Source organism: Halichoerus grypus, chromosome 2 (assembly GCF_964656455.1).
Source record: "Halichoerus grypus chromosome 2, mHalGry1.hap1.1, whole genome shotgun sequence".
NCBI classification, from domain to species: Eukaryota; Metazoa; Chordata; class Mammalia; order Carnivora; family Phocidae; genus Halichoerus; species Halichoerus grypus.
The window spans coordinates 207,341,762-207,770,308 of record NC_135713.1 but is presented as its reverse complement, the minus strand read 5'-3'; the positions used below and the strand labels follow the sequence as shown (position 1 = coordinate 207,770,308).

At 53.7% G+C, this 428,547-nt stretch overlaps 3 protein-coding genes across 12 annotated transcripts in view; 1 reads left to right on the top strand and 2 right to left on the bottom strand.

Annotated features, from left to right (window-relative positions):
• Positions 1-7,030: 7,030 nt before the first annotated feature.
• Positions 7,031-342,600, bottom strand: RPTOR (regulatory associated protein of MTOR complex 1). 6 transcript variants are annotated; one of them, XM_078066235.1, is made up of 34 exons: positions 341,611-342,599; positions 271,120-271,222; positions 259,705-259,787; positions 207,162-207,320; positions 195,382-195,528; positions 181,149-181,324; positions 152,633-152,692; positions 122,882-122,982; positions 122,184-122,328; positions 109,475-109,550; positions 102,995-103,096; positions 97,076-97,159; positions 94,783-94,893; positions 73,281-73,355; positions 70,097-70,162; positions 69,594-69,785; positions 69,200-69,340; positions 63,708-63,825; positions 62,666-62,806; positions 62,257-62,415; positions 53,150-53,268; positions 46,964-47,067; positions 46,319-46,502; positions 44,969-45,079; positions 36,416-36,521; positions 33,573-33,687; positions 31,774-31,898; positions 29,530-29,634; positions 18,418-18,524; positions 16,887-17,014; positions 15,452-15,538; positions 14,456-14,572; positions 13,986-14,115; positions 11,607-13,388 (listed from the first exon to the last, which is right to left on the bottom strand). In XM_078066235.1, exons 1-34 carry the CDS (start codon positions 341,770-341,772, stop codon positions 13,320-13,322), a joined length of 4,008 nt encoding a protein of 1,335 aa, XP_077922361.1. In that variant the 5' UTR covers positions 341,773-342,599; the 3' UTR covers positions 11,607-13,319. The 6 variants fall into 6 exon arrangements, with proteins under 6 accessions (XP_077922365.1, XP_077922361.1, XP_077922362.1 ...); XM_078066236.1 differs by lacking the exon at positions 152,633-152,692; XM_078066238.1 differs by lacking the exons at positions 259,705-259,787; positions 271,120-271,222; positions 341,611-342,599 and adding an exon at positions 253,889-254,031.
• A 45,154-nt stretch (positions 342,601-387,754) lies between these two features.
• NPTX1 (neuronal pentraxin 1) lies at positions 387,755-397,438 on the top strand. The gene is made up of 5 exons (XM_036067403.2): positions 387,755-388,343; positions 388,627-388,834; positions 390,915-391,159; positions 392,348-392,527; positions 393,283-397,438. Exons 1-5 carry the CDS (start codon positions 387,900-387,902, stop codon positions 393,502-393,504), a joined length of 1,299 nt encoding a protein of 432 aa, XP_035923296.1. The 5' UTR covers positions 387,755-387,899; the 3' UTR covers positions 393,505-397,438.
• Positions 397,439-426,577: 29,139 nt separating this feature from the next.
• ENDOV (endonuclease V) overlaps positions 426,578-428,547 on the bottom strand; it is a 12,429-nt gene continuing 10,459 nt past the window's right edge. For 3 of the 5 annotated variants that reach the window (XM_036067401.2, XM_036067400.2, XM_078066234.1), the window contains 2 exons: positions 427,849-427,922; positions 426,578-427,086 (listed from right to left, as the gene is read on the bottom strand). In XM_036067401.2, coding sequence (XP_035923294.1) covers positions 426,996-427,086; positions 427,849-427,922 — 165 coding nt within the window. In that variant the 3' untranslated portion in view covers positions 426,578-426,995. The remainder of the gene's footprint in view (positions 427,087-427,848; positions 427,923-428,547) is intronic. The other 2 variants (XR_013445271.1, XR_004909334.2) reach the window with 1 other exon arrangement.

The following is a 428,547-nucleotide window of genomic DNA, read 5'->3' as shown; positions in this document are numbered from 1 at the left end:
TATCCGTAGGCGGTCAGAAATCCCGTACCCGAGCCCCTGCCCCGTGGCTGGTGCTGACCACAAAATGCTGCGTTTAGTGATGTGATAGTCAACCTGCGGGCTTCCAGGTGTCTCCTGAGAGCTATGGGCCGCCCACCCAGCCCTGCGCCCCCGTGACTCTGGATCCGCCTGGCCTGCGGCTCAGTGCCCGGACCTGCTCAGCATGGCCCATCTCCACTTCTGGTTCCGTGTGCCCTGGCAGAAGCCTCCAGCCCTGGGGGATGAGAGCCTGCACGGGGCTTTCGGGTGGGGAGCCACTCACACCTGCCGCCCTGGTTCCCACTGTGTGTCCTGGCCCTGAGTCCCTGGTTTGGAGGGCACACTGCCTCTCACAGGACAGCACCCAGCCCTGTTCGGTCACCCCAGCTGATCCTGTAACGGAGTCTGCAATGGGCCGGGCCACCGTCCTGACAGCCCAGTGGCTCGTGGGCAATACGTGCCCGAGATGAGCAATCCCGGGGAATGAGCCCCTTGCCTCACCTCCTTCTGCAAAATGACCTCCTTGGTCAGAAGCGGTGTTGTGTGGGCACCGTGTGGCCAGCCTCCAGTGCACACCGGTGCTGCTCTGGCAGAAAGCCTCGTAGGCGGGAAGGGAAATCCGTATCCAGAGGAAGTGTCTATGCAGGGAGGACAAGTCACTGCCTCATGATGGAAACATCCTATTAGCCAGCCTGCTGTCAGGTGGCTGGCTGGTCCCCCCAGGGAGCGGGGCTATTCTGGGGGCTCAGTGCTGTTGAGCGGCTGGGCACTCTGCAGTTGTTGGGGGCAGGCGGGCCTTGGTTAGGGGAAGTCTGTGTTGCTGAGCCCATAGCCTCTATCCCAGCTGCCATGGCCACTTCGTGAGCACTGGGAGGCAGGGGAAAGCTGTTCAGGGTGGTGACTCACGTCAGGTTTTGGCCATAAGGCCTAGAGCTCCATTTCTGTTCCACGAGGCGGGCACTAGTCTAGGTGGCTGCCCATGTATTTCATTCTGGACACCCCGATTAGCCAGAGTCCCTGTGAGAGAGCACTCCGCGCAGCAGTGTGTCCCAGCCTCCTATTAGGGTAAGGTCCAGCCTTGGTTGGAGACAGCGTGGCCACTGGGGACCGTGCAGCCTGCCTGGGGCAAAGAAAGGTTCCAGCGGCTGAGAGCCAGAGCTGGTCTGCAGGAGAGCCCACCCTTTGGCCAGGAAACTCACTAGGGGGTATGTGGGGGCCACGGAAACTGCCCACCAGGGCTGAGAATCTTGCTGGGCACGGGACAGGCTGGAGGAGGTCCGCCAGAAGCAGCCACAGGTGGAGGAGAAACTCACTGAAGAGCCTTCCCCTTGCTGGCCCACTGGCAGCGCGCCGTAGGAAGAGAGAAGCAGCCTGAGACAGAAAGGGAGCCCCTCGTTCTCCCTGGCAGCCGCGTTGCTCCCGCACTCTGGCGAGGAAGCCCCATCAAGCTAGCTGGCGAAGGAGAAATGTCTGTGGGTCTGGCTCCCCCACCACGAGCGGCCAAAGAGAGAGCGAGTCCCCGGTCAGCCTTCACATACCGCAGTCCCGATGCTCCGGGACTCCCGGGACCGGGTCATAAAAGGTGACACCAGTGGAACTCACTTGGAACTCAGCCACCTAGTCGGCGGAGCCTGGCGGCCCGGAGCGCAGCCTGCGTGGAGAGGAACTGGCAGGCAGCAGCCCGTGCCAGCCACGCGGCCACCGGCTTGGACAGGGAGGTTTCTGTCCCCCGCTGATGGGGCCATGCCAGCTGACGTCGCAGGGAGCAGGGATGCGCCTTTCCCGCGGACTCGGCCTAAACGGCAGATTCCTGAACTCGGCCCACGGTGGTGGCTGGTTCCACAGCAACAGTGGCCCGGAACGCTGGAGTAGGCAGGCGGGGGATTTGCAGCGTGTACTTCTTGGAATCCTGCACGGCGGGGCCCATTCTGCCCTCTGTTTCGGGCCCCCAGTCCTGGAACCAGCTCGGGCTGGGGGCAGGTGAGAGGTCGGACTCTGTTAGGTGCTTGGCGTCAGATCTCTCCTCACCCGATCTGGATTATTTTCTCAGTGATCAGTGCGAGCTTTCCTACAACGTACATCTTGTTCAGGCCTAGGGGCACCTGACCAGCTGCAAGTCCAAGACCAATGCCGAAGAGTCCGGCACTGTCCCTCGTGACCACTGCTCCCACAACCCCGCTCTCCTGACCCCTGGGCCTGCCCCCTCGGGTGCCCAGGGGAAATCAGCACCTCCACCGTCATTCCTGGCCCACAGAGGGCTTTTCAAGAACGTGAGGTCCTCACCATGGGCTTCCTCAGGGCCCCTGTCAAGGTGCTTTGGGGACACAGCAAGGGACCCAGTGATTGGGCTGCACCTGACACATTCACAGCGCGTCCTTATCTCCGTAAGCCCCTGGAGTCTCCCCTATGTGTTACACCAAGGGATTTCTGGCAGCTCAGCTGTGCTGCGTTAAGTCCAAGTTTCCAGCAACAAAGGGGCAAAGTTTGGAGGAGGTCAAGGAAAGGCCCTCGCAGGTGAAAGCAAGAGGTGGGGCCCCGAGTGTCTGGAGAGAGCACCCGTGCGGGCCCGCTGTGGCTCTCTGCTGTGAGTCAGCAAAATCTTGGTATTCTTGGGCTGGGGTCTGGAGGAGAATCGCCTCCCCGAGGCAAGTGACTGCCTCAGTGTGGTCCCCACGGGAGGGGCTGTCTCAGGGAGGAGGGTCCCCTGTGCTGGTGGGCCAGGCTTTATGGGCTTAGCCCTGCGGGCGGGGCAAGGTCCTTCCACCCCAGGGTCTCCGTCCTCACTCCTCTCCGCGCTCCAATCTGGACCTGGCGGGGTGGAGAACCCGCTGTGTGTGGGAATCCTGCCAGCCCCAGGATGAAGCTGGGGGAGTGGTTTCCAGATACAACGGTCCTGCCACAAGAAACCAGATCTTCTTTCATAGTAGTCCTACAGATTTTCCGGTTCTACCCTGGAACTGAGAACTTAAAGCTTGTCGTCTTAAAAACGTCATATTCTCCGGGGAAGTCAGAAATCGCCAGCCCGCCCCACCGTTTCCCCAGAACGCTGCTTTGCAGCTGCTTCTCGGGCTCCCAGAACCGGGCTTTCAGGAAACACTTGCTGCCAGCGAGTCATAGACATGTGTTTTGACATAGCTCGCCGCGGCTACCCATCCCCTGTTCTTCACAGGCTGCGTTAGTCTGCTCGGGCTGCCGTGAGAGATCGGCACAGACCGGGCGGCTGAAACAACAGAATCTCATTGTCTCTCAGTCTGGAGGCTGGAAGTCGAGGTGTGGGCAGGGAGAGTTCCTGTTGAGGCTCTGAGGGGGCCCCTGCTCCGGGCCTCTCCCAGCCGCTGGGTTAGGGTTAGGGTCAGGGTTAGGGGCAGCCTTTGCATCTGCACCTGCCCCCTTGTGTGCGTGTCTGTGTCCAGATTTTCCCTTTCCATAAGGTACCAGTCCTATTGCATCAGGGCCCATCCCAGTGACCTCATTTTATCTTAATTACCTCCGTAGAGACCCTACTTCCAAATTACATCACATTCAGAGGAACCAGGGGTTAGGACCCACCACGCAATAATGAGATCACTTCCTGTAACCTATTGTGGATTTCTGCCTCTGAAGCTCTCTCCTGGAATGACCTGTGATACGAAGCACTGCATCACCCACCTTTGCTCGGGACACCTCTCTGGGCATTTCAAGCCCAGAGTGTTTAATACAGAGAGTCAGTACTTCTAAACCACTGACAGGGTGGCAGGAATGAAGGTGGAGGGTCCCATCACTGGATCTTGGGGGCACAGAGACTCTGCGGCTTGCGTGAAGTGCGTGCTCAGTGACCGCGGCCTCCAGCCCGGGGTGTGCTGCACCATCTCACCTGCCAAAGCCCCCCAGCTGGCCTGTGGCTGACGGGGGTGGGGGTGGGGGCTCAGGAGAATCCTCCTGTGGGTGGAAAGTAGCCCAGAATCCCGATGTGGCTTCCGGGGAAGGTGTCAATGGGGAGGTGGTGTTGGGGCTGGCCATTCCGCGACGCGCAGACCCAGGGGACGTTGGTATGAAAACATGGCCCTTGTGGGGGGCCACCATCAACAGGGCTGCTGGAGGCCTGGTAGGGTGCTGGCGGCCCCTATGGAGTGACCCCGGGCCTTCTGGTGCAGATGACATAAGCTGCACTTGAGACAACTGGGGAGCTGGCTGCGTGGGACCAGCGCGGGAAGCCATCTGCGACTTCTTCTCTGTCCACCTGCTCTCCATCCTCAGGTCCTGGCTCCCCGACAAGAGCTCTGATTGGCTTCCCTTCCGGGGCCAATCGGCCGTGGCCGTGGGGGGGAAAGGGAGGCTGATTGGCTGAGCCTGGTGTCATGCCCGCAGCTGAGCCAATCCGCAGACGGGAGGGCGGGGCCCACGGGAGGCGGGCGCTCCCACGCACGTGCACTGAGCGGAGGGAATTTTCCTTCTCCGGATCCCCGACGCCGGCTGTCCCGCGACGGGCCTGCGTGGGGGCTGTGGGTCCGGCTCACCCCCGGCTCGGGCCAGGACACCCCGGCGGAGGCGGAGCTGGGGGCTGGCTGGTGGGGTACAGGTGCACTTCGGACACGGGGCCATGCGGTGTGTTAAGAGTTTTCAGGGGTCCTGGGGGTCAGACTAAGGAGGCACTGACAGAAACAGTGGCCGAGCCAAAGAACATTCCGGAAGAAGTCAGAAGAATCCGGGCAAATTTCCAGGGATTGGGTGTGAGCTCAGGGAATGTGTTGAAGACACAGGTGGGGGTGTTGGCCCTACCCATTGCGTGGACGCTACAGTGGACACTGGAGCAGCCCGGGGGTGGCCTGTGGGAGCCCCCAGGGCAGGCATCCTTGGGAGGGCTGGGGAAGGGAGGCAGCTCTGAGAGTTTGGGGCTGCAGGGGGTAGGCCCAGGAGAGACTGCAGGGAGGAGGCCCGAAAGGGACTGCAGGGGGAGGGCCAGGAGGGACGGCAGGGAGGCTGGGGAGAGGCTGCAGGGGGGAGGCCCAGGAGGGGCTGCAGGGGGGAGGGTCAGGGGAGGCTGCAGGGGGAGGGCCCCGGGAGGCTGCAGCGGGGAGGCTGGGGAGAGGCTGCGGAGGGAGGCCCAGTGCAGGCTGCAGGGGGGAGGGCCAGGAGGGGCTGCAGGGGTGAGGCCCAGCAGAGGTTTGGTGACGGGAGTGGAGACACCGAACCGCAGCAGGTCAAGTGTGGAGACACATCCTTTCGGGCCTTGAGAGAGGAAGAGATGCGGGGCCGCAGGGGCATCCACTTCCTTCCTGGAGGCCTCGCGCGGCTGTGCCGGCTGTGGTCGGGCAGCGGCGAGCCCCGCGGCGGCCACGCGGTGGCGCTGCAGGACAGCCTGGCGGCCACGCGGCACGGCCGGCTCCCCGCGGAGGCCCCGTCCTGGGCACCTGCACCCAGCATCCCTGCGCCCCCCACCCCAGCACGTCAGCACGCGGCCCCTCACACCCCTGGGGGTCCTCGCAGGAAGGATAGAGAGCTTCCCGGACCGGGACGCTGCGCTGAGTCCGCCCGCCCGGGGGATGTCATCGTCTGTCCGCGCATCACCGGTTCATGTACTCGTTCAATCATCCATCTATCCGTCCACTCATTCGGTGCCCACCGCGTGCAGGCCTTGCTCTGGCTGCTGCCGTGGGTTTGCATCAGGCATGGGGTCTCGGGATGGCAGGCTGTTCCGATGGGGGTGTGGCATCTGGTCTCAGGAGCACAGACACTGGGACAGTGAGGGGGCAGCGTGGGAGCGGGGACAGGGCCCCGGGCTCCTCTGATTCTGATCCTCTGCTCGTCGGAGCCTCCTGGCCCTACCTGGGGAAGGGCTGATCTCACCTGGATTCGTAAAGGTGGCTCAGCTGCTCCCCCGAGGGGGACGGGGTGGCAGTGGGAAATGGCCCTGGAGACCACGAGGGGCCGCCCTGGTGAGAGCAGGTGGGGGGTGGAGGTGCTCATGAGAGAGGCGTCCCAGACCAGCAGCTGGGGGGTAATCACGGCAGACACACACCGGTCTACACCAGTCCCTGTGAGGGGACACGGGGAAACAGCACAGAGGGACTGGTCGCCTGCCTGATGCGGAGCTGGACTCTGAGCCCCTGGCCTCAGTGGGGGAGGGGTGGGGGGGTGACGGTGGCCTGGCCGGGGGCGTGGGGAGCAGACGGACATGTGCCTAGCAGCTGCTGCCTGGGGGGTGGCCCCAGGGGCTGGGTGCCGAGCTGCTCTGCTCAGGCAGCACCCACGTGCCGTGGTCTCAGGCCCAGGAAGGGCGTCTGGGAGTGGGGGAGTAGAGAGGGGGCCTGCAGGGCGGGGGGTGAGGGCTGGGCGGGGCTGACCCTCAGCTGGGCCGCCGCAGGGGCTGCAAGGGCCAACAGGGCCAGAAGCGCCCTTGGGTGTCCCCTCCACACGGTGCCAGCGCCGCCCTGAGTGCCCAGGGAATGCCCGGCACGTCTGAGACCAGGTCATAGAACCCGGGGGCCGTGTCCTGACGGCTGACGGCAGCCCCACAGAGGGGGCTCGGAGCCAGCAGCACCCGGTGGCCGCTCAGCGTCCTGACCCTCACAGCTGGGGCGCCGATGGGCTTGCGGTTAGTGGCTGGGCCGGGCTCTGGTCCGCGGCCGGGGGTAGCAGCTGCCCTGCCACGACCCGCTCCCGGACTCGGCGCTCAGAGGCCGCCTAGCTGCCCGCCAGGGCTCTTAGGGCCCCTCGCAAGCTGGCCTCGCGGCTGTCGGTGGGAGGGCTCCCCACTGGGCTGCCCGATCGCCGTGCCGCTTCTTCTAGAGCCGGTGATCCGAGGGCCTGGTGCCAGGGCTGCCGGCTTCGTGCCCCCAGCGGTCGCAGGGCCCTGAGATGCCTCCAGGTCCTTCGTGTCCCCAGGTCCCAGGCCTATCAGCCCCACGAGTCCCTGCAGCCCCGCCCTCCCTCTTGACGTGCGCGGACCTAGGGGAGTTTCCGTTTCCCGCAAGCACAGCCCGGATTCCAACCCAGACCAGCCCAAAGCCCCGCTCCGGAGCCACGCTGTCCGGCCTCTCTTTGGGCATTTTATTGGGGTGACATTCACGTCACATACAACTCACTATTTTAAAGTGAACAATTCAGTGCATTTCGTGCCTTCACAACGTTGTGCAACTACCTCTATGTAGTTCCAGAACATTCTCATCACCCCAGGAAAGCACTCCATGCCCCTTAAGTAATCACTCCCACCCCCCTCCCCCAGCCCCTAGTAACCACTGGTCTTTCCGTTCCTGTGGATTTGCCGACCCCCGGATATTTCATAAAAGAAGAAGTATACAATATGTGGCCTTCTGTGCCTGTCCTCTTTCCACGTCCGTCCACGTCGTGGCAGGTGTCAGTACTTGCTTTTTAGAGCTGAGGAATAAATACTCCATTGTGTGGTGAGACCACATTTTGTTAATTCGTCCATCAGTGGACGCCTGGGTTGTGTCCACCTTCAGCTGTGAATAGCGCGGCCAAGAGCACGCGCGCACCGTATGGCCTGTGCGCTCCTCTGGGTACGTGTCTCGGAGGGGAGCCGCCGAGGAACGCGCGAACGGTAGGCTTAGCGCCGCGCTGCACCGAGCATGAGGACCCCCTCCACCTCCCGGCCACACTAGCCACGTGCCGTCTTCGGGATTCTGGCCGATTCGTGTCCATTCCCGGGCTCTCCATCCTGCTCCCCCGGCCGGGCCGCCCACTCTCACCCCAGCACCGCCGTCTGGATCACCGTAGCTTTGTAGTTAAGTTTTGAAACACGGAAATACAAATCCTCCAAGTTTTTCATTACTGTTCTGGCTATTTCGGGGGTCCTTGCAATTTCATATGCCTTTGAGGGTTGGCCTTCCCACTTCTGCAAAAAGGTGATGGGGGTTTTGGTAAGGATGAGATCGCCGTGGAGTGTGCCACTGATGTCCACTGGGCCTTCGTGCCCCTGTGTGCTGGGGCCAGCTCTGCCTTCCGCGACGTGTGTGGTCCTCGGCGTGTAAGTCTCCACCTCCTTTGTTAAATCTGTTCCAAGGTATTCTGCTCGTTTTGTAAATGGAATTGGCGTCTTCATTTCCTTTTCGGGCTGCTCCTTGTTGGGGCGCCATTTGCTTTCCCCCCAGTCCAGAAAGTTCTGGTACATAGCAAAAAAGAAAACCGCACACGGTGTGCGCTCTGTCCTCGGCTGTGGCTGTTGCTAGCCTCCGCCCCCCTTCCCTGGGGAGCCCGGGGTCCTGTGCGTGGCTGGGGCCCCCTCAGAGCCAGCTGGGTCGCTGGAAGGGCTTGGTCTGGGCCCTCCAGTTAGGAGAAAGCCGGGCTCAGAGCGTGTGTTGGGGGGTGGGCTGTCATGGTCCCCGGGGCCCCTCTCCTGCAGGGCAGGACCACGGCACAGTGCTGGGGACAAGCTCCGGGCCTGGCTCCTACTGGTCTCCCCCCAGCCCCTTCCCACCATGGTCGGGGTCCACTCTGGGAGGCCCCAGTCTTGACTCCCACGTGGAGGGGTACAGCACCGGCCGGCTCTGCTGCCCACCCAGATCAGTGCTCCATTCTGGGGTGGTGGCTTGTCCCCCTTAATGCTCCTCTTTCGAAACTCCTTCTACACAGCGGGCAGCGCCTGGGTTGGTTCATCTGCATCCTTGGCCGCCTGTCCTGTTAGGTCTGGTGCTGCCGACCAGCTGGACAGTCCTCCCTGGAGGCCCCTTGGGCTGAGGCTCTTGGGTGAAGCCTCCTCACCCCCTGCCTCTCCCAGCACTGGGGTGGGGGGGGAGAGATGGCGATGGGCCTCTGCCTCCCGACCCCTTGTGCCCCGCTCCATGTGCCACGCCGTGTGGCCAAGCAGTCTGCTCACTGGTGGGTGGCTGCGGCGACCCTGGCTCCCTCCGTGGCTTCGTTCCAGTGGGGGCCTGGCAGGCGGGGGCCGCGGGGGCTGCCCTAACCCAGGATGTTCCGGCTGGACAGGTGGGTGGGGAGCGCAGCGCTCGCCCTTGGTCCTGTCTCGGAGACGTGAAGCCCACCCCTCACGAGTGGGTGAAGGCCCCGTCCGTCCAGGTGGAACGAAGGGGCTGTAATTGATTTCCTCTTCTAGCCGCTGCTGCTGAGGAGGAGAAATTGAGAGAAACTGAGAGAAGGCCGCAAGTATCGCCCGGAAACCAGCTAGCTGAGGGCCTGACAACAGACAGTCGCTGAAGCTCTCTCCGCAGCTCCCTCCTAAACCCTGAGGCCGGGCCACCCGCCAGGCAGGGGCAGGGCTGGCGAGGGGTCTCCCGCCCCCTCCAGGAGAAGGAGCTGATGGCCCCAGTTCCTAGTAAAGCCCTGAGGTCAAGCCCCTGGTTAAAAACTCGGAGAAGAATGGGTCCATGGAGGCTGCCCCCCTGCTCGCTGGGAATCGTAGGCGGGACGGGCTGCCCCCGCCCAGTAATTAATCCCCAAACCAGCTCTTCCCACACTCTCTCTGCCGGGCCTTCCGTCCTGAGACTGAAGGACCAGTGCACGCACACGTAGGCACCCCGTGTCCCCGCGGTCACCCGGTGAGCGCGGGCCTGCTGTAGGGGCCTCTGCACCTCCCTTAAGATGAGGACAGCCTAGGGGATGCTCCCCAGAAATCTGACCCAGGACAGACCTTTGGGCCACAGCTGCCCCGCGCGGTGGCTCCAGGTGGCCCAGCAGGACGACCCCACGAGATGCCACTCCCGGAGGAGGCTGCCGTCCCCTCCCTCAGGGCGCCGCGGCGCAGCGGGCCTGGGCCTGGGGGTGGGTGGGGGGGGAACGAGTCGCCTGGCAGGCCCCTGGTGCCCCCCCGTGGCCAACTCCCGCCGCGCATCCATCTTTCATTCTTAGGAGCATCGGGTTTGCACTCAAGTCCTGGCGACGGAAAAACCGATGTTGACAGGAAAATATTACTTTCTCTGCGGAAGCAGAAAACAAACGTGGCCCGGTCAGGAGCTGCAGCGCTCAGAGCCCCAGGTTTCCATGGCGACGGCGGCCCTCCCCACCTGCGAGCGGAGCGGAACAGGTGCTGCGCTCGGGGTTCGGCCTCTGCCCCGCGCGGCCACTCCGGGGCTGATGCCCCCCACCCCTTTCCCCCACCGAGGGCAGGACAGACGCTGTCCTTCCCATTCCGGCCGCCACCCACCTCCTCTTGGCAGAGGGTCCCCTGCATTTGGGGGCTTTGCTTGATGGGGGGTCTTTGACCCGAGGCTTGCAGACAGAGGGAGTGGTCGGCGGACTAAAGCCCCTGAAGGATGTCCGCGTCCTACCCTGGGGGCCGTGACTCCGGGGAACAGGGGCTAAGGGGATGTTGCAGGTGGCCCTGAGGCCAGGCCGAGGCTGCCTGTGACGTCGGGAGACTGTCCCCCAGGGTCCTTAAAAGCGGAAGAGGGGGCAGAGAGCGTCAGAATCATGGGACCCGAGAAGCTCCTGGGGCCGGGGATGCGGCAGATCCTGGAAGCTGGGAAAGGCGGGAAAATGGAATGCCCCCTGGGCCTCTCGGGAACCCAGGAGTGTTTGCGGCCGTGGGGGTCTGCTGCAGCAGCCACGGGGGGCTCGCACAGAGGTGTCCTCAATCTGGGGGACCCTCAGTGCTGTTCCCAAGGCCTGGACGCGTTCTTTCCCAACTGCCCCTTGCTGCGGCCCCCGAGGACCCTGTCCGGAGCCCCCGAGCCCACTCCTGTCGTCGCTGCGGCCCAGGTGCCCGTGCGGCTGGGGTGTGAGCATTCCCTCTAGAACGAGGACCCACACGGGGCCCCCAGAACCTCTCACCCCGGCAGAACCAACCAGCGCTTACTGGGCAGTGATTTCTCCAGGAAGCCGGCCAGCCCCTCCCAGGGAGGCCCACAGCGGGCAGCGATGGTGACCTTGCGTCCTGGGAGACACGTGGCCCCTGTCTGCGATGGCCGCCGCGTGACCTGAGTGCACCGGCGCCTCCTCTCGCTGCACCCCGGTGCGCCCAAACCGCCCCATCGCCCCCCGCCCCCCGCCTGGAGCTGGTGTGCATAACTCACCGGACCTGGGGTGCACCCCTGCCCCACGCAGCACCCCCACCCTTGGTGGAGAGAAGGTCTCAAAGGGGCCTCAGTGTGAGGATGTCTGAGTCGCGACCCCAGTTGTGCCACCACCCAATGGACGTGGCTTTGGGCGAGTTACTTAATTCCCGGCCCCCACTTCCTGTCACGGGGTGACAAGAGCCTGTCCGCAAGCGGCGTCCAGGAAGCCACCCCCATGGAAGGATCGGGGACCCTTCATGACCCACTCGCGCTGCAGCCCGCCGACTCGCGTCTTCACAGGCCGGAGAGCGTCGGGTGGGCGGTGGGGCTTCGCGGGGGTGACGCCCCCACGTGGAAGGCAACCCCGGGCCGCCGGGTGGGCCGCGTCATCATGGGGTAGGCCGGCCGGGGTCCGAGAGGGCGGGGAGGCGGACTTGGCCCCGGAGCCTCCGGAAGGAACCGGGGCGGCAGCCCACGCCCTTTGCGAGGAGAGGCCCCGCCCCGCCCACACCCACCAGCCCCGCCCCGCCCCACAAATGTCCCGCCCCCGCCCACACCCCAGCCCCGCCCCATCAAAGGCCCCGCCCTCGACCCCGCCCCCGCCCCGGGCCCCCCAAAGCTACCAGGCTGCAGACAGACCACCTCTGCACTTGTTTATTGTCATGAACAGTTGTCGTGTGCTCTCACTTTCACTCCGCAATTCTCATTTGGTAAAATAAATAGAGATAAACGAACTTCAGGGCGTGCTCTGTGAAGCCCCGGTTAACTCCATGATTGGATTTTCGCGTCGGACCCGGGAAGACCTCGCCGGCCGCCGCGTGCGTGGTCCCGTGTCCGCACAGACGGCCCAGCTCCGCGGCCTGCAGTCCGCTGCTCCCGACCCACCCGGTGGGCCAACTGCGGGGCGCGGACAGGTGCCAGGTGTCGGCAGCCCGGGAGCCCGTGCGGACCCCGTCCCGGAGCCGGCTCCCGGGGCGCACGGGCGTCCCCCCGGCCGCAGAGCCCGGTGCTGCCCGGTCCCCGGGGACACGGCCCTGGCGGAGGCAGAGCGCCGGCCGCAGCACGAGGGGACTCACATTCCCACTATTATGGCCTCGTAGTGGCAGAATTAGTTAAGCCAGCTCACTCCTCTATCTGAATAATCTTGATTCCCAAGGAAAATGGAAAAAATGCTTTTCAGAATATCATCATTGTGGTTTTGTTTTACAAGCGCTGTTTGTAATTGCTTAGCACGTTCTCTGCTGTCCGTCCTGGGGCTACACCGTCCCCGTGGCTCCGAGGTCGTGCACGTACACGTGAAGACACACGCACACCCGTGTGCAGACATGCAGACGCCCTGACCCATGCCAAAGCAATCACCAAGAAACTCCCGCGTTACTCGCTGCAAGACACAAACTTCTGCCGAGCCAGCGAGCGGCGGGAAGAATGGGCCGCCGCTGACCCACAGACGCCCGCCGTGCTCCAGCCGCCCTGCACTGTGCGTGTGTGTGATGCCTGTGCCGGCCAGGAGGCCGCGGGCCCTGCACCGCGTGTACACCCGTGTGGGAGGCCACAGGCCTCGTGGCTGTCACTGCACCTGCCTGGGAACAGCAGCACTTGAGAGAAACAGGCCCTGTGGCCCAAGGTGGTGGCAGAATGGCCAAGGACCTGCCTCACCTGTCCAAAGCCGCAGGCCCCTCCTGCTAGCGGGTCTGTGATGAGAGGGGCCTGTGCCGGGAAGGTGGGCTGCGTGGTGGAGGGGCACTGCCAGTCCTCGCACCCTCTGGCCACGAAGGCCCCTAGTGGGCAAGGACTGGTGGTTGGCGAGGGGGCTTGGGCTGTCTCCTTCTACATGTGTCGGCTCTGTCTCTTGAACTCCCCCCGCCCCCAGCCTGGAAATGCCCCCAGGAGCACGTGCGCAGAAAACGGCCTGGGCTAGCTTGCAGCCAGGGGGATGCAGCCCAGGCTGGCTCATGGCCAGGCAGTGGCCCAGAGACCCACGTTGAGCCCTAGCGCTCCCCTGTCCGCCAGGGTGGCTGAGCCCTGGGGAGATGGCTTCTGTCTCAGAGCTTTTGTGGAGCCAATGCTCGGGTCCCTCGCAAAATAGAACGAGTGTGTTTCCCCCTTTAAAAATCTCAGAAGCAAAACAGGACGGGAAGGGTGCTGGGATGTCTGCGACTGTCCTTGGGCTGTCACACGGCAGGACTCCACCAGAGGCCCCTTCCCTGGGCTCCTGGGCGTGACAGCGACCACAGACGGACAGACAGACAGCGAGGGGCCTCCTGGAGCCCTCGGCAGCAGGTCAGGACCAGTGTTGAGGGTGTCGCGGTGGATCCACTATGTACATGGAGGCCTGGCGGGGAGGGGCGCCCGCTATCTGGCGCGCTTCTCCACCGAGTACACAGAGATGTAGTAGTCGTTGCTGCCCACGGCCAGGTGAGGCTGCAGAGGAGAGCAGGGCAGGTGAGCGGGCAGGAGGGTGGGGAGGGCGCCCTGCGGCTTCCTCATCCCCACTCTGCTATGGCTCTCAGCAGAGGCCCCACAGCCCGCCACGGGGACACGGGGGCTCCCACAGCTCCCTGCAGGGATGGTCTGGGACCCCAGTGCCACGTGTCCGGGCTGAGAGCCCCGTGCTGCATGGGGGCCTCTGGCGGAGCCCACAGACTCGTGGAGCGGCCGTAAGGGACGGCTGCCCCTCCCCGGGGAGCAGAGGCTGGACGAGGACACCTCAGCACCCTCTTCACTGCACGGCTTCTCCAGGGGCGGCAGCAGGACAGCGGCCAGGGGTGATAGGAAAAGGGGGGCTGTCTCATGTCTGTGCAGCCCACGACTCCCTGCCTGATGGGGGAATCTGGTGCTGTTTTTGGAGGTAGCTTGGGGGCCGTGACCCTTGGAGACCCTAGGACCTGACAAGATCTTGTTTCATGCCATTCTTGGACATGGGGAGGGAGAAGCCCAGGGCGGCCTGGCTATAGTCCCCCCCACCCCTCTGAGTCCCCCTGCATCCCCCCTGCGCCCCAGGGGTGGGGAGACACAGACCCAGTGCGGGTGGAAGGCCAGGCAGCTGATGGCCCCGACGCGCTGGCCCATAAACCCGTCATAGTACTTGATGTGGTTGATGAGCTCCCCGTTCCCGCTGTAGATGGCCGTGAACTGGTTCATGGAGCCGCTGCACATAGAAGGTCTGGCGTGAGCCTTCCCGCTGGGGTGGAAGAGTGCCAGCCCAGGGGTGAAGCATGGGGGGGGGTGGGGGGTGGCAGGTGCGTCCACAGGGAGAGGTGGCCCCCCTTTCCTCTCACACAGGCACCGTCCCAGACACGGGGCTGACCTGCCCGTCCATCACCCAGGCACAAGGGGCCCCACAATTACGTGGCTCCAAAGAGCTCTCCTTCCCAGGCCATGGGGGGATAGCGCCTGTTGTTTACACGGAGACCCGAGGCTGACTCTGGGTGCTCTGAGATGGTCGGGTCAGGAAAGGCCCCTCCTTTTCTCTTAGGGTTGGCACCTACCAGGCGATCAGGTTTGCCTGGGGGTGGATGTCAAGGGCCGTGAGCCCCTTCACGATCTGGAGGACATTCACGGACTCTGGCATCCGAGGGTCGAAGAAGCGTACGTCCCCGTTGACACTGCCGGGAAAGGGTCACTGCTGGTGAGGCTGGGGCGTGCCGGCCGCGTGCAGTCTGGGGCCCACGTGCACATGCGCCGCTCAAGGCCAAGGCCGGCTGGCCCAAGTGCCCAGTAAGGCCCCCGAGGCATGGCAGGCGCCCCCCCACTGGCCCCAGCAACCAGGACCAGCACCAACCCCCCTGGACTCCTCCCCAGAGCCAGAAAAGGCCCTGCCTCCAAGGAGTGAAGCAGCAGTGAGCAAAGACACAGGGGGAGGGTGTGAGTGACTGGTTTCATTCCCCGTTCTGGAGATTAGGTTCTGTACAGCCAGGGATGCAATTACAGGACGGTAGGGAGGGGAGGCGCGGAGGCCAGGGGGCCCGATGTCACCCCTGGAGGCCACCTTTCCTGCCCTTGGTCTCTAGCGGGTGTCGTTCTAAGAGCTATGTTCTGTTTTTATACTACAAATAGGGGAGAGAGCATCTCTTTGAAGAAATGGTGGCTTTGTGACAGTAAATTACATTTTGCTGTCCCTTTAACGGGCAAATAAATATTCGCTGCTCTCAGCACGGGATTTACTGGGCAGCAGAAATGGATTTATGGGCAGACGATTACTCCATGCAGTGATCCGACAGCAAAGGGCCGGAAGATGCCCACCCCCTTCCCGTGTACACCCTGCCGGCCGCCACCGAGCCAGCCTCCTGCTGCCCTCGGGCGAGGCTCTCCAGAGGGAGGCCCGATGTGTCCCTGCCCTCCCACCGGCCCTGACCTTTCTGGCCAGTCCCAGAGCGGAGATTAATTACAGCCCGGAAATGCTATCCTTTCCCGGCCGTTTAAATACCAAGGAGAAAATAATGTTTTTACAGCAAAATGTCTCATAAATATTCCGTGCTCATTACCTCACGCTCATGATGTGGCCCTCAGGGTGCTTCTGGAGGTAGGCCTTCACCACCCAGGCTGTGTGCTCCCGGTAGGTCATGACGCGGCTGCGGGGGGCGGGGGGAGGATGGGGTCAGAGCCCGGAGGGCCGGCTGCTGCGGGGGAGGGGACAGCAGGCTGGCCGCGGTGCACACAGCACGGGAGCAGGAGCTAAGAAGCCGACGGTGTGACTTCATTTTGAGCGTTCACTTAAAGCCGTCAGGGTCTGCTCTGTCTGGGGGTCAGCGGCCTCCACGCACTGTTCGCCATGATGTTGGGATGCGGTCAGGGCCCCTGGGAGCCCCCCAGACGGGGCTTCACCCCGTGCAGCTCCCATCCCACGACTCTGAGGGTCAGGAATGAGAACCCCAACCGAGGAGCTGCTGAAGCGGAGGCCCCCGGCACGGAGGACACACGCCACACACAGCAAGCCACGAGTCACCCCTGGGGAGCACGGGTGCCCAGTGTCACTGCCCTCAGTGCCAGGAAGAGACCCCAGCAGTACCCTCAGGCCGCCCCATGACCCTTGGCTCTCTCGGAGCCGATCTGCGACTTGACTGCCTGCTCAGGGTAGCTTTTTAAAACGACGGCTTGATGGAGGTTCATCTCACCCTTTCAGAGCGCGTCGTGAGTGGGTTTCAGTGTGCTCACCGCCGTGTGAGGGTATTTCCGCCAGCCCAGAAAGAAACCCCACTCCCCACCCTCACAGTGGCGGCTTTCTGAGGGTGCTGCCCGTTCTCTGTGCGGATCCTTCTGCAGAGAAGCTGCAGGGCGAGTGCGGGCCCACCTGGCACCGGTGCAGCCTCGGGTCTGTACTGGGAGACCCCACCCGACGTGGCCCGGCACCGGGGCCTGGGCAGCAAACAGCCCGTCCAGCGGCTCGTCCCATGGGGTTCCTTCAGCCCCACAGTCACATACCTGCCCACCTGCCCCCCCCAGCCCTGAAGGCCAGGCTTGATTTTCCGGGACAAGGCAGGTGTTAATAAGCACATCGCTCCAGGGGCCCCGGGAGACTGTGCTGTCATCTACCAGCTGTGGGGCTCAGGTGAGTGACCACCAGCTGGACCTCAGCTCCTCACCTGCCCACAGGTAACAGCACTTGCCCCCTAGTGCCTGGCCCCGCCTGGCCCCTGGCCGAGGACTTGCCCCCCAGAGCCTGGGACAGCCATGACACGCACGTCGCTCAGCGCTGCGTGAAGCCCATGCGGGCACTCCCCGACACCGTCTCCTTGGCTGTCCTGCGTGCTCAGGAGGGAAAAGGAGCTCAGGGAGGGCAGTACTTTGCCAGCCCCCTGCCCTGCTGGCTTTCCCTTCCACGTGCCGTGGGAATGTGGCCTCGGTGGGGGGTGCCCAGTGGGCTTTGGGAGGCTCCCTCTGTCTGGAGGGTGCTGGTGCTGGGGGGAAGGTGTGGATTACCATTCACTGAGCGCCATCCTCCGGTCGTAGACGCGGATGGAGCCGTCCCCGAGGCCAGCCACGATGAGGGAGCGGTGGGAGTCACAGGACAGGCTTGTCACACAGCTGTCAGCGCCCGTGGGGATGTCCTGGGGCCGGGCACAGGGACTGTGGTGAGGCTCCCCCACAGCTTCCGGGCACGCCATCACCCCTGGCCCGGGACCCCTGCCTTCTCCACCAAGGGAGGCATTGAAGGCCCAGGGAGCCCGAGGGACCCGCAGGGGACCCGAGTGAGTCAGGCCCACACCCGCCCGAGAGCTGGTCCCCTGTCCCTAGGGCCGCAGCCAGCACACAACTCTGGGAACCGGCTTTTGGTGCCAATTAAACTTTCCAGTGTCTCCCTCTTTCCTAAAAAGGAAGACGAAGCACATTTTGGTAGGGACGGATCCTCCTAATTAGTTCAGGAAAGGGTCTAGGGAGTTCTGCCTCCCTAAGCCGCCGCCTCACCGCTCGTCCTGGCGGCCGTAAATGCCGTGGAAGGGCAGGGGTGACGAATGCCTGGCAGGAAAGAGCAGGAGACCAAAGGGGCCACAAGAGGGAAAGTGCTTTCCCCTTGTCAGGGGTTTGCTGCTATTGGGTTCACAGGGAAGAAATCCAACACGAATGGAATCCAATCCGTGTAAGAGGCAACAAGATGAGGGGCCGCAGCTGCACCTCTGGGACTCCCCACCTGCTCAGAGGACTTGCAGGCGGGAGGGGGCCGGGGACAAGCCCCTGGTGGCTGAGCTGAAGACAAGTTCTGGGGGCACGGACTCCCGAGTAAGGGCTGCGAGCACTGGGTGTCCACGCTGCACTGGAGGGCTGCAGGGAATGGCTAGTCCCGGGCCCCAGAAAGGATGTGTGACGGAAGCTGCCTGTACCATCGCAGGGCCTGAGCACAGGGCAGAGGGAGGTCACTTCTGCCCGGGGGCGGCAGCTCGGACACCCGTGCCCCGGCCTCACTTCGGCTCCCCGTCCCCAGCCCTTCTAGTTCGACCCAGAGCCCGCTCTCCTCTGCTGGGCGCCCGTGTGACTGAGGGCTTGGCGGGAGGCCCAGGGCCGGGCTGGGGAGCTCCCGGGCCTCCAGCCACAGGCAGCACCACCACCCAAAATCTCCGAGGTCCCGAGCTGTCTGCAGCCTACTGCCCCTTCCAGGGTGCCTCTGTCAAAACCAATTCCCTCCTCGTTCTGTCGATTAAAACTGGAAATAAGAGATGCTTTAAGAAGCATGCAGTCAAATAATTCACCATTCCAATTTAAGATGTTTTCACCCTGCTGCTTTTTATGTGGATAAAATAATTTTGGGAAATAATTAGGGTTAGCATCGGCTTAATCACGTTGCGATGCAGGGTCAAAGTGTCACGATAAATGGGCATCTAGAGGTAATGAGCTTCCGACGGTGTGGAGGCCGCACACTCCCTCCCTGGTGTGACCCTGACTCTTGCTTCTCTCTGACAAGGCCTGTTTGGTGGGGGGAGCAGAGCTGGGGGGCCTGGTGGGGTGTTGCAGTTACCTGCACTTTCATCTCACGGTCTGTGTCCCAGATCCGGACGATCCGCACGTCCCCTGAGCTCATGAGGAGGCCGGTCTCCTGCTCCCAGTCCACCACCATCCCGGCTCCTGGAGAGACATAGACCGCTCCGGCGTCACCGCGGGAGCCTGTCCCGGGCAGCCACTGAGCACCAAGCAGCGCCACACCACCCACAGCCACGGCCGGGTGCCCCACCCCACAGGAGCTCCAGGTTCCCAGTCTGGGTCAGGGCAGCAATCTGGAGTCTTCCCCGGATCCCTGCTCTGCCCAGACATCTGCTGGCGGGCAGCACCATCCCAGGACTGTTCAACATGCCCGTTTGCTAAAACATCTGGGCACAGCGGGCAGCCCTGCAACTTCAGAGTGGGCATGGCGATGCTTCTCTTGGCCACATCAAAGCTCGAGCATGCGGTTTCTCGGGGCTGAGCAGGAGCTCTGCAGAGGCCGAGCAGACTGCGCCGGGCGTGAGGCCCATGCTGGGACTGCATGGGGAGGCCAGTGACTGCAGCATTCCTAAAGGTGGCATTAAAACCTCACGGGAGGGACTCTGCTTAAAACAACGTTACGTTTTAAACATACAGGAGAGATCCCGTACCCACCACCCGGATCTAACAGTGGCTGGCATTTCCCCCTTTTCGTTCTTTTGAAAAGAAGCAAGATTTTAGACCAGCAAAAGCCTCACTTGCCCACTCTGATCCTGGCCGAACTGTCCCCAGGCCTCGGGCATCTTCCCAAGCTGGGCCGTGCGCATCCCCCATCCAGGTGCACCTGTCCACACACCAGGACGGCTTCCGCTAATGCCACCAATTTCACATGGGGCATATTTCCTAGGAACCCGCGTTCCCCTTCCAGGTCACGTTGTGTGGACTTATCCTGCCCAGTAGGTTGGGGTCTGCTTGACCCATTTATTCATGTGTTCCCTGACTCCGCAAACCGTAGCTGCAGCAGCAACATGTGCACTTAGGAGGAGGCTCCCGGCGGGAGGGGCCACATCTGCAGCCGTGGCAGAGACCCACGCAGTGGTCCCACCAGACCCCGTGGTCATTGGCGTTCATGATATTCTTCCTCCACCAGATGCATGCGCTGCGACCTGCATCGTGACACCAGGATCTCTTTCTGTTCTGTCACTTACGTGATGACCTCGTTTGTGTGTTTCTTCAGTCACACTTGTCAAACTCATTTCTGCTGCTCCACGCTGCGGCCCTGCAGCCCCCACGTCCCTGGGCACCCTGTTCCGGAGCCCGTAATGCCTCGTTCTCTTCCACTGTGTCCTTTTAGGGCGGTGGACCTCCCTCCAGGCCCCAATCTCCCTTCTGACCCTGGGCTACCTGCCAGGTACCCCCACCAGCAGTGCTGGGGGCGCGAGCCGGGCCCAGACCCTGGACAGACTTCTAAGCACAGACAACTCGGCTCAGCCGTGGAAGTCTTCTGAGCACCACTCTCTGCAGGGAGACACTGAATTAGTGGGCACAGGGTTTCCTTCTGGCAGATGAGAATGTTCTGGAACTAGCTGGGTGGGGGTCGCACATTATGACTGCACTAAATGCCACTGAATTGAACACTTTACAATGGTTAATTTTATGTTATGTGAAGTTTACCTCAATAATAACCCCCCCAAAAAGAAAGGAAGAGAATAAAAGAAAGACCAGCACGAAGCCTCTATCCAACTCAGGTGTTTGCTCTTCTTGACCAGTCACCTGCCTGGATGCAGAGGCAGGGCCCCCGGGTCGGTCCCTACTGGCCACTCTGTGCCAGGACATGACCCCCCAGGCCAGAGGGACGTACTGAGGGTCCGGGCATGGCCAGCGGTTGGGGGAGGGGGATGTTCACGATATGGGGGGGTGACTGTGCAGGAAGCTCTCTGACCCAGGAGGGGGGTGGTGGGTGGGTGCCAAGGGCCCCCATCCCGGGGGAAGGAGTGTCTGAAGCCCTATTGTTTCAGACCCCATGTTTACTGGACTTGATGTATTTGGTAACAATGAGGATGGAGAGCGTGACTTCTGACCCGGGCCCTTTGGTGGCTCATGTCAGTCATGTGCCACCTCTGGAATCAAAACCCAAAGCAGTGCCAGGGGGGTGGTCCACACGCATCACTCAAAACCGGCTGCAACCCTTCAGGAACCAGTTGAGAGACCCTGAGAGTGGCCCTGGGCCAGCACCCGCTGGGATGCCCAGGCGGCCTGCCCCAGCCAGTGTCCCAGGGAGGGAAATGGACCCCTGTCCGTCTGTGAGCCTTCTGTCTGGAGCCCCTCACATCATGGGGACCGGACGCCCTCACGCACATGATGAAGGATGGATGGCCTGGCATCATGGGGCAGGGACGGCCCATAGAGCTGGGCACTGCACAGCCTCGTATGGTGGGGGAGGGACAGCCTTCTATGATGGGGAACGGACAGGACTCAAAGGGAAGCTTGTTCAAGGCCCCGAAGACCCACATCTACATGGGGGTGGAAGGTCGGGTGGGACCTGGGAGAATGACGAAGCTGGACAGGCACGAGTTGGTTACACGGGGCGGGTAGTTATGTCCATCTGTGTCCAACTGGCCTCAGGCAAACCTACACGCTCTCAGGCCCCCAAGTCAAGGTGGGGCCTGGCATCCTGCAACGGCTCCAGCTACAAGAAGCATTCTTTGTAAAATTGGTAAAACTGAGTCATTTGCTTTGTAAAATTGGTAAAACTGAAAGTCATTTGCTTTGTATAGACTCTGTGAGGGTTTTTAAAGAATACGCAAATTCCCAACTCTGAAAGCGCTGTGGTCGGACCACGGGCCCCGGATGTCAGCCTGTGGGCCGTGGCCTCGGGGGAGCACGGCGGGTTGGTGCCAGGCTGCGTCTGCACCCACCTGACGGTGGCGCTCCCAGCCTGTCCCAGTGGCAGAGCTCGGAGAGGCTGCTGACACGGCCGCAGAGCGCACAGGCCCCCGAGGCGTGGACGTGCGGGGTGGCCGTCGCCACAGAGCGCGCACCGCCTGCGTGCTCAGACGTCCTCGGCTGTCCCCCTGGTGCTCGGCGGCAGCCCCGCGGGGCACTTAGGAGGCGTGTACTCATTGAGCGTGTAGGCCAGATGGCATCTGGACCAGTGCCAATGTCTCAGCACCACAGTCTGGGGTCACGGGGACAAGCGGAGAGGGTCCGGGGTGGGCTGGGGGACCCAAGGACGTGACGCAGGAGTCGCAGCTGTGCCCTGCGCCGGGGGTGAGCGAAGCGGGTCTGCTCTGTTTTGTTCTGGACGGCCGACCCAGGCCCGAGCCAAGGGGTGGAGGGCAGCTTCCTTCCTGGTGGATTCAATGAGGTGCTTCGGAGCCAGAGGGAGCCCGCCCGGGTCAGGGCCCACTCTAACGCTCTTGTTCCGACTTAATCGCCTCTCTGAAGGCCCTCTCAGGTCAGCGAGCTGGGTGCTGACATGCCAGGCCTCGGCATCTCCATCTGGCGCAGCGGCTCTGGGAGCGTGCGCGGAGGCAGTGGATGGCATGCAAACTCTAGCCTGGGATGCCAAGCTGGTTCTGCTTGGAAGTAGCGGGGAGCAAGCGCTGCAGTCAGTGGACTAGAAAGCTGTCTGCGTGCTGCAGACGGCTGGGTTCTCCTGAGTCCTGTGTACTGGGTCGGGGAGGCAGATGCCTGGCACGCGCAGACGAGTCTGACCCCAGATAGGACATACAAGTGCCCGAAAGGTGGTGAAAGCGCTATTCTCTGACCCTGTGACCCTGACACACAGGGACAGCCCCGGACGTGGAGCCCCACAGGCACGTGGCGGTCCTATCCCAGAGGAGGGCCACAGAGTACGGACGGGATAGCTATGAGCCCCAGAGTCTCCTGCATGGGATGCTTCCTATACGGGGGTCCAAGGACCCTCAACCAGCAGGCGGAGGTCATCCCCTTGGGGCCCAGGAACCCTTGGCCAGCCTGCAGGGTGCTTGCCCTCGGGGCCCAGGGACCCTCGGCCAGGCCTGAGGGCGCGTCCCCTCGGGGCCCAGGGACCCTCGGCCAGCCTGCAGGGCACATCTTTCCACCAACCCCATTGCAGTCGAGCACCTAAACTCAGACTGATTTGGTAACTTTCACAAAAGCAAATGAGAGGAACGTGAGGTGGAGTCAGGACCCCAAATGAGGCCCACCCTGTATTACAGCCTGGTTCTTTTTGTGGGGCCACACCACCTCTGACGGACATCATGGACACATACAAGAACTCATGTAACAGCTCGGTTGTTTGCGCTCTTCTAAATGAACAGAGTGTCCTCGAAATCGGCCTCTGAGACGTGCAGGACGGCCCGTGAACGGCCAGAGCCCCGCTGCTGGGAGCCCTGCAGAGCCCTGGCCCGGCGGCCCTGGACCCCAGGCGTGGCACAGCCCAGGGGAGGCAGGGGAGGCCCCAAGATGACGGGATGCCTCCCCTGCGTGGGCGGGGGCACAGCCCAGGGCTGGAGTACGAGAAACCCGTGCTGCCGGGAAGCAGCCGGCGCGTTGGCTCGCACGGTCAGAGCAACCTCCGCGGGAGGTGTCGGTTGAAGACAAACCCCCGAAGGAGCCGGAATGTGGTTTGGAGGCCTTGGAGCCTATCCGCTCAGCTGTGTTTGACTGTTTGCGGGCGCCCTCACCTAAGACAGCGAGGCTCCGGTCTGGAAGATAATCTCAGAGCAATGGGAGATCGCGGGGAGGAACGCAGGGCTCTGCTCTACACCCCGACGCACCTCCAGAGAAGGTCCTCCTGCTCCCACCTGGTCGCCCTCTCGTTTCCCACGGGTCCGGAGTCTCAGCCACGTCCCGCTGCCCAGAGATGGAGTGTGGCCACTGGTTCTCCCCGACACCTTTTCCAGCCAGCCCCGCGTCTCGACTTCCAGACATGACAGGAGGAGAGGTTATTTGATCTGTCCCAAGTTAAAGATGATAAAAGGGTTTCATGTTCTTCCCAGATGGGACGACCAGAAGGAACAAAGGTGATGGCTGTGTTTTAAGTAACACTCCTAAGATTCGAACATCTTGCCCTTGAACGAGGTGGACTTCATAGGTCACTATGGGTGCAGGGTGCCCCCTCCTTCCTCTGTGCACCCCTACCTCTCCTGTCATTGTCCTCCTGGGCTGGCGTGGCTTTCTGGGTTTCTGGGAGCGAGCGGGCTGCTCTGAGCTCCCCCTGCAAAGGGCTGCCCACTGGCTCACTCCCTCTCTAGGCTCACACCTTCAGGATGCCGGCACCCTGCTCCCTGTCCCCGGGGTGGGTGTGTGAGGCGCAGGCTGGCCGGGGCAGGCTCCGTGGGTGGCCGGGACCCTGCTCCCTGCCCCTGGGGGGGTGTGAGCTGCAGCTGGCCGGGGCAGGCTCCGTGGGTGGCCGGGACCCTGCTCCCTGCCCCTGGGGGGGTGTGAGCTGCAGGCTGGCCGGTGCAGGCTCCGTGGGTGGCCGGGACCCTGCTCCCTGTCCCCGGGGTGGGTGTGAGCTGCAGGCTGGCCGGTGCAGGCTCCGTGGGTGGCCGGGACCCTGCTCCCTGTCCCTGGGGGTGTGAGCTGCAGGCTGGCCGGTGCAGGCTCCGTGGGTGGCCGGGACCCTGCTCCCTGCCCCTGGGGGGTGTGAGCTGCAGCTGGCCGGGGCAGGCCGTACAGCTGCATGGAGGTTTTTAAAAAGCTGAGGAGTCACACCAGCCCAGTAAACTACAATATCCCTGAGAACACGTGACCACATTCCATGTTCCTGGGATGGCTGACCTCCCTACCCATGGTGGGGTGCGGTGGGAGCTCTCCCAAGATGCAGACTCCTAATCTTGCCTGACTTTATTCTGGGTACAGGCCCTGGACGCACCACCCAATCTGAGACCTGGCCAAAGAGGGAACTTCTTCCCTACAATGTAGATCTGGGGCGCAGAGATGGGTTAGGATGACTGGAATGTGTAGTTCTAAGACCCAAGAGCATCCAGGCCCAGCAGACAGTGGAAACGGACAAGCACATGCTAGGGTCTGGATCTCTGTAACACCGCGGTCAGCCCTCCAGAGCCAGTAGCCAGTCCAGATTGCCCTCCGAGGACCCTGTCATGTGGGGCTGACCCCTGGGGGCCCGTCAACCCCAACTGGAGGCGGACCCAGGGGAGGTGTGGTTCTAGAACTCTGAGGAGGAGGGGCCTGTCCCCGGGCACTGGTGAGAACTGCAGGCCTGTGGCCAGGCGGTCCCCACTCTCTCCTGCAGAACGTTCATGCAGAGTCTCCCTATGGCGTCAGGCCCCGTGAACACCTGCACTGAGGGGGCTGCCCTTCCACGTCCTGCTCGTTCTAGATTTCTAGATCGGCTGGGGTGGCTGGAGGAACAGGACCACCATCAGCTCCCACTCCGGTGCACGGCACACACAGGCCGGCCAGCAGCTCCGGAAGCACCCGGCTCAAGGCCACTCTGCCTGGGCCATCACGCTCTTCCATGGTCCTCAGCCTGCCTGCTTCCGAGCTGTTTCTGGTTGATGAATATTAACAATTAACCAAAGGCCCAAGGCTGATGTCGTTGTTCACACGCACCAGGCGGGATGATATGTTCTTGGCTCTCTGGGGCTGCCGAGGTGCAGAAGAGCCCGGGCCCTGTCCTGTCCCAGGCTCCGTCCCACAGCACCGACCCCGACGAACCACCAAGCCGCTGAAACGACTAAACCAGGTGCCGTCCGGCCTCTCACCTTCCCCAGGCCCCATCCATGGAAGGTGGTCCTCTGGCTTTTCCTAGGTTTTCAGAGACAGTGACCCTGTCGTTTCTCTGAGAAGCTCAAGTGAGCTCTTTCCGGAAGAGCAGAAGCCCATCTCCTGTCCTGTTTGGTTTTTCCTCTCTGGAGCTTACACGCAGAGAATGAGCTACCGGAAGCGTTCTTCACAAAACACTGAACTATGAGTCCTTGAGGTCTGAAGGGACTTCTCGTTCTCGGCCCCTCGTTGTGGTGGCTCAGGGGCCCCCAGACCCACGGCCTCGTCTGCCCTCCTGTGGAGAATGCCACCAGCTCTTGCAAAGGGCTGCCAGGCACAGGCCAGGATGAAGGCTCGCCGCACTCTAAACCTGACCCCGTAAATCACAGGTCAGGATCCGCGAGCCCCATCTCTTCATGAGGTACCCACACGTGGAAATTACGAGAAAAAAATGACACGTTTGGATCGTTCCAGGTTTTATGTTTGCTAACCCAGTTCTACAGTTGTGTATCCAAGGGCATCTGCCTGTGGGTGTTCTGGTGACTATTAAGCTTATATATGGATTTTTCAGATGGAGACAGATGCTATAAGAAACTTTGGATTAAATTCTGAAAAAGATTATTTTTCAAAAGTTTAGGTGGAAGAATCAATCTTGATCTGAAACGACTTCTCTGCTCTAATGAAACGGGAACACCCCTCCTGGGGTCTGGCCTGCAGAGCTGGGCCATCCAATTTGTCTGCAGGTCTGTGAAGTGGTAGTGGCCATAACCTCCCCCGAGGGGGCGTCATCTGGGTCATCTTCCATCCCTAACTGAGGCTGGCATGAGCGCAGTTTGCAGAGGAGTCTCCTCGAAGGCAACGCAGCAGAGGGGAGGGACAAGGTCCCAAGCCCGCAGGATGTGAGTCCCCATCTTTGGGATAAGGGGGCCCAGGAGGTGCAATCACGAGGCCTCAGACCCCAGGGAGATTCCTCTCAACGGCTTTCCTTCAGATTTCTTCCCAGAGCCTTACAGCGACCTGACTTGTCCCGTAACATCTGAGTGCCCGTTGGCTGATGATCTTTTGTATGGGAGTGTGGACAGGACAGTGTGGACAGGACAGAGATGCAAAGTCACAGCCCTAACCCTCTGCTGGCCCCAAAGAGCGCCATGGGCATGAGAACAAATGGGGCCAGGAGAGGAGAGGGACCAGCCTCCTGCCCCACCTCCAGGGTGGTCCCAGGGAAGAGAAGAGACACTCCTGTCCCTGCTTACTGCAGTCGAGACAGACTGAGGCCTTCCGGGCCGGACCTCCGCGGACACAGGGATCATGGGTTTCACGTGGGGCTTAGTTGGCCAGAGCAGTTAGCAAAGTCAAACAATCCCAAAGGGCTGGAAGAACACTCAAGTAGAAAGAAGCAGGAGATGGTGGCAGGTGGGGCGGCCAAGGCCACAGCGTGCCACAGTCCAGACCGAAGGGGCTGACCTCGCCAAAAATGGACCTGACAGATGTGGAAACTCAGTTACCAGGGTTTTTGGTCCAAACATCAAGTCTCTCTCTAGGTGGGAAATCGGAAGGGGCTGTGGCACATCGCGAAACCCAACCAAACGTGCCATCAGAACTTCCAAGTGCCCGAGCGCTCGTCAATGCTGCCGCAAAGTCCACCGTGGCTGGTCCAGACACGCCTCCGCGTGTGGAGAAGGTCCAGCTGCAGGGCGGCTTCCCCGGCGGCTACGCCACGGCAGAGGCGGGGGGGCCCATCTGTGGTTCCACCTCAGGACCTGTGCACACGTGTGAGTGCCCGGGTGCGTGTGCACAAGTGTGTGTGCGCGCACACGTCAGCCAGAGGTGACGTGCGCACGGACCCGGCCTGCAGTTCACAAGACTCCCTGTGAGAAACGGCCTCTCCTCCGTCACGGACCGCGGGTTCAGACCTCCTCAAACGAGCTGCCAGACAGCGGCCTGGTGAGCGGATTCGGCTGCGGAGAGCGGAGTGAGGGGTTCCCCAGCCAGCGGTGCTCTGGCCGCCTGGTCACCCCAAGTCCCCTGGGTGTGCTCCGCGGCTGACGGGGACGGTAGGCCAGCACATCTCCTGCCGTGCAGACAGCCTGCAGGCCGGCTGGGGCACCGCACGGGGCGCAGCTTCGAGCACCTGTGTGGGTGACCTGGACCACAGCCAGAACTCAGAAGGGTCCTGCCTTGCGCTGCAGGGGTGCCCCAGACGCTGAAAAGTAACGGCCACGGGAGCAGCTCTCGGTGTCCTCACTCCGTGTCTCTCCAGGTGTCTCCCTGGGGTTGCAGCCCAGTCCGCTGCTGGCTGTCATGTCAGAGGCCAGGATTGGTTCCGGGCTGGGCAGGGGGAAAGAAGCCGGGAGCTGATGGGCAGGAGGCGGAATTCCACCAGACCTGACCCTCTGGCTACAGAGCTTTAGATCTGAGACGGGAGTTACAATCGGGGCGGCTGCGGCCCTACTGCGCCTGGGCCCGTCCTGTCCCGACCTGTCCAGCAGCTGGTCCCCCAGGCTCCCTGCCCCTTCCCTCCTTCCAGCTCTCGGGAAGAACAAGGAAATAACCATTGGCTAAGCCCATGGCTGCCGGGCTACAAAGCAGAGGAGGACAGGACCAAACTGTGGCTCAGCAGCCAAGGAGAATCAGAGCGCCCCAGGCCCCTCACCCCCCTGTGATAAAGACTGGGAGGCGAGACCCTCACCTGCTGCTCCTGGCCCCTCCCCAACTCCGCCTCTCCTGGGGAGATTTCTGAAAACCGGGGCGAGGGGAGGGGGCCAGTAGGAAACGCACGTGTACACCCGTGGAATCCACGCTCAAGTTAGGCTCGTGGTGGACAACTGGGGCCAGGAGTGGCTCTCTGCACCCCAAGTGACATGTGGGGTCCTCTGATGGGCAGGAGACAAGTGCAGGGGTGCCTGGGACCCAGGTCGGACCCCTCAGCCCTGCTTCCTCTGCTCCCAGCTAGACCTCCCGCCACACTTGCAAGCCACGCTCCCCGGGCCTCCCTCACCTTGGCTGAAGCAAAGGGAATGGCATCATGGCTGAGACCGTTCTCGGTGTCTCGAAACCACACACACACATTTGGGGGGCAGGCGGAGAGGCGGGCAGTTGCAAAATGAATAAACAACCAGTGTATCCCGAGCCGTGGGTGGGCTCCCAGCTCTCCCGTCCTCTGGCCTGGCCCCGAGCCCCTGCTGTGCCCGCACGGGGCCTCTGGCCCCGCATGCAGGGGTTGGCGGGGTGGCTGGGGCATGGGGTGTGTCACCTGCTGGACGGCAGCAGGAAGTGAAGGACCAAAAGCCTCGTCTTCAGGGCCACCCCCTGCAGCATGGGCTGCGAGCACGAGCGCCCGGGTCAGCATGGGGCATCGTGGGGTAGCAGAGCTGCGGCATGGCTGGGGGCGGTGAGGTCTGCGGGGGAGACAAGCCTTGGCTCCAACCCGGGAAAACCGAGACAGAGGTGGAAGGACACGGCGACTGTGGCTTTGTCATCGCCGTCAGCACGTGCCCCAGCCTGAAGGGGCCCAGGCAACACAGAGGTGGCCGTGTTGGGGCCTCAGTGCCGTGGGGGGTAGATACGGATGACCGTTTTATCCCTAAGACAACTAAAAAACACAGCGACGTTCTCAGGCACCTGCCCGGAGCCGCGCGTGCTGGGGCTGGGCGGTCTCTCCTGCACAAGGCCACCTCCCGGGGTCAGCGACTCCCCAGAACGGGCGCTCGCACAGAGGGAGAGAAGGAGCCACAGAGACAGCTGGCCGTGAAAAGCACAGCCACGCAATGACGGGACACAGACGAGGCCACGTGGGAAGTCATGAAGTCACAGCAAGGCCAGGCCGGCAGGAAGACTGTGCCGCTTTCCCTGTCCGTTTGGTGGCAAGACCATGACCCCCACAGCCGGTGTCTCGGGAACCCAGACCTGACAGACTGTCCATGTGCGGCGGCAACACAGCGGGCCCTCGAGAGAAGAGCCCGCCGCCAGCCCAGCTCCCGCCCAGGCCCTGGAAGGACTGGCCTGCGGGGCGGCGGCTGTGCCCACCCCACGGGCAGCAGGCAGAGCGGGCCAGCCGCACCAGCTCAGCTCCGAGAGCGCTTCTGTCGGCCCTGCGCGGGCTGGGCAAGCATCCTCAGCCTTCACCATCCAGATGCACCTGCGTGCCGTGGCGCTCCCCTCGCCCACAGGGACTTAGTCTGGGCACAAAGAGCACAGAATGCAGGTCCCCACCAGCGGCAGGTCCTTTCCCAGCCACACAGGCTGAAAGCCAAGGGTGAGGGTGGGGCAGGTGCGTGTCTCAGGCGGGCCGTGGCCCCTGACGTGGAAGCGCTTCATGGCAACTGGGGGAAGGAAGTCGGCTGGCTTACGGTTTGGGGACTCTGAAGGCGGCCTGGCGGGAGCCACCCACAAGGGGAACGCGAGTGGCTGGGCCCGGCAGCCTGGGGCTGCACCGCTCCCAGGGAGGACCCACCTCTGGTTGTTGGCAGCATGTCCGAGAGCCCCTGCCAAGCAGTCACCATCTCTGGGTTCTTTTCCAAATCTGCGAAGTTCTTCCAGACTCTGATGGCGCCATCATCTTGGGGAGAGAGGGAAGGAGGTGAGAACGTGGGCCTGGCTGCTGGGGCCCACGGAAGAAGCCCCCTCCGTGACAGGTGACGGGGCCACGAGACAGAGGACTATGCGGGTCTCCCGCGAGGGCCCAATGTAAGAGCAGTGGGGCCGGTTCCTGGGAGGCCCGTCTCTACTGGGCATCCTCAGACTCCCGTCTGGGCCGCCGGGGAAGCCGCAGTGGGGGCGCAGTGGGACCCGCCACCATCCTCGACCTCTGACCCCAGGTGGCCCCTTCCTGCCTCTGCTGCACACAGCTGGGCCTTCAGCTGGTGGCCCCACGGCCCCTCACATCAGGAGGCGGGCTGGCCGCCCCTCCCTGCCTGACACTCAGCACAGGGTCCTTGCGCTTTTCCACGAGCCTGCGTGGCATGAGCATGCAGCTCCACCCCGTGCCCTTCCTCCTGGCGCTGCTCACACCCCACCCCAGACCCCGCGCTCCGACTCACTAGCCCCTCACCTGTGGCCCTCAGAGGTGATTCCCGCCTGGGGGATGACCACTCGCCTCATAGCAGAGGGAGGACGAGGTCCCTCGGACGTCCGCTGGGCTGCGTCCCCGCCTACACCCGTCCTGCCCCTGGTCTCTGTGACCGTGAATTTCCTTGCTCTGGAACCCAAGCCCTTGTGCTCCTCCCCCAGGACCCCCTGGGGACCCACTCCTGTGCCTGCTTTACCGGGAAATCACCCTCTCCCACCTCCTTGGTGCTCAGAGGTGCTCAGTGTGACCTGTCCTACAACCTCCGCTGAGCCACCCTGGCTCCCCGGCCACCGCCCCGGGTGCTTGTCTGCTCCTTCACCCTCATGCCCGCAGCAGAAGGAACTGCTGTGGCCTGACTTCATCTGGTCCTGAAGTGGCGCTGCCTGGGAGAGAGGCTGCCAGCAGGACCTTTCCCCACGGGCCCACCCTTCACAGCGGGGCCTAGGAACACTCTGAACGAAGGGGGAGGCAGCGTTCCCAGTCCAGTCAGCTCAACTGTGTCGATGGCTCAGAAGCTCAGGCCTAACGCAGGCCGGGCCAGGGACATGCCCAGCATAGGACAGGGACAGGGCAGGCCCAGGACAGGACAGGGACAGGACAGGACAGGGACAGGGCAGGCCCAGGATAGGACAAGACAGGCAGGCCCAGGATAGGACAGGACAGGACAGGACAGGGACAGGGCAGGCCCAGGATAGGACAGGACAGGACAGGGACAGGGCAGGCCCAGGATAGGACAGGACAGGACAGGGACAGGGCAGGCCCAGGACAGGATAGGACAGGACAAGGCAGGCCGAGGATAGGACAAGACAGGGCAGGCCAAGATGGGAACATGCCCAGGACAGGACAGGGACAGACCCAGAACAGGATGGGGACAGGACTGGGGTAATGTGGGGAGCCAGCCTGCAGTCTACCTTGGTCTTCCTCTGCCTCTTGCCTCGTGCGCCCCCTTCTCCCTGCCTGCCGATCCTACCCCTGGCCTGTCATCCCTGAAGGAGGTGCAGTCAGACCAACGGTGACTTCTCATCACCCACAAACAGTGAGGTCGTGTCTTCAAACAGCTAAAGGAGACGGCGGTCACCTGGGGTGGCTCACTGGGAAGCCTACTGCAGGGAGGGGTGAAGTGGCGACATTTCAGACCCAGAAAGCAAGCATGAAGCCCAGCACTGGCAGCGGCCCACCCGGAGGCAGGAGCCTGGCCTGAAGAGGAGCCGGACACACGATGGCACAGCTATAGCAGTGAGGGCTGGAGACCCTGCGGGAGCCGAGGCGGGGCCTCCTCCCTCTTCCTCCGCGCTCCGGGAGCCCCCACCCCCACCCCGGCCTCGCCTCTAAGGGCATCACAGGGGCCACAAGGGCAGAGGCTGACAAGGCCTTTCCTGGTCAGGGGAGGGCCGGGCCCCAGAGGAGGGACCGGTCCCTGGACACCGACGGGCACTGGTCACCTGTTGGCCCCGCTGTCTGTGGGTGAAGCCCGTTCCCTCGGAAACCTCCCACCTCTTCGGTGACGGCGGCCTTCGCCACGAGCAGTGTCCTCCGCCAGAGGAACAATCAGGGCTGTGCATGAAGATACGCCGGGGTCTCCGCACTGGGTTTGGGGCCCGGGGCCCCAGCCCCGCAAACCCCACTCACCTGTGGCCGTGAGCAGCAGCGAGCAGTCCTGGCCATTCAGGTACTCCATGGCGGTGACCCTGGTGTACCGAGGGTTTCCGTTGTGGAAGTAATCCAGCTTCTCCCCTTTCTCCCAGTCCCAAAAACTTCGGGGAAGGAGAGAGGAAGGTCACTTGTCAGGGAAATGCAAACAAAAGCCACAGGGCGATCCCCCCTCACACCTGCCAGGGTGGCCACTCCCAAACCCACGGAGAGCCACGAGCTCCAGCAGGTTGTGGACAAACAGCCCGCGTGCATGGCTGCTGGGCATCAGCACGGGGCTCCCCAGGCGGTCAGTCCGAGGGTGCCATGGGGCCCAAGGTCCCACTGCCGGGTGTGCTGAGACATCCGTCTGCCCACGTTCATTGCAGCCTGGCTCACAGCTGCCAACGGGGGGACGGCCGTGATCATGACATGGGCACAAAGCGACAGAGGACGTAGCGCTGTGTCTGGGAGATGCTGAGCAAACGAACAATACTGTGTATCACTGTTATAATTTTAATTAAAAATCATGACTGTCTACGAATCTTTAATAAAAATTTGTTTCTACTTTAAAGGGAGCTGTTAAAAATATAAACAGATGGGTGGCACGGAGTAAATTAGAATCTGAGAAAAAATTTAGCTCCTTTGGTATCGAACAGAAGCTACTTGAGGGCAGATCTCAAAGACTCTGTTCTCTGTTGTGATTTACTTTGTTGCTTCCTTTTCTAACAAAATCAAACCCAATAAATCATCAAGGTAGGGCGCCTGGGTGGCTCAGTTGGTTAAGCGACTGCCTTCGGCTCAGGTCATGATCCTGGAGTCCCTGGATCGAGTCCCGCATCAGGCTCCCTGCTCGGCAGGGAGTCTGCTTTGCCCTCTGACCCTATCCCCTCTCATGTGCTCGCTCTCATTCTCTCTCTCTCAAATAAATAAATAAAATCTTTAAAAAAAAAAAAAAAAAAAAAAAAAATCATCAAGGTAGACTTTATTCTATTTTATGTTTTGCCTTCCTCTAAGTTGAGTTAAAAGGAGACATATGTTTTAAAAAAATAAAAAATAAAGCCTGACCATATGAAGATATCGAAAAAACAAACGTGGAAGTGACCCACGTGTCCATCGCTGCTTGGATGTGGAGCGTGGACGCACGGGACTGTCACCTGGCCTGCACAGGGGACGTTCTGACACCTGCCACAACAGGGACAGACAGATGGCACTGTGCTCAATGGGAGGGGCCAGACACACAAGGGGAGTTGAGGTCCCTGGGGTCTCCGTCCAGGGACAGACGGTGGATGGTGGGCGTGGGGGCCGGGGGAGCAGAAGGCGGGGTTTGTGCCTAATGGGGACAGAGTTTCAGTTTTACAAGACGGAATCAGCTCTGGAGGTGGGTGGTGGTGGAGTCTGCACGGCAGCGTGAATGCGCCTGGTGCCGAGCTGTGCACTTAGGTTATGGCGCGAAATTTTATGTGCATTTTGCCAGAATAAAGAAAAGAGGAATAACCGAAGTAAGAACACCCCTGAGCTCCTCCCCCATGAAGTGGGTATGTTCTCCATGGCAAAAGGGCAACGCTTGCTATAAATTAAACTTGGTGTCTTATTGTTATGTTTCTTCACAGGTGGTTAACAAGAGTGAAGCCCTCGTGGGTGCGTCTCCATCGCGGTGCGGTTTGGAGGAGCCCACCACGTGCGCCGTCGCCACCCTGCCCGTTTCTCCGCGGGTTCCCGAGCCCTGCCCCCTGGAGCACCCCAAAGGGCTCACGGCGAGCGGCTGTTACCAGCTGAGACATAAGCGCCCAGCGTACCAGATGCTGTCTTTATCAGCCACGGCCACACATGGTGTAAAGGGGTGGAACTTGACCACGGAGGGGACGCCGGGATTCCTGTTCAGAAATATCTGGTCATCCAGTTTTGCGATACCTGCCCAAAGAGACACACAGTGGGCCTCAACGTATGGCACCCGGGACGATGTCGCACTACCAGGACCGAAGCTGCACCTCCTGTCTGGGGACCTGGGAGGGCACCAGGGACACAGGCCAAGCAGGGGTGGGACGAGGGCCTGGTTCCCCAACCACAGGGTCCCCCCCACAGCTCCCAGCACGAGGCGGACACGCGGCAGGTTTTCAGTCAGTGCTTATCAACTCCTACGCGCAACGATGCATGAGCGGGCTCAGAGAAGCGCAATGGGGTGGGAGCTTATGAAGAAAGCGGAAGGGCCGCCATTTCTAACTGAGCTCCAGGTGGCAGCATCGGGCACGCACGCAGCCAAACTCCTGGTGGGCCCCTCAGGAGGGCGGTCCCTAATCGCCACAGATCACAGGGCAGCTGAATGGGGATTTACACACTGGGCCCCAAATGCCAGCAGCAGGAAAGAAGCCCCTCGGGGCTCTGAAGGAGGTTGTTTTAGAAAAACAATTAAAAGAGGCTAAAAAGGCCAAGAGGCCAAGATAGCGTTAGATGTGTTTTTGGTGACTAATACGTGGCTGATCCAGAGCAGCAGGGGTGCGGGGCCCCTGCAGCATCTTGGCCTCGGGCACAGGCCTGGCCCTTGGGCCTCCTGGGGGGTGCTGGCGCTGGCCTCATGATGATTTCAGTCCTTCACGCCTGCCCCATCCCCGTTAAAACAGTGAACACTGAAAACCACCTGGTAACAAGGTCGAGGGCAGTGTAACAGCGGCAAAAAGGCCCCAGACGCTGTGTCCGCGGTGGCGGCACGCTCTTACCGGAGAGCCCCTCACCCTTGGCCGCGGGTTTCTGGGGAGGAGCCCAGACCGCGGGCCGCTGGGAGACACTGGGGACACCTGGCTCCCAAGTCAGGGTGCACCGTGCGTATGTCACAACACGGTTCTGCTGGCCGAGGTGGCGGGGGCGAGGCTGGGCGCAGGTCGCCTGGCTAATCTACGGCACCGCTCCCCTTCCTCATCGGTGCACAGTGGCTCTCAGAAAGAACAGTGCACACCGACAGGGTGCAGGTGACTGAGCGGGACAGTGGTGTCGCCAGGGTCCCCTTCTCTGGGGGCCGCGTCCACCACACGGACCTCTCCATCTCCCAGTCCCACTGGCTGACGTCTCCAGCGGCTGCGTCCAGGAGTTCCCCTGTGTTCTAATGAGGAGGCGTCTTTTTCCCACAAAGACTGGAAAAGAGAACCTCTGATCCTGGTTCACAAAGATAGTTATTTGTTTTTGTCCAGAGAACCCAGCTGTTTCTCGAGAACCCCCAGCTCCGGTCAGGCCCCCAGCTCTGAGTGTGGCTTCCCCATCGGGGCCAGTCGGTCTCCAGAGGCCTAACCGTGGGCGGCAGATTCGGCTCCCCTGGGGCGCAGAGAACCAGGGTCCTGAGGAACAGCAGACCCTGGAGAAGACAGCCTCCCGATGCCCCAATTCCCAGAGCACCAGGCAGGCTCTGGCGGCTCTGTTCTCTCCTGGAGAGAAGAACGTCATGGGGCGCGGCAGGCCCTGGCTGTGCATATGCGCGTGGTGACTGCCGGGTCGGCAGGTGCCGAGTTCCGAACACTAGAGTGCTTCAAATCTAGCTGCCGACAGCCCCTTCACGGAGGCCCGGAGTTATGAATGGCCAAGATTAGTTTCCAGAAGAAGTGACTGTCCATGCTAAGGACACACGGCCCCAAGGCAATTCACAGGAGAGCGTGGGACACGGGCGGCGGAAGCGGCCCCTAGCGCAGCCCCCTGTGTGCGGAGGGCCACGGGGTGTGGCTGTGCAGCGAAGCGTGTCTGAGGGACAGCCTGTCTCATGGGCCCGCACCCCCGAGTTGAAAAAGGAGCCCGTCACAATCACCACAATGTTAGAGGACAGAAAGGCAAGGTCAAAACAGTCAATCAATAGAATGGCCGAGAGCCCGTGACTTCCCGCTCTGTGTGGGGCCCGGGCAGCTTCGTCCACTCTCTGGTCGGCCCAGTGACCAGGGCCACGCTGGCTCCCCAGAAGATGTAAGCGCACCCCACGTCTCTGTGCATCCAGAACCGCAGGACCGGGTCAGCCACAGGGGCGGGAGCCGGGCCTTTATGGCTGCCCATCCCCCAGAGAGGGAGAGGCTGCCTGGCGTGCCGTCGCTGTCCCCGTCCCTGTCCCAATCACACGATGGAGGCCTGAGACCACTCCGCGCCCCCCCCCCCCCACCGCCGCCTCATGCCCAGCGGGGCAGCCCAGCCCTGCTGGCAGCCCCTCCGTGGCCGCTTCAGTGCAGGTGAGGCTGGGGGCATGCAGCAGGGGCCGTTTAGCATCCTTGGCAAATCTGGTAAAAGGTTTCGTAAAATGTGACTCAAATACAGCTTTGGTTGACAGAGAGTGTTTATCCTGGGGACAGGTGGGGGCCAGCTGGACACAGCAGGGTGTCTTTGTCCCCAGAGAGAGCGCAGGCCCAGAGAGGAGGGGGGTTTGCTCCTTCCGCTCTGAAAATGGCAAAATGCACAACCCATGGGCCTGTGGGAGGCTGCCAGCCAGCCGGGGCTTCCCTTGGGAGGGAATAGCAGAGGGCTTTGGGGGGCTCCTGCAGCCCAGGGCGGGCCCCCAGCCTCAGGACTCCTGCCCCCCTGCCACTCCTCGACGCACCCCGCACCATGGTTGGCGGGCGCCTGCCCCACCGAGGGCCCTCGGAGGCTCTCTCCCTCGCGAATCGGGGCGGCTTACCCTTCTGGATGAGCTGTCGCGCCTGCTGTCTGACCCGCGTGTTGCGAAGAAATCGCCACTCCCGTTCCTTGCGGATCTGACTCTCCAGGTCGTGTTCTTCCGGGATCTTCAACAATAAAAACACTGCATGAGCTTCGGCGGGGACCAGGGACAGCCACCATGTTTCACCGCGCCTCACAAACGCGGCGTTTCTCCCCAATGGGAGGTCTGCGGCCGCCCTGCACCTGGTGTGCCCGTGGGCACATCTTCCCAGCAGCGCCTGCTCACTTCGGGTCTCTGGTCACGTTTCAGTAACTCTCCCAGCATCTCACACTGTTCGTTATCAGTACATTTGTTACGGTGACCTGGGGTCAGCGAATACGACTCTGAAAGCCCACATGAGGACTAGCATTTTTTAGCCACGAAGCGTCTGTTAATTACGGTCTACACGTCGTTTTCTCAACCACGGGGCTATTGCATGCTCGGCGGACTACAGTGAAGGGTGAACGTGACCTTCACGTGCACCCGGAAACCAAAGCACGTGCCGACTCATTTACTGTGGTTCTCTGGACCCAAACCTGCAGCGTCTCCAAGTACTGACCCTGTTCCCGAAAGACAAGTCTGGGTTCCCGGGTCTGGCCGGAGCGCCTGCTGCCCTCCGGCAGGTACGACCGGCAGGGGCCTCCACGCTGTCAGAGAGGAGCGCCGGGCCTCCCTCCCGTGGTGGGGGCCGCTGGGTCTGGAGGCTGAGAGCGCCACCAGGGAGGGCGGGCTGCACGACGGCACGATGGCAGCAGAGACTCAGGGACACCCCAACCCTGGAGGCCCGTGCGCCGTCCTGCTCCTAGGAGCCCAGTGCCCTGACAGGGGCAGCAGGGCGGCCACTTCCAAAGCAGACAAGGAGCTTTAGGAAGGCAGGCTTCAGGGAGAAGGAGCCGGTGGGATGCTGCAGGAGGCCTGGAAAGCAGGTGGGCGTGCTCAGGGACTTCTGCCTTTATTCTTTCTCTGATGCCAGGAAGGAGCTGAACTGCTCAGCTTCGCACGAGCTCCTGAGAACCCAGCACTCTCTCCGCCGAGCGACAGCTTCAGAGACTGAGCTCATGTCCCCGGAAATAAGCAGACGCTACGCAAACCAGCCCGCTCTCTGTTCCTTGAGCAGAAAGGCCCATGTGCGTGCACGTGGTGTACGAGAGGCCTGCCCCTGGCCAAGAAGAAGCCAGGACTGAAGTCTCCTTGTGCAATAAAGGTGTATTTCCTTAATCCTCACACGTCATCAAGTTAACTTGATGGACTCAGACTCCCTGCTCGAAAACCCAGGGCTGTGAAGTCCCAAAAAATGAGAGAAATGAAACAAACAAGAAACAGCCCTACTTGCTCTTGGCTGAGCCGACCTTGACCAGCTTGACCCTCTCCTGGTGGTCGGCGAGAAAACAGTGCCCGGGCAGACAGCCCACACTCGGTATTTACACACAGTTTCCTCTGCTGGAGAAAGCACCGGATGGCGGACGGCGAGCGTGGCCACACGCAGATTCTCCTGCACAGGCATGGCCACGAACGGCAGGTCCGCACGCAGACAGGAGCTGGGGCCCGCTCCGGGCGGCTGAGGCATGAACACAGGTGCAGCACAGTTCTCAGTCTGAGCCCGGATGCTCTGCACCATCCAATTACAAAACAAACACAAACCGCCCGGCCTCACTTCTGCGGCCTGCGGGTCTCTCTTGTCAGCATTTCCTTGCTCTGCTCCTTCTTTTTTTCCTTAAAAACCAGAACCCCACACCTAACAAAATAGCAAGAGCTGTAACAAGGACATCCAAATGTGGAGATGACACGAAAAGATGGCGTCAGCCTCCACAGAATGTTTGGTGGTCTGGAAATAACCCCCCAGGGGCAGACAGGGTAGATCGCGGGTTTCTAACAGCTAGTTGGTTTTGTTTGTGACAACTTGGAGCTTTTATTAGAAAAGAAATGACAATAATGTCGAGTGATAAGAACAGCCCAGACAAACAGAAGACACCTGCAGCGCCGAGACATCGCCCTCTGATGGAGTCTGGTTTCCATGGGAACGTGCCAGAGGAAGCGTGGAAGGTGCTCTGAGCAGGAGGGGCAGGAGGGGCACGGAGTTCCTGGATGCACGTGCCCCAGGGCCCAGGCAAAGGACCCGGGGCCCAGGGACAGACCTGGGGCTGTAAGGACAAGTAAAGCATGGTGTTCCCAGGGCAGCGTCCACTGGCGTCCACTGTGTCTGCCCCCACGGGCATGCTGAGCTCATCCAAGGACGGTCACGGCTGACCTGCACACGGCTCTGCGGCCGTGGCGGGCACCTGTCTGGGGACAGTGCGCTAAGAACCCCCGGGATGAAGCAGCAGGGGGGGAGAGCGGCAGGTACAGCGTGGGCATGGAGCAGTGCTGCATGATGAGGGTTGTGACACCACGGTCCCAGCAGCTCCTGGCTTCTACATAGAAGCCAATTCCCACCCTGAAGCTTCCCGGGGATGTGGAGGCTGGGCCTCAGGCCTGGCTTGTCCCTGGAACAACTGGGGGCAAGGATCAGTGGGTCCCCCAAAGGCAAAAGGGGGACAGACCCTGGGAAAGGCTCTTTAACTTGATGCTAAATGCTCAGACCCCGAGCATCCTGTTTCTACCCACCAACAGGGCCTGTTCTGACGACACATCCCAGTGCCTCGGACCTGCTTTTCACCTCGACACTTTCTATGATTTTTCCGGTTGTGTGACAACAAGTCCCCCTCCCCGGCCACAAACAAGGAAGGGGGCTCTGGTGCACAGAGAGGTGGTGGGTGCTGGCGACATGGCGCTCCTTGGATTCGGCCAGGCCTGCTCTGGGCTGGCGCCCTGGGCCACTGGTGGGAGAAGCTCCGAGGTGAGGCTCGGGGTGCCCTGCGTGCAATGGGGCCCAGACGTGGGCACCTTCGCCATCTGACTACACTTCCTGTGGAGCATCAGGCCGATGGAGGTGGAGTCCACGTGCAGGATACCCACCCTCTCCTGGTGGAGAACAGAGCCCGGCCCTGCTCCGTGGCCCTCTATGGTTGGCCTCCCCCAGCCCCAGGCCTCGCACCTCCCTGCTGTTCTGGTTTGCCTTTTCTGGAATGTTAGGTAAATGGTGTGTGTGCAGTCTTTGTATCTGGTTTCTTTCTTTCTTTTTTTAAAGATTTCATTCATTTATGTGGCAGAGAGAGACACGGTGAGAGCAGGAACGCAAGCAGGGGGTAGTGGGAGAGGGAGAACCAGGCTTCCCGCCGAGCAGGGAGCCCGATGCGGGGCTCGATCCCAGGACCCTGGAACCATGACCTGAGCCGAAGGCAGACGCTCAACGACTGAGCCACCCAGGCGCCCCTGTATCTGGTTTCTTTCAATGATGCTTGAGGTTCACCTGTGTTGTGCGTGTATCCGTCTGGAGAACCTTCTCAGGTGACTGGTATTTCTATGATCGCATCACAGATCATGCACCAGGTGAAGGACATCCGGCTTCTGTCTAGTTTTTGGTGATTATGAATAAAACCACTATAAAGACACACACACAGGTTTTCCTTCCTCCCGGGGGAACGTCCATCCAGCAGGGTGCTGGGTTGTATGGTAAGTGTACGTTCAATTTTATAGGAAACGGCCACACGTCTCCAGAGCATCTGTGATACTCGTCCTCTGCACACGGATGACAGTCAGCTGCTCTGCGCCCTTTGTCCGCACTTGGGGTCGACGGATCTGAGATGTTGGCCATTGTATGGAGCGTGCTGGTGTCCCCTGCGGCAGCTCGCGCCCCCAGTGACCACCTGCCTTAACGTCACGCCTTCTCTGTGCTCCTTTGCTGTCCGCACACTTTCTGGTAAAGGGTCTCTGCCAACCTTTTGTCCGTTGTTTGTAATTGTGTTGTGTTCTTCTGTATGGAATTCTGGGAGTTCTTTCTGTATACCAGATGCAAGATTTTTATCAGATATGTGTTTTACAGTATTTTTTTCCAGGCTGTGGCTTATGTTTTCATGTTCTTAACAGAGACACTCACAAAGCAGTTAATATGACGAAACCCACTTACCATTTTTAACTTGTGTGGCTTGTGCTTTTTCTGCTTCCCAAAGATCCATTGCCTAATAGGCCAGAAGGGGCTTCTAGAAGTTTCCTGGCTGTAGGTTTCACAGCAGGACGAGATGCTCTTGGAGTTAGTTTCTGAATATGGTGTGGGAGATGGAGTGATGTTCTTTTTCTGGGCAAATGGATGTCCAGTCACTGCAACTCCACTTGCTGAAAGACGGTCCTCCGTCTGTAGCTCTGTGGAAGATTGGTGGGACGGGCCATGCTCCGTCTCGGGATCTGTTCTGCCCCCGCCTGGTCCCTGCATCTGCCCTCCCCATTCCACTCCTGACTGACGTCACGGTGACTCTTGAGATCACAGTGCGAGTCTTCTGATTGCGCTGTGACAAAACTTCTTTGGCTATTTTAGTTTCTTTGCTTTTTCCCATAAATTTTAGAAAAGGCTTGTCGATGGAAACAAAACCTGCTGGGGTGGCATCGATGTGTGCGCCACGTTAGGGAGACCTAATACCTTCACGTCACCAAGCGCTCCGGCCCACGAGCACATCTCCACTGGTCAGGTCTCTGCGAATTCTTTCATCGGTGTTTTGTATTTTTCAGCATTTGGGTCTCTCGTGTATTTTTTAAAAAAGATTTATAGTTAAGTATTTAATGTTTTGGGGGTGCTATTATAAGTGGTTTAATTTCAATTTCCAGTGGTTCACATAGAAATACAATCGCTTTTGATATAATGACTGTGTATCCTGCAATCTTACTGAACTCCTCTATTCTAGCAACATTATGCAGATTATTCAGGATTTCCTGCGTACACAATAGCGCTGTGTGAGCAGGGAGAGTTTTATTTCACCTTTCCACCTGCATGTCTCGGTCCTCCAGTAGGATGATGAATAGGAGCAGTGAGATCAGAGAGCCTCGCCTTAGTCCTGGTTTTAGAGACAGCACATCCCGTCTTTGGCCAGTGAGAACGGTAGCTGTGGGTTTTGTAGGTGTCCTGTACGAGGTAAGGAAGCTTACTTCTGGTCCTCGTTTATGGAGAGTTTTATTGTGAATAGTTGTTGAATTCTGTCAAACCCTTTTTCTGTAGCTACTGGGATGATGAGAGTGTTTCTTTAGTCTGCTGATACATTCAATTACATGAGTAATTTAACAGTGATTCAACTTTGCGTTCTTGAGCTATAATCCACCTGGTCAGCAGTGTCTTTTGTCCATTTTATATATTGCTGCATTTGGCCTGTTAACATTACGTTGGGGGTTTTGAGGTCACGTTCATGAAGGACATTGGTTTGTGTTTTTTTATTCTTGTAAAGTCTTTGACTGGTTTTGGTATCAGAGTAATGCTGCCCTCATACAATGAACTGGGAAGTATTCGCTCCTTTTATTTTCTGCAACAGACTGTGTAGAACTGGTATAATTTTTTCCTTAAATTTTGGTGGAATTTCCAGTGAAACTCTTCTGGGCCTGGAGCGGTCTTTTCTTTGTGGGATGACTTTACAAACTCATTTCCCTTCACGGATGTAGGATTATCTGGGTTCTCTACCTCGTGTGGAGTGAGTTCTGGTAGTTGGTGTCTGTCACGGAGTCTGTCTATTTCAGCTAAGCCATTGAGTCTGTGGCTATGACGTCTCGAGGCCACTCTGTCTGTCCTTAAGCCGGCACCACACTGTCCCCCCTTCCTGCAACTATGCAGCAGGATTTGAAATCAGGAAGCTTGGGTTTTTTGTTTTGTTTGTCCTTTACAACATTATTTTTCTTCAGCGCTATTCTGGGCCTCCTGCATTTCCATCTGAATTTTAGTCTTAGCTTGTCAGTTTCTGCACAAAAATGGCAGCTGGGTTCCTTCATGTCATGGGACAGCCTGCTCCAGAACACAGTTTTTTCTGGCCACGCAGACCATACAAAATCGGACGGTGAAGTGACAAGAAGCCAAAACTGTCCTGGCCGCCACGTGGTGGGGTACCTGGTCCCCCAAGCACAAGCTGCACTATGGTGTGCGCGGTCACGTTGGGGATAGTTCTGTTCTCTGGTGAGTATCTCAGTTTCTTACACTGACCTGTGACGCGGTTTAGGGCTCTCACTTCTGAGGTACAGTCCTAGCTTCGAGCTAGTCTTAGTTTACGTGTGAAACAGACTATTAAAAAAGCTCCTAACGCGTTTATTGCATGCGCGTCATTAGATGATGAATTAAATTAATAAAAGAACACCCTTGTGAATAGCACCTGGAGAAAGTAGAACAGTTTTTTAAAAATTACAATGAGATAAAAACGCATCCCCTTCTAACATTTAGAAAGGGTCTCTAATGAATGTAAGAGAAGGTGCTTACTTACTCGGTGACCTCCTGACTGCCTCCCGTGGGCTACGCGGGAAAAACCCGGAGTGACAGCTGCGAGGACCCTCCGTCCCCAGGACATGGCAGCGTCCACGCTCCGGGTGCTGCCACGATCCCTGCTGGTGATGTGTGGGACCCTCCCCAGCGGACACTCCCAGACACACTGCGGCCTCACAGAGAGGGCACGAAGGCCGCGGGTCTGCAGCTAACGGGAAGCGGGGGAAGCTGACTGCAGCCGTGCATGCGGGCGGCACGGGACCAAAGCCCCAGGCCTGCGCTCAGGAAGCGGCTCTGCGTGTGCCGACCGTGCTCCTGGGAGGCGCCCCGTTTTAGCACTGGCCGCAGTCCCCGCGCTGATGAGAGGAAACCAGACCCCGGGAGGACACACTCGTTTTCAGGCTTAGAGGAAGGAGCTTGGTGACCTGTGCCCCTTCTCCCTGCCGTCAATGCGGACGGCTGGAACGGCGTTTTTCAGATGTCAAGAAAAGCCACTTATCACCGCACCGAGAAAGCCCTGTAACTTACAGGCGCTGCCACTTCAGCGACAGGCGTAGCAGCCCCCCCAGGGCTCTCAGCTGCTTGGCCTCGCTCGCAGGAGACCGAGCTTCTGCAGAGCCCCTCAAAGCGGACTGTACCGAGTTCTAAGGGTTGGCTCGCTACCCACAGCAGCAGGGCCCCCGCGTCCTGGTGCAAATCCCAGCACTCGCTCACTCGTTCCTGTCTTAGCGAGGGCCCGGGTGGCGGCCCAGGTGCCCCCCTGGTGGCAGCGGCCAGCGTGACAAAAGCCCTGAAGGTAGCACCCGCCGCTGCCTCCTGCGTTTGCCTCTTTCGTACTTTTGTCCTGATTGTAAAGGTACCTGGTGCTTAGTGTGAGAAACACGGGAGGAGACAGAAAGGGATAAACACGCTCGGTGCCACGCTGATGCATCCCCCGAGACCCGCCATCAGCCTGTTGCTTCAGTGCGTGTTCTGTGTGCAGATGCGTGTGCACCGCGTTTCCAGTGAGGACCACTCTGTAGCCGACGTACGTCCTGCTTTTTTCCCTTTCTGAAAGCTTTAGCATGAGCATTTCCTTAAGAAACTAATTTTCAAGCTTAATTCTTTAATAACAATAAACATCATATCAAATATTCTGTCATTGCTAAGCCTTTCTCCCCACGTTGGGTGGATCCTAGTTTTCTCTACGGTAAGTAACACGCGGATCATCCGTGACTCTGATTCTCTCCTTGAGTCGATTATCTCAGCAAGTGAATTACCGTGTGGAAGGGAGCAGCTGCTCACGGCTTCTGATGCTTCCTGCCAAACCGCTTTCTGGGAGTCGGGTTCAGTTAAAAAATGGAAGGAGGATCTCCCCCCATCAGCAGTGGGGCTCAGTAAACTACAACTCTGTCGTCTGCCTCAGGTCCCGACAATGACCGTCTCGTGTTTCTACTGACAAAAATCAGGGTCATGGGGAACGAGGAAAGCAGGACAAAAGCTGTCAGAAAGGGTCCAAGCACTCCTCAAGTAACTTGCTCAGACGTGTAGCTTGCCACATGATTAAGAACAGACTGCAGTTTCCAATGCTCTTTACGAGGAAGAAGGCTTTCTAAGAAGGTGCTTCACGGGAAACTATGCACCGCCCCCCGGACGCGCGGCTCGAATCTGCGGCGACAGGACACGTCTCCTGCGGGGCCGCGGTGGAATGACGCACTAGAACCGGGCCCGGCGGACGGGTCTTCGAGACAAGCCTGCTCCTCAGCGCAGCAGCCCAGAGCCTGAGCCGCGGGCTGCCCTCCCCAGCAAGCGGCCTTGCCGAGCAGGACACCGTGACGCACCTGTCTGGGCGGCTCAGAGAGGCCGCGCTGGTGTGGCTTTTCTGACAAGACAGGAAGGTAAATGAAATCTGTTCCTTTTGCTGTTTTGACTGTTCACCATGACGGCCGTTGGGGGTCGCCCTTCAGCAGCTGTAAATGTGACGGGATGGGAGCCCCAGAGGGTCAGCGGCTGGGCCATCGGGTGGCCAGCTGGGGCAGTGAGCGGACCTGGCAGGGTCAGCCATCGGCTCGGAGCAGAGGGCTCAGACCGCTGAGGCCAGAGGCTGGGGCTCTTGGGGAAGGAAGGAGGGCAAGAAGGGAGCCGCGCAGCGCTCTGTGGACCCCGGCGTCTGCGTGAGGAAACAGACGGCAGGCCCACTTTGCACCCGGGGCGGATGTGCACGCTACCTTCATGACAGGCTGGGCGAAGTACCGGGCACTCCAGTCACAGAAGCCGGTCTGCGTCGTGGCCGAGACGAAACTTCTGTGTCCAGCAGCGTCATCTGCATCGTCGGTGGTCTTCAGGGGCGTTTTGGGAAAGGGGGAGAGAAAATAGAAAGAATAGTCTGATACTCCACACACCTCTTTGTGCGTTCGAGAGGATTGGAAAGGAGACAAAAATCAGTGGTCTGGCTGCTAAGAACGCTTCTCTGCTGGCCTCACATCTGCGTCCTGGTGGCAAGGGACCTTGACTGTGTGGTCGGGGCTCTGGGAACCCATGTTAGGGAGGGCCATGGAGTCTGCGCTCAGGGGACCGTGTCCCCCCAGGGCTGGCACGGTGGCCTGGGCTGCAGAGCCTGTCACTCTTGAATTGGATGCACAGGCCAGGCGCTGTGAGGTCAGCAGGCCCCCAAGGCCTCCGTGGTCTGGCAGGGCAGGGACTGCCGGCACTCTGGCACCCAGCTGTGTGAAGTGGCCCCCGGCCCGGGAAGGACACGCGACTATCAAGACTTAAAGTGCTCGGTGCTGCTTTACTGGACGACACGTGTGCTTCCCACGGCAGGGCCTACGGTGGCTGGGGTGGTGGGACCGAAGGTGCTCCTCAGAGAGGGGCCCCCATTACCCAGGGGAGCCTCACCTGGGGGAAAGTCCCACGCCTGGGACACGGTGATAGGGTCTCATCGCCTGCCTGCAGTGGGAGCCTGCACCGCTCGGCTGGACCAGGGCCCTGGGCTCGCAGCCTCAAGGACAGTGAGCGCCCCCTGGGCCCAGCTGCTCCGGTCAGGCTGACCCATGTCAGGGTCCAGCCAGGAGGATGAACCTCCCACTGGGCGCTCATGGCCGTATTTGCTCCACAGAGTACAGCAGGAGGCCTTGAAAGCCAGGGTGGGCGCGGGGCCTGCTCCTGCAATCTCAGCTGAGAGACCGAGACCATGGCTCCTTATGTCATAACGGACCGCTTACGGAGAAAGCGGACACCCCACTCAGAACAGGCATTTCGCTTCTGGGGGGCAGCTGCCCCGTCCAGTGGAGGAAAATGGTACTCACCCACAAAGGGAGAAAGCAAATTAGCTCATGAGCTTATCTGGCTACAAGGAAGGTGCCGGAACAGTGAGCCAACAACAAAAGGCCACAGGAGCGAGGACCCCGCGACTCCTGCAAAGCTGTGATGACGGTCCAAACCGAGAGCCACAGCTGGCGGCGGAGGGTGTGGCAGCCCCCGCGTCCTGGGCTCAAGAGTCTTGGCTCACACCGAGGCGCGCGGCGCTCAGCACCTACGCTCACCAGCATGAGCGCCAGGGAACGGTCCGAGCGTACCTGGTCCGGGCCCTTGTCGAACATCTTCCGTGTGCGGGGGAACTGCTGGGAGTGGGGCGTGTACTGCACCCCTGCGGGGCCAGGGGCACCAGGGCGGCCCGCGGGCAGGTCTCGGCCGACTGGCTGCTTGGCCACGTCGTTGGTCAGGCTGGAGCTGCTGGTGCTGGACGTCGGCGGGGAGCCCCTGTCGTTGCGGGAAGAAGAAACAATGCTTTTTACCCAAACACGAAATACCCTGTCCTCACACTGCCCACCTAGACACTGACAACAGACCTGGGGTCAGGAGCCCAAAACATCCCCACTCGCCCGACACATCCCATGCCTGCCGAAGCTGATGACCCTTCCAGGCCCTGCCTGCAGGTTCTAGGAGTTGTTTCCCCAGAAAGCTGGGGGAGCCCCAGGCAAGCCGCACCCAGCTAAGCAAACCAGCTGGGGCCCTAGGAAGGCGCGGCGGCACGCACCTGCTTGCGGCTTCCTGCCTGTGGACACTGGTGTAAGAGGGGGCTCTGCCTGCTGGGGGCTGACCAGCAGGGTACAGACCCTCGCTTACAAACTTCTGAGTGGGGGCAGAAGTCAGGCTCAGGTCAGAGGAAGGCAGTGAAGAGTTGTAGCCGGGGGCCCCCACGAGAGACACAGGCCACGTACCCTGCCTGGTGGATGTGGATGCCCTTGTTGGTGGGGCTGGCCGGCGCCGACTGCGTGAGCGAGGATGTGGTGAGGATGCGCTGGGGCCGGGCATTCACTGTGGCCTGTAAGAGCAAAGGGACAAGCGATATGCACGGTCAGCTGCTGGTCACCTCTGAGGCCGCGGGCAGCAGCAGGAACGCTGGCTTCATGACCCGAGAAGAGGCCTCTTGGCCAAGGAGATGGTGCACGCCGATGGGAAGGCCCTGCAGGTAAAACTGTGTTCTTCCGCTTTTCTAGAAGTCACCTGCCTCAGCCACGAGACCACGCCAGGGTCAACGGCGAGTCGGAGCCCTGGCACCGCACCCCGGGACGGCTGAGACCACCCCAGGCTTCACTTTCTGTCTTCCCACTGTAGGGGCTCACACCGTGTCCCTGGATGCGGCACTTCGTGGATGGAGATGAGGTAGCAGGTTCCGGAAACTTCCTCCACAAACATGTGCAGTATTTGACATTTCACTGAAGAAAAGGATTTGTGCCAGCCTAAGATGAGCATCTGGGGGGGAAGTCGTTTAGTTTTGATTTTCTGAAGTAGGGTTTGTGTGGATTGGGAAACCAGACGTCTGCTGGAGGAACACGTGATTAGGCAGCGTAAGCAAACAAGGGTGTTTACGGCTCGCCTGATGGCAGACCCACCATCTGCCAAGTTCTCTCCTGGACGTTTTGCTCTGGGTGCCCAGGGTGGCTGGGTAGGCCCTGCTGGTTCTGGACACCCCAGGTGAGGGGGCTCTGAGGGTGGACGCTGCCGCCCAGGTGACACTCGGGACAGGTGGCGGTTGAGGCGACCATCTGGGCTCCCTGAGTGCGGCCGGTGCCAGACTCGGTCACAAAGCTGGCTGCCGCCGCCCGGCGAAACAGAACCTCAACCTTCGTGGGTGATGACGTAGGGCCACCCTACTGGGGGACCCTCGTGTACTCTGACCCCTCCCTCAGCAGTCGGGATGCTGTACCTCCCGCGTTCGGACAACAGACAGAAAACTGCAGAAAACAGAACCACCATAAGACTGTTCACTTACAGAACATCAATGTTTCCCTGAAAACCCACCACTCTGAAGTAAGAACAGCAAGAAAACTGAACCATAATCAACCTTTAAAAATCATTAAAAATTTTTTTTGAATTACAAGAGTTATATTTTTGTGAACTTGCTTTGTATTTAAATTATCTGGCCACCTCCCTTCCCCCCAAAACCCAAGAGCCAAGCGACCCCCTAAATGGTCTAAGGAGAGTGCAGAATCTAAGAAGCTGTCAACTTCCATGTGTCTCCCCAAAGTTCCAGAGATGGGGGTGGTGGCAGGGGAGACAGAAAACCTCTGTGCCTAGATGCAGACCTTAGCAGAACCCACCCCCTCTCTGTCGGCCCCCAGACTCAGTGGAACCCACCCCCTCTCCCTGTGGCCCCCGAGACCCTCCCACCTGCCTCTCCCAGGCCTGTCGCCAGCTCTCTGCCCCTCAGGAGGCCCTGCAGACTAACTGGGCCCTGGTCCCTCTGCCGGGGCGTCCGGGAAGGGGCACCCACAGCCCCGTGTCCACGCCGTCCACACCCACGGCTGCCACATAACTCTCCTTCCGTGTCTGTGTTAGAAATCCTGAGCGGTGGGCATGCCAGCAGCCTTCACACTGGCGATCACAAGGCTTCAGGCTTCAAGGAAGTTGTTTTTTAGCCCAACGGCTCTATCTTTGACTTTGACTCGGCCTTGATCAGGTGTGCGGTGTAGGCGTGTAGGGGTGAGCGTGAGTGGACCCGCCTGTCTGCAAACCGGGTTTGGGGACACAGGGTACGAGGGGCAGGTGGAGAGCCGGGGAGCCGCAGAGGCTGTCCGGAGTGGCTCCTTCCAGCGCTGGTCCCAGCTGTCGCCTCACACAGAGAGCACGCCGCCAGAGAAGGTCGGCTTCAGAAGGGTAACAACACTTAGGCTCCGAACTGGGGACTGGGCCTGGCCGTGAGCCCCCGTCCGCCCTGCACACACTCCACCTTTGCTCGTCCTTCTCATGGTGAAGACTTCCTGTTATCCTCTGCCCCAGGACGCAGCCCTGAAGCCACTGGAGGGGCAGGTGCGCCCTGACAGGTGGCAAAACCACATGAGCAAAGGCCGCAGGGAGGGGATGGTCATGGCTACGGGTCAAGCTCTCAGAGGCGGCAACCGTCACTTTGTTACAAGCCAAATTCTCAGGTCAGATGTATTCTCTGGGCCCAGTGCAAACACAGAAACGGTTCACAGGGACACATGCAGGTGCACACACACACACACACGTGTGACACACGAGCCCACCTTTGCTCCCTGCCCTGTGCAGCTAACGGGGGGTTGGGGCAGGAGCCTGGGGCTGCGCGGGCCCCTCTGTCCCCAGCTCTGTTACTCTCTGGTTCTTCCACCGAAACACGTCACCTCACAAGGGCACACAAAGTCTGACCCAGTGCGGAGAAAAAGGCCCTAAAGCAGTGTGGTGACTGGACAGCGGATTTCCCGACTGGGCCGGACAGTCGGGTTCAGGCCGCCGGTGCAGGCTTCTGATGCCCTTTCCTGGGGGGAGTGTGGTACCTGCAGGAACTGTGCTGTCAACTTCAGGGCAAGGATCTGGACTCATGTGAGAAGGTGCTTCCCACAAGGATCATCCGGAGGTAATCTGGGGCTAGGCAGGATGCAGAGCCCACTGGCTGCTTGGTCACGGAGAAGACACCTATAAAAGCACGAGTCTACTGATCCAAGAAATAATTTTTCTGTAAGCTGTAGTTCCTAGATAAACAACATAAGTCTCCCTCTGGAAGGCTGAGTCCTAGGGAGTGTTCGGTGGCAACAGCGATGGTGACCAGGAGGCATTGCCCCACGGTCACTGACAAGCATCAGAAAAGCCTCAGTCTTTGGCTCCCCAGGAAGAGAAGCCGGCAGGGCTGAGGCCGGGGGGTCTCACCAGCCCCCTTTCCAGGACCAGTGCACCTCGGAGAAGCAGCATGTGCACAGAGTAAGGAGGACAAAGAAGAAGGAAGGAGACACTAGTATTTCGCTTTGCTTCACAGGATTATTGCATTTACCATCACGCACGGCCTACAACGAGCCCAACTCTGCAGACAGGCTGGGGGATGTGAGTAACGGGCTGAAGGCTGATGGAGCTAGAATGGGACCCATGGGCCTGGACAGCCACCCAGTACCTTGCGGCCGCGAGTCCCTGTGCAGTACATGCAAGAGGGCCCAGAGCAGAGTCTCTGAAACAGATTCCCAGAGGCCACCCCAGAGCCACTGGGTCTGAATCCCCGAGGGGACCAGCTCTCCTGGGGCTGTTCCTGCACCCGGCCTGGCAGGGCCCACGGGCCAGTGACTCTCAGATAGGGGCAGCACCTACTTCTGTAAGCTAAGCTAGTCTGAGTGATGACACCGTCACCCCTGGGTCTGCAGGGAGGCGGGAACAGGCAGGTGCATGAGAAGGTTCAAACTATACACGCAGATGCCTCTCAGTCACAAACGGTTCGCCAGGACTGCTGTGATTTCCTGCTCCCAGGACCTGCACTGGCCTGACGGTTCTCGGAGTCCCTCCTGGTGGAGGCGGCGGGAAGCAGTGGGGCAGGGGAGGCCGGGGGCACGCGGGGCGGAGGCCTGGGACAGGCGCAGACTGCACTGGCGCCTCTGAGTCGTGGGGGAGGCGGGGGGGGGGGGCAGCGGAGGGCCTTCCGGGGAGGAGGTGCTGAGCTGGGGAGCCTGCGGCCTTCCAACAGCAGAGGGATGGTTCTAGGGGGAAAATGCCGACACAGAACCTCCACCTCTGGAAGCTGAAAGCTGTTGGACTTGTGTGAAGGCAGGACGTTTACACACAGACACGGAGCCCACGGAAAGACGGATGCAGAGGTGCCTGTGCGGGGTCCCCGCATCAGGCGCTCTGCGTGTCGCTGGCCTGGAAGCTCACTGCAAGCCCGCTGGGTGAAGTCGGATTCGGGGTGAGCACAGCGGCTTCACAGGTGTTAGCCGAGGCTGCTACCCGGAGGGGGAGGGAGTCCCTGCACCAGGAGAATTTTAAAAGACACGTCAAGAAGCTGCTGCTACAAACTTACGAGCTGTGTTTTAGTCGCAGTTTTCGTGGGTACCTTAGAAGGCGCTGTTTTGGGGACGATCTCAACCTTGGCTGTGTTTCTTGGTCGCTTAGGCCTTCGGTCTGTAAGAAAGGCATTCAGCCTCCAACCACGCAGGCCGACCTCTGATCTCCGTCGCACCGGCTGCGCGCGTCCCACAGCAGGTCCAGCGACCGCATGCTCGTTCCCTGGGTGTGGAGTCACTGGCGGACTATTTTTAGGTGAGTTTATGTGCTTATAAATTTTCTCATAAATATTAAAAGTAGTGATTATTATTGCATGTGACCCTGACATTTGAACCCCTGTAGCTTGAAATTTCCTTCCGGGTGTTCTCCTCAAACCACAGATGACAGGGGTGGCGCCAGGGAGGTTGCTGGGGCCGACGCGGTTCCCGGGGGTCTTCACGCTCTTCTTTGTACTTATATGTGGTTTGAAATTTTCCGTAATAAAAACTACAGGCAAAATGCAAACCCCCAGCCTGTGTGGAAAGGGGATGTAAATACTTGAAATTAGGCCATAGCTCTTGAGCTGTGTGGGTTCTTGAGCTGGTAGCAATTTCTATATTTGAATACAGAATTCTATGGGGTATTCCAGAGTAATAAGACTGTTTTGACTGTGATGAACAAAAATCTGCCTTCAGAGCTGAATATCAAAAATAGGTCCATTTCTCTGTAAACTGAAATGTAATCCCCTCGTTAGCTACTAGAGTAGAGAGTAAGACATTTTTGAAATTAAATTGAGGACAAGAAAATGTTTCCTTCATGTTTGCGCTTCCAAATCTTTCAGTAGCAGTGTTTCCTCTTAAAAATGAACACACACAGACACACACACGGATGCACTCAGACTCTCACGCAGATGCGTTGTGGCCGAGCACGGCTTCCGGGAAGCACGGACTCGAGCGGAGGCCCACTCTGATCTCTGTCCTTCCGCTTGGGCGCGCCCGTGGGTGTGCCAGCCACGTGCCCTGGGACGCGTGTGTCAGTCTAGATCAGCACAGCAGGCAGAGAGCCACCGGCCACTTTTAAGCATCCATTAGAGAGTGCTGTTCCGAAGGCACGAAAGGCTATGTTTCTGGTTCCTGCAACCTGCTAGTGTGGCTTTGCCTGGTCGGAGCGGTTACACATACGGCGTTTAATTACCGTAAAGGGGGGTGAGGGGAGTCTGTGGCTCATGGCTACACACTTGACACATAATCGAAAAAGACATGGCGATGTGGCTTCTATGCTTTATGTGCTAGAGAGAGATTCCTAAGAGGAATGCATTTGACTTCCTAACATCAGGTCTACTGCGATGAATTTACAGTCGTTAAATTTTAAGATTAGGCACTGAAATTATATTTTTAAATAATTCAGGTTGATTTTCTGTAAGGTTAAATACATAAAAGCCACTGAAAAATAAACTTATAGAAGCTGAATACTGGTTTCATCGTGACCAGAATAACCAAGGGTGGGGGGAGGATGACTGGAGCACCTGATGAACAAGTGCCGGCCACGGCTGGGCTGGCCACGGCCAGGAGGCTGTCCTACGCCTCAGAGGGAAAACAAGGTCTCGAGGCACCTCTGTGTGTCACATGCTTTTAGGCAAAGGTAATGACCTCAGCTTCCATCTGAAAAGACTGGAATCAGAAGAGCAAGTTACACTCAGAATAAACAAAAGGAAGGGGGTAATGAAGATAAAAAGAGGTATTAATAAAATGGAATGTAAAAAGCAACAAGGAAATAGTAACGAAACCAAAAGCTGGTTCTTTAAGGTTTCCTTTAGCCAGAACGGTTGTGAGTGAGAGGAGCCATAAATCACTGGTATTGGGAACCAAAGGGGACATCGCTACAGACCACACAGACCCTGACAAGATCATGAGGGTAACGGTAGCCCTTACCTAACGTCCTGGCACCCCAATACCGCTAAGTTGAAGCAGGATGGCGCCCCAACTGAAGCTACCCGTAAACAGAGGTCAGGGTACACTGTGAAGCGCTTGTTGGAAGTCTCTAAACCATGGTGTAGACCTGACTGCGCCTGGGGTTCCCCACGTGAATATCCGTAACTAAGACCAGGAACTCGCGAGCTTTGCCGGGAACGCCGTCACACATACCTTGTAGGCGATGCTGTTGAGCACTTTCATGGCCAAGTCAGATACATCGGGATAGGGGTCTGCAGCCAGATGCAGTAAGACTCTCCAAATCTGAGTGTAAACACTGTTAAAGGAAACTCCTAGGAGAGAGAAATGGGACGTTTCAGTATTAAATAGCTGCCCGTGTGTGCTTGGCTGGCTTCTGAAGACCTAGCTGCTGCTGGGAACAGACACTTTAAAGAGCTGGGGCTATGGGAAGCTCGTATTTTGTTGTCTGGTCAGGGGCCCAGAAATTCAGGAGTCCCAGCTGGCAAATAGGCTTGATGACTTCATCTTCTGAGACTGGATCTTTCTAGAAGGAAAAGTGAGTTAGAAAAGGCTGGCCTTCCTTGAAGCTCTGGCTGGCTGGACAGCAGTACCTAGATCCTGAGGACCACTCGATTTCACGCCTAGGTTTCTAGGAGCCATCATGGCCTACGTGAGCTACGAGTGTTGGAGAGGAGTCCCATGTACACCCTTCTCGCACTCAGGGCGTGCTCTGGGCCGTGACTCACTGAGTCTCGTCCACACACCACACGCGGTACTGTCCTGAGTTCCCAGGAAATCGCAAAGGGGGTATATGATGTGACCCAAGCCCTCCAGGTCCCCACCAGGCTACACAAGGTCCTGTCTGCAGAGCTGGATGCCACGGCAGAGGAGACAGGATGTAAACCCGGACAGGGTGCGTCACAGACGTGAAGGAAGGAATGTCACCGAGGGCCTTCCCCGGGGGGCGTTCAGCCCTATCTGACCCTCATGACCTCCGCCACTGGCACTATCCTGGGCATAGCAGAGGGACAGTGAGGCCCAGGGTCCAAAGGATGAAGGACTCAAATGGCCCCCGTCTGACATTCAGCCAACGCCGCGTCTACAACATTGCTGCCGTGGCGGCTCCAGGAAGGTGATTCCTTCTGTCAGGAGCCAGGACGGCTTTATGGAAGAGGACACAGGGGCTTTGGAGGCAAACAGGACTGTCCTCCTGGCACAGACTTTCCTAAAGGGAAGTCAGCAGAGCAGACAACGGACTGACACGGAGGTGACAGGAATGCACGGAGCGTTTGGAGAAGCGGCACGACCACGACCTGGGTGTGCAAGTCAGAACGGCGGGGCAGCTCAGAGACCAAGGGGACAGAGCAGGTGGGGCCAGGTGCAGGCCTCTGGGAGGAGGGGCCGTGGAACAGGGTCTGCACAGGCAAGAAGGGGAAGGGCAGCCCGGGGAGTGGCGGGGTGAGCCGGGGCCAGGAGTGGGGAGCGCAGTGTGGACGCCGCACCCTGGCTCACTGCTGAGGGGAAGCTGGGGGCCAGACGCAGGGAGGGCCCTGCTCTCACGGATGGCGTGACGAGCTGGAGACAGCAGCATGTAACTGCATCCTCTTTATCTGGGGGAGCCGGACGGTTTGTCGACAAGGGCTTGTTCAGCCGCAGAAAGCGACGAAGAGAGCATGATCTGAATCAGCCAAGACCCCAGGTCATCGGGCTGGCCAGCTCAGCCCCTCTCCCCTGGGTGAAGGACGGCGTAGGGGACCGAGGATGTCTGTCGGAGGACGGAGCGTCTCTTCATAAACACGGCTGTTCACACGGAACGGGCTGCACCCGACCAAATCAAAGGCAGACTGGACGAGGCGTAGGAGCAGGCTCCTTCGCTCACCTCAGCCCACAGCCTCTCCTCCGGAGGTGGAGGCGGCACCGCTTCACGTCCGCACAGCCGCACCCCTGCTGCCGCAGGGGTGGAGGAAGCCCCGTCTCTCTCGAGTTGGCCTCGCGGTGACCGTGCGGAAAGGCACGGTGGCGCTGCCCGGGACGGGAGGTGCCATCAGCAGCCTGCTCCGGTGCCCGCGTGTGTGCAGACGGCGGCTCACGTGGGCTTCGTGGCCCTGGGGGTCGGACAGGGTTCCCCTCCGGGGACCAGGACTCCGTACGAATCTGGACTTTGGTTGGTGGGAGGTCTCACTTGGAGGGGAGCCCGCGTCAGGGTGAGCGACCATGCGGAAATGTGCGCTGTTTCCCCGCACGCTCTAACTTACAGACAGGACCAGATGAACACCTTCGACCCTGACTCCACGGCTGTAGGACAGCCGTCCAGATTTATGACCAAAGTCTGAGGAACTCTGGGAGCATTTGCTAAAACCCACTTCTGTACTGTGGCAGAGTGCCCGCTGGCAGGAACTGCACCCCGCATGACGTAAGCACCGTTTCCACGAAGCTGTGGCCCCCACGTCACCTGCACGAGGGCCGTGGGATCATGGCCTACGGGGACCGGGCGGTCACTCTCAGGGAGGCAGTGCGCTCAGAAGGGAAAGGAGAACCAGCCCCCGTGTGGGGTGGGGGGTCTTCTTCATCACCACTGACCCAGAGGCTCTGGGAAGGCCCCTCAATCTCATCACAGCCACTGTGTGGAAGTCCACCCCCTCCATTAGTTTTGGGCTCAGCTTCCCCGAAGCGTGGCCACCATGGGACAGAGCGCGGCAAGGGGGTGCGCTGCAGATGACAGACCCCCGCCACATCGCCAAAGCACCCGGGGTGGGGAGGACGGGGGCGCGGCACTAAGGAGCCTGTTACCCGTGTGCCAGTCAGAGAGTAGCCGCCCGACCAACCAGACCCTCGCTCAGCAGTGCCTCTGGCGTAAACGCGAGGAGGGGTACAGGGCATGCCACGCACCGAGGAAGCGTGGGACACGGTGGCCGTTACCATCTGTCCCGTCACAGAATTTTGATTTTTATTACTGTTGTGGCCTTTTTTTGCAGAAGATTTTGATTTTGATATAACAGTTGTGATTCAACAAAGAATGAAAAGGCTCTAATTTTTGCCAGGGTCTTCGGCCACAGTGAATGGTGTATTTGCTGGTGAAAACATGAAACTGGCACAGAGCAGTGGTCTGTGCATTTTACCGCGTCCCTCAGTCCGGCCACCGCGCCTTCGGCCGCCCTGCTCGTAAAGCGGCTGCCAGCCCAACGCAAGGTTGTGAAGGAGTGCGGCGGCGGCTGGAGCCCCCGGGGGTGCCGCAGGATGCCTGAGTCAGCCCTCCGGGGGCCAGGGAGGCTTCTAGGTTGTTAAATGCTCGGGAAGGGCGCCTGCGTCTGGCACTCACTCAACTCCTTCCTCATGAGCGCGGAGAACCTATTTCCACGTCTAGACCAAAAGTAATAAAAGATCATAACTAATGGCTTTACATTTATTTTTCAGAGCAACGGCTACAACTTTCTAAACAGCATAAGATGTAGGAAAATTTGCTCGGTGCTCTGTGGCCAACTCTGGATCTCAGAAGCCCCTGGGCTGGCTGGAGCCACTCAGAAAAAGGAGAAGCTGGAGCTTGCCACTCGTTCCCCGGGTCTCATGGGTCCCTGACGCTGACGCTCTAAGAGCTGATGTGGGCCGAGACCCTCTGCCCTGTCCAGCAACCAGCGCCCAAAGCCTGGGGCCACTGCCCTCGCCCCTCTCTGTGACACGACCCCATCGCTGGGCTGTCCCTGGTGATGGAGCCCCTTCAGGAGCCCCTCGCTTCCTCCCTCTGCCCACGGGAGGCGTGAGCAGTCCTGGCCCCAAGGCCCCGAGGCCAGAGCATCGTCTAGACCGGGCAGCCACCCTGTGTGCATAATCCTGTCTGCCATGTTCCTCAGAGTCCCTACAAGACACACGTAATAATGGCCTTTAATCAAGCGTTGTGGCCATAAAAATATAACTGATGTTGTGGCGACAGAAAACAACACCGTTCGCTCTCTCACCGCCGTTCCCCGGCAGCGAGAAATCAAACTAATGGGCCGTAAAACCTTCCCGGGGATCGTGCGCAGCTCCTCTGGAGACAACCACGCTCCCCTCCTCCTGGTTGATGGGGCCCTGCACTCTCCTGGCCCCTCTGCTCTTCGTGCTCAGAGCTCGCGGCTCTGGGGTCCCCAGGGCTGCTGGGGGCTCACAAAGGCCTCCTCTGTTAGGACTTCTCGAGGTCGTGGGGAGACGGAGCGAGAGAGAGAAGATGCTTCTTCCTGGCCAGTCACAATGCAACAGGGACAAGTGGCCTCCAGCTGAGCAGGGCCCCCAGGGGCCGATGGGAAGGTGGCTCTGCTTGCCAGGCCTCCTTCTCCAGTGGTGTGGGCAGTGCCCGTGGCTCCGACTCCGTCCCTCTGCTCCTCTCTGTGCCCCGAGGGCAGTGGCTCTGACCCCCAGGTTCTGAGCAGGAACTTGGGCCCAGCTCTGGGCGCATAGCCGGGTGGGGGCAGGCTCCAGGCTGGCGAGAGCTTGACTCCTCGCTCTCCCCTCCCCAGCCCAGCTCCAGCTTGGATTCGTCACTATGGGAAGACACTTCAGGTGGTATCAACAGTCACAAAACTTCGCAGGGGGGTGATCGTCCCACCTTGGCCAGGCCACTGACTGTGGCTAGCAAGTGCTTTGGGGGTGAGAGTGCCCACGGCCGCCGCAGTCTGCTCCCGAATCCCCAGAACAGAAATGACCCCACCTCACTCCCTCCAGGCTGTGACTCACTCCTGTGAAGAAGCAGAGTGGCCGTCCCTGCCCCCCAGGACCTGGGGCGTGGAGCAGGTGACTGAAAGCCTGGGGCGGGAGGGTGGCCCAGGGGCAGGCAGGAGGGGTGCGTCATGTGGGCCCCGATGTCAGCACAGGCACGGGCCGTGTCTCCCCACCCTTCCCACTCCCACCTCTGGGCGCTCTGATGGGGTGAGGCTCAGAGCGGGAGGGGCCCGCGGGGCTGCCTGCAGCACAGGGGAGCAAGAAATGGCAGCTTCACCAAAACCGAGTAATAAAGATGGCGAGGTCACATCACGGTGGGTCAGGGACCCTCCTCCTCCCTTCCCACCATGGGAATGCAGAATGTCACTGGCAGTGAGGACCAGGCGCTGCTGGTTTGGAGAGGCCATGTGGTAAGGTCAGAGAGGTCGTCCGTGCCTCACTCAGGGGCCAGCATCCAGCCTGAGGGAGGAGGACAGCAGTGGGTGCAGTGGGAGGGCTGATGATGAAGGTGAGGGCTGTTTGCAGGAGCAAGGCCTTGAGTCTGGAGCTGACAGCAAGTGCGGTTTTCACGGAGGCTTCTGTGCTTGGCTGCCATCGCACAAGCCTGGCAGTCTGTAGGCACGTGGGCAAGATCTGAGGGGAGTCCTGGCATGCAGTGTGCTGAGACCCGTCCTAGGGTGCGGGGCCCAGAGATGGGGAGGACCGACTGGGGGCCCACGTGGGAGTCAGGCCAGATGGCTGGTGAGTCAGAGACATGTGGGGTTCCAGAGGTGAGGGGCTACGGAGACTGGGTCCCAGCACAGCCCTACGGACACCAGGCTGGCACGCTTCAGGTGCTGGGGATCCAGATGGGGTCAAGGGAAGCCCAGGTCCCTTCCGGGGAATTCGTTCCTGGACATGCGGAGAGCAGGTGAGACCATGGGGAGCGCCTGCAGCGACAGAGCAGGGAGGGGGCTGGGAGGGGAGCTGGAGGGCCTGGCATTTCGGGAAAAGGTGGGAATAAATGGACGTCCCTAGGTTGCCATGGTTTTGAAAACCTCTTTTGCAATATTCAGTGAGAGGCTAGAGAGATTGCCGTCCTTTGCTTGAAATGAGACAAAAAATTGTCTTCAAGCAGGTGAGAGCTGCAAGCGACAGGACTCGGTGTGTGACGCATTTTAAGCGCGTGCGGTGGATGGGAACGCTAACTCATGGAATATGCATGAGGCGGCTCTGTCAGCTCCAGCTCATTTTAGAACTTTTTCACTCAAGTTTTCAAAGATTTGACTGATACACAGATAACACTCAGCTTTCTCCGGAGTCAGATTTGTGAGCAAGAAGGTAGGGGTGATGGGGCTGCCGGCTCTCTGGAGGAAGACCGCAGGCAGGGCAGCAGCGGGAGGGGCTGCGCCGTGTGGCCTGGAGACGGACAGTACCTGCCTCTTCCCGGGCAGCTGCTGTGCTCTTGGCCTGATGTGGCCTCCGGTGACATTCTTCATCCTTGCACCGCCAAGACCCGCTTCCCCCGCCAGCACCCCGGACAGGGTGTCCGCTCACGAGAGAGCGGCGCTGCGTCCCAGGCAGGAGTCCCGCCTCAGGTGCACAGCACAACTCCACACGTGCCCTGGGACGCGGCCCGGGCACCGCGGCCTGAACCTGCTGTTGCCTCGGCCAGCACACGCGGTCTTTAGACCCCGGAGAAGGCGACGAGCCACAGACAGTGGGGACCTTCTGACGAAAGTTCTCAATGGTCCCTTGACGACACATGACTTCAATCCCTCTCGCACCGGTTCCATCTGACATGTGACAGAAGCCGTGTTTCTGTGAGTTCGGAAGCTGGTGTGACCGTTTTAACAATTTCTTCTCTTGACGGCCAGCCATGCGTGTGAACAGGGGCCGCAGAGCGGACGCGCACCCTTGGTTGCAGGCGGTGCTGGAAGGCAGGACTCTAAGGCACCTGGACGTGTGCCATGTGGCAGGACGCGGGTCAGGACGAGGCCCCGAGGAAGGCAACGGGGAGACCACTCAGGAGAATCCTGTAGGAGCCAGTGCAGGGGGATGCTGGCCTGGGTAGCGAGGCCGGGATGCAGGGGTGAGGGGACAGAGAGGAGTCACGGACGACAGCTGGCTCTGGGCCGAGGCCCCGGGTCCACTCTGGACCTTCAGTGAAGGTGGGGTGGGACTGGAGATGCCCGGTGCGGCAACCGGCTTCAAGGTCTGCAGCGTTTCTGTGCTTCTTCCATGGCGGCGTGTTCTGGAAGCTGGGCACGCTGGCGGCACTTAGAACACGGTTCAGTGAATGAATGAGCCTGCACATCCTGAGAAAGAGCAGCAGGGGACGTTGCCGACCCCGCAGGGCAGGAAGATCGTGTCCTACACGCGGGCTCTGGCGGGCCTGAGGGCAAACGACGGACCGCCTGCTTGTTTTTATATGGCTTGCAAAGTAAGAATAGTTTTTACACTTTTTAAGTGGTTCGAAAAAAAACCGTTGTGTGACTTGTGACTATTTTGTGAAATTTGCGGTCTAGTTCCTAAGTAAAGGCTGGCTGGAACGTGGCCCGATTCATTTGTCCACCTGCCCCCTCGTGGCTATTTCTGTGCTACCTGCAAGGCTGAAGATGTGCGCTATCTGGCCTTCTGCAGAGGACGCCTGCCGAGCCCTGCTCTGGCGAGAGGGTGGGAGGTGCGGGTCGCCCTGACTCTGGGCCGGGGAGGGTGGGGAAGGGGGTGCAGCGGCCGAGCTCCCCTGGCTGGTGGGTCAGAGCCACAACATGGCGCATTTCTGTTTCGCTGAGTTTCTCCTGTTACTTCATGTTTTCTCATTGTTGATACATACACAGAAGTACTAATTCAGATTCATATCAACCTGGGTTTTAAAAGACTCCTGTGGGGCCAGCCTGGGAACTTAGCCACTATACACAATGTTGAGTACGTTAAAAGAACATGTTCTAGTTCAAAACAAAACACCTTGCAAGTGACACTCAGAATGTATTTTACTGGTGAGTTAGCAGAACCCGTGTTCATGCCGAGCATCAGCCCTATGCCTTCTGGGCACTTGGGATATTTTAGCAAACAACCAAACGCACAAATCTGTGACGTTATTTCTATTTAGATGGACAATTCACATTGGTATTTTTGAGCTAAGTTCTTGGTGGGTGGGCATGTTTGGTGAGCAAAGATCCCTTTCCGGTTCCTGCCACCCTGGGGGGCACGCACAGTGGCCACGTCTGGAACCCATAGCCCATCCAGGCCCTGATGGGACACCACATGGACTCGACCTGCAGGGATCATGGCAGACGTCCTGAGCCTTGCTCCAGCAGAGGGGCAGACTGGTGTGGTTCACGCAGGGACCACGGCCCTGCCCCCTCCAGATCACCGCCGGAAGTCAGAAATACCACCATCACCACGCGGTGGGGAGAGTGTACCGCTAGGGCACAGGGCTCGCCACAGAAATAAGCCGACGACTTAGAACGGGGGCATCAGGGGGCATCAGCAGACAGGGAGATCACAGATGTGAATGCTGACGTCGGAACACAGGAAAGAGCGCCAGTGCATGAGCTATTTCCATTCTCAACTCCAGAAATGAAAACGGACAACGGAGAGAAGTGAAAGAAAAGAGAAGGAATAATGAAACAAAGTTACCAGAACAAACATACAGATCTAATGAAGAAATCGACAAAGCAGAAGTTGGGACTTGGAGACACCAGGGAAACGAACAAATGTCTTGTGGGGTTAATCGGGAATAAGGAGCAGAAGTACACAAACAGCAACAGGAGTACAGGGGCCCGTGTCCGGAGACAACAGAGGCTACAAAGTCAGGAGAACACTGCACAGTTCCATGGAGTGAGAACATTCGACTGAAACGGGCATCTTAGAACAACGTAAGGTGCCAAAGCTAACCTAGGAAGAAACGGTGCGAACAATCCTGTGATGGTTGGAGGGAGGACTCAGGGTTAGGCCCTCAGCCCACAGAACAGGTAAGTCAACCCTGGCAGACGAGGAGGGGCTGGTGGAGCAGCAGAACAGCGCCCGGCACAGACAGAAAGCAGCGGGAAGGAGCCACCCCGCGGGATGCGAGCCGTAGGACAGGGTTCCCGTGAAGTCTGCGGCCTGTAAGGGGCACCGTGCTTTGGGGGCTCGCAGACAGTAAATGAGCACGGACACCGTGGACAAGCTCTGGGGATTCGGCTCTGTTTGTGATTCCTTAAATCAGGAACAAAACACACGCATGGAGGGGCGTTACGTTAGTGTCCCTATGTTTTTACATGTAGAGCGTTTCTCAACATTAACTAAAACTCCAGCTGAGGCCTGGGAAGCCACACTGGGCGGTCGAGCGGGAGAGGCCCGCCGGGCTGGGTCAGACGAGGGCTCTCCTGGGGCAGATGATTGCAGGGACAGCCACCGGGCTACGGCAGACGGAAGCTTCTGGCAGCCTTCCCGCACACACCCAGAACGGCCCGTACATCTCATCAGAGCAAAATTAAAGGGACTGGAACTTGCGGTTGCCTGCAGCACACATTCCTCGCACCTCCACACTACAGTTAACGCTTGGTGCCCGACTAGGACGGTCCCCGCGTCCCACGACCTGGCGCGCATGGTGGGCGAGCCCTGGGTACCACGGGCGGGCGGGAACCGGGCGCGGCACTCACCGATGAGGGAGTTGAGGGCGGAGTAGGAGCTGACGCGGCGCATCTTGTCGATGGTCTCGAAGGACAGGATGTACTCCTCGTTCTCGGGGCTGCCCAGGGTGCTGCTAGCACTGCTGCTCGTGCTGAGGTTTCCGGGGGAGAAGGCCACCGAGCTGCCCGCTGGCCCGGATAGCACGGAGGGGGGCACGTCAGCACGGGCGCCCGGACGAGACGTGCGCCTCCCACGTGGTCCCCCCACCCCGGCCTCCTCTGCGGCCGCGCCTGCGCCACAGCGAGACCCCAGGGCCAGCAGATGGCACAGTGGGACATGCGGTCAGGGCAGGGAAAGGGTGGGGCCCCGGTGTATGTAGTTTCAGAAAATCACACCCATGACTGTCCCGACCCGAGGACCCGATTTCCAACATCTTACATTCTTCTGTCAAGCTCAGATTCTGCAAGGATTTGTTCAAGCTTCTGGCGGTGGTGACAGCACGAATGTTTCCATAGGAACTCACGGAGCGGAGTCTGGGGGTGCACGGGCTGTCCCGCACTGGGGTCAAACTCCCACCCTCTGGGAAAAGAAGAAAGAGTTAATGGCGGCCTTGAGGGGGCTGCAACAGCAGGTGACAGGAGCTCCCACCCGGACCAGCGTGAACGCCACCGGCAGGCCCATCACTCAGTGAGGGCCTCTGACGCACGCATGTCGGGTCAGCCGGACAAAGCTGGACACGGGCAGGCCGGGCGGGAAGGGGAGGTGTACGGAGCAGACGACCAGAGCCCATGCTTGCTGTTGTGCAGGACGCCGTTACAACAGACCTTTCAGAGCAGGACTGGCGACCGGGGCCGCCCTGAGGGCAGCGCCAGGCGCTCTGTGGCTCGGCCGCGGGCAGCTGCCCTACAGACGACAGCAGAGTAGTGGCCGGTCGGGGCCACAGGCCCCCCCCTGCTGCCCCTGCCCTCCTCCAGCACACCAGCTGTCTCCACTGAGCAAGTTCATTTTCATTTCCCTTCCCTAATGTCCTAAAAACAGTAATGCTTTTGTTATTGATCGTGAGCCCTCCTTCCTGCAGAGAAGCTGCGCTCTGGGGGAGGGGGCAGCCCAACACGAAGAAACAGAAATCCAGCAAAAAGGACAAATGGGAGAAAAGGAGCTGCCTAACGTGACTCATGAACAGGAAACCGGCAACAGCTCATCACAGGAAGAGCTGACCTACGTTTCTGTGAGCCCCCACGGCACACGTTCTGTTCTCCTTCAATATCTCCATGAATTTGATTTCCAAAAATGGTAAAAAGGAAGGAAAAGAGTCAGAGAATTAGTGTGGCTCCTCTTGCTACCCTTTCTATTCTGCTGTCAGGACAGGAGTCACAGGGGCCACTCGGAGCGGGCAGCGAGCTCAGGCCCCAGCACAGGGGAGGGCAGCTGTGGTCCTGACCCGGGGTCCCCGCAGGCTCCCTGAGCTTCGACGCCGTACCTGTGGTTGCCGGAGAAGGCAGAGGGTAGTTCTTTTCCTCCTCCATGAACTGCAAGGCCACCGTGCAGAAATTGCTTTCGTACTGAACGACGAGATGACTCAGAGCCACCACCAGTTCCTGCCGAGAGGGACAAAGACAATAACACTTACTGGCGGCTGGCAGAGGACTGCGGAAAAGCAGCGAGGCTGAGAGTTCATGCCGAGTGCTCGAGTCACCATAGAAAAAAGAAAGGTTAAGACAAACTCTGCACAGTGTTGGCAGCAGGGACTGGCCCTTCCAGGAATGCACTTGGGAGCATCCAGAAGGAGTAGGAGCTTCCGGACAAGCCATGTGGGCGGGATCGCTAGACATGAGCAGCACAGAGCAGGTGTCCTCGGGACACAGGTGTGAATGATACCCTCCAAGGGGAAGGGCGGATCGATCCTGGGACCCAGGTTGAGATATGTGTTGATTGGATCCTGCCACTGGGTTAGCCATTCGATCCGGGCGTATTAAAGCAGAACATATCTGACAAGCCAGGGCATGCTCTTTTTATTAAATACAAAACTTGCAAAGATAAATTAGTTTCCAGTCCCTAAAAGGCAAGGAAGTTCTACATGATCCTCAGACCTGACTGCCCGAGGAGATGAGCGCAGTAGGCTTGTTGCATGACTGCCTGGGGACCCCTGGCTTGCACATGAATCCTTGCAGCCCCATACTGGGGGGGGGGGTCTGCCCAGGTGCCCAGCTCTGCCCCCTCCTCTCATGCGTGGGTCTCTCCTGCCTTAACCCCACACAGCCCTTCACCTCCTTTTGTCATGTCTGCGCACGGCACTGCTCCCAAACCCACCCCCTGCATCTCCCCTCTCTTTGAGCTCCAAGCTGGCCCTTCCAGCACCGGCAGAGCATCTCTGCCTCAGCGCTCCCGCAACCCCAAACTCAGTGTTGCCTGCTGGCACCACCCCTCCCCTTCGGCCCCCACTAGGGACTCCTCGGCTCATGCCCACAGAACTGTGAACCCCCAACCCACCTCCCACCCAATCTGCCCAGAGTCTGACGGCACTGACCTCCTGTGAGCCTGCTCATGCCCACTGCAGACACCCCATCTGGTCCTCACTGCGGCGCCTACATGCCTGCCCACTCCCCCTGCAAACCAGAGCACATGCCCCGCGGGGCTGCCCGCTGCCCCCTCCCAGCAAACAAGCAGCCTGTATTGTCTTCTAACAGCACTGACTCTCCCCTTCACTCTGATGTGGGGCGAGAAAAGCCCGTGCCGGGCCCTGGAACATTAACTCGCACCCAGGTCCCGGACCCTCTGATGCAGGGAACGCCATCAAAGGTCAAACACTGAATGCACTGCCCACACCCAGTGGCTCTGGACCAAGCACATCCTGCTGGGGTGGCGGCCACCCAAGGTGGCTGCTGCTGGCCATGGGCTCCTAGAGTGCGTCTGACCACAAAACGCAAATGTGGGGGTAATTCTGGCAAGGATGCGCAGACTGGGGCAGAGGCCAGGTGCATTCTCAGCTTTGGGAAGCAGTTCAACATGGGCACCCTGGCACCCCAAGACACGTGGCCCAGCCCCCCTGGCGCCGAGGCACGTGGCCCAGCCCCCCGGCACCCCCGAGGCACGTGGCCCAGCCCCCCGGCACCCCCGAGGCACGTGGCCCAGCCCTCCGGCACCCCGAGGCACGTGGCCCAGCCCCCCTGGCCAGCACCTCTCAGCCTCATACGGCAGGGTCAGTCCCACCTTCTTCCCAACCTCCTGCCTTCTGCTCACATGCAGAAAACAAGGCCTTGCCCGCCTGGGTCCCGGCTGCTCCCTGCCCCTTGTGCCCACCACCCTCGATCTAGCACAGACCCTTGAAGGAGCCACGGCTCCTGCTCCAGGCCTGAGTACTTGCTGTTCCCTTGGCCTGAAAAGGCCTCCCCAAGTGTCCCCAGCCCACCCTGTGTTTCCTTCAGGCCTCTGCTCAGACGTCTCCCTGAGTGCCCCACGTTCATCCAGGGCTCCCCCCACAGAGACACTCTACCTTCATCCTGTTTACCTGCCTCAGAGCACGGTCACCCCCTGCCACATCACACGTGGGTCTGTTCAGTCTTCAGCCTGCACCACCTGCAAGTGCAAGCTCTCGGGAGAAGAGCCAGGTTCAGTTCCTGGCTGGGTCGTCACAGCCTGGTGACCCAGGGCCCAGCACACAGGTGCCTAACAAGTAGGCGCCAAATGAAGAGAGTCTCTCCCTTCAATCTTTGCCATTCTAATCTCTAGCACGGGGTTCACTTCACCAAGTTGTCATAGGATTCAGGACATCCCGCCTGGGCACACGCACTGCCCCAAGGGGAGTCCGGCTAATGCTCATTTGGTTGTGTGGAAGGTCGGACCATGCGTCTTCCCAGGGTCCTCCCTGCAGCCTCTGTGCGCTGGCTGCCTCCTCCTTGCTTCCTCCCCCAAGGGCTGTCCCTGCTGCATGTTTTCAACAACAAATTACTGCCTGACATCTGGTGGTCACAGAGTCTCAGACTCGGCCTTATAACTATGGCAAGACGGAGCAGTGTTCAGGGGAGCACATTGGCTCCAATGTGTGCACCCTCCAGGCTCGCCTCCGGGCGAAGGTGCTCTGGCCCGGGCAGCTTGTCCCCCTTCATCTGCACCAGGGACCCGGGTCCTGGGGCGCCGATGGGGAAAGAGCCTCTGATACTTTCCGTCAGTCTCGCTCTGGGTCACACGTGCGGGTAAGGGAGGTGGACGCCGGGGGCTGGTCCTCTGCGGGGCTGTGGTTACTAACCACAAACAAAACTAAAAGCACAGGGCTGCTAAGGCGGATGGTGGCAAGGAAGCTGGGAGCGCAGATGCAGGGTTGGACGGGTGACATACTTGCACCCCCTGCCTGGCCCTCCTGAGGAGGTGGACGCTGCAGACTGGGCACGCTGCACTTTGTCCTTCACGGACAGGTTCACCTCCAGAGGGATCTGGGAGTCTGGCGTCCACATGCGGACTTTGATTTTATCAAGTAAGCTCATGAAACGTGGCCACGCTCTGCTATCTTATCGCCTCATCAACGATACGCACCGTATAAGTGGAGGTCATCTCTCCCATATCGAATACATGGGAATTTACGAAAACCCCGCCACATAGCCCTGTTTCTCTCCTGCGCCGCAAGCTGGAACATAGAAGCGGCTGGCTGCCCATGTGACCAGTGCCCTCGCTGCAGTCACAGCCGGCGACCCTCACCGGGGCCTCGGAGCGGGGTCTCCTGGACCAGCAGGCTGGGCCCCGCTCCCTCAGGGTGCTACGCGCCATACCAGTCCCACCACGTGGCTCTGGACAAGGAGAAAACCAAGCTGCCATGGGTGCTGGGGTCCTGCAGATGGCGAAGGGTCCCTGTCTCGGAGCAGACTCCACCTCCTCCCCAAGGCCTTCCCCGCCCACCCCACTCAGATGGCATCGTTTCTGCAACTGCTACCCTCCTCCCCTAAACCTCTGTGCCCCCATGTTCCCATAGCAAACATCACCTCACTGACTTATTTAATTGGCATGCTGGGGCGGTCTGTCACCCTGAAAGCAGGGCAGGGTCCCACGGCCTCCCCCAGCACCTGGAGCACAGCACTCAAGCATTTGCTGAAAGAATGAAATACTTTGGCGCTGTGAGGGGAGTCCGGATAATACCCTCACAGCAGGGCCCTTCACCATGTGCAGAACCCCACGATGATAAGCCACTGCCCTCCCCCTCATCCCCTTGCTGCCCCTCCTGCTGCTCGCTGCCACAGCCACTCAAATGGCGGGCAGCCCCCGGGCACACCATGGGCCTTCATACCCCTGGACCTTTGCACATGCTCTGCCTAGCCTACCTGCTCTCCCTGTCCCTCACCTCCCTGGCTCCTGGCTGCTCAGGAACGAGCTCCCACCTGTGGAAGCCTTCCTGACCCCTCTTCCCCAACGAGGCAGGGTAGGTGCCACTCTGACCTGTTCCGGAAAGCTCTGTGCCCACCTCTGAGGTCCTGCATATTTATGGGCGCTTTGGCACCATTGCTGGTTCCCGTGTCTGCCCCTTGAAGGCAGGCTCATCTTCCACTCTATGCTCCAGGGCCTGGGATGCAAGAGCTTGCATGCCGAGCCCAGGATGGAGGAGCACGTGGGAAGAGCTGTTCTCGGCCTCCAGATGGGGCACACCCCTCACCGCGGGACGGGCTCAGACGTGCGGCCGCGCCCCTGGGATGCAGCTCCAGCACGCAGCCCCCCAGGCAAGGCAGACAGCAATGTGCCCTCAGGAGAGACCTGGCTACACCTGGGACAGCGAGTGGCGTTCAGCCAGGACCAGGACGCCAGGGGCCTTATCAAGGCACTCGGGGATGTGCTCGAGAGCACAGCAGGCCCAGGCGTCCCCACGGCTTCGCTGGCCACCGTCCAGACACTGGAAACTGAGAGGGACAGTTTTCCAATTTTTATTAACGTTCTTTGTTATTTTTAGGATCTTCTGGAAAGAAGGAGTAAAGCTTTCCTTCTTTAAAAGGGATTTTAATGGACAATTAAAGGAACCACTACTGTGCTGCTATGATCAGTGGCTCTGAGTAGAAGCACTCTGCTGGTGGGCGGCAGGAAAGGAGCCTGCGATCGAGAAAGTGCAGGCCAGTAAAACGGGCCTGACGCCAGGGTCTCGTGTCACAGTCCTGATGGGGCGCTAGCTAATCGGGCATATGAGCAACGGGCTCAGCAGCCCCTGAAGGGAACATGAGATAGAAGGAGTCCTCCCATGTGTCAAGTCTGGCTGACATGAACGTGCCCAGATTGCGTCCCTCCCAGGAAAACCAGTGGGGTCCAAACGAGCCAACGGCCCCAGGCCACGCCCGGCCTCCCTCTCCCCCATGCGGTGGTCTCGGCCCGGCAGCTGCTCGGTGCCATGTGAACGCGTGCCACCCTCGGGAAAACCGCCTCTGCTGCACGGGCAGCCTTCCAAGTTCACCAGTAAACCACGCGGGTCCCCGGTGGTGCCTCTGCCTGGGGGGGGCGGGCATCTAGCTGTGCCGGGCCAACTTCCCACAGAGGTGTGAGGCCTTGGACGGAAATCCGTGATATTTCTACATCTAAACAGACAAGTACAAGTTTTCAACTTTAGAAAAGTGTTCCGTTGAGCCGCTGACAAACACGGGGGCGGGGAGGGGAGTACACTACACAAACCTTTCCGTCTGTCTGTGGGTGTCTACTGCTCTTTTGAGTCTCCGGGATTTGTGTATGTGTTGCTCCCAGGCAGGAAGGAGCCTATTCTACAAGCTGCCAGGAGGCGCAGCCCTGTTAAATGCCTTTAAATGAAGCAAACACACGAGTATCTGGTGAAGAAACGCATTTTGTAGAGAGTTAAACAAACATTTCAAGGTCTGCTCTCTAAAGGGTGCGCGCCAGTGAGAGATGAGGGCTCGCGGCTGCGGGCAGGGATGCTGGTGCAGACCCCAGGGCGCCGTGCAAGACCGGCCGCCAGGCGCTCTGCTGCTGCCTGCGGACCTGGGGGCCACGCACCTTGCGGACCACGGGGCTCCCGTCGTTGATCAGCTGGGCCAGCATCATGGCCACGTTGTGGTCGATGGTGGTCGAGTGGTCGGTCCTCTCTGCAGAGTTGCCCACAAACGTGCCAAGGGCGAAGACCGCCGCGCAGCGCACCTGCAAGACGGGCCAGGTCGCGGTCAGGCCACAGGGGTTGGCTGGGGTCCGACCCTGCATGGTACCACCTGTCCTGATAGGGCAGCAGGGCGTGGGGAGGCAGCAAAGCACCAAACCGGGCACCGTGTGAGCCACCAGGGAGTGAGGGACCCGGAGGCTAGGCGATGTGGCGGCATGGTCTCTGGCCCTCTCCAGATTGCCGTGGGCGGGCCGGCGGGCCCTGGCCTCAACATACTGGCAGTGGCGGGCTCACCTCAGGGATGGGGTCAGAGAGGAGGCTGCAGAGTTTCTCGTGCGCGCTGTCCCTCACGCCACACCACCTGGCCGAGTCAAAGTTCTGCCAGATGCGTCCCAGGCAGATGGCCACCCACTGGCGCAGCAGCGGGTGGGGATCATTGAGCTGCTCCAGGCAGATGGCGATCAAGTTTCCCTGGAGGCAGGCTTCCTGCGAGAAGGCAGACAACAGCCAGCGGTCACCCCCAAGCTGGAGCAGGGGTGGGGTGCCGGCGGGGGTCACAGCCCTATTGCTTGTTGCTCGGGGAAATGCCCACATTGCAACTTTACGTTCAGTTTTCCTCATTCCAGATCCCACCAATTTCAACTTACCTGCAAACGGCGGGCTACACGAAGGCCCCCGCCCCGTGCCCCAGGGAGCCCCCTTCTGAGGGAGACTGTTTCACAGACATTTAGCCAGAACAGGGCAGCTGGGGCCAGGCCTCTGCAGTGGAGGGGGGGAGGGGCGGCCGTGGCACTCACCTGTCCGGTGTTGTAGCTGTTCACAATCACGGCGAGGATGAAGGCCGTCATGGTCCGGTGTTCAGCCTGGAAAACAGAAGTCAGCCTGGTTTTGCTCTCTCCCCGTGGTGGAAACCCAAACTTCCCCAAGCACAGCACAGCTATCCTTTCTGAACCTTTGCAATGAGCCTGGTGTGCGGACACGAGAGTCAGCTCTGCTGTCTCTGGACTGGAGCCTACAGACAAGAAAAGCCCTTTGAAGAGGGTCTGGTGGCTTTGGGCTTGGAGCCTCCGGGCACAGGCTGTTCCCCGAGCTGCGAATGCCGCAGGAGGGGACACGTCTGCTGCGGCCCCGCGTGAGCAGGGGGCCATCCCGCCGGTGGGAAGCACCCGACTGCTCACCCCTCACCCCTGCCCAAGACTGTGGAAGCACGCTGCCCTCGCCGAGCGCGCTGGCGGGAAATGCGTGGATGCTGCATCCTCAGTTCCCAGCTTTCTCCTTCCCGGTCTTCCGTCGCGTGGGTCGGTCTTCATCCTGCCCTTCCCTCTGTGGCCCTCCTGAGGGGGGAACCAGTCAGCCTATTTTAATGGTTCCGTGGGGCCTGATGTTTTTAATGTGCACCTTGAGTGGAGTCTGAAACGGATCCTTCTCGCCCTCACCCTCGGATTTGTCAAGGCCACTACAGTGCCGATCCCAGCCTTCCTCCTCCCGCCTTAACCCCTGAAGTTCATGCCGGCTGTTTGTTTCCACAGCCAGGGCGTACTTAGCCAAGCCGACACGTCTGCCGACTCCTTAGTCTTGTGCTGCTGCCTGCGTCCCTGTGGGCTCAATCTCCGAGCGAAGCACGGTCTTTGTAAGGGTCAGTGCTGGGGGTCCGAATGTGGCGGGCTCTGAGTCTCTTGCCACTTGTCCCGAACAGTACAGGAGCGGGTGGAGGGTGCTGGGGTGACAGTCCGTTTCCTCTAGTGCCAGTGTCCGTCACCCGCTGAAGCCGTCCACTCCTGTGCAAAGGCCCTCTTCTCGTTCTGGCTACTTCTAAGGTTTTCCCTTTTGCTCTGAGATGTTCTACTTCCATCAGGATGCGTCTTTGTGTGGATCTGTTTGTATTCAGCCTTTGCAAGATTCACTGTGCTTTTTAAAACTGAAACTCGTTCCTTTCTTCCTATCGGGAAAATTCTCAGCTATGGGTGCGCTCACGTCCTCCTTCTCCCCACTGTCCCGATGGAGCACTCTGGCCTGGGGCTGGGAGCAGTGGGAGCCCTCCTCACAGGCCTCTGAGCCCCCTTCACGCCTTTGTTTGCTCCATCCTGGGTGACTTCTCCACGAATTCTCTCACTCACTGTGCTGGTCTGTGGTTCACTTCATCCACGCAGCACTGAACGGCAGTGGCTACGTCTTCTGTTACAGGTTCTCCCCCCTCAAATCTGCCTATTTACCAAAAGAATCCAGTTGGTTGTCTGTTTTTTTTTTTTTAAAGATTTGACAGAGAGAGACAGAGCATAAGAGGGAACACAAGCAGGGGGAGCAGGAGAGGGAGAAGCAGGCTTCCTGTGGAGCAGGGAGCCTGATGCAGGGCTCGGTCCCAGGACCCTGGATCATGACCTGAGCCGAAGGCAGACGCCCAACGACTAAGCCACCCAGGCGTCCCTGTAGTTGGTCATTTCTGAGGATGAGTAAAAAGGAAAGAACAGATCATTTTCTTCTAACAGGGACAAAAGTACTTCTGAGGAAACAACACAATGGTGTATCTCTGGACGTAACTAAATTGTTTCATTCAATCGTCTTACACACACTTACCCATATGGATTTTACAGTCTTTTTCAGAGAGCTCTATTACTTTTAGTTCTCGGGGCTCATTTCCTATTTGCCGACTCTGCTGGCTCTCCTCCCCGCTGGTTCGCCCGCTTATGGCTGAGGCTCTCAGGCTCTGGGCTGTGCAAGCGTGCGGCGGGAGGTTCTGCCTTTGCTTCCAGGCCCCTGCGGAGCAGGGCTAGGGTCCTGGCCGGGACGTGGACACCCAGGAGCCGCGTTCCTGAGTCCTTCCCGCAGGTGGGGTGGGGCGCGCCTCACAGGCTCCTGGCTTTCAGCAGGGGTCTGTTCTTGTGCTGCCGCCGCTCAGGCACCATCCTGGGCGTGGATGTGGGTCTGCTGGGCAGGGGACCCCAGGGTCAGCATTCCCTTCCCACTGTGGCTCTCCTCAGACTTCTTGCTTCAGCTTTTGGCATTTGGCAAACTTCTCTTTCGAATTTCACTATGGGCTCAAACATCAATGTGTTTGCAGCCGAAGCAGGGCCCACCCCGGCCGGCTTGGCTCGCTACTGAGCCACGATCACCCGTGCAGGGTCCTTTTCCATTTGGTCGACGGTATTCTTGCTCACCAGAAAAGTGGGGAAGAAACTGTCTCCAAGCCTCTTGGGAAGTGTCAACTTTCGCTGCCTAGGATGACACTCCCTTATCACACTTAGGTTAAAACATGTGGGTACTCCTTGCCTTTTATGTAACAATCCTGTTTTTAATGTCTTCTGGTTTTTCTTCAGTAATCACCATTTAGTTTAGAACACCAGGACTGTGAAAATGAGCTCTTACGCTTTAAATATGCTGGCAAAACTCAGTTATATCAAGGAGCGACTCGGGATGTCTGTTCTGTTCTCTCTGCCATGCTAGGAGCTGCAGGGAGGGAACCTAGGGATTAATTACAACACATTTGTAGGAGTCGCTGTAAACGCTGTTCATAAATTACTATTGTTGAAGCATTTTAATAAAAGAAAAAAATTTGAAACTTAAACGTTCACTCTCTGCTTTCCTCCCCTCCCTCCCTTCCTTCCTGATTCGTAAGGCACGTCAGCAACTTGTCATGTTCCAGAACCTTCACTAGGCATGTGAGCTGTCATATCATAGACGTGCAAGCACTCATTAATCTAATTCCATTGACAGGATGTGAGAGAGAGTGGATTCTACTCTACTGCAAACACATGCCAGGGAGACAGACGAATGTAAACAACCAAACTAACCTGCTCAGACACAGAAAGGAAACAGCTCTGAAATCAGGTGCTCTTAAGCAAAGGCACACCGCTTGCCCACACCCTGACGTGGCCCTCCGCCCGCAGGGAGCCCCTCGCCACAGGAACCCCAGAGCGTGACATGTAAGCAGAGACAAGCGACACAGATCTGAGACTGTCCAAGGAGAAGTGAGGGTCCTCTTACTGGCATGTAAGGGTCTGCCAAGACCGACAGGAAGTATTTGTGACCGTTGTCCTTCACCAGGTCAGCTTGGCACGACTGGGGAGAGAAAGAGACAGGGAGAAACCGTGAGTGCAGCTACCTGGAAGGGCTCCCTGCTTCCTGGGATGTGTGAATAGTGAAGGTGCAGTGAATGTCTCATGCCTCCCTCAAGTCCAATGTTCGTTTGGAAGAACAGCTAGAATGGCTGCTTGCAGACACACCCTCCTCGGCTGTGGGAGAGGGGCTGGCACCTCACACGTGCTTAGGAGTGCGGCAGCTCCAAGACATTCCCTGAACACCTCCGGGTACCTGCCGGGAGGGGGCCCCCTTTCACCTCTGCGGCCCAAGCCCAGACCCTCCCTTCCCATGTTCCCTTCCTCCTGCCCTCCGAGGCGGGATGCACCCAACACTCGAAACCCTCCCTGGTTTCTGCAGACCCCAGCCCCTGCCGAAGCTTTCCTGAGGATTTTGCTTAGACTTATAAAAGACTGGAAAAGGATAATCAGTGTGAGTAAAATCGTGTGAACCATTTGTGCTACACGTTTCAACAGTGCTTCCCGGAGTAGAGGCCCGACTCCTGACCCCAGAGCAGAGCCCTGAGGTGGGAAGCGTAAGTGAAGTGTCAGCTGTGCAGCTCTTCCCAACTCCCCAGGCTGCGCTGCACCTGCATGCATCTGGACACGCCCACACGCACGCACCTGCACGGCTCTGGGTTCATGAGCTCAGCACACGTTCAAGGACCCGCTGGTGCCTGGCACCGGCTCAGTTCTGGACACAGAGACATGACCCACACCCTGCTCACGGTCTCTGGAGGAGACAACTGTGTGCATGTGATGGCATGGCCAGGAGACCCTGGGGATGTGGGGGCTCAGGGAAGGGAGGGGGGTGCCTGCTCTGAGGGACAGCTGGGATTTTCTGCAGAGTCGGGATGGAGGGGAAGGCAAGCCTATCCTGTGGGATGTGGGATGCAGATGGCACAAGGCTTCAGATGCTGCATGGAGACCCCGAGGAGGCCTGCAGGGGCTGGAACCTGGGAGGGTCAAGGCAGTGGGTCTGCGGGACTGCAGCGGAGGATGAGCCGGACCGGAAGGGGGCGGCACATGCAGTAAGGGCAGAGGGAATGGGGATGACCCCGGAGACAGGAGGTGGAGACTGTTCTCGCAGGATCTGGGGGGCGGGAGTGGCACAACTGCTTGGCAAGATCACTGAAGAGCTGGGGTGCCGGTCACAGGCCCTCAGAGAAGGAGGCGTTCTTTTTGGGGGCCAGTGTGTTTGAGGCACCTGAGACACAAGCAGAGCCACCAGGAGGAAGGGTGCACGTACACACTCCAACAAGCAAAGCGGGATCCAAGACGACCTTCTAGATCGGAAGTCACACTCATGTTGGGCGGGAACCCAACGGCACAGAGCGGGAGGAGGGTAATCTGGACCACGGAGGACGGGGCCCTGGAGGACACGGGAAACAGGTGCCCAGGGCTGAGGAGTGGGAACCTGGCTCGGAGGCGGTGGCCGTGTTACCAGAAGCCCTGATGTCACACCAGGCTGGCGGGTTTGGGGGCATTTTGGAAGTGCTGGTTCTTCAAGGGGCCCAGATCATCATGCCCTGGACACTCAGGGTTCAGGTGCATAGCGCCGAGAGAAAGGTTTCTGTTTGCACAGAGGATAGGAAAAGGCAGAACTGGAAGCAAGGAGCTAGGTCTCGTGCCAGGCTGCCCCTCTTGCTAGCTGTCGGGACCCCAGTGTAGAGCTCTGTGCTCAACTCGTGGGGTCGAAGGTAAACACACAGTATACGCAAGAGCATCTGAGAGTGACCTGCGCGTCCTGGACGCTCTTCTTCTTGGAGGGAGTGACCCTTGGAACACGGGCATGATGTTACACGGACTCCTGGACTAACGTCCAGAAAATCTGGTTAGTGATATTTGGGGTAACATGTCCATGGAGACGATGAATTTCCCCTGCTCCCACCAGAGGACAAAGGCCATTGAAGAAGTGCGCATCCGACAGCAAAGGGAGAAGGGCTGCATGCTCCCCTCCACGGGCGGGGGGCTGTCTCCTGCATGCAGCCCCCTCCCAGCTCTGCAGACAGAGCCTCCCCCCCACCTCCTCCACATGGCCGGCTTCTCGGGGGCTCTGATAATTCGGTGTTTCTTCCTCGCACCAGTAAACCGATAGGGCGGCCACCGGCCCTGCCGTGTAAGTGGGACCTAAGCAGGGTGGGGCGCAGGTGGCTGGTCAGGAAGCATGGGCGCCGGGGACTCAGGTGAGCAGGCTGATTCCCGAAGAGCCAGGAAGCCAATTAAGCACGAGTTTCCAAGTAATCCCGCGGGGACGCCCTGCTCTGAACTCAGGTGGTGACAGAAGATCTAAGAAGGTATCAACACGATGTCCTCTCTGTAGAGACGCCGTCCAGAGGGGACCGGGAGGGAGCAGCGCCGACGCCCCTGGGAACCGCGGCCCGGTGCCTGATTCTGAGAACAAAGGCCCCTTCTTCTTAAACCAGAGGTTTGACAAGTCAGATCAAGGCCTACACATTTACAGTGAAGCCCTCCAGTGCGCCTCATCAGAGTGACTCGGTGCCGCTAATTCACGCCCCACTCATTCTGACCCGAGGTGCGTGCGTCAGGGGCCTTTGGTGTGGAGCCTGCTCTGATGAGGGGGTCACGCGCCATCTCTTCGCGGGTCTGCCTGCCCTTTCAGGCCTCAGCCAGAGTTGCTTACCAACTGGCTTAGAGCTTGCTCAGACTTTCACCAACTCGGCTGTCCCACCCCTGCCCTCTGTCCACGCCGCATGCAGGGACCTGGGACACACGTACCCTGGCCAAGTGCCTCATCAGAAGGAGGGAAACACCAGGCCTTTCGACTACAAAGGCACAGAAATGTAATGCACAGACACACACTTGTCACGGGCTCGGTGGAAAGCCTCGCCTGGAGTCTGGGGGGCTCTGGCAGCCGAGGACCCTCCGAAGCAGCTGCGCCCCCAGATCCAGCCGCGGGTATGACATATTAAGGCTGGAGGAGAAGCAAGGGCATGAACACAAAGTGGTTTTTGTAAACACACCACTGTCCGACCACATGCAAAACCACCTCTGACGTGCTTTCAGTTCTTGCTACAGCTTTGGTTCTTCTCTCTCGGGATTTCAGGGAATTGTGCTTTCAGAACGAGGGACAGGGAGGTGAGGAAGAGAAGCAGAGCAAGCAGGGGAGGAAGGGAGCACACGTTTCACTGTGGCACCAACCGAAGACGCGGTGCAGATACCAGGACGGAGCAGAGAGCAGGAGGAATGGTTTCCTCAAGGCTGATTTACGAGGCCAGGCAGGTGGCAATAATCTGGAAAAGCACACTTCCTTCTCCTGCACGCACACGACAGTCTGTTACGGGGGGCGGGGGGGGCGGAGGAGGGCGCGGGACGTCGGCAGGACCGTCCTGAGCACCAGTGGGCACCGCCGCTCATGACCTGCCGTGAACTCGGAAAAACTCACACACAGAAAGTCAACTTCCCATCCATGTGGGTCCCAGAGTTCAGTCCTCAATGAGAGAAAAGGAAGACCCAGAGCGGGCTGCAGGGTGGCTGTTGCCAGAGCGACGGGTGCCCTCAGAGACGGCGGGACGGTGTCGGGATGCGCACACACCGTTTTAGCAACGGTGCGAGGTCATGAAACCAGCGGTGCCTGAGAAAACGAGACTAGGGCAGGATTTCTGCTTACTGGTCACAAGAGCTCACAGCCCCTCACGAATTCCACAGCACGTTCACTAGCGCGTTCACGTCGCTCCGCACGCCTGAGGCCCTGGCGCGACGGACTAAGAAGATACTTAAATATACAGGGCGCCTGGCCAGCGAAGTCGGAGAAGCCCGTGACCCTTGATCTTGGGGTCATGAGTTCAAGCCCCACGTTGGATGCAGAGATGACTTAAAACAATAAATGAACATAAAAAAATATTCTCCAATCAGATGCTCTTGTGTCAAAGGTAAACTTCGGAATGAAAACACACCATCAATGTTGTAAATAACCAGGATCAATGGGAAAATCACTGGCACATATGGATGCTCTTATGCCTTCAAACTACTTTTTCACACGTTCCAAAATTTGTAAATATATTTAAAAGTTCAAAAATCAAAATGCTACAGAAAGGCATAGACGGAGAAGGCGGCTTCCCCCTCTGTCCCCGCAGGGGCTGCAGAGTCGGCGTGATTATACCTGAATGGGGAAAAGTGACATCTGGATATAAAATGAAAATAAATGTTAAATAAAAGGCAAGTGAAGCTCTCCCTTCACCACTACTGTAAGTGCTTTGTTAGCTTCTTACTGATTCTCCCGATGTTTCTTTATGCAAACCTATGAAATAGGAACACAGACACTGAGCCATCCGTTTCTTAAATGAGAGGAATGCTCCCTCTGTGTGAGGCAACCTTGCCACGTGGAGCGCGGCCTCTCTTCACGGCGAGCGTGCAGCAGTCCGTCAGGAGGAGAGTAGGGCTTGTGCAGACCCACGCGGGCAAAGCTGTAAATCCCTGCAAGCAACACGGCCCCGTCACAGGGCAAGTGCATCTGCAGTCTTGACACTTTGTGCCCCGCAGCACAGCCTGCTGGAAGACACCTGAGTGCTCGCCCGTCTGAGAACGGAAATCCGTGTTCAGTGACGCCCTGCTGCGCACGTCCCTCATCGTGGAAAGGACTGAGCATCTCCCCTACGTGTAAATAAGGGCCATTTGTATTTCTCTTTCTGGGAACTGATAGTTCATGTTCATCTTCTGGCCATTTCTCTGCTGGACTGTCAGTGTTGTTTTTGATTTCTTGGAGCTCCTTACATATTATGAAGGCTGGTCTTTCACCCGGGAGAGGAGTTTTAAATACCACCTCCCCAATTCTTTGACTTTGCTCATGTTTTTTTTAACCCCCCGTGCAAATGTTTTATTGCTATGCAGCCAAATCTATTAATTTTCAAAGACATCTAGACTTTAAGTTATGGTTAAAAAGGCTTTCATCACTCTAAGGCTAAAACAGAATTTACCTGGGGAGCGCCTGGGTGGCTCAGTCGTTAAACGTCTGCCTTCGGCTCAGGTCATGATCCCAGGGTCCTGGGATCGAGCCCCGCATCGGGCTCCCTGCTCCGCGGGAAGCCTGCTTCTCCCTCTCCCACTCCCCCTGCTTGTGTTCCCTCCCTCTGTCTGTTAAGATAAATAAATAGAATCTTAAAAAATAGAATTTACCTGGGTTTTCTTTTAGTGCTTTCATGGTTTCATTCTTTATATTTAAATAATCTTCTTAAAGTCAATTCTGGGGGCGCCTGGGTGGCTCCATCGGTTAAGTGTCTGCCTTCAGCTCGGGTCATGATTCTGGGGTCCTGGGATTGAGCCCTCCATCGGGCTCCCTGCTCCTGGAATTGAGTCCTGCATCAGGATCCCTGCTCCATAGAGAGCCTGTTTCTCTCTTTCCCTCTGCTGCTCCCCCTGCTTGTGCTCTCTCCCCGCCGCCCCCCGTAACAGACTGTCAAATAAATACAATCTTTAAAAAAATAAAAAAGAAAGTCAATTCTGGTGTTTGGGATGCGCAGGTGGACAGCTAGCTACCCTAACACCAGAAATTCAGGAGCCCGTCATCCTTACTGAGTGGATCTGAGCTGCTGACTCGACCCTGCACAACGCCCTGTGTACACTGAGGTCCATCTCTGTTGTGCCCGTTTGTCAGCCTGTCTGTTCATGATCCAGCCCCACAATGCTCTTTAGTACCAACGCTTTGTCTTAAGTTTTGATATCTGGTAGGGTTAGTTCCTTGCCATTTTCCTTCCTATTCAGTCTCCCTGGTGATTCCTATTTATTTCTCCGTGGGAAGTATACAGCATGTCTGTCTAGTTCCAGAAAAGAGGGAGGGAAAGAGCCTGCTGGTAGTTTTATTGGGATTGTATTAAAGTTTAAATTAATTTAGGGAACACTGACATACTGCCGATGACAAATCCTTCTGTAAATAAACGGCGTATGTTTTTATTTGTTCGGGTGGATTTCTGGAATGCTTTAGTTTTCTTCTCAGAGGGTTTTCATGTCTCAGGTCAGGTTTATGCCCAGATTTAGGGTTCTCCTGTAAACGGGTGCATGTATCTTCACTGGCTGTTCCTGTGATTTCTGTATCTGAATCTTGAATCCCCCTTCCTTGTAACACCTCTCATTAGCAGCCTGGTACTGACTCCACTGGGATTTCCAGGCGTATCAAGTGCCAACCGTAGTGGTTTGCTTCTACCTTTCTAGTTTTTGTGCCTTTTATTTCGGCCTCTGACTGTGTTAGCGAGGGTGATGGTGGCTTCTCATTCTGCTTGCGTGCTGCTCTTAGTGTCTCCCTGCTAAGTCCAATGCTGGCTTCTGGGCTTAAATGTTAAGAGGAGTAGCTAATGACATGCTCATATTGTGCGGTTTTCTTCCTTCATGAGAAGATCAATGTCGGCCTTCTTCTACTGATCAATATTATTACCATAACGGCTCGGCTTCTCAGGGGCTGACGTGGAACCAACCCCCCACACCGGGGGGAACCCGTTGGGCAGTGCGGTGCTGTCCCATGTTTCCATGTTCTTCTGGGTTATTTCCAAACACAAGTATGGATGTAATGTGGTTTGCTTTTTGTGTATGATCTTTTTCCGTTTTCTTTGTGTGTGGTGACCTATATACAACATAAAATTTACCATTTTATCGATACGTAAAGCATATGGCTTGGTGGCATTAAGTACGTTCATGCAGTTGTGCATTTTAGGTTCTCACATTGTTACAGTAGTTCCATACACAGAACAGTGATGTTCACCTTCAGTTCACTGCTCCGGAGGGGTGCGACGCTGCTGGGGCTCTGCGCCCCAGCGGGCCACCGGACATGGCGGGTTCTTCCCAACGCCTTTCCCTGTTCCTTCTAGGGAAACTGGTGTGTTTGAGCCTTCTACTTCTTCTGGAGTCCATTTGGTAAGTTGTATTTTCCTGGAAATACAAGTTTGCTATATTCAAGTTATTACTGCATTTTCAGAGATGTGCGAGTCAACACGTTCTCCTTCCCATAGTTCTTCCCACCTTGTCCGTTCTTGGTTGTGCTTTGCCCCCTTCATCAGGTGAGCTGATTCCCCCCCCCCCCCCCCCGCCCCGCAAAGAAACAGCTTTTTATTTACTGTTGAGTTTTTGTATTTTTGTTTGCGAACTCAGAGAAAGTCCTCCTTGGATCTTCACTGAACAGCTCTTCTCTGCATACCTATGGCTCCTTTGGCTGTCGTCCTGGTTGGTGGCTTACTCTACTCTGCTTCTCCGTCAGGGTGACACAGGGACTGAAGGTTGCCAAGTTTCTCTGAATGTGGCTTTAGCTATATTCCATGGGTTTGATGTGCATTATTTTTACTGTCTTTTGGAAACTATAAACGTGTTTTGTATTCTTCCTCTGACCGAAGATTGAAGGCAATCGCTTAAAAAAAAAATTTCTAGTCGGAAGGCCCATTTTGTTTTCTGATATTGTTATTCACCTCTGGTCCTACTATGCACATTGTCTATACTAGTTCTACTTTTTGGAAATTCTTAAGGTTTCTTTTGTGGCCTAATATATGGTCAGATCTTGTACACAGAAACCGTGTTTATACTCAGCACACGGCGTTCCGTGCATGTGGCCTGCCTTACTTGTAAGCCTGTGTTATTCTTAACAAAAGCAGCAACAAGAGTTTTTACGTGCCTGGGCTGTAGGACGTGCTCTGTGGCCACGGAGACGGAGCCCACCACTGGCTCTTCATCACCACCTCGAGGAAGTTGTTGGAACTCCCATTTTTATGCAAGGAGGCAAAGGTCCCGAGGTCCGCTGGTGGCGGGGCTGGAGCCCCAAACCAAGGCTGGTCCAAACCACGGGCACCTTTACCACTTCACTTACTGCAAAGACTTTTAAAGTTCACCCTCCTCATTCTGTGGGGGGGACAGGGGGCACACAGGCTCCACGACGGCTGTGGAAAGACCCACCCCGGCACAGCTACGCGGCTCGGACGCTCTTACCGGGAGGCAGAGGTTCGGCTCGTCTCGCTTTGTGTGAAAGGCTGGGAACTTCTTCCCACCATGTGTCTTGTGGTTTCTCTACTGGTAGAGGTTCTTTTATACACAGATTAGCTTCCATTTTTATCAAATGAATACAGGGAGGGAGGAAGAGCAGCGGAACAGCACTAGACGGCCTATTCCTCCCACCCCGAGTCCAGCTCCCATTTTGAAATAATAGCTATGTCTTTATTTAGCAATCTCAGACATCTACTACTCCATCATAGAAGGTGAGGGTTTCGCTCTTTTCCACTTCCGACTTTGTGTGGCCTCATCAGAGCCTCTGGTGAACTCAACACTCACTAATACCCACTAACATCACACACAGGCAAATCTGTCTCACTAGGGACTCCAGCTGCCTTCTTTGGTGACATTTTCTCACTGTAAACCTTTTGTTTCACTTGCTTATTTTTCTAATGCTTCTCCAGCCATTGGACAAGGCCCCTCAATTTTGCACCTGCTCAGCCTATCAGATAACCATCAGCTCCTGTGTCTCTGTCCACCTGGCCCAGGGGAACTCTGCTCTGCTCTGGGTGGATTCTGGTCTCGGCCTGAGAACGGCCTTCACCCCAGAGCCAGCCCTTCTGCTGGACTGGCCCCCATGTTTCTGGAGCTCACCTGAGATTCCTGGATTCGTCTGAACTGTCTGATTTGTTTCTGTGGCACAGCTCTGCTAGTGTCCCAGCCAGGCCCTAAAACTGTCCCTGAGGGTCACGCTCAGCCGTGCCACAGGGGGTCCTCCACCATGTGGGGCCAATGACCCAGCTGCAGGACAGGCAGCAGCCCGGAGAAATGCTTCTGGACAAAGAAACCCAGCCTCTTAGCCTCCTCCCCCTCTCACGTGGGGCGCTCGCACGCGGACTTTGTTTTCACCACCACTCACCTCCGTGCGTCTGCGTCTTGGCTCCTGGCCCTGTCGTCCCCATCAGAGGCATCCGAGCACCCTCCAGGCATGGCCTCTCAAGCTGGCCCAGCCACCCTCGGGATCTCCTTTTAGCTTCCACTTTGAATGAACTTCCCGAATCACAGCCTTTGGGTTAGCTCTTTCCACTCGCCCCGGCTTTGCTACACTCTCAGTTCTTTGAGGCCAAGAACCCTATATTATTACTCTTTACGGTCCCCGAATGGAGCACAGCCTGGTTCCTATCGGAGGCCCACTAAGCATTTGCTGATCAAATAAAAAAGCCGATGTGTGCACAGAGAAGCATTATGATTCCTAACCATGGGTGCTAATCACACCCAGTAACCGCTTCCAGTGTGGACAATTCTGTCCAGCTACCTGTGAAAGGAGGAGGGAATGAGCAGCAGAGCCAGGATGCCGAGGCCCAGCCTCTCCCCGCTGTGCCCTGTGGGCTTCTACCCAGACCCTGGAGCCCAGGTCACTGCCAGGTGCAGCCTCGCGGTCCTGGGTGGCAAAGGTGTCTAAGCTGGCGCTTCTGGGACCGTGCAGCAACCCAGCCTTGACTTCAGGCTCCACACATCACAACTGTGGTTGCCCTTTTCCTAAAACACGCAAGACTGGAGTCCTGTGGGCTGTGCTCTCGGGCTGACCAGCATCCCCATCCTCATCCTCGCTCTGATCAGCTCTGCAGAGCCAGCGAGTCAGCCCACCCTGACAATGAATCACGGGCCCCTGAGTCATCACCCAGGAAAACGGCCTCTCTTAATTGCCCTTGGCGTCGGCTGTCGGGCTGATGCTTCACCTCCTCTCACCAGGAAGTGCCCTGCAGCCTGAGTCACCAAGCCCATTCATGCCGCAAAAGGGTGATCTGTACCTCCCCGCCTGCACCCAGTCCTATCCGCCCGCAGCGGGGCCTGACGGCCCGATGGTGAGCAGCAGTGACAGCCTCCTGCCTCCTCCTTCTGCTGTTCATTTCACTCCTGGAAATCCAGAGCCATCTGAGAACAACTGTCTCCCTCCTGCCAGAGACAGACAGACAGGCACACTCAGTGGCCTCGTCCCAGGCAGGCGGCCTCCAGGGCCTGAACCAGTGCTGGAAGGGGCAGACCCCAGCTCTGGTGACGTGAGGGGTGGGGGCTCTGCTGTTTGGGTCCACAGTTCTCCAAAGGCCCCTCGAGGGTGGACCTGAATCTCCCCCAGAGTAAAGCCCACTCTGAGGGCCTCCGAAACAGCCTCATTAACCAGGATGGCGGCAAGGAAGAGGCCATTCTGCAGGACAATAAAAACAGCACCTCGAATCCACTCAGACAGCACCTCCTTGCTGACTACAGCTTCCCCGTGAGACGTGCAAACTTGTGCTCCCCGATGCCGAGATTTAGTTTATTTTCTGCACTTTAAAACATATAGTTTGGAAATTAAATGGACCATCGAAGCAATTCAATTATTGATATCAAAATGAGCAGGCAGGAAGGATAAGTGACATCATCAAGCACCTACAGCAAGCTCAGATGTGGGGCTGGGCTCTCCCGTGGACCCGGGCCTTCGCTGCCCGAGCACCTGCCGCACAGCAAAGCCGCCTGCTCCGTGTGCCTGCAGGGGCCGGGCCGCAGGGCAGGTGTGGGTGCAGCAGGGAAACGGAGAGACAGAGGACACAGATTCCCGGGAATGCAAAAACAAAACCACTCCAACACCAAACCTTATCAAATAACCTAAACCAGTAATAAGGGAGAGAAATTAATGAAAGTGAGTAAAGGAATTGTGGTTGACCTGGGACACAAAGCAGGTCATGTAACACAAATCCCAGTGAAGCACAGTGAGCTCCATGTGGGGGGAACAGGGTGGAAGTGGGGTAACATGTGGACACACCGACAAACACACCCCAGTCAGGGGGTCGGGGTCCCGTCCTCGGTGACCCGTCAACGTTGAGTGTGGGGACCCCTGCCGTGAGGTGATGTGGAGACCCTTCAGCTCTGTGGTCTTCCTCCCCAAACCCATCACCCAATATTAGACACATCCCGACGGAGGGAACGCCCCAGAACCCCCCCGAACTGCCAGGCCCCCCGAAACCGGGACGTGAGAGACGGCTCAGCCCAGAGGCGCCTGAGGAGACACGAGGACCTGACAGAGAGGAGAACCAAGGAAAGTTGAACAGAGTGTGGACTTTGGCCAACAATGACGGTGTGTCAACACGGATTCCTTATGATACTAACAACAGGGGAAGTGGGTGCGGGCTGATGGGAACTTTACTTACTGTCTTAGGTTTCCTGTAAATATAACCTGTTCTAAAAGCGGTTTCTTAAGACAAAACCTGTAGGAACAAGGCATCAGGGAGACAGACAGACAGGCTGCCGGTGCAGGACTGATGTCTGCCCCGGGCCTGAGCGCGCCAGCCCCTCGCAGGCACTAGGCCGTCAAGACAGCAGGCTCGGGACTGCAAGCTCTCTGGCCGTCCTGGTCACGCTCAGATCCCGGCGACACGAGTCATCAGAGGACGGAAGAGAAAGCCAAACCCGCTCATTTCGTCAACTGAGTTTTCTGTGTGAGCCTAGAGGGGGCGGTGGGAAAGGGGGGTGCAGGTGCCGGAGGGAGGCTGGTGGCGTCAGAGCCGAGAAGTGCGCACGCGCTCCGGACCGGGAGGGGACTACCACAGGGACGGGGCTCCTCTCTAATCCGCCTTCACTCAGAGTGTGCTCTCTCCTGGCCCCAGAACAGCTGCACACATGCTGAAGCCCTCGTACCCCCAGATGGGGACTGACTTCATGACTACATGGCACAGATCGTTGTTCCAAATTCGCAGACACTGTGCCCTCGGCCCCCGGCGGCCGTGTAAATCAAACTGTGTTAACTGTAACTTGAACTGCAACTGAGTGTCTGTGAAGAAACCCCAATCAGCGGCCACCTAGCTTACAGCTTACAGGAATCTTTCAGTGACCGTCTCCGCCGCACCCCCCTCAACATCTGGTTAATCAGCAGAAAGACAAAGCATAAGGAGGGGTCTGAGGGATTGACTAAAGCCACCAGCACCCTCCCGCAGAGGTCACAGGTTTGGCCATTCTATATGCTTTCTCATCCTCTCTTGATGTGTGACCCCCCCCCCCCGACCTGAAGGACGATTTAAATGAATATTCTGCAACGTTTGCTTTCTCCCTCTCCCTTCCCCTGTGCTTGTCTGCACTTTCTGAAAGTTGCAGATGGCATGATGCTTTGCCTGGAAACTTTCCTAAGAAAAAGGACATTCTCTTATATTAACTACAAAACCATGATCGCTCTCAAGAAATTGAGCTTCGATACCATGCTATTATCTGATACTCAGTCCATATTCAAATTTCTCCCAATTGTCCCAACAAGGTCCTTTACAGCTTTTGGTTTGGGGTCTGGGATCCAGACCTGTACTTTCTGGTCATGCATCTTGAGTCTCATCTAGAACAATCTTCCCACATTTTGTTGTCTTTCTTGGGTTGAAGATCTAGAAGGGACAGTACAGTTGCCCAAAGACTGTTCCACAACTTGAAATTTTTAACAGCTCTACTGAGGTCAAAGTGATATACGACAACTCTGCACATTTACAAGCACAGATTTTGATAACTGTGGACATACGTACACACCCGTGAAGCCATGCCTACAATCAACGTAAGGGATCTCTGTGCTCAAAAGTTTCCTTGTGCCCCTTGGGAGTCCCCCTCCCCAGGCAGCAACTAACCTGCTTTCTGTGACTATAGTTTGCACTTCCTAGAATTTTATGTAAATGGAGTCGTATGGTATAATACCCTTCTTTTCCTGGCTTCTTTCATTCAGCACAACCATCTTGGGCTGGTGTATTCCTTCTCCTTGCAGTGGGCATAGATCACTGTTGGCTTACTCACGAGCTGATGGCCACTTGGGCTGTTCCCGGCGTTTGGCTATTACAGATAAAGCCGCTGTAAACACTGTGTACAATTTTTAGCGGACACATGCCTTCAAGAGACCAGAACCGCTTCCCAGGCCGGGCGTGACACCTGCGTTCCTCTGCGTCTGTGCCCACACGGGACGTAGTCTTCTTGTTTTGGACATTCTAACGGCCGTGTGCTGGTGCAGGACGATGTGCGGCAGCTTTTCGGGTACTTCTTCGCCAGCAAACGACTTCCTTAGCGAAGTGTCTGTTCAAACCCGTTGCCCATTTTTTGGTCTGTGTGTTTGTTTTCATATTGAGTTTTGAGAGTTCTCTATACGATCTCACTATGAGTTTTTATCAGATAAATGATTTACAAATATTTTCCCGTTTTGAGTTAACTTTTTAATGTGCTGCCAGGTGTAGACCTCAGTTCACTTTTTTGCATGTGGATGTCCGAGTGTCCCAGCATCGTGGGGTGAAAAGACGCTCCGTTCTCCATCGAGCTGAACTGTCTGCATCTTTGTTGAAAATCAGTTGACCATGTGTGGGTCTACCTCCTGACTTCTCATTGGGTTCCACGGGTTTGATGCCGCGTTCAGTCCTGACGACTATAGACGTAGATAAGTCTTGAAATCAGGTGGTACTAGTCCTTTGAACTTTGTTGTTGTTCTTTTTTCTTTTTAAAGAAAGGTGTTTTGGCTATTCTAGGTCCTTTGCATTTCCTCATGGATTTTAGAGTCAGGACCCAGGATGATGGGATCTCTCCGTTGATCCAGATTTCCTGTAATTTCTCTTGCCAGTGGTTTGTGGCGTCAAGTACACAAGTCTTGTGTCTCTTTTGAGGGGATTCATCCCTAAGTATTTCATATTTTCGATACTGCTGTAAATGTTTTTTACTTTAATCTCAACTTTTCATGGTTAATATTAAATATAAATAAAATAGTTTTGTGTGTTGACCTTGTAACCTGCAACCTTACTAAGCTCACTCACTAGTGGTACTAGGTTTGAAAAGAAAGACAGTTATGCTCTTTCCTTTATTTCTCTTGTACTGTGTGCGGCTTCCATGTGTGCCAGGGAGAGGTGATGAGGGTGGCACCTAGTCCTGCTCCTGACCATGGTGTTCAGACTCGTACCATGACGTGTGACTTTGGCCCAGCAGTTTCGGTAGATGCTGCTCGTCATGCTGAGGAAGTTCCCTCTGTGACTGGTTTGCTGAGAGTGTTCTTAAAAAGTCTGAAACAGATTTTAGGTTTTGTCAAATGCTTTCTTTGTGGCATCTTTGAGAATGAGAATATGGCTTTTGTTGTTACTGTTGTTAATGTGGTAAATTACAGTGATTTTTCCAGTCGTTCAACTGCCTTACATTCCTGAAATAAATCCCGCTAGGTCATGAGTTGTCAGCCTTTCTAGATGTGGCTGAATTTGATTTACTGAAGTTTTGTTTGGAATGTCTGCGTCGGTCCTCAGGAGGGACACTGTCTGGATGTGGCGTCAGCGTGCTCTCTGCTGGTCTCACACGACGACATGGGACGGTGCTTCTCTGCCAGCCATTTCCTCAGTGACGTGCTAGAATCCACCAGTGAAGCCACCTGCACCTGGAGCTTCTCTGTAGGAAAGTTTTAAACTACAGATCCAATTTCTTCAACAGATATGGTGCTATTCAGACTCACTTCCTAAGTGAGAAGCTCTTGTCATTCAAGGAATGTCTATTTCTTCAGAGTTCTTGAATGTCCTGGCATCGAGTCATTCATAATATTCGCTTACTGTTCCCTTAATGCCTCTAGAACCTTCCGGGATGCCACCTCTCATTCCTGATTTGGGAAGTGGTGTCTGTTTCTCTTTCTGTGCAGCCACTCGGGGAACAGGATGGAGGTACCTCAAAAAATTAAAAGCAGAATGGCCTCCGATCCAGCAATCGCACAAATGGGTGTATAACCGAGGAAATGAAGTCTGTATCTGGGTGGTGGTTTGTTCATTTTATTGATCTGCTCTAAGAACCAGCTTTTGGTGGAACAGATTTTCTGTTTTTCTGTTTTCTTTTGCATTGATCTCCACTGTGATTTTTATTTCTTTTCTCCTACTTCCTTCGGGTTTAATCTGCTTTTCTTTTACTAACAGCTCAAGGTTGAAGCTGAGGCCAATGATTTAAAATCTTCCCTCTTTGCTAATGGATGCACGTAGAACTGTAAAAGTTTCCCTCTTACACTGCTTAGCTGTCCCCACAAATCCTGATATACTGTGTTTTCAGTTCCCCTCAGTTCAAGGTATTTTTTATTTCCCTTCAGACCCTTCTGAAAAATATTTATTAAACGAATTTTATTTCACTGATTTTTTTCATATAATTGTTTACATAATAAATTGTAATAAAGTATATCAGGAAAATTACATTTTGTATTACAAGCACATATTTTTTCTAGCTTTGACTTATAATTGACAAGCAAAAATATGTACAATTTTTGTATATTCAACGTACTAGTGTGATATACACACATGCTGTGAAATGATCACCACAATCAAGTTCATTAACACATCCATTTACTCAGATAGTTAACTATTGGTTTTGTTTTTTGGTGTGGTAAGAACACTAAAGGTCTACTCTCAGTATCTCTCAAGTGCACAACACAGCACTGTTACTACAGTACTCCCCAGACTGACAGAGACCTGCAAGCCTGTACTCTTCAGCCTGCGTCTCCCCATCGCCGTCACTTGCAGCCCTGGAAACCACTGTCTCGCTCTCTGGTTCTGTCAATTCGACTGTTTTAGATTCCACAAATGAATAAGGTCAGGCGGTATTTGTCTTCCTCTGTCTGGCTTATGTCACTTGGCACGGTGCCCTTCAGGTTCAACAAATGGCAAGATTTTCTTCATCTTTAGGGCTGAGCAATATTCCAGTGCATGTATTTTCTTTATCCATCACCTGTTGACGGACACTCGGGTTGTTTCCATGCTTGGCGACCATGAATGATGCTGCCGTGAACATGGGGGTGCAGGTCTCTCTTCGAGGTAGGATTGCATTGCCTCTGGTTCAACGCCCAGCAGTGGGAATGCCGGACCGATCAGCAGTTCCATTCTTAGTTTTCTGAGGAACCTCCACACTTTTCCACGGTGGCTGCACCAGTTCACGCTCCCACCAACAGTACTTGTCTTGTTCCCTTTTCTCCACGTTCTTGCCAACTCGCTAACTCTTGTCAGTGTGAGGTGGTGTCTCACTGTGGTTTCGATTTGCATGTCCCTGGTGATGAGTGACGTTGGGTATCTTTCATGTGCCTGTTGGCCGTCTGGATTCTTCTTTGGAAAAATGTCTATTCAGGTCTTCTGCCCATTTTTTAACTGGATAGTTTGGGTTTTTGCAATTAAGTTGATTGAGTTCCTTATATATTTTGGATATTAACCCCTGTCAAATAGATGGTTTGAAAATATTTTTTTCCATTTCACAGGTTGCCTTTTTAGGGAATTGTTTCTTGTGCTGTGAAGAAGCTTTTTAGTTTGATGTAGTCCCATTTGTGTATTTTATAAATATTTATAACTATGCATGTTATCTTACATAAATATTTATGCTATTTCTATACTTTATATAACACTCATATTTCAATATTAAATATTCTATATATTTTATACTTATATTACTTATTAAAATTTTATTTTATAATGTAATCATTAAATGATTTATTTAAAAGTGTGCTGCTTAGTCTCCAAGTGTTTGGAAGTTTTCCTATTACCCATTTGATTGTTTCACTCCACTGTGGTTGCAGAACACGCTGTACGATTTCAACTCCTCTAACTCCAGCTGGTGCGCAGACCTCATCCTCCTCACGCCCTCCTCTGCATGGCAGCACTTCACATGAAGTCTCAGAAGCTGACACCCACCCGTTTTGCTACTGTGACCACACACGTTGCTGACCCCACCAGCGATTACTGGTGGTGCGTCCCTTCAGTGTCGCATGCCTTAAAGTCCTCTGCCTCCACTTAGAGATGCTCTCACCGGGCACAGCAGGCCAGGCCGGCGGCTTCTCTTCAGGGACATTAGGGAGCCAGCTGCCGTCCCCTCCTGGTGTCGTTCCCGACCAGTAACCTGCTGTCTTCCTTCTCCTCGCTCCTCTGTTCTCCTTTATCAGCTGCTTCTCAGTTCATAAATTTATCCTGTTTTTAAGCAATTAGATTATGACTTGGGGTGGTTTTCTTCATATTCCTCGTGCGTGGGGTTCACGGAGCTTCCTGGGTCTGTGGGTTTATTGTTTTCATCAAACTGGAAAATTTGGACATTTCTTAGCCACCATTTCTTCAAGTATTTTTTCCCGCTGGCCACTGTAGGGGCTCTGAACGCACTTCGGTCACGTCACTTGCAGTGGTTCCACGACTCAATGATGCCCCTTAGTCTGGTAAGAATCCTCTGTCCTCGCTGTGCTGCGTTTGGGCAGCTGTGATTGCTTTCTTCTGCGATGTTTAGTGGGTTGTCGATCCCGTCCAGCATGTCTTCCAGGTTACGCTGTGGCTTCCCTCTGCAGAAGGTTCAGCAGGCTCCTTGTTGCCTTCCATGTCTCAGTGGAAATTTTATGTGGAGCAGACTTCCAGCAACCATTTCCATGTCCTTGTCGGCTAATTCTAATATCCGTGAGGGCTCAGAGTGGGTTCTGGTGGGTTTTTTCTCATTGTGGGTCACGTCTTCCTGCTTCTTCACACACCTGGTTGGTAGCGGCGGGTGAAGGGTAACATGGCGCATGCGTGGTCTGGGAAGAGACCCTTCTGGGACCAGATTCCTTGGAGAACAACAGGAAGGGCCCTCCTTGTCCCAAGTCGTGCCTTCTGTCCCACCACTGTCCCCACAACGTGCGCCACCCTCGGTCAAATGGCATAGACCCATCTGACCCTGTTCCCCTTCCTGAAATCACCCTCCTTCCTTCTTCCCAGACACAGCCTGCCTTCTTTAAGGCCAGAGTGAGTCCTGCCTCTCCCCGAGTCCTGCAGGGGCCCCTCTCAGGATAGCACATAGTGTGTACTCAACACATGCCTGTGGCTCAAGAGGGGGCCCCGGACTCGCCCCCAGCTGGGGTCCAGCCTGAGAGGGCCACCATGCTCAACCCCTGGGGAAGTGCCCTGATGGCGAGGTGGGGCCCAGCGTGGGCACAGGACATGGGGCACTGCAGACCTCAGTCTGTGCTCCGCGCAGGCTTTGATCCTAAGCGTGGGCTCCCTGTGCGCAAACACCATGCGCTCTGACCCCCGTGGGGGTGGCACCAGTGACTCAGGGGGCTCTGCACACAGCACGAGAGCCCACGGAGCCTGGCAGTGACCAAGCGGGACTTCCGACCGCATGTGAAGGAGGGAGGGGAACAGCTCCCCAAAAGCATACGGGACTTTAATCTCTGGAAAACTACCTGAGTGATCATAAAAGGAAGGAGGAGGTAAACGGCCCTCAGTCTCAACAGGAAATATGTCAAAACGTCTCTCCGTGGGATGACTGCCTTTAAATAAATAGGTGCAACAAACTGGCTATGAAATGAGTTCACTGGAAGGTCCCTGGCGCCTGCAGGCATGGAAAAGAACATTGCAGGCGAGGGCATTTCCAGCTGGCTGCAGGAACAGCTCCTCAAGCACTCTCAAATGTGTAATTCCTTCAGCGCTGCGCAAACAGGAAGCGCGTGGCCCTGAGAGGTTCGTTCAGTCGGGTAACGAGGGAGCGGCAGCAGGTTTGCTGGCATCCGGGCACTGGAGACAAGCAGGCCCCTGGAGGCAGATGGGCCCGGGAGGCGGTTTCTAGCGGATTCCTCATACCCAAGTATGATGACCACTGTAGGTCCCACGAGAACACGGCAGCGAGGTGCAGCTCAGAAGGGCTGTTCACGTACAGAACACTGAAGCAGGAACAGATACTCCTAAGACTAGAACTAAACGTAGTCTGGTTCCGGGTACTGACAGGTCCTAAAGATCCTGTACGGACAAGAATGTGGTGGCTTACCCACGCTCCGGCAGCGCTGGTGGCCCACGGGCGGGGAGATGGGCTCGGGGGGGGCATTCCCTTCGATGGGCTTTGGTCTGAGCTGGGCCCTCCGTGCACCCAGGAACCGAGTAACGGCACCGATCCACCTCCAAGCGTTCCATACAGAAGACACAGCATTGAAGGAGAGAAAGTTTCCGAGTAACCCCCCGGGAGAGCCCTTCTGTTCACATCGCTTGGCTCTTCAGCGAAACGTGAGGGGCAAAACAGAAACGACCAAAAGGAACAGCCTCCTCGCCCACAACAACAAGCTTTCGGATCAGCAAGAAAAGGTTTCCGTGTCCGACACCAGCCGGGCAGATGCGAGACTTATGCTTTTATTCCTTTTATTCTAAGATTTCCAGGACAGCTTTCCAGGTCACGGCCCTCATCTCCATCCCGGCTGCTGGAAGCACGACGGCAACGGTTTACAGAGGGCCGGCGTCGGGAAGTGAAAGCTCGCCCAAGTAAACGTGGGCAGCGGGGCTCAGACTCAAGTTCTTAAGTCTGAAATCTAGGGTTTTGGTCAATCTTTCAGAGAGGTCGTTTATCTGAAGTTAGTTCAATGCACGGAAAGGTAAACATTCTGTCGGAACATACAATGTTCTGAACATCACTGTGAAGCTGACAAGCAACAGAACATTCTGTGGACACAGCCGTGTGCGGGGCACTGGGCCCAAGAAGGCTCAGGGCTGGATGGAGGTCAAGCTTAGCCCGGGAGGCACTGACAGGGAGGGAGAGCGTTCACAGCACCGAGAAGACCACGGAGACCGAGCACGACCAAGATGAGCGGATCACTGCGTCTGATCAACAGCGTGCGCGAGTTCTGGTCGGTACCACTAGACCAAAATGTCCCCGACAGACGGGGACAGAGCCACCTCACTGGCCTGGTTTGCGTGACCGCCTGTGCAGAAAGGCCAAGAGAACCTACCGTCCACGGCCAGAACTACAAGATTCAACAAGGCTGCCACTCGAGATCAATACATAAAAACAGTAATAACCGAGTTCAGCGTGACTGGGGTCCGCGGCCACCTGGAAGCGCCTGTGCTGTGAGACGTTCACTGGGAACGCCTGCAACCCTCGCATCCTCGTGCAGCTATCACCCCAGGTTTGGGCCTCACGGCAAAGCTCGGCTGCCTGGAGGCTGTGCGGGGGGCCGCAGCACCCAGGCGAGGGAGGACCCGGTCCCGCGGCAGCCTGAGCTGCAGGGGCTCGTTTGCAGGACAGCAAAGGGTGTAGTGAGCAGAGAGCAGCATGCAGGACCGAGGGTGAGCGCTCAAGAAGGCCAGCCTGGCCGCGCCCAGACGCAGTCACCCAATGGGGTGTGGCCGGGGAGGGGGCCGGCCAGGTGAGGCTGTGGTGACCGGCAGGAGGGGTGGCAGGGTAGGCGCCCACTCCCCCCCCCCCTTAACCCCTTAAGCAAGCGACCATCTGGCCATTGGCACTTCCTCCCCATCTCCGCATCCACGGTTTTTCTGAAGCTGACTGCCCTGTGTGATGGCCTCTTCTGGGGTCTCTGTTTCCCACCCAGCACACACCCTCACTCTGGAACCCCCTTTGTGTTCTGAGTCAGACCTCCAGCGTTGGGAACCCTCCTTCACTCTCCTTTTGTGGCTCTTTGTTCTCCATTCCCCCCAGGGGGGCTCACCGGCAAGGTCACCGAGCACCAGAGTTCCCTGCCTCCAGGCCTAAGGCGCGGGTCCTCCTCACCTGGACCTCCCGAACAGTCACCCCATCACATCCACCCCTCCTGCCCAGCGGGCCCCTCCTCAGCTGACCTACAATCTCCTCTAGACCGAGGCCAGACACTTAAAAACCACAGCTTGGATCTTGCTGTGTCTCTGTTCCCAAATCTTTAATGGTCCTCTCGGTGGGCTAAAGGAAGTGGGACGCCCTCCACTTTGAGGGCTCCTTGCATGTGCCTCCAGCACCTCAGCCCAGTGGGGCCATCTGCCCTCTATCCCTCTCAAAAGCTGTCCCCTCCCACGGCTACACCCATCAATGCCCCCTGTGCTAAGAATGCTCAGGTCCCCCACCCTCACGGCACAGCCCCCCGCGGCGTGGCGACTTTCCGCTTGCAGCAGGGGCTTTGCCCCACTGGAAGTGACCTGTCCAGGGCAGAGACCACTGCCTTCTGCGTCCCCTACAGCCTTCAGCATGGTCCTGTCCAGCCCCTGATGGAGTAGAGGCGTGACTGCCGCCCCGTAGGCATGAGGACGGGGAGGGGGTGGCTGCTGACAGCAGAGCTGCAGGAGACTGTCCCTGAGCTCAGGGCAGGGGAGGGAAAAGCACAGGCTGGAGACAGAGGGCCCGGTGGGTGTCCAGGCGAGGCAGGGCCGAGTTTCAAGAAGGAAGTGGTCGGGGTCATTTCCTGCTGGAGGACTGGAGGGGACGGGGGTGGGGTGGGGTGGGAGGCAGCGTGCAGCTCAGGTGACCAGGACTGGGCCCCAGGGGGACGCACCTCCCGTGTTCTGGAAGGAGGGGGGGCTCAGCAGTGCCTGGAGAAGGGGTGGGGGAAGGCAAGGGCACCAAAGGCAGAGGCTTGGGTGAAGGTAGGACAAGAAATGTGGGGTCTTCGTGGACAGAGAGAGGACACAGCCGCGCTTGGCACCTCCGCGAGCCCCTGCTCTGCACCCGCTGCCCAGGCCAGGCCGGCTAACACGCAGAGACCACCCGGCGCCAGCGGGAGGACGCGGACTACTCACGCTGTCCACGGCAAGGATCTTGGCCCAGATGAACACCAGAAGGGGCCGCAGCTCTCTGGCTGAGCTCTGGAGCAGCTTCAGCACGTAGGGGAAGATGCCCACAGACAAGGCCTGGGGGAGAGAAAAGAGCGTGAGCGCGCCAGCTCCTGGGGGGCGAGGGGCACAGGCTCGGGACACAGTGTGGCGCTGTCTTCAGCGCGTGTGGGAACGTGAGCAAAGGGGGCTCTTCGGGATCTCCTCATCTCTGTTCTCCGAGACACTGCAGTATTTTTCCAGCCCTGCCTGGTCTAGAGGCCACAGTTCATCTCGTGAAGAACCCGCGGCTTCCCGTCCGGGGACCCCACCCCCTGCGGCCTCACCCTCACACGGCCTTGTTTGCTCTGAGCAGCAAAGCAGAGGGCCCCTTAATTGTGAGTCTCACATTTCAAACCACAACCCTCCTGCCCTATTGGCTCCAACCTTCACATCTGCCCCTGAGATCGACCTTCAGAGAAGGACTTGAGCCTTGGGATGGGCCAGTTTCCTGGTTAAGACGGGGAGCAGCTGTGGGTGTCCCTGCTGCCCAGATTTTGGTGGTGCACCATCCTAGGGGGGGCTCTCTGCTCTCAGGCAGGGCAGTCAGAGAGAAGGTGGCCATCTCACAAGGACAACTGGGCAGAGCCCGTTATGTCAGTCATCTCAGCACAGGTGCTCTGTCCTTATCTCCAATTTGCTGGAATTTCAGAGATATGGCAAAGGTGTCCCCCTCCCAGACGGATGGAGGGGTGTGACCCAGGCCAGAGGCCACTGGCGGGGCCTGTGTCCTTTTCTTGTTAAAGGCCATGTTTAATGAGGGACAAGCATCCTGTCTCTGGTTTGGGCAGGTGAGTCCTCCTGGAAGGCCCAACCCATACCTGTTGCAACACCTCATCTGTCAAGTACCTGTTATACTGTCAAAATTTCCAATTAGCATAAGCTTAACTCTTTAAAGGGCCAACATCCATTTTTTAAAAATGTACCACATAATAAAAATCTCTCTTAAGTGTTATTAATATAAGTTTCCCTGTCTTCAAGTTTCCCATGGTGGATGGGAAAAGGGGGTAGAGAGCAAACCCCGGAACGCTGCAGGGACGGAGGCTGCACGGCGCGTGTTTCTCGAGCATAAAGGATACACTGCGAGTTCTTCCCCGGTGACTGAGCAACATCGATTCGCACAAGCAGATGAGCAGGCCACGCGGCTCGAGAGTCACCCGAGACCCTCCCTGGTGATCGACACGCTCTAAGTAATTTGCGGCCCACGTGCCCTGAACTGTCCAACGGTGGGTGAACTGTTCTTCCTAATTCTTTGACTTTTCCTTTCCTCCTTCAACCGTGGACTATCGATTCTCACTCTCTAGTTGACATTATACAATGAAAAAACTTAAATATACACAAATGGAGCTGTAATAATACGCTGCCCTCCCACACGCTCGTCACTCAGCTTCGGTGACATGAACCCGACGGCAGGGTGCTGGCGTGCCCGCCCATGTGTCCTCCCGGACTATCTGCATGTCACACACATTTCATGTGTAAATACAGTCTTTACCTCTAAAAAATAAGGTCTTTTATAAAAGAACCACCTCATGCCATTACACCTAAAAAAATGAACAATTACCCTTTAATAACAAAGTATTCAGTTCATGTAAAATTTCTAATTGTTTCATGAATGTTAATTTTTCAAACTTTAACTTTCAAATGTTTATTTGCACATATGACCAAAAAGATCCATATATTGCAGCTGATGGCAAGTCTCTCGAACCTCCTGTCATCTGTCGGTTCCCTATCGATACCTCTTTTCTTGTGATGTAGTTGTTGGAAATGGGTCACTGTTTGATCTTATTTCTGTCAGTGTTTTCCGTTTTAAATGGCCGTTTCCACTCTTTTGCAGAATGAGTCAGCAGAGAAGTTTCCAGATTGTGCTGAGCACCAGAGTGTAAAGTTGGTGCATGGGTGTGTGCCTGGCATTCGGCCAGCTCAGGGGGACCCTGCTTCTTGGCTCAGGCAGGGGCAACACTTTCTGCCTGCAGAGGTGAAGCCTCATGGCGGATGGGAAAAGAGGGTAGAGTGAGAGCAAACCCCGGAACGCTACAGGGACGGAGGCCACACGGCACGTGTTTCTTGAGGGCCCCGGGGGCTGCCTGGCCCGCCCCACACACAGTCCCCCTCAATGGCCGGTGACGGTCCCTTCCGGGTTGTGAGGCACGTCCTCAGCCTACATCTGGGAGTCTTGCCGCGCGGCCCCCTCCCCCCCGAAGTCTGTGCAGGACGCACGTACCAGGCTCACCGCCCAGGGGCCCAGGTCCAGGAATCGTCCAAGCAAGTCCAGGGCTCTCAGCCGGTGCACCTGGCTCAGCAGCACCTGAGGAAGAAGAACAGGACGGTGTCACTGCAGAGCCACACATCATGCCATGGGGCCGGCCGGGCAAGCTCACCCCTGCCCCTGGCTTCGCGCCTTCATTCACCTGCGGCAGGTGCTCCTTTCTGTGCAGTTCTAATTTTTCATTAACAGCTAAAATACGTGCCCTGCTGAAAGTATTAGAACAAATACTTTTTAACTGCATTTAAACTAGATTATTATCTATCATTGCATTTCTCATCTCTTTTTAAAACTAAATAAAACACCGTGGCTTTGATTCTGTATCACCCCCCAATGCACACCTCCCCACGGCTCGCTTTTTCAATTCTTATCCAGTTTTTGCTATTATAAACAGTGCTGTGATAAATGTCCTAAGAGGCATATTTCTGCACATTTACATGGTTTTTCCCTAGGACAAACCCAAGGGTCAGAGCTATATACTTTTATTACCAAATTATCCCCTAGTTGAACTAGCTTGCACTTCTAATGACGCAGGTGGGTGCTCTCTCCCCAGGCCTTTGCTGACCACAGGGCACAGGATGAGGGCTTGCTGTGTGTGCTCTGGTTATGTGACCTTGGGCAAATTACTTGACTTCTCTGAACCTTAATTTCTTAATTTGTAAGAAAGGACAACACAGAATGGAACCCCGGAGGTTTTATTAGATATCAGATTAAGAGCTCCTGGGCACCAGAAGCCCATGCCAATATGACATGTAAAAATAGCCTTTGAATCTGAATTTCCTTGACTACAAGTGAGGTTGATTATCTTCTGTCACGGGTTAAGTGGCTATTTCTCCAGTAAACTGGCCACACGTGCCTTGACTTTCCTACTTAAATTTTTGGCCTTTCCTTAATGATGTGAAAGAGTTCTTTATAAAGAGCAACCTTTGCCACATCTTTTTCTCTTGTTTTCTTTGTTATGTCAGAGTCTAAAATTCCTGATGGGGTCACTTATATTGATTTCTCCCTCATGGTCTTTACACTCAAGATCACGGAGACCCCTGAAGGGATTCTTCTGTCCGCTGCTGCTCCAGCCACCCAGTGTGTGTTCGTGGGGCACGACGGGATGGCGAGGAGCCCCCTCCCACCATCAATCAGCTGCAGAGACAGATAAGACAGCCACACTGCAACAATCCTCTGTGATGGTGGGCAGGGCTGTGAATCATGTGAGTCCCCACTCTACCTGGGGTGCAGCCAGATCCCAGGGGGGAGGCGGTGTGTGGGGTTCCTGGGCAGCAGGCAGAGGGGAGGGGAAAGCTTGCGGTGTCTGAAGATGGGTCCTAGGCTGGGGGTTTCCTGAGAGGAGCAGCAGTGAGTTGTCCAATGTGGTCGCTGGGGGGATGGACTGGCCGGAGGCTGGATGGGGGGCGGAACGGGGTGGACATGACCCTGACCAATGGGGAGGAAGAGACCCAAGAGGGCCGGGGACGTGCCCACGGAACCTGATGGCCGATAGAGAAGGTGAGTCGGGGAGGGAGACTCCGGAAGAGAAGGTTTGGAGTGAGGCCAGAGAAGGGATGGGCAGATAGGCCAGTGAGGCCAGGCCAGGCATCACAGGGCGGTGCTCCTGGCGGAGGAGAAGCTGGGTAGCGGGATCGGTGAGGGAGGGAAGGCTCCGGTGGTGTCACCTGCTCCTGCAGGTCGGCAGCAGGACCCGGGAAGACAACCTGTGGGTACAGGTGTGGATCATGTTGGTGTCGGGGAGGACGCAGAACGGAGCTGAGTGGAATGGAATGGGGGTGAGGAAATGGGGCAGCCAGGGCTCCCATGAGGGGCAAACATGAACTGGAGGGACAGGCGGGGAGGGGTCTTGACAGCACCAGGTCCAGAGAAGGACAGGCAGCCCAGGGGCCGGGCAGTGCAGGAGGAGAAGTGGCTGCTGGCTGTGGCCCCTGGAATACCATCTTCCCTCAGCCAGTACCTGCTCCAGACCCACATCCACACCTCTGCCTCCAGACGGGCGCAGGTGTTTGGGGGTGCTGAGTTTCTGACTAGGAACCGGGAGGTCATGGGGGGCCCGATCCCTCTCCCACTGGACTCGTGGCTAGCATGCCCCACTGCTGCCTGAGGTCAGGAGGTCAGGAGGGCAGTCGGCGGGAAGGTGCGGGCTTCGGGGCCGCGCAGGCCTGGTTTCCGTCCTGTCATTTCCTGACGGTGCAGCTTAGAGCTCGTGACCTCTGGAGACTTCCGTGTCCTCAGCCAGAGAGGTGCAGGCGATGACCTATGACTTGGGCTCATTTTCAAAGCTGAATGAGACGAGGTCCGTGGAAGCACCTGGCACATGCCGTCCACTGCGAGGGCGCGTCCTGGACACTGACCTCCCGGCGTGGGCACGCAGCTCAGGATGCCTCCTCTTTCACAAACCACTCACTGACTGTCTTTGTTCTAAAGGAAACAAAGCTGCCCGAGGTGCCAGTTTCCGGGTGACCCAGGCAGAGCCGGGCCTGGGACCAGGTTGGTGAGCGCAGCTGCAGTCTGTCAGAAATCAAAGGCGGCAGCCGCTAACGCTGGTGGAGCCCAGGAGCTGATTCCCTTTGTCATTTAAACTGCTAAGCACGGATACGGCTGTTTTCTAGGGCAAACGCTAGAGCGATGTGCGGTGGAAGGACGGGCAGCCCAGGCCCAGAACCCTGGCCGTGCACAGGGATGGTCCGTCTCGTGCGTGCGCTGGCCGCTGGCGGGGCGAGGCCCCATGGCGGCGTCTTCCTGGCAAATCCACCAGCGAGCTGGGAGCCCCGTTCACAAGGCCGGCGGCGACACGACCTGCTGACACGCACCAGACGGCCTTCAGCAAGGTGGGACTTTGCATCGTGGCGATTCATGTTTCATGGAAAAATAAACATGGTCAGGGGCGCCTGGGTGGCTCAGTCGTTAAGCGTCTGCCTTCGGCCCAGGTCATGGTCCCAGGGTCCTGGGATCGAGCCCCGCATCGGGCTCCCTGCTCAGCAGGAAGCCTGCTTCTCCCTCTCCCACTCCCCCTGCTTGTGTCCCCTCTCTCCCTGTGTCTCTCTCTGTCAAATAAATAAATAAAATCTTAAAAAAAAAAAAAAAAGGTCAATAAAGACTCCCGGGGAAAATGTCATGTGTTACATCGTCTTTCTGATTCCTTCTGTTCATTTATATTAAAAAAAATTGAAGGCTACCATAAACTAAGATTTATGTTAAAATAAGGACTGGCTTTTGTTTGTACTTTTTATGACCATTATTCCTGTTTGAGATGGGCCGGGATCTGGGGACACGAGAGACAAGTGGTGAACGGAATGTTCCCGTCTGTGGCGGCGTGAACGCCCACGTAACACGTGAACGCCCACGCTACACTTTGTGCGCCTCGAGCACAGACGGCGCTTGGGCTCCGGGCTGAGGCTTCTTGGTGGGGCCGATTCTTATGAAAACAAGACTCTGAAGCTCCAGCCCTGGCGGACCGTGGGGGACCCTGCGGGCCAGGCGCCCGGGAACCTGCCGACTAGCTTCCAGAGCTACCGATGTCTATAATACGTGTAACGATGACACCCCAGTTGCTTTCCTGCTGTTGCCTGAGAATGACCCTGCGCTTTCAGACCAAAAATCCTATTTGTAAATAAAAGGAGGCAGTGAAAGCAAACAGGCTTCCTGATGAAGTGCCCGGATGGACTCTCGAGGTCTGGAGGTACTAATGCTGTCCTGCAAAACCCCTTCTCTCCCTCCTACAACATGCCGGTCCTTCCCTCCCGGTCTGGGGCTTCTTTGTGCCCCGGCCACCTGAGGGGGCGCAGACAGCGATGTCATGTCCACTGAGAGACCGTGAGCACCTGCCCCTGCGGTGCTGCGGGGATCGAGAGACTTCCTTCCTATCCCTTCTTCTAGAGGCAAGAAAAGACCCCGGGGCTGGTCAGGGAAAGTTATTTCCAAGCTTCCATTCACAGGAGGGACTGCAAATCAGCTGGCCTGGGAAGACATCTCGTTTGACCCTGAAGGTTATCAGCTAAAGCCTCTGAGTCTTCAGGCACAGAAAATTCTCCCTGGCTCGTGGGAAAAGTAGCAGGGATTGGAAAAGCCACAAAGTCTGCATTAAAATTCTTCTTTCCTTAAGCAATTCTTTCTGACTTGCTAAGGCCCTGGAGAATAATTTATGGGTAACGGGGTCCAGGCTTTGGCAAAAATAAACTTCCTTAAGAGAAAGCAAGATGAAGTTAACTGAACTAATGAGAAAGAGGCCGACCCCGTGGGCTACAGTACATGAAGCTGGTGCGCGTCTGCACTCCGTCCTTCCCTTCTTGTTAAGTAAAGGTTCCCGCATTGATCCAGGTTGGGCATAGCCCAGGAGACTGCCCGCCAGGATGATGAAGAGCCTGCTGCTTACGGCTGAGAGAGCACACACACAATGTCTCCCCTCCGTCCTCTCAGAGCGCTGCCCCTCACTTCGGCACCAGAAAGTTGGCTCTATTAGGGCCTCCCCTTCCCTGAGGGAGTGTGGATTGTAAATGGAACGTTAAAGAGAAACGTGGGTAGCAGGCCTGTCTGCCCAACCCAGAAGACCTGATTCCATGTGCTTGGCATCTGGCCCCCCGCTTTGGAAAGGACGGATGTCACTCAGTCACGCTGTCGAAATCACGGGAAGGTCAGCGGTACCCTCACAGGTGAACATGCTGGTGACCCAGAAGGCGCTGGAGCCCAGCACGTCCCACCTGCGCCCCAGCCGTCCCTGCAAATCTGCCCGTTCACCCCCAGCACCGCGAGCACGCGCTGAGGGAGGGAGCGCTGGTGGCTCTGCCACATGGTCAGCTGTGTTTCGTCCTTATTACTGACTCTCTTTTTATTTGTTTTGGCTTCAAAAATGTGCTTGTTTACAGCTCACCCTGCGAACTCGGGATCGTCCTAATCTGGAAGCTAACAATCTCTATGCTCCATTCGTAACCTCAGTCATTGTACACAAGGCGCCAAGACAGGTCCGGGGAGATGCTGCAGCCTGTGGCTACTCCGGGCCCCCGATCGTCTCTGCAGCACGTCGCCCACATTTCCAGCACCCGTCCTCCCCGGCCCCCTCTGCCGTCTGAGGGTCCCAGCACACAGGCCTGAACCAGGTGAAACCTCCGGTTCTGGGGCCTGCAAATGGTCTTCAAGGCCTGCTGAGCAGCAGACTCCGAGGCAGTCGACCACGCCTTTTCCACAAATACACCTTCACCGACACAAAAGTTCTGTGAAAACTTTCTCATCTTCCCACCTGTGAGGAACTCTGGTATTCTGCCATTCTCCCCCATCTGAACCGTTAGCCAAATAAATTAGCAGAACAAGACCCACAACACTGAGCTTCCAACCCACTAGGGGGGCACAGTCTTTGTGTGAGCACTGACACAGGCCACGTGAGGGGCTGGCGCACGCCCTCCTTGGAAGGGAAGGCAGGGCTTCGGGTCCGGCTGCCCGCCACCCAGTCAATGACCCGCAGTCCACGGGCACCTGGCGAGGAGGCACGAGGGCCGTCTGCGACGTGCACACGGCTCCTGCCCTTTCCTCCTGGGCAGATTGGCAGCTCATGTCCTTCCAAATAGAAGGGCCTGATGCCACTGAGCACATTCGCTGCAGAGTTCTGTGGATCCCCCGGAAAGGGCCGCTGACTACAACCCAAATTAGTATTGAAATGAGAATGGGGAAGGGAACTCTGACATCCCCAGGAAAGCCCTCCCCAGAATAAGTCTGCGGTGGGACTCAGTGACCTCTGAGGGATCTGACTGATGTCCCCGAGAGCCACCTGGCTGAGGACACAGCCACGCACACACATCCGCACACCCACACACACATCTCTGGCTCCGGTTCCTTCCCTGCAACGCGCTCAGCCAATCCAGCGGATCTGAAGAAACTCACCTGCAGAACAATGGGAAGTTGCTCGGGTGGGTTCCTGTTCTCCACGCCCATTGTGAGCCACACCTGGAATGCAGTCAGCTGCTCGGCAAAGAAGGGGCTGTGCTGTGGGACAGGGAGGGAGCATTAGTTAGGGACCCCCGTTCCTTATCAGCTCTGCCCTGACGCACCCACCCGCCCCATCAACGCAGCCCCTGCGCCTGACCAAGTCCGCAACGGTCCAGGCGAGGGAGGTCAGGGCAGGACCGCAGCAGGGGAGCTGGCGAGGGTGACAAGGGCAGAGCAGGGGGCATGTGTGAGCAGACCACACAGGGGCAGGACGACACGGTTGAGATCCCAGATAACTCTTGGCCAGAGCCCCAGGAAGGGGGTCCCTGGGCTGAGGTGCGAAAGGAGCTGAGAGAGGAGTGTTTGGGGGAGAATGTGGGGAATTCTGCCCTGGGCATGTTGAGTTCGAGATGCCTACTGGACACCCTGTGGGCACGGGGCTGAGCCCACAGGGCAGGAGAGAGGTCTGCATGGGAGGCGCAAATTCTGAGAGAAGCGAGGAGGAGCAGGGGCCCGGGCTGAGCCCGGATGCCAAGGGCGGTAAGTGCGGAAGGAACATGGGGTGGCGGGCAGGCGGACAGAGCCTGGTTCTGCCTGGTTCTGCGGTGACTGGCTGAGCAGTGTGGAGGTGCAGCCTCGGGCACAGTGGAGTGCACTGGGAAGGGAAGATAATCTGGAGAGTCCAGTGTAGACGGTTCTGGGAAGGGGAAGGACAGAAATGGAGTGGGCTGGGGGGGACAGGGGCCACCTGGTCAGGAACTCCGGTTTAACGGTGGGAGGGTGAGGCACGTATGTACGTGGGTGAAGCAGTACGGGCGGGCAGGGCGGCTGCCGCACCACGAGCTGGGGAGGGCTCTCCGCGGGCGGGAGACGGGGAGGCACACGGGCCTGGATGCAGGGACGTGGGCACACGTGGCAGGGCTCGCAGGGGTCTCTCCATCACTTCTACTTCTCAGTGAGACAGGAGGGGAGGATGTGGTCGAGCAAAGTGGCATGGGAAGGAACTGTGTGTGGTGATCTCAGCGGGGACACAGGGGTTCTGAGTCCTGCCTGTATGTGGGCACAGGCGGAGGGAACGGGCACCAAGTCACCCAGAGTTGCTATTTACGCAGGAGCCCTGGGGTCAGTGGAGGGAGGGGCCAGCAGGCGGCAGGGCTGCCGGACCACGCACTGGGGTCAGAGTCAGAGTGATGGGGGTGCAGGGACAAGCTGGACAGCCAGCAGTGGGGGCATGGAAGTGGTCTGTCCTTACTGGCCCAGCGGGGGGGACGCCTTTACCCGCAGTGACAGGGACCGGGTAAAGCACAGGAGCGGCTCAGGCTGAGGGAAGGTCTGGGAACCGAGAAGCCGGGCAGCAGCAGGATGGCTGGGTTTTTCACTCTGACACAATCATTTTCACCTAACACACAGTTCTGCTGTCCCTGAGCCCCAAACAAGAAGAATCCCAAGTTATAAATCTCTGCCTCCCATCCCTATCCTCCCTGTCCCACGGGGGAAGGTGAGGCTGTGTTTCAGAGGTGTGTCTGTGAGTAAGGAAGGGGGGCAGGAAGGTGGGAATGTGGCTGTGGCCTGGGGTTCTGGTATGTGTGGACCTGTGTGGACACGTGTGCTTACACAACTCTAAGCCGTGGGCAGACCCAGGCCTGCTCACTCCACGCCGTCCACGGAGGAGCCTGGTGGTCAGAGCCACAGTGCTCCCTTAGAAAAGTCTGTCACGTGAGAAGCCAGCGGAGGACACGCACCACCCAGGAATCCATGTTCCTGCAAAGTCAGCTTGCATCACGTGAACCAAATCTGGAGGGCAACCTGTGAATTGGGATGGAGCCCCCAAACCGGCTTTCCTGTTTTTAAGTGTGAATTATTCATCAATTGATTAAAAACAGCAGCCTCGTTAAGCTCTCCCTCCCCACAGGGAGGGAGGAGGGGAGCTCAGGTAATTCACATCATTCCAGCTCTTTTCCCTTCCTTCCAAGTTAGTTTTTGAATTACGGATGTTCGCATGTAGCTCATTGCTGAGAAAACCGTTCTGCACAGAGAGAAGCACAAGCATTCCTCATCTCTTCACCCAAAACTGTCCAAAGGGAAAGCGCCTGCCATCGGAACACGCAGTGAGGTTTGGTGTGCTCCTCATTGTGGGGAAGCTCAGCGTTCTAAAGGACACTCCACGGAACACCTTGAGAGCTGCCCCACGTGTGTCTGACGATGACTAAGAGCTGGGGCCTGGGCCAGACCTCCAAGATTACCTCCATCATGTTAAAGCTGCTGTGCAGATTGTGGGGAGACCGGAGACCAGGAGGGGCGTCCGGAGGACAGCTCATGCAGGCCTGGACAGAGGCTCTGAGTCATGGGGCCATGTGTCCAGGGCCTCCCAGGACAATTCTGAGGCCAGGTGGGCCACTCCGTGGTCAGCCCACGGGTCAGATGGCCTGGGCCTGAAAACAGGCGCAAGGGGAAAGGACAAAAAGCGGGGGGCCAGATGGGCACAAAGAGCCGCACTTGACCACTGGGGAACCCAGAAAGCCTTTTGCTGTCATTGTTGTGAGAGAGGAAACGGTTAATCTCAACACCCTTCCTCCTCATCCCCCTTGGCGTCCCTGGTCCAGACACACTGACACTGGCTGGTGCCGTCCTGACCGTGCAGTGACATACTCGCTCCTCATGATGACCTCACCACTTAGAAGAGGAGATAAAACCGCAGTGGCCAGGAGTGTTTGGATTCCAGCCCTGTGTCAGAACTCAGCCTGCAGAGGGCTCTCTTTAAGCCCCTCAAGAAAGTCCATTATCCATGCTTCCCACCATGTGCAAATGCTCCTCCCCTCCCCTATGTCAGCAAATGCTGATTCTCATCGGGCTCCTTTCCATTGTTGACTAAAATCTGTCTTCCCAACTACTGACCTTGGAAGAGTGACATACATGCTGGGCTTTGTTTTGGGGTATCTAACAATAAGGTTTTAAGATGAAGCCAGTAATTTATAGGAAAATTATTAGAACAAAGTAGTGAATTTAGTAAAGCTGCTGCACAAAATCACCTATAAGCCCTATGTATACAAAGAAAAACAGTAAATGGCATTTAGGAATATACTACTTATAGTCATGTTGACGGATGGGAAGACTCAACATTGTAGAGACGCCCCCAAATCCATCTATGGATCCGTGTAATCTCTACCAAAATTGCTTTCATAATCAAGCGTGCTCAGTACCCGTGCAAGGACAAAGTGACCAACGCGGCAGAGCAGAGAACCCAGAAGCGGCCCCACAAAGATGGTCGCCTGATTCGCTGTAAAATAGCACTGGGCGAACTGAACATCCATGTGTGGAAAAGCGTATCGTGAGCCCTACTTCACACCATCCATATAATTAATCCCAGACAGACTGCAGTTCTAAGGGTAAAAGTAAAACAATCGAGCTTTCAGAAAAAAAAGAGAACACCTTCTCAGGGGTGTGCATCTCAAAGTAAACATTTCTTAAGCAGGATACCAAAAGTCTTAAGCATGAGAAAAAAATTGGCAAATTGGATTATGTTAAAACAAACTTCTGTTCAAGAAAAAAAAAATACTGAAAAAATGAAAATAAAGTCCAGAGCAAAAGAGAGAGAAAGAGAAAAAAAGATATTCACAATGAGTGACAAAGGATTTGTATTCAGAAGATATAAACGATCACTACAAATCCATAGGAAACACATAACATGAAAGAAAAATCAAAAGACTTAATCAGGCAGTTTACAAAAGAGGATATTCAAATGGCCAATGAAAATACAGAACAGTGCTCAACACTATTGACCATCAGGGAGATACAAGATAAAATTTCAGTGAAATACCTCTCACACTGAACCAGAATAGCCAAATAAGGGGAAAAAAGGGTAGAAAGTATCAAGTATTTATGAGGATATAGGGCAACTGAAACACTCATAAGGTGTGGGTAGGAGTGTAAACTGATTCGGTCACTTTGGAAAACTGCCTGGCAGCATCTACTAAAACTGACCATATGAATGCTGGTGACCAGAAATTTCACTCCCAATGTGTATCCCTGACATAAATGCACCAAAGGCAAGTAAGAAATTAGCAGCACCCAGGGTGGGCTGGGACCAGCTTGCAGTAAGAGAGGCATTCACCTTAGGAACAAAATTTAAGGGTACAACAAAAAGCTCAGTAATTGAGATTAAAAAATACTTTAATGCAATATTAAAAAAAATGCGAAAATCCACAATGAACAAAATATCAAAATTTCAAGTAAAGACAGCCTCAGAATTACTGATTTCTCCTTTGCCTCAGGCTCCAATGACTCGGCCTGGCACTGGCCAGCATTATTTGTGGGGGCTGCAACCTGGAAACTCAAAATGCCTACTGGCCAGAGGAGGAGTACATGGCCCTTGGAGAACCCTACGCTGTGATGAGAGCTGCAACTACGGGAGCAGACGTCATGTTGAATGAAAGCAGTCAGATGCAAAGGCTACATCCTGTAGGATTCTATTTACCCAAGTGCACAAAACCAGGCAAGAAAGTAGTTACCCTAGGGGAAAGCAGGTAGAAGGTGGCAGGAAGGGCCTTCTGGGAGCTTCTAACATGTAGCTGCTTGATTTGGGTGCTGGTTACTTGAGTGTGTTCATATTATAAAAACTCCTCAAGCCACACGTTTATGGCGTGCAATTTTCTCTATGTACATTCCACTCCCAAAAAAGTGAAAACAAAATAAAAAAGCTAGCATGTGGTCTACATCAGTTACCCCTCCCTGTCACAATTTGGGGGAAATGATTCCCACATGTAGAATACTGATTCCAGCAGATTAGAAATGAAGCACTGAGATCCTTGGAAACATACCTGGCACTGGAGCGGAAGGATAATAATACAGAGACTGTGTTATTTTACATGCGACTATATAGTTCTGATTCTCTAAGGGTACAAAGTAAAACATTGCACCATACAAAAAGCCAAAATCGTGTTAGGTTTTCCAAACACATGCTTATGGCGACAGGCCCTGGCCTCCTTTGGCGAGCTGAGGCACTGGGGGGGGCTACCCCACTGCGGTGGAGGGGAGGCCAGGGCTGTCCCCACGGAGTCCTGTCACTGTGCTCAAGCCCGGTCCCTGCCTCAGAGCTTAGGTCCAACGGGAAGGGGACCCTCGGCTGATGCCAAGCACACTGGTGAGAGCCGAGTGAAGGCTCTGCCAGCTTCCTCTTCAGGGTTTAAAAATGCAAGGCAGTCTGCAACGTAACTTGTGAGTGTGTTAAAGGAAAAAAAAAGGGCAGCTGGAGAGAGGGATGGATATGCTCCAGCAAGTGCGGCAAATGTTGATGGCAGGACTAAGTGGTGGGCACACAGGTGCTCACTGTACAATCCTCTCAACAGTGCTGCAGGTTTGGAAGTTTTCAAAATAAAATGTGAAAAATGTCAAGTAATAAAGAAGAAGGAAATAGGAGATAAGAGAGGGAGGCCTCTTAGCTCATCACCCCCACCAGGGACATCAAGATCATCTGAGGAGTTACACGTACACACACACACCACAGATATGCACACATGTACACACGCACACACACGAGCACATGTACAGACACCCCACAGAGGTACACACACGCACACACATACGTGTACCCCCCACACCCCATGCCTGACCTGAGCACTCAGCCTGTATGAACTCCTTTAGTTCTCCTATGCCCCTTTAATTGCAAACCACCCTGATTCCCCTGTAAAACGAGGAAACTGAGGCACTGGGGAGCGAGCCTGCCCCTGTAGTCTTGGGTGGGGTCAGAGATGAAGGTGTGGGTAGAGAAAGCCAGTGGCTCTGACCCTCCAGCCCCACCCTCCATGGCCTAGAGCACTCACTTTGCTCTGCTGCCCTGGACCTCCCAGACCTGGAAGCCTCCCTGACCCTTGGGGTCAGAAGGTGCATGTGCGCAGACGTGAGTGACCCTCCTCCTTCCTCAGGGCCCTTGAGGGAGGGGCTGGGTCTGGTGCACATGCACTCAGACTCGATACATGAATCCTGAATGAAAACACAGAGGCCGGGAAGCAGATGAAGCAAGGGTGACTCTTGGTGAGGGGCTGTGCGACCCTTGGTGAGTCAGTCCCCTGAGAGGCCTGGGGACCAGATGTTCCCTCAGTGCTGAGCTTTACACCCTCAGGTTCTAGTCAGGAGTTTTGGGAAACCCATAATCCATTCCAGTTAAAAGGCAGAGCCTGGAACATGGGGTCAGGGAGCGTGCATTAAGAAAAGCAGATTGACAAGAACATCACTTTAAGAGAGAACATTTCTTGAGAGCTCACCATTTCAAAATCTTGAACCCCTGGTTGATGCAATCTTTCAAACTTCCGCTAACGGCACCTTTCCCCCGGCGGGTAAAGGAAATCTGACAACCCAGCACCCTGGGGGCTCTGCAGACCAGGGGCCCAGGGACAGAGCCCCCCTGGTGGACCACACGGATGCCCTTCTCGGACTCACCCGAAATGCAGTGCCTTCCTCGATGATGGTTGGCAGCTGAGAGAGGCAAATGTCGACGGCAAGGTCCCAGGCTTGCCTGCGGAGAGAACAGAGGCCTTACTGACCGCTTCTCCGGGAGAGGCCCTGGTTGCGTCTGGGCGGAGCGCCATGGCCGCGGGTCCTCAGGAGAAGCAGGAAGACATCTGGAAGCCCGCTAGAGCCATTTGTTTATTTAACATTGGTTCTCTTCAAATTTACATGAGAAGAGCTTGGGAAAACTAAAGGGACTCGCCTCACTTTCACTGTAGCTTCAGCCCCGCACTTGATGGCCACAGGCTGCCCACGCCCACGGAGCAGCCATGGCCCCGCGGTGGCTGGACAGTGGCAGGGGCACAAATACCCCACGCTGCTTCATCAGGAACGGCCAGTGTGGTGCCAGAAGGAGGCGGGTCCGTCTGTGGACCCCCCGTCCTGAGCGTCCCCCCGCCCAGAGTCAGGACTGGCCCTGCACCACCACCCTGCCCAGCGCAGGGCCTGGACCTGTGCCCACGCGAGCCTCTCGGGGACGAGGCCGGCAGTGCTTATTTGAGGGGATAGCAAGTCTCTCCCCTGTGTGACCCTGGCCACCTCTCCACCGGTTTCTCAAGGCTCAAAACACGTACATGGCGAGAGCACCTGCTGGCCTGGCTCCGGCGCATGTGGCCCCAGCTCCCCGGGTCCTTGGGAGACCTGGGGTAGCAGGCGCCCTGGTGGGGCCCCGATCAACAAGGGATGCTCATAGCGTTCAGTGTTAGTTCTAAACTGATGCAGATGATCACCTCCCTCTCTCTACAGCCACGGATGGAAGCATGGACACTGGGGACACAGGGGTTCCTTCGCCCCTGCTCTGCCCCTTCCCTTCCTCATGGAGACAAAGTGGGGATCAGCACGCGGATCTGGTTTTCAGCACAGCCGCCTCTCCTCCCAGGGAAGTTCCGGAGAGGTGGGATTCCACCTACTGTTTATGAGACTGGCGGCCCCGTTTCTCCACATCCCCAGAGACGACCACACTGGGAATGAAAAATGTAAACAACCAGAAACACAGGAAATGTGTAAGACAAACAAAAGCCTAGAGGGCTCTCCGTCATTATTGAAATACATGGAATATATTCCAGTTTTCCCGACCGGCCCCTCTGAACAAGCACGCCCTTCCCCCACCAATCTAATTAAGAGGCAATCAGCGCGTAATCAAAAGTGCCTCAAAGAACAGGCAATAAATAGTTCCCAGATGCTCAATAAGTGCCCAGGCTGCAGGCGAAATGGTTCTTCAGCAGCGTTGAGGGAGATATCTGCTCTTTGTTAGACAGAAGCAGAGTCAATTACTGCAATTAAACCCTATAAAAATTCCTTGACTTTAATCAAATAAAAACTTTAAACTTCAGGAGTTGGAAGAAAGTGTGTACAAGCTGGGGGCAGGGGAAGTGTGAAGTGGGCGCAGGGGGGTGTCCAGGGCGCTGGCTGCGAAGCCTGGCTCTGGGCCCCAGCAGTCAGCTACAGCGCTATGGGCATGCCTGGGAACTGTGCCTAGATAGCCAGCGCCCTGCCCTCTCTCAGCCCCAGCTCACCAAGATCACGAGGCAGGAAGAATCCTACCCCGAAAAGGCCCCCACCCCCGGCAGCTGTCCATGGTCCTGGCTGGGTGTTCTGGACAGAGTATTGGGGGAACCAGGCTGCACTGGGAGAGGCCGCCAGGCGGTCTCCTGATGCCGGCTCCCTCCCTCCAGAGAGTGAAAGCCCCGTGGAGCCCCATCAGGGCCGGGGGGGGGGGGGGGGGGGGGGGGGCCGCGAGGGCTGACAGTCCTTCCGAGAGTGTGCTCTGCGACAGCACTGGCCAGCCTGACAGCTCCCGGAAGTGAGTCCTCAAGCACCCAGGATGTTTCATTTGTGCACAGGGACCCTGGGGGCTGCGAACATGGCAGGGAGCCCCGGAGCCGAGAGCGAGGCAGAGAAGCCGCTCAGGGCCGTGGAGAGAGGGACACAGCTGTGTGAGTGAGAGAGAAAAGGGACTTGGCCCATGGTGCTGAAGATGGCAGCACTCGGGAGAACATCGAAGACCTACGGAAACCGGACAGTCAAATGTGATGACCAGTGCACGTGGAGCTGCAGCAGGCCGGTGACCCTCTCCAGGCCTCTGGCTGTTGGTGCTTACGAGGGGAAAGGTCCACTCAGGGGACCTGAGCTCCCACGAAAGCCCAGCAGCACAGTGGCGCTCTCTGCCAGTGTCCTATCAGTTGGCTAAAGCCGGCTGCATTTTCTAGGGTAAGATCAAAATGAATGTGGAGTCTTAATTCGGGTTCTCACTCAGGGAGAGTGGGAACGTGAGTCCTGGGAAGCCTGAGGCCGTGGCGGTGGGCTGCCAGGCTCCGTGCGCTCTGGCGCCCCGGCAAGCGCCAACCCGGGAGGGTGTCTGCATTCACACTTCCCACTGCCCACGAAGCGGCCACACTGGCACGGCGGGGGGGGGGGGGGGGCGCGCGGCGACAGCCTGACCAGCTGATCCGATCCCGGCAGTGTGGAGCAGTGGCTCCCTGCGCTGTGGGCTGCTCGATGAGTCACTGCCCGGAAAACGTGCCGTGCAGGCAAGAGCTCGGGTTTTCAGGAAACGGGCCTCTGATGGCAGCCGCCCAAGGAGTGGGCTGGCAGAAGAGCCTTCCAAGATTGCGCGGCCTCCATCTGCAGCCATCGCTCAGCGGGAGAGGCGCCCTCGACGGGAACGGAAAGCACAGGTTATTACTGTGGAGAGAGGCGAGGTTTCGGGACCTGCAGAAATCGAAAGTGAAGGAGAACGAGTCCCTGATGGCTTCACATCAAAAATTCAACAGGAGCCCACGCCGAGCGCTTCATCATTAGCGCCCCGCCTGAAGTAAAGTGCAAATGTAGATTACTTTGTGTCTTAACCTCAATTTCTGCTCGGCTTTGTTCCCTTCTTTCCCCTGCTCAAAATTCAACCTCTCCATCACCACCCAAGGACTGTATAACTGGACGGCACGTTATTTATTGCAGGCACTCTCTCCAATAGCCTTGGCTGTGGGCTCCCTGGGAACGCACAGCTCTGGCCTATTTACAAGGAGGGGGAGAAGGAGCAAGGGGCACTGTTTTCATGTGTTTTGTCACCAAACCAGCTCTGCTGTAAGCCCACGCAAGCAGCGAGCACCCAGTTGCCTCGGCAGAACCTGAGCACAGCTGAGCACGACCTTCTTGGTGTCTGGGCCTCATGTTCTCCCACCTCTGCACCTGATCCCACCGCCTGTTCCCTCACTTCCTGTATGGACAGGAGTGTGAGCCAGACACCTGCCACCCGGGGCGTTCCCCGCCTCCCTGGCTGAGGTGCATGAGAAACAGCCACCAGGCGACAGCAGAAACGAGCTCTGCCCACGGGGAGCCACTGCGGGGCAGCCGGAAGCCCGGGTCCTGGCAGCTCACACTCAGGCTACGTGGAAAGAGACTCTCCCTCACGAAGCCACTGGATTCTGCATTGCCAACTAACCTGTATTTCAACCACTAGCTCTGTCCTCCGGCAGGGGAGGGGGAGGAGGCTTCCCACTGCAGCCGAGTCAGTGTGTCAGCAGGGGTGAGGCTGCAGGCCCCACATCATTGCCTGACCTGGTATTTATACCCCGTATTTCTGACCACTGACTTTGATTTTATAAAGAAATAAAGATTATCACCATCTCAGGTGGTTTCCTACCCCCTAGATCTACACTGTGGTAGCATGGCTGAACTCGAAGCCTTCCTGCTAAATTCATCTGGAACACCGGGACCGTCCAGAAAGCACGCCTGTGCTCATCTACTTAGAAACCATCTTAGCACACGCAGGAACCGGAGCCAAAGCAGGGCTGACACCCCATGTCTGGGAAATGCAAGTGCAGACAAACACTTCCCCCAAGCCCCGGAAAGAGAGAGGAAACACGCAAGCCTGACCTTCATGCTCTCTTCCCACCTTTATGCGCGTCGGTTTTTTAGTGTGTGGGCGAGTTGTGTATGGGATCAAGACTTTGTCACCATGGACACTCCCCTGGGAAGCAAAGACTGTCTGTGTGGGTGTTCTAGCTGCCCCTGGTGTGAACGGAGAGCAAGGCTCGTCCAAAATGGCCCCATGGGAAAGCCACAGGTGGACATTAAAGCCAGTCAATACAAGGGGACTAGGACTTGGGTCACTTTTGACAGAGAACTTGGGAAAACCATTTTAAAAACTGGCATCACTCCTAACGTGGGGGGTGGTGGGGTCTATTTACCACTCAGTGAATCCCCTTGAATTCTGTGTGTGCTCAAGGAATTTGCCCCGGCCAGAAACCCGTGTCTCCACGTGCTTTGGTGGCAGTGACGGGAGGGAGCGCCAGCGTGGTGGGTCCCATGGCAGGCCAGCTGCTCATCCAGGAACCCAGGACCACGGTGCTGCCTCGGCACAGACGCGGGAGCCAGGAGGGCCTGCACTGGGAGAGGCCGCCAGGCGCCGAGGGCAACTGATCCACCAGACGACCTTTCTGGCCATTACTGCTTCATTGTGTTCCTACAAGCATCTCCTTCTTGAAATCTACAGCCTGATTTCACATTCAGCTCCTTATCAAAGCCGGTTAATGGTATAATTTTCAGCATTTAATGGGATTGACTAATGTTTACTCTTTGGCCACAGACTCATGCTGGCACTGTCGTTAGGAAAACCCCATCTGGAGGAAACGTGTGTCGTACGCACATGACTCTCCTCCTTGGAAATCTCATCACCACTGATTTCTGTAAGAGAACCCTGTAGTTTTACTTACACGGCATTTCTCAGCATATCAGGATAGGAAGCCATGGTCTCAAGCCTTTCAAAAAAAGATTCCAATTGGAGAGGACCCTTGGATGCGCACAGTGAAGCAGGATGGGCTCATGGAAGGAGAGTGCAGGCCGTCATGCCAAGACGTGGGCCGGCGGCACCACCATGGATGCTTCCCCACCACATGGCTACCAGGCTTCAAGGGCCCGGGGGCACCAAGGTGCTGAATTCCCACTTCTACCCCAAGGGAATCCATGGTCGTGGTCTCCCGAAGTGTCCCTAGCGGGCTGCAATGGGTCCCCCGTGGGTTTGGTCTGGTCCTCAAACAGTTTTTTCAAAGTACTGTACTGGCTATGGACATACGTACCTACGTATGTATGTGTTTAGATTTACTTATTTATGTGAGAGAAATAGAGAACACATGTGCACGTGTGCAGGGGGCAGGCAGGGGAGAGGGAGAGAAAATCCCAAGCACACTCCCCGCTGAGCGCAGAGCTCCCCACGGGGCTCGATCTCACGACCCTGAGATCCTGACCTGAGCCAAAATCAAGAGTTAGATGCTTAACCAGCGGAGCCACCCAGGCGCCCCTGGCTATCTACATTTTAAAATAAGGAAGTTGTAAGTGAAAATATGAATTTATGGCTACTCTTTAAAAAGTTACTGTGGGCTCAAACTGCCATCAGGAGCAGCACTGGGGCTGAGTGCCAACGATGCAGCCCTGCCGTCAGCACCCGGCGAGACCAATGGCCCTCCCGCCCCTCATCGCTGTCCCACAGGACCGACAGACACCCTTCAGGGTCGGCCACCGGAGCAGACCGGGCACAAGGACACTCCTGCTGCCTGAAGCCCTTCAAGGCTCACTGCCCCCGAATTCTGCCCCAACAGAGAATGCACTCTCGGGAGTCGGGCCACTCTGTGCCCCGCTGCATGTTTCCTGCAAAGCCATCCTTCTATGGTCCACGCCCCTGACGAGGTTCTCCTCCCACAGGCAGCAGCTGGCACACCAGGGCCCTTCCGACCGGAGTCTGCGTGTGCTGCTGGTGCGAGGGGCCCTGTGCAGGGGACGGACACGAACCCGGGCAGTCCACGTCCCCTCTCTCGACACGGCCTGATGGGTCACTCACCCACAGTCCCCTCCGGCCTGTCCAGCACCGCCCACGCTGCGGCTTCCTGTCCCACCACACGCCCTCACGGAGGAGCCCCCCGCTTTGGAGATGCCAAGTCGTCCCTCTTGGCCAGGAAGGGACAGTGGCTCCGGACACGCCACACCTGCCTCCCGAGCCCGTTCCCTCGCGCACTAAGCTGAGAAAAGGAGCTCTGTTGCCAGACTGTCAAGGATTAGTAAGATAATGCGCGCTAAACACCCGGCGAAGGGCCTGGCACTTAGTCGGTGCTCAACAAACGTCAACCACTCACACTGTCACCTGCACGTGAACTGCCCTGAACCTTCGCACTTCCGGGGTCTGCTGGACGCACGCCCAGCAGGCTCACCGCGGAGCTCGCTCCAGCACCTCCCGCCGCCCGTGGGCCTGCTCTCGGGGTTGGTCACGGGCAGCACTTTCCAGGCAGAGCCCTGGAGAGGTCCCACTGTCCAGCCTGTCCTTCATACCCTGGATGTAATCGGTCACCAAGCCCTGTCCAACTCAGCAGATAAAACACTCTGAAATCCGGCTCCTCACATCAAGCCACACCGCCACGGCCAGGACCCCAGCGCAACATGCTGCTCAATCCCAGCCGCTTCTGACGCCATTCCTCCCGCATCATCGGCCGGGGTCCTGGCTCCTGGCCCGCCCCGCTCGCCACAAGCACATGAGGCTCATTCTCTGCAGCTCCGGCCACAGCCATACCCCTGCCCCCTGCTCCAGGGGCGTTCCACTTCTCGGCTCTCCCAACCACACCCCTCCTCTCGCCTGCAGGATGTGGCCCAGCATTCCACCGTCTGCGTGTCCTCCTGCTTCTGTGAGCCGTGGGCGCTCTTCCTTGCAGCACACGCACTGTGTAACAACCCCCTTCTCTAGGCTGCAATCCCCTTTGGGGCGAGACTGCATTTTTGATGTTTGGGTGTCTCCACATCTAAACCCAGTGCACCATGGGGCTTTGCCCACCTCCATCTCCTCGGGCTCAGACAGGACACTCGCACTTGCACTGGACACGGGCTGCTCGACCAGGCCAGGACGTCTACAGGTACGGGGAGGTGAGTCAGGACTCAGAGCTCCCAGGCAGGGCTGGTGCGGGCAGACTGGAAGCTTTGTGGGGAAGCTGCCCACCAGGCTGTCTTGCTCTGGTACCAGGAGCCTCTTGGGTTCTGCTGAGGGCACAGGGCCAAGGAGCCCCCAGCCTCCTTCTGACCAGGGCCCATCCCTCCACAGAAAGGCTTTTCTTTACAAGTGCTCCTCAGCTGTGTTCAAGCTCCATGACGACAAAGGCTGTGCTGGTCTTTCCCAGGCTGGGTCCCCAGGACCTGACAGTCAATAGACATTCGGGCATTATTTCATACTTTTCTAGAATGGCTTTTTAAAACCTTTATGAGGCCCACCTAGTGCCCTGTGCTTGGCAGGGGTGCAAGCTATCCACACAATGGGCTGTTTCAAGGAAAATCCTATTTGCCGTACAAACTCGGGACTGAGTCTAATGTGTGTGAATGATTTCCAACTTGGAATTTTAATCAGCTCTTGTCACAACATTTGAAACATATCAAGTGAGACCAAGTCCCAGCACCAAACCTTAAGGGATTCTACTAGTCACACATGTTTTCTGCAAAGAAGTACTCAACAATTTCTTCTACCTCCAGTTTTGTATTTTGACAAATAATGCCTTAATCATAATGACTCACTTGTTAAAAAAACAGCTTTTGGTGTCTCAAAAGCTTAAAAGAAATCTACATGCAGACTTTAAATTACAAAAGCAATTATCTGCCGACCTTTAAAATGGAGAGCCTGCCCTCGGCTCCAAGGCCCAGGCGCCCCACCGCTCGCCCGGCCCCAGGTCGCCACTCTGTTCTTTTTCTCTGAGCACGATATATATCATAACGGGGATGGGATGCTGTTGTTGCTACAGCTTGGGGTCTGCTCTTGTCACCTAACACGTTTTGCCTACTAGTAAATAATTTCCACAAACATAATTTTAAGATTGCTTACGCTCTTTCAAGTACACGTACCTTAATTACACACCTGCTCTGTTAGGTACCAGGGTTAGTCCCATTTCTCCCTTTTACAGCTAAAATTCTGACAAATGGATTTGTCAAAATCTTTCAGAATGTCTCATGTTCCTTGGTTTTTCCTCAGCACCTGCCGAATCACCCTCCTGAGCTGGGACAGGAGGATGCAAAGTGGATGGCACAGGTAGGGGCAGGGACCAGGGAGCCTGAGGCCAGCAAGGCCACGACCGAGGGCAGAGGTGCAGGGTCGGGTGGTTCCAAGGCATTCATGGGTAGGACACGGCAAGACAAATCAGATTCCAGAATGGTTGCTGATGCCGGGCCACTTCCAATGTCCAGCTGAAGGAAGAGGCCCAGAGCTCTGTCCATGCAGGTGAGGCTGGCTGAACCCCGGCACGGGAGGGGACTGAGCTGAACGTGAACTACAGTAGGGATTTGGGCAGCAAGGTCCTTCTGGTGGAATCCAGCCGCCCTGCCTCACCCAGCAGGGCCCAGGGCCACTCCTCCACCATGACAGCTTCCTGCCAGATGACGGAGACACTGTGACTACCCGGTGTCTACCCACGTCCCTGTCACACATCTAGAAGCCTGCGTGCATGTACACATACGTACTGACGAGTCCGCGCACAGCCATCTGGGCCTGCACTGCCCGTCGGTCGTGGCCGGGCCCACCGTGTGGCTACTTGCTCACCTCCCTGCGTCTCACGTGCTCACCTGCAAAATGGGGCTGTTGGCAATAACATGTCTGTCGTGAGGGGCATGACTTAGTACATGGAAAGCATTTACAACATATGACCCACAGGACGTCACTGGTGTGATTATTTTTATATCCAGCACCTTTTGATCTTCTGCTGTGACTTGTCTGTGTCTCTGCCTCAGTAAAGACCACGGCACACCATCCTGTCACCCGCCCACACCCTGCCTTCTGCGCATAATTCCCACTGACTCTCCGGCTGTCTGCCTGCAGTAAAATGCTGCTCATGTTGCAGACTCTGACAGTGGCCGCCAGGATGCCTGCCTCCCGGGCGCCCCTCGGACGGGCCTGGGACTGACTTCCAACAAAATTCAGCAAAGGGGACGCTGTCCCCAATGCTATGTCACAGCGTGTAAGACTGCCGTGCCCTTGCTGGCTGAGGAGGCTCGAGGCACACAGGGGACTCCACGTGGCAGGGACTGTGGGTCCTTGCAGCCTGGTGAGACCCCCAGCAGACCAGCCCCCTGCCCCACAGAAACATCATAACGATGTGTGCTTTAAGCCACACAACGTGCAGGAGTGTGGCTGTTCAGCAACAGGTAATGAATATACTCCGTGACTCTTCTTCAGACTGCAGGATTTCTATTTCTAAATAGAAGAATGCATCCGTTGGAGAAACAGCCAACAGGCTTTCTCACAACATGCATTTAGTTTGTCGGCTGGTTCCTGTGTTCCCTTTCATTTTGGCACAGGGGCTCTGGCTTTCAGTCACCCTTCCTGTGCTAAGCCTGAGTTCAGTGGGAGCCACGGACGCCTCACCTGTCCCTTCCCAGCAGGTGGAGAGCGGACAAAATGGCTTCTTCCTTTCACGTGAAACACCAGAAGGGTACACAAGATACATACTTAAGGTTCGGGTTCAAAGAGAAAAGGAAAAAAAATCCAAAGCACCTAAGTTCCCTTGGCCATGAAGGGAAAACCAAACCCACCAGCCGCAGCCGGTCCACAGGGTCCTCCATACTGGGGCCCAGAGCTGCTGGAGACAGTGAGGCCCACCGTCGGCAGCCACCAAGGAGTGCTTACGCTTCTCCTCCCTGGCTTGCTTTTACCTTAAATCTTTCCTCCAAAAATGTCTACTGAACTACGTTATGGAAAGACCATAACGCACAGCAAAACAGGCTGGAGAGTAAGGAGGAGGGAGGGCGAGAGAGGAGGTGTATCGCTATCCCCTCCCTTTTTTCCCGCTGGAGGGACTCCTTCCATGGGACGATCACAAGGCGGCAGGGCGGCGTCTGTCCTCAGCTTGGGAGCACTGGGATGGCACTGTCACAATCTGACTTCTAAGGACACGCTCATGTGAACAAAATTCACTCCCAGCAGCTGGTGGGAGCTGGACCATCCTGTGGTCCCTGTGACAGACCTCGTAGGTTCTGGTGACAAGCGCCATAGAACCAACTGGAAAGAGGCTCATTTTTCTGGATGAGGAAAGAGCATGTGCTTTAAGGAAACAGGCTGGACAGGAGACAGGAAGTTGGAGGCCTCGTGGAGACCCAATTCCACTTCACGCTTCCGCCTCTCAGAAAGGACCCATAAGATAGCGGGAGCCCAGCACAGCGGCATGGCCCTCTGTTGGCCGAGAACTGTTCTGAAGGGTCACCCCACCCTCCGAGTGGCACAGGGTCAAGGGTCGGCTCAGTGGGGCCGCCGAGACCGTGCTGCTGGTTGACTTTCCTCTCCGCCCAACCCTGCCGCCTCCCATGCCAGGTCTGGTCTGGGAGCACTCCCCAACAGCACCTGGTGCCAAGCACCAGCTCTGGTACGAGTCCAACCTGCCACAGCTGGAATCCACCTGACAGGGAGCAGGAGGGCAGCAGGCCAGACGGCGCTCCGCACGATGGGGGACTGTGAAGGCTGAGTGAGCTTCGAGACCCCAGGCTTCAGGGTATGTTCTAGCCGCACAGGGGCCTGAAGTGCTCAGGGAGGCCAGACCAAGAGAGGGGGACAGCGCGGGTGTACAGAGATGGCTGCTAGCATGCCACCTGCCTCAGAATACCGCGAGGCTCTCCCCACCTTCACCTGGGCCTCTGTGGATCGCTGTATCATTCACGTTTCTGTGCACAACACATAAATACACATGCTTTATGAGATTCACAGGAGCTAACTTCGCAGGAGAAAGGGCCATATTCCCAGCCTTTGGCGCCAGCAAGAAAAGGTATCCTTAACAGTGATGGCGGGATCACGATCACGTCTAAATTCTGGACCTTAAGCAGTTCTTACACAAGCTCCCAAGTTCAGAAACATGCTAAGAGGCCAATCCTGGGGAAAGGTACCAGTGAAGATGAGTGGAGGCTGGCCGTCTGCACCTGCCTCCTTCCCCGGCCACCCTCACTCCGGCTCCGTCCATGCGGTCTGCTCACTGCTCTGGTCCTGGTCTTTGCCATCTTCTCTAGCACGACGGGGTTTTTACTCCATGCCACTGAGCCTATCTTACAGGAGGCGCTTCTACGGCCAGAGACGCGTGCGCTAACAGGAACACACTGGGGAGCTGTGCTAGGGCTCGGGTAGAAGGGGACAGGAGGACGCAGGCCACTTCCCTCTGACAGTCGGTGCCTTGCGCCCACTCACATCTCCATCTCACAAGGAACCCGCTCGGCCCACGGGGCCCTGTGGCCTGGAGGGCATGTCACTGGGCAGCTGGTTTGGTGCCCATTTCCTATGGCTTCCCCAGTTTTCCTCCCAAGACCACACGTGGCACTGACCCCATGTGGTTTTTTTTCCCTTTTCTTCCCTTTTTTAAATAATAAATGTTTTATAAAAACCTGGTTCAGAAGAAGGAGACAGGATTCAAGACATCACTTTTCTTAAGGGAGAAGGCTGTTTTGAGGATCCAATCTTCCAGAAACGTCGGTCTTTACTCTAATGATTCACTCTACGTACCAGGAAGGGCTTCGAGCACCCTCCCAATTCCGGCCCGTGGAGCAGCGGGAGCAGAACTGCGCTCCACCATTCTGTGCGCACACGACATCCTTAACGCACAGTGATTCTGTCCTGGCCTGTGCCTCCCACGGCCGCGCTGCTTTACTCTATAAACTCTGGAAGCAGGTGCGGATGATGCATGTTCCAATTCTCTGTGTATAGTCTGCTGCTCTGCCCAGCACAGCACGCCCCAATTTACCTCACAGAGGAGAATATTCCTTCCCGATTTCCCTTCAGTGGAGGAGGGCAGTGAGTCCACAAACCTGTCGTTAGTTCTCCAGGTTTTCAGTGTCGGGGGAAAGCGGTCATGCACATATTAAAAAAAAAAAATCACTAGCGGAAATAAGCCTGGCCATGAAAATACACCATGAGTGATATGCTGTTTTTAAAATATCTGCATTAGGGTTTCTCCCATGGACGGACACAACTCAGACTCACTTCTCCTCTGCTATCACCCCGTTTTCGTACTGCTCCAAACTGCTCGTGGTACAAAAACGAGGAAACAGGAAGGAACCGACGCCTTCCGATACAATACACGAATTAAAGACGATTCACAGTCGTACCCTTGTTACCACTCTTACTAGGAGCATAAGCAGCAACAGTCCCATTTGGGGGAACTATGGTCAATGGTCATGAAGACCTCACCCGTGTGCGGTGTGTGCACGTGTGTGTGCTTCTGTGACGTAAGCATACACGTTAGCTGGTCACGAATCCAACAGTCTTAATCAGGTGGAGAAATCTGACATACTTCATAACCCCGCCGGCAGTTTCTCCTCTCAGTACTGGTCCCTGCAGGGTTAGAAGCTCACGTACGAGCCTCTCCTGCCCCGAGTTACAGGATCGGTTACATCTGGGCGTGCTTGTCCAGCTCCATCTTCAAAGACCCTCCAAGGCACCTGCGCCCCGAAGGAGACACGTTTCCCATTTGCTGAAAGCTTTAAAGAGGACTTTACCTACTTGTTAACACCACTTGGGTCACCAAGTTGGTGGCAAGTCTTCCTATTTTGTTTCACGTAATTCCATTAAACTTGTCCTACCGTAGAGATGGACAGAAACCAAGCCATTTAGAGAACGTCGCATCGTTGGGTACGGCCTGGCCAGGACACTTACCACATTGCGTGCATGTAAGTGGGGGGCAGGCGTGGGCTGCTGACGGGGGTGCAGTTATAGGACCTCATGATCCTTTCTGCCAGGAGAAAATTTCGAAACAGACTAGCCACCAACAGGTCCTGTCTGAAGAGCTTTTGGAAGAGATCTGAGGGTAGATAAAACAGAAAAAGGTATCTTCAGTGACTCACGTCTAGCGTTTAAAGCCAAATACACAAATTTACCTCCATCAGAATTTTTTACAAGCAGGTTGGCCTAATAGGCACTTTTCCCATTGGTGATACACACACATTCACATGCATTAAGTACAAACACCAAACCCCAGCCAGTCATTAATGAAAAAAATACAACAAGTCTCATAATAGCTGGTTTTAAGAAATCTGGTTTTAAAAAATCTGGATCGTCATGCCAATTTTTATGAAGAAAAGTGAGTCCTGAGTCCACCTAGAAAAGAATACACGAATGTCGGAGTGAAAGCTCAGGTGGGGCTTAGTGTCCACACTGTTCGTGGTGCCTGACCCGTGGTGACTCACGGAAACCTCCAGAGGCTCTTGCCTCCTCCTCCTCCTCCTGCCCCCTCAGCTTTCCTCACTGACAAGACCTCCTTGCTTCCGTTTCGCCTCCCTCATTCCAAGGGCCAGCATCTCCCAACTGCAAGGCAGCAGCCCTCCCCTGCCCCTGCCCGGCCCGGGGAACCTCACCCCGAGGGAGCACATTCCACGCGATGGTGTCTGTGATTGCCGTGAAGATCCAGTTCAGTTCTCCCAGAGGGGTCCTCCGGTCATTCAGCCGGCCGGGAATCCTAGGAGACACGGTGTGCTTTCATTAGTGACCATCCAGAGAGTCCCGGCTACTGCAGACGGGTGGAGAGAGGAGATGGTGGAAAGAAAAGAGGCGAGGGAGACAAAAAGCTCGGAGCAGAGGCAGGGGAGGCTTGCCGCTGGGAGAACAGCCCCACCTCTTAGAGCGCATTCTCCATCCTCACCTCCCTCCCCTCGGGTACCCCAGATGTATGGAACAGACCCTGTGGCTCCACACACCACTCTTGTGGTTTTTGCGTACAAGAGATGGGTGTGGAAGGGCCCAAAGGGCAGCCCCTGGCATCTGCTACAGAGGAACCCGGGCCATTCTTCCATTCCACATCCCGCCCGGCCCCGTGGCTCCAGGCTGCACTTTCAACCGGACTGCTGTGGAAGGAGAGCTCGTCCTCTGAGGTCAACTTACCTTCTGTTCACTCATCAAATCTCTGAGCACCTACTCTAGGGCCAAGTGCTTTTCTAGCGCTGGCATGTAGTGGGTGGGGCTCACGGTCCACTGGGGAGGACAGACAAGAAGCCGGTAACCAAGCACAGCTGGAAGGGCACAGAGACAAAGCCCACAGAGAGCGCGGTGGGAGGGGCGGGGTCCAGGCGGCGTGCGACAGGCGGAGGTGAGGGGGGGCCTCGCTGAGAAGGTGACACCGCAGCACGGCCGCACCCGAGGAGGTGAGGGAGTGGGCCGAGTCCACACCCAGAGGGAGACCAAGTCCGGCAGAGCCCGGAGGTGTGCTTGTGCGGGCCGTGCAGCGGCCTCGGCTCTGCATGTAACACAATTAGATCTGACAGGAAACTCTTGTTTTTATCTCCCAAAAGGAAAATGTTCACAGTAATTTGGCTCAGAGACTAAAGTGTGATTCCTGCTCTTTGTAAGAGTTAACAGATTAATAATTTCCAGCATAGTAGCCCATTTCATGGCACCATCTTTGCATGAATGAGGCTCAAGCGGCCTGCCTCCGTAACAGGCACCGCTGAGCGGCGCAAGCTTCCTCATATGATGGCAACATGTGTGCTCCTTCCTTCCACCAAATGCCTTTTCCTTCAGGAATAAAAAAATTCTTCTTATTTCCTCAAGTAGGCTTAGTGATAGGACACGAAAAAAAAAAGAGGGATCAGCAAAATATTTGAAAACAGCATTATTGTTCAAATAGTCCGAAGTCTTGAAAAAAATTTCCCAAACAAAAAAAAATTGTATGTCAACAGGAAGACTCCAGTTTGTTTAAACTGAAAGGCTGTTGCAAACACAGTCAAGCTACTGGCCCTGGCATGGCTGACTTAGAAAGTAGGGTTTATTTAGGGAGAGAGTGTGAGCGGGGGCAGAGGGAGAGAATGTTTTCTTTAAATTAGATTTTATTTATTTTAGAGAGAGAGGGGAGGGGTGGGGGGGGGAAGAGAGAGAGAAAGAATCTCAAGCAGACATGGGGCTCGATCCCAGGACCCTGAGATCATGACCTGAGCCGAAACCAAGAGTCGGACACTCAACCGGCTGAGCCATCCAAGGGTCCCAATAGTTTTTACTGGCTCTGTGTGTTGGGCATCTCTAAGGATTCCCACCACTTAAGAGAAGTCAAGGTCTCCAGGCAAACACTTGGCACAAGGACAACAGGACTGTCTCCCTTTCTCATCCTGCAGGGCTGTTCCTTTCTCCACCCCACGCTCTTGCAAAAGGAGAGCACATGCCAGGTGGCCAGGTGGACTGCCCTCGGCCCTGGACCAGGAAGGCAAGATCTGTGAGCAGCAAAGCACAGCACAGCAAACACCCCAACCCTCAACAAGCAGCAGCGAGGCGAGCACGGCGTGCACCTCCCGAGAGAAAATATTGATGAAATCCAAGCAAACAGTGCAGGAAGGCATGTGACCAGCGTCCTCCTTCTCGGCCCACAAGTGCCAGTGCAGACACCTGGGTCACTGCCCCAGAAGGAACATGGCACTATGGGATGACGGGGGGGGGAGGGGGCTTTGTGAGGGCCAGAGGGTGGGCATGGAGCCCAGACAGATTAGCTCATGGCTTGGGTCCTGCATCTGGGAAGGAACACATGCACCGAAACCTTTTTATTTATTTATTTATTTTTTATTTTTTTTTAAGATATTATTTATTTATTTGAGAGAGAGAGAAAGAGCATGAGGTGGGGAGGGTCAGAGGGAGAAGCAGACTTCCCGCTGAGCAGGGAGCCCGATGCGGGGCTCGATCCCGGGACTCCAGGATCATGACCTGAGCCGAAGGCAGTCGCTTAACCAACTGAGCCACCCAGGCGCCCCCGAAACCTTTTTAAATAAGATTATTCACAAGCTCACCAGCAGCAACATTCAGCAGTAACACTGCACCTTTCACTCTTGCTGAAGGCACCGCCTGCCCTCTCCACGGGGTGGTTCGGGGACAGAACGCAGCGCACCTGAAGGGCCGCATTCAGAGGCTGAGGCCCTGCTGTCTAGGACCAGCAGACACACAACAGCTGAAGTGTGCAAGGAGCAAGCACTTGAGAAAACGGTGATCTATGGTGTCGCGTCACGGGTTCTCTGTTAATGTATTCAGAGTTCGCCAAACCACAAGGTGGAGGGCATGTCCTCAACTCTGACACCAACTTCCACGGGTTCCCAAAACCACGAAGGACTCTCAGAGCTCAGTGAAAGCTGTTACACTTGTGATTATGGTTTATTAGAGAGAAATACAGAGAGACATTTGAGCCAGTCCAGAAAGGGACGCGCGGGGTAGAGTCCAGGAAAAGTACCGAAGGTGGGGCTTTCATGTCCCCTCCCAGCATCCACATGTGACAACATGCATGGCGCTCTGCCAACCAGGGGGCAGGGTGGGGGGCTGGGGCCTTGGTGTCCACCTCGGAGCCCTGGTTGGCCGCCTGGCTGCCCACGAGCTGGATCTGCCTCAAGGTAGACGGACACCACACTCAAGCCCCCAGCTGAAGTCACCTGTTCCCCTCTCTAGTGGTGTGGGCCCCCATCCTGAGATGACCGCATGTGGCCAGCCCCCACCCCGAACAATGATGCTCCTGTCAGGAACAGTACAGGCCTTCCCTCTGTGCCGGCCAAGTTCTTGACTACACAAACATTAATCTGTTCAACATCAAAAACAAACCTATTCAGAACTAGATTTCAGATTTTGGACTCACATGCCATCCTGGGTGCAGCATCTTCACTGGACTAAAACCCCAGAGGTGCATCCACCAGAGGCTGGGCCATGTCGCACAACAGGCCTTCCAGCAAGGTGGCCTAAGGGAAGCGTTGCTTGCCTTCACCCCCCCTTTGGACGACAAGTCAGCACATGAGAAGAAAAAGCCCAACCTGACCACTGGACAGCACAAGTCAGGGATGCGCCAGCCCCCGACAATGCTCTGGGCGCGGAGCCGGGACCACCTGTCTGGAAAGGACAGACTTCTGAAGGCCACCTCAGCAAGTCTGCTTCCAGAAATCAACCCTAAACTGGACACAAGGAACGGGGACACAAGACATGCAGTGTTTTATTTACAGGGGTGAAAAGTCAGAAACTAGCAATGTTACCAAAATGAGAGAAATGAGTAAGTAAATTACAAAACCACATGAAATTACTAGAAGCTAGCAGACTGTAGCTTATGAATATTTCAACAATATGGGAAAATGTGTACTTCATAACATTAAGTAAGGAAGCAAGCCAAACACCATACAGTCATCACCACACAGGCCATGCAGGAAGGGAGACAGAAGACAAAGCCTCGAGATACGACCGTGGGGGGCTCTTCGTGTCTCATGTGCACACGCAGTCACACCCGCCGGAGCAACAGGGAGCAAGCCAAACCCCCATTCCCTCGCCTCCCCACCCCGAGCCCCCGGTGCTCACGCCGGGGGAGTAGGCAGCTGGTGGGCGAAAGGACTGCGCTCTCGGATGAGTCTGACCAAGGTCTATTTCCAAACCCGGACCAAGTGCATCACTGACATGAGCCAGTACGTCTTGAATTAAGACGAGGTGGCTCAAGCTGGTTCCTCGGGGTCTGATCCCTTGGGTAAAGGAACGATGCGTTCCCAGCAGCACTGAGCTTGGTGGGTGGGCGGCCAAGCCACTGGGACAGAGACCAATCCTTGTCAGACTAGGGTCAATGCGTATTTAGGTATTTAAAAAAATCTGCAGCTTCTGACAACCACCAGCAGATGAGTGCAAAAGTAGGCTCCCACTACCGTCACCTGGATCCCACTGATCTCTTTTCACTAAGCTCATTGTGAAACCAGAGGCAAAGCTGTCTGCAGACGGATCTCAGACCGACCTAGGGATCTTTCAAACCGACCCGTCCACCCATGAATCCAAGAAGCATCTTCTCCACGCAGAAGACGGGTGTGCATACTTGGGATGGCAGAATGGGGCTGAGTCAACTTCCCTCACTTGTCATGTCACCGAGAATTAAATCACTTCAGAAACTTTTCGTTTCTGTTTTCCTTTCCGTATCAGAGCGTAGTAAAGAATGTCAAAACCCAAGACCACATTTCATTACAGAGTTCCTTCAAACCCCCAAAGAGCTGCATTAATAATCAAGGTGGTTCTTTTAAAATTTAAATCCACAGTGTTAATCAAGGACTAACTTTTGTGAGAAAAGCATAAAAGCTATAGTTTAGGAACAGATCACTGAACTGGGAGATGAGAAAAGCCAGCCTCTAGTCCCAGTCGTGCTGTGTCCGGGAAACTTCTAGCATCGGTTTCCCTGCTCCAGGTCACGGAGCCTGACCTTACGTGCAAAATAGGGACTAAAATAAGATGGGCCACACTTCAGAAGGGGACACAGCAGCCAGCAGCTACATCCCTGAAGAATGCACGCCCCCCCCCAGCCCTGCGTCTCCGCTGACACGAGCCACTGCATGTCCCCCAACACCTGGGCTCCCCTACAGCTTTCCGATTCTTGCCAGAAATGACGCTCCGGGGTTTGCATACCCAGGTCATCACCAGCAAACTCCAGCCCCCAGCCTCGTATACGGTGACTGCACTTCAGTATACACACCCCGATTTTTAGGAGGCCTGGAAGTACCAGACCAGCTCTGGAATGCCAGACTATGCCCTTCCCCTTGGACCACGTTCTCCCTCCCTGACACCTGTCTTCCTACCCTCCGCCATCTTGGCAATCAGTACCATGGTCCCCGCACCAGAGATGTGTCACTTAGCCTCTGACACGGCCAGCCCCAGCCTGGCCATCATCCTCTGGCCACCCCAGACCCTGGACCTGGTGGAGATGGCACAGGCCGTGTTCTCGTGCTGCCCTGATGGGCCCCGAGGACTAAGAAAGTGCACAAATCCGCACCATCCTGCCGAGGAGGTGAGCACGCGGCCTGCACTGGGCCACCTCCCCGCTCCCTCTGTCTTTCCCAGTCTCTCGGCCTCCACTCCTAGCTGTCTCTGCCAAACACCTGCAGGGTCATTCTGTTGTCCAGAGGAAAACAAGATAACATAAAAATCCATACCCCAGAAAACCCACCAGTCATTATGGGCAGTCTGTCTGGGTCTCGGTGTCTGTCCATCTGCCTCCTTCCCTAACCTCTGCTCACCTGTCTTCACAGCTCACCATTACTACCCCCGTCGTTCCCCAGATCCTGTCCTGACTTCAGGGGCCACACAAATTCTCTCAGAAACACAGCTCATCTGCTCTCCAACCCCCAGCCTAGGGCGGCTCACATTTCCGGCTTCCATCTGCCTTGTGCTGCCGAGCGGCTTTCTGGACCCAGGCTCGTCTGCTCAGGTTCACACTATGCGGGGTAATGGCCCTTAGCATACCTGTGGTCAAGACCCCACGGGTTCTCTTTGCTACTGCAGCGTTCTCAACGACGGAGTAGCTACCTCTACTTCCACAGATCTCACGCGGAACAAAGGAAAGCAGAACTCCGCGGGCTGAGTGAGTGGGGCTGGCCGCTCCCTGGCCTCCTGCTGCCCATCTCCCCCAAGACGGCCTCTGCGAGGGCAAAAGCACCGGCAATGGAGTCAAGCAGAACGTTCCCCCTTGGCTTCAAACCACCGATCACTGCCCAACTTGACACATTAAACTTGGAAACTGGTTCCCAGTTGCTTCTCCCCCATCCCTCTGGGCAGGTCCATCACCTCGCAGCTTGACAGAACTCTGCCTCCTTCCGCCTGCTCAGGGCGCTCCGTGCCCCACCTGGAGTGCCTCCCTGCCCTCCTTGTGCTGGTTCCGGCTCCGTCTTTACAAGCAAAGCTCCACCTTCACTGTCCGTAAAGACGTTCTTGCCCAAGGCAGCCTTGGTTGAGCCCCTTTTTAGTTGGAACTGAACGATGCCCTGCATCTTCATTTACTTTCTTCGGCATTCTACCAGTGACTCACCTTTGTTCCTTTTACCAATTCACCATCGATTCACAATCTAGATAATAGATTTCCTTGATATGAATTGATCACCTTACAGTGTTGGGCAGAGCGCTAAACACTCAGCATGACCCCAACAGCCCACAAATGTGATTCAGGGCACCCTCCTCTTTAAAAAATGTCCCTACACCAGCGGCTCTCTGAGGTCCTCACGGGTTGTGTGGCTGACATGGAGCTGCCCTGCCCAGACCCCTCAAGAAGGCCTGGCTGCTGGGCAGGGAGGAGGGTGGCATCAGGTACCCAGGGCCCATCGCAGCTTTCAGGATGGGGTCTCCCAGCTGTGGCATGGTCCTCCCCAGTCTGCGGTGCTTCCACAGGGTGACCCGTGGTCCACAATCAGTGTGGGGCTGGTCTGCGCCACGGCCGGCTTCCTTCCCTGCCCCTACCCCCGCCACCCCCCCACAAACCTGTGTCCCCCACAGGTGTGTAGTGTCTGCATCCCACAAACAACCAGCACAGGGGCATGGGGGAGATGTTGTGTCTTGCTTGTATTTACCCTTCTTGGGCTACTTTCTGTTTCTCCTGAGCTTTCTCTTTCACTAAATATACCACATTCCAGCCATGTGCAACTTGCTGTTTTCAAATGGTCCATGAGCCCCCAAACCTGTGCAGACCACCCTCCTTCTCTCCTGGCTTAGGGAGCACCGAGAGTCCTCCAGTCGGCCTGCTCGCAGACAGCATCCTGGGGGGCCCCCCCAGGCCTGGGGGTTGCTGCTGAGACTCCCACAGAACTCCACAGATGCCTCCGCCAGACATGGAAGCTGCCACCCAGCCTGTCCTCAATGGGCAGGAGCTGTCGGAGAGCAGTGCTCACCCAGTGCTCAGCACCAGCTGCTAATGTATAAGAGATGCTCCATCCATATTTGATGAGCGAAGAAATGAATCCCTCCTGAGTGATCACAAGCTCTGTGTAAATAAAACGTTAAGTGAAAAACTATGGTTTGCAAGAAAATGATACAAACTCACTAAAAATACTCAAGTGATATGAAGATAACACAAATCATCCCGAATTCTATCATTTAAGAACCACTGGAAACATTCTGGTGACCATCCTCTCTTTATGCACAAAATCAAGTAATTCTGAATGCACTGAAATAATACTATGTAAAGGGATGCTACATTTTTGTTAAAAATACCCACAAAAACACTTAGAAAAAAAGGCCTGGAAAGGTAAATATGCACCAGAGCACTAACAGTGATAATCTTAGTATGGTGGAGATTATAAATGATTTAAATTCTCTTTGCTTATCTGTACTTAATAATACATCTATGCTGAAAACACACTACTTGCATAATGAAGAAAAATAACTTTCGTTTTCTTTAGTAAGAGAAAGGCTACAGCAAGTTTTCCTGAAAATGGAAGAGAGTTTAAAACTGTATTATAAATATACATCCTCTCACATTCAATTCAAATAAAGCAGGACGCACCTCTACTTCCTCTACTTGAAACGGCCTCATGAAAACAACGGTGCAGAGAGCCTCGGGCTGGTTCATTTCCTACAAGTGAGCTGTTGCGTACAAACCTCCACGACTAAGAAAATGGGGCCATGAACCGAGCAGTTTCTGTTCTGAATACCAGGCCGGTACCCTGCAGCTAGATATTTGGCCGGACAAGGGCCACACGCACCAAGCAGCGGCTCCCGGCCTGAGGGGCTGTAGGAGGGGAGGTCCCGGGAGTGTGTCCTGTGCGCGAGCCTTTCCTCAATCACCGAGGGCTGGGTGGAAAACAAAGTCACACATATCCATAGGATATACACGTCTACAACCGCATGTGTTATAAAAATACAGCTGCGCGGGCACAGAACGCCCCGCAGAGTGAGGCTGGGAACCATTGTTCTGGACAGTACGTTTCTGGACAGTACGTTTTCTGAGAGCATTTTCCGCACGCTGACCTTCTCCTGAAACAAATCCAGCCACATACCTATAATACTCTTTTCCAATCTCGCCTTACTTAGAATTGTGTACAATTCAACACTCTACTATCGTCTGATTTCTTTGTCAAGTGCCGTTCGTGCCAGCCATCCGCAGGCTTTAAGCAACCTCCTCATGTGTGTGAAACCCGTGGTTTCGAGCGTGATCTCTGGGACTGGTCTGAGTGTCTGCAGTCTCACAGCCAGAAGGGAAGTCTTTCCTTTCCCTGCGCTGCAGGACAGGGTCCGAGCCAGCAGAAGGGAAGGATGGAGACGGGCCGCAGGGAGAAAGCCCAGCTGGGGACTGGACCACGACTGTGTGAGCACAGAAGGCCCAGCTGCAGAGCCGCAGTTCTCCCCCCGGACTTGGAGAGCCGGCCACACGGCCACTGTAGCACTACCTGAAGAGCTGAGTCAGCCAGGCCCCAAATCACATCTGCAAACCCTGGGGCGCGAGGCTCCAGTCATCGCTTCAGGTTTGGGTGGCGTCACGAGTTCCCTGGGTGCCAACGGCAGGTTAGGTGACTCACGTCCCCCCACTGAGAACTAGACAGGCTGCATGTGTGTGGCTGGCAGCCTTCCTGAAGGCAAAGGAAGGCTGGCAAGCCCGCGGGGAATCATGGGGCCAAGACCAGAGAGGGAAGCCCAGGGCATCAACTGGCATTTGGGGCTAGCTCTCTCCGAAGTGTCTGGCGATGCCAAAGCAGGATGGGGGGGTGGGGTGCGGGGGCAGGACATTGAGCCGAGCGTAGTGCCCATGGGGCTGGAGAGCAGACGCCGGGGTTGAGGGCCGTAAGGAGGTAGAGCGCTGAGCTGGGACCCCAAGGAGGAACTGGAAGTAACCCAGACCTCACAGCCCCAAAGCATCCAAACCCTGCACACTTTCCACTTTCAGTTTGCCGTGTTCAATCAGAAGTAACCAGGCATGTACTGGGAAACTAAGTTGATGCTTGAAACCCAGAAAACTAACTGCTAAGGGAAGGAAATGGGCAAAGGATCCGTACAGCGGTGACATCAGACACGAACATCACAATAAGTTTACCCAGTATGTTCGAGAAATTAAAAGACAAAGGAAGGCTTGGCAGAGAACCAGAAACTATAACATAAAGCCTGGAAACTCTAGAACTTCAGGAACATGTAAACATCCTATTAGTCACTCGATACATGGGCTAAAGAGCAGATGAGACAACCCTGAAGAGAGGAATGAAAGATGGGTCAGAAAAAATACTCAGAATTAGACATAAAGAGATGAAACATTGGGACATACATACAGTGGATATAATGAAAAGATCTAAAATAACCTGTTGGAGTCCGAAAAGGAGAGGACAGAGGGAATGGGATAGAAGCAATCTTCAAAGAGAATTTTCTGCAGCTGATGAAAGATGTTGAGGCGTAGTGTCCCGGTCTGTGTGGGCTGCAGTAACAAAATACCAGACTTCCTGGCTAAACTAAATTTCATTCTCACACAGCTCTGGAGACTGGAAGTCCACGATCAGGGTGCCAGCGTGGGCAGTCCTGGTGAGGACCCTTTCCCTGGCTTATGGCCTGTGGCCTTCATGCTGTGTCCTCAATATGGCGGGGAGAGAGCGCTGCCGTGTCTCTTCTTGTCACAGGGCACTGATCCTATCATGACTTCATCTCCCACAGGCCCACCTCCAAATACTATCACGTTGGGAGTTAGGGTTTCAACATAGGAATTTTGGGGGATCACAATTCAGTCCATAGCACTCAGGCTCAAGAAATGCTATAGTCATAAAGCAGGACAAATACAAAGAATGCCCAGAGAAACACAACAAAATAAAACTGCCAAAATCCAAGAAAAGGAAAAGATTTACAATAAAGTGACAATGCTTTCTGAAAGAAAGCCAAATGCTTTCTGTCCAAGGCACTGTTTCAATGGGGAGAACAGTCTTTCCACAGCGGTGCTGGAACAACTGGACACCCATATGGAAAAAGTGACCCTTGACTCTCACCGCACACCACGTGCAAAAATTAAATTGAAATGGACCATAGGGGTGCCTGGGTGGCTCAGTCGTTAAGCGTCTGCTTTCGGCTCAGGTCATGATCCCAGGTCCTGGGATCGAGCCCCGCATCGGGCTCCCTGCTCCGTGGGAAGCCTGCTTCTCCCTCTCCCACTCCCCCTGCTTGTGTTCCCTCTCTTGCTGGGTCTCTGTCAAATAAATAAATAAAATCTTTAAAAAAAAAAAAGAAAGAAATGGACCATAAACTTGCACATAAAAGTTAAAACTATAATCTTAGAAAAAATAGGAGAAAATCGTCACAACCCTGGGGTAGGCAAAGCCTTCTTAGGCGCAACACAGAAAGTATATAAAATGTGAAAGAAAAAAAGTATTAAATCAGATTTTATCAAAATGAAATGCTTCTGCTCCTAGAATACTGTTGTGTAAATGAAAACACAAGCCAGACTGATCAAAGACAGAAAGCTGACAATGACTCATCCAACATATATAAAGGGCTCTTGAAGACAAACAACACAATTAAAACATTGGCAAGAAACATGAATATACATTGTATTAAGGAATATAAATTAATGGCCAACAGCACATGAAAAGCTGCTCAGCATATTAGTTATTAGGCAAATGTAAATTAAAACCACAGGATGGGGCGCCTGGGAGGCTCAGTCAGTAAAGCGTCTGCCTTCAGCTCAGGTCATGATCTCAGGATCCCGGGATTGAGTCCCACATTGGGCTCCCTGCTCAGCGGGAAGTCTGCTTCTCCCTCTGCCCCTCCCCCTTGCTCGTGTTCTCTGTCTCTCAAATAAATAAAATCTTAAAAAAAAAAATAAACAGGATACAGCACTACACATCCACTAGGAATACCAGTGTTGATGTGAATGTCAAGCGCCTGGCACACTCACGCATTACTGGCAGGAATGTAAACTGGCAGATCACTGTGGAAAACAGCTGAGAAGTTTCTGATAAAGTTTAACGCACACCTGCCAGATGACCCAGCCATTCCACCCCTACGTATCTATCCTGGGGAAACGAATACTTATTTACACACAAGGACTAGTACATCAATATCTGTAGCAGGTCGGCTGTCCATCAAGAGGTGGATGGATAAAAGGGCTGTGACACATACAATGGAGTGCTGCTTACACTAAAAGGGAGCGAATTACCGATAAACCGAGCATGGGAAAGTCTCAAAGGCACTGTACTGAGAAGGAAGAGCTAGACACAAAAGAATCCATTATAATTTTCTATTCATATGTAGCTCTAGAAAAGACAAATCTAAGGTATGATAAGGAAAAGCAGATCAGTGGTTGCCTGGGCTTGGGAGCTAGGGTGGAGGATTAATCGGGACGAGGTACAAGAGAAATTCCGGGATACGTTTTGAGTGAAGGTGGTCCTATGGGCGTGTAAATCTGCCCAAACTCATCAAACTGTGTGGAATGTAAGCTGCCGTTCAACAATGATGATTTTAAAATGAAAAATCAAATGAAGGGGAAATTATGGCATTTTCAAACAATAAAAACAGAATTTTTCACTGGCAAACCTGCACTAAAGGGAGTTCTTTAGGTAAAGAGAAATGCTCTCAGATTGAGATGCAGGAAGGAGTGGAGGGCAACGGAAGGTGTAAACATCAGGGAGTATTAACTACAGAGTATTAGTAGCATTTGTGCAGATAATATATGGAGAATGAACATATGTGATAGTAATTGTACACACATCAGGAAATGAGTAAATGGCGTTTGTACTCAGGTCCTCATATCACCTGGGAAGTCGTGAAAGTACTAATTTAGATTTGAGTTTAATAAGCCGGGGGTCGCCAAGACTATGGTCTGAGGGCCAAATCCAGCCAGCGGCCTGTGTTTTTTGTTTGTTTCTTCGTCTGGCCCGTGAGGTAATAATGGTCTTTACGATTTTAAAGCTGACACTAAGAATACATGACAGAGACTTTACGTGGCTTGCAAAGTCTGACGCGTGTACCATCTGGCCCATAACAGAAAACACAAAAGTCGGCCACTGCTCTGCAGTAGCCGTTCATGTGCAGGAAAAGAACATAGAGTTGACAAGCTGACAGAGGGGGAGAAAGGAGTAAAATTGCTAAATCAACCCAAAAGAGGGGAGTGGAGGAGGAGAAAGCAAGACGGAAAAAAAGAAATGGGGGAAAACAAGAAAGCGAACAGATTTCAACTCCAGTATGCCAATTATTACACTAACTATAAAAAAGACTAGATAACTTCAATTAAAGTCAGCAATTCTCAGTTTAAATCTAAAACCAAAAGTCAGCTATGTCCTGCTTAAAACAGATACACCTTAAATACAATATTCAGAAACATATTAAAATACCTGCTTAAATATATTAAGGATGAAAAACACACACTCTTGCAAACACTAACCGAAAGACAGCTACACAACTATCCCACCGAGTGGACTTTAGGGCAAAGGCATCATCCGAGACGAAGAGTGACATTTCTCAAAGATTCCATTCATTCCACCACGAAGGGGGACTCGGTTATGGCTAATTTGTCCTTCTGTAGTTTTGAAGGGCAAAGCGTGTGGCCAACAGGGGGAATAGGCTTTTAATTTAAAGTAAAATGGCAATAAATTATCAAAATCTGTTTCTGAATGAGAGGAGGAAATTGAGATACACGTATCAGCAACTTCTCTAGCAAGGGGACAGGTCACAGGAAAGCCTAGCAGGACATCAGGCAGAACAGGGATTTGGGACTGCAGACGGAAAGGGATGATCTCAGTAGCACTGAGGTTGGAGTCCAACCCAAAGTTGGACGATTAAGGATGGGTGTGCCCAGGTCCCCAGTAAACAGTAGAGGCTTTCAGACTTGTAAAGCCACTCCCAGTAAAAGAAATGCATTTTGCATGGTAATGTAGTAATCTAATCTAATCTAATCGAACCATAGGTGAATATACATATTCAAACAAAAGAAGTAAAATTGTTTTCGTGTTACTGGGAAAACAATGATATTTTCTTTTTTTCTTTTTTAATGGAGGTTGTGGCCCACCAAACTGATTTCATGGCCACTAATAAACCATGACCTGCAGTTTAAAAATATGGACTTAAATGAAGCTCTTGTTAATTTCCCCAGGAGGCTATCAGCTCAGGATTATCAAAATGGTTTGATGGTGAACATAGCTCCCCAGGGATGTTAGGGATCAGAAAATCACACAATTCTACCTCTAAATAGCTGGCTGACTTTTTTTTTTTTTTTTAAACCCACACAGGCAGCTTGTTTTCTAATGATTTTTAAAACTCTGTACTGAGGGCGCCTGGGTGGCTCAGCTTCTCCCTCTCCCACTCCCCCTGCTTGTGTTCCTGTTCTATCTCTCTCTCTGTGTCAAATAAATAAATAAAATCTTTAAAAAAATAAAATAAAATAAAATAAAATACGTAGGGGGGTTTGTAATAAGTAGGAGTGGCTCTGTTTCCTGGGCCCTTACTGTGTTCAGGGTTGTGTGCTAACTTGTTCGGTGTTAATTCATCGCACTTTTCTGTCTCCCACGGAGTTCAGCGGGATCCCTGCGGCAACTGAGTCTCAGGGAGGTTAAGTAACGTGCCTGAAGTCACACAGCTCTACGTGGCAGAGCCTGGAGGATTCACACCCAGGTCTGTCCGGTCCCGTCCCCTTGTCTCTGTGCTGCGTGTAACGTCGAAGAATTGTTGATGTCCTGCAGGTCTGTGTGCAGATGTTTCAGAGGCAGGAAAGTTCATTCTGACTGGGGACATATGAGGAAAGGTCTTACGAGGGAGGTGGCGTGAGTTTTATACGTCAAGGTGTCTGGTCTCCAAGAGCAGATTAGACGTGGACAGAATGAAATGAGGGGCTGTGTGTGGGGTGGAAGGAGTGACCGGTCGGCCCAGCCAGGGCACCGGGGCCTGGGAGGCAGCAGAGCTAGAACTCATGTCTGTTCCGTGCACCTCTGCCGGGAAGGCCTCAGAGGACAGCTAGCCTAGAACATCAAGAACAAGTACCACTTGATTGTATTTGGAACCTGTTGTTTTTGTGATGCTTTGATAAACTCACAGGAAGAGACGGAATTTAGACAAGGCTACCAGTAGTCCTGCTCGGCACAAGCTTGCAGTGACCTTGGCATTTTGGTCCCTACCTAGACTGGAAAGATTCTGATCAGCTAAGGGACCAGCAGGGGACGCTGGTAGCAATCTCTGTTAAACAGCAGAGGTATCACATCCAAGTTTACCGCTGAGGAGGTGAGGTCCACCCCTCCACTCCACACCCACCCACCCGCCTCTCCTTCCACCTTCTTTAGACCAGATTTTTACCAAGAAGCTCACAGGTGAGGGTGCTTCAGCATATTCCAGAAGAGACATCTGGAGAGACAGCCAGATAGTAGCTGAGTGCCTCAAGGGGCTAGTGCTCCCTGGATTCATCTGGATCAGGAGGGAAGTACTTCCTGGGACTCATCTGGATTCTGTCTCCTCATTTTAATTATTTATTTTTAAAGATTTTATTTATTTGAGAGAAAGAGAGCGCGCACAGGGGAGGGGGAGAGGCGGGGGAGGAACAGAGGGAGAAGCAGACCCCCGCTGAGCAGGGAGCCTGATGCGGGGCTCCATCCCAAGACCCTGGGATCATGACCTGAGCCGAAGGCAGACACTTAACCGACCGAGCCACCCAGGTGCCCCCCGGGCACCCCCCCTTCCCCTAATTTTATTTATTTATTTAAAGGTTTTATTTATTTATTTGACAGAGAGACACAGAGAGGGAACACAAGCAGACAGAGTGGGAGAGGGAGAAGCAGGCTTCCCGATGAGCAGGGAGCCCGATGTGGGACTCGATCCCAGGACCCTGGGACCATGACCTGAGCCGAAGGCAGACACCCAACGACTGAGCCACCCAGGCGCCTCCCCCTAATTTTAGAAGCTGACTTTCCCAAGTATGACAGGCTTTTAGTAGCTTCCCAGAGAATTCTGCTTGGCGACTGGTCCCACGTGGCTCCCATAACTCTAGCTCTCAGGGAAGGGTCTGTCTGAAGATCAATCTTGACACTAGGACGTCCAGAGAAAATCAGCTCTTTCAGAAATGCTTCAGAAATAAACTTAGGCTCAGATTAATTTCTTAAGAGTTTTGGAACCTGCACTGTTTAATAAAAAACAATCTGTTTTCATTGTGTCACATTTTGAATAAGCAAATGGGATACTGCTCCTTTGCTCTGTTTGATCCCATGTCCCCCTTTGATTTTCGTGTGCAGCCTCCAGAGGGGCTCGCGTTGCTGCAGCTTCAGGGATGGGTCGCAGTTTATCATCCTGTAATGAATTCAGTAGAAGGTAGATTATCTCCGGTGTTGTATTAACTCCTGCTCACCGCTGAGCTGTGGAAATTGTCACTCCTTTTCCTCCAGAGTTTTAAAATACATTTTTCTTCAATGCCATTTGCTTCCCAAGTAAAGATTAGCGGGTTTCTAATCTGTGGGAGCTGTTAAGTGCCGGATGAGAGGGGCTGAGGGCGGCAGAATTGCACACATAGACTATTGGATTTAGAGACTCAGTACAGAGTTTTATTTTTATTTTTTTTTAGATTTTATTTTATTTATTTGAGACAGAGAGAGAGCACAAGAGGGGGTAGGGAGAGAGAGGGAGAAGCAGACTCCCTGCCGAGCAGGGAGCCCAATGCGGGACTCGATCCCAGGACCCTGGGATCATGACCTGAGCCAAAGGCAGATGCTTAACGACTGAGCCACCCAGGTGCCCCCCCCCCCACGCATTTTAAAGTAAATTAAACTCCAAATGCCGGAACTGCCCCAGTAAACATGACAATTTTATGAGCAATCTAGGTTACATGTAGCGCATTTTCACGTTTGTAACTTAAAGGTGGCCTCAGAGAGAATATCTGCAGGTCACATAACAGAAGAACCGACATCTGAAGTACACGAGGACTTCTCCCAGCTCAATGAAACGGCCCCCCCGCACACAGGCGGGCGACTAACAGATGCAACACTATGGAAGAACACACAGTGGCAAGTGGGCAAGTGAGAAGATGCTCGCCCTGGTGAGCCCTCAGTGACATGTCTGTCAGGACCACAGGGAGACTCCTGCCACGCCCACAACAACAGTGACAACCGTGGGCCGACGATAACGCACGTGGCGAGGACACAGAGAAACAGAGCGTAAATGGTACCACTCGAAGACACTAGCAATGTCTCAGGAGTTAAACAAACGTACCATCTGCCTCGGCACTGCTACTCCTGGGGGTCTACCCAGGAGACATGAAAATTTGCATGTACAAAAGACTTGTACGTGGGTGTTCACAACCACACCGTTCCCCACACTGAATGAACGGCAGGTGATGAGGACAGACAGATCAGTGATGTGGGGTACCACTCCACAATACAACAGAACAACACTGATGAGAGCCACAATGTGAAGGAACTCTGAAAACCTTACGCTAAGTAAAAATAAAACAAAACAAAAAGCCGGACACAAAAGACCGTATTGTATGATACCATTTCTGTGAGATGTCCGGGAAAAACAAATTCACAGGGAGAGAATGCCTAGCGGTCGTCTGGAGCTGGGGGTGGGAATGGGACTAACGGTGGATGTGCACGAGGGATCCTGTTACAGCGACGGACACCCAGCTGCAATGGGATTGTGGTGATGGCGGCGCGGGCTGCAAGACCTACCGGAAACCACTGAACCCGCAGGGGGGGGGCGTAAATTATACTCCGATAAAGCTGTTGAAAAAATACAGAAAACACCACCCCAAAAAGTCTGAATTGGACACATCAACAATGCTATAAAACCACCACGTACATTTCAGTTTCTTTTTGAAATGTCATGCTTTCTGCATTACTCGATCAACAGGCGGGCGGGCGGGAGAGAACCGTCTGCTGTTGTGCTTCCTCATTCTAAGTCAAACTAAATTAAAGTCCTAGCTTTCAGTACATGTAGAATTCTCTCCCTCCCCCTTTCCCTTTGGTTCCCCTAATAAATCAGTGCATTTTTTCCCACCTGGGAAGTCAGTGATTTCTCACCGCTCCCGGCGTTACAAAGAACCGCGCTGCTTGGGCGGGCAGAGCCCGAGACACCACCCGTGGCCCAGCCCTGGCCTGGCCTGGTGTGCACCCTGCCTCCCGTGGCCCTGTTCCGGGGGGGGGGGGGGCTCTGACCCCAAGGGCTGCTTCACTGTGCGAACACTGCTGTCCCTGAAGCTTCCGCCGATGGCCCTGGTGCCCTGCAGAAATGTGTGACTCATCGGCAATTTCACGATTCTTCAGTGATGTGAAAACAGTTACCATGCCATCCAGTGTCTTCTTCCCTCCAGGCTAAGCATCCTGGTCCCTTAAAGTGCCCCTCTCCCGACGCATCATTCTGCATCCTGCATGTCCCCAGGAGGTCGAGAGAGGGGCTGTCCCCTCCTTCCTCTAGAATTTTTCTGTTTTTGGAACCGTCATTCGAAAGAGTTGACTCAAGCTCAGTTTACTACAACCCTGACTTTTCCCCCAGAGGCTAGTGTTCTAGCGAATCTCCCCCATCCCACACTTGCACATGTGATTTCTTAGGACTGCTCTGAGGTTTATATACAGAATTCTGACCATTTGCCTTCAGCTACTCAGCCTGTGAAGACCTTTTTATACCCTGGTATTGGGTCTGTGAGCAAACTCTTATGTTCTCTCAGTACTTCAAATAACAGTATCGTTATTGTTTATCTGCATTTCTGAAAAGTTCTGCACCGTTTTGCTGTACTTCCATGGTTAATTGTGAAACGGATCTTTGTAAGAGCAGGGGAACAGTGCTGTCATGCAGACCCTGCAAAGGTGAGGTGGGCGGCTGGTGTCCCATGCTACACAGGCTTCTGCAGGAGGAGAAGGAGCCTCTGGACTCGAGTCTTCCAGCAGACGCCGGGCTGACCAGCTTCCTCCCTGTGGCTTCCCCGCTGTACCCTCTCTCCCTCTGGCAAACAGAGCGCGTTTAGTCAGGCTTTGCACCGCCCGCTCCCTTTGGTGGAAAGCTGCTGGGCACAGACGGACTTGGGAGCAGAGCGTCGCTCGCATTCCTCGCCCCTGACCGACACCCCCTCCCCTTTGAAGCACGCAGGCTCCAATCTCCAGCTCGCTGAGGGCCCTCTCCTCTTCGAACTACTGTCCGCCCACAGGCGTCTACTGACTGCCCACTACGTGCTGGCCTTGCGGGAGAGGGGGCCAACCTCTCCCTGGGTGTCTGGTCCCTCGGCTCCGACGAAGGGCCCATGGGCTAGTGAGCTCAGGCCGTCCTTGTGAACGGCTCTACGGCCCTGAGCCCCCCGCTGGATGGTGAGCTCTGCGGACACTGTCTGGTGCGCTTCTAGGGTCTGTATCTCTCCCGCCATCGTCCCATAGCACCTGCAGGCCGGGAAGCCGGCGCTCGGACACCTGCTGGCAGACAGCACGGAGCAGTAGGCATTTCCTCACGGCCAAGCCGTGGCCCGGGCACTGAAGCCGGAGAAATCTAGCACCTCCGACACAGGTCCTGACAAAGCTGCCTCAGTTTCCCATCTGATGCAGTGGCCTGAGTCAGACGCCCACCAAGTGCTCCCGACACCGAAGCTACGCACACCCTCTTCCCAAGCCTGGAGCGCCAGGTGCCCGTCTCAGAGGCTGGCGTACTCGGGTTAGGGAGGGTGAGCACCCGCTCCGCACAGGCAGTGTGCTGCATCCACCAGACCACGTGGGGCCAGCAGACTCGGGGCGGACGTGGGCTCTGCCGCTTGGAGTGCCTCTGGGAAAGTCCATGTCCCTCCCCCTTAGGGTCCAGAGTCCGACTCCCTGGACGACTGTGCGAACCAGAGCAGCTAATCCCCACCAGGGCCTCTGGCAGGGACGGACACTGCAAGCCGCGGGGGGGGGGTCTCACCGACCCCACGTGGGCTGGCCGTGCAGACGCGAGTGGCCACGCGGTGCCCCGTCCTGTGCCAGGGACGCAGCCCTGGGAGCACTGCTTAGCGCTAAGGGGCCTCCACTCTGTCTGCCGGTGTGGTGCCCGCGCCACGAGGCAAGAGCAGGGGTGCCGGCCCCGAGCAGGGCCTCAGGTGGCCGGCGCTCAGAGAAAGGCCAAGGGGAGAGTGGGCGAACACGGAAGGGGCGTGTGCCCGCGTGGACGTGCGCAGTAACGGCCCGAGGCACAGGCTGGGCACAATGGACAGAGCCCATGCCTCTTCCTCCTCCCGTGCTGCACGTTGCCTGGCTTTCCCCTGCCACCACGCCTCCGCTCGGTGAGGGAGAGCCGCCTGCGGGGCCAGCTGCCTCCCCGGATCCCAGCTCTCGGGGGCATCCAGTGGAGATGGGCAGACACGTTTTCTTTAGGACATCGGAGGGCACGGGGGCACCAGGTGGTGAAGACAGGAAACTGGCACCTCGCTGTTTTGTTTGCCTGGATGACAAAGGCCAGGATGCTGGCGCCACAGTGGAGGAAATGGAAGCCCCGTGCGTGCTACGTGGGCACCCCAGGGAGGCCTCAGAAGCTGCTCCCGCTCCCGCTCCCCCGCTTGGCGGCTCAGCACAATCTCATCTCAGGGCCCAGCCTCCGTCAGGCCGATCATGACAGAGGGAGGCCATGACAGCACACAGGGACCCAGCGCCCCCGCTTCTCCCTTCCGACCCCAGAGCGCTCCGAGTGTGAGGCCCCCGGGCGGCCCTCCGGGCGCAGCTGACTCACAATGCTCCGGTGGGCACCAGGATCTGCGGCTCTTACTTCGCAGCAGCCCTGCGCTTCCGCCACTTACTCACATTCTCTCCACCGCGCCGTCGTGTGGTCTCCCGGGGCTCTCTTTCCCACTCCGTCTCTAAATTAGCTTCCAGTGAGTCATTACTTATCCTCTCCGTGACTGGCAGGCGTTCATGAATTACTGATTTTTCACCTTCACCCGGCTGATACAATATATTTATGTTGCAGAGAAAGGTACTTTTTGAATGAAGACTGGTATCTTTTGATAGCTTTCCTTTCAAACATAACACACGTGTGCGATGCCGACCTGACAGTGGAGTGAATTCTAATCACAGCCACCGGGCCTGTTTGGTAGGCGTGGTGGTCGCAGCCCCTGCAGACCCTCTGCCCCTGCGGCCCTCGGAGGACGCGGGTCTGCGGCACGGCAGCACATGCTGTGGGCTAGGGTGATGGCGTGGGTCAGCGCACGGGCTTCGGGCAGGCTGTCTGGCAAAGCCCTGCTCCCACTCACCCCGGCAGTGAGACACGGGGCAACTGACTTGCCCGCCCTGTGCCTCAGTTTCCCATGGTTAGAGTGTGGATAATGACAGTGCTTCCTTTAGAGGGTTCTAGCGAGGACTACGTGGGTTAGTATGTGGAGAGCTCTTCAGACAGCACTGGCACCCAGCAGGTGGTCAGGAAACGTCACCTACTATTCTTCCTGGTTCTCAACCAGAAGACCACGGGTTACCTTGTGTTCGCAAGCAACAGCTCATGTCCTCCTGCGCTCTCCTCCCTGTCCCTCCAGGGCACAGCTGAGACCAGGGCTCTGACACATGAAGACCGCAGCTAAGTTAACCAAACACTCACAGATTCAAAGCAAAATCAACCCCCGGATCCAAGCTTCCGCTTCAGCCTGCCGCCCCGGACTCAGCGGTGGCCACGCCACGTGCGCGCTGGAGGGAGCAGGGCACAGCAGCCCACTTTATCCCAGACACAGGGCTGTTAGCTCCTTAAAATATGCTGTTGACACAATAGATGTTAATTATGAATAATTTTCGGTACACTTTGCACCTCCAGTGATCAGAATGCTAACGAACAGCCTCGTGGAAGAGGCTCACCGGCTCCCTGATTCCCCAGTGTTTTCTGAGCGCCCTAATATTTCTCGCACTGTTTAAGTGTTTCATTACTTTGTTTCAGGGCTGAAAAATGTCCCTTAATTTCCAAGCACGGATCGTATTGCCACTCTCTCCGAGGACTCGCAATATAAATATGCACCGCAGCGGCAACATGCTTATTCATCAGGCTGCTGGGTTCGCGTAGATAATTAGAAACTGGGGGTGCTCAAAGAAGGTTCGCTCTAATTTACTTCCTGACGCAGCAGCTTAATTAGAAAACAAATTCCTTCCCCGGCTGTAAAGATTGCTAAGTAATTATAAGACCCACAAACCGCCTGTATCTTCTCTCTGGTCTTGTGTTGAGACTGCAAACAACACGCTCTGCACAGCTGACGAGGTGACAGAAGCTGGGAACGGTTAAAACTCACTATCCCGGGAAGGGGTTAACGCTCACTATCCCGGGAAGGGGTTAATGCTCACTATCCCGGGAAGGGGTTAACGCTCACTATCCCGGGAAGGGGTTAACGCTCACTATCCCAGGAAGCTTACGCTGAGCAGTCGCACGGTGGCAGCTTCTAGAAAGAAACCACATTTATTACTGAATTACCATGCAGCAATTTCAAGTATGAAACCTTTCCATCCATCTCTCCGGTGGCAAAGAAGACCGTGACTCATTCAGCCGGGGTTTCTGACGGGCAGCAGGCGGGGAAGGCACTGGCCCCCGTCTCGACGGTGGCGGGAAAGGCCGGTCTCGGAGGTGAGGCGCGGTGCCCCCTCCAGGCCCACACCTGCCGCCCTGGGTCCTGAGGCTGTCCCTGGCTCCCGGGACATGTAGTCACCGCTGTCCACCACAGGGCAGGATGGCTCATCAGCCCTGGAGACCTCGGCCCACTCAGAGCTGCACACAGAGGAAGGACAGCTTCAGGGAGCAGGAAGCGAGGGCGTGTGGGTGCGGGTCCACACACACCAAGCATGGCCATGCGCCAGGCCTGTGCCAGGACCATCTTTCAGCACAGAGCAAGGGCCCCGGGAGGGAAGCAGGGGGCAGAAATGGACATCGTTCTTATTTTTTGCAGGTCATTAAGGAAACAAAACCAGTAACCCGGGCCTGTATTCTCCATTTCATCTCTGCATTAGGACATGTCCCTCCACTCAGACGGCTATAGTGACCAGAGTCACTGTCACACTTAGAGGTGACAGAGAGGTTCTCAAGTACAAGTACTACCGTGTGTTAAGGAGAAATGAGACAATAAAACCGGATGCAAAATGAAGGGCTCAGAATCCTTGAGAAGGGAGCAGCACCGATGATGTCAAGTTCCAGCTCAGCTGACCGCATGTTTGTGTCCGGCCAGGAGACCACGACGTGTGCCACGTCCACGCGGCCCACACCCTGCAGGTAGTGCACACTCTGCCTTCCGTGCTTCCTTGTGGGGGGCTTCCTCCCTCCTCCCCCAGCACTCTATAGGGCTTACGATTTTGTTCAGCATGAACTGCTAAAGAATAAAGGAAACAGGAATAAAGAGCCAAGGAACTGGGCAAAAGAGCCAATTCCTGTTTGGTCTTATAACTGTAATTAAAAATAAGCTACCTCGCCAATTAACCTGGACCCATGACCAGGTCACCCAAGGAGCTGCACCGGATGCCCACGTAACGGCCTCACAGCGCGGCAGGTGGCAGCCACACGCATCCCACATGGGAGAGACGGGGACAGGTACGCGCTCTGCCAGCTTTAATGCAGACATGACCCCAGGGCCCTGGAGCCCCATGGCTCTTGGAGAGGAGAGCTGGTCACAAGAAGGGGGGGACACATGGGAGCGCTGCCCAGCTGGCCACCCGGCTCTCCCAGGTCTCACCCGGCAACCACCCCATGAGCTTCGGCAATATTGTGTAATTGGTTTATGGAACTCTCCCAAACTATTAAAAATGTATATACTTTTAAATATTCTGCGGCTTCTCCAAACATAAGCTACTTATGAATTAAAAAAAACCCAAGACACTTATGGCCCCACCTGAAGCAAAGGCTGGGGGGGGGACAATGCCTGTGTCCCCACCTTGCTGGCTCACGCGGTGGCAAAGGGGAATGCTGGGGTAGACGAGTGCCACAGGATGCTGCTTGGAAGCCCCCCCGCCCCCAAGACAGTCTGGGGGGGTTGGGACGTGGCTCCTAAAGCAGGAAAGCCAACCTGCTGAACCTGAGGCAGGGGACGGGCATCGACAACCCACACCTGCCCGGAGTCTGAACAGTGACTCAACCCAACTGACTGATCCACACGAGCCGCGGCGCTCAACTAACCGCTCGCAACTCCACTTCAGGAACGTTTGGAAAAACATGACAAAAAACCCCCAAAACTCAAAAGGCTTTTGACCAATCAGCTGTGGCCCCAGAGTGTGGTATGTGCATGCTTGGCGTACTGGAAGGAACGTGGGCGCAGGCCGTGCTTTCAGAGACTATTCTCCAGGCTTCTGTGTCGGGGAGGTGATGCCAGTCGCCCACGGCACACTGGTGGCAAGTCCGCCCTGGAACGTGGTGCACAGACCCTCATCCTTAGGCACAGTGGCCCTGGGCCACGGCGAGGCTGGTGGGGACTGCACGTGGGAGCCCAGCTGGGCTGCGGCTTCTGGAACAACCAGACCGGCCAGAGGCCTGCAGTGCTCCTCGCACATGTGGCCCGTGTCTGCACGGCCAGGCCTGCCCGGCGCAGCGGGAGAGGCGGCCCCAGGTTGTGCCACGCTTAGCAATGCTCACCGTCTGTCCCCCTCCACAGCCTGGATTCCATCTCCTGGACTCTTTCACATCCTGATGAAGGATTTCACCTTGTACTTGAATTAAAACACAACACAAAACAAAAGCCCGGTCTGAGTCTGGACTGTGGTTTTTAGCTGTAGGACCACAGATAACGTCACTTCCCATCCTAAAGGCTCGGGGGGTTGGGGGCAGGCAAATCTGGTGAGGATGCACCATAGCCACGAAAGCACCACTGGGTCTCGATGAGACACTCAGCACCTCTCAGGCGAGTTCCAGGCCGAGCGCCCACGATGGGTGGGACCCGTGCAGAGGAAGGGCGACCGAACGGCTAACGGACACCGGACGCGTCTGACAATTGCGAGCGCGTGCGCGAGCACGCGGCTGACGCGGGAGGAGACGGTAGTCAGGCCTCAGTGGCCGTGCTGCGCACCTCACGTCATCTGTTCGGTTCTGAGCCATAGGCCAGGACGACCATGGGCGCGACGTATCTTTGCGGACATGTGGGTTAACGCTGCCTCGAGTCAGCAGTGCAGGCGGGGCCCCAAGCCACAGGGTGAGGGGAGATGGGCACGGCCCCCGAGAGAGGGAGCCGGACAGCCACCGACACCAAGAGCAGCCCGGGGTGAGAAGAATCCAATGAGACGCTCTTTCCAGGAACGTTCTCTGAATATGGAAGCCACGGCGGCCTGGACGGCTTGGTGAAACACAGATGTGCCATGCTCCTGCCTCGCCTGCTAACTGCACCCTCAAATCTGCTTACTGAAAGTGCTTCTTACAGACTGCAAGCACTACTGGGGAAAATCTAAACATTAAAAAGACAGGTTAACAGCATTTTCTTATAAATGGAGAAACCTCGGGGCGCCTGGGTGGCTCAGCTGGTGAAGCATCTGCCTTCGGCTTGGCCCTTGATCCTGGGGTCCTGGGATGGAGCCCTGCATCTGATTCTCTGCTCCATGGGGAGTCTGCTTCTCCCCCCCTCCCCCTTGCTTGTGCGCTTTCTCGCTCTCAAATAAATAAGTAAAATCTTTTAAAAAAACAAACAAACCTGTATTTCCTCAGAAACAGATCTGACGGTTATTCCTGCTAGGTCTCTGGGAGCTTCACGTCCAGACTTCGTCCTGGTGCCCTGTGATTCTGAAGTCTGGAGTCTGTCCTGGCACAACCCAACACTCACAGTCAACGTCACCTCTGCCGAGTGACAAGGGAGAGCTGCCCGACCAGGCCTGCTGGTGGGTGTGTCTCCGCTCAACTACGCGGACTTGCACCGAGACCAGTGACTCAGGCCCAATCAACACATCGCAAACAATTACTGCAGTAAAGACCTGAGGTTTCTAAACGACCTGCTCTTATCTTCTTCCATCCCCACCACAACCCCCAAATGACGCTCCATCCCCAATGCCCTGAGGGGGAAGTGGGCCTCATTCTGGGACGCCATAGCCCATCCCAATTAATCTGGACGCTGAGCTTCCAAAAATGCAGACCTCCCTGAAATCAGGACCGCTTCTCAACGGCAGAGGTGAACCGTGGATACAGAATTCTCCCAAAGTCGTGTGCCGGCATCCAGCTGATTGTGAACGGGATAGGTGTGTGAGGGCATCTTCCTCCCCCAGTCCATCCTGCCACCCCGAGGAAGGCGATAAGGGGACATGTGTTCTGGGGGCGGGCTGGCTCCCGCGGAAAGCCGCCAGCACACAGCAGCCCCTGGCCAGGCTGGGGCAGACGGGAGGCGAGAGAGCTGTCCTGCGAGCGGAGCTCCTCAGCGCTGGGCCAGGCTGCAGGCCGCGGCCGACTGCTCCAGGTCCATATTCTTTCCAGCCCCCATCTGCACTCAGGAAGCACTGTGAGACGTGCTGCTGTCCACATTAACTATGTTTCCCTTTTTAAATTAAAAAGAAAAATCACACACCCCAGCTCCCCGCATCTGACCAACCATGTAGCATCCCTGGGCGCAGGACGGAGGTGGAGAAGGGGACAGGGCGTGCCGGCCCACGGAAGTGGACGTGTGCACGCACGCCCTCAGCACGTGTTTCTGGGAAAGGCACCAGCCAGTGCAAAGTCGGACGTCAGGAGTCAGGAAAACAACGCTTGATGAAAACTACTGACGTCGTAATGTATGAGGGTGCTTCCTTCTATCTTACAATCCTCGTTAACCAGTCCTCACAGTGAGCGTGAAGCTGCTTCCCACGGAACAACAGGCACCTTTCACAGAAGAGCCACGTGCTTTCCAAATCCTGGCCTCAGGGTCCTTCCCCCCCCCCCGCCCCCGCCCCCTTCTCCAGCCGGGTCGTTCCTGCTGCGCCTTCCCGGAGTCAATCCGTCCTGTACTCCTTCACACAGGTTCTTACTTCCCCACGTTACATTTTAATTTTGTTTTCTGCATTGTCATATAGTAAACGGGCTCTTTTGGGTGTGCGGTTCCCTGATTTTAGCATGTGCAGATCTGCGTGGCCACAAGCAGGATGGTGAACATCCCTTCACCCACATTCCCTCACTGCCATCTCTGACCGATAGTTGTGTCTTCTCCAGAACGGGATGCGAATGCAATAAGACCGGGTGTCGGCCCTGGAGCTGCCGGCCGTCCCTCCACACGGTGCTTCTGGGGCCACCCACGTGGTCATGTATCGAATGTCCCCCCACTTCCTGCTGGCTGCACCCCGCTAGACGACGCACATTCTGCTTATTCATTCACCCCAAGGACATTCTGGTCTTTCCAGTTTTCGGTGGTGATGAATAAACCCACACAAACACTCTCGCACAGGTTCTTGTGTGGACGGTTTCGTTCCTGTGGGATGAATGCCCGGGAGTGGGACCGCGGTCCCATGGGGCCGTCTTCCTACCGCGTGGCTGTCCCGCTCGCCTCCGCAGCCGGGGCTGTGGGAGTGCTGGTCGCCCCGAACGCTCGCTAGCCTTGTTTCATTAACCCACCTCGTGGGGGTGTCGCGGTTTCGTGTTGTGGCTGTAATTTGCATTTCCCTCATGGTTAATGATCTCGAGCATCTTTTCCTGGGCTTATTGACCATTCTTAAATTCTCTTCGGTAAAGTATCTCTTCAGGTCTTTTTCCATTTTTGAATTTTTTTTTTATTTTTGCTTTGAGATATCTTTATATACTCTGGATACAAGTCCAGAGTCGGCTGGTTTGCAAATATTTTCCCCAAGTCTGCGGCTTGTCTCCTCACTGAGCAGTGTCTTTCAGAGAGTAAACATTTTAAATTTTGATGAAGTCCAATTTCACAATTTTTTTCTTTTGTGGGTCATGCTTCGGGTGTCAAGCTGCTGCGCACATTTTACATCTGAGAGAGTGACAGGACAGGAGCCGGCTGCCCTGACGTGGTCCGGGTGAGGGGAGGCCTGCCTGTAGGAGGAGCAGAGACCTTGGAGGCCTGGCCGCCCCCCCGGCCCTGCCGCGGTGCGAGATGCCGCCAGGAAGCACAGCCGAACTGAACGCCAGGCTTCTCTCCAGCACAATCAGGAGGCTTAACTAAATAACTGAAAAGATACATATTTTTCATTTATGTGATTTTTAATAGCTCCTTTCACTCGGGAGAACTCAGAACATGTGGTGCTGTTGCTCCCGTGTGGCTCAGCGAACACGAGCAGAGTTCGGTTGGGAGGGACGGGGACGGGACAGGGCAGCACCCAGACACGGGGGCAGCGGCGGGGTTCACGCCCTGCCTGATGGGGAGGGCCCACGAGGCTGCCCCGCTCACAGGCAGGCAGGAAGTAGAACAAGACCTCTCTGGACAGGCCACCAGGCGCAACCTTGCCGTGATGGAATGTACCGCTGCCAGCCCCCCACCGGGTAAGGTTGGAGAACTGGTCCGTATAGGGCAACGTGAGCATAGGTAATAGAGGGAAATGGGGCCCGAGAGCGCGTGCGCAGCGGACCGGCACGTGGAGCTGCCGGGTGGCTCTGCAATCTCTGCGATCCCGACAAGGGACTCAAGCAAGCCGACTGACCAGACCTAAAGTTTTCTCCACGTAACGTTTCTCCAGGCTCACGCTGTTTGCTTAGCATTTGTAAACGGTTTTCTGGGTCACTGCGCCTGGAGGTGAAACCAGCTTAGAGTCTGGAGGAGCGCCAGGAGGGCGAACGGAGGTGCCCGGAGGGCGAACGGAGGCGCCCCGAGCGAGCAGGCCGCCGGGAAAGCAGAGCCCGGCCGGGACGCGGGCGTACGCGGAGCACCCCAACCCCCGTGTTGCCCAGCCCGTGTGTGTCACAGCGTGCCCCCCCGCTTCCTGACCACGAGTGTGCACAGCAAGCAGAGACCACACAGCGCAGACAGGGAGGGGGCATGCGCCGAGCGGGCTCAAGGGCTGTCGCTACAGCTGGTCATCACCGGCTCGTGATCTGAGAACCCTGCAGCTCGTGTCAGCAGTCCCTGCTTCTGGCCACCGTGCCTGTCCCCGACCCACAGAACACGTCTGGCTCCCTGCCTGCCGCCTCACCCTGGGGCTCCTGCTCCGGCGATTCCAGCTTGCCTGCACCTCACGTGTCAGCACACCTCAACCCCACACCCCTGCCTGGCCCTTCCAACACAGGCCGGCGCCACCCAGTGTCGCGCTAGTCCCTGCCACCGTACCCCACCTTGCTTGTGAACAAAGCGCCCTGAAGCAGACCAGACCCTGAAGCAGACCAAATTCCTTAGACACTTACTCAAAATTTGCACAGAGTAATTACACTCAGTGAACTGTCTGCAGGTGCCCTATCGTTTCTTGAGTCTTTATTTTACAGGCATCCCATGTGTCTGTATTCTCATAGGAAAATTTAAAAGACGGAAAGAAACCCAAGTCAGTTAACACAGCTCCCCACCTGCGCTGTCCCACTCAGAGTGAACAACGGACCCATCGTTTCGTGCCTGTTTCACCTGTACTCACACACGCAGAGTCATGTGCGGTCTAAAAATACTCGTGGCAGCCTCCTTGTGTATCGGTCTCTGTCTGCTTTTCCCAATAACAGCACGCCGGGCAGACCGGAGCTTCCACAGAGCACGCAACCCCAGCAGGACCCGACCCCTCATGCCCGTAATGGTGGACGCTTAGGCATAACCTTCTTGTCTATTTCCCTGACACACAGGCAAGTCGTTTTCCAGGAGAAAAACCCAGAAGTATATTTGCTTTTCCTACCTGATTTAATTAAACCCAGGCCTTAGCTGTTCTCACCCACGATTTTGTGTATCAAGACTTAGAAAACTATTATCTTGTATGTTAATTCTAGAAGGAATGGTCTCCAGGGCAGAGGATTTAAGAACAACTACCTAGATGAACCAGGATGAGTCACGGCGAGTCTCACGCACACACACACACACACACACACACACGCACACGTGCACGCACACCCGCAACGCAGGTCAAGGCTGGAGCCACAGAGTAGTCTGGACCTAAGGAGGTCCACAACAGGAGGCAGCCGGGCCGCCCATGACCTGGAAGGACGAGGAGAGGCCACACAACCACAATGCACCATGAAGGACACTGCTGGACTGGACCGGGGCATTTGCCCTGAGGCAGAACACAGGACAGGGGCGGGGGGCTTGCAGAACATTAACGGGAGAGTTGGGGGAAATCGCGTGGGCGCTAGGCCGTGACCCAGCTACTGCAGTCGGGGAGCAGAGACAACCTCTGTGTGCAGCCATACGTTTTTGCTTTGACTTAGTGTTGGGAGTATTTGTCACCGTTCAAAGTATTCAGCTTTTATTCTGTTCTTTTAATATGGCCGCACATGGAGACGCGTCCTACGCTGGTCACCAGCACAAGTAGCAACACGGCCTTCGCCAGAGAAGAGTGCACACCCACACACAAGGGAAACATCCCCTCGCTGACCGGAAGTGCCCCCGAGAACGAACAGCACTCAAAGAACCCCCCTCAGACCCGAAAGCTGCACGGCTTAAAAATCTTACTTACTTTTCTATTAAATCCAGTGTGACCCCAGGCACCAGACTAACGCATTTCTGCATGCAAAACCTGCAGAGAAAGGAGAGAAAGTGAGTCACACTGAGGGGGCATTTAACGGGAAATACAACAGTCCCCCAGGGACGTGAGGGCCTACAGGTGGGGGCGGGGGTTTCTTAATCCTGGCAGCTTTGAGATTTATGAAGAAAACCGGACTGCCAGCCTGTCAGTGGAGGGACAGAAACCCGACACAGGGTCCCTGGGGAGGGGCCCAGTAAGACAGGAAAGGGAGCGTCTGCCCAAAGAATGGACACACTGGCTTCTCTTTCCTTTATTCCTTCTTAAGAAAGCAAGCTGGGGAGGGTCGGCAGGATGAGCGAGCATGAACGACTTCCAGGCACACAAAGAAAAATGTGGGAAGAAACACAGAACAGTGAATTCCGTTCTATCACTTGGTTACCATGCACCTAACCGCATCACACTGAGACTGGACTGCAGTAGGTCACCCGGCCGGACAGCGAGTGCACTGCCGGGGGGCAGGGAGCCGCCCTCTGCCTCCCGCCCGGGCTGCCGACACGCAGCAGGGACGAAGCAACCACAGCACTGAGTAAGAAAGCAACTCGCAGCTTTTACTTGGAGAAATGTGAAACGTGAGATTATGCTCCAGCCACCCAGCAAGCACATGGCAGGCATGAACACCTGCAGGAAACACCTCCGTGCATCACTAGCTGGACACGGGAAGTGGAGGAAGGCCAGAGAAGGCCAGTGGGCCCACGGGGAGGGACACGTACAAGCACCAGGCCACGTTTGGGGAGATAAGGCGTGACACGTGCGAGGTGGCCGGGTAGGAAGGGTGACAGAGAGACAGGAGGGATGACAGCTGTGAAGACAGGTGGCTCCCAAGGGCGGCCTCCAGGGTGGGGGGATGTGGAGCTGGCTGCCGGCACCCCTGGGCACCAAGCCGGTCGGGCGCACCCCCTCTGGAAGCCAGGCCTCACCCGCCACTCGCCGCCAGCAGAAACGAAGTTATTTTCCTGGTCGTGGCTTCGGTAGTGGGGGCTCTCTTGTTCACAAACACAAGAAACAGGGACAGCCACACCTGCCGACGGAGGGACCGGCCCCTCTCAGCGGGCCCAGACGGCTCGTGGCCTCCGTGCTCCCTCTGGCCGGTAATTCCATGCCAAGCAAATCCTGTTTCCGCCACTTTCAGATGGCTCTACTCTCCCCACCCCCGGCCCCCCGTGCACCGTCGCCCCCGCGGCACCAGGGCGCACGCAGCACCCCTGCCCCCCACCGCCCCCCGTGCACCGCCGCCCCCGCGGTGCCAGGGCACACGCAGCACCCCTGCCCCCCACCGCCCCCCGCGCACCGCCGCCCCCGCGGCGCCAGGGCACACGCAGCACCCCTGCCCCCCACCGCCCCCCACGCACCACCGCCCCCGCGGCGCCAGGGCACACGCAGCACCCCTGCCCCCCACCGCCCCCCGCGCACCGCCGCCCCCGCGGCACCAGGGCACACGCAGTACCCCTGCCCCCCACCGCCCCCCGCGCACCGCCGCCCCCGCGGCGCCAGGGCACACACAGCACCCCTGCCCCCCACCGCCCCCCACGCACCACCGCCCCCGCGGCGCCAGGGCACACGCAGCACCCCTGGCGGGTTCAGGTAAATCAGAATCTCTTGGTGGATAAAGACGATCTTCAGGAAAGGCATTTTCCAGTCTAATTCTGGGTCCTATGCAAACGGTGCCACTTTGTCTTTTTATCTATAACGTACTTAACCACTGGCGCTTCTGCATTCCAGTGATGACAGGATAATTTGTATCAGACTAGTCCTTTTATCAATAATAATAATCAGCTCTGGACAAAACAGAAAAAACAGCCATGTAAAAGCTCCAAGAAGCAAACGGACGCAGGCAGAAACAGAAGGGACGTGGCCCTTACCCGAGCAACTCCGGGCCAGTCCGCCCCTACCCAGCGAGTCCCACGGGCACGCCCAATCCACACAGCATGCGGGGCAGGACTCAACCGGAAAGCGGCCACCTCCCCAGCTGAGCGTCTCCTGCGTCCCCGGCTGAGCGCTGCCCGGCTCGCGCGCGGGCCGAGACTCCCGGGCGCCCCGCGGAGACAGTAACCGGGAGGCTGCATTGAGCTGGTCACCACCTGCTCCCAGGGTGCGCACCGGCAGGGAGAGCCAGCCCACCCCATCAGGGGGCTCGATCACCCCTGGCCTCCCACTGACCAGGCTCCAGGGCTCAGAGCCCCACCCCAGCACTGAGAGCAAAGCCAGAGGACACCAGTGCTACCACCAAGCCGCCCGCAAGCGCAGAGCCAGACGCTCCGCGGACTTTCTTGTTGAAGCTCCCACAGCAGAGTCTCCTCTCTAAAATCAAGAAGAAAAACAGGTAATAAAAGCAGATCCAGGGTTGGCCAGATTTTATTTTTGGTCTTGGCCCGCAGGATGCCAGCAGCACCCTGACCCCAACTGTGATGACCAAAGATGTCCCCCAGTGCTGCTGAATGTCCCCTCAGGAGCAGAATCACTACAGTCGAGAGACGCAGCCCTACGCCAAACACCAGGTATCTCTCACATTTTCCAGAACAGTCCTCTGCTTCCACTCCTGCCTGCCCTGCCTACCCCTCTACCCAGCAGCCAGGGCAAGCCTTTTAAGAGGTAATGTTACGAAAAATGTTGAAATAAGTCATTCCATCTGCCTAAAACCCTCCAGAGGCCTCCTGCCTCTCAGAACGAAATGCCGAGTCCTCACCTAGGCCTACCACGGAAGGCCCTGCAGGCCCTGACCACTGCTCTGACTTCACTTCCTCATGCTTACCCTTGCTCGCCCTGCTCCATTCACCCTGACACTTGCTGTCCCTCCAACACACCAAGCAGAGACTGCCTCAGGGCCTTTGCACTTGCTATTCCCATGGCCGGCAGTATCCTTGCCCCAGAAAACTAAGATTTACTCCTTTATTTTATCTAGATTTCGACCTCCTCTACCAGCCTAAGGAAAACAACACTTCCATTGTCTATCCCCTCTGCTTTTTAACACTAGCATTTCTCACTCCCTAATGTTTTATCACATAGCTGTTTGTATCTCGTCTTTACCACGGAAGGTAAGTTCAGGGGGTAAAAGGACTTCTCTCATCTTGTTCATCACTACAACCCCAGTGCCTAGGATGGTGCCCGGCGCACAGTTCCGTTACCTGATAAGTAAACTTAAGTGACTGAATACGGTATGAGATTGATGTTGTAGTTTTTATGGGTTTCTAATATTTCACCTATATTCTTGTTTTCCTGTCACTCTTGAAAGCAAGTAGCTTCAAGATTTTATGAAAAACAAGTTAATGTTTAAAAAAACCCAGCTCTGTAACCTCATAAACTATCATGTAACTGCTCGATGTTGTGTCTGAGAATGGAAAGACATTAAATATATTCAACTGTATTTTAAATTTTGTTTACTGTTTTCCTTGCCATATGAAACTTAAAATCTGTGTTTAATAAAACCTATCACTGCCTTTATGGCTTTTTAATTGTCACAGCTGGTCATTTTCCCAGTACTTTTGTGAGTTTTCCTTTTCACATCTGAGTCTTCGTTATGTTTGGAATTTATTTTATGTTAAGAGGGAGGGATTTAAAAACTTCAAATGGTGATACTGTGCCCCAAATTCTAGATACTGAGCAATTCATTCCTTTTCCAAATTATACATTCTGATACATACAGATTCTGTTTCTGTAACATCTCTATTCTTTTCCATTGGCGTGAAAGTCCACACACTCATTTCAACTGTACCTTCAAAATGCACTGGTAACTGGTAGGACAAGTCTTCTTTCACAAATCTGCTTTTTTTTTTTTTTTTAATTTTCATGGCCATTCTCAAACATTTGTTCTTCCAGCTGACTTTTAAAATCAATTTGTCAATATTGTGTTGAATTTATGGTTTAATTTAGGGAGAACTTATAAGCTTAATTTACTGGGTCTCACCATGGAATCATGTGGCCAAGTCCTCCTTTTATTCAATTTCCTTTCATTTCAATCAGTAAAGTTTTATGGGATTTTAATATCTATGCATGCAGTGCGTTCTGAGCCAGCTCATGTTCCTGTCATTGTCTGTTACTGTCGCTGTTACAAATCAGATTCCCTTCCTTCCTAGTATCTACTTGCTGGCTATTTTTAATATATAGAAAAGGGAACACGTTTTAAACAATTATTGTGAAAAATACCATATGTGAAAAGCATAAAACGTGGATGTGAGCTTGAGCAATAATAAAGTCAGTACAACCAGTACCCAGATGAAGAAATGGTGCACCCACAGTCCCCATAGCCCCGTGGGCCCCAGGCGCCTGCCGCGCCCTCAGGACGCAGGGCTCGCCCGCGGTGCTGTCCGCACGTGCACTCGCTCAACAGCGCCCACTGCTGGTAGTTTTCCCATGTGTTTTAACTTTGTTTTTTGCAAAGCTGAGGTTCAGATCACACACAAATAATGCAACTTTGCCTTCTCCTTAGAAGATGTACATGTTGATTTCTCATCTAAATATGATACTGACTCACGTTTCCAGAACAATGTGTTGGAGGAACCAGGGTCCGTCCACGCCCTCCTCTGGGTTCTAATTGCACCGACGGAGACACAGAGATGCGAGCAGCTGGTGTGGAAGAGACTCTCACACAAAGCAAGTAGCTTCTATTTTTGTTACAAGTTTTTATTAAAATTCATTTTTAATTTTATCAAATAATGTTTTTCACCCATTAATATGATGAATCACGTTAACAGGCGGCCTAATGTTAAGTCGTCAAAGCCGTCCTGGAATGGATCTCACGGCAGAAGTTCACTCTTCCCCTCCTGCACCGCAGGGTCCTAGTCGCTAACAGTTTATTCTGAACTCAACGGTAGCGGCTGTGTGTGTGTGTGCGTGCCTGCACACCTATGTGTGCAAGTGCGGTATGTTATACGTGTGTGCCTCTGTGCATCTGCATGTGTGAGCCTGTGTGCATGCCCGTGTGCACACGTGTGTAAGTGTGTACGTGTCTGTGTTGCTGTGTGCATGAGCCTGTGTGTGACTGTGCGTGCAGGTACATGCACATGCCTGTGTGTACATGTCTGTGTTGCTGTGTGACTCTGTGTGCGCACATGCCATGTGTCACGGCTGGTGCCCCCGCCATGGTAACCTCTGGAACGGGACACAGAAGCGTGCCCGTGAAGTGTGCTGTGTGCTCACACGCTGCTGTTACCATCTGCTCCCTTCTGTATTTCAAGAACAATTACCTGTATGTTGAATCTTCATTCTTCTATTTGTCATGCTTCTTATTTTTTATTGCTTTCCATTTCCTGCAACACCTATTCACTGGTACCTGATTTTAAGGTCACTTAAATTTTAGAATTAAATTTTACTTCTTAAACCTTTTCCTTCCCTTTTCTAGTTCTCTTTTCAACTTGATGTGTTATTTTGTCATCTTAATATTTATCTTTTTGTTCCACAGAGATGATTTTTATATAATTTCATGGAAGGCACAAGGCACATGCTGCCTCCTCTGCCCAGAGACAGGACAGCTTCTGATTAGTCACAGGTCCCTTCTGGCCACAGCCGAGGCCATGCGGAAGAGGGGACACAGAGTGGGGGCACTTCTCAGGAAGACCAAACACTGGACAGAGGGTGGGCACTTTTGGCTCCATGCAGGACCTCCACCCTCCAGGAGGCGGGGAGGGGGCTGGAGACTGAGCACCAGAAAAACTGTGGAAGCAGGAGACGGGAGAGCTTCCAAGTTCAGGACACCAGTGCTTCCTGGAGGGTGGCGCACCTCGGCCCTCCCCAATGAGCAGGAGCCCCGCTCCTCTAAAAGACGTGCCTCTTGGAGGTCTTGCTCTCAGCGCTCCGTGCCGCCCCGCACGCGGCCTGCCCCTGGTCACAGCTGGGTGACAAAGGAAGGACCTGTGGAGCTCAGGCCCACGGCGGGCTGTTGTTCAAGTCTGACATGCGTTCTGGGTTCTGACCAGAGGTTGTGCTTGGCAGGAGAGATGGGCCGGGCACTGTCTTCACGGGCAGCACATGGCACCTCTCGGAGCCCCCGACCTAGATGCCAGGGAGCTTTCATGTTCCGGACTGTTTGCTCCGAGGCCTCCCCGACAAGAAGCACCCTGCCAGAGACGGGGAGCTTTGAATATTCCCTTCTTAAAAGGAACTTGGGGGGGCGCCTGGGTGGCTCAGTCGTTAAGCGTCTGCCTTCGGCTCAGGTCGTGATCCCAGGGTCCTGGGATCAAGCCCCACATCGGGCTCCCTGCTCCGCGGGAAGCCTGCTTCTCCCTCTCCTACTCCCCCTGCTTGTGTTCCCTCTCTCGCTGTGTCTCTCTGTGTCAAATAAATAAATAAAATCTTTAAAAAAAAAAAAAAAAAGGAACTTGGGGGGACAGCTCAAAGGAGCAATAAACACACTTAAATCAAGCACATTCTTCGGCATTTCATTTTATCCAGCAGGTTTCAAAAAACAGGACCCCACATGAAACCAGTGTCCACCACCTAGTATTTGTAACTAAATTAAAAATCTGCCATTTGGTATCATTAGGTCCTAATTTACTAACTTTAAATAGCTGCCCTTCTAAAGATACAGAGCGGCTTCCTCTCCTGAGGGGCGTCCAGGCTGGGAACGAGGACAAGACGCTATTTCGGGGCTGCCCTGCTTCCGAAGCAAGGCCGCTGAAAACAAAGCAGATTATTCCATCAATCAGAGGAGCACGACACCCCTTCATCTGAGCTTTCTGCCCTGCCAGTGAGCTGACCCCGACGGTCTCCTGGCCGCAGCCCTGGGGCCAGACACTGGCGGGGGGACCCCTGTGCCCCCAGAAGTACCCGCCCGGTGTGCGAGCCTGGCCCGCCATCGGATGCAGCTTGCAAGGGATCAGTGTGAACTTCGCAAGGGTTCTGTCTTTTTAGTTTGTAAGAGATTAAAATGTCAATACAATTGTGGTTAAAAGGAAAATGTCTTTAAAAAAAATGCATAAATATTTGGGGGTAAACATCATAATGTCTGTAATTTATTAAAAATAGTCATAAACACAAAACAATGAAGCAAATAACAATTGTAAAATTTGTAAAATTGGGGTGATGACCACACGGGGATTCATTTCATTATTCTCTCCACCACTCTTCAGGACGGCTGGAAATTACCTGTAATAAAGAGTCAACAGAGGAAGAGACGGAGAGTCCGTACACACCTCCCGCACCGATGAGTCAACAGCAGGAGAACATTTCAGGGAAGATCTAATTGTTCAAAACCTTAGCACTGTGTTTCCATTTCTGAAGACTGTCAAATGCCTAGGGAGGCCCCCGCCTCTCCCACCTCAGCTCGCCCCTGTGCTCCCGAGCAGCTGGTTTGACCAGGAGGCCAGACCGCACAAGGTTACAAAAGCAGAAAACCAAACTCCTTCCTAAAAAGCCAACCTCGTCCATGCAGGTGGCTCTCACAACCAACAACCAAAGGAAGGAGACAGAAGGCACACAACAAGCTTCAGTGGAACTCTCCCACACGGTCTGGAGCCCGTTCCCATAGGTGCCCCCTGGCGAACTTAGAACCCAGCTCGCTGGAGGCCTCTCCAGATTCCCCAGGCTCCTCGGCCTGGTTCAGATCTTACCCGAGAATCAAGAAAGACCACCACCCACCGCCAGAGATGGGAAGTGAGCAGACACCAACCCGCCCAGAGGAAGCCGGCTGAGTCAGGAAGGGGCCACCTCGGAGGACAGGCCCGGGGGCCCCACAAGAGCCCCGCTGCACAGCCGATTTAGGAGGCTTCTTCCTATGCCCTGGGAAACTGGCCAGCAATGCAGAGAGTGAGTGAAGGGACGCTGGCTGTGGCTGCGATCCCCTGGGAGCCCCAGCACTCGAGCATCAGGAGAACGTGGCACTGGGGGCCGAGAGGGAAGGTTTTCCACGAAATGCACCTGTTTGTGTTCATACACAGCAGCTGAGCCTTATTCATCTTTGTCTAGGATAAAGGGTGGCCTGTGGCAGATGCATAAAATTAAATGTAAGTAAACATGAAGGGATTTTTTCCATCCAAGAACCAGACATTTAAATTACAATCATCTACCATGTTTATTCTTAGCCTATTTCTTTCGGGCCCTCTGACGTGCTCTTTATGTATTAAGAAGCTATGCCCTTGACCCTGGTCTGTCCTCTGCATCCAAAAGTCACTCTCGGGCCCGTCGGGGCCTGTGTCCACAGCGCGGAGGAGGAACAGGCTGCTCCACCTCGTAAGGACGGGAGGGCGCTGCGCAGCACCAGGCTCCTTCCCACTTACCATCCCAGGCACAGCTTCCCAAGAGCTGACCCTATTTAAACTCACAAGCCTCTGCTACGCCGAGGCAAGCGGGGCTCGCGAGCTTCACAGGCAGCTCTCGCATGGATCACTTTAGAGTCAGTCAGTCCCTATTACGGGGACTGAAACTGACGTCACTGCAGAACTCTGAAATCGCTGCACGTCTGGTGGCCCCACGCCAGGCTTGGTCTACTCCTGAACAAGTGACAGAAGAAACGGGCTGGAAGGAATTTTAAACAGGACTGGAGACCAGGGCAGGATGCGCACTACCTTAGCTCCTCCTGTAAGCGAGCCCAACACAAGCCCTCCAGTGCTTGTCACAGAGGCCTGACCGAGGCCCATGCATCTGAATTTCCCTCTTCCCTAAACCGAAACGCCTGTCCCCGTAACGACCGCTGGGGGCAGGTCAGAAGCCTGTCCCCTGGGCTGTCCAGGCCCGGGCAGCGCGGAGCCGCTCTCCAGATTTCTGCTGCAGGCAAGGCTGCTCCACGTCTCATAGGGAACGCCAAACTTCCCAGGTGCTGCCGAGCTCCCAGCTGAGACTGCGCAGGGCAAAATTTACTCCTCAAATACCCACAGGTAGGAGCCTTTTTTGAGTAAGGCCCCTGTATTTTAAATCTGCCAAGTTCTTCCCATTAAAAAAATGTGAATACTTTCCAGCAGCACCATGTTTAGCTATGGGGAGGGGTGCACGGTGTGGGGACGAGGGAAAGCAGTTGTGGCTTCACGGCGGGAGCCCTGAGCTGACCAGCGGCGACGTGACAACAAACTGCAGGGTGCTCCTCCAGCAGGCGCACACCTCCCACCTCCCCAGGGGCGCACACCTCCCCGATGGGTGCACACCTCCCACCTCCCCAGGGGCGCACACCTCCCACCTCCCCAGGGGCGCACACCTCCCCGACGGGCGCACACCTCCCACCTCCCCAGGGGCGCGCACCTCCCCGGCGGGCGCACACCTCCCACCTCCCCAGGGGCGCGCACCTCCCAAGGGGCACACACCTCCCCGGCAGGCGCACACCTCCCACCTCCCCAGCGGGCGCACACCTCCCACCTCCCCGGCGGGCGCACACCTCCCACCTCCCCAGGGGCGCACACCTCCCCGACGGGCGCACACCTCCCACCTCCCCAGGGGCGCGCACCTCCCCGACGGGCGCACACCTCCCACCTCCCCAGGGGCGTGCACCTCCCCAGCGGGCGCACACCTCCCACCTCCCCAGGGGCGCACACCTCCCCGACGGGCGCACACCTCCCACCTCCCCAGGGGCGTGCACCTCCCCAGGGGCACACACCTCCCACCTCCCCAGGGGCGCACACCTCCCACCTCCCCAGGGGCGCACACCTCCCACCTCCCCAGGGGCGCGCACCTCCCCAGGGGCACACACCTCCCGGTGGGCGCACACCTCCCACCTCCCCAGGGGCGCGCACCTCCCCAGGGGCACACACCTCCCTGGCGGGCGCACACCTCCCACCTCCCCAGGGGCGCACACCTCCCCGGTGGGCGCACACCTCCCCAGCAGGCGCACACCTCCCACCTCCCCGGCGGGCGCACACCTCCCCAGGGGCGCACACCTCCCACCTCCCCAGGGGCGCACACCTCCCACCTCCCCAGGGGCGCACACCTCCCCAGGGGTGCACACCTCCCCGGCGGGCGCACACCTCCCCAGGGGCGCACAGGGCCCCAGTGGGCACACACCGCTCCAGCAAGGACTACAGGACCGGGGCCACGACAGCACCACTTCCTCCAGGCTCCTGCGGCCCGCTCACCTGCTTGCCATTATCATCCCCGTTCCCAGGGGAGAAGGCTGAGGTTCAGAAGGTCCTGAAATCACCCACCAGCTGGTTGGCTGACCTGAGCGCCCTCCTCCAGACCCACATGCAACGCGTGCCCACGTGGGCCAAGGCGACTGGATCCAAACTCAAAAATAGCACTCACGGATTCCTCGTGTCCAACACATCACTTCAGACCGCATCAGGGAAAGCCGGACAAACAAGGAAAGAGGACGACGGTGGCATCTTGTGACAGAGGACCCTGGGCTGCATGAGGGAGGCCAACGGCCAGGCTGGGAGCTGCCGGGAGGGCCGATGGGGCCCGAGGCTGCACAGAGGCAGCAGAACCAGGAAAGAAAGGGAAAGTGTGCCCATCCCGTTTGTCTTTGCCAAGAGCTGTGCAGGACACCACATCCCGAGTCCCTTCCCGGCCGGGATCCCAGCTGATAACACATCCCGAGTCCCTTCCTGGCCGGGATCCCAGCTGACATGCCAGCTGGTCAACAGCTGTGCACCAGGCTGCACACCACGGTCGACACAACTCCTCTGGACTGACAGCGCAGTGGGTTTCGTGTCTGTATTTAAGGTGAATCCCTCAACACTACAGAGCTCTCCCCACATGCTGCCCTCCACGCGGGCCTCCAGTTGTACTCGAGGAAAGCAGAATGCCCAGAATATGTTTCCAAACATTAATAGCACCAACATGATTTTAATTTCTTGGGAGAGAAACATTTAACAATTAAGTGGACTGATAAGTACCAGATATTTCAGCTGTTTTATGAACCGTGAGTCTGTGCCTATTAACTTAATAGAAGCAGATGGACATGACGGTAATGCTGCTGGGGATGTGGGGGGGGTCAAGCCAGAGGCACGCGTCGCTTACACCAAACAGCGAGTTCTCTACAGCAGATAAGAGCCAGAGAGACAGCAGGCTGAGCCAAGGAAATGAAGTCCAGATGCCCCAGCCGCTTCTCCGCACTCGCGACCCTCAGAGCCACCTGGAAAACGTTCCGGGGGGCGACGGTGAGGAAGGGCGAGGGTGAGGAAGAGCGCTGCTGAGAAACTGAGCTCATTCCTGGCATTTGGGTAGCAAACAAATGAGATCGTGTCGATCTTCTAATGACCATCTCTGCGTAAACTGTGTCCCTCAACAGGCTGATACGTAATCTGTCCTCGAGCTCCTTAACCAGGGAGGCGGCTTGGGAATTATACCGAGGGTGGTCGCTGTGTCACACTTGCTGATTTCACCTATCGTGCTCCTGGTCCATGCTTTAGAGAGTGTTAGGTCAGTGGCCTGGGGACCTCACCCTCCAAACCTGCCCCACAGCTGTTCCCACAGGAACAGACGGACCCCACCATCAGGAAGGGGCAGCGTCTGAGCGCACAGGATTTCAAACTTCTGAAAATCCTGATTGCATCAGAATGCTCCCCCACCTTTTGCCACGCACGTACACGGAGGCACCGAGGAAGAATGAGTGAACACAGATGCTGCCCCTCTGACGAGTCTCCCTTCAGGGCAGCCAGAAAGCCAAGTGCGTGTCCGCTCACCACAAGACACAAGAGCGCCTGCTCTCCTGGTTGCAACGAGACACCAGACAAGCTGAGGACATCACGGTGTCCTGGGATCTAGCATCACTAACGTTTGTGCATAATTTTGGTATTTTTATAGGAAAAAGTTTACATCCATGAATGGAATGCCAGTTCATTGCAGAACACACATGCAAACAAGACTTCGAGCTGCTCTGCTTGGTCCTGCACGGTCACTCGGGCTGTGGCCTGGGCAGGGGCTGGCTGGTGGTGGCCATGGGGACGAAACGTGTGTCCCCATATAAATCCATGGCCCTGCTTTGTCCTGAGGTACGAGAACATGGCCCAAGCCACGGACAGCGGCCAGTACAAGGCTGGAACACCGCAGTCTGGTTCTTGCTGAAGATGACGGAGAGCAGCGCGTCGACCCACCTCACGAACTGCACACACTTCAGGTTTGAGCTCATATTTGCCTCCTTCCCTCAAGTCCTAATCTTGAGCGAACATTCTCTTCATCGTTTGCAGTATGTGGAGAAAAACCACCACAGGAACATTAAAACAGGAGAAAGGACACATTAAAAAGGTGTTATGTCTGTGATTTCTCTAACGGCTGCTTCCCAAAGAGCCGGGCAGGTCATGACCCCAGGAGGCACCAGGCACACAAGGGCCCCCGACTCTCCTGCTCCGGATGCCTGGGTCGCGCGTCCCACCTGGGAAGAATGTGCAGTTCTGGGAAGACCGTTCCCGTCATCCGAGGAAGGCTGATTTTCTGACGCCAATTTTCACCTGCCAGTAGAAACAGGATCCTAATAGCGACTCCCTACAGAAATGGCAGAGAAGTGGCTGGCCCTGACATCCTGGGGCACGGAAAAAGTGTGACTGTGTGGTTTTAAAAGTACATTGGCAATTTGATTAATCCATAGAGAAAATACAGTTTTCAGAGTTGTTACATGATCATCATACAAAAACTGCCAATGTTTATGGCACAAATGGCATCACGTTCTGTCTTTTCCCGGGTGGTAAACTGAACAATGAGTTAATATCTTAAGTTCCTACACAGTAAGCTACCCCCAGCCAGAGTACAGACCAAGCAAGGCCCTCCGCAGAAGAGAACTTACCTTTTCTTACACAGTTCCAAAGGCACTCCAGTGACGTGCCTGCCACGCCTGCAGGAGGCGCTCTCAGTGTAAAAACCAGACTCAGAGTCCAAGGTAAGCTTCTTTAGGACGTCACCATCCCACCCACAAAAATTAACTTAACATGGATCGAAGACCTAAATGTAACCCTCGGAAAGAAATACAGACATATACACCTTCACGACTTTGGAATATGACATCAAAAGTATAAATAACAAGAGAAAAAAAGCAGGTAAGATGGAGAACTATCAAGAAAGTGGACAGATGACCCACAGAATGGGAGAAAATATCTGCAAGTATGATTTGCAAAACATATGTCTAATACGGGTCTAGGATCTAGAATATATAAAGAGCCCCTACAACTCAACAAGAAAAAGGACAACACAGTGAAGAAGCATGCACAAGATCTGGAGAGATGCGTAACAACACAGGATCTCAAGGACGCAGGACGCGGGAGTGACTGTGCACTGCTGGTGAGGACGTGAAGCTGGGCAGCTGCCGGGGAAAAGTCTGGCAGTCCGTCAGGGAGCCACCATGTGATCAGAGTATCTGCACAAAGTAAAGAACACGTCCTCTCTGAAAATAAAAATAAGACTGCGTTGAAACGGCATTTCCACGTATGTGAGATGTGGGGCAGCATAAATTAGTCCAACATTTTGGTAAGAAGTTTGGCAACTGACATCACAGGCTCTACACTTTGACCTACTGACCCCGTTTTCCCAGAAATTATTCTAAGAAACAGTCCAAAAGAGGCAAAAGCTTGGTGGTACACTGTAAGGATGAACAGGGGGAAAACACCTGCAAATACTTGAGTTTTACAGTAGCAGGGAAACGCTTTAAATAACATCATCTGTAAACGTGACGGAGTATTACATTTGAAAATAAAATACTGGCTAGCAATGTAGAATGGTAATCTGAAAACTTAAAAATAAAACACCAAATATGTATAACTGTAGTTGAGGGACATCAGGTGCACATATGGACAACAAGTCTAAAGGAATATAGAAAAATAAAAACAGTTAATTTGTGAGGTGGGTGGCATTTTGGGTGGTTTTTCTTCATCTCCTGCCTTTCACTGCGTGCACTGTAACACTGTCCCCACAGGAGACCACGAGGGAGCAAGGGCCCACCCCAGCGTTCTCACACCGACGCACATTTCTGGGCTGTGCGCTCTGAAGGGCAAACATGGGGGACAGTGCTGACTTCATCTCCAAACCCTGCGATCCTGCGCTCTCCAACGGGCAACGCTGAGCCGGACACTCTCAGGGTGAACACGAACGTGTTCTGCCCTGTTTCTGCTGCACTTGGGCTGCTCTCCACATTCTCGAGCTCACCCTGAAGAGGCAGAGAAGAAGACAGTGCCGGGCGCCTAGATTGAGGTGAAGAAAACAGGAGACTAAGAACAGGCCGATGGGCATAGAAACAAGAAGGAATCTGAAAAACAGTGCAGGGAAAATGGCTAAAAACAGAAGGAAATAGGCTTGAGCCCAGGTGATTCTGTTTCCTCGTCTGCAGGGGACATTCCCCTGTGCCGGACCGGAGCCCGCGGCGAGGCTGCACGGTGTCCTGGCATGGCTGGGGGCAGGCCACAGGGCTCCACGGAGGGAGAGGCCCCGGCGTGCCTATGGCAGATGGGCGCCTTGGGAGTGCACACGGCAAAAAGGCAGCGGGTGCTGGGTGAGCAAGTGTGAGGACGGGCCGAGTGACCCCGACAGAGAGGGATGGAGCGCACAGGAGGGTTTGGTCAAGGAAATCTGAATCTGAAAGCGTGTGACCTAAGGACCTGCCAATTTCCCACAGTGGTGGGGAGAGGAAGGGTGTCCCGACGCCCTGCAGACACGACGTCTGAGTCCTCCCTGATTTCTCCGGGGCACCTTCACCCCCTGCCACCAAACACATGTCACACAGCCCCACAAGGACACACGCAGTTCCGCCAGCTACCGGAAGGTCTGCAAGGTCCCCAAAGGAAAGCTGGTTCTCAGGTGAACTACAGAAGAGCGCCAATTACAATGACGCCGTGTAGCAACATCACCTCACACGATGAAGCAGGCAGGGGTCGGGGGCAGTGGCTAGAACACAGGGCTGGGGATCCGAGGATCTGTGTGTCCGTTTAGCTCTGCTATAAACGAAGCCGTAAGCCCGGGCAGCCACATGCTGAGCATCTGGCTCCTTCTCCGTAACACAGCCATGTTTATGCATCGTGCCGGCTTTGACTGGTCCTCGGGCTATTAGCGAAAACCAATGTGAAGCCATATGGAAAGCACTTCGTAGGTTATAGGGCATTCCGCAATTAACATTATAAAGTTCACACATTGCAGAAGCGCTCAGCCACGGTCTCACCTGTCCTCTCCATGACAAGGGAAGGAGAATATGGTCACCAAACATCGGTCTTTCAGAACAGTGAGAATCACGGACATGCACTTACAAACAGGGACGGACGGGACCAGAATGGTCTTCGGGGTCCCAGAGCCCCTGGTTTCTTAGGATATCCTGGTGTCCTACAACACCAGCAGGATAAAGCCCTTCTAAAACGAGGTGTTTCCAATAAACACAACATTCCCGTGCTCCTGTGAGCGGACAGGCGAAGAACACGGGGCACGGGTCAGACCCGCCCTGAAGAAGAGCCCGCGTACCCGCTCAGGGCTGGCCGTGTTGCTGGCCGTGCCACTGGCCCATGTGGCAGGAGGGAACCGCTATCCCAACAGCCCCGCCTTCCGCACGGCTGGAGGGGCCTGGCGAAGTCACACGGCCCGAAGACAGGACCCGGCACGACAGCACACAGGATGGGCAGCAAGCTGCCGCGCGTCCGTCTTCCAGGAAGAACAACTTCCTGGCAGCCCCACGGTGACAACATGTCCCCGACGGGCAGCACATACGTCCTCTCCGTCTGCTCGCAGCACCCGCGAGAAGGGTGGCCTGTGCCGGGGAAGCGAAGCCAAGTGGGCAGCAGCCGGCCCAGCACAGGGGCAGTGCAAGCTTCGTGGGCAGAGCAGACTCCTGGCCAGGCCCCCGTTACTGTTCCAGTAACACCCTCGCTGTCCAGAGGGCCCCGGGGGCAGGCCTTGACCAAAGCACAGGCAGAAATCAAAATAAAGGGAGGCCCTTTCCAGCAAGCCTCAAGCTCAACAACTGGCCAGGGAGTGAGAAAGAACAAGAAAAACTGACCCATAAAAAGAAGAGAGATTTGAAATGACTGCTTCTCCTGCATTCACAGAAAACACCGTGTTGACAACCAGCCCACATGTGGAACCCCACGCCAGGAGACACTACTCACCGCGGCGTAACTGAGTTGCCGCTGCGGGACGCCAGCGCACCGCCCGCACTCTCCCATGGCCCACAGAGGGCCAGGCGGCAGAGGGGGCGAGGGCTCCTCCGCCCCGGGGCAGTGACGGGCGTCCATGCCGGCCACCGCCCCGCCTCCCGCGCTCGCTGGGCCACCTCCTCCTGCCCCAGCCCCTGGGATCGGGGCATTCTACCCCAGTCTGATCTCAAGACCTGCATTTCTGAAGCCCCTGAAGGGTGCTCAGGGAGAGCAGGACAGGAATAAAGAACACGTGTCCTCAGCGCGCCCCGGGCCCCGGCAGCGGCTCTGCCATGGGTCAGCGTGCCAGTGTGGGGGGAGGTTTACCTTGTCCACCCCTGGTTGTTCTCATGCCCCAGACGAGGATGACACACGCATGTCCTGTCCCTCCGCCCTTGTCTTCTGTCCCTTCTACTTAGTTTCTGGGGGCGTGGGGGGGGGGCATGGGGAGCACGTGGAAATGAAAGTCCTAGAGGCAGCTGATGAGGGCGCATCTTCTTGCTTGATACCGTGTATAGGACCCCAAACCACCCAGAGCCCCGTCCGGTGCTCATCCTAAAGGAAGGATGTGAATATGCCCACGTGCCCAACGTCCTCCCGCGGGCTCCATGCGTCTGGCACCAGCTGTGCACGGGACTGACCAGAGAGGCTGTGCTCACAAGGGGCGGTGTGTCATCCTCAAACAACAGTGGGGGAGACAAAAATACCTAAATCCCTCATCTTATAATTAATTTTAGCAACAACTTAGATTTGCAGCAGAACATCTACTAGTAAATAGCGGGTCGGTGTGAGGACAGAAAGGGACATCAGGGCAGGGCGTACGTGAAGGCACGGCCTCCTGGCCTTGGCCGCAGGGCAGTTCTGTTCAGCCCATGGGGACAAGCCACCCCGCGGGGGCTCCATCAGGCTGTCTGTGGCTGGGGAAGGTGGACCCTGCGGCCTTGACTGCCAACCTCTCTGGAAGCTTCCACGGGAAACTTAGCGTTGCCACCTCATCCCAGGGCCCAGACCCAGCCTCGTGGCCCTCGCTGTTCCCCGACCCTCCTGAGCATGCCTCCTGGCCCTCGGGGCTTCCTAATCCCCACTGGACCCTCTCCCACCTCGACGTGCTCTCCCATGCACCCCCTCCACCTTCCCTGTCTTCTGTCCCCTGGATCTCGGGTTCTCTCCCAGCCCAATTTGGCCCAGAAGCTCCTTAACCCTTCCAACCACACCATCCCCCAAATCCACAACGTCCTCCTCTGACAGACCATCACCCACACAGCGACCCCAACACCTGGGTTTTGTTTCTGGTTCTTAACTCTACTTGTGCATCACCACCATGAAGTGTGTGACTTGGCCGAGCGGCTTCCCAGTGCCGGCGGACCCTCACTGCCGCCCAGCCCCACCCCAAGGGCCCCATGCCCACCTCAGCAGAGCGCCTGCTTCCCAGGCCAGCGCCAGGGCCCCACAGAGCTGCCCCGCGTCCGTCCAGGATTGCTATGCCCTCTGAGGAAGGCACATGCCTGGCTCCCAAGGCCCTAAAGCTGTGTGCTAACGCACACCCCTACAAGATAGCCACCTTCCCCCTACAAGTGCATCCAAAACAGCGAACAAACCTCACAACCCCTTCCTTCAATCTCACGTCTGCTCTCCCCCATTTCTACTTCACTTCCGTTAAAGCAGCCTTGTCCGGTCTCAAGTTGACCTGCTGCGTTCTGACGGCGGCTCCAACAGCCCCTCTAGAACCAGCACAACTGACCGGTGACTCCCTGTCAAGCGCAGTGGCCTCTTGGGCCCTTAGGCCATGGGGCCCGCTACCCCCTGGTCTCGGACGGCTCCTCCTCCCTGCCCGCAGGATGTGTTCCCACCCTCTTCTCCACTCCTGTTCTCCCTGCCGGTCATCCCAGCCCGTCTACACCGTGGTACTGAGTCCAGCTGAACCCCCCCAACGGAAACCCCCCCTTCCTCCCGTCATACCCACCTGCACAGCCTCTCGTGCCCAAACAGAAAACTCCCACGACCCACAGATGATCTTTGGATGACCCAGCACCCTCCCTGTCCCTCCTGCAGACTTAGCTAAGAGCTGCAGCCAAGGCCTCGCCCTACCTCCTCCGAGGCACGCAGACCTCCCCTGTCTAATGCCCCATCCCACCCAGGCCTGTTTGTACAATGCGGCTGTTCCCTAGCTGTGCGCTTCTAAGGAGAGGAGGGCATCAGAACGACTGGGAAAGCCTTAGCAGTTACACCTGCCAACTCTGTGCCCTCCACTGACTGTGGGTGGGGCTGCGGAGGGCCAGCTGGGAGCCCACTCGGGTCAGGGCCACTCTGAGTCGTGTCCACACTGCAGGGGCTGCCCTGTGCCCAAGCACCCATGCACATTCCCAGCAGGGTCTGGGCCCTGCTACTGTGGATGTACGTGCTTGTCTTCTGAGTCAGGCCGCACGTTCCTGGCTCTGGAGACCAGACCACCACCGCATCTGTCACTGCAGAGCAGATGCCTCCAGAACAAGACCCGCTCCTGAGCTTCGTGTTCATAGTCTTAGTCTTAGTTCATAGTCGCCGTCCCTTCCCTCAGACTTCAGGCCTGTTCCCCATCACCCAAACATGGGTTCGAGCCCACGACCCGCACAGGATCGTCTGCTCAGAACGCCGTGTCCACCTTCTCACTGAGTGGTGGGGCTTTACTCATCCCTGCAGGTTTGGAAGTGACAACACCCAGCACAGACAATGCTGCCTGCCTCTGAGGCATGCAGAAGGAAGCGGGTTGCTGTCCTCTCTGTTCCCGGAACAGCCTGGTAAGGGTGTGTGTCTCCCTAGAGGACAGGGACTCCGTCTCACAAATCTTTATAATGCAAGTCCTTCTAAGGCTACCTGGAACAGAACGGGCGTTCCAAAGAAGCTGTTATTACAACCACAGAATAAGCAAACATCAGGCTGTTCCAACGACCGGCTGACAGCACCAAACACCTCACAGTGACTTGACATGGCCTCTGCCTCTGGTTTAAACAGTTCCACATCAAGTATGTAAACGTTAGGGGCACAAATGACAGGAGCAAGAAGACCAAAAAGGCTGACATCCCGTGGCGGCAGTGACGCCATCTGTAAACGACGTGGGCCACCACGCTGCCATCTGATGGGCTGCACAGGGTCATGTGACTCTGGAATTCAAAAGAAGCTGCATTCAGGAGGGACCATCAGTCCTATCTTAGCACAAAAAAAAAAGAAAAAAAAGAAAAAAGAGAAAGAAATGGTTTTCAAAGTAAACCAGTCAAATGACTGATGTTTCGTGTCTGTAAGGGTCATGAATGTCCACTATAAAATATGCAGCTGTGCGTGTTAACGCTTTTGGAAGCAATGTGGCTTTGTATTACTGATTACACATGGAGGCGTGTGCATACTTAGGCACACAAATCAGGTAAGAAGTCAAAGCACCATTAAAATGCCCAGAAGTTGAGTAAGAAGATACACAAAGGCAAATAAATAGTGAACAAGTCATTGTTTTATCAAACGTGATGTAATTCAGTTGCTCTGCAAGTAGGATTTCAAAAAGGGGTTAAAACTAATTTGGAACACGGTGATGATGGTATCCAAACTTCAGAGGACAAATGGCTTTCTTCCCATTGGCCAAGGACAACCAGGAGGACTGGGAGGGGTGGGGAGTGGGGCTGGCAGGGGCAGATGTTATTTTATGAATATCATTTCAGCCAACGTTGACGTCCTGGAATTATGTTCATAACTCAGTGGCTGTGAGAGTCCCACCGTGAGTGGACCGCACGTCATCTTTATTCTCTTCTGAACATTCCTGTTATGTTAAAAACATATTCTGTTCATGCCCGTTACCCTGCGTCTTCCATCCACACTACATACTGATGCATTCAAACTCTCACAAGATTCTTAGATTCACTAAACTGCCGGCAAGATCCTGTCTGAGATAATGCATTCCCTGGGTCTCTTCTTAGATAAACACTGGAGAAGAGAGGATGTGAGCCAACAGTAAATTACTACAAGTTAAATAAGCTCCAACATGAACCAGTATTAAAAAGGCAAACTGCCCTTAAAAAAATTTTTATTTAAGAAAATACTTTTCTTAGGGAAATAAGCTGATTTTCCAAAGGCCCCATGTGCCTGAAATTTGGTCTAATAGGTCATCTAGGCAGTAACTCCATAAACATTATTTCTTAGCTTTTAGCATTAATTTTTTTTTTTTAAAGATTTTATTTATTTATTTGACAGAGAGAGAGACAGTGAGAGAGGGAACACAAACAGGGGGGAGTGGGAGAGGGAGAAGCAGGCTTCCCGCCGAGCAGGGAGCCCGATGCGGGGCTCAATCCCAGCACCCTGGGATCATGACCTGAGCCGAAGGCAGACGCTTAACGACTGAGCCACCCAGGCGCCCCAGCTTTTAGCATTATTGCTGATGCTGAGCCTTGGGGCAGCACTTTAATATGGTCAGCTGATACTTAAGAGAAACAAAAGGAGACATGATTTTAAAGTGCAGGCATTTCACAAAGGGCCGTCCACCCAGTGTCTGCCATGTGTGACCCCATGCTGTTATGAACAGCTGGTTCCTTTTTATTGGTAAGAGGTCATTTGTTGTGTGGACGGAGCCCAATTTGATTATCCGTTCACCTGCTGATGGACATCTGGGTTGTTTCAGGTTTGGGATATCAACAACAGAGCTGCTAGGAACATTCACGTGCACATCTTTCTGTGGACAGAGGTTTTCTTCCTTCAGGTAAATACATAGGTGTGGAATTGACAGGCCGTGTTTAACATCACTAGAAATGGCCAGACCGATCTCTGAAATGGCTGTACTACTTTGCGTTCCCGTTGGCAATGTATGAGAAGCTTCGGATGGTCCACATTCTCCACAACACACTGCACACCTTTCATGTGTCTATCAGCCATGTACGTGTCTTCTTTGTAAAGCATCTATTCTAATCATTTGGCCATTTATTTAAAATTTGGGCTGTCTTCTTGACTTTTCAAAGGTCTTTCTATATTCTCTGTACAGGTCTTTGTCAGACACGCATATTGTAAATCTTTCCAATGAGGTGTCTTAACGGTGTCTATGAAACAGCAGAAATTTTTAATTTTGATGAACTTCAAATGATCCATGTTTTTAATGGTTTGTGTTATTTGGGTCATGTCTAAAAAATTATCAACAATTTCTCTTATGTTTTCATCTACAAGTTTTAATTTGTATAAGGTCAGAAGTTAATTTTTCTATAGAGTATAAAATAAGGGTGAGGGTTTTTGTTTCTCTTGAATGAACAGCCAACAGCATTTGTTAAAAAGACTGTCTTTCTCCATCAGATTACCTTGGTACCTCTGTCCAAAATCAATTGGGCATACACGTGTGGGTCTACATCTGCACTCTGTATTCCGTTCCACGGATTTCTATGGCCGTCCTCATGCCAATACTACAAGGTGTGATTACTACAACTTTATATTAAATCTTGAAATAAACCAATGCGCCTCTTTTTTGAAATTGTTTTGGCTAACACCCTTTGCATTTCTATATAGAATTTAAAATCAACTTGTCAATTTCTTTTAAAAAATAGGATTAAAAAATAGGATTCTGACTTGGATTGAACTGGATCTATAGATCAAGTTGGGTAGATTTAAAATACTGAGTGTTTCACTCCCTAAGTACAGTGTACTTCTCTGTGTATGTGTATCTTTTTCCACGATTTTCTGTATGTCGTGTGCACAGGTCTGGCACATATTTTCTTACATTCATCCCAAGTTTTCAGAATCTTGATGCCACAGCAAATCATATTTTTAAATTTCAATTTCCAACTGTCATTACCATATAGAAATGGAACTGATGTGGGGGTATCGATCTCATACCTTAGAACTTGCTACAATAAATTACTAGTTCCATAAACGTTTTTGTAGACTTCTCACGATTTTCTATGTAGACAACCATGTTGTCCATGAATAAGCAGTTTTATTTCTTTGCCAATCTGCACGCCCTTTTATTTTCTTCTAGCTTTACTGCACCAACAAGAACTTCTGGTACAATACTGAACAGTAATGGTGAGAGTGAACATTTTAGTTTTGTTTCCAACCTTCCGGGGAAAACGCTTAACCTTTCACCATTAACTACAATGTTAGCTACAGGCTTTTCCTACATGCCTGGTAGGAGCTTGGGAATGTTCACTTCCATTCCTAGTTTCTGAATTCGTTTGTCATGAACGGGTGTCGAATTCTGTCAAATGTTTTTTATGCATCTATTGAGATGATCATATGGTTTTTCTCTTTTATTCTGGAAAAGGAGAGTGAATACATTCATAATACTGAGTACATTATAATGAATTGAGTGTATTGATTTGTACCTGTTAAACAAACCTTCCATTCCTAAGATAAACCTTGCTTGATTCTAACACTGTATTCTTTCTATATATTCACAGACTTCATTTGCTAATATTTTGTTAAGGATTTTTATATCCGTGTTAATGAGGAATCCTGGTCTGTGCGTTCTTTTTTTTCCCCACTGGCACAGTCTTTGTCTGACTTTGATGTTCGGGAAAGTTAGCCTCCAGAATGGGATAGAAAATGATCCCCCTTCCTCTATTTTCTGAAAGAGTTTGTGTAACATCTGAGAATTCATTAATAACAATATCTGGGCCTGGAGTTTTCTTTGTGAGACTTTTAACTGTAATTCAGTTTCTTTATGATATAAACTCTCCAGATTTTCTTTTTCCTCTTGTGCCAGATTTGGTAATTTGTGTCTTTCACAAAATTCACCCATTTCATCTAAGATGTACAATTTATTGGAATAAAGTCCTTTATACTTAAAAGGATTCCCTTATAACCCTTTTAATACTTGTGGGGTCTGTAGTGATGCCCCTGTTTTTACTTCTGATATAGGTAATCTGTGTCTCCTTTCTGGTTTTGACCATGCCAAAGAGAATTTAAACAATTTTACTGAACTTTTCAAAAATTAACATCTAGTTTCATGGGTTTCTAGATTTTTCTGGTGCATTTTCTGTTTATTTTTGCCTTTTTAAAAAAAAATTTCTTTTCTTCTATTTATAGTTTAATGTGTTTTTCTTTTTCGGTTCTTATAAAGACCATATAATTTAGATTTTTCAAATTAAAATCTATAAATATGATTATGATTTTGAGATCAGTTATGTGCGTGTGTATATATATATAAACCTCGTATATATAAACCTCGTTCACCAATTCTACCTGATATTTTACCCATGATGCCCTAGCGCTGAAGCTTCGGTTAGTTTATCTCACAAACAGTGCAATGAGAAAGGTCATAGTGGGGTGCCCCTTCTCTTTGGCTTTTCTCCAGTCCAGGGTTAAGATTTCAGCCCTCTCTTCTCTGCTGAGTCATCACGACTGTCCTGACTTGTTCTTCAATTTGGCTGAAATGTTACCATCACAGTAATAAGAGCAGCTAGCATGTACTGGGCATCATCAGTGCCACTGCACAAATCAATTCATTCAGCCCATACGACGAGCCTGGAGGGCAGGGGGCATCTCTGGTCCTGCCTTCAGAACAAGGACAGGAGGCTGCACGGCTAGAAATGGTAGAGCCAGGATTCAAACCTGAGTGGACGCCTGACACTGGTGCGGATTCTGCCTGCCCGTCTGGGGACTCCCTCTCTCCTTCGCCTCTCTCGCTGGTGAACATGAGGGCAAGACTTCCCATGTGGACAAATCTACATTAATCCTGCGTCATTAACATTTAAACTCCTTGAAATTCTTCAACTTAATTGAAAGGAAGGAAACAAGTTTCTTGAGCTCTATTCAATCCAAAATAATGTCTATCATTTTCTTTAATAAACAATACGATTCCATGCTACACAGTACAATAAGGCATCAATCTCTTTTATAGCAAGTCCCACTGCAAATTAAGTAGCACTGAGTTATAATTTTCAGTAGCACACAAATATACCCATGATAAATTTAAAATGGCATTCTGCCACCAATCCAAGAAGTAGAAAAAGCCAAGAAAACATATAGTTTAGACCCTTATACTACACTGATACACATGGTGAGCAAGGTAATCACTTCTTTAGGGAACAATGTACTTGCTCATTTCAGAATTACTGAAATTGCCTGTTTCTGAAAACAAGAAAGACTAAAGCAAAACATGAAGAGAAAATCAGAGAACAACATTTTCCAACAACTACTTCATCATTAAATAAGATTCATAAACACGCTTACCACCAGATACGAACATACACATCTCGTACGTAGAAAGCAAGACTATCGTATGTGTATAAAGCGTACAGTATTCTCCACAACTGCGCCTGGCTGTACTGAGTGCAGTGTCGCTAAAAGCCATCCTCTTATTTACATCCGGAGAAGGAAGGAGGAAGGAAGGAAGGACGGGGGAGGAGGCCTGTTTTTAGGTTATTTCCTGACCAGTAGATGAGTACAGCAGTCGTCTGCAGGTAAGATCCTGGTTCCATTTTCTAAAGTACAAGTTGGCAAGGTAGGACCCGCTGCCTGTTTTCACAAATAGAGTTTTATTGCAACAGAGCCCCACTCATCTGTGTACATACTGCCTACGGCTCTTCCATGCTGCATCAGCGCAGTTGGGACCCTCGGGCCCATGGAGCCTAAACAACTTACTATTTGGCCCTTTACAGAAGAAGTTGGCAGACCCCCATCCTAGAGTTTCTCTGAGCTCTTCTATCTTTATTTACCGGAATTCTAAATCCTAAAGTCCTAGGCTTCAGTTAAAATAAAACACAAAACATCAATGCAGTGAGATCTTATGCAATCATTACAAATGATGTTTACTAAGAGTTGCCTAATCGTCTAGGATAAATTTATTTTAACACTAAAGATTAAGTAAAAGTAACTGCAAATGCAGTTTCATTACATCAATGCAGAAATGTACGTGCATAGAGAAAAAGATTGACAGGCAATACACCAAAAAGTTAACACTGATTGTGTTAAAGATGATAAAATCTTGAATAATCAAAACTTCTACTTGCTTTGTAGTTAATTTCTACAAAGAATGCATATTCTACTTGAAGTTGGAAAATAGTGACTATTTTTTTTTTTTTAAGATTTTATTTATTTGACAGAGAAAGACACAGTGAGAGAGGGAACACAAGCAGGGGGAGTGGGAGAGGGAGAAGCAGGCTTCCTGCGGGGCAGGGAGCCCGATGTGGGGCTCGATCCCAGGACCCCGGGATCATGATCTGAGCCGAAGACAGATGCATAACGACTGAGCCACCCAGCACCCAGGAAATAGTGACTTTTTACATGAAAAAACAAAACTTTAGCCCTAACAATATAAATGAGTTCTACCTACTAAACTTTTCCTTTCTCCATTTAAAAAAAGCTGGTGGTTTTCAACTCAGCTGTTATAGACAAGCGCCCATTTCACTCAACGAGGCTTCCGACGATTATGGTTTATCGCCATCATAAGGACAGTTCTGTTCAAGCTAATTTCAACTCCTCGGTGTGGCACAGAGTGGTTCACTGTAAGAGATCCTCCCACCTGGAACAGCGCCTTGTTGTTCCAGACAGTGGTCATCTGATGACCGTCCCCTGCAGCTGTGACCTACTGATTCCAACATCCATCTGATGGTGGCCCTGTGAGTTTGAGTTGTTTATCACAGTGCTTCCTACTAAACGCTTACTTTTACAAGTTTTATTCATATCCTAACTCCAAAAAGGATCTCAGGGCACTCCTGAGATAATGCATCATGTCGTGGTAGGGTGAAAGCCCACACCCCCGTCAGAGGGCAGGGACCCACTCGAGACTGTGTGTGGGTCGACCGGCGTCCAAGTGACAGCAGCTTCCCTAGTGAATGCCAAGTCCTTCCTGACCAAGATGGAAAAGAGCGTGCTGGAGACGCGGGCGAGGGACATCCGCTCACCGCACTGGGATGTTGGGATCCTCGGGCCCACCTGGTGGCAGGTGTGCTGGGGGGCGAGGATGGGGGGGGTACAGATTCCCTTCCAGGCTCCTCGTGCCTTCTCTCCTCCCTCCCTTCCTGCTTCTCCACCACCTGCCTGAAAACCTGCGTTAAGTGCCCTGTGAGAGTCCCATCAAATCAGCCCCAGCCCGGGGGCGTGGGGGAGGCAGAGGCCCTGAGCACACCTGGCCCATAGCATCATTCCTGAGGCAGGGGGCACAAGGGCAGGAAAGGCAGGAAATCCTGAAGCAAGGGGCGGGAAAATGAGTGGATACAAGGCCTGCTCCCCAGGAGATTCCAAGATGCATCTGCAGGGGCTCCTGCCCAGAGTCCCACCTTCCTGCTGCCGCCTTTGACCAGACTGAGACCAGATTGAGACCGAATCGGGACTGGATCGGGCTGTGGAAAGGCCTGAGTGTGGCCCAGCCTCCCCGTCATTCCATGGATCATCTCCCTACAGCACTATTCTTACTACGTCACATTCCCACGGAAACACCAACTGGACTCTCCCTGCCAGTCCTCCAAGTCCAGGTCCATGGCTCAGCATTCAAAGCACCCACATCTGACACGGTCCAGCCCTGACCTACACCCCTCCCCACACCTTCCTATGTGATCAGGCTGACGCACATGCTCACTCTTCTCAGACACGCGTGTCACCCCGGCGACGGCCACCCTGTCGGGCTGCGTCTCCTCCACACGTCCCGCTGGCCCTCAGAGTGTCTGCGTCCCTGGAACACCAGAGCTCCTGGTACAGGCATGCGTTCAGTCCTGACCCCAAGCTGCCTGCGACACTCAGATGCCCTCTGCCTCACGTCAAGGTTGCATGTACATCATTAATTTTCAGGCCGCAGCTTGTCTCCTCAGCTAGACTCTAAATGTGAGGGCAAGGCGCTTCTCTGCATCTCCTACAGCGCTCAGTGTAGGTCTGAAGTACACTGTGGGACTCAGTAAAGTCTGTTTTGGACGTTGAATGGAATGAATGGACTCCTGAATCATCTGGACCGGAGATCCTCCTGCGGTCGCACGCATCACAGGGACCTATAATCTTTCCTGGCAGCCACCAAGCAGTGCAGACAGTTACAAAAAAAACCTCACAAACCACCTCATGAGTGAAGACCCACATTCAAAGAGCTGCACCCACGTGGAGGGGGATGACGGGTGGAGCCCGAGTATCCTCCTGGCGGGTGGCGCCTGAGTTTCTGCCTCTTCCCCACGTCCCGGGAACGTGGCCGTGTTACCCTCAGGGAGAAGCACCTCTGCCAACCTGTCCCTGCACGTGGGAGCGTCTCTCTCTCTCTGTGCCGCCTGCCCTTCTGGCCTGTTCTCTGTCCCTCCCAGCTGCCGCCCCGAGCTCCTCAATGTCTCCTTCCAGCCGATCCAGGCTGCAGCCGCCCTCCCCTACCACGAATCCCATCCCGTGTTCCTTCTTCCTAGGTCTCCACTGGGCACGTTTTCATATTCCACTTCGCAGTCTGCCTTCTCCTGAGTCTTCCTTCATTTCCCCATCACATGCCCACACTTGGGGCTGGACGTTTGGCAGCTTTTGTCCGTGTTGGCTGTGCCCTGTGCTGTTGATTTCTGCTTCTCGGGGTGCAGTGGAGAACGTCCCTAGGCAGTGCTGGTCTGTGTCATCTGGGGGATAAGCCCAGGCCACCGAGGGGTACGGTGGGTCACCCCTCTGCTGGGCCCTGTGGACAGCTCCCCCTCCCCACTCACTGCTCAGGGGTAAGTCACCCTACAGGAGGCTCTCCCTGGGATTTGGGGGCAAGGGTAGGGGGTGGCAGGGGGTGCTGCTCAGCCAGCCTAGCACCATGAATCTCTCACCCCGGGGGCACTGGGCTGATGGGGAACATTGCTACAGAAGCCAAGCAGCAAGTCCAAGCTTCCGTCCAAGCGAGCAGCTCGGTCCTAGTCACTGACTGCGCTGTCAGCCCCCAGGGTCCACACGTGTTTCACGGCTTCTCTGGACTTGTGGGAAGGACCAGGGGTCCGTGTGCCTCCTGGTAGAAAGCCCTGGAAAGCGCCCCAGAGCCCAGGCCACAGCACCCATCTGTGTGCTTCCCTGCGCCTCCTGGGCCTCTGCTGTCTCCCAGCCGCACACGTGCTGCACGGAAGCTTCTCGGCAAAACACGACACGGAAGAGGGTGGGACAAAGGAGCGGCGGGGGGTCGGCGGCAGAAACCGGATTTGGAGGCCAGAGCCTGCACGTCCCAGGGTGGGTCCCGTCAGCGACGCAGGGTCTTTAATGCAGCTTCTACAGTTTGGAGTGACCACCCATGTCGTCGGTCACGTTCTCAAGAACATGGACCGCGACGAAGAGCGCAGCGGGACAGGACCGTGATTCGGTGTACTGTCAGGGATCAAACAGCACTCCCCGTCACGACAGCCGCGTTCCAGAAAGACCAGTGCTGCTGCTGGGACGCTCCCACAGCTGACCGGCACGGACAGGTGCTCTCGGAACCACAAGGCAACAACCCGCACGCGCCACTCACCCAAGAAGGAGAACGCTTCTTTAATTCTCCGCGAGTAAAGCCTGCGCCTCGGGAGGCTGAGTTTACGCCCGTCACTCGGGTCTGTAAAACCCAGGTCACGGCAGCAGCCACTTACCAGCGCAGGGCGATTTTGATGGGGGTGGTGAGGCATGACGTGAACAGGTCGGCCGGGAGGTCGGGGATCATGGGCAGGAGCTCGTTGGCCTCACAGGCTGCCAGCTGAATGCAGTTCTTCATGGACGGGGGCAGGGGCATCTGCGCGAGTGGGTGGTTTGGGTTAATGGCAGCGACCTGCAGGGGAGAACGTTAAGGGAAAGAGTGGCTTAGTGGTCGTGGACAACTACAGCGTCAGCTGCCACGTGGCCCCGAAGGAAAGACTCACAAGGCAGCCCCACAGCCCCCGGAGAGGCCGCTGTGGCGTGCCCTCCTGCAGCACGCGGCCTCACGCCCGTTACCAAGTTCCCTCCGCTGACAGCGCCAGGTGGGTCTCCGGGAAATAAGTTCACTCTACGGTTTTCCATGCTAAAGTCCCTCCTTATGCTGTGATTATCCCAACGTTCACGTGTATTTCCCTCCGGATCTTGCATGGTGTCTTAGCGTTTATTTTAAAATCCAGTCTTGGGGCGCCTGGGTGGCTCAGTCGTTAAGCGTCTGCCTTCGGCTCAGGTCATGGTCCCAGGGTCCTGGGATCGAGCCCCGCATCAGGCTCCCTGCTCCGCGGGAAGCCTGCTTTTCCCTCTCCCACTCCCCCTGCTTGTGCTCCCTCTCTGGCTGTCTTTCTCTCTGTCAAATAAATAAAACCTTAAAAAAAAAAAATCCAGTCTTTAACCCAGCATCACTTATTTCGGTGTGTTTACTGACAAGGGACGATGTTCAGGGTATAGAAAGTGAACACCACCACCACCGAATAGCAGACGGCAGAGTCTGAGCATGGGTGCGCCCACGGGGGCAGGCTGCAAACACACAGAGGGCTCAGTGCCCGCGGCCGGCCGGCTGGTTCCATGTTCTGCGCCTCACGTCTCAAAACGTCCTGCTAACAAGTGTGTGTTAACTCTGTAACCAGGGAGGGGGCTCTTGTGTTTCGTCCTGTTTTGACGCAGAATTTAACTTCCCTTTGAAGCAGGGCTAGTAATACTTGCTTGGCGTTTCCTCCCCTGAGACTGGTCGGTAGGGGCCCCGGAAGTGAGGCCTGGAGCACACACACGTCGTAGGACGGAAGGCGCCACGCGAGCTACTGTGGACTGAGGGGCAGCCTCGTGAAAAAGAGAATTCGCCAAAACCTGGGACCCTCAGACAACCGAACCACTCGCGCCAGCACACGGCCTGGGACCCCTCCCTCCCTACACAGGCGGCACGCGCTGCACTCGTGTGGCAATCCGGGCCTCCGGGCCTCTGCCACGAGCCCCCCAGGGAAGGGCTTCCGCGGCGGGGCGCGGGGTGGCCGGCGGCCCCCCTGGGAGCCAGGGAAGGCACGGTGGCAGCAGAGGGCAAGCGGACAACACTGCACGGCGGCCAGAGGGGCTTCGCACTTCCCGCCCGTCAGCTGCCCGTGGGACGAGGCGGCAAGGTCACAGGTCACTAACATGAAGAAAATTAAACCCCAAACAATGCTGGTTGTGCGGGGCCCACACAACGTCCGGGACCTCGGAGCCCACGCACCCACACACAGCCACGAGCTGCCTGGAAGGAGCGCTCTTTGCCGTGGCCCGAACACAGGTGGCCCGCACCGCCCCGAGAGCAGCGCGGTGACGGCAGCCCTCCCCTGGCGCCCGGTCCCGAGGCCCCAGCACGGTGAGGGTCGAGAGCGCGGGCAAGCGGACGGGTTCCTTGGGTTACAAGCGCCAGAGGGGCAGGACTCCCTCCTCCCCGTGGACCGTCGCGGCTCCGCGAGGAACACGAGGGACCGTGGCTAGTCATCGCCGGCCACGGCTTTGCGTCCTGCCTGGACCGGGCTGGGCACGACTCCCCGCGTCTGCTCCTCACGGGCCAGCCCTGTCTGCACAGTTGTCCACATTTCTCTGAGCTCTTTCCCTGTTACGATTTCACGTGCTTTTGAAAACAACCCCGTAAGGTAAGTTTTATTTCCATTCTTAGAGACATTTCACGATGAGGAAGAAGAGCCCCCAGGGAATGGCGTGTGCGACTCGTCCCTCGGTCGGCGCCGGGGTCACACAAGTATGAGGCTGCTCCGGGTTCCGGGCTGCATCGGCCCCTCTGGACGCTGCTGAGACCCCCAACCGGACACGGGCGGCGCCCTGCGGGCTCTGCCGACCAGGCCCCTAGCTCACGTGCGGCACACTGGTGGTGACGTGAGGTGTCACCACACTGCTGATCAAACCTTATTCTTCACCTCAAACTTCTCAAATGGAAAGTAGTAAAGGCTGCAGCTTTATTAATAAATAACCCATTCTGCACCAAGAGCATTATGCCCAGAATACCAAATACTACTATACTTAATAATAAAAAAAATTAAAGTTTTAATAAAAAATCCAACTTTTTGAGGAATGGGTTTTTTTAATGGTGGTAAAAAACAGGTAACATGAAGTTTACCATTTTAACCATTTTGAGTGTATGGTTCGGCGGCACTGAGTACATTCATTGTGCAGCCCTCACCAGAGACTGGGTTTTTAAAGCAAACGGGGGCACCTGGGTGGCTTAGGTTTCAACTCTTGGTTTCAGCTCAGGTTGTGATCTCAGGATCGTGGGATCGAGCCCCATGTCAGGCTCTGCACTCAGTGGGGATCTCCCCCTCCCTCTGCCTGCCTCTCTGCCTACTTGTGCTCCCTGTCAAATAAATAAAATCTTCCTTAAAAATTAAATTAAATTAGAAAAAAAATTCTCTCTGCCCTCCCACCCCCACACTCACTCTCCTTCACAATACATAATAAAGCAGAGAGGAAACAGACGGCAGAGTCACACCCCAAATCCTCTCCCCGCATCCCGCTCCCAGCTCAGACAGCCGGCGGAGCACCTGCTCCCCAGGAGACTGGCTCCCAGAGCTGCTGTGACGGCCCCACCCAGAAGGACGTGAGTGGAGTGAATGAACTCCGAGTCATCTGGCCCAGAGATCTTCCGCACCAGGTGGGTCTGTGGCCCGTCAGGCCTGCGTCACACAGCAACACCGGGAGGCTGGCAGTGTGTCAGAGGGCCAGGGCAGGGATGGGGGGACGCTCTGGCCTCGGCACTGGCTGCAAGTGCCCCCTCCCTGGCTCCAGAACCGGGCTGCCAGGCTCGGGCAGGCCTGGCAAACCTCCGTGGAGTCCGGTGGGAATCGCTGGTGGGCGGCAGGCGTTCAGGAGCGCCAGTGCCCACACGGAGAAGCGCAAACAGGGCTGACTTCAGAGGGGGATACGGCCATTATGTACAAAGTAGATTCCACATTCTCATTTCCCTTTTCAGAGAGACGTCTATTTTCATAGCAGAAATCCTGGAGGTTCCCTGGTTTGAAACTTCGGGTTTATGATTTGCTTCTGTGTTAAGCTACCTCTTTGACGGAGCTGAGAACGGAAAAGCAGGCCCTCCGGCCACAAGCACGGACACTGTGGCTCTTCTTGTGTCTTCAACGAGCGTCTGAAATCTCACGCCCCCCGGGCCTGGAGCACCCACGTGCTGTGCGCGGCTCGCAGGGGGTAGAGGCGGGCGGTTCTCACGCTGCCAACACGGCGGAGCTCGGCGGGTTTGGTGAGGCCTCCCCTGGCCGTGCAGAAGTCTGTCCTGTCTGGTCCCCGGGCGGTGCTCCCAGGCGCTGGCAGGCGGTGAGGCTACACTGTCCGCACCCTGGGCCTCACCAGCATTTGGCCCAAAGCCCCCGAAGTCCTGGGCACAGGAGGTACTCTGTGGCTGCCTAAGGAGGAAATGACAGGTACGTGGAGGAATGTCTGTATTCCCAATATGTCCACTAGAAATTAAATTTCCCAATTCAAAATCGGCATTGACAGAAACCCGATGACTCCGCAAGCCCCTCGCAGCATGCCCTCGCATAAACGGGAGAGATGATCTGCAGTGACCAGGCGTCACCTGCTCAGCGGGAGGCGTTCGGTCACAGTCTCTTCCTCCCATCATGCCACCGGGCACACAGAAGGAACACGAAAGCTCTGCTTTAGGGATCATTATGCTGTAACATTATAAAAAATGACATCCAGGGCAAAGGATTCCACCAATGAGTCACTGTTTTTTGGGCTCGCTAACCTAGGAAGGCAAACACCTATCTTAATGAATGAGTTATTTCCCAGACATTGTTTTGGTTTTGTATTTATCTAAGATATTGACCTTCTCATCGAACTTACTCTTTGGGAACAGCCTGCACGTATGGTAACCACCAGCAACTCAGACAACTCTGAAAAGCCGCCCAGGCACAGACGTGAACAGCACCAGCTGGGAGCCACCACGCACCCTGAAGGGCATCCTGGACACGCACCTTCACCCAAGGGGGTTTCTCCCAGGGAATCTAGAGACTCAAACACAGGAAACAATTTCCAGTTTTAAAACTCACTAGAGCCTTCTGGAGGATTTGGGAAGGGTCCAGAAAACTCTGGAGATGTGATACACAGCAAGCAGATCCAACAGAGGCATCTGCTACGTGTCCCACACGTGTGGGTCACGCGGAGCTGGTGAGGGCCAGGAAGCACTCACCTCAGACGCACTGCGGCTGGGGCTGCCGGGGGCACGCCTGCGTCTCTTATTTTCTCGACAAAACTCCAACATCTTGCTGCTTCTGTTTCCCATGGACACACACATGCACGAGACACCTCTGTAACTTCAGGGGCCTTTACCAGGTGCATCTGTGAGAATAACATCCACTGGTAATAACTCGGGTTCTAGCGGCTTCCGTGCTCAACTCAACAGTGTCTGCTTACTGTGGACATCTTGCAAAGTGCAAAGAGACCGAGATCCGTAAAGGACTCCGTCTACTGCTGACCCAGCTCCTTCCAGAGAGTGATGTGGCCTCTGTCGTGTGACAGACACGGTGTACTAAAACCAGCAGCTAAAAGCAGCAGTTAATTTCTCAGAAATAAGTTTCTATCAAATACTAAGTAGCAATTTAACAGCCCCGCGGTCCCACAGCTGGGGGCGACCTGCTGTCCAGGAGGGCAGGAGTCACTCTTGTTGGATGAAGGCCTCCCTGATGCCCAGGAGCCCTCAGAGCTGCCTGTCAAAGGGCAGAAAAGAGCCCGTTTGTAGCAAGATTGTCAGGATCACCCGCAGAGCTCACTCAAATGGACCACAGACTGCGCGAAGCCTTTTAGCTACTAGCAACTGAAAAGTTGTTAACATGCTCTAGAATCATTCTATTCCTCAGGGAGGATGTAGTTCGAGCCTGCAACCAAATTCTACCCCCAATGACTCCTACACGGCCACCAAGGAAAGGAAAGGAGGCACCAAGGAATTCTGCAGCCTTGTACTTCAAGAAGAGAATTTCCATCTTTTGGCTTTGTGAGTAGTGCTGCTATGAACACGTGTGTGCACGTTTTTGTGTGAACATATGTTTTCAGTTCTCCTGGGTACAAGCCAGGGGTGGAATCACTGGGTCGCACGGCGGCTCTAACGGGTGAGGAACTGGTAGGCTGTTTTCCAAGTGGCCGCACCACCTCACGTTCCCGCCAGCACGTCCTTGCCAGCACTGAGAATCTGCCCCTCGTTTTTATTTTAGCCATCTCGGTGCGCGTGAAGCATGCCTCACACTGTGGTTTTGATCTCGTCTCCCTGGCGAGGGATGATGTCCTTCTCCTGCCGTCTGGTGCGGGCCAGGACTGCCAGCACTGTGTGCAGTTAAGAACAGCAGACAGCCCCGCCTCGCTTCTGATCGCAGTCTCCCACCGTAAGTATGGGGACGGCAGTAGGCTCTTCAGAGATGCTCTTCGTCCAGCTGAAGAAGGTCCCCCTTTCCCTGGTTTGCTAAGAGGTATTGTTCTGAAAGTGTGCTGGATTTTGTCAAATGCTTTTTTTATATCAACTGATTTGATCACACAGTCTTTCTTCTCTAGTCTGTTGGTGGGAGGATCCCATTCATTGATTTACCTACAAAGCCAGACTTGTACAACTGAAGAATCCCACTCAGTCATCGAGTATAATTCCTTTTAGAGATCGCTAGAACTGATCTGCTCTTATTTGTGTGAGGATTTCTGCATGTAAGTGTGTGAGAGAGAGTGGTTTGTGGTGTTTTATTTTTTCCTTTGTCCTGTGTGTCCCTTTCAACAGCAGGGTAACAAAATTCCTTCCCCTTTCCATCTTCTGGATGAGCTTTGTGCATACCTGGTATGAATGCTTCTTCAGATGTTTGGTGCAGTTCTCCAGTGAAACCACCTGGGCCTGAAGACTTCCTTGTCAGGAACTATTAAATTACAAATTCAATTTCCTTAGTGATTATTGGACTATTCACATTATCTATTTCATCCTGGTTGGGGGTTTGGCAGTTTGTGGTTCTGGAGGAACTGGTCCATTTTTGGAAGCTGTCAAATGCCTAAGTATGAAGGTATCCAGGGTATTCCCTTCTTGTTCTTTTAATGATTTGCAGGATCCGGATTCTTCCCTCCTCCCCTGTGTGTTGGTCCATGCTATTGAGGATTCCCGAGAAGCAGCTTTCTGCTTCATGGGTGTTCTCTTTCTCTGTTTTCAATCCCAGCGATTTCTGCTCTTACAGCCACTTTGGTCTTTCTGCCGGTCACTCTGGGTTCATCTGGTTCTCCTTTCGTAGCTTCCTGAGATAGTGCTGTGGCCTGAAAGTGTGAGCCCCCCAGAGTGATGGTGCTGGGAGGTGGGCTCTGGGACCCATGCCTGTGTCAGAGAGGCCCCTTCCACCATGCGAGGACACAGGGAGGGGGCTCCAGCGGAGAAGGCCTTCATTTCGGGTTCCAGGCTCCAGAGCTGTGAGCAGTGCACTTCTGTCGCTCATAAGCCCCCAAGTCTGTGCTGTTCTGTTATAGTAGCCCAAATGGACTCAGGCAGTAGGAACTTCTGACCCATCACTTATGTGTTGTTAATTTTTCCCTGACATTTTTGTGTTGTCTTTTTATCACTGACTTCTAGTTGATTCTACTACGGTTAAAGAACATACTCTACGACTTCAATTATTTCGTATTTGTTGAGGCCTCTTTAAGACCCAGGATATGCTGTAGGTCGATGAATGCTCCACGGACACTTGCTGCTGGGGGCAGCGTTCAGTGTCAGTTAGATCCTTAGGACTGACATTCCAACATAGACTGTTCTGTCTCCAATAAGAGCCAGCTTCATTTCCTCTTGTGCAGTGCACACGCCTTCTGCTTCTTCCTGGCCTCTGAGCTGCGTGCGCAGACAGCACCTGTGTGCTGGCCCCCGCCCCCCGAGGGCTGGCAGCCTCCCACCTTCTCCTCCAGCATGGCCCCGTGTTCACCCGCCTCATGCAGCCGGAAAGACGGCTGCCCCCGAGGCTCCGCTGCTCTGTGCTGCTGAGATCTTTGCAAGAGAGCGTGTCAGCCATCACCTCAGTGTCCTCTGGCTCCGGGCCTGGCAGGTGGCACAGAAACCCCCTGTGAGAACAAACGGGCCGGGCAGAGGGGCTTGAACCACAGCCCGGGGCTCTGGCCGGGATCGGTGCTCCAGAATACTGAGCAATTCCTGGCATGTTTTAAAACAGATGAAATTAGATAAAACGATTAAACTCTAGATTTACCTTCAGAGACGTTCCCAGTTTTATGATGGCTGCAAATAGTATAGTATATTCATGAATCTGGATTAATCATTTTTTCTTTGTTTCTTTTTACATCTCATGGAAGGCAATCCCAATCAGAGACCAAACATATTCGATGAATCATGGACATATCAAAAGAAGGCAAGTAAAGGTAGTTTATTCAGATGTGAATTTACTTAGGAGACCACAGCTGTAAATATTTCCTGAACATCTACCTCAAATGAGGCGTCCCTGACAGGTTTACACAGCAGATCTAAATTACAGCCGACGACACCAGTAGAAGAGGTACCACAAGACAACATACACCTAATTGTCAAATTACCCATGTAACACCCCACCACGTGCGGTCCGCTGAGGACGCGTGCAGACCCCGGGAAGTGTTTGCGAAGGAAGCAGAGGGGCAGTTACACCCCAAAAGGTGAGCGACCACGACACACACTACTCGCCTGTGGGCCCACACGATCCCATCAGCCATGCGGGCTCCAAAACTTGTCACGCAGAGAAATCACTCCTCTTCCTCCCCGAGCCGTCAGGTTACCAGCGTAACCGGAGCTGACGGAGGAGACCTCAGTGTCCCCCACAACCCACAGGAGGGCACTCAGCCCAGCAGAGTTCAGGGGCTGGTCAGGCTCTTTCCGTTACACAGACGAAGGGATTAAACGTAAAATGCTCTGCAAACAGAACACGCAGCACAAGTAAAGGGAGGTGGAGCCCATCAGCTAAGACGTGCGGCAGCCGTGGCCCCGGCATGGGGAGCCCAGCTCTACTCCATGCCTCCCCTGACACCACCTTCCCTCCCCCACGGCTCCGTCTCCGGCGCCCACTTGCAGGGACAGTCCCGATGCCCTTGGGGCTGCTTCTCACCACGGCTTTTCCTCGAGCCGTTCTGCTTTCTGGTCAGCACGGCAGCCCCCCAGAGCCCCCCCGTAGACCAGCCTGCCCCACTGGACCCTTTCCTTCCGTAAAGGATGGCTTTCTTCTCCCCAGCCGGCCACTGCCGGATCCCAATTAAAGGGGCTTCTGCTGTATTTATTTTTAGATTAAACCACATACTCCTATAAACAGTTGAAATGGTAGCATTTCTTCTTAAATTACAAATGAAACTCTCCTGTTTTGTGTGTGTATGAGAACGTCAAGTACATTATACATTTCTTATCACTATTAGTTTTTGAAAACCTTTGCTATTATGAATTCGTACTGCTTACTATGCAGAAAGTATAAGTTATAGAGGGGTGAACGTGGCCAGCCTTTATTAAAAGGAGGGCAGGAAACTGTCCAGAATATGTGCAGAGAGGCAAGAGGTGAAGGGGGATCACTGGCCACAACCTGGAGTGGCGTGGGCTGGAAGACCGAGTCACCTGAACACCTGTCATCGACAGCCCACTGCTCACCTGCGTGCCTGGAACCAGCTGTCCTGCTGCCACCCTTGCCCCTCCTCCCTGGAAAGTACTCAGGTTTTCTTCGCTAAAGAGTTACTGATGCACCTGGGGCAAAGCAGGGTGGCTAGTGAGGTGGCTGGTGCCCCAGGAAAGTAACAGCCCTGCATGGCGACCATGCCCGCAGCCAGCCAGCCCCTCGGCCACTTCCCCGGCTGAGAATTCCCGCCCGCGAATACACGGGGGCATCTCTTCATTCTTCAACATGGGAGACAGAGCAGAGTCATCACACGCCTCCCGGATAAAAGAGAACAATCCACGTAAACCTAAGAGAAGAGTTAGTACTTGGGGAAATGGACATAACGCAGGAAAGGGGGGGACGCCAAATGATACAAATTAGCATCATTTAAAACCTAAAGAAGAACATGAACACAGCTATCGCATAACCGACTTCTCGTTTCTCCACCACCTGCAGGTGACAGTTCTGCAGGTGGACGGGGTGGGGGTACGAAGTAGCTGCGCTGGAGCGGTGGAGCTGGACGGGCCCCGAGCCCCCAGCAGCAGCACCCTGCGTCCCCACAACCAGTGCTCGGAGAACACCGCACATCCACACACACACAGACTCCTCGCGGAGAACGGTGGTCACGACACACGCCTCTCTGCTGGCACGCTGGGAAGCAGCCTGTGGTGTGGGGCATCGCCCACGGGCGCCGTAGCACAAACAGGACCCTGACGCAAACCGCAGACTCGGCAGTGAGGTCCACGGGCAGCCTCACAGTGTGCTGTCGGGACCGGAGTCTATAGTTCTACGGAATGCACTTTTAACACGTTCTTAAGAGACACGAAGAGTCTGCAGTTAGTTCTCTTTTGTCAGAATTACTTTGTTTAACTCTGTGACATAAAATGTAGTCACCGTGACGGATGCGTGATGATGTCACGTATCAGTTCACACACAGGAATGCCCATGGGAAGCAGGGCGGTTCCATCACTGTGGATTCAGGGCCACTGCGGGATCGAGTCTGCTTGTCACTATGAAAACAAGGGTCCACGCAACAGGTCTCTGCGAGCTGGGGGCACCATGCGAGCCAGCAGCCGTGGACCGGACAACAGTGAGCAGAGGACGGAGGGTGGACGTGGGACTGGCTTGGAGGCATCATGAGAAGAACCTTGCAGAGCACCAAGGAGAGGAGGCTGCAGAGTGGTGGACCGAGCGGTACAGGAACCATCCTGGTACAGAGAAGACACGCTCCCTGCTCCCCACTCGCCACCTAGAAACGGCCCGAGCACCAGTCCCAGTCCCAGGAAGACTGTGTTCAGGAGCGCGGCTTGCTGGCACACTGCTCAGCCCAGTGTGTCTCTGGGGAACAAAGGGTGTTACTATGCTCACCACCACGGCCAGGCCCCCACTTGCCATCCACGTGCCTTGTAGGCCTTGCACACACACCACAAGGCTGCAGACACTCACCACCAGGTCGTCCAATACTCGTGCCCCATGCCATTCCCGGCCGCCATCCCGAGCATGGCGGGGGCCAAGCCACCCAGGGCCAGCCATGCACACGACGGGAAGTCCACCAGGCTGCTGGAGGGCGAGGCAGACGTGCTAGTACCACCCAGACGCCACCTCTTCTTGCCTCACACACACAGGCATGCTGCACGTGGCAGGAGAGAACACCACGAGCCATGGGCGCCAGAGCGGAGGGTGAGAGCGGCCCAGGCCCGGGGGCACAGTGAATGACCACATGGCGTGCCTCACAGACCTTCCTGACAAAGACACACCACTCCGGGTTTAGAAACCGGCAGTGAGCTGCTCCATCCCTTCCCGCTGGAAGCATTCAGATGCAGACACTCAGCGAAGGGCTGAGAAAGATTAACCCCACGCACCCTTCCTTAGGTTGTGACCTAAGGGTCTGCCCCAGCAAAAGGAAGGAGAAAACCAAGGAAGAGGCAGAGGTAGGGTCTGGGGTCTGGCACTGAAGGGAGAGCCCAGGACGGCAGCTTTGGGAGGCGCCGTCACCAGAACGAGCAGCAGGGAGCTGGTGAGGAACACACTCCGGGAAGGACATGTTCTGAGATGCGATGCGATCCCAGGAAATGTGAGAGATCTAAAAAGAAAAGAGGAAGTCTCCAGGAAAATCAAAGAAACAAAAACTGTTATAAAATGGTAAAACAAAGCACCCGATTCAACCACGCGATGAGTGATGTTCACATGGTTGTGACGTTTGTCACGTTTTAGAATCAGCCAACACACCAAGCACGGGGACTCAATCAGGGAACAGAAGACAGCCACAGAAGTCAGAGTACGAAGCCTAAAAACTGGAAGACGTCACTGACTACTGATGAACCTAGAAATACACAGAAAGGTATTATTTAGATTTGCAAAGGCTACAAAGTACACAGAGGCCAAAACCAGTAAGTACAACTAAGTGGCCGTGGGGAGGTGGGAGGGGTAGTTAGTGGCCACCCCCTTCAACTGCCCTGGAGAATCCACCCACACACACAACAAACGGGACTTAAAACTACCTTGTAACAGGTCTCTTTACCTCCAAAACTCTACTTAACTTCTCCACGTCTTTAATCAGAACTGACTGTGTGCGGGGAAGTCGGCGCTCAGGCCCACGCCGGGGAAGCGCCCGCATTCCTTGGGCCATGAGGGGAGAGGCCACGTCCACCGCGCTGTGATCTGTGGTGGCAGGTGTTTTGGTTTGTATGATAGCAGAAAGCTCACGGACAACCCAAAATTTATGAACCGAGAAGCAGCAGCACAAGCACGTTATCTGCATTTATAGAGATGCTCAGCAGAGGAAGCAGAAAGAGAGGTTCCCTTCGGGAGCGGAGCCCTGGCTGGGACGCGTGGGGCCGGGGCCTGCTCCAACCATCACTGGCCCTCTGTGCTATCTGATCTCTAAAATCATGGCATATCCTAATCTGGTAATAATAAAACTACTTACTTTAAAAAGAACATTGCAAGCACAGAGATTTGAAGACTGACTCTAATGTTCAAATTACAAAGTTACAAAGTAACGACACAACGGACATGTACAGAAGATGACGGAGCGACAGACAACGTGTTTTCCGCGATGCGGTTCCAGTTGCGAGTGTAACTTTTGCTGTGCTTTCGGGGGGAGGGGGCTTCTACCGCACCAGCAACGCTCCTCGGGGGCGCCTCCCGGTCCTGCGGAGAGGCAGTGGGTGCCGCAGAAAATGTGAACGCCAACGGCCACCCCTCCAAACGTACGCCCCTCACACCTGTGCTCATGTTTACACCTTGGAGGCTCTCCGGTCCGAGTAACCACCTTCATGCATTTTGTGCCATCGCTTGCATCCTCTACTCTTTTTTAAATGTTGGCACAAACCGTTTCACCTGCCAACTTCTTTCAGCTCACATGTCATCACCTACCCAATAAAGCCGTTACAATGTACTGTAAGTTGACAAAGAATATAACCAACTGTAGAGTGGGTAAGAATTACATAGAAGAATAAAGCTAAGAGGCTACACAGGATTTCTGTTTGTATAGCACACCTTAAAATGACTAAAACAAACATTAAGATATTAGCTGGGAGCCAATTTTATCATTTTAATTTCCACTGTTTATGCAAGAGACCAACTGAACAATAGCCAATCATAGTAAGTGTGATGGCAAAACACAAGACTTATCTACACTGTAATTAAAAAAAAAAAAGAAGGAAGATAAAAGTCAGAGCTAATTATAAAACATATGGTATAACTTTGTACTGCCATCTATTTGCCACTTCAGATAATGTATTTCTCATTTGCTCTCCCCCATGAGGAATTAGTCAATTAAACATTTTTTCCCCAAAAAAGATGCATTGAAACCTTTTTTGGCATGCTCACCAAAATGAACAGTTTCCAAGGCTGAGTAAGGCTTGGCGACATACAGAAAGCACAAGGTGGTGACAGGGCAGACCCACAGCGTGTGGGGAAGTCGGTGCTCAGGCCCATGCCTGGGGAAGCGCCCGCCTTCCTCAGGCCGCGAGGGGAGAGGCCACATCCACCTCGCTGTGATCTGCGGAGGCAGATGTACTGTTTTTCCTTTACCACCCTGAAGCTCATGAATTGGGATAAAAATCAGGCAGCATTCTTTGGCATTTCATTTACATATTTTAAATGTAAAAAAGAAAAACCTTTTTTGCAGTATTTATTACTTGAATGTGAGGAAAAGCAAATCACCTCTAGGTGCTCTGAGTCTTTAGTGCTCATTAGATAACCTGTCCCTTGGGTAAACGTGGATGAAAAGCCTAAAAGCATGGTAATAATCGGATGATACAAAACGTGGTCTCCCCCTTCTCTTATTACAGAATGCAAAAATCATGCCTCGTGGAGCTGGGCCCCATTTCCAAGGATAAAGGGCACCGTATTTATCAGTCACTCTTACGCCATGTTCTGCACAGGGACCTCATTTATAAATATAAAATATTAAACTGCATGACATGTTAATTTTAAATTCTACCACATAGAATTCCAAATTTTATTGCTGATTATTTCATCCACATCCTCTGATGAAACATGAAAAGCACAACAATACATTAAAATTGAATAGACCCAAAACGGCTTGAGGAAACATGTACTCAGGACCATTTTTGTTCCGGAATTGAGAATTTCCTGCACTGCCACCAATCGGAATTCATCATCCCCTCGAGGCTGCAGAATATTTTATTCCCACGCTCTCGCGCAGACCACAGGATGGAGGTGTCTTAACTGAAAATGCCTCTATAATTTCTCTTCAGAATTCACTGTTTGGTTCAAACATCAAATATTAACTAAAACAACCGAGTGAAATGTCTCTTCGTGAGCAGAACGCGGCACCGGCTCTCCAGCTCCTCAAACAGAAGTGACTGATGGCAAATGTTTGAGTTCGTTTTCTGTATTTAGCTCAGTGGGGTGTTTTTCACACACACACGCACACGCACACACACACGATGGGGACAATAACAAAGATGCAGAATTGATGGCTATGCCCAGATATGGGTCCGTTTCTCCTAAAATCGATGTGTCTGCTTTACTTTAACATTTATCTCAGAGGCAGAGACCACTGGAGCGCAAATCAACTCTGTTAATGTTATCACTTAACTAATGTTTAGACTAAAAATGACACAGAATAAAATGAGATGTAAAAATGCAGCCCGAGGCTCGTGCCGAGTGCCTCTCCAGCTCCTTGTCACAGAATCCACCACGGCGCCCCGAGCACGCTGAGGGAGTCGCCCCGAGCACGCTGAGGGAGTCGCCCCCCGCCCCCCGCTGGGAGGAAATGGGAAACTCAGCAGCAGTCCTGGGGCGGGGGCCTCACCTCCAGTTCCTGCTCCCTCTGCAGGGCAAACTGTTTGAAGGACTTGACGATCAAGCCAGCGTTGGAGCAGTCGTAGACGAATATCGACGGGCTGCCCATCCACGTCTGCAGGTCATATATGGACAGAGGGATGTACTGAGTGTAGTTCTGGAAAACAAAACACAGTGCACGCGTGACTTACGCCTCCTGCACAGGACCGCCAAGCACGACAAGGAAGGGATGACACGCTGGGCCAGGCGGCACGGAGGGCTGAGTCACCGCTCGTACATGCGGTCAATCACAGCAAACTAAGCCCCCGGGGTGTGCCCGCGTGCCGCTGTACCCAGACCTGTGAGTGCCGGACGGCGGCCCCGGAAGCTCCTCGGCAGTCGCCACTGAGTTCAGCGGCTGGCTGTTTCCTGGAAACATGGGCCCCTGCCCACAGCGGGATTTCCCTCCACGTGTCCTACCAGCAGGGCTTCGTCATTTACCTTCCTCTCCCACCCCTGGGAACCAAACCATGGCCTCCTCTTACACACTTAAAGGACGTACATGTGCCCCTTTCCCTGCTCACCATCTTCCTCTGTGACTTGTCTGTGCTTCTAGAATGTGCCATGCACCTCACTTACCAGGGAAATGCTCTGAGGAGCTGCCTAGGCTAAAATTTGCATGTTTTCTCCATTGTACCTTCTATTTCAGAGATACCCATAAGCACTTAATCCTCCAGATGACTTGGAAATCACACTTAAAGGATGCAAGTGATTTGGCACTCTGATTTTTTCAAACCACAGAACAGAAACTTATTAACATGAATCCACTAAGTGCAATATTTTTCTGGACACACTGTCCTGTTCAGTACTCGAAAACACTCAAGAGATGACTGGTAATCGCAGAGCAGGATGTTCTCACCTCGCTAGAGAAACGAGGACGATCCTCACTCAGAGGCAACAGTCTGCAGCGACCCTTCTGTATGGAACACCCCCCTCATGTACCCTTCCCCTGGCGAAGCTGGCATCAGTCAGCTCTGCACGCGTGCAGTGAAGGGGACTGCATTTCTAGCAGCTGATCCACAGTAACCGCCTCTGGTATTACCATGAGGGTGGTGAGAACACGCCAGGAAAACAGGGCAGAAGACAAGAGTACGCAGCAGGGCCTAGGGAAGTCTGTGACGGAGGTGGCTGGCAGAGGCTTTCCTGAAACGCACAGCAAAGCACAAGATCTAAGTCCACCTAGATGGGATGAGGCCACGTCCAGACGGCACAGGTATGTGTGCGTGAGGGAGTGGACATCTGTACCCCAAGAGGGACCCCACTCTGCTGACGCTGGGCCGCTTCGCCTTGCTGACCGCCTCCTCTGTGGCTGGCTGGCCATCACTGCGCTACGAACGAGAATGCTTGGAAATGCTGTCCCTGAGCTTGCTCACCGGAAGCTTCCACATATGTCAAGCCTAACCTAAGGAGTCTATAGTGTCAACGCTAGCCCAGTCCAAATACCAGCAATTTGACAAGCTGATTCTAAAGTTACTGCAGAAGAGAAATACACAAGAATGGCACAAAAAAAAAAAAAAAAAAAAAAAGAAAAGAAAAAAACCCCACGCACCCATTTTTAAATAAAGAATAATGAGTAGGGACCTGCACTACCAGATATTAAATATACTATAAATCCATGGTAATTACAGGATGGTATTAGGGAGGGCAAGAAAAACAAATCAACAGAAAAGAACATCCAGAAATAGACCCACATATATAATTATAATGAAGGTGGCATTTTAACTCAGTGAAGGAAGAACAATAATTCCGTAAGTGACACTATAAAATCTACTAGCCATTCAATATTGCTGAAATTCTACATACAAAAAAATCAAGATAGATTTTAAAACTAAATATAAAAACAGAATAAAAGATTTTTATTTATTTTGGTGCAAGCCCTCTTTTTTTTTTTTTTTAAGATTTTTATTTATTTATTGAGAGAGACAGTGATAGAGAGAGAGCATGAGAGGGGGAGAGTCAGAGGGAGAAGCAGACTCCCCGCCGAGCAGGGAGCCCGATGTGGGCCTCGATCCCGGGACTCCAGGATCATGACCTGAGCCAAAGGCAGTCACTTAAACAACTGAGCCACCCAGGCGCCCGGAAGAAAGCCCTCTTATTCACAAAACTCAGAAGTCTTAAGGAGAAATATAGAAACACAAAAATTACATAATTCTGACAAAACACACACCAATGATAAGCAATACAAGAACAAAGTGGGTACAACACACGCGACAGGATTTTTAGAGGGTACATGGGTATGAGTTTCTGCTCAGACCAACAATGATAAGAAACAAACAGGCAAAGGATACAAACACACAACTCTCAGAAGCAGGAATGATGAAGGATTATGAAAAGAGTTTCACGCTCTCCATGAATCATGGAAACACAGATTACAATGAGAACCATCTGTCTATCTATGTATCTGTCTTTGTCCAGCAAGGTAGAAAGAAATAAAGAAGATGAATAGACCAGGATGTGTTCAACAAGGTACCAGTTTATCGTTGGTAGGTACGTAAATAAGGAAGCTTTTTGTTGTTATTATTATTTTTTTTTTTTTTTTAGAAAGAGAGCGTGTGTGGGGGGAGGGGCAGAGGGAGGGGGAGAGAGAGAGAGAGAGAGAATCTCAAGCTGACTCCCTGCTGAGCGCTGAACATGGAACCTGACATGGGGCTTGATCTCATGACCCTGAGATCATGACCTGGGCCGAAATCATGAGTCAGACAGACGCTCAACCGACTTGAGCCCCCACATGGCCCGGGAAGCTTTTTTAGAAGGCAATTCGGTAGTACATACAAATTTTAAATGTACATCCCTTTGACTTAGGTGTCCATCCTACAGAAATACTTGCATCTGCATGCAGAAATGTGTGTACAAGGATATACGATTCTCTAGCTGGTAAAATCCTGACAGCTATCTAAATGCCACCATGGAGGAGACAGCTCGTCTAATCTGTTTTTCCTCCCTCTGCTTCCCCAATGCAAGTTCCCGCTGAGTACATTTCCCAGCTTCCTCTGCACCTCAGTCTGATCTTGCAGCCAAACTCTGGCCAACGGGACATGATCAGAAGCGATGTGTCCAAATTATCAGTGCTACCCTCCTGCTCACCTCTTCCTCTCTCTCTCCCCTGTGGGAATGTAGACATGCTGAGACATCTCTGACTGTGCAGAGGACAAGAGCAGAGGGACAGAAGGGGAGTGTCGGATGGAAGGGGCCTGGGCCCCATGTCCCGAGGAGGCCACAGCAAGCCCCAATGACTTTCGTGGACCATCACAGCCTATCCTGGATCCTTGCACTTTCAATGGGAAGGACCATTAAGCAAAAGAATGTCCATACATCCACATGATGGAACACCATGCAGCCCTAAAAAGACTAGGCTCATTGCTATGGGTTGACATGGAAAGATATCAAAGGCTTATTATGATTTAAAAAGTGCAAGTCTTAGAACATCGCACAGACAACATACCATTTTGTGGGAAGAAAAGGAAAAGGCTCTGTGTGTGAAGCATGCACGACTGGGCTCTGCTCTGCACCCAATGGGAACTCGGGAAGTGTCTGTCATAGAAACAGTACTGAAGGGAGAAGGATCAAACTACTAAGGGCTGGGGAGGTAACAGTGTGCATTTTGGGGCAAAGGTGTATTATCCATTTCCTTTAATACTTCTGTTCTCTTGGAATCTTTTATAACAGAAATTACTTGTACTTTCTAAAAAGATAAAAATGCACACAAACTACTAAAAGGAAAGAGGAAAAGGGTAATCTCCAAGGTTGACTATGATACACTTCTACATTTTTCCAATATTTTAGAATAAACAGGCATTATACATTACCCGTGTAAGCCGGAAGGCTTTGGCAAGTGCTCCACCAGGCAGAGTGGGACGTGGATAGAGGTCTCCGGGGCACAGTGGGGAAGAGAGCCCCTTTCTGCGCCCACTCCCCAGCACCCTCCCTGCACCCTCCCAGCCTGGCACTGGGGGCGTTTGGGGCCGATCACTGAGTGTGCCCCCCCCGCCCTGGGCACTGCGTGATGTTTGGCAGCGTCCCTGCCCAGTTGTGGATCAGCAAGGTCTCTGGACATTGCCAATGTGTCCTGAGGGGGATCCTGTCCCAGTGAGAACCTCTGCCTTTGAGGAGAGGCGATCTGATCTGAAACTGTAGCTGTGTGTGCTCGGGTTAGTGAGACTGCAGATGCGGGAAGTCCATACCCACTGGGAAAAACAAAATCAACTCTATTAAACCGCACTGAGGAAAATGACCTTTGAGAATGAATTCTTATTAGAACATGAGCACGTAGATCTCATTTCCCTTCTCAGAAAGACCCTGGGCAGTTTGTCAGGCTTCAGGCCGGGCCTACAGAGGCAGGAGCAGAGAACAGAACCAGCGGCCAAAGCACAGCTGTTTCCCCCGTCCCGCGTCACCTCAGTGGACCCAGCTGTACAGGCCGGACGAGTGCAGGCCCCTCTGTGCGGGAGGCCACCGCACACCCCAGGGCCCTCCGGGCAGACGTCTGGCTTCTCCCCCACCAAAGCTACACATTCAGAGAATTCCTCACCAAAGCATCTCTCCTTTCTCTTGAAAAACATACTAAAGGCCATGTTTTCATTTCAAACAAAGAAACGGAAATGGGTTTTAGATAATTTATTCATTACAATCCACTTCATCTGTCAGGTTATATTAAACGTGAAAAAGAAAGGTCCCCTTGCTTTGTCAGACTGTCCTCCGGGGCTGAGTCAAGCACGGGGCCAGGACAGGAGGTGGGGAGAGCGGCCCTGGGCTCCCAGGGGAAGCAGTGCACCTCGCAAGAAGCACCTCCCCATTTCTGAGAAGACTCTGAGGGCATCTTCGCCCAAAAATGTCCAAGTGTGAGTCGGAAGTCTCAGCCACAGTCACGCAGCCCCCTCCTGAGGGCTTTCCTGGAGAGCCGCCCAGGGCGGTGAGCTTCCTTCTGAGCTCACACGTCACCCTGAGTCCCCTGCCCTGCAAAGGGGTTTGCCTGCAGCCGTTCTCTGAGGAGAGGGGGCAGCAGAAGATGCCTCTTCTTTCGAAAGGGTGTTCTCCAAACACATCACCCACTAGTGGGAGGTGATGGCCCAGATATGTGAGGTGTGGAAGAGCCAGGCTCCTGGACCAAGTGCAGCCGTCAACGACTCTGGAGGGGGAGCCCCAGGCAAACTCTCGGTCCCTCAAAATCCACAAGGCTGAAGGCTCACTGGCTTTGTGGACCCTTCCTCTGTTTTTCCTTTATTATAGTTAAATAACCGTTTACTCCATCAGTAATTCTAAATAAATATTATTTAAATAATAGAATTTACTGGTTTTGAAAACTGCATTCTCTATCCAATAGTGAGATTCTTGTTCTCATTCTGCTTTAGTATACAGTTCATTATTGATCTTGTTGAAAGATGGATCATAGAGGTTTTTAAATGCAATTTTAAAAAACATACACTTGTAATTTGAAAGAGCAACATTTGTGCGAGATCCTATTTATCACTTGTTATAATTGTTACTCTATCCATATTGAGAATGCAGCAGGGTCCAAAAAAAAGCTGTTAATTTTATTGTAAACTTGACTTTTATTTTCTGAGGATTTCTAGGACTTGGTGTTTGTCTGCAAGAGTTGAAGGAAGACCATCAGCAAAGATCCTATTTCTTCAGGAGAAGTGCTGAAAACTTGGGACTATTTCTTTACAAGAGCTTCAAAGTTCAAAAAAAATATGATCCCCCTCATGCTAAGAGATAAAACCTTAACCGATTTCTCAGATGTCTTATCCTATTAGAGAACCGGATTTATAGAGCAGAAGTTCTCAAACCCACTTGCATCAGCATGGCAGGGGGCGGGGGGGCAGTGAAACACAGACCTCTGGGCCCCTCCGGGGCTTCTGTCATTGTGGGCGGGGTCGAATCACCTGCATTTCTCTTAAGTTCCAAGACCCTGAGAGTCCCTGGTGTGGGCGGACGAGGGTGCAGGAGAGACTTGGGACACTCGATCCTCAGTTCCGGCCACCTGCACGCCTCATGCTTTACAAAGAACACTCCCAAATGACTTTTTTCCCTTTAGGATTTAACAGTTTACATATACTGATCAGGAAACAGTTTGCTGGTAAAATAATTTTTAAGGAAAAATATCCACTCATCCATGAGTCAAGCTGTAAGACTTTTAACTATGAATTCAAAGTCTCTGATTGACACAGGGCTACTCAGGTTTTCTATTTCACTCTGGATCACTTTGGGTAAGCTGTATGTTTCAAGGCATTTCCCATCTAATTTGTTAAATTTATTGGTATAAAATATTAATCTGTCCTCATCTTTTCTATGTCTGCAGGGTATGTGATGATGTCCGCTCTTTCATTTCCAAATGTGGATCCTGTCTTCTCTTTTCCTCTTGATCTATCCAGCTAGAGACTTGTCCGTTTAGAAAAAAAATGTTAGCGGTCAGCTCTCTATTGCCTGTCCTCTATTTTACTGATTTGTGCTCTTTGTTACGAGATTCTCTCATTCTCCTTGCTTTGAGCTTAGTGGGCCCATCATTTTCTAGTTTCTTAAGGTAGAAACTGAGATTGTAATTTCAAACTTCTCTGCCTTTCTATATAAAGATTTCAGGGTACACATCTCCAAGCAAGCACTGCATTAACTGCATCCTGCAAATTTTGGCAAGTGCTATTCTCACTGTTTAGTCTGAATAATCTTTGCTTCCCTTTGTGATATCTTTCTTGACATATGTGTTATTCAATTTCCAAGTATTTGAGGATTTTCCAGATATGCTACAATTCCAAATTCTGTGGTCAGAGAATATACTCTGTATGATGCTGATCCTCTAGACCCGAGGGAGATACGTAAGTGACCCGGGCGTGGCCCATCTCGGGGATGCACTGCCTGTCCTGGAGAGTGCACATTCTGCAGTGACTGGACAGAGGTTTATGTTCACTGTGCAGAGCGGCTGGCAGTATCGTTCAATCCTTTATAGTAGTAACTGAGTTCTTTTTAACCAAAAAAAACATACCGTGTCTGGAGTTTTCTTTGTGAGAAAGTTTTTAATTATCAATTTTATCTGTAATTTTAACTTGAGTTTTAACTTACTAATTACTGATAGATGGTTCTTCAAAGCTCCAACTAGGACTGTGGATTTGCTGCTTTCTCTCTGGTTCTAGCACTCTTGCTCTGTGTAGTCTGAACTCTCCCATCAGGCATATACACGTCCAGGGCGGTTTACCTGACCACGTGTCATCGTGAAATGTCCGTCTTCACCTCTGGTAACACTCGTGTCTCAAGTCCATTTTCTGATTAGTAACAGGGTCACCCTAGCTCTCTTAAAACTAGTATTTGCATGATACATCTTTTGTGCCCAACCTTTTTTTTTTGTATTTACAGTGCATCCCTGTAGATGGCATGAAGTTTGGTCTTGCTTTCAGTCCAGTCTGATATAAACTTAAGACAAAACAAATTAATTTGGAAGGTGGGACATTCTAGAGAATAATTGGTCTGGATTCATCAAAAAGTCGATGTGCACTGTTGAGTGAATGAAAACACAAGTCACAGACTGGGAGGAAGGATTTATAGAATATAAATCTGATAAGGGACTTGCATCCAAAATATAAAAAGAATTCTAAAAAGTGAATGAGAAAACAACCCTATTTAAAAGTGGGCAAAACAGGGGCATCAGGGTGGCTCATTGGCTGAGCACCTGACTCCTGATCTCAGCTCAGCTCTTGATCTTGGGGTCGTGAATTTAGGCCCCACATTGGACTTCATGCTGAGTGCGCACCCTACTGAAAAAAAAAAGTGGGCAAAGATATGGACACCCCACCAAAGAAGGTATACAGATGGCCAATAAGCAGATGAAAAGACACTCCACATCATATGTTATTAAGGAATTGCAAATTCAAACAACAATGAGACACCACTGTGCACCTAATTAGAAGAGCTAAACTCCAAAACACTGGCAACGACAAATGCTTAGCACTAGGATGGGGGCCCCGGGAACTCTCGTTCACTGCTGCTGGGAAGGCGAACTGACGCAGCCCCTTTGGTGGACAGTTTGGCAGCTGCTCAGAAAGCTAAAGATACCATCTGATCTAGCAATGTACTCCTAGGTATGTACCCAAATTAGTAAAAACCTCATGTCTACCCAAAAACCTGCATTCACAATAGCCAAAAAAACCCAGAAGCAACCGAGATGTCCTTCAATAGGGGTCCATCCAGACAATGAAATGTTACTCAGTGGTACAAAGAAGTGAGCCATCAAGACACAAAAACACATGAGGGAACCTTAAATGCATATTCCTAGCTGGAGAAAGCCAATCTGAGAAGACCACAGACTATGATCCCAGCTGACTGGCACTCTAGGAACGGTGGGACGGTAGAGACCGTGAGTGTCTGCGGCTGCTGTTGGGGGGGGGGCGGCGGTTGGAGGCAAACTGTCCTGTATGACACGGTAATGGCGGACGCATGACACCATGCATCTGGCAAAACCCAGAGTGTGCAGCACAAGAGTGGGTCCCCACGGAGCTAATGACACCGTGTCGGTACGGATCATGAACTTCAGCGAGCGTCCACGCGCACGCCCCAGCGAGGACAGGGGAGGGACGGAGTGCATGGGAACGCTCGGTACTTCCCAATGTTCCTACAAAACTAAAACTGCTCCAAAACCTAAAGTCTGTTAGTAGTAATAATTTTTTAAAAGACCGATGCTTAGGAGTGCTTGGGTGGCTTAGTCAGTTAAACATCCAACTCTTGATTTTGGCTGAGGTCATGATCTCATCAGGGTCGTGAGATCGAGCCCCGTGTCAGGCTCTGTGCTTAGCCCAGAGTCTGCTCGGGAGTCTTTTCCTCTTCCTCTCCCTTCCCCTCTGTCTCTACCCTCCACTTGCGCTCTCTCTAAAATAAATAAATAAAATCTTTAAATAAAAATTAAAAAAATAAGGGGTGCCTGGGTGGCACAATCGGTTAATGTGTCTGGCTCTTGGCTGTGGCTCAGATCATGATTTCACGGTTCGTGCGATCATGCCCCATGTCCGGCTCCGCTCCCTCTGCCCCTCCCCCACCCGCCATGCACACATGCTCACTCGCTCTCTAAAGTTAAAAAAAAAAATTTAAATAAAAATTAATAAAAAGACTGACGTGTAACTCACTACAAAAAGATAAGATAATTTCACTTTAAAAATAAAGAGAAAAAGGCAGAGACTGATCTACATTCACGGACACCAAAAAGGATGATGAACAAGTGCAGTGCATGAACCTGGACTGGATCCTGGATCCAAACAAAACCAACAAACAAAGACTGCTTATGGGAACACAATTTTGATGTAGGCAGGAAAATGTGAGTATGAGCCCTACAGTAAATGACACTATAGAACCAATGTTCAACTTCTTGAATAATTTGCTATTTTATACCTACCAAAGAATCTATTGAAACAAAGAAAGTGTGTACAGATAAATTATAAGGAACAATAAGAGAACAGCAAAATTGATAAACATAAAATAAATGTACAAAAATCAACCACCTTTCCATACACCTTGGTAAAAACTTACAAAATGTAATTTTATAGTAAACATTTATAACAACACCAAAAATATAAAGCACCCAAGAATATATCTAACAAATGATGCAAACTTTTGTGAAATTATGAAATACTACTGATACTTAAAGAGAGTATAGTTTGGTAGACTCATCATTGTAAAGATGCTGAGTCTCCCCCACCATTAATCAACTGATTGACAAGTTGATTCACTAGCTTAAAGGAAGATCTAAGGGCCAAGAACAGCCAAGAAGAACTGAAGAACAAAAGGGGGACTCTGCTTCCCTAAATACCAAGAATCACTGGAAACCTACACTCATGAAAATAGTTTCCTGGTCCAGAGGCAGACCCATGGGACAGAGCACTCAGAAACGTGCCCACACATTGTGGAAATCCGATTTTGTTCGAAGTTGGCATTAAATAGTAATGGAATAGGTAGGTATCCATTGAAGGGGGGACAAAAAAACAGAGTATGAACCCCTACCTAACAGTCTGTATAAAATCTGTTTCAGGTAGATTAAAGACCTAAATTTAAGGATAAAAATACAACCCTCTTGGAAGAACATACAGTGGAATACTTTTGCAACCCTGGCATGAGGTAAGACTTCTTAAAGAAGATACAAAATGTCCACACCATAAAGAATGGCTGACCAAGATGACCACGTGAAAATAAAGAACTGCTGTCCACGAGGGGACACTATTAAGAGAGCAGAAACAAACGAACAATCCAAGCCGTAAATTCAGAGAGGACACTCGCAATGCATAAAAATGATAAAGGGTTGCTGTCCAGAATATGAAGAATTCTTTCAAATCAATAAGAAGATGACACACTAACCCAAGTGAAAAATGGAGAGGAGCGTGCACTTCAAGAAGGGGAAGACTCCACGGTCAACAACGAATCAGAAGGTGCTCAATGTCACAGCCCTGGGGAAACCCATATTACCCCCAACACTGCGCAGAAAAATCAAGTCCTGACTACAGTGCTGGGGAGGAAGGTGGGCAGTCTAGGAAAACAACGGGAACCACTCAAACGTCCACCTGCACTGAAGGCACCGAGCAGGTCCTAAGATGTCCCCACACCGGTAGTGGGGCTGAGGGAAGGCCACCAGGCACCCTTGCAGGGATGGATCTTCAGAGTGTAACACGGAGCGGGAGAAGCAGGCACAGAAGATCCCAATCTTGTCAACCAGAAACACCCAAACCCCAACACGCCTGGACAGCCACACAAATGTGGGGATGCTGTAAAGGAAGGCAAGGTCATGATAAACTCGAAATCCGCTGTGCCGGTGACCTTGGCGGGGAGGAGGGAGACTGCGCCACGGGAGGGGCACAGGGGCTCCAAAGATGCGTTTTGTCCCCTGGCCGGCGGCCATGTGGCACCGAACACTGCACACCTCCAGGTACTGCCTTCCACCCAGTGGACGAGGAGAGCGCGTGGCCGCGGCTCCGAGGGACCCGCATGCCGGCACCGCAGGGTGGGGCGGAACTCGCCACTCCAGGCCAGGAAGATGGCGGGAGGGGTCGCCGACCTCTCACTTCCACCACCGTCTCTTGTTAAGGAGCTGCAGGAGGCCGGCAGCAGGACCTTGGGGAGGGCCGAGGCTGCGTCTGCAGGTGGCCTGGTGTGAGCTCCTTGGAATCTGTGCACCATTTTCTTCCCTAAGGAAACGGCTAATTCTTTTTTTTGTTAAAGATTTTATTTATTTTTGACAGAAAGAGAGAGAGTGTACAAGCAGGGGAAGAAGCAGGCAGAGGGAGAGGGAGAAGCGGGCTCCCCGCCCAGCAGGGAGCCCGATGCGGGGCTCGATCCCAGGACCCTGAGATCATGACCTGAGCCGAAGGCAGACGCTTAACGACTGAGCCACCCAGGCGCCCCGAAAACCGCTGATTCTTAAAAGAACACTCTAACTGAACTGAGAAACCTGGTTACCATGCGACCCACGCAGCAGAAGCACAAGGGCACGTCTTGGGCACCACACCGCGGGCACCACGCCGTGGCCTCCAAACGGTCGCTCCCCAGCCACGCTCCCCATGCCTGTCCCAGAGCTCATGGCTGAGACAGAGATGATCCCACAACGCCCTGCCACATGGCCGGCCCACGGCGCTGGTCCAACCTCACTGCGTCTGGGTCTGTGGAAGCGGAGTGACCAGCAACGGAGCCGTGGGCGAACGGGACCGCGGCCGACCACCAACACTTACACAGTTTGGGGCAGCAAGAGAAACGGACTGGGTTCACACGAACCTCTGACAGTGCTCCTACCTTGTTGAAGACCCAGATCTCCCCATTCACGGTAGGCCTGGGCACCCCGTGGCCGTTGTAGTGGAAGAGGACCCGCTCCTCCTTGGCATTTCGGCGTAAGGACGTGCACAGCTTCTTCACTTCGTCCACAGTTGGGTCGAGGCTCTGCTTGTACCGGGCCTGTTGTGGGAGAAGAGATGAAGAAACTCACCGTGGATTCAGGGGAATATGGGGATACATGCCCCCTTCCTCACTCTGAGTTTGCGTTGAAAGGCTGTGTGACCCTGGACAAGTGACCCCGAGAGTTTCTCCACCTGTAAACCTGGGATAATGACTCCTTCAGAGGGGGCTGTGGAACTTCATCCATCCAATATTCCTAGGGAACTACGAGAAGATCACGTGAGATGGGTAAGTGAAGCCTGCCGCACGGCCACAATGAGCAAGAGGTCCAACCACTGTGATGACAAAAGTTTCCTGGAAACACTGAAGCCTTCTGAAAAAAACCCTCTGGAACGTGGAAGAGATACTTTGCTTAAATGCAGGAAGCTGCAGGCCAATGCGGCAACAGCAGCACAGAAAGTGCCAGACAGAGGAAGGAGGCTGCCTGCCCTGTCTTCCTCGCCATGCTGGCCCTGCTGAGCCCCCACCGGCTCCTGCCTGGACTCTCGCTGATGAATGGAAGGAATTCAGGGAATGAGCAGGACCTAAAATTAACTTACGAACATCAACAGCATTAATACACATGAACAATAAGCGGTTAGAGGATGTGGTCTTCCCTCCCCAAGTCTCCTCCAAATGGGCCAGAACGCTGCTCATAAAATAAGGGTGCCACACCAGAGGCTCGCGAGAGCGCGCACGTGTATGTGAGGCGTCACGTTCATTTTCACCGGCAAGGCAGCGTGCGTTCATCTGACGCCGACAGAGGCTGCGGGTCCCCCACGTGGGGGCTCTGAAGGGCTGACCCGCAGGGAGATGGTCTGGGTCGAAGCAGGGGCTCAGCGCGTGTGTTGTGGAGGCACCAGCTCTGGTGCACGGCTCCTCCCCAGACCCGCAGGACGGACCATCTTTTCTTTCTCTGGCCGACACACAGCATTCGCTGTGTCCCCGTGTGGCCGTGTCAGTCTCACTGACACCGTTGAGTCCTACGAAGGCAGACCCAGTTAACAGTTCAGGTGTGCCCCTCGGCACCGGCTCCATTTTCACACCCTTCCCACGGCTTCACGACGTGCTCAGCCACCAGCAAGCAGCTTCCGAGTGACAGATGACAACACTCAGTAAGGAGACAAGGAAAAGGATGAATCCTATCTGATGCTGAAGTGACACGAGTGAATCTCAGCGCAGTATTAGAAAGTGTGCCCACAGACATCGCTGGGTCTAGGTGGCGGGCACTTACCTGTTCCTCTGGAATCCCGCAGGGTAAACACTGAAGAGAACAACACAGGCCAGCACTCCTGACTCGTCACTGATAAACCATGAATCTGTGCTCTGAGTGAGACAGAGCCAGGGCAGAGTCCTAATGCTCTAAACAGCTGAATTTTGGTTAACCCCGTGAAACAAGATGAGGGTGGCTGATAAATGAAAATCCATTTCTGGGGCAGAGAGGGAACATCTTCTCGAGATGACTTGGACACACGTCCTCCAAAACCACGCCGCACGAAGCACACCATGAAATCAGAAAGTGAGTTAAAAGAGAAGGCCCCAAACTAAACCCCAGATACCAGGGAGCCTCCTAATTTCATGAATCCTTCTACAGTGGCTTTCTTGCTCCTCAGGTACAGAAACCCCAACATACAGTGGTGAAGAGCTGCTCAGAGGCGAGGCACCCTAAAATATGAACAGGCCACACCATCTCCCAGGAGCAGTAGGCCGTCCACCCTGTGGGGCCTGCACTCACTTCACGGTCCCAGGCCGTTAGGCACCTTTCGAGGGAACATGACAAGTGCCTCCCACTGTTGCCCATGCCTCACTCCCGCTGCTCGCTCACAGCTGTTCTCAGCTTGCCCTCCTTCATGCGGCAAATGAACTGGGGTTTGCAAAGTCCCAGCTCCAGGGAAGGTCGGTCCACCTCCCCCTGAGATTAGTCCTAAAGGGGAGTATTGTTCTCCCAAATCACATGCAAGACCATGGGGTTGACATTCCTCAGAGACATCCATAAAATTAGAGATTCATTATTGCTGACCTTGGCTCCACCAAGGTCTTCTCCGGTGGGGCTGCAAAAAAATGATTCAGCCTCACTTTCCCACCTACTGCACAAAAAGGACCATTACGGACTAGCATGAAAGGCGCTACAGATATGAATAATATGCCTCCTGGGGTTTTATGCGAACTAATTAATATTTTTAAGGGCTCTGAAATGAGAAGCACTAAATTAAATGTCACCACGCCATGCTCGGTTTGGTTTTGAAACTACAATGCCTGGATCCCGGTTCCATGGTCTGAGGGACGCAAGCGGCAGAGGAAGCACTGAGCCCCTTGGGGGACCCGTGACCGTTTTAGTGGAATAAGCAAAGACACAGCAGTCTCTCAAACACGGCCTGTGGTGCCCGGCATTCCGGCTCCAAGGCCAAACCTCAAGATGTGGTCAGGCACGTGTGTGGAACTTGTGCAAGAGGCAACAAAACTGCCCCTTGGCTGGATGAAGGAAAGCGCGGCCCTGAGTCTCCTGTCCTCACCATGGCCACTGGCCCCTCGATGACACCTGGCAACCTGCTGCGCCCAGAGCAGGGCGGCTGCAGTCAGCTTCTGCGTCCCCCGGGCAGCTGTACTTCTCCTCAGGCTCCTCCCCCTGCAAGGACAGATTCCGGGGGCCGGACAGCGCGGTGGCCCCTCACGGTCAGGCGAGGCCACAGAGGACGCCGCCAGTGCGCCCAGAGTACAGGGAGCTGGGGGCGGTGCTCGAAGGTCTTCTCTCCGGGCAGACCCCATAGCTAGGAGGCCTCGGCAGCAGCCGCGCTGCCTTCTCTCTCCCCGGGGTGTCGAGTGAAGACCACTGTCGCCTTGCCCAGCTGGGCCAATGATCTCATTTCCACCCTTCCATCCTTCCTCAGCAATGGATGACATCTCCAGCTCAGATTCAAGAAAGGAAATGCCTCAGAGATTTTCTCAGGACCATCCAGGAGGAATGAATGTAACATTAGAATTTGGGCCAGTTTTGCCCCTGATCTGGGGACTTGAAAATGTTTCACTCTCTGCCCTTTCCCAAGTAGGAAGGAAGAACTTTTGGGGAAATGCTGGGCAGAGAGGAAGGTCAGGTCTGCTCAAGGGATATCTGTCCTAGATGGTAGCCCTGTAGGGAAAGCTCTAGGCCCTGACAGTTCAGGGACTTTACGCTCCCACACCTCAAAAAGCACTTATTGTTGCTACAGCCCTTTGCATTTCCATTAACACCACCTAGGCCAAACCAGTGCAGATACCACCACCACCACGACTACCATCACCATCATCACCATCATCACCATCATCACCATCATCCTCACAACCACACTACCACCACCATCCTCACCATCCTCATCACCATCATCCTCACCATGACTACCACCATCATCATCCTCAACACGATTCTTACCCCTAACACCATCATCATCCTCACCACCACCACCACCAATCTCACCACCACCACCACCACCCTCACAACCACAGCACCACCACCATCCTCACCACTACCATCCTCACCATCTTCATCACCATCATCCTCACCATGACTACCACCACCATCATCCTCCACCATACCACCACCACCCTCATCTCTACCATCATCACCACCAACAACACCATCACCACCACCATCATCTAATTCTTAGATTACTAAAACTTCCCAAGTAACCCACCAGTCTTATTTTGCTCTATCCAAATCCATTCCTCAACACTCAAGATGTCTCACTTGCTGAAAACCCTTTGATGGCTTCCCACTGACCCACTGCAAGCTCTTTAGAATGGCCCGTGAGTCCCTACAAAACCTTGTGTCTACAGCCTCTGAGAATCTATGCTCCAACTACCTACCTTCTAGCTCTCTGTCAGGCCCTCTTCCTACTTGTCCTCTATCCCCAATTCCAAGTCTTGCCTGGACATTTCCTCTTCCTTCTTCAAATACCAGGTTAACTTGTCCCTTCTCCAGAACTCACTCTCTGGTGGCCCCAGAAACTGAGTTAGGTACCCCCTGCCAAATTCTCCCATAGCATGTCTAGCTCCCCAACTACAGCACCGATGACCCCTGACTCCATCTGCTCATCACCCATCTGTTGGCCTTCCCTCCACCTTCCCCTGCCCTGACTGAAGTCCCATGAAGGCAGGGATCGTGACTCCCCTGGTCACTGTGGCCACCTTGGGTAAATGCAATGCCGGGCACACAGTTGGCACTCAGTAACTATCTGTGTAGGAACAGAAAGTGAACCATTCAGACTTCCTACTAGAGTCTGCAAAGCCCAGTTCTTCAAAAAGAGCTGTTCTATTGGAATATTGGAGTTTCTACACTGTTTAGGATTTCAAAAACTTCAGTTCTGCCGGGATGGACTGCAGCGGTAAGGCAAGCGCTTTTGCTACAGCACCAGGTCCCACGGCAGACGAATTCCCCCAGCCCCACACCAGCTCAGCGCAGACACAGCTCACGTAGTGCGCTGAGACCCAGCTGACGCTCTCTGCGAGCAGGCTCTCCTGGGTGGACAGCTGACCCTCCCGAGGGCCAAGCTGTCTGTCTGGTGTGAAAAACCAGGCGTGCTGTCTGCGAGCAGAAGCCGAAGGAAAGAAGATTTACTTTGTCACTGGCAAATGTATGTGTCTTTCAAGGTTTGTAATGGCATGAAAAGTAATAAAAAGAGGTTTCCCTTCTCAGGACGGCTCCTTGGAGACGAGGGGATGGAGAAGCAGTGGTGCACCTGCCGGGCACCTGGTTTCGGACTGCAAGGGGTCCTCCAATGGCAAAGACTAAGGGGAAAGGAGCAAACGAACGTCAAGTACTGACCGGGCAGAAGAGTGGGGTGGGTGGCTGACTGGCCGAGTCCCCCTCCCCTCCCCTGGCTGGAGGACCAGTGTGAGGAACAGCACAGCACCCCGCACGGGCGGGCGTGTGAACATGCTGATGGCCCTCTGCACAGATGATGTCATGAACCTCTCCTTTTCAAGCCATTCCAACATGTCACTGCTGTTCCTAGACTGTCTTGTAGGGTTGCCAGGTCTCCATGGCCAAGTGCTCTGAGGCTCCCACCACCAGCCAGGTCTCCAGCGACCCACACAGCCCCTCGCTCTCCCAACGGCCAATCCCCACCCTGCCTTCACTTAGCTCTCGTCCCCTGCCTCCTCTCTCAGACTGTTCAGCCTGCTGTCTCTCACCTCTCTCCCTGGTCCAGCCTCCTCCCTCAAACCTCAGCCTCCTTTCTCTCACACTGCATGCTCGCCCTGGGCAGCACCTTTGAGCACAACCCTACGATGCTATTCCTTGTCTTGCTCCACACGGGCCCACCCCCCTGGGCTCCCTACCTTAATCCCTGGCATCCGCGGTTCTCAGTCACCCAGACCACCACCTCAAGCCCATCCATCACTCTGCTCCCCCTCTCACGTGCCCTTCATCCAGGGGGTCTCCAGGCCAGGCTCAGTGTACCTGTGGCATGTTGCTCACATGTGGCTGTCCCGCCCCTGCACGCATCCAGGGTCAGATGCCCCCAAGGGTCCTCAGGCCTCCAGACCTGCCTCTCTCCAAGTCTGTCCTGTCTTGCAGAGCTTTCCTGTCCAAGCACACAGTCAGGCCACTTGCCTTCTAAAAGCAAATCCTTGGTGGGGATGTCCACTGCCCCCAAGGAGCTCGACCATGCGCCCCCGCAGGCTCTCCGTAGGTCTGGTTACGCCGTGCCCCTTCATGATTTGGGACCTCTGCCCACACACTCCCTGCCTGGGCAGCCCTGTCTCCCTGACCGAGCCCGTGCAAGCGCCTGCCTCCTACCGCAGCTCCCTGCAGCTCTCGTTGGCCCACGGGGGCTGCTTCCCGACTGCTGCACGTGAATGACACAGGACTGGGGTCCTTCCATACAGACCGCTGTGCTTTCCAGACAACAGGCTGGTGAGGACAGAACCCTCTGAAGTTCCCCGAGTCCCGATCCCTGGACGCACAGAAGTCACACAGGAGAAGTGTGGGGCTTGAATTCGCGGGTGTGTGTCTGAACGACAGTGCCTGTATTAACACATCGTTTCCCCGAGACTGAGCGCCGTGGGGCTCCGCTATCCCAGCGCAACCGGCAGGGCCCGTCGGTCCGCAGGGAGGCTGCTACGCGGCGCCAATCCCATGTCCCAACCCACCTGCATGTTCTCTTCTGTCGCTGCTTCCATTGTTTCATAGCAAGATGCTATCTGTGTCATTTTTTCCTGATATTATCATAACATTGGGTTTTCCCAAAAATCCCTTAATTTAAAAAAAAAAAAACAAAAGCAAGCTACCACTTATCTTCAGAGTTTCAGTGGACACCTGGGTATTTGAAGGATAAACAGGCGGCACGAAGCAGTGTCTGAGCCAATAACCCTCCTTGAGAGTCTGTGCCGTCCTGAAGGACTCACTCCCGGGGCTCAAGCCGACTGTGGACACGGCGCTGGCTCTGAGCACCCACACGGACACAGCTGCCGTCTGTACCTGAAATGTAACCAGTATCCTCCACAAACCTGTCACCGAAAGACGGATCTTAGACTCATTAAAACCATCGCACAAAAACCAAACCAAACAAAAACAAGGTGGCCAGAGCCCATGGCAGGGTGGAGAGCAGAGTCGTCCTGAACCCCGGCCCGGCCACGCAGGTGGTAGCTGCTACTCCATCCTTCTCGCCCACGAGGTGTGCCCAGGCAAGCTGAGTCCTGGTCGCCCGCATGGGCACAACGGAGGTCACTTGTTTTTTGGAAGCAGAAAGGGTGAACCTCAGAAGTCCAGAAACACAGAAATCACAGATCACTTTCCAGCTTATTTCTAATAGCTTTTCATATTACTCTGGAATTTTAGCTAACAGAAATAGAATGCACAGGGTCATTCACTACGTTTCATTTACAGTGGCCTCTCAGGAGGAGCCGGCTCTGTGAGCGGCCACCCCACCGGCACGGGTCAGCGCTCCAGTAAAGGGCCGTTCGTCCTCACGCCTCGCTGCACTCCATCCGCAGACAGGTCTGACTACGCTTAGACGCATGCTTGCTGCAGTAATCCAGGGCGCCCCTTCCACGACGGAGTACTAAATTCTCTCTAAGCCATACTTTTGGTCCTTCAAAGACTCCCTCCCCTTGGTTCCAAGGCACTATCAACGCTCCAGCAGACCCTGGCCTAGCTCCGCCCCCTTCGGTTGCTTAGCCGCCGACAGGAGTATTTTCAGTTTCCCACCCCGCACGCCCCACCAGGATCTGCCCAGGGCAGTGGTGTCTCCGATGAGGCTCTGACTGGCTTGAGACAAGCATCTGCACTGCCTCACGGCAGCCCCCACCGAAGCGAGATCCAGGTCCCTGAGAGGGGCGGATGGTGGGCTGCTCCCTGTCAATGCCACAGTGCACGCCCAGACAGGCTACCAGCAAGCCCAGTTTCAGCAAGGCCCCTCTGGGGGGTCTCCCCTTCCCCCGGGTGGCAGCTCTGCCAGGGGTTCCTCACCCTCGGGCACAGTCCCTGTTGGGTCCCCAGGCCGCGCCGCTCGATGCTGGACAGGAGCTGCAGAGGGGAGGGTCTACCGTGCCCACTGGTGAGTCCCTCCCCTGTTCTACAGTTAGGGTCGCCAGGATGGAAGGCTTGGGATTCAGCCCCAGATCGGTGAGTTACCCACCATTCAACCTGGGAAAGTTTGGGAGCCAAGCCAAACCTCAACTCCCTCCTCCTAAAACAGCGAAAACCATCCTGCCCTGCTCACCTCAGAGGCTGTCGGGACGACATGAGCAAACGCAGGGCAGAGTACCTGGAAGACGGAGCAAGAAGAGGCGGGCAGAGGTCAGCACTCGTGCTGCACATGGGACGCGCCAGCCACCGTCCTGAGGCCTCACTCACACCCACTCACCTACCTGCACAAGCACCGCGCGGCGCAGGCGGCTGGAGCACCCGTTTTATAGACAGGGAGGTTCAGTGACTACCACGGGTCACACAGTGGTGTGTGGGCAGGGCCCGTTTCTAAGCCAGACTCCGTGGTTTTACTACTCAGGACCCTGAGCCCATCAGTGGAGACGCAGGAGACTACTGGTGAGCTTGCCCACACGCGCAAACCGGGGACAAGCAGGGAACAGGAAGACACAGGGCTAGGTCTGGCCATCCTGACGTGATGATCCTGGCGTGGCTGAACATGGCCTCTGGGCTCCAGCACAGCCCCAGCAGGGAAGCCCCCCGTCTCGGGAGGGGCGGAAACCTCAACAGAGCCTGGGAGCTTGCCCTGACCGAGCAGCAGAGCACGGAGCTACGGGAACACAGCAGCCGAAATCTCTGCCTGCTACTGATTTTTGCCGATTTCCAAACAGCACATTAGCACTGAAAACACGGCTCCATCCTAACATTAACACCAGACTACCTCCAAGTGAGATCAGTAACTGCTAGTGACCTGGAACCCTCGGTACTTACAGAGCTGCCCGGCAGGCGATAGGGGAGACTGGGCCCCAGGGGACACAGGGACAGGGGCATGCCAGGTCCGCAGCCTGCCTGTGTCACAGCCGCGGCTGGCAGAGAGCTTCTGAAACAGCCCCCATGCCACCGTAGGCCATGTCATCTCTAACAGGACCCAAAGGAGGAAGGAAATAATAAACATGGAACACTGAGACGCTTCACACTGAGTAGGAAATAGGTATTCGTTAAATGGCTGCCAGACCAGGCCAGCAAAGCAGGCAACTAGGGCTGCGCCCCCAGGCATGCCCATGACCTTGAACCACGCTCAGATTCATCCAAAGTGATTCAGGACAGAGTGATGGCTGCCTGATGCTTTGACCACCCAAGTCCGTTCGGAGCAAAGCCCCAAAGAGGACTGCCTGCAGGCCCAGCGGCGGCCAGGAGAGCCAGACTGGCAGAGTCCATCGTCCTCTGGCTATAGCTATAAACCTGAATCTTCAGCTGTCACAGATCCATGCTTGCTGATCCCATGTATTTACTTTTCAAAGAAATTTCTCATTTCCTGTTAGGTGCGGGATGTTCACAATGATCCCCTCTGTCGGCACTAATCCTATTTCCATGTGGAGCATCAGAAATCTGGGAGTGACGTGCGCAGGTAAGCTGTGGGCTCCACGGCTGCTCCCAGCTGCCCCCACCCCCGGCCTCCACACTCCACGTTTGCAGAGTCCACCTCCCAGACTTGTGCGCGTCCGCTCCACCCGTGGTTTCGAGGATGCTACTTGGCACAGTTTCACTGGCCCTTGGCAAGACGCCCTGGCTCCTTCCCGTGGCCGCCCAACCGTGCAGCTGGACTGTGGGGACAGCAGGGGGACCTGAGGCGTGCACGGGCAGCAGGGAATCATGAGGCCCTCATATGCTGTATCTCTGAACCGCTGCTCAAGGCCAAAGTCACTCCTCAGGTTTTCAACATACATCTTCCCAATAAGAGCAGTTTTATGTAAAACTTACAAAATCCTTGCCTCTCTTTGCTTTGTGTGTTATTCGGTAACAATCCTTCCTTCCTTCCTTAATATGCTAAAGATGCAGGAGAGAACCACAAGAGCTGGTTTAGTGGTCAAAATACAAAACCAGAAGCCAGAGCTTCTAGATGGGGGTCTGAGTCCACTTCTGAAACAAAGGGGTTCACAGGGTCTCTGCAGAGACCTGAGAACATGCTGCTCTCAGCAGGGAGTGTTCTGTTCCCGGAAGTCTGGTGAGGTCCAGAGATGGCCTTGGTGGACAGAAGGTGGGGAGGGGGCTCCTGGCACCTGACAGATAAATGCCGGGAAGCCGCTAAACATCCCACAACCATCCTCACAGCACGGGAGGACACTATTGCCACAAAGATGACTTTCTGACCTAAAAGGTCAACAGTGCCCATTTGGGAAACCCTGCTTTCAAGGAAAAAATGAAGTTTTAATTCTAATGAGGACACACTGGTTCTAATCTAATAAGGTGAAAAAAAGCAAGGTGGAGAAAAATGTATATAGTATACACCCATTTATGTAAGAAAGAAGCAAACAAATGTGTGTGTGTCTAAACATACACACATTTCTATACACATACGTTGTGAAAATGTTTGCGTGGCTGCTACAGAAGGAAGCGAGACACAGGACGAAGAGGACAGGATGGGGCACCTGGGTGCTCAGTCGGCTAAGGGTCCAACTCTTAATCTCAGTTCAGGTCTTGATCTCAGGGTCGTGAATTTAAGCCCCACACTGGGCTCCATGCTGGGCGTGGAACCTACTTTAAAAAAAAAAGAAAAGAAAAAGAAGAGGACAGGAAAAGAAACGAGACTCCTTTGAATATACTTTGTGTATTTGACTTGGGATCCACTAAATATTTTATGTAAGTAGAAAGCAAAATTAAAAATTTTTTTAAATTTATTTATTTGACAGAGAGAGAGAGACAGTGAGAGCAGGAACACAAGCAGGGGGAGTGGGAGAGGGAGAAGCAGGCTTCCTGGGGAGCAGGGAGCCCAATGCGGGGCTCGATCCCAGAACCCTGGGATCATGACCTGAGCCAAAGGCAGACGCTTAAGGACTGAGCCACCCAGATGCCCCCAAAATTAAAAATTTTAAAAAGCAGTCCTTAAAAATCATAAGTAAAATGAAACAAATGAACTTAACTATGCATCCGGTTGGCTGCATTACTAGACAGAGAGGAACTCCTCCACGTGACTTTAAAGTAGGATGACCTGACTCTCCATCTATGCCCCCACATCAGAAAGAACTGCAAATACCTTGTGAACAGTTTTTGGTTAAAAACATTGCTGGTAGTGTTGGTGTTGCTTTCTGAAAGTGCTGAGTGTGGTGTGGGATAAAAGAAATGACTAATCATGTTGATGCCCGTGAAAAATCCAAATGTTCGGTGTGGGAGAAAACAGATACGGTTGTAAGACCCATGGGATTAAGTAAAAACCTTGCAGCTCTGAAACTGAATCAGTAAGAGTTCATAATGCATGCTATCTTTAAAACAGAAGAGCAGGGGGCAGAGAGAGAGAGGGTCTGAGTGTGAACAGTGAGCACCCCTGGCGGCCAGATTAAGCTCTCTAAATACCATCCCCACTAAAAGAAGCCAGGACTCCTCAGAGACCTGGCTGATTGCAGGCCTAGAGCAGAAAATGGACAAAATGAGTATAAAGCATCCTGCCTGGTCATACCTGATAGGAAAGAAGTGATCAAAGACTGCTAGATCTATATCAAAAAGACTCAGGGGCCACATTCAAGAGGCCCCCACTGGCCCAAGATGAAACAACGTGTGCACCAACGGTTAGCAGATGCAATAGTTAAGCTTTTACTGCTCATTAACTAAGACAAACACACACCCCATACTGGCTACCTTTGGGAGAAGCCCACTCATGATTTTGAAATCCGCTAAATAAAAGAAAGTAAGTATTGATATTGGCTTTCCTGGATGAGCGACACCTTGAGACACCAAATAACTGGTGAGAAGTAGTTTTTCTTTATAGAGATATCCTAGTTAAAGACCAGGGGGGTGACAGAATTACATCACTTTGCAATCTCTAACGAATAGATCCAGGTAATGAGCATCTACAGCTGCTAACCTCACTGAGAGAATACAACCAGTGATTATATACAACCTAGAGGGAGTACACACCACCCCCCCCCATGAAACACCATGCCCCCTGGGCACCCCTCCAATTTGACCAAATCTGGTGAAGCCTTTAGGTTTACCTATCACGTAGAGAAGAGTCAAAGGCGGGTGAGTGTGGCTTGCCTAGAGCAAGGTGGGGAGAAGCAATGCACAGAATCTAGACAGCAAAGACTCTATGGGAGCACATGGCCTAGTTTCTTCAACCAGGAAATCGTAGGAAGAGACAGACAGACATGTGGTGCAGGACAGGGGCAGGTGACAGACTTTCAGAGTATTCTATGGATTAACAAGGTAGATCAACCTACCACAAAGTATTCACCGTACTTGTATCCTGATTCAAATAAACAAACTCTGTGTGTGTGTGTGTGTGTGTGTGTGTATCTTTTAAAGTCATGATTATCTTTCAAGATACACTGAAATATTTACAGATGGAATTATATGATGTCTGGAATTTGCTTTAAAATAAGCCAGGGGAGTGCGTGGGAGAGGGGAGTGGGTGGTGGCAGAGATGAAAGAAGACTGGGAACAGGGTGATAACTATCGAAGACAGATGATGGGTAGATGTGGAAATTTTCCGTAATAAAAAGTTAAAAAGCACACAAAAACAAAGAGACAAAAACAAAGGGGCAAATAAGCAAACAGCATTTCAAAATGTTTCTATGATTAAAACGAACTCCCTTAGAATCACTTACATATAACTTAATGGTAAAGTCAAAATTGGCCATTTTTTATTAAAATTTGCTTATATAAAGCATTTGTCGAAGGCTTGGCCAGGCACTTTAAGAAGGTGTCCAGACAGGGAAAATCTGAAAGGTGTTTTTAAGCACAGGTAAAATATACATACCAATAATTTGAAAGATTAACACATCTGGAAAAAATATGTTTCATGAATGTAGCACATATTGATATGCCTCAGAAAAACCTCAAGTCTGATATACAAAAGGAAAGCTTAGTAATACTGTAAGATATATTCAGCTTACTCTTAACTAGGAAACTTATCTCCAGTTAAGTGTTTTGATTCTTAAAAAGCTGTGGGTCACCGCTTTTCCACATTCCCTAGTCAAACTGATGACAGCCTTGCTGTGCGGCCGGCTCCGGGGAACAGGGATCTTCGTGGCTTACAGAGCAGGGGACCGCATTATCTTCTCTGATTGCAGGAGAACGCACTCCCAGTCGTGCGCCCGAGGCCAAGGAGGCCGCTGCGTCCTGCTCCGCCTGCTCCACCAGAGGCCCCAGCTCTGCCCTGGGGAAGACAGACGGGGGCACGGAGTCCGCTCCCGCTCCAGGCAAGAGCTCTTCCCGCCAGCCAGACCCATGGTTTCTGCGAGTAAGTAAGTGATTTATCGAGCAGACTGAGAGATGCGTTCAACTTCTCTAAGAATAATGCTGCCGTGGGGAACATGGACGTCAACAGGTTCATCTGCTCACCAGCCTCTGCTGTTTGGAAGCCACCAGAGTATCGACCAGCCTCAAAAGGGACTCCTGCTCGCATGAAAAGACGCCAAAATCTGAAATAATCTGATAAAAGTTTAGAAATGTCTGAAGTGACATTTCCAGGCCAAGTCTGATCCAAATAAAAAAATGCCCCTTCCCAGTACTGCCTTATCTTGCAGTCCCTCAGAATTGCTCCAGGCTGGCCACTGCTTTGCGTAAGAGGTCACCCCGGGGCCAAGCCCAGCCCTCAAGGTGCCACTATGTCACTGAGGTGGCCGCTCCCTCGGCAGGGCTCAAGGCCAGGGGGCAGAGGCTGGACCTCTGTACTCAGCACTGGTGGGCCCCTGGCAGGCTGCAGCCCGAGGGTGGCAAGGCCATGGTCCGTTCTTGCCACTGCCCTGGAGATACATCTGGTCTCAATAACAGAGACAGCAAAACTGATTTTAAAAAGGGGCGTGTCTCCCACAGCTGTTCATCCCTCCCACAGAGCTCGCCTTGTCCCGCTGGTGACGCTGAGAGACTCCCTAGGCAGCAAGCCTGACCAGACAGACTCACGGGAAGCCAGAGGACGGCTCCTAGGACAGCGTTCTCCTTGATTAAAAGAGAATGGCTGTCTCTCCTTTCTCTCCCTGAACACAACTCTAAGGATGTGACGTTTGGACCTGCAGCAGCTATTTTGCCATCATGAGGACAGAGTCAAGAAAACAGAGAATCATCCAGAATCCTGAAGATACTAAACTGTCTACGTGACCAGTCCTGGAACCATTTACCTTTAGACTTCACGATGAACTTGTAATTGTTGAGCTAGAGAAAAAGCACAGTATGATGGCTGAGAGCATGAACTCTGGGGCAGACAGAGCCCAGTTTATCCCAGCTTTGTGATCCTGGCAGATCACTTTCCCCACGCCCCCCACTCCTTCATCTGTAAAACGGAGGGGCCGGCGGGAGTGCCCACCTCACAGTTTTTGTGTAGACTGAATGACTTCACGCATAAAAGTGCTTAGAATAGTACCCGGCACAAAGCACCCAACACACGAGCAGTTACTAGTACCATCTAGCAGGTCTCCTAGTACTTGTCGCCAGAAGCAATCCCCAGCAATCCCATGTCCTCCTCCCAGCCCCACACAGGCCCTCAGCCCTCCGTACGCACTTTGCCCCCGAGACCACCATCCCCGACCTCTCCACCTGTAGGCCACACCACGCCTGCACACTGCATCCTCCTGAGTGTCCCATCCCTGCACGCTTCTTGCCACGGTGAACACACGGACTCACACGCCCTCCGCAGCCACTTAATGTGAAACATACGTAAAAGATCAAGTACTGCTTGCTATATATATATCAGTAAAATCCTAAAACATCTGTAATTGTCCATAAAATTGAAACTTTCAAATAGCCAATGTTTAGGACCAAATGTGTAATGAAGAATGGAAACAGTAAATCTGACCCAGACTCCTGGTCCATTCAATTTGGCCAGTACGTATCAAGCCCTATGCTTGAGCTCTGGGCACTGACTGGGCCCCAGGGTGGACAAAGGCTGCCAAGTTGGGGGGTGAGTGTGTGGAATCCAAAGCAAACGGCATAGAAGGTGAAGCCTCGGGAAGCCGTGATGAGAAGCCAGGCGTACCTGTGAGGAGGCCGTGCCCTCCCAGGAAACCAGCTGCGGTGGACGCAGAGGGGGCTGGAGATGGCACACCCCCCATTTCTGAGCTTCCTAGAAGAATCCACTGTTAACCTGTTACGCTGTGAGGCTCGTCCTTCAGTGAAGGGATGCCCTAGAACAGGAAACAGGACCTGTCCACACGAACCACGGGGCCTCTCCTCACCACCGACAACTCTGTGGCCATGCTGCGGGCACTCATTTGCACAATTCTCACACAGGCACAAACACGCGTGACTAAGCGTCCCCTGAGTGCACGGTACTGGGTTGGCACGGGGCTTACGAGGACACAGCAGGCAGACGCACTCCCTGGGGACGGCTGTACAGAACCGGAGGGGGCCATCGGCTCTAACTAGAATTGATCCACTCAGTATGCCATGTGACTTTAACCCTCACAGCCTCCACTTTTAAGGCTCCCATTAAAACAAATCTTACTCAAGATTTAAAATAAATTCCATCTAAGGGTCCAAAGTAGAAGGGCCCCAGTCCAGACCGAAGAAGTTCAGGGCCACCTAACTGGGGGACCCTACCACGTATCCTTTCGAGCACCTGATTCTCTAGGAGCCAGACAAGCGCCTCCGCTAGAGGACAGCGCTCAAGACGGCAGCCTCATTAGCAGAGCACCGCGGTCCCCAGCCTCCCCAGGAGGAGCACTTTCCAGGAGACTGACTCACTGCAGGCAATCTGAATCATGCAAATGATTCTGGAAAGAAGCCTGGGGAGTCAGGTCTTTTCTCTCCAGTTCTTAATGTTACAGGAGCAGGAGGGCAGACCCAGGGCAGTCTCCTGTCTGCCCCCAGGCACCACTGTGGGAGCCTCGAGCCTGGGCACAAGCTCTCTGTGACCCCTACGCCACCCTCCAGCCACCCGTTCCTTTATGTCGGAGACGCAGGATCTCAGAAATAAGCAGCACAGTCAGCTCAGGCAGCCTGACAGCGCTCAGACGTTTGCCTCTTTCTAGGAAATCCCGCCAACATTCACCTCTCTCCCGATGCAGGACGACCCTGCCCTCCGTCCCTGAAGAGCACTGACTGGAGAGTCCTCCCACATGCGGAGAAGCGTGCTCCCTGTGGGTGACCTTCTCGTTCTGCTCTCCAGGACGACCCTGTTGGTCTACCTTCCCTCACTAGAACGGACCCGGCAGCCCAAGGCAGCGGGCCATTTACAGGGCAGAGCAGCTGGTATACGTGAACTTAAACATTATGGAAATAACACCTATTCTGTGAGAAAAATGGGCAAAAGACCTGAAAAATCCACAGCCAAAGATTTGGAGATGGCCGTTAAGGATACAAAATGGTTCAACTTCACTTAAAATAACCCAGGTAAAACCAGCCTGAGACAGCATCCCCCACCTACCAGGCCACACACATAGGCAGACGTTAAAAAGCACCACCAGGCACTTTCATGTGTTGCCAGTGGGGACACAAAATGGTACGCGAGCCTCATGTGGGGGGATTCGCCAACAACCAAGAAAGACCCACCGGGCACGCGTGTGACCAGTGATGCCATTACTAGGAATCTGCCTTGAAGAGACTCCTTCACAGTACAGAACACACCCGAACACGGACACTGGGCGGCACCGTGAGGACCACGCGTTAGGAGCAGTCCGGCTGCGTTTGCGGGAGATTTGGATAAAGTGTGGCACATCCACAAACTGGAGTGTGACGCAGCTCTGGACAACATCAGCGAGGTCCCCGAAACAGACGGGGCGATGGCCAGGATACACTACGGAGTAGGAAAAAGACACAGAAAGGAGTGTAAGTCTGTCGCATGATACCTTGTGTGGACAAAAGAACAGGAAACAAGAAAATAAACATGGATCTCCCCATTTTAAGAAGAGCCCTAAGAAAGGTAAGGAAGGTAAGCCCGAAGCTGGAATCCATCACCCACGACACCACACGGGGCCCAACTTTCCATATAGTTCTGACTTGGGGAATTATGTTCACATCTTACACACTCAAAAAATAAAATAAAATAGAATCAAGATGAGGGAGGAAGCTCCAGCAGGGAGCACAAAGAAAAACAGATGAACTCAACATCCGGCCAAAGCCCGTGGGAAGGCACTGCTGGGATGGAAAGAACCAGCCCAGCGCATCCTGGACACAGGGCTCTGAGGACAGGAGACAGCGAGCGCACACAAACCCCGAGGTCGGGTTGGAGAGCTTGCTCTTCCCAACTCTGAGGCGGCAACACTGACGCTGCTTCCTCTGCGCTGGGGCCGTGGGGCTGGGGGCACCGAGCCCACCAGAGCCCAGGCCTGGCTCCCAAACACCACGCCCGGCCAGGGGCGCCGGCTCCCTGCAGACGCGGCCCACCCAGGGCTCGCCAGGGAAGTACAACGTAAGCCTGCTACCTCTCGTTGTGCCAGACAGCAAGGAAGGGCGCGTGGACGGCACAGGAGCGTGCTGGAGGGGGCCGCCAGCAGCCAGATCTGGGGCAACCGGAGCCGCGGATACTAACCAGGGCACAGTGTTTTCAGAGTAAAGGAAGAGCTGTTTACTCTATGCTGGCATGAATGAATGAATGGATGCATGAATGAATGAATGGATGCATGGATGGGGGTGAAAAGAAAGCCTTCCTCACAGAACCCCAATAAAATATAGAAGAAAGGACGGAATTAGGAAATCTGCATTTGGCAACCATCACAGTAACGACCAACTTGGGGAAGAGTGATCAATGGAAGCAAAACCAGCACAAGAACAGGGTATTTACACAGCCTCAAAGTATTCCCCACAACTGCTTCCTACTTACAAAGGGAAAAGTAACAACTAGACACTGAAGGAAGCTGCAGATGCTGTCATCATCAAGTGGTCGAACTTCACGTCAGCAACAACGGGACGAGGGACGGCAGGCGCCTTGTGCAGGTGCCGAGAGCCGAGACCACCCCTGCTGCGGGGCTCCCGCCACCAGTGCTCAGCCCAGCGCTAATCCTGGGAAAGCCAAGGGAAAATGCGGACGGAGCAGCAAGACCAGAAGGCCCCGGGTGTGAGAGACAATGGGAGAAGAGTGAGTGGCAACACAGGCCGTTGTGACCCGGGCTGGAGCCCAGACGGGGCAGACGGGGCCGGTGGGGATTCAGGAAGCTCCTGGAACAACCAGGGAGGTCTGATTATGAAACAAGTTGATCATAGTCTTGAATCACTGTTACATCCCCTAATTTTGATAAATGCACAGTGGTTATGTAAGAAAAAGTCCTAGTTCTGGAAAACTACACACTGGAGTGTTTACGGATAACATGATGTTTACAAATTACTTTCAAATGGTTCAGGAAAAATATATGTATATCTATCTCTATAAGAGCATGAAAGATAAAGAAAACAGGTCACTCCGACAGTTCGAAGCCCGGTTTATTTCCTCCCAGTGCCACAACAGAAGTAAGCTGTCCCAGCCCACAGGAGTGTCCGGTACCCAGCAGGCGGCGATAATGTTTGTTTATGTGTGAATAATAAATATACACAGACAGACAGCATCCATTTGCTTCCAGAGAAAATGTGCATTTTCCCGCAGGGCGTCCCAGTTCCCACACTTCAGTGCAGCGGTCCCTCCTGGCTGTGGGAGGATGGGGGCCGTACACAGTGCTGGGAGGTGTGCACGGGCTGAGGGGAGGACAGACCGTGGGACCACACAGACAGGAGAGAGCCCCAGGAGCGGAACCCACAGCACCTGATGAAGGAGCGGCTGAGAGCGACCCCGGGGCTCCAGCACCTGCTGCAGTCAGGTCCCTCTGGATCCCGGCTCCTCACCCGCGCTAACCACAACAGGGGCAAGTCCGCGGCCACCAGAAGTCAGCCTACCCGAAATACCCGCGGAGGCCTGACCGTCCGCCACAGTCACAGGTGTGAAGGCAAGACACCCAGGGGACCAGCCAGCAACGTCGAGGGACAGAGAGAGGCAGAGTCTCAGGTCTACAGCAAGAACACACAGGTATCCAAACCTCTGTCTCCTTCTTAAGTCTCAAAGGAACCGCTGGCTTTGTCAGTGTGAGGAGGAGCGTGGCGCTAACGCCGGCCTCCCGGCAACTGCGCAGCCACGTTCGTTCACCGCGTCTGCGTGTGAGAAACAAGGTTTCCGCACCTCCGTCTGCATTAGGTTTCTGCGGCTGCGGTAACAAATCCCCACGCACTTGGTGGTTTAAGGTAACAAATCTCTTCTCTCACGGTTGTGAAGCCCACAGACTCAACCCGGTATGTCGGCAGGAGCACACTGCCCTGAGGCTCTGGGCGCGAACCCTCTCCCTGCCTCTTCCAGCGGCTGGTGGCGGACGGCATGCCCTGGCATCCCTTGGCCTGTGGCCACCTCACTCCCATGTCTGCCTCCGTGTTCACACGCCCCTGTCTGCAGGGTCTGTCACCAGGCTCCCAGCCTCTCTCTCCTAAGGATACCTGTGATTTCATTTAGGGCTGCCCAGAGAGCCAGAATAAGCTCTTCCCCTCAAGATCCTTAACGCAACCCCTTCTTTGCCATAGAAAGTAATATTTACTATTTTGCCATAAAAGGTAACATTCGCAGGTTCTGGGGATTAGCACATGGATAAAAATCTTTTAGGGACCGGGGCGCCTGGGTGGCTAAGTCATTAAGCGTCTGCCTTCGGCTCAGGTCATGGTCCCAGGGTCCTGGGATCGAGCCCCGCATCGGGCTCCCTGCTCCGCGGGAAGCCTGCTTCTCCCTCTCCCACTCCCCCTGCTTGTGCTCCCTCTCTCGCTGTGTCTCTCTGTCAAATAAATAAATAAAATCTTTAAAAAAAAAATCTTCTAGGGACCAACCAGCCCACCACACATTTTAACTGACTGATGGAATTATGTCACACCAGCTAAAGGAAGATCCCATATCATTTATCAATACTTTAGCACACTGACACAGTAATATTTAGACAAATTCATTCATCGTTGTTCATATAACACGAAAGAAGATCATAACGACAATAAATTTTTTCTTTATTACCTTATTATTTGGCCAAGTGTTTCGTGAAAATGAGCAAATGAAGTCTAACCACACAGAACACACGCCCGCTCCAGGAGGGCAGCGTGACGCACTGAAGCCTGTCTGCGCGGGGCAGCGCCGAGCCTTCAGGCCCAGGTAGAGAAGTGGCATCCGCACGAGCACACCTCCTCGGTCTGGCCTTTAATCTGAGACAAGTCTCACGGGGGCTCCCTCCCCAGGAAGGCATGGACCCGAGTCAGAACATGAAAGCTGTCACCCCAGGGCCAGCATGTAGAGATCACGGTGACCGGATGAGGTCACCTGACCCTGCACAGAGCACACGCCGGCGCTACGAAGACCCGCCCCTGAGAGCTGCAACCTCGGGGCCAGACACTTACCGATGCACCCACACGTGCACCCGCGCGTCGCGAGCCGGGCCGGCGGCATCGGCATCCAGCAAGGTGTGTTGCTCCCTCCGTTACTCTATTTCGCTGTGTCTGAACAGGAAATCATGGCAAAAAGCACACGGCAAGCAGACATGAAAACACCATGCTTCTCACCCCTTCGCTGAGTCTAGGAGGGGCCACACTGAAGTGAGACAGAGTAAGAACACCGCCGCTCTCCCCACAGAGGTGTGACACGGACTTCAGAGCCAAGACCATTCCCAGGGGAACCGAGCTGTCCTTACATCACCAATTAAAGCCCTCGAGGGCGGCACACTGCCTGAGCCAACAGTTCCCCCAACAAATGTTTGTGGAGCCCCTATTACCTTACAGACACTGTTCTGAGTATTTTAGTAACGGCGCCATCCAGTTCTCCCCCGGATCGCGGGGTCAGAATACGTCTACAGATGCTGCTCGGGCATCCAAGCTGTGCCCAACGCTGGGCCAGCAAGGACTCATTCCTCACATGCTTACTGGGCCGCTACCTTGTAATCTGCACCAGAGCCGGGTGACGGGCAGCCAGGTGATGGGGCAGCCAGGTGACAGGGCCACCAGGTGATGGGGCCAGCCAGGTGACAGAGGCCGCCAGGTGATGGGGTCAGACAGGTGACGGGGCTGCCAGGTGATGGGGTCAGACAGGTGACAGGGCCACCAGGTGACAAGGGCCAGCCAGGTGACAAGGGCCACCAGGTGATGGGGCCAGCCAGGTGACAAAGGCCGCCAGGTGATGGGGTCAGACAGGTGACGAGGGCAGCCAGGTGACAGGGTCAGACAGGTGACGGGGCCGCCAGGTGACAAGGGCCGCCAGGTGACACGGTCAGACAGGTGACGGGGGCACCCAGCTGATGGGGTCAGACAGGTGACGGGGCAGCCAGCTGATGGGGGCAGCCAGGTGATGGGGGCAGCCAGGTGACAAGGGCAGACGGTCAAAGGTGGGGCGCCGTGTGCCTTGTACCGAGTGGTGAGCCGGGACCCGTGTCTGCTGGGCCCAGGTTAGCCACAGGGAGCTCCGTCTGGAATAATCATGGGACTTCAAACTGCTTCTCAAGAGGGAAAGCACAGGAAATCGAGACCAAGCCTCAGGAAAGGAGAGGCATTCCCTGGAGAGGGAGGAAGAAGGCTGAGGAATGGGGGCTGAAAGACAAAGGTGCGAACTCGACTCAGAAGCGCCTGCACTGCCTCCAGTCGTCTCCCGCACCAGCGCCCCTGGAAGCAGGACTCACAGGGTGAGACCCGCTGAGCACGGTGGGGTTCGGCTGCTGGCCTGGAAGCGGACAGCCGGGCGCGAACAAGCTGCAGGCACACGAAGGTGGCCAGTGCCCGAGAGCGAAGCACAGGGACAGCCAGGTGACTGTGCCCCTCGCAGGGGCTGTTACTCCCACCCAGAATAACTGGAGGCCTTTAACTCCAGGACAGTGACCATTTTACCTCCTGGTCTCTGAAGTCTGGGGAAAACCACCAGCTTTGTCCTTCCCCGTCCCCACACCCTCAGGGCTAACGCTTCTCCCCACACGCTGGAAGAGACTTGCAAGAGAAGGGAGGAAAGGGGAGGGCATGACCTGATGAGCTGCCTTAGATTTACTCTTCAACACTCTGCCTTTTTCAAAAACAGGACTTAAGTTAATAAATAAGTTATTTCACCACAGCAAAAATTAGTAACTTGCAGACCCAAAAATTAGGCTAAGAGATACAAAAGGGAGAAGAAATGAGAGAAATCCTTAACTGTAAATGCATTTAGTGAGTTTATAAAGGTATCTTAATATTCCTCAGCCCTAAACTGAAGAAAAGGAAATAAAAACTTATGATAGTATCATTAACCACTATCTCCCCCTCCCCCCAATCTTAACTCAGGTTAAAAAAAAAGGAAGGAAAATCAGCACGCTGGGTGACGTGCAGCTGCTGCTGGGTCTCAGGTGGGCTGTGACTCTTCCTGCAGGAAATGGGTCCCCACGGCTGTCTTTCCTATCATCAGTTCACAAGACCTCCAGCCTAATCCAGGGCAAGAGGAGAAGACGGATAATCGGGAGAGAGACAGTAGAGGTCGGTTCTCAGGAAGTGAGAGGAATGTGCTGGGAGAGGCACAAAGCCACTGCTGGAGAGAAGCAGTAACGAGAAACCGCCCCAGCACAGCGGCAGTAAAACCACGGGGCGCGAGCACGGAGGCAGAGGGTGGCGATGACACACACAAACAGAAAATGTGTCTGGAAGATTCCGGTCCATCCACAGCAGGAGTCACTGAACCTCGTGACGCCAGGACTCCACGGTGACTCAAACCTTTCATTCCGGATTCCCAGCCCATTCCTCATTCCACCCTCTTCTGACATTTTTTTAAGCGTACGTATCTTGAGTGAGAAAACATGAATGGCTGTCTGTTATTGTCAGACATTGTGCAAAGCACAGCTGTAAACGGACGGGATTCTTGCTTCCTTTCCCTTTTCTACTTTTTATTCTGAAATCATTTCGAGCACTCGCACAGAATTCCACTGCCCTCACACAGCATCCCAAGGTTAGCGTCGTGCCGGCAACCGCGCAGCGCCAGGGCGCCCACCGGCCCTCCTCGAGTTCCGGCGGTCAGGCATGCGGTCCCGTCCTGTCTGTCCCCACACCTCCTCCTCTGCCCCGAGCCGAGGCAGGTCCTCAGTCTGGGTCGTGCATGAACTTCACGGTTTTGAGAAACACGGGGCAGTTATCTTATAGAATGTTCCTCAGCTCAGGTCCTTCTGACACCGAATCGTCCTCAGACTGACACGACGTATTTCTATGAAGAACAGGACAGAAGCGATGAGTGTTCTCAGCACCTGATCAGGTGGGCCAATAGCCTGGATTACCAGGGATGATTAAGGTAGAGTCGTTTCCACACCGGAAAGTTGCCATTTTTCCCTTTGTAATTAGTGTCTTCTGGGGAGAGACCTCGAGACCATTCAGCTGCCGTGTTCGTCAACACCCTTCCGAGACGGATCCTCGCATCTGGCAGTGACGCCCGCCTGCCCCCAGTGACCTTGAGCGTGTGTCTGTCCTCGGCAGGTGAGTCTCAGGGTCCGTTCCCAGAGACGGAGTCTCCAGGTGCGTGCAGAGCCTTGCAGTGGGGCAAGAACAGGGCGGGAACATCAGACACCGCATGGAGGGATTTGAGTTTTTCCTTATTTTCAAGTTTGGGCACGGTTTTATGCCAAGGGCCTGGTTTTCATATAGTTGAATTTCACCCTCTTTTTTTTCTGAGTTGTTTTGGGGGAAATGTTGGGGGACAGGGACGGAGGACACCACTGCTGTCCTCAGCCACCTGGAAGTCCCCATTCCTTTCTTGAAGCCTAGAGACCAGTGAGCACAGACATCAAGATGATGAGGATGATAAATTTTATGGTATAGTACATCTTATAGAGTAAAAATAACATCCTATGGGAGAGCAAAAGAGCAGGCACCTTTCTGAGGGTTTGCTTAGTGATTTGCTAAAGTGGTAAGGATTAAGGATTAAGGGATGGTATCATAGAGAATGACAGCAAAGGGGAGACTTAAAGCCCGAGCAGAGTCCAAGGGACCGAGGAAGAAAGCGCCGGCCAGCAGAGGGTGGGAGGAAAGCCCGGGCACACGGCGCCGCTGAAGGTCAGGCTGGGGTCCAGCGTGGGCGCCGCGAGAGCTGGAGCCGCCGTGCAGGGCGGGGGCGAGGTCAGGAGCCCCTCTTCGCCCAGCTGAAGAGCTCGCACTTTGTACAGGGGCCAACGAAAAGCCATCACAATGCTTTAAGCGGGCCAAAACCCCTCCGAAACGCCCCCAGGGCGGAGAGCAGGCCCAGGTTTAGGAATCGCTGTACAGCTACCGGGCCACACCTCCTTCCTTGCAGTTCAAACACAGAAACTAGGCTAGTCTGAAAAGCACAGAATTCCTAAATTTCTCTAAGAGCATAACACAAAAAGCAAATGTTCAGATGGAGGCATGTCTGCTGCCTATTTCCTCACCACAGTAAGAGCTTCTCACAACAAGGGCTGGTCACACAAACAAGCAAGTGGCATCTCGCTCCCTGATGCCCGAGGGGCAGCCTGGCCGGCGGTGACCGCAGACGGTGCCTCAGGGGGTCGTCACCCAGCTCTGACATCTTTCTCCTGCTCAGGTTTTCAAGATCTGCCTTAAACTGATTATCAACATCCAATCGTCCCTGCAGGGTTGACTTAACTACAGACGCAAGGTGGTGCTGCATGAAGACGACCCACCGTAGATCAGGACACCGGCTCCTGGCTCCGCCCCTGCACCTGCTGTGCCTCTGGTCTTCCCGAGACCCGCGAAGGGACGAAGCCAGAGGAGCTCTGTGGCCCATCCAGGCGTCCCCCCAAAACAGCCCAACTTCCCACCGGCTGCCCTGCCGCTCTTCCCACACACCGACGGGCACGCGCAGTCCGGCTCAGTGAGCGCACAGCCTCGGCTATTTCATGGCCCTCCCGACGCTTCAGTTCAAAGAGGACTCGGGGTCTTGCTCCCCAGTAGCCCTGCGGCTTATTCCCACAAACCTGGAAGAGCTGTTGGCTCCTCACACACCAGCCACTTCCTCTTTCCCCTGATGCTGTTTCCTACCATCTACATCAAAGCTGGGGTGAGTCCCTCTCACAGGGACTCACCCCCCTCAGAAATGCTTGCGACTCTTCAAATCCCATTCACCACTCATCTGTCTGTAACACTTTCATCTACTGGAACCTTCCGTCAACAAGCAGAAGCAGGATGTTCCAGGTTTTGCACAGACACCACAAACTGCCTTGCTCTCACTGACCTATAAATTTCTGGAATCACCTTCAATTCTTAGGTGAACTTAATATTATCCACCTACTGTGTATAGTAGTTCATCACTGAAAATGTCTACACTTGATAGCAGGCGCTCGGCTACATTTTCTATTTCTTCCAGAACTGTCGGGTGATGCCACTCAGATTCTGTGATTTAGTGCAATTCACGTTCTCAAAAGTATTTCATCATACTGCTCAGTGTTAAGATTAGGACCCCGCACTGCTACATGCCTCAAAGGAACAAGAAGGACATCGTGTCTGCAGGAGTGGACAGGCCACTGATGACAAGGAGTCCTATGCCCCGCAGACCTGGGCCGCCCCCCCGCCACGATGCAAGCCACAGGAGCTGCTGGGAGTGGGGCACCATCTTACAGACGAGGACGAGCAGGTAGAGAAGGAAAGAATGTTCCGACGGTACACTGAAGTCAGGAACTGACACACATGAACAGGAAGAGCCAGATTTCCCTGGAACAGCAGCTGCTGAGCCCTGAGCAGGAGCACAGGTGGCTGGAGGGACCGGGGACCAGGCCCCAGGTGAGGTGGGGAGTCCAAGAGAAGGTGTCCCTCCAGAAAGGTGGGCCTGCAGAAGACTTGGACTCAGAGTGAGGTTGATCCAAAAGTAGAACCATCTGCCAAGGGGCTGCCAAGGAAGCTCCTTGTCTCTAACCCTGATGGAGCAAGTGGAGAGAAGGAAAAGCTGGTCTTGACCCGGATCTGCAAAGTCATACTACCTGGATCGGACATAAAACCTTCAGCCAGGATTTTGGATAACCTTAATCATTGGGGCCCCCCAGGGCGCCTGGGTGGCTCAGTTGGTTAAGCAACTGCCTTCGGCTCAGGTCATGATCCTGGAGTCCCGGGATCGAGTCCCACATCGGGCTCCCTGCTCAGCAGGGGGTCTGCTTCTCCCTGTGCCCTCTTCCCTCTCATGCTCTCTGTCTCTCATTCTCTCTCTCTCAAATAAATAAATAAAATCTTTAAAAAAAAAAAAAAAAAAAAAAATCATTGGGGCCCCTAAGTGCTCAACAGAAGCAAACCCAAATAATTTCTGGAAAAAAAAAACCCAACTTCATCTCAAGCTTCAAAGATTTTACATAGTTAAATTTCAAAGGGAAATAATTCATTGTCAAAATTTTTAAAGTACATTGGGAAACAGGCACGTGACAAAAAGCCAACTAAATAAACGGTAGCTGAAGCAGATGCACAAAGACTTCAGATACCAAGAGAACTGAAAATATGAGACAAGGACAAGCAGATATGACAAATAACTATTTGGATTTTTTTTTTAAGTTTAATTTCCTATTAGAACTTAAATAGAAATGGAAAGGCTTCCCAAAAGACTGGACAGAGCTGAACAAGGAGTGAGTGAACTGGAAGACGGAGCTCAAGAAACGACTAGAGTATAAGCACAGAGACGAAGGAATGGAACAGACGAATGTGGGGTTAACGGAAAAGTGTGAAACAGTGCGGAGGCCCAGCACAGTTTCAGTGAGGTCCATATGCAGCAGGGAACAGGGCTCACATCTGGGTAGAGGATGGCTGTGAAGCCGTCAGAATGGACGGAAGGTGCCAACACCCAAGTTTCAGAAGATCACGGGGTCCCAGGAAGAGTGGACAGAAGGAAATTCACCCTGTGTACACGTTAAAAAATCTGCAAAGCCCTAGGCAAAGAGAAGCCCCCAAAAGCAGACATGAAGAAGAGACAAACTTCCCTACAACAGAAGCGCTCAGATTGGGTGCCTGGGTGGCTCAGTTGGTTAAGCGACTGCCTTCGGCTCAGGTCATGATCCTGGAGTCCCTGGATCGAGTCCCGCATCGGGCTCCCTGCTCAGCAGGGAGTCTGCTTCTCCCTCTGACCCTCCCCCTTCTCATGCTCTCTCTCTATCTCATTCTCTCTCTCAAATAAATAAAATAAAATAAACAAAATCTTAAAAAAAAAAAAAAAAAAGAAGCGCTCAGATTGGCAGTGGACTTTTTGAAAGCAATGCCAGAAGCCAGGAGACGTGGAATTATTTGATGTACGGAGAGAAAATAAGTGTCAAACAACTCTCTACCCAGTAAAAATATCTGCATAAAACAATAGTAAAATGAAAATATACTGAGATGACAGAAACTGAGAAAGTTTGCCCCAAAAACAGAGGATACAAACAAGGAAATTCTAAAGGATAGGCTTCAAACAATAGGAGAATGACTAGGATGGGAGCGCTGAGGTGCAGAGCAGCTGGTGAGCACTGGGGTGAAGATCAATAGCAGACAGGACTGCTTGAGAGAGCAACCCACTGCCCCAGCTGAACGCTCTGGAAGGCCCAGAGGACATGGAAGCACGGTAGTCGTAAACACCCTCGCTCCCAGAATGTGGTCTCAAAATACAAATTTCTCGTGGAACAAAACCAAAACTTACTGGAAAAATGGCTTTTTCCAGGTCTGGGACAGGAAATGTGCAGGACGAACCCAGGCCATCTTGCCGTACCAGGAGCAAGGAAGCGATAGGGGAACCTGAGGGACAAGGACACGTCCAAACGGCTTGGGACCCAAGCCCATGAAAAGAGGCCCCTGTAGCTCATAATGGGACAATTCAAGCTTCAATAATAATGAAACTACAATGAACTGAAACTCATCAAATATGGTTAAATCTGTTAGTTCACCAAATGGCTCCTAATTAACCATGCCTCCCTGTGTTTGCATCCTGCGTACACCCAGCCTCGGCCATGTGATTGACTTTGACTCAAGAGGCATTTGCAAGTGTGATGCAAACAGAGGCAGGATAAGCACGTGCACACAGGCTCATCCTCCCAGAACACCCCCTCCTCCACGCCCAAGCCACCGGGGACACAGAGACCCAGCTACCGGCTGCAAAGGACACCTGGAGAGGGAGAGACGAGTGGCCAGCCCACGACGTCCCGGCCATCTCCGCCGGTGCACTAGACAAGTAAGTGATGTCATGGCAGATTTCCAGCCCCACCAAGCGTTCAGGTGACTGCAGCCACCCCAGGGGGCTCAGAAGAACCCGGCAGCCCTGCCCAGCTGGGCCTAGCCCACACTGTGCAACTGTGAGCAAACAAACACGTGTGGTTTTAAGCCACTAGGTTCTGGGGCACTCAATTAGGCAGCCATGGAAAACTGAAACAAATGCTTCCAGTTGTTCTTAGCATTTATGTGGAGCCAAATTAGCAGAATTAGCAAATGAACGGAAAACTCTTCTTTTTTTTTTTTTTTTTTTTTAAATTTTTTTATTGTAAATGAACGGAAAACTCTTAAAGCACAACATTCTACTCCTGCCCACAGGAGCAGTGTCCTGGCTTTTAGAAAAAAGGCTAGGAGTATCCTGTGTTTATTGTTTATTATTTGGAACTGATTGTCCACAGAACACTGCTGGGCTTCCCTCGCATTGACCCAGAGTTAAAAGTACTATTTCCAGGTGTCAGACAGTCTCCAAAATAGTCGCCTTCACGCGAGTCTTGCCTTCGGACACGAGGCCGTCTTGCCAACCAGGACTTCAACAGTAAATCCTACAAATAGATTATAAACTATATACCTATTAAGAGGAAACAGAAAAATAAACCGAAATTCTAAAATCATTTAATTGGTAAATTATGTGACTTTCAAGTTTTAAAAAAACAAGTCCCAAACTATGAGTACATACATGGCAAGAAGAAAACCAGGACGGGACCTGACCAAAGCCAAAAGCAAACAAGAAACCCTGTAACATAAATTTGAAAATCTAAAAAGAAGTAAATAAATAAAAAGATCATCATGACAGAAGCGAGGACTCACCCTCCTTTCCCCGAATGGAGGAGAAGGAAAGCCGGTGAGAGATCCCTTACCAGCCGGCTCGGGGCGGCCTGTTCTCTGCCCGGACACCCAGCAGCAGGCTGGCTCCTGGAGCCCGCCGCGGCATGGGGGACTTGGCCGTGGGACGCAGGGACTCAGATGACAAGCTGAGCACTGGGGAAAGGGCGTGACAGCCTACAGGGTCACAGCCCCTTATCCTCAACCGTGGCCCCAGATGTGGTCTAGAACTCCGAATATTTGTATTTTACACACATGGTAACTGTGAATGTATAAACAGATGCCTATTTCTGCTGATAAACCTGTAGCTGATCCTATTAATGGGCTCTTCCACCCTTTACTGCTAGAAATAGGCTCACGTCATTCAGGTCTGGGTTGCTGCCAAGTAAGCCTTGGCACCAAATACAGAAAACTTTACATTTTTGGAACTTATAAATTTCTGAACTTCAAAAGAGGAATTTTACTATGACCTAAACCTTTTACTTTTTTACAGCTTATTTTGAACCCTTGGGAAAACCTAAACAAATATTAATGCGAACGATTACCAGCTCTTGCGCATGAAGGACACTGAGTACAGACATTAATCACTGACATTTAAGGATTGTTTCACACACGTTATGTCACTGATGTCATCACTGCCTGTTAGGAGACTCCTTCACAGATGTGTAAACCGAGGCCTGATGAGGAAAAACACTGTGCCAGGGCCCCACCACCAGTGAGCGGCAGGGTCGCCCCAAGGCAACTCCCATGGTGAGAGTGAGGAACAGCGGGGAGGTCACCGGAGAGTACAGTCCTGCCCGTCCCCAGCCAGGAGCATCCTAGTAGCCTCTGGCGGTCTCTCTCCCTGAGCTGTCTTCACAGGAACTAATTAGTTAAGCAAAACTTAAAGTAATTTTCCAAAATGTGCGCCATAATACAAAACGTCTATAAGCAATAAATAATCTCGTAACACATAAGCAACGTCCCCTCAGCAGCAAAGAGTGTTCTTGAGGGTGGCCCCGGGTTTGGTGTGGTGCCAGAGACCACCATGACCACCCCCAATGTCCCACACCTCTCCTGCGTGGCTCCCCGACCACAGCCAGAGGTGGGGCCTCACTCAAAGCCAGCAGGTCACTGAGTTCTTCTGCCTCCTGGTTCCCAGGCACCTGCCACCAGGATAATTCATTCATTCATTCATTCATTCATTGTGCACATCATGCTCTTCCTGGCGTGGCAGCCTGGGCGGCGTTTATCCCAGACACTGCAAGTTTCCTCCAATATCTGTGCCACCCTTCTCCCGAATAATAGAAGCCCATTTTTATGTGGGCCCAGGACCACCCAGAAAACATTTCCCGGTCTCCCCATGAAGGTGTCAAGTGTAACTTTTAAGAAACATCCTTAATGGTAAAGAGCCTCCCTCCGTCCTCCCTGTCTGCAAGGTGGAATGCATTTGGAATAGCTGGACAACAAGGGAACCAAAAGCACAGAATCCTTGCTGGGAGCCAGGGGCCCTGATATTCTGGAGCACCTAACAGCCCTGAATGACTACTTTGGGACAGTCTTACTATGCGTGAGCAAACTTCAGTTTTATTTACAATGCTGCTTCCCCCCCCCCCCAGGAATTCTTAGCCAAACCGAATCCTGAAGCAGCGAGCATAAGGAGACGTGAACGTGGCAATCGTGGAGGGAGCGCCCAGGGCCACCACTCCCCTCCCCTTCCCTATATGAATCAGAACAGATTTCAGAGTCGAGTAAGTGTCTGCTCAAAAACCTATTTTGTGACATCAGCCCTTTTTAGAAAACATACAGCCCTCTACCAACCATCATATTTTAAACGGAAGCCACGAATTCGATGCACAATGTGAGGAGCTGCTGGAACGCAGCCGAGGGCGTGCAGCGCGACAGCGGCGCCTCTGAAGTCAAGCCTGTGGGGGAGCACTGCCCCCTCCCTAAGTGCCTGGTCACCGCCGGGCACAGTGTGTCACGCACACTACAGTCCCTTCCCCACTGTTTGCACCGTTTTCAAAGGAGGGAAGGTGATTCCGTAGCCAAGTGGGATGACTCACGGACAGAACAAGACAATGGATAAGCCTGGAAAGCAACTGGACTGTAAATGGAGGGCCTGAAAGAGCACCAGCCCGCCCCACGCAGCGCTGCCCTCTTACCGTTCTTGTAAGGGGCTGGAGGACGTGCCTTTGTTCCTCTGGCGGGACCCTCCCCACCCCAGTTCTCCAGCGCCTTTTCTAAAGAAATCCCAACCTGTTTGAAATCACTACAGACATCACTCCCAGCTGCAGTGTCCAGCTCAGCCCTGTGACACGGAGGGCACACACACGTCACACGGAGGGCACGCGCACACACACACGTCACACGGAGGGCGCGCACACACAGTCACATGGAGGGCGCGCGCACACACACAGGTCACACGGAGGGCGCGCGCACACAGTCACACGGAGGGCCCGCGCACACACACAGGTCACACGGAGGGCGCGCGCGCACACATCACACGAAGGGCGCGCGTACACACACACGTCACACGGAGGGCGCGCACACACACGTCACACGGAGAGCGCGCGTACACACACACGTCACACGGAGGGCGCACGTACACACACGTCACACGGAGGGCGTGCGCACAGTCACACGGAGGGCGCGCACACACCCACGTCACACGGAGGGCGTGCGCACACAGTCACACGGAGGGCGCGCGCACACAGACACGTCACACGGAGGGCGCACGCGCACGCACGTCACACGGAGGGCGCACACACGTCACACGTCACACGTCACACACCAAGAAGGGGGGGCAGCTGGGAAGTAGCGAGAACTCTGATGCAAGCAAGATGCTTCATCAGGAATACAATCACGTGCACTCAGTCACAATCACACACACCCACAACTCACCCACACTTACAGTCACACAGCCTGTCACATACACACTCACACGCACACCCTCACAAACGTGACCCTCAAGAACTCCATGCCAGGGGCAAGGAGGGATGATGGCCCTGGGCACGGTGGGCAGGTGGGGTGGAGAGCGGGCTGAGGCCGAGCACAGAAGGGATGGGGCGGAGGGAAAGCAGGGTGTGACTTAGTCTCTGGGAGATGAGAGGGAAAGGACAGGAGGAGAACTCCAGGAGACAGTCCGACCGCAGGAGTGAAGGGCTGGGCCGTGCTCTGGCCGCCCTCCCAGCCCCACAGCCTCCGTGCACACAGGGCCGAGGAGGACCTGCTCCCCCGATAGAGACCCTCGTGGCTACGCGGGGGGTTTGTGCTCAGGAGCAACAGAAGGGCATGAGAAGGGGGAAGGCCAGACCACCAGGTTAAGAGCCGAGCTGGGGCTCAGCAAAGCCAACAACGATGGCTGAACACCTCCTGTGTGCCAGGTCCTGTGCCAGAGGCTGGGTGCACCTGCAACCAAACCAGGGAGGCCCTGCCCTCCCGGAGCACACACTCTGATGGGGGAACCAGACACTGAATGTGTTCGTACAAAAACTGTGCAATGAGTCAAAACCACAGGGCAACGGAGCCCTCGAAGGACGAGAGGAGCAGAACACAGACTGAGCCTCCTGGAGTGACAAGGGTCAGGACCAAACTCCGCCGCAGCTGCTGGGAAAGCCCAACCCCCCCCAACCCCCCCAACCCCCAACCACCCCCCCGCCCCCGGCCGCTGGGTCCTGGAAAGCCCGAGAAGCTCGTGTGCTGAGCCAGCAGACTGGGCAGCTTGCACCCAGCGTGCCCCTGCAGGAGCTCAGCGCAGATGCCCGGCTTCGCAGGGAGGGCCCCAGCGGCAAGGGTGTCTGAGTGGCGGCCGTCAGCACTCCAGCTCCTACCTCAAGCCCGGCTGCAGCAACCACCGGGAATGCTAACCCGCTTCCCTTTATGGACACTCGTCCTTTCCAAAACACTGGACAGGGAATGAAATCTGACATTTGAAACGGCTGTTGTGAACATGCTCAATGTGTTCAGCGCTCTGACGAGAATGAAGAGGAGCCACGGCCCCAGGCGGGTCTACAACAGGCCGTGCTCTGCGCATCATCCCTCAGGCGGCCTCGGCCTTGGCTGCACACAGCCTTGAAACAAAAGGTTGAGGAAAATAAATAGTGAGAAAGGCTGCCAGGACGCCAGGCAGAAAAGAAATATAAAACACAAGAGGAAGCACCAAATTCTTCACTGTCTCAGAATAAATGAGGAAGGGGACTATGAAATTTATCACAAACCTTTAAAACATAAGCAGGGGCACCCTCACGATGCAACGACATGCACCAGGCAGGTCAAGTTGAAAGGCGTCGAGGCTCGTCTCCACGGTGCTGCGGCTCTAGCTCTTGCCGCCGCCCCCTTATGAGTTCCTTCCCCGGCGGCGGCAGGGCACGACGCCCCTGCGGGCTCTGTCCGGAACAAGCCTGTGCCATGGGTGACACAGGAAGAAAGAACCACCTGGACAAAGCCCCCGGGTCGGAGCCCACAGAGCTACTGCCACCTCCTCTCCAAGACCTTCTCGCAAAAACTCAGTCTGCTCTGCGGACTCAGCGTCGTCAGGAACGGGTCCCCACAGCTTCCAAAAATGACAGAAACTCGCCTCTGCACTTCACAGAGGCTAGTGACGCAGGAAGCGGGGTTGGGAGGAGCCCTGGAACGTATGGGGGTGCCACCGAGCAGCCAGCCTGCCCCGCAGGCCTCCGTCCTGACAGCCCGTGGAGTGGGGCCCCCGCCTCTCCTGCTCTCACTTGTGTGCTGGAAAGCGGCGTTGAGGAGCAGCCCCACTTGAAAACCAGATGCTCTTGCTGGGTGGCTTCCATGCCGCACGCGGGGGGCACCTAGCTCCCAGTTCCCAGCCGAGGTCGTGCTGTCCCGGGCATACATGCTGCTGGCACAGGACAGATGCTTGAGCGGTCCCCCATTAAAATGACATCACAGAAAGCTCCTTGTTTCGGAACATCGGGCACAAGCTACTGACTGAGCAGTGTTGCGTGGTGACGACTATCTCCCCTGCTCACTGAAGTCCTGCAGGTCACTCTGTGCACTTGTGCCAAACTGTAACAGGGAAGGAGCGGATGGAGGAGCCCCGAATCTGTCCCGTGAAACCTGGTCCCTCGTTGGTCGACAACCTCTGTCCTGGCCCCTGGAGATAAGGGTGACAGCGTACGAAGGACACCGGTGAAGTTTACTCTCAGCTGCAAACACAGAACACCCTCCAACTGGGAACGTGAATTCTTCCTTCCCAGCTGTGGCCTCTGCACACCTGGTCAGAACAGCTAAGAGAGAGAAAGGGGGCAAACGGGCACCGCAGCGATCGCGGTGCTTCCAGTGGGGAGGCTGCCTCTGCAAGGATCGGGGCCTGCTCTGGGGATGCAAGCGGGCCTCGGGCTGGGAGGGAGTGTCCCCACACACACAGCCGCCCGGCCACGTCCGGGTCCCCGGCTCCAAGCTCCAACACCGCTGACTCTGTGTCCCTTGGCCTCTGGAAGACTAGTAACTCTTCCACCTTGCGGTGGCCCCAGAGGGGGGACAATGAGACAGACTGGAGAGGTGGGCAGGTGCCTGGGGAGGAACTGAGGAGACTCTCTGCTCAGGGCCGGCAGCCCGGGAAAGGTGAGTGGGGGTGAGCATTCTTGCCCTCCAGGTTACTGTGAACCCCCATGCCCTAGTTAATCAGTGCCCTAACCACACACACGGCAGCCGGCAAGCAGCAGGTGCCCCCCTTCCCTGAGCACACGAGGGTGGGGAGTTGCTGGCACAGCTCTACACCTCCTTTGGGACAGGGAGCACGTTGGCCTAGCAAGCGTCCCATCAGGAACACGACAGGAATTCCACATGACTTCCAGGGAGGACACCCATCATCCATGTTCAGGGAGTGGATTCCTTGTTTCAGGCACTTCTCTCAGCCTGCTGTCATCCGTCCCTTGCCATGATGGTGTGACTGCTATATGTCTCCCCGGCTAGACTCCATGATCCACAGTGGCAGGAACCATATCTGGTTTTGATCAGAGTCTGAGAATAGTGTGATCCCAACACACATTGTTGATAAATGCTTGAACCAATCAATGAATTAATGTCTACTTCCCCCCTTCAAGGCTTGGAGTTCCTTGCCAGGAGGAAGCATCTTATTTTCACAACCACAGCAACTAGCAAAGTGCCCCGTATATGGAAAACACTCAATATTCTGTTGCATGGAATCAAGTCGGCATGAGTCACGCTCCTGCCTTTCCCATACCTTGGCCAGCGCAGTGATCCGGTGCCAGCAACCTCACTTATGCTCCCTATGAGCCTGGTAAGTCTTCTCGTTTGCCCTGAAGATGCCAGTCATCTGTCCTAGGACCTCTTCCTCCCTCCCTCCATCGTTTATGTCTCCACCAGACTAGGTGATGGGGAGGGAACAAGAGTCTTCTCAAGTTCATATCAGGAAAAAAGAGAGAATAATGAAAATAATCTATTTTTGAGAGCCAAATTTGAAGAAAGGTAATTTTTAGGTAACACCAATGGCAACATTTCCAGTATTTCACATTGAAAGAGATGGAAAATAGTTCTCTGGAGAGAGTCATTGAAAATAAAAAGCATGTCCCCCCACCTCCTCCGTCCTGCGAGTCCCATGAATGGGACGGTCACAGGATCACAACAGACACAGAATTCACAGGCAGAGACTAAAGAGAATTCACGGGCAGAGACTAGAGAGAAAGACAAGGAGTGGTTTGGAGGCTAACAGACAAGCAAGACTTCCCTACTTCCTATGAAGATCCTCCTCAAGTGTCTAATGCATCACTTTTAAAGGGAAATTTCTCAGAAGAAATGAGAACAGTGGTCGGGATGCACGCCGGTAATTAGGCAGCATCTTCGATTAGCTTCCCCGTCTTACTGCTTCTCCTCGAGAACCGGGAGTCTTTGATGTGGAGCAGCCGCACTGGGCTAATTAGGATGACGAGGAGGAGTCCCAGGCAAATGCAGGCTCCAATCGAAGCCCCCGCGCCCCTGGTCAACAACAGCAAAGGTACTTCAGAGATTTCCTTTCAAGTATTTTAATTGGCAGAGAAAAATGAGAGAAGAAAAGGGGAGAAAAGAGAAATAATACCAAAAAATGAAAGGAGGAAAAATCTAGAAGGTCTCCATAGCTCAGAATAGAAGACAAAACTTTTTTGGTTCCTTTTGAGGAATAACGCAGATTAAAACTATATCAATATTCTGGACATAAAAGATATAAAACCATATTTCTCCTTTTAAAAAAAATTCTCGGTCTTTCTGAAGCAAACGAACACCATAAATTTATCTCAGGCACTCTACAGTTAACAACCCACATTATTATAAATGTCCCCTCTTCTAATTGAGCAGCTCCAAGGAAGCGTGATTCCTTTGGAGACCTGAGCTCTTTTCCTTCCTCACTTTATCTCTTCATTAACTAACACTCCCCCTGCAGCTATGGTCAAGGATTCTGAGTGCTGCTAAGTGCTCCTGGGAAGAACAGCAGGGAGGGGAGCAGGGGGAGATGGGGCAGAGGGGGAGAGTAGGGAAGGGGGGACAGAGGGGAGGGGAGAAGAAGAGAGGGGAGGGGAGAAAAAGAGAGAGGAGGGGAGGAGAGGAGAGGGGAGAAGGGAGGGCAGGAGAAGAGAGGGCAGGGGAAGGAAGGGGGAAGGAAGGGGAGGGGAGGGGAGAGGAAGAAAAGGAGGAGGAAGGGGAAGGGGAGGGGAGGGGGAGGGACGGAGGGGGAAGGGGAGAGGAAGGGAGGGGAGGAGAAAGGTGGAAAAGGAGGGAAAAGGGGGGGAGGGGAGGGGAGAGGAGGGGGAGGGAGGGGAGGGGCGGGAAAAGGAGGGGAGGGGAGGGAAAGGGAGGGGAGGAGAAAGGTGGAAAAGGAGGAAAAAGGGGGGGAGGGGAGGGGAGAGGAGGGGGAGGGAGGGGAGGGGCGGGAAAAGGAGGGGAGGGGAGGGAAAGGGAGGGGAGGAAAGGGAGGGGAGGGAAGGGAGGGAAGGGAAGGGGAAGGGAGGGGAGGGGAGGGGAAGGGAGAGGAGGAGAGAGGAAGAAAAGGAGAAAGGGGAAGGAAGGGGAGAGGAAGGGAGGGAAGGGAAGGGGGGAAGAGAGGGGAGAGGAAGGGAGAGGAGGAGAGAGGAAGAAAAGGAGGAGAAAGGGGAAGGAAGGGAGGGAAGGGAAGAGGGGAAGGGAGGGGAAGGGAGAGGAGGGGGAGGGAGGGAAGGAAATGTTCTGGCCAGTTCTCCTGGATGGGCTGTTTGTGGAGGTAAAAAAACCGTGAAGAGCCAGATTTCCATCCTGTTGTTGTCAGGGAACACTCGGAGCAGTGGGATCCTGAGAACCCAAATCAGCCAGGATGAAGCTCAAAAACAGTGCTGCGTGAAGGAGCATACAGGTGTCAAGAAGGGCCACAGTCTGTTTGGGGTCTTGTTGGCCGTGCTCCTGTGCGCAGCCCACCCTGGAGAAAACTAAGGGAAGGCGCACAGCCCAGTCCAGAAAGAGTCACCTCTGCAGGGTTGGGGGGGATGACTCTGAAGGGGTTACCTTCTCTTTCTAAGCCCATTAATGGGTAAAAGCAATTAATTTATTATTTCCTAAACTGTGCCATATTTATAAGCCCAAATGGCCTAATCCACCCCCCACTGCTAGGAAACGGATACTATTTGAGAGAAAAGAATGTCCAATACCTAACCTAAGAATTCCTTCAAAGACAGCCAAACGTCTCCTAGCTACTCTATGTTCACATTTGCACATCTCCAGAGCATGTGGAGAAAACTGTAAATAAGATTTCTCTGCAGATTGCCTGGCTCTGCAAAGAGAAACAGATGATTTTTGTCATCTTGCCAATTTAGAGCTGCTTACAAAATATAATAGAAAACATAAACCACCCCACGACCTGCAATCCCATTCCCAGGTACCCGAGAGAAATGAAAACACACGCCCACACAAGGATTTTTATACCAACATCCACAGCTCCCTTCTTCATAATAGCCAACAATTGGAAATAAGCCAAATGTGCACCAGCAGGTGAACAGATCAACGAATTGTGGTCCAGCCACACAGTGAGATGCTCCTGGGTCATGGAGAGGAACGAGCAACATGGCCGCATCTCAGAAACTGCGTCGTCGTCGTCGTCGTCGTTGTGGAGGCAGATATCCCAGCCCGCGACCCTCTGCACAAACGTCAGGACGAGGCCTCCAGCGAGTGGCTTCCCAGGCAGGGACTCTGACGGGGGAGGGGGAGGGACCTTTCTGGGTGACCAATGCTCTAGCCCTGGTTCTGGTTAGAGGGGAGTACACGGTTCTCACAGTTCATCCAACCAAAGACTTAAGATCTGTCTGTACATTTTTCTTACCTAAATGACATCTAATAACTGCTTGAAAAAACGTTTGTGGAATGGCATACGGAAAGAGGGATGTTCTAAATTTTAAAGAGACATGAAATCTATAAAACTGAATCTAGCACCGACCTTCCTGTTCACCTGCGAGTCGGGGGTTTTGACTGAGTCATGGCAGCCCAGCCGTGTGGGCGGTGAGTCTCCAGTGGGCAGAGCGCCAGTCCCGAGGCCGCCACAGCACCGTCACAGCAGTCTCAGGCGCACAGAGCAGAGGGCCTGGTGACAGCGTGACAACCAACATGCAGCAGTAAACGGCATTCTAGAAACCCATGAGAGACGCACGGGGAAAAGATCTCTTTCACGACAGCAACTCGTCAGAGCCTTAAGGGATGCGTCAGATCTCACTGAGCCCTGCTAAAACAAGAGCAGAATGAAAGCACACCATAGCTGTGGCTGTAAAAACCCAGCTCTTCCCAAGCTGACAGATAAACTCAGCAGCAGCCCCTCAAAACCTCAATGCAGCACTGGTGAAGAAGCAGGCAGTGGGGACTGTGCCAGGAGCAGGCCAGGTTTTGGGGCTCTCGCTCAGGTCCAACTCCACCTCTGAGACGCCACCTTGCATATGCCCCTCGCCATCTTCCCTCATGTGGTGATGCAGAAAGACGATGCCCTCCCGGTCTGTCCCGCCAAAGACCCCAGGATCAATACTGACTCTGACAAGTCACTTCCAATCGCCCTGAAACTTTACCTACGCCAGGTCAGCAACACCCAATCACTAACTGGGCTCAAGCCTACCTTGTGTCACCTCCGTTCCTGGCAGTGGAAGGAAGGGGAACATCAGAGACAGTCTGGGGAGCGGGGATTGAGGGGCTGGCCGTATGCAGGATTTTTGGGCGAAAGGACACTAGCTTGCACTTCCCGTCCCCTACTGGAAGTGTGGCAAATATGGATCAATCAGTGACTGCCTCTGTAGCCATGTACGCAGGGTTCCTGGAAGCCCATTGCTGAGGGAGATCAGAATACAAAGAAAACAGGAAAACAGGAAGGGGGAAGAGCCCGTAGGTTACACAGCAGGATTCTCTGCATTATTAAACTCCAGAGAGCCCCATTCTGTCCCCAGCTCTGCTCCTCAAAAAGTACGGCTATGATCTATATGAAATAGTTGCTGTTTTTTTTTTTCCATAAAATTCAAGATGCCAAAAATTGTAAGATTCATCATTGCTTCATGTGTCACTGAGGGAAAAAAACACTGACAATTAAGCTCTGACACAGTGCTTTCTCATCAGCTGGAATTTTTATCCGATACTTGGTACAAGAGCTATGGTCAGCTTCACTGGACAAGATTGTCACTTAGCACGCTCTGGCTGAGGTGCCCCAAACACCTCTTCCATGTGTTTGGAGGTCCACTCTCTGAGTCAAGTTTACGTTTTCACTCAGCCTCACCCTTGGGCCACGAGTGTGGGGGGTATACCATCTCCATGGTGGTCTCTGGGGATTCTTCCAGGTCACAGACCCCATTCACAGGCCTTCCACAATCAGGACTGAGCCTCCCTCCACCAGCTGGCTAAAACACTGACCCCTGTCTAGTCACACCTGTGCACCCCAGCACTGACAACTCCGTCCACGCACACAGCAGTCAGCACTGCTGGAAACACGCCTTCCCATCTCGGGGATGTTCAGGTGAAAAGAAAGGGCATCTTAGCACTGATAGCCAATGTGTTCAAGATAAGACGTAACAAGGTGGAAATCTTCCCCAGAGACCAGCAATCAATAGAGAGCTTAATGGAAATTACAGACTAGAAAAATACAATGGAATTAAAAAAATAAAAAAGGTAGGTTGGCTAAACAGGAGATTGAACACCAGAACGGAATTTGTGAGCTATTAAGTGTCAGGAGAAAATATCCAGACAAAAGCATGGAAGGAAAAACCACAACACTGAACAGAGAGTAAGACATACTTGGGACAGAATGGAAAGTCTAACGTACTTGAAGCAGAGCTCCTGGAGGGGAGGTGGGACACACGGAACAGAGTCTGCAGGACACTGATAAAAACCAGCAAGCCCTACAGCGAAGGAGCACCAAACACAATGAACAGAAAGTAAACCACACCTATGAACATCTCAGTACTTGGTGAAAAAGGCTTTAAAGCAGCCAGAGGGGTAAAATAGGACAAACATGAAGGCTTGCAGCCAACTTTTTAACAGAGAAGATGGAAGCCTGGAGATGAGAGGAACACACTTTTTAACTCCTTTAAACTGGAAAAAAAAAAAATTGCTATAGAATTCTACACCCAGCAAAACTATCCTTCGAAGTGAAATAGAGATAAAATAAAAACATTTTGAGGGGCACCTGCATGGCTCAGTTGGTCGGGCGTCTGACTCTTGATTTCTGCTCAGGTCATAACCTCAGGGTTGTAAGAGAGAGCCCCTGCTCAGCAGGGAGTTGGCTTGAGATTATATCTCTGCCTCTCCCTCTGCCCCTCTCCCCACAAAAACAGAAACAAAAACAAATTTTCAGATAAACAAAAACTAAATAAATGTGTTGCCAGCAGATTCACACTAAAAGAAATATTTTAAACATTCCAGGTTGAAGGAAAACGATTCCAGGGAGGACAAACATGCAGGAAGGAGTAAACATCAACGTCAAAGGTGAAGAACTCCTATCAGCTGAGCAAACAGAAACACAGTCGCATTAAAACAAGGAGCAGCAGAACTATGAAAAAAGGCACTTCTGATTTTCACAAGGACAAAAACATGGAGAGACCCTGTATGATGCCCATCTCCTGAATCCTGTGTCCTGGGGACATGAGGCCTAACATTGTCCAAAACGCTCACCTCCAAGAAGATAATCTGGCTTTACTCGATAGCACAGTCTTTCCTGCTAGATTAAGTAGATGAGAATAAACCCCTTTCAGAACCAGAGCCTGTCAGAGCTGAAATAAATTCTGGAGATTTACCCAAGGTCACAAGTATTCAGTGGGGTTAACACAGGTTCCCTGGCTCCCAGGCGAATGCGGCCATATACTGTTCAGAGTCGTCATCAAGTACATTAATTAAAGGACAGTGTTTGTAAACAAAGGGATTTCTTTAGGGTTATTAAGGCATAGAAAACCCTCTAGCCGTACTTAACTGCCCCAGACTGCTCCCCTCCTAAGTTCCCTGTGCTCCTGCGTGAGACACAGCGCTAGGGAAGTGGGGGATCCCGTGTAGACCCCACCATTCAGACAATCACCTTCCTGAGCAGAGGACAGTAAAACTCATGATCTCATCCATTATCTGCAACTCTCTCTGTCAGTGAGTTGGGGTGTTGACTTACCCATGTTAATGCACTAATAATAATGACTGTAGACACTGATGAAGACATCAAAATTACAACAAAAACCACTGTTCCCTCTAACTGGAGGCTACAGCAAGAACCTCCAGTTATAAAGCTGCACCAGCCTCACACCTGTGTCCAGTCCCAACGAGGCCCCTGCACCTGTGGCCACAGCCAGCCGAAGTCCACACACAGTGCACGCACACACCGAAGCACGCGTGCATTTTAGCACCATCAGGCACGTCCATCCTTTGGGTCGTAAAACCGCGGAGACAGGGCTGGCATCTTCTGGCGGCCATCCCTCACATCAACCCTGTACGGTGCTATGCATGGCCAATATTTATTTTTTCAAGATGTTTCCCTTCTTTTTTAAGAGAGTGTTTAATATAGCACTTTTCCTTCTGCTAAGACAACCTAATTTGTCACTGTTCGTTGTCTTTCTCGGGCTAAAGTGTCCACCGTAAGCTCAGCAGTTTTGATGCTTGGTGCCAGTCAACAAAATCAAAGGTTACAGGCCTGCTGAGCAGAGACCCTCCGCCTGGCTGCCCACTGAGGGCAATGCCCCCGCTGCGCCACTGTCCTGAGCTCTCGACACAGGGGAACCAGCCGCCCCACACACTCCGACAGACTCCAGTAGCCGTGGTGCTGGACAGTTAGGGAAGCTTGTCCCCCAGACGGGACGACCCAGGACAAGCCCCGTGCCAAAGCCTCTCCAGTTTCTCAGCGCACACCAGCCAATGCACGTGGGCCAGTGCACACACGCACGCGCACACACGTACATACAGCATACATACACGCACCCCCTACACACACACACCATACACACACATGCACCACACACACACACACACATACACACTGGGCACACACACCACACACAGACATACCTCATACACACACACACTGCACACATTACATACACACCACACACATCACCCACAAACAGTCACACACACTCACATCATGCGCACACACACACACACAGAGGCACAGAAACAAGAGACAGATAAAAAAGTCAGAACAAACTACATGTAAATTTCACGACCCAAAGGCCAAAGTCCCAAGTGGCTCCTTCTGCCCCACGTGCCCCTTCCTACACGAAGGTGCCACATGCAGAGTGGCTACTTTAAATCAGCTGCCCATTATTCAAGCAATAAATACTCAGGATTTCTAAATGCAAGGTGTACAGAAGGAATTAGGGTCAAAGTCTTCTGCATCTACCCTAAACTCGCCATGACAAATGTTTTGTGTATCATTTCAGGGATTACCTACATGTATATCTACACCTTTGTGGGACTAGAATTAATCAACACAGCAAGACACCAGGAGGGAAAGAGAAACTAGGAACACCTGAGGCAGCACCGGGCTAAGTCCCCCAGGGCGCGTTCCCAACAGGGCATCCAAATGGGCGGGAAGCCAGGTAGCCGGGCCTATCAATGTGCGCATCTATGTATCTTAACTATCCATCCACCCACCCACCTGCCCACCTATCTACTCATCCGTCCATCCATCCGTCTGTCTGTCTGTCCATCCATCTCCACACCAACACTATTAATCTGACAAGCAGGAAGAGCTGAATTTCTACAAGGTACATGTGCATATTCTGAGTGTGCTGAATACATTTTTTTCTTTTATACTTTGCTTTTTAAATATAACATATTTTGAATATCTTCCCACAACAGAAGTCAAATAGCTATAGAATTCTGTGTTTCTCCCAAATTTCATATGCTTTACAGGAAGGAGGACTAGGAGAAGACCCTTTGATAACATTCTCAATTTCTCCCACGTTTATGGATTTTCTATCTTTTCTGAGGTCAATCATGGTCATTTAACTTTCCTAGAAAATTATGCACCTCATTCAGGTTTCCCCATTCATATGCAAAGTTTCACAAAGCACTCTTTCATGACTCTTTCAATTTCCTCAAATCTTGGGGTACTTCTCGATTGTCTGGGTTCTCTCCTTGGATTTTATTGAAATTTGGCTAAGACTGTCTTTATAAAAGCAAAACTTAGAACTAAAAATCCATCAAGGAACCTGCCCTACCTGCAGCCCTTACAAGAGAGACACCCCCTGCCCCCCGAAGACACTGACAGGATCCCTGTTTGATCGTCCTGGTTCGGCCATGTGCCAAATCAGCCCTCTGTCATCCGGCCCCCGGGTCACAGCCGCATACAGGGTGGGCACCTCAGCTCTGTGGGATCCATCCATAGACTGGTCAGTGAACACAGGACCACAGCAAAATACATAAATAAATACAAGGTACGCACTGGCTGGGCCAATCACAGTCTCTCTGTTGGGAAATGTTGGGAAAGGCAGGCTAGAATGTGCCACGGGCCCGGCACACCTCCTTACAGGGACACAAAGAGCCCTCACAGCCTGTGCTGGGCTGGTGGCCTCGGAAGGGGCTGTCTTGCCTGTGTCAGACTTAGGGTGTGCCCCTGGTGCAGGAGTCAGTGGCCCTCAGGCACCCCCCAGCTTTCTGGGGCTCCTTTCATTGCAGCGAGACGGAGGGGGTGGGCAGCCACACGGCCTATGTGAGGTCAGTGTCACAGTGGACCCACAGGCCGAGGGGGCCCGGGGCACTCAAGGTGTGGGGTCTGGGGGCCTCGCTCTCTCCTTCGCTGCGAACAAGCACCTGGGGCGCATGTCCTCTGGTCTCTACCCTGGGGTAGTACGTGCCTTTTCACCACACAGCCTGGCCACCCAGGGAATGGTGAACACTCTTCTGGGGGGAATTAAATCTTGAAAATCCAACCAAAATTGCAGCTAGCAGAGAGCTGAGGCTGAAGAAGTAGAGGGGAAACATCACAAGGTGATGTTAGAATCATGGGGCTCATGGCCTCACAAACCATGACCATGACAGGACACAGGGTGACAACCCCCAGAATATGAGCCCCATGGGGCAGGGCTGCGTTTGGTTCATCCTGGGACCCTGTGCCCAGGTGGAGCCTCCTCTGAGCAGGCGATCAGCAAATGTGTCAAAAAGACAAATATATCAGAGAAGAAAATCAAGTCACCGGGCACTAGGGGTCCAGGAAAGATCTGCACGGTTAGTAAAGCTAAAGTAGACAAGAGACCCAGGGGACACAGCATGCTGGTGACCAGTCACTTGCTATGGAAGTGCCCCGACAGCTGCTGGGGCCCCCCAGTCCATAGGGGTCACCTCCCCTATCGCTCCACACCGAATGACCTTGACAAGAAGTTTCTCCATATCATGCAATCCAGGCTGAGTGGGCCACCGCTTTTTAAAACCAAACACCTGGCAAATCATGTGGAATATATATTAAAATACCTAATCACACAGTATATGTATTGATGTAATCCTAGAACCTCTTAATAAACGTTTTATAAGTGGGACAAACTGAACAGGCCAAAGACTATTTTAGCACTTAAATGTTGCTATGAGGTCGTCAGCAGATATCACATACATTACTTGGAAAGGACACAAGTCCTCTCAACAAAAACTTTGGCTCAGTCAGTTTAAAGTCTCCATTGTGAACTCTCACAACTCAACAGTAAAGACAAATAACCCAACTAAAGAACGGCATAGGATTTGAATAGATATGTTCCCAAAGAAGATGTGCAAATAAACGGCCAATAAGCACAAGAAAAGGTGCTCAACATCACTAGTTATTAGGGAAATGCAAATCCAAACCAGAAAGAGATGCCTCTTCACACCCACCAGGATGGCCATCTTAATAATAGTTTTTTTTTTTAAAGATTTTACTTATTTATTTGAGAGAGAGCATAAGCAGGGGGAGCAGCAGAGGGAGAGGGAGAAGCAGGCTTCCCGTGGAGCAAGGAGCCTGACTCGGGGCTCAATCCCAGGACCCTGAGATCATGACCTGAGCTGAGGGCAGACGCTTAACGACTGAGCCACCCAGGTACCCCAATAATAGTTTTAAAACAAAACACACAGAAAATGACAAGTGTCGATGAGGACAGGGAGAAACTGAGCTCTCACATGACGCCAGAATGGAAAATGGCACAGCCGATACGGGAGTTCCTCAAGGTCGACACGGAGTTACACGCGAACCAGGGAGACGCCCGAAAGAACTGAACGCACACGTCCCCGCAAACACTCAGACACAAACGTTCACAGCAGCGTTGCTCTGAGAGCCGAGGGGTAGACACAGCCCAAGGGTCCATCAGGAGATGGACACACAAATGTGGTGTGTCCGTCCCGCGAACTCCTCCAGCCGTGAAAGGGACTAAAACACTGATCCAGCAACAGCACGCGCACGTGACCCTGATGCTGAGCGAGAGCGGTCAGGGACACGGGCTACACCGCGTGCGACTCCTTCACACTGTGTTCTGTGAATTCCGTCTCCACGTCTCAAACCTCCACTGCTTATCACACCAACAAGTAACTCCTTGACATTTACGACAGGGGTACCCAGAAGCCGTCGTGAGCGCCCAATTCACGACCACCGCTGCAACACATGGTTTCCCGATGGCATGAAGTCTAGCGAGCAGAAGTGGCCGCTCCCCTCCAGTCTGCGACTACCCCCCTGGATCAGCACTTTCTCATCTGGCTGGAGCCGGATTTGACAACCCTTCCCAGTCACATATGGCGAGCATACGGTGGGCTCACCACCTCCCCCAGATTCTGCACCCCACTGCCTCATGCTCCGTAGCTTCTCCTTTCCCAGAGCCGGCACTTCCTCAGACGTCTTCACCTCCCTCCCTAGCACGCCCTCCGGAGCTGTCTGCACATGGCTCAGCACCGGGGGCTCCGGGTTAACTCAGGAAGCCAACGCCGCACACGAAACCTGGGACTCAGACATCTGAGCTGCAGTGTTCGAGCTGCGCAGACAGACAGCGCCCGGTCCTCATTTGCAGTTTGTCACACACAGAGATAGCTCTCTCGTTAAAAAGATCGTGAAGATGAGAGACCAGATCCTTGACGGGCTTGTGAAGGACAGAGTTAAGCCCTATTTCTCTGTAAAAACACGATACTACCAGCAAGCCCGCGTGCACAGGTGGGCGGGAGGAGCAGGGGGGCTGGCGAAGCAGGGGCGCCGGGCAGAGCAGGGGTGGACCCCTCAGAGCTGACACCGCACCTCATCCTGTTCTCCCCGTTAAAGGTTCTCCCACCTTTCACATTTACAAACCCTCAACATTCCGTGGTAAGCTCTCAACTTCCATTTCTAGAAAGCAGCACCGCAACAATTCAACAAGTGCGTGTTCTCCCCACGATCCCAGGCCACATGCCCACCCCCGGCACGATGGCAGCAAGGAGGCGTCCGTCCTGGTAAGCCCTCCCTGCCCGCGAGGCACCCCTGCCCGTGGAAGGCGAGAAGCAAGGGGCTGCCGGTGACCTCTGCTGCAGGGACGTGAGGGGTGCGCGGCGACGCCTGACGAGTCCACCGCCCCGACAGTGGCCTCACCTCCATGCTCAGCGGTGCGCCGCTCAAGCCGTGGGGGCCCAAATCCCAAAAGGACTGCCACACACCCTGCACCTGCAGAGGCTGGAGTCACCACGGGGACCGCACCGCGGCGGCACGGCACAGGGCGACCCTCACCGGCCGCCGCAGACAGCCGGGGAGTCTAGCCGCGCAAGGCTGCTCACCCTCCGGACGGGCTGCAACATCACTTCCTCCTTCTCCTTCTTTAACGAGTTTGTGTGTTTTTTAAAGACTTTGTCGGTCGTGCCCCAAAGCTGCTGAGTGATGGCGGAGGGCCGCCGCCTCTCTGCGCTCATGGAATGCGCTGGCAGGCAGGGTGAGCAGGAAGAGCTGGGTAGAAACTGGTTTTCGGGGGACAGGGCTGCACAGGAGCACAGATCGGAATTCTCCCTGAACACGGCGCGCGGAGCAGCTGTCGGGCAAGCAGTGAGTGAGGACAGGGTGAAGGGGGAGTGCGGGGACATGCTCAAGGCCGAAGCAAAAATATAACTTCGTGTCCGTCACAGGTACAATCTCCGCATTCTGGGGGGAAGCAGTTAAGTCACTGTCAAAACACAACAGTTAACCCCACGAGGGCCAAGAAGGCTCTGCCTCCTCTGTCGTGCAAACCGAAGAGCAGCGGTGCCAAGTGCTTCACAGCAGACAGGAGCCACGGAAGCGTGAGCGCCTCCCCACTTCCCCCTTCGGCTGTGCGCCTCACTGCGGTGTGTCACAGAAACACAAGCACGGTGCATAAAGGCCCACGGCAGGGCCCACAGAAAAGCCGGGCTGGTGAAGGAACGGGGGACAGGAGGGCAGGACGATGGCGTGACAGCGGCCACAGCTCTCTCCCTTCCGGGCCGTTCTCACCGGCTGCACCGCAAGGTCGGTTTGGGACTAAGGTCACAGTGGGGCTGTCCCAACAGGAGCCACGACAACAAACAGCCCACCTGGGCCTATCCCACACATCCATCTGGAGCACCTCCTGGGGAGGGCGGAGCACACACTCCTATGGCAAAGCTGGTTCCTCCCTCGATAACCCACATCCAACTCTGAAAACCCCAAGACAAGGCAGAACCCACTCACTTGTGAGCCTTACCGCATCCCTGTATAAAGTTCACCCCAGGACACAGAAGGGAGTCAGGTGGGCGAGTTGTCAGCGCTCACGCACACTCCTCTGCCCCTACTCCCAACCCCAAAGAGGGAGGCGCCACAGGCTGTGGGTCCCAAGCACTGTGACCAGCCCCAGGAAGGACACTGCAGGCCAGGGCGGTGGGTCACCCAGCAGTGTGGTGGGCTGCAGCCCAGCGACCTGGCCGGATAGAGCCCTTCCCCTAGCACCTCCCAGCTTGAACACCTGGCAGCTCGTTGAACAGGCCGCCGGATGCTCTCTCCCTGAGATGAGGGTCACGCCATCCGCCCATCCCAGGGAAGAGGCAAGGAGATATCCTACCCACAACCCCGCCAATACCTAAGTGCTGGGCAAACAACACCCGTGCCTAAAACCTACAGAACGAGCCCGTGAATGCCCCAGAGTGAACGAAGCTGTCCACTGGCCTTAGCCCACCCCCCCGACGCCCCCTCACACCAAACAGTCCAGTCAGCAGAGCTGTTTGTTCAAGCATGCTCTCCGAGCACACAAGCAGCTCTGTGATCAAAACCAAAGGAAAGGCCTTTGTCACTCAAATTCAAATGCAACAATTATTTGCAATTGGCTGATGACCAGGTGGTGGAGCCCTGCTTTGTCCCAGACAGACTTCTGGCCCTGCGTGCACTCTGCCGGGCGGGAAGCACAAACACACGTCTAACCGGCACACCGACCTCCATTCCTCAACCGCACCGCAGCCGTGACCGACCAGGGGAGCATGGCGAACTGCAGGAAGGACACAATGCACGGTCCCACACTGTCCTCAGAACTGCCCAGCTCGCCCAGCCCCTGGGGCCCACGGCCACGGCTCACCTGCCCCGCCTCTGCATCCACAGGCCTGCCTCCCGGAGGAGCTCCTACCACACGCAAGGTGCGCTCCAGGGAGGCTCCAAAGGGCATTTTCTGTCCCCTTCCATAGACACATGCAGACTGCTATGTTACTGGGACAAAATGCACTCAGTCAGATGCCGCCAACAGTGGACGCCTCGCCAAGCTCCTTCACCTGCCTTAGTGAGCTATAAACATTCCCACCTCCACTTGCTTTCGGGTCTGCAGCACTGTGGGGAAAGAGCGACAGGACGAGACCCTCGTTTGTGGCCCCCCCATCGGCTCCGGCCCGTTACGCCCTGCACTAAACTGCCAGAAGCCCCAAGCGGTTAGAGAAAGCCTCAGAAACATGCGTTCTTCACCAGATACGCTCGACTCTGTAATCCCCACTGCTGTCGCCCAGTCACACGCCCAGCTGGGGCTTCCCGTGACAGGAGTGAGGTCTCCCCGCACGATAGTCAGCTGGAACAACAGCTGGCATTCTTCCTTCAGTCTCCTACAGGACACAAATTTATGTACCTACAAGGTAGTAAGGCAGAGCCTTAAATTTAATCAAAAGAAGTATTTCACTGGTGGCAAACTGATAAATTATTTAGACAAGGGTTCAATCAGCCTGGAAAGAAAATCTGGGCCTAACAGTCTGGCAGCCTCAGAAAAAAAATATCACCATCATGGCTTCTCTAAATTCCTTCTTGACCCCAAATCACCCTTATCAAAATGTCCATTCCTGCATAGTTAAAGCTAGAAAAGCAAGGAGGAGAACACAAGGAAGGACATCGGCTCTCCGAGGCACAAGGTGGGCAGGGGTCCCTTGGTCGGGTTCCCGTGGTCGTTAGCAGGGTCCCACATGTCCCACCCATAGCCACGCGGAGGCATGCCAACACTAATGAACAGGACCTTATTTCCAGCTGCGCCAGCTTTCTGAGCCTCGTAGTACAGGACACGGAGGAAGAGGAGACCAGATCTAGAGGAGTCTGCCTCAAAGGTCTGGAAATTTACTAACACTCCCGTTGTTTTATTGCAGATGGCACATGAGCCTTCATTACGCAGAGCACTCGAGAGCCCTGTAGAACGCAGTAAAGTGGTGTGTGTTTAGCTCTGCAATGTTTCAAAGGACCCTGACTTACAGTTAGAAACAGGCCACCTTGCACAGAACATCTGAGCTTGGTAACTGTCTCATGTTTTGTGCAAACTCTGGGAGGCAGCATGAGGCCAGCCTCCCTCCCTCTCCTGTCACCCACAGGAGCTTCCAGAGAGCGGAGAAGCATGCCACTCGCACCAGAGCGCGGACTGTTACTGCCCGGCGCATAGGGCACAGCCCCATGACCGGCACCAGCAAGCCGGCGAGCCCTCCTGACGCATCCCTTACTAAGCTCAGGCTCATTTCTGAACAGATGCATCCCACTAACAGTTGGAAGCAGCAAAATTTTAAACCTTCTTATCATACTTAAAAATGAATGCAATCGTGTTGACATTCAAAACAAAATACTAAGTATTCGTTGCTGTGGTTCTGCTTCCTGAATGCAGGCGAAAGAGCCCACTCGGTCGGCGGCATGAACGGCTCCTTTCTACAGTGCGGCTGGCACGTTCCGATCCCTCCCTACAAACCAGCCCCGACGGGGTCCCACCGGCCCCCGTGCACCCACACCTTTTCTTAAGCACTCTACAATCTAGAAACTCCCTCCCTCATGAGCCTCTTGAACTGCATCTCTCCTTCAAAACATTACCTTGCAGATCCATTCTTGAAATCCCATGAAACTCTGAACACATGTCTCAGACTAACAACATCCACCTGGAGGACTGCACCCTCTTTGCTACCGCTCGTCTCACACAGTCACCCTCCTGCCACGGCGAGAAGGTGACTTCTCAACCCCATCCTGATTCTACTGTCATTTCTGGATCTGTGATCATGTCCCTATATGTAAATGCTGCCTGCCTTACATGGTAATGCCTCTTCCAGATGCCATAGGAGAGATCTGCTCGTAGAAAGAAATTTAGATTAAAAATAATAATAGATCCTCCTTTCAAAGATTCCATTTACTGCCAGCTAGCATGAACTAGCTGATGCCTACCAAGTTAACTAATAATAAAACTAGCAGTAAATCAACTCTTAGCACTCCCCAAAATTGTAAATCATACCAAATGGAATAAACATACAATATCTAGAAATATTAAACCCATATTCTGAAAGACCATATCTTCTCATGTAATATTTCTTTAAAAAGAAGAACGTAATTAAAACAGCAGAGCTTGTTCTGTGAAGAATGCAGTTGGTAGATCTGAATTTATCTGGTTGCATTCTCTTTTAAATAAATGAACCCAGCAAAAAGCCAAAGCATGATGTCAAACCCAGGAGATGGTCCGATGTAGGTAAGTCAGAAAGGCGTTCTTTTAAATTTGAATATTGCTGGTTCTCCACCTTCTAGATGCCAGTGACGTCAAGTCTCCCGACAGACGTTACCTGTGTGTGTTGTCACACGCGGACTGAGAGTCTGTGTGCACCACACGCACTCCCGTCAGCGCCTGGGGAGTGTCGCAGAGACCTGGAGTGCCTTCAAAGTCCTCAAAGAAGCGAGTTTCTACTGACAACAGTAGGCATCTCAACTGTCTCTAAAGGGAAACACCATGGAACTCTCAGTTCCTCATCCAAGCCCAAAGGCATTGTACCCTCATGAGAAAGGCTCCGGAGTTTTTATGTAACCAGCAAGAGGTAACAAATCTCACAGAGGAAGAAGCAAAGCCCTTAGGCATAGATCAAAGTCATCACTAAGACACTGCCTTCTGAAGACTGGGGGTCTGTGGTTATCGACTCCACAAGTTAGACCCTGCTGCCCCCTAAGACACAGGGGGACATGGTCCCCACCACTCAGTCATCCCACAACTATGGGCAGCAGCAGAAATGACCCATGGGCACGGTGACAGCCACCAACAGATTCATTTCTGGCTGTTCTCTTAGAATGCAAATGACGTGCAAAGAATCCCTAATTCCAGGTCACGTGGATAAACAGTCCACAGATGAAAGCCAAGCAGGCAGGGTTCTCTGGGGGCCCTAAGCCACTTGCTTCCATGAGGCAGACACTCAAAAAGGAAGGGCGAAGACCGCAAAGGCTCTCGGGAGCCGTGTGAGCAAGACCACCGCCACCCACCATGGTTGCACCCTGTAGAGAACTCCAGAGCCAGCCCGCCACACAAAGTGGAACAGAAAGGCACCTCCATGAACACCCCAAATTTCTAATCTGCTGCTACAATTATTACATCTTCAAACCAGCTAAAGAGCAAGGCTAAAGGAAATGGGTCTTGGGGTGGTTCACGAGAAAACTTAAGATCTTAAAAGGCAATCTGACACAGTTACTGTATTCCACACCACTGTTCTTTAAAAAAACAAAACCACGAAACTGTAAGATATAAGCAACAAAAGGCACAGTAATTGGTGGCTGGCTCCCTAAAAAGAACCTTACCTTTTGAATCAAAGACAAAGCATATAATAGGTGTCATCTTTTCAATGTTGAGTGCTTTTTTTCTCAACTGTTTGAAAATTGAAGACGGAAGAAATAGCTCTAACTAGTTGAGGTTGCAGGAAAGTTACTGAAACTATGTTTCCTGTGCAAAAGAAAAACCATGACTTAAGAGTAACATGAGAAATGCTTTTCAGTGTCTGAAGTCTGTGGGGGAAACCCACGCCAAATGAGTAAGAGACCGTCCAGCCCAGGCCCCACAAGTGCCCGGGCACCTTCCACACATGACAGGGCACGTCCACAGCGCTGGGGAGGGGGCTCAGTGAGGAGTGTCCGGCCACCGAGGGATGGGAGCTGAGGGTCCGTAAAAACCTCTCACTTGGATTCAAAGGCTGTATGAAAGCAAGGAATTGAAGCTTCCCTGTAAGAAAGAAAGAGAAAAGCAAATAAAGAGCACTTACCCTTGGCTGCCAGTTCTCGTATTGCTTCTGCAAATTCGCACCGATGGTTTCCAGAGCTTTCTGAGGCCCCATCGACAGAGGATCTGAAGAAGCAATAAAAAGCAGAAAGTTTGTTACCCGTTCATTTCCTCCGCTGCTGAGCCTGTCTCTCACGGTTTCCTCTTCCATCACTCACTTCAGAGTCACCTTGGACCAAGGAAGACACAACTGGGAGTTTTCTGTTTAACCAGATGTAGGGAACTGCTATGCCCCCAAACAGGACGAAATGCCACACCTGTTCACCTTTCTAGAGAAAAGTGGTTTGGTCAGACTCGCTGGCCCCGTGAAGTTTCCTCTCCTCCCTGCGCTCGTCACTCAGCCCCGTGGTTGCCCTGCACTCCTGCGGGCTGTTCCTGTGCTCCTTGCAGGCTGTGTGGGGTGGGCCACGGGCCTGGTAGGGGCCTCTGTGCAAAGGGGGGGCTGCAGTGAGGGCCACACAGTGCTTCCCTCACGCCAAGGACCAGGAGGAAGATGAAAAGACCAAGGTGATGCGTTCTAAGTAACTTCTGTTGTGCTGGTTCTTCCCCAAGAACCAGCTTTGTAAGCACACCCGTGTGTTTGGGGCTAACCCACCCATTTCAGGAGTGGCTTCCAGGGCAAATAACTCTAACCAGCAATTTCTCAAAATTACTTGGTCTCGAGACGTCTCTGCCCTCTTTAAAATTATGAAGAAACCCAAACAACTTTTAAGTGGCTGTATCTATTGGTATTTGCTGTATTCAAACTCAAGATGAGAAATTTTAAAAATATTTCTTTAATCATTCATTTAAAAGTATTAACCCACGACACTTGAACAAAAATACCTATTATGAAAAATGACTTTTACAAAAAAATTAATGAGAATAGTACTGTTCCACCTTTTTTGCAAATGTCTTTAATAGCTGGTTTAACACATCTGCGTCTGCATTCATCTGTTACAAAATGCGGTTCTGGTCAACATACAGGAGGAAAGTCGCACCTCACACACAGACATCACAGGAAAGGGGAGGCCACTTTAAATAGCCTTTTGAGATAGTCATACTATCTCTGATGCTACACCAAAACTTGACACATGGTAGCTTCTTTAAGACTATCTGCAATGTGGAGTCTGAAACCATAGCAATAAACCCATACTCCATGGCATTAAAATCCACTGGCCTATCGTGCACTTTGAGTAGATGCTCTACCCACAGATGACTCTGTCATCATCACTGGTCATCTGTAAAATACTGGTTCACTGAGCTACGTGGATCTTCTGTATCTTGTTCTTCAGTATCTCCAAATTTCATCACTGGCAACAAACACTTCCGGTTGTTTTCCTTAAAGTGCCAGCTCGCTTTGTTCATTTTCCAGAAAATGCCTGCCAAATGCCCAAAAGGATGTGCCATGAAAAGAGCAGCTAGTTCGGCTCAGGACTCATCCACCGCGTGAAGTCCTTCCTTCCTGCAACCAGGACCCGCCACTCGGCACCCCCCTCATCACGCGATCTTACAGATGTGTGTCCAAAGGCTGACACCCACCTGTGACACTGTGCGTCAGTGCTGGGCCAGGGCGCAAAACAGCACCTCCCCCAACTCTCTTCACCGCCCTTGTTTTCCACGTGCTAACGCTAATTCTGCCCCAACTTCCCCAAAGTATCCCTCTCAAATACTGCCTCCCACACAGGTGAGGGTATCAGCTAATCTCCCCTCATCTCCCCCCACTCCCCGGACACCCCCGGGCCAATCCCACTGTGGCGAGAATGTGCAACCCCTCTCTGTAGCGGTGGAATGGCTCCCAAGAAGAGAGCCTCAAGGGGCCAGGGGACAGTAACGTTCACATCATCGGAGTCTCACAATGAGGAAAGTAAGTGCAGAGCTCAAAAGCAGTTGAAGATATAATGCTTGACAACTTCCCAAATTTGGCAAGAGACGTAAACTTATAGATTCAAGAAGGTCAGAGAACCACAAATAGGATTAACCCAAGAAAACCTATATCCAGACACATAATAATCAAATTGCTAAAACAACAGACCAAAAAAAAAAAAGTCCTTAGAGAAAAATCAGTTCACAAAGGATCAGGAATGAGACAGTCTCTGGATTTCCCAACAATACCGAAAGCTGGACAGAATAGAGCTGTGCCTTCAAATCTTCTACAAAAATAACAACAACCTGATATTCAAGTCTGAGGGTAAAACAGAGGACTTTTCAGACATGCAAACACTCACAAAATCTGTCCCGTGTTCCTCTTCTTGAGAAAAAAGGACAAAAGAAGCCAATGAAGGACCCAGAAAAGGAAAGAGATAGAGAAACCACAAGACGTCCATGAACTAGATCCAGAGACGAAGCCAGTCCAACAGGAGCTAGAGGGGTATTTTTTAAAAAACGAATAGATATTTGAACACTGGAATAATTATTGATAGCACTTGACAGATCTACTGGAATAAAGGTAAAAAACTGAACTCATAAGTTCACAAAAAATTTAGCAAATAAAAGTAACTGGCAAATGTGTAACTAGGGGAAAAATTACATGGACGGGAAAGGAACCAATCGGACCACCCCCTCTGGGACGGGCAGAGAAAAGAAACAGCTTTCTCTTATTATACTCTTCAGTATTGTGGGATTTTAGAGCTATATGCACATATTACTTTGATTTTTTTAAAAAGAATTATAAAATTAAGTAACAGGATTTTAGACTTGGAAGGGACATTTACCACCAGTGCATCAAAATCATGGAGGACTTTTCACGATACAGACGCCAGGCCCTACCCTGGAGAGTCCAATTCAATAGCTTTGGGAGAGCCCAGTCAGCTAAGGAGCACCTCTGGCTGAGGCAAACCTAATGAAAACTGGGCTGTAATTAACTTATCTGCAAGAAGTATGGTAAATTTGTTTCAATCCATACGTAACTAAAGAAATTCGATGTTCATCTTCATCTCTCTTTGTTCTGGTAGGAACCCAGTGCTAAGGTCTCAAAAGAATTATAATGACCTCAATCAACTCTGCTGTAATCTAGATCATAAGACTGGCAAGGGACATGAATAAATCAGAATCTGAAAAGTAGAAATTCAGGGCCACCGAAGAGCATAAACAAAGCAGAGGGAAGCAGGAAATAGCATCAACAAACAGACACCATTCCACCAGCCGTACCTTGTGCATGAGCCTGGGAGAGCCAATGCAAGCGCTGGTGTGCCTTTGTCCACACTTGTGTGTGGTACCCACGTGGTCAGTGCCTACGGCCGGAATCTACACTTAAGAGAACAGAAAGGGTTTCCTCTGTAAAAAGATAAAAGGCCTGTCCAGGAACCACACTGATCAGCAGCAGCTCCTAGGTGTGCCCTCGGAAGAACCACGACACAGGGAGGGAGGGAGTGCCACTAGTCCCCAAGTTGGGGGGAAGGACCAAAGCCAGCCCCCCTCCTTGGACTTCTCCCCTTGGAAAGCCCAGACCCTCCAGCCCCACACCATCCTCTCCCACGTCCCCAGAGAGGGCATGCCGAGTACCTGCCAGAGCTGGAGGGCCCCTGCCACGTGTCCCTGAGCACCCTGCCACCGGTCCAGCGGCCCCTCACTCGTCACGGCCGCCCAATAGCAGCACCCCTCTTCCTTCCCTGATCTGAATCAAAATCCCTGCCTTCCCAGGGGAGGAGCAGGGGCAGCCACCAGCCACTCATCAGGCTGGGATCAACCGAGTGGCGCTGTCATATCCTGTCTACTGGGAACCCCTGTGGCCAGTTAATTGCATGGTTTCCTCCAAGGGTATGACAGAGAGTGGGGCAGGGAGAGAGGAGAGGGAGCAGGAAGAGGGGAAAGAACCAGGACAAGGGAAAGGGTGCACTTACTACCACGCTCACTACAATAAGCTAAGTAGTGAAATCAACTAAGCCAAGCTCCTGGTGGGCGGTGCTGACGGTCTGATCCCTCTGATGAGGGTCAGGTGGACCGAACGTAGGTCTGAGACGGTAGTGCTGTCTTAAGACATTTCTCTTCTAAAGCCCTCATGGATTTCTACAATGAATGAAGTGGGTGGGCAGGTGGGTAGAAAGAAGAGGAGACAGTAAATGGCATTTGTATAAAATTTTAGCTTTGCATCAATCTTCCTGCAAGCTTTTCAGCATAAGCCCCCTGTATCTCATGGTGCACAGAACTTCACGCTGATAGGAACTGCAGCCGGCTCGCCCATGGCACAGGAGAGAAGCTGAAGTTCCAAGTGCTCAGATGACTCGGTCAAGGTCATAGAGGCTGGCGATGGTGCTGGCAGTCAGCCAACCTGAAAAACCTCCCTGTTCTCTCCACTCTTCCTCCAGAAGAGCCTATGCGCTACCATCAACTACTAACATGCTGGCCCCTACCGCGGCAGCTGGTGCTGGCACCGAGGAGACTCTCCCTCCTCCTGGCTATGTTCTGGACAAGTGTGAGAAGGGCAGAAGCCCAGGGAGCAGGGCTCTGCTGACCTGGTGTCCTCTCCACCCGCCCGAAGATGAGCACAGGTGAACCCTTTGAAAACAATTCTTCTGAGATGTCGTTCCTCCCCGGAAAAGCCTACAGTATGCTACCACTTGGATAACATGAAAATAAGCAAGACTACGCTGTCAGGCTGCAGACCGGGGCAGGGCTGGCTGGGAGGTGACGAGAGACAGGACTGGACTTGGGGGCCGCTGCTGAGGCTGTTTCTTGATCTGTAATGGGTCAGTCTGGGAAAAGTTGTCAAACTCCACACTGGGATTCACACACCTTTCCGTACGTATGCTATCATTCAGAACAAAGGGCTCCTGGGTGGCTCAGTCGGCGAAGCGTCTGACTTTGGCTCAGGTCATGATCTCAGGATCCTGGGATGGAGCCCCGCACCGCACCGGGATCCCTGCTCCTCCGGGATTCTGTTTGTCTCTCTGCCTCTGCCCCTCCCCCGGCTCGTGCTCTTTCTCTCTCTCAAATAAATAAAATCTTTTTAAAAAATTAAAAATTAAAAAACACGCAGAGCTCACTGCTCAAAGAACGTCTGTACTTCTTTGTAGCTTGTATTTATGTGGACATTTCATACGTATCTGTTAATTGACTTACTGACTGAGCACTGCCTACTGGATCAAGTAAAAATTTCTCTGTACGGCGTTCAAGGACTCTGCCACTAATTAGTTGTGTAACCTTGAGCAGCTAATTTTGATTGAGAAAATAATCATGGCAAAGGGCCACTTTGAAATCAGAAGTGGTTTTTAATGGCTCTGTTACATCAGCCATAATACCCACATGTATTTTACCGTTAGAAGCGTACAGAGTGGGAGGCACTTCATCCCATTGAGGTGAGGGCAGAGCGGGGAACCTCTGGCAGTGAGGCTCTGGCTCATGGCCGGACCTGGCCCTCCCAGTGCCTGTGGGTCCCAGGACAGGAGCCTTCATCCTACAGGGGCCTTGTCTACACTGCAGCCCGGTCCTAACCATTCAGCCTTACCGGCCCCCCGCCCCGCCCGCCGCAAAGCCACGAAATAGATGGTATTCCTGTGTTGTCTCGTGCCGCACAAGCACCAGGAGCTGGGAGGATCTTCCACAGAGCTGTGGGGATGGCTGGGATGCCGCGTTGTAAAGTGCAGACCCCGCTGCTCACACAAGGCACTCTGTGTACAGGGGTGGGGGAGGCTCCGAGCAGTTACACACACCTCCGCCTCCTTCAGGGGACACAGGGATATTACTAGGAGAGGCCAGCATGACCGGACTGTGAAAACAGGGTCTCAACTGCAGGCCCCATGGTGCACCAGGCTCACGGCAGTGGGTGCCCCCGACACCCGACGCCCAGGGGGCCCAGCCTGTGCTCCAAGGGCTCAGTCCCCAAAGCTGGGCCCCTTCTCCTCCTCGGGGTCTTGGCTCTTGCCTCCCCTGCAAAGCCCCTTCTCTCCACACGGCGTGTCGTGAGTCGTCCACCCACAGCATTTTCTGAGCTCCCGGGCTGCTCAGGGTGGACCCACGTCACTGGGGCCAGCCTCACGTCCCGGCCCTATCACAGTCAGGCTCCTTGCAAACAGGGAGCAGCACTCTCCTTTATTCTGTGCTTACACGGAAGTTTCCCCCTCACAACCATCTGTGGACCAACCTGACTGACCAGTCAACCCCAAGTTTGCTGTAACAATTGAAGGACGAGGCCTGTGGCAGGGCCCTGTCAACTCAAGGACGTGCAAAAACAATCACTCCGTAGCTCATCAGCGCTGCATCCCCCAGTGCCCACATGGTTGGGGGGGGGGGTGGGGAGAAAAGGCTTTCCGCTGAGCAGTAAGAGGAAAACACAGCTAGGTGCCTCCCAAATATTTCCTTAGGATTTCAGAATTTCCCAGCACCTGGCAAACCTCCAGCCTTCTCACCTCTGATGATACACGGCCACCATTAATGAGCACATAAAAAAAATCTCTCAGCTAAATGAGACCTCCTCCTGTTCAGCATTCAGCTCATCTATACCCTGCTTTCAAACACTGATATTTCTCCAAGAGGTATGGGCACTCACTGTTCTTCAGTGTGGTTGTTTTTAGTATTACGCTGTAGCATTTAATGTCGGGCCATAAAACAAAACAGCCTCTCCCCTGCTTCTCTGAGAAGAGCTGAGTGTCACTTCCATGAAATAAAACAGCATCTTATTATCTGGCGAAGTGGAGGGACAGGGGTGGGGAAAGAGGTGTTGACAGCCAGCCGTGTGGGAGCTCTCAGCGTCCATGCTCGTGAGCCCGTGCACTTGTGAGCGGCACGGTGAACCTTCTCCTTGTTTATTCTGGCAACAATTCCTGTCACCATCCGAAAACCTAGAGGGCCACTTCCCAACCACAGACAGGTCCATTCTCGGAGTCTCCTGTGTGTGCTGGCAGTGCATGCCCAGGGACACCAAATGGACTGAAAAGTAAGAGTCCGCCCATCTGTCAAGCTACCCACACCCCTCGTCCCTGAGGTCAGAGCAGTTTCAACTAGCACGGACCGTCTCTGTTGGTTTGATATGTGTCTGTCTGCAGCCAAAAAGCCATCAACCTGCAATCCACCCCACCCCTGGCACAGAGACCCCCACACTCATAGGCCTAAGGTAAAGCACGGGAGACTCTCAGCTGTCACCTGACATAGGTAATGTCTACTTAAGATGAGAAACATCTAGCACTCTACTCTCAGACATCTGCTAGAGACCGCCGGCCGACACAGCAGCTGTCCCGCTAGGCTGGCTCACGTTATGACTGGTGCATGACGCAGGCCCGTTCCCTCGCTCCTGAGTGAGCGCACAGGGGCAGAAGACAAGCAGACGTAGGAAGCACCTCCGGTTCCCACTCAGCACTGCGGCAGGTGGGGTGTCAGGCAGGGGAGGGGCCTGGGGTTGGCTGCAGGCGCTCTTGCACTGAGCCATGTTCACCCTCCCAGTGAAGCCTCTTCCCAGACAAGAGGTAGGTGCCATCACCGCTCCATTGTACAGATGAGGAAACTAAGGCCCCAAATCACGAAGGGACTTGCTGAAGTGAACAGCTGAGAGGAATAAGACTAGGGTCTTGATGAATGCAAAACCTTCGGGTTTCTGGTGATGGAACGCAAAGCCAGAGAGGGAACCTAATGTGGGGATGGCTGCCTTCTCAACAGGAGCGCCCTTTAAGCTACGGCTACACTGGGGGGGTCTTCCCTGCGACTCCTTCCCCAGCCATGACACACTTGAACATTCACATCCTGAAAACGGCAGAACCAACCCATCCTCGGGCCTGGGTGTCCTTGCCCCGCCAGCCGAGCCGCTCCACGGCATTCACCACCTGGAACCCCTCATCCAGCACCACCCATCCCCACACACTCAGGGCCCTGGCTCTGCTCCTCTTCCTCTGGTCACTGCTTGTTCTGGGCCAGTGACCTCCCCAACCCCCTTCTCCGACCAGCTCGGCCTTTCTAGCTGTCCCCTGGAAGCTGAGAGCTGCTCTGCTCCCAACACCCAGAAGCACCGGCCTTCCGCAAAATGTAACCCCACCGTCTCCACAGCTGGGCCCCAACTCTCAGTCCTGGCGGCCACTATCATCATGCCTGAAACCTACAGCACTGTTGAAAATGCTACACCTCTTCCCCAGCAAGCCTAGAGCACTGGGGGGGGGCGAGGGGGGGCAGGCCGGGGGGGGGGCGGGGGAGCAGCCCAAGGCGGGCAGCCCCGCAGGGATGAGGCACATCTCCCAGGGAGCCAGTCCCGTCAGGGGCTCGGAGCCCGTCCACGAGAAGGGAAGAGGCATCTCCGTGGAGGGGCTGGGGACCTGGCAGGAGGAGGACAGACACCTGTGGGGGAAGCGGCAGCATATAGGAGTCTGAGCAGGGTGCAGACAGCAGGGATGAGAAGCTGCCTCCCACAGCATAAAGGACACCAAGTCACCATATCGAGGCTGTCAGAGGAGGGAGTTACAAATATGGAAAAGTCCTGTTGGGTTTGCAAGGAGACGGTTCCTAACCTGTGCCGACAGTGCAGAAATACAGTGGTGAACGTGTCTACACAGACACACACGTGCGCACATGCGCGCGTCAAGGAGAGAGGGAGCAACGAGACACTGGTTCCCATGAGAACACCGGCACCCAGATCCCAGTTTCTAAATCTGGATGCCGCTGATGGGAACTGGGCTGCTGCGAGGTGTGGTCCATGCCGGGACGGGGCAGAAAGCACAAGCTGGAAGTAAGTACTACTCAAAGAACAAGGGCCACAGAAGCCGGTGGGAACGGGGTCACCCGGGAACCGGGAACATCGTGATAAGCAACGGTGGCACTGGACTGTAACCCACTGCACAAGAAAGGAAACCGTGAGTTCACACCGAATACACTCAAAGTCTGATGAGGAATACCCGCAGAGCTACATACCTCTTCCCCAAACTCGTCATTACTTACAAAGGGGACGGGGGCCTTCAGAGCGAGAGTTCCGGCAGCTCCTGCTTCATCAAGTGGTAAGCAAGTTAGCTGCATAACCAGGAGCAGGACACGTCTACTCATGTGCCACCTGACACCTGCCGTGGGGGGAAGGCAGATCTCTTCTGTGATGCTCCTGTTAATCCTGAGGAAACAGCGGGGTGTTCTACTAAACCCAGCCGGTGATCCTCTGGGTGTCGGGGTCATGAGGGTCAAGGAAAGACTGAGGACCTGGTCCAGTTTGGATGGGACTAAATCCAGGGCAACGCACGACGCTGAGCCAGGTCCCTGTGCCACAAACAGCATCCTGGGACAGGTGGCGCACCTGAATGCGCCCACGGTCACCCCTGGCAGTGATGGCCATGCTGGGATTACGCTCGTGGGGATCACAATAACTCATAGCAGGTGGAGCAGCATTGCAAGAGCTTACTCTCCTCTGAAGCAGGAAAAAAGCTCCTTAGCTCTGTGCTTGAGAGTTTGGGATTTTTTTTTCCAAAATAAAAATTAAAATATGCACTGCTAGATACCACTGCAAATTTGCCGAATCAAATCTCCAGGATTCTTCTTTCTCTTATTCCATACTGTTAAAATCACCATCAGAAGGGCCAGCCCTACTCACTTTTGAAATAAAGGCCAAATACAAATTTTTTAACTTAGAAAAGGTATATGCCCTTTTGAACTCAAAATCCACTGAAATTAGTACAGAGTAGATTACATTCCTAAAGGCAGAGAAATTTTAAAAACATGGTATAAAAAAATCCATTCATTTCCTGGATTTTTCATGGCAAGAAGGAGGTTAAGGAATTCCTTTCATTTTCACTGACACTGTCCCATGAACACCCATCAAAGAGACTGTGTGAGGTACGAGGGAGGGCTCTTTTGTTGGTGGGGGGGAGAGAATGCCCAGAGAATCTAATAGAAGCCACGGACTCTCACCTGGAAGGTGCAATTCCGTACTCAGACACCACCACCCACACGATCCCAGAGGGTTCACGCATGCCCGGGAGCACACCCTGGGATCCAGGTTGAGAAACGTTGTTCTAAAAACCTAATATAAGAGTACTTAAAGAGGGAGAAAAGAGAACACAATTGGTAAAATCCAGCTTTGACAAGGGGTAAATGAAGTGGAAGCAGTCAGTGGTGGCTAATAAGAAGTCAATTTCACCGGCAAAGACGCCAGGACGTGGCAGAAAGCCAAGAAGGCCTCTGGGGAAATCAGCCACGCGAGCAGCTACTCTGTCACTGGGCGCGGGGGACAAGAGGCCTGGGCTGCATGCGGGGAGGCTGTGAGACAGAGACGGTCACCCTAAGACCCCGGAGACAGTGAGAAAGGCAAGCAAAGTGGGAAAAACAACACTGTTTCCAATTCAGACTGGAATATAGGCTTCCGCCCCCCACCCCATCCAAAAGTAGAGCATTCCTCTGCCACCCTGGTAAGCCAATCACTGCTTCCTGCCAACAAAAACCCTCTGGGGGTTCCTTCAGTTAGCAAAAACAGGCTCCAACAGAGGTCTTTCCTAAAATCCAAGCCGCACAAAGCTGGCCTTCAAATAGCAGAGGCAATATGTCATTTGCAATTTTTGTTATTTAAAGTAGATGAAGGGAATTTCTGCTTTTGCTGAGAGATGGTGAAAGCTGGAAGGGGGAGGGAGGAAGCTGGAGGGGGGAGGGTGCTGTTGCCCCCAATCTTATCAAAAAGATAAAGCTAAACAATCCACAACAGAAACAAAGAAAAACCCACCCTTCACTGTTAAATTATACCAAAGTTTAGAGACAAAATAATACCCTATTCACTACTAACTCTTCCATGAAACAAACTATGGGACTATTTCTCAATGCATTTAAATGAGGGCAGCATTATCTTGCTACCAAAACCCAACAAATACGTTGCAAGAAAAGAAAACCACAAACCAATATCACTCATAAATACAGGTGAAAAATTCCTTAACAAAATATTAGCCATCGAATCCAGCAAAATATAAAAAAGATAACACAAGTGGGGTTTATTCCAGGCATTCAAGCTTGGCTTAACAACAAAAATTCAATCAGTGTAATTCACCATATCAACAAACTAAAAAGGAAAAGCCAGGTGATTATGTCACAGATGTTGAGAAAGCATTTTGTCAGATTCAGCATTGATTCTTGACGAAAAAACTTTCAGCAGACAAAGAACCATCATGCTGAATGGTGACAGCCTAATGCTCATCCCTCCCGAGACACCAGGCCGAGAAGCGCTGGGCAGGCCTTTCTCAGGAAGAACCAGGACTTGTGGCGCACACAGGAAACTGCCACTCCATTTTTTAAAAAGTGTACATAGCTACTATTACGTGCAAATTTAAAGGAGAAAACGCTATAATCCAGTAATCATTACTTATTAATTTTCCTTGAAACACTCTGTGCAGGACAAATCATACCTTAAAGGTTCTAAGTCCAAAAAGAAATGAAACTCTCAGATTCATGCAAACCACTGGCGGCCCCCAGAGGACCCAGAGCCCCTACAGGGACCCTCGCCACAGGCCATGAAGGAGGGAGGGGCGGCACTTACCGATCCAGCACTCCAAACGTGCACAGGGGGTGGTCTTCACCACGTCTGGAGGGTCCACGCCGACATTCAGGCATAAAACTAAGGCAACACTAACCGTCTTCATCTGGAAACAACAGAAACAACAAGTACTTCAGTACGCATCCCACTGACACAGTATTCCAGGCTCAGAGATACCCCCAGAACCTACGAAGCCCTGTCCCCACCACCGGCTTCTCCAGCTGTCCTGTGCCACCCCCGAGGTCCTGCACCAGTAACTTCCTTCCTGGAGGGGTTTCGGAGTAACGTGGACAGACAGGAAGAGGTCCGCAGCGGGAGAGGCCTCCACAGGCTTCCTTATGATACGTTCAGAAACAGAATTACTTGTCTAAAAAATACAAAGGCACCGGCTACATTGTGCCAAAATCCTTTGCAAAAACTGCACAAGCTGACACTCTGACCAGGTTATACTATTCTCATTATTTAAACTCATTAATGATTTGGTGAGAGGAAAACTGTCATACTGATTCAGTTAGCATTCTTTCAGTATTAGTAACACTGAGTATTTCTTCAAATGTGTAGTCACTATTTGTGACTTTTATGTTTTGTGGATTTCCTACTCATGTTTATACTACTACACTGGCATCAGTGACTATCTCCAATTGACTTCTTGTACTCTTTACATATGAAAGACTGCATCCACATTATTTGTTGCGAATATTCCCCTAGCCTGGCGTTTGACGTCTGATTCATTTCCCGCCTCTGGACATACAAAGCCTTGGTTCTATCATCGGATGCAGCTTCCTGAACACCTGTTCCTTCTCCAGCAGCCCAGTATGCAGAACGTCAGTCCTCCCTACCCGGCTGCTCAAGCCAGAAACCTGGAGCTCAGCCTTCAAACGTTTACCGAGCACCTACTAGGTGCCAATCACTATTTTTAGGTGGTGAGGATATATCCGTAAATCAAAGGAACCAAAATCCCAGCAGAGGGTGGTGGGGGTATCACTTCAAACAGGTGAGAGGGCTCTGAGCTGAGTTATCAGAGACCACCCTTGACTCCTCGCCCTGCCTGTTTCGTCCAGCCTCCTAACTGCCTCCTGCGCCTGTCCCCTTCACTACCCCTGCTCCCAGCCACAGCCAAGTCCAAGCCGGCTCCGGGCTACAGCTGCTCCCCTGCGCCCCCGTCCCCAGGGCGGGCTCCACGCTGCAGCCGAAGCATACCTTCTCACGCATCTGCTCACTGCCCTGCTCTGTCCATCCCAAACCTTCAAGATCGACATCTGAACTGCTCCACATGCATCAAAATCTTGAAAGCCCAATTCTTGCTAAGCACGTCACCCACCTGTCACGGCCCCACCCTCGGTGGCTGCACGTCCTCCACCCACTTGGCATGACCTTGGGGCCTCCCAGCCACAGCTCCCTCTGCCTGGAAGGCCGCCCCCTCCCACTCCACCAACCCGGACTCTCCCTTGCAGTCTCCGTGCAGACAGCCATTTCTCAGGGAGGCTTGTCCCCAAACCCCAGTGGGGGCAGCACCACCAGGCACCATGCTCTCCTGCTGGCAGAGCTCTCTGACCTCTAGGCTCCCAAGATCAGGGCTGACCCACGTGGACGCCAACACCCAGCACATGCCCGGGGCTCAGGACCTCCCTGCTCAGTGAGGGCCCACGTGGATTTCTTCTGGTGTTTTAATGTGTTTTACGTTTAACCTTTCAAGCCATCTGGATGTTGCTGTGGTATATGACACAACATGAGGAATAATTTCTGTCTCAAAACACTAGCCAATCACACCAATTCTCCCTGTTAAATAATCCCTAAGCTCACAGGTTTGTAGGACTCCTATAGCATATATAAATTTCCGGACAGATCAAATTCTACTTCAGGCTAACTGAATTTATCCCATCATCCCATCAACCAATACTGGTACCACACTGATCTAAGTAACTTCTCTTTACAACATTTCACAATGCTTGGGAGGGAAGGTTTCCTTTCTCACAATCTTTTTTAAACTTTTACTTAGCTATATTTATATTCATCTCTTTTCTTCCCAAATTAATCAGTTATTCAATTGTTTTTTAAAAGATTTTTATTTATTTATTTATTTAACAGAAATCGAGAGACAGCGTAAGTAGGCAGAGCGGCAGGCAGAGGCAGAGGGAGAAGCGGGCTCCCCACTGAGCAGGGAGCCGGATGCGGGGCTCGATCCCAGGGCCCTGGGATCATGACCCGAGCCAAAGGCAGACGCTTAACCATCTGAGCCACCCAGGCGCCCCAGTTATTCAAATTTTTAATCCCATAGAGACTTTGACTAAAGTTGCATTAAACTGCATATTGAGAACATTGAGTATTTTAAATTGTCTTCTTTGATCCAAGAAGTCCACATATGAGAATTTGTCAGAGAAAAATACCAAAAAATATAATAGAGCGGAAGTCCGAATGTGTAAAAATTTTCTTCACGGCATTTCTTATCATGAAGAACAAGTAGAAATAACCTAAATTTTAAGTGGTTAAGGGAATGTTTACGCACGCCAGTATATTCTCTTAACAGAATGACACTTAGGGGCGCCTGGGTGGCTCAGTCGTTAAGCGTCTGCCTTCGGCTCAAGTCATGATCCCAGAGTCCTGGGATCGAGCCCCGCATCGGGCTCCCTGCTCCGCGGGAAGCCTCCTTCTCCCTCTTCCACTCCCCCTGCTTGTGCTCCTGCTCTCGCTCTCTCTCTGCCAAATAAATAAATAAAATCTTCAAAAAAAAAAAAAAAAAGAATGACACTTAAATTCTTATAATGTTAAATGAATAAAAACTGATTCAAAAATACCAAAAAAATCATATTAAACATATAAATTAATTTTGGCAAAAAGTGACAACCTCCTAATATTCGATTTTTCTATACAGGAACACAATTTTTTTCAAATCTTCTTTTAATTTTTGTCAGTACTGTTTTCTTAGTTTTATTCACCAAGAAGTCCTGCACGTTTCTTTTAGAATTATTCCTAGACACGTCACGTTGTTTGGGGAAGTGTGCTTCTACGCATGTTTTCTCCCCTTCGTGGTTTCTTAGGATAGCCGCTTACACCTCTGCTAGTCACTTTATTAAATGCCTCATCAAATGTAATTGCTTCTTGGTGATCCTCCACAGGACCTGTAAGTTGACAAAGATACCGCGACAAATAATGAGTCTGTCTCGTCCTTTCCAGCGGCTCGTTCCTCTCTTCCTGTTTCAGGTCTAGGCCCTGCCCACAACTTCCAAAATAGTATCACTAATGCCTACAGAACACGGCAGTGGCGATCTTCGCATTTTAATGAGCCGTCATGAGTGTTTCCTCATGGAGAACACGGGCAGTGACAGGAGACACACATATCACCCACCTTCCCGAAGCTCATGTTAGCGTGCTTCACCGTGACGAAAAGACCTCCTAGTGCAAGTACTGATGCACCCGTTTCCAATAGCTGAACTCCAAAGAGGATTTTTGCTTTAACGAGAAAAGGCAAGAAGCGGAAAGGCATGCAGAGTTGGTTCTGCAGCCAGCCGGCGTGGAGGCGGTCCACCTGCCCCAGGGGCCGCACGCAGCATCTCATGTCCAGCCCCCACCCCACCCCCGGCTCTGGGCCGTGTCTGAGAGCATCTGGGCTTTAGCTCCGTTTACTGTGTGCATCCGTTAGCCAAGATGTGTCCCTAAGGTCTCAGAAGAGCCTGAAAGGTCATTTTTGGAGTCTGGGGGTACTCAAAACTTTTTTCCCCACATGAATTAATGGTTTCTCTGCTTTACACCATTTCAGCTCAGGAAAGGTTTCGCAGGAGCGCACTGTTTTCGGAGAGCGGGGAAACCCATGTAATCTTTATCATGTCAAGAAAAGATTCCTGTGTTCAAAACAATATTTCAAGTGTGTGAGGGGAGAGTATTTAGTCTTAAAATATGTATATTTATTAATGATAAATCGCTTTCTAAAGGAGCTGTACGCCTGCCGCCAGAGACAGTCTGAAAAGAAGAACAGTGCCTTCCTATGGGCACGTGCCAGAATCTTCTCGTTATGAACCACAGAGAACAAATGGTCCCTTTATTGTCAGGAGAAAGGGCAGAAAATCAATCAGAGAACAGCAATGGTTATTGCTTTTCCTCGTCATTTTCCAATATTTAAGTGATCAGTATCAGTAATACCACACGGTTGATCCATTGTCTTACAGCAAAGTCAGCCTTTGAGGACAAGCTGCTCCAAACTAGAAGTTCCATGGAAACATCTCTGCGGCCTTCCTATGGCCACGGTCATACTAACAGCTGCCCCACAACATCTTTAAAGCAGGGGTGTCTCCTGTGCTCGGAAGCTGCAAGGTCTCGAGAGGCGGTCACCCACACCCGGGAGCGAGCTCCAAGCTGCTCGGCTCAGTCAGCCCGGGGCCCGCTGGAAGGGAAGCCCGTTCGGAGAAAACCACGTCTCTCTACGGATCAGGTCTCATTTTCAAAAACACGGTCTGCCCCACCGAAGCTTAACAGGTCTCCGTAGTCTTACTCTCTCCTCAGTCTGCGAAGGGAACAGGCTCCTGAACTGTCAGGTTCCTTCGCAAAGCCCAGCTGAGGGAGCAACACTCAGGGGGCTACATTAAGGGACGCCAAGCCCTCTAGGCCTCGGGTCCGGGCCGGTGCCTCTGCACAGCGGGCCTGGCAGTCTCCCCCAGCCCCCGCCGGCCCCGCGCCTGGGGAGGGAAGGGGGAGAGCCCCTCTTCAGGGAACACGTGCTCAGTGAGCCCCCACGCTCCCCCTCGTGTCTCGGGGATTCATGACAGGCCTCATGCTGGGTCACTTCTGAGCCTCCTCCAATTACTCACGCTCACCCACTAACAGGCAGAGGGCCAAGCAACCTGAGCTCTCCAGCCATTGTAATCCTTTCCTAAAGGGCCCTGAACCGGGTGCTCGTGTCCCCACCTGCTTTTTCCTCTAAACCTCCCTGGGGTCAGGACATTCATGCAGCACCCACCAGCCCCGGTCACGGACCCACCTCTTCCTCCTCAGCCGACACTCCAGACACATCACATTCCCTCAACCTCTACATAAGCGTTTTTAAACACACAATTCTCAAATAGTTTCTGGTTTAATTACAAAATTATTATGTCAGAAGCTCTCCAAGGGCTTAGACAGAAATACTAATGGAAGCCCAACGATCACCCTTTAGTCCCACGAAACGCTAAAGGGCCCCATGTCCCCATGCCTGTCACCAAGCACAGGCTTCGTTAGTGACTAGACTTCCCCATGGTCGCTTTACAGGTGAGCAGCAGGAGAGCATGGCCCTCAGTCAGCGTGAAATTCGCTCCACTCCATCGGTGACGATGCAGCGGGAGATAATCTGATTCATCCTTGCTCATACAATACACACCTGACCCTACCTCCTGAGTTATGCCTTTTTAAGAAAACAAAAAGGTCTCAAGAATATATTGACACATGGAGTAGAAAAACATATTCGGCCTAATCAATTTAATTCCACCAGTGGGCAAAAGATATTACCAGTGGAAATCCTTAAGCCAATCAAATGTGTCTTGTGTTCCCCTGCAAATTTTAATAGTGTTGGCCTGATTCCAAACATGGTAAGTTTAAAATTCTTAGCTTTACCCTAAAGTGCCTTTTTGGTATTTTATTTTCATTTCTCATTCCAAAAACTCCAGATTAATGTTTTTTAATAACACAGTTATAGCATTAAGAGAATGTAAAGGCTATGAAATTTAATGTGCCAAAAACTGCCTAATAGTATATAAAATAACCATTTTGGACTTTAAAACATTTCTTCTTCAGTGCAACATAATTGAAGATGACAGTTATATCCCCAGAGGTTAATTCTGAACTTGAAAGACTCCTTTTGGGAAAGGAGTCTTTCAAGTTCAGAAATCATTGAAAGACTCATTTGGGAAGCTATAAAACATTAAGTGGTCATTGGAAACGTGACCTTGGTCACATCGTTAGTTCCAATGGGTCCTGAACAACGCCCTAACGCTGAAAGTGAGAAGCAGGTATGGATGACCTCTGAGGGCCGGAGGACTTCTCCAATCCTCGAGTTCTGGCTCCAGGCCTGGGCTCTCCAGCCGTACCAAAAGCACCCCCCCAGGCACGGAGCATGCTGCCCTGCGGTGCCGGGCCCAACCACACCATGGATGGGAGGTGGGAGAGGCTGGGGACAGCCGAGCAGCGGGGGCCGGCACTCCTGAAAAGCCTGACCAGTGTCCCATCATATAGTCCTCTGGCACTGGGTTTGTTTTGAAATTCAAAGTTTTTTAGATTTACAAAAGAATAATATGGTACATAACTCATATCTCATAGAATACACCCAAAAGGGTCTGTCTGCAACAACATTCAATATTCAAAACCATTAAAATTTCCACAGTGCAATGCACAAATGTCCACTCTCCGTGGGATAAAGACTATTAACCAGGTCACATCCACTTGGCCACAAGACGAGAGGTGAAAACCTTTCCAGTGTTCAGAGCTCGCTGGGTTCAGAACTGCAGATGAGCACCTGCAGACCCGATCACCACCCGGACTTGAAAGCCCCATATCCCCAAGCGGATGTCACCTCAATGATTAAAAATACATTAATGCCTGCCACCACTCAAAGAATTCAAAACAAAATCACAAGGGATTCCTTTATTTGTTTCCTCCCACTTAACTGATTTGATAAACCATATATATTTTAAAAGATACAGTTGATCAAGCGGCACAATCAAACCTCAATATAATAAATTCAAAGCTTACATGTGATGACATCCAAGCTGTACGCAGGATGAAGAAATTACACATATGTTAAAGTGGCCAATCATTGCTTTCTGCTCCCCACACTGTGAGCCTGACTCACAAGCCGGTGTAATGGAAAAGAAACAGGAAGCAAGGCTGGGGTTGCCACACATCCACTATCCCCTGCCTGTCTGAGGCAAAGCCACCCAATTCCCAGCAGTGCTCGTTAAGATTCAGAGCATCAAGCAAAAACTTTGAGCAGAGTCGAAGCTACACAAATGCATAATTTATAAAGGAAGTCAGAAACTAGAACATACAGCAAACAGCAGATACACCGCGGGGTGGGGGGTGGGGGGAGGGAGGGTGTCAGGTTGAAAAAAAGGAAAAAAAAAGGTTTACCTCCTAACTCCCATCCCAAAGACTGCTAGAAAGAAGTGAACAGTAAACCTCACAAGAAGCACATCAAATGGAATTTCTGCAGCCCAAACCTGCAACACAATACAAGATCCTCATCACCAGCCGCGCAGGAACCTGGCGATTCCCCATCTGCATATTCCTTTGTTCATTTCAGCCGGAGCTGGAGCCAGCGAGGTTCTTGAATTTATAAGTCCGTCCCCTACCTTCCACCAGAAGCCTAATTTAGGTTTCAGCTCTCTTTTTCGAGGCTAAATTCTCTCTGTAGTTCCCTGTGTTTAAAATCTGCCTCCACTCCTGTAAGGCAGGCTAATGAAAAGGGAGGAGACAACAGGTAACTCTTCAACATGGAAAACCAGAAGGTTGCGTTCACGGCCCTTCCCGACCCTGTGTGCCAGAGCGCTCCTTTCTCACTCGCCTCTCCCATCCCCTCCAAACCACCTGGGACACTGGGAGCACACTTACTTCCCACATCACAGGCCCTTGAGAAATTTAGGTCTCTAAAACTTGAATTAAAGAGCTGCACACAAAATAGGTATATTATAGAGATCATAACTGCTTTGAACAAACCGAAGAAATCCCTTCTTGAAGGAGCTCGATACTGAATCTTCAAGTGATTCCTTCATGAAACAAGCAGTCTCGCTGATGCCACCTTGGCCACTCTGGACATCTGTGCAGAGGTCTATCGGTGACTCGCCCCGTCCTACTCTGAAAAGCCACCTTCTCGCACTAGTGAGCTGAGGGAGGGACAAGAATGACTTCTTCACCTTTTCTTATTAACACCGTATGGGGTGAAAGTTTAAAAAGAATCCAAGTAACTATCCAGTCTCCTTATCTAAAAAGTGAAAATAAAAATACTTTGTCACAAAGGGAGAACATGAAGATATAGATGCTTACAAATTAACTCTAAATAATTCAACAACATAAAGTCTAAATATGCTAAACTTAAATGCTATTGAAGCCTAGAGGTCAGGCTTGAAGGGCAGAATTCAATGGCATATGCTAAATGATGCTATCTCTCACATGATAGAACATTACAGCACCTTTAAAAACATATATTCAGGGGCGCCTGGCTGGCTCGGTTGGTTAAGCTTCCAACTCTTGGTTTCGGCTCAGGTCATGATATCAGGGTTCTGAGATCGAGCCCCACATTGGGCTCCAAGCTTAGCAGGGAGCCTGCTTGAGATTTTCTCTCCCTCTGCCCTTCAGCCCTCTAAAAATAAATAAATAAATCTTAAAAAAATTTTTTGTTTTCTGGTTGCACAAGTCTGTTGTTGGGCTCCATTGGTAAATGGGTAAACTTTGTAGTATGTGAATTATATCTCAATAAAGCTGTTAAAAAAGGATGTATTTTCAAGGACTGTAAGTGGCATGGGAGGCACCCAAACATAACTTGAGTGAAAAGAGGAAAGCGCAAAACCATGTCCACATCATTGCTATTCCAAATGTGTGAATACACACATGTAAAGGACGCAGAATAAAAACAAGATGTCACAAGTGGTTTCGATCTCTGAGGATTGGAAAGTGTGGATGATTCCTCCTTTTTTCTTTGTACCTGGCCCTTCTGTGTATTTTCAAATTCTCCACCATAAACAAGTTACTTCTAGAAGCAGGGGGGAAAGTCATCAAAATGATTTTATTACAATAGTCAAGGATTTCTCTCATGCGTGCGTGCATGTGTGTGTGTAATTTTTATTACATTCTGAAGAAAGAGAAAACAGCTCGTTGGGCCAGCTGAAGCTTAGACTGGTATCCAAGGCAACAAGCACGCTGGGACCGTGAGAGGAAATACAATGCAGGCGACCGCGTGTGCTCGCGGAGAGAAGCTGGTTCTCAGTCTCGAGCAGTCCAACCCCACCGAATACGGCCTCGTGGTCCATAAATACCTGGTCCTGGCAGAGTGAGTACAGCAAAGGGCTCCCATCCCCTTTTCCTTCACTCCTTCCTGGCTTAGGACACAAGATAAACCCTGCTGCTAAAATTTTTTTCTTGGGAATGAGATTTTCCTTCAATAAACGGATTGATTTCAAGGCTACTTAGAGATTTCTTTTATTTGATAAGACACTGGGTCATCGCTTTCCCACTCCTAACGTAAATTAAAATCAGCAGCCTCACCATGGGAGCAAGCCGTTCGTTCAGGGCTAACTTTTCTTCCACTCTTCATTATCCAGCGGTCTGACACCCGTGACACGCACTTCATAAAAACAATCCCAAGGCAAACAACCGTACACAGAGCTCCCACGCTGGCTGAAGACGCACCCCCGTGGTGCCTGGACCACCTGGATAACTGGCATTTCACAAAGTCAAAGTCCAAGGACACGAAGTGGGGCTATTTCCTTCCGCTCCCATCCCACATCCTGGTTGGGCCAACAGAGCTGATGAAGCAGCTCTCACAGGTCCCACAGCTCCACGTGGAGGGCGGAGGGCGCGGTGGACTCAGGCCACGGGTCCCTGGAGACGGTCGCAACCCCATGAAAGCTGTGGGGCAGAGCACAGCTCAGGGGGCTCCCGGGAAGGCTCCTCCTGCGGACGGGAAGGAAGGGAGGTCCACCAGCAGGCTGCTGCGGTGAAGAGGAAGGCCTGCCAGAGGCTGGCAAGAATGCAAAGGGACAGGAAAGAACCAAAAAGAGGGAGAGAAACCTCTACCTCGAAGAGAACAGGTGACCGGGTGCAGCTACAGGGCGGCAGTGATGAAAGGCACAGGCCGTCAGAGGTCTGCTCGCTGACACTCCGAGAAGGCTCCCATTCAGATGCCCCCACAGAGGAGGGAGGCAGCAAACATGTGCCCCCTGCGGTCTCCGTAACCTGCTGGACGCCTTCTGCACGTCTCGGCGCCCTTCTGTACCACGGGTGCCACCTTCCCAGGGAGAAAACAGAGCAATCGTGAGTGGACTCTGGCAGCTAAGGGGCTGGCGTGTGGCTTACACTCCTCCAGGCAGACGCACCTGCCGGATCCAGCAATGCCAGCACACCCCTCCACAGGGAGCTGCACGGCAGGGGCACCCCTTGAGGGTGGCACTGGAAGGTGCATCCCAATGTCCCAGCTGTTCAGCCCCCTTGGCGTCTTCATAACTTCAGAGTCTGACTCTAAGTCCTCCCAGAGATCCTTCAACAAATTCCTTCTCTGCTTCACCTTGCGTGGATTCTGATGGCTGTAACTAAGAACCCTCAGGCTCTTTAGGGGACAGAGCATTCTAAAGCCGAAACCAGTGTTGGAGTTAAGGAAATGGAGTTAAGGAAATTATTATCTTGTAATAATCACCCACTCAAGGGTCATCACACCTGGGAACTGAGGACACCCAGATTTTCCAAGGTGTCTTATCCCAACGACTGGGACCTTTACCTCCCCTCCCACGCAGACTGGCTGACCACGTCTAAGGGAGACAAGAAGGGAACAAAAGGTCAGAGCTGAGCCATCAGTGAACCGCCACCATCAGGAATCTTCCCAGGCCCTGAACACACTCAGTCTGAAGCTACCAAAGGAGCACCTTGATCTCACAGTACTTTGGATCTAAAACTGGTGCTGGCATCTCCTTCCTTCTGGACGGCAGATCTGGAGGAGAAGAGGCTCAGGACGTCCCTACAGGAGGGCCCAGGAACAAGAGCCACAGCGGGCCTGCCTGCGCTGGAGCAGGAAGGGAGGACTGGGCTGGGGAGGGAGCAGCGGGCCTGCAGCAGGCGCCTAGTGGCTTTTCCTGCCACCTGCAAAAGGACGAAGGCTTAGCAAACCTCATCTTCATAAAATAGTGTCAGAACTCCCCCCATGACCCAATTATTCAAAGGAATCCTAAGTGAGAAATGACCACAGGACAGGGCCACAGGTGAAATCATAAACATGAAGTAATAAACACCGACATTTCAACTTCGCTCGGAGTCCCGCTGGTGGAGGTGACAGCACCGCGAACTTCCTTGGGGCTGTGGGCTGCTAAGCCAGCCGACAGCAAGCCCGGGTGTACAGCCAGGTCCACGGCCCTGAATTTAAAATCACGGACGAGCAGAGGCACCTCTTCACCCGCTGCTTCAAAGCAGGAGTTAGGATCCGAGCGCTGAGGCGTCTCCCACGGCCTGCCATGTACACCTCCTTTTGACGCTCTTGCTACTCGGCCCAAAGTGTTTTGTCTTCAACATTCTCCATCTGCTCTGCTCTCAGAAACTGTTGTGAAAACACGCAACACACCCAGATCCAGAAGAGCCACATTCACCGTCGCCACGCCATGTGAACAAAGCCAAACCCCAACACGGGTCTGCAAATGTCGTGGGTTCTTCTGACAACCAAGCACGAGGCTCAGTCCTGAAGAGCCATAAAAATCATTAATAATCCCCACAAAACACAGGATTTGAGAGACGAGGAAAGAAAGCAAGCTAGGTGAGTGCTAGTGGCAAAAGCTCTCCTCCTGATAGAGTAATTTTAAAGAAAAATCCAAGTGGAACCTCAAAAACACAACATTTAAAAAAAACAAAAAGCAAAACCAATTTCAAAAATGAATGATATCTTTCAGGGAACATTTCAAACATGAATCACATCAAGGCCTCTGAACCTCTGAAGGCCAGTCCCTTCCCCAGGGAGGCCACCTCGCCGCCCCCTTGCTGTGCAAACCCCCCTGACCCCCGACCCACCAGGCCTCTCAGACCGCAGCACCGGGCTCAGGGAGCATCTATTCATGGGTGGGCCACTCTGGACTGTGGGCCTGTCCACCTCACTTGGTCACCTTTGAAGCTCCCGGCCCTGGGGCCCTTGCCCACAAGAGAAAGGTCCTGGATAAACATGGGAAAGAGAGAGGGAGTGTCTGCTTTTTCAGAAACTAGATGACAATCAAGGACTCCCCACTACGGTACCTTTGGGGGCCCTCCACAAATACCAGGAAGAAAGTCGCTATTCTTCTCAAGTCCTGTAACGGGAAATCCACCTATTACAGCCACCCCTGGGGATGGAGACGAGCGTGGGGATGGACAGCTCATCATCCTCACAGTCACCGACACAGAACGCAGGGCCCAGCTGAAATCTTAATGCCGTTTCAATAATGCTTCCCACTGTGGAACCACAGAGAATCTCCTGGATCCAATCTGTTCTTCTTGGAAGTGTCCATATATAAATGCTATCGCATATTAAATGTAAGCATAAAAAAGAAGGCATGAGAGGTAGGGGTCTGAATATTCATTTCAAACGTCTTCCTGAAATGCCTGAGGCATCGGAGGTAGTCATGGGTTCAGGGGACGACACAGGCAGGGCTCAGAACTCACCTTGTCTGACACAAATGAAGACAGCTTTGAAAGAAACAGTGACATTCAATCTGAGTCTGGAGAGAGAATTCGAAGGCCAGCAAGCAGCGCCAGGCAACGCGGGTCACAGGAGCAGAGGCGGGAGGATGGCCGGGCTCCCCAGGAGGAGTGGAGCCAGGCAGGCTGCATGCCACGCCGAGGGGGTGTCCTTCACCTACACGAATGGGCTACATGGGGAATCCCTGGCTCTAGGGAGCTGTTGTGATGTTTCTGAGCTGTGATATTTCAGGTGCTTTTGGTTCCTTTTACAAATACACACATGAACTAATATATATTATTTCACCCTTAAAATTCTACCCACAATTTTATGGCTTTACATCTTTGACGATTTTCAAATCAGCTTAAAGTTCAATGAAAAGTACTCCTATCATCACAAGATACAGGGTTCAGAGAAAAAATTAGTCACAAAGAGAAAGCTAGGAATCGGAATGGCTTCAGAGATCTCAAATGGAAGGAAAGCAAACCAGATTTCCAACCTAGAATTTCACAACTAGACAATCAATTAAGTGTGATGAGCATAAAATTAAGACTTACATAAAAAGCCCATCCTATTTTTATTTTTTTTAAGATTTTTTTATTTATTTATTTGAGGTAGAAAGTGAGAGAGAGAGCATGAGCAGGGGGGGCAGAGGGAGAGGGAGAAGCAGACTCCCTGCTGAGCAGGGAGCCCGATGTGGGGCTCATCCCAGGGCCTGATCTGAAAGGCAGATGCTTAACAGACTAAGCCACCCAGGCACCCCGCCCATCCTATTTTTAAATGATAAAGGAGAGAATTGTGTACTAAGTTATAAGTGGATTCACAAACACAATATGAAGTTATCACCAACATACTGGCATTCTGGCCCAAAAGGCTGAACCTGAACATGACCGTGCTTCACCATTAATTAGACTGCTGGTCTGCAAGAGATGCAGGGGACAGAGGAACAAGTTAGATGACACCACAAAGACAAAATCAGCAAAACCTAAACGTGAGACATTCTCCAGCACAACCAGCCCGGACCCCTTCTTCAAAAAGTCACCGTTGTTTAAAAAAAAAAAAAAAAGTTCTACCATAAACCATTATAACAGGTAGAACTTGGCTTTAAAAACAGCTGTGAAAGATGTCATGAAACAGCCAGACAAATGTGGGCACAGTCAAGTTATCAGACAGCAATGAGGATGCAGAGCTGACTCTCGGGAGCGAGCTCAGGGTCGGGGTCAGGCAGGAGGACGTGCGCACAGAGGTGTTCTGAGTTCAGGAGGAAAGAGTCATCACATGTCTACTAACTTTCAGGTGACTCAAGAACACACAACAGGAGGAAAAGAGCCAATACAGCAAACTGTGAACAACTGTTGGACCCAAGCAGGAGACACAGCGCTGTGCGTTGTCCTGGTCTTTCGACTGTTCTAGCTGTCGGAGGGCTTTTCCAACCAGACTGGGGGCCACCTCGTTGAAGAAAACAAAACTGATCACAAGATCCCAAGCAAAAATATATTCTGTTGCTTCAAACTAGTTTCCAGATGAATAAAATTATTTTAGTTTCCATGGAAGGGTAAGTTCTGGAAACCGTTACAAGGCCCAGACTGTGCGTGTACCTGCGCCACTCTAAAATTCAGCGGAAGGAGCAGAGGTGCGACAGCACCTCAACGTCACACCTGCTTTTTGCTGTTCTTGCTAAACTGATACGAGGCATGTGGCACCTTCAGTCCAAAACTAAGCCTGTGTCAGGGAACTTTCTGGGTTTTCCTTCAGGAGTGAATTCTAACATGTCCGGAGAACCGCGCTTCCTCTGGCCTCCTCTTTGTCAGTGACACGGGACGCTCCTTCCGGGCGCTTCTGCCACGGGCCCAAAGACCCCGCCAGGAAGGCCCACATCTCACTCACCCCTCTCAGTGGCAGCTGCCCAACAAGGACCAGCCAGGAGCGCAGCCCTGAGGCCACCACCGGCTGCCCGGTCCCCGGACAAAGGTTTCCGCAGCGGACCACGCCACCCGAGGGCAGGCAGCGCTACAGCCTCATCACACTCTCTTTACCAGTCAAGTAAATGAAGCCCACTGAACCCTCCTTATGAACAACAAAAACCACTTGCTCACTTTAATGAGCTACGGTAATTGACAACAATGGGAACATTATACATTACGTGAACAAAATTCAGAAATGTTTTCCGTCTGTACCATCATCATGTTGTATAATTGAGCTTTTGCTGCACGTACCAGGAATAGGAGATGTTTTACATTTTGCTTAGCTGACTGTGTAATGAAAGTAGTAAAACTGAACAGATATATGGGGGGAGAAGGGGGAGGGGAGAGGAGGGCTGGATGAGGAGGAGGAGGAGGGAGAGGTGAAGAAGGAGGAGGAGGAGGAAGTGGGGAAGGAGGAGGAGGAAGAGCAGGTAGAAGAGGAGGAGGAGAAGGGGTAAGGGGAGGAGGGGGAGGAGCGGGGAGGGGAGGAGGAGGAGGGGAGGCCACCTCTCCCTCGCAGTTCTCCCCTCCTATGGCTTAGTGCCTTGCTGCCGTCTGGCCTCTCTCTCGCCTCCCTCTCACCCCAAATCCGGCCCATGTGCACCATCCCCGCGTCAGTGAACGGCGCCGCCAATCACTCAGCTCTAAACCCTGGAGGCTTCGCCCCAAGCCCTGGCACTCCGACGGTCAAACTGAAGTTCACTTTGCACTTTCTTCACCCCCTTGGTTCACTGCCTTAGTTCAGGCGTCAGCCTGTCCGTCCCCGGGACAGCAGCACATTCTCAACTGCTCCCTCCAACCTGGCCTCCTCCGTCCGTCTGTGCGTGGACCGTCCAGGCATGCCGGGCCCATCTCCCGGAGGCACCCTCGCAGTGCTCTCCAGCCTGCGAGCCTTGGCTCTGCCCATCTGTCGCCCACCTTTACATGCGTCCTTGGGACCAAACCGACGACGCTCTCTCTTGTGCTTCACCTTTCCTCTGCCCAGAATGCCCTTCGCACCACCGTTTGCTCCACTGACTCCTGAAAACCTCTGCCCAGCCCGAGTGACCCGCCTCTGGTCTGTGCTCCCCAAGCCCTCGCACACCGTGGGAGCCCCACACGCTGGATTCCACGTGGAGCACCGCGTGCCCTGCTAGTGCGCTGGGAGCGGGGCCCATGCCGGACACAGAGACTCGTTACAAAGGACACCCGAGAACCACTCTCCAGACAGGATGACGCCCGCGTGCACGCGCCCAGGAGCCTCGGGGCACAGGAGCCTCTGCCGCTGCCGGAGCATTGCACGGTTGCCCAGCGCGCTGTGCAAGAGAGCAGCCTGGGAATCACCGGCAAGGCCAGGCGCGTGTCCCACGGCAGAGAAGAGCTCCTGAGCCTGGGACTGGACGTCCCTCCACTCTGCACACACAGCAGGCCGGTCCCAGGCTATTTAGCACGATGACCACTTCACGGCTACCAGGACAGTGATGAAGGACGGTTTCACACTTGTGTACCATCTACTCCGAGACCCTCAGGTGTTTTAGAAAGTTACGAAGCCTAGAAGCACCCATACACGTGTGAGAAACTAGCGTGCATGACAGAGGTGGCAATATAGAGCCGAGGAGGAAAAAAATGCTTTGATAACTAACCCTAGGCGTGGGAGAAAACGAAACTAGATCTCTACCACAGACGCCAGGTTGGCTGCAGACCGACACGTGAAAAACAACACCTGAAAACAAAGTACTAAACAGCTTTAGGGCCCTCGGGCAGGGGTGGGTGTGCAAATGGACAAGAAGAGTCTGCAGCCACACTTGGCACAGGTGGGAGACAGGACGAACCTGAGTGCACCCGCGTGCACACACACACACCCCCCCTGAATGCAGATCTAGGGAAAATGTCCATCCATACATGTAACCAAAGTCTTAGCATCAATTTTGCTGTTAAAAAAGGGAAGAAAAACTAAGTAAGATGCAAATACAAAAAAGAACAAAAAATACAATTTCCAAAATAAAAAACTTACATGGCCACAAGTATGCACCACACAATGCAGAACCTCACTATTTCTCAGGGAAATTCGGATAAGATACCATTTCACACCATGAGATTGGAAAAAACTTCAAGTCCAGAATACCTAAAATTAGCGAGGTTGTGGTTAAACAGGAGCCCTTGGACACTCTAGGACACAGAGCACTGACGTGCTGGCTCTCTGAACAGAGTTCCGGCAACATGATCAACCAGGCGAATGCACACACCTACAAACTCGATTCCACCACTTAGGTAAACACCCTAGAGAAACTCTCTTACCTGGCTTTAAATTTTACCTACTCAAGTACCATTATAATAAAAATTGTATTTTCTTATTGTGAACAAGCGCTTAAGAACAAGGGCCCTGGAGACAGGACCGTGTCTCCAAGGGTCCCAGATCTGCCCCCAGGGACTGGCACCCAGGGGTCAAAAATGTTCCCCAATTCCTCTAAACAAGCAATACCAAAATAACTGGGGGGATACACAGTCAAAATTAATTTTATATATATGTATACACTCCAGAAGAAAGTTTAGGGAAGTGATGGGCAAAACACTGGTTTTGGAGTTAGAGACACAGGAGTTTAAATCCTGATTCAACCACTAAGTGGTTACACTAGAAAGCAGGAAAGGTTACAAAAATAATAATCAACTAGTAAACTAAAATAAATAGCAATTAAGAAACACTTTATTGATAAATGAGATGAGAACTATTAAAATATTTTTTAAACATTATCAACACTATAGTTTTGGATCCAAAATTGCCTTCAATTATAACTAAAATGTGATCCTGTCAAAAGCCATAGAGTAATACAATTTTCACACAACTTTCCGTCAGTAAAAAGTTGAAGAAAGCCCCAGGACTGTAGGCACGCTAGCTTACTGTGTATGCACATCACACTCAGCTGCTAATACAGAATCTATGGCCACCTTTCCTTTGCTTCCTCTATAATGGGTCTTTTGCTTGTTAGATAAGGAATCTTTTACCCAAGTATTTCCTCTAAAAATCTAGAGTTGAGTTTCAATCAGAGAATGGCCCTCCAGATTGCCAAGAGGCATCATTTGTAGGTAGATATGCAATGCAACCCCCTCCACAGACAGACAGACAGACAGACAGACACACACACACACACAAGACCTTTGAATGAATGAACGGATGGATGAATGAATGAATGAATGAATGGGCAGGTAGGTATGTGGGTAGGTAAATAGGTAGATATAGATTATGAGTGAATAAATGGATTGGCATAAAGGTAGTACATAGAGAAATAGACAATGAGTAAATGGATGGGTGGGTAGAACGGATAGATTGATTGATTATAGGCAAATACACTGATAGGTAAATAGATAATGCATAAATAAAGGGGGGTGGGTAGGATAGACAGGCAGAAGTCTGAAATTTGCCTCAGGCAAATAATTTCCCATAGTGTCATCCCTAAAACAAAATCATGCAAATACAAGTGACAACAGAACTATTCCCAAAGTCCAAATTAATCAAGTCCTTGGACTAGAGAAAAGTAGCAGGAAAACTGTCAATCATGAAGATTGCTACCTAACTGCACCCGTATTTTAAGACCACATGAGAAACTTTTAGTAGGTAAGGATACCACCTGCTTTAAAAATGTACTGACACGAGACACCCACAGAAAGGGCCCTTGTGCAGCATACCTACCACCTACTAAAACCTTGAACTTCATACAATTCGCATTTCAAACACTTGGATAACAGGACCCAGGGTCAGAGCAGTTCTCAATTACAGCTATGGTCTGCTCTAGAGCTAATTCACCCCTAGGGACACAGGCTTGGACAAGACAGGGCCCCACCACGTACCGCAAACAGATGGAGGGAGTGCTGTGTCCCCACGCCGCGCTGGGTCCTTTCCCCACATAACTTTTCATTTCCAAACACAGGTGAGTAGTACTATCTCTATCATACATTTCCGCAACGGTTAGCTCGGGAAGAGAAATGCCCAGGTGATCCCAACCAGGACTGAAGCCCCGCTCTGTCCGTCCTGCAGCCAGCACACCCCGTGTGTCTGGAGCAGTCACTAGACGAGAGACTTAAGGCAGTCCCTGCAAGCACACGCCTCCACTCTGGACACCTGCCAGGGTGCAGTGACACAAGAACCCTGCCCAGGGCTCTCAGGTGCCAACCAACACATTTTCATGGCCTCTGAAAGCTCGGGAAGGGTTTCACATAGCATCTGCTCTGTCATCTACCACCTCCCTGCATTTTTTCCTTCACTTCCAAAAATGACACCTGCAAGGTCACATCGCTGCCATCACAAAACTATTATTCCGTCAAGGAGTAAGACCAAATCCCAAGCCGTCCATAGTTCGACTCTGAAATACTGAGCTAAAAGTACTGTCTTTCCTTCCTCTTTGCATGGCTGCAACCTTAACCTTGGGATCCAGCAACACCTGCCCTTAAACCTCCAGCCCCAGGGCTACCTGAGAACATCGTAAGCTATGGACTAACCTCAAGACCTGGATTGTACCAACCCCTACTTGTCCATATTTTACTTGAATACAAAAGAAAGGAAGTCCACCAAAGTCACGATTCTCTAGACCCCACACCGAGAGTGGACCTCCATCTCAGAACAGATTGGACAGACTGGGGAGCCCAACCGGGGCACAGTGGGAGAGGCTCCCAGAACTCACGGGCCAGCCCACCCCAAGTGCACTGGGCTGGAGGTGGGTGTTTCCTCCATAGGGAAGCCTGGGGGTGCACGGCCCGCATGCAGCCTCCCACCTTCTGCACCAACAGGCCCCTGGGGCAGCTCTCTGCCTCCCTTCCATCAAAATGCCAGCTCCTGGCTTTGGTCCATGACAGTTTCTCCGTTTACAAAGATGGAGGAGATCGCTTTAAGCACTTCTGTAATGCAACTATACCTTATAGGTGATGAATATTCAGTCACAATTCAATGCCGTTCTCACAAAAGCAGCTCTCTGCCAGCATTCAGCACTTACATAGAACACAAGCTCAGGAAAGTTCCGTTTCTTTCCAATGCTTCACATGAAATTCTAAAAAACGAAGTCTTTTCTTCTCCCAACATACCCACTACTTCCCTTTTGTGGCTACAGTTATATTTCAGTATTCAATTGGAACTGGCTTCGTGGTTCTGGGACTTTTGTTTCTGCCAAGCAGAGGGTGCTTACATGACCAGCCCCCGATGAAGAGGCTGGGTGCTGAGTCTCTACAGAGCTTCCCTGGTCGGCAACATCCCACACATGTTGTCCTAACTCACTCCCAGGGGAGTCAGGCGTGTCCGGGTACCGCCCTGGGAGAGGGCCCTTGAGAGCTTGAACCTGTTATCCCCTGACTCCAGCCTACGCATCTCTTCCCTTTGTGGTTACACTGAGGTCATCACGGCCATGATTACAGCACGCTGAGTCCCGGAGTCCTGCTAGTGAACCATCGGAGGAGGGGGTGGCCTTGGGGACCTCTGACCATATGTACCCTACCTGTACAACAAACACTAGCCAGCATTTCTCCCCATCATTCCCTCAACCCTTCAAAGAATACACCAACCCCGCCCAACCACCAGCTTTCCTACAAATAGCACTGAATGGGTCAGAGGTACCTATTCCCCAGGCCCCTAAATTTAAGGCATATTAGTACTCGATTACAAAGCAGACCTTCAATTAGATCTTATGCTCTGAGAAGAACCACCATTTGTGCCAAATCCTCCTCATCCTGCGCTTTTATCACTCTCACATTTTCTCGATACTTTTCTCCTGGCATGACAGCAGAGTAAGTTGGATTTAAAATCATTCTCCATTTATTCAACAAAGTCCACAGGTCAGACTGCCTGGATAAAAGTGAGATTATTCTTGTTGGTAGACATGTTTCTCATCACGAAAATACAACGCATGAAGGGTAAGGCAGGCAGCAGATCTGACCCCCATAATAGTCCGTACTTTTCACCGCGCTTCAGGAAGAATCCCCAAACGTATAAATAGGGAAAAGCACAAGGGGCGAGGTGGAACAGTGACACACCCCAGGAGAAGTCAGTGGTCACCACCAACAGCAGAAAGACTAGGGAATGACAGGCCCAAGAAGCGTAAAGCACATCTCTCTGCACAGCCCGGGCAGCCAGGCCCACGTCACACACGGGAGCCTGCCACATCCACATCCTGTGGCTGAACAACAAACCGCCCCACTGGGTGGGGGATTCTATGGGTCAGGAATCTAGGAAGGGCCTGAGGGGGCAGCTGTCTCTGCTCTACAGTGTCTGGGGCCTCGGCTGGCCAGACGCAAAGGCTGCTGCTGACTTGGGCTGGAACCACCTGGAAGCTTCTTCCTCTGACAAGTCAGTAGGAACACCGTTGTGTGGCCCCCCCCGCCCACGTGGGCTCCCCAGTGGGGCTGGTCTGGGCTTCCTCACAGCTGGTGACTTGGGCCCAAGCACGGGTGTCCCTGAGAGAACCCAACGGAAGCTGTGCCATCGGTAGCCCCCAAGACTTAGAGCGTCAATCCTACCACGGTCACAGCTGGCCCAGACCCAAGGCAAGGGAAAAGGGACACGGCCTCTCAATGGCAGGCGCGTCATGGCGACACGCAGGGACGGCCTGTGGGGTGGGAGCCACTGTGTGGTCCTCTCTGGAAATACAGCCCACCAGGCTACCCACTGGCCGCGCGTCACATCCTTCCACGTGCAAAATGCACCGCCACGCCCCCGGCCCCCAAGGCCCACGGGATTACGACCGCGGCCTGAAGACCAGGGTCTCCCCGCCTACATCACGTGCAGAGCAAGCCGGGGCGCCTCACACGCTCCCCCCGACTACAGCCCGTGGGCCGGCCGGAGGCAGCGGGAGGCGGAGGGCTCCTGGGTCCGCCCTCTCGGGCCGCTCTGAGTGCCACAGAGAGTAGCCCACGCCTGCCGCGGGGTGCTTTCGTCAGCCTGCTTCCTCCCCTCAGGAGCCGGGGGGTCCGGGGCCTCTCGATCCGTGCGGCCTCCATTCCTTCCAGTGCAAGCAGACTCATCATTTCTTTACAGACTCTGGGGGCTTTGGAGCGCCCACTTACAGCCCACTCTGACGCACAGCCACAGCCGCGGACTCACGCCCTCCCCGCCCTCCGCCCCCCCGCCGAGGAGAGGCCGGGGCCAGCCCCTGGTGGGGTCTCGAAGGCACCCTGCCGCTGTCCCCCAGGAAGGCCGGCGCTGCAGCCACCCGTCCCCCACCCCCAAGCCAGAGGCCACAGCAGAGGCCCTCCCGGGCCAATCTGGCCCTGCAGCCCGCCCACGGCCCCCTCTTCATCTGAGGACCCTTCGCCTGGAGACGAGGCCGGGAATGAGGAGAGGGGTTCTGTCTGAGCCCAGCAAGCCCTGTCTCCTCACGCTGAAGAGGTTCTTCGCCTCCCTGCCTCCTCCCCAAGTCTGTCACTGGCACCAAGTAGAGGCCAGGTGGCACTCTACATATTCTGCCCGGAAAGCCCCTGGCCTAGGTTACCGGGTTCACGGAGGGCACTGCATGTGCCCTCCACTTGACGGAGCACAGTGATAGGAACACCGGACTTGCCACCACCACAACAGGGACTCCTTCCCTCCAGCTTGTGAGAACATGCTCCCTCTGTTCCTTCCAGGAGTGTTGGCCAAATTCAGCCTGTTGAGGGCCGAATCCTACCACGCCATGCATTACTTATCGTCCATTAAGACTGAGGGGGGAGACAGACACCGTGCACCCCCCCAAGCCCTACCAGCCTCCATGAGGCCCTTGGGCTTTTGCCCTCCACCTCATCCCAAAGCCAATGCCACAGGCTTTAGGATTTTAATATGGCAACATCAGCTTCCAGCTTCCCAAATGTTCAACAAACTCCCCTGCCTAGTGGTATAAACCATGGTTGTTGTTTTTTTTTTTTTAAGATTTTATTTATTTATTTGACAGAGAGAGAGAGAGAGAGAGAGAGAGAGCACAAGCAGGGGGAGCAGCAGAGGGAGAGGGAGAAGCAGGCTCCCCACTGAGCAAGGAGCCCTGACACAGGGCTCAATCCCAGGACCCTAGGATCACGACCTGAGCCAAAGGCAGACGCTTCACCGACTGAGCCATCCAGGTGCCCCCTAAAACAACCATGTTATGTTCACTGAGTCCGCACGTCAAGAACTGAGAAAGGGCCCTGCAGGGACTGCTTATCTTTACTCCGCACGTTTGGGGCCTTAGCTGAGAAGCCTCAGGTGCGGGGGGAGCCTCAGCTTGGGGCTGCATTCCCTCTAGAGGCCTCTCCATGTGGCCACAGGCTTTCCTTGCAGCAAGGTGGCTGTTCCAGAAACCAGTACCCCAGCAGACCTGAGGGAAAGCCTTTTAGGACCTGGTCTCAGAGGTCCCATGGCCCCTGGTCACAGTGGCAGATTTAAGGGGAGGGAACAGAGACCCCACCTTTCAACAGGCAAAGTGTCAACGTCACTGGCTATGTGGGGACAACACAGTCTACCAGAAGCAGGGTCTAGAGTTTTACTGTCTCTTGGTCCACCTCTAAGTCCAGCCCATGTAGCAGGAGAGCTCATTCCAAGCAGGCCTGCACACCGCACGGTCCCGGTTTCCACGAAGTACTCCATGGAACAGCTTCTAAACCAAGTGTAAGGGCGGTAAGACGAGCTTTTCCCAGCATCTGAATGTTTCATGGAGAGACTGCTCTATGCACAGCTCTTCTGGATTTCTGTTCTGGCTGCAGCAGCTTCCTCCATCGGTACCTCTCATACTTCCGTGCTCTGCTCCTTGCCAGGGGTGCAGATTTCAAACACAGAAGGAACTCGTTCTGTCAGCATGATCCCTGAGCTCAAAGTTTAAAAGGACCTCCAGAAATTGAGACTAAGGAAATATGGGAGAACCAACCTTTGAAAAGATAAGCAACCACTGACTCAACACTCCGAGACAACCTGATATAAAAAAGGTTACTGAGGGGGCGCCTGGGTGGCTCAGTCAGTGAAGCATCTGCCTTTGGCTCAGGTCATGATCTCAGGGTCCTGGGATCGAGCCCCACGTCGGGCTCCCTGCTCAGCGGGGAGTCTGCTTCTCCCTCTGCTTCTGCCTCTTCGCCCCCCACCACCTGTGCTCTCTTTTGCTCTCACTTGCTTACTCGTTCTCTCTCAAATAAATAAAATCTTAAAAAAAAAAAAAAAAAAGGCTACTGAGGATTCTCTTATCCAATAAACTGAATAGCCTTATAGTTCTTAAATTCTTTTGTAGCTCCCAGTAAGAAACAATGACCATGTAACAACACAATACCCAAAACAGTTCAATCCAAAAAGGTGAATTCATTTTTCTTCCGTCACTACCATGCTTCCCCCGCCCCCATCCCTTCTATTGACTAAGCTGTCAAAGGCTCTGATTTCTCCTTTCTAAATGTCTCCCTACCTGAATCTCTTCATTGTGATTCCCATTCTGATCCTCTGTGTCCAAGGGCCGTCTCCAGGGCCGGCTGCCACTGAGCCAGCGCCGGCTGATAGTACCTACGGGCTCCACTTCTCTCCACGTGCCCCACTCACATTCATCTGTAAAAACCATAGCTTCTGCCTGCTCTGAATCTCCACTGCTCCCCACCGCCTTTATGAGACAGGGCCCCAATTCCTCCACCTGGTCCTGCTCTACCATCCGTGGTACCACACCCAGCCACGAGGACCCCCAGCTGTTCCATGCAAAAGTCATGCCCTGCCTCCTCTGGAAATCACATCAACATCCTCCCTGCAACTGGAATCCCTTCCCCTTGGCTTAGCCTCCTGGGCCTCCACTGAGTGCCACTCCCACACGGCATCCCCCAGCCTTCTGCTTTGCTCCTACTGCTGAGCGCCTGGCCCCGGTGTGTACCGCAGACTCCAAGGCTCAATCCCAAACAGCCTGATGTGTTTCTGCTGATGTGACTGCACTGATCCCAAGATCACAAAACTATGTTTTAACCTTCTTTCAAACCCCCTCCAATGTCAACCCAAAGAGTGCCAAACGAAAGTCAGCAATCAATAGGTATCTGCTGAGGGCACTGCCTGTTCAACAGGGCAGAAATCAGAGCTGTCCTCACTGCTCTCATGAGCGCCCCTCCGAAGGAGCCAGGGGCACTGCAGCCTCCTGCTGAGGTCTGGCTGCTAAGACGCCAGACTCCTCGCCCTCTTGCAGGAGCAAGCTGCACAGTGCTTTGAGAACATGCTCAATTCACCTGGGATGCGATGGCCAGGCTCTGTGCTGAAGGTGAGCATGCACATTCAGCCTCAGTGAGAGTCCATTTAAACAAGAGAAGAAGGTGTCAGCACCACCAGAATGAAAACTGCACGGGGCTCTTCTCCAAAGTGCTTTCTCAACAGGAGTTCCTAAATACCAACAGCGTCATCGAGGATAAAGGAACAAAATGAAAAGTTACATAATCTAAGAAATAAGCTAAACAAAGTATGAGGCGCCCCCACCACAGAGAAGCACTACATATGGTCCCGTAACCAGCCACAAACCCGAGGTACCACCCGTCCCTCCAATGACCACAAACGTGCGGGCCCATGAGAGGGCTCCCAGCTGCCAAGGCAAAACAGTCGGAGCCTAACAGTGCCTGTCAGCCTTTGAAGAATTAGGGCAGGAGAGGGAAAAGGGAAATTCAGGAAGAAAACTTTACAACAGATTAGCCAAAAAGATAAACATACTTATTTTTTACTTCTTTTTTTTTTAACAGATAGGTCAATCCTCTATTATCGATTCCAATCCCAACTAGGAAGATATGAGAACGAGGACGACAAGGCAGGAATAAGCAGATTTCCTTAAAATGAAATGTAAATATTATCTATGATATAAAAGGCAAACAGAATAGCTGCCCCACAAAACTGCATCTGGGAGACCACGGTTTCCAGCACACTTGTCTTCACTGCACACGACACTAAGGAAGCCCTTCCGGCCTGACATGGCACAGACGCTCAAACTAGTCTCTCCAGCCCTGAGTTTTAAATGGTAATAAAATGAAAACTATAATAACCAGAAAAGTTATCAAGACTTAAGCTGATATCAGCCCAGAAGCTAAGCAAAGATTTCAGTGATACTGGAGAAAGTTCCCAGCAAGATCTCACCACAATGCTGCACCCCTAACCAGCAGGGCATCTGGTTGACGGCCAAACCCCTTACAAGAAAAACCCATAGGGCTTGGTGATACTGGTGAAAACACTGAAACCCCGACCATATCCCATACACCTTATCCACAGGGGCTGCATGTACTCAAAAACACTTTTTTTTTTTTTTTAAGATCTTATTTATTTATTTTTGCGAGAGAGAGAATGAGCTGGAGGAGAGGCAAAGGGAGAAGCAGACTCCCCACTGAGCAGGGAGCCCAATGCAGGACTCCATCCCAGGACCCTGGATCATGACCTGAGCCGAAGGCAGATGCTTCACCGACTGAGCCACCCAGGCGCCCCTCACAAACACTTCTGCCAGGATGCCACTGCTGCCTCGGCAGCCCACCGCACCCCACATCCTCCTGGGGGACACGTGCACCTGTAACCGCAGGGGTCCAGACCTCCGTTTGTTGTGCTCTTTGCTTTTCTTCCTGTCTCATGAAACTAGATGTGTAAGAAAAAGCTGGAGCTGATATAAGGGCCCATTTCTTTTTATACAATCAGAAAATCCATCTGAATCCCACCGTTACACTGCAGTAGAAACCCCAAATCAGCCCACTTAAAAACTAAAACTTTTTTAAAGTTTTAGAATTCTAGCATCCTTCCCCTAATCTGAACAATTTTTAGTCTATAATAACTTCAAAGGCAGAAAGACCAGGCCAACTTCCACCTTATCCACCTTATTTCATTTAAAATATTATATATATTTTCAATTTTATATATCAGTATTATATATATTCATATATATATATATGAATGAATGAATGAATGAATGAATGAATAGGAAAACAAAGAGTCATGATGTTGAACCCTTTTGCCTATTCCCATAGAATAATTTTGGGGGGAAAGTTAACATCTCAGAGAGACAACTGCGTGCTTGGGTACACCTGGTGCCTCTCACACCCAAATCACTAGCCGATCCATCAGTTCACCCAGCTGAGAAACAAAGTGTACAGAAATGTGTACAAAGGAATTCACGTGCTAGCTGCGTATTTTCTCCTCCTCTGACTCTGAGGCCCACACCAGCACGGCAGGCATTTCCTGAGCTCTTCCTGAAAATTCTCATAACCTCCCATCTCTAACTCCTAAAACGTACTTAAGCCAACATTGAAAAAGGGATAGTTGTCACAAGAACAGATGTTGCCGAGTTTAATCTATAAGCACTTCACGGGAAGAAATCCCACTCACCAACTGGCAATTTACCATGGCACCAAGCACAACCACTGCTTATTAACATTCGCCACACTTGAGAAATAAAGGAAGAGAAGAGCCACCCCGTGATGGATATTTTTAATTAAAATGTTCAATTTTCAGTAATGGCTGGTTCTTTGCTGATTTTTCAAGGTTTTATTCTTGTGCTGTGCTCACGGCCCTCAGACAAGCTCTTTCACACACATAGAGGGCACAACACTTTTCTGATTTAGGCAACAGAAGGAAAATACTGCAAAAGTATTGCTCCTATGCTGGGTTCACAAGGCCAAGGAGCATGGTTTTGCCCAATTGCCAGCACTTTGTGTAAAATGTTGTATTGCAAGAACATTAACACAGAAAGGTGTCTCCTCTGATGCTAGGAAATGCTAGTGCCAGAGTACGAACCCAAAACTCACCTCCTACATTCAAAGAGCTGAAAGATCACTAAATAAATATCATCTTCGTTTCTATAAACCACCACTTCTCAAACTTTCTGGTCTCCGAATCCCTTTATACTGCTAGAAATTATAGAGGACCTCAAAGAGCTTTTGCCCATTAAAACTACCAATGTGTATCACGCTGCAAGTTAAAACTGAGGAGGTTTTTCACTTTTATTAATTCATTTAAAATTAATAATTACAAACCTATTACATATTAACATAAATGATATGTTTTTATTTAAAAAAAAAAACACACTATCTTTCCAACAAAGACTCTTTAATGAGAAGAGCGGCAAGGTTTCTTATTTTCGCAAATGGCTTCAGTGTCTGACTTACTAGGTACCGGCGGGATTCTATTAGCATGTGTACTCACTGTCACAACATGTTCTTCTGACCAAAGTATATGAAGAGAAAAAAGCCTCACGCCAACATGTAATTGCATCTCTACAATCTTCAAATAATTGTCAATATTTTTTGATATTACACCAAAACTCAACAAGTGGTGTGTTCTCAAAGGTTATTTGCAGTGCAGAATCTGAAACCATCTTAAGACCCTGTTCATCCTGTTAAATTGCAATCTGGTGCTCCATCATGTGCTCTCAGGGGCTCGTGGCCCGCACATGGTTTTGTGACACTGCACCCTGGTCATCGAGAGGAAAAGACCGTTCATCGAGTTGTGCAGAGCTCGCAAACGCTAACGCGCTTGCTGCCGCAACATCAAACAGCCACACGCAGCGATGTCACCGTTGGTGTCATCAGAAATTGCCGTGGGCAGTAAGAACGGGCTCAAATAACTGCTGTCGAGAGTGAGAGAGCGAGCTCTACACACTGACAAGCCAGGACAACTTGAACAACGTCTGGTCGCTAAACTGTTTAGCCTATTAGGATAAAAAGTCAAATTCCTAGAAAAAACACAGCTCTCTAAAACTCACAAAGGCATCAAAAACATGAACATTTCCATAACCATTTAAAAAACAAATAATAATTACGAACCATTCCACAGAGATAACTCTAGACCCTCATGAATAACTGGAAAAGTTCTACAAATCTTACTGAAAGCCAGAGAATAAAAAAATAAAAAACATTCCCCAAACTCATATTTTTTATGCTAGCATAACCTTGGTAGAAAACTCCACAAAAAAGTACAAGGAAAAAATGTATATATACAGGTTATTCTCATTAAAAACACAGATTTTTTTAAAATCCTAAGCAAACCACAAACCTAGCAATGCATAAAAAGCGTAAGACACGATGCCCATGTTGGGTTTTCCCTGAAATATAAAATAGGTTTTCAGCATTAAAAACAGTGTGTGTGTGTGCATGTGCACGTATGCACACTTCACCACAACAAAGGAGCAAGAATATAATCATCTCAGTAGTTGCAGAGTAAGTATTTAAGAAAATTCAACAGCCATTCATTACAAAAACAACCCTTCAGCAAGAAAAGGAAAATTCCTTAATCTGATAAAAAATTATAGCAAAATCATATTTAACAGTTAAAGGTTGAAAGCTCCCTCTGTGAGATGAGAAGAAACTAACGACGCACCCACTCCTAAATTCAACACCAGTCCTGGTTAATGGAATACAGTTAAAAACAGAAAAGGAAAACTATAAGGATTGGAACAGAAAAAACAAAACTGTCATTACTTGCAGAAGACTATGACTATGTTTACAAAAAAAGAGCGTGTGGATAAATATTAAATAAGAGTGTTCAGCAAGGCTGCTGTATACTAAATCAGTACCTAAAATCAACTGCATTCCTGTGCACCAGAACAAACAACATAAAATGTCTAAGATACCATCAAAATAGTATTTAAAAATTCAAATATCTGGGAATAAATTCAACAAAAGTCACAAAAAACTTCTACGTGGACAATTAGAAAACTTAATCAATTATTGAAGTGTCAATTCTCTGCTCAAATGATCTATGGTCCTACAGATTTGATTAAACCACAATCAAAATCGCAACAGGTCAGTTGGTTGAGTGTCCAACTCTTGGTTTCAGCTCAGGTTACGCTCTCCTGAGTCGCAAGATCAAGCCCGGAGTCGGGCTCCACACTCAGCAAAGAGTCTGCTTGAAATTCTCTCCTTCTGCCCCTTCCCCCACTCCCACACCCCAGCATGCACGCACTCTCTCTCTCGAGAATAAATAGATAAATCTTAAAAAAAAAAAAAAATCACAACAGGTCCTTTTACCCCTTCTGTGGAATTTGACCAACTGATTCTAAAATTTATATGGAAATGTAAATGGACAAGATAAGATACTCTTGGCAAGGATCAAGATGCGACTGTTTGCTTTTTCAGATTACATAAAGCCACAGAGAGAGTGATGCTGACACAGAAACAAACAGGTCCCCAGAACAGCACAGAAGGACCAGAATCAGACCCAAGCAAATACAGCACTTGGTTTATAGCAAAGACAGCACTGCCAAGAAATAACAATAGTCCTTAGCAATAAAAAATGCTGGGACCTTCTCATATATTCATATGAAACAAAATGAAACTGGGCCCCTACCTCACACCATATACAAAAACCAATGTGAAGCAGGCAATAGTTTGATTATATAATTGATCATCCAAGCTGCACACTTTAGAGAGTGAAAAAGGATGCCATAAATAATTATGCCAGGACAGCAGGTATAAACCAGCAGTGTCCTTGGCACTCTAGGACTTAGATTACTCTAGTTATGAATCTAAATACAAACAGCAAAACTATAAAGCTTTAGTATACATTATAGGACAAAGTCTTGACCTCAGGGCAGGAAAAGACGAAAACAAGAATGAACCATGGGGGAAATAATTACATATTCAACTACAATATAAGTAAGTTTTTCTGTTTATCCAAAGAGTCCATAAAAAGATTAAAAACTCCCATCACAGAGTAGGAAAAGAAATGCGTTATTCATCAAACACATTTAAAAAGAAAAGTAATCGGGGCTCCTGGGTGGCTCAGTCAGTTAAGTGTCTGCCTTCAGCTCAGGTCATGATCCCAGGGTCCTGGGACTGAGCCCTGCCTTGGGTACCACCCTCAGCGTGGAGTCTGCTTGATTCTCTCTCTCTCTCTCTCTCTCATTCACTCTCTTCCTCAAATAAATAAATAAAATCTTTATTAAAAAGTTTAAAAATTAAAAAAATAATAAAAAGGACTTCATCTAGAATAATACAAAGAATGTCTACAAATCAGTAAGAAACCACCTCACAGAAAAATGGGCAAAAACCCTGAACAGGGGGCGCCTGGGTGGCTCAGTCATTAGGCGTCTGCCTTTGGCTCAGGTCATGATCCCAGGGTCCTGGGATCGAGCCCCGCATCAGGCTCCCTGCTCCGCGGGAAGCCTGCTTCTCCCTCTCCCACTCCCCCTGCTTGTGTTCCCTCTCTCGCTGTGTCTCTCTCTCTGTCAAATAAATAAATAAAATCTTTAAAAAAAAAAAACCCTGAACAGCCATTTCACAAAGACGCCAAAGGCCAGTAAGTCTACGAAAAGGGATTCGATTTCATTAGCCATGAAAGAAATGAAAATAAAAATCACAATAAAATACAAGCCAACCAAAACGTCTAAGTGAAAACAACAGTGCTGGCCAGAATACAGAGCAACTAGAATGCATACATGGCAGAATGAACAATCCCTCTGAAAGGCCATTTGGCAGTATCACCTAGAATTGAACACATGTATACCCCAGGAGCCTACCATTCCACCCCCAGGTAGCTACCTCCCCCTGAAAAAAGTCCACATATACGCTCACCGAAGGACAGGGAAAAGTGTTTATAGCAGCACTGTTCTTAATATACAACAACTGCACCAACCTAAATATTTCAACAACGGTGGGATGAATGAATAAAGTGGGGTCCGTTTGGCGGTGCACACAGCTCAGCAACAGGATGAGTAAACTGCTACTACACCGCACGCAGGCTCGCCGCAGGCCCCCCACGTGCGGGGCTCTGACACACGGCCGACCACAGCGCCAGCATCACTTTCTGGGCATTCATTTCATTCTATATTTGTTTTAAATATCTTTCTGTATACAGAGCACATTTTTGAAAACTTATAAAGGTTAAAGAAAACACAGATGAAGTGGTACACACTGGCTCCTGTTTTTACCCCCAAGAAACATTTTCTGAAGGCCAGTCACGACACATCCTGTCCTCTAACGGGGGACGGAGGACTTTCTCACCATCAAGAATGTTAATACCTCATCAGAGGAATATGAGCAACTAAAATACCCAGCATAAAGTGATAAGGCCCACAAGGAACATAAGACTTTTAGCAGAGGAAAAATCAGACATTTGAGCTAGACCTTAAAGAGCTGGAAGTATCTGGGCACTCAACTTTGGGACAGACCCTTCAGCTGTTCCCAGAGCCTAGCCTGTGTGAAAGGGAGATAGATGTCACCGTGGGGCTGCTCCCCTGTACCCACCCAGGGTCTTGAACCACGGGCCCCTGCAGGCCAGTGGTGACAGTGGCCTCTCACAAAGCAGACCCAGCAGTTTGATCCCAGTGACTGACGGACTCTCTAGAAACATAAAGAAGGGCCCATATACTGCACTTGCCCAAACCTATGATTCTTCCTCCTTTTAGTTCTTCCATTCTTACTTTCTCAAAAAGGAAACTTCAGTGCAGACTTTTGGCCGTAAAGAAAGTGGCATGAAAACAGACATGCACATCTTGGAAGGTAACTCTTCCCCATTTGTCACCCGTGATCGTGACGCGGGTACCACAGAACAGAGCACAAGGCAGGTTAGAAGGCATCCAACCAGTTCCACTAGTCTCAATTTAGCAAAATCTATGACAACTCAAGCACAGATTTTTGTCTCCCAGGCTCAATTTCAGAGAAAAATAGGCCTGTATAAAACTAGCATCTGCAGGGCAGATCAGGACGGGCTGAAACAGGACTTAACGTATGACTTCTCAGTTGAACCAAACAAATAAATCTATGCCAGCACCTGCGGATTGATGCCCTCACAGATTCTCAGCATCCTGCCTCTCGGCCCCTCCATCTGCCCGGCTGCTCAGCACCTCTGACAAACGGCAAACAACATTATGATATATGATGGAAATGTTAGTTTGCAACCATGTTTGAGAACAGGGGACTCCAAAAACTTCAAAACAATTTATAATGTACGGGACTGAAGGATTCTATGGCTAGATGGTAAAAGAAGGCAGATTGAGAATGCATATTATTCTATAAACACTGCAATGTTTGAACTTCTAGTCACTATAGGATTTGATTAACAGGCGTTCAAATATTTTAAAACCTAATCAAAATAATTTCTAGATTAAGTAAATCTCCAGGTTCCTCTTCACAATTCTATGTCATAAAATGTCTTACTTCTAAACTATATGCACATAGCCCTAAATAAAACTCACTTTGAGAATACCATTGTCCTTCAACTATGTAATTCTGCAAGGCACAGAAACTTGGGTGTCTGCAGCAATGCGCACAAACCACGTCACAGGACCCCCGGAGATGTGCTGCGGTGCCAGCCCTTTGCTCTGGACGCTTCAGAATGTGAAGGAAAAAATAATACACTAGAGCCCTGGAAGACATTATAAAACTAAGAAGAGTCTTACATAATTTGGGTTTAATTCAATTTCCAATTGACCCCCTTACCCAGCTTTCCATAACTATTCACACAAAAGCAAATTCTCATTCTCTATTTTAGGAAAGCGTTAAGGAGCTGGGAGAAAGGATACGAAATCCAACGAAGCCAACTCATGCTCCTTCTATATTTTGCGAATTGGTATAAATAATATGTGGATCATTTTAAATGTCTTAAATTTCCACAAATATGTGGAACATTTTAAATGTTTGAACTTTGGTAGCATCTTGTCAGTAAATATTCAACACAACTGAGATCATTTATTTTAATAAAGTTTCATGACTCACCAGGTACCAAAGACGTGATTTAATTCAAAGTTCAAGACATAGTTCCCATTTTCTCATGATAAAAAATCTTTCTAAATAGATAAGAGATCAAGCAGCGTCACAGCGATGGCATCGACATCCCGACACCCTGCAGCCTGTGGTCCTTGGAAAAAGGAGGAAGTCACAGGGAAACGGAGAAGGGGGACGGACAGAAAATGAGACTTGATTTGTCACTTGTGTCGCCGTGCTAAGAACAGGGACGCCTGGAGGAAAAGGCGCACTCCTGCCGGACTTGCCGCACGCGAGGTTAGACGGAGTCCTGCCGAGGGCCCCCGGCTCCACATGGGCAGGAGAACCCACAGAGCTTCTCCCACAAGGATCCCACTCATCTTGAAAGGCAGTTATTTATGACTCACCCCATAAAGTTCAAAGGCTTATGTTTTTACATATTTTTTTCTACTTCCCGTGAGTTCTGACCTTAAAAGCTCAAAGAAAAATGCAGCACTCCACAATGCTTTTCGGAACCCCCACGTGAGTAGTCTCTCTGTAGCTCTCAGTAAAATCCCAACCAACAAAAAATAAAGTTCATTAAAGTGCAATTCAGGATGCTAATTTATTCCCCTTTATAACACAGAAAGAACACTGCATTCAGGACAAAAAAAATTAAAGATGTAAAAATGTGGGTCTGGCTGGATCCATCCCACCTGGCACAAACACATGGCCTCCAGGTAGCCTCCTCTCCAGGCCCAGCGGCTACAAGAGCCAACCCTCTGCAGAAAGAGCCCCCGTGATGGTTCATCTGATGTGTCTACTTAGCGGGGTCACAGCACCCACATGTGTGCTCCAGCATTACTCTGGGAGGGTGATTCCGGGAAAGATCAACATGTGAAATGGCGGATCGTGAGGAAGGCAGATTGCCCCCCACAGGGTGGTGGGCCTCATCCGACCAGCTGAAGGCCTGACTGTAAGACGGACCTCCTCCAAGCAACAGACGACCTCCAGGCTTGAGTCACCCTGGTCCCTGGGTCCCCAGCCTGCTGGCCCGCTCCAGGGATCTGGAGCTGCAGCCTCCGTGACCACGGGAGCCTACCACACAGAGCCCAGCGGTCCCCCTTCCCTGGAGAACCCCGCCTTACCCACCCCGCCCCCCACGCGCCAGAGGTGCTGTGAGTAGAGGGCGTGGTCTCAGAGTCAGCAGGCAGCTGTGCCCAGCCACGAAGGTCCGAGAAGTCGGAGGAAACAGGAAGGAGTGAGCAATACGTCCTCGGAACTAAGAAAATGTGCTCTCTGGCCACTGCCTCCGATGATGGACGCCCAGGCGCACAACACGAATCAAAACAGAACAAATCAAATGCCCTCTGCGTGCCCGTGACCAGCGACAAGCTGAAATCGTGTGGGCGTGGACGTCATCGGGAGCGCCAGTCACGACACCCTGGTTCCTGTGACACGGCGTCCTTCCTCGGAGCGACACCTAATTACTGCCCCGAGTCACTCCGCTCCACACTGAGGCGGCCGTCACAGACGGAGGGCCCGAAGGACGGGGAAGCCCGCCGGCCGCACGCGCAGGGTGACGGAGCCCAGGCACGGGGCGCTGCCGGCTCGGCCCTGAAGACCCTGCCAGGCGCCACGCGGGACGGGCTCAGAGGGTGGTTTCACTGACAGAGCCTCTTACAGGCCCTGGCCGTGTGTGCGGAGCTGAATTCTCTAGGAAACAGCGCCGGGCTTTACGACCACCTGCCCGCCCTGCTCCGTCACCGCGGTCGATGCGCGCGTCAGCGGCGCGTGCACGTGCGCGCACTCAGGGCGCGGGCTCGCGCGGCGCCCACACAGCGTCCTCCGGGGACGTCCCCGCACGGCCTCTCCGGACCCTCCCATCGCCACGGGAAACAGGCGTCAACACCCCGCTTGTGGGGAAACGATCCTCTGGGCGATTGAAGAATCAATCACTCTGAGGCCACAAAGCCGGGAACGAGCCGGCTGCGCTTTGCACTCAGGTCCCCGGCGACCCTTCCTCACTGCGTGAAGCACCCTCCCAGCAGCGACACAGAGCCCTCACGTGCAGGCCGTCCAGTCACTCCCACAACCTTTCCAACACGAGTGATGACTGAGGAACGATTCTGCGGCACTGACCGTGGGCTCTGTCCCCAGGCGCCCCTCGGGAGCGGCAGGCCAGTCTCCCTCACAAATGCCCAGCAGCAACCCTTCTGGGGCTGGAAGGGGACCGGCCACATCCCTCCTCAGCCTTCCGTCCCCCACTCCATCCCTGCTCTTTCCAACTCTCCCCGAGGGGCCTCTGCCTCCTGAGACGGCGCAGCTCTGAGCCACTGTCTGTTCTGTGAATGCCTCTCAGATCAGATCAGAGCGTCCAAGAGGAAGGAAGATACCCCGCATGCGGCCTCAAATGCCCGAGTGACGGGGGTACGCAGCGGCCCACAGATGGATTTCTATACGGCAGTCAAACACCCTCAGGTCTTTGCACAGAATCGCTAAACGTTTACCTGTATTGGTACAACTGGTGGAAAAAATAGAAATGGAGAGAAAAAGGGAGGAAAGAAAGGAGGAAGGAAGGCAGGAGGGAGAGCAGGAGGAAGGGAGGAAGGAAGGCAGGAGGGAAGAAGGAAAGGAGGGAGGAGGGAGAGCAGGAGGGAGGGAAGGAGGAAGGAAGGCAGGAGGGAGAGCAGGAGGAAGGGAGGAAGGAAGGCAGGAGGGAGGGAGAAAGGAAGGCAGGAAGGAAGAAGGAAGGGAGGGAGGAGGAAGAGCAGGAGGGAGGGAAGGAGGAAGGAAGGCAGGAGAGAAGGCAGGAGGGAAGGAGGAAGGAAGGCAGGAGGGAGAGCAGGAGGAAGGGAGGAAGGAAGGCAGGAAGGAAGAAGGAAAGGAGGGAGGAGGGAGAGCAGGAGGGAGGGAAGGAGGAAGGAAGGCAGGAGGGAGAGCAGGAGGAAGGGAGGAAGGAAGGCAGGAGGGAGGGAGAAAGGAAGGCAGGAAGGAAGAAGGAAGGGAGGGAGGAGGGAGAGCAGGAGGGAGGGAAGGAGGAAGGAAGGCAGGAGGGAGATGCTCAAGTATCTAATCGTAAAGATATGTTCAGTGGGCGAGCGGAGGGCTGACAACAATACTGGGAATGCGGCCCCCAGACCCACTAGCGGGTGATTAAAAGCATCAGACCTGCAGGAACCAGACCTTCTGTCTTCTGGGTTCTGACGCTTCCACCACAGCCCCTCCCAGGCTTCGCCAATTCCTGCAGATAGTCAGCCACTGCCTTGGAAATGCCGAGCACCCACACAGCCTTGGCGCCTGCACCCGCGGCGCCCCCCACTGGGCTCTCACGCTCTGGGCCGCTGTCCCTAACGGCCCCGGGGCCGGGCACCTGCCAGACAACTGGGGGCAGCCCCTGGGCCCCAGAGCCTGCTGAGGTCATTCAAACCAGCCAACCCTAAAGCTGCTTACCCTGCCTGCCCTCCTCTCCCAAAAAAAACCACTGCGCCCCTCCAACCTCTGCCGCCCACCCCCAGGGTTCCCCCACGTGCCTCCCATGGCAGGGCTCACCCCCTTCCCTTGGGAACTGTAATAAAACTACCTTTTCAATGGTTATTGTCCCCTGATCTGCTGGCCCGACTGCACCTTAAATTTCCTACCAATACTACTTTAAAACACACTCCTGAACAGCAATTTTGCAAACTATGTCAGTATCCCTTAATACGCTCATATCCAGCTATGCACGACTTCTAGAAACCTAAACTAGAAAAACAACCAGAAATCGGGACAGAGAGATCCTCATCATAACGTTATTTAGTGTTGGAAAGTCAGAAACAGCCTTTCTAACAGTAGAAAGGTGCTTATAAGAAGTATAGGTACATCCCAGGAACTGTAAACTTTAACAGTAAATAACCTAAAGTTACTGTGAAACCAGCAAAGTCAAGTTTTTGAAGAATGTGTAAATGATAAGGGTAATACACACACCTTGATGTTAGTGAAAAAAGCAGGATACAAAACAGTCTCTGGAATGTGATCTCAATTCTTGGGTAAAAAGGGGTGGGGGCGAAAAGTATGTGCATGTGATTCTGGAGAAATTCTCCTGGGTAAGGAAATAAAATCGGGATACGCAGCCTGCCCTTGAGGAACCTTTGTGCACATCAAGCCATCAATTCTATTCTAAACATTTGTAAGTCGACTACTTTAAAATCCTGGTTGTCCTTCTAAAATTCAGAAAATATCCTTCCAAAATAGCCAATTACAGATGCTAAGCTGTGGGTTCTCTTCCCGGGGGAAGATAGAATCTTGGAATGAACAGCCATGGACAGAAATAGCGTTAACAGCCTAGGAACTTGACACAAGCGTACTGAGCTGCTCGTGATTCTAGTAACACAGTTTACAACAAAGGCTGGACATGGATTACAGACCTCTCTGAAATATCTTAATTTCCTCTGTTATCTGGAAACAAGTCACAGGCAAGGCCAGCAGGCTCACTACTGGTATCCTCACATGGGGTTGGGCTCTGACCACCCGCCCCTTTGGAGAAAAGGCTAGATCTTCCTCCCCGCAGCACCCCGTCCATGGTGACCACGTGCTTCCCGGGCTCTGGTCAGACCGATGACGTGCTGGGGTCCACAAAGTTCCGGCAGCCCCTCATTTGGGCAAGGCTACACTGGCCCCTCACAATTATGCAAGACTCTACATATGAAGAACAACACCTGCAGAATGAGACAGAGAAAGGCCGGCTCCTTGTTTACAAAGCAAACGCTAAAGCTATTGGTGGTGTGGGCCCAAGCTGCTGCCTCCTGGCCTCTGCCTGGGGATGCGGGCGCCAGGGCTGCCAACCCCAACACTCCCTCCCCAGGGGGCTTTCTCCGGGTTCTGCCAGTGGGGACACTAGAGGGAGATGACAAGGTGACAGAAGGAAGCCCGAGGCCTCCTTGTACTTGCAGCCCCCAGGACCTGCCTCATCGCACGCCAGAGGGGCCAGCATCCCGCATCCCTACCTCAGTGGCCTGAGACCCAGCTCCTGGGCCCCTCCTCGAATCCTCTAGATTTTAATAACTCCAACCCCTTCTCTTTGTCCGGCGGTGCTGGCCGCCTCCTGTAATGAATACCTCCAGGCTCCCTGTTTGCTGTTTCAGCTCCTCTGAAACCAATTCCCGACGGAAACCCCCTCCGTCGCAATCCCCAGGATGTGTTCCGGTTTCTTTACTAGATCCTGACTAATAGGCCTTCATCTCAAAGAGAAAGCACGCATACAATCACGTTAGAGCTACAGACACCGTGGAGAGTCCTGAAGTTTGTCCTGTCACCTGGATGCAAACCCAGGACTGGAAGATGACCCCTCTTTCCCCAGCTCCCCCCGCCACCTGGGAGAGAGGCAGGCCTGAGTTCAGGGGACCCTGTGCAAAGTACTTCACCTCTTGCCCCCTCAATTACCTCCTCTGTAAACTCAGGATAAAAGCAGTGTCAACACCACAGGAGACTAACAACTATGATGGCATCACCCCACCCCCACTGTTCGCAAAACACTCTGCTCCAGGCCCCACAGCCCCACCCTGACGGAGCCTGCTCTGGGGACAGCGTTTCACAATCCTGGCCGCACACCTTGAATAAACTTGAAATTACGTACGTTCTTTCTAAAGATAAAGCTTATAAAACAAAACAAAACAAAAACCAGCTCAGGAACAGGAAGACTATCCCCTCCCTCATTCTGGACACTGCACTTTATTAATGCAGCCAGAAGATGACACTCGAGCTTGCATTCGTTTGTTTTTGGCAGCACATCACGGTGTTAAGTCACGTTTTGCCTTCAGTACCTAAAACACCTAGATATGTTTTCAGAAGCACAAAAGGTGTTCACACTGACGGTCTTGTCATTAAGTGCACGTCTTTCCGATGCTGCATGAAAACCGCTCTGCGTTTTAGCGGTCCACCCCGGTGTCGGGAGGGCTCTAGCCCCGGCACCCTTCTGAGAAGGGCAGCAGAGGGAGACATGATTCTGAAACACAGACGTAGAAAAGCACGGCCTCTGTGCACGGCTGGGTCTGCACGCCGGCTCCGCCTCTACCGGCCACGCGGTCCACGGCCAGTTCCCCTCCTGCTCCACGCCCCCCGTGCCTCACCCCTACGACGGGCACCCACCTCGCTGGGTTACTGCGAGCAGGAGAGGACACAATACAGACAGAGCACTGTGCCTGGCACGTGCATGGTAGGCGCACAGAAACGCTGGCTCCTCTCACCTAGAGAGCTACCAACAGCAATGCCACTCCCACGGCCACTTGGACCAGTTTTCTCGCACGAAGCTCACGGACAAAGTTTAAAAACTGAGACAGGGTGCTGCATGATTATACTGGAACCGAGGGACTTCCTGGCGACGTAATGTTCTTATCTGTGACTTGACGAAAGGTTCAGAATGTCCGCTCACCCAATTCTTTTAAGATTTATTTATTCATTAGAGAGGGAGTGCACGAGCGCAGGGGGAGCAGAGGGAGAGGGAGAGAGAAGAGAGGCAGACTCCCTGCTGAGGACGGAGCCCTACACTGGGCTGGATCTCACAACCCTGAGATCATGACCTGCGCCAAAGTCAAGATTCAGACACTCAACACTCAACCCATTAAGCCACCGAGGCACCCCCGCTCATCCAATTCTTGAATGGCATAGCTGGAATGGACTGTGAGTAGGCTGGTTACAAGAGTCAGGAATCAAAAAAAGATCAGACAAAGCAACCAAATCTAATGAGATAAAACTGGATTAAGTCCTTGGTTCTGCCCTAGCAGAAACCACCCTTGAGGGCTGGGGTGGGACCCGTGTGAAACAATGCTTAAGGAATTCTTCCATGGAAAACACACCGTGAATCAACAGCAGGACAGGACCCCCAAGGCAGATGGATGGGCTCTGGGCTGCTTGGAGAGAAATGTCCACATCCAGGATGAAGGGGATAACAGCCACCTCCACGTACTCTTCAGCCAGTCAAGCGATACGAGGAGTGCAACGTTCAGTTCTGATCGCTATAGCCACAAATAACTTTAAAATAGTTTTATAATAATGTTGATTACAAAAGAGAAACCAGAAATATCGCCATTCATATATTTGTATTTTATTCTTATTTTCTCTATACCACACAATACAGGCAGCATTAGACCCAACCTTTTCTCATTTAGTCATTTGTGAGCATTTTCCTATGTCATTAAAAGTAAAACAAAATACTTTTTTTTAACTACAAAAAGTTATTTTCACCTTTCAACTGGTTATAGTAAGATAATGGTAAGCAGATATAATGCGTATTAAACAAAAATACATTTATTCAATTTAGTGATTAAATGAAGAGCTTTTGGTATGGATTATATTAACATAAAAAATGCGCTTCAATTGGAAAAGTATCTCAAATCTGATTAGTAAAAAACTGAAATGATCTAGGGGTGTGTAGAAGTCGAGTAAAGACCAACCAAAGCAGCAGCCCACAGGCAGCCTGGTGTGCTCTCCCAGACGCCTGCTCAAACGCGCACGCGCACACACGCGCTCACGCCCATGCACGCACACACGGTGTGCGCACACACACACACAATTTAAATGACCGAAACACATTCTTCCCTCTTGCTGTCTTCACTTTAGGACTTAAAGCAAACATACAGATCAGCTTCGTATACCACCGATGTTCTAAAAGAAGCAAACTTCACAGCAATTTTCTACGGCTGACATTATGTCCGTTTCACAGATGAAAAACTGAGGCTCGGGCAGCACAGCACAGCTAGTAATGTAGCAGATGCAGGATGAAGCTGGCCCTCAGCCCAGGCCACCGTGACTCCGTATCATGCCACCTCCCGTACTTAGGGACAGAGCTAGGAGCAGGGCAACAGGGACCAAAAATGCCCACACCTCAAAATATTTAGTACATAGTTCCACCAAGACCTGGCCAGAATTCCTACGGTAAAATGACATGAATGAATATGCACTCACTTGTTAGTGTGAGTGTGAAGTGTATGGACGGACGTGAACTGGGTTCCCATTGCACTGGGCGCACAGGACAGGCCCAGGGTGTGCGTGAGAGGACCGGGGTTCGTGCTCCAGCGGCTGCAAGAGGCCTGCTGGACAAAGCAGCGTCGTACCCCAGGGGAGCTCACTGCTGCTCCAGGAAGAAAACATGTTTCATCCAAAAATGCAAGGAGTGATACTTTTTCATTGCAAACTTGGACAGGAGTACCACATCATGAATCTACAGATTCTAGCTTAGTAAGGAGTCCCCGCCCCTGAAAAAAAAACGTGGAAGAAAAAGTGTACTAGTGACAACAGTGTGGGAAACCACACACCCGCTCCAGGCAGACCCGGCAGGGGCAGTGGAAGGCAGAGGCGTGCACGTGGGGGCTGCGGATCCTCCACCCCACGCTCACTCCCCCAGAGATCTGACTTTGGGGGTCTGTACTAACGAAATAATTCATTACATGGAGGGAAGGGGTCCACACAAGACAAAACCCAAATACCCAAGAACAGGCGAATAAACTACATACTAACACAGAACCACTAAAAATCAGCAAAAAGAATACTTAGCATTATGAAAAAACCAGCATATGATAAGGTAAACACGATAAGATAGAAAAATAAAACACAGAACTATATGGATATCATTATGGCAACAAGGTGATCATATATGCACATATTTTGAAAAATGAATTCATTCAAATCGCTGTTCGTATTCTTTCATGATCACCACTGGTTTTCCAAATCTATACTACTTTCTTCTGTTAAGTTTTTTTTTTTAAGGTAAAAAGAGCAAAACAGCAAACCATAAAAGGAAGGTAATTAATGCTGCAGGGCAGAGAGAAGTACAAAATGCCATGCGATCAGAGTACAAGGAAGAGACAGGGACCCAGGAAGACAGAGCATCTGAAACACACGGGAAAGATGGCACAGGCTCCCCAGGGCTGGGAGGCAGGCACTCTCCCTACTGTGATCAAATCTGGGTGTGCTTTGCCATTTCAAAGGCTGTGTGTGTGTGCATTCATGGGTGTGTATATGTGTGCGTGTGTGTGTGTGGATGTGCGCATGTGTGTGTCTATATCAACGTCACTGACCCTGTGACCTTTTGTCACACAGAGTTATAAATCTGTGCAAATGGGGCGCCTGGATGGCTCAGTCGGTTGAGCGTCTGCCTTGAGCTCAGGTCATGATCCCAGGGTCCTGGGATCAAGTCCCGCATCAGGCTTCTTGCTCAGCCGGGAGTCTGCTTCTCCCTCTGCCCATAACCCCTGCCTTTCATGCTCTCTCTCTCAAATAAATAAAATCTTCCAAAAGAATAAACAAAGAAATAAAAAAATAAATCTGGGCAAATGCCTAGAAATCCTGGAATAAAAAAGACTGCAACACACACACACAAAAGTCATTTTTAAAAAATTGTAACTACTTATATTCAAATTAATGCACTATAAATTTTGAACTCAAATATTTTATTACCCTCATTTTAATTCCCTAACTCAGTAAATTTAGCTTTTTTGTACTTTTAATTTAGTAAAAGGACTATTTCATATATTTTACTGTTAATGCTTAATTTGTGATCCTTCTCCCTTCTTATCCATCCGTGTCTTCACTGAACTCTTTTGTATCACTTGTTTGATTAATAAATGACAAAGGAAGGGCCCCAAAAGCCAGGGCATCTTTACTAGGAGTGCTTGTTTCGTGCACAGCCCCTGATAAGGGCAAGGCTCCCCAGGCCTGGCCTTCTGATGCTGGGCGGCAGGGCCAGCAGCCGGCAAGCAGGGGACAAGCCGGGTCAAATGTTTTGCTTTCTTCTGAGGAGCAATCTCCTTAAAAGCGTTGAGGAGCTGCCAAGATAGTAAGAAACTGCAAGATCAAAATCTAAGGGACAGCAGGGACCCCAAGGCAGTAGCAGACCAGAGGGGATGCAGGTGAGGGGAAGGAGCATCAAGGAGCCCAGGCAGCCCAAAGCAAGAAGACTGCGGCTAGGCTCCCACGGAAGCTGGGACCCCCACGGGCTGTGCCCTCAGGGCAGGGGAAGCACACCAGACGCCACCCCTCCGCAAGCACCCCTGGGCCAGAGCAGGACCAAGAGCTCACCCTGCGGACACACAGCCACAGGTGGCCTCCACGCGTGCCTTACGCAGCTGTACCGAGTTGTACTTCAGATGCCGCACACAGACGGTTTCAAACAGTAGGGAGTTTTGTCACCGTCACCACCAGCTAACTGCAGAACATTTCTATCACTCCAAAAAGAACTGTCGTGCCCATCTGAAGTCACTCTCCATCTCCTGCCCGCCCAACCCATCCTATCTGGACATTTTACACGGAATCAGACAACATGTCATCTTCTGTGTCCTTCGTGCGGGTTTGCAAGCTGGAATCCCAGCTCTAGGTGGCCCAGGGGAGCTCAGTCCATGAACACAGCTTACAATGATCCCAGACGGGGACCGACTGCCTGCAAAAACAAACAAGAACCCACCCTGGAGGGAGGCATCTTCATCCTGCACCCAATCCCCACAGATCACTTCCCAAGGCAAAAGCAGTAAATAACAAGAAATAACAAAGTACAGAAATAAACACATTACCAGAGGCAATGATTAACATAAACAACAAAACAGAAGACTACTGGAATACCAGACAAATAACAAAATGCTATACTTATATATTCAAATGAACGAAAAGGCAAATTAAAAATAACTGCAGAGAAGAGGAAATTTTTAAAAGTGGTCTGGTAATAAACCAAATAAAGTTCTAAAAAATGAAAATCACAAAAAAACAAACAATATTAAGAACTCAGCAGATTGAGAGGATGAAACAGAATACAGAATGCGGGAAAATTCAGTGGATGACTAATAGCAGCACAGACGCAGCTTCAGAGATGCCTGAACTGGATCAAGAACAAGAAACTGCCCACTACGCAGCACAAAAGGACAAAACAGGGGAAGATATGGAAGAGAAACTTGGAAAAGAGAGTGAACACATATCTAATTAGTTTCCCCGTGAGGGGGGTGGGGGGACGAGCAGCAGTGTTCGGGCAGCCGACTGCTCCTGAACGACAGTGGAAGCAGGAGGCGATGGAACGATGCCTCCCAGTGCTGCAGGGGACCCTCAACCTTGAACTCTGTGCCCAGGGAGAGCGGCCTGGAAGAACTAGGATTCAATAAACACATTTCCCATCAGCAGACCCTCATGATGGGAAATTCTAAAATCTTTCCATCAAATAAAAGTGATCCCATATAAAAGGTCTGAGATGCAAAAGGCAACAAAGTGTCATGAATATTATGTGCATGAACCTGAAAGTATGTTGGCTGTGTAGTACGAGAATATTGACCATTACTCAAGGTGGGACACCTGGGTGTCTCAGTCGTTGAGCATCTGTCTTCAGCTCAGGTCATGATCCCAGGGTCCTGGGATCAAGCCCCGCATCGGGCTCCCAGCTCAGCAGGGAGTCTGCTTCTCCCTCACCCTCTGCCGCTCCCCCCGTTTGTGCATTCGCTCTCTCTCTCTCAAATAAATAACATCTTTTAAAAAAAATTACTCGTGGTGCTGAAACACAGACATAAAATACCCAATAACACTGGTACACAGGAAACAAAAGTGTTGAATGGATCATCTAAAGACTGAAATTGTCCAGGAAAAGGATATAAAGGTCTTGATTAACATTATAGTGTTTTTGAGTATTACTACTGTGATTGCTAGGGAACTACACACAAGAGAAAAATGGTACATTACTTCAAAAATAGTAAAGAGAAAGAAACTAACAAATATTTTCAATCCAAAAAATGGTATATTAAAACAGAAAAAGAGGGGCGCCTGGGTGGCTCAGTCGGTGAAGCGTCTGCCTTCGGCTCAGGTCATGATCCCGGGGTCCTGGGATCGAGTCCCGCATCGGGCTCCCTGCTCGGTGGGGAGTCTGCTTCTCCCTCTGCCCCTCCCCTCCACTTGTGCTCTCTCTCTCTCTCTAATAAATAAATAAAATCTTAAAAAAAAAAAGAAACAGTGCAGGCAGGACTATATATATATATATACATACATATATTTATAACGGCAGATTTAAGCCCAAATAAAGGTAACTAGACTAAATGTTCCAACTAAAAGACAGACGTTGTCAGACCAGATTTTTTTTTACCCTACCTACAAGCTGTTTACAAGAAACATGAAAAACATAAGGATACACAAAGCTTGACATAAAGAGACAGAAAAATAATCAGCGCAAACACCAAACAAGAGAAGAGTGGTATGACTACATTAATGAGACACCATAGACCTTACAGCACAAAGCATTACTGGGGACAGCGACTCTGTCACAACACAGACTCCAGTGCACGAGGAAGACACCGTTGCAGATGTGTGTGACATGACAACATCGCCTTCAAATACAAACAAAGCATGAACAGAAAGAACCATAACGAGAACTAGACACATTTACAAGCATGCTGAGAGGATTTAATACACCTCCCTCAGTTATTGACAGAAGTCAAAGTTGGTGAAGATGAACACCAGAAATAAGATACCTGACTTAATGCATGCATACAGAATGTGGCACCAACAACTGTAGATAAACCTTACGTCCAAGCACACAAGCAACATTTACAAAGACGGTAACACATGCAAGTTTTTTTTTTAATATTTTATTTATTTATTTGACAGAGAGAGACACAGCGAGAGAGGGAACACAAGCAGGGGGAGTGGGAGAGGGAGAAGCAGGCTTCCCGCGGAGCAGGGAGCCCGATGCGGGGCTCGATCCCAGGACCCCGGGACCATGACCTGAGCCGAAGGCAGACGCTTAACGACTGAGCCACCCAGGTGCCCCCACATACAAGTTTTTAAGGCAAAGTTCAACAAATTTCAAAGGACTAAAATTCAGAATACACACACACACACACGCAGGGTTGTGCAAGTCACGTGACCCACAACACCAGGGGGCACCATACACATAAGTCAGTGAGGTAAAGGGCTCCCCTATGGATGTGCAGTGCACCTGTTACTTCCTTGATGAAGTCATACAGATGCTCTCTGCCCAAAATGCAACTAAGCAAGAAATCAAACACCAATCCTAGGAACATTCCTCTATGTTTAAAAATCACAAAGCACACTTCTAAATAACTCATAAATTAATGAAGTCAAGATGAAATTCAGAAAATTTGAACCGAACAACAATAAAAATACTACATATCAAAACTCACTGAATGCAGCTAATAAGCATTTAATTTATACATCTATGTAATTTATAATTTAAGTTTTTATAATAATATGCCTCTATTAGAAAACACAAATAACAGGGCGCCTGGGTGGCTCAGTCAGTTAGGCATCTGACTTCAGCTCGGGTCATGATCTTGGGGTCCTGGGACGGAGTCCTGCGCTGGGCTCCCAGCTCATCCAGAGTCTGCTTCTCCCCCTGCCCCTTCCCCCACTCATGCTTGCGCTCTTTCTCTCTCTCCGTCAAATAAATTTTAAAAAAATAGAAAAGAAACTTACTGGGAATTAATAAGTATCCATCTCAAGAATTTCCCCCTCAAGAATGGGGGAGTAAGGCAATAAAGTAAATCCAAGGAAGTGCTTAGATTTAAAAATAAATAAGATATTACCAAGCAAACTATAGCCTATCAACAAAGCCAAGAGCTGGTTATTTGAAAGACTAATAAAAGTGACAATCCTCTGGCAATAACAGAGAAGTTGGGGCGCCTGGGTGGCTCAGTCAGTTGGGCGCCAGCTCTTGATTTCGGGTCAGGTCATGAACTCATGGTCCTGAGATGGAGCCCTGCATTGTGCTCCATGCTCAGTGGGGAATCTGCTTGAGGATTCTCTCTCTCTCTCTCTCCCTCTACCTCTGCTCCTCCCCCTGCTCATGTGTGAGCACTTGCTCTCTCTCTCTCTCTAAAATAAATAAATCTTTTTTTTTTTTTTAATGGAGAGGGGGCGCCTGGGTGGCTCAGTTGGTTAGGCATTTGTCTTTGGCTCAGGTCATGATCTCAGGGTCCTAGGATGGAGCCCCGCATCAGGCTCCCTGTTCAGTGGGGAGTCTGCTTCTCCCTCTCCTACTGCCTCTCCCCCAGCTTGTGCTCTCTCGCACAATCTCTCTAAATAAATAAATAAATAAATAAAATCTTTAAATAAATAATTAATAAGAAATAAATAAATTTTAAAAATGGAGAGAAACAGTGGGCATACAAATGCTGAATGTCAGAATAAATAGGGAACATAACCACAATCCACAGACTTTTAAAAGATCACAGGAGGATACCATGAACAACTTTAAGCCCACAAATTTGAAATCTAGATGCAATGGACAATGTCCTCTAAAAAGTGTAACTTCTTAACAATAAAAAAAATTAAAAAAATAAAAATAAAAAAAAAATAAAAAAAAAAATAAAAAGTGTAACTTCTCAAACCCGACTTAAAAAAAAAATACTATTTTAAAATCCATAAATACCATTCATGACTTTTAAAAATTATATTTTTACAATGGAAACATTGGGATTATGTGGCCTCACTGGCAGGTCCTACCAAGTGTTCACAGAACAGATACTCCCAACATTGAGGGATCATTTCCTGCGGCTCAAGAGTTTCCATGAAGCCTGAAGTGTCCACAGAGCCACAAGGGAAGGCAGCCTAGTGGGGCTGACTCCTCCAAGCACCAGTTCCCTGGGTAAACGGGAAAGGCCGGTGCTCAGGGCTGGATATTGATCTGGGGGATAGCACCTGAAGCAGGTGAACCTGCAGGAAGCTGAGACCTAGCTACTCTGTGTCCACACAGCCCCCCACCTCATGCCCAGTAGCCTCATACACGTAGTGCAGGGGGAGGGGGGAGGGGGGAGGAAGCTGTGTACATGGCCCATCGGGGCTCCAGATGAGATGGAAGACAGCACAAATGCTGCTTATAAAACTATATACAAAAATAATTTATGTGCTTGTATACCAGCAAAAAATAAAAATAAAAAAATTTAATACAACTGAGCAATTCAATTTTTAAAAGATGCTATTTAGGAAAGCATCAAGATAATATCAAGAACCTAAAAGAAATCCAACAAAAGATAGGCAACAGCTCTACAGGGAAAAGTATATAACTTTATTTAGGGAAATTAAGGAAGACCTACCTAAATAATGAAGCCACGCTATGTTCATGGACTAGAGCACTCAACTTCGTAAAGACATCAAATCTCTCCAAACTACAATTCAGGCTCAACGCAAACTCAATCAATATCCAACACATTTGCTTTCTTTGAACCTGCAAATTAATTCCTCAACTTAATAGGAAGAGCAAAAGAACAAGAGCCAAGACATTCTCGAAGAAAACTAGTATGAGGACCTCCCTCACACAGTGTTCCATAAAGCCCAGTAACTAAGCGAGGGCTGACTAATGAGAATGAAAAGAAAGCCCCAAACAGACCTACATCAACATGGACGCCTGACATATGACAAAGCTTGCAGCTGAGGGCAAGGACGAGCTTCTCAGCAAAATTCACCAAGATACCAGAAATCCATGTGGGGAAAAAAAGGAAATTGGGCCCCTAGCTTATACCACACACAACAAGTGTATAAAGACCTACACACACGGGGAAGGTCCAAGACCTTCCCAGGTAAGACAGGAGACCGCTTCCCACTGTCAGGGTAGGAAGGGCGTTGTAAAGCGCGACGTAGGTGAGCACTAGGCTTAAGAAGAAAGAGTGAGGGACCTGACAGCACTGAAATCCAGAAGCCAAAGACTCCACAAAGAACGTAAAGACGTGCCTCAGAGTGGAAAGGTATTTACAATACATAGCCAAAATATACAAAAGCTCCTAAAGTCAGTATGAAAAAAATGACTCAACAGAAAAATGGGCAGAAGACCTGAACAGGCTTTTTTTAATAAAGAGAACTTACAATTACCCTGTATCTGTACATGCACCTTTGTAGCGCATCAGAACATCTGAGAACGCTCATTTCAACATCATTCAGGAGTGGGATGGATAAACTGTGACACAGACATGTAATGAGATATTTTACAAAAGTAAAAATGAATTAATTACGCATATATTCAACAACCAGGGTGAATCTGACAAACATTAACACTGAGAAAAGAAGCAACACACAAAATGTAAATGCAGTGCATCATTCATATAAACTTCAAAGTGGCAGAACTGAAGCATGATTTCCTGAGATGCATGCACAGGTAGGAAAATCATTAAGAAAAGTGAAGAAGTACATCTCACCTGGAAACGTAAGAACAGCAGCTGAGTCTTGGAGGGAAGAAGTAACTGTGGTGTGGGCAGGACACTCACAGACTCCGAGGGGCTGCAATGGTCTATTTTCTGACTTGGACAAAGGTTACATGGGTGTGGTTTTTATAAATATTGGTTAAACTGTAAATAGACATTTTATGCATTTTATTACCTCATAATTTTTTTAAAAGAAAGAAAACCAAATTGAATCAGATGAGAAAAAAACCTTCTTCAATAAAACAGCTAAATGGAAAGAGCAATTAGACTGCCCTTCCAGGGCTGTAATGATTATTAACACCAAAAGAGGATTTCTAAAAGTAACTAAACCCTTAAGGTAGCAAGTCACATCCAGCACTCTAAGACTGCATGACGAAGTACCCAATTTAGATCTGTAACACCAAAACAGGAAAGGATTTTATTCTTAAATCCTCTCACACATTAAACAATTATTTCCGTTTCACCCTCTGACCTATCTGGCTTTATAAAGCCCAAATGAAATGCACATGTTTCTATCAGAGAAAGGAGGAACTCTAAATCTAGCCTTGTAAATTACCTGTCTAGGGATCCTGCAAGCTGAACTCCTGCAAACTTTGATTTGTACTATTAATTTGATACACCAATGTAATCTTAAATTTTAATGCCACATTTAAGCTGGAAAGTGAAATGCCACTGGGGGAAAAATTAGGTTCAGTGAAAGAACAACTCTTAACACTTAACAGTTTATTAATAGTAAAGAATCAACTCTCAACTAATCAATTTAACAAAAGGTGATCTAGTTGTGCGACATTTATCTCTCCAACACTTCCTCTCTTCCGTGACTCATCTGTGGCTCATCTGTGGTATCGTACTGAGGAAGATCTCCACCTCCAGGGAAGATGGAAGAGCTAGGACCAGATTAGTCCTCCCACCACACATGACCAGAAAACTGAACAAAACACATAAAACACTTCTTCAGCATCAAATAGCATGCAGTATAGGAATGTGGTCCCTGAGAGAAAGAAAACAAATGAGGTGAGCCCCACGATCACCAAGGTTTCTGTGTGGGCAGATGGGACTCCAAGCAGAGCAAGGTAGGATCCCTGAGCTGAGGAGACAGAGATCAGAGTTCGCGGAGGCTGAAACAGCTGGGCCAGATGAGCTAGAGTACCAAAGGGAAGACTGCTACACAGAGGGGGAGCTCCAGAAATCTACATGGGGTCCCTCGTGTCCTTGGGTAAGCACTAGGCTGAGCATGCAGTCGGTGAGACCACAGGAGGCCAAGCAAGGAACAACTACTGGGTAAGGCTGGGAATCCAAGTTCCAACAAGTCAGAATGAAGAGACCTCATTGAACACCTAGAACAATCAGCAGAAAGCCCAGAAAGGTCACACCTGAGGCATAGGGCTAACCTAGACCCAGAGCAAAGGCTTCTCTAGACTAGGGGTCATCCCATTTTTCCTGTAAAGAGCCAGATAGTAAATAGTTTAGTCTTGCAGGCCATACATCTCAACTACTCAACTCTGAAACTGTAGCATGAAAGCAACACAGACAATAAAGGACATGGCTGTGTTTCCATAGGCTCTATTCACAAAAACAAGTGGTAGGCCAGATAAGGCCTGTGGGCCAGAGTCTGCCACCCCCTGACTGAGACCTACTTTAACAAAGCTAGAAGACAAGCCTTGAAAGAATGAAGTTTGATACAGAACAACACGCAACACTGTTTAAATGAAGACAATGCCAGACACCCACAACACAACATTCACTATGTCCAGCATCCAATCGAAAATTACTAGAAGTAAGGAAAAGCAGGAAAATGTAATCTGTAAACAGAAGAAAAGCGGTTAACAGAAACAGACCCAGAAATAACAGTGATGATGGAAGTAACAGACAAGAGCATTAAAATGGTGTTATAGCGGCACCTGGGTGGCTCAGTCGTTAAGCATCTGCCTTCGGCTCAGGTCATAATCCCAGGGTCCTGGGACTGAGCCCCACACTGGGCTCCCTGCTTGGCAGGAAGCCTGCTTCTCCCTCTCCCCCTGCTTGTGTTCCCTCTCTCACTGTGTCTCTCTCTGTCAAATAAATAAATAAAATCTTTTAAATAAATTAATTAATTTAAAAAATGGTGTTATAAATTTGTTCAAGGATTTAAAGGAAAACGTGAATATAAAGGAGAGAAATATAAACCATAAAAAAGACCCAAACAATTTCTAGAGAATAAAAATATATCTGAAATGGAAACTACAGTGAATGGGCTTAACAAAATATCACACACTGCAGAGGAGCAGATGAGAGAACCTGAAGACACAGCAATAGAAACAATCCAACAGGAAACAAAGAGGAAAAGGGCATGAGCAGGAAAGAGCCTCAATAGAGTGAAGTCAAGCATCTAAAACAAATGTCATTGGAGGAGCACCGGAGTGGCTCAGTCAGTTGAGCATCTGACTCTTGATTTTGGATCGGGTCAAGATCGTGCCCCATGTTAGGCTCTGCATTCAGCATGGAGTCTGCTTCTCCCCTTCTCTCTCTTCCACTGCCCCTCCCCCTGCTCGAGCACATGCGTGCATGCACGCTCTCTGTCTCTCAAATAAATAAATCTTTAAAACAAAAAAGATGTAATACTGTAAACCTTAAAACAACCACCAAACCTCTGCCCACAGAGGACATATCATAAGAGTAATCTTTTTCTCTTAATTAACATTAAAAAAAATCATGCAGAAGATTTTAAAAATTATGTACAGGACAATAAAATGTTTTATAAATATAATTCTACTGATCCCTACCTCCCATCCTGCCCATAAGCATGTACTGTTCCATAAATGTTTTACACAGATAAGCACATACTGTTATATGCACATATAGCTTTTTAAGAGCACAGATAGTACCATACCATATAGTCTGTTCTATGCCTTGATTGGGGGTTTACTTTAGTTTTTTTTTTAATTTAATTATATGTCTTGAAAACCTTCCCATGAGAGCACATATAGAATGACTTCGCTGTCTTCCCTAGCTGCGAGGAGTCCAGTTTACAACGCACCATAATTCAACCAGTTCTGTTGACGGACACGAGGTTGTCTGCAACCATTCAGGAAACACTCAGTGAATGAGTGAGTGCTGCCATGAATATTCTTACAGTAAAGTGGAATAATCTTAAAATGCCACTTTTCTACATTTGCTTGAATTTATTATTCCTGGATTTAAAAGAGGCTCATAATTCTATAAAGACAATTCCTTAAAATCAGGACATTTGTGAAAATATTAACATACTACTTTTGGAACACATCTCTATGTTCAAGCCATCATATGAAGAATAAAAATAATCTACAGAATCAACCTTAATCTACTTAGCATGAAATTCTTCTCAAAGAAAAAGAGATATCATCAGGGACAATCTGGCAACTATTTCTCAATATATTTATTTAAGTGAAAATATATTTAGTTCAGCGAAAACTCTCAGTAATTAAATAAAGCAATAAAATAGATCATAAATTAGGATCCTCTAAGTTTCATGTAGCAACATAAGACGCTAATAGGGCACTAGCTAATGTATCATAAACAAGCATATCCTGGTAGAGCTTACAATAAGCAAGGGCAGAGCAAGAGGCTCACGGCCAACCCCCAGCCAAGGAGCACAGATGAGTGTTAGGGATGGGGACAAGAGTAGTGGCCAAAAGGATTAGGCAATCTCCAAGCCCATTCCAGGCATGCTTTTTGGCACCTGGGGTCCTCGACAGCATCTGAAGTAGACACAGCACATGGAGCCCAAACCGCTCAGGGCTCACTGCCTAACACACTGGGCTGCAGAACCCAGGCAAATCCGAGACCAGGGAAAGCCAGTCAGGTACCCAAAACTGAAACTCAGGAGAATATGAAGCAAACTAGAACTCATGGAGGAAACTCGAGCTCTAGAACTTAGTAACAGGTGCCTAGTTGTTAGAGCAGAGAGTCATTGAAGAGAAAGAGGAGGGGCCCAGTGATCAGCACCAGGAGACAAAGAACCAAATACAGGTCACAGAATTGTGGCTTCGGGCACAGTTCCAAAGTCTAGCGGTCAGTGCCAGGCCTTCAATTTCTGGGTCAGCCCCCACACCCCTCCTCCCAGTGGGGCCCCAGGAGAGCTAAAGTACTTCCTCCTTGGCTCATTTCTTCTAGGACCCAGGACAGCACCAGGCCAGTGAGCCCACCTGTGGGAAAGGCAAAACAGAGTAAGAGTTGGGGGTGTTACCAGCAGCAGGAAGAAGGGCCTTGCAGCAAGCATATGTTCGGAGACTTCCACAAGCTGGCCTCACAGACCAGATCCTATTGGAAGAAAGCATTTTATCTTCAGAGCACCTTTACTAGAAAGAAGGGGACAGTGATGACCTCTTCTTCCCAGCCTGTTCTGGTAGATTCCCAGAACTGTTTTTACAAAAATGCTCATTCTCAATGAAATGAATTTGATGTCTAAAAAAATGAGAGAGCTGTTAGTGAACACCTAATACTGGCCATGATGGCTTGCAAGAATCCATTCATTTTCAGTAATGTTCACAAACACTGATTTATGGGAAACATGTCATAAAGTCTAGTTTTTGATAAATCTACAACATTTACCAGCACCTCACAGAAACACACTTGGGCAGAGCATGGATCTCAGGAGAGCTCACACCCTTTGAGGGAAAGGGGCTGGCATCATTGTGAAGGGAGAAAGAAAAGGAAAGAAAAGAAAAGAAAAGAAAAGAAAAGAAAAAGAATCTAAAGCTGCCCAGTTTGGAGCTCCTCCTAGGAGGGTGGTCACCTGAACAGCTTCTGCCCCTTACCAATGGATGAAAATTGCAGGCACAGCTTGCTGGCTCGACAGGGGGCAATTTTCACTCTTTTTCCTCCAAATAGTTGATATTTAAGCTACCGCACCAAAATGGGATGGAGCTCATTAGTAGCTACACAACAAGGAGCATGTGGACGGAATGCGTAGGTGCACAGGTTACCACCACTCAGAACACGAAGAGCTGTGACTCGCTGGGCACCGGGCTGGGTGTCAGCAGCCCCCAGGGTCCCCCAAATACTGTCCCATGTAATCCCCACAACCACACTGTCAGAGGTGGCCCTAGGCCCCCTTTACAGATGAAAACACTAGGACAGAGACCAAGAGCACACAGCGGAAAAGGAATCAGCTTGGGCCACAGTCAGTGTGACACCAAGTCCATTCTCTTAGATAAAAACACAGCTATTTCTTTAATTTTTAGAAAATGTCAGGATTTTCCGAGTCTCCATAAGAAGGGACTTTATTTTTTTTTTTTTAAGATTTTATTTATTTATTTGACAGAGAGAGCACAGCAGGGGGAGCGGGAAAGGGATAAGCAGGCTCCCTGCTGAGCAGGGAGCCCTATGCGGGGCTCGATCCCAGGACCCTGGGATCATGACCTGAGCCGAAGGCAGCCGCTTAATTGACTGAGCCACCCAGGTGCCCAAGAAGGGACTTTAAACCAACAAGAAATCTCGCCCTAGGCCACACTGAGAACAGGTTGGAAGAAGGTAGAAGCCAGGACTCCTGGGTCGTGTCAGATCAGGGCTTGGACTCCCGGCCCTGCTCCTTAGCAGCCAAGGGACCTGCCGAACCTGCCCAAAGAAGCTTCAGAGCGGTAAGGCAGTGCCCGCGAGGCATGCTGTCAGGATGCAACAAGACTAATCCCTGCGCAAACTATCTGCAAACCGTCAAGTCATAAAGCCCTGACCCTGGAGGCCTCCCCTCGCTGGGCCGCAGCGTGCACCTCACGCACAGGGCCGCTTCCCTCCCCGCCCTACCTCTCCCACCGCCCACTGCTGCCGGCTCCTCCATCTGCTCGCTGTCACGCCCAACGCGGGCCGCCCATCTCCCTCGTCTCTCCTCCCATTCCCGGGCTCCGTGACCCCTGCCTTGTCCCCTCGCCTCCCTGACAACTGCTCCTCAGAAGTTCAGCTTCTAGTAAATTCCCTATCCCACCAAAACTTCTCAGAAGTCCCCCACGGCCCTGGCTCCACCGTGCAACAAATATTTACAGTCTCTCCTGTGGGACAGACACGTCCAGCACCATCTTCAGTGTCGGCCCTCTGCATTAGAATGCTAGCTCCCTGGGGCGCCTGGGTGGCTCAGTCGTTAAGCGTCTGCCTTCGGCTCAGGTCATGATCCCAGGGTCCTGGGATCGAGCCCCGCATCGGGCTCCCTGCTCCGCGGGAAGCCTGCTTCTCCCTCTCTCACTCCCCCTGCTGGTGTTCCCTCTCTCGCTGTGTCTCTCTCTGTCAAATAAATAAATAAAATCTTTAAAAAAATAAAAAAAAAAAAAAAAAAAGAATGCTAGCTCCCTGTGAATGAGGACCACAGGGTCTCCTTCTGCAAAGCTTGCCAGATAGTGCATACCTGGAGTGTCGGCGAGAACGTGGACGACTGGAGTCCCGCACGACGCTGCCAGCATGCTAACGGCACGGCCGCTCTGAAAGCCCGTGACGTGTATTCTTTGTCACCCAGCACCCCATTCCACCCAAGAGCAATCAGTATCTGTGTTTCCCAAAAGAAGGAAAAGAATATTCTGCAGCACCCGGAAGAGCCCCAACACCAGGAACCACCCCAGTGTCTGGCACCAGTAAGAGAGTCGCGAGGGCACCACGCTCAGCGAGAACGAGTGAGCGCCCGCGGGGATCACAGAGACAGTGCTAAGAGTCGCGCTGTCCAAGTGCAGATGGCAGGAGAGTGGCTTCCCAGCAGGACGGAGGCCTGAGAGCAGGCTCGGTGGGGCTGATCATGGTCACTGCGCTCTGTTTCCTGAGCCAGGCGCTGGTCACGTGTGTGTTCACTTAGTGACGATTCACAGAGCACTTAAGATGTGAACTTTTCCTTTGGGCTTCAGGGAGACTTACTAAAAATAAACTTGAAAATGGAAGTCTCACTTCCGTGACGCTAAGCAACTATGTTTCGTAAGGATACCTAGCATAGGACCCAGAAGAATGCAAAAGGCCCCAAGCTCAGAAAGGGCAGAAGCAATGCAGGGCCAGGCGGCAGGATGACCCAGGCATGGAGCTGCTCCCCGGTCCTCCATCGCTGCCGTGACCCAGCCCACGCTGCGCCTCCTGCCTTCTGTCCCTGCACCAACTGCTTCCTCCCAGGTCATGTTTGCCCATAACTCAGAGCACGCCGCGACCTCCCGCAGCCCACATCCAAACTCTGTTCCCACGGATTTGTCCCAATTCAAACCGTTATGGGAGAACCAGATGGCTCCAGCTCATCTTCTCATGCCCACCAGCCTTAGGATGTGGCTACCCTGGGGCCAGCCGTCCAACCCTGGCCCACCAAGGGCTGTCCCTTCACCAGGAGCCAGGATTAAAACGGGGAAGAAGTTTCACAGCCAAGGGGCTATGAACTGGCAGACACCGAGTGTAGCACTTAGGAAATGTTATGGGTCAACTGCTTCCCAAAAAAGTCTTTCTCTTCCTTGGCCTCTGTTAAGCCACGTGATTCCCCTTCTCCTCAACTCTGATCTCCCCACTGGACAACCTCCCTCTTCATCCTTCAAGAACTCCTACCATCTAGCATCACCCCTATGGAGTCAGTTTCCAAATTTATTTCTCCAAACTTGACTCATGTCTTCAAGTTTCAGGAAACCTCAAACTCAACCTGTCTAAACCCAAGTTCATTAGCTCTCCTCCCCCAGAAACACACCTTTCTCTGAGTTCACTTGATGTTACTAATCTCTTGGTTCCAGATTTAAACACAACAAAAAACAAAACAGCTCAGACTTGAAGACATCACTATAAATGCATGTTTAGCTTAATACAGAGATGATTACATCTGGAAATATTTCTAGACATACATCAATGGGGGTGGGGGGCAGAACAAGTAGAGACAACTAACAAACATGACCTCGGCCAGGTGGTCAAGGTCACATCCAGTGACAAGTCAGGTTGAAGTCACCGACCCTTAATATGACATGGTGAGAAGGGCACTCTCCCTCCATGCTCTTCCTCCCCAAACCTATGACCCCTTCTTATCATGTAACAATCATCAGACACACCCCTGCCCAGTGCCCCTCAGAGCTGTCAGTCACCCAAAACCAGGCTGAAAGACCACTGCCACCAAGAGGAGCCGAAGGAGACACGCGTGACAGCTAAATGCAGTGTGGTGTCCTGGGCAAGGCCCTGGGGCAGAGGACAGATAACAGAGAAATGCAGGAAATCTGAATAAAAGGTGGGCTTTAGTGATAATAACATTATCAATATTCATCAACTGTGATAAATGTACCAGCCTAATGTCAGATGTTAGGAACAGCGGAAACTGGCTACGAAGTATATGGGAACTCTATCTTCTCGACTTTTCTATAAATCGAAAACTATCATAAAAAAAGTTCATTAAAAAAAAACAAAAAACAAAAATACCTCACAGTTTTTCTTTCCCCAAATTATTCCCCAAACCCCATGATTCTCTCCTTTCTCACAGACTGTTCCGACTCCATACGTCACGGCCCACCCCCACTCAAAAACCTTCAGAGACTGTGGCTTCCCAAATAAACGTCCTGTCCTTATCCTACCATTCAGGCCTTCAAAGATCTGGCTCCAAGCGCCCGTGGCGCTGCTCCATGCCAGAGAGCTCCTCTTCACTCTGGGCAGCCCCCCTTCCCCACCCCCATGCTGCACCCCCCGCCCTCTGGCTTCCATGGTTTCCCTGATGAGAATGCCCCCCAGCTCTATTCTTCTGTCTCACCTGGCCTGTGAGCGAGGCCCCACCACCTGCCCTCCCAGGGAACAGCTCCTGCAGGCGGTCCACCAATGTGCGCCAATCCAAACTGCGCCCATTGCGGCCTTCAGCCCTCCCCAAACCTCCCTAACAGCAGAAAAGGGTCACGCCTCCTGCCGGGCACCCAAAGCAGGGCGATGCGGTGCCCACCACAGCCAGTGCCCCCCCCAGCTGCTAGCACTACCCCCACTGTGCTCTAAAAAGACCCTCCTATCACTGACGCTGGACGCCCCCCACATGCCGCCCTGGAAGGGCCTTCCCTCTGCGTTCTGGCCTGCCAAGCCCTCCCCGTCTCCGTGCCTACCTCCTGCAGAAGCCTTCCTCCACCAGACCCCTCTTCCAAAACCCCTCCCTAGCTCCCAGTCACCCCACTCCTCTCCACTGAGTGATCACACCGTCTGCAACCACTAGTTAAACATCTCAACATTATCGGTCTGATCTGCTAAGCTGGTCGGTGCACGCACTGACTTGACGGTGCTCCCAGTTAGGGACCAGCTCACATCTTCCTTCCCACCAAGGGACTGGCGCTCACCGGCTAGCCAGCAAGCCAGCAAACAACACCTGAGCAGCGAATAAATGGCGGTGCCCCAAGCAGCTCTCCCCGCCCTGGCCCCACTGCCTAAGAGGCAGGATAATGCCGGGCTCCACCCCTCACTAACTAGGGGACCTCTGGCAAATTATCTAACCTCTCTTGCCTGAGTCCACTCAACTATAAATGCACCTGCTCACAGGATTGTTCAGTAATTAAAGGGGCTGTCGATACGGAAAACCCAGACAACACCTGGCACACGGTCAAGCATGACTTAAAATAAAGCTGGTACAGACCTTCTTCAATTTACAATGGGGTTACGTCCCAATAAACCCTTATCACAAGACCTAACCTACGGTCATAGCTCAACTAAGCCCAGCTTCCACATGCTCAGAACACTCGCGTCAGCCTACAGTTGGGCAAAAGCATCTTGCACAAAGCCTATCTTACCATACAGTGTTGACCATCTGGTGTCATTTAGTGAACACTGTACAGAAAGTGACAAGCGGTGGCCGTGTGGGGACAGGATGGCTGTTACCGTACGTAGGCTGTTGACCCTGCTGATCGCTGGCTCGCGGGGGCTACGCTTACCGCCCAGCATCATGAGAGAGGATCGGACCATGTATCAACACCAGCCCAGGAGAAGATCCATGTTCAAAACCGCAAGGAGGGTTTCTACTGAACACGTATCGCTTTCATACATTCGTAAAGTCGAAAACTTGTAAGTCGAGCTATCCTAAGTCAAGGACTGTCTGCTATTATCCTCCCAGAAGCAGAAAAGATGTTAAAGCCGGTAGCTGGGACAGTGTTAATGTTGATCTAGTTCTTGGGTGCCATGGGGGTTTCCCTGAGTGTTTATTTTGTTATTATGTTTCAGATCCTATAAGGGTAAGGGGGAATTCAAAATAGTCCTTTAGTGACACATACAGTATAATCTTGGTTGCAGGAAAGGGGAAGAGGAATGACAAAGAAGTGGACAATACACCAAAATATTAACAATGCCGAAGTAGGATATTATATAATTTTTATTCTCATCATTATGTTTTTACCTATTTTCTAAAAATTTTACAACGACATGTGTTATTTGTGTACTCTGAAGGAAAACAAGTTTCCAAGGGTTTGTCTGCTAAAAATGCTAAAATATTTTTCAAGTACTAAAACCATTCCCAGTATAAAGTTTTATTTAAAGAATGAAACTCTTCTGGGCATCCTGCCTGCTGACCAGGTAATGACGCTTTCCCAGGAGAAGCGCTGCGTGCGTGATGGGAGAGACAGCGGGAGCTCTTCGGAGGGGGCCTGAGCCCCACTGCAGGTCTGAGCTGGGCGCCGCCACCACGAGGCCAGGCTGGCAGCAGACGGGACCCAGCACAGGGCACTCCCAGCATGCGGTGATCAACTACACAGCTGAAGGACGTGCAATGACATGCATGAACACGCCAGGGTATTCAGGACATCAATACGGGAAAGAAACACAAGACAACTTGTATCTCTGAATTGCTCCCAGCTCTACAGAAGCTAATTCTGAACCTGAGCCAGGGCTCAGAGGGAGCGCAGAAAAAGGAAATGTCTAATTTACATTTGACAGTGCTTTTAGTCTCATGTAGCTTTAAACTGCTGGTCTGATCAACTTTTAAGGATAAAAGAGGAAGTTATCCAAGAGAACACCAAACTGAACAATATTCACTGCGTAGCTCATCACCAGCAGCTACGGCATGAGGACAAGGGTACAGCAGGGATGAATGAAGACCAGACACCAAGGGGAACAGGGGTCCCGGGACCCATTTTAAGCAACACTTTCAACATTTCCCCCTGAAACACTCTTTAAAGAAAATTTTCTCTGATTTTCAGAGGGAGACGCACGCGCTCTCCCTTCCTGAGTGCCCACAGTAGCTTGCCCCTCTCTGTCCTACATCCAGCCAGAGCCTGCAAGTCGCTCTGCCACCTCCCGCACCCCGAGTGACCAAGCGCCACCCATCCTCTGTTCCAGGGGGCTCTCAGGGCCCCCCACCCCTCCCTGGCACTGGCCGAGCTCAGCTGCAGCCTGCTTGTCCTCAGTTCCCATCTCCCCACCCTCCATGCGCTCCTGACCCATGCCCCCTCCCCAACGCAGATTCTCACACACACACACCCCTCCTCACACATGCACACACACACGCACAACACACATTCCCTCCCGTTCTCTCTCTCTCTCTCCCTCTGCACCCAGTGAAATCTTTCTAAAATCCTAACTATGTCACCGCCCTGCTTTAAAGCATTTCTTAATGGTCCTTGAAACAAAATCCAAACTCCTAGGGCTTTGTAAAGCCTGTCAGGACTTGCCTTGTCCACCAGTCCATGCGCAGAGGCCCTGACCACACCTCTGAGCACAGTCCCAGCCCCATTTCTTCGCCTGACCGACAATTATTGAGTAACTTCCACCAAATGGCACTGTGTGAGAAGTTAGGGGTGCAGCAGTGAACAAAACCAAGTCCCTGGTGAGTGGGGTTGACAAACCAAATACAGAACCTGGTGTCTGAAGGAAAACACAGCAGGCGGGTGGCGGGTGGCCGGCGCCACCTTAGGAAGCAAGGAGGGAAACCTGCACCAGGAGGCCTAGCCTCGGCGAAGGGCAGTTTCCCAGAGGCCATGCTCTCTCACCTCCCCACCTCTGCACACACCAGTTCCTCAGCCCGGCCCTCCCTCCCTCTCCCTTCTCTGCCCGGCAAACTTCTGTTCCCTTCCAGGTTCTGAGTCAGAGCGCCAGTCTTCCAGGAGGCCTTTCCCGTACTCTGTACGCAGCCGCCACCAGCCCAATGCCCCGCTTCCTGTTGAGTCAACCCATCTTCCCCCCAAAACTGGTAAACACCTTAAAAGCAGGCGTTGTTCGGCAATGAATCACCCACACTTAGCACCCTGCGTGACACAGAGAGGCACTAGACAAACATTAGCTGAATTACTGAATTCTAGAAATGAGTTGTGACTTAACTATCCTTTCCCCTCTCCACACGCCCACCCCCTGACCCCTGCACACTTTCACTTAGCCTTCAGCACCCGGCACCAGGCTCAGCCAAGCGCCTCGGGACTGCAGACACGGTAGAAATGTCCAGCCAACAGAATTCGTGGAATCACTAACTTGTGACTCAAGCGCAGATACATAATTATTGCATTGTTCTTTGATTTTGTATAAGAATGTCATTTTTCTCAAATCAGATACAAATTCCTCAAGGGCCACACCCACGCCCTGTGTCTGCTTATACACAACCCCGGACTCAGCACCGAGAGGTGAATGGTCCTAAATGCAGATGATTAAGCATTATTTCCACACCCAACACTGAGGAAACTCACTTTGAATAGCATATTCTACTAGTTAGGATCTGGGCATTTCACTGTATGTACAGTGTGCCTCAAACAACAATGTAAGTAAATATTAACCCCTTAGGAGGGCTGCTTCCCCAAGTGCCTGGGTTATCAATTCAGAAACTCCCCTCTGTGCGTCCCAGCCTGGGATAAGTGTGGAGCCAGAAACAACAATATTGGAAGAAAGCAAAACCATGTGCTTTCTTTTTGTTTTTTTAAAGATTTATTTATTTATTTGAGAGAGAAAGAGAGAGCATGAGCATGGGAAAGGCAGAGGGAGAGGGAGAGGGAGAGAGAATCTCAAGATGACTCCCCGCTGAGAACAGAGCCCGGTGATGTGGGGCTCATTTCGACAACGCTGAGATCATGACCTGGGCTGAGATGAAGAGTAGGACGCTTAACTGACTGAGCCACCCAGGCGCCCCCCAGCACCATGTCTTCGATGCTCTGAAGACAGCACATCGCTTCAACTGCACTGTGACCCAAGACGCACACGCTGAATCTGCCTAGGAGGAAACATCAGGCAAACCCAAACTGAGGACATTCTACAAAGTAACTGCCCGGTACTCTTGAAAAATATCAAGGTCAACAAATTCAGAGACAGTAGGATGTCGGCTGCGCGGGGCTGGGAGGGGAACAGGGGCACAGAGCTTCAGTTTGGCAAGATGGTAAAGTTGGGAGGCGAACGATGGATGGCTGCACAACAGAGTGAATGTACCTGATGCCACCGAGCGGCACACTTACAAAGGATTAACAGACATTAGTGTGTTGTACCACGAAAAAAAATTGTCAAGGGCAAGAAATTCTAAGAAAGGCTGAGAAACTCCCTTAGATCAAAGGAGGCTACATAGGCAAGACCATTAAAGGCAGTGGGTGACCCTGAGTGGGGGCGGGGAGGGCAGAAATTGCTAAGAAAGGGGCAGTGCTGGGACAAATGACAACATGTGAACGTGAACTGTGGATTAATAATAGTAACATATCAATGACAGATGTCCTGACTTTCACAACTATCCTGTGGTTACGTAAGAGAGTCCTTGCTCGCAGGAGCTACACACATTAAGGCCTGAGGCACAGAGCCTCCAACTTACTCCTCAACCACTCATGGGAGAAAAGCACAGACTTACATAAACACAGAGAGAATGATAAAGTAGATGAGGGAAGATGTAAACAATTGGTGAATCTGGGTAAAGGGTATAGGGGAATTCATTGTACTATTCTTACAATTTTTCTGTAAGTTCGAGATTACATCAAAACCAAAAAACAGAAAATAGTGCAAGTCAAGAACAAAAGCCACATCTGAAAGCAAACTGGTGGGGGGAAGGGGGTGGTCAAGTGATCACGTGTTCTCCGCGGCCGCCTGGGGGCACACACCCCCCACCCCCCGCTCTGGCAGAGCTGCACCTGTCTGACAACTTGAGGCTCAAGAACATGATTAAAGCATGAATTATCATGTCAAACATTTCCTGGGATGGCATTTTCTATAATTTAACTTACAAAAAGAAAAGGTGTCAAACTTCAGCTCTACTGAAACAAGTATGGTAGATGCCCCAAGTACTTTTTTAATGTCTTCGGAATAAAAGGAGGAAAGAGTCAGAAACCTGGAGGACACCATCTATATATAATCCACACGCTATCTTGTTAAAACTCTAGCTTTAGAATTCTACAAGGTGATAATGAGGAGAAATGTTCTTATCCATTTCAGGACTCTTCCACGGCACACTGTTCAAAATGGAACACGGCACATTTTTTAAAGCAGGTTAAAAAAAAAAAAATCTATGTAGATGGTCCCTTTGTGGCTCCTGAGCTTCCCATGACAAATGCCAACGGCAAGTTCACATGTTTCAAGTTCAGAGAGAGGGTGCCCACACTGACCACCCACTCTTTAACCTGCAAGGCCTGACCAGACTCTAGATCCCACCTCCTCGACAGTCGCCCTCCTGCTGTGGCTGCCTGGCTTTGGGCATGGTTTCTCACTTGGATTCCCGCAACTCCCTTTTCCAGTTGGCGTTCCCACCTCCGGTCCCACCCCTCCAAACCCTCCACTCCACCCATGGTCAAAAAGATCTTTCAAAACACAAATCTCTGTATGATACTGCCCCCCTTAAATCCGCAAGCAGCTCCCCACCATCAAGCACATCAACGGTCATTCGATGCTGAGAGTTCCACGCTGGGTCAATGGGACGGATCTGTATGTTTCATAAATGCAGTTCAATGCAAATAATTTACTTACTTAATATCAATGCAAAGCTTTCCCCATAATCATGCCCTTCTCACCTGTAAACACACATAACAGTGTATTACAAATTTGGTGTTGACGTGTCTGTCCGTCCTACTAGATCCTAGGGTTCTGGAGAGCATAACACCCTACAAGAGAGCGATACACTTTTGTTGTACTGAAGACTTCTGGCTACCTTCCCCTGCCATACGCGGACAGATGTTCCTTCACTCCCAGGATAAGACACTACTGGGTGAGCAGCAGAGCGATCCCCTCCAGGACACATGGCAGGGGTCCGGAGCAGCAGGAGGCCCTAATGGTTACATATCAGGCGACTGCCTTCACAACCCCACAGAGCTCGTCACAAACACAAGCTCCAGCATGGAAAGGGCCTAACAGATCCCTTTTAGGTCTGCTACCTAATTTCTGGTCCTCCCTGCTTGATATTTTTGGCCAACCACCTGATATCCTCAAGCCCTGCTTCCTAATTTAAGTCTGACGCCCACTTTCTTTTAACTACACAAAGGAGTCTCAACTCTTGATGATGGGACACCTTTACTTACGTTCAAAGATTACTGAAGACTTCCAAAGAGCTTATTTTATGTGCTCTTATCAGTACTTCTCAGTACTTTCCATGTTAGAGGTTAAGGCCAAAAAGAAAAAAAAAAAAAAAAAGGAATGTATGTCTTCGTTGATTCACTTAAAAATTATAAACTCATTATATATTTAAATAGATATTTCTATGAAAAATAACTGTATTTTCAAAAAATCGTTAGACAAGTGACAGCTTTTTGCAAATCTCTTTAATGTCTGCCTTCACAGAAGACAGCTGGACTCCATATTCTGTTTCAGTCTGCTGTGACGCACTGTTTTGGTCAAAGTAGATGCACAAACTCTGACCTCACAAAGATGTGCAGGCGAAAAGAGAGAAAGTATCAGCACATCCAAATAACTGAGAATATTCTTCTTTCACATCACGTCAAAACTCAGTAACTGTAGTTTCTTAAGGGTTAGCGGCAATCTATCTGCACAGAACACAAAATAGGATACCTAATCTAGCGGAAGATTGGGCTTTTTACCCCTTACTATGTTAAAATCCACTGGCCTCACTTTGAGTGAATCTTTTGCCCGTGGATGATTTTGTGGTATCACGGACTGGTCATCTGGAAATACTGGTTCACTGAATTATGCAGATGTTCCAAATGTGGACACACTTTGTTCTACATTTCATATCCCCCAAAAAAAACCTATTCATTCTACCACCACTGTCTCATTGGAAGAGTCTCAAGTGTGGGAAGCTGGGAAGCTCACCGTGGCAGACAGCAGTTCTCCAGAACACTTGATTTTCACCTGAAAGCTCAAATTTTATCCCTGGCAACAAATCCTGTTGGTCTTTTCCTTGAAGTGATAGCTCATTTTGTTCATTTTCGAGACGCCTCTGCCACAGACCCAAGCCTGAGAGCGCAGAGCTGCTCGTTGGCCTGTCAGATGCAGCGCACACCCCCCTCGGCAGAAGGGCAGCGGGCGCGCCGCATGGGAAGGCGGGCACTGCAGAGCCAGGATCAAGAAGACCAACACGTTTTACCGCATCATCAAGGGCATCCTCAAGTGGAGTGGAATTCTTTACCGTGAATGCGCAGCCGTGAAGAAAACAGTGGACCAGCACCGTCCGGCGCCACCACGCTGACTCCTGCGAGGGCACCAGGGGTTTACCCACATCACTTCTGCACCATCTGCGCAGGTCCCAACACAGAGAGTGCGAAAGGCCAGGGCTACCTTGCATTATTATTTTTTTTAAGATTTTACTTTTAAGTCATCTCTATGCTCAACGTGGGGCTTGAACTCATGACCCCAAGATCAAGAGTCACTCGGCCTACCAACTAAGCCAGCCGGGCACCCCTGCCTTATACTATCATCAGAAGAGGGGTCAGGGGAACCCGGAGCCCGGAGCCCGCCGCAGGAACAGCTGAGCTGCAGCACCGGCACTGTTCTCTGGTTTTATATCCCTGCCACCGCCCCAGCCACCTTCCCAGCACACTTGGTTATAGACTCCAGAGCCTCACAATGTGGACTTTTCAGTGGCACGTTGTGACACCATTCTAGGCTTTGTTTCTCAAGTCCGCCTCCCTCATTGCTAGCCATGCAGCTTAGGTCCCTTCGGCAAGCCACGTAATGAAGGCCTCATCTCCTCACCCGTCACCTGGAGACAATCCTTCCCACCCAGATAAGGTGCTGGCGGCCTTAAAGAACACACCCTCTGTGGAAGCCCTCTGCAAACTACGCATTTTTTCTGCAGTGTCTTCACCATGTGTGAAGTATTGACCTGTGTACTAGCATAAATGAGGTCCCTGCTTTACAATAGAAAACTCAGGTCCAGGGGTGAGGATATAACAAAAAATACCAGAGAAAGCAAGTGCTCATGAGTGGCTGGGGAGTTGCTTTAGATGAGATAATCTGGGAAGGCCTCTCTGAGGAAGTGACCCAGCAGCTGAGAGAGGAGGACCAGAGGGAGCCAGGTGTACAAAGAGCAGAGGAAAGAGCACTCCAGGCCTTTCCATCCAGGAAGCAGAAAAGGCAGGGGAGGCCAGATCATGAAGCTTTGAGCACCAGGGTGAGGCATCTGCATTCTCCTCCAAGCATTTGGGAAGCCGGGAGAGGGCCAAACAGGAAGTGAGTAACAGAATCTGATTTACACCTGTGAGAGATCCCTCTGGCCACGGCATGAGGAATCAATTGTAGGGCAGAATGCATGTGGGGAGACCAGTCAGGATGCAAGTCTGGTCATCCAGACAAAAGACGGCAGCTGCCTGGACTGGGCTCACAATGGGTGGAGACAAAGCGAGGCGGTCCAATATAAGATGCACTTCAGAGGCAAAGCTGATAGGCTCTACTTGTGAGCTGGACAGGGCCATGAGGAGGGGAGAAGGAAAGATGGAAGGGTAAATCCTGGATTGACAGCATGAACACCTGAGTGGGGGCAGTGGCCATGTGCTGAGGCGGAGAATGCTAAGGCAGAGGGGTGTTCGGGAGCTCCAGGGCCAGGTCAGAAGTGAAGACCTCAGATGTGCGAGTCACTGGCCCGTGAACCGCATGTAAAGCATGAGCGTAGACAAGACCCGCTGGTGAGGGGCCTACACAGCAAAGAGGGAGGGCCCAAGATCAAGTCCTCGAGCGCTCCACACTGAGCTGTCAAACAGCAAAGGGGTCTGAGGAGGAGCGATGAGACCCCAGAGGGAGACCCGGAGTTTCAGGAAGACACGGAAGCAGGTGAGGAGAGCCCCAAGCGGGGAGGGAGTGGCCCACTGCGGAATGCTGAGGAGAGGTCAGACAAGATAAGGACAGAGAAGTGACGTTTAGATTTAGCAACCAATGATGGCCTGTGGAGGGTGGTCTCAATGCCAGGCAGGGAGCCTAACTGGAGTAGATGAGAGAGGATGCAAGGTGAGCAATGTAGGATTACCCTTCTATTGCCCATACGTTACTCTGATGCATCCACTCGGCTTCCTCCATGGCTGATCCAAAGTACAGCTTACAAAGCCAGGTGACAATTAGTCAAGAGACCGGTTTGGGAAATGGCTCATCATTTTATACCTACGTCTCCTACCCACGTGTAGGTAGAGTGTGTGTGTGTCCGTGGTTTTGAGAGCAACAGCTCTCTAGTCTCCCTGATTCTGTCCCACACGTGTGAGGTAAAGATGAATCTGAGACCAACTGTTCCCACATGCCCACTCTCCAGAAGGAGAATGAACTTGGTGATAACCACAAAGTATCACAGCAAAACACAAATGGGGAACATGTATACACATCAGCATTAGCCACAGGCCTATGAATGATTCATTTTGAGCTGCAATTTATACACGTCTAGTTATGTGCAAATTACAAGCCGAAGATACTATTGATGCATATACGTATCATTCACTATACATAGAATTCACCAAATGACAAACTAATTTGATAATAGCAGTATTAAGCTAACAGTAGCTTAGTAACTAAAATGCAATAATACTGGTATTTGAAAACCAGCACTGATCCAAAACAAAAATTGTGGGAATCCCAACTGACAGTGGGCAAGTGCTGTAGCTCTCTCTGAGGATGCCGAACGTTGAGTGGCAGAAAACTTTTTAGGGCCATCAGTCAACTTTAGTGAAGATGTCAATTTTAGGAATCCTTAACAACTTCATTCAATAGGACACCAATAGGTAACCACTAATATATACACATAATAAAAGTATCTGGAGTTACACATGGATCACAGGAAGAAGCAGAGGCTGCGTCTGGGTTTAGGGCAGTCAACAGCGCACCAGGGCGAGTGGTATGAGTAGGCCCTACTCCGGGACCACCTGGCCCACGTGTGTCGCTTTACTACAGTGCTGTTCCATCACGCTGTGGGGGGGAGGGGAGACAGCCCAGCCTGGATGCCTGCACGCTCAAGATGCCTGGAATCGGAGCGGCTGTCTGGTGTTGAGGGAACAGAGCACAAGTCACACCCAGGTAACCCACTGGCGAGAATCAGCCCCGCAAATGGGGTTTGTGTGGCCTGCAGTGCTGGACTCCTTTGTGTTTTATAACATCTGAGAGAGTGCCAACATTTTTAAACTGGAAGGCTTCACATTTAAAAAAAAAAGTCTTCTGGCTTCTCAAAGAAAAAGAAAAAAGAGAAAGGAAGCCATCTGGCTGAGGCCCACCTGCCCCTTCAGCTGTTGTGGCCTGTGCTCTCCAGAACCCACCCTCCAGACAATCGGACACAAGTCACTGTCAGCTGCCACTTACCTCTGAACCTGTGCATTCTTCTATCTGGCCTGCTTCCTTCACTTATGCTACGTCCCAGTTATTAGCATCATTTGGATTTGCAACCTTTGTCCTGGCAGGGGTGCTAAAAGGTCCCCTGGGTCTGAGTCCGAGGAAGAGATGATGAGGACTGTTAAGATGCCAAGCTCTCACACACCGAACTGAAAATATTAGCTTCTGATTTTCTTCTTCATTAAACAGCTTGCAAAGGTCAGACACAGCAAACGTCCTCCCCTGGCTCTTTTCTAAGGAGTAATCTCAGTAATTACTCAGAACTTTTCTCTTAATAACCTATGATGAGCTTATCAGGGAATGCTGATCATTCACAAATTAATGTTTTAATTAAAAGGTCAAAAATATATCCATTAATCAGTTTGAACAGTTTGAGCATTGGTTAGGGTAGCAGAGGGAACCACATTTCAAAAGAAAAAAGAGGGGCGCCTGGGTGGCTCAGATGGTTAAGCGTCTGCCTTCGGCTCAGGTCATGATCCCAGGGTCCTGGGATCGAGTCCCGCATCGGGCTCCCTGCTAGGCGGGGAGCCTGCTTCTCCCTCTGCCTCTGCCTCTCTCTCTCTCTCTGACTTTCATGAATAAATAAATAAAAAAAATTAAAAAAAAGAAAAGAAAAAAGAAAAAAAAAGTCCTCCAAATAGTAGAATGGAAAAAAAAAATGATTAGACAGTTACTTTACAATAAGTTTCTTTTTATATATGCATAACAACCACAAAAGCTTTGAACTATGAATTAGTATTAAAGATGTCCATAAGACAGACTTCATACAATCTCTTCCAATAAACATCTCTTTTACTCCTTAAATTACCTTTGGATGAAACAAATTTTCCTAAGCCAAATCAATAACTGAAGGACTGGTTACTAGTGATTGACTAAGTAGAATTACCATAACTTAGGTGATCTTACATAGATTCAACGTCATATACAAAAAACAATAATCTTACACAAGCATGTTCATAAGCCCAGAGCACTCACACTGTAATGTGACACCAACTACCCTTCTTATAACACTGAAATGTTTAAATAAATAAAGGCAGTCTTGAAGGAGAAATCATAAAAAGACAAATTTTAAGTGTGCACAGATGAGAGGGTCCTGCCCTTTTGCTTTAGAGACCAGGAAATAGAGGTTAATTAAAGACAGGTTCACCAAAATTGGCTGTTTTCTTTCCTACTAGCTGCTTGTGGGTCACTGTTCATGCTCCAACACCATGGAGACCCCCTAAAATCTGGACCCAAGTTCCAACCCATCATCCTCTAACTCTACCGTGGGAGAAAGTCTGTCTCCAAGCTACGGCAACATGACCCCACATAGAAGGAATAAAAGTCTGGATTCAAGACAAGCTGTTTAGAAAGCTATGATGAAGTTCATTGTAACTTTGAAATAACTTTGCATTAATTTGTTACCACCTAAACATTTCCCAGTAATGTTGTTTCTCAGCACAGCATTTCACAGAGCCTGGACAAAAAAAGTAAACCAGCCACGAAGCAGGCTAACCACGTGGTTGAAGTATTCTAGCCCAAGGTGTCTCTCCTCCAGTGTTTACAGCACTAAGTATACCAAAGAGTGTGTGAACACTCGCAATGCTGTACTTTCGAACTTGGTTAACTTTTATTGTCTGAACCAAAACTTAGTTTGAATTAAAGTAACATTATCCAGTGCATAACTCCCAACCAAAACACCCTTTTTGCATTTACAACCAAAAACTAGAGTCTGAAATGGTTCGTGCTTTTTTAGTTGACTTGCAACATGTGGCTGGGAAAAAATACCGCTGCTTTCCCTAGGACTCTCTTCTGGCTCTGAACTTTCTCCGTGGGAAAAACTACCAAGGTCCAAGGGGCGCAGCCGGAATCCACTTACCCGGTCCTTCATCCTCCAGCTCTGAGCTAAGGATTTGGAGCCTTCGATTTTCTCACAGTGCCTCTTTTTCATAAAAGCCAAAGGCAGGTTCCAGTCTGTAAGGTCGGCCTCATCTTCCTCCCCGAGTCCCAGAAGAGGGGACTGCAGCATCTCGGACTCCATCAGGGGGGGAGGGGGTGGGGGAGTCCTTGGCAGCAAGCGCTCGAGAACCTCCAGCCTTAAAAACTAGTGTGTACCAGAACTGGTGAAATAAGAATCAGGGAAGGGGGGATGGAAAAAGAAATTAATGGGGAGTGTGCGGAGACCCCTACTCGGGCAAAACGCCTGAGCCCCTTCTCTCCTAACTCCGCGCGGGCAGGCGGAGGAGGTGGGAAGAGCCGGGGGGGAGCGGGGCAGACCGAGGAGCTCCGCACAGACACACACGCCCCCAGATCCCAAGCCACTGGCTGCCTCCCAGGCTGTACGTCTCAGGAGGGGCTGTAAGCGAAGCTGTCAAAGGCGCGAGGGACTTCAGGCCTCACGATGACCCTACTCTCGGCCTCCAACGCCTCAGCCGATCCGAGGCCAGGAAGGCCGCCTGCTCTCGGTGCCGGTTCGCCGACTAGGCTGAGGTCTCCGGCCGAGCGGAAGAGGTTCGGAGCGCGTCGGGTTTCCCGCAGCGACTCTCAGCCCTGCGGGTCCCGCACTCGCCGGAGCTGCTGCACCCAGGGCCAGGACCGGCCCATCGTGCTCGTCCGCAGCCGGCTCCTCAGCCCCGGATCCGCGCGGCCTGGCCGGTCCTGGCCTTCGGCCCCGTGGCTCTCTCCTGCCTGAGAACCAGTCCTGAGAAAAGGGCGACACGGAGGCGCGAAGAAGACAGGTAGTGTGGGCTTATTGGGTTTGGAGAGTTTTGCCCTCTGGTTTGAAGCTACAGTGAAACTCCTCTCATCAGCACATCAAGGAGGACGCCATGTTACCAAGACCCAGCATGCATCGCGATCTACGGCGTGACCAACAGGCCAAACTTCCTCAGAGCGTTCTGGCCGCGCTTCCCAGGATGCGGAAAGAGAAATTCCCACTTCTTCGTTGCTATGGTTACCACAATTCAGCTTTCCAGAGTTTATGGCGTTCATTCAGTAGATACGTGATATCAGTCAATCCTACAAATGAAACTATGTCAATTTAATTAATTTTGAAAAAAGCTTTTTATTGTTACAAACGGACCTACATGCTCCTGAAATTAACGGAATTGACCCCCCTGTTGTTTCTTCCAGATTTTGAAAAGGCAGCAAAAGCTTCAGAAAGAGCCACTGATAATATTACAAAAGAAGATAGTTGCCGGGGGGAGGGGAGGTTTGCGCAAGTATCCTCCACAGTATCAGATTTTCTTTGTTTTTTTTCCAGGGAATACCCCAGGGGAAAAATTAATTTCAGTGATTACAATTTCTTATTGAATCCGTCTTATTTTCTGAGCAGTTTATTCTTCTTTTGATGTAGTTTCATGTGCAAACAAGTAAAAGCTACAGGTGTCGATGCGTGGAGACATGCTCCTGCTTTATTTCTCTACTCAGGAAACACTGCTTTTTAAAAAAGATTTTATTTATTTATTTGAGAGAGAAAGAGAGCAGGGGGAGGGGCAGAGGGACAGAGAGAATCTCAAGGAGACTCCCCGATGAGGGCAGAGCCCAATGCGGAGCTGGATCCCTTGACCCTGAGATCTTGACCTGAGCAGAAACCAAGAGTCGGACTCTCAACCAACTGATCCGCCCAGGCGCCCAGGAAACATTGCTTATTTACAGTATGTGCAGAACTGTGACCTCCTGCACGAGGAGGGAACATAAAGCCGAATGCAGCATGCAGGGCCTGCCTTCAATGAACACAGTGTTAGTGAAACACACACGGACCTGCTCCATAAAGCTGGGCAGGCAGCACAAAGGCTGGTCTTCCCCTCTGCATTTGGGCTTCAGGGTCAGGTGCACCCGGATCCAAATCTACAGAGAGAGACACAGCGAGAGAGGGAACACAAGCAGGGGGAGGGGCAGAGGGAGAAGCAGGCCTCCCGCAGAGCAGGGAGCCCGATGTGGGGCTCGATCCCAGGACCCCGGGACCATGACCTGAGCCGAAGACAGATGCATAACGGCTGAGCCACCCAGGCGCCCCCACCTGGATCCAAATCTTGACTGAACCACTTTCCATCTCTGTAAACTTGGTTAATTCTCTAACTAGTTCAGCCTCAGTTTCCTCAGATATAAAACCAGGATAATAATACCCACCTTGAAGGATACAATTAACTGGTGAAAGTGCCTAGTAAAGTATGAATGCCCAATACAATGCTAGCAATGATCTTTCCATAGCTAGAGTGAAACCTAGCAACTGTGCTTTATTAATCTAAAACCTCAGATTGGACTCTGGAAGATACCCTGTCTCACCGTGGTTTCCCAGGTCTTTGACCCAATGTGGGAGTCCATATCAAAATCCTGATGGCATTTGTGTTCCTTTCCACACTAGAACGAATAGTGCAATCCCAGATCTTTCTCACCTAGCACATAGCAAGCGTTCCAAGCATTCATTTCATTATTACATCCGACTGAGCCTGATTCTCCCCTTAAAACTCAGGGCAAATTCACCAAAACACAGATGGAGGCTAAAACCTTTCTTTTCCCTGCTCTCTGGGTTGGCAAAATATCCCCACAGGCACCAGCAGAGGCTTTGGGACTGCAGGGTCTTGGGAAGACCCTAGTTTTACCCCAGCAGCATTAAACCCATTCATTCTTAACTAGCCTGTGACCTGGGAAAACCCACTCAATCTGTGTGAAACTCAGTTTCCTCACCTACAAATTGTGTGTCACCTTGGGATATCACTCACCTTGTCTGATATTCTAAATGAAGGTCGTAAGGGTGCCTACGGAACCCAAATTTGGCAGGTCATCAGAATCACTGGGGGAACTATTTAAAAATAAAGATGCCTGGGTCCCACCCCAGACCCACTGAATCACGGGGAGTGGGAAAACAGGGGTTCAGGGCCTATATTTTTTAATCAGGTAGCCCCGATGAGAGCTTAAAACCAGTCAGATTCGGGGATATTGGAAAACATTCTCTCTAAAGATATTAGGCAACATTCTCCTCTAATGATTCCATTCTGGCCACATCTGGCTGCATCTGGCAGGTCCTCAATAAACATTTGTACCAAGTAAATGAGTATTACAAAGCAATCACCCAATCTTCCATCTACTAAATCAGAGCAAGACTTGCCCTCTCCCCCAAACTACAGAACAAAACATGCCCATTTTACAAATGTGACCCCAGAACCAAGAAGCCATTTGGGGTCCATGTCCTGGACCAAGGGTCAGGACACACACATTCTGGCCCCAGCCGGGCACCAATTCCTGCAGACAGCAGCAAAGCCTCTGACCTCTACCCTCAGCTTCCACCTCCGTAGCATGAGGGACTTGAAGAAGGTGAAATCTAGGCTATTTCAGGTCCAAAACTCTGTGATTCATGTGAAACCCAGAAAGGGGCTGGTGACAACCCAGCTCCCAACCTGAAGGCTCAAGAATGGGCTTGAATCATTTCATAGCATCATGACATTTAAAAGAACTCTCGTCCCAGTGTGTCATGGATGATTCTATTCAAGTCCCAGATAAGCATTTGGAACTGTGGCTCCAGGCTTCTGGAAGGCAGTGAGTGTCTATGACTAACGAGGGGCTGGAAATTCAAGGCCTACAATTTCTCACCTGGGTGATCTCATCCCCACGGTGTGTGATCGGCTGGCCACCAGAGGCTGCAATTCCGATCTCCAGCGTCCAATTCTTCACAAGCAAGGACATCTCATGCTTTCCACAGAACCTCGAAATAAGATACTTTAATCTTGAAAACAGTTTTATGCATCTCAAAAAATGCACGAAACCTTGTCTGATTTTCAAGCTATAAAACTGGGGGGAGGGTGTTGCTGACATCCTGCGGGTGATGAACACCAGGCTTGGAACTGGGAGAGGAGGGGCTTGTAGGCCCAGCTCTGATGAGAAACAGCAGAATAACCTGAGACCTACTTATACAGGGAGGGGGAGAACGTGAAGGTAGACCAGCTGGCCGCTTCCAGCCCTAAAACTTGGGCTCTTTGGCAACCAGAAGCCAAAGACACTACCAAGTGAGCCTGAGAACAAATATAAAAACCTGAACGTGTGGGTCACAGAGGTCAAGGGTAAACATAGGAGAGGGAAAATGGGGCAGGGAGAGGGTGTGAATAATTGCCTCAGGCAGCTTGTTGCCCTGGGAGAACAAAGGAGCCTGGGTGAGCCCACCTCACGTTTTCTCAAAACACAAGACCAGCTCAGGCGAGGCGTCCCATTTGCTCGCAGCGCAGCGCGGGCTGAGTTCCATCCTCCAATATTGCAGCTTCTCCGCCAAATCAATCAAGGGCACGGAATGTGTTTTGTCATCAAGAATCAGGAGCGAGACTGGAGGTCAAGAAAGCGGGTGCTTCGCTGAGCTATTGCTTTCCATGCAGGGAGACCGGCCAGCTCCTATCCTTTCCAGAGAAATCTGTGCTTAGCTTAAAAGAAACCAAAATAGACATAAAGTACTTCGCTTTTGTCTGAGCATCATTACTCTGTTTTTAGCAAAATCCAAGCCACCCCCCTCTGCAGGTCAGATGTTTTGTTGACAGCGAAGTGAGAAGAGATAACTAGGGGGAAGTGACGGGCCTCAGCATCTCCGTCGGAAACACAAGGCTGCAAGACGCCAAATGCGCCTGTCTCTCTCTCTGCCCGTTTCATTCGTCTAAAAATACGGTGATATTTATGTATGTGATTTTCATCCCCTACAGTATACCTTTCTATTTCGCTTACTTTTTTTTTTTTTACACTGAGTATGTATGGTTTTGATAAGCAGAAACAATGTTATTCCATTTAAAAAAGGAGGTGACCCCTGAGGGGCCTGGGGACTATGGTAAAAAAGTGGTTCTTACTGAACAAACTTCACCCACTATCTGCATTTCTTCTTTCAGAGCTGAGAGATTTTGCATCACCTCAGCCTTCAAGATCCAGCCACAAGACAGAGCCGAGGGGGAAATGCAAAGGGACGAGCAAACAGAGGTAGATCCTGGACAGAAATGTGACCTTCACCCCCAGCCCCTTCCTTCCCATTCTGGGGGCTGTTTTGTGTAGGGCGGTGAAGAGCCTGTCTGAGGGAACCTAGAATTTGGAGCAAGGTGAGGCACAAAGGAACTGGGAGGCAGTGTGGCCCAGGCCCAGTCGCCCCTGGGCCTGGCTTCCAGCACAGGCCCACTGGCCAGGCAGTTGGGCTATAGCCTTGTGCACCCAGCTCCAAGCCTTTACTGGATCAGACACCACTGTCCTCGGCCCTTAGGAATTCTTCGTGGAGAAGGGACGAAGAAGGCCAGTTCTTTCCCAGCTCCCAAGTTCCATTCACGCAAGCACCCTCCTTCCTCCCCAGGACTTTGGAGGTCGAATGGCCGCAATATGGTCTACGCCCAGTACAGGCAGAGTGTTTGAAAAGAAAAAAAAAAGGAAAGGAAAGCTTGTATGATAGAGACTATACTGAGAAAATTTGTTATCCAATAAAAAATATTCAAACTGGATTTTATAACCTTTTATTTTAATAGAATTGCCTGCAATAAGATTCTACCTTTATGAAAATACCAATAATAGAACTGTCTCTTTTTGAGTTCCCCATTTGTTCTTTTATGTAATATTCACATCTCATCAGTGATTCTCAGGTTCTCAGCGAACACAAGGCCCTGGGGGGCCAAGGCTAGCCTCTGCCTTTAATAGGGGGATTAGGGAAAATGCCTGTAACTAAAATATTATAATCCTGGTGGTGAGTGTCTGTGGTGAGCCAAGCCCTTTTTATGAGAATTAACTCATTTAATCCCCTAATAGGCTCATTTAAAGGCTCCTGTTTTAGATCCGTCTTACCAGTAAGGAAATTGAGACATAGAAAAATTAAATAGCCTTCTCAAGGTCTCTCTGCTGGCCAGGGCTGGGCAAGGGCCCAACCAGCTCAGTGAAGGCCCAGCCCTGGCAGGAGCATCTCCACAGGACCCTAGACTCAAATCCCCCGCTCTGGCATTTCCGGTCCCCGGACCCCAGGAGACGTGCTCCATGCATCCCTGTCCCAGTTTCATGTATAAAGTAGGAAACTAACAGTTTCTATCTCATGGAGATGTTGTAGGAATTAAAAGAGCTAATGCCCGGTACACAGTAAACCCTCAGTAAAGGCTGTTATTAACAAAGTTCTGTAAGAAATAAATTCCATCTGTGTTGATTGAAAAGGCTTCCTGTAAAACACAGCATGTATGCCTGAGGCTCAAAAATGGATTTCTTTTTTGGAATAATTTTAATTGTTTTTCTAAACGGAAGTCTTACATGTGAGGTGGAACAGAGATGTAAGAGAAGTCTCATTTTTCATGGAGGTCAATGGATCAGACCTTAACCTGATTTTTTAAAAGTGAAGAAAGGCACTGTAAGTGTGCTAAGTCCAAATGCTGAGGTGAGCACGAGTAGAAGCAGCCAGACCAACAACCAGCTGTTCCAGGGGCTGAGGGGTGACTCAGGGGCCGGGACCACCATCCTGCCTGCATTTAATCCTAGAAATAACACTGGGCATTTTAAACAGTACCACAGAGTACTTTGACAATTTTTCATAAACTTAAAAAATAAAAGTAATAAATTCCTGCTGGAGGAAATTGGAAAATGTCAAAATGAATAAAGAAAAAGAAACCAAGAGCACTGTTCACATTTTGTGTATTTTCTTTCTGCCTTTACTTTCTGGCATATATATATATGTTTAAAATCTATTTTTTTACATTAAAAAAACAACAACAACATTATCCTGAAACATTACTTTGAAAATAAAGACTAGAACAAAGAAACGCTTAATTCCACTGCCCAAACATAACTGCCACTAATATTTCTTTGTATAGCCTTCTGTATATGTTATAAATATGTATTATAAATAGATGTGCTCGTTTGTATAGTTTTTGCAAAAAAGAATCATTCGCTTTTATACAAACAATGCTATTTAGCAAAACATCTCATGTCGCGACTTGTCTCTTTCACTTCCAGCGGGAGCACGTTCTCCTAGCACAGCCAGTAACTAGGGAATGTGGAGGGTGACCCACAGCGAAGGGCACAGCCCTCGGGGTCATGCTGTAGGAAGCCGTGACCTTCACCTGCCTTAATGAAACTTAACAAGCCAGACTTTTGGTTCCAAAGACATAAGGCAAACACTGTCCCATTCATTTCCAAAAATGTCCAGAGGGACGTTAAGCCTCCATGCGGAACCTTGGGGAGGTAAGTGTTCAATTTAGCACTAATAAAAACAATTACTATTATCCTGTAATAATAGTGACTAACTTTACGGAGCACGTCGTGGTACCAGACCCTGTTCTAAACACTTCACACATTAACTTGATACTCATGATGTGCCTATTGTCCCCATTTCACAGATGAAGAAGCTGAGGCACAGGTAGATTAAGGAACTTGCCCAAGGTCACTGAGTTAATAAGTGCTGGAACCAGGATTCAAACCAGGAGGATGACTCCAGCTCCCAAATTTTGCTGCATATCAGGATTGCCTGGAAAAGCCCAATGTCCATGCTGCACCCTCACGGGTAGAATGAACGTCAGGGGACGGCAGTCCAGAACCCCCAGGTGCTCCAACATTGGATTCCATCACGTCTTGGAGAACTGTGTGGTTGTGGTGCCTCAGCCTCACCGTGCAACCTACACCCAGCTGTCGGCGAAGCCTGGCTCCAAAGTTGGGAGCAAGCTAGTCAGAGAGGATTCGTGTGGGCTAGATTTAGGTCTTCCCCACGGGACCGCATGTCCTGGTTTCCTGGGGGCAGTCCTGGTTTTCATCTTCTGCCCCGACATAATTATCAATAATACCTTCTTACATTCTCGAAAATGTCCTAGCTTGGGTGATAAATCACTGTCACTCAATCTCTTACCCACTGAGACCTATCCTCCTTACTCACCGCATGGATCATTGTTTGAAACAAACGTTTGTTTTCAGGCCCCTTCCCCCAACTAGATAGAAGCTCCATAAAGACAGGGACCCTATCTTCTCATTCCCTCTTTATGCCCTGCAGAGAGCACAGAGCCAGGTAGAGCGGTGGGCACAGGGTCTGTTGACTGACTCCAGTGAGCAGGACCCCAAGGAACCCATCTGGAAGCAGAAACAAGGAGAACATTCAGGGCACAAGGCACAGCAATCACACTTTAGAGTCACAGCAGCAATGACTGTCCTTTGGAGGGAGGAAGCAGTGAGGGAGGGGCAGACCTGGAGAATAGCTAAAGAAACCCCCACCCCACCCCAAGAAGAATGGCTGCCCAAAGACTTAAAGGACAAGACACAGGGCCACTCCGACCTGGATAGGAAAAGAAAGCGACTTAACTTTGAACCCCCAAGTGGGCAAAACAGACCGTGAGAACATCGTTGAACAGGAATCTTTGCTTTTATCCCTCCCTGTATCAGTCAAGCTAGGCTAAGTGCTGGCACCCTCTGACCTCAACAGAAGGTCATTGCTCACCCACACAGCAGTTCAGTGCAGGTGTCTGGGGTAACCCAGGGGTACCCTTTCCATCTCGTGGTCCCTACCATCCCCGGAGTCCCTGGGCCCTCTGCTAGATGACTGCTCCCAGCCAGCAGGCTTGCAGGGGAACTAGGGCTTCTATTGGCTTGGCCTATGGTTTACATCATCTCTGCTGCATCCTATTGGCCAAAGTCAGTCATGTGCCACAGCTAACTGCAAGGGAGTCTGGGAAGTGTAGTCTCTATGCCCAGGAGGAACAGGAAATAGATTGGGTAGATATTGAGCTACAAGCTTTCCTCCTAGAAATGAAAGTAAAAAGTCAAAAAAGGTATGTATTCATCAACTGGGACTTCCATTAACAAAATGTCACAAGCTGGTGGCTTACAACAACAGAAATGTGTCACAGGCTGGAGGCTGGAAGTCTGAAATCAGCGTGTCAGTAGAGTAACATTCCCTCTGACGGTTCTAGGAGAAAATCCGTCCCATGCCTTTCTGTTAGCATCTGGCGTCGCCTGCAATCCCTGGCATTTCTCGGCTTGCGGCACCCAACTCCAGCCTCTGCTTCCCCCGACACACAGTGTCCTCCTTGTGTGTCTCTGCATCTCCCCTCTCCTCAAGGACCCCAATGAGACTGGATTGCGGGCCCCCTACATCATCTGCAAAGACCCTATTTTAAGTAAGCCCACATTCACAGCTACCAGAGCTTAGGACTTGGATATAGGTCTCTGCAGGATACAATTCAACCCATAAGAAACAAAGGGCATGAACTTTTTTTTTTTTAAGATTTATTTATTGATTGGGGGGAGGGGCAAAGGGAGAGAGAGTCCTAAGCAGACTCTACACTGAGCACAAGTCAGACATGGGGCTTGATCTCCACACCCATGAAATCAAGACCTGAGCCAAAACCAAGAGACGGTCGCTGAACCGACTGTGCCGCCCAGGCGTCCCATGGCATGAACTTTTTAAAGGTGCCTGAAATGTACCCACATTGCACCCAAAAAGATCATCATAATTTGCATACAAACTAGCAGCCCAGGAGAGGACAGGTATCGTCCCACCTTCTCCAAACCGAGGAGCAGTATTTTCGTTTTCTTCCTTGGTTTTATTACTTTGATTCTTGCAAATTTGATAAGTGAACAATGGCATCTCATTTTCGTTCTGATAGGCACCCCTCAGGAAAGACACAGAAAAGGGGAAGAGTGCTCAGGAATCACGTCACCCAGGCTCGGGAAGTGGAGGGTGTCTGCTGGGCAGTGAGCGGCTGGCCACCCCAGAACACAACCCAAGCAGGGACTTAGGAACATGTAACTGGCAGAAGTTGATGCTGAAATACTTCTCCTCTTGCAGAAAGCAAATATCAGAAGGCAGGGAGGACAAAAATTTCCATTTATCCATCTGAAATTAATGTTTCCAGCGAGGAGGCCTGGATGGCTTTGTGCAGACAGCCAGCTGCTGCAGTCGCCAGTCTTGTCTGGTCTGCCTGTCACAGCGGCAGGTTCGGTCTGATGGTTGCAAGGGATGAATGTGGCAGCGACACTCGGAGCAAGCCGTCCACAGAGCAGATCCTGGAGGCCACGGATGCCATCACACGTCAGAACACTGTGTGCTCGGTCCAGAATTACCCCTCGCCGGTGAATTATTCATACCAGCCACCTTATGATATGCGATCACATTCCAGGCAGAATGTCAGCCGGGGAGAAGAAGGTAAATGTAATTTGTAGTCTCAATTTCTGTCATAGTTTGGGTCATTATTTTTCTCTCGTCACTCTCCATCTCCCTGCCGGATTCTGCCTTCTCGAGTTTCTAATCAGAGGGATATGTCAGGAGCGAGTCTGAAAACCTCTGCCTTCCTTCCGACTGCGCTCTCCCATGACAAAGAGTTAATATGTTTATGATACATATTTTATTACCTTTGAGTGCAAGTAATTGCTATGGTTATTTCTGTTGACCCTAGAAAACAAAAGAGCCAGCTATTTTGCCAGCAAAATAAGTTTATGGAGGACTAGAAAAGCAATCGCAACCTGGCACAAGCGAGCTTGGACGACCCACAGACGAGCACGGAGAGCTGTGGCCGGGGGCTGGCTTTTATAGCGGAGGGTGGTGGGCGGTGCCGCATCGCTGAGCTCTCATTGGCTGGGCTGTTGCCAGGCGAAGGGAAATTCTGCCTTCCTCCCCTTTGCGGTCTGATGGCAGTGTGGGAGAGCGCCCCCTTCAGGGCTGCCCCACTCCATTTTAAGTGAGATTTCCTCTGTCTTCACATCTCTTAAACACATATTTTCCTGTCCTTTATTTTGAGCATGGTTTGAATTTTTTGCACCATTCTATCTGTGCTCCCAAAGGAGGTGTGGAGGGGAGCCCACTTCTCACCCCGAAGTGCACCCGTCACTTTCATGGCCCCACCTCCGAGAAGGGGACAATCTCCCTCTCTGATAGGTAGGGTGAGTCAAGAATCCCCTCCACCACCCACTCCCAGGAAAGCCCGAGAACCCCAGCTATAACCAAAGCAGGGAGGTCGAATTAAATGGAAATGAAAAAAAAAAAAAAAAGCTTGTACCTGCCAAGCTGATCTCCATTGGATTAAAGATTTTTGTGATTAGGGATTCAAGCTGGGCTCCAGGTACACTCCAAACCTATTCCCAGAACCAGAGGCTGCATCACTGACCTAAAGTCTTTCAAGGTACTCAGGCTTGAACCCTCCTAAATTGGGTCCAAGTCTACTGCTCAAAGGGTCTGCCTGTGGTTCCCACCTCCCTTTAGCCTTTCAACACAGACGGGACCACCGTCTGATCTCCCCCAGAGCACAGGGTTAAATCTCACAGGTAATGAGATCTGGCAAGAAGGCTGGATTTCTCCTGAGCTCACTGATTTTCCCAAGAGACAGGTTGGACCCCACAGCCATTCACGTTGACCCCGATGGCATCCAGTCCGTTCGCTGGCCTGCGGGGGGCAGTGGTCAAGCATCACCTGCCACAGGGCTTTCACCATAAGACAGAGTCAGACTCCGGCAAAGCTCCACCACTAACAAGCTCTGCCCTCTCAGGCAAGCTACTCAGCCTCTCCGAACCTCAGCTTTCTCATCTGCAGAATGGGGAAAAGATGAACTTGCCTAGAGCACTGAGGATGCAATGAGGTAGTGGAACTTTGCAAAGTGATTCTTTTGAAGCTTAGGGGCTAGACTGGGGAACATCCAGGGCTCAAAAGTCTCCAATAGCCCCAGCTCCCTCAGGATAAATCCAGAGTCCCTACCCTCACCCCCAGAGCTTTGCAGGATCTGACCCTGCTCCCTCTCTGACCACACGGCGGTCATGATGACCTCCGTGCTCTTCTGGGACACCCCAAGCCAAGCCAACCTCACCTCCAGGCTTTGCACTTGCTGCTCCATTGCCCGGAACACACTTCCCCAGATGACCTCATGCTTCCTGCGTTCACTTCCTTGGGGTCCCCATGATATCACCACTCAGAGGAGCCCTCCAACCACCCATGTTCCTGAGTCCCCTCCTCCTGCTCTTTCTCACTCCATAACCCTCATAACCACCTGGCACACTTGACATGGACTGTTTATCTATTTATTGCCCGCTAACCCCTCCGGAAGGTGAGCCAGGTAGGGGCAGGAATGCTGGTCTGTCTTGGTTGGCTTCCACCCTGCTGTCTATCATGGAGTAGGCAGGGGTCTGGAGCTAATTGGGAGGTAGAGTGAGAGCTGGTGCTTGACTGGCTGGGGTGGGGGAGAGGGGGTCTCAGAGCACTCCCACGTTTCTGGCTCAGGCAGTCTGGGCCCAGGGCACGTGTGCCATGAGGCAACATAGCTGCACGATGTTCCCCAGCCCTGGCCTCTGTGCTCCCCAGCCATGCACAGGAGCTGCTGTTTGAAACTAAGGAGGAAAGAGTCTGATTTGGGCATGCGGGGGAGGTAAAGATGATCGAGGGTTGGCATATGCTCTTAGCTGTTTGGAACTGAGCTAAGCCCAGACACTTAGATAGGTACCAGCTGGAGAAGCTGGGACTGGGAGGGACTGGGAAGGACTGGGGGAGGACTGGGAGGGACTTTGAGGATTCTGGGCATTAGCAGGGACACTTGAGTCAGATGATACAGTGTGGCATGGCATTGGGGGCTCATTCTCCAAGAAGACAGCTCAGTGTGTCCAGGGGGGACATGGGCACAGACATTGGCTCTTGTTTGAGGGTCCCTGACGGCAGAGGCTGTCCCTTTGAGGGTCTTTAGGGTGGGCAATGTCAAATCACAGCGGGACAGCTGGGAGGGACAGGGATCCTCCCGTGTTACCACATGGACCGTGAGCCAGCGTGACATTCCTTGGGGATGTGGGGCTACCCTAGTGTAATTTGGAATGGGGACTGGAAGCCCTGCGGGTATTGGTGGGGCAGATGGAGGGACTTTGGGCAACTGCGGTTCTGTAAGTTGTGACGTTTGGTGACACGCGCGTGATGCGGCCATGCGCACCTCTGCTCACGCCAGCACCAACCTGCCCCATACGAACACTCGCACCAGGTTTTCTTGGCCTCGACACTGTTGACATGTTGGGCAAATGATCCTTTTTTGTTTTGGTTTTGGTTTACATCTTAGCACTTTGTAAATATACATGACAAAACACTACTTTAACCATTTTTAAGTGTCCCGTTCAGTGACATTAAGCACATTCACGTGCTTGTACGACCATCACCACCATCCCCACCCGACCCTTTTCATCTTATAAAATGGAAACCCCGTCCCCATTAAACCCTGACTGCCCCTTCCTCCTTCACGCAGCCCCTGGCACCCACCATCTACTTTCTCTCTCTGCAAACGTGGCGCCTCATGTAAGGGGAATCCTACAGTTGTTGTTTTGTGACTGGCTTCTTTCACTTCGCATCATGTCCTCAAGGTCCGTCCGTGTTGTGTCCTATGTCACAATTTCCTTCCTCTTTAAAGCTGAATATTTTTCTCTGCTGTGGAGCCATCCTGCACACTGTAGGAAGATCAGCAGCATCCGTGGCCTCTACCCACTAGATGCTAGAAACATTTCCCTCCTCCCAATTATGACAACCAAGAATGGCTCCAGACTTTACCAAATGTCTCCCGGGAACCAAGTCTCCCGCCGCCCCCCCACCCCGCCCCGGTTCTAGAACCACCGCTCTAGTCACACTCGCCTCTGACTCGAATCTCCCCTGCAGGTACCTGAGTGCCCCCCAAACAGCAACCTCACCTCAGCAAAGGGGCAGGGGCGCCTCGGGAATGTGTACCCAGCACCTGCTACAGCCGGGGTCCCCATTCCCATCCACACACATCTCTCCTGTCAGAATCGCCTGATAACATTAGGGCAGATTTTCACAATAGCCTTCTTTAATAAAAAAAAAAAAAGTCTCTTTTCTTAAATCCACATGAAGCATATGGCAAGCCATGTGCCGGCTGCAAACTGAATGCTGGCCTCTTGTTTTCTACCTTCCATCTGGGGAGACATAAATCCTACTTAGAGTCAAACCCCAGGAGATCCGTGAAGCATGTGAGAGTCAAAGATAAACAGGCCTTCTTTGCCCTTGGACACATAAGCTGGATTTTCTTTAGTAATCCAGCCTCTTCACGGAAACAGCCAAGAGCAAACTCACAGCACAATCCATAACAACACACACACACCCCAAAAAGAGTAAGTCTGGCAGTCCAGGCGGCTGACAGCCACAACTTGGGCCATGTTTCAGCTGCACGCTCCCCCCTCCCAGACCCTGCCAGCAGAGCACAAAGTCCCGGATTCCACTCGAGCCCCACGTAGCTCTGCTAATGCACATCAGTCCTCAGACAAAATCTTTTATTTCCCAGTAAGCCTGGAATAAAACAGATGAATTGCAGGGGCTTTAGGAGTGAAAAAGAGACACCAGAGCCCCTCAGGATTATCTTGGCAGAGAATGGATTTCGTTTGCTCACGTATGGTTCGTCAGGCATTGATTAAAGTCACAGAATTTTGTAATTGGAATCAATCAGAGCACCTTAAAGTGGGAACAAGTAAACCTCCCTTCTGGGGCCAGAATGGAACCGAGGAGTGGTGGTCATCCAGCTTTTGTTGGAACATCCCAGAAAGGCGGCAGATTTGCCCCTGTTCTTCAAGCCCTCCTTGTGTCCCCCGTCCTCTGTCACCTGACTGACTTGTGGCTCTTCCCACGGGGGGAATGTGCTTCTCTGACCCTTGACTTCTTCGGGCTTGGCCTGGGCACTTGTTCTGGCCAATGAGACCGGTGGCGTGGCAAAAGCGGGGGGCTGGGGGCGTGCTGGGGGGTCGCCTCTTTCTCCAGAGCCAGCAGCCGCCCCAGCCAGCCCACAGACCCCGGTGGAGCTGCTGTGTTAAGCCGCGACGTGGGGCTGGCTTGTTATGCACCGATAGCCGGCCAGTTCGGGCGCCGGCTAGTCTGCACTCGCGCACGGGCCTCTGCGGTCTGGTGCCCGCTCTCACGCAGAACCAGCTGACCGTGCAGGGGAGGAAGGCACAGCTTCACGAGGCAGACATTGTCCTTGTCAACGCCATCCGTTATCAGACGGCGGCTTTTGTGTCTTGCCAGACTGCCTCTCTCCACCAGGCCCTGGGTGGGCCCGGCCACAGAAACAACCCAAACAAGGGTGGTTGGCTCTGGATTCGGTGGCCTGCCTGCCCCTTTGTGATGGCTCTTGAGTCTTCCCTCCCTCCTTGGGAGGCTGGAGGAGACCCCAGTTATGGAGGAGACTTGCTCCTGGCACATGGGGTATCTATGGCAACCCAGCATTTCATAGAGAGGGAGAGACCGTCAAGCCAGGGGCAGGTTGCATTATGGAGAGGGCAGAGACCCCCATGGCAACCCGGCAGCTCTGGTGACCCTTCCCTCCAGCCCTTCCCCCTTCTCGGCTCCCATCACAAGGGACCTGTCCCGAACAGATGCTTGCACACCGTTCATGGCAGGACTACTCATGATCGCCAGAAGGTGGGATATTATTCAGCCTTAAGAAGGAAGGACATCCAGGGGCACCTGGGTGGCTCAGTCGTTAAGCATCTACCTTCGGCTCAGGTCATGATCCCAGGGTCCTGGGATCGAGCCCCGCGTTGGGCTCCCTGCCCCGCGGGAAGCCAGCTTCTCCCTCTCCCACTCCCCCTGCTTGTGTTCCCTCTCTCGCTATGACTCTGTCAAATAAATAAAAAAATCTTTAAAAAAAAAAAAAGAAGAAGAAGGAAGGACATCTGGCCACCTGCCACATGGATGGACCTGGAGGACACTGTGCTCAGTGAAGTCAGCCACTCACAAAAGGACAAATACTAGAGGATTCCACTTACACCCTAGAGTCGTCACTTATAGAGACTGAGGGTTGAACCGAGGTTGCCAGGTCCTGGGGGAGGGGAATGGGAAGTTAGTGTTTGATGGGGACAGAGTTTCAGTTTGGGATGATGACAACATTCTGCTAGTGATGGTCGCACAACAATGTGAATGTGCTTAATGCTACTGAACTGTTCACTTAAAAATAGTTAGAATGGTAAATTTTACATTATGCGTATTTTACCTCAATTTTTAAAACAGGACCTGTCCTGTGTCCCAGGTCCTGAGGCCCAGCTCCCACCCGGTGACAGACAGCAGAGCCAGCTGGTGAGTGGAGTCCCAGGGTGGGTGTGCCCGGGGAGGAGGCGCTGGTGCCCGCTGCCGGCTGCTGTTCTCCTCGGGTTCAGTGGGAATCCCCAGCATCCTCACTGCTTTACTCACAGGGATTGTTAACGGGCACCCCCCCGGGGGTCGGGGCATGCCAGTAGGGGGTCGCGGGGGACAGAGGGACAGTCCCCCTGACGCTCCTCTGACTCCACACAGAGGCCGCACACTCTGGGTGGAGGGGAGGGCTCTCCAGGTGTCCAGCTGGAAGTTTGGAGCGTGAGCAGGTAGAATTTGTTTGGATGGGGAAAATAGGTGAGAACAGCCAGGACAAAACCGATGAGAAAAGACTGTGGAGAAGGGCAGGGAAAGCCTTTGGACCTGCAGACGCAGGCTCACGCTCCGGCTCTGCCACGTACGGGCCACGTGGGCCTGAGCAGGCTACGCCCCCTCCCCGAGCCACCCCAGTGTTCTCATCTGTGAAGTGAGCCTAATAACAGGACCTCTGCCTGGCAGGCTTTTGTGCAGGGTAATATAATATGATGCTGAGTCCAGTGTCACACAGCGAGGGCTTCATTAATATCAGTCCTTCTGGCGCGGCCTCCAGTGGTCCCCGCGCTCGTGAGTCCTGTCCAGTGTGATCCCCTCCCCCAGCGTGTGGGCCTTGCTTCTGACAACAGGCTGCAGCAAAGGTAACAGGGTGTCACATCCATGCTTCGGTTGCCCATGGTCGAGACTGCCGTCCTGCTGTCACCCTTGCTGGCCCTCCTGCTGGCCCTCCCGCTTGCGTGCTCGCTGAAACAGGCTGCCGTGGGGTGAGATGCTCCGTGGGGTGAGATGCTTCGCGGAGAGGCCCATGTGGCCAGGGACTGAGCGAGGCCTCGGCACAACAGCCCGCGAGGAACGGAGCCCGCCAGTAGCCGCTCGAGCGAGCGAGGGAGGGCGTCCTTCCTGGTGCAGCCCGGAGAGGGGCCTGCGGCCCGCGGAAGGACCAGATGCGAGCCCCCAGCTGCCACGCCAGCTCCTGACCCGCAAACCACGTGATGATAACTGCTGCTTTCAGCCACTTCCTTTGAGCTAATTTGTTCCGCAGCCATAGATAGCTAATACAGCCCACGCCCCGGACTCCGCCTGATCCTGTCGCTTGTGACCTTGTCCCCAGAAGTCCCCCCGGCCTCCAACCCTGCTCCTCGGTCCCCCCACATGCTCCCTCCAGCACCACACACACCACACGCACACCACACATACATACACACCACACACAAACACGCACACACATAATCACACGCACCACACATACATACCCACCACACACACGTACACACCACACACACGTACACACCACACACAGACACGCACACACACAAACACACACATACCACACACACCGCACACCCCACACACTTCATCTAATACATGTTGGCTGAGACCAAATCAGTGACAGAATTCAGCGTCCCCGGGGAGTGACGGCAGGAGGGAGCTGCACGAGGTCTAGAGACAGCTCCCAGAGCACAGGGATGTGTTGCCGGCAGAAGAGGGGCCTCGGACCCCTCTGTTCTTTAAGCAGAAGTATCTCCAGGGGTATCTCGCTGGCCGGCTGCAAACATCTACTGGTGACATTCAGTTCCCTGGTTCCTGAGTCTGTCTTCACTCCCACAGTCAGAGCCCGGCATTCCTCTGGCTGCTGGCTTGCAGAAATAAATCCATCTCTTCTGTTTGCTTTCTTGGGTGGGATTACATGGGTTTGCCCCACACACAAAATTTCATTTGGCCTATAGTTTGGTCTCCAAGGAAAAGACGTTGACATCTCTTATGACGAAGTTTGGACCCTTGAGGGCGAGGCTGTGGTGGGCCACTGTGCCAGGTGGAGGAGACAGAAGGAGGGGAAGGAGCCCTAGGCTTGAGTTCAAGTCCAGCTCTGCCCTAACAAGCTGAGCCACTTTGGAAGAGTTCCTGTCCATCAGCGAGCCTCCATCATAGCCCCCTCAGGAGTCTGCTGTTGGAGACTTCAACAAGGTAACATGTGTGGACCTTTCTTTTCTGGTTTGGCTTTAGGAGACATAGGCTACTGCGGGCCAGAGGCCCTGGCTGAGGAGCTGCAAGCCTCTCTTCCACTGGGAAGAAGCACACTGCCACTTAGGTTTATCAATCAGTCTCTTGTGGTTTGGGTTATCATGAGTTGACTCCTGAGAGCCTGAGCTCTAAAGGCTACTTCGCTGGATCTGTGACATGGAGAGCTGCCCCCCCGAGATGGTCCTCCTCCCAGTTGCTGAGCATGTCAAGGCTCATCCCTCATGGTGTCATTCTTGTATCATCACAATGCCCTCCTCTCACTTTGAAAAGAACAGCCTTGCTTGACCCTGCTGCTCCAGAACTTGTCTCTAAGATTCCGCCTGGCTATGAAGGGCACACTAGGATGTGGACTATAAATCTGGAGCCCTCATGACATTTAGATCCATTAATCCATCAAAAGAAGATTTGCTACCTCTTAGTGTCCAGAGAGAGACCAGAAATCCCCTCATCCAAATGTTCACATGGAGGCTGGAGCACAGTTAATTCTACTCAGCACTTTGTATTGGGATCTTCAGGAATTCACGGGATGTCAGCACTCTGCCCTGTGCCTTATCACTTACAGTTGTGCCAACACAGGAAACCAAGCCGAAGGAGTTTTTTACCAGGTGCCTTTGCCTATTCTCAGTCTGTACGTGAGGGACCAACCTAATCCTGAAATGATGAGACTATAAACCACCACCATAACCTACAGGATCCAAACAACCTTCCAGACTGGGAGTTCTTTGAAAACTATCTGTAGCACTTAGTCCTAGGCCTGGCAATGCATGGATGAATAGGTGGATGAGTAGGTGAATGGATAGATGGGTGGATGGATGGGTGGATGGATGGATGGGTGGATAGATGGGTGGATGGGTAGATGGATAGATGGATGGGTGCTTGGGTGGATGGGTGAGTGGATGGATGGATGGATGCTTGGGTGGGTGGATGGATGGATGGATGGATGGATGGATGGATGGATAGGTGGATGGATGGATGGATGCTTGGGTGGATGAGTGCATGGATGGGTGGATGGGAGGATGGATGCATGGATGGGTAGATGGGTGGTTGAGTGGATGGGTGGATGAATAAATGAATCTCTGACCAAGGAACAAAAGTTCTTGCCCAGAATCCACTACTCCAGAGCCTTGTAACTTCCCTCATTTGTAAAATGGGGTGAGGGTAGTTCTTTTTCTGTCCATCCCATAAGGTTGTTGTGAGAACGAAATCAGATGATGTAAATAAGGTTGTTTTTGGCCATCTCTATAGAATTATACCAATGAGAGGAAGTACTGTCCCAAAGAAAATGTTTTCTTCAGCCTAATAAATGCCCCTAGGAACATCAATTGCTTCAACCAACGACTTAACAAATCCTCTTGGGGAAGACAGCCCTTTCCGCGGTCGTTAGAGGTGCGATTCAGAGCAGCAGCTGCTTGGTTGACAAGCTGTCTCACCCTGGACGGGCTACACCCGTAGGTCCTACCAGCCTGTGAGCTCACAGAGGGCAGGTATGGGTCTCAGACCTAGAATCCTCCTTGTCTGTAAAAATGAGTAACCATGGGCACTCAGATATCTATTGCAGTGATTTCAGTAAAATAGCCATAGTATTATTTTTAAAAAGGTATAACTTTACGAAAAGACAACAATGCAGAAATGCTAGAGTGAAGTGCTACGTGTGAACCATGTCCTTATACAATCGTGTCCTTATACAACTTAGAGACTGACATTTGATGTGGCTTTTTTCCCACTTAAGCCCTATTTTAAAGATGGACACGGGGCTTGCAAGACAATGTGAAGGGAACGGGGAGGGGGAGGGGTGTGCAAGAGACAACGTGTACAAAGAGCCTGAGGCAGGACTGACAGAAAAACGCTTGGTCCACAGCACCTTACTATGGTCCCAATGATTTGGGGCCCAGGCCTGCCACTGTGTCACTTGCCACTGTGGTCCCAGATCCTCTGTCTTCTTTTCCTGTCTCGCTGGCCTCCCCTGTCCTTTGGATGGGGAGAAAGGTGGTGCGGGTGGTGGTCCAGGTCAGAAGGGGATGGGAGTGTTGCAGCCAAGCGGGAGGAGTTAAAACCTCTGCACAAACACTCCATCCCCCCTTCCTGCTCGCTCTGGATGCTGCGCAGCCAGACCCCTCTGCCGGTGCTGGAGGGTCAAGCGTTTGCTTCTCCCGGGTGTGCACGAGGGCGCAGAACTATCCCTGGGCATGGTTTGGGGCTCCAGACCAAGGCAGTCAGGCCGTGCTGGGAAAGAAAGCGAGAGCAACGGAGGTCGGCACGCACGGGCTTGTCCTCAGAGCACCCCCAACGTGCTAGCAGGCCGCCTGCAGCAGAGCTCACTGGGGGACAGGACAGAGGGAACACAGTGGCAGTTCTTATGCATGACAGCTCTGTGAAAAGGGCATAGCATTTACTTGAGCAAATTTGGGACTGGGATTGGTGAACTGACCAAAGCTGGTAAATATCAAGGGTTAAACAACAGGCTCCCCATTATCAACCCTGACGCCGAGTTACAGACATCATGCTTTCTAAAGGACAGGAGCTAGGGGTCAGGATGGACTCACGCATTAGAATTTCTAATATCACAGTTCACACTTGGGGATGAAATGAAACAGCTCTATTTTCACCACGCACCTTCCCCAAGAGCTGGACCTCAAATGATCTCTAATTATTACAGAATCTCTGATTTCTGGGCCAGTTTCCAAGGCCGTTATTGTGGCCGTTTATCAGAGGCAGCAGCAGCCGGGGTGCTGGGCTGCCGGGCAGAGAAGTCGGACGCAGGGGAGCAGAAGTCATGTGAGGCCCGCTGCGAGTTCAGGACACAGCCGGTGCTCTGGAGGACATGAGGAGGAGGCCTTCCCTTAGCCTCCAGACGTCCAACCCCACAGGTCGAGCAGAGAAGGTAGATGGGGCCTAGAGCCAGCACCTGGAGCACCAGCTTGAGTGTCCTGGAAGCTTCGGGCTCCCGGACCGCCTTCCCTGAGAGGTTTTCACTCAGAAGCCTCCCCACACACACACCTACTTCTCTCCTCCCCAGGGCTCATTCGGAAGTAGTGGGGAGAGGACATGTCTTTGATTGTCACATCTCGGGGACCACTCTGGCTCTCCAGGGTGGCCAGATGCTCCTCAATGCACGCACAGCATCGTTGTGATGGTTCACTGTCTGTGTGGGCTGGGCCATGGTGCCCAGTTGTTTTCTCCAACACCAGTCTAGGTGTTGCTGTGAAGGTAGTCTTACACGAGAGTAACATTGAACTCTGCAGACTTTGAGCAGAGGTGACGACCCTCCCTAATGAGGGAGGGCCTCATCCAATCAGCTGAAGGTTTTAAGAGAAAAGACTGAGCTCCGCAGAGGAGAAAGGAATTCAGCCTCAGATGACTATGGGCTGGAGATCCAACAGCAACTCCTGCTGGAATTTCCAGACTGTGGCCTGTTCTACAAGTTTCAGTTGTGCCAATCCCACGGTCTCGTGAGCTAATTCCTTAAAATCTCTCTCTGTCTCGGGTGCCTGGGTGGCTCAGTCGTTAAGCGTCTGCCTTCGGCTCAGGTCATGATCCCAGGGTCCTGGGATCGGGTCCCACATCGGGCTCCCTGCTCAGCAGGAAACCTGCTTCTCCCTCTCCCACTCCCCCTGCTTGTGTTCCTGTTCTCGCTATCTCTCTCTCTGTCAAATAAATAAATAAAATCTTTAAAAAAAAAAAATCTCTCTCTGTCTCTTTGTCTCTGTCTCTCTCTAAATATATACCCTCTTGGTCAGTTTCTCTGGAAAACCATGACTGACACAGCCACCCTGCCCCAAATGCCACCAGCGCCTCCCAGAGAGCCACCCAATGACCTGGGTCAGTCCCACACAGACCTCCTGGTCCCCACATCTAAAATGAAGGGGCAGCATTTCCTTATACCACACACAAAAATAGACTCAAAATGGATGGAAGACCTAAATGTGAGACAGGAATCCATCAAAATCCTAGAGGAGAAGACAGGGAGCAAACTCTTCGACCTCAGCCGCAGCAACTTCTTCCTAGAAACATCGTCAAAGGCAGGGGAAGCAAGGGCAAAAATGAACTATTGGGACTTCATCAACACAAAAAGCTTTTGCACAGCAAAGGAAACAGTCGACAAAACCAAAAGACAACCTATAGAATGGGAGGAAGATATTTGCAAATGTCTTATCAGATAAAGAGCTAGTACCCAAAATCTATAAAGAACTCATCACACTCAACACCCAAAGAGCAAATAATCCAATCAAGAAATGGACAGAAGACATGAACAGACATTTCTCTGAAGAAGACATCCAAATGGCCAACAGACACATGGAAAAATGCTCAACATCACTCAGCATCAGGGAAATACAAATCAAAACCTCAATGAGATACCACCTCACATGGGTCAGAATGGCTAAAATTAACAAGTCAGGAAACAACAGATGTTGGCGAGGATGTGGAGAAAGGGGAACCCTCCTACACTGTTGGTGGGAATGCAAGCTGGTGCAGCCACTCTGGAAAACAGTATGGAGGTTCCTCAAAAAGTTGAAAATAGAGCTACCATATGATCCAGCAATTGCACTACTGGGTATTTACCCCAAAGATACAGATGTAGTAAAAAGAAGGGGCACCTGCACCCCAATGTTTATAGCAGCAATGTCCACAATAGCCAAACTATGGAAAGAGCCCAGATGTCCATCAACAGATGAATGCATAAAGAAGAGGTGGTCTATATATACAATGGAATATTACTCAGCCATCAAAAAATGAAATCTTGCCATTTGCAACAACATGGTTGGAACTAGAAGGTATTATGCTAAATGAAGTAAGTCAATCAGAGAAAGATAATTATATAATTTCACTCATATGTGGAATTTAAGAAACAAAACAGAGGATCATAGGGGAAGGGAGGGGAAAAATAAAACGACGAAATCAGAGAGGGAGACAAACCATAAGAGACTCTTAACCATAGGAAACAAACTGAGGGTTGCTGGAGGGGAGGGGGTAGGGAAATGGGGTGACGGGCACTAAGGAGGGCACGGGATGTAATGAGCACTGGGTGTTATATGCAACTGATGAATCACTGACCTCTACCTCTGAAACTAATAATACACTATATGTTAATTAAGTAAGTCTAAATAAATTTTAAAAATAAAACAAAAAAATAAAATGAAGGGTCGGGATGCAAGACCCCCCTGCGCTAAATTCTGTGATTCGACATTAAAAGTGACCCCCGTGAGGCAGCCTGTGGGAAATCGAGTATTCTAGGTCATGGAATGAGACCTCAAAGCTGGCCTGTGAGCCTCTCCAGCTGCCCCCAAACACCAGCAGCCCCCCTGCAAATCGATGCAGCCCGTAGCCCTTGCCTCCAACACGTGGGGGCTCAGATCTCTGGCTAGTTGGCAGGATCTGGATTGTTGCCGGCAACAAAGACCGCAAAACGTATGCGGCGTGAAGGTCCCATGGTGGATTTCTAGCCTGCGTTTTCTCCTCATGCTGTCCTGGAAGGGGGGTGTGTTCTCAAACCTCGGGGCACGACCCTGCTTAGGAGTGGGGTTGCAGATGGAGTAGGGAGAGCCGGGGCGGGAGGGCCGGCAATGAGGAGCACAGGGGGCTCTGCTTCTTCCTCCGGAGACCACAGGCCACGAGGCCGCCCGCGCTGGCCTGGGTCACAAGTCCCCCTGGGAGAGCTTTCCATACTGGCCTGAGTGTTTAGAAAGCTGGGCTCTCCTCGGGTGGCTCCAACCTTGACTGCCAGAGAAAGTTAATGTTCTTAATTAAAGTTTATTGGGGAGTTTTTGCCATTGTAAGTGCACTACTCACTTATTCATGGGACAGAAATGGACCCTGCACTGTGCTAGGTGCTGAGGACGCCAGGGTGACACGTGGGTGACACAGTCCGTGACTTCAAGGAAGCGCCTGCCATCATAATTAACAAGGGAAACAGTTAAAGGTGGTGGCTGTGCGGCGGAGAGGAGGAGCCGGGGGGTCTTTAGGACCCGCTCTGCTGTCTGAGGGCGCACACACTGCCTCCATCCAAGGAGGAAAGAAGAGGAGCCCGACCCTCGTCCCTAGCCTCGAGGCCCCTTACCTGCTGCTGAGTGTGTGGGACCCTCCATGCACGGCATCCCCCTCGCTTCCCCCACCCGGGCCTCCCCACAGCCCCCTGAGGAGGGCGCCGGGTTTGCCCACTTTTGAATGGAGCCGTCTGTAGCGACCGGATGGGGCCGGGCGGGCATCGGACACAGGAGGTGAACCGTGCAGAAGCACTTTCCATGCCGTGAACTCAGTGCCAGGCAGCGTGGGCTCACATTCCCGTTGGGGGTGTCTTGGAAAGTGAGCCTGTCATCCTCGTCTGTTCTCTGGAGTTGGATCCAGACCCGGCTCTGTCCTCCCTTCTTCATTCTTCCATCTAGTGATGATGCTAAGAGCCCGGCGGCACCGGGAAGAAGGCGCACGAGGGCTAAGCTAGGACCAGGCGGGCTCAAATCCCAAGTCTGTTCCCAAGTCACGATTTTGAGATTTCCAGTACATCTTCCCAAGGAGCCCCATCCGAAAAGGCTGGATTCATCACTCCCAGCACCGGCACACCCGGGAGAGTTTAGCTTCTCCAGCTGTGCGCCCTTGGGGCTCCGCTCCTGGGACCCAGCAGGAAGGAGCAGGCTCCCCACCCCTACCCCCCACCCCACCCCACACCCCCACAGTCCCTTCGAGCTCCCCATCCATCCGTGCACAGCCAGGGTCCCAACTAAGGTGACATGCTCGTGACGAGAGGCAGGTGAGCTTAGCTTGGTTTTGTAAGTATTATTGTTTATTGTGGTAAAATACACATGACATAGAATTTATCATCACGACCATGTGTGAGTGTGCAGCTGAGTGTCCCTAAGGGCATTCACCCTGTTGTGCATCCACCACCACCTTCCATCTCCTGAACTCTGTCATCATCCCCAACTGAAACTCTGTCCCCATGAAACACGAGCTCCCCGCCCCCTCCCCGATGCCTGGCACCCACCGTATTTCTGTCTCGAAGAATTTGAGTCCTCTAGGGACCTCCTGGGAGCAGAATCACGGGCTTATATCACTCAGCATCACGTCTTCAAGGTTTATGTACTTTGTGGCAGGTGGCAGGTGGCAGGATGTCCTTCCTTTTCAAGGCTGAATAATGTTCCCTAGTGCGGAGGGACCACCTTTTGTTTATCCATTTCTCCACCGACGGACGCTTGGCTGCTCCCACCTTTTGGTGATTGTGAGTAGTGCCGCTGCAAACATGGGTGTGCGCATGGCTCTTTAAGACCGAGCTTAGTCTTCGGCTCAGGTCATGATCCCAGGGTCCTGGGATCGAGCCCCACATCGGGCTCCCTGCTCTGCGGGGAGCCTGCTTCTCCCTCTCCCGCTCCCCCTGCTTGTGTTCCCTCTCTCTGTGTGTCTCTCTCTGTCAAATAAATAAATAAATAAAATCTAAAAAAAAAAAAAAAGACCGTGCTTAGTTTTGGGGACTCTGTGGCTCCCATAACCACCCTTCCTCCCACAGAATTCCAAGCAGTTGCTTTCAAATAAGACTCTCCTTGAGTTCTTACCGAGCGGGGTGACCATGGCGGAGCCCTCCCCCACCCCGGCTGATGCTGAGACTCTCTTACCTAATCTGCTCAGCCTGGCATTTCTACGGCGGTCTCTATTTTATAGGTGGGGAAACTGAGGCATAGAGAGGCTAATAAACTTGCCCAAGGTCGCACGTTAAGGAGCCTCCCGAGGAAGGTGGAAGCCGGGCAGTCTGACACCTGAGCCCGCGTTCTAAACCACTTTGCTCGGTGGTTTTAGCGTCCCCGTGAAGAACGGGAGGCAGACATCATTGTCATTCTGAGGAAAAACTCACGTCTCAACAACTTAAGTGGCTCTGAAGGTCACACAGCTCTTATCTTTGACTCCCATTCTGTGACTTCGAAACCAAGGTACGATTACTGGCAGACCTTCCACTTTCCTTCCCTCCTCCCCTCCCTGCCTCTTCAGACACAGTGTCCCAGGACTTCTCTGCTCCTGAACCCCGCCTGCCGCCCATCCCACAGCTTAACAGAGGCGTCGTGACAGCCTTGATCCACAAGAGGCACAGTGTCTGCTGAGCCCTGAATGAATCAGACGAGGAAAAGGTTAGGCGGCCAGAGGGAGCTAAAAGCCCCTAAAAGTTTAAAGAGATCCTGCCAAATGGGTGATTGGCTCCCACTGAGATTAGTTTTAATCAATTATTAAGCAATAGCTTAATATTTTAAGAGTTTATGCCATCACAGAGAAATGAAACATTTTGTGATTTTCTTCCCTTCTATCTTCCAAAATAAAAAACGCAAAACAAGTGTATAGTGGCATAGATTTATCTTAAATTTCCCATTGAAATACTAGGATGCCTTTATGTTAAATGTTTAGCTTCCTTTGTGTTCCTTACAATGCGTAGCCTTTCATGAGCCTGAGGGGGTGCTGAGTTCTAAGTGCCTGCCTGACGTTCAAACACCAGCGTTGCTCAAGGAACACCAGGAAACATCAAAGCGTCCTGAAGTGCCCTTGACTTTCTGACAGTGGTAGGCAGCCCCTGTGCCCAGGCTCTGCATGGGAGAGACCCAGCGTCTGGTCCTTGAACTTTCACCTTCCAACCTCTCATCCCTGGGTAGGAGTCTGGGCCCATCCTTTCTCCCTGCTCCCCAAACCCTTCCTTTCCAGTCAGGAACTGGGAAGCAACAGGTGGAGGGCAGCAGGAGAAGAGAAGGATTAAAGCACATTACCGCCTCTATGATCAACCCTGGAAAAATACAGGTGAGAGGTCTCCCATTTTTATTCTGTGATCAGTTCCCCTTTGGAAACTGATATAATGTGCCATTTTTACCCACCCATCCATCCACCCATCCATCCATCCATCCATCCATCCACTCACCTATTCATCTAATTATCCATCCATCATCCACCCATCCATCATCCAACCAACCACCCACCCATCCATCCATCCATCATCCATCTACCTACCCATCCAACCATCCATCTATCCGTCCATCATCCATCCATCCATTCTTCTACTCATCCATCCATCCACCCACCCATCCATCTTCCATCCGTCCATCCATGCAAAAACATGTGTCAAGCTCTAAGTCAGGTGCTCAAGGAGCTCACTCTCTGAAGGGAGACAGACCTGGAGCCCTACCTGCCATGCAGAGTGCTGGGTGCTAAACCAAAATGTCCTCAAGACATGAAGGACACAAGGGAGAGAGTGGCCCCTCCTCATGACAGGTGGGCCTCACAGGGCAGGGCCTCTGTACTCCATCCAAGGAAATCAGCTGGCAGGTGGAGTTGTTCCAGGCAGAGATGTGGGCCCCTGAGTCCCGTTTGGCTCATCTGTCCTGGTCTCAGCACACTCTGCCTTCCCATACCCAGTCTCCTGTCCTGTCAAATAAGGACACTCCAGCCATCCTCGTGGGGACTGCTGCATGCGGGTCACTTTGAAATGTTCTATGTGCTGGGCAGACCCCAGCATTTCCTGCCTGCCCCTGTCTTCCAGAGGAAGCTCACATGAGGGGGGAGGTGGTCAAGGTTGGGGTCACTTCTGTAGATTATTCAGATTCATTTGCTATATCTAGATCATGCCGTGTCCTAATTAATGCAGACCTTCAAAGTTGGACTGCGTTTGCAAAGTTTTCTGAAATGGGCCAGTGCTTTAAACTCCAACTACTTCTGCCTCCCCACCCAGAATTTTCTCTCCCTCCCCACGGCTGCCCCCAGACACCCCAGCTTCCACTCCGGGTAGAAGTCCTGCACACAGGGTACACATGAACCTACTTTTGGCTTTTCTGAACTCTGAGCCTCACTAACCAAGGGACGTGTTATAACTGATTTGCCTCCATAAAATCCATAGGTGACTAACATGCCCAAGAATTGCCAGGCGGCTCCTGGCTACGGTTCTGTTGTCACCCATGCGTGGGTTGTTTTCATCGGACGTCACTGAGTGAGATCCAAGGCAGGAGCTGTGGCCACAGGAACATATGGGCAGAGCCAGGGCTGAGCCTTTCCTAGATTCTTTGGGTTCAATAACAGGGATTGTTTTAACTCTTCAGTCAGGGGATCTGTGTATCCTAAAGACAGTATGTAAAATATTTATTAAGAAGAATATCTATTTTTAACCAGGGATGATTTCAGTTCTATTATTCATGCAGCCTCGGAGGGCAGGCTTCCTGCTTACTGGTTTGCAGGGGCTGTGAGCCAGAGCAGAGGCGAACCTGAAAATCAGAGGTGGACTGGGCGAGGCAGCGGGGGCTTCGGGCAGGGGTAGGGGGAGCCGCGGCTGATGTTGGCCGCCTGATTTCAGCCAAACCTCCACGTTCAGGTAACTGTGTGAGTTGGCGACAGCACTGGCCTCGTTTTAAACACAAAGATGCCTGTGCCCCTGGCCAATCTTTTTGAGGCTCCCTCCCACAGGGAGGTGACACTGAGCCATGTAGGAATCAGTGAACATGGCCCCTTTCGGCTTGCAGAGCCCAGAAGAAACATCCCCGTTAGAGACAGGTGGCCTCTTCCAGCAGCCCCATGCTGACAAGGTCTCGACAAACAAGCTTCAACCTGTCAGACCCAAACAAGAACACACTCGGCCACCCACTGGGCTGGTGAAGGCGCCAGGGCAGTGACCCACTGAGGAACAGTGTTCCCACGCCCTCTGCTTCCCCAAGTCCCGGGGGACAAAGCTGCTGAGCATCTGGTCCCCCTGGGGTAGGAAGGAGGCCATCCACACACGCTGAGCAGGGGTGACACACAGGAGTATGGGAGTCAGTGGACCAAGCTTGAGTCCCAAGTCCACTAGGACCAGCTCAGGGACCCAGGTCCAGTCCCTTAACCATCCTTAGCCTCAGTATTCACATCCATAAGTGGGGACCACGATAACAGGTCCCTCCAGGGGAGGTGTTATTCACAGCAGATGCTCCTGCCAGGTGCCGCCCAACCGTCCTGCAGACCGTAGCCAAGAGCGTACACGTGGTTCCTGGCAGCAGATGGTTCTCCTTGGGACGTCCAGTCCCTCCATTCGGTAGAGAGGGAAGTGATGAGAGAGGGAGGGAGGTGGACAGACAGATGGATAGTCTCCTTTGGTGCCAGGCCCTGTGCTAGACACATGTCATTTCCTCTAGCCTCCCCATGCACTGGGGAGGAAGTCCATGCGCTGGGGATCACTGCCGACCTTTGCAGACAAGGAGTCAGTCCCTGAAACCCTTCTGCTCCTCTTCACACACGTCACAGACGGCATCGGGGGGAGGTCCTTAGCAGGGGGATCATCGTCCAGGGCGCAGAGCCAGGGCAGCCCTTCTTGTTCAAGGGGCAGGGGGTCAGGAAGCTGCCCACATAGACTGCTTTGAGAAGCAGGCACCATGCCAGGCATGCCAGGCCCCCGCTCCAGGCTCCGGGGCCAGCCTGACCGCATCAGGCAGAATCAGGGTGGAGGGTGACATTGGGAGGCAAGAAGGCTCAATGCCTGGGGTTCAAAGAACATCAGGGGTGGACACTCAGGGCAGAGGAAGGCGGGGAGAGGACAACTAGGTCAGTGCCAGAGGCCCCGCGTAAAACCAGTTACAACACACGCTGTCGGGGGAGCGCCAGGGCCGTGGGGAAGGTCGCCAGGTCAGCGTGGCTCCGGCCTGGGATCACCCTGTCCGGCATCCCGCTCTGGCCCACAGACCCTGGAAGGCCGCTGTCTTCCAGAGCTGCTCCTCCGTGGAAAGCAGGTGGCCCCGTCCTTACTGCTTCCCTGCAAGGGTGAGGTGGCAGAGACTCTTGCCTGTTCTGGGGACCTACTTGGCTGTCCCTGCCTCCACCCTCTGCCCTCTGCCCCTGCATCCTGCTCCTCCCTTCTTTCCCCCTGCGTCTTGAGCTCACCGTCCTGGGATCCTGCAGCTTGAGTGAACCCACAGATGCGGGGACGTCACCCACCGCAGCCTGGCCAGCTCCCACACCCGGGACCAGCCCCCAGCTCCCCCCGACAGTGGCAGCGTCCTGGTACGGCCCCCAGACAACTGCATAGGGAGTCCTCCCCCTTGGCTCCTCTTCCTGGGTCCTGGTGGTTTCCTCCTTTCCTCTGGAGCCCACCTTCTGCTCCCTTTTAGCTTTGTGGGGAGTGGCTTCCAGCCCCGCTGCTCACCTGCCCCTCCCCCCTCCAGCTCAGAAGCTCCCCTAAACACCCAAGGGCCACCACTCTGCTTTGGGCCACACGGGCACATTTGGTTAATATCTGTACGTCTGAATGGTTTCTCATGGGCATGTATATTTTGGTTTAAAAAAAAGAAGCGTTACTAAGTATAAAAGTAAAAAAAAAAGTGCTGTCACAAATTTTAAAGGAAAGAAGACAGAGGCCCAGGGTTGGTGGGTGGTAGCAGCCCTCAGCTGTCAGAGATGAAAATTGAGAAGTAAGCAGCCTGGGGACCCTCTGAGCCTTCTCAGGCTCAAGCCTGCTGGGTCTAATTAATCCAGCTTGATTCCAGGCCCCTGAGGAAACCCACCCCCGAAATGAGGGCAGCACCCCCTCCTGCCACTAGGGAGCAGCAGGGCCCCTCCAGGGAGCTTTGCCACCCGCAGGTGTTCACTCCCACCTTTGACCTAAGAAGAGGTCACCCCCCAAGGACTGCCTGGGTGGACCTGGTGCCTCCTCTGCGGGAGCCGGGGCAACCCCACAGCCAGCCAGGCTCTCCTCTCCGGAGACGGCCTACATGGGAGAACCCAGGGCAGGACTCAGCTGGGGGCTGCAAGCATGACCCTTGGCCCAGCCCCCGGGAGTGGAGACCATCACTCTCTCGATTCTACGCACAGAAGACCAAGGCTTAGGGAGCCAGTGGGACCTGCCCGAGGGCCCAGACATTGAACCACGTGGACCAGGACTCACACCGGGGTTGACCTGGCTCCAAAGCCCGTGCCCACCACCGCCACGGTTCACTGCCTCCCCCACCCCCCAGCTCTGGGTTCTAATCTGCATGTCCCCATGTGCCATCCACATGTGGCTGCCGGGAGGAGGGTGGCCCTGCTTCGCCATGGCCACTGTGCTCCGGCCTGGGAGGACAGCCTGGCCCACACCCCTCCCATGCCACCCCGGCTGGGGGCACAGAGCCTATGCCCACCCCCCACTCTGCTGGCAGCTCAGCGAATAAGAGGGACCTGACCCAGAAACGGTGACTGGGGAGGTCGGTCTCTCCTCCCGCCACTCTCGCGGGCAGGGGCTTGCTCACAGCGGGCCAGGGCGCTCCAGGGTGGACTCACCAGGCGAAACTTCCTAATGGCCAAGTTATTACCTTTATTTATGTCCCTCTGTGGAGAGGCTTGAGGCTTCCCAGCAGCAAAACACTTTAAAAACAATAAAGAGGAGTCGGGATCCTAACCACAGGAATCCTGGAGGCCGCAGACAGCGAGAGCCTGCGGCTGGCGCTCTGATCTGTGGACATGGCCGCGCCTTGGGAATGGTGGGCAGACGGGGCGAGCTCCACCCGAGTCGGGGGCAGAGGCGGGCAGGTGGGGCCGAGGGCCGAGCGGCTGTGAGGTGGGCTCGATGCACAGAGCTGTTGAGGTGACTTCAGACGCTGTGATGCTAGGTGTTTTACCCACCTCCTCCCCTGTCACCTTCCCACCACCCTGTGGGCGCCTTCTCCCCCATGGTTCAGGCGCGCTCCCTGTCTTGCAGACAGATCAGCTTGTACAAGGATGCACAGCTGGGAATGGGTGCGGGCTCGCGGGTCTATGGCTTCAAGAGGTGGGGTCGTTCCTACAACGCGGTCCCGACGCACACGCAGGAGTGCATGCTCACGTGCAGACACACCACCAGCCGTCTCTGCCCTCGCACACACAACCACACCAGCACATCGCCTCCTTCTCTGATGGCTCTTGTTTGCTTCTGCAACCCAGCACCCCCTCCTCCCAGCTGCCCGGCCCCCACCCCAGGGAAACAGCAGCCGGTTCCCCCCGCCAGACCAGGCCGTCCGGGGCAGAGGGCAAGCTACAGGGGCCAAGTCAAGCAGCAGAGGAAGTCACTGGTGTTGGTGACATCCAAGAAGAAAGAAGTCAGAGAGCCAGGCGAGGGCAGGGCCGGGAAGCCAGGCAGGCCCCCGGCCGGCAGAAGCCGCAGTGACACACAGCCCCGAGACACCAGTGGCTCGGACAACAGCATTCCTTCCTGTGACCCTCGGGAGGCCCGCTTCTGCCCTGGCCACTCAGGGTCCCTGTTGCTGGGCCAGGGGGAAGAGAGAGAGAATGACGCAGAGGGCCTGCCGGGCCCCGGCCTGAAGGTCACCCTTCCCTCCAGCCCAATTCATTGACCACAGGAGGCCCCCAGCCGCAGGGGACAGAGTGTGAGGCTACCCGAAGTGGGTCAGACTTGGAAACGTGTGACCAATAGCTGATAATACTGGGGCCACCCATCCTTCTCTTTTTTTTTTTTTTTAAAGATTTTATTTATTTATTTGACAGAGAGAGACACAGCAAGAGAGGGAACACGAGCAGGGGGAGTGGGAGAGGGAGAAGCAGGCTTCCCGCTGAGCAGGGAGCCCGATGTGGGGCTCGATCCCAGGACCCTGGGACCGTGACCTGAGCCGAAGGCAGACCCTTAACGACTGAGCCACCCAGGCGCCCCTTGGGGCCACCCATCCTCATCTGGGTTCCCTGCGAAAGTGGGGAGCCCTTCGGTTACTACAGGGAAATCGCAAAGCCTTTCAGCAGCTCGCCTGGGCTCTCGAGGCTGACTTGGCTCTAGGGCAGGACTAGTCCCGCGATGGACATGGCCTGCATCTCCACCAAGGCGAGGCAGTTCTGCTCACCCCGAGAAAGATGCGCGGGCCCTGGGGACAGAGGGCCCTTCAGAAGGAGCCCCTCTGCTGGGCCTCCTCATCCAAGCTATGAATAACAATCCAGGCCTCCCATGCCAGGGATGGGGACTCCCGAGGTCCGGCAGAAGCTGAGGTGGCCTCCGAAGACAGAGGGCACCCACCTGGCACCCCGGGTGACCCAGAGCCTGCAAGCCCCCGGCTCCCTATGGCTGCCTGGTTGCTTTGTTCAATCTGCTCCTGGTCTGTCTCTCTGCTCGGGAGACCTTGGCTGGCTCATTCACAACTGTGTTTCCAGCCCCACGGACATGGTCACACTCTGTCAAGGCTGTTGGTGACTGGCCATTTGGGCCCAGAGCCCCCTTCCTGTGATGTAAGCAATGACACTCGTGTGGTGCACCCATCACAGTTCATCTCTCCCAGAGGGCCTTCCAGAGCGCCACAGACTGAGGGCAGAGGGACGGGAACGGGGAGGCAGGGACCCCAGGGCAGACTTCAGAACCCTTCTGTGTAGCCTCACTTTCTGCGATCGTAAACACACTAACAAAAACAGGCAGGAAACTCTCCCCCAGCAATCCCGCTCCTGAGTGCATACCCCCAAAAAGTGAGAGCAGGATCTCAAAGAGATATGGGTACACCCACGTTCGCAGCAGCTTTTACTCACAATAGCAGAGGGTGGGAGCAGCCCGGTGTCCATCGCCAGGTGAGTGGGTAAACACAAGGGGTCTCTCCGCACAACGGAATAGTAGTCAGCCTTGAGAAGACAGATCCTGACACCTGCCACAGCATGGACGGACCTGGAGGACATGACGCTCGGTGAAGTAAGCCAGACACAAAAACGTCGGATTCCAGTCATCCGAGGCCCTGAGAGGAGTCACACGCACAGAGGCGGACGGAGACCGGCGCGCACCGGGGGCTGGAAGAGGGGAAGGAGAGTTCTTGTTAAGTGGGGCAGAGGTTCACTTGGGGAGGACGCAGAAGGCTGGGGGTGGCTGGTGCTGATGATCAGCAGTGTGAACATGTCGGTGGCCCCAAACGGCATACTTAATGCTTAAGGTAAATTTTATGTCTAATTTACTACAAATTTAAAAATTTAATTAAATTTAAAGAGGGGTGGTGGTGTGCAAATGTCCAGCCCGCAGTGTCCCTCCGAGGCCCTCTTTCCTTCCTCCTCCCTGGCTTGGCACTGAAGAGCCCCCAAACCTGGGACCGCCCCTGGTTCATCCCTTCTTCCTTGCCTCCGACCACGGCTAGCACCTGAACATCTTGAGGGAGGGAGAGACGGCCACGTGATCATAACCGGCACTGACTGAGGGCTTCCACAGGCCAGCGCCCTTCTAAGAGCTTTACGGGACTTACCTAATTTCACCCTGGACGTAGCCCAGAGAGGTGAGGTCACCTGTCGGAGGTCACACAGAGTCTACATGGAGGAGCCGGTTCCAGCCGAGGCATGATGCTGAAGCTACCTGCTCCCGGCCAGGCTCCCCTGAGGTTTATGCCGCCCAGGGGTGTCCAGCAGGTGCTCCAAGCCAGCGCTCAGGGAGCACCTGGGGCCCGGCGAGACATCGGCAGTGCCCATAAGCCTGAGGGGCGCTGCCCAGCCAGGCTGTCTCCGTGCCAAGTCCATGCTTTCTGAAATGCACCTCTGGCCTGCCAGGAAACACCTGCCTGTCCTGTTTCTATCCTAGGTGGTGATGCACAGCCACACTTTTCTGTCTGGATGGACCCTGTGTCCCCAGCACGCCCTCCTTCCCCAAATGGCTCCAGCGGCCCAGCGGTGGGAGTCTGTGGGTATCATCATACGGCCGCTGGAGTGCATTCTCTGAAAACCACCACCTACTTCCCCAGGAGTGGAAGAGGGTGCCCCAGGGGGCACAAAGGCCCCCCAAAGCACCCCCGGGGTCTGGAGACTCTGGTCCTGGCTGGCTCTGCCCCTCTTCCTTGAGAGCCTGTGAACCTCAAAGCTTTAGACCCATCTCTCACCCCTGTGGCGCCCCCAGCTCGCCTGGGGAAACGGGCCCCTCCCGGGGTATTTGCAGCTAGTCACTCTGCAGGCTGGGCGATGGGTGGCCTCCCGCCCTGCCTGGGACACTGCGGACTCACTGTGTGTCCACCAGGAGCGGGCGAGGACATGTGTGCCGATGTGAGTGGTGCCCACGTTCCGTCCCGGACGTGTGACCTGTGACCTATGTTCCCGTGGGGGGTGAGAGCCCCTGCGCCGGGAGGGGAGAGCGGTGGCACAGACACAGGGAGGAAAATGCACCTAACCGTGGGCAAGCTGTAAATGCTAAGACAGCAAATCAATTTTACAAAGCAGTTTGTCCTCTCTCTCCAGCTGGCCCCAGGAGGCTTAACGTAATCGCTCTGGAACAAGGTCAGAAGATAGCCCAGGATGCACAAATCCCAACCTTGCATCGCTGGCCACCAGGGCCACTGGGGCCACCGGGGCCACCAGGGCCACCAGGGCCACCGGGGCCTGCGGGGACCAAAGAGCAGGGACAGAGCCAGCCGCGGGCAGCCGCGAGAAGTCACCCAAGTGTCCCCGCCACCTCTTCTGTGTCGCCCCTGCCCCACCAGAACCTCAGCTCCCCCCCAGCCCCCTCCTCCCCACGCCCCGAAGGAGGCGCAAAATGGACCCCCTCCCCCAACCCCCACTGGAAAGAAGTCTCTGGGAGGGGTCTGTAAACTGCAGTGATGGAGGGAGTCCAGGTGGAGAAATAAGACGAAGGGTGGGCTTTTAGGCACCAGCAATTCCCGGCAGGGGTCTCGTGGCCCAAGGGCTGCCTGCCCCACAGCCACATGGGGGTGATGGTGGCACGGGCTGCTCCAGGGAATCACCCCCTTGGACTCTATGAGGTGATGAGATAACCTGAGCTCAGAGAGGGCCAGTAACCTGCAGGAGGCCACACAGCCAGGAGCGCAGAGTCAGCTCTGACCTTGACTGCTGGCTGAGGCCCTTCCAGAGAGGTACAGAGGATGGGGTCTCCGGCGAAAGCCTCCCTCACACCACCCTGGCCCTGCTCTAGGGCCTGGGTTCCCGGGAGCTGCCCTCGGCCCGTGGCCGCAGCCGAGGAAAAGGGAACCATGGTGCAAGCTCTGGAGAAGCATTTTCTATGAATGGTCTGTTTCCCTCCCTCCAGCCTCAGGAGTGGAGGCCGGAGCAGGCGGCAGGCAGCCAATAGGAGAGGGACCTGCTGTTCCTGCCCTGGGAAGGCCCCCTCCCCGCTGAGACATGGGGTTCCCCCTCCCCCCCACCTCCTCAGCCCCCCACCCGGAGCTGTCCCACCCTTCGCAGCCTCTGCCATCCTTTAAAAGGGAACACTGCAGATTCAAACCACAAATTAAATTTTTAATGAAACCGCATAACAGTAGGGCCTGATGCACTGCAGTATTGATGAGATCACAGTGGCCAGCCGGCGGGAGTCGCCCCGGAAAGCTTTTTAGGATGTTATGCAATATGGAACCAAATTAATTATTTGCGACAAAGGAATCCGTGTCTCTGTCATGCTGCTGGGACCCAGGGAGTGTAAAACGGGCGCTTTTCATTATTGTCATCTATAAATGGCAGTCACGGGAAGGAAGCGGTGAGTTCACAGACCCAAATACTAGAGTGTGAGCGGAGATCACACGGCAGAGTAGGGAGAGAGAGTGTGTGTGAGAGAGGGAGGGAGGGAGGGAGAAGATGGAGGGGCCCCGCCAGGGAGCACTTGGACCTCCCAGCCAGATACTGCAGCAAAATGCAGCAAACGTCTTGGAAGCAGGCTTGGAGCTTCCCTACCTCTCCGAGGCATCCCCTCACTTAAAGGGGCAGTGAGCAGAGTTGGGGACTTGTAGCTGGGGGTCCAAGGTGACGCTCCCCAGCTGGGGATGACAGCTGCCCACCAGGAAGCCTGTGCACGGGTGCACGGTGTGAGGCGGCCTGAGTCTGGCCATCAGAAGGTGGCCAGGTCTCTGTCCTGCTGAGTTACTCTCCCAGCCGCTCCTGGCTCAGGCTCAGACGTGGGTCCTCCTTCTGCAGGACACCCCACAGCCTGCCCAGGGCCCAGAGGGCATGTCTCAGGACCATGGAGCCCAGCACCTCAAAGCTGGTGGAGATGGGCCTGCACGAGTCTCCCTGGAAGTCACCCCCGGATGCCCGGTCACCCACGGTTGGAGCAAACCTGTGTGGGGGTAAGGAATGGCCCGACCCCGGAAAAGGGCTGCCTTCCTTGATGTCCCCGCCCCCTCCGTGCCAGTCCTACCTCCAGGCCCACCACTGGTTCAAGCTTCACCTCCTGACATACTTTCTTGGGAGGTAGGAAAATCCCTCTTCCACAGATGAAGAAACAGAGACTCCTGAGGTTGAGTGAGTGTCCAAGGTTTTCAGACGAGAGAGGATGCATGGGCTCGGGTGCAGCGCACACCTGGCCGGCCACCAAGGAGCACGTCCACAACATCTGGGCTGCTTCCCACGGGCCACAGCCAGGCAGCTCTGCATGCTCTCCTCCACTTCTGTTCAGTGGGAGGCGGTTACAAGACAGCTGGCTGGGGCTGGGCAAACGCCACAAAACATGGGAGCTGGGAATGTCCCCAGACTGACCTAAGGAACAAGGAAACAGAGGGAAAGGGGCCAGCAGGGCTATGTCCGACGCCTGTGGACGGGATTCAGGGCTGCTGGCGTCGTGAGGAATCACCCAGAGCAGCCGCGGACACCAGGAGCTAAATATGGTCGTAATTCACACAGAATGGATGCTGATTCTCCATATGGCATAATTTTGGGGTGTTCTGCCCACTCCATTCTTGTTCCTAGCCATCGTTCCAGCCAGGACAATAGCCTAACTGATCTCCCTGCCTCCACTGGTACCAGAGTGGATCCATTCTCCACTGAATGGCCAGAAGAATCTTTCTAAAATAGTCACCTGCTCCAAACCCTTATGTAGCTCCCCATGATGCTAGTGTAGTCTAAACGTTTAGTGTGACCTACAAAGAAGGCCGTATGGGCCTCCACATCTGCCCCCTGCTCATCCCACTCTCTGCTATAGCTACTCCCAAACACCTTGCTGCCTCAGGGCCTTTGCACATGCTGCCTTTCCTCACTTAGAGTACCTCTCTACCCAGACAATTCCCACTCCTGTTTCAGAGTTCAGCTGAAACATCACTTCTTTGAGAAGGCCCTCCATGATCCCCAGCCTGGGTCAGGGTCCTGCTCTGTGTTCCCCAGACGTCCCTCAGTTAGCTGAGTTCCCCCAAAAGCAGAGCTTGAGGCTGGTAGGTGGTTTATCTGTGAAGTGGTCCAGGAAGGAAAGGGAATACAGGGCTGAGGGATGGAGCCGGCCACTGCTTTGGGCAACTGGTGCGCAGTCCCGTGGGACCCCCCGAGGAGGCTTATGAACCACTCCAGGACCATCCACCTGGGGGTAGAGAAAGGCTCTTGTCCATCGATTCTTGATGCCATGGGTCAAGGGTGGCCTCACAAGCATCGACAACCCCCCACATCTGGGGTGTGCAGAGGAGATTGCTGGTGTGGTCACAGAAACCCCAGGGCTTAAAGGAAGAGACAGGCCACCTGCTGCCCCTGTGGGGACCTGGCCCAGACCCGATGCTGAGCAGTGACTGCAGAAGAGGGCACGGATCCACTCCTTGCCACAGCTTCTGGAACTGTGAGGATCTCTTCTGTCAATTCCGCGGGATCCAGACAGGCAGGTTCTCTTCCCGGTGCCGCCCCCTGTGCCCAGCACCATCCCTGCCCGGGGGTAGCACCGAATAAACGGAGATGGAGCGAGGGGCGACCAGGTTGGGACGGGGAACATCAGTCACACCTCACGCAGCCTGCAGGGTCCTTCCTGGGAGGTCAGCCGGGGCGGCCAGCTTCTCAGGCTTCGCAGAACCACGGGGAAGATCACGGCTGAGGCTGAGCTATGCCTACAGGGGGGCCGCCGGCCGAGTGCCCGTCAGCTGATTGGGCTGGTCCGGAGCTGGGGTGGGATGGCAGCTGGAGGACCGGCTCTGACCAGCTCCCTGTTTTCCTGCTGCAGCCTGCCTCCCCAAGAACACTGGGCTGTCCCTGTGCTGAGCAGGAAATGGAACAGGAAATGAAAATCTTCCCAGAAAGAGGGCTTTTTGACCCCAAGACAGCCCTGTAGCAGGGCTTTATTCCTTTATTCCTTTGTTTTCTACACACACACACACACACACGGTGTTTGAGGAAGGCTCCTCTCCCAGGAGCCCCCCTGTGTCCCCACGACATCCCCAGGAGGGTAGGAGGGACCACACACCCCACAGGATCTGACAGCTTCAGACACTGACTCAGCATCGCACAAGAAAGAGGTGGGATGTGCAGCCCCAATCAAGAGACAGCTCCCTGCTTCCTGCATGTCACTTGGGCTCCCCTCCAGGCTCGGAGACCCTTCCTGGACTGGCTCAGTCCTGCCAGGAACTCGGCAACATCACCATAATAATAACATCTGCCACCATGGCTCTGTGCTGGCTGTGCGCCAGGCCTCGGCAGGGTGCCCCCCCCCCCCATGCCATCTGATGACATCCTTAGTCTCACTCCAGGTCCTACAGCTGGTAAACTGTGGGGCCGATGCGGGGGTAGGGGGAGCGAGTTTGCATGCTGAGCCCCTTCCCTCCCTACATGGCTCACCCTGCACACTTATCGACATTGCTGTGCAGGGTGGGGGATTGGCCCAGAAAGCCAAAATCCTGCCCCGCTGAACCATAGGTCATTTCATGTCCACGCTTCGGGCCCAGCCAGACACCGTCATAGATCTTAATATAGTCACCGGTCGTAGATGCCAATGTTTTAGGAAAAGTGCATGAAATTGAAACTTAAAACCAAGAAAATTCCCACCGCGAGAGCTGGAAAGCTCTTGGGTCTCCGCTGTCTGGGAGAGTTCCCTGCAACACGTAGTCGGCGCTGTAAGGATGTCCACTGAGTGTGCAAGTGAGTGAATGGAAACTCAGAAGGCCAGGTCTTACGTTACTGGGTTTCATGGTGCTGCTTAGGCCAAGGCATTAAAGCTGGTAAAATAGAAACAAGAATCCCACCTACTGCTCTCTGGAAGACTCCTTCCACCACCAAATGGAGGAAGGCATGTGAAGGCGTCTTCTCTATCGCAGACTTAGGAGGCGCTGACTCGCAGAGTGTCCTCCATGCCCTGGACGTGCCCGAGGGACCCCCGGCACCTGGCAGCCCACAGCCCCTGCCCTCCGAGCTCGTGGGTGGCGGCCAGTCCCCGGGGCAGAGGGCTCTTGCTCTGCGGGAAGGAGGCCCACGCTCTTCCCCTGCTGGCCTGAGTGATGGCTTCCGAGCACAGGCCCTCCAACAACTGTAATCCCCTGCGGGTGCACACCATTTGTCTTCTGGAACACTTCATGCCTCCCCTCGTTGTCTGTTTCCTATGCCCTCTCCTGACGGGTGGCAGATGGTGAACTTGACGTGCGAGGACACATCGGGCCGGCGGCCCTGGCCCCCCTCGCACCAGCCAGATGCTGCCAGCTGGAAGGAGCGAACCACGTTAATGCACACTGGCGTCGGCGGGGTGGGGGCTCGGGGCCATCCCAGAACCGCCTTCTGCATCCACTAGCCCTCGGAGGGCAGAGACCACAGCGTGGCAGAGATGCCACAGACCACCGCATCAATGGCTGAGAGCACCCTCCGTGTCCTTACATGCATTGTTCAGAAATCCTGACAGAAGGGCCCCTGGAAAACTGGGGCCGGGGCGCTCTCCTCTGTCCTCCCCCTGGGTGATCCCCCTACCATCCTGAGGGTGCTGATGACCTCAGCTGAGCTGGAGCCCCCCGAGTGCTGGCTTCCAGGACAAGCACCCCGACTTCGTTGCTGCCATCACCTCTTGGCCAGCAGAGATGTGTCCCTGTGGGCATTGATGGTGTCCCCCTCGAGCCAGTCCCGGGGCCCCAGAGGCAGCGCTGCACCCCTCCACCCCCCTGCCCCACCAGGGAAGAGCCGGGACTCATGTGAGCTCCCTCCTTCCGGTAGCTCCTCAACCCACCCCATGCCCCACCCCCAAGTCCCAACAATTTAATCCCCTAACCTGTTCTCAAATCCATCTTTCTCTCCCCATTGCTCCCATAACCGCGGTGCCGTCCCTCGCCACTGCCAGAACTCGCCTCCCAGCCAGCCCTCCTCTGCAGGCCTTGCTCCCCTCAAGTCTGCCCTCCAAGGAAGGGTTCGCAGGTGGGACCTCGTACACGTAGGGCCACAGCTGGGCCTCCTCGCCCACAGCAGGAGATCCTGGCCCCCAGCCGGCTTGCAAGTCTTCCTCCCTTGCCGTCCACACCTCCTCCTGACCCCTGCTTTGCACTTTACTCTTCAAAGATGAAAGGCGCCCCCTCCCTCCAGGGCGTGCCCCATCACCCCCAGCACAGGCCATGCTAGCCCTCACCCCCCTCAGGTGTCACCTCCTCAGGAGGCCCTCCTGACTGCTGAACCCCAACCCACCCAAATGCCTTGCCTTGGGGTGTCTCTTGTCCCCATGGCACTCGCCTGCCACCCTGAAGCTGCATTTACAGCCGTGTTGCCCGGGAGACGGACGGAGTGCTCTCTGGGACGGAGAAGGCTGCTTCATTCCTCTCTAGCCCCGGCACCCAGCATGCCCCTCCGTCAATGTTCTGGAAATATTTGCTGAACTGAGAGCAAACTTGATGAATATTTACACTGTGCTACATGCCCACGATTCTGCCTGGCACCAGAAACTCCTGCTCGGAGAAAAGTGAGACGACTCTTCCTGAGAAGGGCTCACATTCGTGCCTATAAAGCTCCCCTTTATTGGGGTCGGCCACCCCTGCCCCCGTGTCGGGCTCCAGGGCAGGGCAGGGCAGGGAGGGAGACCACCCAGAGCTCGGTCCCTGCGAGCCTGGGCCAGCCCGGAGGAGGGAAGGGCTGGCTGTGGGGAAACCCCCGCTGGAAACAGGGGGCCTGGGGGCCTGCAGGGGCGCCGCTGGCCCAGCCTAACAGCGGCCGACCGTGACCGGGGAGGCCCTGCCGTGGTCGCTGCCGGTTTAGTAGTGTCTGCCCAATGGACGTGAATTTGTGAACCCTGTGGAACCCAGGGGGCCACATCTCCTCCAAGGATGGCAGGCGAGAAGCCCCTCAGCCTGGGGTCTGTGGACGGGCCCGATGGGCCTCCGCCACTGGGTGTGGGCAGGCTGGGCCTCCATTCCCCCCACGCTGCTTCTCCGCCATCCAGTCTCCTCTCTCAGAGAGCTCCTGCCCTTGCCGGCCGGGGCTCCCGTGCTCAGTGCCGAGAGAGCAGGGCTGGGAGGGAGGCCACGGCTTGTCCCTCGGCTCTGCCTCCACTGGACGTGTGTGTGGTCTTGAACTTCTCTGGGCCTCCCTCGGTTTCCTCATCTGTCCAGTGAGGACGGTTGCCTGGCCATGCCTTACAGGAAAATGAATGAATGTGGACAGAAGGCTTTGCAAAGGGAGAGTTTCTTGTTTATAAGGAAGCGTTATTATTGTGCAGGTGCCCAAGAAGAGGGCGGAAGGGACCGCTTGGGTAAGGCCCCTCCCCCAGCAGAGCTGGGCAGCAGGAACCTGTCCCCGTCACACCAGAGTGGGTAGGTGGGGTCTGTCAGCAAAGCCACCCCACGGAGGCCCCCCGGGGCTTGCTGCTCTCAGAGCTGCCCCATGCCCCACCCCTCGAGCCCAGAATCATCTCACGGGGCAAAGAGGGGATCACATGGCCTGGCTCTGTTCTGAGGGTCCGGCTGCCAGAGGTCCTGTTGATCCTCACCTGGTGACAGCAGAAGCCCACCTCCTCTGCTCTGGGGACACCCTATGGGCACCACGCATCCCTATACCTCACGCGAGGCGTGTAACCACAAACAAAAAAGTGCACAAATCACATCTGGACAGCCCACTGCATTGTCACAAAGTAAGCTGCTCCGAGAAACAGCACCCAGATCAAGAAACAGAACATGGCCAGCATCACAGGGGCTGTTGAAAACACAGAACCAAAACCAAAACACAACTTGGGAGCATTGCAGGAAGTGTCCCCCACATGTCTGAGATGCCAGCCCTGTTACTGCAAAGCGTCCTCCCATCCTAGCCAAGTTGCCAGCTCACCCAGCAGGGGCCTGCGGCATGTGCTCCGGAGCACCACAGACCCCACAGAGCCCACCTGTGTTCCAGAGCCGGCTCATGAGGACTCCTGCCTTCTTTTCCCAGACGGGAGTCCCACAGCTCAGCCCACCCTGCCCCTCTGCTCCCCAACCCGCCCACTTCACGGGTGGCTATTTAAAAGGCAGGGTGGACTGCTGGCCAGGCTCAGAGTCAAGGGGTGGGTGGGTCATGTGCCCCTGTCTGGTGTTGTCCTAACTCTTCCCAGAACCTTCTGAGGACCCCCTCAGCACCCACCCAGCGGCCCGCTCCTGCCCACCCCTAGGGGAGCTTTTCACGCTCAGGGGAAGGTTCTAGACCAGTTCATGGCCTTGGTCTGGAGAGAGGACAGATGCAGGAGACAACACAGGTGAGTCAGTGTCCTGGGCATAGCACCAGGCTCCGACTCGGCCACACTTCCCACCAGCCCTCTTTGCCCTGCCTACCCTCAGAAGGCCTGTCCACCCACTTCCACCAGGGGTGTGCACAGCCAGCTGGCACCAGCTGATTGCTATGTGTTCAGGAGTTTGCAAGTGGACTGTTAAACACAGCCATCATTAAAATTTAAATTACACAAACTTAAAATTAAATAAACTATATTAAGAATAAAGGTAATACTCAGAACTCATCAATTTCTAATTATTTTTATTACATGTTACTATTATCTATGCTTGTGAGGTTACTTACACCTATTGCACACTTACGGTGGGAATGCCTGGAATTGTGGGGGACTGTCTGTCTTCCGGGCTCCCTGCCATCCCCGCCCTCTGTGCCTCTGGGCTCTTACACCCAGGCCAGGCGGAAAGGAGCCCCTGCATCCCGGACCTTCCCACCAGCTAGCTGGGCAGCTTGCGGGTTCCTTCTCGGAGGGTTTTTGTTTTCCCTAGCCCCAGAGCTCTTAGCTACCTCTGAGCACTGGGGAGGAGGAGGAAGCCGCAGACACGACCAGGTCTGAATCCTCCCCTGCCCAGGATCTCGGGCGCGGTTAAGTGGATTGAAAGAAGGCAGAGCGATGCGGCAGCAGGGCCCTCCACCTACCTGTCGGAGCCCTGCCTTGCGGGTGCGCCGGGGTCGCGCATAGCGCCTTCTGGCGGACGCAGCGCTCCAGAAATCGCCCGGGCGGAAGGGTCCGGCCCTTGACCGCGGTCTCCTCCCCGCCCTCAGAGCACCACACTTCCCTCCCGCTGCCCCAGACACTGCCCCAGGGCCCGTCCTCCCCACCTGAGGCCCGCTACTCCATTCCCTGCGGGACGGCGCCCCTCAGTGCCACGTGCCCGGGTCCCCTCTCCTGGTGCTGAAAGCCCGGGTCCCCGTCGTGGGCGCGCCTCAGGACGCAAGGCCGCGCCGAGGGATCCCGCTCCGTGCGCGCAGCCTGCCCGGGGCCCCGCGGGGCGCTTCTCCCGCTCCCACGCGCCCTCCCTCTCGGCCCTGGACAGCCTCGCCCCCGGGCCCCCGCGCGGGGAGGTCCTCCCGAATCGCCTTCTAGCCTGGGGAGAGCCGGGCGCAAACCCGCGGGGGCACCGGGGGCCAGCACCCTCCCGCAGCCCGGGCGCCGAGCCGAATAGCGCGCACAGCCCGGGGGGCCGCGGGGCTCGGAGCCCAGGACTGCCGCGTGCAGCCCGCGGGGTCCCTCTGGCGCCGGGAAGCGGAGGCCGAAGGACGCGCGGGCTCCGGGAAGGTTCAGGGCTGAGGCGCCCAAAGAACGCCGGCGGTGGGGCGCCCGGGGGCACGGGTGGGGGACGCGACCGCCGAGAGAGACGGAGGAGACCGGAGTTTCTCAAAAAAAGCCGGCTGCGCCTCGCACCCGCGGGGCGGCAGCCCAGCCCCCGCACCCTGCAGCTGCCTGTGGGTCCCTCGGGCTGGGGATCCGCCAGCGCAGCGCCCCGACTTGGGGGGGAGGGTCTGGGGCGTCAGCGCGGCCTCCCGGACCGCGGCTCTAGCCCGGGCTCCTGCTGTCACCTGGAGCCCGAGCTCGGAACTCTGACCGCCTGGGGCGCGCCAGCGGCTCGGGTCTGTCCAGAGCCCGGAACCGGGCGTCCCAACCCGGACGGGAATCTGGGAGCCTCGCCTCGCGGCGCGCGCTACTCAGACAACAGGTGCGGGGTGGGGGCGGGGGGCCAGGGGTGACTATGAGTAAAGTGCCACCGTGTGGGGAGCTCCACACGGGGGACGACCCCGCCGAGGGCCGGGACCCCTCCCCACTTGCCATGGGCGGAGAAGTGGGCCGAGCTGGGGCTCATGGAATCCAGAAAGCCCAAGGCGCACACGGACACAGACGGCTCAGCGCCTCCCCCGGGGCTGCAGGGAGCGTCCAGCCCGGCGGCGCCGTCTGCCCGGAATCGGACCGGCTCCGCTGGCAGGAAAGGCTCGATCCGAGAAGTGCCCGCCCGCCCTGCCGGCTCGGGCGGGGAGCGGTGCTGCCATTCCCCCGGGACCTAGCCGGGTCCCCAAAGCCCCGGGTCTGTGGGAGGGAGGCAGGGGAGCCAGGAATGAGGTCGTGGAGAAGTCCTCAGACCCAGGGTGTAGACCGGCATTTCAACCCCACACGGGCATCTAAGCACCGTGCGGCAGCCCCGCGACCCCCTCTCTGGACTCAGCGGCGGTGCGAGGCTCCGCTCCCCAGCGCTCCTCACCCGGTACACGAGTGTAGACGATTTGAGTCCTTGGGGACCCGGTCCGGCCTTGAACGCCCCCCGCCCGGGCCCCGAGGGTGTTCTGTGGGGCCAAGCGAGCTGAACCGAATTCTGTCTCCCCAGCCGGCCGCGGCCTCCCACCCGCCCGCAGCCCCGTCGGAAATTTGGGGACATCATGCAGGTGGCCCATCCTATAGTCGCAGCCCGCCCCCCCCCCCCCCGCGGCTCTCGGAGCCTTTGGGGAAGCGAGGCCAGCTCGGCGTGGGGGCGGGGGGAGAGACCGGAGGAGGCGGCCCCCACGCGCGCCCGAACGACCCCCGCCCCGCGCCGCGGGCCGGGCCGCAGACAATTAAAGCGGGATTCCTCCCCCGCTGACGTCGGCAGCGCCGAGGCCCCTCCCGCGGCGGCATAAAAGGCGCGGGCTCCGCAGCGCGGGCGGCAGTGAGGGCCAGGCGGCGCGGCTGTGCGGACTGCGCGGCCGAGCAGCGCGGCGCCCAGAGCGCGGGCCGCCCGCCGAGCCCCGCCGAGCCGAGCCCCAGGAGCCGGGCCGGAGCGCCGCTCCCAGCGCCCGCAGCCATGCCGGCCGGCCGTGCCGCGCGCACCTGTGCGCTGCTCGCCCTTTGCCTCCTGGGCAGCGCGGCCCAGGATTTCGGGCCGACGCGCTTCATCTGCACCTCGGTGCCCGTGGACGCCGACATGTGCGCCGCGTCCGTGGCCGCCGGCGGCGCCGAGGAGCTCCGGAGCAACGTGCTGCAGCTCCGCGAGACCGTGCTGCAGCAGAAGGAGACCATCCTGAGCCAGAAGGAGACCATTCGCGAGCTGACCACCAAGCTGGGCCGCTGCGAGAGCCAGAGCACGCTGGACGCGGGCGCCGGCGAGGCCCGGGCCGGCGGTGGCCGCAAGCAGCCCGGCTCGGGCAAGAACACCATGGGCGACCTGTCCCGGACGCCGGCCGCCGAGACGCTCAGCCAACTCGGGCAAACTTTGCAGTCGCTCAAAACCCGCCTGGAGAACCTCGAGGTCCGCGCGCGCACCGCGGTTCCCCCTCCGGCTCGTGCGCCCCTCTGCCCTGCCCCACCCCCACTCCCGACCCGGCCCCACACTCACACCCCCGCCTCGGCCGGGCGCTGATGCCCGACCGGGGCTGCCCGGAGCCTGCGGGGCCCAGCAGACGGCCATTCGTCCGAGCTCCCCGCCAGGCCGCCCCCGCATTCGCCCTGAGGGGACCGCGCCGCGGGCCTCCCAGCACGTCCCCGCTCCGCGCGTAACCGTGTGGTTTCCCCCCCGCCCTTGCACCCCGCAGCAGTACAGCCGGCTCAATTCCTCCAGCCAGACCAACAGCCTCAAAGATCTGCTGCAGAGCAAGCTCGATGACCTGGAGAGGCAGGTGCTGTCTCGGGTGAACACTCTGGAGGAGGGCAAGGGTGGCCCCAAGAACGACACGGAGGAGAGGGTCAAGATCGAGAGCGCCCTGACCTCCCTGCACCAGCGGATCAGCGAGCTGGAGAAAGGTAACGGGCCGGGATGGGGGGGGCGTGGGGGGGGGCCTCGTGCTGCCTGCGAGGCTCCCTGGGCCAGCGGGACCCTGCCTCACCTCCGGGCTTCCTGAATAGCTCCGCTCCAGGCTGTAAAAGCCTGAAGCTCCTCCACCCCTCCAGCCCCTTCCGGCTTCCTGAATCCCTGCCCTGGGTTTTGGGGTTTCCAGTCGGTGTTTCTGATAGGGCTGGGGCCCCCTGGGCTGGGAACATATGGAGGGAGGGGAAGCAGAGCCAGGAAGGGATTGATTGGTGTCGGCTGCACGCCCCCAACACACACACACTGGAAGGATTTTTCCAAGTCTGATTTCTTTAATCTTCAGTAAGTTTGCACCGTAGCTGTGTCGTTCCCAAGCCCTCCCTGATAAGAAAGACTGGCTCTAGCCGGTCCCCATCCCCAGCAGGGCATGGGGTGCAGGCTGGGGATGGTCCATTTTCTGCCACCTCCATGGCACCCCTGCTGTCCTCTGGGGATCTCAGGGTTACCCCCTTCAGGTGAGCCCCCTCCCTGTGGTTTTATTTTCTGAATGACTCAAGCCCTGGCATCTTGCATGTCCTGTGGTTCCTGGGTCACCAACTCTGGCCAGCCCCACCTGCACTCCGGGGCTCACAGATGAGCTGGGCTCAGGCTTGAAGTCACAGAAATCAAACAAGGTTGTAAAAGTGGGGGGGTTCCTGGGCTTGGAGCAGGGCCACGTGACCCTTCTTGGACCGCAAAATGTGCCGGATGGATTTAAACAGTGCCATCTTAAGGCACGTTATGTAACTGAAAAACAGATCAGGGGAAGGGATGGGGGAGGGAGGGGGGAGGAAAGGAGGAGAGATTTCTTGGGGGGGGGGGATGAAAAACATCCCCTAGAGAGGTCAGGGGCTGGATCTACTCCAAGGCGTGCATGGGGGTGAGGGCGGGAATACAAGTCCAAGATGGTTGGGGGGAGCACTGAGGGGGCCAGGCCTGCTGTTCCCTGATACCTGAATGGATGGGGGGTTGCTGGCCCAGCAGGATGCCTTTTAGAAATAATTCTCGGCCTGGGGGCCTGTTTCCTTCTGGACTCCTGGCAAGCCCCGAGCACACCCAGGAGCTTGCAGGTGTGTGTCTTCCTGGCTCTGGGCCCGGTGCCTGTGCCCACTGCTGGGTTGGAATGTTTTGCCTGGAGTCGGTCACACCCTAGCCAGGGCCACAGCTACAGTGCGTGTGGGCTGAGAGGGGGCAGACAAGCATTCGCCAAGACATCTTTGGCAGGCAGGGAGCTGGTGGCTGTTGTGTAAAGGGAGGCTGTCAGGCCAGGAGCCCGATTTTTCAGGAAACACAGAGGAAGCTCTCCCTGAGAGTGAGTGACATAGTCCTCAAAGCAGTCACCTTAGGGGGCCCTGGCTCCAGGGATGACTCCCCACCCCTGCTGTCCTACCCTCTCAGCAGGGCTCCAGGCAGAGTTGCTAGAAGAGCCTCAGAAGAGCATCTTTCCTGCCTGTGGGGTAGATAGGATTCTGGAAATAGCCAGAGTCCTCAGGGCTCATTGATTGGGTCAGAAGAGTGACCAGGGACTGCAGCATGTCCCGTCCTCGAGGGGAGTGAGCTGGGCACCGGGGGCCTGCTTGTCTTGGGTGGGAATCCGAGAGGAGTATTTGTGAACTGCATCCAGGAATCAGGTCTGCTGAAGGGGCTGCTCTGGGGGGCAGCTAGCCTCTTTGGGGCTGGAGGAGACCTCCCTCTGTGGCCACACCACCAAGGGCCGGTTTATCTGGTGTGCACTGACCCATTCTCTGCCCAGGCCCACCACGGTCCCCCCACCCCCATCCCAGCCTCCCCAGGGGCAAGATGTGGGAGCCTGAGCAGTGAGGGCAGAGAACGTGGGTCAGCTCTTTTTTTCTGGCCCTGTGCCCTGGGCAGGGCAAAGCACTTGACCCCGCTGGGCCTCCCTCTCAGCAACTATAAAATGGAGATAAGTCTGCTCCTCCGCTTCCCAGAGCTAGAGGGCGGGTAAGGGGGGAGCATGTTTCCGACTGGGACCAGGGCTTTGAGGTGCAGATGAGGACTGTGTCTTGTCCTTCCCAGGTCAGAAGGACAACCGTCCCGGAGACAAGTTCCAGCTCACGTTCCCGCTGCGGACCAACTACATGTACGCCAAGGTGAAGAAGAGCCTGCCGGAGATGTACGCCTTCACAGTGTGCATGTGGCTCAAGTCCAGCGCTGCCCCTGGGGTGGGCACGCCCTTCTCCTATGCCGTGCCGGGCCAGGCTAACGAGCTGGTTCTCATCGAGTGGGGCAACAATCCCATGGAGATCCTCATCAACGACAAGGTAGAGCCCCCAGCCCTCTGGACTCGTAGGACAGCACAGTGAGGCCCCCCAGGCCCCCTCCCCCCGGCCCTGGGGCAGATCTGCAGCTACAGATGCTGCTATGCCCCCCGCACAGAAGGGCCCGTCAGGCAGGACTGGGGGGAAGTGAAGGGGAAGACGGGGAGGAGGGGCGCCCTTGCCCACACTCCCTGCACGGTGTGAAGCTGGAACTTTCCCAGACAGAGGCCTCCCAGGGTGGGGGTTGGCACAGGATGATCCAGAGGGTGCTGCATCCCTCCGATCGAACCCCTGCTCCTCCTCCCCTAGCTCGCCTCCGAACTGGCTTTGTTCCTGTATGTGGAGGACCGCAGATGCGCTAGGGGTGGTGAAGGTACCCCCAGAGATTCTGCCAGAGTCCAAGTCTATCCTGCTCAACCCCTCACCCCTGGGAGGAGGCCAGATGCGCATGAGCCCCTGGAGGGCGCAGCCTCTTCCCTCCCAGGAGCCTTTTCCGAAGCTGTGAAATGAGCTGCCGGCCTTCCGCTCCCTGGCGTCTGTGGCAGCATTGGTAGTGAATATCTCAAACCCAGGCTGGGAATTGGAATCCAGGCCCCTGCTGTTGAGGCCTGGACCAGAAAGGGTGGTTCCTTTCTGGGCTCCATGTCCCCAAGTTAAAGGGTGTGCGGGTCCTTTTGTCTGCCGCACCATCCACCGCACCCCCCCGAATGCTAGAGAGGAAGGGGAGTCCCAGGCTGGAGGCTGGCCTGAGTCTGAATCTCTGCAGAGACCGTGCGGGTGTAGACCCCGCAGATCTGGCAATTACCGTGTTGGAGGCGAGCAGAGAGGCCCAGACCGCAGCAGTGAGCTGAGACCCCAGCGGTGGGACTCTCCCTCCCAGGGCTGGTTTTGTAGACCAGCAGAGTGGGAGGCGGCTGAGGAGGGGTGAGGACATTGTACATTCAGATCGATCTTAGGGGCCCCTTGACAAATTGTCACATTTCCTATGTGACTCCATGATCCATCGATGGATGGGGCTGGCGGACAATGAGGTCACAGGGGCAGGTGCTGAGAGAATTCAGTAATGGCTCTTGGTATTTATTTTAAACGTCGTGATCAGAAGAGTAACGGCTGACGTGGTGAGTAGCGATGATCACTGATCTGCGTTGTGCCCCGTACCCGTCACGTCATGTGTGTCCTCCTCCTTCCCAGGTGGCCAAGCTGCCCTTTGTGATCAATGACGGCCAGTGGCACCACATCTGCGTCACCTGGACCACCCGGGACGGGGTCTGGGAAGCCTACCAGGATGGCACCCAGGGTGGCAACGGCGAGAACCTGGCACCCTATCACCCCATCAAGCCGCAGGGGGTGCTGGTGCTGGGCCAGGAGCAGGTACTGGCCTGGGGGCCGGCAGGGGTGCTGGCTGTAGGGGGAGGAGCCCCAGAACCAGAGGAAGGAGAACCAGGGTGGGTGACCAGGAGCAAGGGGGAGCAAGGAGGGAGCAGGTCGGAGGGGGACGTGGTCCCCACATTCCCAGAAGGAGCCAAGGGAAGCAGGTTCTAGCAGTTTGGGCTAGGTTCCTGCACAAGTGGGAGTGGGCTTTGGTCCCAATGTTCGGGGGCTGCAACGACACTTTCTTTGGCACGGGAAAGCCAGTCTGCCTTTAGCGATGCATAATTTATTTCCTGGAAGTGGTTTGTCTCCCATTGGGCACCCAGAGGGAAGCGTAGGTGGGAGGGTCCCAGACCTTCTGTTCCCGTTGGGCTCGGCAAAGAGTGACATCTGAGCTCGTCCCGGCAGGGAGAGCAGCAGCGGCTCCCCCAAGGCCCTGCTCTCATGGTGGTGCATGGCCCCAGCTGACCCCCTCACTGGCCGAGGGACAGGCCGCACGTCAGGCAGAGTCCAGGTGTCCCCGGGAGATGCTCTGCATCCAGGACAGAGGTGGCCAGTAGTGGCCCTTTTCCTGGGCTCCCCATGGGAGGGGGACCAGTGCATAGCTGAAGACCCAGAGACAGGACATGAAAGGGTACTACGAGGTGGATGTGAGAGCCCCTGATGGGGCAGACACGGACACGTGCCCCCTTCGAGAGACCCCCCCCCCCGCCCCTACAGCCCCCTCCACCCTCACCCTCTGCTTTTCTCTGAAGGACACCCTGGGTGGCGGGTTCGACGCCACCCAAGCATTCGTGGGAGAGCTGGCCCACTTCAACATCTGGGACCGCAAGCTGACCCCCGGGGAGGTATACAACCTGGCCACCTGCAGCGCCAAGGCCCTTTCTGGCAACGTCATTGCCTGGGCCGAGTCCCACATCGAGATCTACGGGGGAGCTACCAAGTGGACATTCGAAGCCTGTCGCCAGATCAACTGAGGCTCCTGCCGCCGAGCCTCCCGCCCCCCGGGCCTGCCAGCCCGCCTCCCCCCTGCTTGTGCGGTGATGACCCTCTCGTGTCTTCTTCTCTCCCTCTCCCCAGGAGTGACTCAAGGCCCTCACCCGCGCACGCGCACGCACATGCACACAGCCCAGGCTACCCTCCTGCCCAGGAGGAGGCCCCGCTTCCCTGGAGGAGCCCGTGCCTGGTCTCAGGCCTGCCCCGCTCGCGCTCCCCCTCGGCTGCAGCTGCGACATGGGGCCAGGCAGACGTAGGTGAGGATGTGTGTGTGGGGGCGAGTGTGTCTCTGGGGGGAGGCACTTTCTTTCAGAATGAGCTGTCTCCTTTCCTTCTTCCTCCGTGGTGTTGGGAAATCTTGTGACTGGTCGAATGTCTGTACTTGCCAACTCTGTGAGCTGCCCGCAGGCCTCGGGGCTGCGCGGCTTCCTCCGCACGCGCGTCTGTCTTTGCAAACCTTTTCCAGAGCCACCTCTCTCTCTACCGGGAAAATAAATGTCTTGTAGCAGTTGGTTTGAGGTTGGGGGTCCTCTCCACAGAGAGTTTCTCTTTCGTAGTAGGAGCGGATTCTCTCCGACTGTGCCCTGGGATGGCACCTTGTGCTCTCCGGTGGTGAGACAGGGAGAGGCTGCCGGGGGGCGGGGGGGGTGCGGCTGGCCTCAGGAAGTGGGCAGTCCCCACCCAGTGCCCAGGCAGCGCCCCTGCGCGTAGCATCTGAGGACAGTGCTGGGCCTGGGAAGCTGGTTTGCATGCCCAGCTCTCTGGCTTTGGCCCAGGACTGGGTCTCCAGCCCACAGTCTTGCACCCTTTCAAGGGTGGGCTCCATCCCTCCCTTTCGGCTGCCCACTAGTGCCCCTGAGAGGGGGGCTGTCCCCCCCCAGCCCAGGAAGCCAGGCTTTCCCGGCCCTCCCTTTTGAACTCTGCAGTGGAGACCAGAGGCATCCATGGGTCAGCTCGACAGGGGACCTTTTAGACAAGGAAACCCACATTCTGATTGAGACCCAGCCAGTTAGGACCAGTGACACTGAAACTGGACCAGTGGATGAGAAGGTCCGAGCTAATTTTGACAGCCATATTCCTCCCACGCTCCCAGGCCCAGGTCAGCTGGCCGTGGTGAGTCCTCCACGGGGGCGGGGCCTCGGGAGGCCTCCCACGCGGAACTCCCCAGCCAGCGCTGGGGCCTGAAACCCACTCCCCCTTCTTTACAGGGCTCCAGTCCTGCAGCAGCCCCCAACCTGTCACCAGCTGGTGACACTGAGACACGACTAGTGTCCAGAACCTTGAACTTTATTTTCCCCCATGAGAAGCACCCATACATTTCCTTCTAGTCCTTCCGAGGCAAGGGGAAATGTGTGTGTGTGTGCGCGCGTGCGTGTGTGTTCCTGTGTGTGCATGTGTGTTGAGAGAGAGAGAGAGAGAGAGAGGAAGTGCACGAAGACGGGCCGTGCCCCAGGTGGGCTCCCTGCTCTGTCGTACCATCTGGGGGTCGCACGCCTTGAGGGCACCCTGGACTCTGTCACCAGGAGTCTAATTAGCAAAAGGCTGGCAAGTCTTTCTAGAAATTCTACCACACTGCCTGGCTCATCTACAGCTGCAGACATTTCTTTGGGAGGAGCAGGTGTCCCCGTCTTCTGTTCCTTCCAGGGGCACCTGTCTCCTCACACACAGGTCCCTGTTGCGTCGGAAACCTAGTGCATCTGTGTGCGTCTGTGTTGGTGTCTCTGTGTTAGTGTCCACGTGGGTGTGTGCACAGTACCCGGTCACCGTCCTGTGACGCATCGCTCTTGCTCAGAGGGTGCGGGCCGGGCGCCGCGCTGCGTGTTGTGGTTCAACAGTGGCTTTTTCTGAGACCCTTGTGCTTCGTCAAAGCCCGTCGGGTTGTGGCATCTTTGGATCTGCAGGGATCTTCTCTGTTTGCATGTTCCTCAGGGTGGCGCGTCCCTTGCTCCCTCGGTCTGATGTGTGCCCCCTGCCTGCATGAACTTCTGGTTCCGTGTCGTGTGCCCAGTGCCACCCATTGTCCTGTGACCATCCGCGTCGCTACCGAAAATGGCTGGAGAAGCAAGCCAAGGGTGTCGGGGGAGGTCAAGGGAGGGATCAGTCTCCCTCTCCCTCCTCCCCACTCCCCAAACACACCACGAAGTATTTTTCACATGTAGGTTGACAAGGAGCCTAAACAAAGCCCATGATTGGGACGGAGCGAGAGCTTGGAATCACCCCTCTAGACCAGGTCGGCCCCACCCCTCACTTCAGCCCCCTCGCGGCTTTTGCTTAGGCGAGGCCCGCAGGGGGCTGGGTGCTCTCCTGCCAGCACCCCACACCAGCCCCTGCCGATCTAGCGGACCCCAGACCACCCTCCGCCCCAGGCGGCCGTGGTGGGAGCTGTCCGTTCAGGACCACAAGCCATCCTCTGCCCTAGCTAGAGACGGGCAGAGCATACCCCAGACGCTTATGCCTCTGTCCCTTTGGCCTCCTGCCCTGTTCACCTTCCTGGCCCTCCCCTGATGCCCCCGCAGTGCCAGGGACAGAAGCTGACATTCGGCTCCCTTCCCGCCCCTAGCTGGAGCCTGTGCCAAGCCCTTGACTCCCTCACTGTGTTAACACTTGGCACTCTGCCGGCCCCAAGGAAGGTCGATGACACAGCCACAAATCTAATCCACGTAGTCTCCCATCTCCTCCTTAATCTGATCGACGCTCCCTCTTGCACTGAATAACACATGCCTATCTCAGGTAAGCCGTTTTATAAAATAAGAAGACACACAGCACTGCTGAGGCGGTGTTAGCTCTTGCTGAGCTGGTGTCCCACAGCTCCCTGGGTGTCCGAGGTGGGGGAGCTGCTGACGGAGGCTCTCCGGGCCCTTGGGGCTTAGATCCCACTGGAATCGTAAGCCTTCTTGCTTTTGATAACACAGTATTATTTCTCTTACTGTAGAAGAAAAAGTTTATTACCAAACAAGAGTATTTTTATGAAAGAAAAGGACAAACCTATAAAATTAAATCAACCTCTATCTCCCTGGAAAATACTTTCAGGCTCCGCCAAAACGTAGGACTGAAAGCGTGTATTTTGGAAGAAAGAGATACATTTTGTATGCTTTCTTTTCCTTTTGTAGATTCCCAGTTTATTTTCTAAGACTGCAAAGATCACTCTGTCACCAGCCCTGGGACCTGAGACCAAGGGGGTGTCTTGTGGGCATGAGGTTCAGTCGTTCCAATGAGCTCCAAAGAGGGCCACTTGTGCTCAAAGGTGTTGGGGGCCAGGGTGCGAACTGGCCACTTACGGTGGACCCTTCGCCTCGGAGCTGACTTAAGTCAAGGACTTGATGATCAGTTCCAATCCTGGTAGGAAGAGCTAGGGTTACGTGTTGGTAACACAAAGAGGATAATATCCTTTATACTCTCATGACAACCAAAATGTGGCTTGACACAGCCGTGGTTTCATCTCTTAAAACACAGTGTGTAAATTTATTCAACTAGTGATGGGAAATGTGTCACTTCCATGCACAGTGGACTTAAGTGCAATTTGTTGAAGGGGAATAAGTCATTGAGGAGAAAAAAAAAAGCCCAATACTTAGAGTCCCAATTTTGTCTTATTTGCCAAAAAAAAAAAAAAAAAAAAAAAAAAATCCAACAAAGCAAACCCCCTCTGGTTGATATTGTTATAATGTATATATTGTATAATATGAAAGAGAATCGATGTATCTTACTTTTTCATTATTTGCTAACCAAAGCTGTACATTTTTCATATGATCTGCAGCCTTTTGGGTATCAAATGGGTCAAAACCATGGGACCTGCCACCTCCCATCAGCAATTCTGGAAATGCACTATTTCTACTGGTATTGCTTTTTTTTTCATTTTCTTGCTGAAACGACATGAATTGTTGAGTTTATTTTTACACAGTAAAGAGTGAAGAAAGACGGTGGTCTGAGTGGAGTGTCTCTTTTCTCAAGCTTGCCAATGCCACCCCGACCTGCCTCGGGGCGGGGGGCGCCCAGGGACCCCCACCGGCAGGGCCGTGCAAGCCTCGTGTTTGCGTGGCACTGTGCCCTCGGCAGTCCCACAACCCCTTGCTGACACTGGGACATGGCGGGGCTCCCCAGTTCACAGGTGCAGCTGACACGGAGGCAGAGAGAGGGGAAGGGATGCCCCAGCGGGGTGAGGCCACACTGGGCTTGGGGTGCAGAGTAACCCCCTCTTCCTCGCCTCCCCTGCAGTCCCGCTCCCTCCCCCTGAATGCACTGTCCCACCGCACAGCCAGGCAGGGCCCCAAGCCGCCTGGCCTTGTTCTTCCCAAACAACCCTGTTCTGTTTTTTGCCACGTCACCGCTGACTGGATCGTGGCCAATGCCTGGTTACCTCCCCTCTTCTGGGGTTCCCAGGCCCCTTCCCTCCACTCAAGTATGAGCATTCCCAGATAACCAGGGGAAGTGGGTGATGCAGGAACCCTGAGCGCTGGCCAGAGCTTCCCTGCCCCTCGCGAGCCAAGCTAGACTCTGGACGGACCTAGAACTTGTGAACTGCTCCAAGGGACAAAGTGGTCAAGAGCCAAAGTAGCCCACCTGGCTGATGGGTCTCCCCACACCCCAACACGCATGCACACACACACACACACACACACACACACACACACACACACCGGCAGCTTCGCCGAAGGGCTGAGCCCCTCTGGCTGCTTGCGGGCATGGGACGCACAGACTGCAGATGGGCCTATACGCTCGGCCTTGCCCACAGACTTCCTGTCCATGCAGTGGCGTTCTCTGTCCAGGACTCAGGAGCTGGGGTTTGCTGGGCCGTGAGCAAGCCACCTGTTGCCCGCGGTGGTTCGGAGGGAGGAGGTTAGGCGTCCGCAGGGCAACAGGCAGGCAGGCAGTTCTCTCTGATGCCCCTGCGGGAGGAGCCTGTGCCCTCCAGAGCGGCCTTTGGCAGGTGGCGTCCACCTGCAGACGTCACTCGTGGCCCCTGTGGTCAGGCCCGAGGGTGTCCCCATGCCGGCAGCCCCAGCCCACATGCCACCTCTTTGCCGCCCACTCAGGAAGGCGCGTGGTTATGCTTGCAATAACATCTTCAGTTTCTAATTTCCATGAAGAGCTCATTCAAAAACTCGGGTGTTTTAACTATCATTAGAAACAAATTTCTTTCCGCACTTCTCACACCTGATCCTGGCACATCAGTGAATGACTTCGGGGGCCTCGGAACTGAACACCGCCTCTCAGAAGGAGGCTGCCAGGCCCGGCCGGGAGCCGGCTCCCGTGGGAGTCTGAGTGGAGGGACTCAGGATTGCAAAGCTAGAGAGTATCTTGGAAGTCAGTGACTCCAGCAGCCTGTCAGATGCTTGAAACTCTTCTCGGCTTGCACACTTCTGGTGATGGGGACCTCACTATCCCATGGAGATGGTCTGTCCCACTTTCGGGCATTGGGGAGTTTTCTTCATCTTTCTGCCTGTTTTCTTTCTTGTATATTGTGCTCAGTTCCTCAGATGGAGCTGCAGGTTCCTCCCATCTGTCTCCGCATGTGAGGACAGCCACCATGGGGTCCTGAGTCTTCCCCACCCCTCAGCCATCAAACCGCCGGGGGCAAGGCGCAACCTGTCTGACTTGTGGCTTTGTCTAGCTCCGCCCTCAAGGAGGGAGAAATGCTATATCCGAGGCCTGTGAGATGTCTGGGCTGGGAGAACCTTGAGGGTCAACTAGTCCAACCCCTCCGCTTTCCGGATGAGGGGATCGAGGCCCAGGGAGGCTGTGTTCAAAGTCACACATCTCGTGTGTGTGCCAGGCCGGAATCAGAACTCAGGATTCCGGACTCCCAGCCTGGTGCTCTCCCAGCCTGCCTCCTGCCACTGTCCTCACCTGTAACATGAGGCTAACAGCCCCACCTGGCAGGCTTGTGAAGAGGGGACGAGCAGGTGTGCACACGGCCGGCCACAGAGAAGGTAAACATGGGGGCTGGGCCCTCCCCTCCTCTTTCTGCATCACCAAGACCCCTCCTCTTTCTGCATCACCAAGACCCCTCCTCTTTCTGCATCACCAAGACCCCTCCTCTTTCTGCATCACCAAGACCCCTCCTCTTTCTGCATCACCAAGACCCCTCCTCCAGATTCCACTTGAGAGGGCTGGCCCCTGCCCCTCATGGCGCCAGAGGGCCTTCCCATGGACCATCCCCTCTGGGAAATACTGCCCAGGTTGGGGGGTGTGGTCTTCTCGAGGTTGGGGGTTGGGCCATGGGACATCTCGGCTGTAGCCCTGGGGTCCAGTGACTCCGAGGGAATGTGGTCAGTGTCAAGTATCTTGGAAGGCCTGGGAGGCCATTTGTCAGCTCCTGGCGGCTCCTGAGGGCTGCTTCCCCCAGCCCTCGCCACCACCACCCAGGACCCCAGAGGCTCAGCCTGCGTGGCTGACCTGCTCTGGGGCTTATCAAACTCCCTCCCTGACGCCCCCATGAGGGGCAACAGAGAAGATCTACCGACCAGTCGGGGGTGGGGGGGTCTGACTTGAAGTAGCCCACTGCAAGTACAAGATCTGTTTGAAGTCCTGCATTTTACCTTAAACTGCGATGCAAATCTTCATCCTCCTCCACATGGATCCCTCCCTGTCCCCTGCCTAGGTCCTCTGCTCTAGGAGGCTGGCGCACACGTCCCCCTGGCATAGAAAGACAGGGTAAGGCTGGAGGGTCTCTGCAGGCTCTTTGAGCTCTCCCTGGGGCCTAAGTGCCGGTCTCCCCAATCCTTGGGTATCAGTGCGGTCCCTCTGCTCCGAGCCCCTGCTCACACAGGCCCCTGCCTCACCATCAGTCCCACGGCCCCGGGACCTGCCCTCACCGGATCTTTCCACAAGGTTGGCTGTCCTTTCAGTGTCCCTGTTTTCCTTCTTCAAAGCCTCAGGCCAGACCCCTGCTCTCTCAACCACACATGAGTTCACATTTCTGATCATCGGTAGTGGACCTGGGTCATGGTTTCTCCCTGGAATTTTCTTAGTCACCATGGAAATCAGGGTGCATAGAGGTCCCGGGGTGGGGCCCGCACCTCGGAGGTCCGGAGCACAGAGCCCCTTACCGGGACCCAGTCACCCACCCTTTACGAGCTGGGCCTCCCAGCATGGACAACATGGACCCCGGTGGTCTCGCTTTTGGGAAGGGTGCAGGGCACAGGGGCAGACAAGGGTATGAGACAATGAAAAGCCACAGTTCATTCATTTCTTCATGAAGGACGTATTTCCGGAGCACCGACCACGAGCAGGTGATGCCCGGTTGGTGGTCTGCCGGGCAGAGGAGGGGCGGTCTCCGGAGGGCTGCTGGCCAGCTCCCATGGTGGGGGAGGGCAGGGGAGGGCGGGAGAGGGCTGGTGTGAGTCTGCAGGCTTGCATGACTATAAGACATTGCCAAGGAAGCCGTCTGTCCCCGTTTGATTCCTGTGCTTCTCAATTCAGGCCAAGGTGGGGGGCCATCTGCTAAAGTGGGCACAGATAAAACATTTTCGCTGTGCAGAAAATTGGCTTCTGAGGGGAGGCTGTGTGCTCAGGACAGAAGCAGCCTGCAGAGTTCCTGCCAGAGGCGCCAGGCAGCGCTGGGCTGTAGGGAGAGAGGCGGTGGAGCGGTGGGGGCCACAGGAACGCCCCTGCACCCCTGCCCGCCCCCGCTGGGCTCCGGCCCTGACTGACCAGAGCTCCAGGGCACCAAGCCCCTTCTTAAGGCTTAGGGGCCCTTGCCTAGGGGGTCACTTAAAGCTTTTTAACAGCGTTATTGAGCTATAATTCACATACCATACGTTCCACCCATGTAAATATACAATTCGATGGCTTTTATGTGTTACAGTACTAATTTTTTAAAAATTGGGGGAAATGCTTATAACACACAATTTAATGTCACTCAAGTGTGCAATTCGGTGGCTTTAATTACATTCACGATGTCGTGCAACCATCACCACCATCTCGTCCCAAAACGTTTTCATCCCCCCAAACAAAAACTCTGTCCCCATTAAGTGTTAATGCCCCAGTCCCCTCCCCCAGCCACGGGTAACCTCTAACCTGCTTTCTGTCCCTATGAATCTGCCTCCTCTAGGCCCCTCAGAGCAGTGGGATCGGACAATATTTGTCCTTCTGTGTCGGGCCGACTTCACCGAGCATCATGTCCTCCAGGTGCATGCACGGTGTGGCAGGTGTCAGGCTGTCCTTCTTTTTCATGGCCGAGTAATACTCCACCATGCAGATGAAGCACATTGAGTCTTTCCCTTCATGGGCACTTGGGCTGCGTCCACCTTCCGGCTGTTGTAAATAGTACTGCTGTGCACATGGGCGTCCCAGGATCTGTTTCAGGCCCTGCTTTCAGTTATTTGGGGTATATACCTAGGAGTGGAATCATATGGGAATTCTATGTTTAGCTTTTGGAGGAGCGGCCAAACTGCTTTTTATGGAGGCGCTGCACCGTTTCGCATTCCCACCAGCAATGTACTAGGGTTCCAATTTCTCTACCAACATTTGTTACTTCTGTGATCTTTCTTTCTTTCTTTCTTTTTTTTTTTTTGATAGTAGCCATCCTAATAGGTGTGAGGTGGTATGTCGTGATTCTGATTTGTGTTTCATAGTGATATGTGATACTGTGATATCGCACGGTATCCGTGATACAGTGATTTTCACATGCTCATTGGCCATTTGAGTGTCTTCTTTGGAGAAATGTCCATTCAAATCCTTTGCCCGTTTTTTAGATCAGGTGTTTGGTTTTTTTTTTATTGTTGAGTTGTAGGTGCTCTTTACATGTTCTAGATATGAATCCCTTAGACATATGACTTCTGAATATTTTGTCCCACTCTGTGGGCTGTCTCTTTGCTCTCTCAGCCATGCCCTTTGATGCACAAAAGTTTGTCATGTTGATGAAATCCAATTTATGTATATTTTTCTTTTCTTGCCTGGGCTTTTGGTGTCATAGCCAAGAAATCATCATCTTGACTAAATCCTACTCGTCCCTGCCCCTCCCCCTGCCCGTGGGCACCCGGGACCCCTTTGCAGGCCACACACAGGTGGTCTGCGTGGCTCCGTGTCCCCCCCCCCCCCCAGAGCCCACGCCACGTCCTTCTTCACAGAAGCCTCTTCTGGCTTGAACATTCTTGGCTCTGGGCTTTGCTCTTCAGAATTTTGGTTCTCTAAGAATCACAGAATGTTAGCACAGATGTAGAAAGAAGAAAAAAAAAACACCAGAAACGCTCTTTGAAATAAGAGCTGACTGCTTTCACATTCTAGGGGAATAGCAGAACTCAGACCAGCGTGACTCCTGTTAGGAAAATACCCCCAAGGCTTTCGGCTTTCGGTGATGTGAAAAGCTACGCCCTGCTCTGTGCTCTCCCTTTCCCCTCCCTCCAGGGGTCCAGGCAGGAGAGAAGGGGCGAGGGGAAGAGAGTGGGAGCCTGTGGTTTCCTCAGGCATCCTGGGAGAAGAAGTGAGAGCCTGTGGAGCAGAGGGCGGGGAGAGGAAAGATGCGACATCACAGGCCGGGGGGCGGGGGGGGTGCCCACCTGCCAAGAAATGCCCTGTGTTGTCTGGGCTGCATGGCTCGCCGCCCCCGCATGACGACTCGCAGTGAATGTCCGTTGCCCAGAGCTACCCGCCTGAAGGGTGCTTTGCACTGATGAAGGAGTCGGGCGGTGTCCAGCGTGGGCCACCCGGGAGCACGTGGCAGAAGCAGGAAAGGTGAAGGGGGGTAACCAGGAGAGACGTGGGAACCCTCACGGGATGCGGGGCTCCAGCATTTACGGATGGGGCTGTGCACCGCTGAACACTGTTCCCCCAAACTCATGTTCACCCACAACCTGTGCGTCTGACCTTATTTGGAAATGGAGTCTTTGTAGATATGATCCAGTTAAGTAGAGTGGTTCTGATCCAATGACCCGTGTCCTCACCAGAAAGACACAGAGACACGGCGGAAGGCCCAGTGAAGACAGAGGTGGAGGCCAAGGGACTGCTGGTGGCTCCGGCAGCTGATGGGGAGACGCAGACCAGATTCTGCCTCAGAGCCTCTAAGGGGACCCAGCCCTGCCGACACTTTGGCATCAGACTTCTGGCCTCCAGAGCCGTTCAAGAATACATTCGCAGTGTGTGAAGTCCCTCGGTGTGGGGTATCTTATGACAGGAGCTCCAGGAAAGAACAGAGGGGCTGACGTCTTTCATTTTAAAAGCACAGCGAGGGGATGGCTAGTCGGTTGAGCATCTGACTCTTGATTTCGGCTCAGGGTCATGAGATTGAGCCCCGCGTCAGGCTCCACGCTCAGTGAGGAGCCTGTTAGAGATTCTCTCTCCCTCTCCCTCTGCTCCCGCTCGTGCTCTCTCTCTCAAATGAATAATTCTTTTTTTTAAGATTTTATTTATTTATTTGAGAGAGAGAGAATGAGAGAGAGAGAGCACGAGAGGGGGGAGGGTCAGAGGGAGAAACAGACTCCCTGCTGAGCAGGGAGCCCCATGTGGGACTCAATCCTGGGACTCCAGGATCATGACTTGAGCCGAAGGCAGTTGCTTAACCAACTGAGCCACCCAGGCGCCCTCAAATGAATTAATAATTCTTTAAAAGCAAAGCAAAGAGAGGCCCCTAAGCCTGGAGGCCTGGGAACACCGGATGGCGGACCCTGGCTGGCCATGGGGTCCCTGCCTCCAATCAGGGGGCCTACCACACGAAGGAGTCAGACCCCCTTCAGGCAGAGCAAAGGGCAGGCTCTGAGCACCAGCTTCTCTGCTCCTTAGGGCTCAGGGGTCACCAGGCTCTGGCCATTGGCATCTGGCGGTGGAATTAGAGGCTGAAGAAACTGGCCACAGCACCTGTGTCCTTCACCTGCCCCCCAGCTCCAGCCCTGGTCTCCAAGTGCTACAGCGGAGGAAGGGGTTGAGAGTGGGCTCTCGGACACCAATAAATGCCCGAGTGGTTTGGGAGGATAGGAGCTCCACCCACGAACCGTCCCTGCCCCCCACCACTGTGGTGCACCGGTGTGGGACTCAGCCTCCTGGCTGTGGGATTTGGTGGTGGCACAGGGGAGAGGCGCAGGACACAAGCAGGGGCCAGAAGGTGGCGGCGAGAGGTTTGCCGGGTGACCAGGATCCAAGGACAGAGCATGAGGCCCAGCAGGGAAGGCAGCCTGGACTGGGCCATGTGCGCCCTGGGCAGCGGGACCGGGCAGAGGGACTGGCCACGTTGAAGGGCCTGACGGGCAGCCTGTGCAGCCACGGAGGGGACTGGCATGGCAGGAACCACAGAGGGGACTGGCGTGGCAGGAGCAGCTCGTGCAGGGAAAGAGAAGCAGCAGGTGGGGGGGGTTGCGGTGCACGGGGCAGCCGGAGGTCAGGTCACACAGGGTCGTGGGAGGGGACAAGCAGCAGGCCTTGGTGTGCTGCTGGCTGGCCCCCGACAATTTCAGGCCTAAACAATGTCACCGAACACTAACATTGATCAGGGCCTCTCTGTGACAGAGATGGATCAAGACCAAGGCAAGGGCGCCCTGCGGTCACATCAGAGCGCAGACAGAGCGCACACGCTGTCCAGGCTCAGGAACGGCCACGTTGGGTCTTGTAAGTCCTTGCTGTCCCCTCGTGGGTTCCCCAGCACTGGGTTTTGTAAGTCCTTGCCGACACCCTCCTGAGGACACGCCCTCGGCTCCCTGCACTGTGCAGACTCGCTGGCTTCATCCCACCGCAGGTGGCTTCCTGGGGGCCTGGGGATGGAAGGTAGCTGACGCTTCATCCACCATGGAAAGCACTGTGGGTTTTACTTTGAATGATACGGGAAGCCACCAGATGGTTTTAAGCAAGGAGAAGTAGGTAGTGATTTTTGAAAGAAACATTCTGGGAGACGAGTCAGGACGCTCTGTCTGGGAGTGCAAGTGACGGCGTCTGGAGCAGGGTTCTCTGGCGCTACTTGGTGGGGGCGGGGTGCTCTCTGCCCCGCAGGGCCGGGAGGGAGGGCGGGCCAGGACATGCAGGTGGCCTCTATGTCCCAGAGGAGACTCCAAGGGGCTTCTGAGATAAGCCACCGTCCGTGTGCAGGCTGTTTGCACCATTCCACACAGCCAGGAAACAGAGCATCCCACCGGAGGAGCACCGAGGTGCCTGCCCCTGCTGCCACCTTAGTGCCCTCTGGGCAGAGAGGCCATCACACTCAAGACACCCTTTAAGACAGACTTCGTCAAGAAAACAAAACCAACCCAAACCTGCAGGCACCAAGGGTCCAGGACACCTGTGGTCCATACCCTATTCTGCATAGGTGTCCAATGTGGCAGCGTTCTGACACGTGTCCAGATGAATGGCGAGGTCATTCCCATGACCCTGCAGAACAGGATCAGGGGCACGGCTCACGCTCAGCCAGGAGGGCCGAGGGGCCAGACTTGTGGATCACTGACCACCCCGATCTGGGCTCAGAAGGGGGCCCCCTCCCCTGCTCTACGCATATAAATGTTGCTTCCAACTTGTGCCCAGGAGGGTGGGCTAGCTAGGGGCTTCTTCTGGTGGCCAGACCACAACATGTCCCCTTGTCCTGTTAGGGTGAAACCATGTGGTGTGTGTATATGGGTGTGTGTGGGGGGTGTTCTCCTTTGGTTATCGGTCCTATAGTGTGGTCCCTAAGGAGGGCAGAGGTAGCGCGTTGGGACTCGGCCCCTGGCTGCCTCCCTGTCTGATCTGGCCACTTTCCCTGTTTCTCCCAGGACCCTCCCGTGCCTGTAGGGTGGAGCCTCCCTCACCAGGACCTGTAGGTTCCTCAAGCCTCATCCTGACCCTGTCCCCCACCCCTGCACCCCTGGCCCACAGGAGAAGGTCAAAAGAACTTGGGGCCATAGGAAGGAGCATGGAGGACTCACTGCACCCCCCAGGACCCCCCTCTGCAGGACGAAGGTGGAGCTCTGGAAACCAGAGGCCACACCGGCACCAGCCACATCCGGGCACATTTGTCCTGAGTCGGGGCACTGCTGTGTGCGAGCGCTGGGGAGGTGAAAACTCCCATCGCATCAGGAGCCTCCATTCCTATTCATACACAAGGGTCCGTGGGGTGCTGGAGCATGTCCCTAGATCTTACCGGAAAACCATGTACATGCAAGAGCAATGCACGGAGGAAAAACAAGCCTGGAAGAAAACACTCCCAAGTGTTCACAGTGGTTCTGTCTTGCGGTGGGATCAAGGGTTTTTATACTTTCGTATGTTTTCCAAATTTTTTATACCGAACACGTGTTAGTTATGTAATTTCAATTTTATTTATTTCTTTTTAAACCAAATTCTCCAGCCAACTGTGCTCTTCCCCAGTGCAGTAACTTTCCTTTGAGTCAGATTTCTGGGTGAACTCAAGGAACGACTCCCTCTCAGGCCGCACATTTCCGTTTTCCTTCCATCCTCCTTAGACCCTCGGGGCAGGGGGCAGGGGGCAGGCCCTGCGGAGGTCCGCCGCGGGGCTGAGACAGCCGTCCGCACTCAGGCGTCCTCCCTCCGGGGTGGGCTCTGCGGGGCGCGCGCTGCCCTGCAGGCCGGCCCCCGCCCACTGACCCTGGCTGCCCAGCGTCCAGTCCCTCCTTCCTCTCCGTCCAGCCGCTGCAGCCCTGAGCTCGCGGCGGGAGGGGGCGGAGGCGACCCTGCAGAGGCCTCCGGCCGGGGCGGGGCGGGGCGTGGGGAGCCGGCGCAGAGGACCGGGAGAGGCGGGGTACTCCCCCTCCCCCCTCCCCCCGGTCCGATCCCGGGCAGGGCGGCCGCGGCTGCTCGGCTTCCACGGCCGGGACGGGGCGGAGGTGGGGGGGCGGGGGAAGTGCTCGGAAAAAGTTAACGGAGTGGACGGCTTTCTGCTGCCTCCCGCCTCCACCCGTCCCCGGACCTCCCAGCGAGGGCGCTGCTGGTCACCGGGCGCGGCGCGGGGACCAGGGGGGCACCGGGGCCTGGAGGCCGGGCTCCGGGGGTCAGGACCCGGGCCGGGACCAAGATTCAGGGGGTTGCCACGGCGACGCGCTCATGCGCGCGGTGATTGGCGAAGTGCGGAGGGGCGGGGCCCGGGAGACGCTCTCGCGAGAGCTCGGCCTTCCGGCGGGCAGGAGCGGGCGGAGGCCGGCGGGGCGGGGCTTCCGGCCCGGGAGCGGTCTTGGCCACCGCCCCCAACCCCCGCCTCCGGGCAGGTAGCGGGTGATGTCCCAGTGCCTTCGGTGGCTGCGGACCTGAGCTCTTCTCCAGCCCGCCGTGCTGTCCCCCTGCCCCGTGCTCCTCCTCACCTAGCCTCCCGCCCTGGCCCCTGAGCGGGGTCTCCCTCCTGAAGCCTCAGTCGGCTCTCCACACCGCAGCCAGTGACCTTGTGGTGTGCCCTCCCCGCGGTTCCCGGGTCCCCTCGGAGGGAATGGCGAGGCCTTCCCCGGCACCACTCTCTCCCCGCCCCACTGCACTCCAGTCACGCCGGCCTGCTGCTTCTGCCCGCCTCCCTCCTCCCTGCCCCAGGGCCTTTGCACTTGCCGGATCCCTCGGCCTAGAACGCTCCTGCAGATACCTGCCCGGCTCTCACCTCCTTGGGGCATTGCTCAGCATCACCTCCCGAGCGAAGGGACCACCTGTTTAACATTACACCCCTCTGTCCCCATGTCCCCATGCCCCCTGCCCTGTGTTTTCTGCACAGGGCTCATCACCGTCCAACATGGTATTTGCTGTCTGAAAGCTCCAGGAAGGTGGAGGGTGTGTCTCGTTCAGGCCACAGCAGGTGCACAGTAAATACTGTATACTGAGCAGGTGAATGAAGGCTCTTTCCTCCTCTTCCTCTTCTTCCTCCCCACCCTGGGGTGATTCTCTGGCAGGGGAGCCAGCAGGAACGAGTGACTGCCCACGTACCAAGTGCCTTACTTTCAGTATCTCACTCCGAAAAAGCTCATTCGTGTGGGAGGACTGAGGCGCTCAGGGAATCCTACCCTTCACACACTGTCACCCTCTGCTCAGGATCCTCTGGGCTCCAGATGTGCCGAATTGGAAGAAGGCCTGGTGCCGCCCTCAAGGCTCTCGGACCGACGGGAAAGTGATGGCTGCCGTGCTGGGCGCGTGCGAGGCGGGTGCGAGGCGCAGTGGGAGGATAGTGGGGTCAGCTTCCAGAATGGGGTCCTCGGAAGTCCTCCCAGGGGTCCCCAGAGGCCACGTCTGCTATGAAATGTGCACCACGAACAACCATTGTCGATCGCGTACTCTGTGCTCCATGTGGTTCTAGCTGTCAGCCCGCACGCGGGTATGGTTATCCTTTTAGGAACGAGGGAACGGGCTCAGAAGGGGCAGCCCCTTGACCGAGATCACAACACTGGTATGTGGAGGATCCAGGTCCTCAGTCCCGCTCTTTGTGGCTGAGAAGCCCGTGCTCTTCCCAGGGCGCGCTGCCGCTTCTCAGGCAGGAAGCCAGACAAGCATCCGGGGCTGACCGGAATGGCTCGCAATGGCTTCCCTCTGGGCGTGGGCACTGGGAGAGGAGCTCTTTGCAGGCCCTGTGGCTTGGACAAGCCGGGGCAGCCATCTGCTGCCAACCTCATGGGGAGCAGGGCACAGGCCACCCTAGCAGCCTCTGGCTTTGTGGTTCAAAGGCATTTCCTTCAGGAGATGGAGCTGCCTGGCTCCCCTCCTCCCCCCCGGACTCCCTCTCAGCTCCAAAGTCAAGGGTTTCAGGGCTGTGTCAGCAAGGGGCCGTGCTCCTCTGTCCTTCTGGCATGGGGCATGGTGGCCTGGAATGGACATCTGGTGGGCCTCAACCCCCACAGCCAGGGCATCTGTGGCCCCATGGAACTCAGTGACAAGGAGAGCCGGAACCAGGGAAGGCCACGCTTCCCTGTGCGCCCACCAAGTGGCAGAACGTCCCCAGCAAGGCCTGCCTGGCACTGCCCTGGCCACTGAGGCTTCCTGAGGGCGACGCCCCGAGGGCCCTGCCATGCCAGGGCTCCCCCTGCCAGGTGGGAGGGGTATCGGTCATCACTGGTGGGGCCAGGCCAGTGGGATCTTGAGCTTCGGGATGGTAGGGGGCGGAGGGCAGCCCCTGCCCTTTGCCCACAATGTGCCCTCCTGGCTGGCAGGGGCCACCAGCTTCCTCTTTGGAAGTTGGATCTACAGACTGTGGCAGAGGGAGAAGCCGGAGAGACTGCTTCATTTTGCAGGTGGGAAACCTGAGGCTGTGTGAGGGGCATGGAGTTGCTCTGTGGGCTTCTCTGGTCCTCAGCACAGGGCTGCCATGGGCATCATCTGCTCCATCTCCCGAAGGAGGGACTGGGGATTGGGGAAGGGAAGCGCCACGTTCAAGTTCTCCTGCTTCAGCCGGTTCTCTGGCTCCCACTGGCTCAGATCCGAGTTGGAGACGGAGCAGCACCCACACTCACTTGTTTCTCCGAGGGTGGAAAACAAGCCCGAAGCAAGGCTGAGGATAGGGGATGCCCAGGATCAGAGATGAGCCTCCTGCCAGAAGCAAGAAGTTGGAGGCCCCAGCCGGGCCGGGGAAGTTCGGGACGAAGGCAGCAAGAACAGAGGCAGCCACTCCATCCTCCCCAGGCTGGTTGCTGGGAGTGGCACATCTTCACCGGCGGCCTCTACCTTGGGTTCAGACAAAGCCTCTGCCCTGCCAGAGCTTCCTCCCTCCTTCCATGTGGACCCTGAAACCTGTGCAAGAGGCCGGGCCCGAACACCACTCCAGACGCAGAGGGGAGCCAACCCCCCTGCACCAGCCTCGTCCACAGTCATAGGCCTTCGAGGGCTGGGCAGGGTCTAGCCGGGGGCAGGCAGAGCAGCTTGGACTGGGTCACTGTGGCACAGGACAGACAGCCAAGGGGCAGAAGAGAGGTGCGGTCCCCTCCCACTGGGGCTCGAGGAGGCATCATGGAGGAAGGGTGTGGTCCCCAATGGGGGAGAAGGCATGGGGGGTTGCCGAGGGCTGGATCATCCTGAGCCAGCTGCCCTCAAGGGAGGGTCTCTCTGGAAGCCAGGGTGCACATCAGGGGTGGCGGGAAAGGTTGCATTTGGGGGCCAGATCCGGTGGGCCCTGGGAGCCCGGCTGAGCCGTGGGAATTTGTGAGCCCCGGGGAAGTGCTCGTGGGCTTGGAGCCCAAGGCTGCCGGGAGCACAGCCCAGCTTGGGGAAGCAGCTTTTCAGCAAGTGCCTCGGAGCTTTCTTGGAAGCAGGCTGAGTATAAATTATAAATAAACAAACGAGAAGTCTGCTGGAGGGCGTGGGCCGGCGGGAAGAGGGGAGAGACCGGAGGCAGGGACCTCACTAGGAGCTAATACCCCCGAACTTGAACCACTGCCCCTCTCCTGCTGCGCCGCCCAGCCTTGGAGGCTCGGGGTCTCCTGCGGAGGGTGCCACCTGGGGTCTCAGCTTCTGGGAGCTGACTTTTGCCAGCCTGCAGGGCAGGCCAGGTGCAGACCCCTAAGCGGGAGTGGGGAGGCCCACCAGGCTCCCGCAACGCAAAGAGGTGCAGGCCCAAGTCTCCCTCGGACAAAAACAGGCCCGGTGGACACTCATCCGTGTGGGAGGTGTCTTACCAAATGTTTGAAAGGGAAAAAAATCCCATTTTCTTAGCTTTTTTTTTTTTTCCCTTTCTATTTTTTGATTATTTTTCTAGATGACTTCATTTCTAAGAAGGGTGTAGGGGAGAGAAGGAGGACAGAGGGAGGGAGGACATGGGCCCCCAGGAGAGCCGAGAGGGACAGGAGCAGGGGTGGAGGGAGCAGAGCAGCGTGCCTGGGGCCCAGGGAGGAGCCGAGGCCTCTTTACCGGGGAAAGTGGGCATCCTGTCCTGACCGGGGTGTTTTCTCCTGCTGACCCCTCACGGGCCTCCTGTCAGCTGTGTGCCCACAAGGCCCCGGAGGCCAGCTCATCCAGCAGGGATTGGCGGGGCCTCTAGGAGCTCCTCGCCGGCTCACGGCCTCTGCCCACGGTCAGAGCGGAGAGAGGTCCCGGTGAGGCCTCCTCACCCCACACACCGCTTAGGACCAACAGAGCCCACTGGCTGGCCTCCCCAGAGAGGAAGAGTTACTGTAGGACATCAGAGGCTCCGAGAATCTTCTGGAGAGCCGTGGAGTTTCTCAGTGCCACACACTCCGGAGCAACCCACCAACCCACGGCCCACACGTGACACGGCACGTCTGCCCCCCAGGCCACCATTCGGGGAAGTGACTGGGGCCCTTGCCTTGGCCGCCCCCTTCTGCGTCTGTCTGCTCGGGTGAGTGTGGCGGCAGGAGTCCCGGCCACCGGCCTCCACTGGGGCTGCCTGGGAGTCAGGGGCACAGGCGCTGGCTTCTGCCTCCAGAGACGGGACTGTGTGAGGCAGAGAAGCCCCACAAGGCGGGGGCTGCCCCACAACCCCGAGCTTCCCAGCGGCTGCTGAGCCCCGAGGGCGGACCTGTTCCAGGCCTCTCTCCCAGCCTCTGGAGGTTGCCGGCGGCCGTGGGCTTGTTGGCCGGCGGGCACACCACCCCAGCCTCTGCCTCCAACTTCTCAAGGCCGTTTCTGAGCCTCCGCCTCAGCCTCCCTCTGCCTGTCTCTTCTGACACCTGACATTGGGTTTAGGGCCCACCCTCATCCAGGATGAGCTCATCTCAAGATCCTTAACTTGGTTACATCTGCAAGGAGTCTTACTCTGAGTCACATTTTGAGGTTCCAGGTGGGCACATCTTTTGGGGACCACCACTTAATCCACCCCAAGAGGCATGAGACATGGGCACAGAGCAGGCAGGGGCTGGGAGGGAGGGGAGAATGAGGAAAGGCAGGGGTGACAGGTAGGAAGGAGAATTTGGGCGGGAGAAACCAGCTGTCCCCAGCCCGGCGTCCATGGGTGTGGGACCCTCTGACCTCCACTTAGTTATTTAAACCCCAAGGCAGCTTGTGTCTGTCCAGATGGGTTTTTCCACCAAGGCCAGGGGTGTCCCAGCTCCAGGCAGCATGAGCACCCCATTCCCTTGAGGGCCCCTGGGCCCTCCTGCACTTAGGAACCCCGGGGTCTGGGTCCAGGAGGTGGGAGATGCCTCACACTTCCTGCCCAGGCCAGGCTCTCTCAGGGGTCCCCCAGTGCCCTCACCAGACTCCCCATCGCCTGGAGCTCTCCCCACCCCGCCCCGCCCCGTCTCCTCCCCAGATCCTCCCTGTTGGAGTTGGAGCCATTTCTCCTGACGGGGCGCATTCCCATCCATGGCAGCCAGTGCTCTCAGAGGTGGAGAACCCTCAAGATGCACAGTCTGAACCGGAGTATAAAAGCGTCTGCATACACTTTCATCTATGGTCTTGTCAGATCAGGCAGTACCGCCTGCCAAGGAGATACTAACCCCATCTTACAGAGGAGGAGACAACCCCGAGAGGCATGATGACTTGCCTAGGTTCCCACTTGAACTTTGAGACCTGAAGCCCAAATGCCCCACTCCAGCCTGTAACACCTTCCCACACGCTCCACCACACCAGGCTCAATCCACATCAGGGCTTGAATCCTCCTCGGAACAGGGAACTCACCACCTAACAAAATGGCAAATTCCACCGACAATCCCAAATGTCAGGGCAGCGTCCTTCATTGAGGGAAAGCCCGTCCATGTCTGAGTAATGTGATGCCGGACAAATTCTCCATTTCTTCCCTTTCTTGAAAAGTGGGGCTCTGCCCCCTCCCCACCCATCACCCTCCCTAGGAGGGTTTCTGGCTGATTGAGGCCCAATCTACCACCACAGGGACACAAGGTCGTTGGGTCGTGAGATAGCTGCAGAGGGGGACTTTGGACAGTTGTCCCCCAGCACCATGCCCGGGTCAGGGGGAACTAAGGTCAGGAGGTGACAGGATCTCTCTGCCCAGGACCAGAGTGAGGCCCAGTCATTTGGTCACCTTGGCCGCCAAGCTGGGGCCACCACGGGCAGTCACACTGCCACAGCAGAGCAGCAAGGCCACACTTTGGGGAAAAAAAAGAAGAAAAAAAAAAAAGGCACCACCAACAAGCGGAGAGGCTGAGTAACAGCTGAGCTGAGTCACGCAGGGCCGGGCGGGCGGGCGGAGGCGGCTGCAGGGGTGGGTGGGGGGCGCCCAGGGATGGGAGGGAGGCGAGAGGGGCACGGGGCCCACCTGGCACCCTCCCCTGGGCTTCTGGAGCTGTGGAGGGGTGCGGCACCCCGGGCAGCCCTCTAGCGGGGTTGTGGGGCCTGGATCCCCGGGGGTGGAGTGGAGCCTCAGCCTCCGTCCGTCGGGGCTCAGCCCCTAGTGGGCCCTGGGCCTCCGCGGCCACCTCGTCGTGCTCTGAGCTCAGCCTCCCTCTCCGCCCAGTGGGGTGATGGCTGCCTCCCCTGCTGCGTCCAGGGGATGAGCGGCCCGGGGCTGAGCACATGACAGGCACAGAGCCAGGCCCCCAGCGTCTGTTCGCCGTCCTTAGGAATAAGGAGCCCTTGAGCTTCCCAGAGCAGGACTGTGGCGCTTGCCCAGTGGGCCTCCCCCGACCCCAGGCCCTCCCAGTGCTCCCCGAGTGCACTCCCAAGGTTGTCCACGGCCTTGGGCTGTGTCCTTGCCAACTTTCCCACAGGGTGCCTCAGGGTGCCGCTGAGGGTCGAGGTCCAGTGGGCCTGGGGCCACCAGTCCAGGGCGGTTCTCCGACCGTAGCCAGCATCCTGCCCAGCAGCCCGGCCGCCGTGACCCGGCAGGAGCCTCACTGCACGACTCCTGCTGCGGCCAGGCGGGGCTGCCAAAGCCGGCATCGGGCTCTGCTCTGCACAATGCCCAGCACACAGTGCTACCCCCACCTCTCCGGCAGCCCCAGCCTCGGAGCACACAGCAGAGGTGCTGCCCATGTGCCCTGCGTGGGGCTGGCAGATGGCGCTGGTGTCCCCGCCACCCTCACGCCCCAGCAGGAGGGCCCTGCAGACGGCAGGCATCTGCCTGCTGAGGGCAGCCCTATCCTGCTGAAGCTCAGGGTTTGGGAGCTGCAAGGCACCCCGAAGATGATCACCGAAGCCCTGGGAGGGGACAGACTTGCCTGGGGCCACCCAGCCAGTGGTGACAGGTGTCCCTGCCCTGCCCAGTGCCTCCAGCGCCCCGCCACGCGCCTCACCCCACACCGAGAGCCCCTGTGATCCCAGCCCCCTCTCCCTCCCAAGCACTCCCCACTCCCCCCACCGGCCTGCCTCTCCCGCCCCCACGCTCCGGCGGGAAGGGGTTCCTATGGCACCCCTTCCCCCGCACACACTTAGCTCACTGGCAGCCCATCTGCCCCGAGACAGTCAGCAGCAGATGCCTCCATGCACAGCGGTGCCTGAAGCGAGCAGCCCAGCGCCTGCCGGACATGAGCACTGCCAGCCAGGCCTGGGGGCTCACACCACACTTGGCGGAGGCAGGGGACCATCCCACCCAGAGGGCCCACAGGGCTGGGGACCGGGGTGTGGGCTGGAATGGGAGCTGCCCTCGCAGCCCCCCACCCCCCTGCACCAGGGCTCCAGCCGCCTGGGAGGGAGTTGGCGGGTGAGCCGTTCCTAGCAGACTGCACACTTGCAGCTCTCGGACTCCCTGGGGAAAGCCCCACGTGTGGGGTGCTGCTCCCAAGCCCCCAGCCACTCCCCTCCCCAAGAAGGAGGCTGGTGGGCCCCCTGGGCAGACCCCACACGAAGCCCGGGCCCTGGGCTGGGGCTTGTGGAGCAGGCTCTTTGCTCTCCGCTGGCCTCGGGCCCGGGCCTGCTGGGTCCCAGGGCCAATTCCAGCCTCCCTCAGCTCCCTCTATCTCTAGGGACTTCCCTTACTACCAGTGGGGACAGGTGGCCGAGCAGGGTCAGGGGTCCCTGGGGCTGGGCCTCCTGGGAAGTGGTGGCCATAGTCCCTGGACCCATCAACCGTTTCCAGGATGCACGTGGCCAGTTGGCAAACAGCCTGGTTTCCATGGCAGCAGCCTCAGCCCTGGGTCTGGGAGGAGGGGCCAGCTGAGGACCCCCAGAGCTCAGCCTTTGGCTCCTGCCCTGCCCTCCCCAGCCCCAGGAGCAGAGCTTTGTAGCCTGTGGGTGCCCAGCCAAGCCCTGGGGTGCCAGCCCCGCGTGGAAGGGATTGCTGGAGGGCTGCTGTGCCCCCACCCACTGATATGGGGCGGTGCACACTTTCTTCCATCCCCAAGAGAGACTGAAGAAGAAACTGGCTAAGCCTGGAGCTCTGGGGACTTTGGTCTGACATTAGGTAGAGTTTCCTGGTTCTAGAAAGAATCAGAACATTTCCGTGATCTGCGCACGGGACTGCAGGCTGCTAGTCGGTCTTGCTCATGGGCCCCAGCGCAGCGTCCGTGCTAGGGGTGAGGAGAGAGAGCTGGAAAGGTCTTAGTGCTGGTGTGAGCTGGCCTGGGGCAGAGGGATGGACAATTTAACCTCTGAGGACCCCATCAGCTAAGACCCCAGAAGCCATGAAAACCCAAACTCACCCCCTGTACCCCCCGCCATTTACCCTGTTTTCCTCCCCCCCCCAGCGCCCCCGCAGTGTGGGGCGAGCGTGCAGACACACACACACACACGCACGCACACACGCACACGCCCCCGGGCCGCCTCTGCTCCCCTCACATCTTGCGTTTGTTTTGCTTCAGCGGGGCTCGAATGGGGACACGCTGCACTCACAATTGGCAGCTTCCCCCGATCCCCCCCACGGAGGTGCCATATGTCAGTGTCATGAATAAGCACGAGGCTCCGAGGCTCCGTGGCTGGGAGGGCTGGGAAGGGGCAGCTGCCAATCACCACTGAGTAGACGTGGGGGGGGCTATCACGGGTTGGGGGGCAGCTCCACCAGAGGGGCAGGCCAGGTGGGGGGACAGCATGGGCCGCGGCACCGTCACGGTCCTGACCAGGAGGGACACAGCCCCAGGCGGCCAGGGGGCGTTCCTGAAAACAAAGCAAAAGGCATGGTGACATCAGGTGGCCAGAGTCCCTGAACCCTGCCCCCCTGCCTGGTCTGCCTGTGTGTCTGCCGGCCAGCCCACACCACCTGCTCCAGGACGCTCTCCTCCTCCCAGGCCGCGTTCCTCATGTTCCCCATTCCTGGGCCTCTACTGGGCTTGGGCTCCATCCAAGCCCCCCGACCTGTGAGTAGCCTGCAGGGCAGAGAAGGGGAGCCAAGCTCAGCCAGCGCCCCTGTGGGCCAGGCACTGAGTTGGCACGTCTGCTGGGGGCACTGTGTACTCTCACGGCAGTCTTGGGATCCAGGGATCATCAGCCCCATTTATGGGTGAGAGAACTGAGGCCGAAAAGCTTTTAAGAAACTGTCCCCGAGCCTTGGAGCTCGGAATGGCAGAGCCGCACTTGGCTAGGTCTGCTGAATCACTGTCAAAGACTCCGTGCCTGTGCTGTGTCTGGAGCCCTCTGCCCACTGCCCCCACCACCCTCACCCTGACCCCTGGCCTCCCTGCCCTGACCCCTGCAGAGTTAACCCTACTCTCCACCCTGCCCTGTGGATGCCCTTATGCATCTTGGGTCCTACAGAGACCACACAGATCATGGTCCCCTGAATGCACATTTGTCCCTCGAAGCTCTGTCCCACCGCTGACCAGCAGTGACCAGGTCAGGCCTGACCCCGCAGACCCTGCAGGCGGTCATGGAGAGGAATGTATGATGGACAGAGGCAGGCTGCAAGGCAAGAGCAGAGCATAGGGCCCCTGGCATGACTGCAGAGGTGCGCATCCTGGGGAGATGGAGGCCAGGCCCCGCCCGCCCTGGGAACCCCAGGCCCCTTCCTTCATTCTGGGCCCTGCTGGAGGCTGAGGCAGGTGACCGCTGGGGATCGGATTAACCGCTCCAGGTTAATTGGCTATCCCGAGCTACCAGCATGGCAGATCCTGCTTGACATTTCCCTAGATAGTTAATTGATACCCAAGTAATTTGTCATGGAGACCTTGTTATATGCCAACTAGGTCCCCTAAGCCGTCAGCGTCTGTGCCCCAGAAACAAGATTGGCAAGTTAATAATGGAGCCTTAATCACGCTGTTTCCTGCTGGCATTGCAAGAGTATTACCCAGAGACAAGATGGAGCATCACTGGGCACAGACAATGCTTTCTAGGGCCTTGGGAACAAAGTGTCCTAAGAGATCCCGAAGCCAGTGCACCTTCCCGAGATGGTCCCCTCCCATTTCCCCAACTGGGTGTGTCTTCTTCTGGTGCCAGGGTTCTGTCCACTTAGGAACCCTGTCCACAGGTGCCCTGGGGCTGACTCCACTCCCCGGCTCCATGCATGGTCCCCCCACTCCAACCTTGCCATAGTGAGCATGGTCGGGCCAGGTCAGCCAGAACCGAGGGGCATGGTCCTGGCCCTTTCGCCGGAGCCTTTGGGACAGAAGGGTGCACTTTGCCTGGGAGCATAACAGGGGAGAAGGGAAGCCTAAGGCTGCTGCCAGCCACCCGGCCCCCAGAGGAGAGAGGCCGCCTAGGAACAGCACCCACACAGAGGGAGAAAGCAGGCCGCGCACAGCCAGCTCTGCCCCTGGAGTGAACCAACGAGCCCGTTTTTGTTTACGGCGGTTTACGGTGGTTTCTGCCACATGTAACCTGGAGGGTTCTCAGCTCAAGCACCTACAGGCTGTTGCCCCAGGATTTGAGCCCATATGCTGAACCTGTGTGGGGTCTGATCACAAGAGCACAGAGGAGCACCTGGGCAGGAAGACAGCCTGGTGCAGGAAGGGGAGGCCTGGACAGAGGGCCAGGGCTGGCAGGGAAGGGGATTTTTCAGGACAGCACAGCATCTGCCCTCGGGAGGAGGGGAGCAGGGTGAGAGAGGAATAGAAGTAGGGCAAAGGCCCCCTCAGCATCCCGGCCGGCAGCGCAGGCCAACAAATCAGCATCAGCTTCAGTACCACGGACAGTGGTGGCCTCACGGCCCCCAGCACAGCAGGCCCAGAGGGAAGGGCGGACCCTCCACGGTCCCGAGGTTCGCAGACCATGAAATGAGACGGTGCAGGCGATAGACACCCGGAGGTCACCATGGTATCCTTGCCCCTCAGAAACAAAAACTCAGCCACTTTCCCAGGTCTCCCTGATGGAAGACCAGAAGGGGCACAGGTTTCTGGGTGAGGGCAAGGGTGGGCTTGTTGCTCTCGCGTACTTGTTCTCGAGAAGCCACTGGGTGCTGCACACCATTCCTAGCAGGGAGCAGACCCAGGTAAAGGACTGCACGGAAACCACGAAGGGGGATTCCACACGGGAGAGAGGAAGGTGGAGAGAGGTCCTTGGTGATGGATGTGTAGCAGGTGTACGAGGCAACTGAGGAGGGTGGGCAAGGGAGGAATGGCTCGGAGTTAGCTGTGTAATAAATTATCCCAGAACAAAGATCTAGTGTTTCACACAGTTTCTGAGGGGTTGGAACCTGGGAGTAGACTGGCTAGCTGGTTCTCGTTCAGAGTCTCTCGAGGCTGCACTCAGGACGACAGCCAGGACTGTGGACACGGAAAGCTTGACCAGGGCTGGAGGGTGCATCTGGAATATGACTCCCTCACACGGTGAGCGGCAGGTGGGCTCACTTCCTAGCCATGTGTGCTACACAGAGCAGCTTAGGACATGACAGCTGCCTTCCCTCCAAGTGAATGATGGGAGAGAGACCCTCAAGACAAAAGTCCCAATGATCAACATGGCCAGAGGATCACACAGAGAGAAAACAAATTCAGAGATGATCTGTTTTTCACGTACCAAAAAAGAGATTTATATTCTTGTTGCAGAGTTTGGGGATGAATAAGTAAGAGGTACACAGAAAATAAACCAAACCCAAAACACGAGGCAGTTACTAAGTACAGGAAAAACAAGAGGTTGTACAAGAAAGGAGATGGAATTATAATACGTTACTCAGCTGTGAGTAATATGAGCAAAGAAATAATGCACACACTGAATTAGGATTCAGCCAAACTGAGAAGATGGGTAGAAGGAAAGTGTGTGTGTGTGAACAAATGCCCAGGAACCCCAGGGAAGGGTTAGGAAGCTGCCTTGTCCTCAGGGCCAGGCTCTCCCCCACGTCCTGGAGTCTGGCCTAGGTCTCCCTCCCCTGCCCCGGGGTGGCCCTCCGCTGGCTTCTCCCATGTTCCCTCTCTGTGTTGCTCTAGGTCTGCTTGCCTGTCTATCTCGGACAGTGAGCCCATCTTCACTGTCCCCTTCCCCATTCTTCTGTCTGTTGGATGGGGAAGAATCAGACGGGGGGGGGGGCAGCCCTGTTCCCAAGCAACAGCTGTCCCTGCCCCCAGTGCCGCCTGTGGTGTTAAGAAGCTGCCAGAAGTAGCTCCTGCTTCCTGGGGAGGTGAACTGGGGATAGTGGGCTGTGCTCCATCATTTCTATGACACCTTGCCTAATTACCCAGTGTGCTATTCATTTGGATGTCAGCGCTGCTGCATGCCTGTGCCTTTAATTAATAATTTGGTAAAACTCCATGCGGGGCCCAGCCAGGGCAGTGCAGCAGGGACTGCTGGGGCTGGGACAAACCTGGAGGGGGTGGGCCAGGTCCGTGAGGAACTTTCCCTCCCCCAGTGAGTGCAGAGGCCTTGGGCTGGAACTCAGGACTCTGGCTCCTTGCCCCCAGCTGTTCCCACCAGGCCCTGAAGGCCTAGGTCCAGCCCCTTCAGACCCCATCCAGAAAGAGGCAGGAAAACAGACTCTCAAGGGTGGTGTACACCAGTGACTGGAGCCCAGGTGGCCTTTGGGCCCCGGAGAGTTGGGACCCCAGGAGCCTGGGAGAGGAGTGAGGGATGGTTGAAGGTGCTGAGGAGCCTGGCTAAAAACCAGACTCAAACGGGCCAATGCAAGTGGCTAGAGAGTAGGGGTGTGGGAGCGGGGGGTCCTTAGGACAGTTAGGACTACGGCCAGGCATCCCCCCTGAAGCCTGGCTTTGGCCTGATCATGAAGGGCCACTCCCAGCCCTGGGTGTCTCCCATTCCTGAATGGGCCAAGAGAGGGGAGGGTGCACAGGCTGGGGTCCCCAAGGTGGGGAGACCCAAGGGGCCCAAGTGTGACCTGCAATGGCCAGGCCAACCCACCTCATGGGAGCCTCTTACTCCCAGCCCTTGGGCAGGGTGGGGACCTAGGGAAGGGGCGCAGAGGCTGCTGGGTTAACAGGAAAATCTATTTGGATCCAACTTGAATTATTGAGTGGCTCAAGACTTATTCTGGGCTCTGGGGCAGGCTGTGGTCTGTGAAGATGGACATCATCTCAGCCCTATTTTTAAGGTTCTGTGGGAGGGAGCTGAGACACCACCCACTCAGGGTCCCCACACACCCTTCTGCGCTGGGGTAAGAGAGCAGGGCTCCTGTGGTGGGGGTGGAGGGGGGCAAGACATGCCCCCCTGAAGCCCCCTCCCCACACCCACGCCTGATGCTTTCTGGGTCTCCTGCGAATGACCCTGGCTGGCAGGTCCCCACCTCAGCCCCTCTACCTGCCTCCATGGACACCTCTCTGCCACCACCCCTCTCCCTGAACTCCCAGCCTGGCCCATGTCTGACCCCTGCACCCCATTCCCCTAAGCCCAGCCCCCTCTGAGAAGCCCTGGCTGTATCCATGCCCGCATCCCCAGGGTGGGCGGGCTCTCAACAAACTGCCGAAACCCTCTATCTCTTCCCCTCATCTCTGATCTGTGCTCCGTGCCTTGGTTGGCCGTTCGAAGGGTTGAGGGGTCCATGGCACCCCATACTGCTATGGGTTCTCTTCCTGGAGGCCAGCATTACCCTCGTATCAGAGCCAAAGACATCACAAGAAAACTACAGACCAATAACCCTTAGGAATATCGATCTAAAAGTCCTCAACAAAATACTAGCAGATCAAATTCAGCAGCATAGTAAAAGGATTATACATCATGACGAAGTGCAATACATCCCAGAAATGCAGAGTGGCTCAAAATACGACAATCAACCCACGTGACACAGCACATTACAGAGTGAAGGAAAACGGTCATTTCGATAGGTGCAGAGAGAGCTGGACACACCCAAGCCCCGTTCGTGATCAAGACACAGAGAGACTGGGAACAAAAGGGAGCTCCTTCAACCCGAAAAGGGCGTCCGTGAAGAGCCTGCAGCCCACACCGTCCTCACTGGGGACTGAGAGCGCTCTTCCTCAAATCAGGAGCAAGACAAGGATGTCTCCGCTCGCCACTGGTATTCAACGTCCGACCGGAAGTCCTAGATGGACAACCAGGCAAGGAAAGGACAGAAAAGGCATTCAGATTGGAAAGGAAGACGGGAACGTAAAGCTATCTCTATCTGCACATGACATGACCTTACACGGAGAGCACCCTGAAGAATGTGTGTGCACACGCGTGCGCGCGCACACACACGCTCCGAGCCAGCAAATTACAGCACAGTCACCGAGCATAAGACACAAAACCCAGTGGTATTTCTGTATGCTAGCCATGAACAATCCAAAAATGAAGTTAATAAAACAATTCCATTTATAATAGCATCAAAAAGAACGAATACTTAGGAATAAATTTAACCAAAGGAAGAGTAAGATGTGTACACTGAGGGGGCGCCTGGGTGGCTCAGTCGGTTAAGCGTCCAACTCTTGATTTCAGCTCAGGTCATGATCTCAGGGTCATGAGATTGAGCCCCACATCGGGTTCTGTGCTGCGTGTGGAGCCTGCTTGAGATTCTCTGTCCCTCTGCTCCTCCCCACCCCCTCTCGCCCTCTCAAAAAAAAAAAAAAAAAAAAGACTTGTACACTGAAAACCACACGATGATGTGGACAGAAGTTCACGGAGAAGTAAAGGAAAAGGCCCCTGAGCACAGCGCCGGCAAGACTGAGCACCACTAGGGGGCAGTGCTCCCTGAGTCGGTCAGTGTGGTGCCCCTCAAAAGTCCAACTGCCTTTTTGCAGAAATGGACAAGATGGTCCTAAAACTCATACAGAATTGCCAGGGACCCAGAAGAGCCATACGTAAACAGTAACTCGAAGCCAGTCAGAGATCTAAATGTAAGAGCTGAAACCATAACTCGCTTAGAGGAAATCTCCGTGACCCTGGATTAGGCAATGATTTCTTCAATATATGACACCAAACGCACAAGCAACAGATGAGCAACAGATACATTGTATTTCATCAAACTCAACAGCTTTCATGCACAAAGAACACTACCCAGGGGGTGAAAAGACAGCCCACAGAGTCGAAGGAGCCCACGTGTGAGTTACGTAACCCAGAGGGGTCTGGTAAGCAGAGCACAGAGAGAACTCTCACGGCTCCCCAAAAACACGACAGCCCCATTTCAAAAAGGGCAAAGGATTTCTGTAGACATTTCGCCCAGAAGGATGTACAAATGGCCAATGATCACACAAAAGATGCTCACCGTCCTCTGTCATTAGGGAAACGCACATCACACCCCCAGGACGGCCAGAAGCAGGAGCGGCAGACGGGAGACCCGGGAGCCCCGCGCCTTGCTGGGGAGCATGTGAAAAACAGCAGGAAAGCAGCGTGGCTCTTCCCCAGAAGGTAAACACACAGCCGCCACAGGACCCAGACACTGCCTTCCCCGGGGTACACGTGGGAGGATGGACACCCGAGTGCATACAAACACCCGTCCGCCCGTGCGCACGGCCACGCTACTCCTAATAGCCACAGAGAGGAACAGGCCACACACTCGGGCGCGGGTGGGCGCCTGCGACGTGCCTTAGCCGCACGACGGAGTCACACTGGGCAGTACACAGCGGCACCGCTTGCTGCCGCACACGGAGGATCCGTGAAAATCATGGGCTCAAAACCTCGGGCTAGAGATGTGAGGGCAGCCAGACACAAAGGCCACACCGCGTGACTCTGCACGGACTCCGGCGCCCACAGTTGCCGGGGCAGGGGGAGTGACTGCTCACGGGGAGGGGGTTCCCTCTGGGGTGATGAAGTAGCTCGGGAACTAGACAGTGGTGCTGATGGCACAAGATTCTGAATATACTAAAAACCACTGAATTGTATACTTTTAAAAAATGCTTAAAATGGCAGCTTCTGTGACGTGACTTTAATTTCAAGACAAAAACTACTCAGGTAAGTTGTCTGCTCTTCACTGAGGGGGATGGGGACCCCCCCTGGCCCCTCCAGTGACCAAGGGGCCAGTGGCTTTCAGCTGAGCACCCCTCCCACCCCAGGGGGAAGCCAGGGCCATCTGCCTGCACCCCTTGGAGAGATGGGGCCCTGGGGGTCGCTGCTGCAATCTGGCGCCAAGCCTCCCAGCACCCCAGGGAAGAAGCTCTCTTGTCCGCAGTCTGGACCTGGGAGGCCTGGTCCTGTCTATCCAGCCCTCACAGGACTTGCGTTGTACGGGCCTGGGGTGGCATGCGAGGCTGGGAGGAGACAGGGACCCCTTTCCTTCCCATTTCTCCTTCTCCTTGGACTTAGCACAGCCTTGCGGCACATGGACGTCAACCTGGCCTCCTCTGGCCCCACCTCAAACGCCATCCCTTCCTTTGTGCAGGACTGATGGGGCCACACCCGGGCTCTGTGCCACACCCACTCCACATGGCGCACGGGGCTCTGGGGCTGCATGCGGCTTAGCCCAAGGCCAGTTGGTAAAAGAGGCAGGCAGGACAGCTGGGCCCAGCCTCGACCCTGCACTCCCAACCCCCCCACTCCAGGTCCTGATGCACTTGGGCAGGGAAAGCCCGGGACCAAGGCAGGGAGGGCTGAGAGCTTTGGGGGTGGTGGTGGGGGCAAGACCTGCTTGGGCAGCAGGCTGGGGCGGAGTCTCAGTGTCCCCTGCATCTGGGTTGCCCTGGTGCCCTTGGAACAGCGGCTGGTGGGATGAGGCAGCAGCTGCCTGGGACCCCAGCCAAGGGCTGTGGTTTTCCTCGTCCACAGACCACAGGGCGGGGGCAGAAACTGGGCACTGCTGGGGCCACATGGAGCCAGCAACCCTCCATGCCGACCCCCATGCCCTTCCCTGGGGCAAGGCCATCACTCCACGGCCAGCTCCCTGTCCTGCCTCAGATCCTCTTCCCAGAAAACAGGTCTCATCCGGGCCTTGCTGGGTCTGGGGACAGGGATGAGGAGAGGAGCCCAAGCCCCAGCTCCAGGGTGCAATGTGGCCTGTTCTTGCCCCGCACCCTTCACAGCCTCCAGGACCATGGCTGGGCTTCCTGGGGGTGTGACCCTGCCCCTCGAGGAGCCCCACCCAGGTCTGCTTGTGCCCAGGGATCCCGTGCCCCTCAAACCTCAGGCAGGACTACACAGGACAGATGCTGGGGCGCTGGCTGCCCCTCCCACCCATGTTTATTTATGGGGAACTATGTCCACCGCTGAGTGAAAGACTACACATATTCTTCTACTTAACCCACCCAACCTAGGGTGCTTATAACCCCGGGGAGAAAGCAGGCTCCGAGTGCGAGGTCATACCCTCAGAGCTCCATCAGGTGTTGTATCACGCTTTCCCAAAGGACAGCTTTGTGTCTCAGTTGCAAAGTAGGGAGAACTGGGCCACCTTGGGCAGAAGTGAGCTGAAAGCCACTTTCATGATGCTGGGGTGCAGGGTCTGAAGTCAGAGGCACAGCACCAGAAGCCTGGGATCCCACGGAGGAGGGCAGCTGGGGCTCCCTGTGCACCCAGCTCTGATGAGTCCCAGTCCCAGGATTGGGAGGAATGGAAGCTGGGTTCAGACATCTGGGGAAGCAGCAGGAACAGGACAGGAAGATGGAACCTGGTGTGCTCCTTCCTACATGTAGGAGTCCCCTCGAAGGCACCTGTGGAACATGCTGGCACCTGCTCATCCCACCAGGCCATGGAGGAGAGCCCCTAAGCATCTTGGTGGCACTCTACAGCTCCACCTGTCCTGGGGCGATCCTGCTTCCTACTGAGATGTCCCAAACAGGGGCCGTTACCATCAAGTGGGGCCACTCAACTCAGCCTCCCCCCAGCCCCCTGGCCTTGTAAGGGGGTCTCAGAAGCACCGTCAGAGCAGGAGGGGAAGGGGGCCAGCAGCCTGCCTCGCTCACTGTCCCCTCTCGTTTCTCCCAGGGGTCTGGGCCCCAGAGAAGAGCTCAATTCTCACAAACAGAAGATGCTGGGGCGGGGAGTGCTGAGACCCAGGGTCGTCCAAACCGTGACAACCAGCTCTTTGAGAACTAGCATGAATGGCAAGAAAGGCCTCTTAAAATCACACTTCTCAGCAAATGCCAGTGTAGGGAGCCTGGGGGCTGCGGGCTAAGGTCATGGCCCCTGCGAGCTGGGACTTGCAGCCCTTAATGAGACAAGCGGCTGGGATAGGGACACGCCGCGACCCCGCACTGGAGGTTGGGCCTGCGGTAAGGAGGCTGGCAGGGAAGGGCGCCCGGCGGGCAGCAGTGAGGGAAGGCTAGCAGAACTCCGGCCCAGAGGGGACGTGCCTCAACTGGCTTCCCAGAGTGGCAGGGCCCGACGCCCCTCCCCTCAGATACCAGCGCTGGTCCTCTGGCACCCGGACCACCCCATGGGGCCCCCAATCGCCGAGTGTGCCAGCAGCAGGCAGGCTGGCAGACGGGCAGAGCAGCCGGGGACCAGGCCCGGCCACCCCAGCTTGCACCCTCCAGGGTCAGGGCAGAGGCCACTCAGTATGGCTGACTGGCCAGGGGTGGAGATGAGGGGAACCGCTGGTTTAAAAACAAACTCTGGGGCGCCTGGGTGGCTCAGTTGGTTAAGCGACTGCCTTCGGCTCAGGTCATGATCCTGGAGTCCCTGGATCGAGTCCCGCATCAGGCTCCCTGCTCGGCGGGGAGTCTGCTTCTCCCTCTGACCCTCCCCCCTCTTATGTGCTGTCTCTCTCATTCTCTCTCTCTCAAATAAATAAATAAAATCTTTAAAAAAAAATAATAAAATAAATAAATAAATAAATAAAAACAAACTCTGGGGGCGCCTGCGTGGCTCAGTCGGTGAAGCGGCTGCCTTCGGCTCAGGTCATGATCTCAGGGTCCTGGGATCGAGCCCCGCATGGGGCTCCCTGCTCGGCAGGGGAGTCTGCTTCTCCCTCTACCTCTGCCTGCCACTCTGCCTACTTGTGCTCTCTATGTATCTGTCAGGTAAATAAAATCTTTAAAAAAAAAAAAAATTTTTTAAATACAAATAAAAACAAACTCTGGAAAATAAAAACGCAAAAGCAAAAAAAGCAGCAGGGTGTGTGCTGAAGGAGCAGATGGACGACAAGCAGCTGGGGACGGACACGTAGTCTGGTAGTCTTAAGCCCACCTGGGCACTTTTAGAAAAAAACAAAACACATCAGAAAATCCCCATGAACCTTAAATGCCCTTCCCGTGCTCCTGGGAAAGCAACGTCAGGCTCCTTCTGGGGCTGGTGCTCTGTGGTGTGAGATCTGTCTCGTGCGGAGCTCTTGACAGCCTCGTGACCGAGACCTCGGAGCAGGAGGGGCCACTGCCTGGGCCCATCCCAGCGGGGCCAAGCCTGCTGCCGTCCCCGTGGGTGGTGCGGCCGCCGTGTGCTGGGGCCTGGGCGCTCTACCTGTTACTGGGGGGACCGTGCCCCCAGTCACTACTCCAGGCAGGGGCGGGAAGTCAGGCAGCCTGAGCTCTTTGCCATGTCCAGCTCAGCTCCCCACTGCCGCTGCTGGCCTTTCCGGTGTCTTGGGGCCTCAGCTGTGGGCCTCGGGGGGCCTGCCCTCACCTTCCGGCTCTTCCGCACCTTCCTGAGGGCACACCTTTGGCCTCTGCACCTTCTGGCTCCTGGTAATGACATCAAGAAGGGGCAGCATCAAACGCAGAGCCAGCCCGGAGTCCCCCTTGCTCCCCAGGTGGGGCCTGGAAGCTGCTGCTGATTCGAGAAGGGGCAGATCCTGCTGGTCAAGGGCTGCATACACTCCAGCTGGCCAGCCCCTAACCCCGGGGGAGTTGTGGGGGGGACCCATTCTCAAAACAGCTTAGCTGGGCCTAGGATGGCCCTCGACTTAGAGGAAAAAGGAGCTCGAGGAAAAGTGGACAGTAACCTCTCTGGGGCTCGTCAATGCCACGCCTGTTCCACACGTGGACAGTGGGCCACGGTGTCTGTCTCGTGGCAAGGTGCTGTCAGGGTTAAATAACCAGCCACAGTTGGCTGTGACCATCCGTGCTGGGCTCTGCCACCAGAACCTACCAGGACAAGAATGACTGTGTCTGGCACGCAGATAAGGAAACCGAGGCCTGGAGAGTGTCACAGCCATGGCCTTGTGCAGGCCCAGGACAAGGACCGGGTCCATCTGACCCCCACGCCTTCCTGTGGAGCCCACGCCCTAGCCCCACGCAGGCAGTGGACAAGGCAGGTGGGGGCAGCCCTGGTGGGCTTCAGGAATTCCCACTGGCCCGGAGTCAGCCCAGGCCCCACATCCGGCTGCCTTGGCTCCACCACCCTTCCAGGGACTCCGCATCCTCCGCCCAGCCCCGCAGGGAGGCGGCCCCACCACCATCGGCCCCACGCTGTTGCCACCGCCACTGAGTGCCCCCAGCACTCACCTCTCCTGCCCTGGTGCGGGGGGCCCGGGGACTCCCAGGGTCCTGCGGATGTAGTCCCGAGAGCGGATGTCAGCCTGAGGAGAGGGGGGCTCACGTGAGAGGTGGTGGCCTCTAGATCAGCCCCCACCCCCGCAACAGCCTGGCACAAACCCTCTTGCTTCCCGGAGAAAGCCACAGAGGTAATGCCGGGCTGTCACAGGCCCAGCCTTCGGGGCCTGGAGCCGCAGCCCCATGGGTGACACAATGGCAGGTCCCTGAAGGGCCCGAGGGCACAGGCCGAGCGGGAGGCCCTGGGTTGTCCCCGGGACCCAGTGGGGCCACTCGGCTCTCGCTGGCTTCGTGGCCTGTGCTTCCATAGCTTTTGCTTCTGTTCCAGCCCTGTTCTCTGAGGGTCCGCCCCGGCCCGGCTGCTGGCCTGACTCCCTGGCTCGTGTCGGCTAAGACCCCCCTCCCCAGGGAGGTGTCGCCAGAAGGTTCCGCAAAGTCACTGGAATGGACAGGATCCAGGCAGACCTGAGGGAGAGGGGCTCCGGCCAGAGCAGGGCCCTGGAGGCACCCCCTAGAGGCCCAGCTCTTCACAGCCCTGAGCCACAGCCACGCCACGGGCTGCTGCCGCCACCTGCAGGCCAGTCTGCACACCAGCAGCCGGGGGCGGTGCCGGGGCCCCGGAGGTGGTGGTGGCCGCCAGCAGCAGGGAGG

Coding starts and splice junctions, on each gene's coding strand:
- RPTOR (XM_078066235.1), bottom strand. CDS start 341,772: ATGGAGTCCGAGATGCTGCAGTCCCCTCTTCTGGGACTCGGGGAGGAA. Junction 152,693..181,148: donor ATCAAAATCGCCCTGCGCTG/GTAAGTGGCTGC, acceptor CTTTCTCTGCAG/GTTTTGCATGCAGAAATGCG. Junction 31,899..33,572: donor GCTGATAAAGACAGCATCTG/GTACGCTGGGCG, acceptor CCTTCCCCGAAG/TTTTTGGGACTGGGAGAAAG.
- NPTX1 (XM_036067403.2), top strand. CDS start 387,900: ATGCCGGCCGGCCGTGCCGCGCGCACCTGTGCGCTGCTCGCCCTTTGC. Junction 388,344..388,626: donor CCCGCCTGGAGAACCTCGAG/GTCCGCGCGCGC, acceptor TGCACCCCGCAG/CAGTACAGCCGGCTCAATTC. Junction 391,160..392,347: donor AGATCCTCATCAACGACAAG/GTAGAGCCCCCA, acceptor CCTCCTTCCCAG/GTGGCCAAGCTGCCCTTTGT.